Source organism: Lepidochelys kempii, chromosome 3, assembly GCF_965140285.1.
Source record: "Lepidochelys kempii isolate rLepKem1 chromosome 3, rLepKem1.hap1, whole genome shotgun sequence".
NCBI classification, from domain to species: domain Eukaryota; kingdom Metazoa; phylum Chordata; order Testudines; family Cheloniidae; genus Lepidochelys; species Lepidochelys kempii.
The window spans coordinates 138,352,528-138,900,935 of NC_136382.1; the positions used below are offsets into that span (position 1 = coordinate 138,352,528).

A 548,408-nucleotide genomic window follows, 5' to 3' on the forward strand; every position below is an offset into this window, starting at 1 on the left:
TATTTTCCTGCTCTTGCATAAGGGTTTCTTTCTGCAATAGGATAAATTGCACTGAGCATTCATTCCCTGGTTTGCAGAAATCTTATGACACGTTGGAGTTGCATAATGATGCATTAAATATGTACCTTTTACAGTCTGACTAATGCAGAAGTGTCCTGATGGGACTGAATCTCTTTCAAACCATGTGAACATTTACATGCTAAACACTACCCTACAGCTGAATAGTACGTTGTGGTGTCCTATTGAATATAACGTTTGTTATCTGAATAACACATGTACACACAGACACACTTGGCAACAGTGAATAATTGGGGAGCTCTGTGCTGATTTCTTTCTTGCACTTCTAGACTGGCCCTGGGAGTCTTTATAACTCATTACATTTGTTTTCTTCATTTTGTATGCCTCATTCAATTTTTGTGGGCTATAGCCCACTTCATCGGATGCACAGAATGGAACACATAGTAAGATATACATACAGATAAGTTGGAAGTTACCATACAAACTGTGAGAGGCTAATTAGTTAAGATGAGATATTATCGGCAGGAGAAAAAAACCTTTGTAGTGATAATCAAAATGTCCCATTTAGACAGTTGACAAGAAGGTGTGAGGATACTTAACTTACGGAAATAGATTCAATATGTGTAATGACCCAGCCACTCCCAGTCTCTATTCAAACCCAAGTTAATGGTATCTAGTTTGCATATAAATTCAAGCTCAGCAGTTTCTCCTTGGAGTCTGTTTTTGAAGCTTTTTTGTTGCAAAATTACAGGTTTCAGAGTAGCAGCCTTGTTAGTCTGTTTCACAAAAAGAAAAGGAGTACTTGTGGCACCTTAGAGACTAACCGATTTATTTGAGCATAAGCTTTCATGAGCTACAGCTCACTTCATCGGATGCATTCAGTGGAAAATACAGTGAGGAGATTTATATACACACAGAACATGAAAAAATAGGTGTTATCATACATACTGTAAGGAGAGTGATCACTTAAGATGAGCTATTACCGGGGGGGGGGCACCTTTTGTAGCGATAATCAAAGAAGGCCATTTCCAGCAGTTAACAAGAACGTCTGAGGAACGGGTGGGGGGAGAGTAATAAACATGGGGAAATAGTTTTACTTTGTGTAATGACCCATCCACTCCCAGTCTCTATTCAAGCCTGTTTTCATGTTCTGTGTGTATATAAATCTCCTCTCTGTATTTTCCACTGAATGCACCCGATAAAGTGAGCTGTAGCTCACGAAAGCTTATGCTCAAATAAATTGGTTAGTCTCTAAGGTGCCATTAACTTGGGTTTGAATAGAGACTGGGAGTGCCTGGGTCATTACACATATTGAATCTATTTCCGTAAGTTAAGTATCCTCACACCTTCTTGTCAACTGTCTAAATGGGCCATTTTGATTATCACTACAAAGGTTTTTTTCTCCTGCTGATAATATCTCATCTTTACTAATTAGCCTCTCACAGTTTGTATGGTAACTTCCAACTTATCTGTATGTATATCTATATCTTACTATGTGTTCCATTCTGTGCATCTGATGAAGTGGGCTGTAGCCCCACAAAAGCTTATGCTCTAATAAATTTGTTAGTCTCTAAATTGACACAAGTACTCCTGTTCTTTTCGCGGATACAGACTAACATGGCTGCTACTCTGAAACCTGTCATTCAATTTTTTGTACCTTATTTGGGTTTGGGATATGCACTTTATAGCATCTTCCAGGAACTCTGAATGTTGGTCTAGTATCTAGAAGATAAGACTCTTCTCTCTGCTTATAGAAACATGCAAACTTCTTTCTGTCCTATGGAGATGTCCCCAGTTTTCCAAGCAGAAAAAAAATGTATGAACACTTTGCTCTGCAACTATTATACAATTGAAAAAAAGTCTGTGCTGCATTCTCTGCTCACCAACAAAATATTTTCCCTGTGATCCCGTGAAAAAATCCAGCGCCATAATGTTCAAATTTCTAGGTGTTTAGCTGCTCAAAAGTCTTTCACTATCATTTCAAATGCTTGTAATTGCTGTGCCACACAGCTGATTCATTATGTTTGCCCAATGTGTTTTCAAAATATCACTTTCTTAGCATCTGGACAATGTTTTCTGACACCAGTTAATTGATTCCATTCATCATTATGTGAAGAAGGATGATTTGGTACTAATTTTGCAGTTCAAATGACAGGGAAATGTATTTTTTAAATAGTTTATAAAGGAAAGGAAAGTGAGGAAAAACAAAAGACAACGAATGAAATGTGGGGCACTAAGAAACAGGTTGAGATGAAAGTGGTAGACAAGGTAGAATAAGATATAGGGGTAAGGAAAGCCATAGAGAAGATGTTAGAGAAGAAATGAAGCTAGAAAGTAAATAATAGCTACTGGACACATTGTACATTTATTTATGTGATCCTGATATGCATGATATGGGGACGGACAGTCTGGTGACTAAAACACAGGACTGGAAGTCAGTAGCTCTAAGTTCTATAACTGTCTCTCCTTTCTGAGTTTGAGCAAGACCACCTCACCTTGTGTTATCTCAATTTCACGATCTATTAATTGTTTATAAAGGTCTCTGAGATCCTTAAATACGAGTTTAACACAGAAATTAAACTTATTGCGTACATTTCCAGTCAAGAAGATCTGTCATCACAGCACTTGTTTCCCAGCCCCAAGCTTCCCTAGAAGATAAATTCACTGTTAATGCCAAACTAACCTCAACTTGCTTGAGAAGTTAAACATTGTGTTTCATATGATATATGCTGCCTCACCTACTATATGCAGAGAGCCCATTTCTACCCTGCAATTCAGAAATCAGTGTAATATTTGACCCTGATCGCCTAACACTATGATCTGACCATGTTTGGGTAAAGGCACTAAATAACTGTCAATTATTACTAAAGCATTAAGAGAACCACGGAGTATTTTATTGTCCCATTAATATCTGTCTCAAGCGAATGAAGATACTTGGCTTGTGGCCTTGTGCCTTGCATGTACTAATGGACAAGTATGTATTACTGGACAAATAAGACACACCCTGTTGTATCTTACTGCCATAGCAACTTCAGATTAAGTAATGTATAGAGCCTAGTTAGAAAGTGTTTTAATTCTGAAGTTCCTTCCTACTTAGACAAACTTAGGGTGTAATTTGTTAGTCTTTCATCGCAGAGTTAATCAATTAAGGAAGTTATGAGACTGTAATATATTATAACATGCTAGCATGTGTATTTGTAGGGTCTTCAAAAATGTAGATTTTTACCTAATACACAATACTGGTTCCTTTCAACTTGTTATAATTAGTAGTAACTATATGAAAATCCATATTTGACTCCTTGTGGCATTATAAACTATCCTGTTCATCTGAAAGATGTAGGCAGCTTAAAAGAATCTTTGACCAAAATAATAGGTATTGAATCCATGTTGCTTTATTCCACAGCAAGGAGTATATGCTATATGAATAGATGTATGTTATGAACATATGATATTATAGAGGTGTATTTAGAAAGCAATAGAAAATAAGCTATTATACTTATGCAGTACCCAATCTTCACCAATAACTACTCATGTATTTTAATTTAAAAAAATAAAAAGGCCAATGAGAAACAAAGACAGAAAAAAACACCTTAGTATGGATTAGTGGAGTATATCCCTATGTAATTTCACTTCACAAACATCATTTTTATTGTTTTATTTGTTTGATAAGATAAAAACCTCAAATAAAAATAAAAGGAGTACTTGTGGCACCTTAGAGACTAACCAATTTATTAGAGCATAAGCTTTCGTGAGCTACAGCTCACTTCCTCAGATGCATATCGTGGAAACTGCAGCAGGCTTTATATATACACAGAGAATATGAAACAATACCTATTCCCACCCCACTGTCCTGCTGGTAATAGCTTATCTAAAGTGATCATCAGGTGGGCCATTTCCAGCACAAATCCAGGTTTTCTCACCCTCCACCCCCTCACACAAATTCACTCTCCTGCTGGTGATAGCCCATCCAAAGTGACAACTCTTTACACAATGTGCATGACAATCAAGTTGGGCTATTTCCTGCACAAATCCAGGTTTTCTCACATCCCCCCCACCCCCATACACACACAAACTCACTCTCCTGCTGGTAATAGCTCATCCAAACTGACCACTCTCCAAGTTAAAATCAAAGTTAAACCAGAACATCTGGGGGGGGGGGGGGGTTAGGAAAAAACAAGAGGAAACAGGCTACCTTGCATAATGACTTAGCAACTCCAAGTCTCTATTTAAGCCTAAATTAATAGTATCCAATTTGCAAATGAATTCCAATTCAGCAGTTTCTCTCTGGAGTCTGGATTTGAAGTTTTTTTGTTTTAAGATAGCGACCTTCATGTCTGTGATTGCGTGACCAGAGAGATTGAAGTGTTCTCCGACTGGTTTATGAATGTTATAATTCTTGACATCTGATTTGTGTCCATTTATTCTTTTACGTAGAGACTGTCCAGTTTGACCAATGTACATGGCAGAGGGGCATTGCTGGAACTTATCCTTGCAACAAAGCCCGTTGCCAATTGTGCCCACATATCTATTCAGGGGACACCACCACAGGGCCTAATAACATCAGCCACACTATCAGAGGCTCGTTCACCTGCACATCCACCAATGTGATATATGCCATCATGTGCCAGCAATGCCCCTCTGCCATGTACATTGGTCAAACTGGACAGTCTCTACGTAAAAGAATAAATGGAAGATGGGAATTAGAGGGGAAGGAGAACAGTCTTGGAAATAACTGGAGTGGAGCTGCACAGGGCCGGGGCACAGCTAGCCAGGGGGCTGGCGTGGAGCGCAGCAGGTGAGCGGAAAGGGAAAAAAAACAAAAAAGCTGGACTGGAGCTGCAGTGGGGACTGGGCTAGATTGGAGCGGGCAGGAGCCCAAGCGCGGGGAGCGAAGCTGGAACTGCCCGTGTGCGGGTCCCCGCCACTGAGGGCGCGCAGCGCTAGCGGGCGCCCCTATAATAAAGAATCCCTCGGCGAGGCCGGCGGTGGGCGTGAGCGGTTCCAGTGAGGTCAGCGGCGGGCGAGCCAATGAGCGGAGCGCCTGCGAGCTGCCGGAGCGCTGGGTCCCGGCGCGGCGCGGCGCTGCTCGGTGGCGGGAGGGGGGAAGCCGCTGAAGCGGTAGCTCAAGACATTCCGGCACTCGGCAGAGCGCCGGCGGCTTCGCCGTGTGGAGGGGCTGCAGCCGGGCGCCCGGCTCGGAGCGCGGGGGAAGAAAGTGCGGGACTGGAGGTGGCGGTGGCGCTGCCGCTGCCCGGGCACAGGTGCTGCCGCTGCTCCGGGCGGGAGGAAAGCAGCTGCTCCAGCTCCCCGGGCGGTGGGGTGCGAAGTGCCCCCCGAGCAGCGCCGCCCGCAGGGGGATGTACCGGCCGCTTGGCCTCCGTTTCCCGTGAGGGGCCGGCTCCTAGGTCGCGCCGGATTCAGCGGGGAGCAGCAGGCGCTGGACGCCCTGGCGCTGCGGGCGAGGAGGAGGTCGCTCCTCGGAGGCACCTGGGCAGCCAGGTGAGAGCGGACCCCGCGCGCTGTCGTGCGGAAGCGGCCGCGGAGAGAGCCCGGGCGCGCCGCGCGGGTTACCCCCCTGGGCGAAAGTTTTTGGTAAAGTCACTTTGGGGGGGAAGGAGGGGACAAGGCAAGTCGAGGAAGGGACCGAGGTTTGCCCTGTGGCAGCGGTGGCCGCTGTGACGACTTCCCCCCGCTCTGCCACTGGAGAGGGGGGAAAGTGGTGTCGATGTGAGCGCGAGTCGAGCCCTAGGAGGGAGCTCCCGGCTTTCCATCAGCGCGCTGACGGCTGGGAGAAGGCGTGGGGGTGTTCTCCGAGGGATGGTGGGGGGACGGACTAGCTGTTGCTGTTTGTTTGCCTTAGAGCCTATTGCATCGCCTTCCTGTCCCTGCTGCCCACCCAGCCTGATCCCACCGGGCAGCGTGGGGGCGCATCCAGCTCCAGGCACTTGCACACCTAGGTCAAGGCGCTGGGTGGGGAGGACGTGTCCCTGGGTCTCTCGGCAATATGATTCAAGTGCGGGGCAGACGCTTTGCCTCGCTTCTGTCGGATACTAAATCCCAAAGGTCCGCGGAGGCGGAACTGCATCCCAATCGGACACCTGGCAAAATCCGGCTAGGAGTCGATTCAGAGCAGTAACGTTTCATGTGGGTGCCCCTCTAAAAACGCCCATGCAGAGGTGTCAGATTCTCCCTAAAAACCCCACGGCAGGGATCTTCCTCACGGTGCCCGGTCTGGTCCTCCATAAGTGGCGCCGGTGCGTTTCTGCAGCTTTCCTCCTTTGCAGTGACTAAACGGTCACCATTGGCTGTGGAAAGGTATAGGTTGAGGTGACCCGCGCATGATGGTGACTAATTCGGTGGAGAGGTTATTGTTTGGGGTTTTAAGAGGACAGCTGCGACCGCCTTTCAAATAGCCCCTGTGTCAGAATCTCTCTCCTCGTTGCAGAAGCGCAACCTGTGCTTACCCTGGCAGTGACTGTGGTGGTTAGTATATAAATCTTTCAGGGATTTATGAAGGCTTCAGGCGCACTACGAGTTACTCGTGCCGTTTGACATCGTCGGTGGCGAATTGGTCTTTAAATCTTGTTCTCTTCGATAATGATTCTCATTCTACGAATTTACCCATATTCTGCTTTTTATTGGCGTCTTTTTAAGTCTAGGTTTTCACGCAAATTAAGTTCTGGGAGATTTGTGGGCAGCGTGTGTTGTGCCAAATATAATATCAACACTGCAAGTGTTTAAAATAGAGCCCAAGTATTTACTTTTAAAAAGTGTGGTTCACCGTGAGAACTGAATAGTGTTTAAATCTGAGTAGAGAAACCCAAATATGTTAATACACACTGGGCTATATATCTCGCCGTGCTAGTTTCTATACTGACCCAAAGAGTTCTCATTGCCTGAGATTACTTTGTCTCATTTTCTGTCGCTCTTTTGTAAAGCACAAATCCAAATCGTTATCTCTATTCTCCATATATAGAAGTAGCCATAGACATATAAAATACAACCTCAAATGTTGCTTAAAAATATTTAATAATGAAAAACTAGAATGGCTGTTTGTGGGTGTGTTGTGGGGTTGCTTTCATTTCGATGTTTTTTTTTTTTTTTTTTTGACATATTGCTTTGGTATCTCATCCTGTGTCCTCCATAATGCTCATCACTTCTTTAGACATCAAAGGCAGTGAATAATGTGCTGTGGTCTGATTTTGTTTGCATCTGTATGTTTAATCAGACATAATGTTTAGTTGGCTTAAGTTGTGTTGGAACTGAACTCCAGGATGAAATACTGATCTTTCCATAATGGAAGCCAACGTTGTAGCTGTCAAAAAATGTGCCTCCGCATTCAAGCATACTGTTTCTTACACAGTAGCAATTCTTAGTGGCATGGAAGTGGTGTTTGAGTCTTCTGATGTATGGTACTGAAATGTTTGTTTTTTCCCTTTTTAAAAAGGAATATATAAATCTCAATATGATCGGTGATGTAAGTGTTTTTGGTTACCTTGTAGTTTGTGATCAATATAAAATGTAGTTCTTACAGTTCTTGATGTCATTCAGTAAAAACAGTGCATTTTGACTCTAGTGTTGTACCATTGTTAACTGGGTAACTTGGATTTTCTTTGAACAATTTGTGAAATTGAGCTGAAATATTAAAACTCATCCTCCTAACCTGTTTTGAATATTAAAATATTATTGAATGATAGTAGCAACTAACAACATAATCCTGGCAGATACTAATTTAACATATTTGGTTTGCTTCTAGCTACTGAGATTTCATCAGTGCAGTTGGTAACTTTTATGCCTCCCATTTTGGTTATGCTTTTTAAGTTTAATGCCCTTTGGCACCACACCTTGAAATTAAATTTTATGTTTTCATATTGGATCAGGCTTGGGCAATATTTGGCTGGTGTCTAGGCAAGTTGGTTTTGATTTTGAAGTAATGTATCCTCATTTACAGTAAAAATATTGTAACATGTACATTCAGAAACATTCATCTGTCTGAAAATACATTCATATTAACTCAACTCCTTCCAGAATGTTATTTCCTTTTGTATAAAATAACATCCAAATGCAATCTGTCGTATTGCATGAAACTGAAATTTCATGTTGTTCTACTACATAGACAACTTGTTGGAGGTAGAATGTGTATTCTACAGTATTATTCCCAGTACCAATCGTGATCATATGATTGAAAATTGCAAATAAAGTGTTATACCTAAAACTACAGTTTATCAGATGTGTTAATTATTGAAGATTCATTCACCTTGGGCAATACTTCCAAGCAGATAAACTTTCCATCTATGAAACTCTGTTCTAGTTTTAAAGAAACAATCATAATTTTAGAAGTATTCTGGCTCCCTTTAATTACAACTGAATGTTTTGTTCTAGCCTGATATATTATAAGCATTGGTGGAACCAAACTTGGGATCTAATCGTGAAATGATTATTCAGACAAAATTTTCAGTGATGAAAATAACTGGCTAATCATGTGGTGCTTTCCATCCTTGTTTCCAGCAGATAAATTGCATTGAAAGACATCTTACAAACACACAATTACTTTTCACTTAGGCAACTGCTGTAATAGTCACAATGATATTATGTGATTGCCTTCTAGATCACCTTCCCTCACATTTACAACTATATTAAGATATGGTTGACTCTATAAAAGGAGCTTGAGAACCCCTTCACTACATCCAAAATGACCTGATTGACATTAAGACCATGACTACTAAGAAATAATGAACCATTTGCAATAAAGATGGCTTGTGTTCTGAGCAGATTACTTCAGGATGAGATAAGTGATCTGTGAGGCATATGACTGTGATAGAGGCCCTAATCTCTGTGTGTAAATAAACTGATGCTATCTTTAATTATATAATCTAATTAAAATAGTAGCTTATTTGTTACCGCTGTTACCAGTGATATTAGTAATAATCTCTTAGCCAGAGAATAGTTTGTAATGTGTTCATGCTATAATATAGGGAGTAATTTGAATAAGAAAAACTGTTATTGAAGGGTATATCATTCTACAACCATGTTTTCATGAATTTCAAACAGCATAAGACTTTTGAATATATGATACATATACACGGCTGTTTTGTAAACTTTATATTCACAAAGTGAAATATTAATAACACTGCGTGTAGATTATAGCTGTGCAAGTTTTTCTAAACATCTCTGATAATTTTATTCCTGACTTGATCTATCCTTGGCAATATTTTTCTCTGTTCTGTTCAATAGTGTTGGTTGTATCAAACTGTGTGGTGGTTGTGCTGTGGGCCAGTGTCCAGCGAAGTATTTAATGAACTTATTCTACTAGCTTTTAACCAAAAAAAGTGTGTGTTTCAACAAGGGGACTAGAAGAGAGGCCAGCCCTACTTCTCGAAATGCTGAGTAATAATACTATATAATAAGCTCTACACATTCTGAGTATTATAGAACATGAACTGAAATAAGTTTGAGGTTTTTGTTTTTTAAGTAGGAGTTATGTATGCCACACTCACAGGAGCATAGACCACTCCAGCATGATTTTTTTTTTAATAGGGAGGAAAAATAAACGCATCAATTTTAATTGCTTTTTTGGACACAATTATTGATTGTAGGTTCTGTAAGTGGAGGGTCAGACGATGCCCTACTGAGTAGAAATCAGTACAACTACTTTCCCAAAGTAGCCAGTGTATATGAAAATGAGGAGAGGTGAAGTTGTATTGTTATGCTTATAAGAAGCACATGGGATCTTTTTCAGGACAAAAGGTAATACACCACATTTATTGAAGATGCAACAATTAGCGCGCACCCCCCCCCCCCGTCGATGTTATAGTTACCAGTCCAGATCAACCTAGTGGCCAGCTAGGTTGATCACCGGTAGGGAGGAGCCGGGTTCCATTGGTCATGACACGATGCTCCAGGGAAGTCTTGACAGGACGAACCCAAAGTTTTATGGCAAGGCCCCCTGTTTATATAGTGATTTTCCTTCATTGGGACCAATGAGTTTTGCACCGTCATGCTGTAATTAATTATTGTTCGATGCATACTTGTGTTTTTTTTTTTAATTACTTTTATTACAGCTATTTTGTTCCCATCGATAGGTGCCTGTTTTATTTTTAGAGTTGTTAATTTGCAGCCCTCTGACGTTTCAATAGGGGCGTGTTGCAGCCTCCTGGCACCTGTTTCTGGTTCCTTTCTCATACATCTGGTTCAGCGATGGCCTTCACATTTCTTTTTTAACACTTACATTCCATATTTACACACAAAACAGAATTAATTTACACAGAACATTTTGAACAGGAACATTAAATTGCAATGCACAAGAAAACACTCATGGCATTCTTTTACTTATTTTAAAATGCTAAACCTACAACAAAATAGGGACCTTAAAACATCTGTTACTGCCTTGAAATCAGCCCAGACACGGATTCCGGCTGATGTATCTTTACTAAATGGCCCATTAGGCCATTCCTTTTTGCTATTCAAAAAGGTTGGCTGGCAGGATATGATCAAATCATACACCAATACATTTAATACATGCCACATTATTATTTCATTATTTTTTACCCTTTGTTTTAAATTATACAAAATACAAACAATCCTACTACTACAGTATCACCCACCCATTCTGAGTTTGCTGATTCATGTTGTCAGGGAGGTGGCGCTAGTTGGTGAAAAGAGGGTGGACGACCACTTTGCTTGTCTTCTGTTTAAAAAATTTGAAGGGGCGGAGGGGAAGCTATATCACTACCAAAATTGAAACTATAATAATATATAGTAGAAAATTTAAATATTTAATCACTAGGGACCTAAAGGGAGTTTAGTTCTCCTTTAAGTAAAAATCTCAATGCAGTCTTATCTACAGTCACTACTATTACTTCCATAATATAGATATTTTATATCGGCACAAATTTTTAATGCTAGCAGGAAATTGTCACTAACTGATTATTAAATCCACTAGAGGTCCAGCCCTGTAAATAAAGTGCCAGGAGCAGTTCTGGCAAGCCGGCATAGTTTCACTGAACAGATTAATGAGATTATGCCTGGTACAAGCGTTTCTTGGACTGGGCCCTGACAGCCAGATTTTTAAATGTATTTAGGGTCTGAAAGATGTAGATAAGTACCTAGTGGGTTTTTCAAAAGCACCTCAGCGTCTAACTCCTATTAATTGATCACCTTTACAATGCCTTACTTGAGTAGCAGTTGTTTAGCACTACTGAAGGGGTTTTTGTGCTTCATCTTTAAAAGCCATTGCAGAGGGGGCAGGTTCTGGGGGAATAATTTCATTAAAGAGTCTCTGCCGGTATTTCCACCACAAAGTTCTGATGGGAAGGCAGGGTTCCTCACCCTGCCTACAGAAAGCTGTCTAATCCCAGGATCTGCGTTAAGCTGGGGCATTCTGTGAAGAGGTCCTGTCTCTCTGTTGTCTCTGGCTCCCTGTGTATGCTCTCCACTACTTTGGTACCTGGCATCATAGCTGCATTAACCATGCTATCAGGGACTTTTCATTGGCCCGTGGAGCCTTGAGGGGGTCTAGGAAGAATCTTTACAGATAAGGTCTGTAGAGCCAGAGGTGGACAGTGTGCCACCTCCTTGTCTTTCAGTCTCCCTACATACATGTCTCCTAGCCTGCCTAGTCTTCATGCCAAACCATGTGGAGAGGGCTCTGCAAGGTTCTGGTTGTGGCGGAGGAAGGTACAATGGAGGTGGCAGAATCTTTCTTTCCTTCCCCATGAAGAGCTCGGGAGGGAGAGATTCACCAGTGCAGGACCTTCCTTTTGCCCCACATGGAGATGTTAGGCAGTGATTCTCAACGAGGAGTCTGAGGCCCCCTGGGGGGCCATGAGCAGGTTTCAGGGGAATCTGCCAAGAAGGGCGACATTAGACTGCCTGGGGCCAGGGCACAAAGCCAAAGCCCCACTACATGGGGCTGAAGCCTGGTGCTCCAAGGCCCGCCACTTGGGGCTGCAGCCGAAGCCTGAGCAACTTAGCTTTGTGGGGCCCCCTGTGGTGTGGGGCCCGGGCAGTTGCCCTGCTTGCTACCCCATAATGCTGGCCCTGGCTTTTACATGCAAAAAAACAAATGTTGTGGCACATGTGGGCTGTGGAGTTTTTATAGCATGTTTGTGGGAGGGGGGCTCAGAACACCTGATCTAAGGAGTATGATCTAGCTCAGGAATTAACCTTAAAATTTCTGAAAGCAAATATATCTGCTGTATTGATGACCCTTTTGACAATTAATGTATAAGTCATTCCCAACTGCAGCCCCAGATTCTGAAACAATCATTTTTAAAATCTTACCAACTCTTTTGGGATTTATTATTATGTTTTAAAAATATAGGGTTTTACAGAAGTGGATGGAGAAATAAACAATTTGGAATCATATTATTCTTTATTGAATTACAGGCTTTGAAATATCAGAACAAACTGGGTGCAGGGAAGGGGGAAGAGCCTAAAATTCAAAATACTCCAGAGAACTTTTAATAGAACTACCTTAAAAAACATTGTAGTCATGTATTGTATCCGATGAAGTGAGCTGTAGCTTACGAAAGCTTATGCTCAGATAAATTTGTTAGTCTCTAAGATGCCACAAGTACTCCTTGTTTTTGCAAATACAGACTAACATGGCTGCTACTCTGAAACACATTGTAGTATGGTACTCACAGTTTTGGTGTATTCAAATACACATTAATTCTATGTTCTGTTTTAGTTTTTAAATTTCACATGTATTTATGATCAATATTTGTAAAACAGGCCCTATTAGGATTTTGTTTTATCTGACCTTTGAAGAGAGGTAGGTGGGGTGAGGTACAAGCTGATGTGCGGGGGTGTTATTATTTAAATATGTGCTATTGCTTGTTGGAAGGAGCGATCAGAATGTATTGTATTTTGATTTTTCAATTTTAACTAATTTGCAGGGCATTCAGAGCTTGTCCATGGGTGCTTTTTATTTATTCTAAATTGTAAGTAAATGAAGATGAGTGTCTGCCATCCAATGTTACATCTGAGACGCTATGTTTTGAGTTGAAAGGTTCTGCAGCATGTTTGACCTTGATTTATACATGCAAGGACACATATTGGACCTTTCATTAGTTATAAAACATTCAGAGAGCAAGCATAATGTACATAGGTGTTTTTAGAGCTTGCTTGATGGTTTGAGAGTAATAGCCTAGGCTGCAATCTTGCAAACAGTTAGGCATGTGCTTAACTTTACTCAAGTGTTTGTAAGATTGCCAGTAGTTCTAACCCTGGAAAGTAAATAATCGTCCTGGCTATTGCCCAGTAACAACAAAGAGAGGGGCATGAGGGTAATCTGTTTTTACAAAAGGAAAAGCCTATTAGAAACTATAGGGGTCCCCTCCCATATTATCAAAAAACTTTTTTTTTTAAGTCAGCAGGACCCTATCCAACTCTAACCCACATCAAAAGGATATCTGTAAATATAATGAGAGAGAGTACACTCTCTCTGCTCTTGCAGAACCTGAGACACAGTAGAAGACCTATTTTTACCTTGCACACAGTGGTGAGCTGAAGCTGGTTCGCACCGGTTCGCTAGAACCGGTTGTTAAATTTTAGAAGCCCTTTTAGAACCGGTTGTTCCGTGAGGGACAACGGGTTCTAAAAGGGCTTCTAAATTTAACTGGCCAAAAGTGGTGCCTTAGGCACCGACTCCATGGGTGCTCCAGGGCTGGAGCACCCAAGGGGAAAATTTGGTGGGTGCAGAGCACCTACCGGCAGCTCCCCCCCGCGCCCAGCCCCAGCTCACCTCCGCTCTGCCTCCTCCCCTGAAGGCGCTGCCCTGCTCTGCTTCTCTGCTCCCCCCCCCCCAGCTGTTCGCGCAGGAATCAGCTGTTCGCGCAGGAAGCTGGGGCAGGCTGAGAAGCAGGCCGCGGCTTCCGCTCAGGCCCAGGGAGGCGGAGGTGAGCCGGGGAGGGAAGGGGCGCGAGGAGGGCCGCCTGTACCACAGCAGGTAACCCAGGGGGGCACGCAGGGGAACAGCTCCCTGCCCCAGCTCACCTCTGCCACCCTTGGCGTGAGCGGGAAGCTGCGGCCTGCTTCTCCGCCCTCCCAGGAACGCGGGGGGGTTGGATGAGGCAGGAGTCCCAGGAGGTGGGAGTGGGCAACAACCCCCTCGTGGGGTGAGGAGGGAACCCGTTAAGATTTTGGCAGCTCATCACTGCTTGCATACATTATTTTTATCTTTGGGCATTAAGGCATCAACTCTTTTGCCAGACTGTTAATGAATTAAATCTGATTTTGGATGGCACAACCTTGATCCTGCAAATAGAGGCCCTAGCATGGACCTCCCTGCACCTGAGTGCAGTCTCAGTCTCATTGTCTCTTTGAGCAGAAGTGTTTCACTACTTTTTCATGCTTCTGTAGTAAAAAATCCATTGCTCTGAAATTCTGCTCTTTCCACATTGCCACTTTATTTGTGTTTGTGTTTTTTACTGCTTTCATCAATACAGACTATTGAAACAACAATCAAACCCTCATACAGCAGGTAAAATAATTCTTTAGTGTACAACAGCAAAAATAGTAACTATTCAAAGGAATATGAAACTTGCATTAAGGGAAATAAGCAGTGATGAGCTGTCAAAATCTTAACAACCGGTTCCCTCCTCACCCCATGAGGGGGGCGTGGCCCTCCCCTGCCCCTCCCCCCGGCAACTCCTGCCCCATCCACTCCCCTCCCCTGTCCCCTGACTGCCCCCAGAACTGGGCAGGAGGGTCTCATGGGCCACCGTAGTGGGTGCCCACCCTGCCTCTAAGAGCCAGAGGGACCTGCTGTGGGGCCAAGGTGGGGAGTCCCGGTGGTGCTTATCTGGGGCAGCTCCCAGGAAGCATCTGGCAGGTCCCTCTGGCTCCTAGGGGCAGGGGAGCGTAGCTTGGGGGGAGCAGGGGGAGCGGCCGCTCCCCCACTGATCACATCAAAAGTGGTGCCTTAGGCACTGACTCCCTGGGTGCTCTGGGGCTGGAGCCCCCCATGGGGAAAATTCGGTGGGTGCAGAGCACCCACTGGCAGCTTCCTGCCCTGCGCCCGGCCCCAGATCATCTCACCTCCGCTCTGCCTCCTCCCCTGAACGCGCCGCCCTGCTCTGCTTCTCTACTCCCCCCCCCCCCCCCCCACCGCTTCTCACAAATCAGCTGTTCGCACGTGAAGCCTGGGAGGTCTGAGAAGCAAGCGGCGGCTTTGTGCTCAGGCCCAGGGAGGCGGAGTAACAAATAACAGAATTTGAAAAAAGGCTTCAGAAGTCTATCTTTTTAAGCATCCTCAATCAATATCTCTTCCCGCTGATGTTAAATGTAGAGCCATAGCCAAAAGATTACTATATATTCTTTCCCTGGCACAGAGTTGGGAGGCAGAGACTCTCCTCATCCTATGAGATAGATTATGGATCTTGCCTCCAATCCAGAAGGTTAGTTTGTATTATCTCCTTCCTGGGAATCCTTTGCGAGACTGGATTGTATGAACTGTTTGCCTCTTTCTCCAGCATTGACTGTGGAGCTGTGGAACACCCTTTGTGGAGTGCAGAAAAGGTTGGCAGTAACTGAATCTGACACATGGAGTCTGCCGCAGACTCTTCTTTATCTCTGCGCTGGCTGGCTGCCACTCCTCATTCGGCTCTCCCCTTATTAATAAGCAGCAGAAGGAGGTAATAAAGGACAGCACCCATACTCCTCTTCAGTCACGGCAGCATCCTTTAGTGTAAGGCAGATGTGTGGGACACACATTCTGCCTTCCACACTCCTTGCATGTCAGGAAGAGGGGTGAATGGCTATGGGAATACTGAAGAATTGCGGGTTTTGGGGATTGTGGTGGACTGAAGATACTTAGATGCTAAATGGTTGTGAAATGCTATAGGGTGCTGGTGGGAGTGGGATTGCAGAGAGGGGTTTGGGCAGAGAAAGCATAAAGTGGAAGAAAAAAAAAAAAAGACTTCCCAGGGCTAAAAGTGAGACGCCTAGCCCAAGGGTGAAGGGGAGATCTAAAGGGCATTTGATGGGGATAGAGGGGAAACAGTACCAGAGAGAGAGAAATCACTGTAGATATGGAGTGGGGAGAAGGAGAGATGGGGAGAGCAGGGTAAGAAGGACACTGGCTGCTGAGGGAGGAAGAAATGGGGCGATCTAGGAGAGGAAGTTAGGGAAGCAGTAGATGCTGGGGGATGAGGAATCACTTTGTGTGGGAGGGTGGTGGCTTTCATCTAATGCCATGTCTTGGGTGGATGTCACACCTGATTCTAGCAGCATTTTGGGGGGCATAATTTAGATCAAAATTGCTTCACCTGATCAGGCCCCTAAACTTGTGGTTGATAATCAGTAGAGACAAACATTTAAAATGAAAAACATATGAATTTTATTGAGGAATATTCACACAACATAAGAAGGGACCTGAAAATTCTTCTGAATGTTTCCCCTCTGATAGTCTACTACAGCCAATTCAGTAACAGCAAGGTTATTATTTCCCAGCCCTCAAAACTCCGCCCATTCCAACTATCCCTTAATATGAATCCATATCCTAATAAAGGGGTAGGCTCAGCCTATCAGATCTGGAAGAAATAACCCAAACAGCTCATTTATACATACTTTGTATCCACATTTGATCTGCAATCCGCAAATATGGTCTGTGGATATCTGCAGATTTGCAGGGCTCTTTCCACATTCAAAGTGTGTTAAAGGCTGCACTGAAGCTAACTGCTGACATCCAGATTTTTTTGGCAGGAGGTATGAAATTTCATAACTAGCTTCAGTGAAATACTTCCTGACAAACTTTTCCAGGAACACTGCAAATCAAAAGAGAGATTAAATATATTTAACAGGTTTCTGAGTAACAGCCGTGTTAGTCTGTATTCGCAAAAAGAAAAGGAGTACTTGTGGCACCTTAGAGACTAACCAATTTATTTGAGCATGAGCTTTCGTGAGCTACAGCTCACTTCATCGGATGCATATTTAACAGCCACCCTATTGCATGCCTTACTAGTCAGAACCTACCTGGCTTTCACTATAACTTTCTTTATATTATAGGATTCCTAAACCATATGTCCATTTTATAACCAAGGATTGCTTCATGATCCAATGTTCACACAATGCTTTTATGAAGAAATATCTAATGCTATTGCTTTCAAAGTACACTGAGAACTCTGTGCGTCTGAAAGCATGCTGCTGGGGACAAACAGCTCAAAAGTATAGTCCTGCTTTTGGATGTGCCATGTTCCTTATTACATGGTTTTCAAACCAGAAATGTGGAAACCTCTTTCTGACATTAGCATGCATACCTTTATTGTGTTTTGCTTATTCTTATGAATGGCACCAAAAAATGTGATTTTATGATTAGAGGATTGCAGGTAAAGAAATTGGCAGCAACCATGTGCTATACCGCAGACTTGCAAGGGACATCCCAATAGTGCATCTCTTTGCTTCATATATCATAGTATTTAAGTAAATAGTAATTCTTCATTGATTTGATATGATGTACACATTGCATGCTCATTAAATTGTTACATATTTTTGTTGCAAGTTTCAATTGACTATCTGAGCAGTAACAAATAATACTGTGCAACAGAGAAGACTAGCCAAATTTTATTCAGACTTTTTGGGCACAAGACCATTGTGACAGAGGGAATCCCATCTGTCCAGAAATAATAATTTTCCAGCTCTGGGAATTATTGAGAAATGAGAATTATGGAGAGCATATGGTCACTATATCTCTAACACTATGACTGAAAGTGGTATGCTTTGTTCTGACACTCAAAGGGAAGAGTCAGCTATTGACCTTAAAAAGTTGAGCACTATAACTATGCAAAGAGCTTTATTCTGAACAAGGTGTCAAGCAAAGATGGGGTATACTTCTGACACTTAGGAACTTTTGAAATAATCATAAGAAGGGTCAGAAAAGGAAATCCCAATGCTTTAATTAAAAAAAAATTTCATACGATGTGGAATAGACTTGACTGTATTCACAAATTGGTACTGGAGGTCCGAGGAGTACCTGTATTAATACCTTTGCTGAAATGCTAACAGTGGGCGTCTCCCAGCTTAGCATCATGGTGAGCAAAGTCATTAAGTCAAAAAGACTCTGAAGGGTATAAAAAAGGGAGGGGGACGTGAGGGAATGAAAGGATTGACACACAAGAACTCTAATAGAGAGAGAGAGAGAGAGACAGACACTCTTCCAATTCCTTTTCTCCAATGTCAGTGATTTAGCACTACCTTCGCAAAATGAAGGAGTCTTAGATCCAACTAGGTAAGTTTTGTAGTGTTTAATTTTGAGTTTCTCCATTTTTTGTTGTTGTTTATTTAAAACTTTCTTGGGTCTTAGACTGTTTCTGGAATCATACACCATAGTCCAGTCTTGGAGATGACAATAATTTTGGTTCTCTGGTGAACGTGAAACTGATATCTGACCTGGTGCACATAGTCCCATATCTGTTACCTACAGTCTTGTTATCTCTACAAGATGGATGAGAAAATCTTGTAGATCATAAGGGGTGAGAGGACTAGGGAAATAAAGGAAACAAACATGTTGTGGTAAGGAAGAGGTCTGTTTTACATTTAAAACTAACCCCGCCCCTCCAAAAAAATCCCACACCTGAATGAGAGAAGAGAGCTTTCAGAAGCACAGCTTTAAGGCAAAAGGCTTGTCTCCGTGAGCAATGGCTGGTAAAGAATAGAGATGGCTGAACAGAGAAAACCATTTTGGGATGATTTGTAGGCACACTAGTTAGTGAAAACTGCAGCTCTGTAGTCGATGGCTGGTGATGAATTTAATGGAAAGCAGGAGCTGCTATTCTCAGATTCCTTGTTTTCTCAGTGCAATCTTTACTATTCTGCCAGTTAGCAGTGGGAATAGAGGATATACGGATATACCAGGAGAAACATAGATGAATATTTGACTTGGATGTTGAGGTCATTGTAGATGGATCTTCATAGGTGAGGTTAATATAATCTTTTCCCCTTCAGTGTATGTGCAGCTTTCACTGCATATACAGAACATAAAACTGATTAAATTTGATTAAAAATTACTACCTTTTTTTTTTTAAAAAAAAAGGCGAACAAACCCAAATCAGCAGTTGCTGTCAAGTGCTTCTTGGGGAGAACATATTGATAAGAAATACATGGAAGATATAGAAGAAGCTTTTGGAAATGGACAGGACTGAGAAAGGATTCTTACTTTTATTATAAACATAATTGCTTTTATTATTCATTGAGTGAGTAACATCTTGTTCTTTTGATCCCATCAATGAGATGGTGATGGTGCTTGTTTGCTTTGATGGGTAGACTGGAAAGAGTTTAGAGAAGAGGAAAAATGTATGAATAGGTTTGGAAAATAAGACCTATGGGGGAAAATGAGAATTGAGGAAAAATTACATTTGAGAAACCACAAGACAGATGTAGAAATCTCTGTCAGTCTGAAGCTCTTAAGGGGTGAGACTGTCCTACAGAGTGTATAGGACCTGAAGCTTTTCTCTACAAAGATTTCAAACCTGGAGACTCCCAACCTAAGCAACATCTATTGGTTTTCCTGCCACCCCCCTCCAATATCTTATCCCTGTTACATCTGTGGATAGTCAATGTTGTACTGAAGCCCAATAAAAATCAAGGTTACTGATCCACATGGTCTCAAGCACAAAGCTATTTCCCAAGGTTCCTTGAGGACCCAATCCAAAATCCACTGTAGTCAATTATTCTTTCATTGATTTCAACGGGCTTTGGCTCAGACCCTAAAGACTACTATTTCTAAGACATTAAATTAGTTTGGCTACTTTTAAAGTTATTCAAATCCATATTTGCAGTACTGTTCATGTTATGGTAGTGAAACATCACAAACTGTATTTATTCAAAACACAACCTAAACCATCCATCAGAAAAAAATATATTTACAAGTAACTAATAAAACCGTTTAAAGCTGTTTAGTTTTCTCATTTGGGAATATGCCTAAAAATAATAATTAATTGTAAAACATTTTATACCCTGAGAGTAATGTAGGACTTTCACTGGAATATTAGGCTTTCTTGTTTTAAAAAAACCCCCACAAGATTAGGTTATAAATTTAATGTAATGATGCAGGAATGACAGTTAAACATGTGCTTAACAGTGTGTAATAGGGTGGCCTGCCCCTTTTTAAGGACCAGGGGGTCTGGGGCCAGGCAGCCTTGGTCCTTTATCAGATCCAGCTGGGAAGGAGTCTGGAGATCTTTATAAAGGGCTGCAAGAGCACAGTTTAGGGAGCTGTAAAAGGGAGATGGGCTCCTACAATCATTCCTGAAGCAGGGGGTTTGAAAGAAGGCTTTGTCCTCCATTCAGCACTGAAAGAGGCAAGCTTCTCTGAGAAGTGTAGCCCAGGCTTGGCAAAGTAACTGTCTTTGTTTTTAATATCTTGCTTTAAGTTTTATATTTGAAGAATAAAATTGTGTCTAGAAAGTGCCTTGGGCATGGCCGTGAGTCTTTACTGGGAGTCCAGTCTGCATGAGGGAAAACTGAGGCAGCAGCTAACCTGAAGCCAGATAAGGTAAGGCAGCCGTGCTACAATGTGCTTTCCTGAATCAGAGTTAAAATCAATACACAGTATAGTATTGACACTCGTGTTCACTTCATATTTAAATTTAAACACATAACATGAGGCAATTAGGGACATATTGAACAAGTTTTATATTAAATCTTCCATCAAGAAATGTGAAAGAATACAATGTGACAAAACCTCAAGAAACAAAGTGTTTGGTCACATCAAATCTGACTCTGTGTACAAAGTAACTCATCTGGAGAGTTATTTGGAACATTCAGTGACTGATCCTCAGCTGGTGTAAATTTTCATAGCTCCATTTATATCAGCTGGGAATCTGTTCCTTCAAACTAAACTGTGAGCATTTCTGAGGCATTGGAATGGACACTGTCTGAAAACAAGCATGGACTTAAGCCACTCTTGAATCATGAACACAATCAGGTCCAACTTTTTCTAGCACCTGAAAGAGAAGAATGACGGATGCAGGGCTGCTAAGATCCCAATCCTCCAACTAGATGGTCTGGTTTGGTAACTTAGATGTTAGTGAAGTTTTTCAATCTTAATTTAAAAACCAAAGATCTCCCTCCCCTTCCCCCCTTTCCATCATAGCTCCAAAATAAGATACACCAGTTTCAGGTAGGAGTTTATATTCATATATGCTATGTCCAAGAAGAAAACGTCTTTGAAATGAAACACGTAGTTTGCAGTGTGCCTTCTGAAACTGCTAAATTTAAGTGACAAACCCATATTGCTATGCACAGATGTTGAGCTTCTTGTCACATCAGTGTTTGAAACTTTTCTGTGATATAGTAAGTCGTACAGTGACGACTGTCTCTTTTTAGTCATCTTTAGGCTTCATCGGATGCATCCGATGAAGTGAGCTATAGCTCACAAAAGCTTATGCTCAAATAAATTGGTTAGTCTCTAAGGTGCCACAAGTACTCCTTTTCTTTTTGTGAATACAGACTAACACGGCTGTTACTCTGAAACCTGAAAAATGTGGTGGAGATTTAAATTAGAGGCTTTATCCAGATAATGTGTAGGGTTTTTTTTTTTAAAAAAAACCTGTCAATAATGCCTTCAGCTTTTTAAAATGGAAATAATTTTAAAGATCTGAGGTGAAGTCCTGGTCCCTATTGAAGTTGATAGAAGTTCTGCCATTAACTTCAGCAGTGTCAGGATTTCATTCTGATCCATGTTTGAGCATTTTTGCTGTTTGCTTTACTTTTTAAACTTCATGTAGGCTTGGACAATCAAAGCATACTTGTTAGGTTCTTTGCATAACACTGCTCTGTTTGGGGTTTTCTATTTCTGTTTGGGGTTTTCGATATTGCTCAGGAATTTTTTTTTTATATGCATACATATTAAACCTAATCTGAATTAGTATTTTAAGTGAAGTGTTTGGCCTCAACTTGTTTTAATGAAGTATAAATTTGAGGCTTAGAAATACTTGACCAATGTCCCTGTACAATGCTTTTAAATATAAAGCTGTGTGTGTGTATACTCATATACATACAAACAGACCTTTTAAAAAAATCTCAGTGGAAGTTATAGAAGCTTGTTTTGTTTCCTTTATCCTAGCAGGGGTGCTGGAACAATTTTTATCTTGGGGATGCTGAGAGCCATTGAATCGAACTGTAAGCCCTGTATATAATGGAAACCACTTCAAGCCAGCATCAGCACTCCTAGTTCCAGCACCTATGTATCCTACTCTTAAAACCATTGAAGGGCTTGTCTTATGCCAGGGCTACCAGACCTAGTCTGAGCTTTACACCAATATGATTACATTGGTGCAAAAGGTTGTATGGGCACTTTTATTTCACTGAAAGACCTGTTCCTAACTGACTTAAAGTCAGACAAAGTAAGAGTGTCCACAAAGCTTTTTGTACTTGTTTAACTATATCAGTGTTAGGTTGATTCCAGTGCAACTTTATTGTATAGGTAAGCCTATCTCATTTCTAAGTCAGTGGTTCCCAGACTTGTTCTGCTGCTTGTGCAGGGAAAGCTCCTGGCGGGCTGGGCTGGTTTGTTTACCTGCTGCGTCCATAGGTTCGGCCGATCACTGCTCCAGGCCAAAGGGAACTGCTGGAAGCAGCGCGGGCCAATGGACATCCTGGCAACTGCTTCCAGCTGCTCCCATTGGCCTGGAGCGGCAAACCGTGGCCACTGGGAGCCGCGATTGGCCGAACCTGCGGGTGCGGCAGGTAAACAAATCAGCCCAGCTCACCAGGGGCTTTCCCTGCACAAGTTTGGGAACCACTTACCTAAGTAATAGTTCTGTGATTCTAGCTAAGAGGAGTGACCAGTCCAGAGTCTTCTGAAGATGCCTCTGGCCCTTCATTTGGGGAACCATGAAATCCCCCTTCTGGATTTCCAATCCCACTCTGACCCTGTATCCCCTTCCTTCTAAAGGGCTATGCTGTGATAGACTGTAGGTCCACAGAATGGATTTCCAAACTTCCTTGTACCAAGGTTGTTTACAAATCTGGGTCAGCCTCAGTGAACCATATAGGGCCTAAGCCAAAAGCATGTTGAAGTCATGAAAGACTCATTGATTTCTGTGAGCTTTGGATCAAGGCCAAAGAGCAGTTGAATTTATCCAGGCTGTCGGATGTATTTATACCTGTTTTGAGATTTTAACATATAAACTGTTTATCCACTCTTATGAGAATCTATAAGGCTCTAAGATATGCACCTTTTCATGTCAAGAAAGCCAAGTTCCTTCTTGCTAAGTGACACTAAATGTAGCTAGACCAAGTCTGACCATGGATGGCTGTAACAAAATTGACGTTTACTCTTGCAAACTTCATGGCTCTTGTGGAGGCAGAAAATAAGTACAGTTACGCCGGAGCCCTAGGTCAGGTTGGGGCAACAATGACTCAGGTCCAATGACTCAGGCAGGGCTGCACAATAATACTATAGCAGTAGCAATATAAACAGTAGTAAGCCCTGGCCCTAGGTCAGGGAGGGGCAATACTGAGTCAGGAGCTCAGGCCCTCAGGCAGGGCTGAGCGTAGCAGTAGGCCCAAACTTCCAAACGGTTTGGGAGAAGGGGAGACTGCCACCCACAAGTTGTATGGTGGGGGGACGCAGGCCCTCCCGCTCCACTGCGTCCCAGCCTGGGACCCTAGCAGCGGTAGGAGATACGCTGCTGAGTCAGTGGGGATCCTGGCTGCAACACAGTGATGTGGGCTCTGGCAGAGCTGCAGCCAGACTAGGGTCGGCTGCCCCCGGGCTACTTCCTGACTCCCCTTCTGGTGGTACCTGTGTCATGGTGGAGTCCTCTGGGAGGTCCAGCACCATGGGTTCTCTGGTTACCGGACGAGCGGCGGGCACAGGGCAGGTCTGGCAACTCCTCCGGGTAGTGGGCACAGAGCAAGTCGGGCCAGTCCTGGTGCACACCTTGGGCCACAGGAGCTTCCCAGTCGCAGGCTAGGCTGGAGGCATCTGGCCTCCCTGGTGGCTGGCCCTCTAGTGAGCTCTGAGAGCGAGGCTTTATACTTTCGGGTCGCCGCCTGACCCTCTGAGGGGCAGGCTCACAGGGTCAGGCAGCGACCCAGAAGTATAAAGCTCCCTAGCTCCACCCACCCCGGCCTCCAGATGGGCTCATTAGAGGGGCTATCTGCACTATTGTAATGGATGATGCAGAACAGAATGCTTATCTCTCCCATGCACTGACCAGTCTGAAGAGAGTGTTCCTCCTGAGGCACAGTCATTCCTAGTGCTCCCAGGGGGACAGTGTCCTCCTCTACAAATGGCAGAAATGAGTAGTGTTCCAGGCAGGAAGTTTATTACTCCTGTGTAACAGACTACTCTCACTTCCTGGGGTGAAATTTTAAACTGATGGCAGATCTTTGTAGTGTGATTCCTGGATGTTTTAGAACCAGCATCTGCCTTTGTACTTGAGCCCCATTGAGATTAGCTTGAATCTCTGGGGCCTCAATTCTGACATTTCCTTTCCTTCTTTGCCCACGGTAACGTGTCTGACCTTCTACTCACAAAGTGAGTCCTGTTCAGGGGGCTTCTTCTGAAAGGATGATTTGGGTAAAGAGGACTTGTGCTGGCATATAGAGCTTCCACTACAGTCTACATTTAACTTACTTAAATTTAATCTATTAATGCTTATACATTTTGGACATGTACTTAGAGAAAGGAGGATAAAACTGGAAAAACAGAAGTATTAAAAAAAGAAAAATGTGAAGTAAAACAAATATGGGGAGAAAGGAAAGCAAATATATAGTGTGCAGGTGCCTAATATAGCTAAATCTCCCAATAATGTTTGCAAAAGTATGTATGACTCTTTCCATCTTATTATAATGTGTGTAATTATTATACACACATACACACACACACACAAATACGAGTAATCTTAGTCATAATCCTGCCAGTGTTTTATATTACAATCTTCTATATACTTTTCTGTTGTGACTTCATGAGTAAAGAATTTAATTTGCTTTTGTATGTCCTGGAGTGACTCAACTTTTAATCCTCTCTGCATTGTTTCTTATATAAACATATATGAGAAACTCGGAAGTATTAGTCTTCTGTGTTTTACAAGTATCTGATACATTAATAAAAATCTTTGTTTTTCAAGCAATATTAACTGTTCCTCTTAATTTAAGTGTAAATTTGCCATGAATGATTCAAATTTCAGTACTGTAGAGAACAAAAAATATGTTCAGATACCACACTTCTTGATCTTCTATATATTCACAGAATTTAAAGTTAGAAGGGACCACTGTGACCATCTAGTATTTCTGTGTAACACAGGACCATAGAATTTCACCAAGTGATTACAACATGTAGTTCGTAACCTTTCAGAAAGACACCCAATTAGGGCTGTATTTTCCATTGAAACTTTGTTGGAAAATTGGGTTTTCTACTAAAAAAAATTTTCACAAAAAAAATTTCTTGTTTTTTCATGGATTCCCCACCTGCCCAAATGCCTATATATAAAAAAGATTTCATTTGGAAAAGATGCCGTTATTCCTGTCGGAGTCATAGTTCAATTGCCTTATTTTCTCCTTCTCCTCTATGGGTCAGGCTTCTCAGCTGAACTACATCTCCCATGATTTGCCATGGCTGAGAATTCCCATGATACAATGGCTTCTCTTTTCACAAGTGAAGACCACGGTGCACCATGGAAGATAGAACTCTACCGAGGAAGAGACAAGAAAAAGAGCATGAAGTCGCTGAATTACTGCTCCCATGAGATACTGTAGTATAATTTCCAGTAGAAACTTTTTGGCCAAATATTTTTTTCAGTATTCAAATTTGTGCCGGAAGAAAATAAACTTCCATGGAAAATTTAGATGAAAATGATTCCATTCCATTCTTGTCCCTCCCCACTCCCATTGTCATCAAAACTTTCTGTGGAGGAATAAACCCTAGTTTTTAATCAGCTCTACATCCAATCTTAAAGACTTCAAGTGACCAAGTCAACCATCTGCTTAGATAAGCTGTCACAATTATTAATTATCCTCACTGATTAAAAAAAATATGCCTTTTTAGTCTGAATTTGTCTAGATTCAGCTTTCATCCATTCATTTAACAGACAAAAGAGTAACTGGAGCCACAGAGCCCTCCATTCAGAAATCTTCTCCTGATGTAGCAAGTCATCTCTTAACCTTCTCTCGAATAAATTAAACAGAATACTTCTAAAGTATCTCTCGTACACTCTTTTCTGGTATTCAGATAAACTGATTATTTGCACAAGATTACTAGCTCTCTAGGAAACTTGCCCGCTGCACGCCCACCAAAAAAATGTTTTAGGACTTCTTGGAAACAAACACCAAGGTTAAAGTTCGCTCATTAACCAGGTGATTGTTCAACCACAAAGTCACAATGACTCTTGAGTTAAGCTTGTCTCTGAGAAATATACCAGTAGATCTACAATGTTTCAGACAGACATGACCTTTATTAACTGTAGACAAAAAGTAGTGCAATTAAGGTAGAGTTAATGGGCTGAGAAGATCTGGTACCTCCTGACCACATTTTTTTCCTGTCAGTTGGGTTGCCAGTCATTGTGCATCTTTGGCAGAGAGGCTTTGCTGCAGGAGTAGAGCAGAGGAATCCTTCCTAACGAAAGGATCTTTAAACAGGTTGTTTTCCCCAAGAGAAAAAGGACTGAATTTTTTCAGAGTATGAAAATTAATTCTTCTAGTCTGCAGACAGAAGGAACTATGGAGAATGCCTGTGCTGCTACTTGGAAGTGAGGAAAAACTCTGGAAGTTCCATGCAATGAGAACAGTCTGCCCTCTTCCTGTGACCAACAGGTTCAGATTCCTATGCAACTAGGTAGTGTGTTTCCTCCCTAAGAACATAGTGAGAGACTATGTCACTTCTCTGTTCACACAGAGTTAAGAAAAAGACAACTTGTTAAGGAGGAAATTCATTAAGCTTCCCACATCAGTCTCAACTCTGCCCTTCATCTCTTCTCCAAAACTTTATCTAGCCTCCACCTATAGGCAAGAGGCCCCATTATACCCACCTAATCTACCTGAGTTTTTCCAATATGGACCACAGACCCTCATTGTCCTCTCCTACATTCATACCAGAGCTCACCATTAACTAAACTTCAGGCCCTCTTCCACTGCACTTGTCCTTTTGAGCTAGAGATACTTCTCTCACCTCCTACAGTCCATTCACAGAGGAGAGAGACACTTACCCCTCTTCCCCATCCAACTTCTCTACAGGGACTGAGATTATCCTGCATCTTTCACTCATGCAGGTCACAGACAACAGTACTTTATTTTCCACCAATCCACTATAAAACAAAGCCAAATCTACTGCATCTGCCTATCCTACAAAGACTGGAAATAGTACTATTAAATATTGTCATGTAAATCTTAGCTCATACTCGTCCAGATATTGAGCAGTTGCGCCTCAGCCACTCTGCATAATAGCTTTGATTTAGCCTTGGATTATTACAGCTTCTATTGATAGTCTAGTGGCAAACAAATCAGACTGGAGAGGGATTGTGGTGGCACAAGGGTGGGTGAGGGGATTTGTTTCAAATGTCAAAGTCAACAGTAGCTGCAAATGTGGTCAGGATGTGCCAAATCTTCTCAGCCCATTAACTCTACCTTAATTGCACTACTTTTTGTCTACAGTTAATAAAGGTCAGAGAGACCTAAATGAGTCTGCTCTACAGCCTTAGCTAACAGGCAGTTGGCTTTTAGCTCATGCAGTAGAGGCTCATGCACCAAGCTCCAGAGGTCTCTGGTTCAATCCTGCCCGCCGACGACCGGGATCTGTCGGCGTTACGCAAGAAAAGCATGGCTAAGAAGCATGGTGACTGTAGTGCTGTAACCTCACGGTCCCAGTTTACAATAGACTTCCTCTGTCAGAGTCCAGGGGAAAGGCAGCATGATCCTACCTGCTTTGGTGATGAATCTCCTGTGGGAAGCAGCTGCCACAGATGACACGGGTGAACAAAGCCCATGGCCCAAGATCCAAAATTACACTTTTAGCTGAGGGAGGCTAGAGCGTGAAGGGATTGAAGAGATCCACAGTGCATGTCTGAAGAACTTGGCTAACGGAATCTATAGACAGGCTTGGCAAAATTGTACTTAATTTTTTTTAACATATCGATTCAAGCAATTTTTTAACAATTTAAATGGTCCTAGGTATGCAAGGCTATGGTGGGGAGGTGAGGGGGGAAGAGTGATAGGCACTAATTAGTTAAATGACAAGGGACACTGAGTTTCAAGAAGTTAAAGCTTTGTAACCATTAAAACACAAATTCTCAACGTATGTCAAAAGAAAGGACATATCCTTAAATCAGACTCTAGTAGCAGCATTTTTCTTACTTTGCCTACCTGTAAATTTTGTTATTATCAATGGAAATATGTTGCCATTGGTTCGCGTGTGTACAGGGAAATCAGCGTTTGCTGGCATTTACTGATAAAAAAAAAATCTAACCCTTGCAAGCCTATTTATAGGCTTTACTAGCAGGAGTTCACAAATTCCTAAATCCAGATTTCCTCTCAGGTTTCTGCACTGAAGTCTTTATACGATAAAGCCACACTGGAGCACTTGCAGTATTATACCCTGAGTCTGACTATATCATTGCAGAAAGATCAATGGCTGTAGGTCAAGGAACTTGTAAGAACTCTGTGGTTAGCCAGTAGTTTAGAAACTTTGCAACATCAAAAGTTGGACTTTAGTTTATAAATACAAAGCTAAGTAAAGGAATGCATTGGTCAAATTGCAAGAAACAAAGTTAGTCTGATAGTCTCAAAGTAGTACTTATATGAATACACCATGACATTGCAACAGCAGTTAGCACTTGGGGTAGCTTCGGCACCTCTTTAGGGCAGAATTTGAATAGCAGGAATGTAGTATCCTATTTCATCTCTGCAGAATTGTTCAGAGCAGCTGGTATAATCATCTGCTTACCCTTTCAAGAGACCTAAATTCATGTGTTTATGAAGTTATTTAAATCATGGAATTACTCACAAACAATGCAAATATACCAAAATTTAATTTAAAAAAGTATCTGAATCTTTAAAGGTACCCCAAAATCCGTTGAGCTATATTGTATAGGATTACCACTAAAACTAAGGCCCACATCCTCAGGTGGTGTCAATACACAGAAGCCGGTGAAGCTCTATTAGTTTACACATTAGTAGACAGAGGATAGGGCCCAAAGATTTTTGTATTACCCTCTTAAGTATTAAAGAGTAAAAGATAAATCATACAGTCATACAGGCCTATACCAAGATATTTGCAACCATCTGCAAAGAAAACCGTTTAGCTTTTCAGTCAAGCATGCTATGCTATATATTTAACTGTATTTCCATTAATTGCATTGGTGACTCATGAACAACTACAGTTTAAGGGGTTTATAGTTCTTTAAATCTCTGAATTACAAATTTTAGTTAATAGACCTTATAAATTGTGGGCAAGGCCACTAGTTAAATTTGTATACTAATTTAACTAATACACACATTTTGCTGTGCACAGTTTATTGTTTAAAGCTTTGTTAGACTAAACCTGTTACTCATTTTAAAACATAGTTTCACCAGTAATGTAGGTCAAAATATTTCCACAAACATATACAAAATACATAAGGCTGAATTTTTCAGTGACCCTTGTATCATTAGATGAAATATGCTGTTGAACATTCCAGTCACATCCAGGTAGAATGTACGTACCATGTTATCAGATGTCTAGTAAATTCTAGTAGCCTATTTATTTCAATGAAACACTGATCAGAAGACACTGGCAGAGTCTCTGCTGATGGAAGCCAGCTTCATGATGCAGGACGTAGGCAGTCAGACCAGCAATGGCTGGGAACCAGGAATCAGAGCTGAGGGTCAGACAGTTAGCATCAAGCCAAGGATAATAGCTGTTGCCAACTTGCTGTTATAATGTAAGAAACTGAAGACATTTTAAGTAACAGTAAACACTTTACTTCACTTTAGGTTGATAACTGAACAAATAGGTGTTCCTGGATTGCCTACCTGGCTCCAAGTGCAAGCAATGTAATTCTGCTGATAAGGCATAACAGTTCCCCCCATACAACACTATGGGTTACTGGTTCCTTCTCCAAAGTTCCTATCATCATTACATCTTTTTTAAAAAATAAATAAATAAAAACTAGATACATACAATTTTAACTAAGTTTCAGCTTTACTTATTGGTATCAAATTAATGTAGTGTCCATAACTCTAATGTGAACCCCTGAAGAATAGAATAATTAGTCTCTGTATCTAGTAGGTTTTCTTAGCACTTTGCTTTAGAGGTAGTAATAAGAGAATCAGTGTCCTGTTTTTTTTCCCCTTGTAACTGACTCCTTGAGACACATTAGATTCAGAAGTCCGATCTGATATTGCTTGTATTTCTGATCTGGATGTTGACATAGTTTCTGTTTCTTCCATATTTTCATTCACCATCTGCACAATTATTTTAGTGCTCATCAAATCCTTTCTATTTCTCCTATTGACATCTCCTTCCTCTGTCTCAGAAGATTAGATCTTGAAGCAGTGTGTTGGTGAGTCACCTGTTCAGGTTTCCATGCTCCCTTTGGATTAATATAAACAAGTCTCCAATTTTCAGTGGTGATAAAAACAAAGCTTTGTACCTTTGTCAAAGAAATTCTTCTGCTTTGCTTGTCTCAATTTTAGGCTATTTTTTATGTCTCTTTATATCCGCTTCGATTGCAACACTGATGAAGTCAGCAATCTGGTCCTTAGATGTGTTCCCATGAGGAGCTGAGCAGGTGATTCTAAATCTCCCATAGATGTATTCCAATAGCTTAACAGGCTAAAATGGGGATGTGTGTTATCCAAGCTTGATTTTTTTTTTTTTAGAATCCTTTTTACACTTTGAACTTCTCTTTCAGCCATTCCACTTGATTGTGCGAATGGACTTGATGTTTTGTGAATAAAGTCCCACTGCTTTGCAAAAGTTTTAGTGTCTGGAAAAAAGATGTGGTCTATTGTCACTGTATGCCATACCTTGCAAATATAGGCTTGTAGCATCGAGGACAGATGCACTTATGTCCTGAAGCAGCCAGACTAAGTATTTTGAATACTAAATCAACCAGATTAAGAAAATGTCCACCTTGAAGTGCAAACGGGTACATGCCAATTTTCTGCCAAGGTCGGTTTAGGACCTTATGTGGTAGCATTGGTTCCTTTTGATATGTGTTGCAAGACTGTAACATGTCCTCAATTTGACTCCACATGCCTGGCCAATAGACAGCATCTTGAGCTCTTCTTTTACATATTTCTGCTCTGAGATGACTCCCATGAATAATCACCAAGATCTCTTTTGAGACTTTTCAGGACTATGATTATGTTACTTTTAAAAAGTGAAGTTCTTCTTGCACATTTAGTTCCTTTCTATGCGGCCAATAAGCATAGAGATCCTCCAATACTTCAGGTCTCTTGTCTGGCCATCATTGTAAAATAGAACAGGAGTACTTGTGGCATCTAAGAGACTAACAAATTTATTTGAGCATAAGCTTTCATGGGCTACAGTCCACTTCATCGGATGCATACAATGGAACATATAGTAAGAAGAGATATACACACACACACCATGAAAAGGTGGAAGTAGCTATGCCAACCATAAGAAGCTAATTAATTAAGATGAGCTATTATCAGCAGGAGAGAAAAAAAAACTTTTGTAGTGATAATCAAGATGGCCCAGTTTGACAGTTGACAAGAAGGTGTGAGGATACTTAACATGAGGAAATAGATTCAATATGTGTAATGACCCAGCCACTCCATTGGTGATCTTCCAGAAAACACCATCCTGGCCACTATGGATGTAGAAGCCCTCTACACCAACATTCCACACAAAGATGGACTACAAGCTATCGGGAACAGTATCCCCAATAATGTCACAGCAAACCTGGTGGCTGACCTTTGTGACAATGTCCTCACCCACAACTATTTCACATTTGGGGACAATATATACCTTCAAGTCAGTGGTACTGCTATGGGTACCCACATGGCCTCACAGTATGCCAACATTTTTATGGCTGACTTAGAACAACGCTTCCTCAGCTCTCGTCCCCTAATGCCCCTACTCTATTTGCGCTACATTGATGACATCTTCATCATCTGGACCCATGGAAAAGAAGCCCTTGAGGAATTCCACCGTGATTTCAACAAATTTTCATCCCGCCATCAACCTCAGCTTAGACCAATCCACACAAGTGGTACGTTTCCTGGACACTACTGTGGTAATAAGCAATGGTTACATAAACGCCACCCTATAACAGAAACCTACTGACCGCCATACTTACCTACATGCCACCAGCTTTCATCCAGACCACACTACATGATCCATTGTCTACAGCCAAGCTCTAAGATACAACCGTATTTGCTCCAATCCCTCAGACAGAGAAAAACACCTACAAGATCTCTATCAAGCATTCTTCAAACTACAATACCCACCTGCTGAAGTGAAGAAACAAATTGACTGACTGACAGAGCCAGAAGAGTACCCAGAAGTCACCTACTACAAGACAGGCCCAACAAAGAAAATAACAGAATGCCACTAGCTGTCACCTTCATCCCCCAACTAAAACCTCTCCAGTGCATCATCAAAGATCTACAACCTATCCTGAAAAACGATCCCTCACTCTTACAGATCTTGGGAGTCAGACCAGTCCTTGCTTACAGATAGCCCCCCTGCAACCTGAAGCAAATGCTCACCAGCAACGATACACCACACAACAAAAACACTAACCCAGGAACTTATCCTTGCAACAAAGCCCGATGCCAACTCTGTCCACATATTTATTCAAGTGACACCATCATACGACCTAATCACATTAGCCACGCCATCAGGGGCTCGTTCACCTGCACATCTACCAATGTGATATATGCCATCATGTGCCAGCAATGCCCCTTTGCCGTGTACATTGGCCAAACTGGACCGTCTCTATGCAAAAGAATAAATGGACACAAATCTGACATCAGGAATCATAACATTCAAAAACTGGTAGGAGAACACTTCAACTGCTCTGGCCACTCCGTAAAAGATTTAAAGGTGGCAATTTTGCATCAGAAAAGCTTCAAAAACAGACTCCAAGGAGAAACTGCTGAGCTTAAATTAATATGCAAACTAGCTACCATTAACTTGGGTTTGAATCGAGACTGGGAGTGGCTGGGTCATTACACATATTGAATCTATTTCCCATGTTAAGTATCCTCACACCTTCTTGTCAACTGTCTAAATGGGCCAACTTGATGATCACTACAGAAGTGTTTTTTTTCTCTCCTGCTGATAATAGCTCATCTTAATTAATTAGCTTCTTACAGTTGGTATGGCTACTTCCACCTTTTCATGTGTGTACACACACACACACACACACACACACGCTTCTTACTTTATGTTCCATTCTATGCATCCGATGAAATGGGCTGTAGCCCACGAAAGCTTATGCTCAAATAAATTTGTTAGTCTCTAAGGTGCCACAAGTACTCCTGGTTTTTTTTTTTTTTTTTTGTGGATACAGACTAACAAGGCTGTTACTCTGAAACCGGTCATTGTAAAATAAGTTGTCTTAAAGTTTGCAGGACATCATCATTTTCAGTTCCTGGCTGAAATTCCTTCAACTTCTGTTTTTGAATTAGGCAGGATGGGGAGGGATGGTGTCCCTAGCCTCTGCCTGCCAGAAGCTGGGAATGAGCAACAGGGGATGGATCACTTGATGATTACCTATTCTGTTCATTCCCTCTGGGGCACCTGACATTGGCTACTTTTGGAAGACAGGATACTGGGTTAAATGGACCTTTGGTCTGACCCGGTATGATGTTCTTAATAAGACCTCATAAGATGTACTGCAGCATCTACTTCCTCCTTCACCATGCAACATGTATTTTCTGTATCAAGCATCAGCAATTGCTAACTCTTTCCCTGGTCTGTTTCCAACTTCCAGTTGATATTGCCGGAGCATTTAAAACCATTTTTTAATCCTTAGTGAAGCACTGTACAAAGGTTTTCTGAACATGGCCTCAAGACGCTTTGTGGTCTGTTTCCACAGCTATTTTTTCTCCATGGATAAACTGATGAAAATGAGTACAGCCAAATGTTATTGCCAACATTTCTGGTATAAGGAACAGGAGCCCAATTTTGCAGCAATCCATCCCTTAGTCCAGTAGAACCTGCATCCACTGACACAGTAACTGGTTCTTTCACATTTAAGTACTTCAGCATGGGTTCCCTTGTAAGCAGTTCCTTCTAGTGTTCATATACCACTTCATGCCTTGTCATCCAGGCCAAGTCAACATTTTTTCCCAAAAGTTGTTTTACAGGAGTTGCTGCTGTTGATATGTTCAGGATAAATTTCCCCAGAGTAAATAACCATTCCAAGAAATCTTTATAATTCAGCCTTGGAGGTCAGTTTGGCCATTTCAGTTATTGCAGCAATTTTTTAAGTTGTCAGGTTTTAGACCTTGTTTTGTCAAGCGATGCTCCAAATATTTTATCTGTCAGAGACAATTTGCAATTTCTCTTGTTCAGTTGCCATTTCCTTTCACAACACTTGTGTAGAACTCTCAAGCCTTTGATCATGTTCTTGTCCAGTATTTCCCTTCACCAGTATGTCATCTATATAACATTCAAATCTCTGTTGGGTTACTCTTTGATATACTTCTGGAGCTGAACAAATGCCAAAGGGAAGTCTGGTGAACCTGTACCTGCCAGAGGGTTTGTTGCATGAACAGAGAGTCTAGAATTTTTTTCATTTCTCTGTAGGCAACTGAAAGTGTTCCCTTCATATTGCTTTATTCATGTGTCTCAGATCCAAATATGTTCTCATTTAATCTTGAATTGGTTTGTCTAGTATTGACCCATTTAATAGATTCTTACACTTTTGTTATTACTCACATTGTTCTGTGTGGTACAGTTATTTTTCTAGTTTGTCCTTTAATACCACTGGAATTTTACAAGGTGCAAGAATTACAGGTGGTACTTGTGAGTATACCTTTATGGTATGTTTACCTGGCAAGCACTCTCAACCTATAAAATACATCCTAGAGTTCTTTAAATATATACCAGTCACCTTCTGGTTCTTCTTTTACCATACTTACTCTTTGAAATAAGTTTAAACATGTCACAGCCTATAAACCCTCATATGGCTTGAGAGTCAAGTTCCACCACCTGAAATTCCAGCCATGCTTTCTTATCCTGATAAAGTCCAAGTTGCATTCACTATATAAAGAAAAGGAGTACTTGTGGCACCTTAGAGGCTAAAGCTGTAGCTCACGAAAGCTTATGCTCAAATAAATTGGTTAGTCTCTAAGGTGCCACAAGTACTCCTTTTGTTTTTGCGAATACAGACTAACACGGCTGTTACTCTGAAACCTATGATTATATATGCTGCTTAAAGCAGTATTAAATCATCATATGTGTTATGTGGTCCTCAGAGGAGGGCACAATGCCAGCCGTCAATAGTAACACAACCAAATCTCAGCTGTTACTCTGAAACCTGGAATTCACCATATACTGGCAGTTTTTCTCCTGAGTAACTTATCAGCCAGATAATCAATCTGCAAATTGGTTTGGACCTTAAAATGTTATAAAAAAAACTTTAGAGACAACACATTGGCCTATGCCCCAGTATTGGTTTCAAAATGGACAGTTTTGTGATCGCTCATGAGCAAATCCATATTCCACTCATCCATGGGTGGCTCAGTTCTCAGAATACCAAGAATCAGATCTTATGATTGCTCATCTGCTACTTTGAGAGTAAACATCTGTTTGCACTGGGACTTTACCTAAATGTGCAACTCTGGAAAGGTGTTCTTACTCATATACAGCACTGTTCCTTACAGCATGGCTACATCCACACTTCTAACAACCCTTAGTTGTCTCTGCCTGCTCCTTTTTCCACTTCTCTTTATCTCAGGGTTTTAATAGCAGCAGGACACACTCCAGTCCATGACTGGGTGCTTGCTAAAGGCAGACTTACACTGCAATGTGTGCATGTGTTTTTTCTGGTTCACTCAGCCCTTAGTTGCATCTGTTGTGCAGATGAAATGACTGCAAAACCTATGTCCACAGCACATTCCAGGGTTAAATTAATCACCCTCAACAATCTAGCTCACACTGAGTCTGATACAATAGCATACATGATGAGTTCTTTAATGAGTGACTCACACAGTTTTCCAAATTCATGAGATTGTGCTGCCAGTTTTATATCAGTCCCATATTGATATATACTTTCCCCTTCTGTCTGACTGCCAGTGAAAAATTTGTCGCATAAAAAAGGCACATTTCTTTGCAGTGCACTGTATGCCTCAAATGTATTTTTTAAGACCTGTATTTTTTTTCTTTATCTGCTACATCATCAAATTGAAAAGTGTTAAATACCTCTCTTGCTTTGTCACCTGCTAAATGAAGAAATAATACTGTTTGCAGCCATTCATCTTTGTTGTCTGTACCACTTGTGATGCTGTACAGCTCAAATTCTTGCTTCCAATTTGTCCAGTTTTCTGTTGCATTTTCTTCAAATACTAAGCTTTCTAGAAGCTTTATTTGGTCCTTTTTATTTATTTTTTTGGATTTGTTCTACTCTTTTTACTTTTACTTTTGTCCTGACACCATTGCCAACTTGCTATTATACCACAAAAAAGATACTGGAGACTTCTTAAATAACAATAAAACACTTTCTTTAACTTTTTGCAGAGAACTGTACAGACAGGTGTTGCAGATTTCCATGCCTGGCTCTAAGTGCAAGCAAGGTGCTTCTGTTGATAAGGCTCACTAGATGATCCCCTCTATACAACAGTAGGGTAACTTTGATTCCTACTCCAACCTTTCTATCATTATACCAAGAGTTGCAGTCAGTCAGGAGTCATGCCAAGGGTCAGAGCCAGAATCAATATCCAGGGGTGGGGCACAGAAGCAGGTATCTGGAACAAGGAACAAGGCAGCAAGGTAGAAATCAGGAATAGGGCAGGAAGGCAGGGCTCAGGAATCAGGTGAGAAAGCAGGATCCAATGTAGCATCCAGTCAGGGATTCACTTGTGGCCTGAGGCAACTTCCTGTGTCTCCTTCTGGCTTAAAATAGTGAGTCTTAGCTACTTGGAGAGGTTGGACACCTCCTCCAGTCAGGAGCTTTGTTGGCAGTGCCTCTGGTGACCTAGGGTCCACCAACCTACACTCCCTGCTGGTACCCGTGAGCAGCAGGGTGGGGCTGCAGTTTGAAGACTGCCAAAGAATCTGCAAACCCAGGTTTGAGACCCAAGTGCCAAGACAAACCCATAACAACAAGTTCTATTATAAAGTTGTTATGACAAGGACCTTTTGCTCGTAATGGCTGACTCAGAACAGGATTTTCTTAGAAATGCATAAGAATCAACAGTGCTTTATCATTCGAAATGCCTTTCACCCAAAACAAAAAAGATCTAGTCAAACTTTACTGTTCAGTAAAGGATATATTATAACAACAATTTACAACCTATTTTTAAATACCACCCTATCATCCTATCTTGAACCAGGGAAAATTTACCTCTTCCTTGATGGAATAAGGTCTAAACTTCTCCAAAAATGTTACATATCTCAAAACTTCAAATGCAAACACTTCCAGGAATTAAGTGTAGGGATATATCTTGAATGCCCAACAGCTCCCTTTGTTCTCAATGAGAAAATCTGACTACTTCAATGAGCATCCTAAATGGGAGCAGAGCTCTTGAAAATCCAGGCACTCAATGTGGTGCCTAAATAGGAGATTTATTTGGAGCACAAGAAAAGAAAGTTTTCTCCATTACGAAGAAGTAAGTAAGGGCATAAATAATATATCCCCTCTGCAGGTCACCTGTAATATGCAATGTTTAGTTTATTTCCTTGAAACCACAGGTAACCAGAATTTGTGATCCATCAGTAATTTCAAGGGCAACTGGAACAGGTAGTTTTTCCATGTATCATTTCACAAAGCGGATTATACAGCATGCCACTTCAAGACAAGTTTTAACTTACTTTTTTCCATTAAAATCTAGGCAGCTTTTTTTATATTACATATATGTAAGCAAAGTGAAGTGTATAAAAAAAGTCACTGTAGACTTAATAGACGGAGAATTTTCAGTAAAGGCATGGTAATCACACTTGTTCGGTGCTTGATTGTAAAAAATTACCCCCTCCTTTGACTGAAATATCAACTCCAAGAACCAGAATTAACCTTCTGAAGTATAAAGCAGATTTTCGTATCTTTTTGGCAAGGATCCTTAATTGCCATATTGTAAATATAATGAAAGATGGAAATTATTTATTTCAGGAAATTATATATTTCTAATTATGCAACCCCCTACCAAATTCCTAAAATACTAAAAAATTAAAGTAGAAGCCTAAACAGTGGTTTTGGTTCTCTTATGTATTGGATAAGGCACACTGTGTTTTAAAACTTTAAAAGTCCCTGCTTCCCTTTATAACAGTCCTTCAATCAGCATTAGCATCTAGTGCTCATAGGACCAGATCGTAGCTGAGCTCTGTCGGGATGGACAAATGGACTAGGGGAAAGGAGCCGCCTTTCTTCTATGCCCTCCTCACACACAATTGCAGAAGAGACCTGAAAATTGTAGAACAAGTGGCTGACTGGGGCAGCGGTATGTGTGTATGTATTCAGTTGAACTCCTGTACAATTAGTTTTTCATATATGCCTGGTTAAGAAATAATGCTCACATATCTGTATAAGAATGTGGTGTTCTCTTATTCATGTATTGACTTACTTTCTGCCAATGGCAAAAAACAAAACCCAGGTCTACCTATGAAGTGCTTGCATAATTAGGCCATGAAAGCATTCTAGTCTCTCATGCACAAATTATTCCTTGCTTTCATATCTGAGGAATTTTTCTCTTGTTGGAAAGAAAATGGAAAATGTTCTCTACTTTGCCATTTAAAAAAAAACAAGTAATGTTTGTGTGGGTGAATCCAACTGACGTTCAACTTTTGGTCTCTCATCTGCTTTTGTAAAGGACTTTATTTTTTTAGTGGAAACCTCTTTACCAAGCTGCTGCTGCACCTTCGGTAGCTCTCACTCCGCCTCCTCAACTTCTCACCCCTCCTTCCTGTTTCCTGTCCTTTCAGACTCCCAACAGCCAGTGCTCCCAGTTCTAATAATTACAAGCAGCATCTAAACACCACAAACTGGCAGTACATCTTTCCTTTTCTCCATCTCTGTCTCATGCCCCACTGCTGGATGAGAGTATTTGTTGCAAAACATTTTGATCTTTAAATTAGGTAAAGGGTGGATGGGTATATCAAGTGTGGAGTGGTGGAGGCTGGATGTAGGTATGCTGCGGCTAGGTTTGGAGACTGTGAGGATACAATATAAGTGGCTGGAATTCTTGGATTCCCTCTGCTGAATTTCCAGGTTCTCCAACGTTAGGTGTCTAATAATGGCTAGACTGGTGGCAAGTTGCAATTACTGTACTGACTGGCTAAGAATTGTGCAGATTTGACTACTTTTGACACTGTTTTCCCTACCCTCACTGTGACCTGTTTACTGGTCTCTGCTAGCTAGTATGTCTTGGGGCAGTGCCTCTCATTTTCTCTGATATGATTGGCATCTAGGTGCTACTGGTAATGAACTGGGAGATGTATGTATTCTCTTTTTATTAATATTTTGTGTGTGTGTGCTGATGAGGGTCAGAAGTTGTTAAGGAAATCGAGCAGGAAAGGTAAAACAATGAACTAGCTAAAGAACATCCCAACAAATTCTCGAACACAATGACCCAGGCTTATAGCCATGGTGAGGTGACTCCTCAGTCCCACCCCTGATGACATAGTTGTTTTGGTAGAGCTGAGAAGAGAACTCCAGGGGAACGCTAAGCCATTACAGGATACCCAGGGCTAGAAAAGGGTGGGGTTTAGTGAGTGGTCAGAGGTTGCCCAGAGAATGCCAGTGAAAGCTAAAAGGCTGGCAAGGAAACACAGACAGAGTGAGCCTACTGTGTGCAGGACTGTTTTTCCTCCTAACCAGAGGCAGAAGTTGGCTGGGTTGAAGGGAATTTACACAAGCTGACAAGGAAAGATTAGGGTGTAAATTAGACCCATGTATATAGTCCTTTTATTATTTTTACTCCTTTACTCTATTTTACTCCTTACCTTTGGGGGAAGATGTTAACAGGACTCTCAGAGAATATGTTTATAAAATGTGTGATTGGATGAGGGAATGGGCAAAGGACTGAGAATTATGACCAGTTCTTTGACCTCTTTGCACAAGAGCATTTTCTGAGTATATGCTCTGAAGAAATCAGAGCTGTTCTTTGGGATAAATCCCTGATGCCTGTGCAAGAGGCCACCAGTCTGGCTTATTACTATGTACATGAGCAAAGGAGCCCCTCAATATCAACAGACAGAGGGCATACCATAAGTCTTATCAGGCCGGACATACTCATTGCCACAACTCACTGTTGTCATAATCCGTATCTAAAAGAGGCTATGTAAGGTATCATATGAGAACTGGTAACACACTGGTTATTAATATTATTGTGTGATGTATGTAATGGTGGTGTATAAAGAATTATAGATGTGTGCTGGAAATAAGGTTCTCAAATGTGTTTGGCAGACTATGCCCAAGCACAGCCTGCTGAAGACAAAGGAATGTTGTTTTGCAAGTTTGACATTGCCTCCATTGTAAATTAAGCAAGGTGTGACCTAGGACAATGAAAAGGGGATGAAGACTGCACCCTCAAGAAGCCTTCCTGCCTCTTGAAACAGGGCCAAAATATTGGGGAAAAATATAAACGGAGGCAAAAAGCCATTTAGTCGTCCTACACCTGAGGAGACAAAGAAGCCAAGCGCTTTGGGCTCTGTATTGGATTTTGGCTAAAGATTGGCCAGCTGTGTGGGAAGAATGACTGGTGAGAAAACTACATTGAACAAGACTCTATTTGTTATGCTTTTAAGAATAAAATCTAAGTTATTTTTATTTGTGTGTGTTCGTTTGTTTGTAACAGTTTCTGTCCTTATTCCTTCTACTTGGTATCACTTAAATCTAGGTTCCGTTGTTAATAAACGTGTTTTATTTTTACAAAACCATCTCACTGCTATAGTAAACTGAAGGTAAAATCCTCAGCTTAACTAGCTGGCTGGTGTGTATTCTGTGTCTTTGGAGGTAGCGAACTTGATAACTTCAACAAGGGTCTGGTGAGGGGACACTAGGTGGGAGATGGTTTTGGGGAAACTCAAGGCTGGAATGGCTATCGTTGTCACTCTGCAAGGAGTAACCAGGCTGGTGGAAGCCAGGGTGAGGCCATTGCGCTGTAAGCAGGCTACTGTGGCAGGGCTCTGAGCCAGAGCTGCACACAGCACAGAAGCACTCAGCATTATGAGGCAGAAGGTGACACAACCCCTTACTGGGCTGGGTTAACCCCTGCTCAACCCCTCCTTCCCCCCCCCACCCACCCCCAAGCATCACAGAAGGAATGCATGCTTTATTTATTTTAAGAGTCTGATTTCGAGTCATTTTAATCAACTTGCTGATAGTCTCAAGCTCCTGGAGGGAAAGGGCTTACAGGTGCCAAATTAAGTTGGTCCTGTTGCATTAACAGTGTTGGGAAATGGGGACCTGCAGCCCAGAGTTCCAATCTCAGTGACTGGACTATGTAATTCTGCTCTAAATGAGGTGTGGGAAGCCAGGCCCCTGAGGCGGTCTGTCACCTGAGGAGTCTAAGGGACAGTTTGTCCTATAACTGTGACCGTACTGTAATATAAACATTTTTTAATAATGCTCTAGAGAGAGTAAAATCACAAGGTGCTGGCTTTTCCTGGGTGTTCCCTTTTTCAGTGTAGACTTGAGACTCTCTTTTCTTGACGTGTGTGTGTTTATATATAAGTGTTTGTGTTTTATATAATGTATGTATGACTGGAGATGTGGAAGTCCCAATGCACAGTGTTAAATTCCCCATAATATTCTGCCTCAAAGTTAGCATTTTACTATAGGTGCGAAGTAAGACCTGCTGGAGATAATGGGTGGTAGAACAGCTGCCAAACAGACGATTTAGTATATACTGCATACAGCACATGGCGATTCTACTGACTTGCCACTTTGGATACTAAACAGCCTGCTATTTCAGCATGGGTATGTGAGAAATATGATCTTCATATGCTGAACTGAATGAATGAATCTGAAACAGACTCGAATGCTGTGCCTGCTTTCTGCTCCTAATGCTGATAAAGATCCTAATGCTGATCCTTCTCCCATCAAAGTGAATGGAAAACTAATTACCTTGAGCAGGAATCTCCTCCCGCTTGTTACTACCAAAAAGACTAGAACAAATGGGCCCAATTCATCGCCATTAATTATAAATGTAGTGAAAACCATTTACTTACACCAAGGATAAGTGTCGCAGTATGTGATCTCTCTTGGGCACTTATAAATAGACTAGATATGTTGAGTGATTTTTATTGCCTTTTGCGTTACTGTCTGACTTTTGTTTACTAGTAAATAAAGACCGTATAAAAATACTTAGCTCTTCAGTATCTTTCATCCGAGGATCTTGGCATTTTGCAGACATTATCATGCCTTTTGAAATAGGTATAGGTTGGTTTAGACTAGAAGTTTTTTGGTTCTGTTGCACTCCAGTTAACTGACAACTAAATAAAATTACAAAGTCATTCCACGAGTCGTCGTAGTCTTTTGTATGCCTTGGGTAGGTAGCAACAATTACAAATTTATATTGGAGGTTGTATAGCCAGCACATTGCCTCAGCAGTGAGCTGGTGAATGTCTTACAGGCCCCCGCTGAGTGTCCCATTCGGTCTTTCAGATATGTGCTCCATTGTTTGTGCTGGTGACCACAGTCGCATACAGGTGTATGCCTCATTTTCCTTTTAAAGAGGGTTTGTCCACATTTCCAGTGTGATTCAATCTGCACAGGTCTTTCTGATGAATATCAAAACCCAGTGGTTTCTTGGCAGGGTCAATGTCAAGCTGTTTTGTTTTGAGTAGTCAGCGCTCCATGTGACTCTCCATTGAGCTTTTGCGTCAAAGTGGGTATAAGGTCTTGATGCAGCTCCATAGAAGGTTGCAGGATTTTAACCTTGTCTTTGGCAGGATCTGCAGGTCATTGTGCACGGGATCCCCGTGTTTGCATTGACTTGGTTAAGAAAGCATTATAATAGAGGTCTCACTAGAAAAGGTCTACAGATATAACCATCTTTCAAAGGTGTAATTTATTTTTTAAACCAATATACTGTAAGGCCTAGTCTGCATGCAATAATACTGGGTATAAAGGTGCCTCTATACCAGAGTAGCTTATTATGTTCCTCAACTGGAATGAGCTAGAACAGTGTAACTGGGCCCATACTGGAGATGAGGGAATGTCGTCTGCCTTAACTAGACCAGTATAGTTAAAATGATAAGTTTTAAGTGTAGGCAAGCTTCTAGAGACAGGAGTTTTCTGTTAAGTATAGCAACCTCTGATGTATAACACAGCAAATGTGATGCTAATGTGACAGTTGAATGAAGCTTACTGTATCCAGTTACATTGCAGTGGTGATGCAGTTGCCTGACCTGGAATTTAGCTGTTACACCAGGGTCAATATTCATTCTCCTAGCATTCTTATTAAGATCTCTACTGACAAGTAGTGAGGGCGGTAGTTTTACATTACAGCCAAAACCCTCCAGCTGTACGGTGCCTTACAATTCCACAGAGGGGATTTGGTTCAGTGCCATCTACTAACTGACCAACATCACTTCTTTCACTACCTGTATGTTGCTTGGTAGTCTCCCATCCAAATACTTACCTAGCCTAATTCTTTTTTAACTTGAGAAATGTAAAGGGATTGCATTGTGAGGTGGTATAGTTGCAGGCAGTCATACATAGAAAATTAGAATTTGACTTCAGGCTTAATGAAGAAGCTAAAACAGAGTAAGCTTCATTAGACTTGGAGTTGTAGATGCTCTATATAATAGGAAGATTTAGCATGTGCAGGATATATCAAGCTGCAAGTTCATATCCTGAGAGAAATAGATCTGAGAAATTACCCTATATCAATTCACATAATGTAAGTAGTTAAGAATAACTAAACTTAAATAACTACATTTAAAATATTGTGCAGAAGTATGTCTTTATATGTAAGCAGGGTCTGAACTGAACTCTCCCCTGACAACTAGTTTGGGAGGGGGAGAGACTTCAGAAGCAAACTGTATTTACATGAACACACCTGCTCTGCGTAGGTATCTAGCATACAGGAGCTGTGTAGCTCCAGGTGATCAGCTTTGGCTGGTGTTGGGTTACAAACCACTTTAGTACTGAATGTAGGGGTATTGAAATTTTGTTATGAATGTTATCTTTATTGTATGACTAAAGGGGAGCAGAACTGTGCTGAGCTTGTCCAGATTGAGGGGTCACCCTCAGTTGAAAGGGACTTGCTAAGCCAGAGGCTCGAATGCCAGATCCCTGTGAAAGTAAGAGGGGTGGGGACAGGTATCCCAGCCAGGAGACATGAACTCTCCCTAAGGGTCCTCAGTCTGGTTTAACCTGTTCTTCTCCACTGCTCAAAGCTAAATAGGCTTCATTAGGACCCTTTTGTTACCTTAAAGTGCTCAAATGAGAGTTGAAATCGCTTGTGGTGGGCCAATGTTTCTGCCCAGCCTGTAAGGAGCTGAAAATCACTAAGAGACTGATGTACAGAGGTCACAGCAGAGAGTCAGGTGGGAGCAGAAGATGACTGACCATGGGCCGGCGAGTGAGTGTCTGGTGAGGTGGTCAATCTGAGCAAGTGCTCATCAGATGGCGAAGCAAGCAAGGTTCCTTCTTCCCCGGATTGGAGGTAAACTCACACAGGTGCACCTCTGAACCCGGGGTCCTCACTGACCAAGGACAACCACTGTTAGTGGAGGATGGTGAGGGAGCAGAGAGGAGCACAGAAAACGAACTTTTGGTTGTACAATTCAAGAACATGAGGCAGAACACACTGCCCCACACACCTTGGCGTGGGTGTCCTGCTCACAGTTTTATGATTATGAATCCTGCTTGTGGCATTTTCCCTAATTAATGTCGGGTGACTTCTCTCCTTTTATTAAAAGTTTATTTTCTACGCTCAGACTCTGTGCTTGTGAGAGGGGAAGTATTGCCTCTCAGAGGTGCCGTAGGTGTTATGTAATTTTCCCAGGTTACTGGGAGGGGGCTTGTGCTGGTTCTGTGTTTGTACTGTTGAAAAGGAACCCTTAGATATTGAACCTGGCCCTGGTTGCTGCTGGCTCCACCTGGCAGAAGGGTTACACATGATTAAACTACATTTTTTATGTTTTAAAATTAATAGTTTCAAAAATTTGTTTGTGGAATGGTGCATAGCCTATAGGATTAGAGCTGTGCAAATAACTGATTTTTCAGTTCGTTGGCATCATAGAAAAAATAAGTTCAGTTTGAACCCAATCAATTTTGTCCCCCAGAAATTAATAGGAAAAGTTGGAAAAATTGTTTTAGGTTGAAACGTCAATAAATACATGATGGAGGAGAATCCTGGATCTTCCAGCTAAGTCTTTTCACCTCCCTACCCAATGCACTTCAAATTATTATTAAAATATAGTCAGCATACTTTTTAGTAACAAAATAAAAACACTTCTAGCAATAATCAAGTGCTTTTACCTCCCTCTTGGGTTGTGAAAGAACACTTGCTTAAATAGGAGAGCACACAACCAAATCTTCCAGTCCTTCACCTCTCTTCTTTATGAACTCATACGGTATTACTTTGTTACTCACAAAAATATGTTCACATACCAGATCATGGACTGGAGTTAAAAAGAGGCTATGTTGTGTAGACAGTGTCTGGGAAAGTTCTTCAGGTGATTTCTGGGTCTGAAAATCATGCTTTTTCTTTCATTGGATTAACTGGCTTCAAAGCTGAAGCAGCTTGCCTTGAATACATTAGAAAATATTTTCACTATCTTTTTTCTGAAAGTCCATAGACTAAAGAATGGAAATTATAGGAGTAGAAGGTATCTAGCATTCATAGAATCATAGAATATCAGGGTTGGAAGGGACCCCAGAAGGTCATCTAGTCCAACCCCCTGCTCGAAGCAGGACCAATTCCCAGTTAAATCATCCCAGCCAGGGCTTTGTCAAGCCTGACCTTAAAAACCTCTAAGGAAGGAGATTCTACCACCTCCCTAGGTAACGCATTCCAGTGTTTCACCACCCTCATAGTGAAAAAGTTTTTCCTAATATCCAATCTAAACCTCCCCCCCTGCAACTTGAGACCATTACTCCTCATTCTGTCATCTGCTACCATTGAGAACAGTCTAGAGCCATCCTCTTTGGAACCCCCTTTCAGGTAGTTGAAAGCAGCTATCAAATCCACCCTCATTCTTCTCTTCTGCAGACTAAACAATCCCAGCTCCCTCAGCCTCTCCTCATAAGTCATGTGTTCTAGACCCCTAATCATTTTTGTTGCCCTTCGCTGGACTATCTCAAATTTATCCACATCCTTCTTGTAGTGTGGGGCCCAAAACTGGACACAGTACTCCACATGAGGCCTCACCAATGTTGAATAGAGGGGAATGATCACGTCCCTCGATCTGCTCGCTATGCCCCTACTTATACATCCCAAAATGCCATTGGCCTTCTTGGCAACAAGGGCACACTGCTGACTCATATCCAGCTTCTCATCCACTGTCACCCCTAGGTCCTTTTCCGCAGAACTTGCCGTAGGTCCTTTTCCGGAGAACTGCTGCCTAGCCATTCGGCCCCTAGTCTGTAGCAGTGCATTGGATTCTTCCGTCCTAAGTGCAGGACTCTGCACTTATCCTTATTGAACCTCATCAGATTTCTTTTGGCCCAATCCTCCAATTTGTCTAGGTCCTTTTGTATCCTATCCCTCCCCTCCAGCGTATCTACCACTCCTGCTAGTTTAGTATCATCTGCAAATTTGCTGAGAGTGCAATCTACACCATCCTCCAGATCATTTATGAAGATATTGAACAAAACCGGCCCCAGGACCGACCCTTGGGGCACTCCACTTGACACCGGCTGCCAACTAGACATGGAGCCATTGATCACTACCCGTTGAGCCCAACAATCTAGCCAGCTTTCTACCCACCTTATAGTGCATTCATCCAGCCCATACTTCCTTAACTTGCTGACAAGAATACTGTGGGAGACCGTGTCAAAAGCTTTGCTAAAGTCAAAGAACAACTCGTCCACCACTTTCCCCTCATCCACAGAACCAGTAATATCATCATAAAAGCCGATTAGATTAGTCAGGCATGACCTTCCCTTGGTGAATCCATGCTGGCTGTTCCTGATCACTTTCCTCTCATGCAAGTGCTTCATTCTCCCCAAAGGTTAGAGATGAGGTCACTTTTTTTTTTTTTTGCTTCATATTGAAATGAACAGGTTAAACTTCTTTCTTAAAATCTATGAATGTGTAAGCAGAGTCAGGATGAGTTCTACCCTGACATTTTTGGGGGCTTGTCCGGGATCCCTGGGTCGGTACCCCTCGCAAGCACCTGTTGAGTGATCCACTACATTGGGAAACAATTTGTTTTGTCTTGTTTGTGCTTATATTTTGAGGACATTACTGTTTGTATAATGGCTAATATGTCAGGTTTGTTGGGCCCCAGCTCAGCAGCTTCTAGCTCAGAGGCTGCAGCCTCTGCCGATGATTGGACAAAAGCTCTAGGGCAAACATTGCGTCAAACTCTTGTCGTAAGTTAAGGTTATTTGCTGGGGAGGAGGAGTTTGAACTCTGGTTAGAGCATACTACTGAAATGCTGCAAGAATGGGCCGTACCAGATGCAGAAAAGCAAAGATGCTTAATAGAGAGCCTTGACGGCCCAGCATTAGATGTGATTCGCACCCTGAAGCTCACTGACCCTGGGGTCAGGATGAAGGACTGCCTAGGGGCCCTGGAACACACCTTTGGGAGCGTAGAGGGCCCTGAAGACAGCTACTGTAAGTTCCTTAATTCCCGACAGCAAAAGGGCGAGAAGGTTTCAGCCTACATACAGAGACTGGAGAGACTGCTTCAGAGAACTGTCATGAGGGGAGCAGTGACTGCTGAGCAGATGGTTCAGATCAGACTGGCTCAAATTGTAAGAGGAACTCAGTATCAGAATCTGATTCTACTTCATCTCCAGCTTAGAGAACGACAGGAACATCCCCCAATTACTCCCAGCTGATAAAAGAGGTCAGAGAGGAGCAAGAAAGGAAGGCTGCTAGTGAGTTTTGGGAAGCCCAAACATCGCAGCCAGCCAACACAACACCACTGCAAACGACCAGTGTACTGATGGTGAGCACCAGAGAGGAGCTTGCCCAGCAAATGCAGGTCCTGACGGAACAGATAGCTGAGCTGCAAAGCACCGTTGACCGAGTTAAGACTTCCAGGAATAAGGAGCCTCAAACTGTGGCGATTGAGAAGCCCGCACTTAGAGCCACCATCCCACCCAGGTGAAGGGGGAAAGATCAATTCTTCTGCTATCGATGTGGTCAGGATGGACACAGTGCTGCCAAGTGCCATAATGAAAACTCCTCCTTAGTGTATGGAAAGCTGAGGATCAGTTGGGAGAGATCCGGTAGCTGCCAGAGGGTCTGGGGACAGGGACCCCCCCAGGCCTGCAGGATTTGAAGATTCCCCCAGAAAAGACAGTCCAGCTGGGATCCCTGCAGGACTGATAGGACCTCAAGCAGAGGTCACAGTGAGGATTGAAGGGGTGGAGTGTAAAGCAGTGCCTGACACTGGATCTCAAGTGACTATTATATTTCAGTCATTCTACCAATAGATGCTTAGGCACCTGCCTATACAGCCACTGACTGACCTGGGCCTGTGTGGCCTCAGCATGGATGAATACCCCTACCAAGGGTATGTCATAGTGCATCTGCAATTCCCAGGGGAGGTTTCTGGGGTAAGAGAAGAGGTAGACATAGCTGTCTTAACATGCCCTGACCCTAAAGGGACCTCTGATGTGTCTGTGCTGATAGGGACCAACTCCAGTCTCCAAGGTACTCGCAGATTACTGCAGAAGGCGGGCTGGGGACCAGTACCTGAATACCCTGATGATCCATACGCTTTGTGCTGAAGCCTATAGGAAAATTGAGAGTGCTAAGAGGGAGACATCTGAGCTACCGATTGGAGCACTGAAGTATGCGGGCATGACCCCCTTAGTAGTGCCTGCAAGGACGGAAGAAGAAATGCTTGTCATGAGTACCTGGCTGAAAGGCAGTAAAGGGATGTTAGCAATAATGGAGCAGCCGATGGGAGGAGAGCTCCCTGAAGGAGTGCTGGTCCCCAGTGGAGTCATAACCCTACCTGCTGAAGCCCAGGAAAGGGTGACTATACTGATTGCTAATGAAACGAGTCATGATGTTGTTGTGAAGCAAGGACAAAAGATAGCAGACCTCTTTGAGCCTGAGTCAATTGTAAAACCCCAGTGTGAAACTCAAGTTCCGACAATAGACCCAGCAAAGTTTGACTTTGGAGATTCACCAGTGTCTGAGGAGTGGAAAGATCACCTGAGGAAGAAACTTTGCGAAAGATCCAAGGTGTTCTCACTGCATGAGTAGGATGTGGGATGTGCAAAAGGAGTAGAACACAATATCAGACTACATGACTCTCGACCTTTCAGGGAGAGATCTAGAAAGATTGCTGCTCTGAGATGGAAGATGTGCGACATCATCTTCAGGAGCTGGCCACGAATGGCATCATTACAGAGTCCCGCAGCCCATACACCTCACGCATTGTGGTGGTCCGTAAAAAGAATGGGAAAATCTGGATGTGTATTGACTACCGCACCCTAAACAGCTGTACTGTGGTTGACCAGTACACTATGCCTCGAGTCCAAGATGCCTTAGACTGTTTGCTGGGAAGCCAGTGGTTCTCTGTGTTGGATCTTCGAAGTGGATACTACCAGATCCCTCTGGGAGAAGAAGATAAGGAGAAGACAGCCTTCATCTGCCCATTAGGGTTTTATCAGTTCGAACGCATGCCCCAAGGGATTTCTGGAGCACCTACTACCTTTCAACGTCTCACGGAGAAAGTTGTGGGAGACATGAATTTCCTGCAAGTGTTAGTTTATTTGGATGATCTAATTGTGTTTGGAAGAACCTTAGAGGAGCATGAAGAAAGACTTCTTAAAGTGCTTGATAGGTTGGAGGATTATGGTCTGAAGCTTTCAATTGACAAATGCCAGTTCTGCAGAACCTCAGTGAAGTATTTGGGTCACATCGTGTCCCAAGAGGGTGTGAGTACTGATCCTGATAAAATAGAAGCACTCACTACATGGCCATGTCCAAGTAACTACAGAGAACTCAAGACCTTTCTTGGATTTAGTGGCTACTACCGCAGATTTGTGAAAAACTATGCTACAATTGTAAAGCCTCTGAATGATCTTACCAGGGGACACCAGTCCAGCAAGAACAAATCTAAGACCAAGAATAATGGCAGGTCCCCAAAGCCTCCTGTACAGAGACACTATGGCCCCTTCGAACCATTTGGGCCATGGTGGGATGAGAGATGTGAAAGGGCTTTTTGAGAAATCATTACTTGCCTAACTCATGCTCCAGTCCTAGTCTTTGCTGACCCAAGCAAACCATTTATCCTGCATATTGATGCCAGTTTGGAGGGTCTGAGAGCAGTCCTGTACCAGGAAGTAGAAGGCAAACGTAAACCTGTAGCCTTTGCCAGCAAAGGATTGTCTGATAGTGAAACTCGCTATCCCACCCACAAGCTGGAATTCTTGACCTTGAAATGGGCCATCACTGAGAAATTTCAAGACGACTTGTATGGTGCTCACTTCCAGGTGTGGACAGACAACAATCCACTGACTTATGTGTTAACAAGTGCTAAGCTGGATGCTACAGGGCAGAGATGGGTGGCCACCTTGGCTAGCTGTGAGTTCAGCGTTCAATATCGATCAGAGAGAAGCAATGTAGATGCAGATGCATTGTCCAGGAGTCCGCAGGCTCTAGAAGTTGCTGTGATTCTCACAGATGGAGTGAGAGCTATTTGCAGTGTGAGTCGCTGAGAGTCAGAGGCCCGTGAGAGCCTTCAGGGATGTGTTGCAGAAGCTTTGGGCCTGCCCCCTGAATGCATGCCTTCTGCTTCAGTGAAATATATTGCACTGGACCAATCTCCCTTGCCCAGGCTCAATGTGGCTGACTGGCAAGAAGCCTAGCTGCAAGATATTGACATTCGTGTTACACCACTTGCCAAAAGGGAGGGGCGAAGCCCAGCTGCGGTTGTCCCACCTAACCCGGAGGGTGAACTACTATTGAGAGAATGGACCAAACTAAAACTGATTCAGGGAGTGCTACACCGAATGACCACCGGCCCTTTACAAAAGCAACGAGCACAACTAGTGCTGCCAAAAGAGTACAGAGCCCTGACCATGAGGGCCCTGCATGATGATTTTGGACATTTTAGGGATTGAGAGGACCCTGGAACTTATTCGTAGTAGGTTCTATTGGTCCCGGATGCCTGAAGATGTTCGCAGGAAATGTGAGACTTGCGCTCGATGTGTTCAAAGGAAAACTCTGCCCACGAGGGCTGCATATCTCAAGAACATCACCAGCAACAAATCTTTGGAACTGGTATGCATTGATTTCTTGTCTTTAGAGGTAGACAAGAGGAATGTTGGGAACATTCTAGTAGTGGCTGACCATTTTACACGGTATGCACAGGCATATCCCACACGTGATCAGAGGGCCACCACCGTAGCTCGAGTATTGTGGGACAAATATTTCTCAGTCTATGGATTCCTGGCTCAGATACACTCTGATCAGGGGCGGGATTTTGAGAGGTGCTGAAGATAGCAGGAATTAAAAAGTATAGGACAATGCCTTGTCACCCCCAAGGTGATCCTCGGCCAGAGAGGTTCAACCGAACCCTATTAGATATGTTGGAAACTTTGCGACCAGAGCAGAAGGCAACCTGGAGCCAGCATGTCGCATTTCTGGTGCGTGCCTACAATGCCACAAAGAATGATGCTACGGGAGTCACCCCATGTCTCTTGATGTTTGGGCGAGAACCCAGATTACCCATAGACTTGTGCTTTGGTGTATCAGAGGATGGAGACAGTCGGGATACATATTGCTGATGAGTTTCATAGCTAAGAGAAAAGCTGCGGGATGCTTATCACTTAGCTACCTCTGCGGCTTGGAAGAACGCAGACCACAACAGACATCAATATGATGCTAGAGTGTGTTCACAGGAGCTCCAGCCGGGGGACAGAGTCCTGCTGTGAAATTTGGGTATTGCTGGCAAACACAAGATAGCTGACAGATGGAAGGCAATACCTTACCTGGTGATGGAAAAGCTGGGAGATCTGCTGGTCTACAAGATCTGAGGCCCTTTGGAGGGAACCAGTGAATTGGTATAATAGGGAGTGTGATTTGTCAGGACGACACATCCTCCCCACAGCCGAGAATTTAAGAGTCAGGATGAGCTCTACCCTGACATCTGGTTGCAAGTGGGTTGTGGAAAAGAACTTCAGGGGCTGATCTCATTTTGCATAGGCACACCCACCCTGCCTAGATGGTCACTTTGGCTGCTGTAGGAGCCCCAGTTTCTCTGTTATTGGGGCAGGAATAAACTATTATCCTGATTATGTGAATCATAGAATATCAGAATTGGAAGGGACCTCTGGAGGTCATCTAGTCCAACCCCCTGACGAGAGCAGGACCAATCCCCAACTAAATCATCCCAGCCAGGGCTTTGTCAAGCCTGACCTTAAAAACTTCTAAGGAAGGGGATTCCACCACCTCCCTAGGTAACGCATTCCAGTGTTTCACCACCCTCCTAGTGAAAAAGTTTTTCCAAATATCCAACCAAAATCTTTCCCCACTGCAACTTGAGACCATTACTCCTTGTCCTGTCATCTGCTATCACTGAGAATAGTCTAGGTCCATCCTCTTCGGATCCACCTTTCAGGTAGTTAAAAGCAGCTATCAAATCCCCCCTCATTCTTCTCTTCCGCAGACTAAACAATCCCAGTTCCCTCAGCCTCTTCTCATAAGTCATGTGTTCCAGACCCCTAATCATTTTTGTTGCCCTCCGCTGGACTCTCTCCAATTTATCCACATCCTTCTTGTAGTGTGGGGCCCAAAACTGGAGACAGTTCTCCAGATGAGGCCTCACCAATGTCGAACAGAGGGGAACGATCACGTCCCTCGATCTGCTGGCAATGCCCCTACTTATACAACCCAAAATGCCATTGGCCTTCTTGGCAACAAGGGCACACTGTTGACTCAAGGACAGTGGAACTGTACTTGGCCTTTTGTTATGATGGAAGGACTCACCATCAACTAAGCAGCACTCGCTAGGCAAGGGTCATGGGTTCCAAATCCCAGTGAATGGAGAGAGGCTGGGGACAGGTATTAATACTTGGTGGTATGGGCCTCCTGGTGAGGGCCTTACATGCTAATTGCACTTCCTCTCTCCACTGTGGAATATCAGAGCTAATTTTGATTCCATTAGGAGTCTAGTTACAGGCTGCTGAGCTGAATTCACTTTGGGCTAATGGTGCACAAGCATTGAGGCTCCCCTACTACAAGCTGAAATCACAAAAGAGCTAAACTTACTAAGAGCTGAAATGACTGAGAATTTTGTTAAGTAGTGGGGGAGCCTTGAAGATATATTGCGGAGCAGTTTGCAGGACGGCTGGCAGAGCAGAGCTGCTGGTGAAGCAGAGCAGTTTGTCGGATGCCTGGAGCAGGTCATGGGGCGGCTGGCAGAGCGGAGCCCCATGGAGAGATGGGGCAATCAGCTTTGGACCACGTACGGTACCCATTAACCCCTCCCCCCCATCTCCACTCAGGTTGGGAGGTAAAACTCTGCAGATAAACTTTCGAACTCTGGGGCTGCCCTGACCAGGGACAGAGACTTTTGGGTTGTTGGACTTTTGGGACTTTGGGTGATTTTGGGTTGCTGGACTCAAGAACCAAAGGGAAAGGACACATCCCAATTTGCTTGGGGTGGGTTTTTTGCTCATGGGTTGTGTTATGAATTCTGTTGGTGTTTTCCCAGCATAATGCCGCATTGTTCCTCTCTATTATTAAAAGGCTTTTTGCTACACTCAGCCTCTTGTGAGAGGCTCTTGGAGGCGCCCAGCGGGGGTGGTATATATTTGTCCCAGGTCACTGGGTGAGGGCTTGAGCTGGTTTTGCATTGTGTTATTGGAATGAAACCCCTAGATACTGAACCCGGCTCTTGTTGCTGCCAACTCTGACCGGCAGAAGGGTTACAAATGATTCTGTGAACCAGGATTTTGAAGCTTGGGAGAGTTCAGCGCTGTGGTTTTTTGTTTACTCACATTTTGCTTTGTTCCCTCCCCCCACTTCTCCTTAAATATTCAGAACTTCTTGTTCTGTGAAAAAAATTTCAATATATTGACATTTCTGTCCTGATATTTTTTTTTGTATAAAAACAAATGTCAAAATGTAATCTGTGGGATAGAACATCCATTTTTTAATCTCTATTCTACTCTCACTGTATAGTGTTCTGTAGTGGAAAAGACACTATATAGTAAAGGGATAGTCTTTCATCCATGAACACTAAATTTTAAAATTCTATTGAGTCATTTTCCTTTTTAAGACAACTTTAATGTTTTTGGTCTCTGAAAGAGAGTGAATAAAGGAGATTGGCGGACTAATACGAAAACTACGTCTCCTCTAACAAACAAGCCTGCTGCAAAATGATTCTATGAGTACATGAACCAGATCTTGGTATGCTTTAAGGCCAATGTAACTTGTCAGAGGAGGGTCCCTTAAAGAAAAGGAGGATCCTCCCTCTCCTGAGGCTATTGCAGATGATATGTCGGGGAAAAGTGGTATAGCCAGGTTGTCCACATGTCCTGATGACCCCTAGCTGTTATGAGGGTCCTTGAGCCATTACAAGAAGGCTGCTTAAACTCACCTGTGCATACCATTTTCCAAGCATTTATTAGTCACGACTTAGAATCTGGGTCTTTAAGTGAGTGCAGTCAAACTGTATTCAGTTTTTTTTCTACCCAAGTGCTTCTATCAATCAAACTACAGTGGAAACCTTTAAAAAATATCCTGAAATGTGCGTGGGGGGCGGGGGGAGAAATCGCATCTTTAAAGAGATTCAATATAGCTTTGCCAACAAAGTATAAGTTAAAAGAATAAGGTCACTGATAATATGGGTAGTAATCAAAGGTCTTCTATTGTCTAATGACTGCTACTTGATACTAAAATAGATAGATCGCCAATCTGATCTGGAATGACAATTCTTATGTTAATTGTGTTTGGTTGATAAAGGTAACTGCATAGATATAATATACTTTTCCATGGCATTTGACTTAATAATGCATGACGTTCAGATTAAAAACTTATCAACAGACTTACATGTTAAATGAATTAAGAACTGGCTAACTGACGGATCACAGAGTAGTTGCTAATGGGAAATCATCTGGTGAGGGGGAGAGGTGTACCAGTGCCATTCTCTCATAATCCTGATGCTTTTCGACATGCTCATCAATGATCTGGAAGTAAATATTAAATCACTGCTGATTTAAAATTTGCAGATAATGCAAAGATTGGTGGAATGGTAAATAATGATGACAAGGCAGAAACAAAGTAGTCCAGATCTCTTGGTAAACCGATCCCATTCAAACAAAATGCATTTTAATTCAGCCAAGTGTAAAGTTAGACACATAGGAACAAGGGATGAAGGCCATAATAGAGAATGGGGGACATATCCTAGAAAGTAGTAAGTCTCCAAAGAAATTAGGGGACATAGTGAATGAGCAGCTGAATATAGCATCACACTGGAAGCTCATGGCAAAAAAGGGCTAGTGAAATCCCTGGATGTGTAAACAGATGAGTAGGGATAGGGAGGTGATTTTACCACTGTATAAGGCATAGGTGAGATGATACTGGCCACCAAAATGATTTAAGGTCCAGAAACACTGGGTCTTAGTGAGACAGGTAAAGGAGCTCAATCTGTTAATTTATCAAAAAGAAGGTTGAGAGGTGACTTGACTGTAAGTACCTACACAAGGAGAAAATGCTGGGGTTAAGGTTTCTTTGATCTAGCAGAGAAAAGTATACAAAGAATTACATGCTGGAAGCTGAAGCCAGTCAAATTCAAATTAGAAATTAGGCATGCATTTTTAACAGTGGGGAGTGATTAACCACTGGACCAAATTATCAAGGGAAGTGATGGACTTTCCATTTCATGATGTCTTCAGTTCAAGACTGGATGCCTTTTTGGAAGATGCTTTAGTCAAACAAAAGTTATTGGGCTCAACACAAGGTTAACTAGGTGAAATTTAGCCTGTGTTATGCAGGAGATAAGACTAGATGACCTAATGGTTCCTTTTGACCTTAAACTCTATCAATCTATGAATGTTCTAGCCAGGAAACAGTTATTTATTCAGATTAGCTGTAAATGTAGGAAAAAAGCTTGATAAAACAACAATACATTTAGATGTTTTCATCCTCCTTTTAGGCTACAACACAACTTGGTTATTCAATGTCATAAATTGTTTATATTCAAACTTTACACTGCGTTTCTTGTCTGTGTATATGAAGTACTGTTATTTAATTGTAGATTAAATAATGTCTACACATGCACCCCCCCCCAATATGTTGGCTTTGTTAAAATGATGAGCTTTGAGTTATCCTGTGAAATGACTGTTCCTACTAAAAATTCTTTGGCTGGTCTTGTCATTAAGGTACTAGACTTAGACTCAGGAGATTTGGGCTCTACCCAGATCTGCCACAGACTGAATGTGACCCAGGGCAAATCACTTAATCTCTCTGTGCCTCGGTTTCTTATCTGTAAAATGAGAGTAATAATAATCCCTTTCTTCCATGCTTTGCCTTGTCTATCTAGATTTTAAACATTTCAGGGCAGGGACTGTCTCTATGGTGCCTTGCACAATAGGATGCTACTGTAATATAAATGAGGATATATTAGCCTTTTGTGTTGGTTTTTTTATCATCAAATATTTTAAAAGCCTCTGCCTGAATGCTGGATTATAGATGGAAATTAGCCAAAGTGTGTTGTGTGGGTGGGTTTGTTTTTTTTAACTTTTCATTAGACCAAAGTTGCAATGAAATCTTGCCATGCTATCTTGTTCAGGATAAGGCTAATAGGGGAAGAACTTGGCTAAAGATTCTGGCTTTGCTGGCTGGGAAGCCCTCCTCCTCCTCTGAGTATTCTATAAAGAGTGAGCACATTTCTAAATACTTATTCTCTTTTTGGTGCTTCTCTTGTATGTGTACTTGGTGTGAAAGTTTTTTTTTTTTTCCATTACCAGTACAGTCCATATTTTACTATGCCACAATTTTTCATAGGAGGAGGGGTCACATTTTTCCAGTTATGTGTAATACAGAGTCTAGCTGATGGTGACAAAATAAACGGTCATTCTGTTTAAAATGCACATCCTTTACTGGAGCATTAAGTAAGCAGGTCAGGGGATCTCTAGAAATCCAGCATTTACCCAAAATATTATACCCACTTGTAAGCACCATATGTCAATGGAGCTTTAATGCAGACAGTTCAGACAAAAGGCTTGATCCACTGCCGTGTTCCAATTTTGTGCTGGATAACCGCATTGAAATTGCATTGATGTAAAACTGGAGTAGTGCAATGTTTTAAGTTGCGCCAAAGGTTCTCAGTGATGACCTCCAGATGGGATAAAATAACATTGCCCCAAATATTTAAAATTTTTTAAGTCTAAGGTCCTGAGATAATATTTTTTGAGTTGTTGTTTTTGCTCAGTGTTTTATTCTATAAATGAGGAATATACATGGTTTATAATGCATCTGTTTGAATAGATACAATAATAAAAAGACGCACCTGACCAAGACTGCAGGTGCCTATGACACAAGTTACAAGAACAGAACAACATTAATAGTTCCATTCTCCCTGACAGCCAACAGAATTCACTAGGCCTCACCTTTCCTGTACTGGAAGACTCTTCTGAATATTGTCATACTTTGGGGAGGTTGGGGAGGGAGGGGTGTTTAATCAGAACTCTTCTTCCACACTCTCTGTAGGATGGTTAAGTTGCATGTTAGCAAACAAACAACAGTTGAGATTCTGTGTGACTTTATCAAATAAAACTTGCATTGAATTCATTAGGAATTCTCCTTTAATTAAAGTCCACAAAATGTGTCTTAAATTTAAGTAGTTTGAGTTAAAACCATTTCCTCTCTCAGACAAACTTGATTCATTTGCTTTTCCCTGGAAAATTCTATGGGCAAGTGGAGAACCAGTGACAAGCAAAGTCGATAAGATCTGACAGTTTAATATAAAATATAAAGGGGGAGAACCTCTCTTAGGCCTTCTTTTATACATGCTTCAGAATAACAGCCGTGTTAGTCTGTATTCTCAAAAAGAAAAGGAGTACTTGTGGCACCTTAGAGACTAACCAATTTATTTGAGCATAAGCTTTCGTGAGTTGCATCCAGTGAAGTGAGCTGTAGCTCACGAAAGCTTATGCTCAAATAAATTGGTTAGTCTCTAAGGTGCCACAGGTACTCCTTTTCTTTTATACATGAGAAAGAAGCCTCCTCATTGTCTGCCCTCCATGTGTACACACACACAAGTGCATACACGCTTTTTCCTAGGTGTAGTCTTCACCTCTAAAAATTTTACTTGATGGGGTTTATAAATCAGCAAGAGAGGTTACGAATGGTTTCCCCACCCCATGCCAGCCATTTTGTAAATGGCAAGGACCCCCATCAATCCTCCAGTGGCTTATTGTATCTTCATCAAGACCCACTCTACCCATCTCATGAGTTAGGCAGCCTACATGCCCATTTTCTTTTTAGCAGTACAAGTCTGTATGACCAGGCCTGCTGTTTCCACTGTTCTTAGGCACCAGAGTGAACCAGGTTCCCATCTCCAGTTTTCCAATACCCTCCCCACAGTACAGAAAAGCCTTTGAGGGATCTAATTTTGAATGTATAATCGTTTAAAGAATAATGCAAATAATAATTGTTTAATAAGCAATGAATTTGTAAAGATTTTCAGATATAGTATGTCTGTGTTGCTTCTTCATCCTCATTAAGGCTATTGAAAGAGCAATCAGAAAGCCAGTCCTTTTTAGTAAGATTTACAAGTACATTTTTGAATGGTTGTTTACCTTCACAGTAGCTCTTCCCTACAAATCAAGCTATATCTTGAATTTGTAGCTGGGACCTAGTATTTAAAAACAACAGAGTATTAATGTTGTTTATTTCTATTTGTTTCCTTTAATTTTCTTTTTCAGTAATAAATTTTGCAGTAATACCCACTGGTTGAGGAAAGTTTAATTGGCATAAAGGTTCCTTTAGCAGATCCTTCAAGTTATGGCTAATAATCTGGCAAAAAAATTGAATGTTGCTGTTACTTGCCCCCACTTGTTTCTTTTATCCCCTATGACTGTTCATATTAATAGGCAGTATTTTATTTGCTCAAAACAAAAAAAGTGGGAGGTGGGGGGAGAGGGTGATTTATTTTCAATGTTCCTGATGATTCTCAAGTTTGTTTCACCACCATGCCATAACTCAAAATATAGGGATGGACAACTTGAACCTTTGCCCTAAAATACAAAAAAGGATATGTGAAGTCTTTAATATGTTCATGTAATTTCCTTCATTATTTTTAAATTTTATGTCCTGTGGTTCCTGGTTCCAGTAAGTAAATATGATGACAGCTTGTTCTTGCAGTATTTCTAGCCCAGTTTTACTGATTTAAACTTTGAAAGTTACAAAGCCTCATTTTCGTCACATGAGTGCCTCAGGCAGTGCTTGTGGGTGAGATACTAGAAAAAAAACAAAAACTATTTTTTTTTGTCGTGGCAAAACTAGACTTCTAATATTTGTATTAATTTTGAATATGTTAGGGCAGCCTAGAAGCAAACCGGCAAAGCAGTGGGTGGGTGGGGAATAAACATGGGGAAATAGTTTTGCTTTGTGTAATGACACATTCACTCCCAAATCAGACGTCAAGAATTATAACATTGAAAAACCAGTTGGAGACACTTCAATCTCTCCGGTCACTCGATTACAGATCTAAAAGTCGCAATTCTTCAACAAAAAAATTTCAAAACCAGACTCCAACAAGAGACTGCTGAATTGGAATTAATTTGCAAACTGGACACCATTAAATTAGGCTTGAATAAAGACTGGGAGTGGATGTGTCATTACACAAAGTAAAACTATTTCCCCATGTTTATTCCTCCCCCCCCACACACACACTGTTACTCAGACGTTCTTGTCAACTGCTGGAAATGGCCCACCTTGATTATCACTACAAAAGGTTTTTTTTCTCTCCTGCTGGTCACCTTACCTGATCGCTCTCCTTACTGTGTGTATGATAACACCCATTGTTTCATGTTCTCTGTGTAGATAAAAAACCCTACTGTATTATATTTTCCACTGCATGCATCCGATGAAGTGAGCTGTAGCTCATGAAAGTTTATGCTCAAATACCTTTGTTAGTTTCTAAGGTGCCACAAGTACTCCTTTTCTTATTCCTACTTCAGGATACCATTGCATTGTCACTTCTTTTCTTGCTGTAATCAGTTCACTCTCATTTTTCTGAATGAACAGCCATAGATAATCTTTAAAAATGTTAGATCTTTTTTATTATAAAAAGTAGCACCCATCCAAATGCTTTAGGGGAACCTAATGCAAAAGGTCTCATGTCATAGGAACCAATCAATATCCGGTGCTTCTCTAGACAAAAATAATAAAATTTGAGAGTTTAAACTTGATACAGCCACTTGAGGTCATCCAGGGCTTGCATTCCTGTCTCCAGTGCCTGAATACTGTGGGGAAGGATGGAATGTGAACTCTGCATAATACAGCACTCTGTTCTAATCTTACTCCTATGCCAGTCAAGACAGGTGGAAAAGCAGGTGGAAAAATGGAGGAAAAAATTTGAAGCAGAGATAGCCACTCCTAAATATGGAATGTTTTCACTTCCAAATTTCATTATTTTTCCCTTTTTCTAAGAGGTAGAAGGTGTTCAGATTACTGGTTTAAAAGTCCTTTTCACAAAAGATCAGTTCTCATAATGTTCTACTTTTTTCTCTCTCCTCCCCCCACCCCTTTTTGGTTTCTTATATTTAATACCACAGGATATCTATGTCTGGGAATACTGTCTGATTATGCTGTCACTGACAAACACATGTACATCTTCAAATGATTTACTTACTGTCACTGTTCATAGCCTATTTCTATGTCAATTTGTCTGCCTTGGCTGTACTTGCTTAAGGTTTTATAGGAGTAAAAAGTAGTATACCTCTACCCTGATATAACGTGACCCAGTATAACACAGGTTCGCATACAACACAGTAAAGCAGGCCTCCCCTCCTCTCCCCCCACAGCTCCTGTCTCCCAGACCCTGGTGGGGGGCTCTTTTGGGGACCCCACAGGCCCAGAGTGGCCTGGGTGATTAGCAGGGGGCCAGGAGCAGCCCACTCCACTTCCCTCACCCTGGCCCCAGCCGTGTCGCTCGGGGGAGGGGGCTTGGGGGAAGGGATCCCACCCCTGCACTCACCGGCACTGGTGGAAGCGGAGCAGTCTGGCCCCAGCCCGCTCCACTCTTCCAGCTCTCAGTTGCGGCGCTCCGCTTCCCGCTGCTGCCAGTGAATGCCTGTCAAGGGCGGCAGTGTGGATAGGGGTCGGGGGTGGGGTCCTGGGGTGATTAGGGATGGGGGGTCTCTGGAGGGGGCAGTCAGGGGACAAGGAGCAGGGGTGCCAAAGCAAGTTCGATATAACATGGTTTCACCTATAACGCGGTAAGATTTTTTGGCTCCCGTGGACCGCGTTATGTTGGGGTAGACGTGTAAAAACTTTCTTGTCTCTAACAGACATGGCAAATGTCAAGCATTTCACATGATATGTTCAGCAGGATAAGGAAAGACTTATTAACCTACAGAATACTGTTTAGCGCAGTGGAAAATGCAGTGGGGGAGGGGGAGAAGCCAAGAGACCATGTGGTCTGGTCTCTCCCCATCCACTGATTGGTGTCTATAATTCTGTGCAGTTCACAATCTCTATTGACTAAAGCCTTGTACATCATCTTTAGCCTTTTAACATATAAGGTAACTGAGTGGTTGTATGAAGTCCGCTCAGTGAGCGCTGGAAATAGGACCCAAATCTCAGCCACTCTTCAATGTGGCCTTTTGGAATGAGTATGCCAAATATATATTTTTGGCTAGCTAGTTGGTGACCACTGCTTCCAACAGTTACTCCTGGGTCCTTTTATACCAACTTTTATACACTGCTTATTAACAGGAATCAACTTCAGATGCACAGCCCAGACCTCTTCCACCGCAGCTATAAGAGCAGCTGGTGAAGAAAGCATGCTGTTCTCCTCTGTGTGAGACAGTCTGTACGTGGCATTGGAACACATGTTACTAGTGGGTTTACACAAGTATTTGTGAAACAGCGGTGGAATGCTAGGCATCAGGAGTCTTGGTTTCTATTTCTGGCTTTGGGAGAAGAGAGAGGACTAGTCGTTAGCATAGTCAGCTGTAACCAGCCTGCTTAGATTGTCTGGTGAGGACCTTTGTATATAAAAAGAGGAGTCTCTACATGTTGAACTAACTTAGTATGGAACCAGTAGCAGAGTCATAAAACTTTTTATATGTGGTCTAGCTACTAATGGGTGACATACAGCTACATGATGTTAGTGTGACCAATAGAAACACCTAATTTGCCATGTTTCTTCTAAAAGACTATGTGGCAAGTAGATGAGATTTTTGTCTTGCTTTAGAGACATGGGTTCTATTTTCAGCTCTGTACAAGCTCTCCATTATCTTGTATGTGAAATAGGTGAATGATTGCATCCCCCTGAGGTAGCAGCATAACACCTTGGTTTGTAGGAAGGTTTGTGACATGGACAGAAATATTGACTGCAGTCAGTGGAAGAGGAAGGACTAGAACTGGTCCCTGGGCTTGCAGTTTCATGCACCTTCCCATAGACTATATGGCATGAAGTGGGAATGGTTTGCACTCTCTTGTTTTGCTTTCCCCAGAAATCATGCCAGCCAGAACTTTTCATGTCCTCCTGAGCGTGCCTGCAGAAGGGCTCAAAACTCAAGAATTAATGTTGCTGTGTCTGGTTATATCAGCTTACAATAATGGGATCCTGACCAATGGTTGGGACCTCTAGACACTATTGCAATAATAACTAGTACTAGTTCAGTGTGGCTTCTTCTTGGTCTTGCCTCACTCATCATCACAAAAGGGCTCCTGAGCGGCACTCTCTTTGGGTAACACCCAATATTTCCAGTTTCTCCACTTGCATGAATGACCTGCAAGTAAAAAATCTGACCTTGCAAAGTCTGAGTATGAATTTGCTCATTCAGAACTGGTTCATAGTCCTGCCTGAACAATTTCTCCCCACTTTCTGTAGTGGACTGGTCAATAAAAGCTCTTAATAGCTGTCATATTCTGAATTTTCTTCAAAAGAAAGGAAAATAAAAACCATATCTTTTATATGGACACATTTTTTCCAATTCCTTTAGAAAGCACCACAAAAGTAAGCTTTCCTTTATGCAGAATACCCATGGAATACATAGAAGTACCACTTGTGTACACACTGCTGAATAATGAGCAACCTTCTGTAGAGAAGCCTTAGATTAGAATGCAGGAGACTAGTAGTGGGATCCTAGAGTTATACCAGTGCTGCTTTGGGGGAGAAGAAGAGATGGGGAAGGTTTTAGTACAAACTAGAAAATTGCTCTAAATAAGGTGAGACTGAATGTTGAAAGAGTAAATTCATGTAATAGCATGCATGCAAAAGTACTACATTTGTTTTTAAATAAGATGTTATCACCTATGCAGACATTGAAAGCTCCTACTTCAAATATCTGTGCTGTATATACATCTGATATTCTAAGTGGCTTTGATTGATGTTTTTGAACAAGTATTTAATACCAACTAAATAGTCGATAACTCTTGATGTCAGCTAATAAACCCCTTCTCTCTCTTCCTTTTTGTGGGAAAATGCCTGAACTGAATGGGAGGAAGGGTTTAAGGCACAAAACTGGGAATCACGAAACCTGTGTCATCCCAACTCTCCCACAGACTTCCTGTATGACTTTAAGCAAGTCACTTAGATTCTCTGTGCCTCAGTTTCTCTGTGTAAAATGAGGCTATTATTTCCCTACCTCAGAGACTGTGCAGTTTAATTCATTCACATTTGTCTCTCTAAATCCAACTAGCCAGTCATGTCTTCTAACTAGAATCACTGACTGACTTTTTTTTTTTCTCTTGTTCTTCTTCTGATCCAGTTAAGGATGACAAAATAGTCAAGTAAGCGTGGTGAAAGATATGCTTATTTACAAGCTACATTCAGTTCCACTACTGTCTTAGGGCTTGTCTACTCTTTAAACACTACAGTGGCACAGCTGTAGCGCCTCAGTATAGACACTGCCTTTGTCAACAGGAGGGATTCTCTCATTGTTGTAGCTAATCTGCTTCCCTGAGAGTCTACACTGGGGGTTAGCATGGTATAGCTACATCTCTCATTGTTGTGTATTTTTCACACCCCTGTGAGATGTAGCTATACCGATTTAAATTTCTCATGTAGAGCAGACCTCAGATTCCATCTCCAACCAGCTCTTACTGCAATCGACAAGCCTTTTCAAGTCTGCCATACAGAATGTTTCAGACTTTTAAAGATTCATTCACAATTCTCACCTCATGGATCTTAAAGCTCAATATACCACAGTGAAATGGTCAGATATGGTACAGAATGATCAACATATTCTATGTTTTACATATCAACTTTGATAAATGACAAATGGCAATGTCTTAATATATTGCTGTGCTGTGACATTACTTTACAAACGAAGATCTTTTCTACATCAGAAGCATGCTGTGGTTTAAGTTAAATGGGGTTTAAAAACATTAAATTAAATGGGTGGACGCTCTTTCTTTTATTTAGGTTTAAGAGTAGCTTGTTTTCTTAAATTGATTCCTAATCTAATCTAAAGTGAAATGAGCCTGATTTAAATCAAAACAAGTGTCCACATAGGGGCTTGCATCAATTTAAATGCATCAATTAAATTAATCCGCTGCAACCGTCTCCTATTCACAAGCCCTGTATGATGCATGTGGTATGCATTCCAAGCAGCATATGATTGATGAAAATCTATGAATAGCTATATTTACATCTTTGCCTACACAATGAAAGGCAGATCCAGTGCACATTTGAAATGTGAGTGAAGACATTTAAAATGGAAAGGCCCAATTGAAGTCTCATTGCAGTCTACGAGAGTTTTTGCCATGCACTGACTCCAACAGGGGTAGTTTCAGACCTGGAATAGAAAATCCTTGATACTTAAAGACCTTGCTTCTTCCAAGATCAAGATTACTTTCAGTGTGTATGAAAATGCTGGTCACTTTAGTGTCTGTGCCAACTTATTTCTGATCTCTACCTTGGCTAGAATAACTACTGGAGTCCCCAAACTGTGTATGTTTGTATAAGTGACCGCATTCTGGTTGAGCTGTATACAAATTAATGCCCCAATTCTGCAAACCTAAACCTTCATGCCCAATCCTGTGAGGTTCTGAGTACCACCTGACGAATGCTGGTTGCCCTCAACTCCCATTCAAGACAGGCTATCAGTGAGGGCACTTAGTACCTCTGAGGATTGGACACATAAAGCTGGCCTTAAACCATAGAGAAAAAATCACTGCCATCCTCTTAAAAAATATTATGGTGCAAAGCATTATTGCATGACACTTTTATAACTGTGCTTCAGGGTGAGATAACTGTGCTTATTTTATTAAATTTTATGGTGGGTTGCAGAAGTCTGAGGTAATCACTCTTTTTAGCTTGTTAAATACACTTTGCATATACTAGGGTGTTTATGGCTTCTGGTAAAGTCAAGCTAGGGAGAGAATGCAGGCAGAAATTCCTTCAAAATTATCTCTTGGTGGAATAATGTAAATATTTATTTACTGTGAGTAAAAAGTACTACATCTTTTTAAGTTCAGAAGTAGCAATTGTCTTTTTTTAAACATAAAATAATAGGATCAAATATTTAGTGTTAATAGTGTGGAACCTGAATCTTTTATTTTTAAAAGAAGAGTGGTGAACTGTTTAATAGAGATTTGTTTAGGAAATCACTAACCTGCAAAATAAGACTTAATTCAGCATGAAGTTTTGGTGTTTACTTTGGACAAGTCTACACTACAAATTTGTATCAGTTCACCTGCACCAATGCAGCTGTGCTGCTCATAGACATTAAGGTCAGAAGGGACCATCATGATCCTTTAGTCTAACCTCCTGCACATTGCATGCCGCAGAACCTCACCCACCCACTCCTGTAATGGACGCTAACCTCTGGCTGAGTTACTGAAGTCCTCAAATCATGGTTTAAAAACTTGAAGGTACAGCGAATCCATCATTTACACTAGTTTAAATCTGTAAGTGACCCATGCCCCATGCTGCAGAGGAGGGCAAACTCTTCCCTCCCCCCAGGTCTCTGCCAATCTGACCTGGGGGAGAAATTCCTTCACAACCCCAAATATGGCGATCAGTTAGACTCTGAGCATGTGGGCAAGACCCACCAGCCAGACACCTGGGAAAGACTTCTCTGAAGTAAACTCAGAGCCTTCCTCATCTAGTGTCCCATCACCCGTCATTGGAAATATTTGCTGTTAGCAGTTGCAGATCGGCTATATGCCATTGAAGGCAGTCTCATCATACCATCCCCTCCATAAATTTATCAAGCTCAGTCTTGAAGCTAGTTAGTATTTTTTCCTCCCTTGCTCCCCTTGGCAGGCTGTTCCAGAACTTCACTCCTCTGATGGTTAGAAACCTTCACCTAATTTCAAGCCTAAATTTGTTGGTGACCAATTTATATCCATTTGTTCTTGTGTCTACACTGGTGCTTAACTTAACAACGCCCCTCTCTCCCTGTTATTTATCCTTCTGATGTATTTATAGAAAGCAATCATATCTTCCCTCAGCCTTCTTTTGGTTAGGCTAAACAATCCAACCTTTCTGAGTCTCCTCTCGTGAGGTAAGTTTCCCATTCTTCGGAACATCCTAGCAGCCCTTCTCTGTACCTGTTCCAGTTTGAATTCATCTTCCTTAAACACAGGAGACAAGAATTGCACACAGTATTCCAGATGAGGTCTCACCAGTGCCTTATATAATGGTACTAACACTTCCTTGTCTCTACTAGAAATCTCTTCTGATGCATCCTAGGATTGCATTAGCCTTTTTTCACGACCTTATCACATTGGTGGCTTGTAGTCATCCTATGATTGACTAATACACTCAGATCTTTCTTCCCCTCTGTCACGTCCAACTGATACGTCCCAAGTTTATAGCAAAAATTCTTGTTCTTTGTCCCTAAGTGCATGGCCTTGCACTTTGCACTATTAAGTTTCATCCCATTTCTATTACTCCAGTTTACAAGGTCATCTAGATCTTCTTGTATGATATTCTGGTCCTCCTCCATAGTGGCATTTATCTCCCAACTTTGCATTAGCTGTAAATTTTATTAGCACACTCCACTTTTTGTGCCAAGGTCAGTAATAAAAAAGTTAAATAAGATTGGTCCCAAGACTGATCCCTGAGGAACTCTACTAGTAACCTCCCTTCAGCCTGACAGTTCACTTTTCAGTATGAACCACTGTAGTTTCTCCTATAACCTGTTCCTTATCCTCCTTTCAATTCTCATATTCATTGCCATCTTCTCCAATTTAAGTAATCATTTCCCGTGTGGTAATGTATGAAATGCCTTGCCGAAATCCAGGTAGATTAGATCTATTGCATTTCTTTTGTCTAAAAAAATCAGTTATCTTCTCAAAGAAGGAGATCAAGTTGGTTTGGTAGATCTACTTTTTGTAACACCATATAATCTGATGAGGACAACTCTCTTGTCAGCTTAACTCCACCTCTGTGAGAGAAGCTCTCCCACGAACATAGCGCTGTCTACACAGCAGGTTACAGTTGGTACAGAGGTGCTGGAACAATTTTATATTGGGGGTGCTGAGAGCAACTGAATCAAGCTGTAAACCCTGCAAATAATGGAAACTATCTTAAGTGAGGGGGTGCAGCAGCACCCCTACTTCCAGCACCTATGGGTTGGTATAACTAAGTCCAGGTTGGTATAACTAAATCCAGGGGTGTGGATTTTTCATTTAGACATTTAAAATACAAACATTTGAAATGTTGAAATGGGACATGTTGACTTGTCTTACCTTTTTTCTCAGAAACAATACTTTTGTCAATGCTATTTTGCGAAGCATTTAGATTTTGATGGAACTATTTTCACTTTTGGAAAATGGTTCTATAGCAGTTTTTCTAGCCAGTTCTAGAAGTTGCTTGTTTGTTCATATTTTTTACTTTTTTTTTTTGTTTCATCTCAGGAGCTTCTTGGCACCCCTTTCACAAGGAAGATATTACCCACATTTTAGAAGGAAAGACAGATGACTTAATTAAATTCTGAGTAGCAGGGTTGGGAATAGAATCTGGGAGCACTTAGTCCTCATTCAGTGCTCTAATCTACTGTGGTGAAGGAGTCTCAGGTTTTCTTCTATTATTTTGACCATAGATAGGCCCTATTAAAACTTTTTTTTTCACCCAAGAGAAGTTCTAATGTTTCTAGTTTTAATTTAGTTAAGGCAACATTCCTTCCAGTACCCTGCTTATTTCCATAAATCACTAGGAAGCATCCCTAATGTGGTGGTAAGCAACCTAGGCACTGAAGTTGCATGGTGTCCCTATTGAAGTCAGTGAGTTTTGCCATTTGATTTTGGGAGCGGGCAGGATTTCGCCCTGAGAATATTACTCAATTACATGCTAGAAATGTGGCAACTACATTAAAAGGCACATACTTTTTAAGAGCCTTCAGAAGATGTTCTCCGCAACTTTGACATCTTAAAAGTGGTCTGTCTGATTAACAAGCTGGAAGTGGCCTTCTGTGGTGCAAATTCTGTGGCACTAGACTAGGATATCTGGCTACTGATGGAATGTTAAATAAAAGGAGAATATAAGAATGGCCATACTCGGTGAGACCAAAGATCCATCCAGCCCCGTATCCTGTCTTCTGACATTGGCAATGCCAGGTGCCCCAGAGGGAATGAACAGAACAGGTAGTCATCAAGTGATCCATCCTCTGTTGCCCATTCCCAGCTTCTGCCAAACATCTCTGCTCATCCTGCTCATCTTGGCTAATAGCCATTGATGGACCTATCCTCCATGAATTTATCTAGTTCTTTTTTGAACCTTGTTATAGTCTTGGCCTTCACAACATCCTCTGGCAAGGAGTTCCACAGGTTGACGATGTGTTGTGTGGAAAAAAAATACTTCCTTTTGTTTGTTTTTAAACCTGCTGCCTATTAATTTCATTTGGTGACCCCTAGTTCTTGTGTTATGAGAAGTCAACATAATCATTCTAATAATAAAATATAAACTTGCTACTGACACTCAGAGCAACCAGAGAGATGAGCTCTGAAATCATAATCATATAAAAATGTAGAGCTTTACCCCAAACTCAATCAGAATTATTTTTCTGAGGTGGTTAGGTTTTTATTTCTATATGCCTCTGCACTTCCTTCATCAGGACAGAAATGGTGAAATATTGTGACAGACTGATCCTGTGCATGTTCCAACACAATTTAGGACAACTGTTTAAAACAATTTGGGTTCTTATTCAAATAGGCCTTTTTAACTGTGTGAGATTCTCTAATTTTGGACAGATTAGCCTGTCTATGTTTGTGGAGATGGAGCACACAGAGCTGCTCCTCACACAGCCTGTGTAAGGAGTGGCTGGCCAATGCATTCTCTGTGTGGGGGCGAGTGAGGAGGCATGATCAGGGACTGCTCCCTCCATGTGCTAAGGCCCCACCTCCACCCCTTGAGAAAGAGTTTCCTCGAAAACATGGAGTTTATAAAATACCCATAACATCCTGAACAATTTGCCCTTTGGGCTGAAACTTTCTATGCTTTGTCTGAGCCTAAAGCTGAATGTTTATGGAAAATTTGAGAACTTTATTTGGGGGTTGAAAGGTGGGGAAAGAGAGTGTTTTAATGATAAACATTTATTTAGTCCAACTGAATGCCTCATTCCTTTATTTCTTTTCAGGGAACGCTTTTAGATTAGCATAGCTTGGGTTTTAAACTGAACGTCAAATATGATTTAACACAGCGTATGTGCAGTGTGCTGGAGACCTTGGCAAATACCTGACAGTTTGTCTGTGTCCAAAACAGTTGTTACAATGAATAGAAATAGTTGACAGGTAAGCATGCAATCATCTGCTTAGTATGATGTAAAGAAAAATTAATGTAAGTACAAAGATTTTTATTCTTCTCAAAGATTATGTTAGCAGATTTCTTTTATGGAAGAAGTTGTCAGAGCTCCTTTTGCAGAGAGACATTACATGGGGCAGTGTATTTAACTGAGGAATAGCATTGTTTGCGTCCTTTTTCTTGACCAAATCTGATAACAAATTGAACAAAGCCCTAATAAAATGGCTTTTTAGAAAATGATAAACAGAAAGCAGGGCTGAGGGAAGGAATCCTGAGTCCTAAGATGTGCTTTCAATCACACTTGGGCTCCTTACTGCCCACCAAACTTCTGAAAATTGGACTTCCTTCTTTGTGCTCAAGTCTGTGGATCCATTACAATGGGTATTTTTGCTGCTTGCAGCTTGTGGGAAGAACTAGACCTGTCAGATGCTGGCAGCAGGGGAACAGCCTGCCTCCTGAAGTTCCCTCCAGTCTTTTTGACTTTCCCCGGTGGCCAGCAGCTCAGCCAGGCCTTCACGCTGAAAAGCTTTTCTGAGGGCAATTAAAAACTTTATTTGAAATTTTAGATTAACAAAGCATCTCAGTATGTCTCTGCTTCCCTCCCAGGACTGCATTTGTTTTTTGGGGAGATTGTCACCTCAGCTTTTCTTTCCCTCCTGAGGCATTTGCAGAAGCTGGTGCCCCTTCAGACCTCCGGCAGCAAGCTGGGCTGAGAAAAGCTGGAGGCAAAAGAAATAATTTGTCTCCTGTCCCCCAACCTCTCTTTTGGTGTCTCTTTGAGGAGCTCAGCTAGTTCTTCATGCAGAGTGCAGCCCAGGCCAGGTGGGGTCACCCGAGCTGTACTCCCCTTGTCAGGAGAGAAGCCAAGCAGGATTGGAGATGCTAGTTTTGCTGGGGAAGATGAAGCTCATGCCCCTCAGGGTTGCCTCAGCCCCTTCCCAGGGCAGGTAAGAAGGCAGGACGTGTTGGAAAAGAACTGGCTGCATGGCACCCTATGAGGGTAATGAAGCTCGAAGGGCAGTGCATCAGATGGAAGAGCACACCAGGTAGGCGATTGCATCTGAGTCCCTATAGCCTGCACCAGTAGCCACCCCTCTGATTCTGGAGCTCAGCTGTCCTCTTCTCTTGCCCCTCTGCCAGGGCTGGCATTAGGGAAAATGGCACCCTGGACAAACTTATATTTAGGACCCCGGTCCTGCTGCCTCCCCCGGCCACCCGCTCATTCCTCCACTTCCCCGGACTTCCAACCCTCCCATCACCCCTGGGCCCCACTACCCCCTGTTTCCCATTGTCCCGAGCTCCCTTCCGTGGCCTTGCATCCTAGGTCCACCCTCCTCCTTGTCTATTGATCACGGTGCCCCTCCTGACCACAGTGCCCACCCATAAGGCCAGCCCTGCCCTCTGCTTCTCCAGAGGTCACAGGTGGAGGGTACCATTCAGCACAGACGCTGCCAACACCAGAGAGTGTTGTAAGGGGGTTTGAGGCCCTGCTTCCTCCCCATGCTGCCTCTGAACATTTCTTGTCCATCCTTCCTTCCCCTGCCTGGATCTTCTACTGGTATCCCAAGCTGAAGCCTCAGAGGTGTGAGGTTGAAATAGACTATTTGGCCTGTGGGAATCCATGCAGTGGAGAGTGATAGAGCTTTTGAGGAGCCATTTCTTTAGCTCCAACCTATTACTTTCTTTGAGATCCATGTGTTGGAGGGGAGACAAATAAGCTCAGCCTCTTTGAGGGCAGGGAGATCACTAGCAACCTGAAATATTTTCAGAGCCATTTCTGAACCCAATTTCATTTCTTTCTCCAAAGTAGGTTGAGGGATATAAACTCCTAAAGAGTGGAATTTAATAATAATCAGTGTTTTTTTTTTCTCTCCTTATCTTCATGGAATGCAGCATGGCAGATTATTCCCCTTCTCACCTTTATGGAGTTGAGGCATGGCAAAACAATGCCTAAAAGACCATGTGATAGACCTATGCAGATTCTTCTATGTGTGCATACACACACACCCCTACAAAGGAAATTCTTTTTCCTTAGGGCAGGAATTCCAGTGGTCAAAACTGGAGTTAGAGAATCAAACTGTAAAATATAGTTACAAAAACAAAATAACAAAAAAGAAGATAGTGTTTTTATTTTGTTTGTTTGGTTTTTTTCAGGCCAGAGAGTACTGAGTATTGTGAAACTAACCTTAGGAGGTCTGCAGCTGCCCTAGACAGTCAATAGTTATATGTCCTTCCTTCTGCACCCTGGGAACGTGTAATAGAGGGATAGGGATTTCCTGCCACATCTAAAAGACTGGGAAAGTATCGAGTTGTCATTCCCAGCTGCTGCTGTGGGTTTGCTCTAATGTCGAGATTATCGTTCCCAGCTTCTGTTGCAGGGTGCCATGCCTTGCCAACACCTCCCCCTCCTCCCTGCAACAGATGGCTCTGGAGTGAGCAGCCTAGATATGGAAGGATCAGCAGGCAGTGATGGGTCTCTGGTCCTGCTATTTATCTATTTCTACCCTGGCATCCATTTTATAAGACCAGAAGTCTCCTCAGTGTGCACCAGTCAAAAATGTAACCTGGTATCTCTAACAAAGATAAATGTGCCTATTTTCCCTGGTACTGGGGAAGTCAGAATTTCTAACTGGAGGAGATTTTTACTTGAAAGAGTGTTTTCCTCACTGTCCAGGCAAGCATAGTCTTAGCTCCCTCCTCTGGGCATGAAATCAGGTGGCATCAGGCCAGTTAAATAAACAAATGGGAACTATGATGTAGCACCCAAAGTGTTCCTGTGTGCCTTCTCAATCAATGCTAGCATGGGTGGACAGTATTGCAAGTAAATTCCCTCGGCCTAAAAACTGTATGGCCTATGGCAGTGATACTCAGACTGAGACTTGCGAGCAGCAAGTGGCTCTTTACTATGTCTCCTCTGGCTCTTTGCACACTGTGTGATATAATTATTAACTAGTCAGGATGCTTTTACTCTGTTGTTAACCAGTTGTAGTTGATAAAATCATAATGTTTGGTCAATCATTTTACTTTGAGAATTATATATAAAGCATATTATATAAAACCTAACTTTTCCCTGTCATATTGTTTAAATATTTACTATAGTACTATAGATTCATGAAACAGTGAATTCACAGTACTGTGGATCTATTGGGTAATGCTAGTTGCTAAGTTGGCTCCTGAACCACTGAGGTCTGAGTATCACTGGCCTATGGGCTTCTCCCTGGAAAGAAGGAAAAAGTGGGATTGAGATCTATTTCATGTCATCCAAGGCTTTGGGATTTGGAATCAGACGCTTAGACAAATCAGTTCCCAGCTAGTACTACGCTAGGAAACTTTATGGAAAGCTGAGACTATTCAGATTTATTCTGACTCCTGTATTCCTTATTGTAGTGCCTGGCATGTCCTATGGACAATTGAAGCAATCATGAAATACAACAGGTAAAAATACCTCTTTGCAAGTCATAACTAGAACAGGTGCAGGATCAGTAGTTTCCCAGTGTTGTCTAAGAGCTATCTACAGGTCTTCCAAACGGATCTATCTGGAGTTAGACCTCAGAATGATGCTGTGACTGTTAAATTTGGGAGTGAAAGGGCTACCAGTAGTTAGGCTTGGCAAGATTCAATTCTTAGTTTTTTCATAAATTCACTGGATAATATCAATGTTCATTTTTAAGCATTTTAAATTTTTTATCAGTTTTAATTTTCATAGTTCAAAATAATTGATTTTAAGCATTTTTTTAAATTTTCATTTATTTTAATTTTCACAGTTGAGGGACATTATTGTGGGTCAGATAATGGGGTGTGTGTCAGACACTAATTATTTAATGACAGATGTTGAGAGTCAAAAAGTTAAAGCTTTATGACCATTAAAACACATAGTTAGTGTCACATGTCAAAATATACAAAATAAATATCTTTAAATCAAACTCTCATAAGTTATCAATAAGCATTTTTCTTACTTTGCCTCTTTGTAAATTCTGATTATTGATGCAAATTTGTTTTGGTCAATTTTGCGTGTTTACAGTGAAATCAACATTTACTGATACGGTTTAAAAAGCCTAATCTTCTAAGCCTACTTATAGATGGAATCAAATAAGATCACTGTACGGAGGGAGAACTTTATGGAGCCGTGCAAGAATTATAGAAAGAGTTTTCTCATATTCCCAGTCTCAGAAAACCATGGAAAGAACACAACATGAATGTAATTCATTGTCCTTTTCAGATCAGAGCATTATAACCTACTTCCCATACTTTTTCAAGCCTCAGAGAAGTGAAGACTAGCAGAATAGGCTCAGTGGTGGTTTGTCTTTAAAGCATTCCCATTTTACTATCCTCTGGCAATTATGTTTTGCAGATTGATGTCAGCCTTTTCCTTTTGCCAACTTTGATCATTACCACTTGATCTTACGTGTTCTCTCAGGATCGCTCTCCAGATGCATGGTAGCAATAATAATAATAATAAAAAAGAGTATTTGTCAAATTTTGCCAAGCTCACTACTCCATTTTATACATCTCAAAAATAGATCTGGCCCTTTTTGCCACAGTGTAACACAGAGAGCTTGTGTTCAGTTGTCCACTGTGATCCCTAAATCCTTTTCAGTTTCACTGCTTTCGAGGATACAGTCCCCCATCCTGTATTTATGGCCTAAATTCCTTGAAAATGCTTAAATTTCTTTAACTCCCCCCACAAAACCAAACCAAACCAAAATAACAAAAAAACCACACCCTACTTTGAAAGATCATTAGGCTTGTAAAGTAAAGCATTCAAACTTTAGGAAATGCCTGTGCAACCTTAGTTTAGCCACCTTGTGTGTATGCTTATCTTTAATTAGATGATCCTCACATACTGTTCTTTCCACAGGATTCCTGCTTCATTCATTGCTGGGGATGGAGGGTGCTCAGGAACTTAAAAAATGAAGCTGCAATGTGTAGTTTGTCTGCCTCATTTGTTGCAGAAATTGGAAATTGTGTGGTGAATGAGGCAGGGACAATAGGGAAAGAAAATATGGTCTTGTGATTTAGGGAACTGAATGCCACCCTGAAGAACTAAATTCTGTCCCTTCTGTCAGAGTTCCTATGTGATCCTTGACAAGTCACTTAAACCAGACTCTTCACAGGTGACCACTAATTAAGTTCATTTTCCAACTAGAGAAAGCTAGTGCTAGATTTGTAGAAGTGCTGAGCACTCATGCCTGTAGGGGGAGTCAGTGGGGATTGTGCTGAGTACTCTGAAAAATCAGTCCCATCTAGGCAATTCAACTCGGACATCCATAATTTGTCAACATGTGACAATTTGGCCTTTGTGCTGTGTGTCTCAGTTCCTGATCTATAAATATGAGCTAATGGTGTCGTCTTACCTTACAAGAATGTTGTAAAGATTGTTACTTATTTAATGTTTATAAAGCATGCAAATACTAAGGTGATGAGCATCACAGAAATGTCCACAAAGAAATGAATGATTGTGTATTCACGACAGGGTTTGGAAGGCAGCAAATATGACATGGGGCCAGGCAGGTAGTGTTGAGTATAAAAGGACATATTAGATGGTGCTCACTGAGTAAGCAACTACCCTGTCTGTGCACTGAATGTGGCAGGGTTCCTGTGGAAAAAATAGAATATGAGCACATAATTTCAGACTATCACAATGCATAAATGTATTAATATGCTACAGTCAACCTTGATTCTGGCATTTCCCATCCTTCTGAGTGCTTGACTTTGCAACCTTAACATGCTTTTAACATACTTTTTTGGATGTGATTATAATTATTTTGGTTTTGCTGTTTTATTGGGACCTGTATCCTGACTCATAGCTTCAAGCCAGTCAAATTTCACCAACCATCTACTCTTGAATTGAATTGAGAGTATTCCATAAAAAAAACTGAAATTGAATCTGCGCATATGTTTGTTAGTGGATTGTTTTTCATTATTTAAAAAAGGTAATATAGCTTTTTGGGAAAAAATACCTAAACTCTAGTATCAGGTTGTTGTTGGGTTTTTTTACTAGTAAAAGGATCAGTGTGTGCTAGTTCATATTGAATTTTAACACGAGAATTCTGTTTATTGTAACAGTTTGTTACCATAGAAGTATAAACTGAAAGGTAGCAATGATGAGTTAGTGTAATATATTACATTAAATAAACTTGTCCTGTTAGCGCTGCATGCAAAGCTTTGTTTACATTACAGTAAGCTGTTTTCTGCTGCATTTACAATTCTGCTGTACAAATAAATTAAGGGAGCTCATGACAGCATGATTTACTTTCTTCATACAAACTGAAAGGCGTTAATATTTTTTTAGCGTATTTGCTTGCAGGTGGGCGTTCTTTAAAGTTGCTGTATGGGCATCATCATCAGCCCTATCATCTAAAAAAGAAAATAGATGAAAGGCTGTCTTATCTCCTTGTTCCCATACGTAGAAGAAGGGCAAATATTAAATGTTATATTTAGAATTCAAAGACATAGCAAACAATACTGAAATAACCTTTATAAATACATCCCTCTCCTTTTGACAGGAGGTAAATTTCCATTAAATGAAATAAATTAAAAAACTGAGTTTCATCATATGCAAAGATTTGATTGCATATAGGGAGGTACCAAATTCTGCTATTAAACTGGAGTTGCTCTGCTGAAATCCAGTGAATTTATGTTGTACAGGTGTAACTGAATGATTTTTGCCTGCAATGTCTTTATTTTTGGTGATGGTTCATGAGATGAGAAGGGGAAAAAGCCAGCCTGAATTTCACATCCAGGCTAAGTTTGCAGGGCTAGTAGGTAGGGGAAAATATCTCTACTTGGTAATGGATTAAATTTTATCTGTGGACAATGAGAGAAGAACATTAAATTTCAAATTGCTATTGTTACAGACTGTTTCTTAAAGAGTGCACTTTAATCATGTAAGAGGTTTACCTACTCATATGAACATACCATTGATAACAAAAATAGTTTTTTTGTTTGGTTTTGAGACTATTGTTAATAGGGGTTAGGTGAGTGGTGGTCAAATTTGTCATTCCTCTCTCTATACCATTCTAAGGTACAATCTGCATCACTCAACACATAGCTGTCTATTCCTCTCATCCTTTCTTTTTATTCTCCACCTCCCCTCTCTAAAGATATGAGCTCACAACACAGGGACTTGGCAACAGAAGGATGGTACCATGGAAGCAACTGATGCCCTTTCTCTGTGTAGGTCTGTGTTGCATGATCTGACCCATTAAAAGGACACATTGGCAAACCCTTTAAGCCCCCAAATTTAACACAGGTGTGAAGCTGTAAAATATCTTAAGAAATACGATCCTTTGTAGGATTTCTAATTAATATTCCACTGATAAATATTTTTATAATGCAGTATTTAATCTGCAGTAACCCCTACATGTAAACAAAGCAGCATGAACAAGGAAGAATACCATATTATTCATACACAGCTTTGTTTGTACATAGAATCACAATATAAACTGAACTTCAACTCTGTAACAGTCCATTTCACTTTGTCACACTGGAGTTTACTTCTATGAATTGCATTTTCATGTTCTCCCCCTTTGTATACTATCTGGTAAACTACAAATATCTTACTTTATGCTCTGGAAGTTTGAGGTATGGTATCTTAACTTTGGTGAGAAAGCATCTTCTTAGATTGAGAAGAGAAATGTACAGTTCAAACAGTGGCTTAAAAGTTGTGGAAGGTAAGCAAACGTGTGCGTGGGGAAAGTGTGTGTGTGAAGGAAAGCCAATGAGATCTGCAGACATGGATTTATGTAAAAAACCTGTATTTGGAGGCATTTATTCTAATGTATTTGAAATAAATACACAACTTTTAGGCTGTGCTAGAAATTCCCTGTGAAAACTTTTTTTTTTTAATTGTCCTTACCTTCTAGTAAGGAGGAGAGGACGGAAGATGATAAAATACAGGGAGGCTCTGATAAGAAACAGTCAAATGGAAAAAAAAAAAAGTCCCAGTTAATTACATCATGTAATTGCAGATAGCTAAAACGTGGCAAGTTTGTAAATGACTTATATACCAGTGCTAGTAGTCTAAATAATAAGATGGGTGAATTAGAGTGCTGTGTATTAAATGAGGATATTGATTTAATAGGTATCACAGAAACTTGGTGGAATGAGGATGATCAATGGGACACAGTAATACAAGGGTACAAAATATATTGGAGGGACAGAACAGGTTGTGCAGATGGGAGAGTGGCACTATATGTGAAAGTAAGATTTTTACTTCATTTTATTCTATGCTTTAAGAAACCAAACTGTACCATAGAATCTCTATGGATAGTAATTCCATTGTCTAATAATAAGAATATAGCGGCAGGGATATATTACCGACCTCCTGACCAGGATGGTGATAGTGACTGTGAAATGCTCAGGGAGATTAGAGAGGCTATAAAAATAAAAAAATTCAGCAATAATGCAGGATTTCAACTATCCCCATGTTGATTGGGTACATGTCACCTCAGGACGGGATGCAGAAATACAGTTTCTTCGCACCTTAAATGACGGCTTCTTGGAGCAGCTAGTCCTGGAACCCACAAGGCAATACTTGATTTAGTCCTAAGTGGAGCACAGGATCTGATCCGAGAGGTGAATATAGCTGCACAGCTTGGTAATAGTGACTGTATTATAATAAAAGTTAACATCCCTGTGTCAGGGAAAACACCACAGCAGCCCAACACTGTAGCATTTAATTTCAGAAAGGGGAACTAAACAAAAATGAGGTTAGTTAAAAAGAAATTAAAAGATAGTGTCAAATGTGAAATCCCTGCAAGCTGCATGGAAACTTTTTAAAGACACCATAATGGAGGCTCAACTTAAATGCATACCTCAAATTTAAAAAAATAAAACTTAGAGAATCAAAAAAGTGCCACAATGGCTAAACATTAAAGTAAAAGAAGCAGTGAGAGGCAAAAAGACTTCCTTTAAAAACTGGAAGTTGAATCCTAGTGAGGAAAATAGAAAGGAGCATAAATTCTGGTAAGTGAAGTGTAAAAATATAATTATGAAGGCCAAAAAAGAATTTGAAGAACAGCTAGCCAAAGAGTCAAAAGGTAATAGCATTTTTTTTTAAGTACATCAGAAGCAGGAAGCCTGCTTAACAACCACTGGATGATCGAGATGCTAAAAGAGCATTTAAGGACGATAAGGCCATTTTGGAGAAACTAAATGAATTCTTTGCATCAGTCTTCGTGGCTGAGGATGTGAGGGAAATACCCATACCTGAGCCATTCTTTTTAGTGACAAATCTGAGGAACTGTCCCAGATTGAGGTGTCATTAGAGGAGGTTTTCGAACAAATCGATAAACTAAACTGTGGTAAGTCACCAGGACCAGATGGTATTCACCCAAGATTCTGAAGGAAGTCAAATGTAAAATTGAAGAAATACTAACTGTATCCGCAAAAAGAAAAGGAGTACTTGTGGCACCTTAGAGACTAACCAATTTATTTGAGCATAAGCTTTCGTGAGCTACAGCTCACTTCATCGGATGCATACTGTGGAAAATACACAAGATGTTTTTATACACACAAACCATGAAAAAATGGGTGTTTATCACTACAAAAGGCTTTCTCTCCCCCCACCCTACTCTCCTGCTGGTAATAGCTTATCTAAAGTGATCACTCTCCTTACAATGTGTATGATAATCAAGGTGGGCCATTTCCAGCACAAATCCAGGTTATCATACACATTGTAAGGAGAGTGATCACTTTAGATAAGTTATTACCAGCAGGAGAGTAGGGTGGGGGGAGAGAAAACCTTTTGTAGTGATAAACACCCATTTTTTCATGGTTTGTGTGTATAAAAACATCTTGTGTATTTTCCACAGTATGCATCCGATGAAGTGAGCTGTAGCTCACGAAAGCTTATGCTCAAATAAATTGGTTAGTCTCTAAGGTGCCACAAGTACTCCTTTTCTTTTTGCGAATACAGACTAACACGGCTGTTACTCTGAAACCTAACTGTAGGCTGTAGCCTATCATTTAAATCAGCTTCTGTACCAAATGACTGGAGGATAGCTAATGTGATACCAAATTTCAAAAAAGGGGTTCCAGAGGTGATACCGGCAATTACAGACTGGTAAGCCTGTCTTCAATACTGGACAAACTAATTGAAACTATAGTAAAGAACAAAATTGTCAGACACATAGATGAACATAATTTGTTGGGGGGAGAGTCAACATGTTTTTTGAAAAGGGAAACGATGCCTCACCAATTTTACTAGAATTCTTTGAGGGGGGTCAACAACCGTGTGTACAAGGGAGATCCAGTGGATATAGTGTATTTAGATTTTCAGAAAGCCTTTGACTTTGACTCACCAAAGACTCTTAGGCAAAGTAAGCTGTCATGGAATAAAAGGGAAGGTCTTCTCTTAAATTGGTAACTGTTTAAAAGATAGGAAACAAAGGATAGGAATAAATGGTCAGTTTTCAGAGTGGAGAGTGGTAAATAGTAGTGTCCCTCAGGGGTCTGTACTGGGAACACTCAAATTCAACATATTCTTAAATGATCTGGAAAAAGGGTTAAACAGTGAGGTGGCAAAATGTGTAGATTCATGATATAAAACTACTCAAGATAGTTAAGTCCTATGCAGACTGCAATGAGCTACAAAAGGATCTATCAAAACTGTTTCACTAGGCAACAAAATGGCAGATGAAATTCAGTGTTTTGTAGGTGAAAAGTAATGCACATTGGAAAACATAATCTCAACTATACATATACAATGATGGGGTCTAAATTAGCTGTTATCACTCAAGAAAGAGATCTTGGAGTCATTGTGGATAGTTCTCTGAAAACTTCCACTCAATGTGCAGCGGCAGTCAAAAAGGCAGACACAATGTTGGGCATCATTAAGAAAGGGATAGAGAATAAGACAGAAAATATCATATTGCCTCTACATAAATCCATGGTACGTCCACACCTTGAATACTGCATGCAGATGTGGTCAACTCATCTCAAAGAAGATATATTGGAATTCGAAAAGTTTCAGAAAAGGGCAACAAAAATGTTTAGGGTTATGGAATGGCTTCCATATGAGGAGAGATTAATAAGACTGAGACTTTTCAGCTTGAAAAAGAGACGACTAAGGGGGACCATGATTGAGGTTTATAAAATCATAATCGGTGTGGAAAAAGTAAATAAGGAAGTGCTATTTACTCCTCCTCATAACACAAAAACCAGGGGTCACCAAATGAAATTAATAGGCAGCAGGTTTAAAACAAACAAAAGGAAGTATTTCTTCACACAACTCAAAATTAACCTGTGAAACTCTTTGCGACATGATGTTGTGAAGGGCAAGATTATAACAGGGTTCAAAAAAGAACTAGATAAATTCATGGAGGATAGGTCCATCATTGGCTATAAGCCAGGATGGGCAGGGATAGTATCCCTAGTCTCTGCCAGAAGCTGAAAATGAGCGACAGGGAATGGGTCACTTGATGATTACCTGTTCTGTTTATTCACTCTGGAGCACCTGGCAATTGGCCACTGCTGGAAGACATGATACTGGGCTAGATAGACCTTTGGTCTGACCCAGTATGGCCATTCTTATGTTCTTGTTCTAAATCTTTTTTACAATTTTTGCCATTCTCTTTCCAGGAAAAGAAAAAACAAACTTATTTACAAGTTGTACTATTTGTTTCAATTACATACATCCCAGAACACCTAAACATTACTTCTAACTGTCCTTTCTCCAGTACATGTCTTCTACTATATGGAAACAGAGACAACTTACTGAAAATGTTGATGAATAAAAGTGGGCAAGCCTTATAGTGGGAACCAGAAATTCCCTGAATCTGTTTTTCTGACCTGCTGTATGGGTCTATGTTGTAGATGGGTTTACAATACACTCTTACATAGTGTGTGAGTTTCTTTTTCTCTTTTCTTTTATTTTTGTAAATATGTTCTTTGTATCAAATACAAAATAAATAAATAAAAGTTCAGTTGACTATACATTTATTTTTAAATGAAGGAATATTAGGCTGTGAGAATAGATACTATTTAAACTTCTTTCCTTCTGTTAAGCTGCATTGGTTTACATTTTATAAATAGATGATCATAAATACTACCCCAACCTATGTTGCCAGTTTCTCTCCCAGTGGAAAACTGACCCCCCACAAAGTCACAGAGTTGACAGCTCTCAGACCAGGGGAGACCCTGGTAGTAGAAGAAAGCTAGAGCCAGAAGCCTGAGGTCCAGGTAGAAATTACTAAATATGGAGACACCATGAAAAACAGATGCTGGCAGGAGAAGAACTCAGTGTGAGTGCCAGAAGAGCCTGAGATAAATGAGAACTCTTGATTTCAATGGTGAACTTTATTTTTGACACCAAGAATTGTGTGGAATTGTTTGTGGTCATTAAAGCAGCTCCAACCAGAGGGTGGTATTACTCATAAGGGAGACTCTGTATATCTTATAAGGGTCCATCAAGAATGAGAACCAAGGGAAGGCATTGCAGGGGAATCTTGTGGCCATGAGGAGGCACTCAGTAAGTGGTAGTCCTGTTACAGTTGATGAAACTCTTTGACCTAGTCCATCTTCCTTCCAGTGCAGGATAGTTTACTACTGTACATTTACTGGTGTTTTTCCCTGTCTATTTTTAAATTTGTCAAGTGCTGTGGCTTCCACCACTTACTGTGGCCTATAATTATCATGGTTAATAGGTAGATCTTGCTGTCGGGAAGCGTTTCCCTATTCTCGGCCTCAGTTTTTCTCTTTCCTAATTTTATCACATTACTCCTGATTAGGCCCAATTGTATCACCTTACACAATGCTTTCACGGTTGTCAGATAATTTTATATTGTTATGTCTTTCCTTAGTTTTCACGTAGCCAAACAGGCATGTTTAACTTTCTGAAAATATTTTCTCGTCACAGTAAATCCTTCAAGCCCCCTGCTCAGGTTTGCTGCTTCTCGCTGATCTATTTGCCATTCTCCCAGCAACTTTCTGGTAATATGGTGCTCAGAACAAAACCTGCTCTTTTGAGTGGGGTCAAAAGATAGCCATGTAGAGAGGATATACCATTATTTCTGGGCTTCATGATGTCGTGTTAGGGGAGCGGTTCTCAAACTTTTGTATTGGTGATCCCTTTCACACAGCAAACCTATGAGTGTGACACCCCACCTTATAAGTGAAAAAGACTTTTAAAATGTTTAACATTATTATAAATGCTGGGAGCAAAACAGGGTTTGGGGGTGGAGGCTGGCTCGCAACCCCCCGTGTAATAACCTTGCGACCTCCTGAGGGGTCACGACCCCCAGTTTGAGAACTCCTGTGTTAAGGCATATGCCACCCAAAACTATGTTGGCTGCTTTTAGTGTCCTACTGCATAGCAAATTAGACAGGAATTTGCAATCATCATCTCTTCCAGTACTACTGCTTCACAGGTGTCTCCTTGGAATATATTTAGGACACTCAGCGTAAGATGCACAGGCAAGGCAGTGAAATGGCGGGAGCTGAAAGAGCAGGGAAGTCAGTCAGACCCCAATTGGAGAGAGAGAAAAATGTTTCTCTGCCAAGGGATCTGCTATAATCTGCAAGAAATACAGGAATAGAGAGCAAGGTTTTTTGCCATCTTAGTAGCAACTTGCACATTTAAATCACATTTAACAATAGGGATTCTCAAGTAGTTTAAAGAGAAATCTATTTCAGTCTTTTCTATTTTAATTAACTATTCAATGACCTTTGAAAAAAAGGACATGTCACTGTTAAATAGGAAATTAAATACACAAGCTAATATTAAGGAAATAACTGTGAATAAAAGTTATTCAAGTTTTTCAGTATCAATTACACAAAAATCCATTAAAGCTGTATAATTTACTGGTGTAAGACATGGAATGTCAGAATTTGGATGGTTTGTGTAACTTGCGTAAAGTCTAGAGCAATTGCCCAGTCTTCATGAGATGCTCAGGAATTCCCCAGGCTGCAGCAGCCTCGTACTTGAGTGAAGGTTTCACCATCTGAAAAGCAGCTCTGATTATTTTAACATATATGATGTAATTGAAAGAACTTTTTTCCCTTTGTCATGTTTTGTTTTTCAAGTGAAAAATACGCCTGATTTTGGATTCATAACCTGAAAGATACAGTGAGAAGCACCAGCCTTTCCTTTCCTAGGCAGGTGCTACAGAGAAGGACCAGTAGACATAGGACATGATTCAAAGAAGAGTATTGTTTTTAAGACATGAATTAAGCAGTGAAAGGAAACAAAAGAACCACAAGTGTATCAAGTACCTGTTATGATACCACAGAATTCAAATGAGGGTTTGGTCTTCATTAACCATTTTTAAGAGGTGGCATACTAATGACATTTGAACTAAATTACAAGGCATTGCATATACCAGTGAGAAAAGAGAACTCAGCATTTTTTTAGGATTCAATATAGTATTGATACTTTGGTACTTATTTTTCAGTTAAATTTGATTTTATTTAGCTTTTCTATCATACCATATGACTTGATTAATGCAAGGTATTCTTTGTTCATTGAAAACAGGAGTTGTAGAAAGGCCTTGCTGTCAGCAATGTTGAGAATTTTTTGTGACATTTCCTTAGTGTAGACAAGACATGAGAGAGCTTGCCTTGTGTGAATACAATTTTGGCAGCTGTTGGCCACAGCTCCCATTGAATTACAGTTGTACACTCTAATACAATGGGATCTACAGTCCTGGTGAGTTCAGTGGGAGCTGAGGGAGCTCAGCTCATCACAGGGCTACTCAGTACTTTCCAGGTTCATGTGCTAAATCAGTCCCAAACTTGGACTATAAATTAGTTTAAATGTCTGGCTTGCTTTGGACTGATTCTGAGATGTTTTTGGTAACTCAGTAGAAACAAGCTCTTAGTGTATCTAATGCTTTAGGCCCACTTCTACCCTCAGATACAGTTTCTCATTACGATTAATGGAAGTTGTGTTTGTATGTCTGAGGGTGGCATTGTACCCTATGGACCAAATCCAGTACCCAGCCCCATAAGAGTTGGAGGAAGAACTTGCGGAAACATCCTGTACGGGCCCTCTTTTGGATCGTTGCATGGTTGATGACAGGAAAATCTGCATAGTAGTGGATGTTCTGCCTATATTCTGACTCTCTTGCATCCAGGACCTACCCCCACCTGCAAGTTATATGGTCATCATGACAGTCTGCTGAAATGTATAATTTCTGCTTCTCATAATTCCTCCATGACCTGGATAGTGTGAAGTACATTACATTAACATACAGCAGTCTATACAATTATGAAGGTTAGTGACTAAAAATAATGTACAACTGAATCCAGTGTTTTTTTTTTCCAGAAAGCTATATTTGTTAACCAAAGAATATATTTAACGATACATAATACCAACATTTTTTTTTAATCCTAGAATTCTTTTAATATGCCAGTCTGGAAGTTAGGTTATATATTTTAACTTGATGCTTTGTTTTTGGTATTTTTTTTCAGAAAGTCACCTCCCACTTTTCTCTTCAAAGCTGATCATGTAAAGCAGTTTGCAAAAGTGATTTGTGCATGACTGCCATCATCTATAAAGCTTTAAGTGGAAACTCAGTAGTTTGCACGAGAAGGATCTTGCCTTTCTATTATTTCCAAGTGGATGCCTCGTTATCTCTGAAAACTGTGGCTGAGATTTTTTCAATGAGACTTGTAGTTATGGACTCAGTTGAATTCCCATTGAATTTCATTAGGATTTGGTCATCACAATCACTTAGGGTCCTTTGAAAATGCTAGGTTATGTTTTATTGTTTTGTTATTGTGGACTTGGTCCAAATTCTAATTTGTTAGCTGGTGAAGAAATGTGGATTTCTTGGTGTCCTGACTTTTGCTATTCTGTAAATGTTAACACAAGGTTGTTGTGTTTTTTTTTTAAAGTGTGTAGGGTATAAATATTTGGCTTTTTTAATCTTATCAAACTAATTATATGAAGCATATACACCATAAAGTATTCTAATATGGGACAAGAACTGTAGTGTGTCAGCAAACAAAGGAGAAATGTTGTTAGTTTACATGAGCACATATTCTTGTGCCAGGTCAGAAGGTTTTAAAAATAAGTTATATTTGCTAGAATGCAACCCTAAAAATATAGGTCTTGACTGGCCTATAGGAAAAATTCCCAGGAGTGTGTCCTCACTTCCAAGATCTTTCTCAGAAACTGACCGATAAGTATATGTAACCCTGCCCCAAGATGTCAGTTGAGCCTCCTCCCCTCTTGTCACATGGGTTGGGTCGTGGGTTCTTTCTTTTTTTTGATGTGTGGTGTTTCTATCTAAGGTGACTCCTCACGGTTCCTTGGAGACAAGGGGTGTTATTCTTGAGGAAATGAAAATTGCTACCACTGCTGGCATGGTGTATAAAAGCCAGTACACAAGAAACAATAACGTATGTCAACACAAACCCCAGCAAAAGAAATGACATACCCCAAAATAACAATATAACAAGGAGGACTTTATTGGGATCTGGAGAAGGAAAGGGTTAGGATTAACTAATAAGTGCGTACATTTCAACTAATTGCCCACGTCCCAACACTGACAATTTATCTCGATCCCAGCTCTCTCCTTGACACCTTCCCAGGCAGATAGTACACTGAGGAGGATCCTGGAGGAGATGAGTGCTGCAGTGTATTGAACATCTCTGGATATACAAGTCCAAGCTGGAAAGAAGACCAGGGCCAAATAGAATTCTGATCCAAGTGTAACCCTTCTGCCCGTCAGAGTTGGCAGCAACAAGAGCCGGGTTCAATATCTAGGGGATCCATTCCAATAACACAATGCAAACCGGCTCGAGCCCCCACCCAGTGACCTGGGACAAATATATACCACCCCCGCTGGGCGCCTCCAAGAGGCAATACTTCCCCTCTCGCAAGCACATAGTCTGAGTGTAGCAAAAGCCTTTTAATAACAGAGAGAAACAATGTGGCATTATGTTGGGGAAACACCACCAACAGGATTCATAACATAACCCATGAGCAAAAAAAACCCACCCCAAGCAAATTGGGGCATGCCCTTTTCCCTTTGGTTCTTGAGTCCAGCAACCCCAAATCGCCCAAAGTCCCAAAAGTCCAATGCCCCAAAAGTCTCTGTCCCTGGTCAGGGCAGCCCCAGAGTTCGAAAGTTTATCTGCAGAGCTTTACCTCCCAACCTGGGTGGAAATGGGACGGGGGTAAGAGGCACCTTACATGATCTGAAGCTGACCGCCCCATAGCTCCATAGCAGCGCTCCGCTCCGCCAGCCGCCCCACGAACTCCTTCGCTCAGCTCCACGGCCCACAAGCAGCTCCTGCCATCCTCGAACTGCTTCACCAGCCGGTCCGCAAGGCACTCCAGTTGTCCCGCAAACTGCTCCACAATATATCTTCAGGCTCCCCCACTACTTAACACAACACTCAGTGATTTCAGCTCTTAGGTGAATTCAGCTTGTAGTAGGGAAGCCCCAGTGCTGGTGCACTGTCAGCCCAAAATGAGCTCAGCAGCCTTCTAATGAAATCAAAATTAGCTCTGATATTCCACAGTGGAGAGAGGAGGAAGTGCAATTAGCATGTAAGGCCCTCACCAAGGGGCCCATGCCACCAAGTATTAATACTTGTCCCCAGCCTCTCTCCATTCACACAGTTTTGGAACCCATGACCCTTGCCTAGCGAGTGCTACTTAGTTGATGGTGAATCCCTCCATCATAACAAAAGGCCACGTACAGTTCCAAGCACAGTTCCCATAATCAGGGTAATAACAATTTATTCTTCCTGCCCCAATAACAGAGACACTGGGGATCCCACAGCAGCCAAAGTGACCATTTGGGCAGCTATGGTCTCATTCTAGGTGTGGTGGGTGTGCCTATGCAAATGAGATTGGCCCCTGAAGTTCTTTTCCACAACTTGCCACACCTCACCACCAGATGTCAGGGTGGAGCTCATCCTGACACTGCTTACACAAGCATCTGCCAGGGGGAGAGTGGCCCATTACTGGGGAATAGTGGATTTATGCTCTAGACATGTTCCTACTTGGAATAGACAGGAGATATTGGATCTCCTGGGCCTGTGGGGAGAAGAGGCTGTGCAGACACAGCTACAGACCAGTCATAGAAATGTCTCTGAAAAGATTGCACAGGGGATGCAGGTGAAAGGATATGACAGGGATAAAAAGCAGTGCCGCGTGAAAGTGAAGAAACTGCTGCAGGCATACCACAAGGCCATGGAGGCATCAAGCTTTAGACCTGCTGCTTTTACAATGAGCTGCACATCCTATTTGGTGGAGTCCCCACCAGTGCCCTGCAGACCACCAGTGATACCTCAGTGGAGCCCAAGCCCGAGACCCCTGCCATGAACAGCAAAGAGGAGGAGGAAGGACATATGGCAGGGGGGTGCAAACTGCCACAAGCCAGGGTCTTTGAGACTCCACCGCAGTCTAGCTAGTCCCTCTAGCTGACCATGGACAAGCCTGATCTAGAGGAAGCAACCTGGGGTAAGTGCATTCACCCTTAAAAAGTTTTTAAATTTGAAGATGGCACCCAGCCCAACCCCAAGTGAGCAGGATATGGGCATCTTCTTTTAATTGTTTTACTCACAGAAGAAGAGGTAGAGGGCAAATACACTTAGCGGTAGAGCTGTTACTGGCTTTTCATTTCCCCTGTAGGACTGATTTCCTGCAGAGCAGTTTATTTATGTACATAAGTATGGCCATTATATCCTCCTGAGAGAACTCAATGAAACTTTCATGGAGGTACACTGCAATCCTCTCCCAAATGTTTCTGGGGATGGCTGCTTTATTTCTTCCTCTGTAGTAGGATGCTTTTCCATGACATGCCAACATGATTTCAGCAGGCACCATTGCAGTAAACAGGCTAGTGTCATATAGACCTGGGAAGCTTCAAGGACACCAGCAGCACTGCATCTCTGTGCCTTTGTTACCCTCAGGTCTGAGATGTCAGCTAAAATCACCTCTACCTGTGGAAAATAGTGCCTGTTCTCTGTACCATTGCCCTTTACTTGTACCCAGGGAAATATAGGTCAATCTTTTTTGCTTTATGCAACTAGACAATTTGACCCTCCCTATCCCTCCCACCCTGGAAATGACATGGCCACAGGTCAGCAATCTTGTGCAGAGGCACACTGAAGCTGAGGTGTCAATAAGCAAGTCTGACTTAAAGTTTTATGGAAATAAGGGAATTGAGTTCTGAAACTTTTCTTTTGATTTCCTTTAACTGCAAATCCAGTGATACATCTGTCTGTTTTATCTGTAGCTGCTGCCGATGAGCCTTGAATGTCTGACCCTGATGAGGAGAAAAAAGAAATAGACTAGGGAGGACATATTCAGTAAGATTTTGCAAGCCCCAGTGCTGCACTGGACTGTGAACAGGGGGCCTTGTGGGTGAATATGGCAGCCTGGAGAAGGAAAGAGCAGACAGGAAAAAGGCCTAAAAGTCCTAGCAGGAAAGGCAGAAGAGGGAGATGCACTAGGACATAATGGGGCATCAGACTCTTCTTAACCTACAGGTCAGGCAGTCACATGCTCATCTCCCTTTGCAGTCAGTGGAGAACTTTAGTGTAGCAGCTCCCTATATCTCCCAACGTTCCATGTGGCATAGGCCGCATCCCTACCTCTACCACTCCACACTTGGGGACAGTAAGGAGGACCACAGCTTGACATATGCCTGTCTGTGAGAGTTATGGTTGCTGTATGTGTAGCCAAAATGTACTGACATGGACCTGAATGTTTTCTAGGGTTCTAATTTCAAAGTTCTGTTCCAAATTTGCACTGTATTGTTTTTTAATTGCACATTATTCTTGGTACTGTTTTTGTTATGCAATACTTTATTTTTTGGAAACCATTTACTCATTACTACTTCTTAACATATACAGCACAATGTGTAGTACTAGCGAAAGCACACATTAGAATTGAACAGGACCACAGAAATTATAGGTTTAGTGCAAAACACAGTGTAATGTATGATTTGTAGGTTTATTAAAAGACAGTGTAATATTCATAAATTTACACCTAGCACTACATAATTCCTAACAACCCCCGCCCCAAGTCAGATCCAAGTAGAGCACTGTACGTCACAGAACTTTAGTGTGGCTGACCACTAAAGTGCTCCTTTAATGTCTCACTCAGCTGCATAACTCCACATTGACCTCTTCTTGTGTCCTTGTTTTCAGTGTCAGTAGACAGTCACTCCACTCCAGCCCACCCTTCATGCTGGTGGTAACTTTTCCCTCTTTGCCTCAAAGATTTTTGCAGGACACAACAGGAAATTATAACCATGGGGATGTTTTACACATTGAAATCTAATTCAGTGAGTAAACACCACCAGTGTCCCTTCAGTCTATCAAAAGCACATTCAACTGTCATTCTGAACCTGCTGAGCCAGTACTTGAATCTTTCTTTGGACCAGTATATGGCTTCATGAGCCAGGAGAGCAAGTGATAGGTTTGGTCCTTGAGGATCACTATTAACATTTCAACATTGCCAATGGTAATTTGCCAGTCAAGAAAGAATGTCTCTGCTTTGAGTTTTCTGACCAGTCCTGTGTTTTTAAAGATGAAAGTGTCATGTACCTTTCCTCCCCAGTCCATATTGAGATTGGCTTGCATAATCATAAAAAAATCCCTTTATGTTGATGTATTCTATTGAAAGATATCCATGCCAAACATTGTTGTACCGCAGTTTGGGAACCCCATAGGTGCATTGTCCCAGAGAGGGGGGCCTGAACTTCCCCAGGTCACTGGTTAGAGTGACCCCGCTCAGTTCAGTTGCAAAGGGGGGAGAGGTGTGACGGAGTGGGGAGGATTGACCTGGGGATATTGCGGGGGAGTTTTATTGGTACTGTCTGCATTGGTGATGGGATATCAGGGTATGACTTCTCTTGAGGGATGATACCTGAGCATGTAACCTGAGCCCAGGAGGGGGCTGGGGCCAGGTGACACCTTCTTTCCGGGAAGCTGGACAAAGGCTGGAGGAGGAGCCAGGGGGTATGGCTGGAGGAGACTGCTGGAGGGGATTTCATTTTGGAGCTGGCTAGGGAAACTGAGGGAGACCGGGGCTAGGGTCCTGTTGTCTGTACCTACAAGCCCTGTTTTGGACTGTTCCTGTCATCTAATAAACTTTCTGTTTTACTGGCTGGCTGAGAGTCACGGTGAATCACAGGAAGTGAGGGGTGCAGTGCCCTGACTCCCCCACACTCCGTGACACCTTGTGCACAGAGTCTGAAGATGCAGGAATACAAGAAAGAAGTCAACTTTTTATTTCTGTACGTCTACTCAGATGCAGCAGCCTTCAGAGTTCACATAAAAATAACTTGGCTAAACGTTGCGTTGTTTTGGCAGTTTGAGATATCAATATGGATGATAAATATTAAATTATTCAGCAGTGTTCCAAGGGAGATAATATCTTTTTTTAATTCGTGGGCCACAGAAGCCACTTAGATTAATGGTATTGGATCAGTTAATATACACAAGAAGTGTTTGGAGCTCCTAGTGGCTCTGAGATTGTTTGAAATCAAATTCTTTTAATGCTAAGAATTTTATTTTGTTTTTGTCGTCGCTTGCTGAATGTATTGGGTCATGTTGGGAATTTTTTTTTTGGACCCTCTACAAATATTCATCCCTGATATGGGCATAGTATTTGAAAAGTTGCTATTGTATAAAACATACTGCACTGGCCATATTCTGGCTTCAGATATATGCATGTAATTCCAAAGACTATTTTCTCCCTTTGTCTGAATGAAATTTTATTAGATATATAAAAATATCAATAACGGGTACACATGGGGTAAGTTCTTTGAAATCAATGGGTTTGCACCAGGGCTGAATTGGCCTAATACACTTAAATCTAGTTAAGTCCTAAGATGCTAGTATGATAAGGCACAGTGTTGGTCCTTATTCACTTTGAACATAGAGCATAGTCCAATGGGAGTACTTGAGCACTCCATTTTGTCAAAGGACGTAACCATCTTTTAAATACTTTCTGGACACATTTGGTCCCTTACCATTCCATATCAGTAAAACATGGCTAGAAACAACATCTCCACAGAACCTCATTTAATTAACTTGCCTGACTCTGTGCTCCGGGGAAGAGGGAAGAAAAGACCGAATTTAAATAACAATCAATATAACATTTAAAGTTACGACTTTATTAATTATTTTAGTATTTCTTCCCTGTATCTTTCTTGTTGGAATTCTGAATACATTCTGTATTGCATGCCTCAGGAAGTACAGTATATGTGTGCTTTGCAGGGGCATTGATCTGTTGTGCTGTGGACATGTTCTGGTCACAGTATGGCCAGTGCAACTACTACAGAAGTTGGAAAGATTCTGCTTGATTTCAATAAGAGTTTTCCCTTGAATTTCACCTCATAGAGCTTGAAGTTTATATGGGTTTGGTAGTACCTTTTAAAATTGTTTGTGAGCCTTCTAATGGTGCTTACTGAGTTCAGTTTGAAAAACCGGCCCGAGCATGGTGTGCGTGTGTATATAAGAGAGAGGGAGAGAGGTTTTATATGGTTAGGAAACGTGGTTATTTTGAGTCAACAATGCCTGTGTGGTTTCTTCAGATTAGGATTGTAGTATAAAGGGCAAATGACACAACAAAGCCTGATTACTTAGGACAGAATTTAGCCTGAAAACGATAAAGAAGTAATCATAATGTGCAGTTACTACACTACAAGTCTCTTGAGATTCTGGAGTTATTTCCTACTAAATATACAGAAATACTGCAGTATTGTGATAGTGTTATAGCTGTTCGTAAATGTTAACTTTGTAACAGCAAAGACTGTATTTCAGAAAGATTTAGTTTAGATACCAGATTGAGTAAGTCACACTGTTGTCGGTTAGGTTTCTTGTCATGTGCAAATGCTTTCATAGAATCTTAGAATATCAGGGTTGGAAGAGACCTCAGGAGGTCATCTAGTCCAATTCCCTGCTCAAAGCAGGACCAATCCCCAACTAAATCATCCCAGCCAGGGCTTTGTCAAGCCGGGCCTTTACCATGGTATTACTATGAGTAATTCTGCTTGTAATAGTGTGCTGTACCAACGTTTCCATAGCTAATAGATTCCTTACAGTAACTCAAATGCATGTTTTTATATGGTGTCTTCCACCCAGTGATCTGAAAATGTTTTATCAGAATTCAGGGCCATATTCTTTCCAAGCATGGAAAACATGTGGCTAGTACCAAAAAATCACATTCCAATAAGAATTTTTCTATTCAAATTTAAGGCCGTTATGATGTAGCACAGCTACAAAATAGTAACTTAGTGAGCTCCTGGTATGGTCCTTTCAAGTTCATTTTAGGAACTAAAGTTTGTCTCCTCAGCCAATTAAACCATAGTAAAATCATTTTTGAACATTAAGGGAGACATCCTGGCTAAATTTGATATCAAACCTTAATCCTCTAAAAGGATTGAGAAGACAATCAAGTGGGTGGAGTTTTGCAGCTTGGAAAACCCAAGAATTTGTCTACCAAGATGATGCAAGAAATAATTTTATCTAAATCTACAAGAGTAGACAGTAAGCTTTCAAAGGCAATCAGTTGTCTAATATATTATTAGTATGGTGTTTATAGTAGTATATATGTTGGTATATTTGTGATGAACAGCAAAGGGACATGAAAGTTTGTCATTTAAGATTTTTAACTATTATGTTAATTTGCAATGAATAGTAAGCATTCATATGAACGGAGTACTTTATGATGCATTACAATGTTCTTTTTAGTTCTTACCTGATCAGTGCTCTGACTTCCTGTATCTGTTCCTCCTTGTTTATCTTGACTGTGGTAAAACAATAAATTAAAACCCTTAAATAATTGTCAGAAAGTATACTGTAGCAGCAGCTTCAATGCCGTGGGTATTTGTTGATTTCATTTTAATCCCTTGTATTGAATGTTTTAGAAAAAGTCATTGATGGTAAGCCGACTGAAAAATTGATACTTTAAAAGTGACCTGCAAAGTGGAACAATAGATTTTATGGCCTTTAAAATTGATAGATCAGGAAGGTTTGAAAGGTGTGTGTGCGTGCGTGTGTGTGTGTGGGGGGGGGCTTTGTTCTAGAAAATAGGTGAGGGGTGGGAGTGGAGTGGTTTCTACCCTTTATAAAATATTGGTGGACAACTCTGAAATATTGGGAGTTAGTCCAAATCCTTAATGGTTAAGAAGTGGGGCTTGAATCATGAATAAAGACATTTTCTTCCAACAGTTTCAGTTATGTTGATGTTAACAAAGGAGGAATAATAATTTTACACTGTTTGAATAAAAATAATTTATCTCCATTAATTAGGTTTCACACCCTTGGCTATGACATCTCAGATACTCTGCTTGCTCTTCAGTTCTCTGAGAGACAAGATCTAAATTATTTATGTAAACTAACAAAAACCCTTTTGGCCTTCTCTAGGTATCATAAAGGGTATAAAAGGCAAATAATGCATCCTGTGGACCTGACTCGATATATGTTGACCTGTCAAGTTTAAAATATAGTGTACATAAAATTAAGTGAAATATTAGAGTTTAAAATATTAGGTTTCAGAGTAGCAGCCGTGTTAGTCTGTATCCGCAAAAAGAAAAGGAGGACTTGTGGCACCTTAGAGATGAACAAATTTATTTGAGCAAAAGCTTTCGTGAGCTACAGCTCACTTCATCCAATAAATTTGTTAGAAGTGAGCTGTAGCGCATGAAAGCTTATGCGCAGATAAATTTGTTAGTCTCTAAGGTGCTACAAATCCTCCTTTTCTTTTTTTAAAATATTAGTTTCTCTTTGTAGATTGAAAGGAGGTGTGAAGTGATAGTCTTGTATCTGGGAGTGCCATCATTTAGGAGACAGATTGGATGGGTAGGCTGGTGGGTGGGACAAGGGGGAAGAGATGAGGAATGCTAAGAAAATTATTTAAATTGAGATAAATACACGTATATTAGGAACTTAGCAAAATATTATCTAATTCTGCTAACATTATCATTTACATTTTAGAAATTTGGTAGAACAGCTGAAAATAATATTTTCATAAAGCAACTACAAATGAATAACCTATCCTGAATTATTATTTTCTGCATCACAATATTCATGCTTGTTGGAGTACATTTTGTTATATTTCCAAGTAATCTTTTGTGGTCCTTTCCCTATTTTGATATCGTAGCTTTTTATTCCAGCCAATTTCATTGGTTGAAAACATTTCTACGCAAGTGATAATCTTTGTGACGGGATATTTTTATTGTTTGCAATTATGCTAAATATATACCTTTAGAGCTGATTGAGAATTTTCTATTGGAATGTCTTTACAGTGGAAAATACTGTTCTGCAAAATCAAATATTTACATGGGAAAATTTCAGTTTTGCTGATAGATTTTGATTTTATTTAATTGGGAGAATATCAATGAAATATTTCTTTTGGGGGTTGGTTTGACCTAAATTGGAATATTTAGGTTTTTTTTACTAATCTGAAACATTTCAAGAAAACATTAAATTACATTTTCCTATTGTGGCACATTGCCAGATGGGAGTTGTAAGCATCCAGGGAAGCTGGCCCGTGGGAGATAATGGGGGTCAGAAAAGTATCTCCCATAAAGAAAGAAATGTCCCGGTTACATCAGGTGACTCCTGGGAAGTGGTGCAGCATGGCTAAGGCAGGCTCCCTGCATGCCCTGTCCCCGCGCCGCCCCCAGAAGCGGCTGGCATGTCCGGCAGCAGCTCCTGTGGGGGGAGGGGCAAAGGGTATCAGCGTGGTGCCCTTGCCTGCAAGCACTGCCCCCGCAGCTCCCATTGGTTGGGAACAGGGAACTGCGGCCAATGGGAACTGTGTGGGGGCGGTGCCTGCAGGCGAGGGCAGTGTGCAGAGCCACCTGCTCACCCCTCCCTCCCCCCAGGAGCCATTGCCAGACATGCCGGCCACTTCCAGGAGCAGCACTGGGCAGGGCACGCAGGGAGCCTGCCTTAGCTATGCTGCACCACTTCCCAGGAGTCACCTGCTGTAAGCAGCACCCACCCCAACCCCCTCCTACACCCCAACCCCTTGCCCCAGTCCAGAGCCCTCCCACATCCAAATTTCCTCCCAGAGTCTGCACCCACTGCTGCACCCCAACCCCTCACTCCAGCCCAGAGCTGCCTCCCACACCCCCTCCCAGAGGCTGCACCTCCTCCTGCACCCCAAATTCCTGCCCCAGCTCCTTCCCAGAGCCCACACCCTGCACCCCAACCTGCTGCCCAAGCCCTGAGCAGCCCTCCAGAGCCTGCACTATGAATCCCCTCCTGCACCCCAACGCCCTGCCCCCGACTAATCCCATGGCTCCTCCCACATTCTGAACCCCTCGGCCCCAGCCGAGAGCCCATCTCCCCTCCCATGCCCCAACCCCCTGTCCCAGCTCGGTGGAAGTGAGTGAGGATTGCGGAGAGCGAGTGACAGACGGAGGGGGGATGCAGTGAGTGGAGTGGTGCCTCAGAGAAGGGGTGGGGCAAGGGCATGGCCTCAGGGAAGCAGTGGGGCAGGTAGGGCAGCGTTGTTTGGGTTTTTGTGATTACTGTTATTTCTGCGTTTTCTTTGAGGTAAATCCTGGGTTGCACTTAAATTCTAAAAGTGATCTTGTGCTTAAAAATGTGGGAGATCACTGCTCTAAAGTTTAGCCTGAGTTTATACATCTGCATTATTTTTAGGTCTTAATCCAAAAAATGTCCATGACTGTGACTAGGTAACATTTCTATTCAAATATTTTCTTGTTAGCATATATTAATTGACCCTATCTAAGTTTTTTGTAGTAACATTGTCTCTTGGATCTTTTTTTCAAAGACTGGATGAGATTAAATTCAAATAATGTTTGATAGGAGGAAAATTATGTTGATATCCTTTTTTTTCCTCAGATACTTTTTTCAGCTAGTTTCAAAGTATTTTATTGTAAAATTTATTAGCACTTTATAAAAAACATAATTCAGGCACAATATTAAATATTAACTTTCCCCCTCATTTGCTTGAATTTCTTCAGTTTAACCAGTGTTAATATCCAAATCTAAACCATTCAATTTAAATTAATATGTTCGATGTTGTGTATTAGAAAAGGTTGGTTGGAGGCTCTTAGGAAGAATATTATAATAATTTATTAATTATTACAATATTAGATTCCATTAATTCTGCTATAGTAAATTAATTAGCTAACATTACATAGCCATGGCATTTGCTATTAGAAACTTAAAATTCTGCTCTCTAGGTTTCCTTAGTGAGAACAACAAATATTGGTTTAATCTTCTTATTCATCTAAAATATTTATATATTCCCCAATACTTACATCTGAGCACCTGCTATGCTTATTCTCACAATACCTTATGAGATAGGGAAATACTACTATTCCATGTTACAAATGGAGAACTGATTCACAAAGAGACAAAGTTAATACTTTGTCCTGCCTTGAGTGCAGGGGACTGGACTAGATGGGGTCCCTTCCAGTCCTATGATTCTATGAAAGAAAGGGCCAGATTTTAAAGGAATTTAGGTACCTAAAGATGCATCTAGGACTCTAGTCAGATTTTCAAAATGGGAGTGAGGCACCTAGTCACTTCTGAAAATCCCAGGAATGGCCTATTTCAGGGATTCACAAACGGGGATCGTGACCCCTCAGGAGGTCGTAAAGTCATTATATGGGGGGTTGCGAGCTGTCAGCCTCTGCCCCCAAACTCTGCTTTGCCTCCAACATTTATAATAGTGTTAAATATTTAAAAAAGTGTTTTTAATTTATAAAGAGGGTTCACACTCATCAGTTTCAAGTATCGGGGGTAGGCATGTTAGTCTGTATCCACAGAAGCAACAAGGAGTCTGGTGGCACCTTAAAGACTAACAGATTTATTTAGGCATAAGCTGTCGTGGGTAAAAAAACACTTCTTCAGATGCAATAGGTTTCCTGTGTGAAAGGGGTCACCAATACAAAAGTTTGAGAACCACTGGCTTATTTGCATCTTTACGTGCCTAAATACATTTAAAAACTGGCTCCAAATGACTTGCCGAAGATCACACAGCAAGTCTATGGTAGTGCAAGAAATTGGCTCTTCTAAGTGCTAGGCTAGTGCCCGAACTACAGGATCATCCTTCTTCACTTTCAGAATGTATGCTTGACCAAAACTAATGTATTCTTCACAACATAATAATAAAACTGTGTAGGAGTTATTGCTAACACTAGGTTTGTCACTTGGGCCCAGATCCTGCACCAACTTATTCTTGTGTGTAACTTTAACCCTGAGACTGGTCCCACTGACTTCAGTGGAACTGCTCATTGGCTTAAAGGTAATCATACATATAAGTGTTTGTTGGGCCAGGATTTACTTTAGGTGCAGTTCCAATATGTGTCGCCACATTGTGGGGTGAGGTAGGACATCTAGGAGTAATGTCAGTCTTCTTCTGAAGAAAGTTATTTCTGGGTCATTGAATGGTGAGAAGATAGTAAGTGTTTGTGAAGGGAGACTGTTAAAAGGCTTCTTTCTTCTTATTAAAACCTCTATTGATGGAAGGATCTAGGTCCTCCTTACAACTCATAGCAATCAGATTAAGTCAGATGATTTAACCTAGCAACTTTGTGTTTAATATCAGAGAACTGGCTTCTTATGCAGGACAATTGACCTTTCAGGTCAGAAATCAATACATTATTAATGAACTAGGCTCTGCGGCTATGGTTTTAGTATAGTGGACTACACACCATTACTAAAGTGGAAGCCATGTACTCATCCAATATATGGGATTTTTCATATCTTTGTTCAATGTTGATGATGGTCATTTGAAGAGTGGTTTGAGGCCTAATCTACAAAGGAAAAAAAAGAAAAGAAACCATTTTTCCTCTTTGCTTTTAGTAAAGCAGAAAATAGTCGGGAAAATATTTGACTGGTCAGAAAAACAGGGCAAAATAAATCCACAGACCTGAATTTGGGTAAGAGCCATTTAGTCTGCATCACTGTTTCAGATGTTGGAGCCATGTTCTTTAAGTTTCTGTTGGGCAAGAAAAAACCCTTGACTACATACTAAGATTCCCTCAATAAAAAGGAAGCAGATAAACCAAACAGTTTCATCCAGTCCTATCCTTTTTTTATTAAAAAGAAAATCAGTGTATTCTGAGTCTTTCCTAGCGATTTAAAACAATTCAGTGCTGATAACTGTCAACCAGAGGCTCATGCATTCCTGTCAAATGTTATAAAGTTACTTTAAGTTTGGTACTTTTGGCAAAAACAATTTTAAATTTATTTTACAAAACCAGAGTTATATTAAAATTTTCTTGGTAACATAGCTGCACTAAAATAGTTTGGTTTATGAAGGGAAAAAAGTGTGCTTTTGCATTGCCTTTTATCAAGAACATTGGACTATGTGTTGCCACTTCATGGCTTCACAGTAACTTTTTTATCAGTAGATTCCTATTTTCAGAAGACAGTGACACATCATTCAGAAGATTTATTTCAAATGAAAATGACTAAAGGCAGTCCTTTTAGCATAATGAGTTCATTTAACTGGGCAATGACCCACAGAGATGCTGTTTTGCGGCAAAGCTTTACAGGTCTATAAAAGGTTGCTCTTGTGTGAGAGAAGAGTAAATACTCATGTTTTTGAAAACTCACTGGTTTTAATTCTGAGTTATAAATGGGGCTGCCTTCTCACATGCAAGAATACCCAGACCTTTCCATTTTTCTTCTATGGAAAAAATGTTGAATCTCTAGCAGAAGCTGGATGCTATTATTTATCTTTATTATTTAATGTACATTGTGTGGAGTATTTCACAAGCCTCCAGGAAAATAAACTATATATCATGGACTGGTTGTATGCAGCGTTTGTCTCAGAATTTCTAATGAAGTAAAACTGATGAATTTTCATAAAAATACATCTCTCTATAATGTTACTTTAAAATGAGTATTTTTTCTTTGACAAATGGAGGTATTGTATTTATTTATCCCTAGATAGCCCCTCAGTATGTTTCTCCTGTGACATAATATACTGTGCCCTATATTCTGATCATTCTTCTCATTTTCATGTCTTTTCAGAGTTTCTGATGTCCTTAGGACTGTTATTGCATCTCTCCACATTCTGTTTTTCCTTCTAAGTTTTGACTGTGATTGTTTGTTACACTCTTACCTCACATCTTGGCTTTCTAATTGAAATGGTTTATGATGTATTCATCCCAGTTTTTAAGCACTGTGGTCCATCAGTAAATTAACTAGTTGCTGGAATAATTCTCAAAACGTTCTGGGAAACACTCTTCTATTCTGGATGTCTGCTGTTGCTTTGCAAAGAAAGATTGAAGAGCTTGTTGTTAACCAAAGCTAGAAAATTTTATTTATATACAAATACTGTAAAACTTCTAGGTCAATGTATAGGTCTGATAACCTTGTCACTGTCCTTTTTTAAAGTAAAATAAAAAATAATCAGTTAAGAGCCTTGTTGACAAAATAGATTAATGTATTCAGTGACTTTCCTTTAAAACCTGGGTTCAAATCCATATTGAGTCACAAATGAAAATAATTTTGGCAGTCTGATTTTAATCTTTTCTAAAATTTTATTGCTACAGTAACACACTTTTCAGAATAAATGGTAAATGGCTAGAACAGCAGGGATATTGCAAATCAAGGTTGAGGTGCATAAGAGAAGCTATGTAAAAGTTTACTCAGCACATGACTCAAAATAGACTTATCACTTTAATATATGTTTACTCTAAAGACCATTTCAAATAAAAAGAAATCATGAAGAGCCCAGCTCAATGGGAGAAAAAGAAAAGAAACATCCCACTTCTGTACTGCCTGAAATCTGAGAAGCATGAATAATCCATTTACGAGTCCTTGTGCTGGCTTCCACCATATTTTTTGTTGAAATGGGTTGTAATAGTATAATTAAAAACTTCTGTAGTTTGGTTAAGAAATCGAAAACCCATGCTAGAGGTTGCAATTAGTTACTTTTCTTCTGCTATCCTGGTATTTTCAGAAATAAATATTATCATGTTAATCTACTGAATATGGTTTTGTAACAGCAATAATCTCAGTTAAATACCATCATCTGGGTCCTTATGAAACAGTTACCATGTGGTGGCAATTCATTTACTGTTATAGCTTAATTATACAATTCTGTATAAGAAGCTAGTTATGCATAGTTTATGATCTCTGAACTGTTATAAAACAGGTCAAACCTATTAATATTTGTTAGACAGCAGTCCTAATACTCATATATAGTGCTAAATTTAAAGTAGCTATGCAGGGTTGTTTTATTAAATGTAATCTGCACTTCTCATGTCTAAGAATCTCGAAGTCCAGTGCAAATAATGATTTTAAGTCTCAATAACATTCATATGAGGGAGGTAAATATCACTATCGTTTTATGGAAGGGGAAAATAAAGAACAGAGGTTCATCAATTTACACAAGAATAGATTGTGACACCCACTTCTGTCTCTTAATTGCTAGAGTTTGCTCTTTTAGTAATCTGCTTTTATCTATTACAGAAAATGTAGCTATTGTAATTTTGTATTGAAAGGTTTCCTATTTAAATTTCACTGAACAAAATTGACACCTATATGGATGTAGGTGCTAATGCACTCTGTTTACCTCAATCTGATGGCACCTGAGGAGAGATCAAGGTTAATCTCTCTTGCATGAGTGTTCTCTGTAATCCTAGCATACTACCTGTTTTCTGTTCCAGTTGGTTTCCCTGCCTTAATGATTTATAGTTGCAAGCATTGGATGCTTAGAGCTGCTCAGAATCTTTTGATTAAATGTTTTTCCACTGGAAAATGCCACTTTGTTGAAACTGAAACTTAGTGAAAATTTATCCGTTTTGACAAAACTTTTTGGAAGATTTCTCAGGTTCAGGATGAAGTTTCAAGAGAGATCCCAGAATAGTTCACTGGTTAGGGCATTAATCTCTCAAGTCCCCTTTCAAATCCTCAAATTCAAGTCCCTATCCAAATCATGGAGAGCAGGGACTTGAACCTGAGTCTCTCACATGAGTGCTGTAACTACTGGGATATTGGCTATTCTGGGATGGGGGAATCTCTCTCGAGATTCGAAAGTTTCGTATTTTTCTACATTGGAATGGAAACAACTTTAAAACCCCCAATTTTTTGTGAAACAGAATTCTTGTTTTCTGGCCACCCTATTGGTGCCTTCCTTCACTACTTATTCTCAACCTAGCATTTATCATTTCAGGTGATCTTCACTTCCATCTGCTGATAACAAATGATGATTTTTGTATCCTATGGAGAAAAAGGATCAGGGCATTAATTGCAATGTATTAGCTTTATGTTTATTGCTCTATAAAGAATGTTTATTTTGTCAGACAGAGAGAATCAATACTTTTGGGTAGTGGGTTGAGCTACAAAGTGGGTGGAACCAAATTTTGGAGAGGGCCGCTTGTAATAAACGCTTGTGGTTCCAAGAAAGGCTTGTATATGGCTTCCTGGAATGTACTAGAATTTGTCCTGACGGCCTTCATTTGGTGCATATGTGATTAAATTATATTAAAATCCAGCCCATGAAGAAGCTCCAAAGCCATTTGAACATTTCTAGTTTACGTCATGGTCCAAGGTTTAGTGCAGACTTGACAGTGCAGCCCTGACGCTCTTCCTGGTTCTACTTTGAAAAATGGTAAAGAAATCTGCTCCCTGCATGTATGGATAGTTGAATCTGCTTTCTTCAGTGACTAATAGAGGAAATATGATCCACTATTTAGGCAACTAGTCTGGAACTCAGGGAACCTTAGGATCAGTTCACCACATTTTCACAGACCTCCTTTATGACCTTGGCCAAGTCACTTATGGCCAGATATTTAAAGGTATTTAGGCACCTAAAGATTCAGATAGGCATCTAGTATGATTTTTTTAATAAGCATTACGTGCCTAACTATCATTGAAATCAATAAGAGTTAAATGCCAGAGTGTCACTGCCACTTCTGCGAAACAGGGATAATACCAATCCGTACCTCACAATGGTATTGTGAGGTGTTGAGATACTACAGTTATGTGGGACAATACAAGTACCTAAGACTGTTGTCCTTGCCCTGCTCTTGACCTGTCTAGCTTTGGTTGAAAGGTCTCTTTTAAAAAAGAATGTTTTAAGATAGCACAGTCTAAATTAGCACAGCCCAAAATACTGGTGTGTACAAGGTAACTTGATCAGGTAGCACATGTTAAATTACAATCTGAAGCCCAGGCTTCTACAGGACTGCCTGTCTGAAGATCTTAAAGCCCATTATCAACATGGAGTCGCTAGTAGTGATTCTATAGTTAAGGTGGAGCTCAAAGCAGGAATTCAACCTCTTATTTTCATAGGAATAATATACATATAGCATTTATTTATATTTTATGCCTTGAATATTTTGTGAGGTAGTTAAAGTATAATTTTACAGTTTTAGAACATGTTGTTCTAGAATGTTAGCTAGTATATTTTATCCTAGTCTAGAGGTACCATAAGAGGGAGTGAGCGGGGTTCTATATCAACAAAAATAGTTTATAAATTTCCAATAGTATAAAATATTAATTTTAACAATTTTGATAGAGGTACTTGGTGAAAAGTCTTAAGAACACAATTTAATATGGAAATACCATAGAAGCAACTAGATCAGAAGTAAGTCACAACTTTGGTTTAGAAAGTGACAAATTCCTTATTTTTTCATATTTACATTTTGCCATGCCACTTTTATTTGCAGCTATTTTACAAATTACTCTAGATAACTAACAGCAGGTTAATTTTGTAAAGGAGACACATTTTTCACCTGTACGTTAAAAATACTGTAACTGGAGAATATCATTATCATTTCAAAATTACACTTCTAATTGACTTGACTTCGTTTGTTCTTATTTCCTGAGTTACATCACCTAATAAATGTGTAGTCTTAAAAGGAGCCAACTTCAACTTTTAAGCTAATTTAAGCCAAAAATTTGGAGACCAGAAATTAGTAATGTTAATAGAAGCGTAGACAAATAATTGAAAATAGTCATGTATCTTGGAATAGTACTAAAATCTACAAATTCTTACCTGCTGAAAGTAGCATCAAGCAATAAGCTTAATAGAATTGAGTATTATTCTGCCTTTGATGTTACATTAAAATTCAGAAGCAAGTATTACTTTTGCATCATTATCCATTAAACTAGAGAATTCAGCAGTTCAACTTCCATCAGAATCATGAAAATTTCATAACATGTATTAAATATATCATACACAACTGGTATATTTTTTTCTGATGAAGAGTGTTGCCCATATTTATGTATTATTGTTAACCAAAAATTATACTGCAGTTAGAGAAGGAACAGCATCTCTAAAACATGCCATTAGTTTGCCAGGAATGATTAAATCAAATGTGATGAGAGCAATTTCTGTCACTTTAAATGATCATACTTTTCCCTCTAAAGGAAGATGTTTTATGAGTTGTGTCTGGCATAGGAGAAATTGTAGAAACCTCCTAAGGTGACCTAATTCACAGAATACCATGTTCTAACATAAGATCTGTGGACTGTGCTGTGGCTGTCCCAGGGTAAACTTGTATCATAAGTAAATGAATACTCTAAGTGGTAACAGAAAATTTGTATTCCTCTGTGCTCCAAAATTTTTGCTTGGGTTAGGTGATACATATGGTGTTGAACTGAGTGTGTTTACTTCCTCATGTAGCAATTCTTAGCTACTCTATGTAATCTCTTTCTTTTAAGTTCATCAACCACTGTAATACTTGGGCACAAAAATAAGATGAGTCCATTCAAATAATTTTGTATGCTTAACACTTATATGTTTTTGTATGGTCAGAAAAAGAAGTGAAGTTATATGCTCATTAGTAGAGGGGTACAACAACTCTTATGAAAGCCTTTGTTTTCTTGATCGAGAAAAGTATGTGTATAGTGAACACCCAGGGTTCCTTTTTTCAGAATGTTATGAAAAGGCTTGATGTTCTCATCACTGAATTCCTCTCCCTTTGCAGAGCCTTTCTCTTTTAAAGAATGAATAATTGTTTTTTTTTTAAAAGTTCTGGGGTTTATTTGTTCTAACATATAGTTTGGAGACTGACCTATTTAAGGGGGTAAGATTGATTTTAAAATTACACTTCTGGCTAAAACAATGAGTCCTTGTGGTACCTTAGAGACTAACAATTTATATGCCATCATGTGCCAGCAATGCCCCTCTGCTATGTACATGGCCAAACTGGATAGTCTCTATGCAAAAGAATAAATAGACACAAATCTGACATTAAGAATTATAACATTCAAAAATCAGTAGAAGAATACTTCAGTCTTACTGGACACTCAATAACAGATTTAAAAGTGGCAATTCTTCAACAAAAAAACTTCAAAAACAGACTCCAACGAGAAACTGCAGAACTTTGGAATTAATTTGCAAACTGAACACCATGAAATTAGGCCAGAATAAAGACTGGGAATGGATGGGTCACTACAAAAAACTAATTTCCCCCTGCTGATACTCACACCTTCTTGTTAACTGTTTGAAATGGGCCATATTGATTATATTGGCCTCATTAGCACTACAAAAGTGATTTCCACCCCTTCTTGTCAACTGTTGAGAATATCCCATTTTCACCTTAATTGAATTGGCTCTTTAGCACTGACCTCCCAGTTGGTAAGGCAACTCTCATCTTTTCATGTGCTGTGTATTTGTACCTCTCTACTGTATTTTCCACTCCATGCATCTGATGAAGTCGGTTTTAGCCCATGAAAGCTGATGCCCAAATAAATTCGTTAGTTTCCAAGGTGCCACAAGGACTCCCCGTTGTTTTTGCTGATACAGACTAACACGGCTACCACTCTGAAACCTGTCACTTCTGGCTAAATCTCTTGTGTGCCATTGTCACAATTCACACCACACATTTTTGTAATTGAAATAAATTAGAAGAAAAATGTTTCTAAATTTGTTTTGGCTATTGGGTGTAAACTCTTTTTTGTCTGTTATTTACCCCTCCCCCAATGTGATATTAGAGAACAAACATTCAAAAAAATAGAGCATAAGATTGTGAAACCAAACATTGGCAAGGGAACTGAGAGGTAGGTGATGTGTCTTTTTAATTTTATTAAAAAATAGATTTCAGGTTGGTGCATAATTTAAATACGAAACGTCTCAATTAACCCTAATTGGTTTGAAAACCTGTGACTACTAGAAGGGGAACATTTCTGATAGCTGAGCCTTATAAAAAGAAGACATCAGTTTAATTATCTTTTTTTGGTAAAGGATGGCACAGATAAAGGAAGAGCAGGAAGATGTCAGCTGAAGGTTAGAATTAAAATCCACAACAAAAGATAGTGCACATGCATGTATGCAGTGTTGTAGCCATGTTTGTTCCAGAATATTAGGGAAACAAGGTGTGTGATGTAGTATCTTTTATTGGACCATCTTCCGTTGGTGTGAGAGAGAAGGTTTTGAGCTTACACAGAGTGACACAGCTAAACACAAGGTAGAACGCAGACATAAAGAAGAACTGTGTATAAGCTCGAGAAATTGTCTCTCTCATCAAAAAGAAGATGATCCAATAAAATATATTACCTCACTTTCCTGGTCTTGCGAATGCACCTGTGTATTTTAAAAGCTTTGACCATCAGGCTTTTAGGATACAGCTGTTCTCTTTTACTGTAGAAAACCTGCAGTACTAGAGGATAAACTTAAAACAAGCTGAGAGTCTGTATCCGTCTATTCACACTTCTTACAAAACTATAATGATTTTGTTCAAAGTATGCTGTCATAAATATAAAGGGAAGGGTAACAACCTTTATGCATACGGTAACATAAAATCCCTTCTGGCCAGAGGTACAGAATCACTTACCTGTAAGGGGTTAATCAGTTCAATTAACCTAGTTGGCACCTGACCGGAAGGACCAATGAGAAAAGAAGATACTTTCAAATCTGGGGGGTGGGGAGAGGTTTTGTTTGGGCTCTCTTTGTTTTGTTCCCTCTCGGGACAAAGAGAGAGACCAAGCAGGTAAATCAGCACCTAAAAAGATCCTGAAATGATACATCTAAAATTACAGAAATTGTAAGTAATAGCAAGGAAATGCGTTGATTATCTTTTGTTTTAATTTTGTGAATTTCCCCTATTCGAAGAGGTAATTTTATTCCTGTTTTGTAACTGGGAAGCAGAGTAAGAGTGGAATTCTCTGTGTTTTAAGTCTTTTTATTTACCCTGTAAAGTTATCTTCCATCCTGATTTTGCAGCTGTGATTCTTTAACTTTTTTTAAAAAATAAAATTCTTCTTTTAAAAACCTGATTGATTTTCAGTGTCCTAAAAACCAGGGATTTGGTCTGTGCTCACTTATTTAACCTATTGGTTGGTATATTATTCTCAAGCCTCCCCAGAAAAGTGGGTGAAGAGGCTTGGGGGGATAGGGCTTCAAGTGGCCCCTCTCTGAATGTTTGTTTAAATCACTTGGTGGTGGCAGCTATACTGTCCAAGACAAGGAAAGGAATTTGTGCCTTGGGGAAGTTTTTAACCTAAGATGGTGGAATATAAGTTTTGGGGGCCTTTCATGTGAGTCCTCACATCTGTATCCCAGAGTTCAGAGTGGGGAGGGAACCCAACATATGCCTTGTGAGGTATCATTTGAAAACTCATAATTTGCTGAGCATTATTGTCCGGGTAAAATGTGTGACAACATTGTATGTAACGTTATAAGATCCTACTGTATGACTTTACTGAGATATGGTCCAAGTTTAGAAAAGCTGGCACAAACCTCAGACACAAAAGGCAACATAATTAAATGGACTATCTATCCCCTGTTTAAGTGGCCACTCTTTGGCAGGAAAAAGGGTGTGAGTGAGAAATTTACTTCTTGAAAATGGAACAGCTGGAGGTTTCCAGGCAAACAGAGTTTGTGTCTCCTGAACCTTAGCTGGAGATGATTTTCAAAGAGGAAAATAACTATAAGAAGGAAGAACAGAGGACACAAATCATCTCACCCTTTATCTGTACTTAAGGCATCAACAATATCTGAAAGACAAGGAAATTAACATTGAATTGAGGGAGAGATCCTGTGTGAAAGGAGTTCAGTCAATAGGACTGCTAGAGCATGTGGGGTGAGAAACTTTTGCTTTGATTAGGTTTGCATTTTACCTTTTATTTCTTCATAATCAATTCTGACTTTTATGCATCATTATTTGTAATCACTTGCAGTCTATCTTTCTGTAGTTAATAAACTTGCTTTATTTTATCTAAAGCAGTTTATTTAGATTGAAGTGTTTGGGAAACTCCATTTGAGATAACAAGGTTTGTGCTTATCATTTTCTATGAATAATACGATGGACTTAATATGAACTTGTATTGTCCAGGAGGGTGCTGGGCAGTACAAGAGACAGATTTCTGGGGACAAGTCTGGGACTGGAAATTTGCTGGTGACACTCTGTAAGATAGTTCAGGAGTGGTTGGCTAAAGCACTCAACCGATGGGAGTAATTTACATGGTAGAGACTGTGTGAGCAGACCGTGAGTTGTTGCTCTCATAGTGAAGCAGCGTAAAAGACACTCCAGTTTGGAGAGTTGAGCTGACACAGTCCAGATTGTACTTCAGGGAATATCACACAAGCTTGTATATATCCAATATCCAAATTTTCAACATCCTTTTAAAAAATACGGGTGCCTGCAGGATTCCAGTCTCGGTCTTGTTTTCATTCAGAGAGATGGGTTGGCTAAAAATTCACTCTTTGAAAAATCATCATATTAAATTTGTGTTCAAGGATGTATCGGTGTTTGCAAAGCAGTATGGCCATATCTTCAAAGCCTGCTATGTGATTAATATAGCCATTAAAATATATCCACTCTTTTTCATGCAGATTTTCATTATTTATTTGTACATAGTACAAATAACAGAATAATGATATAGCAGATGAGCTAGATCCGTTACTGTGCTGTGGTATTATATGAACACACAGTAATGCATACATATATTTTAGGATATTTTTTATTCCACTAAACATTAGTGAACAAATACATGGCTTGTGTATGTTTTACTTTCAAATTCTGATCCATAAGGGTTATCTCTGCATATGCTAATGATACTCAGTTTCCATGAAATTCTTCTATTGGGGATTGGGAGCAAGAAGTTTGAATCCTTGTGGAAGAGGCCAGCAGTTATCCACAAGGCAACAGTGTAGGTTTTGAGATCCAGGTGCTTCTTGGAGGATTTCATATATGCCAGGGCCTTCTATGCAAAGGCTCTGACTCCTTACTACTACATGTAATTTTCCCTCCCACAAGCTCCTGAATAACACCAATAGTTTCACTGACTACCAAGGCTGCTGGAATAATTTGTAAAGTGGGAGTGCTTAATGCCATTGGACCAAACTGTAAACCCTGTATATGATGGAAACCACTTCAAGCCAGGAGGTGCAGTAGCATCATCAGCATGCCTAGTTATAGCACCTATGCTGACTACTGCTACCCCCAGAACATCCCTTCCTGGAGGGTTACATAGTGCGGAGAGAGGATTTGTGCAAATTATTGCCGACACTGTCTGGTAACTCATTTGGACTTACCTATGTGGACAGTTTTGAAGGGGAGAACTGCCACCCCCCTCTCTTTTTCTGCAGATCATAGAATCATAGAATATCAGGGTTGGAAGGGACCTCAGGAGGTCATCTAGTCCAATCCCCTGCTCAAAGCAGGACCAATCCCCAATTAAATCATCCCAGCCATGGCTTTGTCAAGCCTGACCTTAAAAACTTCTAAGGAAGGAGATTCTACCACCTCCCTAGGTAACGCATTCCAGTGTTTCACCACCCTCCTAGTGAAAAAGTTTTTCCTAATATCCAACCTAAACCTCCCCCACTGCAACTTGAGACCATTACTCCTTGTCCTGTCCTTTTCTACCACTGAGAATAGTCTAGAACCATCCTCTCTGGAACCACCTCTCCGGTAGTTGAAAGCAGCTATCAAAACCCCCTCATTCTTCTCTTCTGCAGACTAAACAATCCCAGTTCCCTCAGCCTCTCCTCATAAGTCATGTGTTCCAGACCCCTAATCATTTTTGTTGCCCTTCGCTGGACTCTCTCCAATTTATCCACATCCTTCTTGTAGTGTGGGGCCCAAAACTGGACACAGTACTCCAGATGAGGCCTCACCAATGTCGAATAGAGGGGGACGATCACGTCCCTCGATCTGCTCGCTGTGCCCCTACTTATACATCCCAAAATGCCATTGGCCTTCTTGGCAACAAGGGCACACTGCTGACTCATATCCAGCTTCTCATCCACTGTCACCGCTAGGTCCTTTTCCGCAGAACTGCTGCCTAGCCATTCGGTCCCTAGTCTGTAGCAGTGCATTGGGTTCTTCTGTCCTAAGTGCAGGACTCTGCACTTATCCTTATTGAACCTCATCAGATTTCTTTTGGTCCAATCCTCCAATTTGTCTAAGTCCCTCTGTATCCTATCCCTGCCCTCCAGTGTATCTACCACTCCTCCTACTTTAGTATCATCCGCAAATTTGCTGAGAGTGCAATCCACACCATCCTCTAGATCATTTATGAAGATATTGAACAAAACTGGCCCCAGGACTGATCCCTGGGGCACTCCACTTGACACCGGCTGCCAACTAGACATGGAGATCTGGATCCTTAGGCTTAAGCAGAGGTAAAGGGATGGAGAAGTATGCCATAGAACTGGATTCCTTCCCTCTACTACATCTTCCCTGGCCAGATGTGGAGTTTTGGGCTCCTTTTCACATGCAGAAGTGGAGGGCGGTGGGATGCCTGTCTGTGCAAAGATGTGGTGCTACGTGGCACATATATGGCATAATCTGTGATATGGGGTCAAGGTTTAAGGCTTATAGATCCCTTCTGTCAATCTTTCTGAGAGATCATTGTTGTGTTTAAAATGGAATTTCTTTCCAAAAGAATGCATAATATTAGATTTTCAGTAAGTGCATGGTATGGTTTATGTATCTTTACTAATGCAAATTACTTTAGTAATGTTGTTGTTTACTGTTCAACTGAGTCATCACATGGGGAGAGAACCCCAAGTACTTCAGACAGAGTGCTCTGCCAGATGTATCTCTGGCTCCATGGTCCCGATCCCTGATACCAAAGAAGAGAGACAGACCTTCTTTGGGCTCAGTGTCTCGTTCTTCCATCTTGGTACTGAGGCAAGATAGGGGCAAGAACTCTACAAACTGTGTGGCAGAGAGAGTCACCCCAAGAGTTTTGCCTATTGAGAGGGTTCATTGCCTCCAGAGCCTGTGGCAGGTCTCTCGAGGCTGTCCCCTGAGAGACATCTGAGGAGCCAACAATCCTGCCATTTACCCCAGAGGCATATGCAGCCACAAGAAACTTGCTTAGCTTCTCAGTACTGATTTCATCATCACTGGAAACTGTCCAACCACTTCTTGCCCCTGCGGTTCAACTCTCACCTCATTGAGACCCCCCAGTACTACTGTGTAGACCGCCTCTCAAACCAGTTTTTTTGAGAGGGACATCTTCATTGATTTCTCTGGTACCACCATCCCTGGGTTCAGATGACCTTTCTCAGGTACAATCTGTAGCTGCGCCTCCACTGTCTGAAACTTCTGACTCCTCATCCTGGGACTCAGAAGTGCTGTCTTCTGTACCCTGGGTAGGACATAGCACTTACAAGGTCATCTGGGCCATAGACAGTGCAGCATCCTCAACACTGGCCTTTCCCTCGGGGCAATGACCTGGATAAAGATGGGTCTTGGGCACATATTAGTGGTCACAATGTGTTGTAGGTGGGACTCTGAGGTAAATTCCCTTCAGCATGTCAAGATCATCATTTGTTGTTTTTTGGAGGACTAAACAAGTTTACTTAGACCCAGAATGGTAGTCCTGCTGCATCTCTTGGATATATCTGCTTCCAGATTATGTAACCATTTGTGTAACAATTTGATATGATTTGAACCAGGATGACTTTGATGTTCTGGTCCAAATAACAGGGAGGGTCAAGCAAGGAAAGACAGTGGCTATATCAATCCCTAAATGTTCAGAGTTTCACCAGATTTCACTTCAGTGGGAATTAAATTCAATGGAAGTTGTGTGGCTGAATCACATGCTGCTCTTTGAAAAAGTTCTGATTTGTGTTTGGATTGCTGTTAGCATCTTTCAGTCATCAAGTGTGGTATTTTCAGAAGCACACAGTATTGACCTAATCCAGCCCTCCTTGAAGTCAATTGTAAAATTCCCAGTTTAGGCCCATGCTGACTGCTTTTGAAAATCTTCCCAGAAGTCCTTAGAACAGTGACTCTCCTAGACATATTTATGGACCTTTATGTTCATATGAGTCTGTTTTATTTAGCATGTAACTCAGAGCAGAGGTTCTTCCTTCTGGAAATGGGCCTGCTTGGATATGATTTTTACTCTCCTACTTTGCCTTTCGTGGGACGCTCACAGAATTCCTTCATCTGCCCTAGTAGAGACAATCATAAAAGGATTTGGATATCTGGTAGAACTGTCCTTACCACTGAGTTAACAATAAAACCAAACCCCAGAAAGTGAGGAAGAAGAGGAGATTTAACCTTATGAAATATATGCAGGCTTTGGATCTCGTTCTTGGGTATAATCAAGTTATGCTCCATACAGGACTCATTGCTGTAGCTTCCCAATTCCCCAGTTTGCTCCCCCAGAATCAATTAGAGACTCTTAGGGCCGGCAGGAATAGCTGGAGCATAACAATGTTTATGCCTTAGCCTGATGTGCTGTGCGTGTTGCAAGTAACAGTGAGGTTCTGAGTCATCACAGTTTCCTTGAACTATAGGTTTCCCTATACTTGACGAATTCCCAGCCATATAAATCTGCTGGCTCTAAGGCCCCTTCTTGTTGGCTGAGAAGGCCATGGGGCTGGATCAGAGTGGAGACTCAGGTATTTGGATCAGAGTAGGAATACTACCTACTCAAGCAAGTCTATTGCTGTTCACCTACGCCTGGTAACTCAATCTCTTACTACATTTGAGCTTGGAGGTCTGATTACAGCTTGCATAGAAGTATCTGCGCTAGCTTTGCTTGAGTTAGCAAGCTAAAAATAGCAGCGTAGCCCAGGGCAACATAGGCAGCAGCTTGGTCTAGCCTTCCCATTATGTACCAACCTGGATCCCTGAGTATTACACCTCCCAGCTTAAATGTAGACCTAGCCAAAAACTGCCAAAGGCCTTTGTTGTTGTAAAGCAGAGCCCTGTTTGTGAAATACCTTTTACACTGTATGAACTGGTATGGAAAGAAAAGTGTAGTGTGTGTGAACAATGCTTTTGGAATGGTCAGTCACGAAGCTGTTTTTCAAGAAATTGAGCGTTCAGAAACCAAGAGATGAATTTATAACTGCAGTATTTTTACACTAATAAATACGGCTTAATAACATAAATTCTGTGCATAACAATTAAAAAAGTGAACTTTTAAAGGATTCATTAAACTACTAATCAGTGCTCCAGCCACAAATCTATTCTCTTAAGTTAAGACATCTACTTGCCCTTCCAGCTGTGGGTTGAGGCAGCTAATTTGATGCAATATTTCTTGATGCTGTATTATTTTATTCAAATCCTTTTTTAAAAAAAGGAAAAGGGGCCACACATTGGGGCTGCACAGGTTTAGCATGTTCCTTTTTAAAATCTTTCTATCATACCTTGGTACTGAAGCCCAGATGGTGTGTTCACTATGACGTAAGAAGAATCTGGAAACCTCTTCTTTAAAGGCAAACAGAAAAAAATATTTTAAAAAGGATTACACTACAAAACGTAAATAATTTTGTTCTTGGAATCAATAGGGCATGGAGTGAAACTAAGGGGTTGTCTATACCAGTGGTTCTCAAAGCTGGTCTGCTGCTTGTTCAGGGGAAGCCCCTGGCGGGCCAGGCCAGTTTGTTTACCTGCCGCGTCCGCAGGTTCGGCCGATCGCAGCTCCCACTGGCTGCAGTTTGCCATTCCAGGACAATGGGGGCTGCGGGAAGCGGTGCGGGCCAAGGGACGTGCTGGCTGCCCTTCCCACAGCCCCTATTGGCCTGGAGCGGCGAATCGCGGCCAGTGGGAGCTGCGATGGGCCGCACCTGCGGACGCGGCAGGTAAACAAACTGGTCCGGCCCACCAGGGGCTTTCCCTGAACAGCGGCGGAACTACTGTGAGAACCACTGTGGCGCAGCTGCATTGGTGAAACTGTGCTGCTGTAGCATTTTAGTGAAAATGCTACTACACGGATGGGAGAGCTTCTGCCATTGATATAGTTAATCTACCTCCATGAGAGATAGATGCTATGTTAAAGGGGGAAGCTCTCCCTTTGACATAGTGCTGTCTACACAAGGGATTAGATAGGTATACCTAAGTGGATTTTTCACTCTTGTGGGTGACATAGTTATACTGATGTAAGTTTGTAGTGTAGTCCTGTCCTAAGGGACGTTATGGAATGAGGAGGGTTTAGGAAAATGGCTTTAAGCAGGGGTAATTTGTAGTTAATTATTCCCATTAAAGAGAGCAGAGAAAGAGACAAAGGTGAATGCATTCAAAAATGAAAAACTCACTGCATACATATGGAAATATTATAGGTGGATGAGTCCTGTTGCCACCTCCTGTCTAAAAATAATACTGTGGGTCTAATTCTGTCTGGTTAGGACTGTGCAACGGACATTGACTTTAATAGGAGTTGTACTCGTGTAGCTGAAAATGGAATTGGGGCTGATTTGTAGTTTCTGTCTTTTATGTTTTTCTTGTACAGAAGGAAGCTCCAAAGGGACAAAGAATGTGCCCAGCTACATTGTTCATAGACTACTTCACTGTCAAGTATGGTATACTATGAGCAGTGGCCACTACTTGATACTTTAGAGAGAGATTTAATCAGTCTGCTCTCTCTTTCCCCGGACAGTATATTAACGTGTAATATATTGAATGCTGTACATGGAGGGGAAGACAGAGATGTATCTGTGAATCGTTCCTGACTCTTGTGACAATCACATTAAGCCCTAAAGCATGACATTAAGCTAATCTCATTTCACCATCTTGTAGGTACACAATTAGGGCCAAAAATAAAGTTTGAACTCTTAATTCAAAATCTTTTTGAAAAAGACAGCTAAAGCAGTGTTCATGGTAACACATGTAATTTCCTCTCTTTCATCTTTGGAAAGTTTAACTTTAGGTTCATGTTTGAAATTTATTACTTCTGCATGTTTGGCAGTTTTAACTTTTTGGTATTTGTTTCCTAATAAAGTGGGCAGAGTTCAAAAGGTTGTGTCCATGTTGAAAGTTTTGGCCAGTTTGTGAGTTTTCCCTACAAATATAGTGAGAATCTATGGAAAAGTTAACTTTTTAACCAATAACATTTTCAGTTACATGCAGTGGTACAGGACACTTCAATAAATTATATGACATAATACTTTTTTTTCCAAAGCAGTTTTAATGGAAAATGTATTTCTTTATGATTGTTTATACAGAGGGTAGGAGACCAGATTTTGCTTTTCATTTGAGTTGGTCTAACAAATTAAATGTTAGTTTTTTATATTAGTCTTTGACCAGATATAAAAGTTACATGAAAATTAATTGGTGGGTTAATATTCTAGGAAGAACCATAATACTGCCATAACACACATACTTTCATTAAGCAGATTAGGCATCCTTGGTCTTGTTTCTATTTTATTTCAGAAAGTAACTGCAATAGTAATGAAATGGTTATCACAAACGTATCTAAAGGTTCAATTCATTTTTGCTTATTTAAGGAAGGTGAGGAGGGGACATTAAGAGGTGACTTGAATGCCAAGAATGGTTGAGTGGGGATGAATCATCAGCTTGCCATTTAAAGGGAAAAACAACTGTCTTGATCTATAGCGTTCAAATATTTTGCTCAATTAATGTTCAGGATACATGTTAACAATGATGTAATGGGTTATTACAGTGCTTTTATTCCTCTTCAGGACACTATTTTGAATCCAGTTTAAACTGGTAATGACTGAAGCCACTTGATACTCATCAGTAGAGCCCTGCTAGTCTGCGGATATCTACTTCATATCCATGGATATCTGCGGACCGTGTTTGCAAATCGTGGATTGAATGCAGATACACATTTTTTTTATCCGTCCAGGGCTCTACTTATCAGTGGATTACATGAAATGTTGAGTTGATGGTCTGTCTCCTCCACATTCCTAGTAGGCAGATATCCATGCTGGAAAAAAGAAAACATCATCACATAGGGGCAGATATTCATACTTATTGGTAGTCTTAAAAGAGTGGCAAAGGGTATGAATGGGCCTGGAGTCTGAACACCTCTCATCCTAGAGGCCATCTGTTCAGAACTGAATTGAGGTCAGGCAAGGTAGTATGGGAATTTTGCATTACAACTATCCATGCTGCATAACTATTTTAAAGATCAATGTACATGCTGGTTTCCATAACCATAGTATTCAAGCACCTATCCGACGTTAAAGAGCTTAGGATGGATGGTCCAGTGATTAGACCATTAGCCTGGGACTGAAGAGACCTCAGTTCAAGTCCCTATTTCACCACAGACTTCCTGTGTGATTTTGAGCAAGTCGCTTAGTCTGTCCGTGGCTCAGTTTCCTATCTGATAATAGCACTTCCCTACCTGACAAGGGTGTTGTAAGGGTCAGTTCATTATATTGTGAGGCACTCAGATACTGCTTTGTTGACAGCCATATAAGTACCATAGATAGACAGATAAACTTGGTGATAACATTAGGAGGCATGGAAGTGTGTTATCAGGGAACTGAAACGCAGATTTAAGGCCAGATTATGGCTCCTGACTCTCTCTCTAGCCCCAGACAGTTTGAGCAACTAAGACTTGTTCTTGTAGGGACCATATCTGAACAGGGAATTGCTGTGGTCACTGTTCCCTCTAAGCTGTGCGCGTGTGCACACACACACACACACAGATCCGAAACACCGTCCGCACAAAAAATGAAATACTACATCGGAGCCAGGCTGAAATATCATTTACAGGTGACTTTCGACATTGTTCACCCGCCAACTATCAACACAGCCAGATTCTACTAACTGGCAAGGGGTGGGGGGGGGAAGGGAAAGGAGGGCAATGAATCGTACCCCTCCCCGCCAGCATTTCGAACATGGAATGTTGATCGCGTCAGGATGGTTGGGACCCACACATCTCCTTGTAGTCTGCTCATTTGGCTGTGTACAAACTCAAGTATGTGTGAATAAGTCAAAATGCCTGGCCATCGTTGCTAAGGAACTGCAAAGATTTGCAAGAAATGAACATGTGTAAGTGTTGTTTTCGTGACTAAAATCTTTCCAAGGCATTGGACTTCATACATTTACTTGTGATGCTTTACATTTTCCCGCGTTTTTTTGTCGCAGATGCATGGACGTGATCGGAGCTATGCACAAACTTCCAGTATCTTGATCTGAATGATCTCCCATTTGCCCTTTTGTCGAGTCATGCTGTTAAGCGCATTGAAATAGTAGTATTAATTTTAAATAAACAAAATTGGTAAAAAATCAATCCCAAAATGTCACTGTCTAGAGGTCTGAAGCATAAAAGAACAGTGACTTCATTTAAATCTGGATGAGACTATAGAGATGGTTACACCAAAGTCACATAGTATAATGCTTGGTGAAATAGTCACATATGAGGAGGACAATGGAATGGTTTGTGTATATTGTCGAGATGCCAGAGCTTCAGGAGAATTTTCAACAGGAAGAATGTGGAACGATGTATGGAAGTTGGATTTCTTAAAGCGTCGTCTGTCAAGTAAGTCTCATATAGATGGTGTAACAAGACTTAGAAACAAAATCCCTTCCTTACAGAGCGGATTGCTTAGCATGATTCTTGAAAGTCCAGCTGAAAAGCAGAGGAGGCAAATTAATCTTGAACGCAAGCAGTCAAACCCAGAAGAAATCAAGGTACTTATTGACAGTGTGTTGTTGGCTATTAAAATGAACAGCTCAGTGCTTTCTGTTCAGGATATTAATGACCATATGGAAAAGTATGTGCGCATACCAGCGAGCTGGAGAAGTAAAAATTATGCTTTTGAATTTCTTGAAATTATCAACTGCATTGTCCAAAATGACCTCATGCATGAAATAGCATCGGCAATGTTTCATATTCTAGCTGTTGATGAAAGCACTGATATGTCCTTAAAGAGATACTTGATACTCTACTTTAAATATGGATCTATAAATTCTGCAGACTATAAAACTTCATTTGGTGGACAATTACAATTGCAAGAATGTGATGCTGTTTCAATAGTGTCTGCAGTCAAAGAGTTTTATAAAAAAAACACCAACTTGATCTAATGAAAATGGTGATCACATCTGATGGTACCTCTGTGATGTTGGGCAAACTCAGTGGCGTAGCGGTTCAGCTGAAACGTGATATTCCACACTTAGTCCAGCAACATTGCATTGCACACTGGGAAGACTTGGGGATTTCCGATGCATGGAAAGAGGTTAAGCTAATAAGAGACATCGAAACCTTAATGAGAACTGTCTACACTGTGTTCTGTCAGTCATCCAGGAGAAAATGCAAATTTCAGGAAATAGTGGATGCTTCTGAATGTGAGTCAGTGGCTTTCAGGCCACTCAGTGAAGTGCGCTGGTTATCTAGGCACTTTGCACTTCGAGCAATTATTTGCAAATATTATCCTCTTCTGGAATATTTTGAGCAAGACAAATATACTGATCCAGTTTCTAAATACTGCCACAAAAAGCTGAATACCATGGAATACCGAATAACATTAGAAGTTTTGAATGATATTTTGTCAGAGCTGGCTTCACTATCCACACTGCTCCAGAAACGGGGCCTTACATCTCTTGAAGCATTTCACCTTGCCCAAGGTAAACTGAACAAGATCAGAAGACAATACCTTGGAGATTCAGTCTTATGGATTGAGAAAATTAAGGCTCTCTTAGATGTGAGTTCTCAAGAAAATAATGAAATTGATACCAGTTTCATAATAACTTTCATAAACATCTTGTGTGCACATTTGGCAGACAGGTTTCCAAAGGATGAAGTCCAGGAGTGGTCCGCTTTTGATTGTGCAACAATAGTTAAGTGTGACTTCAATTTTGGAATTCATTAGGTCAAATCCCTATGTTAAAATACAAAGACTTTCTTGCTGAAGAGATTGTTATAGTTAGTCAGTACAATGACTTCAAGTTTGCAGTAGCCGAAAGAATCAAAATCCAATTGGTTTTAAGTTTCCGCAATATGGTGACATTTGCTCACCAGAATGCACAGTTTCAGGATCTCGCAAAGTTGATGGATATTGAAGGAACATTCCTAGCATCAAGTGCAGACTGTGAACGCGGCTTTAGCTTAATGAACACTCTAAAAAACAAACTATGGAATCATTTACAAGTAGATCATTTGGACATGCTGATGTATATTAAGAGTTACCAGCTGGATGGAGGACTGATGGATCTGGACAGAGTTTATATTGAATGGGCAAATGAAAAAGATCACAGGGAAAAACAGTAAGGTTAGTTTAGCAGTCTTTGACATTTCGACCAATAAGGAAATTAAAATGAATTTGTTATTACATATCTTATTCTTGGCTGATAATCATTTATTGATATTTTGAGGGAAAATTTTAAATTTAAAACACAAACTCTTGTTTTTCCTTTTATACTCATGATGTCTCTATCTGAAAACCCATATAAATTGACATAATGGCATACTTATTAAATTGTCTTCATTATATGTTTATCAAAATCTTTTCGGACGTGTATAGAATGAAAGATGAAAGTGGACACCAACAGGCAGAAGCCTATGGACTGATAATGATCATGATTAATATGTGCTTGATATATGCTCGTGATTGTCTATAAAAATATCATAAAGTATAATGCTTAAAACTAACTTCTGCTTCATGAAGAACAGCTAAATTTCCTTTTTCTAAGTATTTAAAAATGACATTTATAAAATCACATGGTATAAAACTATGATCACAAATAACAAATTAAAACTTTTTAAATGTATAAGCAGTTTAATTACTTGGGTGCATTTGCCTCATGGCGAAGAAATTTGAACTCTGCTTCAAAAATTTGCACAAAAGATTTTTTTTTGTGCACACGGCCTGTCAAAAATTAGAGGGAACATTGGCTGTGGTCCACCGTGCTTCATTCACTCTCCTCTGTGTTGAACCCTGGGCACTTCTTGCAATGACCTGATTGCTCACTGGAACAGAGGGGATGGCTTTAAAATGTGTGATCACAGACACAACAAAGTTGGGAGAGGGGATATATTAAAACATCATGGGCTAAATTCTGCATGTAAAATGATTCCACACAAGTAAATTGTAACATGTAGTAGAATAAATGTAGGACAAGTGGTTTCCAGAGTGCGAAGGTGGTTTGCAGCAGTATGTTTGATGGCGCTGGTAAGCAGAGTGTGATGTATTTTTTGAGGATGATGGGGAATACCCTTAGCGTTTGTTTATAAGGCACACCCAGCTTCAGTTAAGTGCTTTCCATCATTGCTCTAACACCTCTTTGCAGCAGTGGTGTCTTAACACTTCATGCTTCAGGTACCATATGCTGATAGCTGGAATGTCTCCTTGGGAGATCATTCTGATTCCTATCCTTCTGGTACCTGTTGGGAGGGTGGCATTTGCTGCTTTATGTAGGAACAGCATCCCCGTAATGTCTTGCACATTAGCTAGCAACAAGGCAGCTGTTATGACGTTAACTAGTATGCTCGGGACTCGTACGTGTGGATGGCTCACACTTGGGGGCAAGAACAGCCTGCATTTTGGTGCACGCTGCATGTTCGTCTTCCATTCCCCAGTCCTTTAGTACAGTTAAATCTGTTCTTGCCAACATAATTGTAGATGTACTGTTAACATTTACCTCTAATTGGCTAGCTCATATGTCATTACCTGCCGGTTGCTGATTCTGCCTGTTCCAGGCAGTCCTATCATTTGTGGGTATGCATCCTGTCAGTGCCCCACAGATGAAATCACACTGACCTTTCCTGTGTAGTTATGGCTACTGCGTCCCTGAATGAAGGCTTCTATGATCAGACCCTACTTCTCTTATTCTGCACAGTTCAAGGAAAACACACTTTGAATCAACAGTGAGTATTCCTTAATAACAGCAGGAGTTTGTATGGCTCTGTGTGGTGTGATTATAGACCTGGGCTGCAGGCATTCTTTAAAGGAGGAGGCTGTTTTACTTTTCACTGTTCACTAATTCAATGCACTGCTAACTCTTTGGACATTGTTTGCTATCTGCAACACCTCTAATTCACCTCCTTCATGGTGAGAGTATTTTTGTCTCTGCAATCTCTGATTAGCAGACTTTTCCAACACTGGGAATCCTGGACCTCACTTTGCACCAGGAAAAGCCAGTATAAACCAGGAATAAAATTCTTCCTAAAGTGCTAAATTCTTCTATATTACAAAGACTGTTTTTCTTGGTGCTAGTAACTGAAGAGTCAGGGGACCTAGTCTCCTATGCATAATTATAAAATTGTATTTGTTACAGTGATCAGTGTTAGGAGGTTTTTAAAAAATAATAATAAATAGAACTAAGCATGGAAACAAGCATGATCATAGCACACATGCAGGGTTTGCATGTTTGCATGATTTATGTTCAAGCTGCATAGTGTGTCATGGTAATGTTTTTCTTTAATGGTGATTCTCTGCTTTAGCAATATGTGGGAAAGGGAGGAATATTGTAAAGAATTGATGTAGCATGGCCCAGTGGATTGGGCACCAGATTGGGAGGGTAGAAAGCTGGGTTCTCTTTCTGTCTTTGCCACTGATTTGCTATGTGATCTTGGGCTAGTTAGTTTATACCTGTCTCTTTCCCTATCTGTGAGATAGGGATAATAATTCCTAGTCACCTTTGTAAACTGCATTGAAGTCTATGGATCAAAAAACACTTTCAGTATTATGTATTATCGTTTATTTATTTTTTAGTGGAAGAGTCACTTCTGTGTCCTGAGAGTTTGATAGTGTCACATTGCTGATATTTAAACAGCGTGTTTATTTATTTAAATAGATTGTTTTGGTGATTGTACCACAATGGAATAGTACCTGATGAGAGTGCACATCAATAGGGTAATTACAAATCTGGCAATTTTAGGAAAAATTATCAGAGGAAACTGAACATTGGCAGCCTTTTCAATATCTTCTTTCTGCTTCTTTACACAGTGCAATATTGTGTAAGGTAAAACAAAAATATGAGTAGAGGAAACAAGAGTACCTGGAAGTACAAGTTCTGTTGACATAGATTAATATGTAGAGAGAACTGCAATACATTATATAATCCAATAATTAAAAAAACAAACAAACCTCACCACCATCAACCCTCTGTTAATGAAAAGGAGTACTAGTGGCACCTTAGAAACTAACAAATTTATTTGAGCATTAGCTTTCGTGGAAGTGAGATGTAGCTCAAATAAATGTGTTAGTCTCTATGGTGCCACAAGCACTCCTTTTCTTTTTGCAAATACAGACTAACATGGCTGCTACTCTGAAACCTCCATTAATAGTAGAGGATTCAAAATACGAAATAAATATGAAGTGTAGAATTAAAAAGTAGAAATAAGGAAAGCTCCATCTGTTATCCTACATTGTGCGGCTAAATCCTCACTCTCATGTTCTGGAGATCATTGTTTTTGGCTTTCAAACAATATTGTTAGTCCTGACTGCTTCCAAGAACAGAAGGAAACTGATTTGATGTGTTTCTGAATGTTGAAGAAAAACGTAATACAAGAAAAACATGCAAGGTCGATGATAAAGGTAAAAACAGGGGGGTGATTGATCATTTTCAGCCACCAGAAGAGCACTCTTTATTTTATTGATGGCCAGAAAAGAGGCTTTCGAAAAACTATATAGAGTTTGAGACCTGATTCTCCTCATGCTGGTGTAAATCAGGAGGAACTCCACTGAAGTTACACTGACTTTACACCAGTAGGAGCCGACTCAGAACCAAACCCTTTTTTTCACTTGTGGATTACTTTTGATTGTGAAATAAATTGATTTCCCTCAGTTGTATTTTATAAATTCTTACTTGTGATTCATTCAACCCGTATGTATTGATTGTGGGCCAGGGTTCTACAGAGACACCCAGAGGTACCATAAGCTGCTGAAGAGAAACCACAGAGTATAGCTAGATTCTTTCTTGGCCTTCTATTCCCTAGAGATGAGTATTCTTCTCTGTGGAATTCTGGCAAAGCCTGGGAAATACAAAGGTGGTTCACTAGTTCATCTATGACTTTATAGTGAGATAGGTAGAAAAATATTCTCTCCTGCTCCCTCATCCCCCCCACCCCCACGTGCTGCAAAGACAGGGTGGTAGGCCTTTTGCTTCCACAATCCTGGTTCATTGGGGTTGGAAATTAAGAGTAATAAAATGGAGATGAATCATCTGTGCATTTGATGAGATAAAGGTAGTCTTCACACAACTTTTATTTTAATTGCCTTTTAGGGAGCATGAAGCAATTCTAAGTAGTCAGATGAGCCTCTCACAGCCATCTGTGATCAGCAAACGTAATTATTCTCATACAGTGATAAAGAGGAGAAAATTCACAGTGAAATACTTTGCCAATAGAAAAAGGAAAACACAGTTTTGTATGATCTCTGGCCCACTTGTGCCAAACAAACCCTTTTGAATTTAAATGTTTCAAATTGTTCAGGACACTTAGAGATGAAGCAATAAAAATATGTAAAAATAACTGACTTTTTCACATTTCCAGCCTTTGTACAATCTCCTATGGCAGAAGCCAGGCATTTTCTTTTAATTACAAGCCTGTTTGAATAAAACTCTGTTTTTCTTTTAAAAATATTGTCAAAAGAGTGATTCCAGAGTAGCCAGAAATAATCTGATCTACTTGGGCACTATAGTAATGAGGATCCTCTTAAATGATGCATGTTTTACAGTAATCTCACATACATCTAGCCCATTTTACAGGTAGGGAATTCAGATACAGAGAGGTTCAGTGATTTGCCCAAAGTTACACAGACAGCATGTGTGATGGATCAAGGAATAGAACTCAGCACTCCTGAATGATAGGCTAGTTTCAGAACCATAAGACCATCTTTTGAGCAAGTGAATGGAATCTCCATTCTTTTTTCTAACACTGTATTGGTTCCATATTGGTGCTGAGTGAAATCTGGGTCTCTCATGACCAGAAAAAATTAAATTAGTTCATGAGATCTGAGCAGATTACAGGCAAAATTGGTACAGCTGCAGACTCCTATGTGAAGTATTTCGAAGACTTTCATTTCATTCGATGAAAGTCCCAGAGGTTTTTACAGTCTTTAGTTGAGTAGAAAATGCAGCTTTAAGTTGCAGTCTTACATAAGAATGGCCATACTGGGTCCGACCAATGGTCCATCTAGCTCAGTATTCTCTCTTCTGATAGTGGCCAATGTGAGATGCTTCAGAAGAAATTAACAGAATAGGGCAATTATTGAGTGATCCACTCCCTGTTGTCCAGTCCCACCATCTGTAAGTCAGGGGCTTAGGGACACACACAGCATGAGATTTCATCCCTGACCATCTTATTTAATAGCCACTGATGGACGCTATCCTCCATGAACTTAATTCTTTTTTGAACCCAGTTATACTTTTGGTCTTCCCAACATTCCCTGGCAATGAGTTCCACAGATTGACTGTGCATTGGGTGAAGAACTTATTCCTTTTGTTTGTTTTAAACCTGCTGCCTATCAGATTCATTGGGTGATCCCCGGTTCTTGTGTTACGTGAAGGGCTAAATAACACTTCCTTTTTTATTCACACTAGTCATGATTTTATAGATCTCTAGCATAGCCCTCCTTAGGTATCTCTTTTCCATGCTGAACTGTCCCAGTTGATAGGGACACATGCATCACCCTCATTTTCACACGCGTGCGCACACACACACGGGAGATAACTCAAGCTCTTGCTGGTCTCCCCTCCCTCATCTTTCTGGGGCAAGGAGAGGAGAGAGAGTGATGAGTGGCTTGGCTGTAACAATATCTGAGCTCTGAGCCTATCCCACCCACTTCTGCTGCCGTTGGGTGATTTGGGTCAGGACAGAGTGACTGACTGGGTCCCACCTGCAGAGGCAGAGAGAAAGAAAGAGGAGTTGTTTCTGCCCAGTACTGGCCTACACACACTCTGGCTGTATTCTAGCCTCATCCTCACTTAGTATGCTGGATCTCTTAGAAAGCCAGGGGCTATGCTCATCAGCAGATTTTATTTAAGTTCTGGAAGGGACTTTTTGCCATATGGTGATTGTGTTTTTTTCTTCTCCCATCTGATATCCCTCAGGTCTGGTTTAGGGATTTACATTATATTTGTTCCAACTTTGATGGGTTTCATTGTGGCTGGTGAGTTAAGAATGGGTCTGATGTTAGGCCCCTGTAACCTAAGAGGCTGCTTGGATGTGGGTCCCGAGCACAACACCACATGGTCAGGAGATACACATCTTGCATACTATGGAGCTACCCTCCACATCTTGCATACTATGGAGCTACCCTCAACTCATCTTTCCTACTTCCAAGCCTGGAGGAGGGGAATGGGTTGGGACTCTGGCTTCTGGCTATAGGTCCCGAGTTAAATTCTGCACTGCGATGGCCTGGCTGGGTAGTTTGGGAAGGGGTTCCTTGTTGGCCAATAGTTTATAAGTTGCAGCCTCTGTATTTAACTGTGGCATGTCTCATTGCTCCATGTCTGAATCAATGTCCTTTTCCATATGAGACCTTTTGATTTTTTTTTTAAATTCATTTTAGGCCTATGTGACTTTGATCTAAATTTTCATTAAAGAAAAATAAATGAATAAAATCAAAAGTCACCACGGCTTTGCCAGTCTATCTGGCTGTTTGGCAGTAGTGTTTGTGGAATGGCTGGCTGTCTCTGTTGTGATTTTTGTTAAGGGATATCTGAAGGGTGCAAAGTTCCCAAGCCAATGTGCATCAACACTGTCCTGAAGACTTGTAAGGGTGAGAAATTAGTTCAGTCTTCATGTCTATTCAATCTTTGCCCTTTCTGCTGAGACTGCTAACCAAAGGGGCACAATGGGCCCAATTCTGCAAACACTTATGTGCATAACTTTATGCATATTAATAGATTTTCTGAAATGAATGGGACTACTCATGCATAAAGCTAAGTATGTGCATAAGTGTTTTCAGAACTGGCTTCTTCATGCTGCTTGTGATTGGTTCAGCAATTTTTCATATTAAAGATATTATTCCTCTTTCTAGTTTTTGCTGGAGGTTCTGTTGTACTTTTTCTTTCCTTTCCCCCATTAACCATTAAGCTTGATATTTAGTGTCCTTAGTGCTCAGAAATAATTATTTAAAATTACCATCTCTCCATGTAAATCAACTTTAGCTGCTGATTTTTAACAGTAATTTGAATGCATTTTCTCTGGTACATATAATGCTATGGGTTTTAGCATATTACCGCCAATGGTTCAAATTCATTCCTGTTGTAGCTTCACTGCAATCAGTGACTGAATCTGTCCCATTATCTGGATAATGGGAAAAGTTGCAGATTTTATTCTTTGCCTATTGAAAGCACAAGGTTTAATGCAACTTTTACTGAAACTGGTAATATTGCTGTACCGGTCTATAAGAGGCATGTATAATAGCCTGTATGAATCACCCAATTTTATTATTCTACTAGGTTTGAGCCCCTGCATCGGTGGAGTCTCAGACATTATATTTGGAAGTCTTCCGTAGAAAGTACACGTGCTATTTGGGGCCAAATCTTTGTTCTATTAAAGTCCAATGGTTCTAGAATTTGGGGCTTATTTAGAGTCTTGATAATGGTATTCTTCAATTCTACTATCATGTTTATCACATTTGCAACCGTGTGTGTCTGATAAGCAGCACTTATAAAGGATGTGATGAAATGTGGCTTGAAGGTCTAGAGATTTAGCTGTATTTGATACAATTTGCATATGAGTCTCATACTGCCAGGGGCACAATAAAGATGTCTCCATTGCGGCACGATGGCCACCACAGTCTAGCTACTCAGGTCTATAATTTAGAATGAGAATAATTCTAAATTACAAGTGATGGGTCTGATTGTGCTACCCTTAATCAAAGTAAGGGTTGCGTGATTGGGCCATGTACTTTCAATTGGATTTCACTTACAATTCATGATGGCAAATATTCAGATTCTTGGAATTTGTTCTTAAAAAAAAGCCATTTTTTATTATTTCGGGTTTATGTATCAGCAGATATAAATGGAGAACAATGCCAAAACAATTTTCCAAAGTTCAAATAATATGCAGTTTTACAGTAGAAAGCATTACATCCTCAGACCTACATGCATGCTTAGTTTTAAACCCATGAGCAGCTCTACAGAAGTCAGTGGAATTACTTAGGTGCTTAAATTAAAGAATGTACGTAAGTGTTTGCAGGATTGGGATGGTAGCATGAAAGTTTAACGTTCCTAGTCAAACTAGATTACAGCTATATAACAAACATGGATGATGCAGATGATGAAAGAGATACATCCCTCAATTTTATTATTGTTTCAGGACATGTTTTGTCTAGACTCTTTTTGCTTCTTGTTGCTTTATTCAACAACTTCAAAATAAAATCAATTCTTTGGTTTCTATTTTGATTTTTTTAATTACACAGTCTCAGCTATTACAACAGAAGAGTTGATTTCTGAAAGCGAAAGAGGAAATGACAAGTACCTAAGGACTAAAGTTTAAGCTGGGATGAAGCACTGCCTCCCAAATTGTGGGTGCAAATCTAATTAATTGTATTGCTAACTGTCCAAAGTGGTCAGTGGTTCAGGTAATCACATTTGAAGATAAAACTGAATTGTTGCCACAAAATGCAGGTACAAATGTTTGTGTTGCTTTGGAGGTTCAACCAGACCAGTAAGGGGTTGTGTCACTACCTGTCCTGTAAACTTGGGTGCTTCTGTGCTGTTCAGCTTTGGCTCAGCTTCTACCAGCCTGCTTACTCCTTGCAATGTGACACCAACACCTCCTCTAGGCCCAAGTCTCCCCAAGACAATCTCCCCTGCAGTGCTCAGCCTCTCTCTATATATATCACTCACAAAACCTCATCAAGTTTGCTCTTCCCTTAAAGAGTCAGTGCACAGCACCAGCCTGTCAGTTTGACTGAGGATTTTATTCTTCAGTTTGGAACTCTGCACTGAGAGGGTTGTGTAATAAAAACAAGATAAAGTTTATTAACAAAGAACATATATTTAATTGATACCAAGTGTGATAGACCCAGGCAAGTTGGGTACAGCACAGTAGCAGAAAGCAGATATACTGGCCACTTTATTAACAATTTTCTGTTCCCTGACTGACCAGAGCAGGGGCTGCTCCAGGCTAATGAGAACATCTGACTCCTATTAACCTGCAAAGAGTCAGGTCAGGCCATTAAGCTAATGTGACCACCTGACTCTAATTAAGGCCACTCTGGTAACATAAAAGGGCTCACTCCAGTCAGGCAGAGAGGAGCCAGGGGAGAGGAAGTGCAGCTGAAGGGCTGGTTAATGAAGACACCCTCAAGTCATTGGTAAGGGAGCCCTAAGGCAAGGGTGAAGAAGGGAGAAACAGGAGAGCTGTGGGGAAGTGGCCCAGGGAAATGTAGCAACTCTGGCAGTGAAAGGTTGGCTGCTAATAGCTGCTACCATTAGGGTCCCTGGGCTGGAACCCAGAGTAGAGGGCGGGCCCAGGTTCCCCCCAACCCACCACTACAGAAGGGGAAAACAGGCCCCTGTCAGGACAGGAGGCTAAACTGTTTTGGCATGAGGCTGTAGGAGCAACAGAATTCTGTGGGAATTCTCTCACCAACCTCCATTGCTGGCTTATGATGAAAAGGGCTCAGTAGATTGTATCTCTGGCCCTAGAACGAGAGGGGCTATATGGAGGGTTGCAGTGAGCCTCTGAAGCTAGCCTAAACCGCCTGGAAGCATGGGACCCACTGGGACAAGGTTGGAGCTCTGCCACACAAGTAAAAGGAATAGTGCTTGCAACGGTTACAAACACACACAAGTAAAGATACACTTCTAAGACTAAATCCTAACTTAACAAACAGGAGTTTTTGGTCAGAGTAGTTTTCTCACCCTAGTTGTTCTTCCAGCATGCTTGGCCAGTCCATAGCCAGGATCCAACACAAAGCCTAAAGCACTTGGTTGGTTTGTCTCCTCAGGTGAAGGGTGCCAAAAGGGCTTTCTCTCTCTGCTTCTATTCTCAAAGTTTATCTTTGTTTTCAATGTCAGGAAGTTGCCCTATGAGCTCAGCTTGCTGTGTTCACCAGGTGGCTGATACCCTGTTAATTTCTGCAGTATCCTTCCCCCCACCCCTCCTGATAGTTAAGTGGCTATCTCTCCAACTCCCTAGTTTCGTGGCTGTGTTTACCTTTATGTAACTGTACTTCCATTTTCTTTCCTTGCTCAATTTACACTGGAGATGCATTCAAGCAGCTGGAACCACATTCCTTTGTCTAAGGGATCAAGGCACCCCGCCAACACATTTTCCATATTTCACGTATTACCAGCACAAATTTATAATTTTCGTATGTCACCATATGTACACCACAAAGTAACGTTAACGACCACCATGATACCAGTTCACATAAGATACCTTACATGATCCCTTTTAGATACAGATTATGACAACAGTGAGTTGGGGTGCACTGAGTTGGTCAGGCCAGCTGAGACTCATTGTTATATACCAGGGAGCCCCTTGCCCTCTGGCATTGGGATGCTCTTAGGGTCACAGTGTTGCAGACACAGCTTGAACCTGCTAAAGACAGGCCACCTCCCTGAAAATATGCCCCTAAAATCAATCTATTACTGCTCTGGATCTCATCATCTTCCCAGTACTTTTCTCTACATGTTCCCACATTCTCCTCGTTACCCTTTTCTATAAGTAATGTCCGCCGCACAAAACTGAAAAGCTCCCATCCGCTTTGCCTTTAGTCCTTCTGTATCCTCTTCAGAGCCAACCTTTTAGGGAAAAGACGTACATGGATCGTTTTGTTCATTCGTTCAACCCTCTCCCATAACCTCGTATCTTTCTAAATGAGCAGGAAGCTATTTGTGACTGGTGACTCACTGTAAAATTTTATGAGGGATTACACTGAACATTGTTGATTTACTTTCTTCCAGCTTTCAGTGGTCAATGACCTAGCAGAATTCCTTTGTAAATACTTTTACAAGTATTGAGCCACGGAAATCTCAAGGTTTCAGCCTTTCATGGTAATGGTGGTTTGTCTCATTCCAGGCAAATGCAAATAGAAGGAAGAGTTGACAAATTTTGTACTTTAATTTAATGAGGAAATTACTTGGCATTTAACTATAACATGGAGGTCCATGATCAATCTCCCATCCTTCACCCCAACACTGTATGCAAACTCTAATATATTAATGTAGTTCATTAAAAATACCAAAAAAACCTATCAAGATGCATACATAAAGTATTCATTAATCACTTGAGCACCACAAGAGGTCTAGGATCCTTGTAGCTCTTGCCATGAAGAGGACTTCCCAGCTGGCATCTGCCTCTATGACCTTTCATTTTACTACAAAAGTATGGAGGCTGTATTAACTTGTAAGTGAGTTTCTGCTGCGTGCCAGATTGGGGTGGAATGAAGAGCATTCCTCTGACTTGCCCATCTTAACCTACATATGGAACACCAAATCCATGGAAGTTCTCTGTGGAGTCCAAGGGGAGGGTGTGTGTTGTTTGTACCATGGATGCAGCAGACCCTCCCCTCTGAGGAGATACCACATCCATTCATATAAAAGATCCTTTCTTTGGGTGAATTTAGGAGGACCAATCCTTCCTCCATTTCCCTCTGCCCCACAATAGTGTCTTACATTTCCATCTGACATCTTTTCCTACTAAAGGGTCAGAAATCTCTTCACAAAGTTATCAAATTATATAAACCCACAGAAAAATAATTGTATGCAATACTGAAATACAGCCATCACTGAGATGCAACACTACGGCTGTTTATAAACTGTTAAATTATGTGGTTTTATTCTTCTGTCTTTGGATTTTCACTTTGGGTCAGATTTTCAAAAGTATTCAGCACCCAACATGCTGAGTTAGCCTGAAATCTGGCCACTCTGGTGCTTAAGTGGAAGCTGGGCTCTTTTCTGAAAATCAAACCCCTGATTGTGTGAGAGCCCTTTTGAAAACTTTGACCATAGTCTTTTAAGATTAGTCAGCCAGGAAATAGTGGAAAATGAGAGGGAGATAGCAAATAGTACTTCTAATCTGCAGCTGGAAATCCAACTACCCTTAACAATTTGCAGAAGAATACACCCACACATATATTGCCTTAATAATAAATAAATCTCTTTGCAAATTAGAAATAAAATGCATTTCTCATTTTTGTTGTGAAATTAAGCACTTTTCTCTCTACTGTTACTCATTTATAGTTCATATTCCAGATTTAAAAAAATAAATAAAAAAACTGGCAAGAGGGTTGCCTGTACATGTAAGTGTATATTTCCTTTCCAAAACATTGAATTTAAAAAAATCCAAAATGTTACAAAAAAAGGAAAACTACATTGTCCCAAACTTGCTAGAGACTCAGAGAGAGGGAAGGTCTGAGAAAAGTAACAGGAAAGATATATTGGCAGGAGAAAAGTCTTTGAGTACAAATTGGAAAATAAGATTATATATATATATATATACAATATGAAGAAAATCAAGCGACTGGGGAAATGATGCAGTGAAAATTGTTATGGGTAAACTTTTTGTTTATGATTAGGTAGTGTTCAGGTATCTGACCTCAGTGAGCCTTCTTGACTTTATTAAGAAAAACTTCAGCATCTTCTGGGGAATCAAATACTTTCACGTTATTGGGCAGGAAAATCTTCAGTTTGGCTGGATGTACAAAAGTAAACTTCAGCAAAAATACTTAAAGATAGGATTAAAGTTGCAAATGTTAGTTACATCCACAAGAAATTTTTGGTGAAACAAAATCCATTATAAAAATTGTTTTGCCTGGAAAAAGATAATATAATTACAATTCCCATATGCCCTGGTATCTGAGGAGTTATTGAATCTTTTTCTACATAGACTAGTGAAATACTGTAGTATTTCAGATACTGCAGCATGGTAACTGAGGGAATATTTACATTTTAACTGTGATCATAGCAGTTACAGAGGTAAATATTAATTGATGTGTGTTGATTTTTATTGGAAAAATCTTGGAACTAAGTCCAGATAGTTAATCCACTTTAAATGTTTTTTACCTTCTAGATCTTCCACCTGTAGAAGTCAGGTTTCAGAGGAGACAGCTGCCTCTAGAATCCCGATGATTCTGCCTTTTTTTTTCTTCATCCACCCTTTTCAAGATTGTTGAGCTTCTTTTCCAACATCTAAGTTTTGTTTTCTACTCTTTATTGGTAACTTTTGGCAGCTGCAATGGCTTCTTCGGAAAGAGATGTGTGCTCCTCAACTCCTTTGTCTCTTCTCCAGTGATTGGTAAGTTGCTTGACTAAACTGTCAGTATAGGCAACAAACTTATCAACATCACCTTCAATGAAGATGAGTTACAAAGGAAATTTCCTGAGTGTGTTGTCAGTTAAAACCAAAGCGATACTATCCTCTCCATCTAAAACAAAAAACATAGTGCAATCAGTTACCTCATGCCTCTTTTTCTCTCCCCTATTCACATCCACTTTCCTCAGGATAAAATCACTGGAGCTGAGATTTCTTTAAAAAGCTGAAAACCTTTCTAGAGAAAATGAGGATTAGCGCTAGGTAAATTTATTTTACCTACCTTTAAACCTACATGAACATAATGGGATCTAAATTATATATTGACAAAAGAGGGGAAAATGGAGCACATTCTAACAGAATCAGTGCTGTAGTTTATTTACTACTAGCCATTCATTTGTTTTAGTTCATAATTTCCAAATTTAAGCTGATACTTTTATTCTTTGCATGGTCATGGTTTATTTCTGGATTGTTGAACTTCTGTGTTCAGTGGTGTGATAGTGCTTAGGTACTGTAGTAGTAGACACAGTAGAAATGCCTAAGACAGAAGACAGATCCTTATTTTATATTTCTGTTTCTTAGTTATTGTTTACAATAGAGAACTAGGCTTAATGTAGGACTATCCTTCTGTGTTTTATGATTATAAAGGTGTTTTGGATTTATTGTATTTCAGATCTTGCCTTTCTGTGATTTATGCATCGACATGCTTAATTTTTCAGTTTAAAAAAAAACACTTAGTAGTGACTACAGAAGAGTGAAAAACAAATAGCCTTTGAAAAATGAAGGGGAAACAAAAGAGAGAAATTCTGATCAAAAACAGAAATGCTATTTAATAAAATATGTAAGGCATTTCTTGTTACAAGCTTAGTTTTGGAGAGCAGTGTTTTATTTCTAATACAACAGAAGCTTCCCTTTGGCTAAAAAATCATCTTGTTTTGTTCTTAAATTTGACTCAGTCTTTGGAAAACAAACTACCTGGTTTAAGATTTCAAACAAAATGGCTCATGAATCAAATTAGTTTTGCAAAACTCAAAAATATTTTGCAAAATGACAGGCTTTGACTGTCCCTGCTTAAGCGGAATCTCTCAAATAAAACAAAACAAAACAACAAAACTTTGGCGTGTCTGAAAAGATGTATATTTACAGGAGAGATGGCAAGAACTCACAGAGAGCACCACCAAATTGTGTCTGAATGACAAGGATGTAAATCTCTTCATTTACTATTTAATAGTAATAAAATTTATATTAATGTGCTCTGAAGGACAGCAACTACTTTTGAGCCAGGAAAAATTCCTGGCTATCTCTTTGTGCCCTGATTAAAACACTTGAAGATAAAACATTACAATTCAGTGTTTTGTAAAGGATGTATTAGGAACACAGTTATATTATTATTTTGTATAAAACACAGTTATAAATTTACATTCCTTTGTGCATAGTACAATATAACTATCTTGAATAATAACTATACAGGGATAAATTTGTGACCACACACAGAATTACATTTAAATCAAAGCATCTTTCTTTGTTGGTTCAGATTTTATTAAATTACAATAATTGTTTTGTTAAGAGATTTTTAAATTGATAGGACATAGAGAAAAGAGTGGTGAACTATGTTTTACATTTTAATGTCACCAGCCTTGAAACAGTTCTCTGCTCATGTTTTTGGATGAGTTAATTCATAAGTGGCAGCTGGCGTGGTATACTACTACCCTTGGCAATTGCCTTATTTTAAAGGGTGGGAAAGGTGGTGTAGTAATATTGATTATCCCACAAGCAGTGCTTTGGAGGGTCAATTAAAGACCATTTATTTGCAAGCTGACGAGCAGCCAGTATTGAAAATTGGAGCCATTGGCCTTGTTATTACCAGTAGCTCTGCACCAGAGCCATGCAGCTCAGTAGATGTGACAGGCATATGGTTGGGGGAAGAAGGGAATTTCTAATCACTTATCCCCATGCAGCAAAACTTTGTCGTCTGTCAAGAAAGCATGTTTGTTTCAGCTTTGAAGTTGTGGTCTCGTTTTTATAGATATTTTAAAGGGAAATATTATTGCTGCTATGACTGTCTGAAGGCATTTCTCTGCATTTTGCTTTTTTTCTGTTTTGGGCTATTGTGCCAAGGTTCCTCATGATTTTCTTGTTTAGTGTCTGACTTTCAGACTGATCTCTGCCTGGTTCCTCTAGGATTCACCACTGGATGTGTAGACGGTACAGCCAGCGATGCAATGGCGAGTGACCAGTGCCAATCAATAAACCTGTCTCCCCTTGGGAAGCCCCAATGGTGCACAAGGACAGGGTAGTGGAACCCCCTGGGTGTAGGAAATGTCCCCAGAAAAAGGATGAGCCAGTATCCTGTTGGCCAATGGTACCCACACTACCGGGACCACAGCCATTTAGAAAAGGCGCAGTTGCGATAAGGCAGATACTTCCTTCATCTCAGAGTGGTGGTCCAGCTAGAAGCTGCAGCAGGCCTGTACCAATCATCTTGATCATCATCTTGCCGTTAGAGTTCTATAGTTCCTGCCAAGAGAGAAGGTGGAAGGCCTATGGCAACCCCTTCCTTCTTTGTTTTGCCTAGGCATAAACATCAAAGGTCTGTGCTTGATGGTTGCTCGGCCTGGTGGGGAAGAACCCAGGCATTCAGCAGCCACTCAGATGTCCAAGCAGCCCTATGTAGGAGTGGCCTGCATATCCCAATTCATGGAAAGCCCTAGAAAAGGTGGGCTAAAAAGCTTCCTTCCAACTTCTTTCCTGGCTCTAAACTAATTATTGCTTGTTGGAATGTTTGCACTATGCTAACCGGCCTTAAACTGAAAGACCATGAATTTCAGAAAACAGCCATAATTGACAGAGAACTACTGGAAGTCGATATTGCAGCCCTCAGTGAGATGGGTCTTTTTGAAACTGGATCACTAGATGAAGTAAATTACCACTTCTGCTGGTCTGGGAAACCGGAAAATGAACCAAGGTTATACTGTCAGTTTTGCTGTCAAGAAGTCTGTCCTCTGTGCATTTACCCTTCTGGTATTTATCAATGAGAGGATCACGTGGCTGGATGGGAATATGAACTCTGGAACCCAGACTCTTCTGTCCATCTACAGGCCAATACTTGACTACTCCAAACAGCAAAAAGGGGAGTTCTATTTTCAACTGGAACAAATCCTCAAGAATGTCCCTCTAAGGAACAGACTCGGTGATTTCTTCAAGAATCTCCCCCTGAGGAACAGACTCTGTGATTTCAGTGCCCATGTGGGTAATCACTGCAAAGATTGGGGATACATCATTGGCTAACACAGCACAGGTAGCATCAACAAAAATGGCCAGTGTGTCCTTGAGCTTTGCACCTCTTGTGATCTGATAGTCTCAAATACCTATTTTGCTGGCAACAGTAGCAGCAAGATCACATGGAGGCAACCCGCTCAGGACACTAGCATCAACTTGACCTCACCTTGATCTGTCACAGAAACATTCACGATGTACCACATGCTTGACCAATGCATAGCGCTGATTGCAACGCTGGCCATACCCTTGTCAGGACAAAGCTCCAATTACATCATAAAAAGATCCAATATGTGAATTCAAAAGACGCATCTCACCTCAGCATCACTAACATGAAGGACTCTGACACATATGCAAAGTTTCAATGTGTGCTTGAGCGTGTTTCTGAAAAAAGATCTACTTGATTCCCCTGATTATGACATCTTGTGGGAAAATGTCAAGAATAAGACACTGGCTGCTGAAAAGGATTTCTTTGGAACAACAAAGAAAAAACAACCTGACTGATTCGCAGCATCAGAATATCTGCTGCTCCCACTCATAGGAAAGAAAAAGCAAGCTCACCTAACTTTACTTCAACAACCAAATAAGTCCAGAAATCTTAAGTTCAAAGAGGCTGCAGTCCAGAAAGCCACCAGAGAATGTGCCCAGAACTATTGGCAAGGCCTATCCAAAAAAGATTCAGACCTGCTTTGAAAGAGGGAACTTCATGGTACCTATGATGGAATCAAAGAGACACGTGGTTCAATTTGTAAAAAGACTGCAAACCTGAAAACAAAAGATGGTACCATCCTGACTGATAGGCAAGAACAACTTGACCAATGGACTGAGCATTACTAAGAACTCTACTCAAAGGATGACTTTATCTGTCATACTGTCTTAGCTGCCATCCCCCAGCTTCCAAAGATGCAGGGACTGGACCAAACACCAACTCTTGAACATGTAGAGCAGTGGTTCGCAACATGCGGCCCGATTAGCACACAGCTGTGGCCCCGCTCATCTGTATGCTAAAGGCTGGCCTGCATGGCAGGGTCTGGGTTCCCAACTGCCTGGCATGGTGGGCTCTGGGCTGCCCTGCTGCCCAGCATGGTGGGGTCAGGGATCCAGGGCTGCCACCCAGCCCTTCAGGTTTGGGGATCCAGGACAGGCAGCTGGCCGTCCCTGCATGGCAGGAGTCCGGGGTCCAGGATTGGGGTCTGGGCTGCTGCTGCCCTGCCACCTGGCCCCTGGGGCCCAGATAACACATTGTGGGCTGCATGTGCTGCACACAATGATAAATAATTTTGAGAGCCACTGATGTGGAGAAAGCTATCAAAGAGGTTTTGCCTGGGAAAGCAGCATGCAACCACCAGATGTCTCCGGAGCACCTAACGGCAGGGCAGGAAGAGAGCCTGTGAGCGACGTCCAGGAGCTTCTCTGTGCCTCCTGGGAAGAAACCCCCAAGGTCTGAAAGATGCAAACATAATCACTTTTTACAAAAAATAAAGGGGACAGAGCAGACTGTAACAACTACTGATGGATATCTCTGCTCAGTGTGGTCAGCAAGGTGCTTATGAGGGTCCTGCTGAAAAGACTCAAGTCCTTGCTGAGAGAACTTATCCTGAGAGCCAGTGTGGGAGCCAGATGCTCCGTGACTGACATGTCCTTCACAATGCGCTGGTTGCGAGAAAAATGCTGTGAACAACAGGCACCTCTGTGTGTAGCAAGGCCTTTGACAGAGTTAGCAGGAATGGCATATACCTGTCGAAAACTGGCTGTCCACACAAAGTGCTCTTCCTATTTAAGGAGTTCCATGAGGGAATGAAGGCAACTATCCAGTATGAAAATGAAACATCATCTGAGTTTAGTATTAATGCTGGCATGAAGCAAGGCTGCATCTTAGGGCCTATCAGTTTTGGCATCTTCTTCCCAATTCTCCGTAAGTATGCTTTTGGAAACAGTCAATCTGGTGTAGTAATTAAATAAAGGTTAGATGGCAGCTTGTTCAACATCAGAATATTTCAGAGCAAAAGGCATGTCACCCAGGTCACTATTCGGGATTTGCTCTTTCATAGATTCATAGATATTTAGGTCAGAAGGGACCATTATGATCATCTAGTCTGACCTCCTGCACAATGCAGGCCACAGAATTTCACCCACCACTCCTAAAAAAGACCTCACACCTATATCTGTGCTATTGAAGTCCTCAAATTGTAGTTTGAAGACCTCAAGGAGCAGAGAATCCTCCAGCAAGTGACCCGTGCCCCATGCTACAGAGGAAGGCGAAAAACCTCCAGGGCCTTCCAATCTGCCCTGGAGGAAAATTCCTTCCCGACCCCAAATATGGCGATCAGCTAAACCCTGAGCATATGGGCAAGATTCATCAGCCAGATACTACAGAAAATTCTTTCCCGGGTAACTTGGATCTTACCCCATCTAAAAACCCATCACAGGCCATTGGGCCTATTTACCATGAATATTTAATTACCAAAACCATGTTATCCCATCATACCATCTCCTCCATAAACTTATCGAGTTTAATCTTAAAGCAAGATAGATCTTTTGCCCCCACTACTTCCCTCGGAAGGCTATTCCAAAACTTCACTCCTCTGATGGTTAGAAACCTTCGTCTAATTTCTAATCTAAATTTCCTAGTGGCCAGTTTATATCCATTTGTTCTTGTGTCCACATTGGTATTGAGTTTAAATAATTCCTCTCCCTCTCTGGTATTTATCCCTCTGATATATTTATAGAGAGCAATCATATCTCCCCTCAACCTTCTTTTAGTTAGGCTAAACAAGCCAAGCTCCCTGAGTCTCCTTTCATAAGACAAGTTTTCCATTCCTCGGATCATCCTAGTAGCCCTTCTCTGTACCTGTTCCAGTTTGAATTCATCCTTCTTAAACATGGGAGACCAGAACTGCACACAGTATTCCAGGTGAGGTCTCACCAGTGCCTTATATAACGGTACTAAAACCTCCTTATCCCTACTGGAAATACCTCTCCTGATGCATCCCAAGACGACATTAGCTTTTTTCACAGCCATATCACATTGGCAGCTCATAGTCATCCTATGATCAACCAATACTCCAAGGTCCTTTTCCTCCTCCGTTACTTCTAGTTGATGCGTCCCTAGCTTATAACTAAAATTCTTGTTATTAATCCCTAAATGCATGACCTTACACTTCTCACTATTAAATTTCATCCTATTCCTATTACTCCAGTTTACAAGGTCATCCAGATCCTCCTGTAGGGTATCCCTGTCCTTCTCTAAATTAGCAATACCTCCCAGCTTTGTATCATCTGCAAACTTTATTAGCACACTCCCACTTTTTGTGCTCAGGTCAGTAATAAAAAGATTAAATAAGATTGGTCCCAAAACTGATCCTTGAGGAACTCCACTGGTAACCTCCCTCCAACTTGACAGTTCACCTTTCAGTAGGACCCGTTGTAGTCTCCCCTTTAACCAATTCCCTATCCACCTTTCAATTTTCCTATTGATGCCCATCTTATCCAATTTAACTAATAATTCCCCATGTGGCACAGTATCAAACGCCTTACTAAAATCTAAATAAATTAGATCCACTGCGTTTCCTTTATCTAAAAAATCTGTTACTCTCTCAAAGAAGGAAATCAGGTTGGTTTGGCACGATCTACCTTTTGTAAAACCATGTTGTATTTTGTCCCATTTACCATTGACTTCAATGTCCTTAACTACCTTCTCCTTCAAAATTTTTTCCAAGACCTTGCATACTACAGATGTCAAACTAACAGGCCTATAATTACTTGGATCACTTTTTTTCCCTTTCTTAAAAATAGGAACTATGTTAGCAATTCTCCAATCATATGGTACAACCCCTGAATTTACAGATTCATTAAAAATTCTTGCTAATGGGCTTGCAATTTCTTGTGCCAATTCTTTTAATATTCTTGGATGAAGATTATCTGGGCCCCCCGATTTAGCCCCATTAAGCTGTTTGAGTTTCGCTTCTACCTCAGATATGGTGATGTCTACCTCCATATCCTCATTCCCATTTATCATGCTACCATTATCCCTAAGATCCTCTTTAGTCTTATTAAAGACTGAGGCAAAGTATTTGTTTAGATATTGGGCTATGCCTAGATTATCCTTGACCTCCACTCCATCCTCAGTTTTTAGCGGTCCCACTTCTTCTTTCTTTGTTTTCTTCCTATTTATATGACTATAGAACCTTTTACTATTGGTTTTAATTCCCTTTGCAAGGTCCAACTCTACTTGACTTTTAGCCTGTCTCACTTTATCCCTACATATTCTGACCTCAATAAGGTAGCTTTCCTTACTGATCCCTCCCTTCTTCCACTCCCTATATGCTTTCTGCTTTTTCTTAATTACCTCTCTAAGATGCTTGCTCATCCAGCTTGGTCTACAACTCCTGCCTATGAATTTTTTCCCCTTTCTTGGGATGCAGGCTTCCGATAGCTTCTGCAGCTTTAATTTAAAATAATCCCAGGCCTCCTCTACCTTTAAACCCATAAATTCTTCAGTCCAATCCACTTCCCTAACTAATTTCCTTAATTTTTGAAAGTCAGCCCTTTTGAAATCAAAAACCCTAGTTGCAGATTTATTTTTGTTAATCCTTCCATTCAGTTTGAACTGAATTAGCTCATGATCACTTGAGCCAAGATTATCCCCTACAACCATTTCCTCTATGAGATCCTCATTACTCGCCAAGACCAAATCTAAAATGGCATCCCCTCTAGTCGGTTCAGCAACTACTTGTTGAAGGAATCCATCAGCTATCGCATCTAGGAAAATCTGAGCCCTATTATTATTACTAGCACTCATCCTCCAGTCTATATCTGGGAAGTTAAAGTCTCCCATGATCACACAGTTTCCATTAGTATTTACTTTATTAAAAACATTAAAAAGGGCTCTATCCATATCCAAATTAGATCCCGGCGGTCTATAGCACACCCCAAGCACTATCCCAGGGGAGGCTCTAATAGTTTTCTTCCCCATTTTAATTATTGCCCAGACAGACTCAGTCATATCCATTTCATCGCTTCTTATTTCTTTACATTCTATCTCATCATTGATATACAGTGCTACTCCACCACCTTTACCTTTATTTCGGTCTTTCCTAAACAGCACATACCCTTCAATACCTGTAGCCCAGTCATGACTACTATTCCACCAGGTCTCTGTTATACCTATAATATCTGGTTTCACTTCCTGCACCAGTAACTCTAGTTCCTCCATTTTGTTACCTAGGCTCCTTGCATTAGTGTACAAACATCTTAATTTTTGCTGTTTGGCCTCACTCACATTCTGTACCCTATTAGGCACGGTTATTTTACTACCAGTATAACCTATTAGACTTGTATCTACACTGCCCTTCCTCCTACCTACAGCTGTATCCACTCTTACTTCATTTTCTTTCCACTCTATGCTAAATTCTGGCGTGGAGATTACCTGGACATCTCCCAACCATCTCCCCCAAATTCCTAGTTTAAAGCTCTCTTAATCAGTTGTGCCAGCCTCCATCCTAGAAGTCTATTTCCTTCCCTACTCAGATGAAGTCCATCCCGAGAGAACTGTCCTCTATCCATGAATGCCTCCCAATGGCCATACATCCCAAAGCCCTCCTTATAGCACCACTGCCTAAGCCATCTATTGATAGTCATAATCTTGTCACACCTTTGTTGCCCTTCTCTAGGAACAGGCAGAATCCCACTAAAGATCACCTGAGCCTCAATTTCCTTAAGCGTCCTCCCCAGCCTAACATAGTCTCCCTTAATACTTTCCAGTGAGAATCTAGCCGTATCATTTGTTCCCACATGAAGGATAATTAGGGGATTCTTTCTCGCTCCCTTTAGAATCCTTTTTAACCTCAGGTCTACATCCCGTATCTTAGCACCTGGAAGACAGCACACCCTCCTATTTTCTGGATCAGCTCTGGTTACAGGCCTATCTATTCTTCTCAATAAAGAGTCCCCAATCACATAGACCTGCCTTTTCCTAGTGACGGTGCTATTCTCCAGTCTATCCCCTGTTCCCTCTGGCTGCAAGTTTTTTCCATTCCCATTCTCCCTTGTAATCCTTTTTAACCCATCCTGTATCCTCCTGGGGCTCATATTTGGTGTAATCTCCATTAACTCTTCCCCTTTTCCTATAGGACTAACCGCTCTTCTCTTCTTCCTTGCCCTGTCACCTTCAGTGACTACCTGCTGAGCCCCTTCTTCATTTTCCAACTCTGCAAACCTATTCTGAAGCTCTATTTCTCCTTCACTAGCCTGTCTTTTCCTCTGCCTAGTTCTTTTAGTCACATGCTTCCACTGACCACTTTCCTCACCCAGTCTCCCCTCAGAATTCCCTAGTCCTGCTTCCATCTGCAAGTCTGAGCTTTTCCCTTCAGATACCTCATGTCTTTGCTCCATAATCTGCTCAAACCCCTTCCTAAACTCTACCAGACTTTCCACCTGCATCTCCAAACCTCTGATCTTTTCCTCCATCAGCTCTATCAGACGGCATTTCATGCAGACAAAACTCTTACCAGGTGCCCCCTCCAGGATCATGTACATACCACAGCTTCCACATCCAGTCATCTTCATTGTGTCATCTGCTACATGGGTCACTCCCACTGCCACCTCTGAATCTGTCATAGCCTTCCCACCTTCTCCTCCAACAGAACTCCCACTCCAACTCCCCTGTTTACAGCTCTGTTTGCTAGCTCCTGTGCCACTGCCTGACTGGCTGCTACCTTTATAGTACCCCTAGTCAGGGAAGCCCCGCCCCCTAATCAGGGCTCAGCTTCTCTCCCAGCACAAAGCCCCTACACGTACAGATACTAACAATACAAAAAAAACTTTGAAGATGGCAGTGTATTTGTCTCTAACTCACGTGTTGAATAAGTTCTCTGATGCATGTATTCAGATTGGCATAGTAACCAGTATCAAGAAAACAGTTGTCATGTCACAGGGTACCAACATCCCACCTAAAATCTATGTCAATAATGAAACTCTGGAGAATGTGGATCGCTTCTGTATCTTAGCTCAACCTTAACCAGCTCACTTAGCCTTGATAGATAACTTGATGTGAGAATCAGCAAAGCCTCTGTTACCTTTGGCAAACTTACCTCACATGTCTGTATCAACAAGCTGCTAACCCTGAACATGAAAGTCTCCGTTTATCAGACTTGGGTCCGCAGTACTCTCCTTTATGGCTGTGAAAGCTGGGTCACATATTCCAAGCAGGAGCAGAGATTGAACAGCTTCCACATTCACTGTCTCAGAAAAGTCCTTGGAGTCACTTGGGACCAATGGGTGGCTAACAACAAGGTCTTTGAGAGAACCAGCCTACAGTCTATGCAGGCTTTGCTGGCTGAGACACATGGAGCATATGCTTCAAGATAGTCTCCCGAAGGCTGTACTCTGTGGTCAACTCAAGAACTGCCTGTGACGCAGAGGAAGGCCAATTCACCAATACAACAATAAGGTCCAGCAAGGTCTGAAGAAATTCAGCATTCTCAATGACAACTGGCAGAACCCTGCCCACAACTGCTTAGTCTGGAGAAGCCAGGACAAGGCTAGCGCAGTCATTGCGGAGAGCTATCAGAGAGCCCAGGCTGAGGCCTGCAGGTGAGCCGAGAAGCAGTGTGTTCTCTAATCTCCATCTGGCGAGTAGCCATTGTGGGAAGGTCTGCCTTGGGCTCTTTTCCCACACTACTGTCAAGCACCATTGACTGACTGTCTGACTTTGTCATGTTTCTTTTCATCTGTCAAGATGTTGGATGGATGTAGTGTCTGACTTTCACACAATTTTTGCCCTCAAGACTCACTTTGGGGATTTAATGTCTCATTTATTTTTTTAGCAAAGTGGAAAAAATATCATCATAGCAAACAGAAATTCTATCACATAGAACTTTGTTGGCCCCCAGCTTGCTTCATCAATAGGATTTGGATTTTTAGCTCTAAGGACAGAACTATTCCATTTGAGCTAACAGATTAACTGGTAGCAGTAATAGGCTGAATGTGGATCAGGCACTAGAGGATGATAAAACACAGATTGAGAGTGGGTTTCACAGTTATTTGCTGACAGCAGAGGAGTGGCTGAGACTCAGGGCTCAAATTCCAGGTTCTGGAGGGGATATGCTCTTCTGATTATCTTTCTCCCACTCCAGCCAACCCATTCAAATCTACACACACTGCCCACCTGTCTCCCTCTGCTTTCCACGCCCACTTCTGGCTACTGATCCTCTTTCCCTTTCTGCTTCTCACCCCCCTCTGGCTCCTGCAATCTCCTCCTCAGAACTCCTCCCCCTGATTCCTAACACCTCGTGTTTTCAGATCGGTTTCTCCTCTTCCTCGCTGAGTGGGCACCCTGAAGTGAAGTACTGAGAGCACAGGAGAGTGTCTTCTAGCTATCTGTTCAGGTGTCTAGTGGCTTTTTAAGACCTGGCTTGACAAAGCCCTGGCTGGGATGATTTAGTTGGGGTTGGTCCTACTTTGAGCAGGGGGTTGGACTAGATGACCTCCTGAGATCCCTTCCAATCCTAATGTTCTACGATTCTCTGGAGCAGCAATTGCAGGGAAAACCCTGCTGACCATCCTGTTTCCCTAGATGGAGCCTGTTGAGTCATTCTGTAGGAGATGATATGTGTTCAATCCAGACAAATGTAGGTGCTGTGTGGGGCTGGATAAAAAGTGTAGCAGCATTAGAGCTTCTAAAAAATAACTTTCTTGCAACCAATTCATTAATGAGGGCAAAACAACATATTTTCCCTAATTTAACTCCTAGAAACATCTGAACCATTTTTGCTAAAACTTTCTAAAAAAATAAGACTCCTGGAATGGAAATCTTCTCACCAAAGAGTTAAAGTTTGGCAAAGTTATAAGTACAATCGAACCTCAGAGTTAGAAACACCTTGGGAGTGGAGGTTGTTCATAACTCTGAAATGTTCATAACTCTGAATAAAACGTTAAGGTTCTTTCAAAAGTTTACAAATGAACATTGACTTAATACAGCTTTGAAACTTTACTATGGAGAAGAAAAATGCTGCTTTCCTTCTATTTTTTTTTTTAGTGTTTCACATTTAACACTGTACTATATTTACCTTTTTCTTCTTCTCTCTCTTTTCTTCTGCCTGATTGCATACTTCCGGTTCCAAATGAGGTGTGTGGTTGCCTGGTCAGTTCGTAACTCTGGTGTTTGTAATTCTGAGTTCTGCTGTAATTGAAATGGTTTCATACTTGAAAGTATTGGGGAAAAACTAATTTATGGGCTTCTTCCTCTGCTCCACCTATAATAAAGGCATATGTAATAATGACTATATTTAAAAAAAAATGTCCTACTAAATGGACCAAGTAGCCACATTTTTTGTAAAATAAAGCAGAAATCCTATACCTTTAAGATATATTCTTATCTAATGTTGTTTATATTGTAAGTATCATCTCATACCCAGTATACTCTTGCTTCTTTTTGGAAGCTTCTTCAATATTTAGGCCTAATGCAGTTGTTTATGTTAGCTTTTATAGGTTTAGGATACATTTTTATGAGAATAAATTACATATAAAAACAATTAATTACTGCTAATAAAACTACCACATGGCAGAGTACAGTACATACTGCAGTATCAGAATTTATCTTATTTGTTTTTATCACATTAGTAGAAAAATATTCCCAATATCTTGTTACTCCCTGAAGTAGGACATTCTTAGGCCCTAATAGCAAAGGATGAGAATAGTGCAGAGGAGTACATTAAGTTTTGGCTGCCAGCATCTTTTGGTCAGCGGAGCATTGTGTTAATTTTGTTGGGGAGGGGATACTGATTTTTCTCATTGCCTGGGGTTAACTTGCAATGAGATGTGGGTTAAAATGTAATAAAAATACATTCTCAAAAATCTATTTTTATTGGTTATATGAAATCAGTAATGTGATTTGAATATTGTGGGTTTTTTTGTAGACTTGTCTTATGTTTCAGTAAGTGAGAACATCTGTTAGGTTACTTTTTTTAGCAATTTGAAGGCTTGCATTTGTTATCAATTGACAAAAAAAAAATGTTTACCTTCAAGCTATTTTAAACTTTAAAGCCAATTTATATCGTTTGCATCTTAGTCTTCCTTGCAAAATTGCTCTTTTGTTTAGGTATTTTGCTATCTGTTTGTAAACATGTCTATTTCTAGGAAAACATTCTGAAAACAATCCCTTTTTGTCCTTGTTTCCTCTGATTTCTATCCTACTTTCAGGATGCCACTTCCAGTACTGTTTTTTGGCAATGAAAAGGAAATAAGTTGCGGACTCTGCAGCCAGTATCTCCATTGTTCTTTGACCCATTGGAGAGAATATTCTTATAAATGGGCCAGATGGCTCCCTATCCTCAAGAGACAGAGCCATTTTCTATTTCTTGTATCCCCTGATTTGAATTGTTAATTTTTCCCCAGAGCTATCTTTCTAAGCTGGCAGCCCCATGAATTGGTAGTGTATCACCAACCTAGATTTAATGTTGGTAAAGTTGCACTTATATTTCATTCACTCACTAAATCATCCCTTATAATGTAGAAGATAAGGATCATTGTATGTTAAAACTCACATGAATGAAGTAAAATACTGTGGTGGGATCTGTGATTTTTCACACTGACTGCCTCTCCTTTTTTTTATTCTTATCTTTTCTTCAGAGCATCTACAGTGCTGTCAGAACTCCTTATGTTTATTAGCTTTAACCTCCACCTGCAAATTCCCTTAATATTTCCACTCACTTTCTGGCTGAGGAAGTCCATCAATGCTATTCATTAATCAGCTGGAAGAGTCATTTAGTGAAATGAGACACTCAATACCCATAGGAGTTGAGCGCATTCCATTCCCTACAGGGCAGCCTAACAAGATGTGCTGTCTGGGAAGCACGTGACTCTTCTGTATGGCAGTGGTTGATGAGCACCAAGGAAGCTAAAGGTGCCAGCAACTGTTGTGCACTTGTTTTAGTGTTATTTCAAACTTGTCACCTGTGTCAAGGTTCCTCCCCCACTCTGAACTCTAGGGTACAGATGTGGGGACCTGCATGAAAAACCTCCTAAGCTTATCTTTACCAGCTGAGGTCAAAACTTCCCCGAGGTACAAAATATTCCACCCGTTGTCCTTGGACTGGCCGCTAACACCACCAAACAAATACTGGTTACTGGGGAAGAGCTGTTTGGAAATGTCTTTCCCCCAAAAAATACTTCCCAAAACCTTGCACCCCACTTCCTGGACAAGGTTTGGTAAAAAGCCTCCGCAATTTGCCTAGGTGACTACAGACCCAGACCCTTGGATCTTAAGAACAATGAACAATCCTCCCAACACTTGCACCCCTCCTTTCCTGGAAAATGTTGGATAAAAAGCCTCACCAATTTGCATAGGTGACTACAGACCCAAACCCTTGGATCTGAGAACAATGAAAAAGCATTCAGTTTTCTTACAAGAAGACTTTTAATAGAAATAGAAGTAAATAGAAGTAAAGAAATCACCTCTGTAAAATCAGGATGGTAGATACCTTACAGGGTAATTAGATTCAAAAACATAGAGAACCCCTCTAGGCAAAACCTTAAGTTACAAAAAAGATACACAGACAGAAATAGTTATTCTATTCAGCACAATTCTTTTCTCAGCCATTTAAAGAAATCATAATCTAACGCATACCTAGCTAGATTACTTACTAAAAGTTCTAAGACTCCATTCCTGATCTATCCTCGGCAAAGACAGCATAAAGACAGACAGAGACCCTTTGTTTCTCTCCCTCCTCCCAGCTTTTGAAAGTATCTTGTCTCCTCATTGGTCATTTTGGTCAGGTGCCAGCGAGGTTCCCTTTAGCTTCTTAACCCTTTACAGGTGAGAGGAGTTTTCCCCTGGCCAGGAGGGATTTCAAAGGGGTTTTACCCTTCCCTTTATATTTATGACAACCTGGTACATATTTTATAGTTTTTTGATGTCCCATTTTCTCTCTTATAATGTCAGCCTATTGACAGTTTACCTCACCTTATACAATAAGATTTTATCCAGTAACTCAAATAGATTTTGAAGCTTCTATTATTTTTCTTCTTTTCTTGTTCCTGAGAATTCCAGCTCCTTTTCAAGTTTCATAATCCCAATTAGTGTGCGTAGCGGGTATTTGCTGCACCAACTTGGGTGTTCTACGTAGCGGTGAAGAGGAGAATGAATGACCCTAGTGAGAAAGTTAAAAACAGAATCTGAGTCATCCCTGCACTTCTCAATCCAAGTGCACATAGCTGAAGTTGACATGCATTAAGAAGAAACTGCCATGAGGAAGTTGGCTGTTTCAACTGTATTTCTCCCAGGCAGATAATATTACAATATAATGTAAGATAATATTTTAAACTCTCTTTTTTCCAGGAGAGCTGATATTTTCAGTGTGTCCCAGTTATTTAGACATTTATTGTCAATTAACCCCAATTCAATGACAGTTTACTAGTTGCTCTCTAGGAATATGCAGAGACACTTGTACTGCACTTTGTTCTTGAACCTTAGGGAAGGGTAAATGCAACATTTTCTAGTTGTCTTCCTTCTTTCACTTTAATAACATAAGTGTATCTCAAATATTAATGTTCTGTAGTACAAATACTGCTTGAGCTTTTCACCGTTTCCTTCTCTTCTTCTATATATGACCCTACCTCCTCCAAATCCATATGGATGTAAGTGAAGGCACACTTTTTGAGGGATATTGATTTCAGGTAAGTTACATATTTATAAGAAAAAAACATGAGAATATCAGTAGCTGCATTGGATATTCTTGAATGTCATTCCAGAATAATCAACAGCATATAGGGGAAAGGTCATCTTCAGTAGCTGACACTTTCAAGTAAAATAAATATAAATGCATGCAACTGCCATTAAACATATGAATGCCTACTTTTGCTAGACAACAGAAACTACCAGATTTTTTTGTCTATTATGTCGGCTTTCTGCTGCTTATGTGATGCAAAGTATTCTGTATTCTGGTGGGAAAATTCTAATTTTATTTGTAGAGGGGTGTCAAGGTTCCTTCCCCACTCTGAACTCTAGGGCACAGATGTGGGCACCTGCATGAAAACCTCCTAAGCTTCCTTTTACCAGCTTAGGTTAAAACTTCCCCAAGATACAAATTAATTTTACCCTTTGCCCTTGCAATTTCCACTGCCACCACCAAACTTCATCTGGGTTCCTGAAAAAACGTAGTTTGGACATGTCTTTCCCCCCAAAATCCTTGCACCCCACTTCCTGGGGAAGGTTTGGTAAAAATCCTCACCAATTTGCATAGGTGACTACAGACCCAAATCCTTGGATCTTAGAACAATGAAAAAAGCATTCAGTTTTCTTACAAGAAGACTTTTAATAGAAGTAAAGGAATCGCCTCTGTAAAATCAGGATGGTGAATACCTTACAGGGTAATTAAATTCAAAACATAGAGAATCCCTTTATGCACAACCTTAAGTTACAAAAAAGACACACAGACAGGAATAGGTTTCATGAAGTGAGCTGTAGCTCACGAAAGCTTATGCTCTAATAAATTGGTTAGTCTCTAAGGTGCCACAAGTACTCCTTTTCTTTTTACAGACAGGAATATTCATTCTATTCAGCACAGCTATTTTCTCAGCCATTTAAAGAAATCATAATCTAACACATACCTAGCTAGATTACTTACAAAGTTCTAAGACTCCATTCCTGTTCTGTCCCCGGCAAAAGCATCATTCAGACAGACACAGACCCTTTGTTTCTCTCCCTCCTCCCAGCTTTTGAAAGTATCTTGTCTCCTCATTGGTCATTTTGGTCAGGTGCCAGCGAGGTTACCTTTTAGCTTCTTAACCCTTTACAGGTGAGAGGATTTTTCCTCTGGCCAGGAGGGATTTCAAAGGGGTTTACCCTTCCCTTTATATTTATGACAAGGGGAAATTTGGTATAAAGCTGACGGAGGTGGTAAGGACAGCTTTACCACCTCTGGTATGGAGAGGAGTAGGGTATCATAGGTGAGGCAGAGTGGAACGAAAGCTAACTTCAGGTTTCTTGTACCGCTGGTGTAAATTAGAGCAGGTCCTCAATTGCTCTAACTTGTACAAGAAATAGATGGTGCAGGGTTGTAGAGCCACTGCTGCCTGCCTGAGGTGACTCCCTTGTCCCACTCCTCCCTCTGCACTCATTACACTGAGTGGAGCTTTGGCCCAGTTAAAAATTTACTCCTTTGACTTCACTTAATGCCTTAGTGATGGAAAAAAACTGGCCTATCATGACAAAGTAGAGACATTGCCATATATTGATTTGAGGAGGAAAAAAGATAGTCCCCTGTATCAGCGGCTGCCTCTTCCTTTATACTTAGACAGATAAAAGAAACAATAACTTTGAAAGCATTGTTAGCTAAATCACCATAATTATTCAGCTTCGTTGAGTACATACTATATGTTGAAGATATAGCTGAACAATCAGGTTCTTTGAAAATGCATTACATGTTTTCTGCTGACATTCCTTTCTTCTGGAAAGAGAAAATGTGAAACAATATTGTGCTCTTCAGTCTCTCAGCAGTTGATTTTGTGTTCAAAACCTAACTTGAATGATAGTTACCCTTTGGATCTCCCAGTGATCCTTTTTCCACACATTGTCATACGTTATCCATTCTAGTTAATTCATCTTATTGCTAAAGCTGTATAGACTTATCCAGCAAGTTAATGGTATATCGTAGAACAGCTTTAAAATATGTATACTTACATTTAAAATCGATAAAACAACATTAATTTGGTGGTGATGGTGGTGGAGTTTTTTAACACTTGTGTTATGGTAGTGCCTAGAAGCCAAACAGGCTGGGACCGTACTATACTAGGTGCTGTACAAACATGTAGAAAATCACAGTCCCTGCATAAACAGTTAACACACAGTTAACAGTTAAACAGTTAACACATAGTTTAAAAGACAAGGGGAACCAGATGGCTGATATAAGCACACAGGTCAGACTAAGGGTTTAGGGGGAGACAGGATATCAAATAATAGAAGTTGCCCAATTCTTAGCCATTCAGAAGCAGTAATCATAACTCACCAGCTGTCTCCCTTGAGGTTTCAGTTTACTGTTTGCCTTATAATTTGCCTTATAGATAGTACTTATCAGAAAATGGAGCCTTCTTCCACAGAAAATTTTGAGTTTTAGTCAAATAAACACTTCCCTGAAAACTGGGGAGGGGTGCGGAGAAGGGAGTTGGGCCAAAACCTTAATCTGATCCAGGTTTGTTCATTATCAGTGGGATAAATTCATTCTCCTTTCTTGCTGTGTGCAAGCAATATATGTTGTTTCTCAATGTGTTTTTAATAAATTGGGATTTAACTTGGAATATCTATCTTTACATATGTAAACATAATATATATGGAAGATATTATTTATAAATATAAGAGAGCATCAGAGATTTTAAAAATGATTGAATAGCGTAAACAAAGCTTCTAATGCAGACCATTTCCATAAAAAAGCTGCTAAGCACGTTACATGCACACACGCTGTTTTTGGATTTCCACAACCAATAGCTGGCAACTTCTTATCTGCTGTATCTTTGTGCAGTGTGCCAGTTGTAAATTTTAACACCTTCTCCTCCGGTATCATAAGGTCAGTAATGATACCATCTTTGATTAATGCCACATTAATTTTCACCTCTCCTCCCCCCCCCCCCTATTTTTAATCAGGCTCACCCCTATTGGAATCAAAATTATGTAGATTTATTTTCTTTGATGTTACATTTTGGTGAATAAAAACTGATGCATCAGGTGGCTAAATATATGTTTTGGTTCAGATACATACTCAGGCACTGGATGAATGAATAACTGCTTGAGTGAATCACGTGTCTTTTACCCATGTACCTTGGATGTACTTGGAGAATAGTTATATAACTGTTAGAGAGAGAACAAGCAAAGAACTCACCAGTGTTGTCTGTATGACTGTTGAATGCTTTAAATTAACTAATCAAAGGTTATTTAATTGGTTTTGAAATGCATACAAAATATCCATGGGTTTCTAGTTAATTGTCAGTGTAAGATACTTTTTGGAACATATTATACCAGGTCAAATTGTTGTATATATTTTATAGACAACATCATTTGTAGACTACTTTTATCATTAATGATCATTTTACCATGAAATAGCTTATCTAATTAAATGAAAATAAATCAGTTGCTCTGTCACATTCTGTCTGCTATACTTGTATTTGTAGAGGACATTCCAGCATTGTTTTTTTTGAATTTTTCATGCCGTTTGCATTGGAGGTATTATATGCAGGGTCTACAATTTGTTTCACCTTTTGAACAAAGCCAGAATTGTCCAGAAGAGGTCCAAGATACAGCTGCACCTTTGCCTTGGAGACTGTCTGAATCACTCTGGACTTCAGTGCCCATGTGGAAGCCTGTTGAGCTTGCTGGAGCTCGTCATAGGCACTAGAGTCTACCTAAGCAGATCTGATGGCTGGATCATAATTTGTGTGCAGGAGTCTCTCCCGTTCATGTGGCTCTGTGTAGTACTTTGTTTTTATACATGAAACAAGAGATAGCAATTATACATAATAAATCCTATATTCTTATTTCACCTCTGTGTATGTTAACTAGCAGACAGAACAACGTTTTGACTACAAGTGACTTTTTTGATATGTTAAAATGTGTGTTTAAAAACATTTGTATTTCAAGCATTCTATAAAAATGAAATTGTTTATTTTAATTGCTTTACTAACAGTAATGGTCTGATATTGAATAAATAACTATTATGTGGTAAATGAACCACTCCCGTATGAAAGTGCTTTTTGTTGGTGGTTAATTCATTCTTTCCTGTATTGGTATTTATTTTTACATGGTTCATTTTTCTTTTAATTTTGTTTTCTTAATGCATCCAGGAGTAGTGAGGTCTTCTCATGGTATTTCAGCTCCTGTAGAGTGCAAATACCATGGAAAGACCAGATCTCATGTGGTTTTGACCCTGTAAAAATATCTTGAAGAAATTAAAATAGTAAAAAACATAAGCACAAATATCCTTGAATCAGTTTACTATGGTACTAAGATGTAGAGATTGTGAGTCTGCTTCTACAAACCCTCGTTCTTGTGAGTGACTTGTCCTTAATCACATGAGTATTCCTGTTAACTACTGACTCCTAGTTCACAGACTATTTACGATACTCACTTCCATTTCTATTGCTGTAAACCAGAAGATGCTTTTGAATGTGTAATGTTTAGTGAAAACTAAGGTGAAGGTATTGCTTACTGCATGGGTAATACATACCCATCTAGAAAAGACAAATCTAAAAAGTACTTTTAACAGATTTCATATGAATTTTTATTTGTTAAAGACAACATGTATATAGGATCTAAATGGTAAAGGCAAATATCTTTAGTATTTTTTGCCATCTGACATTTATTTAATGGACCATAAATCTGTGTAACCATTTATGGTTCTTATGAGGCTTCTGTGATAAGACCTTGTTCTATAACCTTAGTTCAGTTTTTAGAGGATAAGTGTTCATATTGCGGTTAGTACTAGCTGACACCAAGGAATGGGCATGGAGAAGGGATAATTCTCTTATCCCTTTTCTCAAAATCATTTAGGCATTTTGAAGTGGCCTTGGAATAGGCCAAATCCTGCTTTCCTTGGATCTGTTTGTGCAAGAAATGCAGTTGAGGAGCTGTTGGTCAGTTATCAATCTTCAATCTGGCACCTTTCATGAGGGCTGAATTTACTTTAAAATAGTGAAAAGAGAATGACAGAGTGAAGCAAACAACTTTTAAGAAGCAAAATATTTTAATCCACGTGTACGGAGATTAAAAGAAGGGCTGTTACAGAGCAATCACATACAATTGCTTCTGTACACACTTTCAATATTTACATATTGTTTTGGAGCTCGATCCTTGGGTGAGCTGTAGCAACTTTGCACTGCTCTGTTCCTAGGTACCTGTGGATTCCCCTTGCATACAACTATGGACTTTTTTTAGTTTACATGTACAAATGTTGAGCCTTAACAGTAAGTTCTGCTGTTTCTGTTCCCGAGGAAAAGAACTGAAAGACATCAGGATAAATTAGTCTAAATTGAACTGTCTTAGGAAAAACACTGATTTATGAACCAATTATTTTAAAACAAATCAACAATAAAGGATTTGAATCCTGAAAAGTAGTCTTAAAAACAAGCATCGGAAAGAACTGTATTTAAGCATAACACTACCTGTAAGACATTTTCCTGCTAGATGATGGTAATAATCAAATAGGTTATAGTGTAACAGTTTTGAACGGTGTTTTTAAGCAACTGGGAGATTTAAAGTAATACATTTAATAAGAAATGTGTATTTTCTATTTCAGTATCTGAATTTTTTTTTGTTTTTGTTTATGAAGATTTTGGCGGTTATGGCAAATCTTACAGCAGTGAGTGGTATAATGGACTGCAGGTTGGATGAGTTACAGTCATCTGCAACATGACATACCATACCAAACTTCTTCCTTGTCATTGGTAAGTTGTTGGGTTTTCTTTTGTTTTTTTGTTTTGTTTGATTACCGTATGTTTATTAGATGTTGCTTATTGACATCATAGAATTAACTTACTTGAAGAACAAGTGTGTTTCTTCAGCTGTGAAAGCATGAGAACTTTTGGAAAAAATTCCCCTTTGGCGTATACCTTAAGAAAAGTGTAGCCTTTTTTAGATGTTTGTACATTAAGCATCTTGGGCCTGATTCTCACACTAAAGCCCCTTTACACTTCCAGAGTTTTATAAAGAGGCCTTAAAATAGGACAATTGAGTTCTGGTTTAAGGCCGTTTACACTACTGTGAAGGGCCTTAAAGTAAATGAGAATAAGGTCCAAAGAGATGGAATTTTTATGATGTATTATATCAGAATGTTAAAGAACAAAAAGTTTAGAAAATAGATTTTTAAAAATAAAAGCCAAAACATAAATATTTAAATGGGGAAAAATATTTGAGGGGGAAAAAAGTTTTCCTTTATATTTTGTACCATCTTTGTTTATTTTTATGTCCACAACTAATCTGCTTACAGAATTCAGAAGCAACATTACATACTGGATAAACAATAATATTAAAAATAACACCCCAAAACAAGGCTCCGTGTAGTATAACTGAGACCTTATTTCTGGTTTACACAGTGTCCAGATATGCAGTAATGAGATCCAAAGTACTAGTTATTCATTTGACTCAGCTTGAAGTTAAACATTGACAAACCAAAATCAGATAGCAAAAAGTTCAGCAGATACACATCTAACTCACCAGAAATAGAAAAGTCAGTCACATACTCAAACTCCAGCTTAGGTACAAGAGGTTCCCCTTTGTAGGGGAACCTAATCTAGGCTCTCTGTACCAAAAGATGGAAGTCTAGTAAAAAGAAATGCTTACTTTTGTCACAATAATAGATTATCACTGTTAAGATTTGCCTACTAACGATTGTTATAATGCTAAGTCTGTGCAATATCCCAGATGGGCTCAAATTAGAAAATAGATTCATTACTTGTGAAAAGAACCTTTCTTTTCTCTTGCTCTCTAGATTTCAGGATCCTGGCTACACAAAATGTAGCTAAAAATATTAAAGGAAAAAGACTAACAATCTCAGAAATGCTTATATCCAGCATAGGAAGAAAAGAAAAAGTGAAGGCATTAATCAAAATTTGTACTCGAGTATCACTGATGTGCAGTAATAAATTGTGACTGGCAATGGAGTTTTCAATATCCTCGTTTACACTTGCCAGTTCTGAGGTGTGGTAGCACTCTGTTCCTTTTCAGTGTTGAATACAAATAGATCTAGATTTTTGCCTGTGAAATTCTTTTGCTAGAAGTGTTCTTTGCGACAGTGAAATAAAACATTTTTGTTGTAAAATTGTGAGATATGTGAACTGTGCCAGTTTTATAGTGTATTCAGTATTTTGCATAGTTCTCCTAAATAGCGTATATACTGCTTATGTATTGTGCTAAAATACTATGTATATTCTTAATTCTTATGTATATCTACATACTTTACATATGCTATCTATGTACATACAAGATTGTGGGTGCAATACAGGGCCAGGAAAGAGTCTGTATGCAACAAAGCTTCTGGTAACTTCATGGAAACTATAAAAGCGAATCTTGTCAACCTTGATCATGCAGGACTTTAGTTTATCACTGTATTTAATTAGAAACTTATTCTTAAAGGAAGAACATAGTTTTGAGTATTTTGTTCCTATGGATTAGTTTTAATTTTTTTCTGGACCATTTCATTATAAAGTGGAAGGAATTATATAATTTATGAGACAACTCACTAGCCAACAACTCAATATTAATTCATTTTACTACTAAAATATAAAGTCCTATTTCACTAGCTATATTTCTTTGTTATTGCAGCTGTCAGTGGGGATTTTTTTTTTTTACCAAATCAACATGTGTATTGATGACCTAGTTTGTTTTTTTTATCACAAAAACAATCTGTTTTACAAAGTTAGGATTTCTGCACAGAGCTTTACATCCAGTATAGTGGCAAAAATTTTGTAGTTGCCTCACATAAAAAATCCTTAATTATACATAAAGTACACATCACTCATAGAGGAATATAACCACTTTAGCGTTTTCCGGAAAGAAAAAGTCACATTAAAATAAACAAATAAACCCTCAGAATTCCTTTTTAGGGGAACTACCACTGCTGTTGTTTTTGGGTGTGTGTCACTTTCATGCATGAGTTAGCACTATGTTCGTCAATCCTTGAATATCGTCTGTCTGCCTGTTCTTAATCAGCACCTGCCTGTTTCTCTTTTTCAAACACCACAAATGCTGTGTTGTCTCCCAGGTACTGAATGTACTACAACAAACCAGGGGACTGGTTAAACAGCATAGACAGCATCACCTCATTTGTCTCTTCTGGCAAATTATTAAGCAAAATGATATTGTTTGATGGGTTATCTGACACCTGTTGATTCCGTGATGCAGTCCCTTGGACATTCATTGATTTCTGTATTTTTTCCTGACCAGGCTTTTTATTTGCTGCATTAGCAGAGTGCTCCAGAGACTTGACCTTGTTCTTTCCTTTTTCCGTTTCAGCAAGTGTACCATGTATTTCCATCTTCTTCTGGTTTTTGCATGCTGACTTATCATGAAATGGAAAGTCTTGTGACATCATTGGTGGAAGAGCCAACTTCCTTACATTATAAAAAAGGCTGTCCATCTTCCTAGTCATTAACACCACGGGACCTTATTGTGATCATTTTTACAGAGGTGTGATGCTTTACTGAACAGAACTTTACTGAAGTTACTCCTTCTGTACACTACTGTGAGATTAGAATTAGTTTTTTGTACATGGTCAAACTGGGAGAATAGCTAAATTAACTCATCCATTTTAAAAAAAAATGTTGTTTTCTACTACTGATGAAAACCGTACAATTTCCCCAAACACATAATTTCTATAAGAATATGCAATAAGTCTAATACCTTGCTATGTTAAATCTGTGACTCTCTTGAGTCAACCTTCTCAATCAGGGAGGCATTTTGTGATGTGTAAAAATGGGGATGAAGAATCTTCATCCCGAAACTCATTTTTACTTGTGGTCTAAGATATGAAATCAGGACTACTGTGGTAAAAGTGCAAGAGTGTAAACCACTGCACCAGCCACCCTATAGCCAGACAAAACCCGAACACAGTTTTCAGGAGGTAAATGTACTGCCAGAACAAATTTAATTAAGCTTATAGATGTTTTCTCTCTCTCCATTATTGGAAATTGGGCTGCCTTTGTTTATAAAATACCAAATCCTAGAGGATATGAAAGGACAATATTTATTTATTTCAGAGCCCCAGTTTGGTCACAGTTCCACCACAATTACTCCATTAATCATGCCAGTGAAATAAATAAGACTACTAATGGAGTTAACATACATGAGGGTCGTGGAATTATGCTCTTATACTACATCCACACCATGAGGTAGGGGTGTGATTCCCAGTTTGTGTATACATACTCATGCTAACTTGATGAGAGCTAGTGAAAGTATAAATAGCAGAAGTAGCCATGAACCCCATGAGAACATACTCGGCACGACTAAGCTGTTCCGCCACTGTGTGTGCTACCTTGGCTACGCTACTGTTTATACTCCTGCTATCTCTCCTTGAGCTAGCACGAGTATGTATATGCAAATTGTGAATCACACCCTTACCTTGTAGTGTGGGCAAAGCTTTATTAGAGAAGCTTCACTGAGGTTGTGAGAGAAGGAGGGGAGCCTAAGTAAAAGGGGAAACATCAGATTTCTAGGGGGTAAGGAATGAGAGAATCTAAGGTGCTTCCACAGTACCTTATACCTAGCTCATTCAGTACCTAACTGGGCCCAGCCCTCATCACACTTGACTGGTAAACAAAGCCAGTTTGATAGATGCTGTAAATTTGTTTGAAAACTGCATTTAAATTTTGGTCTCCTACTACATATTGAGTAACTTCATAAGAACTCTTTAATATTGAAGAGATTTTTTAAAATATTAAATGTGTGACATCTTTACATAGGGATGAAACAAAAGCCATAAAGAGAGGATGACAGATGTTGTTCATTAGTCATTTATGATAATCAAGAAAAGAATATATAAAATGGAAAATTCAGACTTTACAAACAAGATAATTCATCTCATATGTTAAGTAGTAAGGTCAAAGAATAAACAAGGACTCTTTACTGGATAATCATAGTATTGTAGCTTACTTTGAGAGTATACTGACAACAGATCTGAAAAGGTGCTTTACTAGTAAGGTGACAAAAGATCTATTAAGAAAACTTTACACCTTTCTTTTTGTGAGACAAAATAAGGAAAACAAATACAAATGAATCAACATTTTTCCTGACTAACAAACAGAGGTTACCCAAAAGTGCTGCTTGCTACTTGTGTTTCTTTAGTACCAACTAAGGTAACAACTATTATGGCTAGCATCAACAGTTATAGCCAAACATTATGGACCCATCACCAAAACCACCTTGGAACTTTGGGGAAGTATAGACCTGGATAAAGTTTCACATTTGAACTTCACAGCTCATGTCTGTCTCTATAAAGATCCTCTACTAAACCTCCCAAATCTAACAACACTAAGTTAGGAGAGGTTTGGATTTGGTTCTGAACTCTGGCTTGAGCCTGTCTTTACTCTGTTTATCAGAACTCCCAGATACAATGGTTAATCATAGAATCCTAGACTTTGAGGACAGAAGGGACCATTATGATCATCTAGTCTGACCCCCTGCACAATGCAGGCCACGGAATCTCACCAACCAACTGTGTGATTCAGGTGGAATATTTCAATTTTGAACTAAATCACTGCCTGTCAAATAGTAAAATGCTCCATTTTGTTTCCTACTTTAATGTACTTCACTTCATGAATGATACCACTAGGTGGATTTTACCTGCCAAGCTAGTAGCAGGACTGTCCTAACCCATCATAACTGGTAAGTTAGCAGAATGGTGATAGCAGAGAAGGTGCATTGAATGAATGACAGCAAAACAGATGAACCTACTAGTGCATTATTTATGGAAATAATGGTAATGCTACTGATGTATACTGGGGTGAGATGCCTGCAACTAATAAGCACAACGGGATGAATAATTGTTAGTGTTTGTCCTTAAATTTCCTGATTTTATAATTAGGATTTAGAGTTAGGTCATTGATATTGCCTCAAGGGATGGGCACAACAATTCAGATAATATAAGAACTGACCAGGAAATTTCCTTCATTTTTACGAGCATCTCTGCACTTCCAGTTCATGCTGAAGTTGAGAAGTGGAAGCACCAAAACATCCCAAGAATCTTGTGCAAAGTACACAGCAAAAATTTTCAACAAACCACAGCCAACCTCAAAGTTGGGTATTAGTTAAGGGAAAACCAGCAATCTGGTAACCCAAGAAGAGTAGCTACAACTGTGTTTTATAGTAAGGGTGACTAGTCCTCCACACTTCCCTGATAATATTTCAGGCCAGATTTTCCCATCCTTACACTGATCAGTAGCATAGGGCCTGATCCCAAAGCCCATTGGGAACATTTCCATTGATTTTACTGGGCTTTGGATGAGTCCCAGAACCCACAAATATTCCCATTCTTTGCAGTGCATTGTGAGTTCAGGTGGCAGAATCTGGCCTTAAAGGAGGTACTGCAGGAAGGTGCTTCCTTTAAAACAGATGCTAAAGCAGGTTATACTCTAACTTTTTTGCATCGTTATTTATATTTAGTTGTTTATTTTATATTTTCTAAGTTATTTGTTTGATGCAGCTCCTTCCTGTTTTGGGCAACAAAAGTTATCCTGGAAAAGGTTTAGAGTCGGAACAAAATGATCCATGGAGTGTGGAAGGAGGCTTGCACAAAATAATATGATGATGATGCTTGTTTTATAAAGTCTATGTGATTTAAATAAGCAGGGAGGAAAAAAAATGCTGTGGTACCAGATTTGTTGGTTTCGGTCTCAACTCAAATAGAATCATATTAATATGTAGCCAGTGGATTAGCATTCAGTGTTTTTCTGTCTGTCAGTGTAAAGTCTATTTTACGGATTATGACAATTAGGCAAATGTATTTGTTTCTTGTTACAGATTAATTTCTTGCAAAGCTTTACTAGAAAAAAAGGCTATTTGTGAATTACAGGAAAGTATGCACAAAAATGTTCTTGAACTTAATTTTCTCATTCAGAATTGCTAGTTGTTAGTGGTATAAGAAGATCCCCTAGTCTTTGGATCGGATGTCTTTTGTTGTTCAGCAGCTATTTAATGATCTGCATGATGTTCTAGTATCCTGTGGGCAAGTTATCCTGATCCACCATTTTGGCATGGATGGCCAGAAGATATTTACTCTGTTATACTATAGCACTGGCACTGGTTCACACAGCAGTTAGCCTAATAAAATTCTTCAAATGCTTCATACTTTGCTGGTGTGTTAGTGCAACATTTCCAGCAAGCTCAAAATTTCAGCGAGTAACTCACATAGAACTCAGAGTAACAGTCGTGTTAGTCTGTATTCTCAAAAAGAAAAGGAGTACTTGTGGCACCTTAGAGACTAACCAATTTATTTGAGCATAAGCTTTCATGAGCTACAGCACACTTCATCGGATGCAGTGAGCTGTAGCTCATGAAAGCTTAAGCTCAAATAAATTGGTTAGTCTCTAAGGTGCCACAAGTACTCCTTTTTCTTTTCACATAGAACTGCAGTGCAAGCTACAAATATGGATCTGGATCCAAAGCCCACGTAAGTCAGTGGGAGTCTTTTGATTGATTTTAATGGGCATTGGATAAGTACATTAAAATGGCCATACTGGGTCAGACCAATGGTCCATCTAGCCCAGTATCCTGTCTTTCAGTAGTGGCCAGTGATCCATCCCCTGTCGTCCATTCCCAGCTTCTGGCAAACAGAGGCTTGGGACACTCAGAGCATGGTGTTGCATCCCTGCCCATCCTGGCTAATAGCCATTAATGGACCTATCCTCCAGGAACTTGCCTAATTCTTTTTTGAATCCTGTTATACTTTTGGCCTTCACAACATCCCCTGGCAAAGAGTTCCACAGGTTGACTATGTGTTGCATGTATAAGTACTTTCTCTTGTTTGTTTTAAACGTGTGATCTATTAATTTCATTGGGTGGCCCCTGGTTTTTGTGTTATGTGAAGGAATAAATAACATTTTCTTACTCACTTTTTCCACGCCAGTCAAGAGTTTATAAACCCCTATTTTTTAACTGGCCAGCTGCATCCAGATTTCAGCCACTTTGCACTGCTTAACTGGTACCAGAACATGTGCAGAGAAACTAGACCTTGTTTTTTATCAGAATGGCAAAGACAGTACTTGAGACAATAATATGAGCATGTAAAAATAGTAAATATGGGGAAATAGGGTGATCTAAAGACTGACACTGCATTGTTAAGGTCACAGAATGTGTAGAAGACTTCTTTAAAGCTTGTAAGGCAGTTCCAGTAGGTGGAGCTAGTAATTGGGGAAAATCATTTCACATTCTTGTATGGTATTCAGAAATAAAAGTTGAAATGCTTTAATCTGCTCTCTGTTGGTGATATATGCACAGTTTAGTGAGGATTGGCCTAAGGGCTTCACAGAAGAATCCTCAAGTAATTTTAGCTTGACTCCACTGTTTTGTGAAACCCAGTTCCTATCTTGAATTGTCATATTATAATTGTGATCGGTAGATTCTATGTGGACCCACACAGCAGTCTGGCAGAAGATTTTCTTATTTGGTTCCTTGTCAGTGCTCATCATCAGCATTTTAAACCATTGTTTTCTTGTTGTTTTAGCTGAGCCTACATGACATATAATAATAAACAGAGGTTCATCACATATGTCGTCCTCTTTGTCTTCAACAGTATGCATCTTTATTTTTCTGCTTTTGCAGTTTGAAAGCTTTTAAAATTTGTCTCTATTTATAGTGAATGTGAGGGAGAAAAAAGTGAGCATCCACCCACTGAAAATCAGGTCCCTGGAAGGTGTCTCAAGTTGAGGACTAAAAGAAATGGAGGCACCCAAAATCACTAGTACCTTCTGAAAATCAGTCCTTTGATCTCTTCAAAACTCTATCTCTTGGCAGCATTTACAAGGTCTGGTCAGTGGTCATTTAAAGTCTACAGAAGTCTGATGGAGCATCCTGATGTTCCTAATCTTTTTTGTCCAAAATAGCCTAGATTGCTGATGCTCTGCTTTTGTGAGGGAGCTGATGGTATGCTTCCCAAAAATGATGAAGGACTGGACAGGAGCTTCTTTGTTGGTGGCTGGTGGCAGAGTTCTTAACTAAATGATAGTTTTAATGATGTTGGGATTATATTACAATAGTAATAACGTATTAGACCACCTGGACCAGGGGCGGGCAAACTTTTTGGCCTGAGGGCCGCATCGGGTTTCAGAAATTGTATGTAGGGCTGGTTAGGGGAGGCTGTGCCTCCGCAAACAGCCAGGCATGGCCGAGCCCCTGCCCCCATTTGACCCCCCCTGCTTATCGCCCCCTGACGGCCTCCCCAGAGACCCCCACCCCATCCACTCCCCCTTCTCTCTGTCCCTGGACCCCCCACCCCAACTGCCCCCCACTGCCCCATCCAACCCCCTCTCTCCTTCCTGACTGCCCTGCTCCATTCAACCACCCCTTCTTCGTATCCTCTGACTGCCCCCTGCTACCCTATCCAACCCCTCCTTTCCTTTCTGACTGCCCCTGGAACCCCTGCCCCCATTCAAGCCCCTTGTTCCCTGCCCCTACCCCTATTCACCCCCCACCCAGCCCCTGACCACCCCCCAAACTCCCCTGCTCTCTATCCGACCCCTCTCCCCCGCTCACTGCCGCCTTACTGTGCTGCCTGGAGCACCGGTGGCTGGTGGCATGGGGATAGGCAGCCGTGCCTCCCAGCTGGAGCCAGCCACGCCACCACACAGCACAGAGCACCGCGTCAGGCCAGGCTCTGCGGCTGGACTGCCCCAGGAGCTCAAAGTCCGGATGCCCAGAGCATTGCACTGGCGGTGCAGTGAGCTGAGGGTGCGGGGAAGGGGCCGGGGGCTAGCCACTAGGAGTTCAGGGGCCGGGCAGAATGGTCCGTCGCGCCATAGTTTTCCCACCTCTGACCTAGTCCATTGTATAGGCATCTTTATTGTTATTTACATTTATATAAAATAAATAATCTCACAGTGAATAGCTTCAAAAATATTCCACTCTAACTGGGAATGAAGCGGGGAGGAGAAACACAGTTCATCCATAATCAAAATAAATACAAAAATAAAACCTATCTATGTGCAGTGAACTTTTGAAATAAAGCAGAAAAAGCCAAACCTAAATTTAACCAAAATTTAAAAGGGTCCTAAGAACCCTGAGGTCCTTCTGAAGGTGAGAAAGATGGGAGTTCTTTAGAATGAGAACGAGTTTGTAAAGAGTGTCAGCACATACATTTTTCAATGGTGTAGTTAACCATCATGCTTCAATAAAATAAGAAGTAAGGCTATATTATTTTTAGTATGACTAAGCAATCATCCCTGAGAGGTCCGAATTACCTACTTTATAGCAAGGAGCAATTTTAGTAAGAAGTCCTGTAATTAAACTGACACATTTTGAAACCAATTCACAAAAGGGCTTTCTAAAATATCTTTCCCCCTCCCCCCCCAAACACTGAATTCAGGAAAAATGCAAAAAAAAAGTCAGTTATTTCATGACTTTCCAGATGATCAGATTCTCCTACTTCGATTATGCTCCTAGTTTGAGTAGCAATGGGGTTGGAGGGAGGAGTATTGGATGAAAAGAGAAGAGTTCTGAAGAGCAATTTACATCTTTCAGCTAAGGGAAACAACATATATAATGTTAAAAGGACTAAAAAGTATTTTGGAAGGGGAGAAATAAGATTCATAATTATAATTCACACCATGAAAGCATGCATGCCAAGCTAAATATTCATTTATTGCTTATAAATAGGGTATAAATGAAAGCTGAGTAAATATTCAGGATTATAGATAAGATATGGTTATTTTAATTGCTTTTAATAAAGGTGTCTAGATACGGAAAAATTGTTCATTTAGATTGAAACCATTGATAAGAGGTTCCTAACAAAGCTAAGCAGGATTTCTTTGGTGTTCCTCCCACCCCACCCCACCACTTTTTAGAGGGAAGAAGCCTTTATTTTGTGACTGACTTTTCCTATTTTGGTTCACTGCGAACACCAACATTTTGTTGGGGATCCCAGAGCTTGGCAGGTGTTCTTAAAATCTAGCTTCATAACAACAAACTTAAAGGAAAGCAGTGTTAGTGCTTCAAGCCTCCGTGGAAACTAGATTTTGTTGGATTCTCATGACAAATGGAAAAGCAAATCTTTACTAGGTAGACCCTCATTCTGTTTGGAGATTTGTTGAACCAAACCATTTTTTTTCTACAACTGAAAAAGATTTAGTTTGAATCCTGGACAGAAGATACATTTATCTATGTGTGGATGTCTTGATTGAAAGCAGTACATCCATCACTTTTCTGTCCTTTTGGTCTAAAATAATACTTGTACAATATTGTACAATTAAAATACCATTTAGATTGTTGTGTGCCTTTTATATATTCATTTAATTCATTCATTCAGGGGAAATAGAAGGCACAAAATAAAACTTGAGATTAAGGAGACACATAATTTGGGTTCTCCTAAATTCTACTTCATGAAATGTTGAGGGAGCATGGGCAGTTGTGTACATAATGCAAAATAAGCACACACATCAAGCAACAAGAAACCACAGTAACTGGAAACAGAGGGTGGTAATATGCCTCGAGATTCTAATAATTTCTTATGCTGTAATAAGAATATTGTATACCTATTTGTGTCCTTTTATCCTAATTTCTGTGGGTCAGAAATATTTGTTGTTTATTCAGCACCTTTTACTTATTTTGCCCTTTGAGTGCTACATTCTAACTGAAAATCTAACCAAGAGTAGTTCTTTTTCTGTGATGATATAGTCCATCTATTTTTAAAGTTTTTTCATGTAGGTATACAAGGGATAAGCTTAACTTTTTTCAGTGTTGTGTAAATAATACATAGAATAACCTGGCACTGTTTGATTTAGTGAATGACAAGCCTTATACTAATTATTCAAACCGATACATTATTGATCCAAATTATATATAAATTGGTCTGACATAAACATGGCCCTATTTCAGAGCCAGGCAGACTTTTTGGCCTGAGGGCCACATTGGGTTTCCAAAATTGTATGGAGGGCCAAACAGCCAGGCATGGCCCGGCCCCCACCTCCTATCCAACCCCCCTCCCATTTCTCACCCCCTGATGGCCCACCCGGGACTCCTACCCCATCTGCCATCCCCTGCTCCCTGCCGCCCCATCCAACGCCCCCCTCATTCCTGACTTGCCCCCCGGGACCCCTGCCCCATCCAACCCCCCTGTTCCCTGCCCTCTGATTTTGCTGGAGGATTTGTGGGTGTGATGATGCTCTGGGGAGCTAGGAAGGAAATAAGTAATCTGCATCAAAGTAAAAAAGTCCTGTGAAAATCCAGGCATCAAACAAGCATGAGCCTGGTGCAACATATTAGCATGTACAGCAGGTGAAGCCAATGAGGCTGAAAAACTTAGATTAATTGAATACAGGTGTTGGAATTTCAGGACTCTAAAAAACAGTGCTAGCTAGTGTCAGAGTGCTGTTTTTGCCAAAAATATTGTGGAAGTAGGCTTTAATTACGGTACAATTCTAAGTACTGTGCATTGACTCAAATTATGTCCATGACTATTTTATTATTTTATTTATCTTTGTACGTTGGGCTATTGTGGGATAAGAGTATATGTATTTTTATGGCAGATTTATATGTGAATATTGCATACGTGACAACCATCCCTTTTCCAGAGAAGTTATAACTAAATATTTAGCAAAATACGTGGCCATTTTTATTCTTGGATTCTCCAGCTCCTCTACTCAGATGTATTTCAGGATGGTCAAAAGATATGTCTGTCTATTTCTCTGTTTACCTATTGGCAAATATGCTGTTGCTTTGAGGCAAGATTCTGGTAGACAGCTTGGATTCATGATAGCAGGATTAGTATATCGTTTGCATAAAATATGATACATAATTAATCAAAAATCCAAATGTATAATTCATGTTGGACTTTAAATATTGCTTGCAGTGTTTACACCTGTTGTAAGTTGTATTGGTACAAGTATAGCTATTCGTGGCATACTGTCACATCTTATTCCAAATTTTCCTTTAGATGCAGTCATGGGGCTTCCATTGACTTCATTAGGAGCCATAAGGAAATAAAAATACATGATTTGCCCCCAAATGTTTCCTTTTTATGGATAAACATTGTGGAAATGTATTTTCACTGTCCTAGTGATACTCAGCATTTACATAGTGCTTTCCATTTTTCAAAGTGCTTTAAATGCATATATTATTTAACCTCATGACAGCCCTGTGAGGTAGGGATGTTGTTTTTTCAGGGTTCAGGATTAAAATCCGCTTTATGCCAACTCTGCATTCTTTTGAACTTGTTTTGCTTTTCTCTTATTGCAGATCTGGAAAACGTGGGTTGTTGGTGTACATTTGTGTTGATATTTTTATGAGATACCACACTAGGAACTCAAAATGTAAATAGCCATAAAACATTGTAGTTTTTTTTTCAGAGACCACTCATGCCTTTCCCAGCAAGGCAGGGTGTTTCAGGCAAACATTGCCAGCCAGTTACAAGGTAGTTTAACTGCACAAATGCAGTATTGAGATAGACATGCAAAAGAGCTAGAAGAGGTTTCAAGGATAGGGAGAGCAAGAAATGGGATGAGTGGAGCGGGGTTGTCCTTAATCAAATCAAGTCCAAACCTTAAACACTTTGAGAGAAGGAACTGAAAGTTGAGCTGCAATTTCATGTAGTCACATGCATACTAGTGAAGGGCAAACCTAAAAGATTTATAATTTGGATTCAGTTCAGTTGGCTTTTTCAAAAGCCTCTTTGAACTATACAAACATTCAGAATCTGCAAGACTGGGAAACCTTAGAGGAACAACTTTTCTTGCAGGATTTTTACATTTATAGTCCAAAACCTGGATGGACTTGAGTTGGTGGGAAAGTAAGGGAAATTTTCAGAACCTTAGTTTTTGGACAGAGTTCTGATCTTAGAAAAGGGAGTTTGGTCATCCCTGATACTTAAACAGATACTAGAGTTGAAACAAGTAGTTTGAAGAATACATGTCCCAACCTTTGATTGACTCCATAAAGAAAGTACTGATTACTTGATGAGAGCAAGGAGCACTTTTAGCTCAGATTCCATCCAATACAGGGCTGCGCACATCACCCAATACAGTAGTTCTTAGCTACTTTCAGCATAAGAGCTGATTCACTCATCATTTATTTTAGGTTTTGAGTATACCGCTGTCACATTATTATAATTTCACTGAGTATTCTGAGTCTGCCACCACGGTTTTAGCTCTGATTGGCTAGTTTAAAAAGCTGTAACTTTTGCGTGTTAATTTATTATAGTTACATTTACAAATATTTGTGTGCTCTGTATCACTTTTGATAGAATGCTTGTTATATTTAGTTTTAAGTTCACTTTCAAAGCCCTGTTACCCTGAGTTGAAAACATGCTTATAAGTTGCCAAATTACTGCTCAACTACTTACCATTCAAAGGTTAGAAACAAAGCTGTTTTTCTGGGGTTTTTCTTCTTAGATTCATCATGAAATAAATCAAATGAAGTAATGTAAGAAAAAGCAAGGTGTTGGCACTCATGAGAAAAAATATTCATCATCATCTGGTTATACTTTTGGTGAGGGTGATTTAAGTGATATAAAACATACAATTCAGTACATTAAAAACATCTTTGAGCTCAGGCTTTACTTAGCTATTGGGATAATTGGAGACTTCTCCAAATTGATCAAATGCAACATTTTATTTTTTTTTAAGGAAATATTTGTATCCCTCCTTAAGGATTTGAGTTTCTTGAAATAATGGGTGAAAAGCTTCAAAAATGTGTCAATGAATGTTACCTGAAAACCACATAATGGGTCAGCCGCACAAAAGAAAGTGGACTGTAGACTTATATAAACTGCTTGTAAATTGGGGTGCTTGAGGAAAGTTTGCACTTCACTGAGGTGCGTTTGCACTTCACTGCGGTGCAATACCCCCAAATCTCCACATGAGGTGCTACAGCTCCACAATGTCTCCTATTCCTGGCTGAATTTAATTTGTAGAGCCCTGCCCAGATACCGAATGTGTATCTGCATCCGATCCATAAACATGATCCATGGATATCCACAGGGCTCTATTAATTTGCACAGACTTGTCTCTTAGAATTAGGGATCGTGAAAGCCATTAGAAATGGAGGTTTTGCAAGCTTCACAAAATATTTCGAAATGTTTTTGTTACCACAAATTGAGATTGGATTTTGTCAATCTTTCCCTCTCATCCGTTAATTGAACCCAAGTTTATTTTCAGAGGGATTAATTTAAAATCCATGTTTTTCTTACCACCCGAGGGAAAGCTTGTGCTATGCAAATAATGAAGTAAACCATGAAAGACCTTTTGATACTGATGGTGGTTCTCTTCTAAATAATGTCTATAAATAATACCTCACCCATGATGAGGTATCTTGAACATGGTGTAACTGCTACAGTGAGCTACAAATTAATGTGCCACAAAGAAAATGTATTGGAAGATACACTAAATTAAGCATCTAGGCCCATGGAAGTTGTCTACCTATGCACTGCAAAATGTGTACGTGTACATTTTTGCATACACAGAATCAGGCACTACAGGTCTTCAACGCAAGCCTGCAGGCTTGCTGAGTGAGCGTCTTATATTCTGTGCCACTGGGCTACAAAGGCAGATGAGGAAACTGCAGCTGATAACCCACAAACAGAGGCTGGACCCATTTACTTAGCAGGATCAGCTGACTAGCAGCAGATTGCTGACTAGACACATCCTAGCATAAAGCTTCCTGTTTTTGCCATGTCTCTTTCTGAGCAACTAGGTGCTAGGTCTGCTGCTAACCAGGTCCCTGAGACAAAGTTCCTGCCTCCTTGCTTGGTTCCTGCTCCTTGTTCCTGTTACCTCATCTTGATCCTGCTTCCTTGCCCTAACTCTAATTACTGGCTCCGGGTTGACCATTGGCATAACCTCTGATTCCCACTCTGGCTGTGACCCTTGGTGTGACTCCTGACCACAACCCTGAAGCTATTCTGGGCTCTGACCAGGTCACTAGGTCAGACCACACACATTATGAACTGTGACACACACCCACTGTAACAGTTAACCCTGTCTTCAAGGTGCCAAATCATGTCTCAGGTCAAACTGTCACAAATGAGCAGTTATTAAGATTATTATTATAGGTCAGACCTGATTGTACTGTGCACTGTACAAGCACATAATGCACTGTTCCAGCCCTGTAGAGTTTACAGTTGAAGTATAATGGAAGAGACAGCAAGATGGGGTGAGCACAGGGTAACAGCGAGACAGTAGTGGTCAGAACTATGGAGACAACTGAGCAGGAGCCCCATACATTTGAAAAACAGGTCAGTTGGCAGGGCATCTCTTTGAGGGCTCCTCACATGCTTTCGAACATGCTCCACGCCCCCCCCCATTTTGATACAGTACTAGTTTATTGATATTGAGGTTGTTACAAGGCACTCTTGTTTTCTGAAACTGTGAGGGAATGGGAGGACTTTGATGAGGGATTGTAAAAATCTTCAGTATGTTTTCAAAGATTGGATGATATATTTACTGGGCAAAGTGAATTACTGGAGAAATTGGTTTATGGTTATTTATAGTTATATATATATTTATGTAAATGCTCTACAGGCTCCTTGAGACCAGGAGAAATGCTCCATTTTATGGAATGAGCATGTAAATCCAAATAAATGACTAAAATAAGAAATAATGAGAAGGATCTGAATGCTTAGACTCTCCAGCTGACAAATTTGGCTCACCCAAAGAGGTAACTCTGATATCATAGGTACTAACCAGTTGGAATGCCAGTGAATAAATTAGTGGCTAGATAATGCTCCACTACAACAAAGCATGGCAGGGAGAAACTAAAGTGAAAACTGTGGTTTAGAAGCCACAAGCTTTCTACTGGATCATGCTTCTTCCCACCTACTCCATTTGGGAGGAGCTTATCTCCTCATGGAGGGGCAGGAGGCAAGTTGCGAGAAAATGGATGTAAGGGGATAAAAACTGTGACTTCCACTGAGGTGGCAGTCAGTGGGTGTGCAAACCAAGAATAACATAAAATCAGCAAATAAGAGTTGCAGCCTCTTACTTCAGGTTGGAATTTGGCAGAGGAGGTTGGGGAGTAAAATAAAAGAAGGTGTTGCTGTGTTTGACAACTGCCTGGCAGTTGCTTTTCCTGCCACACACCTTTGCAGCCCCCTTCAGTGTGTACGTTACAAACCTACTGAATACTGGGTTAGTATAATCCTACTTTTGCCCATTTTGTGATCATTTTATCCAGATGAGTAGCAATGTGTGATCAAGTTACATGTCATGCGTTGCATATATCACCACTTATGCCACCATTCACTTTGGCCCTGAGACTTGCATAGGTATTGGTGCATATTCCAAGCTGTATGTTCTGTTAGGTCTTTAATATGAGGATTTAATCATCTTGTTACATTTGGTATGACCATGTACTAATGATGTAACTTGACTCAGTAAAGCTGACTCAGAAAACATATCTGTTAAGAGAGTCTGAAATGGAATATGTTACAGCTGGTATGTAGCAAATTCAATGGCCGGGGGAGGAGGGAAGGGGAAAAGGGAGATTGTGTGAGCAGTTTTTAAGCAATATCCCTGTACAGCTTTTCTCTGTTCATTAAGGTGCTCCAACATAAGCAAAGAAGAATTATTCTTGAAACCACATCCATTTTTTTTCTTTTGGGCAGTGTGCTTTTTAAGGTAAATAGGATATTCACAGCCTTGGTAGAATGTCTAAATTGACCCACAAGTTTTCTGGTGATTAAAACCAGATTCTGTGCCTGCTATTCATTTTCCAGGAAGCCACTTCTACAGAAATGAGAGAGACTGCAAAATGTATTGTTTGTTTAACCATTTAAGTATTTTAACAATGTTTGCACCATTTTATTGACAATGCATCCTGTTCTCAGACCTTCTGAAGAAGAAAACCACATTCTCGTCTATAAAAGACTTTCTTCTTTCAATTTAAATGTCATATGTAGTTTACCAGAGGCTTTCAGATATAGCAGTGCAATTTTCAGTGGGGCTTACAATGGATAAAGACAATGAGGGGTGATAGACATGTAATCTTGTCCCTGATAGCTTGTCTGTGTGTCAGTGTTGAATTTTCTCTGTCTCTCTGAGTGCATGCAAGACTAACACCACTTATAAGGCTGCATAAATATGAAGAACTTGAGCAGAAGACAAATGATGCCTTGAAGGAATGTTATATAGCATGGCTCTATGCAATGTGGTGTCTGGAAACTCATAGGGCAGATTCTGTGCTGTGTCTCCTGACAGTATGGAAGATGCAGCTCCAGGGGAATGGGGACAAAGGTGACTTTAAGCCAACTTTCTGCTGCCTGGATTCAAGGCTGCTGCAGTGGTCCAAACTGTTAACTGCATAACACACGCTGTAGGGCACGGGTGGGCAAACTTTTTAGCCCAAGGGCCACATCTGGGTATGGAAATTGTATGGTGGGCCATGAATGCTCTCGAAATTGGGGGTTGGGTTGCGACTTGAACCCCCACCCAGAAACCAGTGAAACTGTATATATCACCCTGTCCGCCTCTGCTAGGCAATTCTTCCCTACTCACAAGCACTGACTCTGGAGTAGCAACAAAGAGAACTTCATTTGGGGCAGCGGGGAAGGAGGAAGACAACAGAATACATTTTGGAAAACCATCAATTATCAAATTTGGTGATATCAGACTCCCAACAGGCATGGTGTCCTTAACAGCCATCCTAAACTTTGTCCTCCTTTAGCCATTGTGCATGGTTGATATGTTCTGGCCTCTTCCCTTGCCCTCAGCTCACCGTTAGCTGTCCTGTTGGAGAAGTCCAAGGATTCTAGCAGGGAAGTGCTGCCTAGCCTCTCTGGGGTTTTACTGCCTAACCCAGCTGGAGTGATTTCAGCCATAATTTCTGGGTAGGGAGGCTGACACTGGAGTCCTTTATGTAGGGTGGTGCTGCTGCTTTTTCTGTGACTTCTGGCAAAGTTGCCTAGTGCTGCTGTCTCTCTGCACTATGCATCTCCTTGAAGGTGTCACCACAGCTCTGAGCCATCCGTCACTTTGGAACTGCTGTTCTGCATCATCTGTCGCCTCAAAGCTGCCATAACTGCCTTGGTACTGCCACCATTCTGCACTGTCCGGTGGTCTCAGTTCTTAAGGAGAGATCAGGGGTATCTAGGACCCTTGACAGAGTCCACCCAAGAGGCACTCCCAGCAGCAACCAAGAGCTTTGTCTCTCCCCTCCCCCCGTCCCCACTCTTCTCCCCCTATTAGTTCTGTCCAGGTTCCTTTACTTAGCTGTTCCTGACATCAGTTTTGGGCATTGTGACCCCAGGCAGATTTAGGTGGGATGTCTTGTCCCTTTCAGGGGTGCCACATGGGTAAGGGGGGATGGAGAGGGGTGAAGTCCCCCTTCTCCTGACATATTTGGTAAAATGTTATCCCCTGGTTGGTAGTGCTGGTGCTGCTCAGTGCAGCCTCAGAGGCAGGGTGGCATTGAGCCACCCAGTCTTCCCCTTCTCGTAGAGAATGACAGCATCAGAGAAGCTCATGCTGCTAGCCAGTGGATGCATCATAGCCTCTTTGTGGCTCCCCATACACTGCCTGTGGTGGAGGGTGGGATGCCAAGAACTCTGAGCTGGCCTTGGGGGTGCAATGGTTGATGAGGGGGATAATGAGGTGCTGGCTCCGGGGAAATGGCATTGCCACTGCCAGGCCTTTTTGACTGCACAGCCTGTGTTGGCCCCATACAGAATGCCAAACTCTGTGCTCTGCCCTGGCTCAGTCCCAGGTGTCTGGCCAGAGCGAAGGGTCCAGCCCCGCTGCTGGGGGCACTAGGACAGAGTGGCAGATTGGCACAGAAAAGCACCAACCCTACCCAACAATTCAGCTCAGTGGCTCAGGATCAGGTCTGGTAGAGTGCATCCCCGGTCCTGCCTTGACCCACCCAACTCGAGCCCCTAAACCCTTCCTCCCCTACCCACTGGGTGTTTACCCCAATCTCCTGTCTCTACTGCTGATACTATTTGGTAAAATTTTGGAAACCGTCAGTAACTTTTTTAGTCTTCACCCCTTGCTGAAGCCCCCAAGTTGTGCCTCTGTCTCTAAACAAGCTCAGTTGCAGTTTATGGCATCCAAACTCAAAATTTAACTGTACTTTCACCAAGATGCCCCAAACTGTCATGTAAGCAAAATCCAAATGAGGCCTGGCCCATTTAGTCAACTCTTCTTTCTCTCAAGACTTGCTGGCAGAGATCTCCCTCACCAGTGGAGCCCTTGCCATCTGTAGTTCTTAAGCAGCTCTGGACCGCACTTCTCCAATTTTACCAACAGGTGACAACACTGAGGTCCCTTCTCTGGCATGCATCAGGCCATAGGGTTTTCAATGGGGAAAAGAATCTTTTTTTTTCCCTCACAGCACTTGTAACATTTTCTACTTCATTTTATCCTGTGCGGAGCTTTCTTTTTCCTCCCTGCTTTACTCCATTCACAGCACTTCCTTTTACATGTGGGTTGTTTCAAACATGTTTTGACCCTCTTTCCTGTCCTGACTTCTTTAAATGTAAAGGCTTCCAGCCATGAAGTGGCTATTTTATGTGGGCTCTATATTTCGTTTTCTACAGTGAAAGGAAAGGCACATTTCTTTTAACTCCAGGGGGTAACTTGCATTTTGAAATAGAAAGCAAATTTATTTTAAAGCTAGAAAGTAAATTAACAATAGCCAGAATGCAAGACTGGAAACGCTTTAACGTATGAAAACATTTTGGGATGAAAAGTGCTGTATACGATTCTGCTTAATTGTGACACCCTTAGTGAATGGCACTGCATCCAGATTTAGTAGAATTCCTGTTTAATAGTCCTTTCAACAGTAGTATGGCTGTCAGGTGAGCTACAAAACTGTGGGAAGTTTACCATATAACTAGACAGACCCACTGTCTAAATGAATTTATTGCTTCAGGAAGCAGAGTACATATTTATTAATAAAAACAATACATTATCATTAATTTTAGAGAGAGACAAAGTTTCTCGGAATACTTATTACTTCTTCATAATCTGCATTAGTGATCGAATAATCTCAAACTGCTCTAAAAGAAAAAATAGGCTTCAACCCTTTAATTTGTTTTATTATTCCTATTTAACAGATGGCTAAACTGAAGCACAGAGTTATGCATTAAGTACATGGCAGACTCTAGGAGTTTTGCTCTAACCCCTAGATAACACTCCCTCCCAAAATAATATAAATATAAGGGGAGATTTTGAATAGCACAGATAGCAAGCATCTTCGTCTGTAGTGGAGGGGTGGTATGTCAGACATACTTGTTAGGATATAGATATTCAGGCCTGTCTGCAAAGGCCTGTACTTTAAGAATTTAGGGGTATTCTTATCACTTGGCTAGTTCTAGAGGTATAAAAGAAAGAATCAAAATCACTGTCTGCTGGTGTAAGGGCCTTCTCTTACTGTAACAGTTTGAGGCCATGTTCTTAGGCTAAGGCCTTTGGCTAAGCAGCAGAGGCAGCCATAAGCTAGGAAGCGAACAGTCACATCCTCACATTCCAAACTAGTCACATTGAAATAAGGTGCTATTGGGCTGTCAGGCACTATCGGGACAGGATTGTATTCCTATCACCTCCAGAGAAAGGGAAGTGCCTAGAAAATGTAAAAGGAAACTTAGTTTGATAGCATCCTGTCTGGCAAGAACTCACTTATCAATAGCTGGGATGTGAAATCCTCACTTCTGTATTGTTTTGTCATTATAGTTCTCACTTTGCTATTGTTTATTGGCATGGTCTCTGTCTGGTTCTGTGATTGTTTCTGTCTGCTGTATAATTAATTTTGCTGGGTGTAAACTAATTAAGGTGGTGGGATATAATTGGTTAGCTAATCATGTTACAATATGTTAGGATTGGTTAGTTAAATTTCAATAGAATGATTGGTTAAGGTATAGCTAAGAATATTACTATATAAATTAGGGGCAAACAGGAAGTAAGTTGGGATTTGAAAATAAGGAAAAAGGAACTTGTATTTAAGCTTGCTGGAAGTTCACCCCAATAAATATCGAATTGTTTGCACCTTCGGACTTCGGGTATTGTTGCTCTCTGTTCATGCGAGAAGGACCAGGGAAGTTGGGAGAGTGAAGGAATAAGCTCTCTAACAATACTCAGATGTTTTAAAGGCATAAAATATTACTGGAACCATTTGGAGTATCTCATCATTTTAGGAGTCCTTATCTCCACCTGCACGATGGTTGTTTTGTGTATATGAATGAATGTTGAGATTGAGAATTCAAACAGAAGTTCAAGGATTACTGTCATAGATAAGGAAACTTAAATCACTTGTGGCTTTTTACTTTAAAATTTGGTTATTCTATCAATAAAATGTCCAATAACCACAGTCAACCAAATTGATTAACACTCACTGGTTAATATAAGAGTAATCAGCATAGTGAGAGATGGGTTAAATACTTTACTGCTCCAACAATCTGGGGTTACAGACTGCACAACGGACTGCTCCAGAAATATAACCAGTCGCTGAGGAGTGCATATGCCTTAGGCTGTTACATGGGCACAAAACTACCTTAGACCTTTACCGTGGGCACAAAACTCCCCAACATTAGTTTGCAGTGTTCTTTCCCTCATAGTTCCATCGTCATGCTGTCCAAGATTGCTGGAGATTTGTACTTAGTTGCTAGTAACAATTATATCAATTACTTATTATTTTCACAAACCTCAGCAAAATACTACATTATCTCAGTGTTCACCAAAAGCAAAAGCTTACACACAATTTTCATATAAGAGATGCTTAGCAAAATGGTTCACTTTAGTGTAAGTATAAATTTCCTTAAAAATACATAATATTGGCTAAATAATTTTGGTAATAGGCTATATCAGTTCTGAGAAACATCCCTCTTATCTTTGTAACGGCTCACGAAACAACTTCAGAAGAAACATTGCAACACCTTTTGAAGATTCTTAAAAAATGAACCTTGTTATCTAAATGTTTACAAGCATGCTTCTAACTGTAGCTAATATACATGATATATGGTACAAAAAAGTAAGCTGTTGAGCTGAACTAGTTGACTTCTGTCTTACTATTGACTGAGGGCAGAAAAAAAATCAGATAAATCATCAAAGGAAAGAATACAGTTCAATAAAACACAGTGAATCATAGAATATCAGGGTTGGAAGGGACCTCAGGAAGTCATCTAGTCCAACCCTCTGCTCAAAGCAGGACCAATCCCCAACTAAATCATCCCAGCCTTTGTCAAGCCTGAGTTTAAGGAAGGAGATTCCACCACCTCCCTAGGTAACGCATTCCAGTGTTTCACCACCCTCCTAGTGAAAAAGCTTTTCCTAATATCCAACCTAAACCTCCCCCACTGCAACTTGAGACCATTACTCCTCGTTCAGTTAACTGCTACCACTGAGAACAGTCTAGATCCATCCTCTTTGGAACCCCCTTTCAGGTAGTTGAAAGCAGCTATCAAATCCCCCCTCATTCTTCTCTTCCGTAGACTAAACAATCCCAGTTCCCTCAGCCTCTCCTCATAAGTCATGTATTCCAGTCCCCTAATTGTTTTTGTTGCCCTCCTCTGGACATTTTCCAATTTTTCCACATCCTTCTTGTAGTGTGGGGCCCAAAACTGGACACAGTACTCCAGATGAGGCCTCACCAATGTCGAATAGAGGGGAACGATCACGTCCCTCGATCTGCTGGCAATGCCCCTACTTATACATCCCAAAATGCCATTGGCCTTCTTGGCAACATATCTTGACTCATATCCAGCTTCTTGTCCACTGTAACCCCTAGGTCCTTTTCTGCAGAACTGCTGCCGAGCCATTCGGTCCCTAGTCTGTAGCGGTGCATGGGATTCTTCCGTCCTAAGTGCAGGACTCTGCACTTGTCCTTGTTGAACCTCATCAGATTTCTTTTGACCCAATCCTCTAATTTGTCTAGGTCCCTCTGTATCCTATCCCTACCCTCCAGCGTGTCTACCTCTCCTCCCAGTTTAGTGTCATCTGCAAACTTGCTAATGGTGCAATCCACACCATCCTCCAGATAATTTATGAAGATCTTGAACAAAACCGCCCGAGGACCGACCCTTGGGGCACTCCACTTGATACTGGCTGCCAGCTAGACATGGAGCCATTGATCACTACCCATTGAGCCTGAAAATCTAGCCAGCTTTCTATCCACCTTATCATCCATTCATCCAGCCCATACTTCTTTAACTTACTGGCAAGAATGAGTTTATCCAGTTGCATATGAAGCCTAAAGGTCTTCCCTTGCTATGGGGATTAAAAATGTACTCAGTGCAACAATTTATAAAGACAGGCTAGTACAACTTTATATTACAGGTGCTGTCACCTATTTCCATTATAAAACACTTGTTAAAGCAGAGGGTGATCTAATATCTCCTCACCTTAGTCTGTGGGAGACCATGTCAAAAGCTTTGCTGAAGTCAAGGAACAACACGTCCGCTGCTTTCCCCTCATCCACAGAGCCAGTTATCTCATCATAGAAGGCAATTAGATTAGTCAGGCATGACTTGCCCTTGGTGAATCCATGCTGACTATTCCTGATCACTTTCCTCTCCTTTAAGTGCTTCAGAATTGATTCCTTGAGGACCTGCTCCATGATTTTTCCAGGGACTGAGGTGAGGCTGACTGGCTTGTAGTTCCTCCTTCTTCCCTTTTCTAAAGATGGGCACTACATTAGCCTTTTTCCAGTGGTCAATTATGATATGCGTTATGGATTTTAAATCATCCACACTAAATTTCAAATAAGAATCCACTGCTAGACCTACTGTCCGATCTGTGTTCTCCCTTCATACTTTACACAGCCCTATCTCTATTGCCGATAATGCTAGAGGTGGAAAAAATAGTCCAAAAAGATAAGGATTTCCAACTCACTCACATTTTTCTCTCTCATATATATATTATATATATCTACAGAAGCTACATTTGCCTGTTTTTGAAACCAAATTAAACATTTTTGCAATCACTGGTACATTTAATTTACTCCATATTCCTCTGCACTTCCTGGTTCTCTCTGGAACTGAGAGTTTCAGAATAATACAAGGAAACCTGATCTCTTGCAGGAGAGAACTAAAGGTGTATATAAACATGGGATCTAGATCCCTTAAAATGTTACCTACCCATATTATCCACCCTCTGTATGTCCACAGAAAACACTTGTCCTTCTGACCTCTCTGGGCAGCAGCAGTTTGCAATACTGAGTTGGCATTGTACAGTTCCAGTTTGTTCCCTGCCCCTTGTGTCATGTCCTGAAGGGCAGACAAGGACACTGGTTGGGGACCTCCACTCTGGGTCCAGCACCTGGATCTCCAGATGACTGGATGACAGCATTACTGTGTCTCAACAACTGATATTGACTGCTGAATCAGAATCCCACCTGGTTTTCAAGAATCCTGCCTTACCCAACGCCTGTTCTTGTGAGGTTTTTAGCCAAAGTGTGCAGACCCAAGAGGTTTGGATAAACTATGGCTAAGCATGAGAACTGTGGATGTTTACCAAAGAGGAACCCCAAATCTGATCATTTTCAGGTTCACCCATCATGGATCAAAACCGTATTGAGAAATGAGCACCACACTGAGATCACCAGATTTTGAGATTTCTCCAGGTGGAGCAGACTGTTGGTCAATAAAGCTCAAAGATTCAGAATCTGGGTTTGCTTTAGACAGACGGAGACCCCAACAATTTCAGAGAACTATTACACTGTATTTCGATCTTGACTTATTAATAGCATTTAGGAAAAAGAGACAAAATCCTCCCAACTGCACTATTTGAAGCATTGCAAAGTTATAATTCTGATTTTAATAACATTTTGAATGTTACTAGAGATCAAATGAGTTTATCCAGTTGCATATGAAGCCTAAAGGTCTTCCCCTGCTATGGGGATTAAAAATATACTCAGTGCAACAATTTATAAAGACAGGCTAGCACAACTTTATATTACAGGTGCTGTCACCTATTTCCATTATAAAACACTTGTTAAAGCACAGGCTGATCTAATATCTCCTCACCTTAGTCTGAAATTCAGCACAGAGGTTGTCAGCCCATATGCGAATTACTGAATGTTACAATTATTATTTAAACTCTTTCAGATGTATTTAAGTAAGAGATCAGCAAAAGAATGTAAAATTTTCCATCTTTAAACACTGATCTGCCAATCCTGACTTTAAAAAACGGTATAGTTGTCAAATAAAATTGGTATATCAAGGAAAATGTAGCACTTTTTGGGAATAAGTGATAATAGAGCACACCAGTAATTTTAGTGCTAATTCATCTGTCCTGTGCTAAAACTAGGTTCCAACACCTAAATAAAGGTGCTGAGCACTCAAAAATACCTGGTACTCTGCAAATGTACATTTCTGTCTACAGTTTATTAGTAGCCACAGCATAATTTTAACGCCACAATAAAATGTTAATAACATTATCTGGAGAATAATTATCCAGTTCAGTTGCCTATGCTATTGTCAGGAAGAGAAGAAATTTGTCTGGCTTAATGCAATAGGACAGTTGTTAAAGAATGGCAGTGGAGAATTGAACAACAATTAGAATATGAAGCATGTACCTTAAGGCTTAGAGAGTACCATGCTCCACGCTTCTGAGAAGACTTGAGAAGATCCTCCATTTCTGCCTCCCCTTACTGCCCCTTTTTGGAGACAGTGGATGATATTGACACTGCTCAACTTGTACCTAAATGTTTAGAGGAAACACAATGATGCCTCTTTTTTAGTTGACTAGTTGAATACCACACCTGGGTTATGAATGGACTTTGCTGGGATTTTTTTTTAACCTTTTCTACTACAGAAAAGACAATCTATCTGACATAGTAAACTGTATATTATTAATGTTTTTAACTGTACTTAAAAAAAAAGGCTGGTTTTCTTCTAGACATAATCTAGCTCTATGCAGACTGTGACTTTATCTCCTGATTTTCATAGGATGGCTCATGCATTTAATTTTAAATGCTTGCTTGCATGGGTCAGGCCCAAAGTATTCATCAGCTTGCATGATTGAGGCTTAACTGGTTTCTGCACTATTGCATTGGCTTAGGTCTAACTAGTCCAGGGTGTGCCATGAATAACTCAGCTGAAGTCAGTGGGGTTATACAGGTGTAAAAATGTCTTGAGAGGAGACTGGTTCATAATACGTTTATCATCACATATTAGACAGGCCTGTTATACAGCAAAAGGGGTAGAGAAAGAATCAGTTTCTGTGAATTGTTTAAGTTGAATTAAGTGAAAGGCATAGGTTTGTTTTGGTTAATGAGTTGTTAATTTAATTTTCACATCATGATGTTTGTATTTCATCCTGTTATACAAGACTATTATTTTGCTTTTCATATTTCCCTGAATACTAAACTGAATTAATATACTTTTCTTTTCTCTCCTATGATTAATGTATTCATGGTCCATAATGTAGAACAAATGCTGATGAGTAGTGTGCATTTAACACTTTATAGCCGTTATTGTTTGGGAGAAGGTGAGGAAGTTAGGGAACTGGAAGAAATCTTTTTCTCCTCCTCATGTAGAGACTCTAAGGGCCTAACCAGTTAATGAACAATTCTTGCACAGCTTAGTTTGTGGATAATTTATATATAAATTGAAATGTGCTTATAGTTTAGTCTTGTATATATTTTGACAGAGTGTAATTTTCAAAAAAAGAAATATACTTTTATGTACTGTACAACATTATGGCAGGTTTCAGAGTGGTAGCCATGTTAGTTTGTATCAGCAAAAACAATGAGGAGTCCTTGTGGCACTTTAGAGAGTAACACATTTATTTGGGCATAAGCTTTCGTGGGCTAAGAAGTGGGTTTTAGCCCACGAGAGCTTATGCCCAAATACATTTGTTAGTCTCTAAAGTGCCACACGGACTCCTTGTTGTTTTTTCTGTACAATATTATGTATTTCTTATTCTTTATACTGACCAACATAATATCCTGATTTGTTAACCAGCTGTGAAAGGGATAGCTTTTCTGGGAATATAGAGAAGTATACATTTAAAAATTTTATATTTCAAATTAGTTTCATCTTGATAAGCTTTAAAGTAATGTTTCTTCTGTTAAGCTGAAGATTCCAAAAGGTAGAAATGACTGATAGGTCAAACAGTTGAAGAATAAGCAACTGAGATGGTGAAACTGGTCGTAAGTTTGAACTTATTTTTAATTTTGTTGATGAATGAAAATTGAGAGACTGGTTTTGTTGATAGGGTTTTTTCAAGAAGCTATTTTTATCGGACTTTTCAAAAACTGGTGCTATAATAATGTCATTTTGAGACCTGTCTCTCTGATATGACCATGCAGCTTCCTCAAAAATAGTCTTATACCTGTATTTTTGATATTTTGGGGAAGTCAGAGACTCTCAGTCTCTGTGGTAGGCAAAACACTAATTTTTTTTTAAATTGCTGACTTAAGTGGATCTTTTCTAAGTTGACACTAACTAAGGATGACCTAATTCAAACTTGATTGGCTCATGTTGCATGACTCTAGTTTAGGCTTCAGTCCTGATTTGTCCGGAGACCTTGGAGGGGGCTGCTGCAAGGCTGGAGAGATAAAATTTGCAAACTGTAAGAATCAAAAGGAAGGCAAACAAGCCATCTCAGGGAAAACTGACACTGTAAATTCTGCAAGGCCGATCACCTTGGGAAGAGGAAGTCATGATATAGGCTACTATACCACTCCAGCCCTTTACCAGTTTCTCCCAGATCCAGCAAAACCTCACTATCTGGCTCCTTGACTGCAGTTCCAGTTCCTACGCTGACAGTCAAGAAGTCTGAAAGAGCTGAAGTGTTTGCAAACTCTCTGCTAAAGTATCTTTTCTCCCTCCCCCCTGTCTTTTTGTATTAATTGTGAAATGAAAGGAGGGATAGAGAAGGACGTGGACAGGATAAGGGTAGAGGTATGCTATGGGGGATGAAGGCTAGGGGACAGGGACAGGGAAAGAAGGGTCTGTAACCAGTCAAGCAAACTCCACTTGAGAACACAGAATGGAGCCCAAAATTCCTGAGTCTCAGCATTCCTCTGCTGCCAGCAAATAACTATGAAGCCGTGCTGTCAAAGTGAATATTTCATCTACCCTCTAATGACAGGTCCAGCTCAAGGATAGTAACTTGCAATTGCTACCAGTTACTCTATTACCTGAAGAAGAAGAGGTTTATACTGTGGATCTAAATATTGTAATCCTCCTCCTGCGGGGGTCAATATGGTTCCACATGAGTGAATTTCTGTTCTGTTCAGCATGTGTTTGTTTAAGAAATTCCACCCAGAAAACTGTGAAAAGAAAGTTAAGCTTGCAAAATCAAATACTCAAAAGTTAGGAAATGGCATAATTAAGATTGCAGAGGCAATTGGGTTCCTCGTTTGCATGCATTATGATACAGCCTTTACTTACATGATCACATTGTATTTTTTCCACAGGACCTCTGCCTCATTCAGTGCACAGAATGGATGGTGGTCACTGAACAGGCTATCTCTGTCTATTATCATCGTCCAATGTGTTACCCCATACCTTATTTGCTGTACAGTATCCAAATCCTGTCCTGAATACTGAAATATTGATTTCCTCATGGGCTTTTCTATGGAATTCATCACTATAGTAGCTGAGTGTTCACTCATTGTTTGAGGTGAAGGGGTGGCATAATCCCTGTTTCACAGATGGGGAACTGAAACACAGAGATTATGGCCAAAATTATCAAGAGTCTGCTAATTTTTAGGTGCCCAATTTGAGAAATCTAGGGCCTGATTCTTTAAAAAGTTCTTAGCACTTTCATTACAGTTTATATGGTCTATGTCTCATTGGCTTCAGTTGCAGTTCTGAGTGCTTAATACCCAAATATCTCCAGGTGGGCACAGCTAGTGGCCAACTATGAACATAATGATTTCAGTGATTTGCCCACTATCACACAGGAACTGTGTGTGTGTATGTGTGAGAGAGAATCCTATTATCCAGGGAGTCATTCAACTGCCTAAATCACACGGTCATATTTTTCCTTCCTGTGGTCCCTCGCTTCACTCACCTTAGTTTCCAACTTCTGCAACAAATGATGCCAGGGTATCACAGATAGCAATCTCATTCACCACACAACTCTTATCCAGGGAACTTTCATCAAAAAACTATGTTAAAGAAATATTAAGATAAAATAACTAGAGCAGAACTAAAATTCCTCACCCCAAGCCACCTTTCAGCTTTCAGCAGTGCCTTTGTATCATGATACGAACTCTGATTTCATACCTTAATGTGTTTTTAAGTTTAACCATAATAACTACAACATTCTGCTAATGATAATTTACCCAAAACTTCTGAAATGTACTCTCTACTTTAACTCCATTTTCTTTTAGTTTTTGTCTGAGAATTACCTATCTAATGCTATAGCATAGGGGTGGGCAAACTTTTTGGCCTGAGTGCCATATCTGGATATGGAAATTGTATGGTGGGCTAGGAATACTCATGAAATTGAGGGTTGGAGTGTGGGAAGGGATGAAGGCTCTGGCTGGGGATGCGGTCTCTGGGGTGGGACCAGAAATGAGGCATTAAAGGTGCGGGAGGGGGCTTTGGGCTGGAGCAGGGGTGCGAGTGGATGGATGAGGGCTCCGGCAGGGGAGGGGAAGGTTCTGGGGTGCAGGAGGATGGGACTGAGGGGTTCAGAAGTCAGGAGGGGTTCAGGGCTGGGGCAAGGCGTTGGGGTACAGGAGGGATGCAGGGGTACCTCAAGCAGCTCCCAGAAGAAGCAGCAGCATGTCCCCACTCTGGTTTCTACCTTGAGGCGCAGCCAGGCGGCTCTGCACACTGCGCTGTCCTCAGGGGCAGCTCCCATTGGCCCCGTTTGCTGGCCAATGGAAGCTGCAGAGGTAGCGATTGTGGCAGGGTAGCCTGCAGACCCCCGGAAGCCCCTATGCCCCACTCCACGGCAGGAACTTGAGGGCCGGATTAAAACATCTGGAGGGCCGGACGTGGCCCTCGGGCTGTAGTTTGCCCACCCTTGCTATAGCATTTTGTAAAGAAAATACAGGTTCACTGATCAGAACAACTCACGGTTTAGGATCAGAAAAACAGGGAGATATAAGTCCACAGGATGGGAATGGGAAAAGGATGGGTAGGATGAAGAATAGTGGAAGGTTGCTAGCTTTTAAAAAGTGAATAGCAATTGTTTCTATTTGATTAGCATTTTAGTTCATAAGGAAGCTTGAAGAAGAGAATTCTAAGAAGAGACTTGGAAGAAAGAGATGAAACATAGAAAACAGAGTTAGGAAGGGAGATCCACTTTTAGTTGACAGCAGAAAAGAAGACACGGATGTGGGTGTGGAATAAGGACAAGAAGCAGGACAGCCTGATGAGCTGCTTAGGCTAAGTGAAAAGATTGAAGGTTGGGTGTGAATAAGAGGGCAGAAAGACAGGAGGGAGAGAAGTTGTGGAGAGCCTTGATGGTTGGATGGGAATAGGCAGTGGAACGGAATTAAACATGGCTATAGTAGATTAATTTTACAGTGGTTTGTTTATGATGAAACAAAGTGAACTTACATAAAATCCAGTTATTTTATACCAAGCTTTCATTATCATTATTTTAACTAACAGCTAAAATTTGGTTGCTTTGTGAATAATATTGCTTGTGTTCAAATATATGCATTTGGAAAATAATAAAGGGCACATTTTAAGAAAATTTTCAAAAGAGGTAAAATGGGTTTGTGCATGTTAGAACAAGTTGGAAAGGGGGACACATTTTTCATGATAGTTTTCATCACAAAAGTTTGAAATTAGATTTTTTTTAAACTAGATCGAGTGCAGAGTTATTGTCGCTTCAAAAACTGCATTTTCATATACTAACTGGGTAATTATATATTTAACTATAAATGTATGTGGGCAAAAAGCTAGTTATTTCAGACAAAATGTTCACATATTTTTGCTGGTGTTCTCATTTCAACTGCATTTAACCATTTATTCTTTCTGGATTTAACATCTGCTTTATAGTCCCAGGTGAAATGATAGAGTATGTAGAAGTAAAAATATATTGCAAAGAATGTCATCAATTCAGTATGATTAGAAAAAGTTCATTCAGATTCTTCTCATGTGAGAAGGCATTTTACGCTTTTGCCCTGCTTACAAATCGAATTCCCTCTCTCTAACAAGTACAATCCAATCTCCAGAATATCTAACCTATAGGCAGGCAAATTACTTGATTTCTTAGGTTTGCCTTTCTTTGTTGTAATTGATAGATTTCTCTGAAGGGCAAAGATATGCTTTTTCAGTGTAGTATGAATCTCCTCAACAAGGCATCTTTTCTTCCTCTTTCAACCATTTCCTACCCTCCCCCCCCAACAGCTAACCGTTACATGTTTCTAGTTGGAAAGCCTGTCAAAACCCAATAAATGCAAACTGTATAATGACAAATAAAAGAACGCTCTAAATTGAGCATAATTTTATCCTCTTTCCCTCAGATACTAGAGGTAGTGGAATAACAATTCCTAAGCTATTTTTGTGGTTTTTGCATCCTGTGTGTTTTGTATGTGTCAATCACTTCTAATTCTCCACAGTAATTCTGAAGGTCTATTACTTGTCTTCGATTTTGTCTCAATGATTTCCTCTGTCTCAGCACAGATCTATCCTCCTTTTCTTCACAACCTGCTGTTGCAGAACATTTGACATTGCTTTTGTACTTAAAATTTTAGTTGATTGTGTTTTAATAGATTGCATGTGCCACAGACAGACCAGGACATTGTACAAAACATACTAATTCAGCTCAGTGCATTAAAAATAAAGGAAAATTCAGCTAGATGAAGAGGAAAAATACTAAAATAGGAATCATTGCAGGGGGAATAAAAAGACAATGAAGGAAAAACTGAATTTATTGATCATGCTATTTGATGTGGAAAGTCTGACCTCCAATCCATCTGTTTCCCATACCAAATTACAGTTTTATTTGGAGGGCATCTAATAAAGAAGTTCACATATCTAGTAAGATGTTCCTATGGACAGTCCAGTCAGAATTTAAGCAGTCCTTGCACAAAATAATTATTAATATTGAGATCTGTGTAGTGTGCAAAATAGCTCTAATTTGTTGCAATACAACAAAGGAATTTCCCCCAAATCACTCCTTTTAGGCTTTTCAGATGGAAAAGACTTCAACCACTCTGCTGCCACCTAGTCCACTGAGAACCTACTCAAAAGTTAATCATTGCTTGCTTGCTGTAGATGAAATACCACTCCTTTAGATACAGGAGCCTACAATCAGCTGCTTTTAAAGCTTCTATATATTGTTCTATATATTCTGTTAATTAGTTAACAATGTCTTTAGAGCAATCTCTTTTACAGGGACTTACCATTTACTCTTTACTACAATTCTGAGTCTATAGAAACTGACATATTTCCCACAAGGTGGTGGTTTGCTTTCAAAACAAACAAGCAAACAAACAAAAAATCCTGTTAAATTAGGAGAGGTATAATGTATTTAATTTTTATGAGGGCACATTTTTTTCATACAGATATGATATGGCTTCAAGATACTATATATGGAGGCTGTCAAGTCAGTCTTACAGTGACATGAAAAGTTTTAAAGGTGAGGGAGACTGTGTCATTTCTATTACCATACTGTAAAAGTTATGCCCTGGAGGTAGCCTGCATTTAAGGTCTATTCACTTCCATTTAAGCTCTGGTTTCTGAGGCTAATCGGGGAATATATAGCTGGCTATAAACACACTATATTCAATCACTTTATATTTGTTTGACAGCACAAGCATAGATGTCTTTTTGCTTGCTTATTTATTTTACATGAGCTAAATACCAGTGGTTAAAGATTTTTTCTAAAACATACTATATGAATAAAAGAAATGAGATGGTATTACTGATGTAATGATATTTAATATGTAATACTTTTGCTTCTGGTATTAGAATTATCCTTTACATATGTATGAGTTTGACTCCTACTGACAGCTGGGGAAAAAGGAAGTAAGAACATCTCCTGAAGTTCTAAACCTTGGATTTTGGTTTTCTTGAGGAAGTTTTGCTGTAAAATGTAGAAAAATGTTAATTGTTCCTAATAGGTGAAATTCATTCCAGTGCAGAGGACCAGGATAAGCCTTGTATTGTCATTTTAAGTTCTCCAAATAGGGCTTCAGTAGTACTTAAGTGGCTCTCAGGTCCCAGTGAGCGTATGGGCCCTGACACAGTGAGTTCTGGGTCAATGAAAGAATATTATTGCAGAAGACAGAGGGGAAAGCGTGGATGTGGAAAAGACAATAGAGAGAGGGTGAAGAAGATTACATAATTTGCTGCTGATTGTCCCTTCAAAGTAGTGACCATTACATATATGAACAAGAACCAGACCTACAGTCTTTGCTCAGGCAAAACTTGCATTGAAGCTAACAAGAGTTTTGCTAAATGAGGATTTACTGTCCTTGCAGCACTTACTAATGTTGCAACTAATGCAATCACTATTAAAAAAACAAACAAACAAAAAAAAACAACCCCCCAGAAATTTTCATGCAAAATATGTTCCAGCTAGTAAGTAAAGATTGTTCTGATTCAGTGAGTTTTTTGCTTCAGCTGGGATGCATGTATAATATTGCAACATGTAAAATGATAATTGGCCTTTACAAGCTCCAATCTTGATTATTTATGAAGTGAGATTTAAGAATATTGAAGGGTACTGTGGTACAATGAAACCTTTGCAGATCACCCTAATGGGAAATTAGTCAGTCTCTTAAGACCAACACAAAGTATCTCCAAATGTATTGATTCCAGCTCTACCTTTGTTGGCAATACATCTCTCTTCACTGGCCTATTTCTGTTGGTTCTTTGAAAGACTGAAAACAGCCATCCTGTGCTGTAATTCATAGTGGTTCAAAGTGATTTACTATTGTGTTAACATGTTTTAAGAAGTATATTGAGCAGTTGGTATTAAAAACTTCACATTTACTAACACTTATCACACCACAGTATGTGAGGTACCACAATACTTTAAAAAAAATCTAATATCAGGCAATATTATGATATCTGACATACCTTAATTTGATAACTATTGATAAATACTGGCTTCTTAATAGTGGCTACTATATTATAATTCTGATTTTAAAATATATAGCATGTACCATTAAAAGCAGGACATGCTAATGTTCACTGTTTGAGAAATGCTGAAGCAAACAGACGTACTATTAAAACTGTCAGACGATGTCAGTTCTTCATAGCCTGTTTTTTATGGAATATAATAGGCTTTCATTTTATTCTTCAGTGGACCCGCCTGCAAAGAGTTCAGCAACCCATGGATTAATTATGTCAAAAGGCATGTTGACTTGTTGACTTGTTTCCTCTGCTTTTGTTTCTTCACTTAATTTTCTTTAAAACCCTTCTGAATGCTTCCATTGTTTTACCTACACATCTCAGGCTGTGCTCTCAAACCCCTGGGGGTGCTTGCCTGAAAGCAACTTTTTACTGAATCAGGACCTAAGGAAGCATTAGATAAGGAACCTAAGGAAGTTATAGTACTTCAGAACTGATGAAGAAGTCTTGTTGTAAGAGTGGGGAATCTCACAAGGCTCTGCATTGTAAAATATACCAGAACCACAGAAAAACAAAATTATTTTCTTAAATGGAAAAAATGTTTTTTAATTTTCTGGGCATACAATTAATTTTTTTTCTCAAGTAGAATATTAGTGAAAAGAGAGAGTAAATACAAACTAAAATATTTTGTATGACATTTGTAATGCTTGAAGTCATCCTGCCTCTAATCCTCATATTAGATGTGGACTTCTGTGGATTAAAGAACAGTAAGTTAAACTTTTGCTGCTAGTTGTGCATTGCCAGGTATAAGATGTAATCTACCTCATTACTCTAGCAAGCAAATTGGTTATAATGGACCAGACTCTGACAATGAGGGAAAGCCTGAATAGAAGATGGCTCACAGCCATACTCCCCAGCAGGAGTTGCAGAGGTTATTGTGCCTCAAAAAGGAACAGGGCTTGTCAAAGGTCTCAGATGCACAAGGTAGTATGACCTCTGCATCACTTCCTCAGAGGGTACAGTATGTACTCCCATCCACATTTAACCAATTTGATGACCGATGCCAGGTGGCAGTGTTACCCGGGGTTCTTTCAACCCAAAGCTCTTGGTAATTTTTACTCAGTGCGAGGTGGTGTCAGGAAATAAATCAGGGGAGACACGGCCGTCCGACAAATAGATGGCTGGCACAAACAGGACAACACAAGAGTGCTTTCACTTAAAGCTAAACTTTACTTAGTCTCAGGCACTTATACATAGTCCGTGAGAGGTTAGTAAAACACCCCCAACCCTTGATAATTACCAAAGCTGAGTGTGACTCTTGAGTGGCACAGCGGCAGCCCGTCTGCTGCTGGGAAACACAAGATGCATCCAGAGAGAGAGAGTCCAGTCCTGAAGAGTCCCACTACCTCAAACTTTTTCCCCTTATTTATACATTAGTAATAGAATGACATGTCCCTTAAAGCAAACTTGTTAAGTTAGCAGTTTCAATGGTCAAGCAAGAGGTTCTATCTGATTATCGATTAACCAGGTGTGGGTTTTTCCAGAGTTTGCAGCCTTGAGGCCCCAATAGACATTCCTGGGGCACATCCTGCTCTTCTAAGATGCATGTATCAGCAACTTCAACACAATTCTTATCAGGAAGGACGCGGGGTCAAGCTGCCCTTTCTGTGGCACCCAAAAACCCCCTTTCCCTCCTGCCTTGGTTAAGCTAAGCCTGCTGACTTGGCTAATTTACAGCCTGCTGACTTGGCTGCTTTTAGTAATAAGCCATAGTGGTTTCAGGCACTTTACTGGTTTGCCAAAGTCTCCCCGTACAGCAGAGCAATGCCCTTTCTTGCTTCCTGATCCTCTTGGGGGTAGTTACTGTCCCAGGAAGCATGATCAGGGAGCAGTAGCTGCACTCACAAAATTGAGTTGGGACTACCTTATGCCTGTGGGAAGGACATTGAGGAAGTTTCTTTGTCCTACCCTCTTTGTGTAGTTGCAAAGGGGCCACTACTGTCTAAATATTTTATATTCCACTCCTCCTCATCATGGTATCTGACCAGTTTATGATAATTGTTTAATTGTCTTGTTATGGCTGTGACCCTGTTATCTTATCCATGAGCTATAATGCATGCTTCAGTCTATAGTAAAGCCCCAGAGAATGGAAGATTTGAAAGGGAAACCCCAACACCAACAGAAAGACTCAATATTTGTTGGGCCTCTTGGTAATTTCATAGGGGTGTGCCTGAGAGGGAAAGAATGAGAGACTTTTAGTGATCACATCTAGAGCTGGTCGGGAATTTTTTGACCAAATATTTTTCAGCAGAAATTGTTTGTCAAAACTGAATCTTGTGTGAAACCATTATTGGTTTAAATAAAAAAAAAAATCATTTGGAAAGCTTCAAAGGCCCAGAATGGGATTTCTGATCAAAACCAGACTGAGCAAGTGTATGAATAATTTACTCCAAAATAGCCAGTAGCCTGGTGGCATGTGTGAGACCCAGGTTCAAATGCTTATTCTACCTGATTTGAAGCAGGGACTTGAATTTGGGGGTCTTCTGCATCCCAGATGAGTGCCATAAGCACCGGGGTTTTGGCTATTCTGGAGTCTCTCTTGTGAAATTTTTCATGGACCAGGGAAGACCTCTGTTTCATTCCATTGCAGAGCAAAGACAAAAGTTGAAACCTCAATGTTTTTCATGAATTAGAATTATTGTTTTCCATTTTCATCTGCAGGGCATAAAATATTGATGGAGAATTGCATGTTGATAAATGAATATTTAGGTCATGCTTATCCAGCTATCTTCACTGTGAGTCAGTTTATCCACACCAAGAATAAGAACGATGATGTAGGGCCTGAGATTAAGAGATATAAAAACCCACTAATCCCATGACATCCGTGAAAACTGAGGACTTTTAGCACTGTGCAGGATTGGGTTCTTACTTAACAACATTCACTATGAACCAGAGATGTTTGGAAGCTGCAAAATCAGATTACAGATTTTGGTTGGAAATAGATACATGTGGAGTAGTTGTCCAATCACTTTGGGTCCCACATGAAGTTCTCTAACTTGGCCTTGGCCTGGATGGCCTTGTTCCTTTCTAGCAACACCTGGAATGCCAATACCACATGAGAGAAACAGAATACAGCAAATTTTGTAGGAAGTTATTGATATTATTACATATTGTTCATATTCCATTTTCAAATCTGTGCAGGCTTGGTTTAGTGTTACTGGGCAACAACGTGATTTGGATTTCAAAGACGTTGCTAAGAAGTATGCAGTCACTCCTCTCCCCCCATTCCTTCTCCTTTGTTTCCTCTTTTAGGATCTTCCAACTTTGTTCCAAGTCCTCTCGCTTTTTCTACTCTTGTATCTTCCATTCTTTCTGTTACCTGTGGCATGTATTTCCTATATACCCTCTCTAATGACTTTTCTTCACTCTCTCTTTCTCAAAGCCTGATTTGGCCAGTCTTTTTTCTGGTACTTACACAGTTTGTGGTGTCTCTCCATCATCACTCCTACTGTGTTCAGTCTCTAATGCCAGTAACCCAAGGAGAAATCCTTACCTGATATGACGTAATAATAGGAGGACCACGTTCTGTTGTGCTAGTGCAGTTTTAACGTGCACTGCCAACACCATTAAAATATAAAATCTTACAAGAATGTGATCTATTAGAGCATTACAATGAGAACCAGGAACCCTAGACTTCTAATCCTGACTCTGACACACACTGCTTTGGTGAACTTGGACAATCCATTTGCCAATATTTGTGTCTTAATTTCCTTATCTATAAAACAGGGATTCTTCTATCATATGGTGGTTATGAGGATGAATTTGAGCCAAAGGGGGCCCTTGAATTAGTGCACACATCTCCTCTCCTGTTTACCTTAGTGGGAGTTGTGAATGCTGCACATCTAAAGGTAATATTTGGTCCTTAATTTCTGTAAATCACTCCTAAAATAAAGTACTATACAAATACTAAATGTTATTAATATTAATAAATTTTCAAAAAGATTGAGGATCCAAGGTAAATTCTGAAATTCACAAAGTTTGAGCGTAGTTTGTTCCATTTTCCCTAGGGCCAAAGCATCTTGGCTCAGGTCTGTCTCTATCGCTGTTCTTTCCCCCCCACTATTATGAATATGGTAGAAGGTTCAGAGTCTGCAGCATGGTGAGATCTTTGTTCAAGTTGCTGAGTCCCTTCAATTCCACCAAAGTTAATAGAAGTTGAGGGCACCCAGCATAATGAAGGATTATGCCCTAATTAATTGCCATCTTTCTCTTTTCCTTACCATTTTCTTCCCACTGGCTATATTCTTGCATTTAATCATGAATCATTACAGTGTACAGGTACATTGTTGATTTAGGCTTTTTTTATTCATCAAGATATCCTATACCTGACTCTAAGGCTAATATGTATAATAGTTTCAATTTATGTCTTCCACAAAGAAGCTAGGGCTGGAACCACTACTGAAAGTCAGACTCCTAATTCCCTTAGCTCCTTTGAAAAACCCAGCCTATATAAGTAATCAGATAAGACAATGGTGATATTGTTTTCAGTGTGGGGGTATACAGCACTTTGAAAACCAGGTCTCCTTTAAGGTGTCTCAATTTAGGCTCCCAAAAATCACTAGTCACTTTAGAAAGAAATGGATCCTAAGCAGTTTCACCTGCAGGAGCAATCCACACCTGTATCTATATACTACTAATAAAAAGTTATAGTAAATTCAATGTTAGCCTTTCTTTGAACACAGCATTTTTTAAGGATAGCTGTCAATTCCTTTATTTACAGATGGCTGCAAATATTCTTTAAAAAACCAATCTTTTTGTATAAGTGGTCTTACTAGATTCAGTTTTTAACTTAAATAAAATCTGTTGCAAATTATATATAGTTTTGATGTATTTTCACTTCTGTTTTCGGATACATAAATGGGAACATCGAGTCAGAGTAAGAGGTTATATTACCTCTATATTTGGCACTGAGTGTTGGTATAGCTGCTATTGGAATACTATGTCCAGTTCTGCTGTCCACAGTTCAAGAAGGAAGCTGAGAAATTGGACAGGTTTCAGAGAAAAGCAATGAGAATGTTTAAAAGACTGGAAAACATGCCTTGTAATGAAAGAGTCAAGGAGCTCAATCTGTTTAGTTTATCATAGTCTGTAAGTATCTTCATGAAGAACAAATATTTGATGATAGAGGGCTCTTCAATCTAGGTGAAAAGATCCAGTGACTAGAAGCTGAAGCTGGACAATTTAGACTAGAAATTAGGTGCAAACTTTTAACAATGAGAGTGATTAACTGGTAGAGTAATTTACCAAAGGATCTGGTGTATTCTCCATCATTGGACATTTTAAAATCAAGATTTTGTTTTTATAAAATATATGCTCTAGTTCAAACAGGAAGTTTAGGGAAATCCTAAGGCCTATATTATACAGGAGGTCAGACTGGAGGTCACATTGGTCCCTTCACATTGGCCTTATAATTTATGAATGAGTCATTTGTGCATCTAAATTACAAATCAGAATGTTTATAGTGATCTACAAATTTAGCATTTCCCATTGTTGTATTATATGTCTTTAGTATCTGGAAAGACATCGGAGTGACATCCTGGACTCATTGAAATCAATAGGAGTTTTGTCCTTAACTTCCATGATGCCAGGGTAACACCCTAGGTTCATTATTCTGCTCATGGTAATGATGTTTCCAGCCTTGAGGAATCTGATGGCAGTAAAAGTAAAAGAGATATTTATAAAGTTGACCATGAATGTCACATGTCTGTCTTTGTCATTCACATAATTTTTCATTTAAAATATTTGCCATTCAGCCTGACTAAAAACTTTATGGAATGCTAATTATTCCCGTTGGTCAGATCCATTCAGACATAACTTATCCCTTAGAACTTAATGGCAACATTAATAGCCATCTGAGATATTTTGGATAATATTAAAGGCTAGTGTCTCTTAAGCAGTGCTAATAACCACCCTCAAACACAGAGTACATCTGAAAATGTTTCAAAATTATATAAGTGGATGATGGTCTTTTCCTCTCTTTTATTTTCTAGCGTAATTATCCCTGCAATAAATTATTAATGTGATCCACCATCTGATATGACTCATCTATTAGTGCAATTGTTTTGGGACTGAGAGATGAAATATTTTAAAACAGGCTGGTATTTTAATTCACTCCCACTGTGATAGAAATGAGTTTCTGGATCCAGTGAAATACTTTAATGGGAGAGTTAATTCACATGACAATCACCTCTTCTTGGCTAGGGAGTAATCTTGAAGGAGATAAATCAATACACACATGTACCACTGAGCCTGCATCTGCCACATGATCAGCTAACACTTTTTTCCCCTAATATGGAACACTTGTGTCAATATTAATAATGTTAATAATATACCATCATCCAGACAGTAAGATTGGCTTCTGCCTTGATCATCCTGGTCAGCATAAATGTTGTCAAGCACTAGACAAAATGATTTGGTGTCATTATCACTTAGAAATGTTTCTTAATACTACATTCAAACCCATGAATTCCTTGCTACTTTAATGCACCAAGCTTTTTATATGGCCCAGTAAGAAGTTAGTGATTGTCACTATCCCATATATGCTTGAAATTTAGTGATCATGACATTTGGTGTGAAAGTAACTTTCACCCATTCACATATATAAATACAGAGAACATCCATAACTTTAAAATTTCATGGACAAGCAAATCTGGATCTCAAGGAGTGCAAAACTGCCAGGGGAAAAAAAATTGGCTGTGAAGTTAGTTTAAAAAAATATTTACTTTGGCACATTTCTAGGGGAAAATATAAAAGGAAGAAATGAAAACCAAAGCTAGAGGTATGAGGCCTGAGTTCACAGACAGGATTACAGGGGAAGAGTGGAAGTCCCACCCAATACCTATGTGAGTATTTGTTCAGTGTAAGAGAAGAGCCTAGAGAATATTGAGCCAAAGACCCAAAAGGTGAAGGTATGGAAGGTGAAGGAAAAGATCAACTATTTGCAATGGCTTCTTTTCCACCGTTCACTGGATATGCCTATTAATGAAGAGCATCTTACCAGTTCTAGTGAAAAAAGATAGTGACATGAGAGATACTGATTGCAGAGGGTTAAAGATAGATTTGGAGGAAAAGAAGTCTAGCACACTGGCCTAGACCCCTCGCTCTCCAGTAATTTATATTGCCGTGGGAAGGAGGAGATGGGGCAGTAGCTAAAGGGACAAATGTTGTATTTGTGTTTTGTTTTTTTTAGGATAGGGATAAGAATTTTGAATCCAGAAGAGGTAGCAACAGATGTGAGTGGAGTGCCCCAAAGGTCGGTTCTCGGGCCGGTTTTGTTCAATATCTTCATTAATGACCTGGAGGATGGCATGGATTGCACCCTCAGCAAGTTTGCAGATGACACTAAACTGGGAGGAGAGGTAGATATGCTGGAGGGTAGGGATAGGATACAGAGGGACCTAGACAAATTAGAGGATTGGGCCAAAAGAAATCTGATGAGGTTCAACAAGGACAAGTGCAGAGTGCTGCACTTAGGACGGAAGAATCCCATGCACCACTACAGACTAGGGACCGAATGGCTCGGCAGCAGTTCTGCAGAAAAGGACCTAGGGGTTACAGTGGACAAGAAGCTGGATATGAGTCAACAGTGTGCCCTTGTTGCCAAGAAGGCCAATTGCATTTTGGGATGTATAGGTAGGGGCATTGCCAGCAGATCGAGGGACGTGATCGTTCCCCTCTATTCGACATTGGTGAGGCCTCATCTGGAGTACTCTGTCCAGTTTTGGGCCCCACACTACAAGAAGGATGTGGAAAAATTGGAAAGAGTCCAGCGGAGGGCAACAAAAATTATTAGGGGACTGGAACACATGACTTACGAGGAGAGGCTGAGGGAGCTGGGATTGTTTAGTCTACGGAAGAGAAGAATGAGGGGGGATTTGATAGCTGCTTTCAACTACCTAAAAGGGGGTTCCAAAGAGGATGGATCTAGACTGTTCTCAGTGGTAGCAGATGACCGAACGAGGAGTAATGGTCTCAAGTTGCAGTGGGGGAGGTTTAGGTTGGATATTAGGAAAAACGTTTTCACTAGGAGGGTGGTGAAACACTGGAATGTGTTACCTAGGGAGGTGGTGGAATCTCCTTCCTTAGAAGTTTTTAAGGTCAGGCTTGACAAAGCCCTGGCTGGGATGATTTAGTTGGGGATTGGTCCTGCTTTGAGCAGAGGGTTGGACTAGATGACCTCCTGAGGTCCCTTCCAACCCTGATATTCTATGATTCTATGATAATGGAAAATGAAAGGGAAAGTCTGAGACAGGGAAAAGATAAAAACAAGATGTAAGAGGGGATAGTTAGGCTACAAGGGAGAAACTAGGTGGAGACAGAGATCCATAATCTCCTACAACTAAAGTTTGAAATTCCAGATTTTTCTCTTTACTGCTCCCCTTCCTTCTCCTGGATTTCTTTACCATTTAAAAAAATGGTTCATGGGATGGGGGGTGGGGAAGAAGGGAAGGATCATATTGTAGACTATACCAGGTAGAGCAAAGACTGGTTCTGGGTCATGGTTGGATTTTGTTTTGGATGGGGCAGGAAAGTGGCTACCTAGAAGCAGATAACCTGGGTGGGTTTCAGAAGGTGAAGTGTCTCCTGCTGGCTCTCTGCAGTGGCTGAATAAGATGTCTGGAGGAAGGTGAGAGGGAACCAGTGGATATTAATATTTTAAAACTTTGGCTTTTTGTCCTGATGCAGTGCTAGCTGTGGCAGAGACTTGATCTGTAAATATCTGAAGAATTACTTTTCTCCCTTAATCTTTAAATTCCACTCTTTATCAAAAGCACCTGTCAGTCAGCACATCTTAGTGTTATGTCAGCTTTATTCCTCTAAGTTTTGGATCGTGCCAAAGACAGACCAAAATGGTTAGAAGAAGTTTAATAACTCCTGTATCAATAACATTTTTCATAGTGTATATAGTCTCTTCAGGGCAAGGGACTATGGATTTTTATTATTGTGTGTGTGTGTGTGTGCACACGCGTGCTTATACAACACATTTCATTGCAGGTGCTGTTGGAAACCTAACCTGAATAGTTTTTTAATAGCTCTTAAAATGGTCTGAGTAACCAAATGTAATTTTGACTTGTCAATGCAAAGATTATTTTAAATAATATTTGGAATGAAATTGTAATACGGAATGGAAAAGTATTTTTACATAAGCAACAGAGGAGGAGCAAAGCAAGGCTACATCAGTTTCTCCTCTGATGTCAAATTAATGCTCTGTTTGCTTAAAATATTTAGGAAATTTACTCGTCCATTTTTCTTTGTGCATTACCAGTTGAGCTGATCCAGTTCTAGGGAATTTAATTGTCCACTAGAATCTGCATAGATAATATAATTTAGAATTTCAAAGCGAACGGTGGGATTTAGATGCACAACTCTCCTTAATTTTGACAGAAATTACGCATTTAAATTTCTATCTATGCCTTTTTAATATTTGGAAGAGAAGAAAAGATGTAGCATGACAGAAGGTTAAGTGGCATGTGGAATTCTCATTTTAGTTGTGATTACAACTTTCCTTACTAGGTCAGAATCAGTGAAGACCAACGAGTTGCATATTCTTTCACCTTTTGTAGTTTTTCATTCCGGAGGAGTGGTGTGGTCTGGTCACCTGAATAAAGTCTTGAAAGCCACGTATGAAAGCAAGCACTCCCATGTTCCAATCCAAGCTCTGAATACTGACATGCTATCTGGCCTTGGGAAAGTCACTTAATTCTGCCACAGCTTCCCTGTGGGGATAGTGGGGATAGTCTACTAACTTCACATCAGTATTGTGTGTATTAATGTTTGTAAAGTGTTCTGAATATACTAAGCACCATATAAGCATTAAGTGTTCTATTACTTACATTGCATAGTGGTTCAAGTTTTCCAGAAGGTGACCATTAGCGCACTTACTGTTGTGATTGTTCCATTTTAAGGGGGCAAGTATTGTATTGCAAAACTTCACCTTGTAAAACTTAGCTTAGTTAGTGGTGGTACCTCTAATTATAGCAGTTTATTTTAGAGTCAGAAAATACAGGAAAGTATTGGATACAGCAAACATATTCTTAATGGAGATGAGCAGATTTTTAACATACAACAAAAGATCAAATAGAGCTCATTTGAAATGTGACTGTTGGAATTGGAAACCTTTTGTGTTTTAGTTTGAGTCAGTTGCTATGAAGAGTTCTAATGTGATATTAGAGATGTGTGGAGAGGAGACAATCCTGCTCATTTATTGTAATGTACTGGGAATGAGTCGTACAGTTCTCATTTAATATGAATAGAGCTTTGACTAAGTCACTGCACAGAGTGCTAAAAATAGTTCCCTAGTTTAGCAGATAGAATCATGTCTGTGAGAGGAGAATCTTTGCAGTTGCTAAAAAGAAAAAAAAAATAACCACCTTAGTGCTCATGCAAACTGCCAGGTTTTGCAGCCTTAGGTTCTGAAGCCCACTATACCTCAGTAAAACAGATGCTCAAGTCTTCTCTTGACTGACTCAACCTTGATAGGAAGGGACTGCCTCTAGGAAGAGAAGGTTTCTAAGTCACCCTGACCATTCTTTGCATAGCAACCCTGCCACTGAGGTTTCCATCAGGTTTGCCAGTTAGTGCCAGTGGTGAGGTGCCAGTTGCATTATGTGATGCAGACTTATCTGCTAAGAACTATACTGCCATCATCACATTCATTTCCATAATCTACCAAACAGTCATCAGTATAATTAATTTTTACTTATGATATTACTCGGGATCCCTCCAATCAGAATGAGGATCCCATTGTGTTAGGCTTCTGTTTTCATCTGTGCCATTGACCTGCCTTAATAGTAATTTGCAGTTATATAGCACCTTATGTACATTAGGGAAATGTAATTACACAGATTACAGATAACTTTTGAGTCTCAATTTCCCCAAGTGACACACCCCAGATCATAGACCAAGATGGTGTTACTACATGTGTCTTGCCTCCCACTCCTGTGTCTAAACCACAATGGCAAAGCCATAAGTTGCTATTGTAGGTCATCCCAAATGAGTTAAAAAAACAACCCAGAAGGATATGCACCATGGTCTATGACAGGAAAGAGGAGAAAAAATGTACGACAGGAAGGAGGATCGAACAAAATTTATTGGAAATGTCTTTATAATGCTTCTAAATGTGTAAGTTACTTGACAGTATGTCACAATTAATTACAGAACGATATAAATAGTACAGAAAACTCTTGTATTCCTTAAGTTGCAGGGAATGTAGCATATAGGGAGGGGGTCTAGCAGCGCAGGAATGCTTCATTTTTGGCTCATCAATTTAGTTCTCAAACTGACTCCTGTGGAGTAAATGTTTCATGCACTGAAAAATGTTATGGTCTGCTCTCTCATGTTCTGCCAGGTGCTTTATCCTACTGGAAGACGGAATCCCCAGCTGTGGAGAAGGCTGTCATTTACAACTCAACCCCTAAAACGTTGTCTTTTATTACTTGCTTCAGAGATTCAGTAACACACATCAAGTTTTGAGAACATTGTGTGACAAAGTTCCTCCTCTACCTTGGTGGGTCTTGCGCTTATTGGTGGATTTGCTCGCTATGGGGCTTCACAGCAGCCCTCAGTTTGGCCGTTTTCGTGAACCCACAGTCCAGGTCAACTCCTCCTGTGTCTAACCAGGAGTTGGGAGGTTTGGGGGGAACCCGGGCCCATCCACTGCTCCAGGTTCCAGCCCAGGGCCCTGAGGAATGCAGCTGAGTAGAGTGCCTCCTGGAACAGCTGTGTGACAGCTACAACTCCCTGGGGTCCTTCCCCAGGGCCTCCTCCGAACACCTTCTTTATTCTCACCATAGGACCTTCCTCCTTGTGTCTGATAATGCTTGTACTCCTCAGTCCTCCAACAGTCCGCAATCTCACCCTCAGCTCCTAGTGCCTCTTGTTCCCAGCTCCTTGCACATGCACCACAAACTGAAGTGAGCTCCTTTTTAAACCCAGGTGCCCTGATTAGCCTGCCTTAATTGATTCGAGCAACTTCTTGATTATCTGCAGGTGTTCTAATCAGCCTGTCTGTCTTAATTGTTTCCAGAAGGTTCCTGATTGTTCTGGAACCTTCCCTGTTACCTTACCCAGGGAAAAGGGATCTACTTAACCTGGGGCTAATATATCTGTCTTCTGTTACTCTCCTGTAGCCATCTGGCCCGTCCCTGTCACAATTGTTACTTCTTGTCTGTAAGTTGAGGGCTCAGGAAGAATTTTTTAAACCACTGGACCATTTGTTTTCACATGTAGAGTTTACAGTTGTGTAGTTTATTAACTGCCTGCTACAAAATTTAACACTTCCAAAATGTGCTTATTTCTTTTTGTTATGTGTGAGTTTAGAGTGACATGGGAAAGGGTAAATGGTTTGTCACCTAAATCAAACTGGGCTGGGGAATTTTGTGAACTTGCCTTTGTCTGTCACATGTTTCTAATGTTGTTTTTGAGTGGTTTTTTTTTGCTTCTTTTTATCAATTTTTAAATTTATTTTGGGAGATGTGAAACCAAAAAAAGATCAGGAAGAGCCAAAGGGTAAAGGAGGAGTGTGGGACATCACCACCATGATTCCACTGAAGGCAGCTGGGAGAAGAGAAGAACACTGGCACCTGTTTCATAAACATGAACTTCTCCTCTAAGCAGGGAAATGTCAGACAGCTTAGGAGGAGTAAGAAGTTCCAAAATAGACTTGTAACAGCATTAATGTAGGAAGAAGCAACAATAGAAGGAAGGACCTGGCAGAGGTAAATCTCAAATCTATATTACTGTCAAAGGCAGAAACAGCAACATGACTCCCCTGTTCCCTCCCATCCCATCTGTGTCATCCAACAGCAGCAGAAATTATTACAGTACTGCAACATGTCCAGCTTGTGCCACATGCTTAATCGGAAGGCTGTTACGGAATATGATATTGCACTTACTTCAGTATTCAGTACAGCTACATATTCTGGTAATGACCTCTTCAGTTGCTTGTACCGCTGCAGTTACAACACAAGCAGCCAGACTAATGTTGGCACTGCCAAGGGAAAGTAACGATGCAGAGAAAAAATATTGATTGAAAGTCTGACTTTACAACAATGTCAAAATGGCTCAGTCATCAGGTTCAAACCATAATTAGATGCTCTCAGACAAGATGTGGAAATAAGTGGGGGCGTCTACTTAAAAAAAAAATACAGAGCAACACATACTATATCTCCAGCCACTCTCCTCCTCAAAAAAAACTTTACAGTTAAAGTAGTGTGATGCGATCTATCAGGCCTTCTCTGCCCACTGCTGGAGACATCAGCACCCTGATACTCCCCACCCAAGGAAAGTCCACCTAGACCAGGGGTTTTCATAACAAAATATTTGGGGGCCTGAGAGTGCGGCCGCCAACTCTTGCTGGTGGCCACTCTGACAAATTTTCTTAAAATACTTTAGGAAAAACAAATAAATATGCACATACACACATCCAAATCATTGTAATTTATTTATGCAGGTCACCTTTTGTAGACTCAATAGTAAAAATCATGTACAGTTGTATTTTGATGCATCTGGTCCCTGCTGCCTCCCCCCGATCCCCACACATCACTTCTATCCCTGCTATCTTCCCTAGCCTGCACCGTCCCCAGACTCCCTATTGCCCCCGAGCCCTGCTGCTTTTCTGCCATTGATCTAAGCTCCCTTCTTCAGCCTCACACTCCAGCTCATCCTGCTCATTGTCTCTTGACCACAGCATCCAGTAAGGCCAGCCCGCATGAAGCTCCACTGCTCTGTGCTGAACCCCACCACTGGAGTCCTGTGGCTGAAGCTGGGGGCAGAGGGCTGCAGGGAAGGGCTGCTGCTTTGCCCCCTCCTGCATCTCTGCCCTGGAGGCGGTCATGGCTGTAGGAAAGCCCCTTGGTGGCCATATTTGAGAAATGCTGACCTAGGTCGGGTAAGCAACAACACAGTCCTCCAGAGGCCTAGAAGGACCAGGATAAAGCACTGACCAATCAAGAACCATCAAGCCAGATAAGACTTCCATGCATTTGCTCAAGAGTGGAACTAGGGGAGACCTGGGACAGAGGAGCAGCAGCTTCACAGAGCTAATCCAGAACCTTGGCTAATACCTTTCTCTAAGTGCTTCATCTAAGCTCTTACATTTTGCAGGGTTTTTTTTTTCTTCCATCCTTGCTTAAAGGCACAGACAGCTGAATTCTGAGTTATTTTGAGGCTTGATTGTTTAGAGACTGATGCCAATCTTACAGCACAGGCTACCTGCCCCAAGCGGTGGGACAAACTTGCAGACTAGGATGGGGAGAAGCTGCAGTACCATGCATAACCCTAAGGGGGGCACGATGGAGAACCCCTGCCTGCCACATGTAGTTTGAGAGATTTTTTTTTTATTCGAACATCACGTGTTAAGGAAATATTAGCCACCTGTAACTTATGTTCACAACCACAAATAGTAAATATCCACAGTCACATTCTGCATATGACTGCAACAAATTACTTTCTCTCTCACACACACGTGTGCACTGTGCTCACACAGAAATAATGCACACAACTAATTACTTATGGTCACATGAACAACTTTAATTCCAACCATATAATATTTTTTCTGCAGTTACTAACCTATGTTTTTTCCGTATGTGATGCATCTTCATCTTCTACCACTTCTTCCTAGGAACCTTTTGCTATTAGCTTCCCCCTTCAACTTTGTCATAGGACTAGAAGACATGGAGAAGAGCAGGCTTACAGATTAAGTTCTCTAGAACTCTGCTGGGGGTAGATATTTTCTGCAGATGGTGAACATCCTAGGGTTTGCCACAGAGCCGCTTCAGTCTGAACCATGTCATGTCCTTAGGCCAAAGTTTTCAGTGTGAACTTTAAATGCCTCCTTGGGAGGCTTATAGCAGAAAATATGGTTACTCTAGTTTTAAATTTAAATATTTATGATGAAATTCTGGACCTGCTGAAGTCAATGACAAAATTCCATTTGACTTCACTGGAGCAAGGATTTCACCCTTAGTATGTTTAAAAAATAGTGCCATCAGGTAAGTTTTTCTTTGCTGAAGCTACTGGGATGAGCCGAGAAATGGAAAAGCAGTATATAGCTATCCCTATTGCTCTATACCATTGTTAATAATTGCCCCGCCTCCCCTTTCCATCAGTAGTTAAAGTTTTGAATGTCTGTAATTACATGTGATGTTATGCAGTAACTTAAACACTCTGAAAATTTATCAAAACCAGTAAGACTGTTATGATCAAAAGCCAATCTGACTACAGCACGGCTACCCAAGTGTGTGGGTGAGCAGGACTTGTAGCAAAGCATACTTGTGTCAGTTTCATTTTTTATGTATAAACTTGATTCATACATGGCTATGCCCTCAAAATTTAAATGTCAAAATTCTACATCTCATTTTGACATCAGAATGAATCATTTTGATTTTTCCTTAAAAAAACCCTAACTTTTTAAAAAAGTTTTATATTCTAATATACAATTAAAAAAGTTAACTAAACAATTTTGCCCAAGTGAACCATTTTGTTGATCTAAAGCTTTATTTTTCAGAATTTTTTCTCTTGGAGAGAATTTTGAAATTTTGGGGCTTTATTCCTATTGGAATTAAAAATAGATTTTGAAATCTTGAAATCGTTCCATAAAATGGAATTTCTGTTTTCCACAAAGCTCTAATTATTTTCCCCATTTTATATATGAGAAACTGAGGTAGAAGGAGATTGGGTAAACCATTTAATGTCACAAAGAAAGTCGGTGGCAGAGCTGGGATTTGAACCTCCAGTTCTTGAGTACCAGTCCAGTGCCTTAATCACAATGCACAAGACCAGTTTTCCCCTTGATGACAGAAAAAGCGAAGATACTCTCTGCGAATGAAATTCAGGAAATATGCAAAGCCTCAGTAAGCATGCTTTATCCGGGTATCCTGTCGGAGCTGGAGGGATTCAAAATTCATATCTCCAACCAAGGGAAAAGTTAAGAGGCTGCTACTCTAGTCTATGAACTGCCTCCTCTGAACAAATGTAGGTCAAGTGGCTGCTTCTCTACACTTGAGTTTATTCTGAGCTTACCTCCTCAGCACGTAGGGTTATTCAGAGACCCCTCCGATGGAGGCTACTTTTCCCACCAGTCCTGCACAAGACTTCCATCGAGGGTCTTGTATGCGAGCCTTCTATATTGGGCTATATTTTACACAGATAGTTCAGTTCAAATCTATTATTATAGTTGCCATATATGAATCTCTCTCTCTCTCTCTGTGTTCTTTGCTATGAAGGCTCATAAATTTTACATTGAATTGCAAATATACTGTCTGACCACCATCTCATTCCCTTACTGTATCTTTCAGTTTGGCTGTGAGAGTCAAGTTCTTCCATCTCAGCATGCCCCAGCTTTGTTTTGTAAGGAGTGAAAGTAAAATTCTTCCTACTAATTTCAATGTGCAGGTCAGCCAACTGAAATCTTTCCAGTGGGGACACTCTAGATTTCATTATCAGAGTATGAAAAGCATCAAGCGGACAGAACACAGACAATTCTTCTGTCTGTTTTTTTTTAGGCCCCAAACAGGGGAAGCAATGAGTACTTCATAAAAATTGCTGAGCATCTTCATTTCCAGTTGAAATCACTATTGAGTATATGCACCATCTCAAAGGATTTGACCCTTAAAGAACGAATCTGTGACCCATGCTATCTATCCATCAGTCTCAGTGCTTATATGGTCTGCATCACTATAGTATCTAAATACATTAAAGATTCCAAGGCATTCATTCTCACAACTCCCTTGAGGGGGAGTCAGGGAAGTACTATTGTTCCATTTTACAGATGGGGAACTGAGGCACAAAAAGCTGAAACTTGACTTGCTTAGGAACACCCAGGGTAGTGGGAATGCACGAATTAAATTCAAATCTCCCACATCCTGGTTAGAGCCCTAAACACTAAACCATACTTCTTCCCTATGTAAATAATTCATTTTAAAATGGGAAGTTTAATATTCATTTGCAAAATATGAGGAAGGCTAGCTATCAAGGATTAGCAAATTCTTTCTTTGCTTTTTTAATAATTAATATATGTTTATTTCAAATATCTTTTTCAAGTCTGCTTTGTAAAAGAATGAAGTGATAATTGACATTTTTAAATGAAAACACATTTATAAATGCAAACAGTTTATGCCATACTGTCAGGTTTAAACAGTCAAGATATACGAAGCTGGAAAATATGTCAAGGTTCCTTCCCCACTGTGAACTCTAGGGTACAGATGTGGGGACCTGCATGAAAGACCCCCTAAGCTTATTCTTACCAGTTTAGGTTAAAAACTTCCTCAAGGTACAAACTTTGCCTTGTCCTTGAACCCAATGCTGCCATCACCAAGCGTGTTACACAAAGAACAGGGAAAGAGCCCACTTGGAGATGTCTTCCCTCCAAAACATCCCCCCACGCCCTACACCCCCTTTCCTGTGGAAGGCTTGATAAAAATCCTCACCAATTTGCATAGATGAAAACAGACCCAAACCCTTGGATCTTAAGAACAATGAAAAGCAATCAAGTTCTTAAAAGAAGAATTTTAATTAAAGAACAGGTAAAAGAATCACCTCTGTAAAATCAGGATGGTAAATACCTTACAGGGTAATCCGATTCAAAACATAGAGAATCCCTCTAGGCAAAACCTGAAGTTACAAAAAGACACAAAAACAGGAATATACATTCCATTCAGCACAGCTATTTTACCAGCCATTAAACAAAAGAAAATCTAACGCATTTCTAGCTAGATTGCTTACTAACTTTTTACAGGAGTTCTGAAGAGCATTCCTGACCTGGTCCTGGCAAAAGCATCACACAGACAGACAGAGACTTTGTCCCCCCCCCCACCCTAGCTTTGAAAGTATCTTGTCTCCTCATTGGTCATTTTGGTCAGGTGCCAGCGAAGTTATCTTAGCTTCTTAACCCTTTACAGGTGAAAGGGTTTTGCCTGTGGCCAGGAGGGATTTTATAGCACTGTATACAGAAAGGTGGTTACCCTTCCTTTATATTTATGACAATGCAGAATTCACTGCTGATTTCAAGAAGCCTTAAATGAGTGATTTGCAAGAACAGCTAAGCTCCTCAGAACCCAGCTGTGTGTGTGTATGTTTAAAAACAAAAAACAGTATCTGTTTGCTTCCTTGCATTGCAAGGGGGGGAAAGGCTTGATTTTAACATTGACTTTAATGGGACCTACAAGTGTTCAGCACCTCTGAAGTTTGGGATATATAATTTATATCCTCAGTTTACATAATGGGAAACTTAGGCAGAGTGTAATAAAGTGACTTGAGTAGGTCGCATATCAGTTAGTGGCATAGCTGGGAGTGGTATTCAGGTTTCCTTGGCCCCCTGCTCTGACCACTAGAGTAAGTCTACGCCCCTAGGCCAAAGCACCAGGGTTAGCTTAGCTTGGGTGTGTCTCCACAGCAAAACGCTACTTGTGTTACTCTCTCCTCAGTGCTTCTGCACTTTCTTGTGTATGTCTGAGGGCATATCCAGTACTTCTGCATGCCAAGATGTCCTAGGATACTTTGTGTGTCCATTGTGGGAGAACTTATCGGTCCTTCAGGGGAATTTGTGGGAAGGGCATTCAAAGACTACCAGCATTCACGTAAATTAGCCTGCACTCTCACTGTAAAGTGGGCAGACTCCAGCCTGAGTTAAATGGGGACCCTTGGCTCTAATCCACCCCGATTAGATTTGTGATGCCAAAGTTCTGGTATTGAAACATTCACTTCTAAGTAAGTAGGAGGGGAATGGAATACAATGTCAAACCCTTTGTTTTCTTCACAGATCAATGCACAAACTTTAGCTTGCAAGTATTCCAATTGCTGTTAATCTGTTCAACATGTTTCTAATTAAAACCTTCCCATAATCCTTCACCCATGTCACGCTTGAGTGAATTAACTCAGTAAAAGATAAAATGATATAAAGATCAAAAGACATGTTAAACTACAATATTACCTGTCTCTCACTCTCTCAAGGCTGATAATACCTCCCCTGAGGCATGGCAATTTTCTCTCTCTGATACTTACATTTTCATAAATTGTTCTGCAGAGTCTTAAATTGGATATTTCAAAGTAAAATAGATAATCTCTCCCCCACCCACCTGCCCCGTCAACAGTGCTCTATTTAAGGTTTTTTGGTTTTGCTTTTTTAAATCTTCTTGTTAAATATTTGTTATCAGGGGTTCCCAGACGTCCAAGACAGATCTCCTCTTCCTCAAACTAACCCTGATTGAGGAGCACAATAAGGAAGCTCTCACCTCTTCATAAATGGTTATCTAGTAGGAAAGTAGCTAGTCCTATAGGATGTCTTTTGGATGTTTAGACACCTTCATTCACTGTTAACAATTTAGCTCCATACCCATGCTCCATCCTCTGAAAAAGTATTACAGAATGGAATTTCTCTTTCCTTTCTGCCCCTGATAGCTGGAGGCAGCTGCCTCCAGATAAACAGTGTTACACTCACACTTTGGTTTGGCAAAAACTATGATAACTAGATTCAGTGAATGACTTCTTTAAAAAAAAAAAGATAACCCAGTATATCTTAAATATACACTGGAATTATGGACAATTTCTAGCAGTTGGGCAGTTCTGGACTCTTCTGGAGGTCTACAGCATTCACACAGTAAAAGGTTCCATTATGCAGATTTTTATACATTGTTAGCTCACTTAAATATTATCATAAATATAAAGGGAAGGGTAACCACCTTTCTGTATACACCTGACCCAAAATGACCAATGTGGAGACAAGATACTTTCAAAGCTGGAGGGGGAGAGGGGAGACAAAGGTTTTTGGGCTGTCTGTGTGATGCTTTTGCCGGGAACAGATCAGGAATGTAAGCCTTACAACTCCTGTATAGTAAGTAATCTAGCTAGAAAATGCATTAGATTTTCTTTTGTTTAATGGCTTGTAAAATAAGCTGAGTTGGAGGGAATGTATATTCCTGTTTTTGTGTCTTTTTGTAACTTAAGGTTTTGCCTAGAGGGATTCCCTATATTTTGAATCGGATTACCCTGTAAGGTATTTACCATCCTGATTTTACAGAGGTGATTCTTTTACCTGTTCTTTAATTAAAATTCTTCTTCTAAGAACCTGATGGATCTTAACAATGAAAAATCAAAGGGTTTGGGTCTGTGTTCACCTGTATCAGGTTATTATCAAGCCTTCCCCAGGAAAGGGGGTGTAGGGCTTGTGGGGGATATTTTGGGGGAAGATGTCTCCAAGTGGTCTCTTTCCCTGTTCTTCGTTTAAAACGCTTGGTGGTGGCAGCACACTGTTCAAGGACAAGGCAAAGTTTGTACCTTGGGGAAGTTTTTAACCTAAACTGGTTAGAATAAGATTAGGGGGTCTTTCATGCAGGTCCCCACATCTGTACCCTAGAGTTCACAGTGGGGAAGGAACCTTGACATGCATAATAGGTTCTCAAAAGGACTTTCAAAGGAGTGTCAGCTGTTTGAGAAATGCCTGTCAATATGAAGAGTAAAGATTTAAGATGGGCATAAATTACTTCATGCCATGTGGTCAAGCCCAACTGGCTAAATGTTGCAAAACTGTTTCTTGATCGTCCACTCCTACCCCTCCCCCCAGCTGATTCAGAAGCTGCTATACATCTCCTTTCATGAAAGAGTATGCAAACCTCCCCAGATACTAAACTCCAGATTGTTGAATCTATTCATTTAGAATTCCCATCTTCAGTTTTAGAGAGGGACTCTATGATGTCTACAATGAGAAAACAGATAAAAATGAGGAGCAAGCTTGGCTCAGTATATCAGAAATGTAATCTACAAAGAAGACTGTTTCCCAAGCACAGATTCTGAGTAGATATCTTGAGCTCTATATTCCCTTTAGAAATATCAGGATTCTAAGAGTCCCTGAAGCGAAGAGCCCTGAACAGTTGTCTGACAGTAGAAAATAAAATTCCAGCGTGGCTGGAGTTAGATATAAACATGATCACTGTGCATCTGTGTAAAATACCCAAAGGAAAGCTATTGGACAGACTTCAACCAATAGCAGTTTTCATGCTTACAGCTTCAGGAGATGGGAAATACTTTCACAAACAGCTCAAAAGAAAGTAGATCTAATTATTGATGGACAAAAGCTACTTGATTTTTCCTGCAGTCCAGTCCACCACCAATACAGCAAAGAATGAAAAAAGGTTAGAATATTTTATAAATGAGGATGTCTCACTGAACTTGGCTTGTGCCTGCCTAAACTCAAAAGGGAGACAAACCTTTTTTTGTTTCATTTTGGGATATGGCCTCTGTGACCTGACTGCTTCACTGGATTAAAATTAGCAATTTTCAGCCTCACCACTGCTTTTGATCCTGGTTCCATGGAGAATTATTAGATTTTTCTTTTTCTCCTCTGAGATTGTAGCTGCATAGTTGTCTGATAAATGTTAATTGCAAGTACAATGTATTATTCTTTTTTCCTTTTGTACCCCCACTGTATTTTAAACATTTAAAATTTGGCTAATTACTTAACACAACTGCCCACTTTGAAATCAGTATACTGCTCACATGCTTAAATTTACACATTTTGCAAATGGGGGGGGGTCAATTTAAACTAATATTTTGGCCACGAGAAATATGTATCTGTTCTATTACCACCTTGGTAGTTAACTGACCCAATCTACTGATATTTCTTTAACTCCAGTCTTCTTCCACAGCCATCTCTGCTATCCTTGCAAACTGTGGGTGGAAATTGTGGAAAGTATTGAACTTATACTCTCCTCCTAGTCATGATCTGTATGTTACATAGCCTTTTATTGGGGTTTGGATTATAATTTATGGATTATAACATTTCATTATTTTCTCACTTGTTAGCGTTATTCTTAATGGCACTGTAATCCATGTTTGGTAGTATAGTGTGGCACATATATACAGTGTTGCATTCTATACGATATAAAAATATTTATTAATCATAATAAACATGTGAATACATAGAATATGGGATGGTGTGATATGATGCAAAGGTTTTATCATGAGTATGAGTTCAGTGTGACATTTTTTGAGGGAGTTATACAAGTAATCCCTTCACAAGTGCTAATTAAACCTTTATCCTGTGCCATCATGTATTCTGTATATGCCACAAACCATACGGGGGGAAATCTTTTTTAGAAATGCTTCAGAGAGCCTTACAATTATGTTCAGTTTTCCATATTCCTTCACCTATATAGCCAAGCTCCCTTCAGAGCATGAGTCAAACTATATAGACTTCAGAGAGAGAAGAAAATTGTGAATACATTTTAGCAATCTCTAAAAATTACCTAAAATTTTGATACCTAAATATTGCAATTGGCATAGATCCATAAGATTAGTATAGATACCATTATATGGATAAAATACCTCTTCTAAAAATAATCTTGCAGTTTTAAGTGTCTCCCTGCACAGATGAAAACATGCATTATTTGTTTGTTTTATATTTAAATTACTGTTTAGATTGCTTGAGGCCTTATATTTGCTTAACGAGTGGATAGTGAGTGGAAGGGTATCTAAGGACTTGTCTAAATATTGTGGCAATGTGCATGTGAGGTGTGTAATTGTAGAGAGCACTGAAGTGTTGCTCTATAACTGTCCCAGGTAGAGCCTGCTGACATGCTCTAAAAAGTACTTAGCACTTTGATGTAGTCCTGTTTGAAACAGTACTATGCTGATGCACACTAGGAACCTTTTAGAGTGCATTAGCAGGGTCTATATGGGGCAGTTAGAGTACAACACTTTACAGCACTCCACAATTTACACCTCCGTGGTGTACATTCTGCATTGTTTAGATAAGTCCTAAATTGGTGTAACTTACATGACAAGTAGTTTTATAAGAAATTATAAGTTAAAGTAGAGGGTGGCCTAGTTTAACCTGCACTCTTTTATTTTATGCAGTGTAGTTGTAATCCTGTTAGGATATTAGCCCTGGTCTACACTGGGGGGGAGGGGGGAAAGAATTGATTTAAATTATGCAACTTCAGCTACGTGAATAACGTAGCTGAAGTCGACATACTTAGATTGACTTACAGTGGTGTCTTCACCGCAGTGAGTCGACTGCTGCTGCTCCCCTGTTGACTCCGCCTGCACCTCTCGCAGAGCTGGACTATAGGAAGCGATAGGAGAGCGCTCGGGGGTCGATTTAAAGCATCTAGACTAGACGAGATAAATTGATCCCCGCTGGATCGATTGCTGTCCGCCAATCCGCTTGGTAGTGTAGACATACCCTTAGAGAGACAAGGTGGGCAAGGTAATATTTTCTTATTGGAGCATTTTCTGTTGGCGAAAGACAAGATTTTGAGCCACACAAAGCTCTTCCTGAGGTCTGGGGAAAGTATTTCCAGCATCACAGCTAAATGTAATTAGTGAGTTACAGAGTGTTGCAATAAATCAAGTGTCCCCCTTATTAAGACATTTTTAGTGTCGAACAAAGTTGTGAGTTTAAGTTCCCAGGCTCATCTTTTGCAAGGGTTGTGTAGGTTTTCTTTGAGGACGATGACTGATAGGTCAAACAGAGTCATCACTTTGTGAAAGATGTTCACCCACAGGTCATAGGGTGTTTTAGTCTTTCATCATTTTCCTATATGTGTTCATTGAGAGTGTAGTGATCGTCTGGTTTTACCCACATAGTTGTTATTGGGGTATTTGGTGCACTGGATGAGGTAAACCACATGCTGTGATGGGCATGTGCAGGCTAGGACCCATGGACCTTGTAAAGAGTGTTGTGGGAGATGTCTGTAGGTTTTGCATCTGTTGTTCTGGCAGGATCTGGTGCTGCTTTGAGTTGGTGAGTCTTGGTCTGTGGGGAGCTTGCTTCTGATTATAACTATATCTGACCTATCAGTCCTCATCCTCAAAGGAAACCCACACACTTTTGAAAGAGGAGTCTGGGAATTTAAATTCAGAACTCTTCTAGACATTAAAAATCATGGACTGATTAGACATACTAAATTTATGATTACAATCTGTAATCCACTAACCTCCCTTTTAATCCTATGACTGCAGACTGTTCAAGGTTGAACAGATTGTTTAGCATGAGTAAAGTAGTTGTTGTAAGGGACCATTCAACTAACTACTCATGCTAAACAATCTGTTCAACCTTGAATTCAGCTGTAATGCTGGGAATACCTTTTCCAAACCTGACGAAGAGCTGTGTGGCACTTGAAAGCTTACCTCTCTCACTGACAGTTGGTCCAATAAAAGATCGGACTTTACCCACCACCTTGTGATTTTTCTTCTCACCTGTCTGTATGAGTTAGATCTCTAACATTCAGATTCGGTGGGACCAATAAAAAGGGATGTGTAAGTGGGTGGGGTGACTTGCAAATTGAACATCGGTGAGTGAGTGTGAATCTATGAAGTTTAATGAAGCGTTAAGTAAGTAAATCTGAGGGGATTTAAGCAGGTGTAACATACAGGTTGAGACAGACAGAAGAATACATAAACTGTCCCAGCCTAGATTTACTCAATGTTTACATAAACTTTCTTAGGACATGTCTAGATGTGCAATGCTGCAGCAGCACCGCTGTACTGCTACAGCTGCGTTGCTACAGTGCATTGGCTGAAGATGCTGTCTCCCGATGGCATAAAAAAAAAATCGGCTCTGTGAGTGGCAGAAGCTGTGTTGGTAGGAAAAGCTCTCCTGCCAACATAATGCTGTGCACACAAACACTTAAATTACACTGACATATGTCACTTAGGGGGATGGAATATTCACACCCATGAGTGACATAAATTTTGTCAACATAGGCTGTAGTGTAAACAGCCTTCAACTCAGTTAGATTCCCTTCTCAGTTTGGCACTAAGAATCATTTAGCAATGGTAGAGCTAATTCTGGGATTCTAATTCCATGGCACAGTGTATTTAAAAATCAGTTGAAATCACTGAGCAACATAGATGTGCCAGTTATCTCTGATTAATCTAACAAGGAGGATAACTGTGTTCAGACTAGTGCTAGGAGATTTGCTGTGTATTTTGCTTTTTTTTTTAGTTAATGGAGTGTAAATGTGATAATTAGCAAATAAAATTTCATAACAGACAGGACAGGGAGCAGACAATTTTGTTAAATATAATACTAGAATATAGGATGGCAGAGTTCAAGGGCTTCATCTGGGATCTGTCTGGGCTGAGTCCCATTGTAACAAACTGTAGAAGGAAGTACACCACTTTATAGTGGTACCAAAACTATAGTAGATCATCAAACAGTGCAATTGAACATGAATTTTTCAGCTTATTTCTATCATCTTATCTGATCAAAGGAAGAATTATTAAAGCATTGTATGCACTTTTGATTAATTGGCTTCTTAAAGAGAGGAATAAAACACCCTCATTTTTGTATATTTTATGGTCCATTAAGAATCACTTTCCACTTCAGGGCAGGTGATTTTTTTTTTAAAGTGGAAAAGAAAAGAAAGTAGCTTAGAGTACTTCAGAAATACTGGTAGATTTTCCAAGGCTTTCACTCTGGTAATGTTCCTGAGCAGGGTGAAATTCACCCCAATGCAGAGTGACAGCATAAGAACCATTTATGTCCCACTTAAGCCCTCAGAGCAGGACTTAAGCAGATCTTAAATGTTGCCATGTTTTGTTCTGGCCCTTTGGACAGGGATGAATTTCATTTAAGATTCATTTAACACGAAACAAACTAACAGCAACAGAAAGAGAAACACCTTCTGATAATGCTAGTGGGACATGAAGTACAAGAGAACTGATTCTTCAGTCAATTAAACTATTGTTTTATTTCAGTGGAGTCAAATCAGTGTAATGGAGTGGATAATCAAGCCCCAAATGTGTGTCTTCTTTCTTTGACAAGCAGTTCTCTATGCTTAATTTTATTGCATAAACAATGTCATAGTCTTACATAGCAGTTCCATTGGTGAGAGACTGTTGGCTTTGTTCATGGATACTACCTATAGTACTGAGTTGGGTTTAAGATGAGGTCCCAATCTTCCCTTCTGCAAGCAGGAGAGAGAACACCCAGGTAGGCATGGAAATTCCATGTATTCCATCTGACAGATTTTCTATTTAATCATCCCATCAGGGTCTGTATTGGAGATGGGACAGCATGATAGCAATCTTTTCACTCACTTTCACCTCTCTCTTTTCCCTACTTGAACCCACCACGAGCCAGAAACCCACCAGGAAGAGAGGAGTATTCTTTAGTATTTTAAAAAAAGATACTGATGCTGCTATTTTGTACCAAAATCTGCAAATCCCCAGCCTGTGGATGCAAAGTAGATTAGGAGAAGAAATAGACATTTCTCTGGTAAACCAGTGATTAAGAAATGCTAACAGAAGGCTTGATCCTAGAGTCCTTACTCAGGCAAAAGCTCTCATTGTCTTTGCTGGGAGTTTTGTCAGAGTAGAGACTGCAGGATCAAGTATGGAGAATTATCTTTATTCATCATAGTCATGCCCACAAGATGCAGCTGAGTCACCAAGTGAGAATATTTTTTTCTAACATGCATCTTTATATTTGATTTAAAAAAAATCCAGATCCTCCTGCTTTCTGTCAGAGGCTTTTTATCTTACTCTGGTAGTGTCAAAATTTGTGATTCCGTGGTGCACACATGAAATTAGTTTTAATTTGCTATGTGTTTGACTGTGAATGACATTTACTATTCTGCACTGAGGATCTCATTAGCAAAGTACAAGTAATCTCTTATATGGAAAAATGACAAAGGATAAATGAGCTATTGAATACCATGCATCATTTTAAAAAGTTTCAGGATGCTTAGTTAAAATCAGTTCTGTATTTGTATTCTAGAGAAATGAATTGAATATAGGCTGTCAGACATTAGAGACAGAAGAAGAGACAGAGTCAGTTTCACTGCATGATGTAACACCCCTAAGAAGAATGGATCAGATGGCACTTAACTAAAAAGGTTCACTGTAAGTGCCCCCTCCGCCACAGTGAGTGTCATGGTATATTAACCATCTCTGGAGACATGGTAGCAGGATTGCTGGTGAATTTTGAGGCTTCAACCATGTAGGGCTCAGCATGTGGTGGGTTACCAATAATTAGTTCACATACATTAACAAGGAGAACATGTTTACATGGCTCATCAGGGAAGAAGCAGCCTTAATGCATCTGCAAGGACAAGGAGTTGACTGGAAATGAAGATGGTGTGCATTTTTGGTCCTTGAGTTAGGCTTGCCTGCACAGCTCTTCAACTCAAGTAGCAAGGCTGCCCTTTTAAGTCCATCGCCAAGCAAGTGTGCTAGCCAGTGTGTGCCTGCACATCATTGTTTTCTGCTAGCTATATTGGCACCCTCATGTGACTGGCTATGATTTTACCCAGGGTATAATCTGGACATGAGGACACCTGTGTCCTCTCAAATCTCCAACCTGGGGTGCCTTTTGCATTGTTTTGCTGTGAGAGCAACCACTCCTGGTCCTGCACACACACAGCTGCTAGCATGCAAAATCACTCCCATATAAATATGAATGCTCTGACTGGTCACTCATGAATTACATTACAGGGCGAGACCAACAAAATCCTAGTCTGGAACTTTCCTCGAGAAATGTGCATCTTGTACTAACTAGCTCTCTCCTTCTGGAGAATATATGTTCCTGGAAAGTCCATCCTTTCATTAATAGGAAATGATATGCACAAGCCCTGTTATCTCAAATGGAGGTTCCCAAACACTGCAATCCAAACACACTGGTTTAGATAAAGCAAAACAAGTTTATTACTACAGAAAGATTAAGGAATTACAAGAAATAAGGCATAAGTCAGAATTGGTTAAAAGAAAATAAAAGAAAAACACAAACATACATAAATTAGCAAGCAAAATGACTCTCACCACATGTTTTTTTGCAGTCCATATTGGCTGAAAGCCCCCCAGTCAGGACCGCACCCCCAGATCAGTGTTTCTTCAGGTGGTGTTGCTGCTGCAAGCAGAGGAGAGAGGTGATCTGTGGTGTTGGTTCTCTATTCTCATACCATTCCCCCCTCTTTGAGAATCATCTCCAGCTGCGGTTCACACAACAGTCAGTCTTTTTACATGGGAACCCCCAGCTGTTTTCCATTGCCAATATGTAAAGTTCTTGCTCACCTCCTTCTTCCTGCCAATGAATGGCCGCTTAACTGATAGTCCACTTGACTTTGTTGACACCTGCCTCAGGTGTTGGTTTTTGTCTTTTGTTTCTGAGGAACCGGTTTGTGCTGCTTTTCTAAACTTGGAGCATGTTACAGCAATCTTACTCAGTAGCAGCAGAGCAAGTAGGGCAGTATTGTCTGGTACGCTGTACCAGAAAGCTACTTATAGGTGGTATGGTGTACCAGAAAGAGGAGCAGCAGAACATGGGGCTGCCCAGCAGCTTCTCTGCCTCTAGCCCTTCCACGCAGGGTCTCCTCAGTTTGTACAGAAGCCCTGCGGGAGGACAGGGCTGGGGGCGGTACAGCCGCAGCAGAGGAACTGCGGGTGTGGGGCCACAGTGTGGCCCCATGTTCTGCTCCTTTCCCCGTTGTGGTTCCTGGGGGGCCCTGCCCCCTTCCCTTCCATGGAGCTGCATCTCCTCAGGCTCCCAGCAGCAGCCCCACCAGGGGGCAGGGTTGGGGATGGTACAGCCAATGGAGAAGCTGCCGGTGTTCTGCTCCTTCCCTGCTGCAGTTCCTGGGAGAGCCCTGAACCACAGGGCTCTCCTGGGAACCACAGCAGGAAAGGAGCAGAATGTGGGGCTACCGGGCGGTCCCACTCCAGCAGTTCCTCTGGCATGGCTGCTGTACCACCTCCAGCCCCGCCCCGGCCCTGTCCTCCGGCGGGACTGGCTGCTGTACAGATGGAGGAGACCCTGCGTGGAAGGGCTGGGGCAGTACAGCCCCACTGGAGGTGCTGTGTGTATGGGGCCACCCAGCAGCCCCACGTTCTGCTCCTTTTGCTGCTGCGGTTCTGAAGGCGCATCAGGAGGAGGACAGAGCACATGACCAGGATTCATCACTGAATGTGGTCCACTGATTGGATGACTAGCTTCCGAGGCTTGGGCCAGGTACTGACGGGGAGTGCTATGTGAATGCTCATCCATGCCTCCCACCTCCCAGTTGAACCTGCCATATCTAATCAGCAATGAATATTACAATGAGAGGGAAAGAAGGGGAAACAAAATTAGAACACATCCCACAAGAAGGGATGACAAAATACACAGCAAAATAAGAAGGAAAATAAAAAGAACGAGGGAATGTACCGAAGAACAAAATGGAAACAGTGTTGGGGTATAGAGCAAAAGGTTACACGTCCGAGAGGGGCATTGCAAAGAGGCAGCTGCTGGCTCCAACAGATAAAACATTGAGAAAAAAATGTTTTAAGGTCCGCTGGAAATCATCCATAACTACGTCTCCTGGCTAGGTTGTTGGCCTCAATCTCTTTCCCTGGATGACCCCATGGTTCATTCCTGATCCCCAGGGGCATTTGGGGAGAGAGCAGTATACCAGCTAGAGGAATAGTTGAGCTGAGAACTTACTAAAATGGATATTAGATTGAGCACTTGTCTCCTTAGGCCATGATGTGTCTACCAGACCTCAAAGAGAGATCACCTCAGATCATTTAATGAGAGATCTTATTTAGGTTTAATAGTTGTAGAAATCTAACACTCTGATAGATTTTGTCTTACAATTTTAATATGAAGTTTGCAACTAAAGTTTGTTGGCTGTGTTTATATTTCATTTATTTCTGTCTAGAGTAAGCAACACCATCCCATTACAAAGTGCTTATTTTTACTGTACTTTACTGCAAGATTCCTAGTAAGTCCTAGCTGATAACTCAGTTCCTTATATTGAAAGATAACAGTGCTGACTGCCAACACATTGAGCTGAGACATTCACTAACTAGGATGCTCCATAAATTGCTTGAGTAATTTTCTGTGGTTTATAAGTCAGTCATGGTGAGTAGGTTGCTATACAACATTGGTTCCCAAACTGGGGGGCACGTGAAGAAATTTAGGGAAGCCAGGGGACAGGGAGCGGTTGGATGGGGCAGAGGTTCTGGGTGGGTGGTCAGGAGACAGGGAGCAGGGGGGGTTGGATAGACATGGGAGTCCCAGGGCCTGTCAGGGTGTGTGGGTGTGGGTAAGGGTCAGGGGAAAAGGATCAGGGGCAGCTGGATAATGGTAAAAGAGAGGTCGGGGGGTGTGAAGGTTTCTTGAAAATTAAAAAGGGGGCATGATGCTGAAAAGTTCGGGAACCACTGCTATATACATTTTATATCTGAAAGTTAGACTGAGAAGAAATAGGTTGGTGTTTCTTTAACAAAAACAAGCTTTGATTCATGTACTACTTAAAGATTTCTTGTGGTTTTTTCCATAAAGATGTTTTTACATTAGTCATGTTCATCATTCTGAAAAACATTTTATTATCTGACTATTTTTATGGTAAAACTAGTGTTTAGCAAGTGAAGTAAAGCTGATTTTTACTGAATGTATGAGTAAACCAGGTTAGAGGAAAAAGTTGTTTGCTTTTGCAACATCAATGACATTTAAAAAATTCAGCTTTGAATATTTGGAAATTTGCTATGGTCTTCTTGATTAACTTCTCTTGCATGGATTCTTTAGCTTTGGAGGTTATGGATTCCATTTATGGTTGGAATTAATTTGTCTTTTTAAAGAAATGTAAACTGAATTTTGTGCTGTGATTGCCACCACTAAGGTTCAAGAGAAACCCTTCATACTGAAATAAATCATGTGGTTCATATCAAGAACTACATGCTATAGATTGATTTGAAGTAGTCTGCTTTTATCTTAAAATTTGAGTGATCTAATTTCTCTTCTAAGCCCAACTGCCTTAAATCTAGGGTATCAGCACAATTTGTTAAAAAAGCTGGGATAATAAGAGAACCTGACTAGTTTAGCAGAAAAGTTGAAGGGATATATAAGTAGCTAATTTCAAAAACTGGTGGGTGAAATGTTAAGTTTGTAAGACTAAAAGCAGTATGAAAATTTGTTCTGCATTGTTTTCATAGTTTTATGTTCATGTTGCGCACTGTTATTGCTGAAGAAAAGAAAGTTAATATCTGAATGATGATTATCTATTACAGGTGGTTGTAAGCATATAGTATGTTATGGTTTTATTCTAATGGATTTCATCCAAACAACAAAAATGTCCACATTAACAACATTATTGTAACTATTCTGCTGATGTCTTAGTGTATTATTTACTTTCTTGAAAAGCTATGGTAATGTTTTCCAAAGGCATCTAAGTACATTGAGAGCATAATTCCTATTTACAAAAGTTGCTTAAACATTTAGCCTAAATTTCATTGAAAGTCAATGAGACTTGTTTGAAAATGGGATTTAGACTCTTGAGTCAGATCTTTTTGAAAATTTTATCCTCCTTATCTTCTGGACTTGCTTCAAATGTTGTGTAAATGTTCAATGGCTTAAGCATCTCTGGCATCATTTTCTTTTTTGGCCCATTGTTTTAAGGAATGTTTTCCTCCACATGGAAATGTCCTCTTTCAATTGTTTTCTTCTAAATGTCAAAAAAAAAAGTTTATACTTAAGGAAACATTTTAAGAGCTTTAATTTTTGATAGAAACCAAAACTGCAAAGACTAGAAAGTTCAATGAGGTTTCTGTAATACCTGAAAATAGAGTAGAAATGGTTGATACAAGCAGCAAAAACTAAAGGCTGAGGAGATTTTGTATGAATGGGAACCCTAGTTTGGAAATTGGGGTAGAGGCATAATGCATCTGAGACTAAAAGCCAATGGATCTCAACCTTTTGTTCTTGGAACATCCTTAGGATGGAGTGGTTCAGAGGTACCACTACCATTTCCCCTCATGCCAGATCCTCTCACAGCTCAGACCAACTTAATTTTCCTATTCATTTTCTCTCTCGTTTCTCTGTATCTGTTTTCCTCTAATCTTTTATGTTTGATTGTTTGCGTTTAATTTTGTTTTTGCTCTTCCCTCAGCTCTCGCCTCTATGGTGGCTTTCATCTCCCACCCCTCAGAAAGCTACATGCTCTTGGCTGTGGGGCATCCATTGTTGCTACCCCAGGCAAAGCTGAATGCCATGGAAGGTTGCTCTCTGATGCTACATGCCCACAGCTAGCTACATTAGACGACACATCAGGACCAAGGGAGGCACAGTGGGTGCTTTCAAGAAGTCAACTGCTGCTTTGAATTCACTTTTAAATAAATAGTGTCTGAGGGCTAGATCAGGTGCCTTGTAGCTTCCTCCAACCATATTAAGCCTCTGCCCTGCCATGCGTATAACTTGGACGAGTTCAGTGTCCGTCCGTCCGTCCCTCCCCCCCCCCCGTTTTGAGTGTCATTGTATATATGGTATAATCTTTGTCTGCCTCTCACTCTGACTCTTTTGCAGTCAATTCTTGCTTTGCCAGTTTTCAGTATTGTTTGTTATTTATAATTGGCTTTTTCAAGGATGTAATATCTCCATCACACTGTACTTTTGTGTGAATCTTGTAATTTAAGTGAGTGCAGTCCTCTGTTAAAAGAAAGAATCACGTTTTTTAGATACGTGAGATAATTAGTAATAATCACAATATTTACCTTTAAGATATTTTAGGTTATTATAGTAACTAGCAAATATAAGCCATGACTACTCACAATATCCTTCAGTTGGAATAAATCTAAAAACACTTTATTTGGCATGTACAAAAATATCCTTTTCTGAGTGGCAAAGAGTCCTGTGGCACCTTATAGACTAACAGACATATTGAGCATAAGCTTTTGTGGGTGAATACCCACTTTGTCAGATGCTCCAATACGTCTGTTAGTCTATAAGGTGTCACAAGACGCTTTGCCGTTTTTACAGATCCAGACTAATACGGCTACACCTCTGATACTTTTCTGAGTGGTAAACTTTCTCAGAAGAAAAGTTTACTTGAGAGCAGGACTTTTAATTTGCTCTAAATCTGTCTGTATATCTTTTAGGTTTATCTGCTGCAGAGGTTTTACTGTACACAAGGTGGAAGCATAATTAAAAGAATATAGTTAGACTGACTCACACCGGTCATTCCCAATCTTATTCAAAAGTCTTGAAATAAGACTATACGGAAACATCTGTTCCTTCTTTCCATCTTTTTAAAGGGCAGGATGCTGTGCTTTTGACCATGTTTCCCTCTCCCCTACTTTTCATTATCCTAGTCTTTCTCTGCCCTATATTCTGATGAAGTATCCAGCAAGAAAGTCTTTACATAGTAGAATCCCCTTTTTACTGTGCAACATTAAACAGCTGATTGTGGGCATGGGATTTTGTTCAAACAGACTATGGTCTGCTTTTGCCGTAGCATCCCACACCATAGAAAAACCTTCCCAACATTATTAAGCACATATGAAAAGCAAAACTAAAAACAAAAAAACAAACAAAAAAAACACAAACTTTAATATACTTGGAATTTCTGAATTAAAATGATTGTTCACTCAGGGAAAGTTCCCTTTTCCTTTGCTTATGCTCTGTAAAATCGTGTGAAAGAGAAAAATGATAAAAAGACTCTTGGTAGTACTAAAAATCTTAATTGCAGGATTTAGGCTCAGTGACAGTTGCTGTTATTATTCCTGCTGTTTAGAAACATTTGAAAAAAATATACACAAGAGGGGAACAGGGAGGGTAAAAAGGGAAGATCTGTCAGTGAGGCTTGCTTCATTCACATGCTGCAGTCAAGGAACAGTAAATGCATAGCTCAGTCACAGACAGGTATGCTTTAGCCTCTGGACTTCAGTTCAGCTCCCCTGTCTGGCATACTCTGGTCACTTCCTACTGGTCACTCTTCCTGCTGGGACAAGGTTGCTTACAGCAGTGGTTTTCAAAGCTGGTCCACCGCTTGTTCAGGGAAAGCCCCTGGCGGGCCAGGCCACTTTGTTCACCTGCCGTGTCCACAGGTTCAGCAGATCGCGGCTCCCACTGGCTGCGGTTCGCTGCTCCAGGCCAATCGGGGCTGCGGGAAGTAGTGCAGGCCGAGGGATGCGCTGTCTGCCCTTCCCACAGCCCTCACTGGCCTAGAGCGGCAAACCGCAGCCAGTGGGAGCCGCGATCAGCCGAACCTGTGGACATGGCAGGTAAACAAACTGGCCTGGCCCTCCAGGGGCTTTCCCTGAACAAGCGGTGGACCAGCTTTGAGAACCACTGGCTTACAGCATCTTAGGCCTGTCATGCTGATTATGATGATGATACTTTGGAGTTCACTGATGACATCATCATCATCATCTGGACCCATGGAAAAGAAGCCCTTGAGGAATTCCACCATGATTTCAACAATTTCCATCCCACCATCAGTCTCAGCCTGGACCAGTCCACAAAAGAGATCCACTTCCTGGACACTACTGTGCTAATAAGCGATGGTCACTTAACCACCCCCCTATACTGGAAACCAACTGACTGTTATACTTACCTACATGCCGCCAGCTTTCATCCAGACCACACCATATGATCCATTATCCACAGCCAAGCTCTAAGATACAACCGCATTTGCTCCAAACCCTAAGACAGAGACAAACACCTACAAGATCTCTATCAAGCGTTCTTACAATACCCACCTGGTGAAGTGAAGAAACAGATTGACAGAGCCAGAAGAGTACCCAGAAGTCACCTACTACAGGACAGGCCTAACAAATAACTGACCACCACTAGTCATCACTTTCAGCCCCCAACTAAAACTTCTCCAGCACATCATCAAGGATCTACAACCTATCTTGAAGGACGAGTCACCACTCACAGATCTTGGGAGACAGGCCAGTCCTTTCTTACAGACAGCCTCCCAACCTGAAGCAAATATTCACCAGCAACCATGCATCACACAACAAAAACACTAACCCAGGAAACTATCCTTGCAACAAAGCCCATTGCCAACTGTGTCCACATCTATTCAGGGGACACCATCATAGGGCCTAATCACATCAGCCACACTATCAGAAGCTCATTCACCTGCATATCTACGAATGTGATATATTCATAGACATTAAGGTCAGAAGGGACCATTATGATCATCTAGTCTGACCTCCTGCACAATGCAGGCCACAGAATCTCACCCACCCACTCCTGCGATAAACCTCTCACCTATGTCTGAGCTATTGAAGTCCCCAAATCATGGTTTAAAGACTTCAAGGAGCAGAGAATCCTCCAGCAAGTGACCTGTGCCCCATGCTACAGAGGAAGGTGAAAAACCCCCAGGGCCTCTTCCAATCTGCCCTGGAGGAAAATTCCTTCCCAACCCCAAATATGGTGATCATCTGAACCCTGAGGATGCAAGAAAGATTCACCAGCCAGATAGGCAGGAAAGAATTCTCTGTAGTAACTCAGATCCCACCCCATCTAACATCCCATCACAGGCCATTGGGCCTATTTACCATGAATAGTTAAAGATCAATTAATTGCCAAAATCATATTATTCCATCATACCATCTCCTCCATAAATTTATCGAGTTTAATCTTAAGCCAGATAGGTCTTTTGCCCCCACTGCTTCCCTTGGAAGGCTATTCCAAAACGTCACTCCTCTGATGGTTAGAAACCTTCGTCTAATTTCAAGTCTAAACTTCCCGATGACCAGTTTATATCCATTTGTTCTTGTGTCCACATTGGTACATATATGCCATCATGTGCCAGCAATGCCCCTCTGCCATGTACATTGGCCAAACCAAACAGTCTCTATGTAAAGACTAAATGGACACAAATCAGATGTCAAAAATTATAACATTCAAAAACCAGTCGGAGAACACTTCAGTCTCTGGTCACTCGATTACAAACCTAAACATCCCAATATTACAACAACAACAAAAACTTCAAAAACAGACTCCAATGAGAGACTGCTAAATTGGAATTAATTTGCAAACTGGACACCATTAAATTAGGCTTGAATAAAGACTGGGAGTGGGTGTCATTACACAAAGTAAAACTATTTCCCCATGTTTATTTCCGCCTCCCTACTGTTCCTCACACATTCTTGTCAACTGCTGGAAATGGACCACCTTTATCATCACTACAAAAGTTTGTGTTTTTTCTCTCTCTCCTGCTGGTAGCTTTTCTTTTTGTAGAAATGTGTCACTTTTGACACAACTTTTATCAGTAAAGGTGTCTTTGGTCCAGGATGGAATTTTTGATCAAAAAGAGAGTACACCAAATTAGCTAATAGCTCAGAGGTTAGGGCACATATCTGAGAAGTGAAAGACTTCAATTAATGCTAGAGTCACTTTATTTCTCAAGTTTCATCCATCATGTGAGCTTATCCAGACACAAAGTATATTCATAATAGCACAGAAGCAGCAACAAAAAGAGAATAATAATTCAGAGTTGAAAGTAAATATAAAATATTAAAAAAACCAAACTTTGAGGCAAATTCTGTGGCTTCACAGGAACAGGCTGATACTTTAGTGAAAATCCAAACCTAGGTGTCAGTGTCCTGATGGAAATTAATCCCTATGCTAAGGAGTCTGAGGCACCACATCTTAAAAACTCTGCCTGCAGGTTCTCAGATATTTTAAAATATTACTCTATTACTCTAGAATTTACTATCCAAATCTTACAAAAGCACCAGTCATTGAAGAAAATAGAATAAACCAAATTTGATAGATCAAGCTGTTACAATTCCCATTTAACACTGACATGCTTCTAATTATTAAAAAAACTTTTATATTTCACAAATGCCTTGGTTGATTATCTCTAAACTTGCCTGTTTGCCCAGTTACCCATGTCTCAATTCCCCCCACCTTTTGCTTCAAATCTCTTTAACAGATTTTAATGGTGGTGAAGGGTGTGAGGCAAGGTTTTGTGGGATGAGAAAGTTGGTAACCCTAGTCTGTGAGCATAGCCTAACATTGTCCACAATCAAATACAACGTTAGTGAAGGGTTTTTTGTTTTTTGTTTTTTTTAAAGTATCTGTTCATGTGAATTAAGGAGACAGAAGCAATGAGTTGATATCAGATTTTCCAATTTAGGCTATTTACCTTTTTCTAAAAATGCTCATGTGATGCTTACTTTTGGTTATCAGTGATTTAAAGCTGTTTTCTGCTTTCCTGTCTCCATATCCTCTAGTATCCGTTGAATGGATTGCAAAAGCTAAATTGTGTGTCAGGAAAAACAAATAGTAATAGAGTAATTCTGGCTGTCTGGTAGAATATCTTCCTTGGTTTGGTTTGTTTTTATTTATCTTAATATTGTCATTGCCCAATTATGAGTCCTTGTAATGCAGAAGTGCATTAAAGTGAAGAAGCGGGTTAAGGTTTGATGTTTTGTGTTAATATTTCCTGTGGTTTCAACCCACCATGTTTGTTCTCATCTTCATTCGAGTGTTGCAATGTATGCTATACTTAGGACAGAGCATTTCCCTCACTTTTAGGTTAGTTCATTCATTTTGGATGTTTTGGCTCATGGAGTGAAATCCTGTTCCCACTGAAGTCAGTGAAAGTATTGCCATAGACCTCAATGGAGCCAAGATTTTATCCCTTATCTAACATCTTTCCAGCTGGTTCACTAGGTTTTCAAGTTAAAAGGTGTGGTTCTGCTCTGGAAAATGGTATTTTTACATTACATGTTTACTGGGTGACAATGATTTCTATATGAAATATGCACTATTTCACCAGTCATTACAAAGACCTATGTAGAGTTAGTGGCAGAAAAACTCTACATAGGCACAGCAAAGGTTCTCATTTTTAAACGGCACTCTGATTTACTGAATAAGACGACAAATACTTAGTTTTGAACTCTCCAGTGTGTTCTAAAAGATCTGTTAAAGAGATAGGAGTCCAGTGAAATTTGTTATATATCTTATTTACACTGCTAGCAAAAAAAAATTGTACATTTCTTAAGAACAGCCATACAGTAGCAATAATTCTGCTCATAGAAGTTGACCTTTACAAAATTAAGGTGGCTTAAATGTATTTATGCAGACTCATTAGATTGCCAGCTACACAGTGAAGAATGTCAGGACTGCATTTCTAAATGTTGCATTTAAAAATATGATTTACTAAATGATGCTATTATAAAAAGTAGTTTATTTTCAAAACCTGTTACTATTTTGATTAGTATCTTTCTAGTCAGTGTGGGAAGACACTTTGAGCTACATCCCAGTCCCTGCCATGATGGTATATATTGCTGTCAATAGAGTTACTTGGAATTTACATTGGTGTAACATTATCCAGAGCATGTTTTAATCTGTGAAACAATCCAGGCTAGATTCCTATCTCACTTTCACGGGTGTAAATTCAAAGTAACTCATTGGCTTCAGTGGAGGGTTAACATGGTTTTAAACTGATGTAAGAGATCAGAATCTGGTCATTTGCCTTTCTGGAATACCAATTTTATATTTAAGGGTATTGCTCCTATGGATGGGGCATTAATGTTATGTGGAACTAGCCATTACAGGGAAGTCAAGTGGTATGAAAGCTTGTGTGACTCCCATAATCATTCATTGGAGTCATGAGATTGAGGACCTGATTCTGGTCTCATTTACACCATTGTAACTTCCAGTGACTTCAGTGGTGTTACTCATTCAGTCTAGTGTGATACCAGACTCAAACACCTAAATTGGGATCTTTAAGTTTACTGCTCTGTTTACTTTATTTACTTTATAGCTCTGTTCCTGCATACAATTATATGGGGAGCACCAATGGACGCTTCCTGTCTCAGTTGGCCACAGGGGCATTATGGCTGCAGGCAGGTTAGAGGTAAAAAGATTGTGGTATACGGGTCTAACCGGAGATAGATCAACTCCGAGCAAATGGAAAAAGAAGGCAAGGCTGAAGAACTAAAAGAATAATGGCAGGCGAGAGCTGAAGTAAGAGAAAAATTGAATATGGGGAAAGGAATGAAAATTGTAGAAGTGAAAAGAGATACTGCAGGAGAACACAAAAATTATAAAACAGAGGAATAAAAATGAGGGAGGAGAGGAGATACAAAGTACATTAAAAATATCCTGTTAGAGCAGCACCACTATTACAGGCAAGCAACTCTGCCTTCAGAAAAACCAACAATAGATGTCACAAAGTGGTGGAGGAGGCCCCATTGTCTGATGTCAGACTTTTATATAAACTTTTTATATACAAAAAGACAGTGGAATGTAGTTTTGCCATGGTGGTCCATTAACAGACCAGAGAGATGGAAATTGCTATAATTTTGATGAGGATTTCTTCAAATTTAAGGGGGTGTCTTGAAAGTACATTAGAAAGCTGGATTATTCAATTTACCCTGTACTAACCTATGTGGTGCATATCCAAAATATGCTGGGAAGGAGACTCATCTGCTGCCCTACTTCTAGTAGTGGGACCACATTAGGGAAGAAACTTGTTACCTCATTCTTCTCTTCTGCTCAAAGCACCTTAGGGTTTTGCCTGGATCCCGCAAAGTATATGTTTCGCCCTGTGTGGTGTCCTGGACAGTTTGGGTAGTTCTAGTTTGCTAATTTAAACTCTTTGCAACTTTGATTGTATGCTGCATTTTTCACTTTCTGGTATCAACCATTGCAGTCGTGGAAGTCTAGTGTATCATGATCAATGGAAATAGGAGTTGGAGGGCCCAAGTTCCCTACTGAGACTGTGATTAAAGGAACACCAGGGGAACAGGAAACAAATGGTGTTATGCTGGAAGCAACTCAGGAACATGGACAGAACAGTCCACAGGGTTTAATAAAGTTCCACTTCTTCACTTTATTCTGCATTCAGCTGTACCTGTTGCCAATGTAACACTGTGTACTTATTGCGCAAATGGGCCGACAATTCACCTACAGAAAAGAAATATTGAAGCAGTGTTGAGAGTCTGACATGAAATCACAACAGCAAGGAAAGTCAGACCTGAGGCTGAAAACAGAACCATTTAAATATTATGAGGTGTTTTAAAATGAATCTCTTTTTTGGATTTTTTTTCTTTGATTTGTTTTGTAACATTTAATAGAAAATCTCCCACTATGTGAGAGACTTCTCTCTTCTTCCCTTTTCCCCTCATTTGTGTTGTCATTTCAGTTTAAATCTCAAATGCACCCACCGTTTCCTTGGCTGCTAGAAAAGGGACTTACTTAGAACCAGCTAAATATCTTTGGGAAGCTGGGATTTATAGTCTGTCCCCACCTCCCTAATGCTGCTCATTAGAAGTGTTAAAAGAAAGAAAGTTAAAAAAAGTTGTCCTGATTCTGTAATCTTTAATGGGAAGGTCTCTCACTCTCTGCCCAACTTCTGTGTGAAGATGTCATGTTGAAAATTAAATCTTAAATGTACCATACACACACAAGGGTTGGCAGGGTTTCTGGAGTATCGTATGGAAGCCCAAATTTACTTTAGTTTTAAACACAAAATTAGGTCCTTTACTGCAACTTTGTAAAATTGGCATGGCCAATTACTTAAATATATAAACTAATATTTTGTGTACCCATCAAATATAGGCCTTCCCTAGGTAAGAGGGTGAATAGGATTTTGCAAGACCATAAGGACAACATTATTGCACCCTTGTTTAGCAGCCTAACAATATCTTAGTCCAACAGATGAACTTCTGTCCTGTATCCAGCTTTAAGCTGTGAAAAGTTGTAAAGACAGAAATCACCATTGACTTAGAACCCCAACATTTCAAAATAGCTGAAGTGAGAAATGGTGACTATTAATAATGGTTTTTGGATCTGAACAGCTTGTTTTTAATGATACATTCTAATTTCCTGAGTTTAGAGCTTGTAGGCTTCATCTGGAAAAATCCAGAGCAAGAAGATATAATATGCTGAACTCGTTCTAGTAATTTTCATGTGGATCACTTGTGTGTACTTCAAAAGAAGCAAACTAAATATTTTGTTACTATGAAGAATTACCATGAGCACAGGCCCTCAAATATATACTTCATTTTAAAATTCACCTTTCACAGTGTGTGCATGTTACCAGCTATGACAATAAAAGAACATCTTTCATATTTTATCAAAGGGGATGTAAGGTAATCAGTGAAATGCAACAAGTAGTAAGTGATGTTTTCAACTTAGCTTTAGATGGACTTAAAAAAAACCTCCAAATGATTAGATAAAGGGGATTTGCTGAAATAGTAATGAGATTTTTTTAATGAAAAAAATAATTTCTCAGTTCAGACGTTTCATTGTTCCTAATTAAACATTATATTTCTTTTAGCAGATAAAGCTAACATAATATTTTGAAGGTAAGATGAAATGATTTTAAAACACAGTAAACTATGAATATGACATAACTTTCTGTTTGAGAATATTCTAATTTAAAGCAGATTGAGTGTTTTGATGAATCTGATAGGTTAGCATAAATTTCAACTTCAGCAACTGCCTTGCTAATAAAACATTATGAGTAATGCATAGAAGTTATATAGGGGCAAATCCTCAGTTGTGCTTGAACTCTACTTAGTACACAAGGGGAACATACGTTGCTGGCTTTCCCTCTCCCTTAACCCTACTAGGAGCCAATTCAGCCCTTCCTACAAGACAGAGCAGCCTCTGGGTTGCTCTAATTGATCCTGGCTGAACTGTCCTAGTAACCATTTTATCAGCTCCAACTATAATATGGATAATTGTGATGGGGAGGACTCACCACCACAGCACCTCCTGCTGTTCCCTCTAGGAATTAGCTCAGTGCATGCAGAGCACCCTCTGCCAGTGGTGTCCTGTCCATCTCTCACCCTAGATGGGCGTCTCAACCCGTGTTGCTCCCAGCTTGTGGCATCCTCTTCAGGACACTGCCCTCCAGCAGTGCCCACTGCTCCAGTCTCACCCCCTTCCAGGCGTTTGGTGTTATCAGCAGTCCTTCTCTTCACCCCAGCCACAATGGCTAGCCACACCCCAAAGTCTAACCCCTTTTGGCAGTGGTCTGGTGATGGCCACTTGGAAGGGGAAGGGGAAACTGCTTGCTTCCTGGGCAGCCTTAATATAGGGCCTAACCTAGCCCTGATTGGCTGGCTGTAATACTGGCCCTGATTGGCTCTGTAACAGGCCCTCCCTGGTTGGCTGCCACCTTGTGCAGCTGCTCTGGCCTGTTGTAGCCCAATTTGGCATGGGGGTGGGGCACCGCCCCACCACAATAATATAATATAATAATAATATCCTTGGACTATAATATGGTCCATCCATAACCTGGTATGCTAACTACAGCCGATTTTGTGGATTCCCTTTGGATAGGAGTCCCTAGAATCTGCTGTAATAGGCATGCAAGTATATGGCATGCAACGATTCTACTATCCGAAGAGAATGCCCAGCTCAGGCAGTTCTCAATCACCTTTGCACCATGGCATAACAGGGAGGGACCATTGTCCGAGAATATGGCCAATGGAGTCTATGTCAGAGTGGTATAAAAGTTTTATTGTCACATGTTTGGGAGGAGTCCCATCACTCATGCACAGTTTCGCCACATGTAAGTGATGTATGTCACAGATACTAGCAAGCGCCCCTTCCTACCCACCTACTAGGACTGCTGTGAGGGGAATCAAAGCCTCTGTGCTCTGGATTCCCAAGAGTGCATTAAGCTCCTGGAGCCTGAACAGAGTCCAGTCACTGCCCCACTCTCAGGCTCCTTAGGTACACTCTTAGGGCACACCTGGCATGCCCTTCCGAGTGTTGGAACCCTCTGCCCATCCATCTAGCCCCTCAGAGTGAAGCACTGACCCTTCAGGCTCCCCAATACTTAAATGCACCCCTCTCTCTGAACGGTCCCCCTAAGATGTGAAGCTTCTAGTTTACAGTTTAACTCCCTCAGGGACACACAGAAATTGTGACACAGTCAACATATACACATTCTGTTCAGTCTATCAACTTTATGCTCCTGACTTAATAAATAAAGAAAAGGAGAGTACAGAACATACAAAACAATAAAACATCTTAAACGCAGTGTCCCTTGCTAGCTCACCCTTCTGTTGGGATCCTTGGGAGATCATCTGTGTTCTGACAGGCAGTCAGAGAGTCCTCCGACAACTTGACTATCCTGCTCCTACAGCAGCTTCCTTCATCTTACTCACATGCAGGTCCCCTCTGTAAGTCCCTCTTTGGACTTCTGCTGGGGTCACCTGCTTCTTTTATTCTGCGTTTTGGTAATTTTTCATTAGTCTCAAACTTCCTTGCCTTCAAACAAGAGGAGGAAATATCTTCTCCCCAGGGAGAGCAAACCCATTGTCTCAAAATGTTTTATTTGGAATAGATGATCCTAGAGTGAGGATCACTCATCATTGGGCAAGTCTATGCTTAAATCGCTGCATCGGCACAGCTGTCCTGCTGTAGCGCTTAAGTGAATACATTCCTACACCGGCTGGAGAGCTTCTCCTGTTGGCATAAGTTAATCCACCTCCCTGAGAGGCAGTAGTTCTGTCAATGGGTGAAACTCTCCCTTCGACATAGCGCTGTCTACAGGGGTGGTTAGGCTGGTATAACTATATCACTCAGGGGTGTGGATGTTTCAGACCTCTGAGCAACGTAGTTATACCGACCTAGGCTTGTACTGTAGACCTGGCCATTGTCTCTGGCCTGGCAGAGATATGACATAACCTGCTCACTCCTGAGGGATTCACATTCAATAGGCTTTCCCTGGTGTGGTAATTTCATGAGAAAAATATTCCAAAATTAAGACGTGGTACAGACAGAACCCCCAATTTGTCGCAGTGTTTGCATTCTGAGCTCATACTTACAGAATGTATAAGAATAAATTGTGGAGCTTTTTTCTCCCTCTGCCTATAAAACCAAATGCCTAAGAGTATGTGTATACTGCAACAAACACCTCATGCCAGCTCAGGGGTGCTGGAACAATTTTTATAGTGAGGGTGCTGATGATAGAAACCATGTTATTACTACTTCAAGTCAGGGGGTGCAGTAGCACCCCAGAGCCAGTATCACTGTGCCAGCGAGTCTCAGAGCCCAAGTCAACTGACTCACACTTGTGGGGCTCACAATACAGAGAGAAAAATAGCACTGTAGATGTTTCTGCTGGGGCTGGAACCTAAGCTCTGAAACTTGGTGAGGAGGGAGGTATCCGAGGCTGGGCTCCAGCCTGAGCAGGAATGTCTACACTGCTCTTTTTAGGCCCACAACACAAGCTCTGTGAGCCCAAGTCAGTTGACCTGGGATCCTAGACTCTTTGCTGTGGGTTTTTTTTGCAATACACAAATACCCTCTGTTATCATTATTCCCATTGTATGGTGCGCAGAAGGAGCCTTAAAAAAAAAAAAACTATAAAAATTACAGTTTCTTTACCTAAAGAAATCCAATATCTTGAATCATTCTAAGGCCCACTGGGAAGCTGGAAATCTCCCTTTTCTTTAAAGCAAGAAAATTAATGAAAAACCATTGAGCATTGTTGAGTTAAGTAATATAAGTTCAATGGTCTCAATACTATCTCATTAAGTAACTCTGAAGTTACTTTGAATGTTTTAGGTACAGTAAAATTGTTTCGCAATAATGTTTAAAGTCAGTAAACGGAAAGAAGGACAATTAACAAAAAGCTCTAGTTCCTGAACAAAACACTTATTCATAGCATACTTTTCCATGGCTAGAAATCAGCTTTCATTATACCCACATACATACTGTGCAAATAAGTACCACAGAAAGTGAACATGAACATCACAACAGTTATTTTGGGGGCAAGCTGAAGAATACTGTATATGATGCTGAATTTGCAGTTAAAATGAAAATACTAGTTTATACATATTTAGGCTCAGAGTTCTAGTCCAGAAGTTTTCAGATCTTAAATTCTGGAAGTGGTTGCCTAGCAAAAGTCAACTTTAAACAAGGTGCTTTGAGAGAACCAAGTAAAAGTGCTGTATGAAATCAAAATGAGTGAAAAAAATATGTAATTAATGTTTCTATAAGGTAAAAGCTGGATGGTAGGGCAAGATGTGCCATAGAGTAATGTATTACACAGTCTACTTTTAATGTTTTGCCATGATACAGTATCTGTGATATTTTCTTGTTGATCCAACTTCAAAAGCCAGTTATAGTCATTCTTTTCTGCATGGCCCAATTGATATCGTGTTCCATGAAAAATGCAGGCACTGCTGCCTGTAGTAATATTTTTGTGTTCTTTTTCCTCCGAGAGCTGGAGTAAAAGTTAAAGGAGCAAGCATTCTAGCTTCATAAATCTGTGAGAAGAGAATACATTCTCTTACTAACATGACACAATGAAATATGCTGATATTTAAGGGGAGCCCAAAGCAGGCAGTGGAGCATTTGAGATTATTTTCAAAAATAAAGTAGCTAATACCAACTTTAAAATAAATCAGAAGTTTAGGAGCCCCCACTGAAATATATTTAAATTAGGAGGGCAATAGGCTTTAGTGCCTCACGAAGAAGAAAGAGTGTTCACTGTTTGGAGAAACTGTTTTAAATATATTCAAAATGTGATAAGTGCAGTAAAAATAAATTATACTGAAATTCAGTCAGTGTGTGCTAGTTTTTACAATTTTATATGCAATAAATGTAAAAGTAAGTAGTTTGTTGATAATATATTCAATAAAGAGGCTTGCTTTGTTACCAGTAGTGATCCAAGTGAATTAGAACCCCATGGAGATGACAAGATATTGACACCTCTCCTTCCTATCCAATACTCCAATTTGTTTCTCAGCATCCTGTGCCCTGGCTGCAGTGGTGCCTCACTGGGGGTTGAATAGCAGTTGGCACAAAGGATTCTGTAGTTCAGCTTTTTCTGTCTCTCTTATTTTGTTCTTTTTCTTTCCCAGTTTTCTCTCCTCAATTTATCTTATTTGTTGTTTTCCCCCCCTCTACTGGATTGGGCAAAACTGGATTGGTAAATCCAGGTGTTTTTTTTTTTTTTTTTTATCCTTTCAAAGCATTAGTTGGGTGACACTGAATGGGTTGTAAAAGGAAATGAAGAACTTGTACATTTCAGCAGCTGCGGGGTTGGCAGAGTAATATTTTTTTCCGGAAATATTTCCCAGCCTTTCTAGTCAAGTTGGCCTACCCCTCTTTGGGATCGGTGTGACATTTTTAATTGTCATTTTATGCAAATATTTGTAAAGACATATGTTTTCTTTCCTGAATGTGGACTATCACTTCTCTGTGTAATCTTCTCCTGTTTTCAGAAAATGGAATAGATTCACAATCAGTACCTGCCTGTATTTGACTGTCAGCTATATCACCACACAAAGGCACACCAATGCCTGAGGAGGACTGTGGATGTTTGACTTACCTTTCCATCATCACTTTTCCTCACTTTTTCTCTGGTTGTTAGAGCAGTTTACCATGCTCTCCCTCTTAGCAGTTGTTGATTTAATCCTCCAACCAAACTTTCAGAAAGAAAAAAGAGTTCTTTCCTTTTGGGATTAAAAAACCCCCGTCCAAATGAAACAAAATACAGATCTTTGCCATATCCAGGCCAAAATCCTCTTCCCAGGATTCATCCCATCTCCGTTAATGTAGGGGAGTGAAAGAAAGACCTCCTCCCATCTTCCCTGACAGACCAAATCTGGGACCCCTGAACCAAGCAGGTACACACACCAGGCCTCAAGCCGACACTGCTGCTCCTGCCACAGGCAGTTTCCTTTCCTTGCTTTTCACTTTTCAGTGCCAGCTTCATTTCCCTAGTATTACCAACCCCATATGTTCAAAAACCACGAGCCAGGGCCCTAAAAATCAGGGGTTGGCTTAAAAATCATGAGAATTTAAAAAAAAATAATAGAATTGTGGTTATTTTTATTTGCTGCTCGGCTTTTATGCCTTTACAGGTCACATATTCAAGCTTTTCCATGCAACCAGGAGGGCTAGATACTTGCTCTATTTTTGTAAGAAAGCTGATAGTCTCATGTAATCACACGAGTCCAGGAGTTGTGGCCTTAAAATAAATAAACTATCTGTAAATTTGCCAGAGTTGGCAACATTTCTTCCTCTGACTTTAAGGCTTCCTACTATTCTCAGACTCCTCCCTGGGGTTTTACTACACAGCCTGACTCAATTTGGCCCTTTCCAGGCTTCTTTCAAACTTATTCCTCCCAGGCCCTTTACCTAGAGAGACCTCAGAGATCCTCCTGGTCTGTTCAGGTCTCCCTTAGTTGAAAAGCCTTCCTCAGGCAGCAGCTTCTCATTCTCAGGTCTCTCTAATACGGAAAAGGAGACTGCCTTGAAAAGTGGAACATCTTGTCAATATTTTTCTGCCCAAGAAACGACCCTGTGTATAAAGACAGGTTTCAGAGTAACAGCCGTGTTAGTCTGTATTTGCAAAAAGAAAAGGAGTACTTGTGGCACCTTAGAGACTAACCAATGCATCCTATGAAGTGAGTTGTAGCTCACGAAAGCTCATGCTCAAATAAATTGGTTAGTCTCTAAGGTGCCACAAGTACTCCTTTCCTGTGTATAAATGGCATTAATAAATATTTTTTTCTGTAAGTCAATTCAGTGTGGTTATAGCCAACTGGCTTCCACCAATAAAGGAAAACTGCCAGCTGGAAAACCATCTGTCAAAAATCATTTTCCTTTTACTATTGTTACTAATAAATAAAGCTGGCTGGAAACTTTTCATCAATAGTTTTAGATGTAAAATAACTTTTGATTAAATGGAAATGTTCATGAAAAAATCTATTTTCATTTTATAAAAAAAATATTTTAAAAATGTTTTTGAAGAAAACTTGAACAATTTCAATGAAATAGATATTTTTGTCAAAATTTTCCGTTCTTTTCAAAATTTTCCACAGGAGAATTTTTTTTTCCCCAGCTACCTCTGCTAATAACAGCCATAGAAGCCTGTTTTCAAAGCAGATTTATAATTCTCAGTTGCAAAATCAGCTTTTCATATGTTGATTCACATGCAGATTGCTATGGGTTTTGTGTACACACCCTGGTACTTGTTGCTCACATGTACTGGTGTGGCATTACCAGGCTCATACATTTCCCCAGGTGCCACATAAACTCTCCTTCACTCACTCACTTCCTGCACAAGAAGAATGGTGGAGAGGAACCACTCCAACTAGTGTGTTAGAGAAGTGAATGGGAGTAAAGGTATTATATATCCTTGTAGAGTGACATTGCATTTAGAGTGATGAAAGGGTGTCCTTACACTGCAAAAGCATTTTAAGGGGTTGGGTGAGGTCATACAACTCACCTGAGCAACAGTATTTTTTTTTTAAAGAGGGTTTGACAACTAAGTATCCTCTGCTCTCCCCAACCCATGATGGATGGGACTTTCCATACTAGCTACAGTACTCCTATCTCTGACCTCACAGGGAGAGTTCCTTCAAGCCTGAATGCCTTTTTGTCCTCTGATTTCCACAGAGAAAGCTTATTTTGCTTTTCTATGCAAGCCCTGAAAGTGGCAGCAGCTGGGGCTTGGAAACTATGCACCATCTGCATGTTCTCAAGCTGTTTATAGAAATGTCTTCAGAACACCAGTCAAGATGGGTCTATGGCAGGTAAACATTTCAGAGTAAAATTCAAGAAAGAAAAGGTAAAAATATAGCTAGAAAGACTGTTCGTGAGGCAGAGATTCTAAATACACTGCACTTAAACTTCATAAATTTAAGTTGATTGTGTCACTTTAGTTAAGGAGCAGTTAAAATGTTATGCAAGACTTAGAAGCAAAAGAGGGGATGAGAAAAGAAAATTCAGGAGGCAGGATATAAGATAATAGAGAAGAGGTCCAGTGGGATGGAAGAAGAGGATGAGGGAAGACCTGGATATATGGGAAGAAGGAGAGAGTAGCAGGAAGAGAGAAAAAGGGAGATTTGTGAAGAAAAAGGAGATGGCAGAGAGACTGAAAAGTAGAGAAATTAATTAAGTTGATTCAGGAATAGGGGTAACAGGCCAAAAGAGAAAGTAGAGAGTGTTTTGAGCAGAGTCAGGTTTAGTGAATAAACAAGAGTGAAGGAAAACTAAGTGACTGAAAGCCTGAAGATGCATCAAGATGTGGGGAAGAAGAGTAAGACATAAGGGAAAGAATGAAAAAAAAAGAAAATCAGGAGCCATTGTAAGTCACTGTGTACATATTGTATGGTATGGACAGCTCCCTTTGTTTAACATATGATTCAATGCAGTTGCTAGGGGTGGAGGACGATGTCTCCTCTCATAACCTACTTCTTTTTGGATGCTGTATGATAGTTTCTTTTGGAAAAAATTATACTATTGCTACATTGATTCGCTTTGATATATGAGTCAGGGTCAGGTAGCACTCACAATGGGCATGTGCATCCTAGTGCCAAAAATATGTATGACTGGGCACTTTATGAAACCTAGACAGACAGAAGTGAGAGCACAAGGGTGAGGAAGAGAAAGGTGGAACCAAAAACCACAACACATTTAGGTGGACTGAAGTAACTCCAGCTCTAGCCACAGCTTTCCTATGGCAGCAGGTAGAATTGTGCCCAGTAATACACTAGTCATACTATATAATATTGTTATTAATATTTATATTGCAGTTGCACATAGAGGCAAATAAGGTTTTGAGGTAGGTGCTGTACAAACATATACAATGATTTTTAACGGCAGTTTTTATTTACTATTTTCCTTATGTTTATATAGTTTCAGTACAATTTTCAACGGTTCCCTTTAAGAAAAATATTTTGAATGTTAAAATTTACTTTACTGAAAGAATAAATCTGAAATCCCCTCTCCTCAACAATCAGTGTGACAACATATTTTATTATTTTAAAAGTGCTTCTAAAGTTGATCGGAAACTTTTAAAGAGTTCAGAAATGACTTTCCATATTCTTGCAGTAATCTAATTCTGGAAGAGGTTTATTTAGGTGCTTTAAATAAGATGGGATGAATCTTTCATTTTCCTGCCTGTGCATTGCTAGGTGTAATGAAGAAAATGATACATGTTTCTATAGATGCATGTTTGTCTATTTATATGATAAAGACATCTTAAAATAATCTATTTTATTGTACATGCTTTGAGCCTGTTTTCTGGGCCTTAAAGGAGCCAGTAGTCTGGATCCAGAGTCTGAAATGCTCAGTCCTAATGAACTGCAGGACATGCACAATTAATTTATAATAGAACAGAGTCAATGCTGGGAGAGGAGCCAGGTCTCCCATTTCCAAAATCATTTCCTTGGCTGCTGATCTGAAGTAGCAACAATTCCTTCAGTGCAGGCCAGTAGAGCTTCTGGGATGCTTAACTCATACTTCCTTACAAAACAGCACACTTATTTAGCTTGATTCTGTTACATTCAGAATCCTCCTTTAGTAGATTCAGTGCTAGTTTTCATTGGAACTCGCAGTCGCTGCAGATATTTCTGAGTATAAACAAGTTCTAGTTATCCAGAAGAAAGGAGAAAATCTTTAAACTTTTCCAAACCAAAATCAAAACCCTTGTGATGGCAAATCCAGAAGAAAGATGTCAGGACTATTTTATTACCAATAAAATAAAATGAAGACTTTATGGTGTTCGATCTATGCAATTGCAGACTCCCAGTGCTCATCAATGGGATTCATGCCTTCCCAATAACCTTAACCCTGAATCTTGTCTTGAAAGAACACAGAGTGAGAGGGGTGTGTGTTTGTGTGTGTGAGATTAGCTCAGTTCAGAGTGCCTTTGGAACAGGAACTGCCAACTACAGTGCCTTGTAGAGGAGACTTTATAATAATCGTTCTGTGTATGTGGTAGTTTTCATTAGAGTCTGAGCAATGATCAGGAAACTTATTTCATTTCAAAATTCTGTTGGACTGAAATCAGGGTCCAAGAAGAAAAAGTTACTGAACTATTTTCAGATGTAACCGCCACAATGAGGGAAAAACTCAGATTTTAAAAAAAGTAACTTCTAGATGCTTCATTCAAGTACAGTAAATCGTATTTATAATTGTAAATACAAGAGGGAGGGAAATTATTTAGGGCTAGATACATCCCTGTCGTCACTGGCACTGGTGCCAATACAGGGGCAGAGGGGAAATTGTCTTGCCACCCTCCCTGTTTGTGGAAGCCAGTGTGGCCTGGCTCTGTGGGGATTTGCGAGGACCCAAACTCTGTAGGGTGAAGGTCAGCACTGTCCTCACCCCTCCCACCTCTCCTGCAGCCCAGCCCTTAAATATTCCATCTCCTCTCCATTTGCTGCCCAGCATGGAACATCCCGTCTGCCCATTGTTGCAACAGAGGTGATGTAGATCTGGTGGCACTTGGCTCTGTGCCTGATGTAGGAGCCTCTGCTCTAGGAGTATTCCCATGGTGGCTGTGTGGCTTTTGACCTACTCTATGGCTCCTTAAAAACCACCCCAGCTTGTTGAAAGGGGTAGCTTGTGTGGTGCATAGCTAGAATGTAATTAAGAAGATTGACATTTTCCGGATAGTGGGGTGTATTTGGCTGTAGAACAGTTGCCCAAAAGAAGTGGTTTGACCTTTGTTGCTTGTGCCTTTTCAAACTAGGACTTGAACATATACTAGCAATCTTTCATTGGGTTGGAGATTAACTACTCTATCTTTCTCCTCTTTGACTTCTATGATTCTAGGACGATATGTTTTTATAGTGTTAGGTTTCCAAGAACTTTTCAAAGTTTTGAGTGACAAAAAATAGAATATCACAATAAAAGTACTTATATAGTCTTTTTAACTAAAACAAAAACCAATTAACCTGCTCCAATGTAAGTGTAGTATGAGATCGAGAATTTGTATGTGGACATGAGTGACAGTAGACAGACCTCTGTAACCTCTGTATGGGTCTCTCACAGGATTTAGCAGTTGAGCAACCCCTTCAGGTTCACTCGGGACGTGTCTCACTACAAAGAAAAACTTTGCAGCTGTGAATCTCAGGATTTGGATCTTGGGCTTGCGGAGCTGACGCCATGGCACTAAAAGTGCCCGTGTAGATATCCTAGCTTGTGATGGAGCTCAGATTCTAGGCTTCAGAGCCCATGCTCTAGCCCAATCCCAAATGTCTGCACAGCTGTTTTAGCACCATAGCACGAGCCTGAGTCTGTAGACGTAAGGTTGGAGACTCACTGTTTCAGGGTTGGGATTTTTTTTGCCAGTGTAGACACTGAATTGTAGACACAGTAATTGGATTTTCAACAAGCTCAAGAAACATCAGTCTTTCCTCCTCAGAGACACCTTGTGACTGCCAGTCTACACAAAGATCCAAGGGACTCATTTTACCCTTTATCTTTGGATGTCTGTGCAGACAATTTAGTAGACAACTGGCTGACAGCAGGGGGTACTGCTCAGCTCTCCCTGGGACAAAACTAGCTCCTAGAAAGTCCATCATTTTATTCATAAAAAATTATATGTACAAATCCTGTTATCCAAAATGGAGTTTCCCAAACACATCAATCCAAACACTGGTTTAGCTAAAACAATAAAACAGGTTTATTAACTACAGAAGATGGATTTTAAGTGATTACAAGAAATGAGGCATGAAAGCCAAAATTGGTTACAAGGAAATAAAAGGAAAACACAACTAATGCCTAACTTAACAAGCTAAGTGAATTCAAAGAAAAGTCTCTCTCACCTCATAACCCAACAGTCTTACTGGCTGAATTTCTTTCAGTAAGGATCCCTCTCCCAGTCCAGTGCTACTTCCTTTGTTCTTCAAGTGTTGTTGATGCTATGAGTAGAGAAAAAGGGAGAGATAATTTGGGGTGTCTGCTCTCCCTTCATATAGTTCTTCCTCTTCTTTGAGAATCATCTCCAGCTGAAGTTTAGGAGACAGAAAATCTGTGGGGTTGGGAACCCCACACTGTTTCTTTGTAAAGATGTAGGTTTCACAACCTTTTTCCTGCCAAAGAATGGCCACTTAACCAAGTGGTGGTCCATTTGATTTTGTTGACATCTGATTGTGGCATTTGCTCGCCTTTTATCTCTGCAGAACTGGCTTATGACTGCTTTCCAGACTTGGAACATGTTTTAGTAATATCATACAATGTACAGTAGCCTTATAACTTTACAGACACTGTTGTCACACATATCTTACCAGGACAATAATGCTCAGTAAATTATGAGTTTTCAAATGATACCTCATAAGGCATACTTTGTACAACAGTTTATCATAATATTGTGAAAGAGGTGAACATAGGAATACAGACCATCAGAGATAAATTATCTCTCCCCTTCCACAAAGGGGAGTTAGGTGGGAGTGACAGTGGGGATTGAGCCAGAGGCCTCAGTGAGGACTAGATTGAGGGGAAAGAAGGCAACTATGGAGGTAGAGGAAATAGGACTATGTATATAACAGCAATCCAGGTTTTGTAAACCTACTCTCATCTGGGTGAAGTTCCCAAAGATAATGGCATTTGAATCTAGCTGGATTTTTGGTTGGGTCTATGCACATCCCAGTTCACAGCTATATGCACAGTATTGCACAGAATATGTACCTCAAGAAAATGAATGCAGTGGCTGATATTCTGTTTCATCTGTTTATCTTTTATCGTCCTTGAATGGACATGGATATTACACAGTCAAGTTATCTAATAGCCAAGGTGAATAGCAGATGTTTAATATCTTTCACACACTAAATCTAAAATAAAAATAAAAAAAAAACAGAACAAAAATATTAATTTAAAAAAATCTGTTTGTCTCTCTCCAGCACTCTGACAATCTGCAGCCTGATAATTCTCACATCAAAAGAGTGGTCTCTATACATTTCTCCAGAATGATTTAATAGCAGATGCTCTAGTAAGGGCTGATATGATTAAGCATGTATTAATTTTACTGAATACCTAATACATGATGCTTGCTGGTATACTATGAAGTACAGTATCATTAATCATTAAAACTACTCTTGACAAAATAAAGGAACCAAGTTCATTTTTAATACAGATTTTTTAAAAAATATTATTTTTGTTGGATTATTTGGTCATCCATAACATTTGGTTTTCTGTAACAGATCTCCTTCTTATTAGCATGAACCAACAAGCTTCCTCCTAATTTAAAAATTCTAAAGCCAGTATGCACACATTTCTCACATTATACCTATGTGCTTTAGAGTTCAGAACTCACTTAGATAGAAATATATGTAGTTATCAACCTTATCATTATTCCCTTACACCACATCAAAACAATGTAGAGCTTTGAATTTCTTCACATGTACTGTGCATATTTACAATATGTTAAGAGTAGAGGTTATTTTATTTATTTATTTATTTATTTATATTTAGTATTCTGTAAACAAACACTTCTGTACAGACTTTTTAAAACATGTTTCTCAGAGCTGGTAGAATAATTCATTCTGAATAACGGTTGGCACATTTTTATTAAATAATTATTCCCAAATAAATATTGTGATTATTCCTCCAGATCTGCAGTTCATTTAAGTTTGGTACCTGCTTGTAAACCAATTAAGGAATTTCACAAGGCAGGGTGGATGAGGAAATATCTTTTACTGGACAACTTCTGTTGGTGAAAGAGACAAACTCTTGCGCTTACACAGAGCTCTTCTTCAGATAAGCTTGAAAGTTTGTCTCTTGCACCAACAGAAGTTGGTCTAATAAAAGATATTCTGTCACCCACCTGGTATCTCTAATATCTTGGGACCACCACAACTACAACAACTTGCCAAACAACATGAGTCACAGACATATATCCTCAGGGAAGGAAAAACTGTTCATTTTGTTAAACTAAATATAGTGGTAAGACATAAGGGAATGTCAGATGTTTACCATTGCAGCCGTGCGTATATATATCAAAAATACATCTCCCAATAATTTAGCTATGTCTGCCTAGCTGTGGAGTCAAAGGGCCATGAATTATCAATTTATTAGTCAGATTTTGTTACTGTAAACCATGTGAATTCATTCACAGATCATTTTGTGAACCATATTTTCCTTGCTAAAATCTGTTGATCTTCTTTTAGTGAATATCTTGTTTATCATTTATTATCTGTTTACATTCAGTTTTTACTTCAAACACACTTATAAATCATTGATCAGTAGACACAGCTGTGTAGTGAGATGCCAGTTACTCTACCACAGCACAGTGTTCTCCTTCTTGGGTGGCAATCACAGAATGGGATGGCAAGTTCTGCAATATGTTTTCTAGTATCTGGTTTCTTGACTAGATCCTCAAGCAAGTGCAGTGGCAGCTTTGGAAACACTTCTGGGCTACTCCCCGATTAGGTTGCTGATGGACTGCCTTGGCCTCCTGTAAGCTGTTTCCTTTTAACTGCTATTTGAATCACAGGTATTTGTGTATTGTATTCTGCTGTGAATAACAATGATGAGACTAATGCAATGAATACTGCAAATATACTGTGTAAATCAAATGTGTCTCCTCACTCCTACCCCATTCACGTTCACTTGCCATTAAATACCTGAGCACTCTGACCAGTCACTCATGAATTACATATAGGGCAACACCTGCAAGCATTATAGTCCCAGCCTTGTGCCTCCAAAAATGTGTGTTTTGTACCGCTCAGTACCCTTCTGAATACTACAAGCTCATAGGAAGTCCGTCATTTCATCAAACAAAAATGATACATGCACCACCTCTGTTATCCCAAATGGTGTTTCTTACACACTTTAATCCAAACACACTGGTTAAGATAAAACAATAAGATAAGTCTATTAACTACAGAAATATAGATTTTAAATGATTACAAGTGATGATGCATAAAAATCAGTGTTCATTACATAAGACAATAAAAGTAATATGCAAGCTAATACCCTAACTTAAAACCCAAATTTTTTGTCTCACCATACGCTGTTGTAAATTTCACAGGCTGGGTCTCCTTTCAGATGGGGACCATTCCCCCTTAGTTCAGTTCTTGAGAGTGGTTGATGTCATGAACACAGAGATGGGAGGAGGAAAGGTGAAGTCAAGTGTTTTCCTCCCTCTTTATATATCAATTCAATGTGCTAGAAACATCCTTGCTAACTCATGATGACATTCAGTCCATTGTGGACCTGAGGTTTGAATTGTTCCTGTGGTGAAATCTAAATGTCTTATTTATACCTTCTTCCCCTGCTGGAGAATGGCAGCTTAAGTAGGTGATGTCAAAAAAATAACTTCAGCCATGGGATTTCAGATCCAGTATTTACCAAATTATTCTAAGAAGTTCTTCTTATCTGATATCCTTTAAAGGTCACAGAGGAATGGAATCCAAGAGATTCAACCCAGTGCTTATCATTATTCCCCTTCCTCTTTTCCAAAGCCAACATTTATTCATGAGTTCCAGCAAAGACATATCAGCATAGGAAAAAAATGGAAATAACCTACCAGTTAACAGTGGAGGATACAAAATTTAAGGTTGTTAACAAAAGAATACAGAAAGGTTTGTTAGATTATATTTAACCCCCTGATTAGGAAAGGTGGAGAAAATTTCCCGGGCATTGCATCACAATATTAGAAGCAGATAGTTGTTTTCGAATTAAAATTTGCATTATATTCAGCTCAAGGTATAGTCAGTGCCACTACATTTTCTTGATATAAATTCTGCACATGTACAAACAGAAATGCCACCCTCCTCTGGAATCTAGCAACATTACTAACAGCAAAGTACCACAAACTGCTTACTACAAGCTCCTCATACAACAGAGTTGTTACATTAAAACCAAGAAAGATGCAGATTATTCAGCATGCTGTGAAGCTTGAGGCTGGCATGGATTGTGGAGATGTCATTATATCACACTTGCTTTGAATTTAACAATTTTAGGGCACAAAGGGACTTCCCTTTGAAATCAATGGGCATAACTCACATGGGAGTTGCATCTTGTAAAAGTAGTGTAACAGTGATGATTCAGACCCAAGGGAAACTTTGTCATTGATTTTGGTGGAAGCAACATCAATTCCTTATATAATATCTTTCATCACATGGATAATGCTTTAGAAACTTTGATAAATCATTGTGAAAACTATGTACACAGGACTACAGCGGGTAATTTCATTCAAGGGAATCCACTTCTGGAGTGCAACATATACATATACATATAAAATCAAGGTTCGGATCATATTTTGCAAGAGAAAGCTTGTTAATATACATTATCTGTATAAAGCACTTCCATTACCACAATAGTCCATAAAATCATGCTAGAGCATAGTGTCATACTGACAAACAGGGAAGCGTACCACAAACTAAACTACCAACACCAGTTCCTGCAGCATGTCCTTTCTAAATCTAGGCCTAACCTAGCTTGTGAGTTGTCATTTCCTGATAGGTGATAAGTAATTCAGATTCTATCAATATGTAGTTTTAGTCCTTCTAATAAGCATTATCTTGCATATGTTTTTATTAGATTTCAACTAATATCATATCACTATTTAATTCATTTTAATATGTCCTTCTGGAGTATTCACAGTTCTTCCTCATCTTGACTACCCTAAATAAATGTATGGCATCAGTAATATTTGCTATCTCAATATTTAGTCCATCTTTCAGATCATTTATGCATACAGCATGGATCTGTACAGAATCTGCTTTTAACCTCTTTTGATAATCAGAATTAGCAATTCAATCCTATAAACAATCAAGTGATTTTTTTCCTTGTAGTAGACCTACGTTTTAAAAAAAAGAGTAATGCAGTCATGTTTTAAAAAAAAGAGTAATGCAGTCACATTAGAAAATGTATTTAAAGTTGCAAAATATTGACATAGCATGGGAGTAATAGGATTTAATTTTAATTATTATGGGTCAGTTTCTCATATCCTTAGTCAGGCTGTTTAGTACCTTATTCTGTGAATAGCCCCATTTGCAGAATGAGATACTACTCAGTGTGATAGGAGGATTAGATTCTGGCCCACAGCCATTAAAGAAATTGTAGTGTTTCACAATAGCTAGATGCCCAGTGTGCCAGTGAATTGCATGTGATCAGTACATAATGTGTGTGAAATATGATGCTCTATGTTCTGTTTGACTGGATTGAAAATGAGACAGTAATCCAAATCTTTAAATATACATCAACAGTTTGATTGATTGAGAGTATAATTCTCAGCCTGTCAGGCCATGGGGTCAGCACTGTTGCCTTCTAGACGTTCTGCAACAGACTGATTCCTTCTCATCCTTTCCTACAAGCAAAACTAAAGCAGGAAGGTTTTCTTGTGCCTCATTAGGCAACAGAATAATCTGCAGATGACACATGCCCCCTAGAGCTCTTATCACGTAAACACACTGCACGCAAAAATTAAACCCCATCGCTTCAGTACCTCGGCATGAGAGTTCACATTTTATTATTGTATTTAGTATGTGTTTGATGCCCTCTCCAAAATTTGAAATGATTACCCCCATACTAATTTTTCTTTTCCTCTTTTCCAAATGTTTCTCTAACACCAGTCCCCAGCATAAAAGAAATTGAAAGTGCTCTATTGGTTCACACATCTGTTTTAAAACTAGCAGTATTAGTGGCTTTACCAACAGTTTGAAAACTTTGGGAGTGGTGGTTATTGTTTGACAGCTGCTTTGCACATTTATTTTGTGAGTAATGAATATGTAGATCATACTTGTTTGGTCTTCCTTCTTGTTTCTAAAAATACTATTGATATTGCCATCACCCACTTCATATTCTTTTGGTAAAGTCTGTCAAATTTTGGTGCTAAGCATGTTTCTTGCCAGTCCCTTGCTCTTAGTTCTGACATTTTAAAATATGCTTATGTTTTCTGTCAATTTTTCAGTGGTGGGTGACAAATAAATTCAAAACACATTTTGTTACACATTTAAATTGTATTATTTTAAATGGGGGGAAACTGCTGTTGAGCTAAGAGAGTGTACATCAGGTTCAACAATTTTTTCAGCTGAGTTTTATTATTGCTATACGCTGATTTAATACAGAGATGCTAATAGAACCTTAACTTATAGTTTACTTTGTATTTGCCCCAAACTGGGGTCAGTGGTATTTTCTTACACAGAGCTCCTCTCTCAATCAGCATTCATCAGCTGTCATTGGCCATTCCCACACAATTGATAAAAATCACATGAAAAAGTATCTAGTAGTAATTATGTCAGCAACGATAAATATTAATTTAAAAGTGAATATGAGCTGATTTGCATACACTGTCTCTCACATTTAGACCTTCTTGTGATCCATACCTGACAGAGAGACATATTAAGTCCTGGAGCTTAACTGTAACAAAGCTTTACCACAAATGAATTGCAGACTGTCTCTTTTATGAATCATAATTCTATACTGACAAACTGTCCTTTTGAATGTTGTCATTAAAGAGAGCAATGGCTCCTGAAGTCACACAAACTGCAGTTTCCTGGATAGCAGAATTATGAAAACAAAGTCTCAGTTTGTGTTCCATGCTGATTAGTCATGCGTTTTTATTGTATAATCCTTTACCATTTGGGAGTTAGTTTTGAATGTAGTCCAACCAGAGACCAAGCAATATGAGAGACAATTAAATGAATCAGAATTGCCAGGCTACTGTAAAGCAGGAAAGACAGTTAAGAATCTGAAAGAGTTTGTTATGTTCTTAAAAAGAACAGTACTCGGCTTTCATTGTAAAACTCAATCCTTATGTCGAAAACTTTTTTTTAATAAAGTCACTTAATTTTGTTTGACTGAACATTAGGTATGTCCTTTCTCTACATGGATCCTGTTTTCATTGGGCACCACACTATCTATTCAAATGTATGCATAACATTTCCTGGATCAGAATCTCTTTGATGTAACCATAATGCTCCAGCCAATTTTCCTAAAGTTAGAGACAGTTATCTAATAATACAATTTTCTCTAGACAGAAAGAGGGTAGAAATAAGATTTCTTTCTTTCTTTCTTTCTTTCTTTCTTTCTTTCTTTCTTTCTTTCTTTCTTTCTTTCTTTCTTTCTTTCTTTCTTTCTTTCTTTCTTTCTTTCTTTCTTTCTAACCTTTTTGCTAAACATACTGGTCTTGGTGACTCTGGCCCCAATTCAGTAAATCACAACTATACAAGAAGGGCACATTTAATTAAGCATGTTATTAAGTCCCTTTGAACTAATTTCTTTTGACAAAAAAATACTTGAAAGAAAAGAAATTGTAAGCTAAGGCTAAAGTTCAAAGTAAATTATTTGAATGTCTAGAAATTCATGATTAAGGTATAATTAAAAAAAATTGAATCTAACCCAACATCTCTACCTATCATGTCATACAACTGTGGTTTACTTGGAGATTTGAGTAAATGGAATTTATCTGACAGCTGTGCTATTACACAAGTCTCTTACAGGTATTGCAGGGTATTACAGTCACAGTATACTCTGGAGTGTGGATAAGATAGAGTTGTGGGACTCATAATGTAATGATTCATCGGCGCAAATGACCACACTGCACCTGAAATGGGGGGAAGTTGTCTGGGTGAGTGGTGGTCACCTTTGCGGCACCGACTCCCCTTGCCCCCTACCCCCCGGGAATGAGATTGGAAGGCTATAAAGGTGCAAGCCCTGAGGCCTGGGAAGCCCTTTCTCCACACAGCAGGCAAGGCAGCACCCACTCTCCCTCCTCTAGGGGTGGTGAATATCAGGTTGGGTTAGAACCTGCTGTGGGCATTGTGCTAGTCTCTCCTTTTTAGGGCGGCTGGGAAGGAATTTTTCCCTCACCACCAGATTGACTTTGGAGTGAGGTTTTTTTTTTCCTTCCCCACAGTGGGTGTCAGGGAGAACCTTAAAGGTTGGTAGGCTATATGTCGCAACATATTTTGTAAGTGTGAGGCGGATGTCCGGTCAGGTACTCCATAGGGAAGGCATCCAGTGACCAGATAAATGGCCTGGTAAAGGACTTAAAAGGAGGTGCTGGACAAAGGAACAGAATGGGGGAAGGGGTTGGGGACTCCTATGATTGATATGGCAGGAAACCAACCCCGTCTGCCCTGTTCTTATAGCCCACCTTAACCCTTCTACAGGGGGGGTGGATGGTAAGGTCCAAGCCATGGGTTAGCTGCGGGACCTGGATGGAAAATGAAGGGAAGCTGGTGGAAGCCCCAGATAATGATTGGAATAAACATGGATTTATCTGCACTGTACACTTTATCTGCCGGGTAGTCCTAGATATCTATATAATAAAGATGCAGCCTGATTAAATCCATTTCAATTGTCTCCTGTCCTTCTTTTGGTATGGCCAGACAATGTTGTTTCTGAAATGTGGATGGAGGATAAAAGAGGAGGATTCACCAGGCTGGTGCAAACAGATCTGACTGTTGCTGAGTCGGTAACTCATACTGTAAACACATAGATGGCTGAAGTGACTCTTTGGTTTGAAGGGCAATACAAGATGGGTGAGAAGCAGGATAATAAGAACTATGTTCAGCAGAGTGTGAGCCTATGGTGGGAAAATCATGCCCACTAGAGAAATGTGATTAGAAACCATTTTAAAAAAATTAAGAGAAATGTAACTACTTACTGTCTGTATTTGATTAACAAGTGACTGTATGAGGAAAGATGGCCTGAGTACAAGATGGGTGATTTAAATACTATAACTTTTATATTAATAATATGTATAGTTATATATCCCATAATTTATTCTTAAATCTCCTTTTTCTTTATCTTGTGTGCATACACCCTCTTTCTCATTGTTTATTTAAGTAAATAGCTAGTACTCAATAAGTCTGTTTACCATTTAATAAATGCATATTGGATTTAATAATGTAACTAAATTGATTTCATTAATGATTATACAGTGCTTTTAAGCTGTTTTGTTCTCTAGTGACCAACACAAAGACAAAGAACCTGATGTCACTTACACTTACAAAACTGTTCATCAGAAGGAATTACCCCATTGAAGTAAATAGGGTATGAAGTCAGAATCAGGTCCAAATTCTCACAGCATTAAAAGCCAGTTGTTTATATATTTTTGCTTTTTATCTCTACATGCAGAGAGTTCTCTAAAGTAATTGATACAACTTAATTCTATGTTTTGGTTGTTTTATTTTATTCTTAGCATTCATATTATCACCATGGATATAGAATGTGAGTCATAGAATTATTGGAAAGAAAATGGCATCTTTGTATTCTTACTGTGTAGGGGTCTAATCCCTTACTCATGTAATAATCCACTGAAGCAACAGGAGTTTTGCATCAATAGGGAGTGCTAAATAGGGCCTGTCACGGTTCCTCCCCCACTCTGAAATCTAGGGTACAGATGTGGGGACCTGCATGAAAAACCTCCTAAGCTTATCTTTACCAGCTTAGGTCAAAACTTCCCCAAGGTACAAAATATTACACCTTGGACTGGCCGCTACCACCACCCAAACTAATACTGGTTACTGGGGAAGAGCTGTTTGGACGCGTCCTTCCCCCCAAAATACTTCCCAAAACCTTGCACCCCACTTCCTGGACAAGGTTTGGTAAAAAGCCTCACCAATTTGCCTAGGTGACTACAGACCCAAACCCTTGGATCTGAGAACAATGAAAAAGCATTCAGTGTTTTACAAGAAGACTTTTAATAAAAAATAGAAGTAAATAGAAATAAAGAAATCCCCCCTGTAAAATCAGGATGGTAGATATCTTACAGGGTAATTAGATTCAAAAACATAGAGAACCCCTCTAGGCAAAACCTTCAGTTACAAAAAAGATACACAGACAGAAGTAGTTATTCTATTCAGCACAATTCTTTTCTCAGCCATTTAAAGAAATCATAATCTAACACATACCTAGCTAGATTACTTACTAAAAGTTCTAAGACTCCATTCCTGGTCTATCCCCGGCCAAGACGACTACAGACAGACACAGACCCTTTGTTTCTCTCCCTCCTCCCAGCTTTTGAAAGTATCTTGTCTCCTCATTGGTCATTTTGGTCAGGTGCCAGCGAGGTTACCTTTAGCTTCTTAACCCTTTACAGGTGAGAGGAGCTTTCCCCTGGCCAGGAGGGATTTCAAAGGGGTTTACCCTTCCCTTTATATTTATGACACGCCCCCCAAATCTCAGCTAGGGTGAAACACTGGCTGGGATTTCTTCCTGGAGCTCTAGGAAAACAGAGTTAATAAGACACATGTATCTCTAAATATACTACCAAGTACATAAAGACTAACAATATTTTCCACATCTCAAGGACGATTTTAACCAGTTGATTCTGGGAAACTTTCACGGGAGAGTGCATCAGCCACTTTGTTAGAAGCTCCTGAGATGTGTTGGATGTCGAAATCAAAATCTTGGAGAGCTAAACTCCACCGAAGATGTTTTTTGTTAGTTTCTTTGACGGTGTGAAGCCACTTTAGTGCAGCATGGTCAGTTTGCAGGTGGAAATGCCGTCCCCAAACATATGGGCGTAGCTTTTCCAGAGCGTAGACAATGGCATAACATTCTTTTTCAGTGACTGACCAGTTGCTTTCCCTCTCAGACAGTTTTTTGCTGAGAAACACTACAGGGTGGAATTCTTCATCAGGTCCTTTCTGCATTAAAACTGCTCCCACACCACGCTCTGACGCATCTGTGGTTACTAGGAACGGTTTGTCAAAGTCTGGGGCCCTTAGTACAGGGTCAGACATGAGTGTCGCTTTAAGCTTGTTAAAGGCCTTCTGACACTTTCCGGTCCACTGAACAGCATTTGGCTGTTTCTTTTTGGTTAGGTCTGTCAGTGGGGCAGCGATTTGGCTGTAGTGCGGTACAAATCGTCTGTAATAACCGGCCAAGCCTAAGAAGGATTGAACCTGTTTCTTTGACTTTGGGACAGGCCACTTTTGGATAGCATCCACTTTGGCCTGTAGGGGGCTGATAGTTCCTTGACCCACCTGGTGTCCAAGGTAAGTCACTCTGTTTAGGCCTATTTGACACTTCTTAGCCTTAACAGTTAGTCCTGCCTCCCTTATGCGCTCAAGGACTTTTTGTAGATGTTCCAGGTGGTCTGCCCAGGAATCCGAAAATATGGCCACATCGTCAAGGTAGGCGACTGCATATTCTCCTAATCCCGCTAGGAGACCATCTACAAGTCTTTGGAAAGTGGCGGGTGCATTTCGCAGCCCGAAAGGGAGTACATTAAATTCATACAGCCCGAGATGTGTGATGAAGGCTGATCTTTCCTTGGCAGATTCATCTAGCGGTACCTGCCAGTACCCCTTGGTTAAGTCCAAGGTAGAGATGAACTGGGCCCGTCCCAGTTTCTCTAATAGTTCATCAGTGCGTGGCATTGGATAGTTGTCTGGGCGAGTTACAGCATTTAGCTTACGGTAGTCCACGCAAAAACGTATTTCCCCATCTGGTTTGGGAACTAGAACCACTGGAGATGCCCATGCACTTTCAGAGGGGCGGATTACACCCATCTGTAACATATCCTGGATCTCCCGTTCTATAGCAGTTTTAGCTTGAGGAGACACCCGGTAAGGGTGGACCCTAATTGGGTGAGCATTACCTGTGTCAATGGAGTGGTATGCCCGTTCAGTCAGTCCTGGGGTGGCTGAGAACGTTGGCGCGTAGCTAGTGCACAGCTCCTGGATCTGCTGTCGCTGCATACGCCCAAGGGTCATGGAGAGGTTCACCTCTTCCACACCACCAGCACGTTTCCCTTCGTAATAGACACCTTCAGGCCACTCAGCGTCGTCTCCTCCCTGGGCTGTAAACTGACAAACCTTTAATTCTCTGGAATAAAAGGGCTTTAGAGAATTAATATGATACACCTTAGGCTTTCGGTTGGAGGTGGGGAATGCTATGAGATAATTAACAGCTCCCAGGCACTCCTGGACCACGAATGGCCCTTCCCACGATGCTTCCATTTTATGGGCCTGGAGCGCCTTTAAGACCATGACCTGGTCTCCTACTTTGAAGGAACGCTCTCTGGCATGTTTATCATACCAGGCTTTTTGCTCTTTTTGAGCATCCTGTAAGTTTTCTCTAGCAAGGGCTAAAGAGGTTCGGAGGGTGTTTTGTAGGTTGGTTACAAAGTCCAGAATGTTAGTTCCTGGAGAAGGTGTAAATCCCTCCCATTGCTGCTTCACCAACTGCAATGGCCCCTTAACCGCACGGCCATATACAAGTTCAAATGGGGAAAACCCTAAACTGGGATGTGGTACAGCTCTGTAGGCAAAGAGCAACTGCTGCAATACTAGGTCCCAATCATTGGAGTGCTCATTTACGAATTTACGTATCATGGCCCCCAAAGTTCCATTAATCTTCTCCACCATGCCATTTGTTTGATGATGGTAAGGAGTGGCAACCAAGTGATTTACCCCATGAGCTTCCCAAAGGTTTTTCATAGTTCCTGCCAGGAAATTAGTCCCTGCATCTGTGAGGATGTCGGAGGGCCAACCTACCCTGGCAAAAATGTCTGCTAGTGCCTGGCACACACTTTTAGCCCTGGTGTTGCTTAGAGCTACTGCTTCCGGCCATCGGGTGGCAAAATCCATGAAAGTCAGTATGTACTGCTTTCCTCTGGGTGTCTTTTTTGGAAAAGGACCCAGAATATCCACAGCTACTCGCTGAAATGGAACTTCAATGATGGGGAGTGGCTGGAGAGGAGCTTTGACCTGGTCTTGGGGTTTTCCCACTCTTTGGCACACCTCACAAGACTGGACATAGGTAGAAACATCCTTGCCCATTCCCTCCCAGTGGAATGACCCCCCCAAACGGTCTTTGGTCCTGTTCACCCCAGCATGGCCACTAGGGTGATCGTGGGCTAAGCTCAAGAGCTTGGCCCGGTATTTAGTTGGAACTACCAACTGTCTCTGAGGATGCCAGTCTTCCTGGTGTCCACCAGAAAGAGTTTCCTTGTATAAAAGTCCTCTTTCTACAACAAACCTGGATCGATTAGAAGAGCTGAGAGGCGGTGGGTTGCTCCGTGCCGCCGTCCAAGCTCTCTGGAGGCTTTCATCTGCTTCCTGTTCAGTCTGGAACTGTTCCCTTGATGCTGGAGACATCAGTTCCTCATTGGATTGTGGACCTAGGCTTGGTCCCTCTGGAAGCGATATAGAGGATGGAGCTGCTTCTGTTGACTGTGAACCGCTCTCCGCTGGTGCACTATGTTGGGATTCAGGCTCCGGCTGAGCCTCTTGGGTAGGGTTATCGGCTGCTGCCAGTTCAGGTTCAGTGGGGCCCTCTGGTGTTGAGGTTGCAAGTACTGGATTCAGTGCTGACACGGGGTCTGGTGTTGGTTGTTCGGCTGGTTCCGGTTCTGGGACTGGTTCCGTCTGGGTCTCTGGGACTGGATCCACTACTGCTGTTGCAGACATTGGCCTGGGGTCCGGGTCCATCACCTCTGACCGGGTTCTGATAGAAGTTTCCGGAACAGAGCTAGGCCTCACGGCTTGTTTAGCCTGGCTGCGGGTGACCGTTCCCACCCTCTTGGCCTGCTTCACGTGATTGGCCAAGTCTTCCCCCAACAGCATGGGGATGGGATAATCATCATAGACTGCAAAAGTCCACATTCCTGACCAGCCCTTGTACTGGACAGGCAACTTGGCTGTAGGCAAATTGAAAGAGTTGGACTTGAAGGGTTGAATCGTCACTTGGATCTCTGGGTTGATTAAATTGGGGTCCACTAAGGAAGCATGGATAGCTGACACTTGTGCTCCGGTGTCCCTCCACGCGGTGACCTTCTTCCCGCCCACACTCACAGTTTCCCTCCGCTCCAAGGGTATCTGGGAGGTATCTGGGCCTGTGGACCTCTGGTGTGATTCCGGTGCAATGAACTGTAATCTGTTGGGGTTCTTGGGGCAGTTGGCCTTTACATGCCCCAGCTCGTTACATTTAAAACATCGTCCAGCTGACGGGTCACCGGGGCGAGGTGGGTTGCTGGAGAACGGGGTGGTGGGACGATAAGGGGTCTGGAGGGTTCTTTGGGAGGTAGGTGGGGCTTTGGGCGGCCCCCGGTAATAGGGTGTGGTCTGGGGTGGTCCCTTCTGGTCTCCGCTCCAACTGCGACCAGTTTTCTTCTTCTCTGCCACCTCCACCCATCTGGCTCCAATCTCTCCTGCCTCGATTACAGTTTTGGGTTTCCCATCTAGGATGTATCTTTCTATTTCCTCAGGAACACCCTCTAAGAATTGTTCCATTTGCATTAGGAAGGGCAAATTTACTGGAGATTCAACACTTGCTCCTGATATCCAGGCATCCCAATGTTTCACAATGTGGTAGGCATGTCGGGTAAATGACATGTCTGGTTTCCACCTTAGGGCTCGGAACCTCCGACGAGACTGCTCAGGTGTTATCCCCATTCTGACTCTCGCCTTGGATTTAAACAGTTCATACTTGTTCATATGTTCTTTAGGCATTTCAGCTGCCACCTCAGCTAAGGGTCCACTGAGCTGCGGCCTCAGCTCTACCATGTATTGGTCAGTAGAGATGTTGTACCCAAGGCAGGCCCTTTCGAAGTTTTCTAAGAAGGCCTCAGTATCATCACCTGCCTTGTAGGTGGGGAACTTTCTGGGATGGGAAGTGGTACCTGGAGAAGGATTGCTAGGGTTTGTTGGTATATTCTGCTGGGCCTTTATCCTCTCCATCTCCTCCACATGCTTCCTTGCCTCCATTTCCCTCTTGTGGGCAGCCTCCTGTACCTCCTTCTCCAGCCGCATGAGTTCTATCTGTCTTTCATGTTCCCTTTGTTTTTCCTCAGCCTGAAATTTGGCTAATTCCAGCTGTAGTCGAGCCGAGGATTTGGCCATTCTAACCTCTCTGTTTTTAACTAACTTTACACCCGAGGTTTAGAAATAAACAAACAAAACTTGGCTGTAAAATTTTGCTGTGCTGGAATAGAATACCTATTCTCTGATAGTGATTGTCAGCCTACAGAAAAAGACAATTCCCTTGTCTCTGCTCTGGGCCCAAATTAAAGCAAAAAACCTCCAACTACTTGGAAACCTGCTTACCCAGCCCAAAGAAAAAAAAATTCTTTTCAAACCTGTGCTCCTTGTAAAACAAAAAAAAAATCAAAATCCTAAAAAAAACCCTGCCACTTTTGTCTCCAGGCAAATGGGTAGAGCACACCCCCCCTATTTACTTTTAGGAAGAAAAGAAAAAAAAACCTCTGGGTTGGAAGACTGTGAATTTCCCTGCAGGAGTTAAGTACCCTGCCTCCAGGCAAAGAAAACCTGCAATTCACAAGATAATCCCCTTTTGCCTCTGCTTGGCCACAAAGCAGAGAGAAACCAAGCTGCTTTCAGTTTCAAAGCTGCTTACTGGACTTCCTAAAAATTCCTTTTTAAAATCTGTATTTCTAGTTCAAAAAATCTCAACTGGATCTCAAAATGATTTCAGGTTAATCCCACCACTGTGCCACCATGTCACGGTTCCTCCCCCACTCTGAACTCTAGGGTACAGATGTGGGGACCTGCATGAAAAACCTCCTAAGCTTATCTTTACCAGCTTAGGTCAAAACTTCCCCAAGGTACAAAATATTACACCTTGGACTGGCCGCTACCACCACCCAAACTAATACTGGTTACTGGGGAAGAGCTGTTTGGACGCGTCCTTCCCCCCAAAATACTTCCCAAAACCTTGCACCCCACTTCCTGGACAAGGTTTGGTAAAAAGCCTCACCAATTTGCCTAGGTGACTACAGACCCAAACCCTTGGATCTGAGAACAATGAAAAAGCATTCAGTGTTTTACAAGAAGACTTTTAATAAAAAATAGAAGTAAATAGAAATAAAGAAATCCCCCCTGTAAAATCAGGATGGTAGATATCTTACAGGGTAATTAGATTCAAAAACATAGAGAACCCCTCTAGGCAAAACCTTCAGTTACAAAAAAGATACACAGACAGAAGTAGTTATTCTATTCAGCACAATTCTTTTCTCAGCCATTTAAAGAAATCATAATCTAACACATACCTAGCTAGATTACTTACTAAAAGTTCTAAGACTCCATTCCTGGTCTATCCCCGGCCAAGACGACTACAGACAGACACAGACCCTTTGTTTCTCTCCCTCCTCCCAGCTTTTGAAAGTATCTTGTCTCCTCATTGGTCATTTTGGTCAGGTGCCAGCGAGGTTACCTTTAGCTTCTTAACCCTTTACAGGTGAGAGGAGCTTTCCCCTGGCCAGGAGGGATTTCAAAGGGGTTTACCCTTCCCTTTATATTTATGACAGGGCCCTTAATTGATTAGAAGAAATAAAGATAAAATATCGGAGATTAAGAAAATATTTAAGGATTTCTTGTGTAGGAGTACTAGCAAATCAATTTTTACAACTCATTTGAATGCAGCCCCACTAGTCCTCCGATGATAAGTAGGGGTCAATAATTGGGCTAATGACGATGGCCTTTATTCCTACTCCTGCTTCTATCCACAATGATGAACTAGATCAAAACAGGGAATGAAACATGAAATAACTGCTCCATCTTTAGGTATTTTGTGTGTGTGACATCCATAGCCAAACCATTTTTCTTAATGATACTCATTCTTGCATAGAGGATTAAAATGAACAGAAGTAAACCCAAATCCTATAATGAAAATAATCAGACCTTCTAATCTGATTTAGTAAATTAAGACTAGAAAAAAAGTCCCATTTCAAAACAACTCCTGCATATCATTTGCTGTTAAATTTTTTCATATATTTTATTTTGGGCTGGAGAAATCATATATTTTATAGTTATCCCAGTGGCATGGCCAAAACCTTATTTGATTTAGCTTTGGCTGAACCATAGAATGATGCTGTAATATTTATGTTGTTTGATAATTGTGTGAACCATGTTTCATTGAAGATTTTTTTGTGGGGATAGTGTCTCAACAAAGAAAGACACATTTTTGAAGTATGAATTATGGCTCAATGTTTTTGTTCAATTATCAATTATTTATTAATGTGCTTATATTGTATTTGAAAATATAAAAACAAAAATCCATAATTAATAATGCAAATGTCCAAAACTCCCATTATGGGGTTTCTTGCATGTTCCTACTGTCCAGTGTAAGAGATGGGATACCAGACTGTTATTTCAAAAGAGGGACCACTGGTGAATTCTGATATGTCACTTCTAGTAACATTTTTTAATATAAAAAATGACAAGAACGAGGTGAGTCAAATCAACTAAAAAGATTATCAGAGTAAAGCATTCAGAGCCTTATTCCTCTGTTTGTAAATTATTCCGATGTAGGGTAGTAGACTTTTCACAGTTTCTTCCTAGGTTTCAGAGTAGCAGCTGTGTTAGTCTGTATCCGCAAAAAGAACAGGAGTACTTGTGGCACCTTAGAGACTAACCAATTTATTCGAGCATAAGCTTTCATGGGCTACAGCTCACTTCATCGGATGCATAGAATGGAACATATAATAAGAAGATATATATATATATATATATATATATACACATACAGAGAGGTGGAAGTTGCCATACAAACTGTAAGAGGCTAATTATTCCATCAGGTGCTGCTGGGTTACTTTACGGTAAAAAAGGCTGGGTGTATGTATGGGTCAACCATGAACCCAGCAGCTCATTGGAGTTGTTTGCAAGGTACATTAATGTGGAAACTTCCTCTCTCTGCACTGTTGCCTAGCTCTCCCAATTGCTGGTGCCACATAATACCAGGCTGTCAGAGGCTCCCTAGGTTGCCCAGAAACCACTGTTGGTATGGCAGTGTTGTTCCAGGTAGTGAAGTAGGGAAAGTACAGAAGTTGCTGTCTTCTATAGATTGCAAGGCTTTGCTCTGTTGGTTTGGAGGCTGGGAAAGAATCAAGCAAAATGCTGGTAGTCTGCCCCACCCCTGTCTTGACCCTTCCCAATCCACATGAAAAGGTCTATATGGCAAAAAAAATGTGCCCCAGGGAGGCAGTTCTGTGCCCTTGCACATTCCTCTGCCAAAGACCTAAGGGTACAGGTTTTTTTCTCTTGTAGAATTGGAGGGGTACAACAAGATGGCTTTCAGATTAAAATACAAGAGCACATTCAGGCTGATGGTAGACTTAAATTCAGCTAACAAAAAATAGTTTCTGTACAATTCTAAGTGAAAGGACAGTAGAGGATTGTATTCATGCTTTTCACAGACCATAAGGCAAGACCTTGCAGGCAGAGGTTGAACTTTGGTGGCTATGTGGATGGTCCACCTGAGGGTGCAGAGCTTGAGTAGGCCTCACTGTTCCAGCAGGGCTGAACCCCAAAGGAAACAGGGCAGGGTTTTATCCCTAATTTCTATAAATATTTTTGTTAAACTAAGAACTGTGACCTAGACACTACGTAAAAATTCTTCATAAATCTCTTCCATGTTAAATGTCTTATTAGAAAAAAAAAACAATAATCACTAAGGATATTAAAGAAGCAGTGAAGAAAATTTAAATTGGGTTAAAGCCCTGGTTCAGATAGGTTTTTTCCTCAGAAGTTGACGTGAAATTTATGAACATTGTAGTCTCTTCCCCGTGGAACTCAGCTCAACAAGCTCAAAAATGTTTTCTCTGTGATTATTCAAGCTATATATTCACTACTACCTGAGAAGAAGATATATAGAGTTCTTTGAATTGAGTCCTAAAAATACTTTGTTACTGGCAAGGCTAAAACTTTTCCTCTTGCTGAAAGAAGCAAGATGATGTTTTGTTTTATTGTTTATTTTATTTATATATCTATTGAAAGTGCACCAGGTGCTTTAAAGATACAAACTAACATAGGTGTGTACTTGAAAGTTACACCTAAAGACTAGAGTCAGGATGTGATGCCTGTTGAATGTTACACCAAGAGCTGTTCTATTTAGATTGGTGTGTGAAATCCATAAAGGAGAATAAGGAGCAAGAGACACCTGAATTACAACTCCCGGGAGAAACTGCAGTAGTTCAGGTAGATGCAGCTCGATGAGGTGCTCCAAAAGAAAACATTATGACATTTGAAAATCTTTTTTTTTTTCTGAACTTTCTGCTGTGTGAAAAATTTCTATATTTCAACTTTCTGTTGAAATGTTTGAAATTTGGGACAAAAAGAAATGTCAAAATATAATTATTTCCTATGGGATGGAAATTCTTATTTTTCACCAGCTCTAATCTTTTCTTTTCAGCACCACACACTTTGATTCCCTCAACCTCCCCTTCAGTATTGTCAGCTTTCTGGCTGGTTCATTGGTTCTGGGTTGTTCTCCTTTTCCATTCTCTGGGAATCTTTTTTCCCCCTATCCAGCTGCCCTTGGTATCATTAGCACCCCATTCTCTCCCCTTCAGAAAAGTTGTTGCTACCAAGAATTTTCAGGATATATTGAAACCCTGGCTGGTCTGAGGTCAACAATTCTTTTAAAACATGAGCTCCCTGGCATTTTCCCAAAATTAACAGGGTCCCAGAAATAGTGAGATTTCAAGTCAGAGACTTCCAGACATGGTGTTATAATAAGAGTGAGTTGTTGGATTCAGAATATAACTTGAATAAGATAGGCGAGCCCTTATGCAAGCCAGTTCAAATGCTTGCTTGTTTGTTTGTTTGTTTTTAATTCTGGTTCAATTTGAGATTTGGGTTGAGTTTGAGAGTGGATTTTATTTTTACCTACGATACTACAGTATATCCCACACTACTTTAATATGGAATATGATATACCATTTAATTGTTTATTTTTATTAGATACTATGCTTAATGCTTATACTCATATCGCAAAATCTAGCCACAGAATCCATTTGTTATTCCGAACTTTGATATGATGTGAAGTTAATGCAAATCTGGCAGGGTACCCTAATACTTTAATTTAATTTAGGGGCTTTATTATTATTGGGTTTTTTTTTATTATTTGGTAGAGTGCAACATGTTTTCTCAGGATTTGTTTTCCATAGCTGTGATTAGAAAATTAACTAGTCTTATCATTTTTATGCATGAGTTCCTTCAAGTGGACAATAAATAATTTCCCTTGCATAATACTCTCAATTAGAGAAACCAAAGAAATTTGAAGTGCTCATATCTACACTGTTGTTCACTGTGCTAGAGCCACCCCAATGTTTGCTTGTTTTTTTTTCCCTGGAGGAATTTCCCTTGAATGGTCTTGGTTTTGTTTTCCACTGTGTATTGAACAAGCTAATGTCCATGATGACTCATTTGATGACATTTGTATGAGAAAATTATATTGCATATCTTTTGCATGCCAAATTTGACTCCAAATAGGCATAAATTTCCATTGACTTCAATGGGACAGAATCGAGGTCTTGGTTCATATAGGGGTTTCCCCTGTATTATCTGGGAATGTATTTGGTTTATATAAAGATGGTCTCATATATGTGATTAATTATATGAAACGTGAGGAACAGCTGTACTTTTAGCTTATTTTCTTTAATTGACTAGATTTTAGATTGATTGTGTTCCTTTAACAGAAACTGAAAAAGCATAAATATGAAATTACATCAGTACAGCAAGTGCTTACACTCACTGTTAGGTGGTTATTTTATGCTTAACTTTTTCTTGATTTTTTTAAAAAAGGTTTGAGTAGAATTTCTCATTAAATTTAGGTCCACTTCCTGAAAACTTCTATCCATAAGAATAGTTTTTACTAATGCATATAGTCCCATTGTTATACCAATAAAATAAAAACCAGCAGGATCTTATTAAAGGGACAAGGCAAAATGCCACATTTATTGTAAATATAATAAATATATATATATATATATATATATATATATATATATATAAAACTCACACTGTTGTATTATTACTTATTACTTACTTAACTATATATATATATATTTATATATATATATATATATATATTCATTCATTCATTCATTCATTCATACCAGTTCTGCATAGGGGTTATAGTTACCAGCCTAGAAGTTGCTCGTGACAGAGTACTGGCCAGGTACACGAGAGTGGAGCCGAATCCGTGTCAGATGTGCATCCGATGCTCCTGAAGGGTAGTGGAGACTCAAAGTTCTCAGACCTTAGTGTCCATTTTATAGGAATTTCTTCCTATGCCAGTCCGTGGAATTTGCTTTGTCATATTGTTAGTCATGACGGCTCCAGGACAGTTGTCAGGTGCTCATCAGCTTTCTTCATCCTTTGAATTGGTCGGGTGGATCCCAGTTTGCCCTCCGGTGGGGTTTTCTGGTTGTCTCCACCTGGCTTCTTCTTCGGCCAATTGATATTAAATTCCTAGGCTGGCACTTCCCTGATTATTCAAAACCCACCATTCATTCACATACATTCTTTACTTTAATAAAAACACATTTCTTATTTCACCGAGTATTGTTATTTATTTGAGACTCCCTGTCTCTTAACATTCCTTCGCTATTGACTTTCTTTTAAGATACAAAGGTGTTATTTATTTGAGACTCCCCGTTTTTTAACATTCCTGATCCAAACTATAGAGGGTGGGAGTCTTTATGTTTCAGAGTAACAGCCGTGTTAGTCTGTATTCGCAAAAAGAAAAGGAGTACTTGTGGCACCTTAGAGACTAACCAATTTATTAGAGCATAAGCTTTCGTGAGCTACAGCTCACTTCATCAGATGCATATCGTGGAAACTGCAGCAGACTTTATATATACACAGAGAATATGAACCAATACCTCCTCCCACCCCACTGTCCTGCTGGTAATAGCTTATCTAAAGTGATCATCAGGTGGGCCATTTCCAGCACAAATCCAGGTTTTCTCACCCTCCACCCCCCACACAAATTCACTCTCCTGCTGGTGATAGCCCATCCAAAGTGACAACTCTTTACACAATGTGCATGACAATCAAGTTGGGCTATTTCCTGCACAAATCCAGGTTTTCTCACATCCCCCCCACCCTTATACACACACAAACTCACTCTCCTGCTGGTAATAGCTCATCCAAACTGACCACTCTTCAAGTTTAAATCCAAGTTAAACCAGAACATCTGGGGGGGGGGGTGTAGGAAAAAACAAGAGAAAACAGGCTACCTTGCATAATGACTTAGCCACTCCCAGTCTCTATTTAAGCCTAAATTAATAGTATCCAATTTGCAAATGAATTCCAATTCAGCAGTTTCTCGCTGGAGTCTGGATTTGAAGTTTTTTTGTTTTAAGATAGCGACCTTCATGTCTGTGATTTCGTGACCAGAGAGATTGAAGTGTTCTCCGACTGGTTTAGATGTCAAGAATTATAACATTCATAAACCAGTCGGAGAACACTTCAATCTCTCTGGTCACGCAATCACAGACATGAAGGTCGCTATCTAAGGTGCCACAAGTACTCCTTTTCTTTTTGGAGTCTTTATGTGACATTTCTATGAGCGCCGCTCCAATTCGCGGCTCTTCACGGGCGTTACAAAAAAGCATGTCAATCTCCATCACAAAGTATCCGTTTACAAAGTAGAGCCAATTGAACATAACCATTTGAGAAAGTAACGTTAATTGAGTGGTTTACATTTATAAGCGTCGATCTCAATTACAATCAAGGGAAAGCGTCAATACAGAGAAAGTACAGTCAATTGAGCGGTTTAGCTTTACAAGCTTCAATCTTAATAACAAGTGAGAAAAAGTATCAATTTAGAGAAAGTAGAGTCAATTAACGGCTTGCAAGGTGCTTAGAGTTAGTTGACGGTTTGCAAGCTTTAATACAGAATTGTAAATCAATATTGCAGATTTACAATTATGTCAAATAGAAGAATTATAAATGTTATAGACAGAACCTAGGAGAATTACAAATGTTATAAATGCAGATTTACAAATATTATAAATCAATATTGCAGATTTAAAATTTATTATAAACAGAATCACAAATATTAAGAATATGCCTACACCATATACTTCAAACATTCAACTCACTGATTTTAGTGGAACAACTTGGGTGAGTAAGAACTACTCACATAATTAAAGTTAGCTGGAGTGGTGCCATGATTTTTTTTTCTTGAATGCTTGCAGCATGCTTAGTTAAATATACACACAAACAGGCACAAACAAATGCTTTTTGTGGCTAACTATAAAAATGATCCAGTGTATTTTGGGATACTTTATAAAACAAATGTGTTTATTGTAAGGCAGAGAATTGTGTTACAAATCAGAGCCAAGGTAAGTTTAATAGTTATATTAAGAACAGCGAAAATTGGGGCTGATAATTAAACTGCTGACAATGAGCTATACAGTGATAGTGGATGATGGTTTTATGTTTAATGGATGGTTTTTTATATATAAATAATATATTTGTTTGGTTTTGGTGTGGGGTTTGAGGATGGAAAGTGAAGTGGTTCAGATTTTAAATTCACGTTCCATTGCAAGACCTCATTTTGTTTAGCATCAAGGGCTGATTATCTGCAATTTTGCAATTATCTGTTCCCTTCAGAGCAAAGAAGTGTTTTTAAACTGCTTTTTAAGTTTTAAAAAGATATTTCTTCAACTCCAAAAACAGATTTACTGTAACTTCTTAGGATAAAGAGGCATTATTCAAGCATTTGCTATTGCAGCTGCTGTTGTGTCTCTTTAGCTCTTCAGCCCAAAAAAGACAGTTTTAATGTTGACTATTTAATACTCTACAGACTTTCTTCACTGACCCAGAGACATAGTTTTATATGCGTGGATACAAAGGCTGCACTGCAGCCACTGTCTGGGTTCGTCCAGGGGACTGTTTAAGATTTACATATACAATACCGTAGTACCAACTTTCATTTAAACGGTAAGAGAGGATTTTTGCTAGGTGAGCATGGAAGGCTGTTCCAGCCATTGCCTACAACTGATCTGTTTACAATGGATATAAACATCCTCATGGACCCATAATTCCCAGGGTAAAGCTACATCAAGATGTACTTAAGGTTATAAATATATAGCATTCCATTAACAAAACCTTAATTTCAAAGGGATTAAGGTTGATTAAGTATGTGACATTCCCTCCACAAACCTTAAAAGCCCATAAGAGGCCAAGTTATGAGACATCTCTTAACTATACCTCACTGAGTACACAGCATATTTCCATTTCCCCTCCATCATGCCAAGGAAGTTCCTTCTGCCTCCTCCTATTAAGAAAACATGCTACACAGAATGTATTAAACTCACCTCACAGGATGACCCAAACCTTGATTATGACATCATGCTTTCTCCACAACGCAATACAGTGTGTGTGTACCTTGTGTGCATAGGTCAGCTGAGAATATTTGCAAATGTTGTTGAGATTTTGTGTTGTGCTAAAAGGTGTCCATCTTACATGGTACCTGGAGCTTGAGTCCCAATTGAAACAATGGGAAGTTGAGGCCATGTTTACTAGGGTATCCCTCCCCTCCATCCCACCAACACACCCTAATGAAATAATGGGTATAGATAATGAGGGCATGAACATATTTAATCCCACTGAATAGCTTCCAATGACAATAAAAAAAGGAGTACAATGTTTGCTCATATCAACTTCCATTCTTTCTTCTGCTGTACGTGGAAGGGGGTTAAGATTAGCCTGTTTGCCTGCGTAGCTTCTTTCATTTAATGGGGCCTGCAGTCAGAACTTGCAGACTGGAAAGGGTCAGGATGGATATATGGCTGTATGTGGGGTTGTGAGACCTAAAAGAATGGATGGGTAGATGGGAATATGTGTTTTTTGTAGAATCCACAAACAGTGTAAGGTATGACTGAAATATGTAAAGGAAATAACTGGTAAATTAGATACCACTGTGTAATAACAGAGTGTAAACATTGACTTTTTACCGCCACCCACTGTAAACATAAAACTGAATTTCCTGGCTTTCTCTTTTCTTTTTCACTATAATCTTCTTTTAAGGTATGTGTAATTACAAATTTAATTTTAACAAAGATTTTTTTTCCTAGAAATTTTCTTAATAAAAAAAAAACTTTTTAGCAATTGCCTTCTATACACATTGATCTACACTGTTCATTATGAAAGATGGAATATCTTTCTCTCCTCATATGTGAAATAGTAATATATTGTAAACTACTGCCAGAGTCCATGCTTGGTTTGTAATATTCAGAATCCATGAGGAGTTGATAATCCTTAAAAGTGAATTGGTGTGTGAAGTGATTCTTATTTTTAGTGTGATTAATAGATAATATTGATACCTGAGGAGAAAATCAGAGGGGCATATTCAGAGGTGATGTGTAAGGTGCTGTAAGTGACACATCAGTAAGTATCTATAGGAGTCAGAGACTACATAAATATAGAAAATCTAAGATACTTTCACTTATATTCTGAAAGTCTGTAAAATTAGTATAATATAGGTATATAAAATGAATATTAAAATAGAGGGTGGCTAGGTTAAATATACATATTCCTGTACCCTCCTAATAGTTGCCTTTTCTGTTGCATTGCTCTTTGCTTTCCTCTTGTGCTTTTGTTCACTTTTGGATGTTGCAATTATCATATCAGATCATGTAGACTGGCACTGGACCATACTGAGCTATTATACATCCATAAAATCTGACTGAATAATTCTAAAATAGCCACCCAGATTTTTCAATAAAATGTCAAAGGTGCTATCCTTCATTAAAACAAATGTGGAGTTTGCAGTTTGGAGATATGAAGCACTCTTTCTGTCTCTCTCTCTCTAAAACTTGAGCTTCTGAGGTATTTTTTCCCATCTTGTCTTATCTCATGAAGGCCTCATTAGATTCAACTCTGTTCCCCACCTTCCAAACCTTAACAATAAACAAATAAGGACATCTAGAAGAATAATGAAAAAAATCAGGCAGATTTGTTGAATTTTGGCCCAGCTAGAGTGAGAATCCAAAATTCGTCTTAAAATGAGAAGCAAGTCTCAGTCTTCAACTGTAGCATTCATTCTGCTGACATTATACTATAGCTATGAAATATGCTGCAAATTTTTCACTCCAGTTTGTTTAAAGAGCAGTCGCAAAGCAGTTTAAAGTTATAGTCTCAAAGAGGACTCTAAAAATCATATGGGGCTCCATATTCATTCTTTGCCAGTGGTTCCATAGCTAACTTGATCAGATTACAAACTCAACTTGGCATCTGAAAATCAATTTCCATTGTTTTTCCCTCAGTGTCATCTTCAGTAATTAAGATTTCTCAGTTAGAAATTAGAAATCAGTTTTGTTGGAAGCTGTATGAGGCAAAAAATAATTTGGTTTGTTCTCTAATAGTTTTTTGCAGGGCTAACAATAGTGGAATCTTTTTGTGTTAGTTAAGTGAGAATATTTTTCACACAAATTTGAGATTTGACTTGATGACCTAAGGAAGTAGAGATTCTTATATAAGAATGTGACATTTTTACATATTATACTTTATTGTACTTTAACTGTATTTTAAACACAGCTATGTGAAACCTGCGGTTTCTAGGGTTAGCAATAAATAGACTGTTACATGAAAACTCTTTGAATTTAGAGCTATATTAATTCAGATTTTCTCAGTGCAGCCCTTCCCCTGTGGTGTATAGAAAGCTATATTAAAATTATAAGCTATAATTCAAAATTTCTCAGCCTGGAGTAAATTTGGTTGGGTTGTGCCCCTCTGTTTTAGGGAGCGTTCTGCTTTGTGTCTCTGAGTTCTTGTGTGTTGTTGTTCTAAATTCTAAGGAATAAAGTAGTGTTACACTGTGGCCTCCAGAAAGAGCATTTTATGGGTTTTTTTCTCCTAATTTCTCCGTGTGTATGCTGTGAACATAACACCCTCCTGCGGATTTTGGGACCATTTTTTATTCTTATTGTTTTCTGGGTGGTAGAGTCATGGCCTGTACCCACTCCCAATCTCCAGTCCTGGGGCCTGTGTGTTCTCTGTTCTTCAGGGGGATACTGAGTGTCTACTTCCCCTAAGCAGGCTTCTCAGGGGGTCACCTAGCACAATCTCTGCTCCTTCAATCACAATAAAACTTTATGGAAACAGAATTTGCCACACCACAGTGGAGTATGACTGGCAAACAAGCGCCCACTGTCTTTCTTTGTGAGCAATGATCTAGGGCTCAGACACCCCATAATCCCTAGTAATTAACCTGCAGCCTAGCACTAAGCATAATTCGTTAATTCGTAGCCCTTCTCAATTTCAGTACTAGCTGGCACTAGTCAATATTAGGTGCCTTGCTTCTCCTTCTAGAAGATATGGGGATTTGCCATCTGCTGTCTCCTGAGGAGAAAGGGGTAACAACTTCATCTCATCAGATGGACAAAAAAGGAGGATTGAGAAGGCTGTAGGCCTTCTATCATCTTTCCTTCCTCCTCTCCCATTCTCCAAAGATTACAGAAGTAAGGAAAGGGATCCAAACCTAAATAGAAAATGGGATGAATGAATGCTGTGCAGGGAATGCTGGTGTATAAGCCCAAATATGGATGTTAGTCCATACAAGAAGATAAATTGAGGTTTATGTCCATAACAAATTTATGATCTAGACTCTTCTTATGTGACTCTAAAAGTCCATTTGAAACATTTACTCTTCAAGCTTTAAGTTGCAAGTCCAGGCCAATGACATAGCCTAGAATCTTTCATGCAGTTATGTAGTATTTTGGTGCTGTATCTGTAATGAACCTCTAGAAATTCATGATCAGTTTGGTTTTCTTTTTTGTCTCTCCATTTTAATCGGTTTCTATACAATACTTTCATCCACACTCTGCTTCCCCAAATTCATGAGCAGGGTTCGCTCTTTAAGTCAGTAAGTGCAATTTAACTCAAAGCTGAGTTACTTACGAACCTGCATATTTCTATAGAGTTGAAAAAGTTGAAGCACTCCTATCTACTTCTGTCCTGTGTTGACTGGAATATGGATATACAGCTGGCATTTGAAAACTTGCTATATTCCAATCCTGAGGCTGACAGTACAAGAAAAAAATCTGTTTTGTGAACCATTTTCCTTATGGCAGTAAAACAAAACAAATACTACAAATACGAAAATATTAAAAAACTATTCACATCAGGAAATTTCTGATCCTGAACCAGGTCTTGGAAGATTTTCTTCCCTCTGTTGTGGTATAGACTTGTTTTTGCAGTCGCTTAACATTAACTTGGATGTCCTTGTCCAGAATGATCCATAACCTCTTCCTAATGCGATCCAGTTAAAGATATGTTTCTCAGCCTGCAGCTTTCTTTACACCAGAAGCTCCAGAGATCAAAAAAGATTTTATGCCCTTTCAATACCACAGAAAATAGAAGCCTCAGAGCTTCACACGTATTTCTTGTACGTATTTCTTTTTGGCCATTAGATCTATACCCATAGGACTTTAGAAATCCCGTTTGGTGTATGGGTTTAGCTGTAAGCATATCCAATCACAAAGGAGGCTGTTTAGAAGATTTATAGCAGTTTTTGTTTTATAATGGATTCTTTCACTGGAGTCCTGACAAATTATAGAAAATAAATAGATGAAAATTAGAATCTCCCCTAATAAGTATTGAGAAGAATATTCATTATTTTCTTTCACTACTAGTCAGAAAATATCTAAATTTTTAGAAAGGAAAACCTAGCTGTGAAATCAGTTGATTCCCTAGAATTTACATTCACATTTACATATGTAACTGGTAATAAATGGAAAGAAAAGACAACATTTAACTTATATAATTGTCTATCAAGCCTAGACCAGAGAGACGTACATGGAATTTGAAGTCTCTGACAGGAAGAAAACCTGCTTTGTGATATATTAATATGTGAACAAAGGAGGTATAGAAATCAATTTCACAATGTAGAGCCAAAATAGCATCTTATTATCATAGCAAATGAAGACAGAAATATTACACCCAAAATAATACCTTCCCTAATAAGGAGCACTTCCATTTAAAGACCTTTGTGTCATTTCAGTCTCAGCTAGAATTTTATCAAAAAAATGTAAGAGATCAGGTTTGCAGGCCTTACATATGCAAAGAATCCCATTGACCAGTGGTTCCCAAACTTGTTCCGCCGCTTGTGCAGGGAAAGTCTGCCAGTTCGGCCGATCACGGCTCCCAGTGGCCGCAGTTCGCTGCTCCAGGCCAATGGGAGCTGCTGGAAGCGGCGCGGGCCGAGGGACGTACTGGCTGCCGCTTCCAGCAGCTGCCATTGGCCTGGAGCAACGAACCGCGGCCACTGGGAGCCGCAATTGGCCGAACCTGTGAATGTGGCAGGTAAACAAACCGGCTGGCCCGCCAGGGGCTTTCCCTGCACAAGCAGTGGAAAAAGTTTGGGAACCACTGCTCTAGTCTAACAACCATTCTTTTATATGTTAATGGATTCAGTAATTGGTTAAAAGACAGGAAACAAAGGGTAGGAATAAATGGTCCATTTTAAGAATGGAAAGAGATGAATAGCAGTGTCTCCCATGGATCTGTACTGGGACCAGTGCTGTTCAACATATTCATAAATGATCTGGGAAAAAAGGGGTAAGCAGTAAGGTGGCAACATTTGCAGACAATATAAAATTATTTAAGATAGTTAAGTCGCAACAGACAGCAAAGAGTTGCAAAGGGATCTCACAAAACTGGATGACTGGGCAACAGAATGGCAGATGAAATTCAATGTTGATAAATACAAAGTAATGCACATTGGAAAACATAATCCCAATTATACATACAAAATGATAGGATCTAATTTAGCTATTACCACTCAAGAAAGCGGTCTTGGAGTCATTATGGGTGGTTCTCTGAAAACATCCACTCAACATGCAGCAACAGTCAAAAAAGCTCACAATGTTAGGAACCATTAGGAAAGGGATAGGTAAGACAGTAAATATAATAATGCCACTATATAAAGCCATGGTACACCCATGCCTTCAATATTGCATGCAGTTCTGGTTGCCCCATCTCAAAAAGCTATATAAGAATTGGAGAAGGTACAGAGAATGGCAACAAAAATGGTTAGGGGTATGGACCAGCTTCCATATGAGAAGAGATTAAAAAGACTGGGACTTTTCAGCTTTTTCACCTAAGGGGGGGGATATGATAGAGGTCTACAAAATCATGAATAGTGTGGAGAAAGTGAATAAGAAAGTGTTATTTACTCCTTTACATAACACAAGAACCAGGGTGGCGGGGCACCCAATGTCGTTAATAGGCATCAGGTTTAAAACAAAGAAAAGGAAGTACTTCTTCACACAATGCACTGTCAACCTGTGGAACTCAGGGATGTTGTGAAGGCCAAAGCTATAATGGGGATGCAAGATGGTCAGGGATGCAAGTCCATGCTCTGGGTATCTCTAACCTCTGACTGCCAGAAACTGGGAGTGGACAACAGGGGATGGATCACTCAATAATTGCCTTGTCTGTTCATTTCCTCTGGAGCATCTGGCATTGGCCACTACTGGAAGACAGGATACTGGGCTAGATAGACCATTGGTCTGACCCAGTATGGCTGTTTTTATGTTGTAATGGTCATAGATGGGTTTTCAACCTGAATCTAGCTTGGTATTCTCTTTAAGAGATAGGGCTTTATTTTACTTTGTAGTACCCCCTAACTATATATCACCCAATATCAGATATGAATTATAGACTTATGAAAGGTGATCTGTCACAATATTTGCTTGTTGTGTTATCTCAGAATTCAGGGCCCAGTTTTTCAGCCTTTGCTCACTTTTAGTATTTCCCTTTGCAACTCTGTTTCAATGGAACACCTGACACAGTCAGGCATGGCTAAATGGGTGAGACTGTACAACCCTTACTGCTCTTTCCCCACTGAAAATTCTGGCTCAATTCTGACTGAGAGGACTCCAGCCCTAATGCAGCCATTTCTCAGCTGCCTGCAGAATGGCCAGCATAAGGAATGGTGAAGTATTATGTCACAGATAAGTGGTGCAAACAAACTGTGTTCATCTTTTTCATGCAGAAACACAATAGTCTCACTTCCAGATCTCCTGACTTTTTTTCATACATCTGGGTGAGAAACATCCATTCTTTCTTCATTATGTCTCGAATGGATCCGACAATCTGTTAGTGACAAGATTCAATCTGCAAACAGGTTTGAATAAAATAATAACCAACCTTTACTCAGAAATCAAAACAGAACATATTGCTAGGTTTAAAGAAGAGTAATCTTTTCTCCTCATTATTTTTTCAGTTTTACAGGCCTAGGTTTGGTCTGAATCAGTAACAAAAATGTTCAGTTCCTTCTCGAATGGCTATGCTTGAAGTATCTCTAGAAGCAGGAAGTACTAGTAATCTCCTGTGAGACTACAGTTTTGCAAATGAAAGAGGTTTTATTAGTTCAGATGAGATGAAATTTTTGAGTGATTATCTGAACCAACCGTATGAATTTTTGAGGTTTATACATCACTAGCTAACTAATATGGTTATTTCATTGCTAATAGAGTTTACATAATAGCAAACACAGTGCAACAAGGTGATAAATTTAGTAAGGAGTTACAGTGATGCTGTTTATTTCATTATAAATTAGAGATATTAAAGCCAAAACCCTGGATCAGAGCATACTTGAATTTTGTACCAAAGTTGGATACTAAGGTCTCATTCCTGCTTCCAGTGAAGACGAGGCAAAACTTCCAATAGTTTCAGTGAAGCTGGAGTAGGCCCTAATTCAGGATCTGGATCCCAATTTTATAGTCAGGCCCTTGGACTGTCTGAAGTCCCTATTTTCAATCATCCAATCACTTCAGTGTTTCCAAAATCCAAACATATATTTTTGGCTTTTAACAATATCTCTAATGAATACAATGAACGTATCCATGTCAGCAAGTAACCTTTCTAATATACACAACATCGGTATTCAGAAAATAGTTTATACATAGAAAATGACTCTTGGAAAGGGGAAAAAGCCATCATAATAGAAAAATGAACATATTAAGAAGACCTCAGAATCACATTATATCATTTTCTCTTCTAATGATCCTTTATGAATAGAACTGACCAAATAGAAATGTAAGCAGGGTCTGAATGAATTCTCCTCTGACAGCTAGTTGGGGAAGGGGAGAGACTTAGGAGCAAACTGTATTTACATGAATACATCTGATCTGCGTAGGTGTCTAGCAGACAGAAGCTGTGTAGCTCCAAGTGATCAACTTTGGCTGGTTTTGGGTTACAAATCACTTATAATGCCAAATGCAGAGGTATCAAAATGTTATCAATGTTGTTATATTTATTGTATGACTAAAGGGGAGCAGAACTTTGCTGAGCTGGTCCTGATTGAGGGGTTACACTCAGTTGAAAGGGACTTGCTAAGACAGGGGCTTGAATGCCAGACTCCATGAAAGTAAGAGGGGTAGGGACAGGTATCCTAGCCAGGAGGAGTGGATTCTCCCTCAGGGTCCCTTATCTGGTCTAACCTGTTCTTCCACACTGTTAAAAGACAGGTTTCAGAGTAACAGCCCTGTTAGTCTGTATTCGCAAAAAGAAAAGGAGTACTTGTGGCACCTTAGAGACTAACCAATTTATTTGAGCATGAGCTTTCGTGAGCTACAGCTCACTTCATCGGATGCATACCGTGGAAACTGCAGAAGACATTATATACACACAGAGATCATGAAACAATACCTCCTCCCACCCCACTGTCCTGCTGGTAATAGCTTATCTAAAGTGATCATCAAGTTGGGCCATTTCCAGCACAAATCCAGGTTTTCTCACCCTCCGCCCCCCCCACACACACACACAAACTCACTCTCCTGCTGGTAATAGCTTATCCAAAGTGACCACTCTCTTCGCAATGTGTATGATAATTAAGGTGGGCCATTTCCAGCACAAATCCAGGTTTTCTCACCCTCCGCCCCCCCCCCACACACACACAAACTCACTCTCCTGCTGGTAATAGCTTATCCAAAGTGACCACTCTCTTCACAATGTGCATGATAATCAAGGTGGGCCATTTCCTGCACAAATCCAGGTTCTCTCACTCCCTCACCCCCCTCCAAAAACCACACACACAAACTCACTCTCCTGCTGCTAATAGCTTATCCAAAGTGACCACTCTCCCTACAATGTGCATGATAATCAAGGTGGGCCATTTCCAGCACAAATCCAGGCTTTCTCACCCCCCCCCCGGCAAACACACACACACACATACAAACTCACTCTCCTGCTGGCAATAGCTCATTCAAACTGACCACTCTCCAAGTTTATGGCTGATTTAGAACAACGCTTCCTCAGCTCTCGTCCCCTAAAGCCCCTACTCTACTTGCGCTATATTGATGACATCTTCATCATCTGGACCCATGGAAAAGAAGCTCTTGAGGAATTCCACCATGATTTCAACAATTTCCATCCCACCATCAACCTCAGCCTGGTCCAGTCCACACAAGAGATCCACTTCCTGGACACTACAGTGCTAATAAACAATGGTCACATAAACACCACCCTATACCGGAAACCTACTGACCGCTATTCCTACCTACATGCCTCCAGCTTTCACCCTGACCACACCACACGATCCATCGTCTACAGCCAAGCTCTGCGATACAACCACATTTGCTCCAACCCCTCAGACAGAGACAAACACCTACAAGATCTCTGTCAAGCTTTCTTACAATAAGTCATTATGCGAGGTAGCCTATTTCCCCTTGTTTTTTCCTTCCTCCCCCCCCCCCCGATGTTCTGGTTAAACTTGGATTTAAACTTGGAGAGTGGTCAGTTTGGATGAGCTATTGTCAGCAGGAGAGTGAGTTTGTGTGTGTGTGTGTGTTTCCTGGGGTGGGGGGGGAGGGGTGAGAGAGCCTGGATTTGTGCTGGAAATGGCCCACCTTGATTACCATGCACATTGTAGGGAGAGTGGTCACTTTGGATGAGCTATTACCAGCAGGAGAGTGAGTTTGTGTGTGTATGGGGGTGGAGGGGTGAGAAAACCTGGATTTGTGCTGGAAATGGCCCACCTTGATTATCATGCACATTGTAGGGAGAGTGGTCACTTTGGATAAGCTATTAGCAGCAGGAGAGTGAGTTTGTGTGTGTGGCTTTTGGAGGGGGGTGAGGGAGTGAGAGAACCTGGATTTGTGCAGGAAATGGCCCACCTTGATTATCATACACATTGCGAAGAGAGTGGTCACTTTGGATGGGCTATTACTAGCAGGAGAGTGAGTTTGTGTGTGTGTGGGGGGGGGGGGGCGGGGAGGGTGAGAAAATCTGGATTTGTGCTGGAAATGGCCCAACTTGATGATCACTTTAGATAAGCTATTACCAGCAGGACAGTGGGGTGGGAGGAGGTATTGTTTCATGGTCTGTGTGTGTATATAATGTCTTCTGCAGTTTCCACGGTATGCATCCGATGAAGTGAACTGTAGCTCACGAAAGCTCATGCTCAAATAAATTGGTTAGTCTCTAAGGTGCCACAAGTACTCCTTTTCTTTTTGTGGTGGGACAGGGTTTCTGCCTAGCCTAAGAGCTGAAAATCACTAAGAGCTGTGTGGAAGCCCAAGAGACTGACCTTGGGAAGCCCAAGAGGTCACAGCAGAGAGGCAGGTGGCAGAAGGTGACCGGCAAGCGAAATGTGCAGCTGGCAAGGCAGCGAGCAGAATGAGCAGCTGGCAAGGTGGTGAGCAGAATGAGCAGCTGGCTAAGCGGCCAGCCAGACCAAGTGCTCAGATGGCAGAGCAAGCAAGCTTCCTTCTTCCCTGGGTGGGAGGTAAACTCACACAGATGAAAGAACCAAAATCCACCATCAAACATGTGCAGGGGCCTTGTGGGGCTTATCTACCCTTATCTAGCACAACTGAAGAGGAGGACACTACCATGGAGTATCCGGAGGACACTATCATGGAGTATCCTAGAATGGATACCAGATTACGGACTCCATCAGCTTTACCCAGTGAGAGCTCCACTTCTTCAGCTCTAAACCCCGTGGCAGAAGCATTATAATTCACTGACCTACAGTAGTGTATAAAGCTAGTCTGATAATGAACAAATGTATTAATGACTAATTACTTAATAAACTAATGAAGGATAAATTGTTGCAATAAAATTCTGTTCTTCAATATTTAACCCGCTTTAATTATTGTGATCATTTAATCTTTTCAGTGACTAAAAAAATTAATCCTTAATTAAGCACTTTTGTAACAATATCCAAGGTACATCCAGAAATGTGATTTGTCTAGTGACGCAAAATATTTTTTTTGCTTTACAGACAATGTAAATACTTAATAGCATTTTCCATCAAGCCATGTAAACACCCCTTTGCATGACTTGCCCTGTACAAGTTCAGATGACGAATTAATGTTCCAGCTGATGAATTCCCATCATAGTCTCTTGGTTATCATTATGTGTAATGTCAGTTCAATATCTGCAATGTTGTCTATTTCCAGGAAGGTATACAAAATAAATAAAAAAATAATAGTTTGGCACATCTTAGGAAGGTTATTGTTTTAATAGCAAGATGAATTAGCATAGTGCAGATGTTATGCCAAGAGCTGTCTGCATAACTGATTTTTCAGTTCACTGACACCTCTGAAAAAATAAATGAGGTTGACCCCAAAATGATTTTTTTTTCAAATTTCAGTGAATCAAAACATTTTGCTTTTATTTCAAGTGTTTTAATGTTTGTTAACTAAAACTGAAGGGAATTTTGAAACAAGAAGCCATTTTGAATGAAAGAATTTAAATGTCATTTCAAAAATCTCTAAATGAAACTTTTTTCAGAGTAACAGCCGTGTTAGTCTGTATTCGCAAAAAGAAAAGGAGTACTTGTGGCACCTTAGAGACTAACCAATTTATCTGAGCATGAGTGAGCTGTAGCTCATGAAAGCTTATGCTCAGATAAATTGGTTAGTCTCTAAGGTGCCACAAGTACTCCTTTTTTTTTAAATGAAACATTTGGACTTTGGGCTCTTTTCTTTTAGTTTTTTACACAAACAATTTGGTGAATCAGAAACGAAACTGTGAAATGTTTCTGTGTCACCAAACCTTAATTTTTTTTTACTGGAAAAAAATTGCAGCAGAAAAATTTTGCCCAGCTCTAGTTACATCAGGTTATCAGCATCAGGGCTTGAATTTAGGACCTAGGGCTCCAAATATATGAGCCTCAACTCTCTTAGCTGGGGCTGTAGCAGCCTCATGAATATCTATATGTGGCCTAGCCACCACATTGTGGAACAGAGCGCCACACCAAATGAGTGTGGATTGCACTGGCAGGTGTGAGATCCATGAACTCTCCTCTCCCTCACCATGTTTTACTTATGTTCTTCTGTCAGCTCAGCTGCAGCTTTTGTGCACAGTTCACTCAAATCTCTCAAACTGAGCAGCGGTGAGATGGATGCTGTGTTTGGATGCTAGACCTTCAAAGAATAAACATCTGGCTGCTTCAGGGGGTGGAGCAAGCCATTCAGTAGGTGTTGCATTTCCATCTGAGTGTTGAATTAATGCTAAAGTTGTGTTAAAAAGTGCCTACTGAAAGTTCTCTCATGAAATGAGATGTAAAATTGAGGTCCAGACTATTAGTTATCAGTGATTACACAGTACTCTTTGCAAGTGAGGGAATATACATTCTGGCTTCTTGGTTAAATTCCATTTTATATAATTCCATTCTCTTTCCTTAAAATTACCACTTCTGTTTTAATTGGATAAGGGTGTTCATCTTCATTCCCATCCCTAAAATATTACACTGCTTTGTAGTGCATGGTTAAACAGGAGCTGCATTCCCTCCCGAAAGATGCTAGGTTGACTGGTAGGTGAAGAGATTCCTGAGATTAGTTTGTGTATTAGTTTAAGTTCTGTATGACGGGAGCTGCTACTGGCATATACAGTAAATGTGGGACATTATTAACTTCTTCCTCCACAAAGGAAGAGCAGATTGTAATCTCAATCACTGTGCTATAATTCTTCAGTAACTCTTCCACAGAAGCTGATTGTCCAATAAACCCAGTGATGTCTCTGTTGTCTGACTTTCCCCATATTGCAACAATAAGAACTGAGTTCTGTTGCTGCGCCAAAGGGGTGGGGGAAGAGGCAGTGAGCCAGCACACAGAGCATCTGATTGGAATCATATTTCTGTGGAAAAGTTACAGACGGGGTTATTGAAACCTTAGCCTGCAATGCTGTGTGATAGATGGGATAATGATGACACCTGATTCCAATTTGTACTAATTATACATTATAAAATGGAAGGTGTTAGCCAGTGGGTATTCCTGCTGGTTCACAACTTACTACAGGGATTTTCCTCTTTGGCAGGAGAGTTCTATATATTATATTTCTGAGTGTTTTTAAACTTTTTTGTTGTTGTTTCAGTTTTATAAAGAGAGATGAAACTAGATACGTCTGTAAGATGTAATGCATGCAGTGCATTGCCTTCTTTCATTTGAGATGTGCAAATTCATAATAAACCCCAGCTTTTCTAAGCAGCAAGTTCCAAAGGGAGTGAAGTGTGGTTTGGAGGAAGAGTCCAGAGTTGGGGGTCTAAATTCTATCTGTGGCTCTGCCACTTAGTCAGTGTGGGGTTCTGGGCATGCAACACCTCTCTGTGCCTCTCTTGTGGTTAAGACTGTCTTGGCCAAGTAAATGAATCTTTCTGTGACTCAGTTCTTCGGCAGTAAAATGAGGATAATATTTTTCTGTCTCAAAGGGGTGTTTTGAGGATAAATACATTAACATTTATGAGGTGCACAAAGTACTCTGGTGGTTGTGACTAGATCATTTCACCATCTGTAAAATGGGGACACTTTCTTGCATGCCCCACAGTGCCATTGTAAGTATTTGTTAGCAAATGTTCCTAGCACACTTCGAATACCTGTAGACCTGTAGATTCTGATCTATTTCACGCCAGTGTAAAGCAGGAGTAATCAATGTACTAGACTGTCATCTGGGACTGATATGCACTGGTACAGGTTAAAGCAATCTGAAGACTCACTCTCTACTTGGGCCATAGCCAACCAGAAATCATATACAGACACTATGGGACACCCACTTCTCCGGGGTATATCCTATGCGCCAGCTGCAGGCAGCTGGAGACTGAGGCCTATGCTGGCAATGCTCTGGTAGCTCTTTGTGACCCAAGGACCTTGCTACACTGAGATGGGGTAAACCAACTTTAGAACAACTTTGTGTTAGTGGATTAGCTCAAACCTGTCTTTAAACACTAGAGAATCTAGCTCAGTGGATGCCTCTGGTATGAAACTGTTGACAGCGATATCAGAATCAGGCGCATAAACTGCTATGTAAGCGCTAAGTATTAGTAGGGTTAGCTTTAGCGTCATAGCCTAAACTTCACCTATGCTGTTGTTTTCTGCATCTTGTGTGTATTTTATTAATTTCCCCTCTGTTTCTGTTTTGTTTTCAGCCTATGTGCTGACACAGTACTGGTTTTGTATCCAAAAGAAGAGTTCACAGAACTGCACAGTGCCTGATCCAAACAAACACTTTGATGTTCCTAGCTGGACTACGTAGGTAAAAAACTCAAAATATGTGTATTCATTTTATTTGATTTTCAGTAAACAAATGATTGTCCAAAAAAGATGGTTTGTTCTGAGAAGTAAGGCTCATTTGGAATCCATGGGAACATTTGATCATCCACCCTAACTTTGACACAGGTGGCCTTACCACATAATATTATGGATGTCATCTTGAATACATATGTGTATGTCCCTCTGGGCCTCCTGCCAGATCTTCTCTGAGAAGAGCAAAGTACAATGGTAATGTTGATAAGTGGGGGAAAGTTTTTGTAGAAAATTTCCTCCGTTGTATTCTACTAATTAATTTTGAACTTTTGTGTAAGCCTTGCTACAGCACTTTACAGGGCTAATTTATAATGCCTCCTCTAAATTCGATCAAATCTTAGAATTTAGCCCCATAGTTCACTCACAGGACTTCCCCGCAGCAGCGTTGATTTGATTATTTAGGTCAGAAGTAGAGTGAGGTTGAAAATATAGGAGATTCTGGCCCTGATACTGAAATGAACTGGATACCAGGATTTTCCCATGCAGTTACCCTTCCCAGTTGGGAGCCTTAGTTTCGTGAACCTTCAGCAAGTCAACTCCTAGTGTTGCAAATATAGACAAAGAACTGAGTTGTCCTCAATAAATTGGAGTAGTACGTCTTAGCATATTTTCTTTGCTTTTTTGCCCCAAGATGTATCTTTCTTTCTGTGTCAATAGCAGGAACATTTAAATAATCTCATCTGGCTACTAAGGTGAACCTGAATTGCAGATTTCATGTCTATGTTTTTGGTATTCTTTCTGTTATTGGCCATAGCTTTCTGTAAAACTTCCCCTTGATAATGCTAATATTGTGGAATTGTGTTATGTGACAAATATAGCAGTGTCTTAAAAGCCTTTATGCACACACACACACCCTTTTTTTAACATGTAAAAAGGCTCCTCCCTCACATACCTGCATTGAGAACTGCAGGACTGATAATACACTATAACTATTTTGTGAAATGTGTAAGATTCTAGCCACTACATTCAGTTTGGAGAAAGCATCTGACCAAGCTGTAGCATGAAAGCATGTTGATGGCACATCAGCTAAACCTTGTGATTCAACATTAGCAATAAGCAGCTGAAATGAATCTTGAAGGAGGGCTTACCCCTTGCTTCCACATCTTGAAATATAGGGTATGCTATTTTGCATACAGTAGCACAGCTGGCATCCCTAAAATTACAATTGTTTTGGGCTGCTAGCTGCTCAAAATTATATCTATCTATTCACCAGTTAGTGCAGTTTTTTTTCTTATATATAAAGTTTCAGCAGCAGTGGCAACTATATTATGTATGTTTATATACATATATTCCTTTATCTTTCTTTTAATCTATTCACTGATCCATATTAGTTGTTCTGTGTTGATATCCTTTTTAAATTACATTTAAATTTATTAATTTTATTAATGTAATTAAATTTAAATTTTTCCTTTTGATGGCTAGACGATTTGCCACCAATCATAAAGGGTTAGGCTTTCTTTGTGAGTGAGGGGAGGCTCAGATTCTCTTGATATTCACAAGCCTCTTATGGACCTTAATAATAGCTGGGCAGGACAGTGATCTCAGAGGAAGGTGGGCATGCAGGGAATTTGAAAAAGAACAAATCTACCTTTCTTCTGGATTTCAATGACCTCACTTTTGTGTGTGTGTGTATGTGTGTGTGTGTGTGGTTTAAAAAATATGATGCCTAGGTTCAGAGAACTGTGACTGAACTTGTTCTGAACTGTGAACATTTTCAGTGTAAAGAGAAGGTTATAGATGCAAGCTGCAGCTGAACGTATATAACACATTTCTGTTAGCTTCATGCAACTCTCATCTCTCTCTCTTTCTCTGCCAGATCACTATGAAGACAGTAGAGAAACCCAAATCAAAGCAAAATATAAAGGTCTAAGGCACGAAACCATGTAGTCCAGTTGGTAGAGATGTATAAGTCAACAAATCTTTCAGAAAGCCAGAAGCAAGTAATAATTCTTCTGACTGCAAATTAGATAAAAAGCAAATACCATTAGTGCAAAATAATGGAAAGTGTATTGCTTTCAATGGATAACATGTATAAGGAAATAATAAAATAATGTGTTGTACTCTTTACAAAAGTGCAGTACATCAAACAGAATTTGACAGCTCACCAGCACTCATTGCATTAAGTAAAAAGCAAGATAAACAGAATCATTTGACACACACAGTTTAATCAGTTATACCATTTCGTATGTCTGAATCTCAAATTCTCTCCAAGTTTAGATGTAACGATTATTAAGACATTTTCATTTTGCCTTATCACAAATACTGGCTATACTTTAGTAGCTTTGGATGGATCTGTTAAGGTTTATTGTACATAATATCAATTTCTATTACAAACAAGTAAAAGGAAGAACAACAAAAGTGATGTCATTCTTATGAATCCCTGAGCTCATAGACTTTAAGGTCAGAAGGGACCATTATGATCATCTAGTCTGACCTCCTGCACAATGCAGGCCACAGAATCTCACCCACCAACCCCTGACTTATGTCTGAGCTACTGAAGTCCTCAACTCATGGTTTAAAGACTTCAAGGTACAGAGAATCCTCCAGCAAGTGACCCGTGCCCCATGCTGCAGAGGGAGGCGAAAAACCTCCAGGGCCTCTTCCGATCTGTCCTGGAGGAAAATTCCTTCCCGACCCCAAATATGGTGATCAGCTGAACCCTGAGCATGTGGAGAAGACTCACCAGCCAGACAAAAGAATTCTCTGTAGTAACTCAGATCTCACCCTACCTAGTGTCCCATCACAGGCCATTGGGCATATTTACCGCTAATAGTCAAAGATCAATTAATTGCCAAAATTAGGCTATTCAATCATACCATCCCCTCCATAAACATATCAAGCTCAGTCTTGAAGCCAGATATGTCTTCTGCCCCCACTGCTCCCCTTGGAAGGCTATTCCAGAAATTCACTCTGACCGTTAGAAACCTTTGTCTAATTTCAAGTCTAAACTTCTGGATGACCAGTTTATATCCATTTGTTCTTGTGTCCACACTGGTACTGAGCTTAAATAATTCTTCTCCCTCCGTGGTATTTATCCCTCTGATATATTTATAAAAAGCAATCATACCTCCTCTCAGCCTTCTTTTGGTTAGGCTAAACAAGCCAAGCTCTTTGAGTCTCCTTTCATAAGACAGGTTTTCCAATCCTCGGATCATCCTTGTAGCCCTTCTCTGTACCTGTTCCAGTTTGAATTAATCCTTGTTAAACATGGGAGACCAGAACTGCACACAATATTCCAGATGAGGTCTCACCAGTGCCTTGTATAACGGTACTAAAACTTCCTTATCTCTACTAGAAATACCTCCCTGATGCATCCCAAGACCACATTAGCTTTTTTCACAGCCATATCACGTTGGCAGCTCATAATCATCCTGTGATCAACCACTACTCCGAGGTTCTTCTCCTCCTCTGTTACTTCCAAGTGATGCATCCCCAGTTTATAACAAAAATTCTTGTTATTAATCCCCAAATTAATGACCTTGCACTTTTCACTATTAAATTTCATCCTATTACTATTACTCCAATTTACAATGTCATCCAGATCTTCCTGTATGATATCCTGTCCCTCTCTGTATTGTGTGGCAAATTGCCAGCACTACTATGATGGGTCTCACGCTTTCTCTTCTGGGGAGGGAGGGGGGTTCAGGCCACCGTTCCTTGCCCCTGAACTTGGGTATTAACTGCCCCACTAGTGTCCTAGAGGAGGGGAGTGGAGAGGGAGGGACCCGGGCCCACCCTCTAATCCAGGTCCCAGCCCAGGGGCCCAAGGGATAGCAGTAACCCACTAGAACTAGCGGTTCCTTCCCCTGGGCTACTTCCCTCTCCTGCCCTTCAGCTTGTGGGGCTTCCTGCCCTCCTTCTGCACAAACCAGTATCTCTTTACCTAGAGTCTTGGTCTTCTTAGCCCACTGCAGCACTCCTCCAAACTCTCCTCTGCTTCCCTCCAAACTGCTCTCTGCTTCAACACCAATCCACTCTGCTTCAACTCCTCCCCTTTTCTGATTGATGCAGGGGGGTTTTATCATGTGACTGGCTTCAGGTGCTTTAATTAATTTATAGCAAACTTTTTTCCCTCTACAGAGAATAAGGCTCCCTTCTAACACTCTCCTGCTGCCCTCTGGCCATGCTGTATCACGATTGGCAATACCTCCCAGCTTTGTGTCATCCGCAAACTTTATTAGCACATTCCCACTTTTTGTGCCAAGGTCAGTAATAAAAAGACTAAATACGATTAGTCCCAAAACCGATCCCTGAGGAACCCCACTAGTAACCTCCTTCCAGCCTGACAGTTCACCTTTCAGTGTGACCCATTGTAGTCTCCCCTTTAACCAGTTCCTTATCCACCTTTTAATTTTTATATTGACCCCCATCTTTTCCAATTTAGCTAATAATTCCCCATGTGGAACCGTATCAAATGCCTTTCTGAAATCAAGGTAAATTAGATACACTGTGTTTCCTTTGTCTAAAAAATCTGTTACCTTCTCAAAGAAGGAGATCAGGTTGGTTTGGCACAATCTACCTTTTGTAAAACCATGTTGTATTTTGTCCCATTTACCATTGACCTCAATGTCCTTAACTACTTTCTCCTTCAAATTTTTTTCCAAGACCTTGCATACTACAGATGTCAAACTAACAGGCCTGTAGTTACCCAGATCTAGGGAGGGGCTGCACAGAGAAGGACCAGAGCTAAGCTATATCCTTAGAAAGTTGGTCACACATTCATGTTAATTTTTTAAGAAGTATTTTAATACTTTTAATATTTATTTGTACAATTAATTTTGTTCCATATAGCGTAAAATATCTTTGTTTTTGTTTTTCAAATACATTTAAAATCCATCTATCAAGAATTGTATAAGTCAATGAGGCAACATCATTTTTTTTTTCTCCTTGTGGTTTTGCTCATCAGCAACTAATACATTTTATGGGGGTTTAATAATAGGTTAGGCCATATAAGTTTACAGTGTTAAGGAGGAATGATCCAATTTATATTATAATATAATTTTTATATATGATTATTATGAGTTTACACTGTTATTTGTTGCAGTGAAAGTAGCTGTTTGTTGGACCAAATCCTGTAGGACTTAATTGTTTTTTTTTTTTTTTTGGTAAGTCCTTACTTGGGCAAAGCTCCCATTTGGCTTCATTTGAGTAGGAACATCAGAACTGGAACCATTATGTTTGCATGTCTAGACTGGAGTATAAGGATGGTGTCCCACCTGGGATATTTAGGAAACTACTGTGCTTGATAAAGATGATGCTTGACTTGAAATTAATTTCCTTTGGGTATGTATCCGTCTTTGGTTATTTAAGTTGGTTCAGGCAGAAGCTATCATTAGGTGAGGTGTTCAGAGAGCTGGGATGTGACTTATAAGAAACTAATTAAGATGATGATGTACATTTTGGGGTAAAATAACACAAAGTAGTAATTGTAATTATTATGGAACATCTTGAGACAGATGTACTTTTTGTGGTATCCATACATTGGTCATTCTAAAGTGGCCGGCATCATCTATTCAGGTAGATAATGAAAATGTTGATACATTTGAATTTAAGTAGGCAGAACACATTACCCTCAACCGGAATTTTCCTGGAGCAGTGTTTTAACATTCTTATTCTTATTCAGTGTATCATGGAATCTTAAATGATTTTGGAACTAGTACCTATATATTCCATTAAATCGGAAAAACAGCAGTTTTAGCAACACAGTCAACCCTGTTCTATTCAGTTGCATAGGTTCAGTATTTGGAAAGAAGAGTACCGCCTTTTTCAATTAGAGTTTCAACTTCCTGTAGCTCTTTTGAAAGTTTTGAATTCATGTACTAATACTGCTTAACATGTGAGGACTGACTACTTCACAGGAGAATGTGGTATTTGAGATATAGGCTGCAGGAACACCATCATTTCCATAACTACTTCAAAGGAAGTACGTTATAAATAAAATAGGTTTCCTTTGGGAGTTACAATACCATTTCCTTTATAATTTAAATTATCTTAAGTTAAATAAAGTAGTCCAGAGAGCCCCCCTCCCCTCCCCTGGTAAAACACTTCATTTAAGTTCTAACACTACATTATTTTTATTAATTGGAAGCAATTTTGCTATTTTATCATTTATCTTTAATTTTGCAAATAATTCAAAAATATGTTCATTGCATTAAAGCTCTTTTTTAAAACATATTCCTTTTTTTATCCAGTGCATTGTTACAGCTCAATTTGCCTGCCATTCTCCTTTTCTTATTGTCTTATTCTTAGTATTATTTAAAGCCTTAAATAAAATTAATACTCTTGTATCAGAGAAGACTGCCCATTGCCCTGTCTTTCCCATCACAAATATTCTGGTTTATGGGACTGGAATTTTGGACCATGCCAATACATAACCTCAAAAGGACAGAAGGACAGGCTTTTTTTCTTTTTTCTTTTTTTGATTGAGAGCTCTTTACTCTCTCATTCCAGCTATTCCAAATTCACATATTGTTCTTTTCAGGGTAAGGTAATACTTGTGAAAAAGACACTAATAACTCTCATCCAGGAATCACATTAAAAACCTGGAGTAAGCATTGCTATCCCCATTTTACAGATGGTAACACTAAGGCAAAAAGAGATGTAGGGTATGTCTGCACAACTTTATTTAATTTCAAACTGCTTTGGAGGCTAGCATGAGCCATTACTCTTGATGCTGCAGCCACAATGTTATTTTTAGTGTGTCTGTCCTGCACAGCACATGCTTTGGAACTAGCTTCAGGGTAAGAACCTAAGAATAGCCACACTGAGTCAAACCAAAGATCCATCCAGCATAGTATCTTGTCTTCCAACAGTGGCAAATGCCAGGTGTGTCAGAGGGAATGAACAGAGCAGGTAATCATTGGGTGATCCATCCCCTGTTGTCCACTCCCAGCTTCTGGCAATCAGAGGCTAGGGACACACAGACCATGGGGTTGCATCCCTGACCATCTTAGCTAATAGCTACTGATGGACCTATTCTCCAGGACCTTATATAATTCTATTTTGAGTCCCATTATACTTTTGGCCTTCAAAACATCATCTGGCTAAAGTTCTATATATTGAGTGTGTTGTGTGAAGAAATACGCCCTTCTGTTTGCTTTAAGCCTGCTTCTTGTTAATTTCATTGGATGGCCCCTGGTTCTTGTGTATGTGAAGGAATGAATAAACAGTTCCTTATTCACTTTCTCCACACCATTCATGATTTTGTAGACCTGTATCATATCCCCCTTAGTTGTTTATTTTCCAAGTTGAAAAGTCCCAGTCTTTTCCATTGCTCCTCATATGGAAGATGTTCCATATCCCTAATCATTTTTGTTACCCTTCTTTGTATCTTTTCCAGTTCTAAAATAGCTTTTTTGAGATGGGGCGACCAGAACTGCAGGTGGTATTCAAGGTGTGGGTGTAGGGTGACCAGATGTCCTGATTGTATAGGAACAATCCTGATTTTTGGGTCTTTTTCTTATATAGGTTCCTATTACCCCCCCACCCCCTGTCCCGTTTTTTCACATTTGCTGTCTGATCACTCTATGTGGGTGTACTGTGGATTTATATAGAGGCAATATGCTATTTTCTGTCTTGTTATCTATCCCTTTTCTAATGTTTCCTAACATTCTGTTAGCTTTTTTGACTGCTGCTGCACACCGAGCGGATGTTTTCAGAGAACTGTCCACAATGACTCCAAGATCTGTTTCTGAGTGGTAACAGCTAATTTAGATCCCATCATTTTGTACATGTCATTGGTATTATGTTTTCCAATGTGCATTATGTTGTATTTATGAATGTTGAATTTCATCTGCCATTTTGTTGCCCAGTCACCCAGTTTTGTGAGATCCCCTTGTAACTCTTCTCAGTCTGCTTTGGATTTAACTATATTGAGTAATTTTGTATTGTCCGCAAATTTTGCCACCTCACTGTTTACCCCTTTTTCCAATCATTTGTGAATATGTTGGACAGCACTGGTCCCAGTACAGATCGTTGGGGGACACCACTATTTACCTCTCTCCATTCTGAAAACTGAAATAATCCTCTCCATGGACCGATGGGACAAATGTCCCGGTGACCAGGGTGGGAGGTCAGTGAAGTTATCTCCTCGCTTAATGGCAGCACATCTCCTAGAATAAACTTTATACCAGTGGAGAGGGGGCAAAAAACAGCAATATGACCTGACACTTTACCTAGGTTTAAGATTATCTCTATCTCTAAAATGTTTTAAGCATCATTTCTTTTTACTCACATGACATAATAATTCCCATTTTATTTTATATAAAACACCTGAAATGTTCCTGAGGACCTAGTTCCAAAATAAAATTTGCAGTGTCAAACTAAAGCCTGAGGGATACCTAAGGCAAGGTATTCAAGGGCTGGAAAGATCACTATTTAAGCTTATGCTCAAATAAATTTGTTAGTCTCTAAGGTACCACAAGTACTCCTTTTGTTTCTGCAGATACAGACTAACACGGCTACTACTCTGAAACCTGTCACTATTAAAACTGTAAGACAAAGAATAACAATTAGTGTAGCATGGTGACAAGCAATGACCTAGCTGCTCTCAGTTTAAAGTCATAATTTGAAATCTGACAAAGTGTTTAGTAGATTTAGTTTAGTTTGTCTCTGAGGCTGTTTTTTAGCATCTGCCTCGGATATTTTTTTCTCTGAATCTAAAGGTCTGTGCTGCTATAAGTGACATGCCAAAAGCCTCTTAAACTCACTTCTCCTACATAGTTGTTAGGCCTTTCCTGTGTAACTGTCAGACTGCGGTCCTGCAAGCAACACACACTGTGCAAGAGAACACCTTTTGGTTTTCAGGTAGGCTCCAGGCAACCTCCCTACACTTGCTCTTCTTAGAGAGACTGAAAGTTGATTTAACTCCCTGGCGTGGTCTGCATGAAATTCTCAAACACCTGAAGATTCACATGGTCTAATTAAAACCTATTAGCCTGAGCCTCATCTGATGTTTACCAGAATAGCTCCACTGACTTGTGAAAAGGAGACCTGAACATCCAAGTCTTGATATACAGCTTGTGGTGATTTTTTGTGTTTTAAACAGAACTTCTGTCTCTCTTCTTGATAAATATTTGGCCAGATCTTCCATTTATGTTAATCTGCATAGTTTTCATAAGTGTAATAACTACTTCTTTGAAACTTTCAGTGAACACAAGGTATAATTTAAAATAACTAGCTGAACTATATGTCACTGGGCAAACAAACCAGGGATGTAGCTTTCTGTTAAATTTATCTTGTAATTTGCTGGGGAACATCAAGCCACATATTGGCCATCACACATTATACTGTTACTCCTCTCTCTACAGCGAATAGATGATTATGCTGTTTCTGGACAGGAAATACACAAAGTATATGCAGTAGCAGAGAGGAGAGTGAAAGGATTGTTTTAAAGAGAGACGAAGAGGTTTTACAAGCATATATGTAGTATTTATCAATTTTAGTAATAGGCTTCAATTTGCATTGAGATAGAATGTGGCTGTTCAGATTTATTCCTTCCTGTAAAGTACACATCAAGGGCATACATCCTGATCTGTGCACTGTATGTTTCTGCATTGTAGAAGTATCTAATATGTCTTGTGTTATAATTTTTCAACCAATAAGTTTAAAAGAATTAAATATATAAATGTAATCCTACCGCGTGTGCTGCTCTGTCACCCTTTCTCGTGGTAGCCAGGCCACACGTAGAGCTGCTTGAGCCAGCTACATCCTTGGCTAAAAGAGTTGAATCTTTCAGCTCATGAAGAGGAGACTCATATTTTTAGAACCAGAGGTCTCAAGTTCAATTCCCACTGCGAACACTTCACCCAGGGTCATGATGTTACATAAACACATTTTGCTACTCTATTTTGAAATCTTTTCAGGTATGGCTGTAGACTGACTTCCTTTCAAGGTCACACGTAAATTAAAAGCTCAGGTGAAAAGATGGTATTTTGAATTGTTTTGTTGAAAGGAAATGATATAATTTTGAAATTTTATCTCCGGTTTTATACAATATACAAGAAAGTTGATGTTTTGGTCACTGTATGCCCATTCATTGGACTTTGCTGACATGAATAAGGGTTTGCAGGAGTGGGTTCATAACGAGAAGGGGATTTTTCTTTTAAAAATTATCTTTCTTGAAATGTTAATAGTTTAGAATAATGGCTTTGAGTGACTTAAAAAAGCTGGAGAAAATACCTGCCTCCTTTTTTTGTCCTGAATTCTGCACAGACGCTGGTTGCACAGCAAGTCACTACTAGCAAAGAGAGAGGCTGACCTGTCATGAAAGGTTAAAAAAATAAAATAAATAAAACAAGCTCTGCTGAGCTGTTCTGTGGGATGTGCAGTTCATATCAAATGATCTCGGGACATGAGGACTTATTCTTAGGAAACATGACATTTCATATTTAATATCATGTAGCGTACACAGGGCTTTGGTTTTTTTAAATTTTTATGAAAGACCACTGTATAATAAGCTACATGGAATTTAATCTACCTCAGAAAGATGAAAGGATGAGTTGAACCTGGCGGGATTTAAGCCTGTGCTTCCAGGGAGCATAGGTATTTCAGATCTGATGGTTAGATTTTAAAACCACCTTCTCTGGCTATATATCCCTCTGAGGCATTGCTTTAAAAAAATCATATATCAACTGGCTGCACTTCTATGAATCAGTGTGGTTGCTCCGTCTTTCAGTGAGAGAAGCTGGAGGACTGTGAGCAGAGTATTTGCCAAAGAATGCAAACTCAATTTGACATTGGTTTCCACTTGTTCTGTCCTTTTAGGTCTAAGATACTTGAGGCATAAATAATTATACAGCTTTGAACTTCTGCTAGTACTTCCAATCCAAGGAACTCAAAACATCAGTATATGTGTTTCTCATATATCAGATTCAGAAAGTTCCCTTCTGGCTGAGATTAAAGCGATAGAGTTTTTATTTTGGGCAGTTGGGAGATGGGGGAGTGTGTGTGTGTGTGTATGTGGGTGTGGGTGTGGGAAGGGGGGTCATTTGACCTGAGGACTCAGGGCTTAAAATTAAAGGATTAAAATATTCTATTTTTCCAATACACTAATGAGCATAAAAATGGTAATATAGAAAAATCAGTGAGTCCCCACTTCTGTTGTGTTATAAACTTAATATTATAAATACTCACATTTTGGAACAGATGTGCATCTTTAATGTATAAAACCAATAAAATTCCTTTCAAAATATCCTAAGCTAAAATATCACCTTGAAGAACTCAATTTAAAGAGAGCAAAACTTCCCACCATACATCAATGATTCAGAAAAGAATTCTACAAAAGGTGACGTTATGAAGATTGTATTCATGTAAAGTATGACTTCTTAGCACAGATAATCATTACTTTTGTTAGAATATACAACCTCACAGATGTTATGGGTGCAAAGGTTGCTATACCACAGAGTTTTACATTGTATGAAATTTTCCATCTAATACTGATAAGATTTCATTATTTCACTTGAATCATTGTATAGTAAAAACTAGTGTAAGGTTTTTGAACAGCAGTTGGGAAGAAAACCCTCTGAACAAATACTATACTTTAGGCTGCTTTCTGATTTTTACACATGGATTCAGTTATTCAAAATGTATCACACATCTTCTGTTTTATACACTATCTACTGTCATAGGACCTGAAACAGGAAAACAATAAAGCACATGCTTAAGCTTTTAATCCGGGCTTTAGCATGTGATAATAGGGATGCTTTCCTGAATCATGTCCATAATCCTTAATTCTGATCTATTAAGCAATAAAGTGCACAAAAGAAATATTTTGAAAATACTTCTGCATGTTTTTTATGGAAGAAAGAACTCGGACACTTGTCAAATGTTATTTTATTCTGTTTGAGGTCATCTATTTGCAAGGTTTGCTAGAACTGTGAATGGGCGACAGGGGATGGATCACTTGATGATTACCTGTTCTGTTCATTCCCTCTGGGGTGCCTGGCACTGGCCACTGTCAGAAGACAGGATACTGGGCTAGATGGACCGTTGGACTGACCCAGTATGGCCGTTCTTATGTTCTATTGCACTCATCACAGTAGTAGCTGATCACCATCCAGTAGTGCATTAAGCACTGCACACAAATAGCATCTGTCATCTGTTGTTTCTTCTCCGTGTGGAGAGGATGAGAGAAGTGTGAATAGTGAAGTGTTTTGGTAGGCATTTGTGTTAAATATACACATTGTTATGTGTGGATATTAGAGAAGGCAAGGTTAAAGAAATTGGCCTTTTGTGTGGTGGTGAGGATTGTGGTAGTCATTAGTTCCTGGGGAGTTCATTCCATGCCCTTGAGAAAACTTTGTCTCCTGCACTGTTGAGCTCCTCTTTTATTGTAGAAAGTTCTATTTTGCAAGAGAAGCAAAATTGTTGATCACAGTCCTCATCCGAGAGCTTTAGTTTTATCTTTTAGATTTCCTGGATCTAGGTCATTGAAAGAACCTTGAAGATAAGGACCAAGACCTTGAACATGATTCAGTATCCTATGGGGAGCTAATTTCAGGAGCTAGAGAACAGATTAAAAGTATTCAAGGAGCCTGTGTTGCTGAGTGGACACACGGAAGCATTCTGCAATAGCGAGAGTTTCCTTAGCATGGAATGCCCAGGTATATCGCATTACTGTAGTCCACCCAAGCAGTGACAAATGTGTCAAACCTTCCAGGATGGGACAGAGTCTCCTAGCCAACAGAGATGGTATAAAATGTTTTTCATGGATGCTGCTATGTGAGAGCTTAGCATCAATGAGGAATCCAAGATAACTCCTGAACTATAGACTAAATTGACAAAAATGATGGCGTGTACCTTAATGCAAAAGAGACTACATCAGGGTTATAAACTCTTCAAAATACTTTCCTCTTCCCACCAGCATCACATCTGTCTTGCTTATGTTCAGCTTCAACCAGCTTTTCGTCATCCATAAGTTCAACTTGTCCAAGCATTAGGTCATCTTGGTGGTAGTGGTATGGTCATATGTAGTGAGGAATAAGTATGGCTGGCACTTGCCTTTCAATTCACTCTTTCATGCCACATAATGATGTGATTCCCTTGTTCTATTTTCCAGATAAGTAATTTCCTTTTTATTAAATTATTTCGTATTTGATGTTCATATAAACCACTTAACAGAGTGAATAATATTTTAAATTTATAGTAATACAGTCATTTGTTGTTTTTTATGACTGGGCAATATCACATCTTGAATTAGCCAAAGGTTACCTCTGGTTTCCCATCCCTTGAAGTGTGATTATGTCCTAAAAAGTGTCTTTGTAAAGTAGCATTGGAAGATTCCCTATTCATTGTGTCTCTCTGATTTCTATACCACATGCATTCAGTTTGCAGGTCAAAAGATGTGTTTTGTTTTGTTTTAATTGTTTTTCCCTAACTATCAGTTCTTGAAAACTCACCCTTGGCTCTGACTGTCAAGAGGAGCTCTTTCCCTCTCATGCTTCTTCACCATTAATAATAGAGGTTCTGCAGACTAAATGATTCCCTCAGAGACACCTGTGTAATCCATTGTCTTCATATGATGCCCTCAGTTAAATCTGTGCAATGCCATTAACATTAAGGCTGTCTCTACACTTGCAGCTAGGGGTGTGATTCTCAGCTCAAATAGGCATGCCTGAGCTGGCTCTCATCAAGCTAATGCACTAAAAATAGCGGTAGCATGGAGCAGTGAATGGCAGTATGGGCTAGCCGCTCTGCGTATGTACCCACAGGTTTCTACTCAGAGTGGCTAGCCTGTGCAGCTGCTCACCCCTGCCATTGATACCATTGCTATACTACTGTTTTTAGTGCACTAGTTCTCACAGAGTGTGTCTTCTTAAGCTGGGAATCATACAGTCCTCCCTCCCCTCACAGCTGGACATGTAGATATAGCCTTTGTATGTTTGCACCAGTGTTAATGAGGGCATCATCTGGGTATAATAGTATTGCAGAAGTGTAGCTGAGATATTACTTTGAAATACTGTAGATCCAGTAAGAAAGTTCAGAGCATTAAAATAATCCCTTATTTTGCTAAAAATGCTTTAGTCAGGAAAAAATGCTAAATAAATACTCATTAAGCAAAACTTAAAAATTAAAGGAGGAAACATCGGAAAATGATTCTGATTATATTTAGATGTGTGCTTGGGAATGCCCTTGTGTTTCTGAAAGCAGCCTCACTGTCAGAGAGAACAGGTCAATTCCTTTTCATGGCTTTCTGATCTGAAGAGCGAACGAGGTATCATTCCTATTAGCATACTGTCAGAGAACCCAAGACTGTAGACACATTTCACATTTTGTGTAGATCATTACGAATAAACTTGGATTCCTGCAGTATAATGTTTGTTTTATTAGTTATGTTATCATGTCTAGCTCTGGTACTGTACATTCATGTTCACATCCTTATCTCTTATACCTTTTGCCAGGCTCACCGTAGTTACTGTATCTGCTTCTCATTCAATCTAAGGCAAATTCACAGCCCATTTGTGAGGGCTTAGGGTGAAATAGTATCTTTCTCCAGCTTCAGTCTTAGCCAAGCTGTCTTAATCTCTCATCGTAGGCTAAGTATGCTGTGCTTTCATAACATTCTTGAGCCCTTTTAATCTGCCAAGTTTTAGGACTGTACCCTTTACTTTATTGGGGAAATGTTCAAAGATATGATTGATGTAAAATCAAAATCCATATAGCTGTGGCCACTCAAGGCACATTTCTTCTCTATTACAACAGGGCAAGACCACTGACTTTTACTGTACTGCATTGGTATAACTGTGAGCAGAATTTTCCCAAAATAAATTTCTAAGCAGTCATGTCCATTGTTCCCATTCACTCCCTTTGCACTCATCTTTGTGGTGTAGGTGCTAAATAGAATAGCAAGTTTTCTGTGCAGATTGGTGCCTTTAAGGATTCAAATCCACTTAGCTACGCACTTATCCTCCTGCAAGAACATCTGGATTCTTTATCTGTGACCTTTATCTGAGCACAGTGTATATCGCTTTTGTCCTCCTATTCGGTATTGGCAATTATACACCTGTCTGGCTTGTAGTGTTAACGTATGCCATCGTATCACAAGAGGATGGGGGGTGGGATGGGGTGGAGGAGAGGAGCGAGGCAGCCTCCTCTTCCCCACTCCTGACACATTGAGTGAAATTTTACCTGCCGGCAGGTAATGCTACTGCAACCTCAGAAATATCCGTGAACATATGCCAGGCCAGCTCATCTTGATTATGTAAAGTTGTATTTACAGTCACTTTGTCGTTCAGAAAGACTGGACCATACCCATGCCAGTCCGGGTATATGCTGGCATTGTTGGTTGCACATGGCTGTCTGAACAAAATGTTCCGTGGCATCGGTATTGTACTAGCCTTGTCTTTGTATCTTTTAAAAGTGAATTCTCCAATTCTCCTACACCACCCAGCATAGTAAACTCCGGAACTTGCTGCTTTCTTCTAATATGTTTTGTCTTTCTACTGTTGCATGCCCTTGTATCATTTTCTCTCTTACAGTGGGAAGCTTCAGCCTAATCATTACAATTACTTCAGATATATCATTAACAGCAACACAAGAGACAGTGATTTCATGTTCCCAGGTTTCCCTTCTGTTCCTTATCCTACACACAGTGACTCAGCCTCACCTGAATGTGGTTAGTTTGTGTGGGGAGGGGGGGAGAGAAAATGAATAAAATAAACTTTGCTTTACTGTTTCCATTGGAAAGAGAGATCAGTGAAATCTTTTAATGTCTTTTCCTTGACTATTTGTCACTCTACTCTATGCCCATTAGATTCATTTTATTCAAAATTGAATTGTTTTAGAGTTTTTGTCAGCTCCTATCTGTACATGTATGCAGAGGGACAAATTCACTTCTTGAGCAGGCACAATTCCAAAGAGGACACATCTCCACTTATTTAAACAGAACTGGCCTACTTACAGCAGCAGTGAATTTAGCCCATTGTGTGTGGTGGTTGTTTTTTTCTGATTATAATTTTCCAGTCTGATTTTTTTTCCCATTTTTGTTGGTCAGTTAAATGGTATTTTTACAATTTCTGATCCAGGATCATACCACCTTTCCCTAAAGAATAAATTCAATTATTTTAGAGCCTCATCCTCATGCTAGGGCCCAGCTGGATTAAACACTGGTCTTATGCACAGGTGACTTGGGAGGGGAAAGAGTAAGGAACTGTCGAAAACCCCCACCCCCACAATCCATGACAGACAGTGTGAGTTGAACCATACACATACTTCATTCAACTTCACAGTAAGGGGCCCAAAATGTAAGTTCTAGATTCAGGTCCAAACTTAATAACTGACACCGATATAGCAAGGATTTCACCTCCACTTAAGTGCATGGATCATTTATTTAGGTACAATTTGCTGCCAATCACTAATTAAAGCTATTAATCCTGTCAATAGTAGAATGGACAGGCCTGTAACCAGAGCTGATACAGAGAATAGAAGGGTGTGCTGTCTTCCAGGTGCTAAGATACAGGATGTGGACCTGAGGTTTAAAAGGATCCTAAAGGGAGTGGAAATGAATCCACTGATCATCCTTCATGTGGGAACAAATGATACCGGTAGATTCTTCCTGGAACGTATCAAGGGAGACTACGCCAGGCTGGGGAAGACGCTTAAGGAAATAGAGGCTCAGGTGATCTTCAGTGGGATTCTGCCTGTTCCTAGAGAAGGGCAACAAAGGTCTGACAAGATTATGACTATCAACAGATGGCTCAGGCAGTGGTGCTATAAGGAGGGTTTGGGGATGTATGGCCACTGGGAGGCATTCATGGAAAGAGGACAGTTCTCTCGGGATGGACTTCATCTGAGTAGGGAAGGAAGTAGACTTTTAGGATTCAGGCTGGCACAACTGATTAAGAGAGCTTTAAACTAGGAATTTGGAGGAGATGGTTGGGAGATGTCCAGGTAATTTCCACACCAGAGAGGGAAGAAAACAAAGTAAGAAAGGATACAGCCGTGGGTAGAAGAATGGACATAAGGAGGAAGGGCAGTGTGGATACCAGTCTAATAGGTCATACTGGCTGTAGAATGTCCGTACCTAATCAGGTACAGAATGTGAGCGAGGCCAAACAGCAAAAATTAAGATGTTTGTACACCAATGCGAGGAGCCTAGGTAACAAAATGGAGGAACTAGAGCTACTGGTGCAGGAAGTGAAACCAGATATTATAGGGATAACAGAAACATGGCGGAATAGTAGTCATGACTGGACTACAGCTATTGAAGGGTATGTGCTGTTTAGGAAAGACAGAAATAAAGGTAAAGGTGGTGGAGTAGCATTGTATATCAAAGATGAGGTATAATGTAAAGAAATAAGAAGCGATGGAATGGATAAGACAGAGTCCGTCTAGGCAAAAATCACATTGGGGAAGAAAGCTACTAGAACCTCCCCTGGGATAGTGCTTGGGGTGTGCTATAGACCACCGGGATCTAATTTGGATGTGGATAGAGCCCTCTTTAATGTTTTTAATGAAGTAAATACTAATGGAAACTGCATGATCGTGGGAGACTTTAACTTCCCAGATATAGACTGGAGGCCAAGTGCTAGTAATAATAATAGGGCTCAGATTTTCCTAAATGAGATAGCTGATGGATTCCTTCATCAAGTAGTTGCTGAACCAACGAGAGAGGATGCCATTTTAGATTTGGTTTTGGTGAGTAGTGAGGACTGGCTGATTTTCAAAAATTAAGGAAATTAGTTAGGAAAGTGGATGAGACTGAAGAATTTATGGATCTAAAGGCAGAGAAGGCTTGGGATTACTTCAAGTCAAAGCTGCGGAAGCTATCGGAAGCCTGCATCCCAAGAAAGGGGGAAAAATGCATTGGCAGAAGTTATAGACCAAGTTGGATGAGCAAACATCTCAGGGAGGTGATTAAAAAAAATCAGAAAGCATACAGGGAGTGGAAGATGGGAGGGATCAGCAAGGAAAGCTACCTTATTGAGGTCAGAACATGTAGGGATAAAGTGAAAAAGGATAAAGTCAAGTAGAGTTGGACCTTGCAAAGGGAATTAAAACCAATAGTAAAAGGTTCTATAGCCATATAAATAAGAAGAAAACACAGAAATAAGAAGTGGGACCACTAAATACTGAGGATGGAGTGGAGGTCAAGGATAAACTAGGCATGGCCCAATATCTAAACAAATACTTTGCCTCAGTCTTTAATGAGGCTAATGAGGAGCTTAGGGATAATGGTAGAAGGTAGAAGCGAAACTCGAACAGCTTAATGGGACTAAATCGGGGAGCCCAGATAATCTTCATCCAAGAATATTAAAGGAATTGGCACATGAAATTGCAAGCCCAATAACAAGAATTTTTAATGAATCTGTAAACTCAGGGGTTGTAAACTATGTGCCTGGAGAATTGCTAACATAGTTCCTATTTTTAAGAAAGGGGAAAAAAAGTGATCCGGATAACTACAGGCCTGTTAGTTTGACATCTGTAGTATGCAAGGTCTTGGAAACAATTTTGAAGGAGAAAATAGTTAAGGACATTGAGGTCAAATTTACATGGGACAAAATACAACACGGTTTTACAAAAGGTAGATCATGCCAAACCAACCTGATCTCCTTCTTTGAGAAAGTAACAGATTTTTTAGACAAAGGAAACACAGTGGATCTAATTTACCTAGATTTCAGTAAGGCATTTGATAAGGTGCCACATGGGGAATTATTAGTTAAATTGGAAAAGATGGGGATCAATATGAAAATTAAAAGGTGGATAAGGAATTGGTTAAAGGGGAGACTACAGTGGGTCATACTGAAAGGTGAACTGTCAGGCTGGAGGGAACTTACCAGTGGAGTTCCTCAGGGATCGGTTTTGGGGCCAATCTTATTTAATCTTTTTATTACTGACCTTGGCACAAAAAGTGGGAGTGTGCTAATAAAGTTTGCGGATGATACAAAGCTGGGAGGTATTGCCAGCTTAAAGAAGGACCTGGATAGTATACAGGAGAATCTGGATGACCTTGTAAATTGGAGTAATAGTAATAGGATGAAATTGAATAGTGAGAAGTGTAAGGTCATGTATTTATGGATTAATAACAAGAATTTTAGTTATAAGCTGGGGACGCATCAATTAGAAGTAACAGAGGAGAAGAAGGACCTTGGAGTATTGGTTGACCACAGGATGACTATGAGCCACCAATGTGATATGGCCATGAAAAAAGCTAATGCAGTCTTGGGATGCATCAGGCAATGTATTTCCAGTAGAAATAAGGAGGTGTTAGTACCGTTATACAAGGCACTGGTGAGACCTCATCTGAAATACTGTGTGCAGTTCTGGTCTCCCATATTTAACAAGGATGAATTCAAACTGGAACAGGTACAGAGAAGGGCTACTAGGATGATACGAGGATTGGAAAACCTGTCTTTTGAAAGGAGACTCAAGGAGCTTGGCTTGTTTAGCCTAACCAAAAGAAGGTTGCTCTCTATAAATATATCAGAGGGATAAATACCACGGCGAGAGATTAATTATTTAAGTTCAATACCAATGTGGACACAAGAACAAATGGATATAAACTGGCCATTAGGAAGTTTAGACTTGAAATTAGACGAAGGTTTCTAATCATCAGAGGAGTGAAGTTCTGGAACAGCCTTCCAAGGGAAGCAGTGGGGGCAAAAGACCTATCTGGCTTCAAGATTAAACTCGATAAGTTTATGGAGGAGATGGTATGATGGGATGACATGATTTTGGCAATTAATTGATCTTTAACTATTCATGGTAAATAGGCCCAATGGGCTGTGATACGATGTTATATGGGGTGGGATCTGAGTTACTACAGAGAATTCTTTCCTGAGTATCTGGCTCATGAATCTTGCCCTCATGCTCAGGGTTTAGCTGATCGCCATATTTGGGGTTGGGAAGGAATTTTCCTCCAGGGCAGATTGGAAGAGGCCCTGGGGGTTTTTCACCTTCCTCTGTAGCACAGAGGCACAGGTCACTTGCTGGAGGATTCTCTGCTCCTTGAAGTCTTTAAACCACAATTTGTGGACTTCAGTAGCTCAGACATAGGTGAGAGGTTTATTGCAGGAGTGGGTGGGTGAGATTCTGTGGACTGTATTGTGCAGGATGTCAGACTAGATGATCATAATGGTTCCTTCTGACCTTAATGTCTATGAGTAGTAGAATAAAAGGTTTTTAGACTATACAGCAGTATTATGTTCTCTAGTTTGCATCTTTATTAAATTATGACATTTTCAACCTTAGAAGAATTTCTAACAAGTGTGCATCTGAAAAAAAAAATCCTATGTATATACAGTCATCCTTAGATACTTCAAAAGATACTTCATATGTTTTATATGAAACATAGATAGGTTTGGAAGAGTTAGATTTGTATCAGTAAATGCTGGTAAACATGGGTTTCACCGTACACACATAAACTGACAAAAATATTTCCATTGATAGAAATTGAAATTTACAAATAGGCAAAGTACTCAAGCAGGATTTTTCTTACTCACTGTAGTTTGAGTTTATGATATTTACTTAATATATTTTGGTGTGTGATGCTGACAGTTCGTGCTTTAACTTTTGAATCTCAATGTCTACTGTCAATAAATAGGCTAATGCTGCCATAATTTCCCTTAAATGTGAAAATATAGGCTGTTTTAGAAAGTGCTTAAAACCCAAAATGTTGTGCAAGCGTGAAAATTTAAATTGATAAAACTGATAATGTTTTTAAATAACATCAACATTATCTGTTGAAATTATATATAAAAGAATTATTCTCCCAAGCCATAGACTTAAGGGAGGGAAACTGTGCAATAAAAAAGGATACACCATAATAACATACATTCAGTTCAGGCTGAAAGTTTGATTGGAATTGTTTACGGTGGGCTCCCTTACAAAGTTTCACCAGTTCTGGATTTGTTAGATTAACTTCTGATAGAATCCCTCATTTTAAAGATAGCAATTAGCTCTAGAACCAATAAAATCTTTCAATTTGGTGGCACTTTTTAAGTGCATTCACTATATTTGCAGTAGCACTCACAATTTGTTTTAGATAACGTATTTAAACTATTCAGGACAGTATTGGGACTTTAGGAGAAACTTGATACTCATCAAAACCAAAAAAGAAAATGCATTAACACTCCAGGGTGAACCAAAAATCTGCATTTCCCACAGATCTGGTATTAGTCACTGAGTAAAGGAGAATATTTATTTTGATAGGTCAATGGTCTAATCTGCTCCAGCAACTTCTGTATTCCTGTTGAAGTATAATTGAATAATATGGTCAAGTAGGGCTTATTCAATTTCTAGTCAGTTAGTTCTCTTAGAATCCACACTTTTACTAAGCCAACTTCAGAATAAATCTCATATAAATAACTAGCTATACACTTCTAGCTGTAAAGAAACTTGTGCTTATGGATAAGGTATTCCTTAGTGTCATGTTCATGCTCTGCCTAACTGCAATTGTTTCTGTGAAGGGTTTTTTTTTTTAAGTTGGACACAAAAAAGTACAGAGCTTTGATGCATGGAAAAAGCAGTTGTGGGAGCAATACTTGAGTAGTAGACTTTAATCTTGTGCATTTAGTTCTCAAATTCTAATAACAGCACAGATTTTATAACAACCTTTACATTCACCATCTTGGATAACAACAAAACAACAGTAAGGAAGCAACACAAAAGCAGACAGACTAAGGGCTCAGTTCTGCCCTCTGCAACTGCCACTTGAGAGTGCCAGATGCATTACTACATCAACAGAGCCTGGCAGTGGCCTGAGAGGGAAAGTCTGCTGGCAGGAGAGTGGGCGCTGTAGCACAGAAGAGCCATAGGGCTTCAGACACTTGGGATCGGCATAGGGTGCCAGTACCATCTTGGAAGGCAGTATGGTCTTCTGGGTAATGTGCTGATTCACCACTTGCCTGCAGTGCTTCTGTCCTTGGAGCTACTCAGGGGGTATGGGGGCGGGGGTTGGGGAGGGATTGAAAGTTGTTCTCCTCTGGTGGGAACTTCAGGGGAAGGTGGAAGCAGAAACAACAGTTATCCTGGGGTGTTCTGCCCTGAGGCTCAATGGGAGTCACTGGCAAAAGGAGGTATAATTCACAGTTCTTTCTGTAAATTGCACCCAGTGGACATTGCATCAGTGAAGGCTAGGCACAGTTGGGTGCTAATACTGGAGTTTAGAGGTAAATTGGATCAATTTTGCCATTTTTTAAATCGCTGATATCACTAGTATTTAAAGAAAGGAGCATCCGTTAGTAAAACGATGTATGTGTGATTTGTCCAATAAGTATGCCTAATATTTGTCAGGTACCCATTTTACCTTCCTATGATACTGCTAGTCAGTTAGATGAAAAGAAAATGACTCCATCATGAAAAGTCATTCAGAATGTACATAATTCAGAATATAGAAGTACATACAGCACTGTGAAAGCATGTCCCTATGCTTTCAAAATGTGTTATGGAGTTTTATCTACCAAATTATCATTAGAGCCAATGGGAGACTTTGTTGCATTAACAGCTCATCATACTACAGTCATGTTGCTATAACCATGAGCACCACTTCACAAATGTACCTCTAAGGGCTTATGCAAGTTTTAGTTGCATGAGGAATGTTGAATGGGACCTATGTGTTCATTGTCACACTGATTCTAAAGTCCATGTGTATTCACCAATTCAAAAAGGCATTTTTGAACATCAGAAACTGCCAATTACTATTCAATAGAAGATAAAATAATAATTAAATATATTCACATAGCCCAGTTTATCCCAAATGCTATAGCTAAACTTAAGAGTAGATGTAAGAAAAACAAACATTCCTTTAAAATCTTTAATGTAGTAATATTCTTTTTTCCTTTTAATTTAAAGCAATGTGGCCATACAGACAATAATGATGTTGTCCGTTTGGGATTTTAAGTGATGCTGATTAACCTCAAACTTTCGAAGCCTTGATCCACGAGGATAACACATTTATTCTCAGGCTTCTCTCAGCCCTGGAAAGAAAAGTCCAAGGAATATAGCCAGGACATTTAATTGGATTGGACTTTTAATTAGTGGCTGCAGGTTTGAGGCTACTCAGCTGGGTCCGTATTCTCTCCTCAGCCCAAAGTGAATGTCCCACTGATGACAGCAGGAGGCTTGCACCAGGGCTAAGGATAAACCATGTTCCTTTTCTAGTGCTAGGGCCAGATTGTACCAAAAATCCCTGGGCCTGTTGGTGTGATGCAGAGTTTCATTGTGCTATGAGGGAGCTCTGAGATAAATTGTGACTCCCAAGGCAGTTTCACAATCTGCATGAGCATGCAAGCTGCCTTTCTTTGGATGGTACAACCAGTTTCCATCTGTCTAGCCAGATGTGAAGTCTGATACGAAGGATGGGGCAAGGCAGGCTGTTACCCCACCTCTTCACCACACCCTCACAAACCTATGTGGAACAACGTGTACTTCCAGCATGCACTAGAAAAGCAAACAGTGTGCTCTCCATCTGTAGAGACTGACATTGTAGCTGGTCCTTGCATGTGGGTAGAGGAAGTCTCATTGCACTCCGCACCTGCCTCTGCACAGCCATGCTGTGGTCTGAGACAATCCGGCCTGAAGTTAATAAAACTATTCTTGCACTCAGCTTCAGACAGAGGGAAAAAATAATGTAGGGTCCTTTTTAGACCAACAGTGTATCTGCCCTTGGTTTATTTGGCCTTTTTGTGTGCCTAGGATTTTTTTGAAAACCTGCCTCAATCTAACTCTATCCCATCAATCTCAGTTCTTTTAGAGCCATACTTTGTATAAGAGATATAAATTGTGATGAGCAATACAACTTGGTTACCTTGCAACACCAAAGCAGCTGCTGATAGTGAATAAACTTCTGTTCTAGAAAGTCAGTCTTTGGGGAATATACATATTGGACAGTCCAACTGCACTGATTAACTAGGAATAAAATGCTTATATATTTCCCTTTGGGTGCAAATAAGAGAAAGTTGTAGCCTTAAACAAACTGTTATGTAAAATAACTTTTGCCCAACTGATTCCTGCTGCACTCCTATCTCAAGTTGCAAATTAAGAAGTCAGTAACCCACATGTATTTATGTAACATTACTACATTTTTATTCTTAAGAAAACAAAAAAACGGAACCAATAATTTAGTCAAACTGGACCTGGATGACAGCTGAACTTGGCCCAAACATTGCCTTCTTTTGTTTGTTAGTTAGTTTGTTTCCCTAAGATTTAATATCGTTGTGCTGTTGTATAAACATATTTGGGTTATTGAATTATTTTATTTGTAACTGGAGACAGTGCAGCAGGAATCAGGAGACAGAAGATACTCTGAGAGCAGAAATACTATTGAATCCAGCATCAGCAGCAGATGGTCAGTGGGACTCGTAGCATGACCAGACTTTAAGATACTGCTCCCACAATATGGTATCATTATTTCCAAAGTTTGCTGTACCTATGGATTCTGTAAGGATCCTATATTTCTTAACCCCTTACATCCCAGGTAGGCAGGGTTCAAAGGGCCTTTTTTTCCAGCTAAGCGGAAACTTTTAATATTTCAAAATCAGAGCTTGCAGAAGAACCTTTTAATTTGTTCTCTGGGACCACCATACACCATATGTTTCCAATGACAGTGTATAGAATGAAGCTCATATTTTTCTGGGAGTTACATACTGATAGAAGCTGTGCTACTCACTATTCTATAATGTGTCCTATGGATATGTCTACACTACGAAATTAGGTTGAATTTATAGAAGTCGGTTTTTTAGAAATCAGTTTTATATATTCAAGTGTGTGTGTCCCCACAGAAAATGCTCTAAGTGCATTAACTTGGCGGAGTGCTTCCACAGTACCGAGGCTAGAGTCGACTTCCGGAGCGTTGCACTGTGGGTAGCTATCCCACAGTTCCCGCAGTCTCCGCTGCCCATTGGAATTCTGGGTCGAGATCCCAATGCCTGATGGGGCTAAAACATTGTCACGGGTGGTTCTGGGTACATATCGTCAGGCCCCCGTTCCCTCCCTCCCTCCGTGAAAGCAAGGGCAGACAATTGTTTCGCTCCTTTTTTCCTAAGTTACCTGTGCAGACGCCTACCACGTCAAGCATGGAGCCCGCTCAGGTAACCGTCACCATATGTCTCCTGGGTGCTGGCAGATGCGGTACTGCATTGCTACACAGTAGCAGCAACCCATTGCCTTCTGGCAGCAGACGGTGCAATACGACTGGTAGCCATCATCGTCATGTCCGAGGTGCTCCTGGCCACATCGGCCAGGAGCGCCTGGGCAGACATGGGCGCGGGGACTAAATTTGGAGTGACTTGACCAGGTCATTCTCTTTAGTCCTGCAGTCAGTCCTATTGAACCATCTTATGGTGAGCAGGCAGGCGATACGGATTGCTAGCAGTCCTATTGTATCATCTTCTGCCGGGCAGGCAAGAGATGAGGATGGCTAGCAGTCCTATTGTACCATCTTCTGCCGAGCAGCCATGAGATGTGGATGGCTTGCAGTCCTTCTGCACCATCTGCTGCCAGCCAAAGATGTAAAAGATAGATGGAGTGGATCAAAACAAGAAATAGACCAGATTTGTTTTGTATTCATTTGCTTCCCCTCCTCCCCCCGTCTAGTGGACTCATTCCTCTAGGTCACACTGCAGTCACTCACAGAGAAGGTGCAGCGAGGTAAATCTAGCCATGTATCAATCAGAGGCCAGACCAACCTGCTTGTTCCAATAAGAACAAATACTTAGGTGCACCATTTCTTATTGGAACCCTCCGTGAAGTCCTGCCTGGAATACTCATTGATGTAAAGCCACCCCCTTTGTTGATTTTAATTCCCTGTAAGCCAACCCTGTAAGCCATGTCATCAGTCGCCCCTCCCTCCATCAGAGCAACGGCAGACAATCGTTCCGCGCCTTTTTTCTGTGTGGACGCCATACCGAGGCAAGCATGGAGGCCACTCAGCTCACTTTGGCAATTAGGAGCACATTAAACACCACACGCATTATCCAGCAGTATATGCAGCACCAGAACCTGGCAGAGCGATACCGGGCGAGGAGGCGACGTCAGCACAGTCACGTGAGTGATCAGGACATAGACACAGATTTCTCTGAAAGCATGGGCCCTGCCAATGCATGCATCATGGTGCTAATGGGGCAGGTTCATGCTGTGGAATGCTGATTCTGGGCTCGGGAAACAAGCACAGACTGGTGGGACCGCATAGTGTTGCAGGTCTGGGACGATTCCCAGTGGCTGCGAAACTTTCGCATGCGTAAGGGCACTTTCATGGAACTTTGTGACTTGCTTTCCCCTGCCCTGAAGTGCATGAATACCAATATGAGAGCAGCCCTCACAGTTGAGAAGCGAGTGGCGATAGCCCTGTGGAAGCTTGCAACGCCAGACAGCTACCGGTCAGTTGGGAATCAATTTGGAGTGGGCAAATCTACTGTTTGGGCTGCTGTGATGCAAGTAGCCCACGCAATCAAAGATCTGCTGATATAAAGGGTATTGACCCTGGGAAATGTGCAGGTCATAGTGGATGGCTCTGCTGCAATGGGATTCCCTAACTGTGGTGGGGCCATAGATGGAACCCATATCCCTATCTTGGCACCGGAGCACCAAGCCGCCGAGTACATAAACTGCAAGGGCTACTTTTCAATATTGCTGCAAGCTCTGGTGGATCACAAGGGACGTTTCACCAACATCAACATGGGATGGCCGGGAAAGGTACATGACACTCGCATCTTCAGGAACTCTGGTCTGTTTCAAAAGCTGCAGGAAGGGACTTTATTCCCAGACCAGAAAATAACTGTTGGGGATGTTGAAATGCCTATATGTATCCTTGGGGACCCAGCCTACCCCTTAATGCCATGGCTCATGAAGCCGTACACAGGCAGCCTGGACAGTAGTCAGGAGCTGTTCAACTAAAGGCTGAGCAAGTGCAGAATGGTGGTAGAATGTGCATTTGGATGTTTAAAGGCACGCTGGCGCAGTTTACTGTCTCGCTTGGACCTCAGCGAAACCAATATTCCCACTGTTATTACTGCTTGCTGTGCGCTCCACAATATCTGTGAGAGTAAGGGGGAAACATTTATGGTGGGGTGGGAGGTTGAGGCAAATCGCCTGGCTGCTGGTTACGCGTAGCCAGACACCAGGGCTGTTAGAAGAGCACAGGAGGGCGCGGTGCGCATCAGAGAAGCTTTGAAAACCAGTTTCATGACTGGCCAGGCTACGGTGTGAAAGTTCTGTTTGTTTCTCCTTGATGAAACCCCCCGCCCCTTGGTTCACTCTACTTCCCTGTAAGCTAACCACCCGCCCCTCCTCCCTTCGATCATCGCTTGCAGAGGCAATAAAGTCATTGTTGCTTCACATTCATGCATTCTTTATTCATTCATCACACAAATAGGGGGGTGACTACCAAGGTAGCCCAGGAGGGGTGGTGGAGGAGGGAAGGAAAATGCCACACAGCACTTTAAAAGTTTACAACTTTAAAATTTATTGAATGCCAGCCTTCTGTTTTTTGGGCAGTCCTCTGTGGTTGAGTGGCTGGTTGGCCGGAGGCCCCCCCACCGCGTTCTTGGGCGTCTGGGTGTGGAGGCTATGGAACTTGGGGGGGGAGGGCTGTTACACAGGGGCTGTAGTGGCAGTCTGTGCTCCAGCTGCCTTTGCTGCAGCTCAACCATACACTGGAGCATACTGGTTTGATCCTCCAGCAGCCTCAGCATTGAATCCTGCCTCCTCTCATCATGCTGCTGCCACATTTGAGCTTCAGCCCTGTCTTCAGCCCGCCACTTACTCTCTTCAGCCTGCCACCTCTCCTCCCGGTCATTTTGTGCTTTCCTGCACTCTGATATTATTTGCCTCCACGCATTCGTCTGTGCTCTGTCAGTGTGGGAGGACAGCATGAGCACAGAGAACATTTCATCACAAGTGCATTTTTTTTTCTTTCTAATCTTCACTAGCCTCTGGGAAGGAGAAGATCCCGTGATCATTGAAACACATGCAGCTGGTGGAGAAAAAAAAAGGGACAGTGTATTTAAAAAGACACATTTTTAAAACAGTGGCTACACTCTTTCAGGGTAAACCTTGCTGTTAACATTACATACATAGCACATGTGCTTTCGTTACAAGGTCGCATTTTGCCTCCCCACACTACGTAGCTACCCCCTCAACCCTCCCCCCTTCCCGTAGCTTACAGCGGGGAACATTTCTGTTCAGCCACAGGCAAACAGCCCAGCAGGAACGGGCACCTCTGAGTGTCCCCTGAAGAAAAGCACCCTATTTCAAGTAGGTGACCATGAATGATATCTCACTCTCCTGAGGATAACACAGAGAGATAAAGAACGGATGTTGTTTGAACACCAGCAAACATACACTGCAATGCTTTGTTGTACAATGATTCCCAAGTACGTGTTACTGGCCTGGAGTGGTAAAGTGTCCTACCATGGAGGACGCAATAAGGCTGTCCTCCCCAGAAACCTTTTGCAAAGGCTTTGGGAGTACATCCAGGAGAGCCGCAAATGCCAGGGCAAATTAATCCTTTCACATGCTTGCTTTTAAACCATGTATAGTATTTTAAAAGGTACACTCACCGGAGGTCCCTTCTCTGCCTGCCGGGTCCAGGAGGCAGCCTTGGGTGGGTTCGGGGGGTACTGGCTCCAGGTCCAGGGTGAGAAACAGTTCCTGGCTGTCGGGAAAACCGGTTTCTCCGCTTGCTTGCTGTGAGCTATCTACGACCTCATCATCATCATCATCTTCTTCGTCCCCAAAACCTGCTTCCATGTTGCCTCCATCTCCATTGAAGGAGTCAAACAACACAGCTGAGGTAGTGGTGGCTGAACCCCCTAAAATGGCATGCAGCTCATCATAGAAGCGGCATGTTTGGGGCTCTGACCCGGAGCGGCCGTTCGCCTCTCTGGTTTTCTGGTAGCCTTGCCTCAGCTCCTTAAGTTTCACGCGGCACTGCTTCAGTTCCCTGTTATGGCCTCTGTCCTTCATGCCCTGGGAGATTTTGACAAAGGTTTTGGCATTTCGAAAACTGGAAAGGAGTTCTGATAGCACGGATTCCTCTCCCCGTACAGCGAATAGATCCCGTACCTCCCGTTCAGTCCATGCTGGAGCTCTTTTGCGATTCTGGGACTCCATCATGGTCACCTCTGCTGATGAGCTCTGCATGGTCACCTCTGCTGACGAGCTCTGCATGGTCACCTGCAGCTTGCCACGCTGGCCAAACAGGAAATGAGATTCAAAAGTTCACGGTTCTTTTCCTGTCTACCTGGCCAGTGCATCTGAGTTGAGAGTGCTGTCCAGAGCGGTCACAATGGAGCACTCTGGGATAGCTTCCGGAGGCCAATACCATTGAATTGTGTCCACAGTATCCCAAATTCGACCCGGCAAGGCTGATTTAAGCGCTAATCTTCTTGTCAGGGGTGGAGTAAGGAAATCGATTTGAAGAGCCCTTTAAGTCGAAATGAAGGGCTTCATCGTGTGGACGGGTGCAGGTTTACATCTATTTAACGCTGCTAAATTCGACCTAAAGTCCTAGTGTAGACCAGGGCTATGACTTATTTATGGTAGAACTTCCTTGATTCCTGTAATAAGTACCTACCTGCCTATCCATTGAATCTTCACAGAAATAAACATGTAACTTCCCGCTGTGACAACTAGATCTGACTGGAGGGAAATTATTCCATTTCATGGCAACTTTCAAGGTTTCAAAATTTGTTTTCATTTCACATTGGAACAAAATCAAAACCTTTTGAACATCTTTGCAAAAAAACAAAATTATACCTGAATGTCCATTTCAAATCGAAACTGGAGCTTTTCAATTCGGGATGTGCATGTGATCCACTCAGTAGTCTGATGCTTAGTGTACTGGCTTGTGAAAGACCCAGGTACAAGTCCCTGCTCTGCTTGACATAGCTGAGTTTTTCATCCCAGATCACTCTGATACAGACAAGGCAGGGACTCAAATCTGGGTCTCAGACATTCCAGGCCAGTGCTGTAGCCAGCAGTCTATAGAATGTGCATTTCTTTTTCTCTCCCTCTAGAAACTGATATGTCTCCATGAAATGTTTAAGCTTCAGCAAAATGAAATGTTCCCACCAGCTCTAGTGACAACCCCATACATCCCTTGTTCTCCATATGTTTGTCTGTTTTTATGTACCTCATAAGTATCACAATTTTATTCACCCTGTCTATAAAGTAAACAAATGAAAGGTAAGACAATAGATAGAAAGGAAGCCAAGTTCTTAGCCCATTTTTGAGATTAACTCACATTAGCTGATAAACTCACTTGTCCTTTAACCTAGAAAATTCAGAGCACAATTAAAGTGGATATATATAATAAAGACAATTTAAATAGAAATCTCAAATAATATCTCTAGTTATAACCAAAGATTACAGCACTAAAATTAAACTTATATTGCTTTTTATGGGCAAAGAGAAAGCCAAAATTTAAATTTATGAAATTATATGCTGCCTTTAATACGGGATATTTAAAACTCTCTGATCTCAGGCTTTATCAAATGACATTTACTTTATTCCAGATGCTAAAATTAATCTTCCAGAATGTCAATACCCATACAATAGGTAGTCAGATAACATAATACTGTATAGCTGAAGGATTTCTGAGTTACTGAATACAGATTTTTGGGACTTTTTACAGTAGGTGGGACTTTATCTTTCATATGGGAATGATTTTCTGGCTCTACCAAATCCACTTATTCAGACCTTTTCAGTTATACCTAAGCCCACTTATGAAGCTGCTAAATATATACCCAAATTATTGATAATGCTAATTTAATTCGTATTTTATTTTAACGGGCCCAGGAAAAAGATGTGAATAAGTAATTCTCACAGGAAAAATTATCACTTATTTTGGAATCCGGTATTATTTTAAAAACAATGAGATGCAAATATGACATATTAAACTTCACATTATTGTATAGAATGAGAGGCAGTGTTGTCTACTGAAGAGAGCACAAGTCTATAAATCAGGAACTTTTCAATTCTAATTCCGACTCTGCTAATAGCTTGCTATGTAACCTTTGTCAAGTCACTTTATGCCTATACATCCCAGTTTGTCTGCATAGGGCTAAAACATAAGAGATGCAAAGGAATACTCTTTCCATTCTCTTCCAGTGATCTTGGATCTCCCCCCTACACATTTTAATATGTTTATACTTTACTTACTGACACTGCATTCTCAGAGCATAGTTTTCTGGATGTATATTACAAGCACAGATGTGTCAAAAACAAAACAATGAGGACCTAACAATAAGTTAAGTACTTGTCTGTGCATACTCAATACAAAATAGCAGCTAGCAGAAGTTCAAACTTCTGAACATAATTAAGAAAAAAATGTTGAGCATGCAATGATATGTTTTTGAAAGGTGAAGTCAATTAGTTTTTCTAGACACCTCTTAATGATCAAATTCCTGTAGCCCGAACATCCTGCCTCAATCATCTCTGTCTATTGAAGATGAGACTAAAATATTTTATACTGTCAAATAAAATAACACAGAAATTTAAAATAATTTGGTGATCCATTTCTCTTAGGGAATTTTAGTATATATTACATATACATAAGTCAGTCTTATAACATTTTTGATGTATTTTCAGTGACATAAAAAAAGTTCAATAAGTGTTACTCCTCATTATTCGTGTTCCAACTCAGTTCTTGATCATTACAATGAATGAGACATTTAATGAGACCAAAGAGCTATTTGCTATTTCCAATAAAATATAGCCAAGGAAAACTCTATTTTCATGTAAATGTGAAAATCAACTGTTCTTAGCATCCTAATTTCAGTCTGCAGCCATTTTACTAGAAATGCTGGGAGGCTCGGGGCCTAAAGCAATTTTTCCAGTGTAACTTAGGTACTGATAAGGTACTTTATGTAATTCACTCTTTTAAAACTTTTTCCCCCTTTGGGCACCATTTTGAACTAAGAAGCATGATGTCAAACAAAATAAGTTTATTGAATTTTGTATAGTGTCTTTATAACCTACTTTTATGAAAAAAGCTTTGTGAAGCTTGGTCTTAACAATTAATACTTAATGCCAAGTTATTAATGGATTTAAAGGGTTTCATACATATTCTCAGGTCTTCAGGAAAGTAATCTAAAATCATGATTTTCTTCCCCTGGGTACAAAAAATAAAATTAAAATCAAATAGGTCTGTCTTTTCTTTTTCCCCATCCCTTGCTGTTTTTTTAAAACTTTTAGACTTTGTATGTTATTTCACACATTCACAACCTTTATCAAAATAGGTATTTAACTCAAAAGAGCCTTTTTCTTTAAATGGTCTAATGTCCATCTTTACCTCTGTATGGAATTGTCCATAAATCAATCAAGCCAAGAGAGCAAAGAAAGAAGAATGAGAGCAACATGAAAAGGGAAGCAATAGAGAGACAAAGATGAAAGGAATACATTTACTTTTTAAAATATCCTTAAAATCCGTTCTAACTGAAATTTACAATAGTTCTGGGATTAGTTATAAAACCAAATATTTGAAACCGATGGCTACGCTTAACTCTTTTGAGAATCTGGGAAATGTGATAGATATAGATTTGTAATGTTCATGTGTTTTATTGATTAATGTTGCCCTATAAATGAAGTCTGATTTTATGAGTTTGTAATGCTGCTGACATCTCTTCATTTTGATATCCTGACAAACTTTTCAGAACAAGGTCTATAAACCTCCACAGATAGCTATATCTCTCAGGGGTCTGAAGAATCCAAACCCCGAGAGATGTCGATATTCTAGTGTCTACAGTGCTACCACCTCTCAAGGAGGTGGATTAATTGCAGTGACAGGACAGCCTGCCCTGTTGTTGTAGTGAGTGTCTGTACTGATGTGCTCCAGCTGTGCTGCTTCACACTGTCGCTGTGCCATGGTAACATTTTACTTGTAGACATACTCTGAAGGAACAATGATCTGCAGTCCCTGCAAATCATGCAGATTTGCATGCAAAGCTTCAATGCAAAATCAGTGGCACTTTTTTCCTTAGTTAGAACTGAAGGATGAGGCCTTCAAAGTTAAAGTTAAACTGAGTTTAGCGCCAAAGCCCTGGTTCTAATATCTGTTGCACCATTCAAAAAATGGAACAGCTCCTTTGAATCAATATTACTCCAGTTTTCCACTATTGTAAAAGAGATCAGAATCTGACCTTGTATAATAAAAGGTTCAAAGCCTTCCAAATTCTATGACTATAAACCCCAAGTTCATAAAATGCAATGCCTTTCTGAAAAATGATGACATCAATATGGCCTTTTTCACTCAGAAGATCTGGTCCTTGTTGTTAGGGGGCTTATTCCTTCACCCACTTACTTCCCTGGTCCTTCTCGCATGAACAGAGAGCAACAATACCCGAAGTCCAAAGGTGCAAACAATTCGATGTTTATTGGGGTGAACTTCCAGCAAGCATGATTCCAGTTTCCTTCCTTAGTGTCCCCCTTCTTAGCTCTGACACCACAGAGCCTTACACCTGTGTCCCTGTTCCCATTCCTACCCTTAGCCAAACATGATTCCAACTTCCTTACTCCCATTCCCTGTTCCCATTTCCCCCTTTAGCAAAACATGATTCCAATTTTCTTACCCCCATTCCCTGTTCCCATCTCCCTTACCCACATGCCCATGCCCATGCCCACGCTCACCCCCACCCCCACCCCCACCCACTCACTTCCTCATTGACTACAGATTATATAGTAAAACTTGAGTTCTGCTTAGCTATACCTTAACCAATCATTTTCCTGAAATTTAACTAACCAATCCTAACATATTGTAACATGATTATGTAACCAATTATATCCCACCACCTTAATTAGTTTACACCCAGCAAAATTAATTATACAGCAGACAGGAACAATCACAGAACCAGACAGAGATTATACAGACAAACAATAGCAAAGTGGGAACTATAATGACAAGACAATACAGAAGTGAGGATTTCACATCCCAGCTATTGATAAGTGAGTTCTTCCCAGGCAGGATGCTATCAAACTAAGTTTCCTTTTACATTTTCTAGGCACTTCCCTTTCTCTGGAGGTGATAGGAACTATCAGGACAGGATTGTATTCCTAACAGCCGAATAGCACCTTATTTCAGTGTGACTAGTTTGGAATGTGAGGATGTGACTGTTCGCTTCCCAGCTTATGGCTGCCTCTGCTGCTTAGCCAAAGGCCTTAGCCTAAGAACAGGGCCTCAGACTGTCACAGTAAGAGAAGGCCCTTACACCGGCAGACAGTGATTTCTTTCTTTTATACCTCTAGAACTAGCCAAGCGATAAGAATACACCTAAATTCTTAGAGTATAGGCCTTTACAGACAGGCCTGAATATCTGTATCCTAACACTTGTCTGGTTACATTAGTGATAAAAATATATTTTAAAAAAAATATATATATTACTTCTGTTTTTGCTGGAGAGCCAATATACTTATGAGGGGGAACTGGATTTTATTTTTGCCCACACATCAACAGTATTAACTAATGGCCAGCTCATGGCCCAGCCTACATTCCTGCACAGGGCGTAACTGGTAAGGGTTAAGAGTAGGCCCCTGCACAACCTCCCTAGGCCATAGGTCTAAACACACAAGGATAAGCAAATGCTTCAGTTGTAATTTTTCCCTTTTCCTCACCCATCAAGCAGGGACTCTACTCTTGAACATGCCAGCCAGCACAGCTGATTTTGCATGAAGGCGGGGGTAATAATGCCCCACTGATAAGGGATCACTAGCAGATTATTACATCCCTGGGAGCAAAGGAGGAATTATGCTTCTCTGAAGCATGATTCCTTCCCTGTGCTGTTCCTGAAGTGGCATAATTACACACCACTCTTTAGAGAAGGCAGATTGGAGAATATAGTAATTCACTGCTGTGCTACCATTTCCTTTATGCAGCCTACAAATAACAAGGAGGCATCCACAGCATTCCTGGAATAATTCTAGTGGGTTCATTCCAGAACCCAAAGTGAAAGGAATGATACCTGCATCTGATTTGTTTGAATGTGCCATGCTTACACAAACAATTCAGATGCTTTTTGGAAAGTGTTTAATCCTCTACTCTCTTCATTTTGACTTGGAATCTTGACTTTTTATGGGAGGTCTGCTAATTATCTTTATTTTTTATTTTAAAAAGCCTGCAATACCAAACCAGCATTTCATCACCAACTCTCTCTCTCTGACGAATATCTGCAAAACCAGTACAAGTTGTAAGATGAATATTTTCATACAAGTTCCCACATAAGAGACTGAATTTTAGCTGGATTTCTTTGCAGAGACTGTGGGGAGATTTTTTTTTTCTGCATTTTGCTGCTCACTTTTTTTTACCAGGTATGCAGTGTTATTGTAGCCAAGTCAGCCCCAGGATATTAGACAGATTAGGTGGGTGAGGTAATATCTTTTATTGGACAAACTTATGTTGGTGGTGATTCACCACCAGTTGTGTGCTTTTATGTTGACATCCGACAAGCATATATACATGCTGTAAAATATCTGTACTGAACCCTGGGCATTCAGATTTCAGCGGTACTATTGTAAGGTATGCAGGATTAAGTCCATAACTAGCTAAGTGGGACCCTTGGTTGTGCTAATTAGGGACCAAATCCCACCATCAAAGTTTTGGCATTGACTTTGGTCTGATCCAGATCAGGGCTCAGAAGCCTAGTCCTTCACAACTTGCTAGGGAATGGACTAGGTAATGGCTTAGATAACTAAATATATTATCATTATATTTGCACTATTTAAAGTATTCCCTATAATAAGTAGGGAGGAAGCTGTGAAGTTTGTGATATCTATTTATATCTAACCACTGACTCCAATGGGACTATGAGTAATAATGAGTATCCACATGACCATTTTTGCAGGACTGGTCTCTAGTAATGTATGTGATTACCCAGAATACTTTCATAGCTAACTGTTACATCATGGCATTGCTTACATTGGAGTTCTGGAAACAAATGGAAAGATTTAGGTGTGCTTTTTGTAAATGCTGATTTCTCTGCTGAAAGTTGATTTTCTAAGAGAGGAGAGGAAAATGCTTACCACGTTTTTATTCATACTATATCTCCTCCAGCTTTGGTACTCAAATGCTATGATCCTGTGTCCAAATTATTTATATTGATCTCATTAAATACCAGGCATTTTAATTACTTTTTTCCTCTTATTCTTTTCCCCTGCGAAGGAATGAATTAAAGTAAGTGGAGTAAATGTAATGTGAAAACTAACCATTGCTTCACTGCTGTTGATTGCTATTGTATGCTAGGAAGGTAATAGTGGAATTAGTTGTCTTTTTCTATTACTTCATTAATAGCTCCTGAAACCATATGCTTTCAAAAACCACAATTTTTCCCAAGAGATGAAGTCAGGAGTGAATACAAAACTGTGCATGCCACAAAAGGAAACATTTCACAAAGCCAGATTATGCACTACTCTTAACTGGAACAAAAGTCAGATTCCCTCTCCTAACAGATAATAGAGGAGCTTTTTTTAGTGATGTGCAGGATAAATTGATGGTAACAGACTTTGAGATTAGACAGTACTGGGAACTCTTCGCATTACCCCTATTGCAAGAAATAATTTCTATCTGAAATCTAAAGAAGGTGATGGCTGCGGGATTCTGACAGTTCCTTTAATCTTCAGATTCCCTTGGCCTCAGTCTATTGGTTTATAGGCATTGGCAATTGATGAAACCTAAAGAGTCTATGCCTATCTTTCAGCTCCTTTAGTTCATGAGATTTTTTTTTTTAATTCTCTTGTGGACTCTAGCGGGGCTGGATGGAGTATCGTCCGTGTCATCCTGTTCTTATCTTTCTAAGGGAACCCAGAAATTAACTGCTGTGGATTATTTGTTCTTCTGCGCTCAAGACTCTGTTGTAGTTTATGGGTTCATTAGATATTGGTTCACCATGTGGTTCATTTAAGTCTTTCCTTTAAGGGTCTTTTGGGGGGGGGGGGGCTCTGGTATTATTGCTTTAAAAACCACACATATAGTGCATACCTCCCCTGTTGTTAACTTAAACATGCAGAATAACTGCAAGTAAAAAAAAATCAGCTGTTCTTTCTTAACACTTTTATTAAATGGAAATTTTAACTAGGTTGCAACCAAACTGTTCTCAGCTTACTCTTCTATTTGTTTTATCAAGTCAGTTTCCCCAACCAACCAACCAGGCAAGCTGTGGTTCCTATCATAGGCAGATAGAGCATCTCTGTTTCATCCAAGGTCATAAAAGCTGGAAAGGTAGAGGTGAGAACCAGTTGTCCATTTGTTTCACATGGGATGAGTTTTTCTTACTCCAGCAGTCAGACTTCGTAGAAGCCACATGATGAATAGGCAAAGACTTACATTTAGTGTATGTTGTTAGCCTTGAGAAACACTGTTACCTGACGTTCATTAAACTGTACACATATTAGACCTGTAACTTGGAGCTGAAAACAGAGAAAAGCAAAAGAAAAGGATAGATATGTGATGGGCTATGGAGTGATAAAATCGTGGGGAGCATAGGGTATGTGTGACAAAGGCCTGGATCCTCAATGGGACTTAGGTGTTACAATACTCAGAGCGCGCCTACCAGATGGGGTCCCAAAGGCAAGATAGGCACTCTTCTGCATATCTCCCACCGGTTCGTGGATCACACTGGGACTTAACTGGGAAATAGGTGTCCAGATACATACAGTGAGGCAGCAGTGCACATTGCAGATTCAGACACATAGGTGCCTGGGGAACTTTCACCCTGAAAAGTTAGGTGCTGAGTGACTCTAGATGTCTACTTTGTCAGTGGAGGTTTTGTTGATCACTGTGGAGCCTAAAACTGGGACTTGGGCACCTAAGTATGTTTGTGAATCTAGGCCAAAGTGCTTAGGGATCCATCTGGGAGAGGAATGCTGTGGGATAATGCTAAAATAGAAGAAAGGCTGTCTCAGGGAAGCTGAAGAAATGAAGCAAGCCTTTTAAAAAACAATTTGGGTAAGTTTTGGATAAGCATCTGAATTTTACACAGTCAGTCAACTAGAGTGCTAAATGTTTTAAACTTCACCTTGCTATTTAATCTGGCATTATACTGAATGTGTACCTTTATTTTAACTAAAAAAAAACCATTTTATGTAGTGTTGTGGCTGGTGGTTCAGTGTTATCCTTTGTCAGTGTTGTTCTGTAATATTTGCAGTTTCTGTAACACACGGCTATCTGTATACTGTCTCCAGATTAGATTTGAAGTAAGCTGATTTTTATCAAGCCACTGGGTAATTCTGACCATTTCATCTGACAGTTTTAGTACTGTACCATAGCAGCTGACCTGTGTAAGTAAAGGATTAGTGTACCATCAGCATACTGAAAAATGTCTTTGATTGTGAACAGTCTTTTGGCATGTGCCCATTAAATGTAAGAGGAAAAAACGGCTGCATTCTCCATATTAAATGAAATCCTAGTTGAAAGGAGTAACAGGAGGTCTGTTGTTGTTGTTTTAATTCTGTTTATCAAGCCTATACAGAAGCATGAGGTCTTTGTGGAGAGACACTATTGTGATATAGTATTGTTTTTGGTATAGAAAACTTAATATGGTAGCTGCAGTGTCCATCCTGTTGCCAGGGGAGAAGTTGTGGTAGGTTTCTATTGAAAGATACTGTGAGTACCATACTTACAGGCAGTGGACCTATGAATTCCATAAATAAAGGGGCTTTGTCTATACAAAGTTGCTGCAGCAGTAGATATATTGTAAATGCTTTTATTTCAGCTCAAAGACCAGCAATTTCCCTTTGCATAAGTGCTGAAACAGGACACTGTGTTTTCTTTATTATATCGAGTGTTGAATTAGGAGTAGATAATCCTCAATACTTGTAGATAAGCCTGAAAGGGATTTCAGCAGATTGTTAACAACGAGAAATCTTTTCCCCCACCTGTTTTCTTTTTTTCATGTTTTCTCTTCTTATTCACGTATATAAGTTAATAAATTGTTTGTCATTCTCTGGAACAGAGTAGCATTTGCTTTGCTCAGTGTGGTGGGCCCTTTGGGTTACTGTATTCTGCTGTCTAGTATAAGAATGTATAGATACAATCTGAAAGAAAAATAAGGATCTCTTCCATCCATAAACCAGCAGCTGGCCTGAGTGAGAGAGAAAGAGAGATAAATAAGCTGTGAAAAAATCAATTACATTTACTTTCGGTGCTTGACTTTCATTCCTAAAATAGTCCAATTTGTATTTTTGAAATAAAAAAAGTTTCAAAATGCTAAAATTGTTCTTGTGCTGATATTTAATAAACAAGCAAGCAAAAGCCGTTTCAATAACATCTCTGTTAATATTCAGACTGCTTCAATGCACTTATTACCTCTAAAAACCATAGCATAAGTTGTACATTTTAAATGAAAGCAAAAGCATAAGCATGATTATTGATTAGGGTTTGTGGAGCATATGAATCATCAAGCTGTATTTTGACCAGATGAAATAGCTGTAGCTATTTTTAGGAATCTCACATTGGTACCTTCTTTATGATTTGTCAAATCTGCTGTGAAAGTGTTCTTAAAATGAACATGTGCTCGGTCATCATCCGAGACTGCTATAACATGAAATATATGCAGAATGAGTGTAAGACAGAGCAGGAGACATACAATTCTCCCCGTAAGGAGTTCAGTCACAAATTTAATTGATGAATTATTTTTTTAACGAGTATCATCAGCATGGAAGCATGTCCTCTGGAATGGTGGATGAATCATGAAGGGGCATATGAATGTTTAGCATATCTGGCATGTAAATTCCTTGCAACACCGGCTACAAAACTGCCATGTGAACACTTGTTCTCACTTTCATGTGACATTTTAAATAATAAGTAGGCAGCAGTATCTCCCATCAATGTAAACAAACTTGTTTGTCTTAGTGATTGGCAGAATAAGAAGTAGGACTGAGTGGACTTGTAGGCTGTAAAGTTTTACACTGTTTTGTTTTTGAGTGCAGTTATGTAGCCAAAAAAAAATGCGTTCGTAAGTTACACTTTCACGATAAAGAGATTGCACTTCAGTACTTGTATGAGATGAATTGAAAAATACTATGTCTTTTGTTTATCATTTTTACAGTGCATATATTTGTAATCAAAAATAATAATATAAACTGAGCACTGTGCATTTTGTATTCTGTGTTGTAATTGAAATCAATATTGAAAATGTAGAAAAACATCCAAAAATATTTAATAAATTTCAATTGGTATTCTATTGTTATAAGTGCAATGAATCACAATTATTTTTTTTTATCTCGATTAATTTTTTGAGTTAATGTCGTGAGTTAGCTGCTATTATTGACAGCCCTAATTTGAACTTCAGTTTCGTTTGCACAAATCATATGACCTCAAAACAACAAAGCAGAACAAGAATGAAGTGGTCCACTTAAATTATACTAATAAAAATGCACTGGAAAGACGAAAACTACCCTTTGTCTGACAGGTAGTTGACTAACACATTGACTGATGCTTTTCAGGAACCATAATGGTGTATCAAGCAAAAGAGACTGACCATTATTATAAGATAAATGTTGTCTTGTGCTATGAATGACATTTATTTTAGATGGCATGCACAAGAGGAGTTTTGCAGACATGTTGGAAAGGAAGAGAGCCTTATCCAGTTTGGATACAGGTGGCATTTGTTTTCCTACTTTCATAACAGCTTCAATTTTAGCAAAATTCTAGCAGTTTGCAGCATCAAATAGAGCTGAGATTTGTTAAACTTAACAACATGGATATCTTGTAATGAGTGTTCATGGAGCCAGCATAAATACCAACCAGAGCATTTTGCTTCTCCTTAGTGTATATTATATGAAAGCAACATAGAGATTTATATTTTAATTCAGTAGTTTATTGTTAAATGCTATACAGTAGTTTAACAAACACAATTTTAATGGTAATGGATAGAAGTCTACTTAAAACAAGACTTTTCAATATAGCCAACTGCAATTTAATTAAAGCAACAAGCTTGTTTAATGTGATTTGATGTAAAGCATCAGTCTTGTCCTATGAGAAAAAAATATTTCCTTTTAGGAATCATCATTTCATACACAAAATCAGATTGCACATGTGGACTTTTCAAGCACCAACACATAGCTCTTAAATAGACATTATTCAGAAAACTCAGTAAAACTATCTTTTCTCGTTAGTGGCTAAAGCACTCAGTGAACTGGCTAGTTTCTGTGTTAAAGACCTGTTAATTGTTATAACTCCCCAAAGGTTTAACTCAACTATGAGTTTCTCCCATTCATTTCGTTTCTCAACCATTGGTTGTCCACATGAGGTCCACTGCATACAAAAATATGCTATAGTATTCTATTGCAAAGTTCAAAATACAGTGGTTTACAGATCATAACTCTCCTGCATGACTGATTTGGGGTCATTATTTGAGGCCATTATAGTACAATTTAAATACTTGTTTGGCTCTCCCAAAGCTTCTTTCTGGAATCACATTTCAGTTAATACTCTTGTCTTGGTGGTCTCTACTGATTAATCTTTTGATAAGAGAAGAGGGCTGATGAAAGGTCTCTTCTCTCCTATGAGCTAATTCTGCACCACAGTTCAGCAAGCAGCAAGTGTACATAGTATTGCAATTGTCAGCTGCTACCTTTTGCATGTCTTTATGATTCTCTTAAGTCCCTGGTGATCTCAATAGTGGGAGATGTTATTGTGGCTGTCCACCCCAATGCCATCAGGCACTGGGCCAGTTTTGAAAGGTATTTGTTAGTGCAAATACTCGTAGGCACATTATTTTTTTCCAAGCTTATTTTAACTTTTTCCTGTTATGTCGTACCAAGGTCTTTTATAAGGATTTTCAAAAAAATGACACTTTTCCTTTCACTTATTTTTGTTAAAGCATAAGCAGAAATCTCCAGTGGAAGCAGCCTAAGAAAGGCTTTTGGATTATGAGCATTATGAAATACATTACATAATGTCGTTTGTGCTCATATGATTTTGTGAAATGGGTAAAGTGGTGAGAAATGAAGCCAAGATCACTCTGAGTCAGCAATATTCATATTGAAGGGAGTTCTTTGCAGTTCAAATGAAAAGAAGAGATAATTTTACATACATAGAGTGTTGCATTATGTTCTTTTCAACTCCTCTGTCAGGGATTGTGCTTTTCCATTTGTTGAGCCTGAACTTGACTATGGCAGGCTCGCTGCTCTGCTATAATACATAAAGGCTTATTGAACCAGGATAAACAATACTTGTATTGCAAGTGCCTCACTGTCTGAAGAAGAAGGTGGGGAAGGGTGGTTTGAGTTTTTTGTTTTTCATTCCCATTGGAGAAATGCAGGCTACCTTTGCACATCTGTACTGGAGTGAGAGATCAGAACTGTAGGGCAACAGGTCACCTGTATGGTACCTGAGTACAGCCGCTGAGTCACAGAGATGATAGATACATGTCTCTCTCCCTGCATGACTGTATATGCATGCACACACATTTCCCCCCAGTGGGCCCCCTTCCCTTGGTGCTGCTGCTGCTTGGGATATGCACATTTCAGATCTACATTCCTCTCCCCAAATTGAATGATTTTCTATTTGTATATTATAACATAAAAACACATGCAGTGCACTGTTATGCACATCCCATGCCCTCCTTAGAATACATAACATCTACAACTGTTGGCCCAAATCATGCCACCTAAAATCCTTGCCTGAGTCTCTCCTCCACTGAGGAGCACCAACCACGCCCTATTGAATCCTGTTTATGGTTCTCTGTACAGTCCAGGATTTGTGGAAGGGATGGAAAGGGGTAGGAAGGGACTGGAGGAACCAGAATGACACCACATCATCATCCCCTTTTGGTCTGGTAGAAGTTAGCTAAAATGTTTGTTATACCTCCAGGTTATACTAATTTTTTTACCTCAAGTGCTGGTGCTGCAAGAGTGCAGGAAGGTACCAAAAGGCAGCTGGGATTAAAATGGCTCCATGCACATTGCTCTGGCCTCCCATAGATCCACCAGGTTTGGACGAAATTCCCTCTTATGCAAGGTGACTGCAGGCTTCTTTAGCTTGCACTAGAGGACTGGCCTAGTGCAGAGCTGGGAATTATTAAAGAAGTGTAAAGGGCCCCTCTCCCTTCAGCTATGCTAAACACTCCTCTGTTGCGGCTGAGCATCTGGCCTTGAGAGCATACACATTCTGTGGATAGTTTGCTTTCACCTTCTGTCCCCTACTATTATGACATTGTTTGCCATTCCTCTTGCATGCATAAGGTTTTTAACAACTAATTTGTAGTTGTTTCTGTAATCTGGAAGTGATTACAAAAGTATAGTAGTCTTGATCTGGCATAGTTCATTTTGTAGTTTTGAAATTAATCATGGAAAGGCACATGTAATTTTACCTCTTCTTTCATTTTAAGCAACAGCATGATTGCAGCCAAAGAGAAAACAGAAATAAAGAATGATTGAATGCATGAGCATTTTTCTGCAAACAGTTTAAGTAAATGTTTTTCAGATTTTGAAATGCAATAGTTGTAGTCATTTGGAGAAAAATATTGTCATCTACTGGTTGACATGATAATATTACCGACAACTGAACAGAGAAGCTTTTATTTTATCAAATACAAAACATATTTGTGTGGCTGCTACCAAGAGAAAGTATGGCCATTGGTAAAAGCCCAGGAGTGGGAATCAGAACATAGACATAGATTTTACTCCTAGCTCTGCCACATATTTTCTGAATGTCCTTGGACAAGTGATTTAAGCCAAAATTTTCAAATATGAATACCTAAAATGAAGTACCTGCCTTCATCTATAGATACCGAAATGAATGCATTACTTTTCAGAGGTAGTGGCATTCACTGCCCCCGCAGGCTTCTTTTGGAGTTGTGGGTGATCATCGCTTCCAGGCTTTAAACTTTCTGGGCTAGATTAGCGAAGGGATTTTAGGTTCAGTGTTGCAATGACTAACTTTAGGGACTCCGCCACCCGGTGGAATCCACAGCCCCAAATTAGGTGTCCTGGCTCTCTAGACAATGCCCTGGAGAGAATGAGACTCCCCTAAGAAAGGGATTCAAAGTAGGAAATGCTGATGAGAGCAGTATGGCATAAGCCATGCCCCTTTCAGAAATGTAGGTGCTTAACTCCAGACTGGAAGAGAAACTGGAACCAAGGTCACCCTACTCCCAGTTGGGGGCCCCAGCCACCACAATAGAGTAATTCTTATGCTCTCTATCTCTGGCTCAAGGAATACTTAATTATTTATGCACAGTAGAACAGCTTCAACAGGTGAAACTGAGGCAGGCCCATCCCCAAATACCCAACAGACCAATGGTAAAGGCATTCTCTTCAGATATGGGAGACCACGGATCAAGTGTCTAGATCAGGCAGAGGAGATGTTTGAACCCACATCCTGAGTGAGTACTCTGGCCACTGAGCTATAGCATATGTGGGGTGCCAGCAGTGACACCACCAACACCTCCTCCTATGTTTGGTTCAGGGCCTGATTCAGTAGGTGTGCTCTTTAGTGGCCCCTGAGCCCATAGACCAGAGCATGCCCCACAGGCGAGGTAAGCACACACATTCCTCATGAATGAATGAATCCTGGCTGGGGTTTAGCGTAAATTAGACCCCAAGCGGCTCTGCCTAGTTGGCTTTGTGCATCCCCACCAGCAGATTTTTTTTTTTAGGCAACTAGGGATCTTCTTTATCCGTAGAAACTTAGACACGGAGTGAATTGAGGTGTCCCCAGGGTTAGGTGACAGCTGAGCGGAGGTTTTGAGGATCTAAATTTTAGACATAGTTGTCTAAATTGACAGTTAGACACCTAAATCTCTGGGTGGATCTAGTCCTCTGTGCGTATGGTTCTTCCCCACTCTCCCCTCCCTTGGTGTATCTCACGAGGGGTACTTTGAAGCGTAAGTCATTATTTTTTTTTTAATATAAGTTCTTGGAGGCACTGTGATGGAAAGTACTATAGAAGCACAAAGTATGATTGTAAAAGAGGGAGTTTCACAATCTCTTTTCATCATAAAAATGCAATTGATTTTTGTAATTGATTTTAGGGTTTTTAAGTGTTTTTAATTATGCTAATATTAATATAATGTATACACAAGCATGTTTAAGAATCCACTTCTAAATTGCCTTCCTTTAAAAATGAAAATATTACATATTTGAAGTCGCTGAAAATTACCCAGCGATGATATTTTGTCATGTTAATTTACTAGTGCAACTCAGAATTCATGCTGACCTCACAGTTAAACTAAACCTGCAGTACTATATAGCTGGCGGGTACCGTACAAATAGGCAGGCATGTGTTATGAGACCATTTTTTTTTCTCAGTGTTAAATTGTTCTTCATTATACCTATTATTCATACATTGTTAGATTTCCACATGTATCTAATCTCTCTATGCCTAGTGGCCCCAATCCTACAGTTGGCTGCACTAGCAGATCTCCACTGAATTCAGTGGCACTCCACACCAGAGTCAGGTACAGGATCCGGGCTCCTATTAGTGATCGTATTGGATTTACGCCAGCTTTACCTAAATGAGCTACACTGAAGATGAATCTTGCTTACTGTGAATGATGGCATGGCTCCCAGACACAATTATTGGTATGTTGCAGGAGGAAGGAACAGCAGAGCAGCTAGTGAATGTATATATGTGAAATAGCTATGGGTTGCTACACTCCTCATTATAACTAGTTCATTGTGAAGTATTTCAGTTGCTCATCCCAAAGCTGTGTTTGGATTTTTACCCCGTGCTGATTACCACTAAATAATTTTAAACAATATTCTAAAACAGAAAAAAATATTAATTCTTTTCAGAATTATTGAGCCAGCTTCATTGGTACAATCAGGCTGCTTAGCGCCACTCCAGTGATACAAAGCAGCTGTAAACCTGGCTTAACTAACTGGTTAAAATGGATTTACTGCTCCTTTGTTCCACCAGAACAGTGCAGAGCAACTGGAAAGTAATGGGGAAGAGGGCTGATTTATTGTAGTTCTACATTATGGATTTTAACTTTACGTTCTATAGAATAACATTATTAAAATGCAGGTTATCATTAATCCTTGCATACAGAATAGCAGGTCGGAGTAGGTGAAGTGGTTTGGATAAATTAGGTTTTCCTCTGAACCTGCACCCACCTTTAGAATTAAACTATACTTGAATTCTGAATGTTTTGGGGATTATTCATCACTGTCATTTGTCGGGAACATCACTTGTGATTTTCCCCAGAGGTGAAGTGCGCTAAATTCTCAGCTATCAAAGTTGTAAATAGTATGATTATTTTTTGTATTTCAGTACCACCTAAGGGCCCAGCTTCATTGTTGCTAGGCACTGAACAAACATAACAAAAAAAACGGCCCCTTCCTCAGAGAGCTCACAGTTTAAGTGTAAGAGAAATGACAACAGGTGGTTACGTGACAGACGGATGGAGAGAACACAAGGTAATGGTGAAGAAAAACTCATGACTTCATGGTGGCATAAATATCCAGCTATGGATATTTGTCTTCTTTTATTTGAGGCAGGCCTCCAATGTCCATATGTTGACTCAGGCATCCTCTTACCTAATTCTAAAACACTCACAGAGCCTTTTTGTTGGAACATGTAGGGCCATTTTTTTCAGACAATTACCTCTTCTTTTGTGAGAGCTAATTTGAGCTGGCAATTTAGTTTATGTAGATGGCCATGTCCCGGAGTCCCAGGCACTATCAGGGAGTCACTGTGCCCACATGATAATCATTTGATCTAAATTTGTGCTGCAAAAATGGAAGCCTGGTTAATTCTGGTCTAAAAGTGTCACACATAATCATCAGCTGGGCTCTTAGATAGTACACTGCAAAATGTTGCTGCAGGGTAAAACTTTTCTCATGCTGTAGAGTCTGACTTTTCACTTACAGTATTCTATACTGCAATCATGGGCTGTAATTGCAGCTTGAGCTGACATGCCCAAGACAGCACTGCTGTAGCTATCTCAGGTACCAGAGCAGCGAAGGCATGACAGTGTGTGCTCAGCGCAGGCTGTACAAGTGTGCCTGGAACCTTGGATAATTACTCCCAGGATTAGCCCATCCTGAAGCATGCACTGCCATGGTTTCACTGTTCCAGGGCCTGAGCTAGCTGGATTAAAACGAGCTGGGGTATATCAGTTGGAGCTGCAATCACACACACTGATTTCATTGTAGACATACCATTTGTATCATAGCGCTTCCTGCACTAACCGGGATAGCTAAGAGCCGTGGTTGTATCATGATTGTTTCTGGCTTGCATCAAAGTGTCTGTTCGCTATTATTGCTAAATTACTAGTTTTATTAAAAAAAGAGAGTTGTCTTTGGAAGTGAAAGTTGTACAGCTGTGCTCTACTTACAAAGGTTTTTTCTTGATGTTTTAATTTACAAACAATTTAATATGTCGCTTTTTGGAGTTTGTTTGTTTGTTTGTTTTCCTCAAATGCTATCGCAGAGGTAGGTCATTGGGTTTAATTTTTTTTTCTATCAGCTCCAGGGCACAATGATCAGGAATGTACATTGAAAATATAATGCTGAATGCAATACATTTAATTAAAATAAAATTTCCAGTTCTACATAAAGGATCATTCCCCCTCTTCCCCACAGGAGGTATTCAGATTCCTGATAAAATTCAGGGAATACCCCACATTTTCCCCTTCTTTTTCACAAACATTACTTCAGAGCAATATAAGGCATTCTCCCCCACAATGAGTAGAACACTACATACATCTCTCAGCTTCTGCCTATGTAGGACTGTGATACACAGCAGAACTGATCAGCAACATTTGAGGCAAAATTCTACCCTTGCACAGTGGATCCTTGACTTTGATATGCTGATTTCCAGACATGTAGAACTCCCACTGACATTCAGCGCGTGAAGAGAGGGCTGGGTATCAGAGCTGAAATCAGTCATGCAGATCAAAGAGAAAGATTTTTTCACTTTGAAACGAAATCTTTAAATAGAGTTTGACATCATTTCCCATATATGGTTTTTCTGGATGGGACTTCAAACAATATGACATAGTTACAACTGAAATTATATCAATTTTAGTGTATTAGCTCAGTTCCACTTCTTTCTATGTCTGGTTGTCTGCTGAGTTGTTTACATGTAAGTTCGAATAGGCAACATGCCAGTAATCCATTCTGACACTGAAGATAATAATTCCTTTCTCCAACGACTCATTATGCATGTGTTTGCTACTAATGAGTATTCCTTCACATCTAGTGTTTTTTTCTAAATGATTTGATACATCTGGAATAAGTAAACTAAATCATCCAACAAGACTTACACCTTTTAAAAACATCTGGAGCACAAAAGCATCTGGAGCAGCCACATTTTCATGTTTCATCAAATTATTTCTTCTACGTATATCAAGTTTGTGAATTTCACCAACAGTTATTGCTGCTTGAAAATTACTTATTTGAAGATTTCAAAAGGGCAAGTTATTTGGGGCCTTATATTATAGCAAATATTTCTCACATTACAGCCTTCTTTCTTTTATACCCAGTAGACAGCTAGCTGGCAACAGGTGTTTTTACACACCCTTTTGCTACTTTAAAGGAACCGATACAAATTTAGCATTTAGGAAAATATTGGGCTGAAAATTAACTTGTATCTTATTTTGAAATGTCAGACTTCTTGGATGAGCAAAGTGAATGCAGTTTATTTTTTAAGGCGCACACAACACCATATGCCACTGAAAAGACACTGTTTTAAAATACAAGTGTTTAACACAACTAGTTCTGTGGCATTGTGGGACTCCCTATTCAAAATGTTTCAAATTTGCTCACTGCACAACAGGAAAGATGTTTTAGGTGAAATCCGGGCCCCACTGAAGTCAGTGAGGGTTTTGCTATTTACTTCAATTAGGCCAGGATCTCACCCTTTGTTTTTAATGCCCGACTGGAAAAAATCACCCTGGAGTCTGAGTTAAGCTGCATTCTTTCCATTTCACACATAGCCAGTAATAGACGTTCCGTGGGCCAAATTATGCTCTCAGATACAACTGTGAAACCCAATTGTCTTCAGACTATGCCTCCAGTGACACCTGTGCAAAAATATATAATGGGATTGCACATGTGTAATTTGAGGGCATGATCCGAAGATAATGGAATTGCAAAGACATTCCACAGAGCCTCTATGAGTGGTGGTAATGATGCATGAGAGGGAAAGAAACCAGCAAGATTGTCAGAATTCGGGGTGAGTTTGTGGGACTGGCAGTTAGGAAACAAATGTGTTAGCTTGCAAATGGAATAACTTGAATCTGAGAATCAATGACACAGTTAGTAGAGGACCCTGCATTACTAATTTTAGAACAACTTTTCAAGGTACAGCTCCACTTTAAGCATGTTTTGTAAACTGTTTATGAGATGGTGATTTCCAACCATTTTGAACAATTGTCTTAACGCAGTCTTTGTGCCATAGAGTAGATGAGTTCCTGAAGGAAATATAGGTAACACAGTTTTATTTCTGGTTCTTGTTTAGATACAAATAACTCATAGCATCAAGATTCTGACATGTATACTCAGAATTCAGAATTACTTTCTGCTAATGCTCCAAAAGCATGTTTAAAATTTTCTTTTTCTATGAACATGACTGCCAGTAAAATCATTCCCTAGTATACTTATAGAAAGAACACAGAAGTCAAAATGAATTCAGTTCTTTTTATTTTTTAATCTGAGCTGCACATCATGGATTTTTTTCTTCTTCATCTTCTTACATTTGAGGCCATTTCTGGCTGTCATTAAAGTAAATATAAGCATACTCTCATTATCCATTAACTTCAACAAAGTATTTTACATTAAATAAAGGCATTTTTAAGCAGTCCCTCCGTGGCTGCTGATACTTTCTCTGACTTGACACTATTTATCCTGCTTCTACTACTTTGGGGACCTTTACTGGAATATGCACTACACAGGCTTTGGCACTGGTACATCTGCTTCATATGGCTCTTCCATCTGGAATATACAAACACTGTGTTAATTTAACAGTGACTGACACACAGCACTGGGATAAAGGTGCACTGATTTTAGTTTTATTTCACTTTTGTGCTTGGGGTGGTGTACCAAGTGTCCATATGTTAAAACCAACACCGCCTGTAGTTGAGAAGTGTGTCCTGCTATTTCAAGGCCACCTAATAGTTTCCTTTTTAAATTGACAGCAACTTTAGAGAAGGATAGGCTGGTTTATTTTAAGTAGCAAATGAGATTCAGAGATCCAAAACTCATCAAAGTCAGTGGAAAGACTCCCATTATCTCCAGTGGGCTTTGGAGAACGCAATGCAAGCTGCATGTTCATTTTTCATTTTCAAAAGAATAAATACCGAAATATATGCTTAAAAAAATTCCAGAGACCTGTTGAATAAAGTTGTCTGCCAACTAAGTCCTCTAAAGTGTGGTAGTCTTTTTGACCTTTTTTGGTATCATGGATTGTTTAAACATCCTCAGTTAATTTTAAAGAGCTTTTGTGCTTCTTGCCTTGATGCTTATTATAGGATTCATGCCATGAACTATAAAAAGTATTGAGAGGTATGTGCTTTTGTAATGAAATGAATTTAATTTGTGGCTCTGTCTCTACAGGATGAAAATCTTTATTATAAGTCACAGTCGTGGCACGTGCTACCATGCCTTATGGCACTGAAACTTCGGCAGCAGTACTGAAGTTTCCGTATTCCTACATGCATGCAGTAAATCAAACTTAATCATCCAACAAAAAATAACACACTGGATATTCTTACTTTACTTTAAATGGCAATTGTCCCTGACTCTTTTATACAGAACCTTAAATATTCAAAGAACTGCTTCTGAATGTTTTGAATGTTATAGAAGAATGCACTTGCTTTTGGTGATTTGATAAAGCAGAAGGGAGTGTGATCTTAAGGTGAAAGGGGAATCGGGGCTCTTGGGTTTTCTACTAATTACTTTTTCCATGAACTTACTGTGTGACTTTGGCCACGTTAATTTAACTTTTCAGTGCTTCCGTTTAACCATCTTGAGATGAGGATAATAGTACCACAGATGTGTGTGTTTAATGTTTGTGAAGTTCTTTGAGATTCTTGGATAAAAGTGAAAAATGAATAGTGGTGTTAGAGCTGATCAGTAAATGCATTGATTAATTTATCCTATTTTTCCACTAATTAACGTTTCACATCCAATTTGTGATTTTTTTTCTCAAATGTATTAGAAATTATTCATAGAATCATAGACTTTAAGGTCAGAAGGGACCATTCTAATTGTCTAGTCTGAGCTCCTGCACAACACAAGGCACAGAATCTTACCCACCTACTTCTGTAACAAACCCCTAACCTATGTCTGAGCTATTGAAGTCCTCAACTCGTGGTTTAAAGACTTTAAGGTGCAGAGAATCATCCAGCAAGTGACCCAGGCCCCATGATGCAGAGGAAGGCAAAAAGAAAACCACAGGGCCTCTGCCAATCTGCCCTGGAGGAAAATTCCTTCCCGACCCCAAATATGGGGATCAGCTAAACCCTGAGCATGTGGGCAAAACTCACCAACTAGACACCCAGGAAAGAATTCTCTGTAGTAACTCATATCCCACCCCATCTAACATCTCATCACACGCCATTGGGCATATCTACTGCTAATAGTCAAAGATCAATTAATTGTCAAAATTAGGCTATCCCATCATATCTTCCCCCTTCATAAACTTATCAAGCATAGTCTTGAAGCCAGATATGTCTTTTGCCCCCACTGTTTCCCTTGGAAGGCTGTTCCAGAACTTCACTCCTCTGATGGTTAGAAACCTTTGTCTAATTTCAAGTCTAAACTTCCGGATGACCAGTTTATATCCATTTGTTCTTGTGTCCACACTGGTACGGAGCTTAAATAATTCTTCTCCCTCTGTGGTATTTATCCCTCTGATATATTTATAAAGAGCAATCATACCTCCTCCCAGCCTTCTTTTGGTTAGGCTAAACAAGCCAAGCTCTTTGAGTCTCCTTTCATAAGACAGGTTTTCCAATCCTCGGATCATCCTTGTAGCCCTTCTCTGTACCTGTTCCAGTTTGAATTCATCCTTGTTAAACATGGGAGACCAGAACTGCACACAGTATTTCAGATGAGGTCTCACCAGTGCCTTGTATAATGGTACTAACACCTCCTTATCTCTACTGGAAATACATCGCCTGATGCATCCCAAGACCGCATTAGCTCTTTTCACGCCCATATTACATTGGCAGCTCATAATCATCCTGTGATCAACCAATACGCCAAGTTCGTTCTCCTCTTCTGTTACTTCCAAGTGATACGTCCCCGGTTTATAACAAAAATTCTTGATATTAATCCCTAAATGCATGACCTTGCACTTTTCACTATTAAATTTCATCCTATTACTTTTACTCCAGTTTACAAGGTCATTGAGATCTTCCTGTATGATATCCTGGTCCTTCTCTGTATTGGCAATACCTCCCATTTTGTATCATCTGCAAACTTTATTAACACACTCCCACTTTTTTTGCCAAGGTCAGTAATAAAAAAGATTAAATAAGATTGGTCCCAAAACCGATAAACCCTGAGGAACTCCACTGGTAACTTCCCTCCAGCCTGACAGTTCACCTTTCAGTATGACCCGCCGTAGTCTCCCCTTTAACCAATTCCTTATCCACCTTTCAATTTTCATATTGATCCCCATCTTTTCCAATTTAACTAATAATTCCCCATGTGGCACCTTATCAAACTTACTGAAATCACTGAAAATCACTGAAATCTAGGTAAATTAGATCCACTGCGTTTCCTTTGTCTAAAAAATCTGTTACTTTCTCAAAGAAGGAGATCAGGTTGGTTTGGCACGATCTACCTTTTGTAAAACCGTGTTGTATTTTGTCCCATTTACCATTGACCTCAATATCCTTAACTACTTTTTCCTTCAAAATTTTTTCCAACACAGCAGCCAGCCAAGAATTCATCCAGTTGCACACATAATTTCCTATGCCTTCTTCTGGCTTAAATAGCGCAGCCAGACCAATCGGTGGAGCCAGGAGTGCCTCCGATCAGGACACCTGTGGGCAGTGCCTCTAGGGGCAGGCCAGAGTTCCATTAGTGACTCAGTCCTGTAATTACTAGCAAGCTGTTGGATGGTGGCTAAACTGCGAAAGGTTGCCTGTGGATCCACAGACCTGACTTCGACTTATGGAGCCTTATAGAAAGAGACAGGACATACACAAAATACAGTGAGTGACTTCAAACTCCTTTAGAGGCAACTGGTCCAGATAAATCTATTATTTAGTTTCTTGTTCCTAGAAAATGGAAGTTTCAGCCTATCTGAACTAGAGATTTTTGTTTCTCAGATTTTTAAAATCTTCTTTCTGAGCCTCTTGTACTTTTGGGATTAGTATAATGAGTGCTCCTGTGACAGCTGTGTTCTTGGTTGGCACATTGGAGATTGAACCATGAACCTCCAGTGCTAAAAGCATAAGCTGCTAACACTTGTGGTAAAGAGCCAACACTTTTTAGCTGGGACTGAAACAGACTCATGCTCTCTGCAGATCAGGCATGGAGGGAGACTTGTTAGCACACATTCACCAAAGAGTTACACTGCCTCTGAGGAGGGTTTGTTACTTTTCTTTCTGTGACCTCACTTGATCCTGGAGCACTTTGTGTGGGATGGCTGGTTGGTCTTGGAAAATCCTGCTCCCAGAAGTTAATTAATGGGTTATGTAAATTAAAGTACTCCACAGTTTTATTTAACATACAGGGAAAAGTCAGAAACATGATTGCAGGTGAAAGACTCTGAAACTACTGCTTAAACTGTTAAAACCAAACATTTATTGATGTTTTGGACATTTTATTATTCTAGAGCACAAAATTCACACACTTAATCCATTTTTAAACATTTCCCCAAATAGATGTCATAATTAGAGAAAAGATATATTTTTTCTGTCTTTAGGTTGTCTCACAAACAACAAGAGTTACGGTAAAACAGAGGACATTATGGGGAGCTCCAGAAGATAAAATATCACAGGCTAATTGAGCATCAAAAGTAATGAGCTATTAAGGGCTCCGTTAGCATACAGAAGTAAAATATGCTGCAGGCATGAAATACACATGTTGAAATCATAGTAATATTTCTATATTCTACTAAAGTATATGTTCTGTTTCTTCAGATTTACGTTGAAGCAATCAAAATACTAAGAACTATGGGCCAGATTTTGAAGTTGTTACTCAGGGTACAGTCATATGGAATAATGAGTGACTTCAGCTGTTCAAATAAGGTGCTATTTGCCTGTACTGGTTGATGGGACCACAGCATAGAACTTCAGGCTATGAGCTCTGCACCATTTCGTCAGAGAGATGGTTGGTGGGATAACTGTGAATGAGCTCAGTAAGGATTATTGATCTATATCTCAAAATGTGATGTCTGCATTGGGCTTCTAAGATGATGTGTAAAACCTGTGGTTTTTCACTTATGGACCCCTAAAACATTTTGAATGAAGGTGCAGACCCCTTTGGAAATCTTAGATAGTCTGCAGACTCTCAAGGGTCCACGGACCACAGGTTGAAAACCACTTTTCTATGGTAATGATAACCTTTCGCTGACCTCTTAGACATGGTCTGTGATCCCTAGGGTTCCGCGTACTACTGGTTGATAGTCTAACCACAGTGGTTTTCAAATAGAAGCAGCTATTGTCAACACACACAGATGAAATACAATCACAAGATCAGTGATTATGACTCATTGAGATTGAATGGGTCCTTAAAAGACCATGCCAGCCTTAATGGCTCTGACTGCTGTCTTGGAGGAACAGTAAAATGAGTTAGAACAGAGTGGGTCAGACCGGAGTAGCTGTGTGAGAAAGAGACCTGGCTGGAAAATGAAATTCATGTTGTGGAAAATCATGAGTGCAGCCCACCTCAGAATAGCCAATTTGGTAGCACAGTCACATAGGATGTTGAAGAGCCGGGTTCAAGCCCCTGCTATGACTCATGAAGAGCAGAGATTTTAACCTAGGTTTACCACGCTCCAGGTGAGTGTCTTTACCACCATGCTAAAGAGTCAGTCTCTTGCTCAGTCTCTCCTGTTGGAACTGTTGCACTCTGTATAAATAAATAGTCATTGTGCCAGAGAGAGGAGCTCATGCTACAAGCTGATTGTTAGGACACTCACCTGGGATGAATGTGAGAGAAGCGGGTTCAAGTCCCTACGCTACATTAGTTATTCTGGGGTGGGTCTCTGTGTGATCAGAAATTCCACCCTGGACCTGAGAAACGTTCCCAACAAAATGTCTGTCTGTTGAAACTGATACGTTATGCTGAAATTTTTCGGTTTTGACAAATCAGCATTCTGTGACAATGAATTAATCAATCAAATATTTAGCCAACAAACTTCTGACCAACTATAGTGAGAAATCCTCAAATTCACGTGAGGTTTGGTGGTGGCTGGGAGAATGTAAGTCTGTTCTTGTACCTTAAGAGGAAGGACACATAACTTAGCTTGCAGTGAGGTATAAAATTAGAAAAGGGAAAGAGCTGCAGCTTGCCCCTCAGCCATGGCAGTTGGGCAATGCGTTGTGTGCATATTGTAACTGGGTATTTCATGTGGGCCAATTTATCCAGGTGCTACAGAACTCAAGATCTATGATGACTAAGTCCAGGACACAATGTAATAAATGGGTATCAAATTTCTATGGCCAAATTCTCTGTCTTGTTCCTCCAGCAGCACAAAAGGGTCAGAATTAATCTTGACGTCCTCTGCAGAGGATTCCCCAGTGAGTGTAAAAATGATATAGCCAGCTCCTATTCTACCTTCCCTATATCCCTTTGGGGATGGGGGCATGGTCAGAGTGAACAAGTGCCCTGTGTATATTTTGGCGGATATTCATGGTAGTAAAAGAGACTGGACAGCACCCTTTGCAAATCTTTTAAAGAATCCTAACAAAAAGTCATGAATGTCAGTTTTTCTTAGGTATGTAACTGTCATGCCTTTGATATCTGTGTGCGGTACCCTCATATCTGTAAGGGCTCCTATCTTCTGAGAGAGTCAAACATTTCTGTGTTTATTTCAATGCAAATTACTACATAGGAGAAACACAAACTATGCTTTTTCATGAATATCTTAATTTTCTTCCTTCTAATAGTAGTGATCTAGTATGATAAATAAAGGTAATTACTCCTGAAGTAATATGTTTGGTCCTTGTATATGGAAGAACTTGACATGAAGTCTAGTAAGTGTTTTTAAAAGTATGGTTTAAGGCTTTATGAACTGAAAACCAAAGAATATAAATAATAAAAACCATAAAATGCCAATCATTAAAAATAAAACACAAATCTGAACAATCTACAGTCTCATTACACATATAATGAACCTTTGTTATTATTCATTACCTTACTATACACTGTTCTTTCAAGAAATAGTGATGCAGTTGATACAGTGGTAGAGTATGAAGCAGTCATTTGCAATAAAGGTGTTTCACGCATGAAATACCAGGGTTATTTTTGATCTGACTATATAAAAATCACTGTATTAGTTTTCAGAGTAACAGCCGTGTTAGTCTGTATTCGCAAAAAGAAAAGGAGTACTTGTGGCACCTTAGAGACTAACCAATTTATTTGAGCATGAGCTTTCGTGAGCTACAGCTCACTTCATCGGATGCATACTGTGGAAACTGCAGCAGACTTTATATATACACAGAGAATATGAAACAATACCTCCTCCCACCCCACTGTCCTGCTGGTAATAGCTTATCTAAAGCGATCATCAGGTGGGCCATTTCCAGCACAAATCCAGGTTTTCTCACCCTCCACCCCCCCCACAAATTCACTCTCCTGCTGGTGATAGCCCATCCAAAGTGACAACTCTTTACACAATGTGCATGATAAACAAGTTTTATCTTAGAAATGGGATGCCGATAACTTGTAGTTTAAAAATCTTTTTTATCATGGTCTCCCTAGCATGTATAACACTGTATGTTTCAAGGATGATCTATATTAGGAATTCACTAATAATTCAAGTTCTTGCTCAGTATTTAGGTAGGAATCTCCATTACTTATCTTGATTATTGAAATGAATGTATTTAGATTCTATTAGTCATGTGCTGCAGACTTTTGTGTGCATGTTTCATCACCCTTCCTCCCCCTGGCCACTGATCCTTCTTTCCAAGTCTTATTCCAAGACTGAACATTATCAAACAGCCATTATAGAAACCACCAACTGCCAGAAGAACGCTTCCTGCTCCTATCCCACCACAGAACTTCTATTTAATTTTTGAGACTATAGGTGCTGTAGAAGTCTGTAGAGTTTGATTCCTGGGTCAGATACTGGCCCTCATTGAGGCTATTTTGCATTGGTCTGTTGTTTTAAAGCAGTTTCACAGCCAGGTTGATGGGCTTCTCCTGGCACAGGTGATGTAGAGCTAATTTCATTTTAGAGGTTGTAGCCAGGGAAAAGTTATGTCTGGCTGATTTCAAACCCTTTGTCAGTTGTTACCACCCAAGGTCACTTAGAGCAGTCCTGCAGTTACTCTCAGTTGCACCTCAGGACTAGCCTGGCAGCTGCAAGATTGTGCAGTCATAATGGTTAACATACCTTTCAAATCCCCTGCCCCTAGCTGAGATGGCAACAGAAGGCCTGGTTCTGAGAGTTTGGTCCATGATAACTAAGTCATCCTAACTTTACATGTGACAAAATAAAAGCAAATAGTGTAGAATACCTTGGAACCACACAACTGGTACGTAGAGAATCCTGTCTTATTCATTGCACCCTATGTACATGGAAAATGTACTGGGTGCATAACATTTTCATCTGCACAATCCAGTCTCCTCCAAATCAGGCAGAACTCCCAGAGCACTCTGCCCTCATTCAGTTTCATACCTTAACAACTGTGGAATGGTTGAGAGGAATTCTCCAGTGTACAGTAAGTAGCTATATTAGCCAAGCATACATCAGCAGTACAGATTCCCTTTCATTCTGGCCAATGGTAAAGAAAAACACTGAAAAAATTGGACCCCAAGTACATAGATTCATAGATACTAAGGTCAGAAGGCACCATTATGATCATCTAGTCTGACCTCCTGCACAACGCAGGCCACAGAATTTCACCCACCCACTCCTGCGAAAAACCTCTCACCTATGTCTGAGCTATTGAAGTCCTTCATTAAGTGAAAGAAGAGCAATTTTCAAACTCTTGTGGCTTGGATAAAACAAATGAGTCTTCACGGGCACTTCTCCTCAATGAGGGCTATTTCCCTGCTAAATTTAAGCTTTCTAGTCCAAGCTGTTTTTGTGTTGGGGCTCTCTCTCTCCCCTGCTTCTTTTTTTTTTTAATGGCCACACAAAATTTTAAAGGGAAAGGTGTATTTTTTCAATTCCATCAAACTCAAAAAAGCCACAACCATTTTTGCTCAAAATTTTCAAGAAAATTCCCCTTCTGTAAGTATCCAATCTTGAAAAATGTTATCCCCAAAACTGTCAGTGTCTGAAAATTACAATTGAGAAAATAAAGGGATAAAATCCTGGCTCCATTGATGTCAGTGACAAAACTCTCATTGACTTCAGTGGGGCTAGGACTTCACCCAAAGGGTAATAATGAAAATGTTTAAATAGCATTTACTATAGCGGACGATAGTGCTCCAGCTATAAAGATGAGAGAGGGAGAGGGAGATTTTGCATACATTGTTCATTCATTAGTTGAAAGTCATTGTTTTCCTAAGGGACATTGTCAGTCAGAAATGGTGGGGCGGGAGGGGGGAATCAGAATGATGTGAAGCATGATAAACTAGAAGATAATAGTGTTTGGCATTCTTTTTTCAGAGTAGCAGCCATGTTAGTCTGTATCCGCAAAAAGAACAGGAGTACTTGTGGCACCTTAGAGACTCACAAATTTATTAGACCTTAAGCTTTCGTGCGCTACAGCCCACTGCATCGGATGCATAGAATGGAACATATAGTAAGATAGATAGATAGATATAGATATACACATACAGATAAGTTGGAAGTTACCATACAAACTATGAGAGGGACATTCTGTGTATGCATATCAGTATTATAGGCAGCACAGGTAGAGACACACAAAGTTAAGGTTTCCTGACAGTTATTATAAGACCCTGTTGACAGTTGCTTATAACTTTGGTAAACATTTACTGTTTGGGCTGAAATTCCTACGCTGGGTGTCTGCCTCAGGTTGAATATTTTTAATTATAGTCAGCAAAAGAGGTTCAGCCATTTCTCAGAAGCAAGTTAGGAAAAATATGTTGTTTTACCTATGTTAAAAAATACATACAACTCGTAAGTTGAGAAGCTCTAGGGCCTTCATGCTTTGGAGCAGCAACTTGAAATTTGTCAGGGTGATCACCTTGGTATCAGGGTTTGCCTTTGCCCTCCCTATGAAAATACACTGAAATTTGACCCATTTACGAGCCTCTGAATTTCTCAGTTTTCCCATGATTAGTAAAGTCCAGTTAGTGTTTGGCACCTAAATTCTTCAAAGATTCTGTTTGTGAGGAGCATACTTCAGCCAAGCGTTGTTGGCACTGAGCAGGAAATGCTCTGCAAATTGCTTCTTCTGGTTGCCAGGGCCCTTTCTTATGCAGGGCACAGGAATTGAGAGGAGGAAGACTGTCTCTCATGTGCTGTGTGTGGTCCCCCTGCTGGCACCCAAGGAAGTAGTAGTTAAAAGAGGAAGCTGCCTGATCAGAATGCAGAAGTTTGAGGAACTGGGCTTAAGGGGGATGCAAGTATGGTAACCAGATAGCAAGTGTGAAAAATCGGGACAGGGGGTTGGGGGTAATAGGCACCTATATAAGGCAAAGCACGAACACAGTGACTGTCCCTATACTATCAGGACATCTGGTCATCCTACAGACAAGGATTGGGGGTCGAGGGGGGCTGGATGGGATTGAGATGTGAAGCCAGGGAATCAGGAGTGGCAGAAACAGGGACTGGGACATGTAGCTTATGGGGAGAGGGGAACTGGGCCTGAGGAAGGGCAGGTGAGCACCATTCATCCTGTGTGCTAAATGAAGCAGGGGGACTCCTGTAGAAAAAATATATGTGATCAGGTAGGTAAATACTGTATCATAATTGAAAGGCACAAGATAGCTGCATTAAGGTTGCACAGGCAACCATAATTCTAGCATTTCCTAACTTTTCAGTGCTTCCTTTGCAACCTTGATGCTCTTTTAATGAAGTTTTATATGTAATGTATATACATGCGTATGTTGTCACAGGGCCTGTCAATCTCTTACCCTCCACCACCACCCCACCCCGTTGGCCACTCAACTGCTGTGAGAGCATTCAGATGCTGAATCCATGGGTGGTTTAAGTCTCCGGAGTCTGAAGAGAATCTAATCACTGACCCTGGCTTGGGGTCTCCTGGCGCAGTCTTGGAGTGCAGATCCTCTATCTAGCACACCCTTCTGAGAGTTTAGACTACGTGACCCACTGCCCTGGAACCTGGAACCAGTGCTGGCCCTTCAGACTCCCCCATAGCTGCTTAAACATGCCCTCTCACAGAATGCCACCAAAGGCATGAGCTTCTGGGTTAACTTTCAGGTGGCACGTAGTAAGGTGTATCACATAACACATACAGACTTTACATGGGACTCAAACACAACATTTATCTTTACTTAGGTTTCAGAGTAACAGCCGTGTTAATCTGTATTCGCAAAAAGAAAAGGAGTACTTGTGGCATCTTAGAGACTAACCAATTTATTTGAGCATAAGCTTTCGTGAGCTACAGCTCACTTCACAGAGAGTTATACAGAAACAAATTCTATAAGTATTTCCCTGCCTCAATTTGCTCACCACTGCAGAGCATTCTTTTGGTTGGTAAGAGTTATCTGGGGCCATCTAGCATCCTTCTCTTGAAGAACATCACTTGTGTGCTGAAATTTGGAGTCTTCTCCCCCAGCTTACTTACTCTGACCTTTGCCAGTCCATTCCTTTCATCTCTCCTGCCCAAACTTCTTTTGTGTCTCCCAGAGTTTTCCCGTGACTCACCCAGCCTCTGTTGCCTTACTGTCTTTCCACTCTCTAAACTTCCAGCCCCTTTTGAGGGAATTTGGAGAGAACTGTTTTCCCAACCCAGGTACGGGTTAGCATAACTATTGTGTGGTCAGAATACGGTGGTTAAAGTTATGTATTCCCCATTGTCCTCAGTCTGATGTGTATTTGTTGCAGGTCCAGCAAATAGTGGTGTATTCCACAGATACATAGAGGCATTCAGTGTTATAACAAATCTTCATAGTAACAACTTCATAATATCAACCAGAATTCATTGAATAGACAGATCCCCCAAATCGTCATGTGCTTTTTTATTATTATTTTGCCAATATGAAATGCTGACTTTGTTAAAGCTTAGCTTCTAGAATTGAAAAGGCATTTTGGTGATGCCATTTTGTTCTATCAAATCTATTAAAGTACAATAGAATCAAGTTGAAGAAAAATAAAAGTGAAAAATGTCTCTACACAATGATCCATTTAAAAATACATTGAATTAGCTCCTTCAGGAAATCATGTATGACTCGGACTGCTGTTTGTTGGGATCATTTCTCAGCCCTGGTCTACACTAGTGGAGGGGGGGGGTCAATCTAAGTTACGCAACTTCAGCTACACGAATAACGTAGCTGAAGTCGACGTACTGAGATCGACTTACTGTGGTGTCTTCACCACGGTGAGTCTACTGCTGCCGCTCCCCCGTCAACTCTGCCTGCGCCTCTCGTGGCCCTGGATCCGGCGGGTAGTGAAGACGTACCCTCAGAAATAAGTTTTATAGACACTTATGTAGAATGATGGAGTTTAACAACAAAAATAAACGTAGATTTCAGTAGAATAAGAAACAGCTCAGGTATCACAAAAAGTAGTAGTGCTGTCACTCTAATCATTCTAGCTAAAATAAGTGTTTAAGAAAACCTTCTATGTTTCAAGCCACCAAACATGATCTATTCTGACAGAATTCATACTTCATTTCACTCATTTCATGCCTAGAAAATCAGAGAAATTAATGCAAGAAATCAGACAAAATTAAATCCAAGACCAAAACCCAGACCTGTAACAGAATGTTTGACAATTTACCATCATGTTATCTTTATTGTAGTTAGCAGATATTAAATGGAAAGTAGCCCCCATAGAATTTCTGCTATAAAACTAAATGCATGGCTTGTTGTCTGTTTACTGTACTTTATGAAAATATCTTACCTATTCTTTCTGACTTTACCTAGCTCTTTCAATTCAAATGTGAAAGTTTGAGATTTTGCATGGTTTTTCTGTATCTACCTTGTAGGACTGAAGAATTATTTGCTAAAAACTAAGACCCTTGTAATGAAAGCCTTTGGATAAACTGGGATTTTAAAAAATGTATAGTATTTGTGTGTGAGAGGAGAGTTTGATGGGGAGGAGAAGGAAGGCTGCAATGACAGCAAAAGAAGATTATTATTTCTAGTTTGTAAGTAACAAGTTGTTTATTGAATATTCCATAAACTGCACAATAGGTTCCAGACAAGGGCCAAAAGTGCTACTAGAAGATTAGCAAATGTGTGTATTATTACACTTGAGTGAACCAGGTTAGAAGGTATCTGAACCAGACTGAACTTTTCCTCTCATTTCTATCCAATCCAAGTCCTAACCATTTCACAGTGCTAGGACTGGTTCAGTTAAGAAATTAAGTACACTTTAAGCATCTCTTGCACTCTTTCAGCTATTTTTCTTATCCCTTTAGAATGAACCCGAGACTTTTCTTCACTTTCTTTTCCTTAGATCTTGCCCGGATCCGTAACTTTGAAGAAAATACCTGGGACTAATGCCAATTGCTCCAGTCCACCACCACCTCTGTCATTGTGTTGAGCCTCTGCAGAGTAAAGCTATGTTACATGGTGACTCACTGTAGCACACAGTACATTCTGGGGTGCCTCTGGAGGATCATCACAGATCTCTGGAGCATAGAGCAGTACAGTGGCTTATGGTGGTGACAGCAGGATTGAGTAACGGGCTGTGGCACCCAGGATATTATCCTCAAAGGTAGGATCACAGAAAGATGAAGTGAAAGGTAGGAGGAGGTAGGAGCTGAAGAAAGGGGTAGGAGTTTTTCCCCTTTGGAAAGTTTGTGTGTCTGGACTAAAGGGATATGGGATGGATAACTATGTGTGTGTTATTAGAAGGGGCTTTATTAATGAAATAGGAATGGAGCAACTCGGGGGTGGATAGTTTTGGGGAATTGGACTGGGACTGTAGTGTTTTTAGGTGGAATGAATAGTAGCAAAACAAAATAATGTAGAGTTCATGGAAGATTCAAAATGTGTAGCTTGCCTGGTTCTTTTACAACATCAGGAATTTTGAAGGTCCCCGTAACTAAATTTTATGCTAACATTTTATGACATTTGGTGATGTAGATTTTTTCCTATTGAACAAAGCTAACATTTAATTTGCTATTTTATGTAAAACTGTTTAGTGATTTTAACGGGATCAGGGGAGTCTATTTTTAAAACATAAAGAATCATGTCTTGGGGAAGCAGGTGAAGTGTAGCTTTAAAATATTCACATAACAAGATATTAAGCTTTGGGCATTATAACTTGCAGTTGTCTTGGCTGAGAATTTTTAAAGCATCTGAAATAAACTGAAATCAACTTTTTTCACTGCAGCATCATACTGCAAATTCTTTACTAGTTTTTTTCTTTTTTGGTTGGAAACTAAGACTGTATACTGAATTTTTAAGAAATGTCTCATACATTAAATCATTGGCTAATTACAATAATTAAATGGTCATTTATAATAGCACTTTTAGCTCAGCACTTTTATAGCACTTTACATTTTCAACAGTGTACAAATATTCACCAAGTAATTCTGGTCAAGCTGGCTGTTGCACCTGATAACTTAACTCAATGCTTTGCCAGGGCTTGGACAAGGGCAACACGGAGACTGACTGTGACTTAACATAGACAAGATTGAAGTTACACTAGTAGGGAGAAGAAAATAATGGGAAGAAATGAAAGAGGTGATATTGGTTCCCTCAGGAGTTTTCTTTCCTTTTATTGTTTATGCTTGCATCCTGGAGGTACTGTTTTATCTTTAGCTGCTGGTGGATGTAGCAGTAATTAGGGACACCTTTTATTGACACTTGAAAAAAATGTGCAATTTGCCGTGCTGATCCATGGATTGCCACCTTGATGCTGGGTTATTCCAATTCACTCTGTGTGGAGCTACAATTTAAAACCACTTAGAAATTTCAACTAGTATATAATGTTGTAGCAAAAAGGGTTAGGTGAATTTCTTGACTGGAGCTAATTTAAACACATGCTTTATGGTCTGCATTTGCTCCCATGTCTTAAATGGACTGTTGTCCTAGACTCTCTGTTCATCTTATCCCATGGCTGATGAGATCTTTTGAGCTGCTTGAATTAACAACTCTCTGGTTTAATTGTGAGGGAATTAAGGAAATTGTGTTTTCAGTCCCGTGATTGTGGCATTCATTTCCTTCATTGGTTAATTGTTTATCAGAGCCCAAATTTATTAGCCATTGTCCAACAATTATCTGTTCTTCCAGGCTTTTTTCTGAGGAGATGGGTAATGTAAAAGAGTTTAGGTTTCATGGGATTTGGCTCAGCGCCTTCAACAACACAGTACACTTAATGTCACCCTGGGAATGAATTCAGATCCATAAACGTAATACACCGTACTCCATACTTGCAAATTGATTTTTCCGATGGTTAATTACCCTCCCTGTTAAAAAATTGTGTCTGTTTCTAATATGTCTTCTTTCAACTCCAGCCATTGGGTCATGTTATGCCTTTCTTTGTCAGATTAAACAGCACTTTAGTGTCTGAAATTTACTCCCTTAGAAGGTAGTTAATTGTACACTGTAATCAAGTCACCTTTCAATCTTCTTTTGGATAAGTTAAATGCATTGACCTCCTTAAGTCTCTCACTGTGAAGCATTTCCTCTAGCTCTTGAATTATTTTTCTGGCTGTCTTCAGCATCTACTCAACATCCTTTTAAAAATGTGGACACCAGCATTCCAGCATCGGTCTCACCAATGCTGTATACAGAGGTAAAATTGCTCCCCTACTTCTACCCACTATAACCCTGTTTGTACATCCAAGGTTCTCATTAGCCCTTTTAGCTGCAGCAGTATACTGGGAGCTCATGTTGAGTTGTTTCTCCACTATGACCCAAAATCCTTACCAGAGTATCTGCTTCCCAGGATACAACCCCTCACCCCATTCTGTAGGTATGGCCTTTGTTCAAAAGATTTGTTCATAAAGTCTGGAGTTCTGATCCTGAAATCAGATCTGTGTAGGCAGGTCAGTCTACCCAGGTGGAGCTCTGCTGACTTCTGTGGGACTCTTCCTGGACACAGAGATTTACCCACACTAATCCAACTTCTGGTTCAGGCCCTACATCAAGAAGTCCTGTATCAGTTATTTCTATTTCAGTTGCATGCTGATAAATGTTTCAGATGACCTGCTTTCTTCTATGCTGTGAAATGTATATGATGGCTAAAACAGTATTGATAAAAATATATGCAAATTTGGCATTAATAATTTAGTTGCCCTATAAAAATATGTAAACAGTGTACAGCCAGATTTTTGCCCCTTCTACTGTGTTTTCTACATATTTGTGTTTAACGTGTCGCAAAGATTTCAGTGCTTTCTAAATGACTGCATGCTAATAACATTAGTTTACGTCTGCTATATTAAATAGTTATATGGTGATGTACGGAAACCATTATTCTTTAAGATGTAATGTTATCTGTGAAGTAATGTCTGTACAATAGCAATTGCCTGATTTCACTTACTGTTGAATACAAAGCTGATGTGATTACATCAAAGAATGATGGCCAATATCATTCTTTTTAAGGAATATGACGTCAGTGCTAGAGTTTTGATTCCCACAGAATATTTATCAAAATTGCTTCTAATTAATTGTTTGTGACATGGTAGTGTCCAGATCTAAGAACACAACTATAAATCTGCTAGAACAAAGTAGTGGTCCATGTATTCCACCTATACTGCCTACAGTAGCAACCTACACCAAATGTTTTTTGGTCACCCCCCCCAGCACCTCTCCAGACCCAGAACTTGGTAGGGGAGCCACCCCTCCCTGCACACAATCTCTGAGGGCACTGTGACTCAGGTTGTGGCCCCCCACATGAAGGCTTGCAGAAAAACTGCTGGGAGGAACCAAAGACAACCAGAATGCATCTACACAGCAAGCAGCAGACTGTGGCAGTGAGATTCAGTCTTGCAGTCCAAGTCAACAGATTCAGGCTTGCAGGGCTTGTGCTACAGCACTAAAAATAGCTGTGCACATGTTCAGGCTCAGTCCCAAATGTCTACATAGTTATTTTTAGCACTGTAGCATGAGCCCTGGAAGCCTGAGTCTGCTGACTTGGGCTCTGAGATTCACCGCCGCAGTGTAGACGTTCCCCCAGAGGAGCAGCTGCAGAAACCACCAAAGCAGGGACCTACGGACAGTCAGAGAACTTTTTACAGTTTTGACTGGACTTTCTCTGACCTGTGTTAATGGACTGTTTGCTATAACCCTCCCATTCCTGCTCCTTTACAGTCTCTTCACCTCAGCTTCACTCCTGCCCTCTTACCCTCTTCTCCCCGGACCTGTTCCCCTCACCCTTTTCCCTTCCTTTCCCTTTTCTCTCCATTGATCTGGTTGCCTCATAACTAAACCCACCAAAGAAAAAATCATGGTACTAACATGACGTTTGCTGCCGTCACACAGTTCACCCTGCTTCTGCATTCTACCCTTTCTCCTACTCTTTGTCTGGCTGATCTATTTAGATTGTAACCTCTTCAGGGCAGGGACTGTCTGCTACTCTGTGTTTGTACAGTGCCTAGCACAATGGGGCCCCACTCTTGATTGGTCCTTAGGCACTACCGTAATAAACATAATAATAATAATAGGAGTACTTGTGGCACGTTAGAGACTAACCAATTTATTAGAGCATAAGCTTTCGTGAGCTACAGCTCACTTCATCGGATGCATATTTCACACAGTTACACTTGTACTGAACCCAGTAACCTGTGTTTGACTAAAAGAATGTGAGTTACTAAGAATCAGGTCCTGGTCTATTGTAAGGCCTCTTTCCATTGCTTTGGTAGTTTAAAGGACTTGAAAGCTGCCTTTAAACAAACAGATGAAAATTCCTCTGATATTGGAGAGACCTTGGCTGGCATAGAGACAACAGAATTTAGAGGAAAACTTTATTGCTCTAACAGGCACTAGGATTGAGGTTGGCCTAAACCAAGCCCCAGAACTGCTGAGCCAAGAATTGGTTCCTTTTGAGGATACATTTCCCACTACTAGCAGCATCACCTCACAGCGACACTAAAAAATTACTGAGCACAAAAGGGGATTCAGCCCATAACATCTAATTATCTTTTTAAACTTTACAAGCTATTTGTCCCACTAATATCCTCCAGAAGTAGGTTCCACAGGTACGTTATCTACTGCTTATAAAATATTTTATTTGACATGTTTTAAAGGCCTGTTCTTTTAGGCTCGGATTGATTTAGAATCCCAAAGAATTAGATGAGATTTGGACAACTAACTCCCTCAAGCTCTCTTGAAAATCCCATCTATATCCTTTTCTCATCTTAACTCATCAGAGTATTCTAGGGCACTATGTTTGTTGCCCCTTTTTTCTTACATTATTGTTAAAGGTAAATAGGAATGCCTGGCTCCTCTTTTGGGAAGCACATGTTTTATAGCATTCAGTTCTTAAAATACGCTGGTCTTTAGAGGAAGTGAGTAGTAAATGATGTTTTTAGACTCAAGTATGACAGCATTACATTCCTATGCCAGAAGAATTTAAACTGTGACCTTATTAGAAGTAATAAGTACTCATATTCCTTCATTAGATGACTTATTTTCTCTTAAGAAAATGTGCTGACTTGTGATACTTAAAAAAAAAAAAAAAGTGTTTAGTTCATATATTAAGATGGACTGAAAATGTTTAAAAAATCCTGCCCTTACCCAGGAACAATACAAGTGTCAAGGAGAGTTTATTATTTGTTTATTATTTGTGTTAGCTCGTCTCTAGATTTCATCCATAAAGCAGAGAAGATTATTTACCCCTCCAATTGAGCTTATGGCCTCATTAACATGAAAAATGCCTCTGAATTTACAAGGAAATTTCTGAAAGGTGTAGAACAGAAATGTCAATTCAGTTAAAGCCTGAGGCTGTTTGAACTGAATCAAATTCTTATTTTTGAGTAACGGGGGTTAGCCAAACTGGTTCCAAAAAATAAAAGCCCCAAATCATGGTTCCTCTGCCCAGTTCTGAACCTGAACTTAAACCAAGCACTTTTCTAGATGCTGAACGATGGATAATCTTTTTTAAACTGTATGTTTATCATCTGGGCCTAGAACCAACTGTAAGAAATCTCACAAAAGTGCTTCTTCTTAGGACACATCCAACCCTATTTTGCAGACTCAGCAGGTTTAGGTAGTTTGGCTAAAACTTTGAATAAATATCCAACCAGCTTTTCAAAGTGAGCTCAAACTCCAGATTTTTGAGGTTCTCCCATTGCTTGTAAGAATGAGACTAGACAGTGATTTTTTACCTGCCTGCCAAGAAAAAGTGCAGTATATGTCAATAGTTACAGCTAGTTGGAATAAACCTTGCATACTCCAATTGAAATACAGATATGAGTGGAAACTGGGATGATTTAACAAATAAAATAAAGACCCCAAAGAAACTCCTTATCTTTGTTAAAATATTCTAAATCGTTTTTCCCTTTTAAATATATTGTGCCATATATTCACACGATGCCATTGTGTAGTCGCGATGTTCCCCTTAAAACATACCAAATGCATTACAAGCATACACTTAGCCTCACAGCTTCCCTGTGTGTTTGGTGGTGTTATGCCTACTTTTTTTAACAGATGAGAAACTGGGGCACAGGCGTTAATTGACTGGTCCGAGATCACATAGGGGTCTGTGGATAGAAAGTTGTACAGAGCTAGGAAATGAACGCAGGTCTCGTAACTCCCAACCTCTGTCTTTATCACAAGATCATTATTCATTCCTATGTAATTAGAAATTGCATAGTTGTTTAGCAGGGTCAACACGCTCTAGAAGATAAATGGTAGGTGGCATGCTTGGCGGTAGTTGTGCTGAGGATTTTAGTGTTTGCCTTGCCACATGGTGTTCTCAAATTCTGTTTCCACATGGGATTATTTAATCATCTGTGATAGCGTGTTTCACTTTGTTTTGAGAGAGAGTAGAAAAAAATCTTGTGCAGGGCTAGATTTCCAATTAGGCACAGTAGGCACGTGTCTCGGGGCACCGGCATTCAAGGGGTGCCTTACCTGTCTAAAACTGTGTGCAAAACAACGGTTAGCTGTAGGCAGATGGGGGCGCTGAAGATGATGTGCCTAGGGGGTGTAAGGTATAAATCTGGTCCTGATCTTGTGAAGAGATTACTATGAAAGTAGTGTGTTACTTTTATACTAGCCTGCCGGGTGGTCAGTAAGGCTCAGTTTGTAACACTGTTGTCCCTGAGACTGGTGGCCAGAGGTTTGAGTCTCACATAGTACTGCTACTTGGGCTCATACCCAGTGTGCTGCTCTGTTAGAAGTGTCATTCTTACCATAAGAAGTAAAACTCCCTGCTACTACTCTGGTGATTGTCCAAGGTGACATTGTGTTGTGTGCAGGCTTACATATATTAGGGCCTTGTGCCGGATGGAATCAGATGTGCTTTAATGTGTGTCATAAACCCTAACACATGTGCATCTCCAAAAGATGAATAGGAGCTTGGGATCTGGGTCAGAAAGACCAGGGATTATCATTTAGGCCTTTGAAGTCCTGGATGGCCATAGTGAGTGGTATAGTGATGACCAGGACATCCTGAGAAGCCATGCAATGATTGCAGTGACACTTTTTGAAAAGAAGAGAGAGAGAAAACAGTTGCCCTGGCCATCAGTTCCTCTCATAATAAAACATGTTATAATGCCCAAGACTAAATGCAAACTATTTCTTATCATGTAGATGCTCCTGGTTTTGCCCAACACACTTATTGCACTGCAAATCACTAGAGCAGTCTGTCTCCTAATATATTATACTCTGATCCCACAAACACTTCTGCACTTGTTTAACGGTGACACATGATTAATCACACCAGTTTAAAGTTAATCCTGTGCAGAAGTGTTCGCAGCCTATTATTATAAAATTAATATTTTGTCGTTTTTGTGCTTTGGTAGCTTCAGGATGAGAAGCTTTCCATTAATATAAAATATTCTGCGGATGGTGATTACCGTATTTAATCACCTTGTGATACACTGACAATTTAATAGCAAATTCTGTTCTGTTTTGTACACAAACTATTCAGTTTTAAGGCCACTCAATGGTCAATATGCACCCAATCTGTACCCCTTTCTCTTTGAAACAGGAATAAAGTCCATACTATCAGTTCTGTATGTACAACTCATGGACATTTTGGCAAACTACACTATTTTGTCCAGTAAGAATGTTTCCTGAGAATTAATCCCTTAGAAGGTAAGAAAGAAGGGAAATAGAAAAACATAAATGAAATCTACAGCTTCTCCAAATGGTCTGCACAAAAGTGGAGGGCAGGGAGAGGGCATTATACTTTGTTTTGACCTGAAGTTCCTCAAGAATCTGGTGGGACTGAGATGAAAAATATTTCAGAATTTATTTTCCATTACATTAATGACTGGAAAAAAATTGTTTGATTTGTTATGGAAAGGTTTTGGAATGAAAAATGTAGTGTGCTGAAAAGCTAGGGACCAAGGTCTGCTCATTCCTGCCTGTGGATGTCATTAAAATCTCTGGTGGAGCAAATAGCCTAGCAAACATGTCTTCAATCACAGCAGGGTGGCAGTTGTGGGAGAACAAGACTACGGAGGGTCACAGACATTTTTACAGAGTGTGCAGTTGCTTTAATTGATTACACCCCATGAGAAATGCATTGTTTTTGTAGCGTTTGGCAGTCTAAGATGCTTTAGGCTACTTCTGAGACATACTCATTACAATGTTAAGAGAGATCTCTCTTTGGTGATATTTAGTAATTCTAGGTCACATTCTGTGACAAAGAGAGGATTAAATGAACGTGGATGAGCACACTGAGAGATTTTGCAGCTACGTAAGAATACTGAAATGGTCCGGACAAAACTTGCACACTTTATGTAAGGAAGTGCTTTCAGAAGTGTGCTGCTTCTGTGCATGGAATGTCGTACTGTGCTACGGTTGGCATTGTTGATGCTACATTTTGGGTCTGAGAGCTCTTCTTTTGGAATCAAAGACAGTGAAGAAAAATTACATTCACACTAACTGTCCCAGCAGCTCACCTCAGAGCTAATTAAGGAAAATAACCATTTTTAGTCTAAGGTGCCTTACTAGTCCATCATCTGGTATCTTGCCTCTAACAGGGACCTCTTCTTGGTGCTTGAGAGGAAGGTAAAAATCCTCCATCCTACCAATTGTGCAACTGTATATGGATGTGATGGAGATTCTTTCTTGTCCTTTGAGCTGATCAGTTCTTTGGTGTGTGAGAAATTACAGCTTCTATTTTTTAATAAGCATGAACCAAGCTTATGTCTCTAGCATATTGGAATGGCGGAAGCTAGAAGCTTTGCTAATGTGTTCTAAGTACAGTGCACCAGGACTAATCTTGAGACTCCTCTACTGGCTGCACGTAGAATAGTTTTAAGGATTCTTGTGCTTCTCACAGTAGCAAGGTAATGATTCCAACAGATGGAAATATAATACAACGTTATGTTAGAATTAAGTTGTTGAAAAATAAAAACAAACACTCTGGTCAAACGTACTCATATCCTTGACTCTGCCTCCCTGTCTATAGTAGGGAGATTTCTCTTTGTCTGCTTCATGGTTATGGCAGGGAAGATCTCATTGAGATTGCAAACATCCTACTCTGTATAATTAAATAGCAGTATATTGAAATAATGTCAACTCCACCAGAATTAAAAAAAATCTCAGAATCTCTGCTTTGTATATTTTCAATTTGGAAACCAAATTCTTCCTACTATAGGTTAATTAGATAATGCTTCGTATTCCAGAGCACTTGAAACAAAACCCCAGTTAGTGTTCCCTTTCTAATATCAGTCTACTGGAAGTCCTTTAGGACCAAAATCTATCCTAAACTATACTCCTGGTGTAACAGGCTGTCAATGTTTGACTGAGAATAAGAGGGAAAAAATGAGGAAAAGTAAAGTGAACTCATTTAGTTGTTTTTTCTCCGATAGTCTGATGTCCTCCATGGAAAATATCTGGGTTTATATCATAAAAATAATCTCTTATATTATCTCCATGCCACTACTAAATTTAATTTACCCTTCTTTAAAAGCATCTAGCTGCTGAGTAGACTCTTCTCCTTTGCTTCTGAGCCCAAATCATCTCTTCAATCAATATCAGGTTGAATTATTTTCTTCTTCCATCACAACACTTTTGATAAGATTCTGATTCTCATGATCTTCAGAGGACCAAGCCTATTAATGCATCTCCTTTTTCTAAAGTTCAATCTGATCTCAAGAGACATTGGTTTCTATCATACCAGCTGATTATGTTTTCCTGACCATAACTGAGTCCTGTCTCAGATCAGTAGCTGCTCTCTTTGTTATAGGTGGACTTTAATTTGCCAATAGACTTGAAAAACAAGGGTGTTTCGTACAATACTTTTTTTCTTATTGTTTTTTGATTGCTTTAGATACTTGTTTTAAAATGAAGACATAGGTGCTTCTTCTGCTTAATCCCGAAGGTATATATTTAGTATTATGACCTCAGATTTAAGAACTAAATACAGTTCAAAGGGATGATGAGCTGCAAGGGAGAATGCCATAATTGAGTTTATATTGTAAGCTCTTTGGGGCAGGTCTATTGGGTCTGATTCTCTATTGCCTTGACCTTCTTATAGCCATTTACACATTTACAAAATGTGTAAAAGGATAAGGCAATGGAAAATGAGGCCCCTGTTATTTTTTATTTGTATATAGCCTCTATGTGCTACATAAATGAGAATATTCAATAGTGGGCATGTCAGGGAAGGAAATGTGTGATCGGGGTTCACTGTACTCCAGTGATCTCTACCTGCTGTAACTGGAGGTGGACAGAAGTTGCTGCTGAGGCTGCTGTAACATACTACAAGGGCTGAACTAGACTCTGGGAATGCTCCTCTCACCAATTTTGTATAGCTCTAATCATCACACATACCTTATGTCTACTTCCCATTGTAAAGAATGTCTCGTCTTCCTTACCTCTGCTGCTTTTATTTTTTCCACCTGTGTCTGATAGCTTTGTTTAGGGGTAACACAGAGTAAATACAGAACTAAATTTGTGCCTGAAATGAAATCTCATGGGATTTACCACAAAATCTCAAGTGAGTTCCATCTCATAACATCCTATGTACACATAAGTGTATTCCTTTCTCTTTACCTCTGCTGCTTCTATTTTACTGAGTACTCTAGCCTCTGTCCTTCTGTTTACCATACCAACGTAATACTATATTTTTGTTGATAGAGCACTCGGAGGGCCAGGCTGTCTAGCAGAGCACCTTAGCTCCAGCCCTTGTCCTTTGGTCAGGATGGTATAGGTGCCTGGTTCCTGAACCTAAGCGGCCTGGGTCTCTGTCTTTAAGGGCGACATGGGAGGGAATGGGCCCTCCTTCTCCACCAGGTCCTAGCCCAGGGCCCTGTAAGAAGCAACACTATCAGAGTCTTCCCAGCAGAGGGTCTAAGTCTGCTGCCCTGAACTATTTCCTACCTGTGTAAAGTTACCATACATCCAGATTTTCTCAGACATTGCCTCTTTTTGATCCTCTACCTTTTGTCTGGACAGATTTTTCAAATAATAGGCAGCATCCAAGATTTTGAAGACAGTCACTGCAGCTCGGAAAGAGCCCTGTTTGGTCTGCTTCCTGTTTGGTCCTTCCTCTGCAGCTGCCAGATCCCACCCTCCCTGGCCCCAGCTCTGAGCCCTGGGGAGGGGGTCCTGCGGCGAGATACTGTCTGATGGCTGATCCTGCATCCTGGGCTTGTGCCAGCTGGCCTGCCTCCAGGAAGTGAGCAACACTGTCCCCCAACTCCAGTGAGTACCTCTGCCACAGGTACCCCATCCAGCAACCACCAAATACCCGTCCCAGTACACGCACACCCAGCATCCTGCCTCCAGTTCCCCCTCTCTCTCTGGCAGTGTCCTCTTTTTGGGAACCTGAAATATGATACTTATGTGCCCCTTCAATTTGGGGCATGGCCTCTGTGACAGGTTTCAGAGTAGCAGCCGTGTTAGTCTGTATCCACAAAAAGAAAAGGAGTACTTGTGGCACCTTAGAGACTAACAAATTTATTTGAGCATAAGCTTTCGTGAGCTACAGCTCACTTCATTGGATGCATGCAGTGCAAAATACATTAGGGAGATTTTATATACACAGAGAACATGAAACAATGGGTGTTACCATACACACTGTAACGAGAGTGATCAGGGAAGGTGAGCTATTACCAGTCGGAGAGGAAACAAAACCTTTTGCAGTGATAATCAAGGTGGTCCATTTCCAGCAGTTGATAAGAACGTGTGAGGAACAGTGGGGCGGGGGGGATATAAACATGGGGAAATAGTTTTACTTTGTGTAATGACACATCCACTCCCAGTCTTTATTCAAGAATAAGTTAATGGTGTCCAGTTTGCAAATTAATTCCAATTCAGCAGTCTCTCTTTGGAGTCTGTTTTTGAAGTTTTTTTGTTGAAGAATTGCCACTTTTAGGTCTGTAATTCTGTAATCGAGTGACCAGAAAGATTAAAGTGTTCTCCGACTGGTTTTTGAATGTTATAATTCTTGACGTCTGATTTGTGTCCATTTATTCGTTTACATAGAGACAGTCCAGTTTGGCCAATGTACATGACAGAGGGGCATTGCTGGCACATGATGGCATATATCACATTGGTAGATGTGCAGGTGAACGAGCCTCTGATAGTGTGGCTGATGTGATTAGGCCCTATGATGGTGTCCCCTGAATAGATATGTGGACACAGTTGGCAACGAGCTTTGTTGCAAGGACAGGTTCCTGAGTTAGTGTTTTTGTTCTGTGGTGTGTGGTTGCTGGTGAGTATTTGCTTCAGGTTGGGGGGCTGTCTGTAAGCAAGGACTGGCCTATCTCCCAAGATCTGTGAGAGTGATGGGTCATCCTTCAGGATAGGTTGTAGATCCTCGATGATGCGTTGGAGAGGTTTTAGTTGGGGGCTGAAGGTGATGGCTAGTGGTGTTCTGTTATTTTCTTTGTTGGGCCTGTCCTGTAGTAGGTAACTTCTGGCTCTGTAATCTGTTTCTTCACTTCACCAGGTGGGTACTGTAGTTGTAAGAATGCTTGATAGAGATCTTGTACGTGTTTGTCTCTGTCTGAGGGGTTGGAGCAAATGCGGTTGTATCGTAGAACTTGGCTGTAGACAATGGATCCTGTGGTGTGGTCTGGTTGAAAGCTGGAGGCATGTAGGTAAGTACAGCGGTCAGTAGGTTTCCGGTATAGGGTGGTGTTTATGTGACCATCGCTTATTAGCACTGTAGTGTCCCGGAGGTGGATCTCTTGTGTAGGCTGGTCCAGGCTGAGGTTGATGGTGGAATGGAAATTTGTTGAAATCATGGTGGAATTCCTCAAGGACTTCTTTTCCATGGGTCTACATGATGAAGATGTCATCAATGTAGCGCAAGTAGAGCATTAGGGGACGAGAGCTGAGGAAGTGTTGTTCTAAGTCAGCCATAAAAATGTTCGCATACTGTGGGGCCATGCGGGTACCCATAGCAGTGCCGCTGACTTGAAGGTATACATTGTCCCCAAATGTGAAACAGTTGTGGGTGAGGACATAGTCACAAAGGTCAGCCACCAGGTTTGCTGTGACATTATCAGGGATACTGTTCCCGATAGCTTGTAGTCCATCTTTGTGTGGAATGTTGGTGTAGAGGGCTTCTACATCCATAGTGGCCAGGAGCGTGTTTTCAAGAAGATCACCGATGGATTGTAGTTTCCTCAGAAGGTCAGTGGTGTCTCAAAGATAGCTGGGAGTGCTGGTAGCATAGGGCCTGAAGAGGGAATCTACATAGCCAGACAATCCTGCTGTCAGGGTGCCAATGCCTGAGATGATGGGGCATCCAGGATTTCCAGGTTTATGGATCTTGGGTAGCAGATAGAATACCCCTGGTCGGGCTTCTAGGGGTGTGTCTGTGCGGATTTGTTCTTGTGCTTTTTCATGGAGTTTCTTGAGCAGATAGTGTAGTTTCTTTTGGTAACCCTCAGTGGGATCAGAGGGTAATGGCTTGTAGAATGTGGTGTTGGAGACCTGCCTAGCAGCCTCTTGTTCATATTCCGACTTATTCATGATGACGACAGCAAGTCCTTTGTCAGCCTTTTTGATTATGATGTCAGAGTTGTTTCTGAGGCTGTGGATGACATTATGTTCTGCACGGCTGAGGTTATGGGGCAAGTGATGCTGCTTTTCCACAATTTCAGCCCGTGCACGTCGGCAGAAGCACTCTATGTAGAAGTCCAGTCTGTTGTTTCGACTTTCAGGCGTCCATCCAGAATCCTTCTTTTTGTAGTGTTGGTAGGAAGGTCTTTGTGGGTTAGTTATGTTGTTCAAACGTGTGTTGGAAATATTCCTTAAGTCGGAGACGTCAAAAATAGGATTCTAGGTCACCATAGAACTGTATGATGTTCGTGGGGGTGGCGGGGCTGAAGAAGAGGCCCCGAGATAGGACAGATTCTTCTGCTGGGCTAAGAGTATAGCTCCATAGATTAACAATATTGCTGGGTGGGTTAAGGGAACCATTGTTGTGGCCCCTTGTGGCATGTAGTAGTTTAGATAGTTTAGTGTCCTTTTTCTTTTGTTGAGAAACAAAGTGTGTGTTGTAAATGGCTTGTCTAGTTTTTGTAAAGTCCAGCCATGAGGAAGTTTGTGTAGAAGGTTGTTTTTTTATGAGAGTATCCAGTTTTGAGAGCTCATTCTTAATCTTTCCCTGTTTGCTGTATAGGATGTTGATCAGGTGACAGAGTTCTAGCTGCAGCACCCTGATCACTGAATTTACTGCTGCACAGAAAAGGCTACAGGCTCAGCTATGAGCCATTAAACACTTTCTGTTGGGGAGTACGAGCACCTGCATGGTAATAACAGGGCTAATGATGTAATTGGAAGGATATAAATAGAAGGAACAGAATCCAGTGGGAGCTATGAAGGGAAGATGTGCTGTGGTGAGCTGAGGAGAGAGGCTGCATGGAAAGCTTCTGCTTCAAGGTGCCTATGTTATGTTCCGTGTGTAAAAAAGCAGAGTGGGCATGTTTATGACTGAGATGACAGAAGCAGATTAGACGGAGCAGCACACCAGGTAGTTGAGCAAGCACCTTGTGACTTTCCCTGGAGTCCAAACATTCAATAGCTTAACAAAAGAGTCCAAATGAGCAGGCCCCTGCAGGACCTGCTGGTTCTCAAAGGTGGTAATGTTTTAAGAAGGCCTTGCCTGTGGGCCTTACCTGCTCTGTGGTCCTCTCTCAGGATTAACCTTCTGTCAGGCTTCCTGGAAAAGGATTCCTCTCTCTTGAAGCCTGGATGGACTTCTGAGCTGCTTTTGGCAAGGTGTGGTTACCTGAGCTTAGCATTATCTTTTAACTTTTTGGGGCCCAGTGTGGGGTTGATATAGCCCATCACCCTTGAGTTTATAAAGCTGCTAGACTTTTCCACCTTTACTTTTTGGATCTCTCTCACTGTCTTTGCTTTTTGAAGTTTAGGTATTCTCATGGACTTGAGTCTATTTTAAGGATCCACATAGAAGAGGCCAGGTGACTTCCAAGCGGTTTTCTGAGTGATTTGTTAATTTTTTTTATTCATTGAGTTTCACCAATGAGAACCTTGTAATTAGAAAAGCTGCTTCTGCAGCCGGTTTCTGCTTTTATTTTGGAGATTTTTTAAAAACATGTAACTTGTATAATTCCTGATGGCTTTACATTTTAATTATTTATCACTGACTTCATCATTTAAATTGACATAATTTTAAACCTCAGAACATTCATCCTCTCAACTAATCTAAGCATGCTTTACATTTTAATTATTTATCACTGACTTCATCATTTAAATTGACATAATTTTAATTGACATAACCTCAGAACATTCATCCTCTCGACTAATCTAAGAATGCTAATCCTTAAATACAGATTTTTTGCATTTTTTTCTTCTACAAGAAATAATTTGAGTAGCCACCGTTGGGAAACTCTAATTAAGGAAAAGAAACTGAATTTTTATAGCTGTCTCTTAGTCAAAATACGATGGAAATTTACACCTAGGCTTGTCAATTTTCCTTCTTAATCTTACTTAATGTATTTCCCTATGTAAATTTCAAAATCCAGTTACAAGGAAACAGGTGCAGTTGCTAAAGAATATGGCTCATGTAGGTAGCTAATAAAGCATAAAATCTATTTATGAAATACCTTGAAATGCAAATGTTTTTAAGTGCTTCAAAGTCAGAAGAAGCTCATCAAATTACAAAGACTGCTTACATGTAGAAATGTAAGGGACAGATTCTGCTCTCATTTATACCAGTATGACTCCATTATCTTCAATAGAGTTAGTTTTGATTTACACTAGCATGAGTGTAGAATTTGATGCAATGTTTTACTATACAGAAAATTAAATATGCCAGTAAGTGGTGATATGGACCATTGCCCAAGGATTGTGAATTACCTAGACTATTAATACTGTGGTATCTTTGCACTGATAAAAGTATATACAATCTACGGAAGGATTTTTTCTGGCTTGCTGTCACATATAGGCCAGCGTGGTTGGTTGAGGTGCACAACTGAATAAAAACTCAACCTCCCAGCTAGTGATAATAATTCTTGTGATGGGAAAAATAAAATTAAAAAGGTAAGTGTGACAGGGTGCGATGTTGCTCTCTGATTTATGTCAAACAAGGAGTTAACATCCTGTTTAGATGTCAAACAGGTGGCCAAGGAGAACTGATGAATCAAGATTGGGTACTGAGGCCCAGTAGGGCAGAAGATGGAGTTCCATGCCCACTTGTAACATGATTAGGTTGTAATCTCCCAGAGTGGGGATTTTTTGTTGTATAGTTAAGTAAAGCCTTCCCTCCCCCCTTTATTCTAACCAAAACAGACTAAAACTTAAAGAATAAGGAGGAAAACATGTTGACTGGAAAAAAAAAACCACTCATGGCTGAATCATCTTACAGTTAGTTTTAGAAAAATGTCCTGAATGAGCTGAATGTACACAGTTTTGTGATCTTGAAATAACCAGGTTAGCCCTTGAGTTACATCAGGGATTTATTTACCTAGATCTGAGGGTTAGGGTCACTGCCCACCATTACCTCTGCATCCTGAGAACAGACCTGACTGGGGCCTGCGGAATAAATTATAAATGTCTGCCAATGGGCGCATGACTGGTGGAGCAAATTTTTATCTGCTTAATTTGCCTCTGCAAATTATGAAAAATATTCTGAATCTTGGGCTCTCCTCCAGCTCTGCAAAGCAACCTCTCTCCTGTCTTACAATGTCCAGTGCACATATATTTTTCCGTCTTCTCAGCCACATGACTGTACCTATCAAAATGTCACAGATCCTGAAGCTAGGAGTTTGAAAAACACATCAGTGGAAAAGACATTCTGCTACTACTTAATGTGATGCACTGAGAAATGGTGGGGTGACATACCCTTGTCAACTAGTGCTACAGAATTTCCCGATCCACAGGGAGAATGGAAGTCTAGATTAGCAGTTCTCAAACTGTGGGTTGGGACCCCAAAGTGGGTCATGATGTCTTTTTAATGGGGTCGCCAGGGCTGGTGTTACACTTGCTGGGGCTGAGGCTGAAGCCTGAGCCGTACCACCTGAGGCTGAAGCCTGAGAGTTTCAGCTCTGGGGAGTGGGACTCGGACTTCAGCATCAGCCCTGGGGAGTGGGGCTCAGGTTATAGGCCCCCTGCCTGGGGCTGAAGCCCTTGGGCTTTGGCTTTGACATCCCACTTGGGGTGACAGGGCTCAGGCAGGCTCAGGCTTTGGTCCCCCATCCTGGGATAGTATCATAATTTTTTTTTCAGAAGGGGGTCACTGTGCAATGAAGTTTGAGAGCCCCTGCTCTAGATCAGGCAGAGAGAAGATTCAAATCCATATTTCTTAACTCCCAGGTGAGTGCCGTAATCACCAGGCTATAGAGTCATTCTCTCTCTGTTGCTCAATGGATAATTATGAATTAATACAAAGTGGAACAGAGCATCAACAGGAGAGACTGAAAGCAGCCCACCACAGAATAACCTATAGCTTGGTGATTAGGGCACTCACCTGGTGGTGAGGAGACCCAAGTCCAGGTCTGTGCTCCTGACTAGGGATTCAAACCTTGTTTTCCCACATTATAAGCAACTGGTCTAACTATTGGGCTAAAGGTTACAAAGGAACAGACAGCTGGTTTTCTGAAGCTGACCCTGAAAAACTTTTTCGGAGCCACAACTAAATCGGATCAATTTTTTTGAATGGGTTTGGGTTCAACAAAGCTTCATTTTTTGTCAAATAAACCATTTGTCTGAAAAGTTTTGCCCAACTCTAGTATACTTCAACCTCTTAAACAAACTAAGAACCCACCTCCTTTGCCAGAATACCCTCAGTACAAGCAAGAAAAAAGTCCCCCGAAATCTAAAACTAAGAACACAGTCTTTGTCCTGCTGCACCTGCTTAAATTGGCTCCCGTGCTCGCAGCTGGGGACAGTGGAGGTCTAAGCAGTTCTTGAGAGAGTACTGTCTTCTCTCCCCTTTCCTGGAATGTAGCTGACAATTGGGGGCAGCAATGGCAGGCTCAGACCTAGTTGTCAAGGAGAAAGGACTTGTTTTTATTGTGTTCCCCATCAACAGAAGTGCACAGGAAGTTGGACCAGTAGGACCAGGTGGACCAAGTAGCCTGAGCATGCTTTTGTTGCTATTAAGTGAGGAGCTGCTTTTATTGATATCCTGCCTCCTTCGTGAAATAGAGTTAATGGCTTGGGACATCAAATACCCACCAAATATTCATTCCAAGCAGCCTTAGCAACAGCAAAATCATCAAAATACAGTGCCTTGCTAATTGTCTAATTTTTGGGACTGTTGCTGATTGCCCTGCCCCATTAGAATGATTTAGAATGAAACATATTTTTATACTCTTCATTCACATAGAAAAACACATGGCTGTGGTAACATGCAGTTATGGAAAGAATGTTCTCAGGATTGCAGTTATGATTATACTGTAGCTATATGTAGAGTTGTCAAACTCAGTGCCGTTCTTGATAGTTAACTTTCCACTTACTGTTCTAACTGTGATGTCAGTGGTTGTTTTTTGTGTCTGTATGTAATTGTTTTGGTAACTGCTTCAGTAAATTAACTCAAAACTTTGATGGAAGTTTTTTCTGTTAGATCCTATACAACAGGAATGGGCAACCAGTGGCTTACCCTGTTCGGCTTCACTTCCCCATCAACACAGGTTCTGACTCTTCCCCACACTACCTATCTCCAGGTGCTGCCTCTCCATTGGCTTCCTGCTTAGGAGCTTAGAGCCAATCAGGTTCTGGACAACGCCCCTCCACCCCCTAGAAGTGGATGGGGGAGGGCACATCTCCACAAACGGGGAGGAAGTACTGGGAGCATCCCATCCATGTTGGCATGACTTAGGGTTGGCTGGGCCAAATTTCAGTGGCATTGCGACCCGGCGCATGGGTTCCTGCTCTCAGTCCCCAACTTTGCCCCACATGGCAGAGTCTACATCTGGGAGCGAGCAAAGTGGAGGCATAGACTGGGAGCGGCAGAGGAAAAAACATTAAGAAAGATGTTTTCATCTTTTGTTCTTTTATTTCTTAATCCTCTGTTTTTCTGCATGCTGAAAAAAAAGGATAGTAAAAGATTTATGATTAAACTTTTCCTTCATTCTTTCTTTTATTTAAAAGTTGTGCTATAAGGGGCTTTATATTTAGGAGCACTTTGGTTTTACACTGTTAATACACAGTTAGTTGTGTGGTAGCAAACATTTCTAGCTGCTTAAAAAAAAAAATCCTGCCAGCGCATTTTAGTGGATTTTGTGGCCCTCTCCTATGTAAAAGTTGCCTGTCTAGCTAGCATCCTCTGCTGAAAGTGGGGGGAAACTGAATGAACAGTTCACAGTGTAGAAGTGCAGAACATTGAATATGTTTCATTACAATGACACTCTGTTCTTACACAACATTTTGTTTTCAGCAGATGAGTTTGTTTTTTTTCTTTGTTAATGAAATGAGAAGATTTGAAAAGACTAAAACTCAAGTGGTTCTATTGTTTTATGCCAAAATGATAGATATAGATATATACACACACATGACCTTGTTTTTTAAGCACAGTTATACACAGCAGGAATACAAACCTCCAAAAGTTCCATTTGGTTCAGATAAACCCTTAAAGAAAGTGCCATATCCATCATTTATGGACACCCTTTCATTGCCCTAGAACTTGACATTCTTACTACAGTCAGCCATTTTGTGTGTTCAGCTACTGCTAGCTGAAAACAAAATACCACATAGCTAGTTTCTGTTAATTAAAACGAAAGAATGGAACAAAATTAATGTACCATAAAAATAAGAAAGTAAGTACATTTAAATAGAAGTTTATTATGGCTAAAATATTTAAAATGTATTAATAAAAAAGTAATTTATGAAAGCTAAAAAAAATTGGTAACCCACTAGGAATGTCTATAAGTTTTGTGTCTTATAAAAATAAACTATAAAATTAAGTAAAAGTAAACACGTTGGAGCAGTCCGAGGAAGCTTTCTATTTGGGAAGGAACTGACACCTAAACTCACCAGCAGCTGGACAGAAGGAGGGTTCCCAGAAGTCTGGCTGTTAGTTACTTAAAACCGTTTAGACTTTGGGTAATTATAAATGTTTGGGGTGCTGTAAACCTGCTGCTACAGCATATATGTCTTTATTTAAAACTTAATAAAATACTTTTCAGTAAAAATACTTGTTTGTACCAATGATTTATTACATTAATTTATTCATAGAATCATAGAATATCAGGGTTGGAAGGGACCTCAGGAGGTCACCTAGTCCAGCCCCCTGCTCAAAAGCAGGACCCATCCCCAATTAAATCATCCCAGCCAGGGCTTTGTCAAGCCTGACCTTAAAAACCTCTTAGGAAGGATATTCCACCACCTCCCTAGGCAACGCATTCCAGTGTTTCACCACTCTCCTAGTGAAAAAGTTTTTCCTAATATCCAACCTAAACCTCCCCCACTGCAACTTGAGACCATTACTCCTTGTCCTGTCCTCTTCCACCACCGAGAATAGTCTAGAAACATCCTCTCTGGAATCACCTCTCAGGTAGTTGAAAGCAGCTATCAAACCCCCCTCATTCTTCTCTTCCGCAGACTAAACAATCCCAGTTCCCTCAGCCTCTCCTCATAAGTCATGTGTTCCAGACCCCTAATCATTTTTGTTGCCCTTCGCTGGACTCTTTCCAATTTATCCACATCCTTCTTGTAGTGTGGGGCCCAAAACTGGACACAGTACTCCAGATGAGGCCTCACCAATGTCGAATAGAGGGGGACGATCACGTCCCTCAATCTGCACACTATGCCCCTACTTATACATCCCAAAATGCCATTGGCCTTCTTGGCAACAAGGGCACACTGCTGACTCATATCCAGCTTCTCGTCCACTGTCACCCCTAGGTCCTTTTCCGCAGAACTGCTGCCTAGCCATTCGGTCCCTAGTCTGTAGCTGTGCATTGGGTTCTTCCGTCCTAAGTGCAGGACCCTGCACTTATCCTTATTGAACCTCATCAGATTTCTTTTGGCCCAATCCTCCAATTTGTCTAGGTCCCTCTGTATCCTATCCCGGCCCTCCAGTGTATCTACCACTCCTCCCAGTTTACTGTCATCCGCAAATTTGCTGAGAGTGCAATCCACACCATCCTCCAGATCATTTATGAAGATATTGAACAAAACCAGCCCCAGGACCGACCCCTGGGGCACTCCACTTGACACCAGCTGCCAACTAGACATGGAACCATTGATCACTACCCGTTGAGCCTGACAATCTAGCCAACTTTCTACCCACCTTATAGTGCATTCATCCAGCCCATACTTCTTTAACTTGCTGACAAGAATACTGTGGGAGACCGTGTCAAAAGCTTTGCTAAAGTCAAGAAACAATACATCCACTGCTTTCCCTTCATCCACAGAACCAGTAATCTCATCATAGAAGGCGATTAGATTAGTCAGGCATGACCTTCCCTTGGTGAATCCATGCTGACTGTTCCTGATCACTTTCCTCTCATGTAAGTGCTTCAGGATTGATTCTTTGAGGACCTACTCCATGATTTTTCCGGGGACTGAAGTGAGGCTGACTGGCCTGTAGTTCCCAGGATCCTCCTTCTTCCCTTTTTTAAAGATTGGCACTACATTAGCCTTTTTCCAGTCATCCGGGACTTCCCCCGTTCGCCACGAGTTTTCAAAGATAATGGCCAATGGCTCTGCAGTCACAGCTGCCAGTTCCTTTAGCACTCTCGGATGCAACTCGTCCGGCCCCATGGACTTGTGCATGTCCAGCTTTTCTAAATAGTCCCTAACCACCTCTTTCTCCACAGAGGGCTGGCCATCTATTCCCCATGTTGTGATGCCCAGCTCAGCAGTCTGGGAGCTGACCTTGTTCGTGAAGACAGAGGCAAAAAAAGCATTGAGTACATTAGCTTTTTCCACATCCTCTGTCACTAGGTTGCCTCCCTCATTCATTAAGGGGCCCACACTTTCCTTGGCTTTCTTCTTGTTGCCAACATACCTGAAGAAACCCTTCTTGTTACTCTTAACATCTCTCGCTAGCTGCAGCTCCAGGTGCGATTTGGCCCTCCTAATTTCATTCCTACATGCCCAAGCAATATTTTTATACTCTTCCCTGGTCATATGTCCAACCTTCCACTTCTTGTAAGCTTCTTTTTTATGCTTAAGATCCGCTAGGATTTCACCGTTAAGCCAAGCTGGTCGCCTGCCATATTTACTATTCTTTCGACACATCGGGATGGTTTTTCCCTGTAACCTCAACAGGGATTCCTTGAAATACAGCCAGCTCTCCTGGACTCCTTTCCCCTTCATGTTAGTCCCCCAGGGGATCCTACCCATCTGTTCCCTGAGGGAGTCGAAGTCTGCTTTCCTGAAGTCCGGGGTCCGTATCCTGCTGCTTACCTTTCTTCCCTGTGTCAGGATCCTGAACTCAACCAACTCATGGTCACTGCCTTCCAGATTCCCATCCACTTTTGCTTCCCCTACTAATTCTTCCCTGTTTGTGAGCAGCAGGTCAAGAAAAGCTCCCCCCCCAGTTGGCTCCTCTAGCACTTGCACCAGGAAATTGTCCCCTATGCTTTCCAAAAACTTCCTGGATTGTCTATGCACCGCTGTATTGCTCTCCCAGCAGATATCAGGAAAATTAAAGTCACCCATGAGAACCAGGGCATGCGATCTAGTAGCTTCCGCAAGCTGCCGGAAGAAAGCCTCACCCACCTCATCCCCCTGGTCCGGTGGTCTATAGCAGACTCCCACCACTACATCACTCCTGTTGCTCACACTTCTAAACTTAATCCAGAGACACTCAGGTTTTTCTGCAGTTTCGTACCAGAGCTCTGAGCAGTCATACTGCTCCCTTACATATAGTGCTACTCCCCCACCTTTTCTGCCCTGCCTGTCCTTCCTGAACAGTTTATAACCATCCATGACAGTACTCCAGTCATGTGAGTTATCCCACCAAGTCTCTGTTATTCCAATCACATCATAATTCCTTGACATCACCAGGACCTCCAGTTCTCCCTGCTTGTTTCCAAGGCTTTGTGCATTCGTATATAAGCACTTGAGATAACCTGCTGATCGCCCCTCATTGTCAGTATGAGGCAGGAGCCCTCCCCTCACAGATATTCCTGCCTGTGCTTCCTCCCGGTATCCCGCTTTCCCACTTACCTCAGGGCTTTGGTCTCCTTCCCCCGGTGAACCTAGTTTAAAGCCCTCCTCACTAGGTTAGCTAGCCTGCTCGCAAAGATGCTCTTCCCTCTCTTCGTAAGGTGGAGCCCGTCTCTGCCCAGCACTCCTCCTTCATGGAACACCATCCCATGGTCAAAGAATCCAAAGCCTTCTCTCCGACACCACCTGCGTAGCCATTTGTTGACTTCCACGATTCGACGGTCCCTACCCAGGCCTTTTCCTTCCACGGGGAGGATGGACGAGAACACCACTTGCACCTCAAACTCCTTTATCCTTCTTCCCAGAGCCACGTAGTCTGCAGTGATCCACTCAAGGTCATTCTTGGCAGTATCATTGGTGCCCACGTGGAGAAGCAGGAAGGGGTAGCGATCCGAGGGCTTGATGAGTCTCGGCAGTCTCTCCGTCGCATCGCGAATCTTAGCCCCCGGCAAGCAGCAGACTTCTCGGTTTTCCCGGTCAGGGCGGCAGATAGATGGCTCAGTCCCCCGGAGTAGAGAGTCCCCGACCACCACCACCCACCTCCTTCTCTCTCTCTTCCTAACATTGTCTAAAAAAACAGTAAAGTTATCACGGCTTTGGGTTCTAAAAACTCTGGGTAACACCTTCTCTTTTCCTGCTTGTCCCATCATCCATCACTTGTTCTTCTCCCGTGCCATCCAGAACTACTTATCTTCCCCACAGTGTAATCTGATCTTCTGCTGATTCCCTAGAGAGTAATCGTGAATCCTCAGTTAGTTTATCTGACTTTTAAAGAACCCCTGATTCTTCAATTCTGCCCCTTACCAGTCCTCAATGACCCACTACATATCAATATAGTGCCCTAGACTGTAAGCTCTTCAGGGAAGACACAGAATCTTCTTATGTGTTCGTGCAATGCCATGTGGGGCTTTTTCTGATTGGGGGCTTTAGGTGCTACTGCAGCATAAATTTTATTCTGAATAGGTTCTTAAACTTCTCTTGTTGTACTATATGAGTGCCTTCCACAAATGCATTAAGTGGCATGACTAACATCTGTCACATGTTTTCGGGAGAGGAAGATAATTTATTGACTGGGTGGATGCATCACTTAAATTTGGCACTGTCTTTTATGGGTTCCTGTTGACTGCTGTATCCACATTTTATACTTCTCAGGGCTTTGTTATTTTTGAATTTGCTTTGTGCTGTTTCTGACCAAGAGTACTCCCTAGAATTCTCAAGATCTGAAGACACCGGTTAGCCTAACAAAGATTGTCAGACCTGCTGAGTTTCCAGCAATTGATTTTTAAAATGGTAACCATGCTATTAGTTGTTGAGGAAAAGTGTAGGATATATACTTACAGGTTGATTACATTCTGGATAAAAGGCTGTGGTGTTTAAGACTGGGGCTGCCATTCAGGCTGATTTCCATTTTATTCCATAATGCACTTATCTTAAATTTGTACAACAATTTATTGTATCTTTCACCTGCTCCTGATTTTCAAGATTCCCATTTATTTTATTATTTTCCCCATGGGAAATTATTTCAATTTCTTTTCATTCACGTGGGTCACCCATTTAATCAGGGTCTGAGAAGCTCACAATAACATTCAGTGTAATCATTTTTGGATGAGGCTGGTCTGGAATCCTGTGAATACATGGGTGGCTGCTCCTTTCATCTACTTTCTTTAATATCAGCCCAAACCTATCAATGTCTTTGTGGACAAGAAGTGACCGACCATCCCCAATGGCAACAGGTAAAAAAGACTGGTTTGTGGGCTAAGTCAAGTGGCAGTAGCACACCATGCGGTCTAGCTGGAATCATTAGAAATTATGGTGCTGCTATCCCTGCTGCTTTGTATAAGTGCATGGCAATGTACAGCACCAATCACAATTTAAAGATAATAACAGTAATGATAATGTTAAATGACAGGGCCTGCAGCGAGGGAAAGAGAGGAATTTTGGAGCATAGGCTCTTGGAACTGCATTAGCCCATGTTTACTGTACATTCGGTTCCAGTACCATCTTGATTTTGAACAGGTTTGGAATTCTAGCTGAACCTTTCACATTGCCTTAGTGTGTGGTGTTGTACCATATTTGGGTGAAAGGTATGATTGTTGTAAAGAACAACTGCAGAGTGTCGTCATTTGTGCAGTGACTTTGTTTGGGTTAACACTCATGGTGCCCTTAAAGACAGCACTTTGCTGACAGTGAATGTTTTATAGATTTTTTACAGTTCCCTATAAAAAAAATTTTGACTAAGGGCTGCAGTATAAAAACAAAAAAGGCAGATAGTAAAACTGATATAAAATGAACTGGCATAGGGATTAGCTTTTGGATGAGCAAGAAGATAGAAATCTAGTGTACCAGTACTTTGTCCATTACCAGGAGTGCAAAACCTAGACCTCTTTAACAGTTCTAATGGAACAAAATATAATGTTAAATATCTGACTGGTTTCCCATGCCACTTGTGTCCTTCATGAAACTTCATTCCACAAGTGGTCAGTTAGGTGATGCTACCATCACTCATGAGGCTTCATCGTCCCCAGATACAGGTTCAGTTAGAACCATGCAGTTGTTTACCAAATGCTGTGGTACACTTTAAGTGGAAAGTCATGTAATACAAACTGTAACGAGTTCCTGACTCCCACCTGTTTGCGTTAATAGACATTACTGAAAGAGGTTAGCCAAAGGAAGAATTGATTTCACTGTACAATATTAATTCCTTCCTTTATTTGGGCTCTGTATTGATGAGTTAAGACTATTTGTTATTTCATTTTATTTCTTGCAGTTTCATTTGAAACACCTATTCTTGCGGCTAGGTGCTTTCATAGCAATTATAATGTGAATGAGTGATCGGCAAACCTCAAAAGGTTCAGAGTTTCAGTTCAAATAAGACCTGAAAATGGGCTTACAATCAGAAGCACAAAAACATACAGGATGAGATTTTGAAAAGTGCCTATGTGCACTAGAATCACAACCCAGTGATTTTTAAACAAGATTTATACTCATTCACTTAGATGCTTTCGAAAATCCCTACCTGGCTTGCCCAAGAACACAATTACCCTGGCCTGTCCATACAAAATCTCAACAATATTCACCTACAATGACAATATTTGCTTTCTGACTAAAATTTTGATTTTTTTTCATCAAAATACTGAATGCTTGGAAACTGAAAAACTTCAGCTGAAAGCAGAACATTTCAGTTGGCAACGATTACCACAGTGCCTTCTGGGAATTGTAGTTCTGTTTCCTGATGTCCCTATTTTACCCATTGGTTGGACTCCCTGGGTGGACAACATAGCCCATAATGCATCATGGCCATCACCATCCCAACCCTCACCTGAGGGAAAAGTGTGCTGCATCACAGGACCATATCCTGTGGACCATATCCTGTGGAGGAGAATGGAAGCAAGAGGCACCCAACTCCAATGGGGCACTGCAGCAGTACTTCTAAATGAAAGGATTTTGGTTGTGAGTCAAAATATTCTGGGTTTTTAATTTTTCTAGAAAAAAATTCTCTGGGGAAGAAAATCCATTACTAGTGTTTGGTGCTGTGCAGTACATAAAAATAAGAGATGTCTGCCCCTAAAAGCATACAAAAGTGTTGCCAACTTCAAATGTTTAAAAGTCAGGGGCTCCCAAAATCAGGAGTGTCATAAAAATCATGAGAGTTTTGTAAAAAACATGTTTCGGATTCTTTTTCTTTAACTTTAACTTTTCTTTAATCCCACTGTGTAGGAAAAATGGGACGAGTGGGAAAAATGCTCTACTACTTAGGGTATCCTCACTGCATTTTCCACTTTATGCATCCAATGAAGTGAGCTGTAGCTCACAAAAGGTTAAGCTCAAATAAATTTGTTAGTCTCTAAGGTGCCACAAGTACTCCTTTTCTTTTTGCGAATACAGACTAACATGGCTGCTACTCTGAAAACTGCAGTATTGTGTCCAGTTCTGGGTGCCACATTTCAGGAAAGATGTGGACAAATTGGAAAAAGTCCAGAGAAGAGCAACAAAAATTATTAAAGGTCTAGAAAACATGTTCTATGGGGGAAGATTGAAAAAATTGTGTTTGTTTATTCTGGAAAAGAGAAGACTTAGAGGGGACATGATAACAGTTTTCAAGTACATAAAAGGTTGTTACAAGGAGGAGGGAGAAAAATTGTTATTTTTAACCTCTGAGGATAGAACAAGAAGCAGTTGGGCTTAAATTGCAGCAAGGGAGGTTTAGGTTTGACATTAGGAAAAACTTCCTAACCGTCAGGGTGGTTAAGCACTGGAATAAATTGCCTAGGGAGGTTATGGAATCTTCATCATTGGAGATTTTTAAGAACAGGCTAGACAAACATCTGTCAGGGATGGTCTAGATAATACTTAGCCATAGGTGCAGGGGACTGGAGTAGATGACCTCTTGAGGTCCCTTCCAATTCTATGATTATATTTCCCTCAGTAGGATTTGACTCCCCATTTTTAAAGGATGTCTTTTTGTCTCTAGCCACCTCTTTTACTTCATTGTTTAGCCATGGTGGCATTTTCTCAGTCCTCTTACTTTTTTTTTTTAATTGGAGTATACATTTAGTTTGCGCCTCTCTTGTGATATTCTCAAATAGTTTCCAAGCAAATTGCAGGCATTTCACTCTTGTGACTGTTCCTTTTAATTTCCATTTAACTGGATTCCTCGTTGTATAGTTCCCCTTTTTTTAAGTGTAATGTTTGTGGTTTTTAAGGTTCTGAGAAGCTATTAATTGTCCTTTGATTCTTATAGGGTAGATTTACTAATGGTAGATTTTTTTCTCATATATATTAGTTGAATTAAGAGAGTTAGCATAGTTTTTTCTATCTTAAGGGAATTACAATAAAGTTTATTTAAAATCTTGGCATACTGTTGGAGGCTTTGGAAAGCATAAACTCTGGGAAGTCAAGTGTACGGGTTTAATTAGACAATCCAAAAAAAAAAAAAAAAAGAAAGAAAGAAAGAAATGTAAGAGCAACTAGCCTAGACACAAAAACTAACAACAATTTTTTTAAAACAAATACATCAGAAGCAGGAAGCCTGCCAAACAACCAGTGGGGCCACTTGGCAATGCTAAATAAGCACTCAAGGAACACAGGCCATTGTGGAGAAACTAAATTAATTCTTTGCATCAGTCTTCGTTGCGGGAGGATGTGAGGGAGATTCACACACATGAGCCATTCTTTTTAGATAACAGATCTGAGGAACTGTGTCAGATTGGGGTCTCCATAGAGGAGGTTTTAGAAAAAAATGATAAATTAAACCTAATAAGTATCAGAGGGGTAGCCGTGTTAGTCTGGATCTGTAAAAGCGGCAAAGAGTCCTGTTTCAGAGTAGCAGCCGTGTTAGTCTGTATCCTCAAAAAGAAAAGGAGTACTTGTGGCACCTTAGAGACTAACAAATTTATTTGAGCATAAGCTTTCGTGAGCTACAGCTCACTTCATTGGATGCATTCAGTGGGAAATACAGTGGGGAGATTTATATACACAGAGAACATGAAACAATTGGTGTTACCATACACACCGTAAGGAGAATGATCAGGTAAGGTGAGCTATTACCAGCAGGAGAGCGGGGGCACCTCTGGCACCTTATGGACTAACAGACATATTGTTTGTCTAGCCTAGGGGTCGGCAACCTATGGCACGCGTGCCAAAGACGGCACGTGAACCGATTTTTATGGCATGCTGCCAGCCGCCAGCCCCCTGCTCAGCCCACTGCCGAACCCAGGCCGGGACCCCAGCAGGCAGCAGTGTGCCATTAAAAATCCTGCCCGCCCTGGCCTTCTCTTTTCCGCTTCTTCCATGAAGAAGTTTGGTCCTGCCAGCTGCTGCTCCAGGGCAGGCAAGGTCCTCCCCTCCCCCCGCCATCTTGGGTTCCTGCCACTCCTCCTCCTCTCCCTCCCTGCTGCTGATCAGCTGATGGCCCTTGAGAGGGAGGGGGAGAAGCAGAGCCCTAGCCTGCTCCCTGCTCTGGGGAGGAGGCGGAGAAGAGTGGGGACGGGGCCTTGGGGAAGGGGGGGGATCAGGGCATATCCCCTCTAGCCTCCTGCCGTGAGCTGTTCTGATCAGGGAGCTGGGAGCACCCCCATGACCCTAGCCCACATCCTCAGCCTTCTGCCCTGGCCGCCCCACACACACACACCCAGCCCTCTGCCCTGACCCCTGAAACCTCCCACGACCCCAGCCCTCTGCCCTGACTCCTGCAACCTCCTCACATCCCCCAGCCCCCTGCCCTGACCCCTGCACCCCCCACAACCCCAGCCTTGACTCCAGCACCCCCCCACTCCCCATGCCCTGACTCCTGCACCCCCCACATGCCGCCAGCCCTCAGCCCTGAACCCCCCTACGACCCCAACCTTTACTCCAGCACCCCCACACATACCCAGCTCCCCCCCACCCCATGCCCTGACTCTTGCACCCCACACATTCTCACCCCCACCCTGAGCACCAAATGGGAGCTCCTGCACCCACCCACCCCCGCACATTCCTGCCTGCAACCCTCGCACCAAATGGGAGCTGCCCAGGTAAGCACTCCACACCCAAACCTCCTGCCCAAACCCTGAGCTCCCTCCCTCATTCTTGCTCCTGGCCAGACCCTACACCCCAACCTCCAGCCTGTTTCTTCACCCCCAGCCCTGTGCTCAGTGCACTCCCACCCTCAGCTCAGTGCAGAGAGAGAGGAAGAGAATGGGCTAGAACCAGGGAGAAGGTAGGTACCCACTCTATGTGGGCAGGGCCAGGATCCCAGGCTTGCAGCGTGCTGAGCAGGGCCAGCAGCCAGGACCCTGGCTGGCAGGAGCCGGCGGACGGAACCCCAGACTGGCAGCGGGCTGATTGGCTGTGGGCTGAGCTGCTCAGCCCACTGCCGGTGTGGGGTCCCGGCCGCCAGCCCCGGCTGCCAGCCCCACTCAGCCTGCTGATGGTCTGGGGTTCTGGCTGCCAGCCCCTTGCCAATAGCAGTCCCAGCCGCAGGCCACGCTCAGCCTACTGCCAGCCTAGGTGAACGGAACCCCAGGCTGGCAGCGGGCTAAATGGGCCGGCGGTGTAAGATCAGCATTTTAATTTAATTTTCAATGAAGCTTCTTTAACATTTTGAAAACCTTGTTTACTTTATATACGGCAATAGTTTAGTTATATAATATATAGGCTTATAGAGAGAGACCTTTTAAAAAACGTTAAAATGTATTACTGGCACGTGACACCGTAAATTAAAGTGAATAAATGAAGACTTGGCACACCACTTCTGAAAGGTTGCCGACCCCTGGTCTAGCCAATACATCTGTTAGTCTATAAGGTGCCACAGAACTCTTTGCCACTTAAACCTAATAAGTCACCAGGACCAGCTGGTATTCATCCAAGAGTTCTGAAGGAATTCAAATACGAAATTGCAAACCTACTAACTGTGGTATGTAATCTGTTGCTTAAAGCAGACCATGTACCAGATGACTGGAGGATACCTAATGTAACCCTGATTTTTTTTTTAAAGGCTCCAGAGGCAATCCTGACAACTACAGGCCAATAAGCCTAACTTCAGTACCAGGCAAATTGGTTGAAACTATAGTAAAGAACAGAATTATCTGACCCATTATAAACATGACATGTTAGGGAAAACTCAACATGGCTTTTTTAAAGAGAAATCATACCTCACCAATCTATTAGAATTCTATGCGAGAGTCAATAAACATGTAGACAAAGGTGATCCAGTTGATGTAGAATACTTGGACTTTCAGAAAGCCCTGAACAAGGTCCCACACCAAAGACTCTCATGCAAAGTAAGCAGTCATGAGACAAGAGGTTAGGTTCTCTCATGTAACTGGTTAAAAGGCAGGAAACAAAGGATAGGAATAAATGGTCATGGTGAATAGTTCTCTGAAAATATCTGAAAATATCTCCTCAGTGTGCAGTGGCAATCAAAAAACAAACAAAAAACAGAATGTTAGGAATTCTTAAGAAAGAGATAGATAATAAGTCAGAAGATATAATACTATTCCATAAATCCATGGTACACCTCGAATACTCCCCTCAATTATGGTCACCCCATCTCAAAAAAGATATATTGGAAAAAGTACAGAGAAGAGCAACAAAAATGACTGGGGGTATGAAACAACTTCCATATGAGGAAAGATTTAAAAGACTCAGACTGTTCAGTTTAGAAAAGAGATGACTAAAGAGGGGTATGATAGAGGTCTTTAAAATCATAACTGGTGTGAAGAAAGGGAATAAGGAAGTGTTCCCCCTCTTTCCCATAGCACAAGAAGCAGGGGTCACCCAGTGAAATTAATAGGCAGCAGGTTTGAAACAAACTAAGTACTTCTTCACACCATGCACAGTCAGCCTGTGGGACTCATTGCCATGGGATGTTTGAAGGCCAAAAGTTTGAAGGCCAAAAGTATAAAAGTATAACCTCAAAAAAGAATTAGATAAGTTCATGGAAGATAGGTCCATCAATGGCTATTAGCCAAAATGATTAGGGCTGCAATCCCATGCTCAGTGTGTCCTTGGGCCTCCAGCTGCCAGAAACTCACACTGGGTGGCTGGGGATGGATCACTTAATAATTGCCCTGTTTTGTTCATTCCCTCTTAAGCATCTGGCACCAGCCATTGTTGGAAGACAGAATACTGGGCTAGATGGATCATTAATCTGACCAGTATGACTGTTCTTATGAAGCTAAGCAGTGGAGTAGATTTAGTAATTTAAAAAAAAAATTAAATCTATCTATTTATAAAATCCTTCTTTTAGGCCGTTTTTTCACCCCCTGTAAATATAGGACCTGATTCAAATCCCATTGACGTCAATGTGAATCTTTCCATCCATTTCAACAGACTTTGGATTAGGTCCATGAGTGCCTTGGAGGTCCCCCCGTATTGGGGGAAGCCGCTACATATACGGTAGCAGCAGTAACAGAATTCATGGGGTTCAGGATGGGACCTTTAGCTATGTTGGACTCACCTCCTGCTTTCTATGGAGTGAATTTTTGGTAGACTGAGGATGGAGCGGTAATCCTATTAATCTTGTTTTCTCTGCAGTCAGGTTCCACAGTGAGACCTTCCTTCCTGTTCTTGCATTGTGTGTTCAATAATCAATCACTTCCTGCCTTAGATACACAGAGAACATTCTTCCACAGTAGTCTCACATATGAAAAGAAATGGTTATTTCACCAATTTTCTGAATTATTTTGCACCAAAACACGTACAGTAGCCATAGCCAGGAGTATAGTGTTGAAAATACCTGATCCCTTGTTGGTTGCTACTTATATTGCTGTACTTTTTATATTTCAAAAAGCACAATTTGGGGAGTCGTTATTTTCTCTCTATTCTAAAGTATAAAAATGGACAGAATTTTATCTTCCCTTGGGGAAAGGTGAGGAGTGGGGGTGGGTCCTGGGGCTGAGCGGGGGGGCTTGTGGGTCTCCAAAATAATTTAAATCAAAATGGGGCTCCTCAGGTTGCTAAAGTTTGAGAGCCACTGGTCTAGTATACAATACAGCCTCTGTATGGGGACAGTCTCTTGCAGTGGCAAAGGGGACAGACTCTGATAACTGATTCCATTATGTTGAAAAATAAGATTGGAATCTGGCCCATAATATACTTTTAACACATTAGTATTTAAAGTTAATACTACTAACAATGTTAATTACACCTATTGTGATCCTTGATGTATGTAAAACCTGATTCTTTTCCCATGAGAGTAGTTCTTTAATGAGTGGACTATTTGCATAAGTAAGGATTGCTAACACCATGAAAGCTTGCAAGATCAAGTCATTGGTTTGTATTATTTGAATACAGTTAGAGAAGACTAAAGACTCGATCCTGGTTTTGCCATGAGCCCTGAGCAAGATGTAGTGTGGTGTTGTACTGCCCTTGGGGCAGCCAGGAAAACAGATTGTCCTCTTGAGAGCTAAAGAAAGGCAGGAGATATAGCAGCCGCTAGAAGTCTGCTCTCCTCTGTGAAGTTACCCAGAAACTGGGAAGCTGAGTAAGGTAATAAAGAGTGCCAAACACCTCTCCCTTGCACAGTCATACACAGCTTGAAATTATTAATTGCCATGGCTGTTTTCATAAAGAACAAAAGAGTATTAACTGAAAGTAGATACAATAGCAGTATTATGCAGTATTAAATTGGGGGCTTAGAGCATATAAAGTACCGTGAGTCTACTGAGAGTTTTCAGTGATAAAAGACTGGTACTCTCAGACAGCAGAAAGGGCAACTTACTGAAGATGTAAACTAATTTCTAGACTGACTCACACATCATGTAATTCCAATTAAGATAATGGAATTGTAAAGTGAAAATCTGCACATAGGATGCGTCAATGGATATAATAATCACTTATCAAATGGATGTGAATGATGTAACTGAGGGAGTTGGCAGTAATTTCAAAGGATCTTTTCAAATATCCTGTGTACTGTTGGTCTAATTTATGTTTTTAAATAATTTTACTTTTGTTTTGGCATATGTTTTTACATGTGCTGGCTCCAAAACTACTTGATAAGATCTATCACTTAAATGTAATTTTTAAGATTACTCATTCTCTACCAAAAATGGCTGTCTTTTTCCTTTAAGATGAATTTGATATTTCTAGGTTATCCTAGTGATGGGCTAATTGCAAGGTAGCTGGGCTATGTAATCATCCAAAGGTTCAGAGGTCTCTGAATTGCTATAACCCCCAAATTAGGCTGAAATTCTTCCAAAGAACAGGCTGCAGATACTTTTTCAAGGTTTCTGATACTTCTGAACTTTGGCAAAAGTTTGTTGTGGTTCAGTATTGTTGCCCCTCTTTGCCTTACCAATTATCCCCATATTTGGGGCTGTGCTGGTTGATTCCATTAGGAGGAGAAATTGATGCAAACTAGTTTGTTTGTTTTTTTTAAGTGCACAAGATCCTGTTTCTCTGAACACAGTAGGGTCAAACAACAGAAAACAGTTTTCTTGTTCACAGTTCCAAACCTGCCTTTCCAACTAGCACTCTGCCCAAAACTCAATCTCTCTCTTGGCTTTCTCTCAGAGCCACACTACCACTGCTTCTGTTGCTGTCTCCTCCTTTCAGGCTGCTTTTTCTTAGCTTTTTGCTATACTCTCTGTTTGCTCCTCTTTTTACGCACACAGATAGTCAGCTGCAAATAAATCAGTCCACAGATCCTATGGTTGTGGTTAGTGTAGTCTTTGAGTGGTGGCTTACAGTGTTTCAGTTATCACTAAACAGAGGGGCATTTAAGTGTTCCCTCATTCAGCCTGAACAGAAGGTGACTAGCATACTCATCAGCTTCAGTGAGGTTTGTGACTGCCCACAGACAAGCCACCTCCTGTACAACAACATTTTTTATGTCTGACTCTGGCTGAAATCAGAAAATAATGAGGCAGATAAGTACAAAAATAAAAAGTGATTGACCAAACTTCTAAAAAACCTGGATTTGGTTTTGTTTTTCTGTTGTTTGCTTTGTTTTTTTTTAATCTGAGTCAGATTCTTTATGACTATTTATCTGTCCTTTGAGAGCAGATGAATTTTTAGGTTTAAAGTTTGTGTGTTTGCTCCATCGGGTTTTTTTTTTCCAAATACAGATAATAATACTTACATAGAGCTTGTATAGGTTTTCTATCTGAACATCTAACCTAATGTTTATTAATTAAGCCTCAGAATGCTGCTATGAGATAAGAGACAGTGGAAAAGAGAGGCAAATAGAAGTTAAGCAACATGCCTAATGCCACAGTGGGCCTGATCCATAGCTCACTAGTTACAGACATGTTGTTGCATTGCTTAATGCACCTCTGAAAGCCACACAGATACTACAGCGATGTGTGTGGTATAAGTATCTATCTAGAATAGAAATGGAATAGAAGTCCGTGGAAGTATTTCCAATGACTTCAGTGGGTTTTTCATCATACTTTATAGTTATTTGTGTCAAAGAGCATACCATGGAACCAGATTTCCTAAAGTCCAGCCCTGTGTTCTAACCCCCCACAGTTAAAAAACACTGGACCCAGAACAAATCCTTGTGGAACCACCCTTGATATGTGCCTGATATGGTTTGTACTGCTCAATTTCTCCAACAGCGCAGCTTCCTACTACAGCTCTTGACACGCACACCCACCAGACTAACTGGGAGACTTTTAACTAGTTTCAGCCAGCCCCTGATTGGGTTCGGGTGTCCCAATCAACCCAGCTGTCTTCCCTGCCTTCTGGAAAGATCTTAATTGGCCCCAGGTGTCTTAATTGACCTTGAGTAGCTGCCATTTGCTTATCCTGGTAACAGGGATTTGTTTACCTTTGGCTAATATGTCTCCCACTACTTTACTACAGCCATCTGGCGTTGCCCTGTCACAAGGTCTATTACAGTGTTAGACAAATGGAGGGAGCTGCGGTATCTTTCTGAGCACTTTTCAAAGCCTAGTGTTACAAAATTTGCATCTGTGCAAAATCAGGTAAAAATCAGCAGTTTTACTTGCATTGTGATTCATATCAACGTGGAACTGTATAAAATTCAAAACATTTCTGTCTCTTTCTTTAAGAATATTGTAAGCAAAAAGGTTGACCTCCTGGTATTTTTGTTAAGAGCTATGAGCATTGGATATGATTCAAAAACAGCTTAGACATAGTGTACTTTAATCAGTACAAATCTTGTAATTCCATCTTTAGATCCACAATTAAAAGAGATGCCAGGGTATATTAACTTTAGCCTTTTTTGTCCAATTTTTCTTTCATCAGATTGTAAACACCAGCCAGAACCATATAAGGTCTTAGACATATAAAATAGGTCACAAATGGTTTCACATCATAAGCTTCTTATTGTTGTATATACCAGATTGAAAAATGCAACGATAATCAGATATTGGACTTGTTCCTGTAACTGATAGATAGCTAAGATGAATATGAGAGGATTACATCTTTCTTTTCTTTTTCTTAAGATTATTCCCCATCAATTATTTCTTATTCAGTGAGTGACTGAGGCTTCTGAGTCATTCTTTTCTCCTTAAGTCATCCCTAACTCTTAAGATTCTTACTGGTAGGTAGTAGTCTTGCTTTTTTTTAATGGTCTTGGCATTTCCATTACATCATTTCAAAGTTGGCATTAGTTTATTTGCTGCGTTAGCAATAATTCTGTTATGTTTGCCAGCTGCACAGAATTTCAGCAAGACTTGCTGATCATATTGTGCCTTATTTTTGGCCATGTTTAGTGCACAAAGAAGAGCAGGGGGGTGTTGGCTATTTCTCTAAAATCAGTGGTATTTTTTTCCTGATAAAATCATACAACTAGGATCCAATGTCCCTAATCATGTATAAGCACAGATTAATTTGTTACCAGTTAAAGCATACATAAACCCACATATTTAAATTTAAAAGATTTTCATTTTCGTAGTGTTTGCAACTGAGGAAGTAATGACACTAAACATATGTAAACTCCTTTAAAATTGGTCTAGATGAGCAGGGCTGGCATTACTATGAGGCGAACTGAGGCGGCCGCCTCAGGTACCAGACTGTGGAGGGGTGCCACTAGGACCCAAAGTGTACAAAATTGTGTCTGCTGCTGGTGCATATATATTTTCTCTGCTCTAGATTGCCAGAGATGGTGGAGTGTTGCGCTTGAGGAAGGAGGGCACAAGAGACATAACAGGCAGGCCGGCAGGAGAAAAGGTGAGAGGGAATAACAGAAAGCAGCAGGAGCTGCAGGGAGAGAGAGGAGGTGGAGCCTCTTATGTACCTCTATAGCACCCCCAGGAGCCTCGACTGATTAACGCCAGCTTCTCAGGGAGCTTCCTGTTTCCTGCTGCTTCCCTGAACCCACTTAGGAGAACAGGCAGTCAACTGAAGTAGTAGGAGCCAGTTAGGCCCTTAGAACACTGATATCACCCCTCACTCAGGCCCTGCTACCAGCCTACTTATTTGTCCCCTTCAGTTGAGTGTTGAGAGCTACTATAGCTGGCACAGAACAGCAGTCATGAGTGAAAGAAGAAAATGCCCCTCTGGGGCAGCATTCAGAAAAAGAAAGAAAGCAAAGGAAGCTTTTCTATCTAAGCTGGAAGGAGATCTCCTGAGATACATAGACACACACGTTCATGGTGAGCCTTCCGGCCCCAGTGAGGATGTGAGTGGTGAGGAGATGCCTGATCTTCCAGTTAGTCAGAGTGCAGGTGACCTGGCAGCTACTGCACCATCCATATGTCCATCTCAAATGGATGTAACCATGCACATTCCTGAAAAAAAGTGTAAATCAGAGAAGAATGTGGTGGAGGTGCAAGAAACAGCTGCTGCTGAGTTTAGTTCCTTAAGTCTCAATGGTCCAGGACTGTGGACCCACTTGAACAGTAGCCTGAGGGACTTCCTTGTACTGCATGGGCCACAGCAAGTGAAAAACTTCATGTTCCCCAAAGACAATGAAAATATAAGTTTCCATCCAACACATTACTGGCGTGAAATCCCCAATGGTGACAAAGCGGAGAGGCCATGGCTTATGTACTCAAAACCCAGAATGCTGCAGACGGTTTTTGTTGCAAACTCTTCCAGTCTAACGTTCCAGCCACATTGGGTTCTACAGGAACAAAGGACTGGAAAAATCTGTGTAGAAATCTGGCATGCCATGAGGAGGCAGCAAATCACCAGAGAGCATTCCATAGGTAGAAAGAGCTTGAGATGAGACTAAGGTTAAAGGCCACCATAGATGATCAGCATCAAGGAAAGATTGCATCAGAGTCTCTTTACTGTCAAAATGTTTTAAAAAGGCTCATTCCCATTGTGAGTATGCTTGCTACCCAAAACCTAGCACTGCGTGTGTAACAATGCTGGTTCTAGTGGGACTCAACTGAGAGGGCCAATTCAGGACAAATTGCTTAAAGCAGGGCAGTTACAGCCCAAGGCTAACCAAGCCAGCCAAACAGAGAAGACTTTGGTTTTATCCCACTGACTAACCACAAGTCACACAAGCAATTCCCTTAGACACTCCAGTTTCCCAGTATCGCCACCAGTGCCACTCACTATGGGGACAAATGGTTTTGAAAACCAATACCTCAGTAAAAGAAAAAAAGGTTCTCTCAATCCCAAAGGACCACGCCCCCGACCCAGGTCAATATACAAATCAGATCTTACCCACAAATCACGCTGTTGCCAATCCTTTAGAATCTAAAATCTAAAGGTTTATTCATAAAAGAAAAAAGATATAAATGAGAGCTAGAATTGGTTAAATGGAATCAGTTACATATAGTAATGGCAAAGTTCTTGGTTCAGGCTTGTAACTTGTAGAATAAACTGCAGGTTCAAATCAAGTCTCTGGAGTACATCTACAGCTGGGATGGGTCCACGGCTCCTGAGGTCCCTTCCAACCCTGATATTCTATGATTCTATGATCAGTCCTTTGTGTAGAGCTTCCGTTTGTAGCAAAGTCCCTCCAGAGGTATGAAGCAGGATTGAAGACAAGATGGAGGAGCTGCAGCAGCTTTTTATATTCTCTTGCCATGTGGTCTCTGCTTTCTTTGTCCCAAAGACAAGCTGTCCATCACATGGCATGGAAAAACCTCAGAGTTCTGTCCATAGGCATGTCCCTGCATACCTTGCTGAGTCACAAGGTGTATCTGCCTTCTCTCAATGGGTCAGTTGTATCGCTGATGGTCCTTAATGGGCCATCAAGCAGGCTAGGCAGAGCTGACACCAACTTGTCTGGGGTGTCACCCAGAAACAAAGCATAAGTTTGAAATACAGGCAGTATAGAGCCAATACTTATAACTTTAAATACAAAAATGATGCATGCATACAGATAGCATAATCAGAACCAGCCAACCATAACCTTGTCTTAGACACCGTATGTGACCCCCTTTATACAAGATTTGGTGCCACTACAGGACCTTGGTTGCAACAATGATCTATACGGTCCCAGATTATGTCAACAACATCCCAGATCAGTTGTATGTGCCAAACAATGGAAACTTCCTTAAAATTGTGGAGCTGATGGCTCGATTTGATGCTGTACTCCAGGAGCATCTAAGAAGAGTCACCACCCAAGAAATGTACACACACCTTGGAAAAACCACTCAAAATGAGATCATACACTTACTGGCAACAAAAGTCAAACATAAGATTGTGGCAGATCTGAAGTCAGCAAGATATTACTGTTATTCTGGACTGCACATCTGACATCAGTCATACGGAACAAATGACTTTAATGGTGAACCTAGTGAAAATGTCCCTGCAATGGTGACTGTCAAAGAGCATTTTCTAGAATTTATTGACATTGATGATACTACAGGAGCTGGTATGACAAATGTACTTCTTAAAAAACTGAAAGATATGGGAATTGCGATAGCTGACATGAGAGGTCAGGACTACAATAACAGTGCCAAGATGGGAGGAAAGAACAGAGGAGTGCAGACACGGATCCGAGTGCAGAGGCGGATCAGGCATCTCCTCGAGCTTTTTTTGTCCCATGCATTTCTCATTCATTGAACTTGGTGGTCAGTGATGCAGCATCACCTTCTAGTGAGGTTGCTGATTTTTTTTAATGTTATTCAAAGCATCTATGTATTTTTCTCTGCACAAACTCATCGATGGCAAATTTTGAACAACATCTAGGAACATCCTCTCTGACAGTGAAACCACTGAGTGCCACACGATGGGAAAGTCAAGTAGAGGTGATAAAGCCTATCAAACAACAAATTGGGAAGATAGATGATGCCATAGTTGCCATTTTGGAGGATAATGCTATGACAGGAACTGTTCATGGGAGAACAGTGGCAGAGGGAAATGGAATCACCAGAAACATACATAACTTCAAATTTCTGTGTGATTTAGTGTTGTGGCATGACATACTGTTTGAAATAAATGTTGTAAACAAGAGACTCCAAGGTATTGGCCTTGATATGGAGCATTGGAACAACTGGACAAAGCAAAGTCATACTTACAGTCTTACCGGTCAGACGAGGGATTTCAAAACGTTCTGAAGAGCGCACAGAAGTTGGCAGAGAAACTTCACACTGAAGCTATTTTCCCACTCATTCAAGAATACAAGAGTCACTGAAGAAGAAGACAATTTGATTACGAGGCACAGGATAATCCCATAAGAGACCCCAAACAACAATTCAAAGTTGAATTATTTAACCAGGTGCTAGACTGTGCAATACTGTGCAAGTGAGTTGAAGAACGTTTCATGCAGCTCAAGAAACACAGCAGTATATTTCAGATGTGGAGTATAGTGAGGAGTTCTGGAATATCATACAACCCACACCAGCAATGTAGGGCACTAGAGACAGTGTTGACGCACGATGCCATGCACAATATTGATGCTAGTGATTTAGGTGATGAACTGAAAGCCCTTTCAAGATACAGTTCAGCAGGATCAACTCCAAAGGCTGTTCTGGAATATATGTGCACAAATAAGATGACCACCCTCTCTCCAAATGCTTTTGTTGCTCTGCGCACACGTCTAGCATTTCCTGTAGTTGCTAGTGGAGAACACAGCTTCTCCAAGCTGAAGTTAATAAAAGCGCTCCACAATGACACAGGAGAGGCTGGTCGACCTTGCAACCATCTCAATAGAGCATGAGCTGGCCCAGACTGTGGACCTTCAGCAGGAAGCAGTTCAAACCATTGCAACCAAGAAGGCATGGAAAGCACCACTTTGATTATTCAAACAGATACAAGTGCCAGTGTTTACTATGTAGACAAGAAAAGTTTCATTTGCTGTTCAGGCGTTAGAAAGTTAAGTGTTACTTAAAATTTTTGAACAAGGCATTTTAAGTTGTTAGTTCTCCTTTATTGCGGTAAGTAGCAGAGCAGTACCATGAGAGGAGCAGAACAGGAAGAAGGCAGAACTGAGACCCTTTCAAAGTTTTGGCCCAAGCGAGAGGGCATGGGTGTGTTGTTTAAGCTCCCCGTGTCAGGTGCCAAAATGTTGTGGACCGGCCCTGGGTTTCCACATAGCTGCTTTTAAAATGAGGGAAGCATTCCATATTTGAATGTATTTTACTCTTAGCCTTCAAGGGACTGGTAGGATAACTGCAGATGAGTTAACTATACTTCAGTGGTATTGCCGTGATTGTTATGCTATACAAAGCACACGGGATCTTTTATAAGAGAGAAGGCGAATATGCCATATTTATTGAAAATATAACAGTTAGCATATGCTTTTCAGTGACACAACATACACACAAACAAGTCCTGCAGATGGTCTTTATAGTTACCAGTCTGTTGTAGCTCAAGTCAATCTAATGGTCAGTTAGATTGAGCACAAGTGAGCAGCTAGGCTCTGTCGGTCGCGATCCGATGCAGGACTGAACCCAGAGTTCCATGGCAAAACACCCCATCTTTATAGTTGTAAATTCCCATTTGAGTCCATGCATTTTGCAATGTCATCCTGTAATCATTAGTCCTTAAGTGGTGGAAATCTTGGGGTTTTCTGCTGTTATCATTTGATGGTTATTGTTGGGCTTCATATCATTATCTCTTATTTGTTGTCTTGCCTTCGGTGGTGCCTGCCTCACCTATGAGGTCGTCAATGCCGCTAACATGTTTAGCCTCAGATACAATGGATATTTCCTGATTGTCTCCTGGTGTTGCCAAGTCTCTCACTTTTTCTTGACCATCTGGACATTTGTGATGGCTTTCACACCTTATCTTTTCCTGATGTATGTATTCCTCATTCACACAAACAGTCTCTCACAGAAACCTTCAAAGGTATACAGAATACATTGTAAATTAAGTTTTGCTAAATCTTATAACTAAAACAATTCACACTGGGGCTTCAGGTTGTGCCCGGGAGGGCGGGGGGAGATACCAGCGAAAGGATGACACTCAGGCCTAAGAATAATAAACTACAATTTATTGAAGGAAGGAAGGACTTACGCTCCAATCTGTCATGCGCGGGAAGCCCCTAGGATGCCGCAGGGGACTCTGGCTGTTCGGGACAGCTGACCAGGCAGGACTCCGCCGGCGGGGGAGTCCTCTGCGGCACTATATTCTCCACTCTTATTTCGAGGTTACATGGGGTCAGCAGCTGGTTACAGTCTTACATATATAATGTATGCTTGTTATATAAACTGACTTCTTTACAGACAAAAAATATGCTGAGCTATGCTACAACATCTTTTGGCAGGGTCTGTTGGACAAAGTTCATTGAAACTGCCTGCATCTTCTGCTTACATCCAATCACGTACTCAGTCCACCACTTAGCTCCTCGCCAATCTTCCGCAAGCAAGTCCTACTTTGTCCAGCTGGAGCTTGGATATCAGTTCCTCCAGCCTAACTGGGGTAACCCCCGGCTCCTGCTCAAGCTCTGGCAATGTGGCGGGGGCAACCAACCCCGCCAGCTTGCGAGCCACCGGTGTCACCATCCCGTGGAGGGCCAGCCGGGGATGCAGCTCTCTCCCTCCCCAAAGAGGCGGAGTCCTGCCTGGTCAGCTGTCCCAAACAGCCAGAGTCCCCTGCAGCCCCTCCGCGTGTTCTAGGGGCTCTCCACACAGATTGGAGCATAAGTCCTTCCTTCCGTCCTTCAATAAAGCGTAGTTTACTATTCTTAGGCCTGAGTGTCATCTTTTCGCTGGTATCTCCCACCCGCCCTTGCGGGCACACAGGTCCTCAACATTTCTCTAATCTATTTATTATAGACACAATACAAAATCCTTTCTTTTTCTTACTAAACCTTAAAACAAAGACATGTATATTTAACTAGAGTGCCTAATTTGTAATACATATAGGAAACCATAGTAGACATTATAACTTATCCTGAAACAAAAGGGTGACCATAATCAATCATAAGTATTGTTCTGGTCTGTCCCTGCCTTAACATCAGTACAGACACTGGCAGTCTGTTGCATGCATTCCTACCAATGTCCCAGAGAGTCATTCCTTTCTGCTATTCAAAAAGGGTGGCTGGTAAAATGAAATCAAGACATACATTAGTACCTCTATTCTTATAGTACTATTATAAAATCCTGCACCTATATGATTCCCAGCTTAACTATAAAATTTGGCCAAAATTTTCAAATTTAGGAGAGTTAAGTTAGGGACCTTTAAATAAGGTGCCTTATCTACAGCTCCTATAGAAGTCATTAGAGTTGTGGCTTGTCAGAATTTCTGAAAATCAGACCGCTTATTTAGATGACTAATTTAAAAAATTTGGGCACTGACGTTTTTACTCTAAAGTATGCTTTTTGTCCTGCTGCACAGCCTTTAAAATTAAATACCAAAAATGCATGTATCTGCCTGTCATAGGGGCAAACTACTGTCCAGCTAATGCACTCATGCAGGGGACCAAGGGAGTAAGTGCATCTTTTCTCCTCTGCTTTGGTTACATATGTCACATGAGTAGCAATGAGAGAGCGAGAGCAGCCTCCGGGAGCCTGCTTCTCCCCATCCTGGGTGGGGAATAGGTGGGCAAGACCAGTGGGTGTGAGTGGACCCTAGGTTCCACCCTCTACACTGGAGGAAATGATCTGTGACAGGTACATAGCTGGTAAGTATTACTTCTCTCCCCCACCTTGGAGCAAGAGGTGAACTGGGGACCATATTGTGACTCTCAGTCACAGTCTTCTCCCCATTCTACTGATGGGGCAGCACCACTCTATTCTGGCCCTTTGGGAATAAAGCCACAATTCAGTTAATAGATTATATAACTGACTGATAACTAAGGGCTTGTCTACACAGTGCTTTACACCACAGGGGTGTAAATCTAAGTCTGCACAAGCCTGCTACACAATGTGGATCCTGCTGGTGTGCACTAAAAGTTCCCTAATGAGCCTTAATGAAGTGCTGTTTGAAAGAGAACTACATTAATACACACTAGGGAACTTCTAATGCATGCCAGCAGAGTCCACACAGGCCAGTTAGTGAGTGACACACTAGTGTGGACTAAAATTTACACCCTTCTGGAGTGGACTAAAGCACTGTGTAAGTAAGCCCAAAGGGCTTTTTTAAAACACAAAACAGAATGAAAAATTAGCTCATGGATTTTGTTTTAAAGTCTGTTCTCCTTGTTCCCTCTGCAAAGTTCTGTTTCGCTCCTGTAACAAAGGGAAACTCTTTTCTTACTTTGCTTTATCTCCGTGTGATTGGTGCTAACCATATGCATTTCACATGTACATTTAACAGCACCTTTATTTATTGTTAATGTCAGCACAGAGAGAATTGCAGCATCCATGGAATGCCCTAAGAGTGGCTAGAAATAACTCCTGATGGAAAAATCATGTAGGTTCTTGCCATTTTTTTTAAGTGAGTCTAGCAAAATTTGTGGATTCCTCCTGATTTACGTAGTCACAGACAGGGTGTATATATTACTTTCAACAGCTACTCTTTTAAAGTAGCATGATAGGAAATACTGGAGACAGCACTATATTTAACAAACTTTAATAGACATTTTCTCTCTAAAAAGAACTTCCAAACATCCTACATTCATGTTTGTAAAAAGTTTTTAAAAAATAATTCAAACAACTGAACAAACTTCCCATCTACTTATAGTGTTCATCCCACACAAAACAGTAGCAGGGCATTTACCACCATGTGATGGCCCTTTAGCAGGCACTGAATAAAACCTTCACACCCTTCACTCAGGCCTAGAGTTGAAAAGTCTCATCTGAAAATAAGGGTTTCACGGGAAACTTTCATTTTTGACTACATGTTTAAAAAAACATTTTTTTCATTTAAAAGTTGTAAGTTTTCCCCTACTTTCCCACACATTCTTACTGTTTCCCACCTGGTAACAGTTAGGAAATGTTAAAAAAAGTGTGAGGAAAAAATCTTACGTCAGATGTATTACTTTTTAAAGTGAAAGTTTTACTTTTTCTCTGAAACAAAGACTTTAAGCACTGACAATTTCCCAACTGTCAGAAGTTGGAAGATCCTCAGAAAGCGGGGAAGGAACCTTCAATAAGGGCTACAAATGTTCAAGGAATGCATTATCCTTATCACACTAGTGATTCTATTAACTCTTGCAGGAGAAACATGAAAAGCTGAACTTGGGACTTGATATGTATGAAACTTCAGTGAATTTCTAGGAAGACTCCCATTGACTTCATTAGACTTTGGATCAGCCCCTAAATTCCTATGCATTTTCCTATAATCTATTTAATGATTCTGGAGTTTTAGAAAGGTTTTCTTCAGCCATGAATACATACCATATTTAGGACTAGACTGTTGCTTTAAGTCATGCATTTCATTCTAATGGGTAGTTGCATCCACAGTAAGAATTCTGGCTGATTCAGAGTGAATTCTTCCCAGGAATTGGGAATTGTACATACTAGAGAGGTACTGTGCTACACTTTGAAAGGATGTTGTCTTTTCCATCGGCTCCACTTCTGGCCAGCTTTACCCAGCCAGTCTGCATTCACTACTACTTGCCCTAATTGGTGTGGTGGCTAGCACTTACGGCAAAAGTAGGATTTTCTCTATATTAGGAAAAGAGGTTGAAGTTATGACTTTTTTTTCTAGAGTGAATGCAGGTTAACAACACTTTTTATCTTGGTTTACATAGAATCATAGAATATCAGGGTTGGAAGGGACCGCAGGAGGTCATCTAGTCCAACCCCCTGCTCAAAGCAGGACCAATCCCCAACTAAATCATCCAAACTATAGGTTCCCCACTAGAGTGTCCTGGGCAGCTAAATCAAGGTAAAAGTATTGTTAACCTATATCTATACTGGGGGAAAAGTTGAGGTTAACCTCAACCTCTTTTCCTAATCCAGTTATATCCTCAGAAATTGCAAGGGCTGTAGTTGAGCTTGGCACTTGTGCAGGGGCACAAGCTGAGAAAGCTCCATGTGTTCTTTGCCCCTTCTTACAGCACAGAAGGCCAACCACAACCTGGGTATTAGTTGATTTCTTTATAATTTTGGAGTGAAGTCAACCACCTCATACACAATCTAGCTTAGTAAAACAGATTTTTAAAAGCAAAGCATAGTGATCTAACAGTTTCCAGGGCTGTTAATTTGGCAACTTTCATGACAACTAAAGTCATTTTATAAAATATTTATATATGTTAGGACAAGTGTAGTGGTCTCAGACTAGTGCCTTAGATCCTTGTTGACATTTATACCTATCAGAAAGCCACTAACCAGTTACAATAGTAAACCTTGTCAGAAAGGCAAAGGATTAGTTTAGCAGGAGAGTTGCAGGGTAAGAATGAAGGTGCATGGCCAGAATTATTTGGAGAAGAGTGTGCAGTGCCTTCCATAGCTCTAGCTAAAGCTTTTAATCCTTCCCTTGTATGAGCACCAGATTCACACAAATTTCCAACAAAGAAAAACATGTTGGAAAAATCCATGTTACAAAAAAGTACTTCCCAAAGGTGAGCCACTCCTAATTGTCCTTAATCCATGTCTGCAAATTTTCTCATAAACAGAACTCTTCCTGTGTTTAAACTTGTGTATGGTTCATAAAGTGGAACAAACCCCCCAAATGAAGGACACAAGAAAACTAATAATGGTAAAGGTAATTATAAATATTGTAAGATTTTTTTCTTCGACATTAGTAAAGTTCTCTAAAACCCACATTTTATAATGCACCTTTTTGAATTTAAATAATTTCCAATGGAAGGGAAATTAGCCCTTCCATTAGGTTTGTGTGGAACAGGCCTAAAATTTGGTCTATAATCATACCTGTCTTGTGATGAGGGTATTTGATAGAGATGTTGGTTAGCAGTAGAAAATTAGAAACATCTACTGCCGATTATTATTTTAAACCTAAGGAATCTTGTTTTCTTCACTGCAGTCCCAACAGTATACTTTTCTTTAACTATCCCTACTGATGACTAAAGGGATCCCATGTAAATTAAACTCTTCATGGTGAAAATACCTGGTGTCAAAGCTCCAGTCAGAGGCCTTTCATCTCAGGGATGTAATTATGCACATTATGGGTAAATCCAGGTTGCAATCTTAGGGTATGGCTGCAGCATGTGTGGACAACCCTGATATTCTATGATTCTATGACATATCTGAGCTAGCTCTGAGCTAGCTAGCTCAGGTAAACAGCAGTGAAGCCAGGCCAGCACAAATGGCTGCAACAGCTAATCCCACCCACCTCAGGACCGTCAGTATATAACACAAGCAGCCACCACCCATTCTGCAGCTTCATGGCTGTTATTATTTGGGTTACCCTAGATTTACCTGGACCAAAGCTAGCTCAGGCATGTCTACCTGTACTGAAGTCACACCTCCTTACTGCATTGCAGATATACTCTGTGACATTGAGATTAGTATTGTGCTGCTGTTATAGGACTGCCAGTGAAGCACCCGTCGTAAGGTTAACTTTTCTGTAGTGCTGAGTACGCTCAGTGAAATAGGTTCAGGTCTATGTTTATAAAGGAAGATAAAAGGATTTATGAACCCTCAGTAAAATTACGAGGGAGCATAGGGGGAAATGGCTCAGGGGATAGAGGAAGGAGAAACAGGCCCAAGGTAAGGTGCCATTAAGAATCTCATCATATGAGTAGCGACAGTTTTATAGCCTTCTGTAAAATCACAAAATGCATTTTTCACAAAATCAGTAAGTTTCCTGGAAGATGGTTCCATGTCTATCCAGCAGCACATGTCAGAGTAACTGAAAGATTGAAGTAGAGGATTATTTAAACTACAGGGTACAAGGGAAATTGTTAAAAATCAAATGGTAAAAGTTGAGGGTTTTTTATATGCATCTGTTCTGAGTCTATCCGGTTTAGTTTTCATCTGATGGAAGAATGACCATTTTTTAGAGAAAACAGAAGTCTAAAATAAAAATCTCTTCGAAATCCATTGAGTGGATTTGCTTTGAATTGATGTTGGAGAGATGTAAAAGGCCAGTTTTCTTTGCTTTGTATTTTAAAATTAGAATACTTTGAAAAAGATCAAGATAGGTAGATAAATAGATCAATGGTAAAAGTGACTGAGTATCCTGAGTAGAAAGCAAAGTGGTTTCTCAACAAAGAAAATGAAACATTTTTGCTATACCAGTAGCTCAGACCCTGAATTCAGAAGTATGTTACCTTAAGGTAGATTTTTTGTTCATCCATAGAGATGACAGTTTTGTCATTATTGCAACAAGTTATTTTCAAGAAGTTTTAATTAAAAAATTAAAACCATTTTCCACACAAAACTATTTCAAAGGCACATTAATTTTGGGACACCAGAAGGGAAAAATAATGGGAGGAAATTTGCAGTTCGGGTAAACAGAGTGACATTCCAAATAGCGAGGCACAGCACCACCTGTCTAATAAATTGGTAGGTAGAGCTGATATTTTCTATCAGAAAGTGCTGTTTTGTGGAAATGTACCAGTTTTGGTGAGCATTTAGTCAAAGGTTTGGACCAGGATGGACTGTCTGGTCGCCCATCCTCTGAATCCTTCAGAACCAAGACTTGAAACTACGTCTTCACATCCCAGGTAAATGCCCTAACTACTAAGCTATTAGCTAGCTCTCTCTTGCTCTCACCTTCACTCAATTTTTTTCACAAAAAATGTTGAATGGTCTCAATTTTGTTCTGATGGAAAATGAAAACAAATTTTAAAACCTCAATTTTTTTTGCAAAACAGAATTGTTGTTTTCCAGCCAGCCCTGTGTTCTCTGCCATATTGTACATAGGTAATGGAATACATCTGTCCCCCTATGGTAGTTTTTGTCCCTTTTTAAAAAATTGATTTCACTGGAGCCATAGGTACTCCGAACTTCTGAAAATTAGGACCTAGCTATCTCAAGATGGCCATCCAAAATTAGTAGATATTTTTGAAAATGTATTTGGGCCTTAACCTCTCAGAACCTTCTTTTACCCACCTATAAAATTATGTCTTTTGAGATTTCATATTTATCAACCACGTTGAGAACCTCTGGTGGCAAGTATTGCAGCAATGCAACATGTTAATATTATTGTCTGCATTGCATGACATGTTAGCTGTACAGTATGCAATTTTCCTTACAGTATTTTAGAATTAATTTACAAGATTAGCTAATAAAAGTAATTTGTAAACATTGCATTTTATATACCAGATTTTTCCTTCCTATTACCTAACTTCCAAAATTCTCAGACTATGAAAACCTAAAGGATTCCTCCAAAAGAAAATTATTAAAATGACATGCACTTGTGAGCTGATACTTATTGAAATTTCAGGTGCCAGCTGGTTTACAACTGTAGGTGTGTCATTTCTGGAATTGATGCATGTGGAGTCTGAGAGTCTGCTAACATATTTGAATTTAAAGAAGTGCTGTAATATATCCAACATATTTTACCTTTGCTCAGCAAGATTAATGACTGTTGTTTTACAGAAAGTCTTTAATTTTTATTATTCAGTTAGAAAAAAGACATATGATTCAAGTTCCTTAGCATAAAGATCACTGAGGGACACATTTTATCATCTCATTATAATAAATTATGTTTTTGCTCTTTGAATATCAGGTGTTTCTTTAGGACTGGTTGCTTTAAAGCAAATGCTGTAACCTTGGTGCTGTAGGTAGTTCAAAAAATGATTACTCCACTGAGAACTCTGAACTGCCACCGTTTAGTTGCTGCCTTCCCTTCCTACAATGTACAGCACGCCCCTGCACCTGTACTAGCCCCTTAAAGTCGATGGTCACCCAGCATGCTGCTACCTTTTACAACTTGGTGCTTCTTGTTAAATTTACTGGCTGGGGAGCAGTGTGCACAGTGAGGTGAAGAGGTTTCTGACCCTTAAGTCTTAAGGAGAGTGACAAGCAGTTATAGGCCTAGGACTGGATTCTCTCGTCCACCGAGTTCACTGTGCATCACTTGATGCTTACATGCCACAAAGTGAATTTACATGGCAAGAGTTTGTCCTTGGAGAGTTCACCTCTGCAGTGGCATCTCCACTAGTGTATAGATGGCCAGAATTCCTCCTTCCAGCACAACGGAGGGCAGGGGCATGTTGGGGGTGGGTATGGTAAGGGTAGGGTTAGGGTTCAGGCAGAAGGAAGGGATGTTAACTTATGCTGGAGCTAAGCAGCTGAGGACCAAGGGCTCCTCACCACTAGCTCCCTCTCCACTGTGCCTGAGCAGCATGCTATGTAGAATCAAGCCCCTGGCACTTTAAAGTCCAACCCGTCTGCAGGGGTAACACTACTGAGTTTGTGTAAAAAGGACCCTCCCTTTCTATAGGACAGATTTCATTTTCAGGCTCCATAACTGTGAATAGTCTTTGCTTTAAATAAACCATATGCAAAAATGCTGCTTATTCTAAGGGTATGTCTACACTCTAATCAAAGGTGTAATTGAAGCATAAATAGATATGCCAGCACTAGCTTTAATCTAATTGGCTTGCTAAAAATAACAGTGAAGACACAGTGGCACAGGCTTCAGTGAGGGCTGAAAAGCCCACTTACTCCCCTTAGGTATGTACTTGCACTTGTTAGCCTCTGCTGAAGCTGGGACCCCCACACCATCACTGCTATTTTGAGCCAGATTAGCTAGCATTGGTGCGCCGACCCAAGGTGCAATCATACCTCCGATTACAGTGTAGACATACCCTAAGTAGGTTTCAGAGTAGCAGCCGTGTTAGTCTGTATTCGCGAAAAGAAAAGGAGTACTTGTGGCACCTTAGAGACTAACCAATTTATTTGAGCATAAGCTTTCGTGAGCCACAGCTCACTTCATCGGATGCATAAAGTGGAAAATGCAGTGAGGATACCCTAAGTAGTAGAGCATATACAGTATTCTAAAGTGTGTAAATTCCTGCAGTTGTAGCCCCACAGATTAAGATTCTGGGTCTTTGTTCCCTCCAGTGGCTCGTCAGCATAAAAGCCTGCTCATTCCAGCTAAGAGATTAAGGGCCAGGTTTTCAAAGATATTTAGGCACACAGTGGGATTATCAAAAGTGCCTGTGCACCTAATTCTGATTGATTTCCTTAGCTCAATCAATAATGAGTTGTGTTTTTAAGTATTCAGTACTCTATACATAAGCACTGCTGTAGGTCCATGTTGGATCAGTTACACACTTTTCTAAGGACACTCTAATAATGAGAGGTTTCAGAGTAGCAGCCGTGTTAGTCTGTATTCGCAAAAAAGAAAAGGAGTGCGTGTGGCACCTTAGAGATTAACAAATTTATTTGAGCATAAGCTTTCGTGAGCCACGAAAGCTTATGCTCAAATAAATTTGTTAGTCTCTAAGATGCCACACGCACTCCTTTTCTTTTTTCTAATAATGAGGTACAATTACATGTGTTGTTGAGTAAGAAGCCTTAACACTTGTCTTTGTGGATTTAAGTGAAAGTGAATATTAAGTAGATATCAGTGTTCTCATTGAAGTTATACCAGGCCCCTTTAGATGTCAGTGTTCTATAGAAGCTATTAGAAGCTTAATTAAATTTTTTACACAAAAAACGAGTTAACATGGCATTAAGGTTGAGCGTATCTATTACTAAATTAGAGTAAAATACATTATAAGAATGCTGTAATTATCCTAAAACCAAGGGTTAAAAACTAGGGAATTCATAGTTAAAGTTAAACTTAAAAGAAATCCACACATGTTAAGGTATGGAAACAGTTAGGGCGCTCAAACAACCTTTACTCTGCCCTGTAATGACACCAGAGGTGATGGGGGAAGAAAAAAAATCTAATGTGCCTTAAAAATCAATTCAACCTAATCTGGGTCTAAAAGCACTAAAATGCCTTAATTATAATTAAATGATTTTTATATAGTGTTACCACTGGGCAGATTTCAAGTTGTTTGGGTTCACTTGCTTTGCATTTTCCTATCTTAATATGTTTGGATTTTTAAAATGTTATTCTTAACTCTGAATCTTTTGGCTTTGCATTGATTGAGCAGTTTAAGTAGTGCAGTGCAGTGTTCATACAGAGATACTAATCAGAATAGTAGAGGAGGACAGCTTTGGCTATATTTTCTGGGCCAAATTTTCCAAAAGATTCCTTTGACTTTTGCTCACGTATCTCTGCATGTTTAGTCATTTCAAAATGTCATCAAATATGTAGTAATTGTATGTAAATGTAATAACCAAGCACATGGAATATGTGAGCCTGCCAAAAATGTGTCCCTCAGAGATCTTTAGACTATTAATTCTAAAAAGATGTTGCCCATAATCACCAAAACAAATATTTATGAGGTTTCTGTGGTGGAAATCAATGTGCTACAGCCAATCAGTGTAATATCTCCCAAGCCCCCCTTTTCCTCCGGAATGTTATAGGGTTGTGAGGGTAAATGTCACAAGGCACTGCTCTACCCACTGGACAGTTTCAAGAGCAGTTTGTTCATGGATTTAAAGTCTGAGAGAGGTTGCCATGGGAGCGAATGGTATTAAAGAGGTCAGAGCAGCATGGCCACTTGGAAAGATTAAATGAGTCTGTGCAGGGCATTGTTTCAGATTGTAATGTTAAAGTGTATAGCAAGCAGATGTGGACCATGGCTTATTGCAAAATCAAGTAATATAAAATATACAGGAATATCCAAAAATAGAGCTTTTTGTCTCATTCTCTTCTCTTATCCTTGACTGACCTCATCCTTAAATACTCATCTATGCCAACAACTCTCAGATACATTTCTTCACTCTGGACCTGCCTTCTACCTTTCAGTCTCTCATCTCATTATCTCAATGACATCTCTTCTCGGATAGTTTCATATGATTTTGTTATTGTGATGCTTGTCCTTCTCTTTCTTCACCCTTGCTCCTCTCTCCACTCTCTGAACTCACTTGTAGTGTCAAGTTAAATCAAGATTGTCCACCCTTGTGGGCGTAGCTCATGTCTTTGTTTATTTGCGAGCTGCTCATCAACTTTATGGAGACTTAACTGTGAAATAACTACCCTTGAAGCTAGTGGGAGTTTTGTCTGATTTAGCTGTGAGTAAAATCAGATTAACTTCAGGATTTGGCCCTTTATTGGTAGATATAATATCCTCAGATGCAAGGTTAGATTATAAAGCCATCCCTTCACTTTTCACCTCTCTGTACATAACTAGATTCTAATTAAATGTACATACAATTGAATATTGAAAACTATTGCTTATTTAAAGAAACACTAGACTAAGATATTTTAGAATAGAAAGGGGACTATTTTAGGATTATGTGTTCAGGGGCAGCTTCCTTCTGCAGGCGGATGTCTGTTTGTTCTGTAGTTTCCTGTTTATTTGTCCATATTTTATTTCCTTTTGATTCTGAAGTTGCTGGCTTCTGGTCTCAGAGGAGAAATGATTGTTACATTTACACAGCATAGTGAGTATAGTTGAAAGCCAAAGGAAGGCAATTGGCAGATGCAGAACAGCAGGCACTCTTCATTTAATGACTCACTGATGCCTCATGGAAGGCTATTTCAGAGCGATTCTGCTTACATACTCTCTGGATTTCTGTTTATCTTCTCTTGTTCTTTATCACTAGGGGAAAATATGTGCAAACTGGAGTTTTCATTTTTAGGAGTTTTCCTTGTGCCTTATCTGATGCCCTAACCCTCAGCTTGCATCATTAAAATTAGACTTTGTGAGATGATTTTGATGGCACAACTAGGACTATATATTTCATGATATATTAATGTATGTGTTATCTGTTGTTGTTGTCCTCATTGTTTTGGAGTGGCACAGCATCTTAAGCATCTTAGCTGAGTGTGAATGGAGTAGCTCTTTAAACCTGTGTAACGAAGTGTATCAGAATGTGACAAGGCTTCAGCTGCTGAAACTGTATAAAGATATGGAGCCATTCTACTGACTTACCTTGGAAGCCAGTCCAGATGGGTCTTCTTAGTTCCTAGTCAGCAGTGTAAATGGGTCTGAATGTCTCTGTGAGGCAGAGGGAACTAAGGCCAGGGACAGAGTGGTCCTGCAGAGAAAAACTATAAGACTAGGGTGACATTCATGCTGAGGTTTTAGGTTTTAAGTCAACAATAAAAGAAAATGACATGAAACAGGTCAATACGGGCAATAACCTTTGTATGTGTTAGGATCAGAGTGGAAATGCTACCTGCTTACAGAGACTTACCTTTTGTTCACCCTACTAAGTGTACTGATGTCTTCCATTTTTTGTTTGTTTATTTTTTTCAGATATAGGCCCTTAAATGGGTGATATGGAGACCTGGTGTGTGTTTGCTTATAAACTGGATATTTTTAACTCACATAATGTCATGTAACTACCCATGAATAAAAAATGTTTTGCCCAGAAATAAAGGCAAAATACGGGAATCACACTATTCCACAACAAAATGCATCAAACAGACTTAAAACACTAATTAGATAATCAAACATTTCTGTTATGGGCCTACAAGTTTAAAAGCAACTGCACATAGGATTGTTCACAGTTCATGTTTATGTTTTTGAATGTTCAGGCTGAAGTTTTGCCAAAAGGAAAAAAATTCTGGAGGTTTTGGGGTTTTTTTTAAATCATTTAAACCCAATGACCCATGAGATGACCCAAGCTGTAACCAACGCATATAGTACATTGTTTAGGCTTCTACGTAATAGCGCTCTTGCCCTGATGGTGAAGCCACAGTACATGGTGCAAAGTCTGCTGGTACATGCCCTGATTCTATATCTGTTCTTAACTAGTATTGTGGGCAGTAGCTAGTCAAATATATGATGTGGTCTATGCCTGTTATAGTTCCTGGCTCCAGCTGGGTGTGGTAATTACATGTGCTGCCTTTCAATACTACTCTCTTTCTTCAGACCTATTTTAAAGATACCGTTCTTCGAGCAGAGATCAGTTTAACAAGCACTGAGACAGAAAGCAAATCCTTTTTTCCAAGGCTCTCTCAACCCATGGGATCTCTCTAACCCTTGGGGCTTCTGGAAGTGGAACCTCAGAGACCACACGGGGGCACAGAAGACAGCTCTGTGGGGAGTTCCCTTTGAGATCAAAATCAGAGAGCCTGAGGATGAGAAAGGATGGAGGAAGAACTAAAGAACCTGCTGCTAGGCAGATCATCTGATCCTTCTTTGTCTGCTTCCCCCACATGCCTTCCTACATGAAGTGGCAGGCTTGGTAGAGCTACAGTATCTATTCCAGCTAATGCAGGCGATTCCAGTTACCTCCTCTTACGAAGTTTGTGCTACTGAAGCTGGGTGCTAGGAAGAAGATTTATCCATGAATTTCTAAATTTGTGGGTGGGGAGAAGAATGTCTCAGAATTCTAGGAAAAAGTGTAAAGTCTATTGTCATAAATATAAAGGGAAGGGTAAACCCCTTTGAAATCCCTCCTGGCCAGGGGAAAGCTCCTCTCACCTGTAAAGGGTTAAGAAGCTAAAGGTAACCTCGCTGGCACCTGACCAAAATGACCAATGAGGAGACAAGATACTTTCAAAAGCTGGGAGGAGGGAGAGAAACAAAGGGTCTGTGTGTCTGTCTATAGTCTGTCTTTGTCGGGGATAGACCAGGAATGGAGTCTTAGAACTTTTAGTAAGTAATCTAGCTAGGTACATATTAGATTATGATTCCTTTAAATGGCTGAGAAAAGAACTGTGCTGAATAGAATAACTATTTCTGTCTGTGTATCTTTTTTGTAACTTAAGGTTTTGCCTAGAGGGGTTCTCTATGTTTTTGAATCAAATTACCCTGTAAGATATCTACCATCCTGATTTTACAGGGGGGATTTCTTTATTTCTATTTACTTCTATTTTTTATTAAAAGTCTTCTTGTAAAACACTGAATGCTTTTTCATTGTTCTCAGATCCAAGGGTTTGGGTCTGTGGTCACCTATGCAAATTGGTGAGGCTTTTTATCCAACATTTCCCAGGAAAGGGGGGGTGCAAGTGTTGGGAGGATTGTTCATTGTTCTTAAGATCCAAGGGTCTGGGTCTGTAGTCACCTAGGCAAATTGGTGAGGCTTTTTACCAAACCTTGTCCAGGAAGTGGGGTGCAAGGTTTTGGGAAGTATTTTGGGGGGAAGGACGCGTCCAAACAGCTCTTCCCCAGTAACCAGTATTAGTTTGGTGGTAGTAGCGGCCAGTCCAAGGACAATGGGTGGAATATTTTGTACCTTGGGGAAGTTTTGACCTAAGCTGGTAAAGATAAGCTTAGGAGGTTTTTCATGCAGGTCCCCACATCTGTACCCTAGAGTTCAGAGTGGGGGAGGAACCTTGACATCTATAATGGAAGGAATGGGGATTCTAGAAGAGGAGGTCAGTGGCTGGTAATTATCAGGAGATTACTTTTGAGATTTGGAGCACTTAAGCTTATAAAACTTTTGGCATCTGTTATAAGCTGGTAGGTGACGTTTTCCCAGTTTGGAACTTTGCCATTGCTCACCATTTTGTTTCTCAGCCTATGCCAAGCAAGCAGCGCAAGGACATAAAGTGTTCAGCACACAGTAGTTGCTGTGAATAATAACTCTTTCTAAATGTGTCCTTTTGTTTGAGGCAGGTGGAACTAGTGCCAGGTATGAGGTAATTATAACCCAAAAGGAAACTGTGCTGCAGTGGATTCCTGTGGTGTCAAGGGAATGCTGAGAGGCTGAAAGCAGACTCCTTTATATTAGCGCTGCCCCTGCAGAAATGCTGCAAAAGGAAGGGTTTCCATGGGACAGATGTGGAATGGCAAAAATACCATCCCTGTCTCTGCTGTGCAGTGGAGAATCTGCAATCCAATCTTTACACAATGGAATTGTTAACATCATTAAGAGGTCGTGGCTCAGCGTCTCTGATTATCAGTCTACTTATATTTAGGTGCCTAACTTACATTGGCCTAAAGCTTCAATTCATCAGCAAGCTAGACTGTACAACAAGTATGTTAGTTTTGGTGTGATATTGACATGAATATTATTTTATATTTTTATTTCCTGGTAAAAAGCTGCTGTAGCTAATTTGTACTATTGTTTTTACATTAAGCAATACAAACAATCAGAGAGAAGAAGAAGAAAACATCTATGAACATGAATAAAACAAATCAATTAAACTGGGAAATCAGCAATTAGTATTTGTTTGGAAAATTACTAAGATGAGTTATGAAGAATGGCATTCTTGAAGAGCTATCATTAGTATTTAAAATAGTCAGATGATCCAGGGAGCCTGTCAGATGTTTTATCAAACAAGTTAATTTGCTCTGTCATTTTAATAACACTTCCTCTAGGCCTGCAAGATCAATACATGTTTTAACTAATGCAGGAACTTCCTTCACTCACCAAAGATGTTTTTATGTTTCTTTTACAATCTGAACTATTGTAATTCAGCCTCTGTGTTATCAAAAGACTGATGATAAATTGAAAATGACTGAATTTTTGTGCCAGGAACATTCAATGTATCGTTCATTTCCTCAAAAGCGTAAAATTCCTGCTGAGGATTTACATTAATTTTCTGATTAGCAGTCCCTGTCTGAGTGATACTCTCTAGTGGCACTTCAGGGCAATCAATAAAGGACTTTAAGCCAAATGTTACATTGGAAGATATTTCAATGTTGTTATTACTAATCAGAAATCAGTATTCTCAGCCTGTGTTTCTTAAAGGCCTTTCCATTGAGAAAAAGTTGTTCAGTTCCTCCCACATCCTTCATGCTACATTTCCATAGTATAATTTGCTTGTAAACTGTATTTATTATTAGTAGTAGTATTAGTTATTATTACATTAAATTATAATTACAACTTTTCACCTACTAATATATGGCTGAGCATCTTCCATGAATAAAGAATGGAAAATAGACTAAAGTATGCAATTTAAGAGCCACATAGTATATTCACAGCATAAATCTAAACACATAAATAAATGGACAAAATTAGCATAGAATCCCTAATTCAAAAAGCTTCCTAGAAACCTCTTGTGTGCCATATCTTTAATGATCTCTAGATATAAAAATTACACACACCAAATCTATGTTAAAAGATCATTGGTAAGGTTGAAAATCAAGCATTCAAAAGCTAAGTAATATTAGAAGAAGCTTAATAAAGTTATTTTCAGAAGAGTTTTTGTTTTGTTTTTGGGGAGTGTGTGTGTGTAGGTGCATGCACATGCATGTGTAATTTCCTAGGTTTTTTAAAAAAGCAAACTGAAAAATCAGAAAGTCAGCCGTGTAGCATCATATTGACACTCTCATGGTTCGTCAGTAGGATTGGAACCTTTAGATCCATCACATGACCTCTGATACTTGAACTAAAGGAATAATAATACACTAGTAAGTTGTCATTTTCTATGTGGTCTAGTATTAGAGAAGAGTGTGACACTTTTCCAGAGGGTTTCACAGATATTAGGTGACAGCAGAGGAATGGTGAGAGTCAGGATTTTTGGTTTCCATTCCAGGCTGTACAGAACCGTATTATTTAGTGGGCACAATCTCTTCTGCCAACCTTGACTCTTTCTGTTCCTTTGCTTCTAACCTGTTGCTGTCTCAGACCTGCCTCTTTCCAACTCCTGTCTCCTTCTCCCAGGCCCAGTCTCATTGTCTAACCAGTCCCAGTTTCCACTCCTGAGGTTTATCATCCCCATCCCAGTCTCCAATATAGTCCTAGTCTCACCAACATGTCCTAGTCTCCATATCACCACTCCACATGTACTCACCCCCCTCCCTGTCCTTGTCTCTTTGCACAGCCATTCCCCCACATCACTGGCTCCTACTCTGAAATCTTCTTGCCCAGGCACTTCCAGTTCCCACCTGTTGGCTCCTTGTTCAATCTGTGTCCCTCTCCTTCTAAGCGTCCACTCACCCACATTCTCTGTCTCAGTCTCCCTCCCTGGGCTACTCCTCCAGTCTGTGTTTCTCCCAATGACCTGGCTATTTGTCCCAGTCTCTTAGCATAGACAGTCTGAGTTCTCACTCCACACCGTGGCTCCCCATCAGATTTGTTTTCCCTCCTTTCACGTCCCTCTGCCCCACTTGTTCCCAATTGCAGTCTCCTTGCCAAGCCAGTTCCAATATCCCCCCCACTCTCTGTCAGGTCTGAGTCTCCTCCCCCACCAACTTGGTCTAGCCTTCTTGTTTCCAGTCTCAGTCTCCTTGTTCAGCCAGTCCCAGTCTCCTCCCACCTGCAAACTCCCAGTTCCAGTTTCCCTCTGCCCCTGTCTGGGGCAGATTGGGCTCCTTGTCCCAATCTACTCCTCCTGCCTCCACTCATTTCCACTTCTTGTCCCATCTGCATTTGGTTTAAATGTCTTCCATGTTTAAACTGCATGTGCAGGGGAGCATTGAGAGTAGAGGAGAAAGTTATAAGCCTTTAAAAATCACAGGTCGCACATGTTCAGCATGGACTGACTCTACAGGGGATTAGGCTGTAATGTTCTAGCAAGTCGCTACTGATCGTGTGCAAACTGAAATTTTGTTAAAGGTTTATAAGTTGACTAAATTTGGATGGATTTCCACAGGGATGACAAAAGTACATCCCTGACACAGAAATGTGGAACGTCCCTGCTTCAAAGCATTAGATGCACTAAAGGTTCTAAAAAAAAGGGTCATTTACAAGGTTTTTAACATGTGCAAAACAAAGTATGTTTCCACAGCCTCATTCCCAGAAATTTCCAGTCAATTTATAAATAAATAAAATAATCAGACTGAGTAGACACATGGCATAGAACAGTGGTTCTCAAAGTTTTTTTTTTTCACGGACCACTTGAAAATTGCTGAGGACCACTTAATGATCTTTCCAAATGACCACAGTTTGAGAACTTCTGGCAAAGAAAATTTCAGCCCAAATGGTTAAAGTTTGGCAAAGTTGTAAGCAACTGAAAAGAGGTAAGCAATCTTAATAATAGGCACACTACCAGCCCTGCCCATAATATAAAGAAGAATCCTAAAAAATACTGAGTAACTGTAACTCCATTTATTTCAGTGGGAGTTATGGGTGCTCAGCATCTCTTAAGATTGGACCCATCGTTTTGCAGAAAAGTAATACACCATCCCTTGTAATTTTTACTGTCTTATGAATGGTACTCCTTTTGTTTAAACATAAACTGTCTAATGAAAATTTGGCTCAAACCTAGCAGTGTTTTCTGTAGAACAATTGGGAAGAATCATAGTCATAGAAAAGAAATGATGTAATGGTAGGAGGTTGAGTTCACATCATTTTATTTCCAGTATCTTTGCTAGCAGTATGTATTTTAGTGTAATAATTTCTTCTGGATCACCTACCTTTAAAGAGCTGTTTTTAAACACATTACACTCCAAGATGTTACATGGTAGTTCAAGAAACAGGTGGCAGTTATGCAGTGATGTAATGTGGTGCTATTGGAGAGCTTCTTCTTGAAAAAAGCAAATAGAGTCCAAGTCAAAGGGTTCTGCTCATATGAAAAATCTACTGCATGACAGCAGAGCTGAAGGACTAGTTCACCAGACTTAACCTATGTCTCAGAGCCAGGGTAAACTTCCTGTTTTCTACAAAGCTAAGGACCAGAATAAGTGGCAAATTCTGTCTACTGCATCTTTCCTATGCATGGTTTTGACTGTATTAATGCATGCTGAGCATTTGTTGCATCTGGAATTTATTGTCCCAAGTTTATTCAGGAGGGGTGAAAGCCTGACTCCACTGAAGTCAATGACAACACTTTCATTGACTTAAACGGGGCCAGGATTTCACCCTAGATATTTGCACTTACAATTTCTAAGCCTCATCCTTTGCTGTTTTGTACCTTGTGTCACCATTTGCACTTGTGCAAAATGGTTGTACAGTGCTACCCTTTGCATTCACTTTGCACTGGTGTAAATGACTACACAAGATGCAAGGCAGGGGGGAATCAGATCCTGTATTCTTTGGGCTATTTGTATCCATGTTCACACCTGCATATATTTCCTCTACTTCCAAACACTCAATCATTTCTTTGTTTTCTTGGGAAGGGGGAGGTATTTTATTTTGGTAATAAATATATTTATACTGGGGTTCCCCTCTCAACCCAGCAATTACATGGCATTTACATGGTGCACAGGGATTGTATGAGCTCTGCACAGAGGTGGAATTTCACCCTAAGGAATACAAATCAAAGTGATGTCATTTTAAGTTTTGATATAGTTACATAAGCCAATGTCAAGTAGGTTAGGTTGGAAAATATTGTAATATGTTGGAGAATTTTAAAATCTTGGCAGCAGACATGGAAAAAAGTAACAAACACAAAACAATAGTTGATATTTATGTCAGGACCCTTCAGTGATTTTTCTCTCCTGTTGTCCACAAAAGGAGTCCAATTTGGCCATACATAGATGTCCTTTGATAATTGTCCAAACAGAAGTTAAAGGGACCCTATCAACTTAAAAATCACACCTGTGTTGAATTATTTTTACTTACAGTAATTACAAGTAATACTTAAATTTACTGTCATGCAGATTACAGGAAAAATGTTTCTCTATTATTTCAGTTTGTATACTTCGTGTATTTTGACTACACTTTGGGTACCTCAGTGTCACTGTCTCCCTTATATAATTAGCCTGTTTCATCTATTGTTTGACTAAGTTTTTTTATACAGCAACAAGGAAAAAAGAAGGATGTTTTAAAATTTGGAATATGATTGTAAACCACACAAATTGGCAGAGGGACTTAAGTATTATACCTGAAACTACTTGGAATGCATTTGTTTTTAATGACCAGATTTCAAGTTGATGGTGTCCCTTTAAGCTTCCTAAAGTACTGTTTAAAGGACAGGTGTGTCTTGGCAAATGTTCCCAGAATAAAAAAGTTGTCTAAGGCTATGCAGGAAAGATTTCTGCCTCATAATGAGAGCTTCATTTGCCTCACTAACTCATTGCTTTCTAAAAAGGTTTTTGGGGATAGCTTGAGTTTGAAATAATATGGATTGTGCTGTAGAGGAATTGGAGAAAGAGGGCTCAGTATTTCAAACAGGAAAAGGACAAAACTGATACTGTATTGAAAATGTTCTCCATAAAGTATCTAAGTTAAGATTACAAATGAAGTACTAGATATTCGTGAATGGGGTGAAAAAGTGTCAGACATCATGAATATTCTCAATATTCAGCCATCTTAATTCAACTAAATAATGTTTTGATACTTTTTGGATGACAGAATATTTTTTCACCTGCCTGGGCTGCTGAGCGTGACAGCCCTGAGCTAAAAGAGATGCATCGCTAGCCCTGGTGCAGGTCAGGCATTCCCTCTCCTGCTGACCATGGAGGGAGATGGGAATAAAAGAATAAATCTTTTCACTTAAACTGTCATCACTTTGCTTCCTGGGATTGATGCTGCCCAGTGATCTGGTACCCTGACCTTGCCCTCATTAAAAGAGAAAGGGGCATTCCTTTTACAGGTCTTGCAACCCTCTTCCAATGCCTAAGATCACAAGGTTGCCCTCTCCCTCTTCACCATCCCTCCCTCTCAAAGAGAATGTATTCAATGCAAAAAAGAAAAGAAAAGAAAGGTGTGGTGTTAACTACCAGGTTAGAATAACAATAAAGACACAGTAACTCGTTTTTTTAACTCAGTGTAGCAGCTTAAATTAAATCCCAGTCTTCCCTGTAGACTTTAACTCGAGTTGCTAATCAAAGTTAAAGCTGAGTTGGTGAGTCATCAGTGATATTGTAACCTGAATCAGTTAATCCAAGTTAAGAACCTATTCCCCCCGCCCCCCCTTTTTTTTTTTTTGTAATGAAAACATTCTCAAAGACAGCTAAAGGTATTTGGAGGAATGAAATGCTTACTATAGCTCTCAGGAGTCAGATTTGTCCAGCAGGAAGGCACAAGTCTTCTGCTAACTTTAAACATGTGACATTTTGTAAACAGTTTGAGAAGAACCATGACTTCCTTGACAAGAGGATGTTAAATAAAGAGGTGAAGAGCACTCAGCTCAGACTAAGTCTGTTCATGCTTCTGGAAATAACTACAGGTAGTTCACTCTGGGCATGCTTGAGGTTTAATACAGTGACTTCTGAGCTACCATTACATCATCTTATCTTCATATGTAACATTCCTGCTGAGTATATATTCAGATCACCTTTTTTATATATTCAGACATCTTTTCATTTAGAAGGCAAGGTCAAAGAAATAAGACAAATTTTCTCAGTTGCAGCTGTCTCATAGCCATCTGTAAGCACCACCTCATATAAGCATTGAAGCAAAGCAAGCACCATGTATTTCAGAGTTGTTATTTTAGAATTTAATTGTGTTCAGTTTGGGGATGGGGGTGTACTTCAGAGCATCAGTGAGCATAGGAACTCACATGTGCCGTTGCAACATTAAAAACATACATTTACAATGAACAGACCAACATGCCGTAGTAATCAAGTTCCATTATTGACAGTTTGTCAAGCTCTGCAGTTATTTTAACACTTAGTCCCTTATAATGTCTCCAGAAGAATTTCTGATTACAAGTAACCTAAGAACATAGCACTTTTTGACAATCTGGAATTTATTTAGGTGCCTAAATGGGAGCTGAGCTGTTTTGAACATCTAGTGCCAGTTCTGTGTGCTGAACACTTCAAAATCTAACACCACAACTGTAACTCAAATCAATTTAATTTTGATCAGTAATACACATGGTAGTAACGTTATTTCTGCAGGTTTCAGAGTAGCAGTCATGTTAGTCTGTATTCGCAAAAAGAAAAGGGGTACTTGTGGCACCTTAGCGACTAACCAATTTATTTGCTCACTTCCTAGATCACTTGCCAGTGTCTTTAAGTTTTCATAAAATATACTACTATTTTCTTCCTTGCCTCAGTTGGTTTCTTCAAATACATATTTTATTTCCATAATAAATATCTTATTTTTCATCCTTGCCTGAGGAAGAGAGTTGGTTGCTCTCCAAGCCTACTTCACTTGACAGCAAATTGACACTGAATGTGCACTTGTCCTTCATATACTGAACATTGGTGTTGCAGGTACTATACAACTTTTGAGGAGATTTTCAAGGTTTTTCTTTACTACTGTATGATTTCCTCAAGTCCTCATTGACAGGTAAATTCTCCCCCACCCTCTTCTGTAGCCTCATAGGTTCTGTTATGTACTCTTATGGCCCTCATGACCATAGTATCTCACAATCATTGATGGGGTTTTATGAGGGAAGGGAGTATTACACCCATTTTACTGACTGGGAACCAAAACACAGGCAAATTAAGCACTGTGTGTGCCTGCGATAGGAAATCAAATCAAGTCTCTTGCATCCTAGCCTGGTGCCTTATCCGCTAAACCATCCTTCTTCCCTCTGCAGAAAGAGAGGCTGTTTTGTGGATTCCAGTCAAATAATCTGCATACCCCTTTATTCCTCAGTACACAGGAGGTTTGGGTGACAAAGAGATCAAAGAGGTAGAGTGAGAGGTTTGGATATGGAGGATCTGTGACTATAGAGATCCCCCATCTATTCTTCTTCACAAAGGAGGAACACCTGAACCACAAGGGCTATGTCATCCTGAGATATTCTTACTCCTTAGTCCCCCACACAGATCACAAGTGCACAGCCTGGGAAATGTGGAGATGGTATAGTGGTTCAGAAATGTCATCAGATCCACACACAACACTGCTCATTGGAGCTGCATGAGAACATTGTTTTTTGGTCTGTGGGGACATTTTCTATTAAGCCCATAAGGACTACTACTTAACTCCTGCAAATACAGTTGAACTCACTCTTAGTTAATTCAAATATAATGAAACACTTACATTGCTTCACTCCATCTTAATAGACACAACTGACTGTTCATTGGCTCTCTTAGTTATAATGAACATCCACTTATAGCAAAATTTTCAGAAAAAGAAACGATATCGTTATAAGAGGCTCCACTTTGGGGTGTGTATGAAATGTGGGATATGTCAAAATGGTATGATATATACTGTTCCTATTTATAGCTTGAAGATGCAATATAGTTTTATTCCTGTAGTTTTAATTTGCCTTTATATCATTTTACCACTGTCCTTTAACTTCTAACACTTTAGGCCCCAATCCTGCAAACACGTACAGACATGCTTAATCTTAAGCATGTAACTAGTCGTCTTGACTTCCTTTCAGAGTACAACATGAGTAAAGTTAAGCATGTTCACTGATTATTGCAAGATCGTGACCTTAGTTGTAAGAGTGTGATTATATGTTTTGTGTACGTATGAAGTGTATATAAACACACATGATTGTCAAATCAGTGAGGCAATATTAGGCAAATCAGAATTGCAATTGAAGTAACTTGTCTTATGATCTATACATGATCCAACATTTAACATGAAACAAAATTAATTGTTTGATTTAGCACAGAGAACATTGATTATAATATTTCTCCTTACTCAGATCTTCTCTTGCATTGCTTAAAAACAGCAAAGTTAGATTGTCAAGTCTAGGCTGATGATCCAATTGATTGCTTCAGGTGATGTGGAGTAGATGGCAGAGATACCATCAGGTGTGATTGTTTGGGACATTAATAATTACTCAGATAATAGACATTGATATAACAGGTCAAATTCAGACTAGACATAAGTGGAATCAGCTCAGTTGAAACAAATGACTTTTGCCCAATGACTCTCACAGCTGTTCTTAAATATTCAGAATAAATTACACCAGCTAATGTGTGCATGAAATGATGCTGTAGGTAGAAACTAAGCTGTGCTCATTCATGTTCACTTTGAGATGTTCAAAATGTGATCATATTAGAACTCTGGTTGTTGGTCAGTATTAAATATGCTGGGTTTCTGAATGGCCTCTAGGCAGGGCAGAAAATGAACACAAGCTCCTACACTATTTAAGATAGCACGTTTGCATAAGCTTTTGGTACAGTTACACCTTTGATGTTTCATTTATCTCCTCTGGTCTTCACTAGTCTTTAAGGAACAAATCAAAGGAAAAGAAAATTAGTGGGCCATATTCTGCCCTTGCTTACAGCAGTATAAATGTGGAGTGACACTTACTGATTCAAATGAGATTACACCAGATTGCAACTGATGTAACGGAGAACAGAAATGTGTATGGTACCTGAAAATTAGGTGAATATCCCAAAGCTTTTTTCCAGAAGAATTAAATCAAAATTTACTATAAGATTCAGATTAATTGATATGAACAGAGGTTACATGTATGTGCATGTGAACTGTATGCATGTTACAAGTAACTGCTTCTAGGCTTTCTTTGTGGAAAGCTTAATCTCAGTTTAGAGGAGGCTGTTTCAGTGGGTGTCTAAATTATAGATGAGGAATGAACAATTTAGTTAGTGATAAGCTGTCAAAGGCAATACTGGTCTAAATCTGAACTTCTCGTGTTTTCAAAGTGAGGTTTCAAATCAGGTGATGATAAAGTATTTCATGGGTTATCTAGCACTTCCTGATATTAACCAAGCCAGAAATGTTGAAGGAACAGGATATGTTGGAATATTTAGGCACCTCTGCTTCATTTCCTGGTCAGAACCCAGAAATGCAAGGCCCAGGAAAATATAAAATAGAAAGAAAGTTAACACAATTTACATGAACCTCAAGAAAGCTTTATTTGAATTTTATCCAAATGTTGTGTTTTTTGTGGAGGTGGTATTTTGGTGATGGTGTGACATGTTGGGAGGTTAAACTGATCAACCCATCCTCATCAAAGATCAGGACAGTTCTTGTTCCACCTTTGAAATCCACACTACCTTCCTTATAACTGGATGCAATCTCAAAGGTGACAAGTTGGGTTACCTTCCATTTTTAGGAGAGACCACAGTATCCAGTAAGTCCTTGCACATAGTTCCTCTATCTTAGTTAGGGATGTTTGATCTCAATTTTGCACTGAAAGCACACCTCTGCACTGTGGTCATTAGCCTTGTTGCTGTGTGAGCACAATGGGCCAGATTCTTCTTTCACATCTGTTTTACCTGATCTATGACAGTGTAAGTTAGCAGTGAATCAGGCCCCAGAGCTGCAGTTGCACCTGGTTCACACAGCAGAATGCAACGGCTTCCCCGCTTTGTCTTGTACAGCTTAACAAGGGTCAGATACAACCCGGTTCATATTCGGTCAGACATGTTCAAACAGTCCACAGCTTAGATGTGCAGAAGGCTATAGAAAATTAAATGATATATGTCTATTTATTCACACAACTAGAGCAGGTCAGGAAATTTCCATCACAAAACTTTTCTGACAGAAAATGCAGTTTCTGAAAAATCCAGATTTTCCATGATAAAATTTTGATTTTGCCTCCCCACCCCCAAATTGATTTTCCATCAAGATAATCCAAACAAATATTTCATTTTGGAACACTTTGACCCAACAGAATATTTCATTTTGTTGAAATGACCGAAAATATTCAGTTTTGAATCAGTTCAATAAAACATTAAATTGCATTTCACTATCAGCATATTGCCATGTGGAAGTTGTAGTTTGGGCCCCCGTTCTCCACTGTGCTAAGCCCCCTGAAGGACTATCTCTCCCATAATGTAATGCAGATTTCTCTCTGACCAAGCTGCATGGTGCATCATGGGAGTCACATGGCTCTGGGTACATCATGAGAGATACAATCGAACCAGGGAGCCTGGCCCTTAAAGGAGAATGGGGATCCAACCACAACTCTCATGAGTCATTATGCCCCTATAGGAATATGCATTTTAATCTTGAACTGACTTGAAACAAAGTGAGGAACTGGTTTTCTGAGTTCCTGAGCATCTCCAATTCCCAATTTTGTTTGAAGTGGTCTGAAGGCTGTTTTGACTATGAGATATGGCAGAGACTGAAACAGTTTTTTATGGCAGCCAAGGATTGATGGAGTGCAGGGGAATCCTGGCCTTAACTTCTTCATTCCAGTGATACCCACAGTTTCACCTAGGATCAGGGCCTAAATCTTCAATTCTGGTGTATTTTATAAAAGAATTGGTAAAATCTATTAAGTGCACAGAAACACAATAACCCATTGTGCAAAATACATGGTTATGTCTGACTAATAGTGTTATTATTTTTGTTTAATGTATTCATTTATTTATATTTAAATAACATCTAGGATCCTTAGCCATGAACCAGGACCACATTGTACGAGGCACAGTAGAAACACAGAACAAAGAGACAGTCTTTATCCCAAAGAGCTTACAATCTAGATAACATAACATATATTATAGATAACATAAGTGTTACATTTCTTTGAATTTCAGTGGTTTTACAGAGACTTCAGATGTGTTTCTGGTTTATCTCAAGTGTTTCTTGCAAAGCATGAACTTGCCTAGGTCTATGGAATTAAAAAAATTCCTGGGTCTAAACAATTTAAAGTTGAGACTCAATCTAGACAAACTGGACTAGAATGTTTGTTCAGCCCCTGTGGGTAAAGGAGAAATTACAACTGGCTTTTCACGAAGTAATATTAAGTATTTGTTGCTCTTGTAGATTCTCAAGATTAAGAAAGCAAACACACTTTTGAAAAAAATTATTCTTATAAGAGTCACTACTGACATTCAGAATTCTAAATCCACAAAAGTGTTATCTTCTGGTGCTGAGTGAGTTCCTAATTCCAAAGATTGATTGATTGATTATTTATTTATTTATTTTTAAATCCAATTATTGGATTTTTTTTAGTCTTATTCAGTAATAATTATAGGTGGTCGGATCTTTTTAACTGAAGAACATTTTGGATGAAAAACTGCAAAGTTTTTTCATGTGTTTGAACCATCTCTATTACAGATATATTGCTGTTATATGAAGACTTTTAATTAATACAAGGAGTTCAAAGCATATTTACAAACAGAATAAATAAGCTTCTTAAATAAAATTCTCTAGGAGGAAGGGCACTTTATAAGAATAAAAACTACTCTAAAGAATTGGTGTTTTCTGATATTTGGTCTATTTAGTTTAAGGCATATGCAGACAATGCTTCAGAGAAAGTATTCCTTAAAGGTAAAATAGACTCCCAAAAAGAGGGCCAGCACAAGTCCTATGAAAATTAAATTTAATTTTCAGGGCTTTCGTGGATCTTAACTGAGGCACAGACTTTGTGCTGGCCCTCTGCAGAGAGATGAATTTTACCCTGAATCGGTATTATGAAGGGATGATATGCATGTCAGTTTGAAATTAATATTTTATATTGTGCGTTTGATTTTTTAAACACTAGATGAGTGGATTGTCTGCCATTTGTACTACTGTTTATATGGCATTTCTTTAGCCTTAATTCAGTTCTTGCAAGAACAATGGAAGCAATTAATGAAGCATAGTACTTTTAGTACCCTTAACTGTTTGCAAAGCAATCTCACATATCTACCATTTTCTGTGTAATTTTAACATGGACTTGGAGCTGAGAAAAATAAAGTAACAAGTGATAAAAAATTATGAGCACTGGCGCCAGTTATGCATCGAACGAGAAAACAGATTTTATGCTTGAGTTCAGAACTACTTTGGGAGTTCATATGCAGATGAACTTCAGGCTGAACCAAATCCAACCTCAAGCAAGCAACCCATCAGCATTTCTAGGTTTCCATCTGCTAGTTCCCATATATGTTTTGTGGTGCAGTTGTCAGATTCAGTAGTAAGACAGAGAATGTCAGGTGGTGTGTGCATCCATTCTTTGTTTTTTAATGGATGTATTTCATAAGCAAAACTGTTTCACTCCAGGGGTTTTGTTGTTGTGTGGGGGGGTTTGTTTTGTTTTGGGGTGTTTTGGATGGGGATCAGAGAGAAACATTGTAACTAGCCCACTCTTATCCCCAAACTTCATTCTTTCTGTTCCATGATTTTTGTTGTATTCTTGAAAAGTACCTCAAGGGTTGATAAGAATTTATGTGTAGTGTTAAGTGATAGTTTTCATTTCACTCTGATTCTGAGCCTCTGCAGTTCCACTTCTTGTGCATCCCTCAGCCTTTATTGGTGAGAAAGTGGTTCATTTTTCCAAAAAGTGGCACCTCTGCTATGCTGCCCCAGACTCTCTCTCTCTCTCTCTCTCACACACACACACACACCCACCCCTCTTTAGATGTCCTGCTGATACTTCTCCTCATGCACATGTTCCTAGAGTTTTATTGGGGCCACTGGTTAAAGCAACATCTGCCTCCTTTAATTTACACTGTTGTTGGGTATGGGGAGTTTAAAATTGTTCCTAGATATCACGGTGTTGGGTGCTATAGCGGTACCATAGACAGACAGATGGAAAATTACCACCTAATTAGAACAGTGATTATATGTGGGTCATGAAACTTTGGTTATAGGTAAGGCTATGATTTAGTCACGGCTATTTTTAGTAAAAGTCATGGACAGATTACGGGCAGTATATTTACCCCTGACTAAAACTTGGGGGGCTCAGGGGACGGCCTAGGGGACGCAACCCAGGGTGGGGGCACTGCGGGTGCTTGAGGGGAGGGTTGGTGGGGCTGAGGCAGGCTCTCTACCCAGCTCCTGAGCTCCACGTGCTGCCTCCGCTCTGCCCCAAGCCCCACTTCCACAGCTCCCATTGGCTGGGAACCATGGCAAATAGGAGCTGCGCGGGTGGTGCATGCCAGCAGAGGCAGCATGTGTAGCTAGGAGCTGAGAGGGGGGAGCCTCCCCCTCCAGGTAAGCACTGCCCCACACCCCAATCCCGAGCCCTGAGCCACCCCCCGACACCCAAACTCCTGCTGCTGGAGGGCGGGGGGCCCGAGATTGCCCCAGCAGCAGCCAGTGCACCTGGCCCAGAGGCTGCCCAAGCTGCTCAGGCGGCCCCTGGGCTAGGCACACCAGCCGCTGCAGAAGTCACAGAGGTCATGGAAAGTCAAGGAATCCATGACTTCCGCGACCTATATGGCAAACACGGAGCCTTAGTTATAAGCAGCCTTCTTACAACAGGTATCCTACAAGCCCCTCTTTGCTACTCTAGGGTTTTGTTTTCAAAACAATTAGTATATTATTACTATTATTATACAATTAATCTCATATTGACTGTTTTGACAAAGCATCAGCCCTTTACAATGTGTGTATTTCCTTTCAGCTTCTTTCATTCAACTTCTTCAGTTATGGGGCCTTAACCTGTTTTTCTAAATGCACCAGTGAATGTCAAGAATAACTCCAAATTCAATTATTTGAATGGAGTTATTCCTAATTTGCACAGTGCAAATGAATAGAATTAAGCCAGATGTGAAGTGCCAGTGGATTCTTCCATTTATCTCAGAAGTCTAACGATACTGTTCACATTACTTTGAATGGCGTGGATCAAAATCATACCCTGTTGTATTTGAACTCACAGACAATACGTTATTTATTTTAGATATAAGCCCGTGTTTTCTTCAAGTCTTTCACATTTCATTTGCTGGTAAATCTCAACTAATACATGCCATCTACTCATCCCAAGTTTTTCCATTACAGGGTTTTTCACCTTGTGACAGTGTTAGTAGATGATTGGTGTTACCCATTTCTGCTTTTGATATTGGTGAAAAAGGAGGGTAAGAGCTTTCCTCTGGGATTTTTATCTTGTGCATACACTTCATGCTAAAACAAAACAGTCCAACTGTTATATTGCCTGCTTTAACATCTTGGCTTAGACATCTTGCAACTCTTTGAACATGTGCCCCTAACTACTGTGTGAAAGCAATTTCACTTCCTATAAAACCCATCCATCAATGCTTGCGTGGTGTGTGGTCTTCGTATTTAAGCTATTTATAAATAACTTTCCACTGGCATTTATTATTGTAGGGATTTTTTATAAGGTATTTTCAATGAGGCTGGCATTTTGTTTAAACCGTATGAGAGAAGAAACATCATGTTTAGTGCAGAGCAGATCAATTTTCTCTGTGTGTTACAAGTGTATCAAGGGTGTGCGAAATCAATGTCTCTGACCAAACTAGTAACAAAGATTTTTAGGAATGAAAAAGGACTTTCTCCAGCAAAGAAAATCATTGAAGCATTTTGGCCATAAAAATAAAGTTCAAAAATTCCACAAGCAGAGATGGATTTGAAAGAGTGTCTTGCACATTTCAATTTTCTAAATACATTGAAAGTCTCTGTATAGGAAGTAGGTATTATTATTCTGAAGAAGTCAACCAGTAATATAATATCTCTTTACCATTTTTTTTTGTGCTTTCCCCCTAACATGAACTGTCTAGGGCCAAAGTTTTTTTTCTGTGAAAACTCAGATGCAGGAAGTGTCACATTCTCAGCAAATTCTTTAAGGAAGAAAATATTTTGTTCTGCATGAGTCACTATCACAATTGTCTGTTTCCAGAGAGTATATTTTGCACATACGGAGCACAATGGAGACTTTACCTTGAGATCAAGCACGTTTCCTTCTTACTTTCTAAATTTAGCTCTGCAGTACTTAGAAACAACTGTATGAGAGACAGTTAGAGGTATCATCAGTGACTAGTTTGTTTTCCAAATTGCATTCATTTTAAACTCAAAAGACCCTTTCTATTGTCTGCCGCACTTAGTAATACTCTACCAAATGTCACGTCATTCACAACAGAAAGCTAAAGTGTATGAAATTTGCATTAATTTAGGAGGCCAACTACTAGTTTTCTGTAGTTTTCTTCAGTGTTAACTGGCTTTAATGTTACAATTGCTTGGCATTGCACTGAGTCATACACATATAGAGTTTCAGTCTCTCTCTCCAATTATTTTCACTGGTTACAATTATCCTTGTTAAATGAATTTCTTCTTAAACTGAATTTCCAAAAGTTATTTGAATAATTGCATCCTCCAACATGGAGACCAAGAAGTCATACTTAAATTTGTGTCATGGGCTAAATCTTTGTCTGATCAAATCAGTGGGAGTTTGGCCATTGGAAAAAGATTTGTCCATATGAGACTGCCCAAACCTGATCCCTTCCCGAGAGTGACATCATAGACTCTACCTGCCCTAGCTGGGACTCGTGTGAACAATGTTCTAATATAGGGGACACATTTCTTATCTGGCTCAAAGATAGTCTCTCTGAATGAGCTCCATTATAAGCCTCCATCTGGCCAAGCTCATACTAGACTAAAGATTTCATCCCTTGAGGCTTTATGACAAAGTCCTCCTCTTGACAGTCAAGGGGAACTCCTCTCATAACAGCAGTGGCATGATGAGACAACCTGTACTCTCCACCTTCACCAGCCTCACTTTGTTGCTGCAGGGCATAGGTTGCCCTCTCAAGCTTCATGCCCTGACAGAGGTGGAGCCAGCAGTGAGTTAAAGCCTTTACACCTCTACCCCCATCACATAAATGAGCTATGGGAGAGACAGCCTTTCAATAACCCCGCCTCTGCTACCAGACAGGTAACTTTCTTTATCCTTCATTCCCCCCCTTGGAGTTCAGTACATGGTCTACTCTAACAGTATGCCTAAAGTAATTCCCAGTTGCTGCACAGCCCCAGTTGAGGGGAAAGGATAGGACCAGTGTAAAAAATAGTGGTGAGCAGGAGATCAGGAGTTCATTCACCACAGGTCTTCACTCCATCAGTAACTCCCAAACAAAAATCCAAGTATTGGGGTGTTTTAATTATCATCATAGTCATTGCTTTGTTTCCAGTTGTGCAGCCAGCATCTATAGTCTTCTCGGCAGCAAGATATTTTAGATGGATAGAACCCATAAGCAGTAAGTCATCATTAGTGGGGAACAATCATTATGCATTACTGTTATTTGTGAGTTTTACATGAACGCAGACAAATCAGCATAGACCGTGAAAAATAGAAAAGTATCTTGTTTTTTAACTGAGCTGAAAACGGACGACATCCTAGAAATACAAATAAGGCACAGAAACGGGATTTATATGTGAAAAGATGTGGTAAACCTTTTCATTTTTACCAAAGTAATAGGCCTTCAAAAGATGATGAGAACTCTAAAACCTTTAATCCCATTTTTATTGTGCATCAGGTGCCAGTGTTGCAAAGTGAAGCTTTTTCCTCCCACTTGTATCTGATGCACATAACACTTGAAATGGAAAAAATTAAAGCGTTCTAATGGTCTGTAATAACACAGTACAACAGCTTCTGCATTTAGCTAGTGCTGAATTCTAACTGCCATGCTAAAAATTAGTTGCCAAATACATTTCTTTCTAGGATTAGATCTGAAATCATTATATTTTCACAGACTCATAAAATTATAGATGGATAAAACATGTTGGATCTTACAGTCCATCTCCCTGCTAATAAAGGATTATTCTTTATAGTATCTTTTCTAGTATTATGTCCTGTTAATCTTCAAAGTTTCAAGAACTTTCAGCACTTTGCCAGCTTCCTCCGCATCCCACATGTTCATAGATCTCACTGTCAAGGCTTTTCCCCAGATATTTAGTTTAAATTTTTCATTTCCTCCTATGCCCTCCACTACTGCTATAAGTAATCCTCCCCTTTCGGGAGGCTAGACTGTGAACTAAAATTTCTGAAGGATATAAACATGTAGGGTCACACTGTGAAACTCTTACTCACATCACTGAGCAGTTATGAGTAGTGTTTACAGTTCCAAAGGAATTATTCATCTTATTAATATAAGTAAGAGCTTTACAACCTGATTCTACATGTTTATGCCCTTCAAATATTTTAGCCGTATTTATTTCCTCCTTAACTGTTGCTTAGCTAAACTCTACACATTTAGCTCCTTCACTCTCACCTCATCAGTCAAGGCCTCCTGCTTCCCAATCTTTTCTGTTCCTGTTCTCTGATCGCCACTGTTTATTAATGTCTTTCTGGGATGGGTGTGTCTGGAACAGATCTCTTCATGGGCAGTGGTTCCATTGTATACTTTGAGCCATCATCTCCAGCCTTTTTTATATGAATAAATAGCAGTATCAAAGTGCATATCCCTTCTCCTCATCAGGCATGTCATGGGTGTCATGATAATATGGGTTTATAGAATAAATTAAATGCATTTTTAGACAAGAAATACCTAAAACTTTTTATGTTCTTAAGATTAAAAAAAAATAAATCCGAACTAAAATTATTTTAAAATACATTCTTCTCTCCTGTTCCTGTCAAGACGTGAGTTCACAGGATTGAAAGTTCTGTTTACCCATGCTTCAGTTAGATGGCCAAATAACATAAGGAATGCAGCTCCCTGCCCTGCTTTAGGTGTTAGTGATGTCAGTCTGTTTCAGAATCAATTCCAAAATTCTGAGGCCTGGAATCTATATCCTGGCTGGTGAAGAGTTTTCAGTTCACCTGTTAACAAAGAAAGATTGATTAAAATTTAAAGGATGAGCACTAAAGATGAAGAACTCTCATAGAAATAATTTATTTTCTTTGTGTCTAAGCATTGAAAGCAGTTAAATGAATGGCCAGGTTAATATGGGTGGTTAATATTTAAAATGAAAATGCCCCTGGAGTACAGCCACACCATCAAGATAATTTATGTAGTGGGCTTATATTTATAATTGCGTTTTCAAATTTCATTCCATTTTTCCTCCTTTGAAATGCAGTTTGAAATTGCAGTCATAGGGTCAAATTCAGCCCTGATGTGCCTCCATTGTAATCAATATAAACTTGGTCTTGTAAGAGATGGATCTGTCCCACTATCTTTAACTGTTTCCCTGCAGTATTTATGCATATATAGCTTCCCATTTAAGTGAGTAGGGATTTTGTGTGGCACTGAATGCAACATGTGGTTCCTTGTGAGTGAGTTATATCTACCTGAATTGGAATGTTCTGGGAACACGTTATGTATTTACTCATGGGTGCAGCTATCTCAGTAGTACAAATATCTTAAAACTTCCTAAAATACTTCTGTCGGGGTTCACAGAGGGGCTCAGGCATTGTGACACTGTTCATTTCAAAGCCTAACTTTTAGCTCCTTGATAGTCATGGAATCGACAAACCCTGAGTTAGGCGCCTAACTCCTGAATTGGGAGAGATTGCTGCCTGAAAATGTGATCCACAAAAGCCAACATGCTAGGGGAGGGCCCACCTATATTAGCCAATGGGAGGTACTGATGAGAGGAGTGTGCACTAATCCCCACCCCTCTCCTGGATTTAGGTGCTTAAATCTGGGTTGCAAGGAGGTGCCTATCTCTGCTTGTGATCTGCTCTGCCTGTCTCCTGGAAGTGGGACATGTTAGGTGCCCAAGACGTTTCTTGTGAGAATGGCTCAGGCACCTGCCTAGCTCCATGCAAAACAGTGGTGGGGTGAGGAGGACTCCCTTATAACCTTTACCTCAGTGACTAGGGTTGTCACCAGGGAAGTGGGAGACCAGTTCAATTCCCCTCTTTGCCTGATGAGGAGAAGGGATTTGAACAGGGGTCTCCCATGCCTCAGGAGAGTGTTTTGATCACTGGACCACAGGATATTCTGATGCAGCAATTCCCTCAATATCTCCTGTTGAGGCAGTTCCATTTTATATTAAATAATTAAATATTAATTGGACCAGAGACAGTGAGACTGACTCTGTAGTCCAGTGCTCTAACCGATGGGCTGAAGGTTATAAGGTAATGCTCTTTTGCCTCTTCTCCCTCCCTCCCCCCAAGCAAGCCAAACAGATCAGGCTCCACAGGTGAGATTGGCAGGGAAATGCCTATCTTCACTTTGAGGATTGCAGTTGGGGGTTAGGCATGAGATAGATGCCCAGATGCTTGCCGGTGGCAGAATTGCGCATGCTCAAAGGCAGAAAACTTAGGCACCTAGGGAACAGCGAGCTCAGGTGCTTACAGGGTTTTGTGGATCACAGCAGCAATTAAATGTGGAGTTTAGGTACCTAAGCCCCTTTGTGGATCTGGGCCTTCATGCATTTGCAGCCAGAGTGTGTCATTGAGACAAAGACCTAACCCAGGGGGCAGTGTGGAGCTGCACAGCCCTCTTGTATAAAAGAGTTCACCCATGGTACTGCTCCTTATGAGGATGCAGTAAGTGCTGCCTTGCTCTGCCAGCTCGCCTGACCAATTCAGAGATGGAACAAGACCTTTTTAGGACTGGTTGTGCTCAGGAGGCTGCTAGCAGGAAGCAGGCTTCCAGCTTGGGAAAATACTGGGACTGCAAGGGTGCCTAGCCCTTGCATGCACATCACACAGGACAAGTCATTCCATTACCTAAGGACCTGATCCAAAATCCATTGAATCCCCCTTGGGCTGGGGCAGAGTGAAGGATTGCTCCTGTCAGAATCCATATCAGGGTTCAGGTTAACTCGGGTAAGCTTATTAGCACATGTGTAGGTTCTTTTAGTGTTTTTTAATATTTTTCCTTTCTAATGCTTTTTACCTTAAGAATGAAGTGGACTTGCATAGGAAGTGCTGGGTGGTAACTTATTACACCTGTTAACCATCTCTGAGGAGAAAGCAAGCAGGTGTGCTTGGGCAACCTGTCTGTGCTGGGAGTAACAAACTGAAGGCAGGGACCTGAGCTGGAAATACCCCAGTCAAAAGGGAGACAAATGCAGATCTCTACCCAGAGAGGCAAAGGCTAGGGAGCTGGAAGCCTGAGGATGGGGGCCCTTGGTGGACCACTGTGGGGAAATACAGGTGCCGTTTCCCTGAATTGTGACAATGCACAATTACATTTTTGAATATCTACACAAAGTGCATGCAAGTGCTTTCTAACTCACAGTAATTATTATCTGATGTTGTTTTCCTTTCCAAAAATAAGGCACCCTGTTTATTACAAAAGCTGAATAAATTTTCATGTGGAATTTCTATGCAAACCTGAACCTCATATGCAGCTCTGGTAGAAATGTAAATTACATGCTAAGCAAATTTTAACCTGCATTTATAGCATGCAAGTAAACACTCAAAAGCAATAGCCACATTAGCCTAAGGAATATAATTTCATTGCTATCACTGGAGAAGGAAATTACGTGTAAGAAAAGAGAAAACCTAACTGTTATCAACTCTTTTTTGTGTCTGGCTAGGAGATCCCGTCAGCAAGCTTGCAGTATTAAATGAGATTTTAGAAGCTTTCGGGATTCTGTTGGAGAGGCCTTAGGGACGTGAATCACAGCTGTAGAGATACTGGGATGAGTGAAAGATAAGTTGGCAAAGAACCAAGAAGCATCTTCAAGCAAATGGAGCTAACCAACACTGGCACTTCTCCTTATTTTTCTTAAAGAGAATTATGTCATGGATTCTTAGAGTATGGCACTCAGGGAGGAGAACAGGCTGCCTTTAACAGGAGTGAAAAGCTTTTAGCTTTTGCGTATGAAAACACCACTGCTCCACACATCAGGAAAGTCAGCATCTATAAAATAAAATAGTGGAAAATGTCAGTACACCTATCATCAAGTAACCTTTGATTTTACATGAAACAGTGAGTTACAGAGAAGATCAGGACATGCAGGCTTTGGCTAATACATACAGTTTATGAAAATAAAGTCATTTTCCTCATGGAGCTAGAAGCACATATTTGAAAGGGGCTTTCTTGGATGTAATGTGGTACTTCTCCAGTGTTGCCAAAACAATCTCCAGATCTAGATTTGTAATAACCCTGCACAGGCACACAAGGGTGAGAAGGAAGCAGATGCAAAAATCTTCTGCCTCTGCCTCCTACCTTGGGTCCCTAGGCAGGGCCAGTCACAGTTTTAGTCCTTGCGCTCTGCGAGTGTAGGTCTACTCGAGGTTAGCACTGACAGTGGCACACATCCGCTCAGACGTAGCAAGAAGGGAAGAGGATGGGATCATGGTCAAACTCCCCTCATCAGCAGCCAGTACAGATGTGCTGGAGTCAGGGCCGGCTCTCCCAGATTTGCCGCCCCAAGCAGTGAAAAAACCTGTCGCCGCCGCGGAAGCTCTGCCGCCCCTTTCTGACTGCCACCCCAAGCACCTGCTTGGAATGCTGGTGCCTGGAGCTGGCTCTGGCTGGAGTAGCTTGGAAAGCACCAAAGGGTGATTGTGTAAGGATTTAGTAGCAGTTGATCTGACCTGCATTCCCCCAGAGCTGCTGGAGGCATTGTGTCTTTCTGGATACCCCCTCTCAAGAAGGCTAGAGAACTATCCTTTAGACTTCATCTTACCCTTTGAGAGAGCACATTTAACATACTTTTTTTTCTAATTAAAAAACTTGGTGGTAATAACTCACTGATACTTATTGAAACTTAAACACTTAGGATTGGATGACTATATGGAGCAATTCTCTGGCATATGTTATTCACTTGGATCACTCTTCCTATCTCTTCTTCCGGTGATTTGCTATATAGAAAATTTGAGTCTATATAAAAATGAAACTGATGAGAACAAATGATAGTAGGTAACAATAGCAGCCATAAAGAGGTGGTAACCATTCTGCTATAGTCAACAACGGCATGGGGGAGGAAGTATTTTTTAACCCCTAATTGACATTGCCAACCTTGACAAATCTGTTCCTAACTATAACTCTAAGCAAAAAGTAAAGATGCAGTCTAATGGAGTACAGGCAGTCTTGTTCTCGCCAAAAATTCTAACAGAAGCACATTCCCTATTAAAACAGAAACTATTACAGTGGGAGCATTACTGACCACTGTAAAAATATAAAATCATACAATCATAGGACTGAAAGGAATCTCAAGAGTGAACCTAGTCCAGCCCCTGCACTTATGGTAGGACTAAATATTATCTAGATGATCCCTGACTAGTGTTTGTCTAGCCTGCTCTTAAAAATCTCCAATGATGGAGATTCCACAACCTCCCTAGGCAATTTATTCCAGTGCTTAACCACCCTGACCAATAGTAAGTTTTTTCCTAATGTCCAACCTAGACCACCCTTGCTGAAATTTAAGTGCCTTGTTTCTTGTCCTATCCTCAGAGGTTTATGAGAACAATATTTCTCCCTCCTCCTTGTAACATTAACAGCCTTTTATGTACTTGAAAACTTTTCACATATCCCCACTCAGTTTTCTCTTCTCCAGACTAAACAAACCCATTTTTTTTCATTATTTTCCCTCATAAGTCATGTTTTCTAGACCTTTGATAATTTTTGTTGCTCTTCTCTGGACTTTCTCCAATTTCTCCTCGTCTTTCCTGAAATGTGGCACCCAGAACTGGACACAGTATTCCAGTTAAGGCCTAACCAGCGTGGAGTAGAGCGAAATAATTACTTCTCGTGTCTTGCTTACAACACTCCTGTTAATATATCCCAGAATTATGTTTACTTTTTTTTGTGAAAGTGGTACACTGTTGACTCGTATTTAGCTTGTATAACTGTAAAACTCCCAGTATAACTGCCAGATCCTTTTCTTCAGTACGCCTTCCTAGGCAATCATTTCCTATTTTGTATGTGTGCAACTGATTGTTCCTTCCTCAGTGGAGTACTTTGCATTTGTCTTTATTGAATTTCATCCTATTTTCTTCAGTTTGTCCAGATCATTTTGAATTTTAATCCTATCCTCCAAAGCACTCACAACCCCTCCCAGCTTGGTATCATCTGCAAACTTTATAACTATACTCTCTATGCCATTATTTAAACCATTGATGAAGATATTGAACAGAACTGAACCCAGAATTGATCCCTGCTGGACTCCACTCGATATGCCCTTCCAGATTGACTGTGTGACCACTGATATCTACTCTTTGGGAATGGTTTTCCAACCAGTTATGTACCCACCTTGTAGCTCCATCTACACTGCATATGCCTGGTTTGTTTATAAGAAGGTCAGTATCAAAAGTCTTACTAAAGTCAAGATACACCACATCTACTGCTTCCCCTTATCCATAAGACTTGTTACGCTATCAAAGAAAGCTATTAGATTGGTTTGACACTATTTGTTCTTGACAAATCCACACTGTTACTTATCACCTTATTTTCTTCTAGATGTTTGCAAAATTGATTGCTTAATTATTTACTCCATTATCTTTCCGGTTACTGAAGTTAAGCTGACTGGTCTGTAATTCCCCAGGTTGTCCTTATTTCCCTTTTTATAGATTGGCACTATATTTGCCCTCTTCCAGTCCTCTGGAATCTCTCCTGTCTTCCATGACTTTTTGAAGATAATTGCTAATGGCTCAGATATCTCCTCAGTCAACTCCTTGAGTATTCTAGGTTGTATTTCATCAGGCCTTGGTGACTTGAATACTTCTAACTTGTCAAAGTAATTTTTAACTTGTTCTTTTCCTATTTTAGCCTCTGATCCTACCTCATTTTCACTGGCATTAACTATGTTACATGTCCAATCTCTACTAATCGTTTTGGGGGAAACCAGAACAAAAACGTAATTTAGCACTGCTGCCATTTCCACATTTTCTACTATTCTTTCATCACCTCACCCCCCACGAGTAATGGGCCTTCCCTGTCCTTGGTCTTCCTCTTGCTTTTAAGGTATTTGTTGAATGTTTTCTTGTTACCCTTTATGTCTCTAGCTTGTTTGATCTTGTTTTGTGCCTTGGCCTTCCTAATTTTGTCCCTACATACTTGTGTTATTTGTTTATATTCATCCACTGAAATTTGACCTAGTTTCCACTTTTTATAGGACTCTTCTTTGAGTTTCAGATAATTGAAGATCTCCTGACTAAGCCAGGATGGTCTTTTGTCATACTTCCGGTCTTTCCTATGCAGTGGGATAGTTTGCTCTTGTGTCCTTAATAGTGTCTCTTTAAAACTTCCAACTCTCTTGAACTGCTTTTCTGCTTAGACTCATTTCCCATGGGATCTTATCTACCAACTCCCTGAGTTTGTTAAAGTCTACCTTCTGGAAATCCATTGTCTTTATTGTGCTGTTTTCCCTTTCTACCATTCCTTAGAATCATGAACTCTACCTAAACTTCCTTCCACTTTCAAATTCTCAGCTAGTTCCTCCATATTTGTCAAAATCAAATCTAGAACAGCCTATTCCTAGTAGTTTTTTCCAACCTTCTGAAATAAAAAATGGACCCCAATACATTCCAAGAACTTGTTGGATAATCTGTGCCCTGCTGTATTGTTTTCCCAACAGATGTCTGGGTAGTTGAAATCTCCCATCACCACCAAGTCCTTTGGATGATTTTGTTAGTTGTTTAAAAAAAGCTCATCCACCTCTTCTTCCTGGTTAGGTGGTCTGTAATAGACCCTTACCATGACATCACCCTTATTTTTACCCCTTTTATCCTTACCCAGAGACTTTCAACAAGTCTGTCTCCTATTTCCATCTGAACCTCAGTCCAATTGTATACATATATACAATATATGAGGCAGCACCTCCTCCCTTTTTTCCCTCTGTCTGTCCTTCCTGAGCTAGCTGTACCCTCTTATACAGATATTCCAGTCATGCATATTTTCCCACTAAGTCTCTGTGATGCCAACTATGTCATAGTTGTGTTTATTTACTAGCATTTCAAGTTCTTCCTGCTTATTCCCCATATTCTCACATTAGAATACAGACATCTAAGGTACTGATTTGATTTTCCCCATGTACTTTAGAACGCTTAATGGCTTCTGTTCTCACCCCCTGTTTTCACTTGCTTATAACTTTTTTGAAACTTTCACCTATTGGACTGATACTTGGTCTGTCTGGTTTTTGTTTGTTTGGTTTTCTTTTTAATTCTTTTTTAAAGGAAAATGACAATGGAATAAACAGCAAACACACTTTCCCCATTATTAAAACAAACCCACGTATCCTGTTTTCCACAGCTTTACTGCCAAAATATCTTGAAATGAAATTTGGCAGAGAAATAGCCCTCGCTGAGGAGTGGTGCCTCCATATTGTGTGTGTGTGTGTGTTCTGGAATAAACTGGTTTGTACTTGACTAAGTTACAAGGCTTTAAAAATCATATATTGATAATATGCCATAATTTATTTCATTAAGTTAATAAACAGAGCACCTAGAGGGAGGTGCTGTGCCTCACCTGCAGTTCCTGGAGCACTCTGGCCAATATTGTGAAGCTTCGGTACCTAAAGTTAACTATGAAATCCATAACAAGACACCTGAATAAAGGGTTGAGATCCCACAACTCACTAACTTGAAACTGAGAAAATCAACTTAAAACAATAGAAATCTCATAAAACATTCCTCTGTGTGTGTGTACTATAGCTGTCATCCTGCAGTCTTTTATTCTGTATTTGCTCAGATAAAATTCTAAGTGATTTCAATTGGAGTTTTACTTGAATTAGGACTCAGTGCAAACTGCAGGAATAGCCCCAAGGGCATCATATTCTGTTGTCTCCTTTCTCCCCCCTCAACCCCCAACTAAACTGCCCTTTGTCAGTTTGAAGCCCACAAACAAGATAGTGTAACTGCTGGCTGTTACACAGGTGCATAGCAGGAGGAGGGAAAGTGTACAGGGTCTATGTCCACCAGATTAGGGCTTAGTGGCATTTAAATGCTGAATAAGCCTTGTGCTACTTTCTGCAAAGGGAGGAATTTCACCCAGAGGTTGTAAACGTGTGTGCATTTTCCTTTCAAGGCTTCATGGGGCCCACTTACTGTGACTTTTCAGCAGCCAAATAGGAAAAAGCTTTTACCAGAACCCTGCTTCAGTTGGAACAAATTGGTTGGCTAGGCAGGAGTTTACAGTTGTCTTGCAATTTTGAGTTAATAGAATGATGTCAGTCTGGGGAGAAGATTGCTCCCACACTACAAAGCAGAGTCCCAGCATAAATAAGTTGGCATGATTGCCAAGGATGGTTGAGCAGGGATTTCAAAGATCTGAAGTAATTGACCACAGTAAGAAATGTACTGTTTAAACACAGAAATAGCACAATATCATGGTTTTCACCTGCTTGATACCCTTGTACTCACAGCCTTCATCGCAAAGGGATGATTTGGGATAGTTGTGATGGATTTTCCAGATTTTTAAATATTTTCAATTCATACAAATGCATTGCAGACAGAACTCTGTCAGGAATTGCAAGTATGACGGTTAATTTTAGATTTCCCAAAGCCCTGATGTACACAAATAATATTGAAAGATGTTGGGATTTACAGAGCTAAAACATTTTGTATTGAATGACTAACATTTTAATATAACATTCAGGGCAAATTGAGACCCAATGCAAAGAGGTGGAATCCACTGATTTCAATGGACCTACTCCAGATTTACACCACAGTGTGTGAGAGCAGAAGTTGGCCAAATGTGTTCATTAGTTCTAATTGAAAATTATTTGTCAAATACATTAAGTAAATGTTGCCATTATTTGCCAGGTAAATTACTTGACTAATTGTATTTTGCAGTATTCAAGCAGTGCTTTAGCTGACTCAGTATGATTTGTGTAATAGTTTATTCAGGGCTAGCTAATGGCTAGTCATTCTGTGGTCACACACTGAGGGACAGGGAGTTAGTTAGCAGCCTCCCCCAAAACTGGTGTAGTCCATGTAAGAGTCAGCCACATTTGGAGCCCTAGATTGCTTCTTAGGTGCCTCACAGCACTTAGGTGCCTCACAGTATGTCCCCAACATACCATCCTAAAAGGGATCAGCAAGGGTTGAGGAGTAGTTGGAGTCGTGGCTTCACACCATCCATGTGCTAGCCAACAGAGCCACATGTAGAGGAGTAGCCGGCACCCTGTTAAAGGGTTATGGCAGTTTGTCCTCAATCTAGTGCACTGGGGAACTCTGGGAGGCGTTCAAACTCCAGTACTTTCTGTGGCATGGTGTGACTCTGTTGCATACCTAACAAAGGGCTATACCACACGGTCACAGTCTAGCCCTCAATGGAAAATGGCAACACTTTCAAATAATTTGTTCGGCAAATACTTTTTTCCAGTATTCAGCTGTCACTGGAGTTTCTTATTCTTCCTGCAATTCATTAAACTGTATAATCTGCAGAATCAGAAGATTGCTTTCAATTGACTAGTTGTGCAGTTAGGTACTACTCAGTTTCAATAGCAGTGATAGAATTTGGCTCTCTGTGAATGATATACACAATAATTTTGCCATTAATTTAACAGTTTTAGAGTGTGTGGTGCAGTGGTTCTGTAGTTTGTGAAAACTCCAAAGAATAACCAGCTAATATAAATATATGACATTTTGACATCTGCAGTCATAAGAGACTGTTGCAATATATTTTTTTTAAAACAAAGTTGTTGTTTTTAAAATATATATGCTGTGATGGATGTCAACAGTGAACCTGAAAAATCAGCATGAATTATTTCACTGGGATCACAAAAGCACCTGTATATAAACAATGATTAAATAAAAAAAAAACTTTTGTTTAGTGTAAAAGTTTTGCAACATTAAACTCATGTTAGTTTACTTTTCAGTCTCCATGACGCATGACTATGTTTGTGGTATATGTGGGAAACATACTTTTCTAAATACAGTATAGTAGGGTCCAATTCAGGAAGACAACGAGATTTAAGCATGTGCTTAAATTTAACCACTTTCCTGAATTGGGGCTGTAATGGGTCAGAGGCCTGGAGGTAGCCAGTCCTGTCCAGTTAGCTCTGTCCACTATACCTGAGATGAGGTGTGGGGTTTAATTAGTAGCACCAAGTGTAGAGCACTAATCCCCCTACAAAGGGTAGAAGGGGATGATCAGGGAGAGAGACAACCAGAGTAAAGCTGGAATGAGAGACTTCAACAGAGGCCCGCTAATGCAGGGAATGGCTGCTGGGAGGAGGCTTCAGGTATCAGGTTTGGAAGGGACCTCAGGAGGTCATCTAGTCCAACCTCCTGCTCAAAGCAGGACCAATCCCCAATATTTGCCCCAGATCCCTAAATGATCAACCCCTCAAGGATTGAACTCACAACCCTGGGTTTAGCAGGCCAATGCTCAAACCACTGAGCTATCCTTCCCCAAAGGTAGAGAAGGCCTGGGAATGTAGACTTGCTGAAGATTTGAGAACTTTATTTTGGGAATGATTTTATTATTTTAATAAATCCAGCCCCAACAATGGGGGTGGCAGAACCAGAGAAGAGCTGTTTCACAGGCTGTGGCTACACTAGAGGTCTTACAGCAGTGCAGTTGCATGAATGTGCCACTGTAAGCTCTGTCGTGAAGCTGCTCTAAGTCGACAGGAGAGAGGTCTCCCATCAGCTTAATTACTCCAGCCTCCGCGAGCGGCGGTAGCTATGTTGGAGGGAGAAGTTCTCCTGTTGGCATAGCACTGTCCACTCCGGCGCTTAAATCAGCACAAACTATGTTGCCCAGGAGGGTGGCTAATTCATACCCAAGTGGCATAATTTATGTCAATTTAAGCTGTAGTGTGACCATAGCCATAGTTTGATTTAAAGGGCCCAGAGCTGAAGAAGTGGGAAACTTATGTAGCATGCCTGCAGAATGACCTCAGTCCATGAGGGGGCACTTGGGAGGCAGCCAGTCCATTGATAGGGGCCGTAATTTTCATTGCAACAACAACAAAAAGAGTTGGTAGACTTGATAACACTGACCGACTGGTAGCAATAGACTGTAAAACTATAGATAAAGTAATATGTGTCAAAGTCTTGTAGCAGGACTCTCACATGTGATCTCATACTTTAGAGACTGTGGAAGTTCCGTGTGTATGACTAAACCTTGTAGAAAGTAAAAAAAAAAAAGAAAAAAAAAGTTCCTTGCTAATACTTAGTGAAAATTATGTTCGAATGGAGAGACCATGCAAAGCACTCCAGGTGGGATGGGCATGGGCTGAACAAAGGTGGGGAGAGGGGAGGATGGCCCCTGTAGTATCTCCATGCTGCACAGTGTGGCTCTGAATAGGGCCAAGTGAAAGGACAAGTGTGGGCAGGCCAAGGAAGAGGCCCCTGCCTTTGCCCCTGTACACATCCACTGGCCCCAAACTCCTGCATAGGTAGGAGATGGATGGTAGTGAGGCTGCAGATGTTATAGTGCAAATTCTATTCCAGCCCCAGGTCCAGAATAAAGACTGTGGAGGGGTTATGCTGCAGGACCCTGAGGATGTTGGAATGCCATTTCTCACAATGCCCCACAAAGTTCTCTGCACACAACCTGTTCGTAGAGTAGTCACCCATCTATTCCATGATTGCCGAACTCAGCTCAGGACTTAAACATGCCCCATGTAGTGACACAGTACCACACAGGCTGCATTCTTCACTCTGTGAACTCAAGAGCCAGGGAGCACTGTTCTCTGAGTATGACCAGCAGTTTAAAAAAAAAATAAAAGAACACCCATGGGTTTAGTACATTTACGCCCTGTCTCTTTATCATGAGGGACGTTACACCTGTATTTTTTTTATTTTGCAGGAAAGTGTTAATTGTACCCTAGCTCTTAGGTAACTCGCAATATTAGAAAACTCTAATCAGGTAACAGGGAGAAGCGCAACCCAAAAACCTACCCTGGAACAACACGTTTGTTACCCTGGGCCTTTTTGCTACTTAGTGCTGACATTCTCTGCACATAATCCTGAGTCACCAACCCTTGGCCATAACTAGGGACTCTTAGAAAAAATTGTTTCAGCTAAAATTTGACTACCTGGCCTTATACCACCAGCTACAATTTCTCAATTTCTTTTTGGCTGAACAGCAGCTCTTGAACTTTGCCCTGCAGTTTCAGTGAAGGGAGAAAAAAAAGCCAGTGGATATCATTGATTGTATCTAGCTAAATGCCGAGCTGCCCTGTTTCAGAAGCTGACTTTTAGAGATGAGAAGTTGCCCAGTGATACTTATCAAATAGGGTCCCAATCCAGCAAAGTACCTAAAGTCAGATATTTAAAGATATTTAAGCACCTGGTGGGATTGTCAAAAACATGTAGCTGCCTAACACCCAGTGAAATAAATGAATTTTAAGCACCTAAATACCTTTTTAAAATCTAGCACATAAGCAAATACTTAACTTGAAGCACCTGTGTAGCCATACTGAAGTCATTACTCAGTTATTTGAAGTTAAGCACACACACACTAAAGTGCTTTGCTGGACAAGGGCTAGTAGCATTTGTGTTGTCTGCATTTTTGTTTTGTTTTTCTGTAGATTTAAAATGGATTTAGTGTATTAATGAAATGCGAAAATTCAGTAGCAACTAATGTCTACTGTGTCTCACACTTCATTGCTTCTGTAGGCTGAGCTTATTGCATGTACTCGAGGCTCCCTTCTTTCCTCCATAACTGGCCACACTCCCATGCCCCTCTATTTCAGGGAATCTCTACAACTGCCTACCTCCTCCCTCATACCAGAATCTCTGTGTCCTCTCCATTCCCTCTTACCTCCATACAAGGATCCCTCATTGTCCACAGTGCCAGGGGCTTCTGTGTCCCCCTTCTTGCAGACCCATTTTCTCACATCCCCCATCCAAGACACGAAGTCTATATGCCCCTCTCCTCCCATGCCAGAGGAACTGTGTAAATCCTCATTGCTCTTTCTCCGCCAATGCCCTGGGGGCGCTCTCTCTCTCTCTCTCTCTCTCTCTCCTGCTCCCTTTGAAGCACCTTTCTTCCCCTTTCCCCCGTATTTGCAGGGACAAGTGGATAGTTGATGTCCTCTCTCTTTCTCTCTCACTCCACCATGGAACAGGCTTTGGGGAGGCAGTGCTCTAAAAGGGAGGAAACTATGATGCCTCCTTCACTCTCTTATCCTTCTGACTGCCCCTGCTGGCCGAGCATCCACAGAGAAATATCATCAAGCTGAACGTAGGGCCTGATTTTGCTTAGCCAGTAACGTTTTGCATTTCCATAGTACCTTGTATCAGAGGATCTGCTTATAAAGAAATACGTATATCTTAAAACACTTCACAAATGTTTTTGAATAAAGCTTCATGACATGCCTCTGAGATAAGTTATTACTGTACCCCATTGTACAGGCAAGGCACTGAGACAGAAATGGGTTAGATGACTTGCCCAAGGTCATACAGAAAGTCTGTAGTAGAACAAGGGCTACAAGCCAGGACTTCTGGTTCCCCATTGTGTGCTGCAAAACCTGATTTGTCTTCCACTGTGTGGTCAGTACTTTACCAATTTTGTAGCGCACTTTGAAGAGGTGACATGCTATAAAAGTGTTAAGACATTGCTACTATTATTTAATAAGATAAGGTCTTTACACCTATTAATGTCCTATTAAAATGTCATTATTATGCAGTCATAGGTCTAGAAAACGATGCCAGATCCAAATCCGATCACAGTTAAGGACTGTTCAGCTCTGGATCTGAACTCCAGGCTTCATGGCTGTCTCTCTAATTAAATAGTTTTGATATTCTAAAAAAGAAGGAAAATTACATTGCCTGATGTTATAGGACCTGTGAAATAACTTCAGCAGTACCTTAGAATATTAATCTGGCCGTATAACATTGGCTTTCTTGGTTTGCATTCTATAGATGTGTAGCCATTTTGGAATTAGACACTGTTCCAAGAGGAGGGGTGTCCAGGTTTGTAGGTTAAGTATTGAATGGAAGGTACAGGTTTCCTGACCTGCAGAAAAGAAGAGCCAGAGGCTACAATAAAATTTTATTTGGATAGTTGTCATTATTATTTTATATTAGATATTATATATCTCATAGAAGAGCTTTTACATTCTTCAAGTAAAAACCAAACTCTGTGTTAGGGAGAAGAGAGGGCTCAAGGACAAATTTATTCACGCAATTCACATAATGCAGAGATTATTCCTACTAAGGAATAACTGTACCATTTAATACTCCTTTCCTAGCTACTCTATTCTCATAAGGTCACTGGAACTGTATCTGTTGCTTTCTGCTGACACTTTACATCGGGGAAGACGTTTCCTCTATTTCATTAATTATGCTTTTTTCCCTCCTTGTCTGAAGCAATTTACCTCCACTGAAAGACACCACCTCCTGTGTGTGTACATGCATAGTAAAGGACAAGCATTTATAAGACTCATCAAAACACTCATCTTGAGCTACTTGAGCTTTAATATTCTACAGCTGCAGAGTTAGAGTGTTTCCCTTAGAGCTCAAGGCACAGATAGCATGATAATGTAGATAGGTTTATTTGAATGCTTAAATATTGCAGTTAATGTGCATTCACTCAGAATACAGATGATGGGTACTACTGATTGTATTGGTACATTTTGAGGAGGAGATGTTCCAGAGAATAAAAATAGGAATGAAGATAAGCAAGTGAGTTGATTAGGAAAGCATAGTCTATTAGAAATGCAAGCCCAAATCAGAATGACAGTCTCTGCTGGGGTTTGAGCAACCTTTCTGCTCCTGAAAGCCGGGCAAATGTTGATACATAGCAGAGTGATTATGGTTCAGAAGAGCTATCCATAGGTAATTTTAGCTCTAAAAGTATCCGCAACTCCCTTACCTCTCTCCTTCCCTTTGCCCTTCACAATTTAGTTAAAATTGTTTCCTTCAATGTCAGAGTTTGGAATGGTTTTATGAATCTTGGCCAAAATATTCAAATCTGGATGCTTAAAGTCAGACTCCTAAATCCATATTTAGGCATTTAATTAAAGTGGCCTGATTTTCAGAAGTGCTGATTACCCACAATTCACAAGGACTTCAATCGAAGTTACAGGTATTTAGACCTCTGAAAATCAAGTCTCCTCTGGTGGTAAAGGATAAAATTTTCAAAAGTACAGTAGAAAGCTGAGTGTTCAACTCCCATTGAAAATTGATCCTGAAATTCTCCTCTAAATATGGATTTAAAACCCTAACTTTGGCACGTTTAAGGAGTTTACCTTTTGAGAGTAAAAACATCACAGTTTTCATGCTAAAGTAATGATGCATTATAAAAAGCATCTAAGAAACTTCTTGTGCATTTTATTGAATATAAATTATGATACAATCAAGTCCTTAGTACTCAGTGCCACGGATACAATATGAATAATGAAAGAAAGCATGGGTGACATTAGGGCTTGTCGATATGGAAAGGTTGTGTGTGTAGCAAGCTGCAATGTAAATATACAGTGCTTTAGTCTGCTGTGCATTAACTGACCATATGGGTCCTGCTCTAGAAGTTTCATAGTGCAACTATTGACATTTTGGTGTGCGGTAATAGGATCCACAGGACCATTTAGACTCAGACTTTAAGACCAGAAGGGATCATCGTAATCATCTAGTCTGACCTCCCGCACATCGCAGGCCACAGAACCTCACCCACTCCTCTAATAGATCCATAACCTCTGGCTGAGTTACTGAAGTCCTCAGATTATCATTTAAAGACTTAAAGTTACTAAGAATCCACCATTTACTCTAGTTCAAACCTGCAAGTGACTCATGCCCCATAGGAAGTAAAAAACCCCCAGGGTCTCTGCCAGTCTGACCCAGTGGAAAGTTCCTTACAAATATGGTGATCAGTTTAGACCCTGAGCATGTCGCAAAACCCTCCAGCCTGACACCTGGGAGATAATTCACTGTAGTAACTCAAAGTTTTCCCCATCTAGTGTCCCATCTTCAGCCATTGGTGATATGTGCTATTAGCAGTTGCAGATGGGCCACATACCACTGTAGGCAATCTCATCATACCATCCTCTCCAAAAATTTATCAAGCTCAGACTTCAAACCAGTTAGGGGTTTTTTTTTTGCCCTTTGTGCTTACCTTAGGAGCTTGTTCAAGAACTTCACTCCTCTGATGGTTAGAAACCTTCATCTGATTTACAGCCTAAACTTGTTGATGGCCAGTTGATATCCATTTGTTCTTGGCCAACATTGGCCCTGAACTTAAATAACTGCTCTCGTTCCCTTCTGTTTATCCCCCTGATGTATTTATAGAAAGCAATCATGTCTCTCCTCAGCCTTCATTTGGTTAGGCTAAACAAACTAAGCTCCTTACATTCTCTATTCCTCTGATCATCCTAGTAGCTCTCCTCTACATCTGTTCCAGTTTGAATTCATCTTTCTTAAACATGGGACACCAGAATTGCACACAGTATTCCAGATGAGGTCTCACCAGTTCCTTATATAATAGTAATAACACTTCTCTATCTCTGCTGGAAATACCTCACCTGGTGCATCCTAGGGTAGCATTGGCTTTTTCCCTGGTCACATCACATTGGCGGCTCACCGTCATCCTGTGACTGACCACTACACCCAGGTCTTTCTCCTCTCTGTCACTTCCAACTGATATGTCCCCAGTTTTTAACAAAAATTCTTCTTGTTAGTCCCTAAGTGCCTGACCTTCCTCTTTGCATCATTACATCTCATCCCATTTTTCTTTCTCCAGTTTTAATGGTCATCCAGATCTTCTTGTATGATATTCTAGTCCTCCTCCGTATTAATAATATCTCCCAACTTTGTGTCATACACAAATTTTATTAGCACACTCCTATTTTTTGTCCCAAGGTCATTAATGAATGTTAAATAAGATTAGTCCCAAGACGTATCCCTGAGGCACTCCACTAGTAACCTCCCTCCAGCCTGACAGTTCACCTTTTAGTTGTACTCTGCCCTTTAACCAGTTCCTTACCCACCTTTAAATTCTCATATTAATCCCCAGCTTCTCCAGTTTAACTAAATAATTTCCCATATATCAAATGCCTCACTGATTAGACCTACCACATTTCCTTTCTCTAAAAAATTAGAGATCTCAAAGAAAGAGATCTGTTTAGTCTGCCTCGATTTACCTTTTGTAAAACCATGTTGTATTTTATCCAAATTACCATTTACTTCTATGTCTTTAACTACGTTCTCTTTCAAAATTTATTTCAAGACCTTTTATACAAATGAGGTCAAACTAACAGGCCTGTAGTTTCCTAGATCACTTTTTCCCCCCTTTCTTAAAGACAGGTACTATATTAGCAATTCTCCACTCATACAGTACAACCCCAGAGTTTATAGATTCATTAAAAATCTTTGCTATTGGGCTTGCAATTTCATGTGCCAGTTTTTTTAATATTCTTGGATGGAGATCATCCGGGCCCCCTGATTTGGTTCTATTAAGATGTTTGAGTTTGACTTCCACCTTGGGTGTCGTAATTTCTACTTCCATATACTCTCTTTCATTAGTCACATGGTCATTACCTATAATCTCCTCATTACCATGATTATAAATGGAGGCAAAGTAATTGTTTAGGTGTGAGGTTGTGACAGGTTCCCCAGGGGGTGCCACCTGGGCTATCACTGAGCCCTCTGACTCTCCAGCCTGGGCTCCCTCTCAGCACTGTGATGCTTTGACAAGCTGTGGACCGCTCCTGGTCCTACACTTCCACCAGCATTTGCACAGGCAGGGACAGACCCATCAGCAGTTACATACAGACTTTGGTCAGCCACTACATGAACAACAACAGAGAAACTACAGCCAAGATAACTCCCAGCTCCTCAGGCACACACCCCTCACTGGAGTATAAACCCAAAATTAAACGGTCTTGCACTGCACAGGGATCTGTGCAATGTAAACTCATAAATAGTTCGCCCCTCCCTCAATATGTCGAAGAATATGGAAAAAAGTTGTGTTAACCAAGCTGAGATTTTTTCCAGCCACTACACTTAAAAGCACAATGATTTAGATAAAGCATAAAACAAGTTTATTAACTACAAAAGATAGATTTTAAGTGATAGCAAACAGATCAAAGCAGATTACCTAGTAAATAAACAAAACTGCAAACTAAGCCTAAAATACTAGAAAGATTGGATATGAATTAGCAATATCATATCCTGGCTGATGATACAAACAGTACACCAGGTTTCCAGACAAGGCTAGAAATCCTTTTTGCCTGGCCCAGCACTAACGCAAGTTCAGTCTTCGTTCCTCAGGTGTTTCCACGTGTTCTCTTGTACGGGGAGTGAGGCCAATATATGATATCACACCTCACCTTATATAGCTTTAACATTTGGCGGGAACCCTCTGTTCCAAAAATAGTTCCCAGCCAGTTTTTTGGAAAAATACAGATGTCCGAATGGGGTTCATGTCATATGATCCGGTCACATGCCCTTGCTGAGTAATAGCAGCCATTACTTGCAGGCTGTCTGGAGTATTCTCAAGAAGGCTCATCAGGTGGGAGATAAGCTTTTCCTAAGACCTTTTGTTTTTCCTAATGGTCCATTACCCTGAATAGGCCCTTCAGAAGCAGCGGTTTAGACTGGAAGCTTTTGCCCAGTGGATTTTATCCAGGTGGAACCACATTTGAAATACAGATACATAGTCAATATTCATAACTACAAAAATGGTACACAAATAAGATAATCATATTTAGCAATCATGCTTTTTCCATTAACACCTGACAAGACATATTTTCAACAAAATGAATCATAATTATGTCATAATAATATCATAATCATACAATTATGAAGAATATGACATGCAGTGTCACAAGGGCCATGCCTAGATTATCTTTAATCTCCACCCCATCATCAGTGCTTACTGGTCCCACTTTTTCTTTCCTTGTTTTCTTATTATTTATATGGCTAAAATATCTTTTACCAGTCATTTTCATTTCTTTTTCAACTTGACTGTTCTCACTTTTTCCCTACGACTTTTTGAACTCCAAGAGGTAGCTTTCCTTGCTGTTTCATCCCATCTTCCATTCCTTGTAAGCTTTCTGTTTTCTCTTAATAACCTGTTTGATATGCTTGTTCATCCAGTTTTGTCTGTAGCCCTTCCCTACAATTTTTCCCCCTTGCTTGGGGTTTAGGCGTCAGAGAGTTTGAGACTTTGACTTTCAGAAATTCCAAGCCTCCTCCACATTCAGATCCTTTAGTTCTTCAATCCAGTCCACTTCCCTAACTATTTCCCTTATTTTTTTAAAAAAAGTTTGCCTTTTTGAAATCAAGGACCCAAGTTACAGACTTTTCTTTATCCTTCCACTTATTTTAAGCTGAAATAGCTCATGATCACTCAAAACAACTTGTCCTCTACAACCAGTTCTTCAATGAGGTCTTCACTACTTACCAGTACTATATCAAAAATGGCATCATCTTTTGTTGGTGTGGTGTCTATTTGGTAAAGAAATCTGTCAGCTATCACATCCAGGAATATCTGCGCCCTACCATTATTAGTAGCACTTGTCTTCCAGTCTGTATCTGGGAAATTAAAATCTCCCATGAGCACACAATTCCAATATTATTTATTTCATTAAAAATATTAAATAGGTCTCTATCCATATCCAGATTGGATTCTGGGGGTCTGTAGCATACCCCAAGCACTATCCAGTGGAACCTCTGATAGCTTTCTTCCCCAAAAGTGGTTGACACAAACAGATTCCATTTTATCCATTTCATCACTTCCAATTTCTTTAGTCTACCTATCATTAATATACAATGCTACTCCACAACCTTTATCATTATGTCTGTTATTCCTGAACAGAACAATACCTGTACTCCAATCATAACTACTATTCCATCATGTTTCTATTATCCCTGAAATATCTGGTTTTACTTCCTGCACCAGTAATTCTAGTTCCACCATTTTGTTACCCGGGCTCCTTGAATTGGTGTACAGACATCTTAGTTGTTTCTGCTTGGCTTTGCCCAGATTCCTTGTCCTATTAACTACAGTCATTCTACTGCCAGTATCACCCACCTGACAGTGTCATTGGTATTGGCAGTGTCTTTCTTCTTCATGGCCATTCTTCTACCCTTTGTTGTTCATTTCTCCATTGCTATATCCTCTCTTACAAGATTTTCCTCCCACTCAGTACTGGAATCAGGCATGGAGATTATATGAGCATCTCCCAGCTGTCTGTCCTGAATTCCTAGTTTTAAAGCTCTTTTAATCAGTTATGTCAATCTCCATCCCAGAAGTCTTATTTCCCTCCCTATTCACGTGAAGTCCATCCAATGAGAACAGTCCTCTGTCTATGAATGCCTTTTGGTGGTCAAACGTCCCAAAGCCTATAGCACATTGCCTGATGCATCTTTCTGATCATCATAATCTTGTCTCACTTTTGCTCTCCTCCTCTAGAACAGGTAGAATCCCCTTGAAGATCATCTGAGCCTCCATTTCTTTAAGCATCTTCCCCAGCCTGGCATAGTCCCCTTGATGCATTCCAGTGAGAATCTAGCAGTGTCATTTGTACCTGCATAAAGGACAATCAGATAACTCTGGTTATCTCCATTGACTCTTCCCTCTTACTATAGGGCTAGCCTCTCTTCTCTTCTTCCTTGTGTTCACACCTTCTGTTACTGCCTGCTACACCCCTTCATTGTCCAACTCAGCAAACCTGATACTGAGCTCTATTTCTCCTTCACTAACTGGTCTTTTCCTCTGCCTAGTCCTTGTAATCACATGCGGCAACTGGCCACTTTCCTCATCTAGCAGTCTACCCTCACAGTTCTCCAGTCCAACTTGCACCTGCAAGAGTTTTCCCTTCAGCCTTCTCTCTCCTTCCCTCCATCATCCATTCAAATCATCTTTCAAACTTAGCCATAGTTTCTAGCTGCCTCTCCAAACCTTCAATCTTCTTTTCCTATCAGATCTGTCAGGTGGCACTTCATACAAACAAAGCATCTTTCAGGTATCCATTTCACCATAGTGTACATCCTGCAGCTACATCAAGTCATCATAGAACCAAAGGATGAGATGGAACCTCAAGAGGTCTTCTAGTCCAGTACCCTGCACTCCAGGTAGGACTAAGTATTAACTAGACCATCCTGACAGGTGTTTGTCTAACCTGCTCTTAAAAACCTCCAATGACGGAGATTTCACAGCCTCTCTAGGCAATTTATTCCAGTGTTTAACCACCTTGATAGTTAGGAAGTTTTTTCTTAATGTGCAACTTAAACCACCCTTGCTTCAATTTAAGTCCACTGCTTCTTGTTCTATCCTCAGAGGTTAATGAGAATAATATTTCTGCCTCCTCCTTGTACCAAGCTTTTATATACTGTTACATTTTAAAACAGTTACGTCCCCCCTCAGTCTTCTCTAAACAAACTCAATTTTTTTTTCAATTCTTCCTTTTAGGTTGTATTTTCTAGACCTCTGTATTGTCTCCAATTTGTGAACATATTTCCTGAAATGTGGCACCTAGAACTGGACCCAGTACTCCAGTTGAGGCCTTATCAGTGCAGAGTAAAGTGGAAGAATTGCTTCTTGTGTCTTGCTAACAACACTCCTGCTAATACACCCCAAAATGATGTTTGCTTTTTTTGCAACAGTGTTATGCTGTTGATTCATATTTAGCTTGTGATCCAGTATGACCTCCAGATCCCTTTCCGCAGTACTCCTTCCTAGGCAGTCATTTCCCATTTTGTATGTGTGCAGCTGATTGTTCCTTCCTAAGTGAAAAGAAAAGGAGTACTTGTGGCACCTTAGAGACTAACCAATTTATTTGAGCATGAGCTTTCGTGAGCTACAGCTCACTTCATCGGATGCATGCCGTGGAAACTGCAGCAGACTTTATTTATACACAGAGAATATGAAAAAATACCTCCTCCCACCCCACTGTCCTGCTGGTAATAGCTTATCTAAAGTGATCATCAGGTGGGCCATTTCCAGCACAAATCCAGGTTTTCTCACCCTCCACCCCCCCACACACAAATTCACTCTCCTGCTGGTGATAGCCCATCCAAAGTGACAACTCTTTACACAATGTGCATGATAATAAAGTTGGGCCATTTCCTGCACAAATCCAGGTTCTCTCACCCCCTCACCCCCCTCCCAAAAACCACACACACAAACTCACTATCCTGCTGGTAATAGCTCATCCAAAGTGACCATTCTCCCTACAATGTGCATAATTAAGGTGGGCCATTTCCAGCACAAATCCAGGTTTTCTCACATCCCCCCACCCCCATACACACACAAACTCACTCTCCTGCTGGTAATAGCTCATCCAAACTGACCACTCTCCAAGTTTAAATCCAAGTTAAACCAGAACATCTGGGGTGGGGGGGTAGGAAAAAACAAGAGGAAATAGGCTACCTTGCATAATGACTTAGCCACTCCCAGTCTCTATTTAAGCCTAAATTAATAGTATCCAATTTGCAAATGAATTCCAATTCAGCAGTTTCTCGCTGGAGTCTGGATTTGAAGTTTTTTTGTTTTAAGATAGCGACCTTCGTGTCTGTGATTGCGTGACCAGAGAGATTGAAGTGTTCTCCGACTGGTTTATGAATGTTATAATTCTTGACATCTGATTTGTGTCCATTTATTCTTTTACGTAGAGACTGTCCAGTTTGACCAATGTACATGGCAGAGGGGCATTGCTGGCACATGATGGCATATATCACATTGGTGGATGTGCAGGTATACGAGCCTCTGATAGTGTGGCTAATGTTATTAGGCCCTGTGATGGTGTCCCCTGAATAGATATGTGGGCACAATTGGCAGCGGGCTTTGTTGCAAGGATAAGTTCCTGGGTTAGTGGTTCTGTTGTGTGGTATGTGGTTGTTGGTGAGTATTTGCTTCAGGTTGCGGGGCTGTCTGTAGGCAAGGACTGGCCTGTCTCCCAAGATTTGTGAGAGTGTTGGGTCATCCTTTAGGATAGGTTGTAGATCCTTAATAATGCGTTGGAGGGGTTTTAGTTGGGGGCTGAAGGTGACGGCTAGTGGTGTTCTGTTATTTTCTTTGTTAGGCCTGTCCTGTAGTAGGTATACTTTGCATTTATCCTTACTGAATTTCATTCTATTTACTTCAGACTATTTCTCCAGTTTGTCCAGATCATTTTGAATTTTAATCCTATCCTCCAAAGCACTCGCAAACCCTCACAGCTTGGTATTATCCACAAATTTTATAACTGTACTCTCAGTGCCATTATCTAAATCACTGAACAGAACCAGACTAGGACTGATCCCCGTGGGATCCCACTTGCTATGTGTTTCCAGCTTGACTCTGAACCACTGATATCTACTTTCTGGGAATGGGTTTCCAACCAGTTATGCACCCACCTTATATTAGCTCGATCTAGGTTGTATTTGCCTAATCTTCATTGTCTCATCCATTCCTTGGGTCACTACCACTGGTGCCTCTGTAGCTGTCATAGCCTTCCCTCTTAAGCTTCTGCCCAGAAAAACACCCACACCTACAGAAAGAGCAACACGGGCTGCCTCTCCCAAACTTCCCTTTACAAATACCACGATAAACTCCCCTATTTTCAGCTCTGTTTGCTGGCTCCTGTGCCCCTGGCCTGCCACATGGCTGCCTTTATGGGCCCTCTAATCAGAGAAGCCCCACCCTCTAATCAGGGAAGGGCACGACAGGCTAGTGGCCAGTAGATTTACACCCCATCTTGCTGTGCACTAACTTGCCATGTAGACATGCCCTAAATCAGGGGTTCTCAAACTGGGAGTCGTGACCCCGCAGGGGGTCACAAGGTTATTATATGGGGGATCGCGAGCTGTCCATCCCAAGCCCCACTTCACCTCCAGCCTTTATAGTAGTTTTAAATATATAAAAAAAGTGTTTTTAATTTATAAGGGGGTCGCACTCAGATGCTTGCTGTGTGAAAGAGATCACCAGTACAAAGTTTGAGAACCACTGCCCTAAATCAACAAGTAATTGATGGAATGGACAGCTCTGATGTTTGTCCCACCGTGTTATATTTCTTGCACCTGTTCTCATGCAGTGTACAGCAATTCACAGTTTGTAGTGAATTAATATGGGTGTTAAGGGGATTTAGTTGCATGTTATTTTGGTGTAACAAATGTGACAAATGTGGTGTAACTGTTCAGTATCTCTTTCTTTCAGCTCACAATTGCTAATGTTTCCTTAGTTATGGAAACCCCCAGTGCTCACTTTCTGTACTTCCTGGTATACTGATGTTCACCCGCTAAACTGCTAAATGTTATGTCTACAGTGTCCTTGTCCTCAGAGCACTGTGCCGTTGTTCTGTAGCTTTTTAACTCTCCACTGTATCCACATAACATTTGATGGGAATGCAGGACAACAAGGTAGACACTAGCTTTTAGTTGTTGCTGTTTTTTAAAAAAGTCAGAGTTGCATTTGTTGTTACAAATCCAAATGGTTATTATTCTGATCTGAGGAAAAGAGGATTACCAGCTGGTACCAGTAGAAAACTTCCTGGTATAAATGAATTTACCCCAGGCAATTCCATACCATTGAGATCACTTTGAGTAGGATGCAACCATAGTCTAATTAATGTTAAAAATGGAGACTAGGGAGCATTGGCTTTCCATGGGAATTGGACAACTAATTCTATTTTGTGTCTTTGAAAGTCTTCCCAATATTTCTAAAAAGAAAATAGCAATACCATCAACCACTAGTCTCAAAGCTATCAATGCGCTAAATTGTGTAAATTAAAATCTCACTCTTAAAGAATTGCTTTCTTCCCAAAGCAATTCCACCTTGTTATTTTAATTGACCAGTGGTATGGTATTTGCATTATGTATCTTTCGCTGTTCTGCACCAGCAATGGGGGATTCATCAGAAGGAAAAGCTTTCATGTATAAATAAAGACTTTCCGTTGACTCAGAAGCCAAGCCAGTTGCTTAACTGTTCTTTCTATGACATCCCTGCAGTTTTCTCAGCTTGTCTGTGACTAAAAGAGCAACTTTGAGTTTGTGATGCAGTATAAAAGGAAACAAACTACACACCAATTAAAATATTTTTTTAAAATTGAAGTTGTTATTCTTTAAGTGTGGGGAAGGATCGAGGATGTGCATTTGGGAGAGAAATGGAAAAGTCCATCACCCTTTATCCTATCTCCAGCTCACTCATTAGGGCTGAGACACTCCTATGAGAGAGAGAGAGACAAAAAGAAAAGGAATTGGCTAGTAATTTGGGTGCTCAGTTTTGGGTGACCAACTCTGAGATACCTTAAAGGGACCTGAATTTTAGGAAAGATTAAATAGTAGTAATTGATGTGTGAAAACCTAGGAAATCTTGTCCATGTCCCTCCTGCTGGCCTGTTGGGTGGAATTTACCACACACTCAGGACCGAGACACTTGTGCATTAATTCAAACCGTCATGTGAACCAAAAGCATGGCCTTGAGTTCATACTTACTATACAAGCAATGAATGACAGATTTACGTTTACCTTCTCCTGAATTTCTCCTACAAGGCTCCAACTATCCCCTTACAATTCTAGCGTACTTATATATCATTGCCTGGCATTTTTGCAAAAGGGTTTTGTTGTCTTGGTTCCTTTGTGTCTAGGTTTATTATCTTATCAGTTAATTCCAAGGTGGCTGTAGTGTTATTGGTTATATTTGCAATAATTTGCAGCTGTTATCCATTTTTACACTGGCTCGGTTTTAACTATAGTTTTTTATAATACTTGGGGCCATTTTACAGATATCTTTTTTGGGAGTTGGTTTCCTGATAATGCCACGTATGATCGTTATAATCAAAATCCAAGAGTGGAGGGTGTACAAATCAGGGTTAACATCTTCCTGGGGGCATGGGTGGTGGGGGTGGGGAGAGTGAGGCAACAGTGCCTTTACCTCTCCTTAATCACTTCCTTAAATTCTGTGCACTCCCAGCATATTTCGCTCCCGGCATATTATTCTACTTTCTGTCTTCCCGCAGCTGCATATTCTGCCTAAGTGTGCTTTTAGTTGTTCTAACGCTGTGGCTGGCACTTGGTTGTGGGCTACAGCCCTCTTTAACTTTTCCTTCTAACATTTTTTCCTGTGTTTTTAAGTGCCTGAAGGATTTCTTAACCCCCTTTAACTTGCCCTGAGGCACAAGACTGTTAAATATAATTATTCCATACAACATCCCTTTTTATGGGAGTTTTTATACTTCTTGTTACTTATAGCATTACTCTCAAAGGTTTTTTGAGCCATGTTCTTCCTTGACTAAGACCTGTATGTCCAAACATCCCCCATGAGAGACTATAGATTGCTTAATATACACCTTTGAGCTTTGTGACCATCTCTTTCAGAGCAGTTACAGTTAAAACCAAACCCTCCATGCAGACACCCTTTGTACTTGAGTTTCTTATTTTACATTACTAATGACTCAGAATCCCTCTGGATTCTTCCCCCTGGGTTACTTTCCTTTATGATTGCAGCGGAGTCAAGGAAACCACTGCCCTAGGCTGATATGTCTCCATAGTGACCTTCAGTTTACACAACTTTTGCTGTCCATGCTATTTTCATATCATCACGACTCTTTTCCAGTTGGTTTATTTTCATTGCACTGTGACTACCTTACTCAATGTAGGCACTTTCCTGTTTTTCCCAATACAAGGTCTTTTTGGCAGTACATTATTGTACTAATTAATTTCCTCTTCTGTCCTTCAACATAGTACATTCCATCAACAAAACATCACCTTTGTCCTACACAGCCACTATAACCATTATTAAACAAGTCCACATAAGGACAAATTTGTAAGGCAACACTCATGTCAAGCAAAGAGTAGGCTGAAGCCAGCTAGTTCACCATGATTATTACCCTGGCCTGTCCAAACTCATGCACTACACATAACTCATGCTTATGATATTCCCAACAGGCCCCATGTACATTACAGTATCTGTCATGTCTAAAAACTGTGTAAAAATATGGTAGTATCCCAAACATGTTACCACATAGTTTGGTCTTCCCTGCGTGGCACGTGGACAGAAGCAAATCATGTTGTAATAACTGTATTAAGAAACTGTGTTCACACTCTGCAATGATCTGGGCTAGAGCGTGGGTCTTTTATATGTTTATAACTCAGTTTAATCTCAGATACAGCACAATGGCTGGATTGAACCATATGGCTGGGTGGCTCCCAGCTTTAAGCATGGTAATTAAACACAGTAGATATAGTTAGGACCTTCGTTGACACAGCAAGGGTTTCTGACTCCTATCATATATTACCACTGTACTAACTGCTGAGCAGTCAATATAGATTTTATTCCATTTTGTACCACAGGCTTTGTAACTGTCATGAATGATAGAGGAACGTCAGTTTTTTCTGGGATATTAATCTCTGACTACTGCACCGTTTTATGAAAGGAAATCATTCTCTTAAGGAGCCAACTTGTTCACACAGGCACAACATTATAGACCTGACATGTAAAGAGTCCATCTATGTTGTCTGTTGCATATCAGGCAACCTATACTGTGCCAGCTATACTGTGCCAAACTCCAAAGCAAGCTTCATCAAGGAAACAAAACAGTGAACCTTGTGTGGACAGTGCTGAGCAACTCACTTGATTAAGAATAAATCAGAAATACTTGCCTTATTATATACCAGTCCCTCTGAATTGCATCTCAGAGTGTGAGACGAAGAAAGGACCATTGGTGAAATTCACCAGTGATGTGGAGGCCTAGTGAAACATTCTCTGCACCACTTAAAACATGGACAGAGACTCTGCTGGTGGAAGAGTCACACTCCCTATGAACATAAAAAGGATCCCTATACTGGCCTCCTGTAGGCTGACTGTAAAAGGCCTCAGTGAGGGTGGGCTGGGGATTGGCAGCAGATCCACATTCATATGGATCCAGTAGCCCCAGCACCCAGTCATTGGAGGGGTTGCAGCCACTATTCCAAGGCCGGAACAGCAGCTGGATGGGTCTTCATAGAAGCCCTACCTCTTGGCCTAAGGTTAGAGATGTATTTCATGTGTTCATCTCCATTACATTCCTCCTGTGTATAGCCTGCATCCTCAAGCTCCACCTCAAGCAGATGGAGTGAATTTTGTCTTGAGTTAATAAGTTCAATAAGCTACTAAACACTCTCTCTCCCTTCCCCACCTCCCCTCATTGTCCACGCAGCAACTGACAATAATCACCTCCAGACCTGCCCTTACAAAAAGGGCATCTGTTAGTTGGCTGATCAGGTCAGCGGAAGTGTCAGGGTGTCAGATATGTGTAGCAATCCATGTGCCAGGACTGAACTATGTGCAGTTCTCACCACATGGCAATTGATTGACTTAGGCTTGGAAACAGAGGTTTTGGAGAGAGAGTTCAGTGAATAATGTTTTCTTTTCTTGCAGTTCTCATTTTTTGCTATATTCCTCCTCACGTTTTGCCCTTTGTCCTCCGATAACGATGCTGAATGGATCTGAGAAAGGAATATGTAGGTCACCCTGTGATCGTTGTGTTTGTGTGCTAATATTTGGTTAATTAGGGAATTTTGTTCAGGGACTTATTTCATTCGCAGTGAGTGATGCAGCAGGCCAAGTTGTAGGCAAAGGAAATGTGTAAGCTCTACTGTTTGGCCAAGCCACCTAGTCTCAGCTTGCATTCCTGAGCCCTAGCTCCCTCCACAATCTAGGTTCCTCTGGAAACCTGACTTTTTCCTCCATTCCAGTCAAAGTACTGAACACCTGGAGCCAGTTACACAGGTATTAATACAGAGAGTCCTGAAGTGCTTTCATTTTTTTTCAAATACGAGTGGGCTGGGTTTCATAAAAGCTGTCAGTAGTGTCTCTTTTATCTATGCGCTCCTTATTCAGCTCCTTCCTTAAGTTCCACTTTGATTGTCAGACATACAAGGAATGAGACTTTAATTTATTTTATTTATAGTATACACAAAAATAATTCTGCTCATGTTATGCACTAGTCTGTGCTGGGTAAACACATGGTACAATTAATGTTGACCCTATTCTTCTCTGTGTCATGTCAAACTAAAACATATGTTCTTTGAAAATGGGACAAATGTGCCGTGCCTAGCATATTTTAGGAACTGCAGAATATTATAATATTCATAACCTCACCTCTGTACAGCCACATATATGTACAGACACACAGACATTTGCAATATTTGGCTCAACATTATGATGGGTACATGGAAATTATGAAGTACATTTGAGCATTAAATAAATTAATAAAAGTATTATAGAAGGCCTGATGCCAAAATTAGACTTCATAAACATGATATTAAATATAGAATCTTTACTCACCATATTCAGTTCTCTGTTTATTATTTGGTAAAGGGGCATATGCTTATTAGCAGATTGATAGTTCTGAAATTTAATCTTGGTAAAATACTACTTTTGGTGACTAAACCTTCTGTAGTATAATTTGACTTGTTTAGACATGCTTAGATATGTTAGAGCAGTGGCACCCAACCTTTCCAGAATACTGCACCCTTTTCAGGAGTCTGATTTGGCTTGCATACCCCAAGTTTCACCTCACTTAAAAACTACTTGCATAGTAAAATACTCAAAATCAGACGTAAAAATACAGAGGAGTCACAGCACACTCTTACTGAAAAATTGCTTACTCTCTTATTTTTACCATATAATTAAAAAATAAATCAATTGGATTATAAATATTGTACTTACATTTCAGTGTATAGTATATAGAGCAGTATAAACAAGACATTGTATGAAATTTTAGTTTGTACTGACTTCGCTAGTGCTTTTTATGTAGCCTGTTGTAAAACTAGACAAATATCTAAACGAGTTGATGTACCCCCGGAAGGCTTCCGGGTACCTTAGGGGTATGTGTACCCCGGTTGAGAACCACTGTATTAGGGGAAGGAAAGCTCTGTTAGTACATCAGCTTCTTCCCCTGTCTTTGAATAGGTGTAGTATCTCTTGAACATTCTCAAGTGACTCTTTTTCTACCCTAATTTTGAATTCACAGTGTCTTCACCCTACTAATTCTATTTCCCCACTTAGCTACCCCTGTTAGAAATGACCCTGCTTTCTGTAGTAGGCGGGGGGGAGGGGGGCGGGATGGGAGAAGATAAGAGCTATTACTACTTTCAGTGAATGGAACTGATCTTTTAACTCAAGCGGTATTGCAGCTGCTGCTGCTTTTAGATCCAGGAGTCCTTGTTTTCATCCCAGTAGGAATAGATACCTCACATATTCTTCCTCCTTTCAATGCGGACTGTTCACATACTTGTAAACAGTGACCAGATAACCTTAGTTGTCTTTTTACCAAGCTATACCTCTCTCTTTGTTTTAACCTCTTGCAGGTCATTCCTTCCAAATTTATCATATTTGTCTCCTTTATCTGGATCCTCTCCAAACTGTGGTTTTCGCTATAGAGACAGACAGACACACGCGCACAAAACACCATTCCCCCTTTCACCCACCATGCCAGCAACAGGGACGGGGTGTAGCATAAATGCCTCTGCATTAGTTCAACACCACTGCAGGATCATTCCATGGCCAATAAGACAAGTTTTACAATCAAAGTGCACCGACAGTACAGCACAAGGGTCCTTCCTGCACACAGTGACTAGACATTCAATATCTTAAGAGGATCGCAGCAAGAACACTGAATCAAAGTTCCTCTGGAAGTTTTCTTCCTAACTCACCTTTTAAAGCTCCTTCCATTTTATTTTAATTTGTTTGTTGTTTCTCATAGACTTTAATGGGTTTGCAAAATGAAGGGTATTCAGGCTTGAAAGAGCTAATACAGATAAGTATTAGTCCAATTTATTCTCTTGTTTTAGATGCAAAACTCCATTAATTAGATAGGAACCTTTATGCTTAAATATTGCTAATGTAATTACATCTCCATGCGTCTTATTTTTATGTCATATTGAGTTAAAACCCTATGAAAGACTCAGCAACAAGGAAAACTGCACAATACCATCAAAATGTTTGGCGATGAGTTAAGTATAAATGTCTAGATAGATGGATGGCTGCTGAGGAATTTTTTTTTTTTTATTAAACAATGATTTTGACATTCTACAAATGTGTGTTTGGACTACACACACACACACACACAATGCATCCTGAGAACAGGTCAATCTTGTGTACTGAATGAACCCAGGGTCCTAAGGAAATGTGTGTGTATCTGTAATTCTTTCATATATAATCAAATAGGATTAAATTTTACTGATTTTATAATACTGTATTATAAACTTTCAGTTCGCAGGGTACATTTCAACAAGATAGGTAAAAGACAGACTTGGGTAAACAAATATGTAGCTACCATAATATAGTCCTCATAGGAAAGAAGCCCTCGCACAAGGTTTACCAACAGACATTGTGTTGAAAAATTTAAAATAAATCCAGAACTCAGTCATTAGCATCCCCCAACAGGGTTGCTCTGACAGGCTTGTTTCCACAAGGAGATATTTTCATTTGAGCTGCTCTGCAGTTAAGAAGAAAAGACCTAAAGAAATATAGTGTAGATAGGATTAGTTGGGATTTTTTTTAAAGAACAATTGCTTATTATTTAACAAATGCCCAGTCCCATTGATCTGTGAGTTACTTCAGCATTTTCTGTCCACCCACCAACTGATATTTAGAGAAAACACTTCCAGGCAAAACCAGTCCTCAGCACTTGGCCAGATTCTCTGTGATTCAGCCCTTACTCTGATTCTAATACTTGTTTTTAAACTGAAGATTCCTATTTTTATATTTGTATTATACATATTTATCCTCAGGGGTACTCTTCAGGAATAGGTTTCAGAGTAACAGCCGTGTTAGTCTGTATTCGCAAAAAGAAAAGGAGGACTTGTGGCACCTTAGAGACTAACCAATTTATTTGAGCATGAGCTTTCGTGAGCTACAGCTCACTTCATCGGATGAAGTGAGCTGTAGCTCACGAAAGCTCATGCTCAAATAAATTGGTTAGTCTCTAAGGTGCCACAAGTCCTCCTTTTCTTCAGGAATAGATATCACTTAGTAAGCCCACATTACCCCACACAAGCTTTATGAGAGACTACTAACACTTTTGTTGCAGAGTCCATCCTTTTGCTACTGCATGCTTCCTGTGCCATCTAGTGGATATTGTATTGCAGCTTTTTAAAAAAGATTTGTATTAGGTTATATTATTCACTGGTTGCCCTGTTTTTAGAGCTGGCTGAAAAATTTTCAACTGAATAGTTTTCTGCTGGAAAATCCAGATTTATCATAATCAAAACATTTTGCAGGAATGTGTCAATTTCAACTATATTTTCAGTGGAAAAAAGCAAAAAATTAAGGTTGACTCTAGTTTCATTTTGATAATGTTGAAATGTTTCATTTCAAATTAATTTCATTTAGTTTATACTTGTATATGATAATTTTATTATATTCAGATGCATGGTATTTTATATATTTAACACTTTATATTTTATTACAGTGCTTCAGCATTATCAAAATTAAATGATTCAGCATCACTGAAACAAAACATTCTGATGTTTCTAAATACAAATTTCAGAATTTCTGTTTCTAAAAAAATGAATTTTTTACTTTTCATTCTGATTTGGAAATTCCATTTTCTGACCAGCTCTAGATGTTTTCACTTCAATATATTACAGACACAAATTATTAGGTCACATGAGTCATATGAATTGCATTTTATCTCCAATGTGAGCCTCTCTTTTGAAATAGTTTCTTTAAATATCTAGTGGCAGAATTAGCAGTGGCACAACTGGATGGTCTTGCAATTGAGGGTCAGTGTAATATTTGTGCAGCACCTTGCACCTAATCTGATCCATGACTAGGGCTCCCATGAGCTATCGTAATACGAATAATAATAATAAAGAAAACAAAATCAACACTTTAACACAGATGGATTTTGTGGAGTGAAAGAAAAAAAAAAGACAGCCATATGCTCTCAGGTTTTCCTGTGAAACACATTATTATATGACAGTTTGTTTCTTCAACTCACCCTAGAGTTTCAGATTAAAAAGGGAAAAAACACACCCATAATGGTCAAATGCTACTGCTTTCCTCTTCCGCCTACCCCCTACCCCCATTATTCCATTCAGGTCAATGGTATTACTCAAGTAAGTACAGTGGCAGGATTTGTCTGTAATTCTCTCAGTGTAATTTGTCTCAATGTGTGAGCGGTTTCCATGATGTGAGTCAGTTTTGGGGCAGAAGTGTAGGAAAAGCTCTCGGAAGAGTAAATTGTATGAGAAGTTGCTATATAGTTCTCTGCTTTCACAAGAATACACACCTTGCTCTCAAAAACTATCATGGATTAGATTAGGTAATATTGAGTGTGATCTTGATTTAGGAAAGCCTAATGTTTTTGTTAACAATTGTGACAAAGGAGGAAACTTCCTCTGATCAGGATTTTGATGCCTTCACTCAGTTGCTGTGCTGTGCCTAAGAGTGACATGCAGTATTCAATATAGCATTACACTGCTACTCATGATATTCAAGTCATTCCCTGGTTCACTTCAGGGCCACTAGAGTGGTAAAGCCACGCTGAGAGATCACTCAACTCATTTCTGAAAGTTCTCACTGGGGTTATTTTCAATCATTTCAGGATTGTATTATTCTGAAGCTCTAAAAGATTACGAGGTAAATGAGTCACTGAGCATCTGGAATAAAAAACAAGATGTACTACTATACTTCTATACAGGAAGTATGAATATCTTTTAAATCCATATGCTTAAATGGATTGTGGTTTATGACTTGGATGTATTATTTATAGCAAATATTTCAGAAAGATATGCAGCAGAATTATACAACTCATATAACTGATTAATTCTTACATGTTAGTGCCAAAACATTAGGGCAAACACATCATTTGTCTGCCTGCATTTCATCCAGTAAATTGTAGGTGGCCAGTTTTTGAGTAGGCCCTAAAGGGAAATATAACACATTATCATCATTTGTAGAGCAATGTAGATGAAGGAATGTTGCCATTAAAAATCAGAATTGGTCAACAGTTAACACAGTGCTATATGAGGTTCTTTAGCATGGTCATTGTTATCAGATATTGACTTTGTAATGATGCTCACCGTACATGGTGCTTTACCGTAGTGTAACAATAATTCATAAAAAGCATCCATATTCCAAAGAACGTACGAATCCAAAATCATGTACAAGCACAAGCAAATGGTAGACATTGCAGCTATATTTTGATTTGAGTGCATGCAGGCATCATGGTGCAATTGAGGTTTCAAGGAGGAGATATCTGATGTTTGGCAAAAATGGAATGGAAGGCTGTTCTAAGCAGAAAGGGTGGTAAGGAAGAAGGCACCATATATTTTAAACCAAAAGTATTTAAATGCAATCATTCCTTTGCTCTCTGCTATAGAAGACTTAATAAATAATGATAATACTTAGCACTTCCCATTCATGGATCTAAGTGTTTTGAAAGCATTAATGAAGCATCACAATATCCCTGTGAAGTAGGCAAGATTAAGAGTCCTATTTTTATAAATGGAAAACCTGAAAAGACTGAGGCCAAAAAGTTCGCAAGTGACCAGTGATGTCAGAAAGAGCTGATGGTATTCAACGTACCTCAAATAGGGTACTTCAATTTAGGTATCTGACACAATCATTGTCCACTTTTGAAGAGTTAGCAAAAGGAATTTGCCCCAAATCTCACAGTCAGTCTGTGGTTGTGTTGGAAATATGTAATAGAAATTGACCAACATATTTGGTTATGGAAACAATTTCCCTGACTCTTAGTCCCTTGTGCCCAGATTCTGCAAAGATGTATGCACATGCTCAAGTTCATGTATTATGTGTAGTATGATTAATTCTATTGAAATAGCTGGGATTACTCTCAGTGCATAAAGCTAAGCACGTGCATAAATCTTTGCTGGATTGAGGCCTTCATGTGTGTGAACTAGACCATGGTTCCTGATATTACTCTGAAGTCGTGTAAGAAATGTGTTTTATTTCCCTGCTTTAGTTGCAAGTGATGTCAATTTTTGCAGGAGAAATGCAAAAACCTAGGGGCTGGATTGCAGTTCTTAGAGGTTTCTCCCTTTCACTGTCTCATTCAAATATATTTTATTTGTAATTTTAAAATCTACGGTTAGATTTTTAAACTCATTCTGTTAATGATTTGGGATTGTGCATTTTACAAATAGATCTTTTTAAAAAATTTTAAAGCATTTCACTTCACAGTTTAACCCACTCATGTAGAGAAGTATATTACCCACTCATATAGAGAAGTATATTAAACATTTTAAAGCCTTTCATTTGTTTGCATTAGAAAACATTTTTATAGTTCACTCTGAAAAGTTCTGTAATATTTAAACTAAGAAAATATTGCCGAATAAAGCAGAAAAATAAGCTAACCAATTATCTTAGCTGTACAAACAGATCACATTTTGGATTCTCAAGTCTGCATTTACAAGTCTTGCCCTGTGTTCGGGGCCATGTCCAATCAAGCATGCACAATGGACTCTAACTTCATAAGAAATGTATCTTACAGCCTTTTAAAGAAAGCAGAAAAAAGCTTCTAGGGAAAAATACAGGCCATGCCTTTGTAAAGGAGTGGGTGTGGAGGAAAAGAGAGTCTATGGGGAAAGAGAGAAACACCATATAATGGGAAAGAAATAAAGAAGTGATTAAAATATAATTATTAAATGGATAAAAGGACCAGTGAAATCAGAAAGTCTCCCTCCCTCCCCCACACAAACAAACACACATCCTGCTTGAGCCTCTTTCCACCCCACCCAATTCCCAAAGAATACATAGAGGAGGCAAAAGCAAATATAGCCGCGCTTATCCTACCATGCTGCCATGGTTTTCATCAGATGGCCAAATGGATTCATTTCCCTCTCCTTCTGAGAATCAGCAGTATACAATGAATAGGGAAGTTGATCATATAATTATCTTAGGCCAGTGACTCTCAACCTTTCCAGATTACTGTACCCCTTTCAGGAGTCTCATTTGTCTTGAGTACCCCAAGTTTCACCTCACTAAAAAAAACTACTTGCTTACAAAATCAGACATAAAAATACACAACTGTCACGGCACACTATTACTGAAAAATTGCTTATTTCTCATTTTTACCATATAATTTTAAAATAAATCAATTGGAATATAAATATTGTTCTTTCATTTCAGTGTATAGTATATAAAGTAGTATACACAAGTCATTGTCTGTATGAAATTTTAATTTCTACTGACTTAACTAGTGCTTTTTATATAGCCTGTTTAAAACTAGGCAAATAGCTAGATGAGGTGATGTACCTCCTGGAAGACCTCTGTGTACCCACAGGGGTACACGCACCCCTGGTTGAGAACCACTGCCTTAAGCCACTGAAAATTCAAGCCCTAAAACCCATGTTATAACTATCTTGTAAACTGAGTGGTCCTGTCTACAATTGCACTTTTCTCCCCTAACAGTGTGGTTCAATGAGAATGTTAAGTAATAATCCCTCCACAACAGGATATGATTGAAGCACAATGGCAAGGAGGTGTGTGGCAGCTTGCACTGCCAATGCCTGCCCTGCACCTGTTCCTGGATGATGCTGGGAAGAGCATTTCATTCTGCGGTACTCTGTCCAGCACATTCCACAAGCTCTGTATTCACTTAAAAAACACTAACCACTGAAAAGAATGTAGTAGTAACATTAGTGAAGTCACTATGTATGGTTGGGCCACAAATATACGTTCTTTCCTTCACTGTAGCATGTAAGATGATCAAAGTAATATATTTTACAAATCTTACACATAATGATTATGATCATCTCACATTTTGTTTTGTTGAGCTGCAGTTCTTCTGCCCCGAGACATCTCCACTGGCTGAATTTGGGCTATAGTTTTACCACAGGTTCATGGGGACCTACCACATTTGGATATTCATCTCCCTCACTGAAACTACATTGCTGTACTGGAGAAGAGTATTGGTCCGCTTCACATTTAAAAGTGCTATCCTCTATTTGAGACTTTAAACCATGATCCATCCTACTTCTCTGCTGGTCACATGGAAGTTAGAGTTCCCATGTTACTTTCTGAAACAACAGAAGTAACTCAGGTATTCTGGCCAACATCTCCCTCCCTCTACCCCCAACCCTCCATGAAATCAATCTGAATGTTTAAGGCTGAACATGAGCTCTTCCTTAATGCACAACTCCTCCATTTTCCTGCACAGTCACAGCAACTGACTCTATATTGTAAAGTACTTGGAGATACTTCATAATATGGAAGATGCTACAGAATGTAATTTTTATACGGCTGTCTGTAAGTATAGAAATAGGAGATTAGGTGAAAATCTACTCAGAGTTACCATAACTTGCAATACGTACAGTAACAAGATGCATGATTGTTAACTGGTTTACCTTAAGATGATACTTCATAGGCATATTGAGATGCACAAGATTTGTTCATTCTCTCTCTTTCTATAGCTTGTTATGAATTTCCACAGCAATTGACACTTCAGTTATTTGCTGTTTGTGCTGTGTTTTGGAAATGCAACCAAATGTCAAGTATTTTTCTTATTAGTCCTTTGGGAAGGTCATACTGTTTTTATCTTCTGTCTATGCTCTGAGAGTTCCATTTCCTTCAATGGTTGTTTTCTCTCTCCTTCCAGTCCTTGGGAGGGGGAGGAGGGGCGAGATTAGCTTGACTTTTGTGTTCAAAAAGCTTTTCTAATAATATAATCAAAATTGTGGACTCATGCTTCCAGCTTCCAACCAAGAACCTGCACTAAGTGTTAGATGTCACCTTTGTACAGTGCCCCTCTCTCCCGCTTTCTGTCCTCTAATGTCTATAAAGGAAGCTCTGCTCTTCCTTATACTAATCATATCTGACATGCAGTTAGCAAGTGTATTCATTTAAAATCTCTCTTGTACTGTTCTTGGTTAACCTCATCCCATGGGAGAACTATGGACAAGACGTGTCTTGCTCCTAAATTTAACATTGTAGCAAGTATGTTTCCACTGATCCAACAATGTGTTTTATGTGAAGGGTTTTTTTCATGGTGGCGAATGCACCCTGACATGTAAATACACAGTTGTAATACTGTCATATCAAGATGACTCATATACACGTTTGTTTCACCCAAACATATAAAACGATGTAGCTGAACCTGAGGTCAGCCACATCGCCTCCTCCACCTTCAAAGTTCTAAGTATGTTATTGTAAATGAGTTTTCCATAAGCCTCCATTCAGTAAGTTTCAGGTACATCAGGTCTCCTCTTACATACATTAGTGTAAATCAGGACCTCCTTCTTTCAAGGCAATGGAACTTTTTTGGTGTGAAAGTGGTATAAATGAGAAGAGAATAAAACTACAGAATTCTCTCCCCCTCCCCCTTTTGCATCTCTGCAAAGTTGTTCCTGGGAAAAAAAATCAAATATATAGTGGGTGGGATAAGTCCAGTTGATACAGGACTGGTTGCTTGACTTCTGCATGTGTTACAGCATGAAACATTGTGGCAGCAGAAGTTATATAAAAGGATGAGACACAAAACAATTCTACATGCTTCACAGCATGAACTACATCTGCCCCCTAATCAGAGGTAATAAACCCAGAGACGTCACTGAAAGGGGTAAACAGTGTGGTAGTCTTGCCTTACAGCTTCTCCTGCAAGACAAGACTGCACCCTGGGATTGTTTCAGAAATGTCTGTTGATTTGCTTGATAGATCCAGTTTAGTTGGTGATAAGTGTCTGTTTCTCACTGAGGATGAAGAAAAGACCTCCCAGAACCACTTTACAGATAAAAGATACACACCAAAGCTGAATACAGCACATGCCAGAACCTGTGTCTGGTTTCATTTATACCCTTCCAACAGTGGCGTTGGAACAATTTCTACAGTGAGGGTGCTGAAAGCCTTTGAACAAAACTGTAAACCCTGTATAGGATAGAAACCACTGCAAGCCAGAGGGTGCTGTCACACCCCTAGTTCCAGCACCCCTGCCCTTCCTCTAATCATCCTCATGGTCTCTTTACAGGTGGTCTTCTGAAATACACGAGATGTTACTCCCATAGAATCACTGTGTCTTAGAAAAAAATCATTAGATTGTACGTATCAATTCATGTACTGCCTTTCACGCTACAGAAACCTTTTCAGACTCTAGTCTCGAGAAGGATGTGCTAGTAGATTCACCTTCATGTTTGACGTATCTAATTGTGCTGAAACTTAGGAGGCCAATCTTGGCCCTGCTGACTCAGCTTTTTATCTGCTGGTAGATTAGTTAAATATAATGTGTAATGGACAAGTCTTTCTGATAGGACCTGAATAGTGAGATCCATTTTTCTTTATATGAACATTAAAGACCATATGGGGTTCTTTTTAAAAGAGTAAGTGTTTGCCCTGGTACTTTCTCTTAATTTTCTCTTAACCCACTAATCTTCCACTGTGTTATGCACTGGTTGGTTGCCACCATCCAGTCCAGGAGTGGCTGCATTTCAGTGGCTCTGCATATGTGTAAAGTCTGATTTTCAGAGGATCCAAAGTTTTGCAGGTCTCATTGATTTTAGTAGGAATTTAGAGAGACAAGGTGAGTGAGTCCAATAAAAAAATATTACCTCACCCACCTTGTCTCTCTAATATCCCGGAACTGGCATAGTTATGACTAACTACATTCAGTAGGAGTTGTCAGTGTTAATGATCTGTAAGCATCTGTTGCATGGTTTCTGAAGTGCTTTAGAATAAAAGACACTAGATGACTATAAATTAGCATTGCTTATTATGCAATTAGCAGTTGTGCATTCCTACTGCCACACTTTGATTTAGAGAGAAAAATTCCCCCACCAATTGCAATGATTTTCTTTCTAGCCTGCTTGGCAAGACCCTTGTTCATCACTCATAGTGCTTGCAGGCATTTTGCCTGAGCCATTCTTTCTCATTCTTCATTTCACCTCATGCCTCTAAGTCCTTTAGTGTAGGCAGGCTGGCAGGCATCATGTACGTCATAGCATGCAAGTTTAGGCCCCCATCTGCAAGGTGTTAAGCATCCTCCGCTCCTGTTGAAGCCAGTAAGTGATCAGGGCACTCTCCACCAAATGGGATGTGCTCAGCATCCTGCCAGATCAGACTTTAATGAGAAACTTGATGAAGAACAAATTAACACATTAATCATCATTAATATTACAGTACTGCCCAGAGACCATTGTGCTAGGCAATGTACAAACACATAATAGACACCCTGCTCTGAAGAGCTTACTATCTAAGTAGAAGAATATAGACAGCGGGTGGATAAAACAAACATTGGTGAGGGAAGTACCAGGACACAATGAGACAGAAGATCTTACTAATAGCACCAGCTTAAGTACAGGTAGTACTTAATGCACTTTGTACAGTGTGCTATACAAGACACCATAATATTTGTACTTACAGTAGGGAATAACTGTACATGGCAACTGTTGGTGAGCATTTACTTTTCAATAGCACCCACTATCATACTGCTGGACAAGAGTGTATGTATAGTGATTTCAGAAGTTACATTTAGAATATGAGCTACAGGTGAAGGATAAAGTCAAGTTTAACATCCAATATGTCCTCTACGATGACTGTGTGCTGTCTTAGTAGTTGGACTGAATGATTCTAATGACACTTTATTCCTGTTTTATTTATGGGATGCAAATGTATAGATCGGATAAGCTGTTTGAATTCTAATTTCTGCCAAAGATTTATTTTTATTTCTCATAAAAGTGTTGAAAGTTATTACTCTGATTGTTTTGTGGCCACTATTGAAATTGCTGGTAAGCTCTGACTAAAACAGCCAGAACTAGGCATGTGATAGCCACAAAAGCACACAAAAATATATAGCCATACATAGGCCAATATTTGTCATAAGTCTGGCTCTGGAAACCTTATTTGTACTCATATCTGAAGAAATCAAAAGGTAGAATTTGGGAAATTTTCTGTTACCCTTGTTGATTTCTTCAAAGGCTTGGAATTTGGCTCTTAGTCATATACTATTATGTAATATAGTATTGTGTGATAGATTAAAATGGTGAACTTTTCAGCTCCTGGGGTGTTAAAACTCACTGGCAGTATGGCCAACTGCATCCAGAGTACTCCGTCATAGTCAGGGCTGACTGTACAGTACCCTGCCTCTGTTTTCTTCTTTTTCTTCTTCAGGGATTCTTAAACACAGTCCAAAGGGAATTAAATATTACCCACCTGGACTCCAACAGAGACTTTCAAAATAGAACAAACTCACCCAGTCCTCACCTAACTTCAGCTGGACACAGTCCTTCCTCCCTGGGGGTCTGACTTTCTGCTTCCAGCACCATTAGGTTACCTAGAGTTTGTTCTTCTCCACATGCCCTCCCCACCACTGCCTTCTCCTCTGCTGAGTCAGGGGCCTTCTTACTCTCTGCAGACATAGACATATTTTCTTAGATGCCCCCTCTACCCCATTCCTGCACCTTCCTGCTGCTTTGACACTGAAATCGCCTGATTTCTCTCAGGTGGAGCTACTCATTTTGTAGTCAGGTTTGGCTAGCCTCAGTCATTAAGCGGTGAGTCACCCTCTTACATCAGCCTTTCGGATGAAAGTCACAGCTCTGTGTGCTGCTACTGCTATAAAATATTTGATTCCCTTTTGTTCCTTCAGCGTTTATTCCTTGTAGAGCTGCTTAGTGACACATACTGCATTCTCCCTGTGTTCGGACATTCTCCCACTCAATTACCTTTCTTCTTACAATCAATATTCAAGTACAGCTGGTCAGTTTTCCATCAGAAAATGCCATTTTGATTAAACATTTTTTTATGCAAAACTAAGTCAATTTTGATGACATTTCTCATGAAAAAATATTTTGGAATGGAAAATTTTGTTTCAGAAAATTTTCTTTTAGAAGAATTGCACAAATTTGTTTGGAAACAAAATTTGCATTTCATATTTTATTTTATTTTCACTTTTATATTACTTCTATTAATTTTACATTATTTCATGACATATCAGTAGCAGCAGTGAATAATATGACAGGATATCATATCATGTCAAGTTATATCAAAATATGTTATGACATAATATAATAGTGTAAATTATATTATTTTATTTTTAAAATAATTAATGTCAGATGCCACTTAGCACAGACTGAAACATTTAATTTTATTTTATTTTGTAGATCAAAATGTCTCCTTTTTGTGTTGTAATGAAAGAGTTTGACACTTTGATCTAGAAAATAAGATAAGCACTCCATATACTACTTAGAGGGAGTGCTTTTTTTAATAGCCTTGTGTTAGCCTGGAATCATTTTTCCTAAAATCATTGTCTTTTATGACATGACATGTTTTCCAGTATTACTACTAACATATTGTAGTATAATAATAATATAATATACAATAATATAACAGAAAATGAAAAAAAAGAAAATTTTGATCTTTCAATTTTTTTCTGAAACAAAATTTTCGCAGTGAAATTTTTTTCTGAATTTCTCTTTCATGGGTTTCATGTTTCTTTTAAGTTACAACCATGTAGTTTCACAGATGTTTAAAAGAATGCTAACATTTCCCCCCAAAAAATTAATAGACCTACCAAAAATGTTCAATTTTTCCACAGTAAATTAATAGAAATAGCAAAGAAAGCATTCTGGTTTAACCCCAAGGAGAAAAATCCCTTTATCTAGATCAGTGGTTCCCAAACTTGTTCCGCTACTTGTGCAGGGAAAGCCCCTGGTGGGCCAGGCTGGTTTGTTTACCTGCCACGTCCGCAGCTTCGGCCAATCACGGCTCCCAGTAGCCGCAGTTCACTGCTGGAAGTGGCAGCCAGTACGTCCCTTGGCCCGCGCCGCTTCCAGCAGCTCCCATTGGCCCAGAGCAGTGAACCGTGGCCACTGGGAGCTGCAATCAGCCAAACCTGCGGACAACCCAGCCCAGCCCACCAGGGGCTTTCCCTGCAGAAGTGGCGGAACGAGTTTGGGAACCACTGCTCTAGATATTATTCTCCAAAGAATGACCATTGCTTCAGTCCTTCAGTGTGATCTGCTAGTGTGGATTCTGTACCAGTATGTAACAGCCTCATTCACATCACCGTGGACCAGCATTTGTGGATATTGTTCATGATTAGAGTCCTGTAGAGATATGCCAAAAAAATTAATTTCCCATATTTCCTCCTGAATTGCTGATTTCACCACCTAGATGCTCTAATGATGAGTGGACTAGAAATATATTGGATTAGATGAGATTCAGACGTGGTATCAAAACTGTTACCGTCTTCTTTTTATTAAATAAATTGGAGTGGTTAACCGAATATTTTCACTTACTTTGGCTCCCAAACTGTGTTTTCATTATTACCTATGGTGTGTAGTGTCAGTTCATTTACACTAGGTCAAAATAATGAGATTACTTTAAATGACATATTCCCCGCATGCTTTGCTAACACAACACAAAATAGTTTTCTTTTCGGGTTTCTTTTAACACCAAACTTTTTTGATATCCGCTTAAGTCTATCATATTAAGCCATAATATATCAACTCTGAACTGACCTACAGTAAAAGACCTCTTCTTTGATGAGGTATTTTGTTTCAGAGTTACTATTAGAGAAAGGTTACTCTGTGGTAAAATTGATTTATAACAATCTATCTAGTAAAATCCCAGATTAGGAGTCCAAGGAACTTGATAAAATGTTGAGAATGCAGATTGACGTTTTGAGAGAGATGTTGAGTTTATCTCAGTTCCTACAATACTTGGGAAGAGGATAAAGGTCTAATTATCATGAATCAGTCTCCCCTTCCTCCCCATTTTCATAAAATATTTAATGATCCCTTTGAAAATCAAGTATACTTGCTGAACCCACAAGACCCACATAATCCTCGGTCCAACTGTGCAAATGAGCTTTTGTGAATGCAAATTGAGTACCTGCACATGTAAAAGGGCACTTACAGTATTTTCACAACTGGCAAAGTTGCATATGAAAATGCAGGTGTGTATAATTGATTGTGCTTTTTTTTGAGAGAGAGAGAATTCGGCTTTGTGTATCTATAGTTTATAGATAATGAAAAGTAAATTTTATTATTTCTGTTAGTAGTATCTGAAAGCCCATGCTGTTGCATGGATGTAATTTATACAGTCATGTGTGTGAAAAAGCCAAAAATGGCTGAGAACTAAAAATTGAACCATAACAAATCACAAATCCCAGAGATTATTGAAACTTGTGATATTTTAAACAAAAGGAGCTGTCAACCAGGGGGGACAGAGAGCAGAGGGTGGTTGGATGGGGCAGAGATTCTGGAGGGGGGCAGTCAGGGGACAGGGAACAGGGGGGGTTGGATGGGCATGGGAGCCCCAGGGGGCCTGACAGGGGGCAGGGGTGTGGATGGGGTTCAGGGCAGTCAGGGGACAGGGAGCAGGGTGGGGGTTGGATGGGGGTGAGTTGGTCAGGGGACAAGGAGCAAGAGGGTTGGATGGGTTGGAGGTTCTGAGGGGGGCAGTCAGGGGGCAGGAAGTGGGAGGGGCAGTTAGGGGGCAGGAGCCAAGCTGTTTGGGGTGGCACAGCCTTCCCTATCTGGCCCGCCATATAGTTTTGCAACCCCGATGTGGCCCTCGGGCCAAAAAGTTTGCCCACCCCTGCCCTACAGACATACTAGGCTTCAGAGTGAGAATCCTGGGATCTTATTCTGTAGGTAGTAGAACCAACAGGGATTGGGACTCCATTGTACACTACACAAACATACATATACATCCATATTGACAAAATTGGGCTCAAGTTGCAAGATTCCAATGTGGATCTGGATTTTGAATATCCCAAAGAAATGATGATGTGGGGTCCAGGGTTTTGGCTTAATCCACTATAAAAATAGACCTCTGGATTCTCTTGTAGATTCAGACTCACATATGAGAGGGCTCACCTGGCTTTTAGTTTTGGCATCTTGTGATGTTAATTAACAATAACTTAAACCTAAAAAATATTGAAAATAATCCAAATTAATGACTGGTGCAATATGAGTGACACCACAAATGTATTTGGCCTATTAAAAAAAGCTTTTGATTTACTGTCTCCCTTCTTATTTTTTTTCTCTGCAGACTATGTCAGAAAGTCACAATGATCCTGCACAATAACACTACAGTCTCCCCCTTGTTTTCAAATGTGAGCTTCTTCTGGAATAGAGATTCCCAGGGAACAGGGCTTCTTGAGGATGCAACATCAGTCATTGGCAGCTATGACTTCCCTCAGACAACTGAGAGTTTTCCCTTCACTACTGTGGAAACAGCCAATAGGTCACTAGATGGCATGAACAAAGATCCTCTGGGTGGACACACACTCTGGCAAGTAGTTCTGATTGCCTTCCTCACTGGCATCCTCGCACTGGTGACCATCATAGGAAACATCCTGGTGATTGTGGCATTTAAAGTTAACAAACAACTTAAAACAGTCAACAATTACTTCCTGCTGAGTCTTGCATGTGCAGATTTGATCATCGGTGTTATTTCAATGAACCTTTTCACCACGTATATCATCATGGACCGCTGGGCTTTGGGAAATTTGGCTTGTGATCTATGGCTCTCCATTGACTATGTAGCCAGCAACGCTTCTGTCATGAATCTCCTTGTCATAAGTTTTGACAGGTATTTTTCCATCACCAGGCCCCTTACATACAGAGCTAAACGAACAACCAAAAGGGCTGGAATGATGATAGGCTTAGCTTGGGTCATCTCGTTCATTCTTTGGGCCCCTGCCATCTTGTTTTGGCAGTATTTTGTTGGGAAAAGAACTGTGCCTCCTGATGAATGTTATATCCAGTTTCTAAGCGAACCTGTCATCACGTTTGGCACTGCCATAGCTGCCTTTTATTTGCCAGTCACCATTATGACTATTTTATACTGGAGGATCTACAAGGAGACAGAGAAACGCACCAAAGAGTTAGCGGGGCTACAGGCCTCGGGCAGCAAAGCTGAGGCAGCACGCTTCATTCGCCAGACTGGTAGCTCCAGAAGCTGCAGCAGCTATGAGCTGCAGCAGCAGAGTATGAAGCGCTCCACCAGAAGGAAATATGGCCGATGCCACTTCTGGCTTACAACAAAGAGCTGGAAACCCAGCCAGGATCAGGGGGACCAGGAGCACAGCAGCAGCGACAGCTGGAACAACAATGATGCCGCTGCTTCTCTTGAAAACTCTGCCTCCTCTGATGAAGAAGACATTGCCACGGAGACGAGGGCCATTTATTCCATTGTGCTGAAGCTTCCTGGTCACAGCACCATCCTCAACTCCACTAAACTACCCTCATCTGAAGACTTGAATGGGTCAGGGGAGGACTTGCAGAAATCCGACATGGGGTCAAAGGAGAGGAAACCTAAAAGGTTGCACTCTCAGAAAACTGTGGAGGACGGAGGAAACTTTCACAAGAGCTTTCCTAAGCTTCCAGTTCAGCCAGGGTCAGCAGTAGAGGCAGCCAAGGTTTCCGACGGCATTCCGTCGGTGGCTAAGACGTCCGCAGCCCTGCCTTTATCCTTCAAGGAAGCAACCCTGGCCAAAAAGTTTGCCTTGAAGACCAGAAGTCAGATCACCAAGCGAAAACGAATGTCACTTATCAAAGAAAAGAAAGCAGCACAGACGCTCAGTGCTATTTTGTTTGCCTTCATCATCACCTGGACACCATACAACATCATGGTTCTGGTGAACACCTTTTGTGATAGCTGTATCCCCAAAACATTTTGGAACCTGGGGTATTGGCTTTGTTACATCAATAGCACAGTGAACCCTATGTGCTACGCATTGTGTAACAAAACATTCAGAACCACTTTCAAGATGTTACTGCTGTGCCAGTGTGACAAACGGAAGCGACGCAAACAGCAGTATCAGCAGAGGCAGTCAGTCATTTTTCATAAGCGGATCCCCCAGGAGACTTCATAGACTAGTATTTTTAACAAACAAAAAACAAACTATCAAAGGGCATGTGGGAGGGGGAGTGGTTCCAGGGTGCTGATACAAACGTTTCATCATCAAGATGTGAGAGCAGCTGCCAGGCTTATATATCCTTTTAATAAATCCAGTTTAATATTAAAATCAAATCTGCATTAAGCAAAAACAAACAGACTTCAAGGTTTTTTATTAAGGAAATGAAAGACTTTAATAAAGTTTTCCTACAAAATTACAAGAAGCTGTAGAGCAATTATGAACCCGTTACTGATCAGCCCCGTTTTTTTGGTTGTAATCAACTCTGGGATCTCAGGTAAGCACATCTAGCTAGTCCAGTTCCAGCTGTTTCCAAGGAATCAACAGTTTTCAATTCAAGTCACGTGTGGATACAGCAAGCTAGTTAAACATTGTTATGAAATTATTTAAAACACTGTATAGGTTGCAAAACTGCTTCTTGTTGTCCCAGTAAACCTTTTTGTCTCCTCTTTTGGTGTGATTCTCCTCGTAGCCCTGATTCTTGAACCTTACAGAGTATCTATTTGTGCTGCTCATGTTATGTGTGTGTGTGTGAATGCACAAGTTACACTCACACTCCACCATTTATATATATATAAATATGCCAGGAAAGAAGTGATCTATCAATCTAAATTCTTACATGGGTCCCTATCGTTGTGGTATGTGAGTGAAATATATGATTTGACAAATTAGTCTGTAAACGTAAATTTATTTTGTTATTTGCAAATTGAAATTATAGTGTATATTTGAAAACATAAAATACACACCATTTAGAAAGAGATAAATAAGTACTACTTGTGATCCAAATGCAGTCCACAGATTATTGCTATGGGACATATGCCAACCTAATACAGAGATGCAGCCAGATAAAATTTAATACAGAGATGCAGCCAGATAAAATTCTGTATGTATGCAGTATCGTATTTCAGTCCAAGTGATAATGCCTCCTCAGAAGCATTGGCTACTGAGCTCAAAGTTGAGCATAGAATTCTGGAATCTGTAGTCTCTGCAAGCTGCATGTCTGTAGTAAAAGTTGAAAAAGTCTGCATTTTATGGAAAAGGAACTTTCACAGACTGCCACTGTGGCCTTCAGTTGCAAAAGGCGTGTGTAGAAGAAATCCTTTGAACGCGAAGGACACTTATTCAAAAACATTTCTTTTTCACAATCTGTTTGAAAAGCATAGTGGATATCACCAACTTGCAAGCTGGCACTTTCTGATAAAGAAAACAAAAAAGGGGCTTTAATATTTATAATTTAGACATGGCCAATATTTCCTGGTATTTATGATGTGGTCTGCACCAAACATAGTGTGCTTTATAAAAGTCAGAGATCTCCTGAGGAAAGTACTGTACTTTTAAGTATTGTTCTAAATCTTATTTAGTTATGTGTTGAAAGATAATTTCATATTAGCCTTTGAACTGACCAAAACAATTTTTTCCTGATACTCATATTTTGCTGAAAATAATAATAAAACAATAAACAAAACAAACAAACAAAAAAACCCCAACAAACTTCCTTTATAAAGAGGCATCAGTGTTGTGAACACAGAACTGGTATAAAAGCTGCTTTTGTTTTCTGTGTGAGATGGTGTTTACAGATGATTTTGACAGCAGTGGAAGTATATTAAATGGTGTCTGTGTATCTGAACTATTTAATTTTGTGTTATGTTTATATGAAGAAATATTTATACAGACTTCACCAAATGTTTTATTTAATGTTGATAAATATTGCTCTTCAGTCTTCAACTGTAGTGTCCTTTTAAAGTGATTCATAAAGGTCCGCTTGAGCAATGAATACAGTATACCTAGCTTTCATGTCACTAAAACAAATATTCATACTCATAACATTCATAGTTTTTATTGTTTTTCTGGTATGAGTTATATTAAATGTCTATCTAAAACAAAGTTTGTAGCCTATGCTCTAGGTCTAGTGATGAGAAAAAAAGTAGGCCTTGAGCTGTAGATCAGTCACATTTCAAGGTGGAGAAACCCATAATTTACTGGTCAGTTTTGTTTGCCACATCCAACCAAAGACTTACAGGGAGCCACCAAACTGTTTCCTAAGCTGCATAGAAAATTACAGAGCTTTATTTTACAGAACTGTGTAGTAACGAAGTGCATATCTGCAGTACTTTTCATTATTCAAGTTGACCTTCTAACTAATGTTTGAACAGTTATAGATATATAGAGATATATTGCCATCTTATTATATTCTGATAATCAGAGTAGTGCAGTGCCCTCTAATTCACAAAGTATGAGAGCAAGTAAGGAAGCCAGAATTCAGCAAGAGACTCTATTATATAACGCTATTGATTTTACTATCGAAAATTATTTTTCTACCAAAGTTAAGCTTCTTCTGAAAAGCAACTGTCACTATTGTTTACATGATAGGAAGAGTTAAAACTCTTGGATTGTTTTCAGAGAAAAAAAATAAACAATTTGATGTGTGAACAGGCTTGAAAACGTTATTTTACAGACATAATACATTATGGATTTATACACATACTAGAAAAGATTAATTTAGTTATCTGTTTACTTAAAGGAATATGCACTATAAAATATTCAAAATTTGGCTGTGTTGCAAATACAATTCTAAACAAAGAGAAATCAGATTAATATTTCATGTGTGTCTGTGTCTTTGCACGATATATATATATATGTATATATATATATATATTGTGTCCATTTGTATATATGCAAACAGATTATATATACATGCACAAAGAAATATATATGTGTAAGAAAGGTGCAATACAAATGGACACAATTTGCCACAGCATTTCTTTTCACAAATAAAAAGGAAGTAATGGCTCACATCTGATTGGGGAAAGTGGAGTCACAAACATTATAAAACTGTCAGTAGGAGTGCAGACAGTCATGTAAACCTTTCTTACATCAACAGGTGGCCTACTCATACATCCAGTCCTGCTCCTGTTAATATCAAAGGTCCAGGATTGGACCCCATTAGAGTAGATTAATGAAGTTTAAGTCTACTGGGGCATCAAGAGTAAATTTTGCAGGGTGGGACCCAAAGGCTATCAAAATGACAGACAGTGTAAACCCCTTTCTGAGACACCAGCACATACAGCATCATGTGGCTTTTGTATGTGCTAGGGTTGCATAAATTAGTTATCTGACATAAATTAGATTATGCAGGTATAACTGCAGCAAACAGTTACATTTTTCAATGGCATGATGTAACTTCTTGTCGCAGCTATAGGGCAAAATGAAATTACAGCTCTACTTATCTCTGACCTAAATCTAAAGGAATACATTAATGGTCTGATTCTCAAAGGTGCTGAGCATCTGAAGTGTCCTTTGACTTCAGTGGGATTTGTGGGCTCTAAGTATTCTGAAGAATCAGGTCTTATCAGGGGAACCAGCCATGTTGTGCAAAACTAGTATAGCCACACAGATGTGCTGAAGAAGTTGCTCCCCTTCATCTATTAGCTTGCTAAAATCTTCAGCTTTATTTTTTCTTTATAAGTAACTGTATTTTCCTGCTCTGCTGTAAGAAGGGCCCGTGAATACTTTTGGGCCATTCTCAACCGCGTGCCTATAACAATTGAACACATGAATCCAAGTACCCTCGGTTCTCCTGTACAGGATGCAAACATCAAAACAAAAAAGAAATCTATTTGTATATTTTCCCTGGTTGGCAAGGTCAGTAAGTTTAAATATGCACACACAATCACACCACATACACTTATGGAGGGCATAGCTGTGCGATATAATGCTGAGCTATGTGATAAATTGCATTTAACATGCACCCTTGGCACCTCACCATACATGAAGAGAGATTGAAAAGACCAGAAGTCAGAGACAGCTTTCCTTAGAGAGGAGACAATAAGAGGAGACATGATAGAAACATACAAAATAATTTAACAGTATAAAGCTGGTAAATCAGACACTTCTGTTCTCTGTATCTCATAACAAGGGGACACTCAATGAAAGTGAAAGGGGACAAATGCAAAAATAATAACAGGAAATACATTTTCAGGAAACAAAATTAGACTGTGGAACGCATTGCCACAGGACACCGTTGAGGCTGAAAGCTTAGCAAGATTTATATTAACATTTACGTCTTCCCCATGTGACACATTCCACTTGTTTCCCGCCCTGGAAGGTCCTAAGATTTTCAACTTGGAAGTTACGGCTTTGTGTGTGTGTGTGTGAGTGTGTGTGTGTGTATAGAAGAGCTATTGTAGTAATTTGTGGAGGTGCTTCAAATGTTGTGTTTTTTGGTTTTTTTAATGGTGAATATTTGAAGTTGCTCAGTGGCTGGAATTTTTCGAATTCGTCTTGGTAGAGATGGATTAGAAGATAGAGTACAGCAGGTGGACCTGTGATTACAGGATCGGTCTCCTGAGTCATCTCGGGACCCATGTGTAAATCTGTGGTAGATATCATCCTCGAATCAAGGAATCACCGATGACAGATGCCACAGGTAAAGATGCAAGATATATGCTCTTTATTACATGGCTATCACCAGCATGTATACACACATCTATACAGAGCATTAATATCTATGCTGTGGCTTTATATATAAAATTATACTGAAAAGTCAGCCAAAAAAGGAAGATTATTTTGATACCTCATGAACTGTAACCTGACAGCAGCACTGTGTTTACTTTTATTCTTTCACTTAGCTTGATAGAGAAGTTTCCTATTCTTTCCGCATAGCTCTCAAGGTGGATTCTCTTTTCCTCTGAAAATGGGGTTTTCTGGGTGTGATATAGGCCCTTTGGGCTTTTCAGATATCTGAAGATGGAAACCATGTCCCAGATTTCACCCATTCAGGTCTCGCACCTGTTTTACAATAGGTTTAACTTCATTGACTCTACCAGAGGTACTCCAGATTTCCATCAATGTGAGATCAGAATCAAGCCGTGTATGTCTACGAGCAGATTCTGTCTGGGATGGGATAGGCGAAATAGGATTTGACTACATATGGGCTGGGCACCCATTACAGCCCTGATCCTACAAGCTGCTCTTTATAACCAAATTCCTGCATGCATATCGTCTCCTGACAGCTTTAGTAGGACTCAGCATGAGTGCAAGAGTCCATCCATGTGAACCAGCTTGCAGGTTCAGGGTCTGTTGGGGAGCTGTACATCATTGCAATATTATTTGCTTTAGATAACAGGTGTAGAGGTCATCTCAGCTTTACTGGGCTTATCCATAGTCTCAACATAAGAAAAATTGTGGGGGGGGGGAGGGGGAATCTCCTGATCTTAACACTCTGCTGTATGAAATTGCACTGTAATTTGCTGGCCTCGTGGACAGAGTTATGCATACTTTGAAAACCTTGCTTGGTTGCCTGTTTGAAGAAACTTAGGGTGTGAGTCCAGATCATTCATCTTTTTCTTTAACACAATAAAACCTAGTTTAACAGGGGTGTATGATTCAGAGAAAGCTTATGAAAATGGTGATACAAAGAGTCCTCTCATTTGCAGTAAGCAGGCCTAACATGCTTCTAAATGGGTGAAGCTATACAGTTTATTTAACTTGGCAGAAATCTCGGAAAATAAACAAATGGTAGAAGTTTTTATAGAGGCTCAAATCCTCCTCATGCATAAGGGTGAATAAATACATGTAAAGCAGCGCCCAAATAAGTTCACTCTATGATTGGCTTTGTAAGCCAAGCTCTTCCATCATTAGCTATGCCATACATGTAAGAGATGGATGCCCGGGTCAAGCCTTTTTGATCTGCTCCTTGTTTTCAGCACAGCACTTAATGACTGTACACTAATTCAGAAGATGTTTTTTTTTTCCAGGAATTTCAAATTAAGTTTTTGCTATTTGTTCCCTCCACTAAACAGTATTTCCTGGTGTGGGTGAAATGAAGCTATGCCTGTAAATCTGTGGTAAACATTAGTCACTTGGCTATGTTTAACAAAAAAATACCCCAACACAACACTGCTAAACACAGAGATTTCAATTCGGTTTGCAAATTATTCAAAACTGCATACCTAACATTTATTTTACATGTGGATAAAATATCCAAAGGATCTTCGTGCTATCACAGTGTAATGGAAATAAAATCCAAGGGCCACATCCTGACTCCTGATGAGGAAACTGAGATGTTGCTCTGCATGCAGAAATAATTGGGTGGTGTTGAGCCACTGTGGTAATTCCTCACACAATCTCTAAATCTTCAGCATAGGGATGTCTCAGAGAAAGGGGGTGTGGCTGAACTGGTGCAAAATGAGACAGCCATATGGCTGTTTTTCTTTGTGCAGAGATCAGCCAGGGCTGTGGAGTATAGGGTGCCCTAACCCGTTTGTTGTTTTCCCCCTTCCAATCTCCTCCACTCTGCATTGCTTGGACACATCCCAGAATAGGTGTCTATGCAATAATACCTAATGCTTTGTGCACTGTATCTTTTCACTGTGATTCTATCCATTCCCCACACACACACACACACACGCTCGCTCTCTCACACACACTCACATTCAGATTTACACACACTATATTTCAAAGTGCAAGTTTCCCAGGTTACAACATCCCAGGACTTAGTGTGCCAAAATTAAATCAGGACATGACCAGAAATCCACACATTTGTTTACATTAATAGTGTTACAATAGAAAGTTATGCCCTCCAATTTTTAAAATACATTAAAAAAAAACCCACTCTGCTGATAAATTTTTTACTGGACCTCTGAGCTACCATATAAAAGATCATGAAGTTCTCCTTGTTGCTTTGCAACTACAGTTAAATCCTGCAGTTTCACATCAATGATGCTGGTGCAGCCAGACAGAAAAATAAAAGAACGGGTGGTCATTTTAGCTTTTACTGCACTGGACTCCATTCTGAAGTCCTCACTCAGGCAAAGTACTCATTGAATAGAACTGACGTTTTGCCCAAAGGTAGGATTTCAGGATCAGGCCCAGTTTTTGCAAACTGTACAAGGACAAACTAATGTACAAGGACAAACTTTAGGGGGGAAGTTATTTTATTTCAGCATTTCAGAGGAAAGAGTAAAAAATGGAAAATTGATATGTAGTTGTAAATGGCCTTGACTCTTAAATTTTTTCTGTGCATCACCCTTGTTTTGAAGGAAACTGACATAGAAGTGCTAGGAATAGTGTGTCAGAAATGCAGCCCTCTTGAGCAGGTCATATAATCATTTATCATCATGTCTGATAAATAACCCTTACTGGGGCTAAAGCTTCCAGTCTTGAAGACGATGGGATTTTGGATAGTCCAAAATCACTTCTGATTCCCTATAGATGGTATAAACAACTGCCACTTACTGTAGAATTTGTTAGCCTAACCTGCTCTGAAAATGCTGTGCCTGTATGCAGAATAGTCTCTCTGTCGTTCTGGCTGTATGTGCAGCTATAGAGCCACTAATGTCAGTGAGGGTCCTTTTACACATGATCAAAGCAGTACAGCTACATAGGGTATTTGCCCACAGGTACTGTCAGCATCTCATAAGGTTGGTGCACACATATGTTGGACACCACCTTGAAAACTGAAATTGTATCATTAGAAAAGCACACTGAATACTCCATAGAACTTTCAATTTTTACATGTTGCTACCACACCCTTTGCAAGAGAACTGAGATTATAAGATGACTAGTCTTTTTTGTGCTCCATTTACACAATATGTGAGTTGATCTTTACAGTATCATAGATGAGTTAAATTGAGAGCTAGATATGCCTATTCACACCTGTTCCCCGAAACTATGTTTTACCATATATATTGGGACAGACCACAGAAAACATCAAACATAGGCGGAAATAAAATATCTGTGCAAAATTTAAAGATTTAAAAAGCAAAAATGTATTTTTTTTTTGTTTTGGATGGTTTGTTTGTTTTAAACCCTAATATACCACTAATTAAATTTAGTAAAAATCAAGCTGATTTTTAACTCAGAGAAAATGTTACTGTACTAGAAAGCTTTGGGGCTATAGTCAGTAAAAGTTATTAGAAGTCGTTAAGGGAAGCAGAATGTCACAAAAAGTGTCCGAGAATTTAGAAATATTTACTTTGCATGTTTTATTCTTAACTGAATTTCACCTACTCAGATGTTGGCTGTAACCCAGCTGCCTCTCTTTATTGGCCAGTGATAAAGCTAGCAAGCAAAACAGGTCCCCCCACCCCCAAACACTTACCTGAACCTAAAATTGCCAACTTTTGTCTAAATCTGAATTAGAAATGTTCTTCCATTGCTTTTGAGGTGCTGTGACAGTTGTGTGCGTTTTGGAATTTAGGAGGCACTTTGGTCTCAGGACTGTGGTTGTGAAATGGAATCTTAAACCTTTTGCTCCCAGATAGATATGCTGGATATTCTGTTAATAGCAACAGAGCTAGAACTGGTGACGTTACAGGAATTTGATGAACATATTCAATGTCCCTTGATATGTTTTTAAATTCTTAAAATCTGAGACCCTTCCCTTCCCATACTTATGACTGTGGATCAAAGCAGGCTCTACAGACAATAATCTAAACCTACATTTGTCTGTGTAAATAAAACTTATTGTAAGATTTGAATATTTAAAATAAGTTTACATCCTTCAGATACTTTTTCTATGGCATGAAGGATTTTGAATTACATGGACACAGAATGATAAGGGTTGGTGCCTGTGAGAGTCTCTCAAGTAGAATCCACAACCAAGTTTTAAAACTCAGTCTAAAACATTAGAGATACAAGAAATTAATTTAAATCTGCAGAATTAAGTCCACTATGGAATAAGAGGAAATGCTTCCATAAGCAAGAATGTCCTTTTAAAAATGGCATGAAGTATTTTAGTACCTTAAGCACATGCTTACCTTTAGGCATGTGCGTAGTTCCCTTGCCTTCCATTGGACTACACATGTGCTCACAGTTAAACACATGTTTAAACAGTTTGCTGAATCAGGATCAGAGTGATTAGCGCCATTCAGAATCAAGCCCAAAAGGCTTGATCCAATTCCCATTGAAGTCAGCAGGAGAGGGATCAGGCCATATGTTGCTTTTGTCTGGAGTAATTAAGCATCCTGATAGCTTCATTTCATAAATGTGGGTCTGTATTTTAACTGCTTGATGAACCCACTTCTATGGAGATTTCTTCAGCCAGCAGCTGTGGGTCTGAAATAAACAGCACTAGATGAAAAATAATGCAGGAGGCTATGAACTGATACAGCCCTGTATCTATTGCCTATGAGCAGTAGTATTTGCCTATTAACAAGCACCTTCCCTGCCCATACATAAAGTGTGTGTGTGTGTGTGTACCTACATATGTGTGCATACACAACGTTTTAAAACATTGACCATGTTTATTTTTGCTATGATGCTTAACTGCAGAAGAATTGATCTGGCAATTAAATAAAGCACTGCCTTACTGTATGTCTAAGGTAAATGTTATAATAAAAAAAAAATCCCAGTTCACATTGAACACATTTTAAAAACAATAACACATATCAGTGGAAGACTAGAGATTATCAAAGATTATTTACTGTTATTTGCCTCAGTGGTAATGTTTCAGAGGAACTCTGCTTCTTCCAACTAGTAAAAACAGCAACATGAAAAGGTTGACTATACAGGACCTGGATATTTTCTGAGATACCATTATACAAAAAGAAAAGGAGTACGTGTGGCACCTTAGAGACTAACTAATTTATTAGAGCATAAGCTTTCGTGAGCTACAGCTCACTTCATCAGATGCATATCGTGGAAACTGCAGCAGACTTTATATATACACAGAGAATATGAACCAATACCTCCTCCCACCCCACTGTCCTGCTGGTAATAGCTTATCTAACCGCTATTCCTACCTGCATGCCTCCAGCTTTCACCCTGACCACACCACACGATCCATCGTCTACAGCCAAGCTCTGCGATACAACCGCATTTGCTCCAACCCCTCAGACAGAGACAAACACCTACAAGATCTCTGTCAAGCTTGCTTACAACTACAATACCCACCTGCAGAAGTAAAGAAACAGATTGATAGAGCCAGAAGAGTTCCCAGAAGTTACCTACTACAGGACAGGCCTAACAAAGAAAATAACAGAACGCCACTAGCCGTCACCTTCAGCCCCCAACTAAAACCCCTCCAACGCATTATTAAGGATCTACAACCTATCCTAAAGGATGACCCAACACTCTCACAAATCTTGGGAGACAGGCCAGTCCTTGCCTACAGACAGCCCCACAACCTGAAGCTAATACTCACCAACAACCACATATCACACAACAGAACCACTAACCCAGGAACTTATCCTTGCAACAAAGCCCGTTGCCAATTGTGCCCACATATCTATTCAGGGGACACCATCACAGGGCCTAATAACATCAGCCACACTATCAGAGGCTCGTTCACCTGCACATCCACCAATGTGATATATGCCATCATGTGCCAGCAATGCCCCTCTGCCATGTACATTGGTCAAACTGGACAGTCTCTACGTAAAAGAATAAATGGATACAAATCAGATGTCAAGAATTATAACATTCATAAACCAGTCGGAGAACACTTCAATCTCTCTGGTCACGCAATCACAGACATGAAGGTCGCTATCTTAAAACAAAAAAACTTCAAATCCAGACTCCAGCGAGAAACTGCTGAATTGGAATTCATTTGCAAATTGGATACTATTAATTTAGGCTTAAATAGAGACTGGGAGTGGCTAAGTCATTATGCAAGGTAGCCTGTTTCCTCTTGTTTTTTCCTACCCCCCCCACACAGATGTTCTGGTTTAACTTGGATTTAAACTTGAAGAGTGGTCAGTTTGGATGAGCTATTACCAGCAGGAGAGTGAGTTTGTGTGTGTATGGGGGTGGGGGGAATGTGAGAAAACCTGGATTTGTGCAGGAAATAGCCCAACTTGATTGTCATGCACATTGTGTAAAGAGTTGTCACTTTGGATGGGCTATCACCAGCAGGAGAGTGAATTTGTGGGGGGGGGGGGGTGGAGGGTGAGAAAACCTGGATTTGTGCTGGAAATGGCCCACCTGATGATCACTTTAGATAAGCTATTACCAGCAGGACAGTGGGGTGGGAGGAGGTATTGGTTCATATTCTCTGTGTATATATAAAGTCTGCTGCAGTTTCCACGATATGCATCTGATGAAGTGAGCTGTAGCTCACGAAAGCTTATGCTCTAATAAATTGGTTAGTCTCTAAGGTGCCACAAGTACTCCTTTTATTTTTGCGAATACAGACTAACACGGCTGTTACTCTGAAACCTGTCATTATACAAAAGTACTCCATGTTCCCCTTGAAGTCAGTGATAGTTCACTAATCTGTGGAGAGAGGTTGGGTGCTGAATTAACTGTAAAATGATGACGCAGCCTCCAAAGATCAAGTGCATTGCCAGCAATCCACAATTGTCCAGGGTTTTAAATACCGCTGCTTGCGTGAATTGTCATAGCTCCATTGAATGTGCCCCAAACTGAGGATCAGTCCCCCTGACGTGTGCTGTAGAGACTTGGCTGGCTCCTAATTGTCACAGAGGAACATTGCTCTCACAAGAGATTTTTCTCCTGCCGAGTTATTTTAACTTATTACTATTTTTTTAACCCCACACTGAAATCTGATTAAGTGGCACCTTCCCTGGCGGAACTTTTCTAGAGGAAACATTGTAATCTACAAACTGCAGTTACCCTGAATAGCCCTGATAACAACAGCATTAATAAAAGATGATAATTTCATTTCTTTAGTCGCTGCTCACAGCACTGCTTGCTTGTTAAGATAAAAAATGAATGATTGGATATTAAACTCATATCTGATTGTACTATACATTTTGTGCCATGCAGTTGGTGATGTAAGGTTTACATAACTGCTAGGTGTTGTTTCAGCATTTGAAATATATTTCCGCTTTCTCCTTTCCTCTCTAACGCTGAGAGCAGACATAGAATACAGACTGAGCAATTAGGAAATATGAAACTGTTTCGTATCAAAATAATTTTAGATTAGAGGCTGCAAGAGTTGTAAACAATCTTGAAAAGTCCATTAGAAGTTAAGAGTCAATGATTAAAATCTTCACCATGTAGATTGCTCTTTCATACATTTTTGGGGGAATCTCTTTCTCTCCCCTCCCCCCAGTATCAGTTTGTAGAAGTAGATCTTGACTGGTGTCCATCTGCATGCTACAGCACAACTTAAGCTGCTAGAACTTCACTTCATGAAACTCTTTTGTTTCCCCAATGGATTCCACAGGTTGTACAGCTACTCTACCTTTGGTTGAGAATGCCAGACAGTTTTGGAGCTGCATCTAAACTCCCACTAACTGCAATAGACCTCTGGAGTGCAAATTTTTACCACTGACCCACTGAGTGAATGCTGCCAGACATTTCCTTCACCACAGCTTGCAATTGAGTATGTGGCAGTCAATTGTTCAGTCAGTGCTTTCCAGCTTGCAATCATTAATCTGAAATCCTGTTTATTTTAAGAGTTTGGTATTGCCCTCTCCCCCTGCTTCTCCCCCAGTCTACATACAGCAGAGCCATACACCTGTCAGCAAAGCAATCTGGTGAGAAGATAAGCTAAAAATAAACCACCCTGAGTTGTATATCATGTTACAATCATCATCATCCTCACTTGCTCCAGAGGACAATGTATACATATTGCAAAACCTACATTGAAAATCATTCTCAATTGAATTATAAACTCTCACATCATCCATTATTCCCATTAAAGTTGAAAAATAATGGATATAAGAGACTCCTCAACCCTGCTCCCTTGACAAATTGCCACTCACTTAGCTGAAGCATGTATGCCTGTATTTGTGAAAGGAGGTATTTTTGGGTGCCTCTCTACTATTCTGAGAGAGGCTAAAGTTAATTCACACAGAAATATTATTGGCCTTTTTTTTCCCCACAGCCAACTGCCAATGGCAAGTTTAATGCTGTCACTTCTGACTGTACTAGAGTCTTCCTGTATTTTGGACTATTGATTCATCTTCCCTCACGTGTGCCAGTTTGTTCAAACATCTTCCTTTCTCTTTGTTTCCTCCACAATGGCTTGTAAATCTATAAGCTTCAGCCCTTTAACACAGGATTTGCTGTGTACAGTCTCTCTTCGAGTCAAATTGGATCCTTAACTTGTTGAGCTACCACACAGCTCTGTACTGTGCTCTTTAATTTTAATACAATTTAATAAAAGTAAGCACATGACTAAAATACTGAGGCATTAAAAATTGCCCATTCATATTATTTCCCATCATTTAAAGCAGTTTTAGCAAATACATTTTTTTCTATTAGGAGCAAATGCTTCAAAATGGATGGTCATGACTAGCTATGTAGCTTATAATGAGATCTAATACAAAACAGATACTCTTCACATATTTATTAAATAATGTTATCTAATTCATCTTGGCTGAATAGACTTAAGTTAACTGTTTATCCACACTCAAAACTCTCATTAACATCAATAGGTGTTCAGGCAGGACCAGCTGAATTAGTCTATCCTTGGAGGAAGGGTAAATAATACTTGGATTTTGTATTTCCAGTTAAAAAAAAATGAGTCAAGTTCCCTCAAGTGTTAACTCTCAAAACCTGTTTTGTGCCCTCAGGGAATCTCCTTTCATTACTCCACTGCAGTAAAACAGCATACAGCAGCACAAATTTCACTCATACAGTATATGGATGTATAAGACTAAACAGTGAAAACACATATTGTAAATGATGTGATGGAGTGAAATTGTATATATATATATATTTCAAGTCTTCAGAATAGTTGAAGTTTTAACTTATTTCAAGTTTTTAAGTTGAAATCAATTCATATTTGGAAATTTTGTACAAGCTTCTAAAGTTAAATACGTCACCTGTAATTTATTTTGTTGCCATATATTGACACATGCTCATTTATATATGAAGTGTATTGTTTATCAATTGCTTCTAAGGCAGCAATAAAAAGATGAAAATTGTTCTCATTTTCTGTCACAGATGCGTCACCTAATATCGTGGGGCAGGACGTTGCTGACTGTGGAAGAAAATCTTTGGTTTTTTTCTGTTTTGTTTCTTTTTAGAAACAAAGTGAATTGGTGTTTTTAAAGTCATGTTCTCTTAGTCAAATAAGTGTCCCAGTCTTGCTTCCATTATAGATCCTGGGACCTATGCCAACAACCCCAAAGGAAGCATGATTGTACCCAAGCTTGCTTGTACATCACCCTGTTTTCCTGACTCTTAAAAAAAAAAAAACTCAGGGAATTTGGGGCTAGAGAGTAACTCTACCAACTGTCCTGAGCGGAGGGGTGGGGGCACTTAGCTGCATGGCCCCTGGAGAAGTGCAAATGACACGGTTTTTCAGGGGTCACCCAAGACAAATTTTAAAAAACAGTGAACCAAAAAACTGACAAAAAATTGTTTCAAATGGAACAAAGTGTTTCATTTTTGATTGTTTTAGCCTGCTAAATTTTTGTTGTAGAAGCGAAGTAAATTTCAAAATGATAAATTGTTTTGACTCAAAAAACCAAAGCATTTCATTTCAAAAATAGCAGAAAAAAGCTTCTTTTTTTTTTGCGGGGGAGTAAGTGGGGGTGGGATTTTGGAAGGGTTTCTTAGCTGACCAGAATAATTGGAATGATTCGTAAATGTTTTGGTTGACCTGCATCTGCCTTTTTTTGGTGAAAATTTTTTTCAACCCAATCATTTTGCCAAGCCCTCCCCAGAAGCAGGCCAGAGAATGAAGTGACACTCTTACACCACTTCTACACTTGGAGCTGGGGAGTGAGAGTCCCAGCTTGTCTATGGCACCCAGGCTAGTTCTGTTGGAGCTCGTGTGCTGAAAAAGGTAATCTAGCTGGAGTAGGCTCAGACTAGCCACCCAAATACATACCCAGGAGGTTGGGGCAGGTATGTACTTGGGGGCAGCTAGCCCAAGCCACTGCACATTCTACACCGCTATTATCAGTGGAGCTAGTGTAAGTACGTGTACACAAGCTGTGAATCTCTTAATTCGCAGCTCTAAGTGCTGACGTTGCCATAGAGACTATGGGTATGTCTACACTACCCGCCGGATTGGCGAGCAGCGATCGATCCAGCGGGGGTCGATTTATCGCATCTAGTCTAGACACGATAAATCGACCCCGGAGCGCTCTCCCATCGACTCCTGTACTCCAGCACCGCAAGAGGCGCAGGCAGAGTCGACTTGTGAGCCGGAGCCGTCAACTCACCGTAGCGAAGACACCGCGGTGAGTAGGTCTAAGTATGTCAACTTCAGCTATGTTATTCATGTAGCTGAAGTTGCGTAACTTAGATCGATTCCCTCTCCCCCCCCCCCCAGTGTAGACTTTGGGGCAGGAGTAATTTATTTCAACCCTTTTAGACGAGCAGCTTACTATCCCTCCCCTGTTTTACACAGCAACTCTTACTGGTGATCAGGGGTGCAGCTGGGGCCCTACCCGCTCCCCACCTACTTGCTTGCAGTGGGGAATCTCAGGTGTGTGGTCCCTGCTCTCCCCTCCAAGCAGTGGGAGTCATAGTCAGAGCAGGGCCAAGTCATGGAGTAAAAGCTGAGTAAGGGTGTCATGATCTAGTCCTAAATAGAGCTGGGCACATTTTTTTAGTGAATAGTAAATTTACCAATAATGCAGTTTCGCAGCAACATTCCTAAATTTGGGTCAAATGCAGCCAATAGCTTTTTTTAAAAATCAATTGTTTGCTCAGCTTTAGTACTAAATATTTATTAAGCTATCTAAAGATAATAGGTCAAATCCTGCTATCCTTACTTCCTCATTGACTTCAGTTGGAAGATTGGTGTGAGCAGCATTTGGTGCTATATACATATACTACATGTTCAGAAACTATGTTCAAAGACCATTATTAAGGTTGCAAGATCAAACAGGAGTGGAAAAAACAGGATGTGATCAAATCATTAAAGTCTGTCCCCTAATGCATATGCACAAGATGGTTGAGTGACGGTTGCACTGGCAACAGTAATTCTGGTATTTCCTAACATTTGAGCGCATGACTTTGAAACCTTAATAGTGTTATTTTAATGTAGGGTGAGGAGAATATGTGTAATTTCCTAGGTTTATTAAACAAAACACTGAAAACACAGAAATTCCACCATGTGGCATCATGTTGAGACCCACATGGTTCACCAGCAGCGTTAAAACCTCTAGATCCACTGCACAGACCTTTGCCACTTGAGCTGATGCAGCGACTGATAGTAATAGGTTGTCATACCCTATATGGAACATCACTAGACAGGGAATGAGATACTTTTCCAAGGAATAGTCAGACTCTGGGATTGTGGATTCTGCTCCGAGGCTCTGGAGGGAAGTGAGATCTAATGGACACAGTCTCTTCTTTCTGTTTCTCCCAATCTTGACCCCTTCCAGTTCTTTCCCTCCAACCTGTCCCCATCCTAATCTCTTTCCCACTCCTGGCTCCCAGTCTCCACTTTTCAGGCTTCTCAGCTCAGTCCCATTCTCCTTGCCCTGCCAATCTGTATCTCCCCTTCAGTACTCCCCATCCCAGTCCCAGTCCTCTGAGTTCCAGTCTTCCCTTCCACTCTCAGTCCATTTCCAGTTCCCTGACCATCTTCCACTCCTTGTCATCAGTCACCTTGCTCAGCCAGTCCCAGTTCCCTCCTCCCAGCTTCTCACCTAACTGTCTCTTCTTTCTCCTCACGTTCTTCTCCCCACCATCATCACCATCACCAGTGCCCAGCCTGTCCTAATGTCCATCCAACTCCCAATCCCAGTTTTCCATCCCCACTCTCTCTCTGCCAGCCGCTAGTCCCAGTCTCCTACCCACATCCATGATTCCTTGTCCCAATCTACTCTCCTTCCTCTCTCCCCCCAAAAGAGGTCCTGCGGTTGTGCTACCTTTATCTGAATCAGGCAATTTCTTCCTCCATGCAACCTGGGTGTGATTAAGGGAGTCACTGAGAGCAAAGGCCAGAAGAGATGGTTCTTAAATTCCTATGCCCAGACCCATAACTGGCCTAATCTAAAGTGGTGAGGACCTGGAATTGTAGGAAAAATCCTGCTCAACCCGGGGCTGGAGCATGCTCAGTGAGGACAGAATCTTCTGAGATTTTATCTGTGAAACTCTAGAAAGTCTCTTCTGAGCAGGTGTGATCTGTGAGTTTTCAAAGGTTTATAACATGACCATATTTTGTTGGATCCGCACAGGGCTGGCAAAAGGCACATCTCTAACACAAAAGCCACTCCTGCCCCTGCAAAATTTAAAGTACGCTTCCAAACCATGACAATTCTTCAGCTTCTTGAAGAAGAGGCCACCAGAATTTTTTTTAAAACATGGGCGATTGAAAACAGGCTCTTACAACGGGAAATCTCAGGCAACTTTTAATGATGGGTGGTTCTACCAGCCCTGCCTCTAATCAAACATCAAAGCACAGCCTCAAATGCCTCTCTGTGTAAAAAGAATGCAGTTTGTTTAATAGCAGGCGTTCTACCAATAAAATAAAAACCAGCAGGATCTTATTAAAGAGGAAAAGGCAAAATACCACATTTATGGTGACTACAGAAAGAATCATAGTAAGCAGTTAGTTATAGTTATAATATTCCATTCCATCTCATATTTATTCACACATTCATTCATACAAACACACACACACACACACACAGAGGTTCTGCAAGGTTGTTATCATAGTTACCAGCCTTAGAGTTGCTCATGCCAAGCCACTGGCCAGGTGGCCTGGACATGAGGAGGGAGCAGGGCCTTGTCAGATGCTCATCTGATGCTCCTGGAAGTTGGTTTGCAGAATCAGACCCCCACAAAGTTCTCACTTTCTAGAGTCTATTTTTATAGGAATTTCTTCCTATACCAGTCTATGGGAATTGCTTCATCATGCTGTTGCTGAATCAATCAGCAGATGGCACATTCCTGACGGCTCCGTGCTGCTAGATGTTATCTTGTTCTTTGGTTCTCCCATCCTTGAGGGTGTTGGGTGGATTCCAGTCTGCCCTCCGGGGGTCCTCTGGTTATTTCCACTTGACGCCTTCTTCAGCCGATGGACACTGGATTCTTAGGCTGGCACCTCCCTGATCATTCAGTTATTATCCACACCAAGCATCCATCCACATACATCCTCTATCTCTATTTTAATCACAATTGTTAATACAACAAAAGGGCGGGGAGTCTCTGGGTGCTGTTTCTGTTGTTACAGAGTATTGCTTTGAGTCTCTCTCTCTGTGTGAATTGCTTTGAGAACAGACTCTGTCTTAGAATGTACTAACGCAATTAGCAGCTTGCAAGTTTCACACATAGAGGGAGAGAAACAGTACCAAAAACCAAGAGATCTCTTAATTAGTAATACCCTGAAATTTAAACTCTAGGGAATCAAACTCATTTGTGATTTTAATACAGAACTTCTTTAATATGATCCAACACAGGTTGCAGGCAAACATCAGTTTCATGAGGTGTTTTGCTGCTTGAGTCAATCTGCAGTTTGAGTTAAAGCTGAAGGTTTGTTCAATGCGTAGGCATTTCAATATGCTGAAACCAAAGGCCATTTTATCTAATCCCTAACTATAGGCCAGACTGTGCTAGTTTTACTAATGCCTTACTCCACAAGGTATCCTTTTGCAGTCTATATACCAGATTGTGGACTAAGGTATTATGTAATTTGAGTAAGGGTACCACAATCGGCATGCTACATTCATCAGTCTGGTACCTAAGTGCAGAGCCCATCTGAATTATATGCAACTCAAAGGCATGGCTCTAGTGCTCTTTACTGTCATTTTTATATTGTGGTGCTTTGAGCATGAAACCAGAAAAGTAATTTAGCAATTGACTCAGTGTGTTTAAAAGCCTTCAACTACCACCACTAGGCACTTGTATTCTCTTTGCTATTTTGACAATGGCATTAAATATTACACCAAAAGGTCGGTTGATGACTGCAACAAAAGGAGAGGTGTGGTGTAGAGAGAGAGACTAGTGCCTCTGGGTGAATGTGGGTTGGTATTTAGCACTTCAGTTTGCAATGGAAAATGTAACTGCCATGTGTGACATTTCTAGCTCTTGCTGCAGGTGCTTTGCTAAGGATGGGAGGATGGGGAGGTATTTGGTTACTGAATTTCATTCCTCATGCTGGAGCAGCTCTGCCACAATTATGGAGCGGCTTTTGTGAGGCACTGAGCACCCTCAGCTCCCACTGAATTTCATAGGATCTCTAGGTGTTTAGCCCTCACAGCATCCTCATTGGCTTTGCAATACTTTGCAGCTCAGGCCCATATCTAGAAGGAACTGAAAGTGCTGCAGAAAATAAAGCACTCCAGGGCAATTCCTTGAATATCATAATCTCCAATCATCCTTAAAGGTGAAGTGGTGTCAGATACTTCAGTGAGACTGTCAGACAAATTTAGTAAACAGCCCAGTAAACTATAGCATGTATAACCAAAATTACAGCTCCCTCTTTAGCAGCTGTGTGTTTGTACAGATGCAAAACACAGCTGTGTAACACAGGCATAAACTGTGTAACCTTAAACACCTTCTTTCAGCCAGCAGGCTTTGTATCATCCAGACCAAGGGCACCTTTCCACATACAAGGACCCCCATTTTCCCACAACCAGTATGAGTCTGGCCCAATATCCAGGGCCTTCCCACTCATTCGTAGTGTTTTAACCTACCTGGTGCCACCATTTAAATTCTAACTCACTTCTGCTTCACTGTACAGATGTTGCCATGTGTTGTTCTTGCAGCATTTATTGGCTGCAGTTGGCTGACATAAAACAGACTGCAGTTTGCTTGGGTTGCTGCTGATTTTAGTTAGGCTTTTGAATGATTTCAGCATCTACTGTACATATCTTCATTGAAGAGGGTTTGTTTGTTTTTTCTTCAATATCCTCTCTGTAGTACTATAAAGCAAGTACTTGCATTACATTTGGCAGAAAGAAGCAGAAAAATCCATTCCTTTCAACACAATGGGGCAATAGATTATACAGGCTGCTGCTGGCTTTTCAGACAAACCTGCCCAACAACATGTATTTTTGTCTCTCATCCGCCCAGCTTTACTTTGTAAGCTAGAGTCAAAGTAGGAAATGCCTGAAGTTCCTAACAATAGCCAGCTAAATCCAGTTTATATATTGTTACTCAAGCAAAACTCCCACTCGCTTCAATGTGTGTTTTGCCTTAGCAAGGCCTTCAAGGTTTGTCCTGCCATATCATAACCTGGTGGGTGCTTTTAGGGCTATGAAATGGATAGCTTAACTGATAGGCACATCTTTAGGAGACTTAAATAGAAGACATTTATCTATGTGAAGAAAAGGATGTTATTTTTCCAAAATGCCCAGAGGGGATGTCAATCAGGAGCAGCATTATAGTTCCTGGTATGACACCATCAAACGGGTCCTGCTTAGTTTCAACTGTTTTTTAGTGTTGCAAGGGATTATCCTCTCAATTGTATCCAATCTGAACAAAAATTACCTTAAAGCCTGGTCTGGCTGTACCATGTCACACAAATCAGAAGAGATTTTACAGAGAAGAAAGGCCAGTTTTAATCTTTGGATTATTTCAACACCAGACTACAGGAACACTCACTAAAGCCCTTTGGGGTTTATTAATGAATGATGTCTACTTATAGTAGGTGACAGGTTTTAGAAAAGAAAGGAGAAATCTGGGCCAAATCTGGACCCACCCTCTGTGACAAGGAAAGGCTCAAAACAGAGCGGAAATGTCATGTATTCATTGTAGCCACGCCACGCAGCCTGCCAGGTTCTTTTGCATCCGCACGCACCTCCTTTCACGCATTGAACAAAACTCTGACCACAGCAACTCTCTGTGCAAGAGCCCACAAGAAAAAGGGATGGGATGGGATGGGATGGGATGGGATGAGATGGGATGGATCACGTGTGTGACTATGGATCCTTGAACTGTACAACTCCACTGGCCACAAATGACTGTATGGAAAGAACAGTGACCAAGGGCAACTATGTCTGCCCATAACCTGCAGTAGTGGCTGTGCGGTGGATATTCACCAGAGAACGCAGACTGAGATGGAGGATCCTACTTCTAAGGGTCCTCTCATAAGCACACCTATGACTCAGCCCACTGCCAGTTTATTCAGGCTGTGAGCTGCTTACCAGGCTTTCTCCCTGCCAGTAAAAAGATTAGTATTTTTGTGGCACTATCCAAACCAAAAAGTGTTGATGTGTTGCATTTTCCAGGCACTTCTGCTATTTTCCAATGTTGTGTTTTAAGAACGTGAACAAGATTCCTAAAAGCAATGAAAAAAGGTAGTTGCTATTCCCCCAAATGAACGTTCAACATGGCTCCTAATGTTAAGGCTGCATTCTGGTCCACTCTGAAACTCTTACTGACTTCAGTGGCTCCTAGGGCTCTATCCTGCCTCTTCCACTGTGGTTCCAGAGGATGCTCTGGCACTGGGTAATTGCCTTATGCTGGCTAGGAGGCAGGTTTTTTTGTAAGGTGTGCCACCTTCACATGATACGGAGAACTTAGCAGGAGCACCCTGTGTGCTGTTGGGCAGCTTGGTAGCACAGTAGGATGTGAAGAAAAAGGCCTTTGGGGCACAAATAGGTATAAAATCAAGAGGGTACTAGAGAAATCTAATACGGTTCCATAGAAATTGCTCTAAAATTCAACAATAATATATTTTCTGTTTTTTTTTAAATTTCCTTACAGTATTCGATTTGGAGGGATAACCTACTGTAGGAAACTCTATAGGGTGGTTCAAAAAGCCCAAACAAATATTATTCTATTACATTGTGAAGGACTTGTCCATAAAGGAGTGTTGGAGCAACCAGAGATGCTCTGTTCCTGTCCTTTTGTAGATGGCTGTGTTAGAGGCTGTACAAGCTACTTGAGTCATACAGAGATGTCACTGCTTCACCACAGCCTGGCTAGGCAGATTCATCCTTCCATCCCTCCCCATCCCACTGAATTCACCGGTGACCAGAAGTTACCTGGGCTAGGTTCTGGGGGCAGGATTTAGACCTTAACAAATTGGTCTGGTGATATTTAATTATCAATTATCTGTAGTTATAATCAAAATGCTACTTTATAAATACCTAATTGAGATAATATCTAATTGACATCTGTTCTCATTTTTGCTAAATCGACTCCTCTCCCTTTGATTGCATTGTTCTTTATTGAAACAATGGCATCTGACTGTTGCAAATGGCTCAGTGCCACAGCAAAACAGTCAAGAGTGTAACCTTTTGGCCACAGAATAGATAAGCAGCAAAAATCAAAACAAGAAGTTATGGTGAAATTTCTGCACAGTTTCTGCTCTGCAATAAGAATCTTTAAAAAGTCTAGGAATACATTTCCAGGCAGTGCCAAAGGCAAAACATTCAAAAGAGTAAAACCTTACTCAGAACTGAATACCTCTAGAAGTTTAAAAACGGCTAGAGGGAGTCTCAATGACCCACACAGCTGTTCTCCAGTTAAAATGATGTAAAAAGTGCAAAATAAAAACATAGCTTGGGTATTACAGTGTAACAAACATAATGGGACAAGGCACCATCAAATACAGAAATACTCTTCTTGATCTCAAACCAGTAAAGGCTTAGATTGAAATTTGCTTTCACCAAGAATAGTAGTGTAATTGGAATGTGTCTGAAAAACAATGGCTGCCATGTATCACCTGTATAAAATTACCACTTTCAAAGGGAGTAGAGATCATATATTGAACTTTTGGGTATATGTACTCTAAGTTCATCCAAAGAGCTTGGAAATGCATCTTAAAAAAACAAAAACAGATGGAGTCTCCAGCACTGAGAACTCATTATTCACAAATCAATGTTCCCAAAAGGGCAAATTTGTAACCCTAGATTTTTTTTCTGTTATTGGTTTTCCTTCATTAAGACTCTTGACAGGACCAATAAGTGAGGCAGGTTTACCACTTCATATCTAACAACAATCATTTGCCAATAGGCCAGGCCTGTGTTTGTGAGAAAAAGGCTTTGTGAAATCTAGATCTCTGGATCACTGGTTTTTTTTTAAATAAAATGAATATCCAGTTGTTCCTTCCCATCGCTCTGTGAGGGCAATCCTCTCTCTCTTTACTCAGTTTTCACTTAGTCCTTACTCAAGTAAAACTTCCATTGAAATAAATCAGGGAGTTACTTGAGCAAAGACTTCAGGATTTGGCCCTTAGAAGATGGTGCAATAGTATCCTGAAAAAATATTTTCTAAACCGCTGCTTCTATTCTTCAAACAAATCCCCACCTCTCCAAGCTCTTCATCAGATCAGGCTCCCCACAGATCAGGACTCACCAACTCAAAGCGGTAGCAGACCCTGTCAGAACAACAGATTCAAAACCTGCAGATATATCTCTAGTGCTACAGTGATCAATACCACAACACACCTCTCAAAAATCCACGGGTCCTACACTTACCTGTCACAACATGTGGTGTACCTCACCCAGTGCACTAAATACCCCAATAACAACTATGTGAGTGAAATGAGACAACCACTATGCTCTTGAATGAACTCACACAGAAAAAAGGCTAAAAGACAAAACCCCGTAACACCTGTGGGTGAACACTTTTCACAGAGTGATCACTGTACATCTGACCTCTCAGTCATCATCCTCAAATGAAATCTGCGCGCCTTCAAAAGATGAACCTGGGAGCTTAAATTCATAACTTTGCTAGACAATGAAAATCATGGACTCACTAGAAACACTAGATTTATAGCTTGTTACAACAATGTGTAACCCACTAAGTGCCCCCCCACACTTTTTTTTTCTCCTTTTCCCCCCTGTGACTGGAGAAGTGTTAACTGGCCACTTCACCCTGATTGGTTCCTTGAAATGTGTGTTAACTACTTATGCTAAACAATCTGTTCCACCTTGTATTTAACTATAAAACGCTGCGTACATTTCTCAGACCTGAAGAAGAGCTCAGTGTAAGCTTGAAAGCTTGTCTCTCACACCAACAGTCATTGATCCAATAAAAGCTATTACTTCACCCATCTTGTCTCTCTAATTTCAACACCACTCCAAACAGTATTGACTTTGACAGTTTCAAGAGAAAAAAACAGGTGTATGTGTGTGTGTATATTTGTATATATATGCAGAAAGAGCTGCAGTTTGCTGTATACAAGATGTTATTTCTTTACGAGTGCTGAAAAACTTTCCTAAAGCATTGGCACAGGCCACTTTTAATCACATAAAATGGCTGACTGATTGTCTTCAAGACAAAAATGTTATCCTAGAGAGCTGTAAATGTAACCACAGAACCTTCTGAGCACAGATACACATCACTGTTACACAAACTTGCAATGTTTGTGCTCTCTCCAGAAGAATGAGCTTTCTTCAGTTATTGATGTTCTCATTTTTACAGCAAGGAGATTGCAAAAAAAAAACAACTGCAGGCAATACCTCACCCAGCTTGTGGGTATTCACCCATTCTTCCCTAGGATATCTTAAATCTGGATTAAGTAGCAGTTTCACTGAGGAGATAAAGGTCATTTGAATTGGTAAGAACGGGTTCTCTAATGAGTCACTTTCTAACTTCATAGGTGGATTATACACATTTGCAGGAAAGGAAAACATTTAGGTTAATCCATGTGCAATATATCATCACAGCTCTATAGTCCATGGCTTTAACATTTGTAGGCCCAGATTTTTAAAGCTATTTAGTAAGGCTGCCAAATGATTAAAAAGAATATTTTCAATTAATCGCAAGATTAAAAAAAATAGTCACGATTAATTGACAATTCAATCGCACTGTTGAACAATAATAGACTACCAATTTAAATGTAATATAAATATTTTGGGTGTTTTTCTACATTTTCAAATATATTGATTTCAATTCCAACACAGAACAGAAAGTGTACAGTGCTCACTTTACATTATTTTTGATTACTGTAGTGAGGGGGCATGGCCTCCCTCTGAGACTAATGGGGAGGAGCCGCTCTCCACTCCCTGGTGGGCAGAGCCAGGCATGCCACACCCACCCCACCAGAAGGAGAGGGGTGGGACACGAAGTTTAAAAGGTGGGCCCTGCAGCTCAGTTGTGTGAGAGCCAGAGAAGGAAGCAGATGTCTTTCACCCGTGGCCGAGCCCTGCACTCAAGATGGAGCTATGCTACTCTGCGGTCCGAGAGGAGATGCCAGGGCTGCTTATGGCCCAGTACCTGGAGGAGATACTGGGACTGCTGCTGGCCACGTACATCGGGGAGACAAAGGAATCCAAGGAGTCAGAGATTCACTCCAAAGGGGTTGTAGGAAGTGGACCAAGAATACCAGACCATAGTTTAGGTGTGTTGGCAGAATTCAGGTCAGCATGTTTCAATGGGATCCCCGCTGACACAGTGGTGGAACCATCTGCCACTGTTAGGGCCTGGGTTGGGACCCAGTGGATTGGGGTGGGCCTGAGTCCCTGGACCCCCTGCAGCTAACCCACCCCCACAACAATGTCATGTGAATGCCTGTTCTCACTTTCAGGTGACATTATAAATAAGAAGAGGGCAGCAGTATCTCCCATAAATGTAAACAAATTTGTTTGTCTCAGTGATTGGCTGAACAAGAAGTAGGTCTGAGTGGACTTGTATAAGGTGAATTGAATGAGGCATCTTATGTAAGTGCCCTACAACACTGACATAATAACTCCATTTCCACGAGAGGCAGCCACATAGCGCTTACGCCAGTGTCATTAGGGTGACACAGTGTCCATGTAGACACTGTGTTACTTATATCAGGGGTTGTCTGTCATTCTTGTCAATTTCACAGCTCCATGCTGTAGCCATGAAATTTACAAGAAAGTCCTCCCCACTCCCAGCCAGCCTGCTGCCCAGGCTCCCTGCTTCCCACTCAGAGCCAGGCTGTGTGAGCAAACAAATAAGTTGTCCTTGGACACCTGTCTTTCAAATGCCCGTTTTATTTTCTTTTTCCATAGTAGCAAGCCACAGAAAGCTAAAAAGCAGGAGGTGGGATCTCACAGTGATCACAACAATGCCTAATTCTGAACCATTTACTAGCTTGTCTGCTGCTTCTTCATTTTTCTGTACCAAAATGGAGAACCTTTCTTGCACAAGTTGTGAGAAGTTTGTTTTTACCAACCTGCCTTGCAAATACTCCCAAGTGTTCTAAGTTACTTAGGATAAAATATTCAAAACCATTTCAGTGCATTAGGAAGCTAAGTTCCATTTTTAAAAGTGACTTAAGGCACTTAGGAGTCTAGATCCCATAGACTTGCAATAGGATTTAGGCTCCAAAATCACTTAGGCACATTTGAAAATTTTACCCTTAGTGCCTAACCCAAATTCCAGTGAAGTCTCGGATTTTCCATTGACTTCACTGGAAATTGGAGTGAGCCCCTAGTGGGGAAAAACACAGATAGGAGCGTCTTCAATTTGGGAAAGTTTGGTGGAAATCTAGAGTAACACCACTGGAGTTACTCCACATTTACACAGGTGTAACTGAAAGCAGAATCTGCTCTGTGGCATATATAATGATCTTGGCATTTTTGACTGTGAGTAGACAATTTCATGTTCATTGTCTTTCAAACTATTATAGACAGATGCCTTAATTAGCCTCTTAGGGCTAAAAATGGATTGGGTTACTTACAGTCATTGTTTTGTTAGGATTAACGTTGTTATATTCAGCTTCAGCAGCAAAATCATTCTACTGGAGCTGCCAGGAATTTAAATATGCTCCTAAAATCTGTACTAAACCAATATAAAAGTAGTGTCTTTGGTCTTTTAAATTCATAATTTAACATTGAGTATTCAGTGCACACAAACATAGCACTTGTATGGATCCCATAATCTTACAGTGACTGATCCAAATCCCAAAATTTGAGATATCACCTCACAGATCAGTTGACTGTAGACTGCCCACCCTAAATAATACCTCTCTTACATAGAGATTTTTCATGTGTAGCTCTCCAAGCATTTTGCAAAGGAGGTGAGTTGCATCGTCCCTATTTTACAAAAGTGGAATCTGAGGAACAAAGGAGTGAAATAGCTTGCCCAACATCATACAACTGGAAAGTGGATGAACCCAGGTCTCCTGTGTCCCAGCCCAGCGCCCCTGCCTCTCCTAAAAGTCTATTCAACAAGGCCTGCTGGGAAGGTGGAGGCAGGAAATAAAAGGCAGATCCTGCCCCTCAGTGAGGACAACAACAAATTTGTAGGGAGAAGGGCTTCTCCCAAGAATATGGGTATGATCTAAAAGCAGCAGAGGTTCCCTGCTGCAGGAGCTAGGGAAGGAGTCCAGAAGTGGAGCATCTGAAGGTATCTGGGAAACAACTATGGAAACTGCCTAAGAGGAGGCAGGAAGTCATAGTGAGTGGGCCCGGAGAAAAGTGAAGCAGGATGGGATTCTGTTTTGGGTTGGCAGATGTTTCATATCCTAGGGTCCTCAGCTGTAATAGAGGGAAGGCAGCGACTTCCTTACAGCACCACGCAGAGGTGGCATTGTGATTCTCCTGCAACTGAGGGGCAAAAGACTGTTGCAAATCCCTGATAAAGGTTGGTAAGGGAAAAGTTGTGCAGACCCTGGCAAGAGGTCTGGGGCCCAAGGAGAATGAAAAACTATTTTTTGGAAAACCTTTTGTGGTTTGTGCTTTTATTTAGCTTCGACAGGCACGGCTTTTCGTTTGTCTTGCAGGGCTGACGGGACAAACCATCCAATTTGCTAGTGGAAGAGCATCTTCAATATGGCAACTGAGGTAAAGAGGTGCTTCGAGGATGGACAAGGTAAGCCTGACCTTCAAACTAATGAGATCATAGAACTGAGGATTTTTTCCATTAAGGCTAAGAGTTTTCTCCCTCTTTCTGAAAACATATTTGTATGTTTTTCTTTTGAGATTGATGACTGTGGCAGGGTGCTGCTAGAGAGGCCTTAATCTGCTCTTGCCACTTCAGGCCCAATCAGGGGGATTGAATTGGGGCTGGATAGATAGTCTGATGCTTGCCTGGTAACTGATCACACCAGCCAGCCTCATTAGCAGGAGCTATAAGGCTGGGAGGAAGTGAGAGCAAAGGCAGGAGCACAGACCAGGAGGCCCAGGCCCAAAGTCTAGGTCTTAAGTCTACGTCTACACTGGCAAGTTACCGTGCAGTAAAGCAGCTGTCTGCAGTGTAACTCCCAAGGTGTACACACTGCCTAGCCACTTAGTGCGCAGAAACTCCTCAGTTGCAGCGTCGCAAAAAAACCACCTTGACGAGAGTCGTAAACCTTTCGGCGCAGAGGGTCCAATGCTGTACTGGGAGTGTAAACACATTACAGCGCAGAAAGCAATCAGTTGGCCTCCGGAGCTGTCCCATAGTCCCTCAAGTGGCCGCGCTGCTCACTGTTTTGAACTCGGCTGCCCTGGAGACACGCGCCCCTCCCCTTTCAAAGCCCTGTTTCTGACAGCCCTTGTGTGATCTGCTCCGGGACACAAAGCAAACCATTAATGTGAAATGTTCACGCTGTTGAACACCGAGGCAGGTGTGTGTGTGTGAGAGAGAGAGAGAGATTGATGTGCAGAAAGCTGGGGAGGGAGGCGGGGCTGACGTTGGAGTTCCCCCCTCCCCCTGCCTCAGGACTGGTTGCTTCCTGACGCTGTCTGAACTTACAAGACAGCGTGCTGACACACTCTCTGTCCCTCAAAACACACTGTGTCTCCCACTCCCCTCCATACACACACACTCCCTGTCACACACTCTGCCCCCCCCCACCACACTTCAGTTGAAAAGCAGCTGGCAATGTAGTAGGATGCCCATGGAACAATGGGATTGGGAAACCTGCGTTATGTGATGCTGTGCCTGCCCCATGAAGCATTGCAAACCCTTCCCAAAGCACCCTGTGGCCAGTTGCACAGTGGGATAGCTACCACAATGCACTGCTGTCTTTGCCATTGGAAGAGCTGTTAATATGGATGCACTCCACCATCACAAGGAGCAGAGTGTGGACATGCAACAGTGGATTAATTCCAGTGCTTTAATAAAAGTGGTATAACTTGTTGCGCAGAAACTTTCCAGTGTAGACATACCCTCAGACTCAGAGGAAGGTGGGAGTCTCCTAGACTGTTGCTTACCAGGCCTGTGGTAGGCCAAGCTGTTGTAAAAAGCCTGTATATAGTTGGAAACTGGTGGTGGGGACTTGTGCTCTTTATTTGTGATTGGGTGTTGCACCAGCCTGCAGTGTCCCTGAGTCTCTGAGAAGAGGGTGTAAAGGACTGAACCAGAGGGGCACAGCATGTGCCCCATTACAGTGCCATTCACTCTTCACACAATCTTTGAATTAATGCATCGTATTAAATAAATAGGAGATTCTCGAAGTGTTAACATTTCCCCCATTCATTGCAACAGTGCTAGAGTTAGGGTAATATTTTCCACTCATTTGAGAGCCTCCATTCTTGAGAGCCCAAACTGAGGTGTGTAGGACTCTGATTTTCAGATGTACTGAGCCCCAACATCCCCCCCTTATTTGGAATTTGTGGTGCTCAGCAGGACCTTGAGTTTCACACTTTGGGCTCTCTGTGACGGGGTATAGAAACCCCACACCAGGTAGGAAGGGGTTAACAAGTTGCTTTGGGCTGGGGTGGCCCTGCCCCACCATACCTGCAAGTCATGACAAGAATGGAGGATGAGAGCAGAGTTCTGAGCTTCCCATCTTCCAGAGAGAGGCCTTGCAGTGAGCAGAGCCTGCTCCCCTGCCTAAAAGCAGGAAGCCTTCTGAGGCAAAGGGGGAATCTACCATATTCCTCTGTGGGTGAATCAGCGATGTTGAGCCAGACTGCAGCTTGCCCTAGGCTGCTCTGAACGAAGAAAGCCAGTGGCCTGGCTGGGATTGAGTGTATATTTTCTTTTTTATTCACTCCTATTTTCCCACTGTTTGTATTTTCTCCCATCACATCCAGAAGGACTCTGAAGCGGACAGAATCTCAGCCCATCAGCTGAGTGCTGCGGAACACCCCCACTTGAGGGACTGGACCTGGAGTGAGTATACAACCCCATCAACACCCCAAAGGGGTTCTGTTGAAAGACCAGAACAATGACAATCCCACAGTTAGTAGACATTCTGAAATTGTTGGTCTCCATTTTGGAATGCAAGTGTTTTTGCTCTGACTGTTACGAGGAGTTAAATGCAAGAAGCCTTTTTCAAAATGGATTGAAAAACACAAATAAAAAATGGAAGAGTTACAATTAAAATAAATTAAAATAAAGAATTTAATGAACATTCCTTCTGGAAAAAAAATAATGCCTTTTCCTTGCTATTTGCACACACAAAGTCTCTCAGACAAGGTTTTCACTTGCAGTCCTCCGCTAACACCAAATGCCATTGTGAGGTGAGGAAAAAAGAACTTGTTATATATTGAATACTGACTGAGTAGTTTTGCTGGATCAGATTACTCCTGCTTTTAGGACACAAGAAGAAGGAGAGCGAATCAGAAAGAACAGAAACTTTTTTATGTAGCTTGTTCCATTCTCTGGGTGCTGCTGGCCTAACACACCAACAGGTTTAGCAGTCTCTGCTTCTCTAGCTGTGGACAACATCTGGATGGCTTGCTTTGGGTGTCTTCCACACAGTGCTAGGCTTAGAATATTTTCACACAAATTTTCCCCATTAGCCTTTAATAAATACAATATACCAGTGGGGGGATATTCTTCTGAAAGGGATGTTCGAGGGATCAGGGTATCTGGTATTTTTTTCCTATTCATTTAAAAACAAAATGAAAAACTTCCTCATCACTATACCCTAGGAAAGCAATCAACAAATAAAAGCATGCTATGTGCCACTTGCTGGAAATGGATCCATCTAAAAAAAGATAGAGTATGCTGTTAGTATAGAACAGTGTCCAACCTGTGTGATTTGAAAGGCGGTGGGGGGTGGCGGTTGTTGGGTAAGACTGCATGGGAAATAGGGTGAGTTATCCTCTTCTAAGACTTTTTTTAAAAAAGATATCTGCCACTGGGTGCAATATGGTCTGTTCCAAAGGCAAAATATATGATCTGCTGAAGTATTTATAAGTCCTATGTAGTAGTGTTAATTTAACAGTATCAAAAGGACATTCCAAGAGAGATGCAGAGAAATCATCTCAACACTCCTTTCAGTTTAGTAGCAGAATTTTAACATGGGTCTCCTGGGAGCATCCTCCAGGCTATCACTGATTCACATCAGGACAGGGCTGTTCATTTTCTGTCAGTCTGTTACACTGATTACAGCAAAGGGACAACAGAGATGACTCATTCTGAGTCAGCCAGGTTTGGAACTGATTAGGCAGAAGGGACAGAGGAGAATAGAAGAGAAAATCATATATGGTGAAATGACAGCAGGAGTCTCAAACCTACTTCGAGAAGCTATTTAGGACTTGGTGATCTGGAGCATGCAACTGGTATCACCTCGGGTTCCTGATTTGGTCTCTATGTAACCTGGATGTTTCTGGAGCTCAAAGCAGAAAAACGCAAAGGCCAAAGGAGCATACCGTACAAATTCAAAGCCAAGACATATCTAAATTACCTGTGGAGCTTGCTCCCCAAAATAAACATCCAAGGGGGCTGTGTCCAGCACAACATGTCTCATCAAGGTCATCAACTGAGTGGGACACCTATTGTACATTTCAGAAATATGTTTTGTAGTTGGGTCCATCAGTCCCCATGGCAGACCAATGAAATAGATCCCTTGCCCAACCAGATCAAAGGTCAGTCCTGACCCCAAAGTGAAAGAGGTCAGATAGTCACAAAGGTGTATCTCACTCACCCCCAATTTCTAGCCCCCATCTGATAACAAGATCCAGAGTATGACCAGCTATATGAGCAGAGGCAGAAACCACCTCGGCTATCCTATGATTCTCATGACAGTCAGGAGACCTCAATGTGACCCACAACTGTTGTTATGTGTGTGGACATTGAAGTCACCCAGAACAATAGTCCTCCAATGTTAACAGTCCACGTGGAAGAGTTAAAGGAACAATCTTAAAAGAGATTGCTCCAGAGCATAGAAACTTGTCATTTGTATTTGAAAAGTTATGTGAAGTTCTTAGTGTGTGCAAGAAAACAACTTCCTCCTGTGCTGGAGACACATTATTTTTTCAAGAACAATAAAACACTTAATTTTAATCCCAATAGGCATTATCCTTTGCTAGACACCATATCATTTCAGCTAAGGTGGAAAATTTGACTAGCTCAGCAGTTGCATGTTGGTTATTAGGGCATAGCCTTTGCTTTTCCTTGTGTTTTTTCATTCCTCATGTTCATGTTTTGGGATTAATCCTTCAGGGCCTTGGGCACTGGCAAGAGAAAAGCATGCATTTAAAGGAGAAATCAAGCTGTTTCATGACATTTCAAATATACTTAATGTTACCACCTTTTGATGTGAACAGTTAGCCATAATTCAAGGTCTAGCAGGTTGTTTCTGTTAGGAGAAATTGGTGATGGAGTCAGGTATTTCCCTGATGCAATCCTGTCCATTTACAAAGAATGTACACGAAGTCCTGTTTCCCTGAACACCGTAGGAATCAAACTGCAGGAGGCAGTCTCTTTGCTCATAGTTCCCTGTCCCTCTTCAGCCACCACTGAGCCCAAAAGCTTCTCCTCTCTCTAGCCTTTTCTTAGGGCCACGTTCCTAGTTCTTGTTCTGGCTGTGTCTGTGGCTTTCTTTTGCTTCTCTTTCAGCATCTCTGTGGGGATGAATAATTCTTCATTCTCTAGTACCCTCAATCTCTCACCTGGTCAGGAATTTTTCAACACTATTTTTTTTTTTAAATGCAGTTTAGCCAAAGTCAAAAATTTCCTGGGAAGGTATTGGTTCCAATTAAACTTTCTTTGGCCAAAGAGAAAGAGACCCCCAGAATAGTCAAGAGCCTACTGGTCGGGCACTCACCTGAGATGTGGGAAACCCAGGTTCAAGTCCCTGTGCTGGAGCGTAATTATTGTGTGATGTCATATCTGTGAATTATGAAATTTAGGAAATGGGTTGAAGTTTATCATTGTAATCCATGTCCAATCTAGTCGTGGGGGGGCACACATACACTTTAAACAGGTAGAAATACATATTTGGTTGAATAAAGCTTGAGTTCAGATCGTCCCACTAGAAACAGGTTGTTACACGAGACGGAGCTTAAGTGATACATCATTATGCCTTACAACATTGTTAGTACTCTGCAATTATCCAACAGTATGCTTATTCAAAGAAGTTGTTTATTCCTACTGAGATGTATTTTTATAGCATTTCCCTATATCTTCCCAGGAATGTACACTGATTGTCCACAGACTTTTTTTCTTTCAATAAACATTTTATTATGGCTATTTGAAACATAAAACATATACTCTTTTGTGAAATATATGTAATAATAATTAAACTCAAACGTGCATTGATCAGACAATATACTGTTTATACTTAGAGTTTGTACCTATTGCCCATAACAACAAACATGTAAAGGACATTGATATCATCTTGTGCCTATCTGCATATTTATGTCTCTTAAAGACTACACACCAATATCCAGAAGGCATTATCCACCTCATTACACATGCATTAACAGAACAGGTTTTAATATGATGGCAAAATTACATGCTGTCCTTGATAAATGGCATGTGCCTAGGGAAAAGTCATATCGATGTGGGAAATCCATTACAGATGCTTAAGAGTTGCTCTGTAAGCAGTCTGGCGGCAATGATTAAAACTCCACTAACCAGTATTAGCAGGTAAGGGTGCTTGTAACAAAAAGGGATGAAATCTGTTTTGGAGAGCAGACTTCTGCACCATTTTCTAATCACAAGGGTGAGCTGTGTTTATGTGCGAGGACCTGGCCAGAGAAGCTATTTTTTTTTCAGTCCGAAGGGGTTTTTTTAAAAGGGAAAATCAATATATGTGTTTGTTTAATGAACAAGCCATGCATTTTAATTCATTGATCTTTACAGAAAGAATTGGCCAGGCATTAATCCAAGCAGTGTTTTTGCAATACACTGTAATGCACAGTGGCGGGGCATACTAGGTAGAAGAACACTTGGTAAAGTGTACATTCTGCACGCATTTACACTCTTGCTCCCCTGTGAAGTCATTTGGGTTTCAGCAATGTAACTGAGAACAGAATTTGGCCCTATGGGCTCAATTAAGACTCCTGGAGCTAGTCACATTAGGGGGAGGAGGAAGTGCACCAATCAAGGGACAGAGCCTAAAGTCACTTCACCACGAAGAGGGCAAGCAAAGTCACAATGCCACCAAGTGTGGTGGGTTGTGCACATTCTCAGGGCCTTCTGCTACACTGTTAGACAAATTTCAACTTCTGCCTTAAGAAAGGTTGTAGTTGTTACTGCTCACTTTATAGTGCCATATATATCCTGTCAAGAGGTGCCCCATGTGTTCAGCCTTTGTGGCCATTACAGTGACTTCCCTTGTACTTTGCTAGCACTGGTTCTGCTGCAGTATTATGTCCGCCTCCTTGTGTAGTAGCTCTAGGAATGGCTGAGAAAGGGGCTCAGTTCAGTGAACTCTCAGTGGGACAGCCCTCGTTTATCCCTCTGTATTGCAACTCTCACTGTTGTGTTATATGGTCCACAGCTAAACTGGATTGTTCACTGCCCATAATTAATGGGAAAATTCAACTACATCTTTGATTTTTAAAAAAGGTGTGGCCACTTCATGGTGATATAAATGAGGAAGTGGTCTGTCTTGGGTAAAAGAGAGGACTTGAGGGTCTAGATTCCTCAATCCAATTCCTGGCTCTTCCTCTTACATTGCATAACCTTAAGCAACATCACAAACTCCAGCTCATTCTCCCAGAGCTGTATTGTCTCCATGATGCTAAGTGTAAACAAGTAAAAATCAATAAACATTTATTTTTGTCCCTGAAGTCATCAGATCTGATTTCTCTCCATCTTTCTGCATTCAACACTGTGTAATATCATTTGTAATGAAGAAGTTATTTACCAGTATGGCACACTATTCATATTCATTTGTACACAAAAACACTGCGCTAGGTAAACACAGCTAACAAAACCTAAGCAGCAAGAAACTGGAAAATGAAGGCCACCAACAGTTATGTACATTAGCACAAGGACAGTTTATGTTAAATATGCAAATTTTAAATGTTATATTGTTTAAACAAATAAATATAAATATTCACAACTTTACATCTACCTAACAGCAGAGACGAATGCCTGCTAAGAAATTCAGCAAGCAGCTCCCTGTTCAGAACAACATTCAGAGCCTGCATTGCTATCTGAAGGGTGATTTTTGATCGCTGCAGGCACACCCAACAACCTTTGCTAACAATAGCAGCTGGTCCACCTGGTACATGCCCTCTATCCTCAGACACATTTCACCGTACTGTCGCTGTCCACCATAGAGTACACACACAGCCTTAACTCGAAGTCAGAATACCAGCCTTCCCACTCCTCCTCCTCCAAATTCCAACACCTTCCACCATCAGAAATAAACCAGACCTTTACCCACCCACAAACATCCTTCTGCCCAGCTGTGTGAATCTGCACATAACCCTACACATACTCTGGTTTGGGGAAGGAGTTTTGATGCAGACTGAAGTGTGGTGATAATATAACAGCAAGTGAAGTATTGTTTGCTCAAAGCATTGAAAAGTCATGTATTAGGATCCCCCAGAATTATGAGACTGACATAAAAATAAACTGTGGTGACTAAGGAGGCCAACCAACAATTCCCTGTCACCACTACGATCACGAACTCAAAGAAGACCCAATAGCAGAATTTACACAAATCCTTTCTCAAACATCACCAAGACAAACTCTATAAACTCATCCTCCATGAACGCAACCCAGGGACCTTCTATATGCTTCCCAAGATACACTAACAAGGAAACCCAGGCAGACCCATTATATCTGGCCACTGTAATCCATCTGAAGGAATATCTGGCCTCATAGAAACCAGCTGCAAAGCACTGACCACACAAAGGGCCAGCTTCCTCCAGAACACAACTGACTTCCTCCACAAACTCCACAACATTAACAACCTCCTTCAGAACACCATCCTTGCCACCATGGATGTCACCTCCCAATACACCAACATCCCTCACAATGAAGGTATAGCTGCCTGCCTCAAATATTTACAAGTCAATGGACAACCTTCAGATAGCCACCCCAAACCCATCCCCAAACTCATCCATTTCAGCCTTACCCATAATAATTTTACATTCAACAACAAACCCTTTGTCCAAACCATGGTAACAGCCATGGGTACTAGGATGGCTCCCTAATATGCCAACCTCTTGAAGAAAAATGTATGGAGAAATGTACCATGAAACCAATGGTATGCCTAAGATACACCGATGATATATTCATCCTCTGGGCAGATGTCTTAAACTCCCTCATAGGTTTCCACAACAACGTCAACAACCATCATCCATCCATTATACTCTCTCTGGAACACTCCCACACTAGCATCAACTTCCTGGACACCATGATATGCTTCAATAATGGAACCCTACAGACAACTATACACAAAAAATGTATATATCTGTATAACTATACACAAAAAATGTAAATGTCTCGGTTCACCACACCTACTTTTATGGATCCAATAAATACCCCCAAGAAATCGGTTATCTACAACCAGGCACTGAGTTACCACAGAAAATCCTCTGAGGAGAAAGTCCGGGATCAGGACCAGCTCTAGGCACCATCAAAGCAAGCACGTGCTTAGGGCAGCACAATTCCAATGCCACCACCCCCTGACCCTTTTTTTTTTTTTTTTTTGCTTATTCAGTTGCGCTCTCGGAGCTTGGGGTGGCAAATTTTTTGCTTGGGGTGGCAAAAATCCTAGAGTCGGCCTTGTCCGGGATATAGACATTAATGCACTCAAAACCACCTTCACCAAACAAGAACACTCCACCAGAGAAGTATATCACATCATGGAATGGGCCACCCAAATACCCCAAGAGAACCTGCTTCAATACAGAAATAAATCTCCCTCTGATTGCACACCCCTACTTGTCAACTACTATCCCACAATTGGAACCCATAAGCAGCTACAACCCATACTCGCTGGGGACCCTGTCCTGAAAGAAATATTTCCTGAACCCCCTCTTCTGGCCTTCAAAAACCCCCGAAACCTCTCCAATCTAATCATCAGAAGCAACCTCCCCACAGACCAGGATAATCAGTCAAAATGGTAACAGACTCTGCCAGAACAACAGACGCAAAACCTGCAAACATATCTCCACTGCTACAATGATCAACACCCGCACACAACACTTTCAAGATCCATGGGTCCTACATTTGCCTATCACAACATCTGGAGTTCCTCATCCAGTGCACTAAATGCCCAATAAAAACTATGTGGGTGAAAGCCGATAATCAATATGCTCTCGAATGAATTCACACAGGAAAATGATAAAAAGACAAAAATACCCTATCACCTGTGAGTGAAGACTTTTCACAAAGCAATCACTCTATATCTGACCTATCAGTTTTCATCCTCAAAGGAAACTTGCACAAACCTTCAAAAGAGAAGCCTGGGAGCTTAAATTCATAACTTTACTAAATAATACAAATCACAATCTTTATGAAGATGCTGGATTTATGGTTTTTGATCTGTCCCTTAATATGTGCTAACTACTTAGGCTAAACTATCTCTTCGAACTTGTATTTCACTGTGACACTCTGTGCAGTTTGAAAGTTTGTTTCTCTCACCAATAGAAGTTGGTTCAATAAAAGATATTACCTCACCCACCTTGTCTCTCTAATATCCTGGGACCAACACAGCTATGACAGCTCTGCATATAAAAATCACAACCTTGTTAAAATAATATGTTTTGGGTTCTTACTATCTGCACTGATTTTTGAGCCTTTAGGGCTTGTGGTTTCAAGCTTCCCATCTGCAACCAGAAGAGTTAAAATGTGTTATTTTTTTAAACACATGAAAGCTGAGATTTCCATATAACTACATGATAGTGGGGACCTAAAGAAAAACAATAAATATCACAAGGCTTGTGATAATATGGTGAGAGTTGCCAACCCTGCAAAAGTAAACACACAAAAACAGCGATGAAGAAAAACACTATTGCTACTTACATATTTACATTAAAACCGGACATGCTACTGCCGTCCAGCTAAGCACTTCACAGAGTGGTTAACCTTGTCCCATTTATTTCACTGAGACACATGCTTAAAGTTAGGTATGTGCTTAGTTTCTTTGTTGAACTGGGGCTTTTTATGCATGTTACTTATCACACTACTGTTTCTTACTTGAGACATTCCTTATGCCATTGTTGTGTTTGAAGGAAATTCACAGATATTGTTGAAATATAGCTCAGTTTTATGTCTTTAATTTAATTTTCTCTGACCGTCATTTTTAAAAATTGACCACTTGAAAATATTGATCACTTTATACACTGCTTAAATAGCATATGTTCAGGTACCACATTAATTAATTTAAACACCATTCAGAAATGTCTGGGCTGTTTAAATCTAAAGCAAAATTGGCTATAATTTTAGAATATAGGGTAACAGATCAGTAAGAGAGAGACTATGAACTTTACCTCTGCAGTAAGAACTAGTGAAGAATTTTGTTGAGTATTATGTTAGAGATACACTGGATCCCAATTCAATATGATCGTGTTTCTGCAGTGCTATGTGGTAGGTACTAGATGGCAGTATATGATCATTTTTGAGAGACTTTTACAGTGTAAACTATACATGTGTGCTCCCATGTTATGTGAACCTATTCACATGCCTTCCCCTGGCATAAATACTGTCTTCTCAGGGTAATGACAGAGATATTCAGTGTTAAGAGTTAGAAATATGCTGAAATGGTGACATTTGGAGTTTGAATCAGCAGGTTTAGACCAATGAGGATAGTGATTGAAAATACTAGTCTATTTCAACTTATTTCTAGAAATGCAAAAGGTAAATCCTCCTTTACACTGAGCTTTCTTTAAAACGACACCCATATAGAGAAAAAAAAAAGTTTCCGGTACATGGTTTTGAAATGTATTTGTTGTTAAATGATGTTTTAAAGACAAATAAAGAAAAATCTCTCTCCCTTTGTAAAACAGTTCTGGTTCAGATAACTGAAAATTACATTTGTCATACAGAAAAAAATTGTTTAATGTTAGTTAAGATCACTGTCTTGTACATGAATAATATTTTCTTCAAACCCTGATAGTCTAGGCAATAAACATTTATGGCCAGCAACCAAACTTCTTTTTTCTCTGCCAATACTAATATATAACTTATCTCTTACCTATTGCTATTCTGCCACAACATATTGTTCACACTCAAGACTTCATGAACTACCATTCATCCTTAACTCACACATACATACAAGAAGGACACAAATGGTAAAAGTATATGTCCTTCTTTTAAGATATGCATTCACTTTTTTTTGTAAAGAAAAAAGAATAATGTTTGACATGTTTCCAGCATATACAAACTACAACTTAGCCTTAACGCCAGCATACATAAAAGGAGAATTATGTTAAAAGTTGTTCCTTTTTTCCTAAGAAATACAAAAAGTAAATCATATCGTAAAAGAACTTATATGTTGCTATATCTCTATTTTCCCTGGTCATTGGGTTGGGGATAAGGTTGAATGGGTAGTTTATAGAAGGAGCTATATATTAAAATGTGCTCTCTTTACTTCAAAGAAGTCCAAAATAAATCTTGTTATTAGTTAATTCAGCACTTTCAAATTGGCAATGTTAAATATCAAAATTAGAGTAAATGGTTATTTGGAATTTGACAACTGGAATGGTTATATTGGAATTTGACAATTTTTGTATCAGTCACTGCTTAGCAAACAATGTTGTCATATCGCTAATCAGGCCCTGTCAAATGGGTTCAGTTCAAATCAGTTATGAAATAAAATCATTTTTTAAAATTCCAATACACAAAAATATGAAAAAGCTGTTTGAGTAAACGAAAAATGTACAGTAACCAACACTGGAATTTTAGTATAGAATCTCCATGTTTGCTCTTTGCAAAAGGATCCTAAAAAAAGTGAAACAATAGGGACCCAATTCAAAAAGACATTTGGTTTCATTTCCAAAATACTCCCCTTCAAATTGAAATTGCACAAAAAACAAATAGCCCTCCTACATCCTATTTTGTATATTGTGTGTTTTTTCCCTGAAGTAAAACATTAAACAGATATTCCCATTCTTTTCCTCTGTTAAACACAATTTTCTGATGCAACCCTATCGCTTCTCCTCTACTCCACCATAATATTAGGTTAAGCTTGCATTGAGTTTTTGAATAATTTGCTCAGTATCATCTTAACAGTGTCAGGCAGCCCTTTTACAATTAGGGGTCACTAGGCCAAAGGAGTGGGAAAGTCATATGACTGAGGGGGTGGGATCAGGTGACCAGCCAAGGCTGATAAAGAAAGCCTGGGACTCAATAAGATGCAGTCTTGTGGGACATTCCGAGTGAGGAAAGGCTAGAAACATCTATAGGAAGCAAGTAGCTGAATCAGATGTGATCAGGGTACAGTGAGTAGGGCTTAAGAGCTAAGCTGGGAAGGTCTGGGCCAGGCTACTTATCGTGGTTCAAGAGATAGGCCAGACACAGAGTCCAGGAAAGGGCTGTGGAAACAGACACAGGCTGAGGTATGAGGTGGTCCAGGGAGGTACAGTAGTACCAACCAGTGTGATTTTTTTTTTTAAATCTGTCTTGTGGTATTTGATATTTTACTGAAAACCCCAGCTCCTAGAGGTAGTTATGTGAGCTTTCAAACAAACAAACAAAAAATCCACCCAGAACTCATATCCTTTATGGCTGTCGGGAGAAAAACTTGAAAATGTGACCCAGGTGCACCATAAGGGCTCAAAGAACAGAAAGCATGTAAATAAAAAGACCCAAACTTTATTTTTTAAAAAGTCACAGTCTGTTGGGCCTAACACGTTTTTTTAGTGTGTATGGTTGGTAATATTAGAGAGGAAGCAAGGGGTCTGAGTGAGTGGATTTTCTCTGCTTGCTACATAGTCATTGGACTTGAATCCAGTGCTTGGATTCACCTACAGTGCTGCCTGGAGGAAGCGGTGTAGAAATTACAACATAGCCCTGCAGGAGAAGGGCAAGCTGATACCCCTGTGAGAAGGGACTGCTGTGCCCTAGAAATGTGAGGCCTAGTGAGCCACAGGAAAGGGTGAATCTCGTTTAGCCTTAGGAAAGCAAGTGTGTGGTAATGGTGTAAAGAACTGTTTGTTGGGATTGTCCTGGGAACTCTGGAAAGGGTAGACTCTTGTGATTGTAGCTGGAGCGTTGAATCACTTCAGTGATGTGTCAGTACAGGGAGCAGGAAGACCAGCAGGGGTGACAATGAACTGACCATCAAAATTGAAGCAGACACACAACTGGGAGCAAGGAGAGGTATGACAATCTATCAGACTTTTCTCTCCAATAGCCCTGTAACCAAAAAAAAAAACCAAAACCCTTTTATGGTTTTTTTTTTTTTGACCATGCAATACAACTTAAAAATACTGCAATACAACTCTATAGGATGGCTTTAAAACCCCATAGAGCGGATATTGTTTTCTATCAGATGCTACAGAAATCACTCACACTGTATAGACATGTACTAACTTACTATAAAAGCTTAGTTTCATTCTTTGATATTTATTTTGATGGAATAAATGGGCCCAAAGGTGTTAACATGACCCTGTCACTGTAAAAACATGAAATTTTAAACCGTTTGGGTTTTGGAGTACAGAGACCTTGGCAGAGAACACTATTAAAAATCCTCTTAACCTTCTAAAGATACAGAAAAAGAAGGAAAAATAGTGAAAGCATTTGATATGTAAAATATTAAGTTAGGCTTTCATTTTGACAACATTCCTTATTCCCTTCTCCTTGATTTGTAGAGCATTTTAGAAGGAAAAACCCCTGTCTTACAGTCTTTTAGCTAGTATTAAAGATGGTAACAATTGTTGTTTTGGAGGGAAGGGAAAACGATAGTTAGCTGAGATGGGCTGAAGCTGCTGTTGTTAAAGTCCAATCCCATTTCCTACAAGACAAACAAAAGGGAAGAGAAAAGAACTGCAAAGATAGTTTCTGTCTTTAGTGTTAACTTTCACTTGCAGTCTCACTGCTCGAAAAACTCAAACACAGAGTGCAATCTTATCAGCCACTCCAAGACTGCCAAAACTTGTACCACCATTGGATATTTTAGGGCATTGCTTTTAGCAGCCTCTTTCTGGTCAGAGGTTTATGGAAATATTGCAAAATATACAGTCTTGGCTGGCTAAGCCAGACTTCTTAAACAGCAGGCAAAAGAAGAGGGATAGGAAAGAAAAGAAATAAAGTGGGGAGGGAAAGGACACAAGGGGAGGGGGCAGAGGTGAAATGGTGACAGGAACCAAAGTCTCATGTATCATGTTGTTTTTGGGATTCAGCCAAAGCTGGTGGAAGTGGCGATGTTATCTTTCTAGCCCAGTCTGGTCAAGTCAGTTCTCAGGATCAGGATGGTGAAGGCTCAACGGTGTCATGTTGGATTCCTGCATTGCTGGAGATGGTGGGGACGGCAGCTATACTGATGAAGCTCATTCCTTCCTGTTCTCATGTCTTTCAGTCAGCCAGCATCTGCTAATGTCCCCTGCCCCCTCAAGCATGTACTTTTATTTTGAGGACCCAGATCGGGAGTGACTGGTGGAATAGCTCATCTCTTTATTATTTTGTCCCCCAGTTAGCCCTAATTTCTGACCCTCCAATTTTGATCCATTGATTTCCTGTCCTGAGCTCCTTGTTTATTGGATATTATCTCAATATAGTCTTTGAGTCATATGAGTTAAGTCTTTTTGTTTGAATGAATTCAGTCTTTGTTTTTCACTTCTATAGGTTTTTAAGAACAATTTTATGTAACTACTGAGTAGGACTTCTCCTTTCCCTATCAACACTTGTCTTTATGGTCATAGGACCATTTCATAAACTTCTATCCACCCTTCTTCCAAAGTTAGGGTCACAACTAGTGTAGGCCTACTAGGCCCCAGTTATCACTACAGTTCCCCTTAAATTCTGTAGGACTTTCTCATAAGGGCTCAAAGATATCAAAATGAAAATCAGACATGCAGATCTTTAAATCAATTGACACCGACAGAAAACCACAAGTTTTTGACACTGATAGAAAATATATGCAGATTGTTTTCCAAAGATCCATGTACAGAGGAGGACCCCTGGAAGTGGCTCTTGCCTAACCTCCACAGAATACAAGCTGGCCACCACTATTGAGCCACTTCCACAAATCCAGCCTAATATCTTGCTTTCAGATATGTTCTCCCACTCCCTGTCCATCCCTGTTGATTCTCTAGATTTTAGCCAGGTGAGAGGTTGAGTAAGGCCAGTTGCTGTGACTCCACCTTTCTTTCCTGGGTCAACCAATCAGTCTTCAGCTTCTTCCCCTTTCCTCCAAGAAGGGGTCAGAGGAAGCAGTGGAAGGACTACTGAGCAGCCACTGAAAGTGCCACATTGCAGCAGCTGCCTGAGCAGCTGCTGAGGAGAAGAAGAATAACAACCAGGGGAGGAATATGAGACTTGGAGTGAAGAGGATGACTGGGGTCAGTGGAAGAGCTTGCAGATTTCAGGGATCAGGACCTGAATGACTTATAAGAGTGGAGCAAGCTGATGGGGGTGGGGGAATTGTGGAGGGTGCAAATTTCAAGCACACTGTATGGAAATTTCAGATAATGTATTTTTTCATCTCATGCTCTTTGCTTCACTGGTGTCATCAAGGCTGGCCTGTGTATGCAATATCCCATAATGGCTTGCAAATGCACATGCACCTAGCTTTCTTTCCAATTCAGTGCACCATGGGGTTCACTGAATCAGGGAGTGATGGACCACTCTAAACCCAGCCCTGGCAACAAGGGGAACCAGCAGGGAGAGCAGTGTAGGAGGAGGTCAGGATGCAAGTGCTGCACCGGGGGAGCTTCAGAGCACTGGTTTTAGGAGAGACTGAAGAAAAGTGAGACCAGCTCAAAAAAAAGTTGTCAAATGCTGAATAAACTCATAGTTATTTAATTTTCTAAAATAAATGTATCAGTGCCAATTCAGTGCTCTGGGCACCTTTCCCATAAACTAAAAATTACAACACATAGACTAAGGACCACCTACAAACTTATCCTCTTCAGCCAAAACCTTGTGTGATCCTAAGCATCTTGATGTCAATTGCTGCTTTAACAGGGACAGCCCTGTATATTTTACCCTTTGCAAAGACTTAATGTAACTGGTGACTTTTGTTACTTATTTCCTCAAAATGTTAAACTTCAGGAATTTGGGGACATGTTGGCACCCCAACAAGATTAATTCAGGATAAAGACATTGAGCATGAAAAGGGGACAACCCTGAAATTTAGGACAATTGGGAACCCTATTCATATGATAGCTACATTCTAAATATTACATACTGCAAATACCATGGTGAAATCAAGCACTGTGGTGCAAGAAATGTTGTTTGTTTTTGTTTTGTTTGTTTAAAATGTTGTCTGTTTCCCTGCACAGTCCAAAAAGAGTGATTTGCGGGTTGGTAACCATTTCCCTTTCACAGGCTAAATTAATATCGCAAAACACCACAGTAAATTGTGCATTACTGGAAAAAATATCCAGATTTCTGTATAAAGGCCAAGCTTTATTAAAATGTAGCTGTCTTTCTACAGCACCCATAATCAAAGTATCGAAGTGCTCATTATTGTAGTATTGGTTGCAAAATGATGTAGAAACACTTCAGAGGGGATATTTTGGTTTTTGTTTGTTAAACTGTGGGTTGGAAGGGAGGGAAAACAAAAGAGAAATGGAGCAACAAACCATGTAGGGCCAGACTGTGATATCCTTAATCACATGAGTGAGCACCGAGAAGTCAGTGAAGTTACTCATGGGAGTAATTGCTCACCAGTGTTTAGGAACAGGCTTATAGATGGGCCTCTACAATTTTATTATTATTGTGCTTTACCAATATATACGAATATAATATGTTGGGAATCACTTTTCTTGCTGAGGTGCATCTAGGGTTACTATTCATCCTGAACACAAAACGAATGTAAACACTTGTCATGTTCAAAGCAGAGTCCCACAAAATTTCATAGCTTTTCAAAGTTAATTAAAATTATATTTACATCTGAAAGAGCAGTTGGTCACAGAGAGCAATGCCCTATAGTCCCAAACTCAGTGCCCCTTTGTCCATTATACCTTGTCAGCATAAACTGTAAAGCTAGGAGCAATTATAAGCTCGTAAATGTTGGTACTGATGGCAAAGAGCAAGAGTTACTCCATTTTAAAATCCTACTGCCATTTTGTGTTAAGTAAGCACGTCACTGAGGTACCATTCCATTGAAGGTCGGGGGAGCATGCAGGAATAAATATGGGTGGGAAAAACAAGAAGCGATGGTGAGGCAGTTAATCATAAGGCTGGGTGCATTAAATACTATGTTGCAATACTGGTCTGTACATCAAAAGTTCTGACAAAGATATAAGCCCAAGTGAGTGAGTGTGTGTCAGGGACTACCAGTGAGACAGAGGTGTAGAGAGAGATCCAGAAGGTGGGAATTAGAGTGAGAAAGTGGGTGTGAGGGAGAGCAGAGCGCAGGAGAGAAGAGTGAGGTGAGAAGCTCAGGGAGAGAAGTGAGAGCTTTGTAAGTGAGAGAAAGACAAGAGACTCTGTGAGATAGGAGAGATGCTGAGAGACCAGAGAAAAAGATGATACGAGAGACTTAACTACTGAGAGCTGTTGTCAATGACCTGTGGAAGACTGGCCATCAGAAGTGGGGCACTGCTGATTAGCATCACTTCAAATTGTATGTAATCACGCTTTGGGGTGCTCTTAGCCTATTGTGACAGAGATTGTTGTGTTGTGTTGTTTGTCTTGATATATTACCTGTGGCAATCCTTATTGGGTGGAAGTGCCATGTCCACTGGGAATTCCTGAGACCACCCTCACATAGTGAAACCCTTGGGGTAACATAACCAGGTCCACTCCCCTCCTCTTGATTCATGCATTCACTCTACTTCAGTATATGGGCTACTGGGGTTTGAACTAAAGTGAGACACTGACTGCATATCCCTCCTGGATGCCAGGAAAAGTCACCGTTATGGATGAGCTAAATGCTTCCTATTGCTCTCAGAGCTGATCTAAAAATGGAATTTCTGTTTGACGCGATTTGGGATGAAAAGTTGAAATAGCAAAACTTCTTGCAGGATAGAAAAGTTCCAAAAAATAAATTTGGGAATGTCAAAACATTTCATTTGGATATTTGTAAGTAAAATGGATAATTTCCAAATAGAAATGTTTGTGTGGGATCAACCCTAATTTCTGCTTCTGCCTGACCTGCTCTAGTGCCTCATGGGAATTGTAGTTTCAGATCCCTTCTGAATCTGTTAGCCCTGATAGATCCTGCTCCCTGGAAGGATTACATCTGTCCAGTGAGCCCTACTATCTGTAGATCTATCACTGGAATCTGAGGGGTATGCTGAAAGAATTATTCTGTCCAAGACCAAACTTATATTTGCCTGAGTGATGTCAGATTCAATGCAAAGAGAAGCTCCATCTTGGTGGTCTAAAGACTTCTCATACTCAAGAAAGAATTAGGGCAAGTGAACAGCCTGCTGAACTGCAACTATACTGTACATGTATGAGGCTGCTTTGCTATCATGAACAGGCTTTTTACTTAGACTGGAAATAAGTGGTGACTGCGGGAGAAGACTGGCATTGGCATCTTCACATTTGTCAATCTCCAGAACATTTGCATGGATTAGGGATACTGACATGGTGAGAGCTCAGAGTGTCTCTTCTCTGCCATAATCTGATGCAGAAAAGTTCTGTGGCTATCCTCAGCACCCAGTGGACTTTAGATGTACCATGGATTGAGGCACGTCATAGTGGTATTTAGCAAAGCACAGAGAGCTAGGAAGTCCCTCTTTTCTGCCTCCTGTTCTGCTATGTTCTTCTCTACAAGTACTGCTTCAACCTCTTCTGCCATCTCATATGACATTGTCCATCACCTCTTTTGCTTCCTTGTCTTCTGCTTACCTGGCCATTTCCCCATTTGCCACTTCCTCCTCTTCTGACAACTGCACATCTGCTGCCTCTTTAAACTCTACCTCTGCTACTTCCTTCTCAATCAGTTCTTTTCGTGCTGCCACCTCTTTGCCCATCATCTTTACCTGTGCTACTTCCATCTGACTTTTTCTCCTCCATTATTTCCACCCCATTTTTTGCCATATCCTCTTCCTTCACCATCATATCCATTTCCTATTGCCTTGTAACTCAAAAGATGTGTGTGTTCAGTCACATCTACTTATTTTAAGGCAGAATTAATTCCTGTACAGAGAACTAGTGCAAAGACTGTGCATCATACAAGTTCCACTTAAACCCTGTTTTTGAGGTTGTAAGTAGTGCACAGGCCTTGTGCTGAGTTCTGCAGAGGAGTGACTTTCAATCTTGAGTGACTTAAATACATGTTACTGTTCCTTGTTTTTTCTCTCTGATTAGACCTCCAAAACCAATATAGCACAGAGAAAGAAAGCTGTGTTCTTGTCCTTGTTGTGCATCATCAACAGATTGCTGATGTTCAGATCAGTTATGCCTATGTCAAGCCACTGAATAGAACAGGGTTTTACAAGTGTCATGGAGGACCGAATTAACCCTATGGAACTCTGATTATTGTTGGTGATACACAAAGAATCCAGTTTGACTTTCAGTCATCAAGTTGGGGCTGCAGGGATGCTAGTTTTGTCTGCCCCTTTTTTTTTTTTAAAGAAACAAAACTATCTTTTTATAATCTTAGCATTTTTGATACAGAAATTGCTGGGAGATGGTAAACATGGAATCCCATTTTCAGAGTCACTCTGAATTGCAATATTTAAAGGAAATGTAGGCAGGAACAAAACCTTTGCTCTGATATTGGGCAGATAGTTACCTCTGGTTTGCTTGACAGCATAGTGTAATAAAGATAGAGTTACAGATAGAGTGAAAGAAAAATCTTCCTTTTCCTTTTTGTAAAGCAGCATTATCCAAATGCTTCTTGGCAGTTGCTGGTAAAAGCACAGCCCACAATATTTCTCCCATTAATTTCAGGCAGGGAGCCAAGCAGTGGTGCCATTCAATTCACGGAGCCCATCGGAGTGTTGAGGTTTGGGGTTTTTCTTTTTGACTACTGCAAGGATAAAAGAAGACAGGATTACACAAAGTCTTAACTTCAACATCGAAAATATTCAATCAGGCCCGAAGTGGAAAGGACTCTACATCAGTTATTGTGAAGATAAGTCTTTTGTCAGTTCTGTAAGTACTGAGACTCGAATGGGAAAAAAGACACAATCTTGAGAAATGTATTCTGTTGTATTTATATGTGTATGTTTACATCAGATTTGTCCTTATTCTTTTGCATCAGAGCTATATAATAATTATAAACACTTACATAATCAATATAATGAGTTATGGTGCAATTTATCCCAGTCTTCTGTAACAAGGTGTGCATGTTCTGTGAACCACACCCTGTATACAATACTTCAGGCAAATATTTTGACTATGAAGTTTAGGAATGCTTTGACTGGAAAGAAAATGTAGCTTGACTATTTTTGTGTCTTTTGCTTTACTCCTAAATATGAATTATCGTCTAGAATATGTATACATTGTTGAAGTCAGGATCGGAGTCTTTATGGGCTGAAACTTGTTAGTTCTATGTATGGAGGGAGGGAGGATAAGATTTTTTCAGAAAGAGCTTAGTTATTGGTAGATCAAAGTACAAGCAAAGGAGCACTTTTGACTACTAATTGAATTGAGAAAGTTAAATGAAGTGTATGGATAGGGATTGATGAGTAGATATATAAACCATCCATTGAAACACTGTGCATATGTCAATAGGAAACGTCCATGTTATATTTTCTATTTCTAAGGTGACAGATTGATGGGGGGTGGGTGGAGGAGAGGAAGAGAAGATGTAGGTCAAACTACCTGCTGCTTTTGTTTTAGGCAAGGTGTGGTTTGGAAAAAAATTGAAAAATAAAAAATATATATAAACAAGATAGAAATAATTTGTATTGCAATTGTTCTTAGAGCTTCCATTTTGTATCTTCTATAAAGGATAACTAAGACTAGAAATTAAAAAAAAGAAAAAGAAAAAAGGAATCAAGCATATTGACTCGTGTCATGCAGCCCTTTTCCTGGCCCAAATCCCATTCAAGTTACTAACCATTCAGTTGAGTGAGGCTTATAGGCTGATAGCTCTAAAGAGACCACAGTTTAGTTCAAATATATATATACCACTAGTTTAACAGCAACTGCTAGTTATAAACATTGGGGAATTGTTTGGGGGACTAATTAGCTCAGGGGATTGATAATGAAGAATAGCACCCCAGGGCAATACTTCTGTTGGGACACCAAAGGCATTGCTCCAGTCAAAGGAACTGGAACACTGCATCAAAGAAAATAAACAAATCTGCCCCTAGGTCTGTACAGAATTCACAGCTGTTGATTTAACAGCATGGCTCTTTCATATGAAGGCTCCATGTAAGGGAAGCTGCCCCTTTGGATGATTCCATTTAGTGTGTTTTTAGATACAACAGTCCTATACAACATTGATAGAAGTCTTTAGAAATACAAAAGAGTCTGCCATCCTGCAAACCCTTATTCATCTGAGTAACAGTGTTCAGGTTTGGGTAGACCTATAATCTGTTTTCCAGGAGAGAGCCTCTGTTTTACATAAACTCAATGTTGTTCAGTGGAATTCACCTGCCTTGTAGGTGAAATTGTAAGGCTTTCAGAAGATGGATAGATGGTATTCAGCTGAGGGCTCCAAAACAGCAGTAGGACTTCGAGGAAAAAGCACAAATTATTGAAGGACTTTGTGGCCTAATGGGTAGAAGGAGTGGGACTGAAGAGACCTGGGTTCATTGTTTTACTGGTTCTGCCACTCGATAGCTGGGTAGCCTTGGACCAATCACTGTTCCTCCCTGTGTCTCAGTTTCCGCATCTGTAAAATGGGGCTAATGATACTAACCGCCATTGTAAAGTGCTTACTGATCTATTGATGAAAAGCACTACATAACAGATAGATCTTGTTCTTGCTGGGCCAAACAGCTGTAGCAGAAGACTGAGATTTCAGGAATATATAAAGTCTTGATTAGAAACACAGCTAGTTATACACTTCTCTTCCCCCCACTCCTCCCAAAAATCCATATTTATTAAGACAGAAATTGCACACATTTGACCTAATTTTTAATTGAATTATATAACGGAATGTGTTTTACTGTTTCTTAATGACTGTAATATTGTTTGAAAACAACTGTCACAATTCTGCCTCTTATAAACAAGATATAAATGATCAACACTAACATCTTAATTACTAAATAAAGCCAATGAAGATAGCAGAACTATGTTTAAGTATTTTGTTTCTCTCAGAGGCAATGTTGTCTAATTTATCGAGCATTGGGCTAGGAGTCAGGACCCTTGGGTTCTATTCTTAGCTCTTGAAATAATCTACTGCGTGTCCTTTGGCAAGTCACTTGGCATGACTGTGATTGGCCAATAAGAGTGTAAACGGTACAGGGAATGAGTGTGCAAAGCAGCAAAGGGTACAGGGAATTCTATTGATCTTCTGCCTTGTGATGGGGTGTACCAAGCCCACACTAGGCCTGAAGAGGTTAATGAGAGCCTGTGGGCACAATCAGCCGCATGGCCGCTACAGCTGTGGAAAGTATCAGTCCTGGAGGGAGGAGCTACAAGGGTGAACCTGATCAGTTAGGGCCTGACCAGTAAGGAGAGGAGATCTCTGATGCTGAATCAGTGAGAGGAACCAGGTTGGAGTCAGGGAACTGAGGGGGAGTGCTGGTAGACAGAGCCTCCCAGAAGGAAGGTAGCCCTGCAACAGGGAACCCAACACAGCTGGGAAGTTGTGGCAAAAAGTTAATCCACCCAAGCCTCTGTAGTGCCAGTGGAGAGGTCTCCAGGGAGTAGGACAGCCCTGCCATGGTAGTGGGAAAAACCTCTCCTGCAGCAGAACCCACCTGGGTGGCAGGAAGTGGCAAGGAAGCCCCTGTGAAGGACACTGCTAAGTGAGCTGGTGGAAGAGGCTTAGAGAGAGTGGGGCTGATACACTGGGAGCCCAGGAAGGGGCTGAGATAAAGGTAGGGTTGCCAACTTTCTACTCTATAAAACCTAACACCCTTACCCCGCCCCTTCTCCGAGGCCCCACCCCCCACTCACTCCATCCCCCATCTTCTGTTACTCGCTCTCTCCACCCCCACTTGCGTGCTAATTTTCACCAGGCTGGCTCAGGGGTTTGGCGTACGGAAGGGGGTGAAGCTCCTTGGTGGGGCCAGAAATGAAGAGTTCAGGGTGCGGGAGGGGGCTCTGGGCTGGGGCAGGGGGGTTGGAGTACGGGTGGAGGGGAAGGGCTCCAGCTGGTGGTGTGGACTCTGGTGTGGGGCTGGGGATGAGGGATTTTGGGTGCAGGAGGGTGCTCCATGCTGTGGCTGAGGGGTTCAGACTGAGGAAGGGGGCTCTGGCTGGAGCAGGGTGTGTGTGGGTGGGGTGAGGTCTCCAGCTGGGGGTCCAGGCTCCTGGGGATGAGGAGGTTGGGGTGCAGGAGGGGGCTCTGGATTGGGGGGGGGCTTAGGGCTGGAAAAGGGATTTGAGGCACAGGCTTGCCTCAGGTGGCTCCCAGTCAGCGGTGCAGCAGGGCTTAAGGCAGGTTCCAGCAGGTCCGGCTCCTAGGCAGGGCAGCCAGGAAGCTCCATGTGCTGCTATCGCACCCGCCCCCCCCCCCCCCGCAGCTCTCATTGGCTGTGGTTCCTAGCCAGTGGGAGTGCAGAGCCATTGCTTGCGGGTGGAGACCGCGTGTGGAGCTCTGTGGCCACCCTGCCTAGGAGCCGGACTTGCTGGCCGCTTCCCGGGTACAGCGCGAAGCCAGGACAGGTAGGGACTAGCCTGCCTTAGACCCGCAGCACCGCCAACCAGACTTTTAACAGCCCAGTCAGCAGTGCTGACCGGAACCGTCGGGCATTCCAGTCGAAAACTGGACACCTGGCAACCCTAGGCAAAGACACTGACAAGGCATATGAGCTACCAAAACACCCTGATCTCTATGGAGGAAGGACCAGTGAGTCCATACACACACTGAGGGTCCAATGTGAAGTTCAAGAGCTACTGGTTGTTGGGCTATAGGTTTACGCTGGAGGGGGTGGGAGAGTCAAGTCGCAAGAAGAAGCAGACCACTGCGGGCCCACAACAGCAGTCTGGAGTAGGTGCTCCTGCTATGCCTTTGCCAGCCACCGGGGTGGGGGAAGATTAGCCAGTTGGTGAATCACATGCTTACATGCCCCTGCACAGGAGCTAGCTTCCAGCCAGCCAGCCAGAGTGGGAGGTGGAGACACTTTTCCAGGCTAGCACTCCAGAAGCACTAGCCCCTCCCCAGGGGTAGGGTTAAGGTGCGTGGTGCACCCTCACCGGCCAGCAGAGATGAGCAGAAACAGTGGAAAGGCTACTGCACCCATTCAACAAGTGGCAGAACTGCCTTTCCATTGTGTCCTCCTTACAGGGTCCTAGGAACAGTTCCTATAATTTATCCAGAATTCCTCCAGGAGTTGAGCATTGCTCTTCCCTTTCCAACATGGACCATAGCTTAGAACCCCAATCTGCCCTTTAAGCGCTCTGTGCCTCAGTTTACCTACCTGTAGAAGGGGATAATTCTAGCTATTTCATAGGGATGTCATAAGTTTAATTCTTTTAATAATGGCTATAGAGTGCTCTGAGATCCTCAGCTGACATACTAGAAATGCAAAACGTAATATCTATATAATCAGTGCAGTTTGCCAAAGGACTTGCAATTGGAAGGATGAAGTTGCACACTAAACAGTACTCCAGCTCCATAATCTGGTTTAGAGCTGTGATCGGAAGGTAAAGAAAATAATGGTAAAATCAGTAAAGAAAATTGTATTGAGATGTTTCATTTCGTTCCCCAAGGGTTCCTGTGCCAGATAGATGACTCATCCAATAAAATAAAATATCTTCCAAAAACATGGAAGATAGGTCATCTCTTTAATTTTGTATATTTTATCATTTCCAGACAGTGATAGTGGAGCCTGAGATTTTCTTGTTCCTACCATTCTTCAGGTTCACCAGGTATTTCTTGGACTCCAAGAAAGCTAGCACCCCAGCCATACCTTTTTGGAATGAGCTCCCTCCAAGTGTTGTGTCCATCAGAGAGCAGATGTCCATTTTTATTGTCCCTGAGAACAGTCTCCAGTGGCTAACCCAATAATAACCTAATTCTACAAGTATCTTTAAAGAAGGCAGTATTTATAAATGAAAGGTAAGTGGTATAAAATAGTATCTAGTTTAAGTAACAGCCTCACTGGATAGACTATAATTATCTGTTGATGCTGCAGACTGTAAGTCTAGTCAGACTTTGGTCTAGTTCCTGTAAATGTATCTACTTGGGCATACCCCTTTTTCTATTTGCAAGATCTAGCTCTAGGAATCTGTGAGCCAAATGCAGAGGTGATGTGTATGTTAACCGCCAGGAAACTATCTTAGATCCCTTTACATGCTGTTCGTCTCCCTTTTAGCTACTTGCATCCACTTTTTACTGATTAAAGGAGTCTAAGTTTGTGTAACCTTGCACGGTGCCCTCACTGGATACTGCAATTGATAAGGGCCACCACTTCTAAACATGCTGTGCTATTTTCAGTTTTGCTCATGTAGCCTTTGAGATCTTCTGACATTGTTTACATGCAGCGTAAATATTAGAAGCCTTTTGCATGCAACTTGGTTGGAATAAGGTCCGTTTACATATTAATGCACTGCCCCAAGGGGTTGGACTCAGTCCTGGCTTGACTATAAGGTGGATAGAAAGCTAGCTAGATTGTCGGGCTCAGCGGGTAGTGATCAATGGCTCCATGTCTAGTTGGCAGCCGGTATCAAGTGGAGTGCCCCAAGGGTTGGTCCTGGGGCCGGTTTTGTTCAATAACTTCATTAATGATCTGGAGGATGGTGTGGATTGCACCCTCAGCAACTTTGCAGATGACACTAAACTGGGAGGAGAGGTAGATATGCTGGAGGGTTGGGATAGGATACAGAGGGACCTAGACAAATTAGAGGATTGGGCCAAAAGAAATCTGATGAGGTTCAACAAGGACAAGTGCAGAGTGCTGTATTTAGGACAGAAGAATCCCATGCACCGCTACAGACTAGGGGCCGAATGGCTCAGCAGCACTTCTGCAGAAAAAGACCTAGGGGTTACAGTGGACGAGAAGCTGGATATGAGTCAACAGTGTGCCCTTGTTGCCAAGAAGGCCAATAGCATTTTGGGATGTATAAGTAGGGGCATTGTCAGCAGATCGAGGGACGTGATCGTTCTTCTCTATTCGACATTGGTGAGGCCTCATCTGGAGTACTGTGTCCAGTTTTGGGCCCCACTACAAGAAGGATGTGAAAAAATTGGAAAACGTCTAGCACAGGGCAAAAAAAATGATTAGGGGACTGGAACACATGACTTATGAGGAGAGGCTGAGGGAATTGGGATTGTTTAGTCTGTGGAGGAGAAGAATGAGGGGGGATTTGATAGCTGCTTTCAACTTCCTGAAAGGGGGTTTCAAAGAGGATGGATCTAGACTGTTCTCAGTGGTAGCAGATGACAGAACGAGGAGTAATGGTCTCAAGTTGCAGTGGGGGAGGTTTAGGTTGGATATTAGGAAAAACTTTTTCACTAGGAGGGTGGTGAAACATTGGAATGCGTTACCTAGGGAGGTGGTAGAATCTCCTTCCTTTGAAGTTTTTAAGGTCAGGATTGACAAAGTCCTGGCTGGGCTGATTTAGTTGGGGATTGGTCCTGCTTCGAGCAGGGGGTTGGACTAGATGACCTCCTGAGGTCCCTTCCAACCCTGGTATTCTATGATTCTATGACTGCCTGTCAGGGCACGGCTCTCTCCGAAGGGATGGAGGAGCAGCTGGAACATCTGACGAGTCCAAATCTGAAACTGCTCCCCTTCCAATGGTGGGGCCATTGGTACAAGGGCATTCCTGCCTGATGGTTGGAGATGAGACGGCTCCTGAAACACTGAAAAATCATCATCTTCCAGTGAAGTAACATTCCTCAGGAGGGCCAGGCTGGAGAGGATGAGATACTGTGGATCATGGAGAAAGAGATCCTCCAGTGTTTTATATGTTTCCAGACATCTCAGTGTCTAAGGGTTCCAATGGTCAGAAGTGATGGTTCTGCAGTCCTTGGACAAGTGAGCTGGTACCAACAACAGCTGGTACCAAGTCCAGAACCACACTCCTAGACCAACCTTTTTCATTTGCGGATCACTAAAAAATTGCAGATGGAGGTGTGGACCCTAGCAAGGGACATAAAAGGGAATAAGAAGTGGTTCTTTAAATACATTAGGAGAAAGAAGGAACATGTAGGCCCTCTACTTAGTGGGAAAGAGTTAATAACTGATGACATCAAAAAGGCTGAGGTACTTAATGCCTCTTTTGCTTCAGTCTTCACCAGATACTCGACACCATTAACTACTGACAATTGACACCCAGGGTGAAGTAGTGCAAGCCAAAATAGTGAAAGAACAGGTGAAAGAATATTTAGGTAAGTTAGATGTATTCAAGTCAGCGGGGCCTGATGAAATTCATCCTAGGGTACCGAAGGAACTAGCTGAAGCAATCTCAGAACCATTAACAATTATCTTTGAGCACTCTTGGAGGGCAGAAAAGGCCCCAGAAATCTGGAGAAGGGCATACATACCTATCTTTAAAAAGGGGAACACGGAGGCCCCAGGGAATTAGAAGAGAAGTGGTAGACATGATATACCTTGATTTTAGTAATGCTTTTGACACAAAGATGGGTGCACAACTGGTTGAAAGACCGTACTCAAAGAGTAGTTATCAATTGTTTGCTGTCAAACTGACTGGGGGGGGTCTATCTAGTGGGGTTGCCCAGGGTCAATCCTGGGTCTGGCATGGATAAGTCCTGGATCTGGTACTATTCAATATTTTCATTAATGACTTGGAAAATGGAGGAGAGAGTATGCTTAAAAAATTTGCAGATGACACCAAGCTGGGAGGGGTTGCAAGCACTGAAGGACAGGTTTCAAATTCAAAATGACCATGATAAATTGGAGAATTGGTCTGAATTCAACAAGATGAAATTCAATAAAGACTGGTAGTGCAAAGTACTTCACTTTGGAAGGAAAAAAAACAAACAAATGCACAACTACCAAATAGGGAATAACTGTCGAGATGGTAGTACTGCTGAAAATAATCTGGAGGTTACAATAGACTCATAGACTTGAAGGTCAGAAGGGACCATTATGATTGTCTAGTCTGACCTCCTGCACAACGCAGGCCACAGAATCTCACCCATCCACTCCTGTAACAAACCTCTAACCTATGTCTGAGCCATTAAAGTCCTCAAATCGTGGTTTAAAGACTTCAAGGTGTAAAGAATCCTCCAGCAAGTGACCCGTGCCCCACGCTGCAGAGGAAGGCCAACTCCCCCCCCCCCCCCCCCCCGGGCCTCTGCCAATCTGCCCTGGATGAAAATTCCTTCCCGACCCCAAATATGGGGATAAGCTAAACCCTGAGCATGTGGGCAAGACTCGCCAGCCAGACACCCAGGAAAGAATTCTCGGTAGTAACTCAGATCCCACCCCATCTAACATCCCATCACAGGCCTTTGGGCATATCTACCGCTAATAGTTGAAGATCAATTAATTGCCAAAATTAGGCTATCCCATCATATCATCCCTTCCATAAACTTACCAAGCTTAGTCTTGAAGCCAGATATGTCTTTTGCCCCCACTGTTTCCCTTGGAAGGCTGTTCCAGAACTTCCACTCCTCTGATGGTTAGAAACCTTTGTCTAATTTCTAGTCTAAACTTCCAGATGGCCAGTTTAAATCCATTTGTTCTTGTGTCCACATTGGTACTGAACTTAAATAATTCTTTTCCCGCCATGGTATTTATCCCTCTGATATATTTATAGAGAGCAATCCTATCTCCCCTCAGCCTTCTTTTGTTTAGGCTAAACAAGCCTTTGAGTCTCCTTTCGTAAGACCGGTTTTCCATTCCTCGGATCTTCCTAGTAGCCCTTCTCTATACCTGTTCCAGTTTGAATTCATCCTTCTTAAACATGGGAGACCAGAATTGCACACAATGTTCCAGATGCGGTCTCACCAGTGCCTTGTATAATGGTACTAACATCTCTTCATCTCTACTGGAAATACCTTCCCTGATGCATCCCAGGACCGCATTAGCTCTCTTCATGGCCATATCACATTGGTGGCTCAGTCATCCTGTGATCAACCAATACTCTGAGGTCCTTCTCCTCCTCTGTTACTTCCAAGTGATGCATCCCCAGTTTATAACAAAAATTCTTGCTATCAATCCCTAAATGCATGACCTTGCACTTTTCACTATTAAATTTCATCCTATTACTATTACTCCAGTTTACAAGGTCATCAAGATCTTCCTGTATGATATCCTGGTCCTTCTCTGTATTGGCAATACCTCCCAACTTTGTGTTATCCACAAACTTTATTAGCACATTCCCGCTTTTCGTGACAAGGTCAGTAATAAAAAGATTAAATAGGATTGGTCCCCAAACCAATCCCTGAGGAACTCCACTAGTAACCTCCTTCCAGCCTGACAGTTCACCTTTCAGTGTGACCCATTGTAGTCTCCCCTTTATCCAGTTCCTTATCCACCTTTCAATTTTCATATTGATCCCCATCTTTTCCAGTTTAGTTAATAATTCCCCATGTGGAACTGTATCAAATGCCATACTGAAATAGAGGTAAATTAGATCCCCTGTGTTTCCTTTGTCTAAAAATCTGTTAAAAATCTCAAAAAAGGAGATCAGGTTGGTTTGACATGATCTACCTTTTGTAAAACCATGTTGTATTTTGTCCCAGTTACCATTGACCTCAATGTCCTTAACTACTTTCTCCTTCAAAATTGTTTCCAAGACCTTGCATACTACAGATGTCAAACTAACAGGCCTGTAGTTACCCAGATCACTTTTTTTCCCTTTCTTAAAAATAGGAATTATGTTAGCAATTCTCCAGTCATACGGTACAACCCCTGAGTTTACAGATTCATTAAAAAACTTTGTTAATGGGCTTGCAATTTCAAGTGCCAGTTCCTTTAATATTCTTGGATGAAGATTATCTGGGCCCCTCGATTTAGTCCCATTCAGCTGTTCAAGTTTGGCTTCTACCTCGGATGTGGTAATGTCTACCTCCATATCCTTCTTCCCATTTGTCATCCTACCATTATCCCTAAGCTTGTCATTAGCCTCATTAAAGACTGAGGCAAAGTATTTATTTAGATATTGGGCCATGCCTAGATTATCCTTAACCTCCACTCCATCCTCAGTGTTTAGCAGTCCCACTTCTTCCTTTGTTTTTTTTTTTTATTTATTTATATGGCTATAGAACCTTTTACTATTGGTTTTAATTCCCTTTGCAAGGTCCAACTCTACATGGCTTTTGGCCTTTCTCACTTTATCCCTACATGTTCTGACCTCAATAAGGTAGTTTTTCTTGCTGATCCCTCCCATCTTCCACTCCTTGTAGGCGTTCTACTTTTTCTTAATCACCTCTCTGAGGTGCTTGCTCATCCAGCTTGGTCTATAGCTCCTGCCTATGATTTTTTTTCCCCTTTCTTGGGATGCAGGCTTCTGATAGTTTGTGCAACTTTGACATGTAGTCAAAGTAATTCCAGGCCTCCTCTGCCTTTAGATCCACAAGTTCTTCAGTCCAATCCACTTCCTGAACTAATTTTCTTAATTTATTAAAGTTAGCCCTTCCAAAATCAAAAACCCTAGTCACAGATCTATTTTTGTTTATCCTTCCTTTAATTTGAACTGAATTAGCTCATGATTGCTTGAACCAAGGTCGTCCCCTACAGCCATTTCTTCTGTGAGCTCCTCACTACTCACCAAAACCAAATCTAAAGCGGCATCCCCGCTTGTTGGTTCAGCAACTACTTGGTGAAGGAATTCATCAGCTATCGCATTCAGGAAAATCTGACCCTATTATTACTAGCACTTGTCCTCCAGTCTATATCCGGGAAGTTAAGGTCTCCCATGATCACACAATTCCCATTTGTATTTACTTCATTAAAAACATTAAAGAGGTTTCTATCCATATCGGATCCCGGCAGTCTATAGCACACCCCAAGTACTATCCCAGGGGAGGCTCTAGTAGCTTTCTTCCCCAATGTGATTTTTTCCCAGACAGACTGTCTTATCCATTCCATCACTTCTTATTTCTTTACAGTCTATCTCATCATTGATATACAATGCTACTCCACCACCTTTGCCTTTTATTTCTGTCTTTCCTAAATAGCACATACCCTTCAATAGCTGTAGTCCAGTCGTGACTACTATTCCACCATGTTTCTGTTATCCCTATAATATCTGGCTTCACTTCCTGCACCAGTAGCTTTAGTTCCTTCCTTTTGTTACCTGGGCTCCTCACATTAGTGTACAAACATCTTAATTTTTGCTGTTTGGCCTTGCTCGCATTCTTTACCCGATTAGGCACAGACATTCTACCACTAGTATCACCTATTAGACTGGTATGTACGCTACCCTTCCTCCTTTCTCCTACCCACAGCTGTATCCTTTCTTTCTTTTTCTTCCCTCTCAATGTTAATATCTGGTGTGGAGATTACCTGGACATCTCCCAACCATTTCCCCCAGATTCCTAGTTTAAAGCTCTCTTGATCAGTTGTACCATCCTAGAAGTCTATTTCCCTCCTTACTCAGGTGAAGTCCATCCTGAGAGAACAGGCCTCTGTCCATGAATGCTTCCCAGTGGCCATACATCCCAAAGCCCTCCTTATTGCACCAGTGCCTGAGCCATCTGTTGAGCATCATAATCTTGTCACACCTTTGTTGTCCTTCTCTAGGAACAGGGAGAATCCCACTGAACATCACCTGAGCCTTGATTTCCCTAAGCATCTTCCCCAGTCTGGCATAGTCTCCCTTGATACATTCCAGAGAGAATCTAGCAGTATCATTTGTTCCCACATCAAGGACAATCAGTGGATTTTTTCCCGCTCCCATTAGGATCCTCTTCAGCCTCAGGTCCACATCTTGTATCTTAGTACCTGGCAGACAGCATACCCTTCTGTTCTCTGGATCAGCTCTTGTTACAGGCCTATCTATCCTTCTCAGTAAGGAATCCCCGATCACATAGACCTGCCTTTTCCTGGTGATGGTGCGATTCTCTAGTCCCCTGTTCCCTCCGGCTGCAAGTCCTCTGGATTCCAGTTGTCCCTTGCAATCCTCTGCAACCCATCCCGTATCCTCCTGGGGCTCATAATTGGTGTTATCTCCATTGACTCTTGCCCTCTTTCTATAGGACTTGCTGCTCTCTTCTTCCTTACGCTCTCACCTTCAGTGACTGCCTGCTGTACCCCTTCTCCATTTTCCAACTCCGCAAACCTGTTCCTGAGCTCCGTTTCTCCTTTACTAGCCTGTCTTTTCCTCTGCCTGGTTCTCTTAGTCACATGCTTCCACTGTATACTTTCCTCACCTAGCAGTGTCCCCTCAGAGATATTTGGTCCTACTTCCATCTGCAAGCCTGAGCTTTTCTCTTCAGCCTCCTCATATCTTTGCTCCATCATCCGCTCGAACTCCCTTATAAACTCAACCAGAGTTTCCACCTGCATCTCCAATCCTCGGATCTTTTCTTCCATCAGCTCTATCAGGCAGCACTTCATGCAGATGAAACTCTTTTCAGGTACCCCTTCTAGGATCATGAACATGCCGCACCTTCTACATCCAGTCCTCTTCATTGTGTCTTCCATTGCTTGGGTCACTACCACTGCTGCCTCTGCATCTGTCATCGCCTTCTCACCTAAGTCCTGTTAGTCCAGGAAACACAAACCAAACCAAAACACCACCATCCACAGCAAAACAAACCCCCAGTGAGCACCAAAACACTGCCAGACCACCACACGCTCCCTTCGCTAGCCTGTCTGCTCCTTTGCCTGGCTCTCTTAGTCTTCCCCACAAACTCCCCTTACAAACTCCCCTGTTTACACTCCATTTGCTGGTTCCTGTGCCACTGCAGCTGTCTGTGGACCACAACTGAATATAAGTAATCAGTGTGATGCAGCTGAAAAAAAGCTAATATGATTTTGGAGTGTATTATGTTGGAGTGTTGTGTATATAAGACACAGGAGGTAATTGTCCTGCTCTATTCAGCACTGGTGAGGGCCCAGATGGAGTATTGTGTCCAGTTCTGGGCACCACAATTTCAGAAAGGATGTGGAAAAATTGGAAAGAGTTCAGAGGAGAGCAGCAAAGAGGTTGAGAAAACCTGACCTATGAGGAATGATTAAACATGCCCAGTTTTTTCCAGCCTTGAGAAAAGAAAACTGAGGGGCAACCTGATAAGTTTTCCAATATGTTAAGGACTGTTATAGAGAGGAAGGTGATCAATTGTTCTCCATTTCCACTGAAAGTAGGACAAGAAATAATGGGCTTAATCTGCAGCAAGGGAGGTTTAGGTTAGATATTAGGAAAAACTTTCAAACTATGAAGGTAGTTGAGCTCTGGAATAGGCTTCCAAGGGATGTTGTGGAGTCCCCATCACTGGAAGCTTTTAAAAAACAAGTTGGACAAACTCTTGTCAGGGATGGTCTACGTTTACTTGGTCCTGCCACAGCACAGGGGGCTGGACTTGATGACTTCTCAAGGTCCCTTCCATCCCTACATTTCTATGATTCTACTATACCCACCCAGGAGCAGGTCTCTACTCAGAAAATGATCAGTGGAAACTGGATTTGGCATCACCATTTCCAGAGATCACTTGAAGACTCCGCATAGCTAAAGTGGGGTAAAGAGTTCTACAGAGTGAATATGGCTTATCAGTTGCTTCAGCTTACTCATTTCTAATTATTTTTATTATTTGTATTACCATAGAGCCTAACAACCCTCTTTGTTGACCAGGAGACCACTGTGCTAGGCACTGTTCAAACACAAGGCTCCCAAAGGATTTACAGTTTGACTACTGTGAGTTTTCTGCAATGAATGCAATGTAATTTCAGTGTAAGAAAGGGGAGCTTTCTGAAATCAATTCATGTTTAGGGGGAATAGAGACAGCTTTGAACCAAAGGGTAAGAGAATAGCCTTTTTTTAAAAAAAAAGACGTGTCTAGCTCTACCTCATAGTTGTTTCTGACCTCCTTTACAGCTTCCCTTTCATCAGATGACTCCTTGATAACCTATAACGCCATTTTGCACTTCAATCCTCCTCCTAATATAAGACAGTCTCTCCACTCCTGCCTCCTGTCAAATGAGGCAGCCCAGCCTACTCCAGACCCACTGAGCCTTGATTGGCATTAGGTCCCAATGACTGCATCAAATTAATCTAATATCTAGCTTCTCTCCCACCCAGAACCTTAGCTTCCCAATAGCTGGTGTGTTTGGTTCCTCCCTGTTGAAACAAGGATTAGACCCACTGCTCTTCTTTGGCCTCTGGTGCCTTCAGACATTTCATAAAACATTTGTTCTGTCCAATCCATCATGGTAATGTTGACTGACCATGTTTTGAAGCAAAAGGAAACAGCTTATCTGCTTCACTTTGAGCCCTGCTGGTCTGCCTCTTTAAAATGTGACATGAAGGAGGGGAAATGTTCTGGCATGTAGTGCTGGATTAAGGTAGAGGTGCTATGGGCTTGTGCACAGAGCACAGACTCCTGGAGTTATGTCATTACATAAGAATCTCCGTGTTTGTTTTTTAAAAAATGTCAGTTTCTGGTCCTTGTGGTTGTGAAGAAAAGATTGAAAATGTAACCTGAGTGCTGTGCTGGTTGCCTGAGTCCACAGCCAGCCAAAAGCAAAGCTTTGAGAGGTATGAATTTCCCCATTCATCTCTCCGGGGTTTTAACTCCAAGCCCCATTCCTTTGGGAGATGCTACTAACATCACCCCAGCAGAAGTCTCTCTGGCTATTTCTATACTTCAGGTTTGCTGCACATTGTTACAGGTGGCGTTGCCCCAATCTCAACCATCCACACACAACCCTTAAACATGTGCTTATGTAGATGTTGAACCTGTGCTTCTTTGGGCCTATGTGCTGTGATATGTTGATCTGTGTATGTGTTGCACTTTAAGCAGTGCTCCTACCCACCCCCTTTGCAGTGAGGAAGCAGATTGTGTATGGCAGAAGAGTGCAGCAGGCCTGGCTCACCTTCCCAAATAGGCACCCCCAGCTGCTAGTGTACAGAGTCTGGGTACCCCTGCTACAGCCACTGCCTCACCAGTGAAGTAGAGGGGACCCCTGCTTTGTGCTCCTGCAAGTGTGGGCCTAGTGTCACCACCACTTGGGAGAGGGGAGCACAGCACAGTGGGATCAGCAATATGAGGCCTAGAAATGTGGTGTGTCTAGGACCCTGTATTGCTTTAATCTAGCCTTCCTGGAGCACATATCCCAGAATGTAAAGCAGGGTTTGTGTAACTGCCAATTGTCTGAGCTTTCTCCTTCCCTTCAGTCTCTCAAAGCTAGAGCTAAAGTCATCCAGTTACTGCAGAAAATTACTGCAACACTGGACTGCATGGGGTAAAACTGCCAAGTGGTTGAAAATTTTACAACTTGGTGTACATGTTATGCATCTGCCTACATAGAAAGAGCAGGAGATTCTGTCAGATGGTTGGATCCAGATGTCTCTTACCTTGAACAGACCACCTGAATATGAGAGATCCTTTGAAATTTCAGGAGTGTGGAACAAACTTTACTTTGACGGCAGAACTGATGTCCCACTTAACTTTGCAAATCTTCATTTCCACTAAAATCAAAGAGCCATACTCTGCCCTGATTTACAATCCTATCCTACCTTACTGAAGTCAATGAGGTTGCAAGGACATGTAAATCAGAATTTAGCTCAGTGAGGGTTGCTTTTTAATATGGAACAGTGTTTTCCCAAGACAACCTATGGATACTTATATTATGCCACTATCCATCAGAAATAACATTTATAACATACTTAAGAACTTTTAGAATTTTTTAATAACAAATATTTTAAACATTACATTTTCTCAAGGAACCTATGTAGGTTTTTTTTTAAAAGTTATCCATTAATGGAAGACAATAGCACAAGCTCTTTACAGTGTATTTTTTTAGTCTCATAATGTCAGGGGCTGTTACCATCTAAATCAAGATATTCCATGTTCACATGATTGAAAATGGTGCCTACAGCAAACAACCCAGACACCCAGCCTTCTGAAAAAAATAGTCTGTATGAAAATGTCACTATTGTGCAAATGCAGGTGCAGCACAATCCACCTTGGGTGGGAGAAAAAACTTGGCAAAAATTAATGTAAGAACTTTCTGTTAAATGTTTTTTGGTAGTTGCATTACCATTTTAAAAAGGTATTGTTTTGGGGATGGTCTGTTGGCTCATTGGAAGAGATAATATGCTGCTAAATGGGAAGCATGGATACAAGGTTAACCAGCTCACATTTCACTGGCAGTAGCTGAGATCCTCACACGATGGTCCTGTGAGCTGCATTGAAAGAAAGGGTTGCACTCAGGGTTTTGTGTCCAGCCATCCCCAGGCCGCAATTTTCAATGGACTTACATTCTTCTGGAGGCTTTCCATTATCTCGGTAGAAGGAATGCCATTCAGCAACCAACTGTGCATGAGGGGGCAGGGAAGTCATAACAGAACAGAGAGTGAAAGGGGTAAATTAAACCATACATGCTCTTGAATGAGCCCTGTTTTATATAACCCAGAGAGGCAGAATACCACTTGGGCTATTCCCTTGATAGCATCAAAAGGAGCAAAGGAGATTCCACACGCTAAAGTATGGGAACAGCAAAAGCAGCAGTACACACAAAAGGATCCCCTGCATTTTCAGACTTGTTAATGTGTAGCTAAATGGTGGAGACTCTCTTAATAAATAGAGTAGACCCCCAATTAAAGAAACAAAGCAGCTATTTCAAAATACATGTATATTTACATGCAAGGAGTATTTTTACAGGCATCTTGCTCTAAAGGCTCCCTGAAATGTTCTACTGTGCTAAATTAAAATCCAAGATATGTAGAAGACTTAATGAATGATTTGGAATGATAATAGTATTAACCCAAAGCATTATAAAAAATGGTCTAGTCTAGGAAAGACTTTAGACTGGAAGAAATCAGATAGTCCAAAACCCCCTCAATTTTCCACACATACAAAAATCTATCTTAATAAAATCTTGATGATTTTGCACTTATTATTCAGAAAAAACCTTAGATCCTGCCTACCCTTTAAAAAAACAAAACAAAACATGTCTACTCAAAGCTGTGGCCAAACCATAATATATCAAGGTTTATTCTTGTCTGTATGGACAGATGCAACTAGTTATAACCAGTTAGAGAACTATGTGTTAGGTTAGAGCCCAGCAACTTCCTCCCAGGGGATAACTCTGTAGGCCCCTTCTCTTCACAGAGAGAAACTGGCACCTGGAGTAGTAGTGGGGCAAGGGAAGGATGACTTAAAACCCTGTGATGTCAGCAGAGCTCTTAATTTAATTGCAAAATCTGAGCATGGGAGAGGAGAGACAGCTGAGTAGGCATTGAAATGATCTTGGAAAGGAGATGGATATTGTAAATAAAATCCAAAATCTGGTGGTAAGCTACTACAGGAAAGGTTAGCAACCACATTAAGCAAAAATTTTCTGAGATTGGCAGGGTGAAAGCTAGACATGTTGTCAGGCAGTGGAATAAAGTGGAAGAGGATAGTTAAATCTGAGAAATGACAATTTTGATAATACATTTATATATTGTTTGTTTATTACTGTTTGTCTAAACTATAAACTCTTCAAAAAATGTCTTCTAATATATATTTGTACAGTGCCTGACATAATGGGCCTTAATCTTGATAGGATATGTTTATGCTACAGCAGGGAGCAAACCTCTCAGCTCAGGTACAGAGATTCACACTAGCAGGGCTTGAGCTAGCATGCTAAAAATAGCTCTGTGGACAGTGCTGCACTGGTGGAGACTTGAGGTAGCCACTTGAGCTCAAGCCTAGGGGATTGGGTGGACTTGAGCTCAGGTGGCTAGCCCGAGTCTTCACTAGAGTAGCCACTTCCACACAACTTTGTTGAGCACACTAGCTTGTTCCCTGATAGCATGGGTCTGCCTACCCAGGCTGGGAGGCTCTTTCCCAGATGCAGGGTAGATATCATACCCAGTGGGCTGTCAAGGTTCCTTCTCCACTCTGAACTCTAGGGTACAGATGTGGGGACCTCCATGAAAGCCTCCAAGCTTACTTTTACCAACTTAGGTTAAAACTTCCCCAAGGTACAAATTATTTTACCCTTTGCCCTTGGATTTGCACTGTCACCACCAAACTTTATCTGGGTTCCTGAGAAAACTTAGTTTGGACACGTCTTTCCCCCCAAAATCCTCCCAACCCTTGCACCCCACTTTCTGGGGAAGGTTTGGTAAAAATCCTCACCAATTTGCATAGGTGACCACAGACCCAAACCCTTGGATCTTAGAACAATGAAAAGCATTCACTTTTCTTATAAGAAGGCTTTTAATAGAAGTAAAAAAAGAATCACCTCTGTAAAATCAGGATGGTGAATACCTTACAGGGTAATTAGATTCAAAACATAGAGAATCCCTCTAGGCAAAACCTTTAAGCTACAAAAAAGACACACAGACAGGAATATTCATTCTATTCAGCACAGCTATTTTCTCAGCCATTTAAAGAAATCATAATCTAACACACACCTAGCTAGATTACTTACTAAGTTCCAAGACTCCATTCCTGTTCTGTCCCCAGCAAAAGCAGCATACAGACAGACACAGACCCTTTGTTTTTCTCCCTCCTCCCAGCTTTTGAAATTATCTTGTCTCCTCATTGGTCATTTTGGTCAGGTGCCAGCGAGGTTCCCTTTAGCTTCTTAACCCTTTACAGGGGAGAGGATTTTTCCTCTGGCCAGGAGGGATTTTAAAGGGTTTTACCCTTCCCTTTATATTTATGACAGGGGCCTATAGAGACTATGGGTAAAATGTTCTAAAGCACTTAAGTAATTTATTCTCATTTGGTTTCTTTGGGACTTAACTCCCTTAGGAGTCTAGGTACTTTGAAAATGTTACCCTAGCACAACAGTAATAATCACTATAATTGCTCTTCAAAAATACTAATTTTGATATTTATCACTTTTAATGTCCACGGCATAGCTCTTTATTGCCTTGTACCTTGTGTAATCATTTATGCAAACATTTGTGCAAAGTAGATATAAAACATTACCATGAGTGGAGAATTCTGATTTGATGGTGATTTACACATATTTTGCATAGGTATTGTTCGAGATATAAACCAGTGGCAAACTGGGTCCCCTCTTTCTACATATGTCTTCTAGCCTGTGTGGAAACTTTTTGAACCTATACACTTACTGTTGTTTTAGTTCAACATGCACAAGCCTAAAAAAAAGAAAAGGTGGTCTTTGCCTCCAGGAGTCTACGACACAGACAAGAAGAGACTCACAGGGAGATTCAGAGAAGGATATAAGCTTGCTGGTTTTGCTTTGTTTCAGAGTAGCAGCTGTGTTAGTCTGTATTTGCAAAAAGAAAAGGAGTACTTGTGGCACCTTAGAGACTAACCAATTTATCTGAGCATAAGCATTCATGAGCTACAGCTCACTTCATCGGATGCGTTGGTTTTGCTTTGTTTCCTTTTGCTCCACACTCACAACCTCCCTCCTTCTCCTATAAAGTTGGGGTGGAAAAAGTGTTTGCTGTACTTATGTTTTACAAATATTTTTTCATGATTACAGCTGTCCCTGTAGTGCAGCATTAATGGAAAAGCTTTTTGTAGTTTCAGAGTTGAAACTCATGCAGGAACAAAAAGAGAACCACATCTTGAAGTGTAATTTATAAATCTCTAAATGGTTTGCCACAAAATTTCATAAAGGACAAATTATCCTTTCCCTCAATCACTCATACATCTCTAGAACAATAACTATTTAGGCCAAATAACTGTAATAAATATGGACTGTCTACTTTTGCCTTTACAGCATGTTATCTTTGGAACAACCTATTTAGTATCAGGACAATCCTATCCATTATCTGTTTGGCGGAATTTTTTTTTAATAAAAAGGCTCTTAATTTTTGTACCAGAAAAAATAACTTAGTTTTATGAGCCATAATAAAACTAAATTGATTTAGCATTTGCTTTATTCAGCTTTGCTTTATTGTTCTATTTGTATTTCTGTGTACATCTCTGGTTGAGCCTGCACTTATTGAAGGCCCATTGACTTCAGTGGGAGAAGAATTGGGCCCCATGTCGTCTTCTCATTCAGTTTAAACTAGCTGACATCTATAGATTGAGCTGCAAGTGTGTCAAGATATTATTAAATAAATAAAAAGTATAGAAAAGTTCCAAGCAAGTTGCAGTGTGAATTGAAATATGCCAGAGTACTAAACTGCAACACATTCAATGACAATACAGACAATTCAACCATGAATGAGAAGCATAGGAAGTGTGAATAATTATTGTAATATAAGGTAGTGTGTAATCCATGAGAATTCAAAAATCTGAGTCACAGGATAGCAGAAGGATATTAAAATCTCCTAGGGCCAATCCTGCAAGGTGATGAGTGCCCTCCACTACACTAATGGGAATAGCATTCAGCACATTGCAGGACTGAGCCTATAGTACCTAGAGCCATGCTGATTTGCATATCAGGTGAGATAATTTTAGGTTCAATCAAAATAACTTTTTACGAAGACACTAGGCTTTGTGGTTATCCCTTCTTCTAAAGCTTGCTTTGGAAAATATACATACTGCCAGAAGGGCTCTCAAAAGAGGCAGAGAATTTTCTTCCCATCAAGTACATTAGTTCCACTTTGAACAATTGACCAAATTCTGCACTCTGATACCCCACTTTAAAACCCCATCAGCCACAAAGGAGTTCCTGTGGGATTATATCAGTATAACAGAGAGCATAATCTGACTTGTCATCATCCTCTGTCTACCTCTTTAAACCCTCTTTTAATTCTATTGAATTGGAGCTTTTCAAAATAGCTTTTACACCTCACCCTCTTATTTAAGAACAAGTGGGCAGAAGGTTTGCTAGGACTATTTTTTTAATCCTGATTTGTTGTCTTTCTATATTTAGCTAAATTGTTTTGAAAATATGCTCAAAACATACTTATAACTGCATCCTCCAGGGTTTATTTCCCTTTTTTGCAAGTAGCCGGTATTGACCAGTCTGAGAGACAGGATACTGGACTAAATGGACAACTGCTGTGATCTGGTAAGGCAATTTGTATGTGCCTATATTTCATTTGTCTAAGTATATATTGACAAAAGAAAGTTATTCATTCTCCATTTCTGCCTAGTGAAACCTAGAAACAAATGGTTGGTTGGATGTAAGCTACTGCAACAGAAATGCATATATAGTCAGTCATATTAAAATATTCGTGCAGACAGGATGTATATCTAAAGTAAAATCCTATGCATTAATTAATCCAGCTGCCAGCAACAACTTGTATACTAAGGGCTTTGATGTGCCAATTGCAGAAGTGCATTCATTCTCCTCTGTCCAAATTGAGATCACTAGTAGAACGGGAGCATTTTGTAGCTACTTGCAGCTGTGCAAATGACTGCATTAGGTGTAAGGGCAGTGCAGAGTCAGTCCTGTTGTTTGTGAAGGACCCCAAAGAACTTTGGGATGCCAGGAAGTACATACATGTAAACTAAGATTGCTTTCTTTTGGGAATAGACGCAGTTAACAGCAGGAGCACAAACAGAAGAGTCTTAGCTTCTATGTTAATCCATAAGAACATGACATAAGAATGGCCATACTGGGTCAGACCAAAGGTCCATCTAGCCCAGTATCCCGTCTTCTGTCTGTGGCTAATGCCAGGTGCCCCAGAGGGAATGAACAGAACAGGTAGTCATCAAGTGATCCATCCCATCGCCCATTCCCAGCTTCTGGCAAACAGAAGCGAGGGACACCATGTCTGTCCATCCTGGCTAATAACCATTGATGGACATATCGTCCATGAATTTATCTAGTTCTTTTTTGAATCATCATGTGGAAGTGGAGCAGTGCAACTGATTAGCAGGGAGAACAGCCTGTGGGCCATCCCTGTAAGGCACATTTACCATGGCAGCCACCTCAGTCATCTGCATGTGTCAGCCATCTGACACCAGGATACAGAACATAAGGGTACATGTTCCCAGGGCTCTCTGGGAAGGGCAAGGTGGTGTACCAGAGTGATGGAGTCTGGTGGGATGTAGAAGAGGGGCACTCCGTTCTTAGTGCTCTCTGGGATGGTGAAGTGCTCTGGAACAGTGTCAAAAGACTGCAGGTGAACCAGCATCTGATCTGTCTTATTGATGTTCTGCAGCTCCCCAAATCATTGTCCTATAGAAGCTGTACTAGCAAAGGCTAGAGTGGGTATCGGGGACAAGGAACTACTGCAGAAGATTGAGGCTTCCACACAGATAACCTATACTTCCTTGGATGTCCCAAGATCTATGGATCACTTGGCTGCAGGGGGTGGGAGGACCACATGACCTGTTTCTTTTTTTGAGGGAAGTGAGAATTCTGTTCCCCGACAGAAGACTGTTAGAAACTGTGTCAGGGGAACCAAAACCAGGCTTCTTCTTACCTGTCCCAAACTCTTTCTGCCTCTGCATTTCTTCATTACTGTGGGAAACAGTACCATCATCCCCAGCACTTAGGTTCACAACCTCAGAGTCTCCTTTTTTCCCCCCACACATCCAGACTACGTTTTGTCACTCTTTCCTCTACAGTGTTTCAAGACTAACCTGTTTTTCTCTCCTCACAGTCATGACACATGTCTATGCTCTGCACACTTGGTCTACTGCAGCCCCCTCTGTGGTCTCAGTGATGCCCACAATGCTCCCATACTGCTCCAAAGATCTTTGTCCATCGCTCACCTCTTTAAATCCATCCACTCTCTCCTGTTTGCCTACATAACCTGGTCAAACTTTTCATCCTCACATTTTAATCACAGCGAAACATCTGCCCCATCCTACACGTTGGACATTTTTTTTAATCACATCCCCTTTTACCTTGCCTCTGCTTCCATCCTCCACACAGTTTGTGATTTGTTACCTCCTGTTTTTTGCCTTCCACTGTGGTGCTCCAGGCATGAAATTACCTTCTAATTCTAGTGGGCCAGGCTTCCTGTCTCATCCAAATCCCTCATTAAGGCTCACCTCTTCTGTGAGACCAACAACCACTAACCCTTGTCAGCCAAATGCTTTCTACACTCCACCATGATATAAAAAAAAATTAGTGAGTAGAGAAGGAAGAAGTTAACAAAAACAAACAAACAAAAAAAAACCCCTGCACAATGAAATTGTGGCAACAAGTGATCATGCACATAATTAATCCACTTAGATTGTAAACTCTCTGGGGGCAGGGACTGTCTTTGTTCTGTGGTTGAGTGTCCCAGTCCATGAAATATAACACATGAAGGCAAGCAACTGAACATTTGACAAAATCCTCAAGTGCTTATGTAAATGCTAGAAGTCTAAATACTGCTGGAAATGGCCCACCTTGATTATCACAACAAAAGGTTTTCTTTCTCTCCTGCTGGTAATAGCTCACTTTACCTGATCACTCTTGATACAGTGTGTATGTTAACACCCATTGTTTCATGTTCTCTATGTGTATATAAAATCTCCCTACTGTATTTTCCATGAAGTGAGCTGTAGCTCACAAAAGCTTATGCTTAAATAAATTTGTTAGTCTCGAAGGTGCCACAAGTACTCCTTTTCTTTTTTTTGATATAATAGGCATCACTGAAAGGTGGGATGAAGAAAATCAATAGGACACAGTAATATGAGGGTACAAAATATATAGGAGTGACAAAATAGGTCACACCGGTGGGTGAGTGACAGTATATGTGAAAGAAAGCACAGAGTAAAATAAAGTAAAAATCTTAAATGAATAAAATGTACCATAGAATCTCTATGGATAGAAATTCCATGCTTGAACAATAAGAGTATGGCAATAGGAATGCATTACTGACCACCTAACCAAGATAGTGATGATGATTGTGAAATACTGAGGGAAATTAGAGAGACTACAAAGGAATAAAATGCAATAATAATGGGGGATTTCAACTAGCCTCCTACTGACTAGGTATACTTCACCTCAGTAGAGGATGCAGACATAAAATTTCCTAGATACCATAAATGACTGCTTCTGGGAGCAGCTTGTCCTGGAACCCATAAGGGGAAAGACAATTTTTGATTTAGTCCTAAGTGGAACGCAGGACCTAGATCAAGAGGAGAAATATAGTTGAACCACTTGGTAACAGTGACCATAATGTAATTAAATTTAACATCCTCGTAAGGGGGGAAATGCCAAAGAAACCCACCACAGTAGCATTTAACCTCAAAAAGGGGAACAACAAAAAATGAGGAAGCTAGTTAAATAGAAATTAAAAGGAACAGTCACAAAGCTGAAATGCCTGCAACCTGCATGGAGACTATTTAAAAACACCATAATAGAAGCTCAGACTGAATGCATACCCCTTCTCAAAATGCCAGATGGCTTAACAGCAGAGTAAAAGAGGTAGTTAGAGGTAAAAAAGCCATTCTTTAAAAATTAGAAGTCAAATCCTCCTGAGGAAAATAGAAATTCTGGCAAGTCAAAAGTAAAAGTATAATAAGACAGGCCAAGAATCTGAAGAACTAGCTAACAATACAAAAACTAACAGCAAACATGTTTTGAAGTATATTAGAAGCAGTCAGTGGGGCCACTAGACAATAGAGGTGCTAAAGGAGAACTGAAGGAAGACAAGGTCATTGCAGAGAAGCTAAGTGAATTCTTGACATTGGTCTTCACTACAGATGATATGGGTGAGAGCTCCATACCTGAGCCACTCTTTTTAGTGACATATCTGAAGAACTGTCCCAGACTGAGGGGTCAGTAGAAGAGGTTTTGGAACAAACTGATAAATTAAACAGTAATAAGTCACCAGGACCAGATGATATTCACCTAAGAGTTCTCAAGCAACTGCAATACAAAATTGCAGCACTACTAACTCTGATATGTAACCCCTCACTTAAATCAGCCTCTGTACCAGATGACTGGCAGACAGCTAATGTAATGCCAATTTTTAAAAAAAGTCTCCAGAGGTGATCCTCTGATAATAGGATCTGGTATAGGCTGGTAAACCTAACTTCAATACCAAATTGGTTGAAACTATAGTAAAGAACAAATTATCAGACATATAGATAAACACAATATGTTGGGGAAGAGACAACACAAACTTTGTAAGAGAAATCATGCCTCACCAATCTATTCGAATTCTTTGAGGGTGTCAACAAGCATGTGCTGATCCAGTTGATACAGTGTACTTGGGCTTTCAGAAGGCCTTTGACAAGGCCCCTCTGCAAAGGCTCTTAAATGAAGTAAGGCCTTTTCATGGATCAATAACTGGGTAAATGATAAGAAACAAAGGGATGAATAAATGGTCAGTTTTTTCAATGGAGAGAGGTAAATAGCAGGGGCCTCAAGGATCTGTACTGGGACCAGTGTTGTTCAATATATTCATAAATGATCTGGAAAAAGGGGTGAAGTGAGCTGGCAAAATTTGCAGACCATACAAAATTACTCAAGATAATTAAGTCCAAAGCTTACTGTGAAGAGTTAAAAGGAATCTTACAAAACTGGATGACTGGACAAAAAAAATGGCTAATGAAATTCAATGTTGATAAGGGCAAAGTAATACACATTGGAAAAAATAATCCCTATCATACATAGAAAATGATGAGGTACACATTAGCTGTTACCTCTGAAGAAAGATATTGTAGTCATTGTGGAAAATTCTCTGAAAAGAACTATTCAATGTGCAGCAGCAGTCAAAAAAGCTAACAATGTTAAGAACTGTTAAGAATGGATAGATAAGACAGAAAATATCATAATGCCGCTATATACATTCATGGTATGCCTACACCATGCATACAGAGTGCAGTTCTTGTCACCCCCCTCTCAAAAAAAAATTAGAATTAGAAAGGGTGCAGAGAAGGGCAATGAAAATGATTAGGGGTAGGGAACAGCTTCCCTATGAGGAGAGCTTAAAAAGATGGACTGGTCTACACTAGGACTTTAGGTCGAATTTAGCGGCGTTAAATCGATGTAAACCTGCACCCGTCCACACGATAAAGCCCTTTTTTTCGACTTAAAGGGCTCTTAAAATTGATTTCCTTATTCCACCCCTGACAAGTGAATTAGCGCTTAAATCAGCCTTGCCGGGTCGAATTTGGGGTACTGTGGACACAATTCAACGGTATTGGCCTCTGGGAGCTATCCCAGAGTGCTCCATTGTGACCACTTTGGACAGCACTCTCAACTCAGATGCACTGGCCAGGTAGACAGGAAAAGAACCGTGAACTTTTGAATCTCATTTCCGGAGTCTGCGGGAACTGTGGGATAGCTACCCACAGTGCAACATTCCAGAAGTTGACGCTTTCCTCGGTACTGTGGAAGCAGTCCACCAAGTTAATGCACTTAATGCACTTAGAGTATTTTCTGTGGGGACACACACACTCGAATATATAAAAATGATTTCTAAAAAACCGACTTCTATAAATTCGACCTAATTTCGTAGTGTAGACATACCCTTAGCAAAGAGATGACTAAAGGGGTATATGATAGAGACCTATTACAATGATGAATGATATGGAGAAAGTGAAAAGGGAAGTGTTATTTACCCCTTCACGTAACACAAGAACTAGGGGTCACCCAATGAAATGAATAGATAAATTTAAAAACAAACGGAAATACTTCTTCACACAGTCAACCTGTGGAACCTGTTGCGAAGGCCAAAAGTATAACTGGGTTCAAAAAAGAATTAGATAAGTTCATGGAGAATGTCTATCATCCAAGATGGTCAGGGACACAGCCCCCCATACCGTAGGTGTCCCTACAGCTCCAACTCCCAGAAGCTGGGACTAGACAACAGGGGATGGATCACTTGAAATTGCCCTGTTCCATTCATCCATACTGGCCATTGTCAGAGACTGGGGTAGATGGACCATTGGTCTGACCCAGTATGGCCATTTTTATGATTGGTATTCCTAGGTTCTATAGCAATGTAAATAATAACAACATTATATTGTCCAGAATTACAATAGGAACTTTCCTTACAATAAGAAAGATAGTTTTAAAATAATTTTAGAAGGGATATAAAACCTCATGCTTCAGGGCATAAACCTCTGATTAGGAAGACACTTTCCCTGTGAGCAGGGAATCCAGGAATTGGTCCAATGGCCCATCTAGTCCAGTAAGTGTCATTGTTAGGGATGGGATACTGGACTAGATGGACCATTGGACCAACTCCTGTGTTTCTAAGTAAGAATGTAATGTTGTTATTAGAGTCCTTATAGTCATTTTCCTCTTTCCTTCTTTCCTATTGTTTTTTTTCTTCTCACTGATTGTATCATGTTAAAAATCTGAATGTACACTCCTTAATGCAGGGACCACGTCTTTAGTTTGTTTTGTATAATGCCAACTAGTCATTAGCTGCTGTATAAATTATCAGTAATAGTGTATTAATATTAGGCTGAATTTCATCCACATATAAGATGCTTATCTGCCATGGATCATATGCATCTTATTCACTTGCATAAGCCCTTCTAATTTCAATGAAAAGTAAGTGAAGTATGTAAATGAGTGATGCTGATCAACCTATGCTTTTAAAAAGTGATTTATTGTCCCAGTGATGACGAACTTTTTGCAAGCTCTTAGTCTGATGGAGTTGGCAAGGGTGGGTGCTAGAGCAAAATAAAAGCATTTTTTTAAAGTCTGCTTGCCAACTGTTGCATAAATCAATACCTTGCCATGACTTCAGGGATCCACAACTAATTTCCTAAAGTGCTCTAGACTGTGACATTTTGAAAATAAAAGTGTTTTAAGACACAATTAAGACCTTGAGACATGATGCAAGCACTGTGTGAATTATGCTAACAGTTCAAAGATCTACTTTCTCATACAGTGGTGGCATTGTAGTTATAGTTATTTTCTTTTTTCCCTCTCAAGTTCACTCTAGTTTTTTCCTATACATTTTTTCAATGGAGGTTTTGTCTGAAAAACTTTGGATAGAAATTGCTAATTCTTTCTGTATTGTTCTTTGCTGACTTTCCATTCCTAGATGCTATTTCAGGGTCTCAACAAGGGCAGCAAAATGCTGAATAAACTTCAAGGGTGCAATGTGAGAATAAGAGAGATCAGAAAGGCAGAATTTGGAGTACTTAAGGCAAGAGATAACCAGACTAAGGTTTTGAAGAAGGTATGAGCATTTAGATATTTCCAGTATGTGGGAGAGAGAAATGAAAAGGACACCCAGGTTGCAAACCTTGATGATAGCAGGTGCAGCAGAACAACCAGCAGTGATAGGTGAGGAAAGACTGGGGAAAAGAAGAGTATTTTGGTATTAGTGAATGACTATGCACCAAGAGACATAAAGGAGTCAGCCACAAATGTTAGTCTAAGCAGCATGGGGAAGATCAAAGTTTGGCAGACACATTTGGAAGTCCTAAGTTCAGAGAGCAATTGAAGCTCTGAGGCCATTTCTATGCTACAATATTTGGTTTACACAAGTTATGTCAGCATACAGCCACTGAAGTTAGTATATTGCTTGTGTGCATGCATGCTTGGCTGCTTGCGTCGATGCTTCACATACTCACCAGGAGTGGTTTTGTTGATGCAAAGTGTGGTGCACTTGGATAGGTGTGCTACAGTCAGGCTACTGTCTGGCACAATGACTTTTGGGAAATTTTTAATCACTGTTGCATGGAATGAAACATTGTGGGACAGCTGGAAGATTGTTAAGGTTGATATAGGTCACGTAGTGCCCACACTAGCACTGCGTCAACCTTAGTAGGTCGACCATGGCTCAATGTCATTTTAGGAGTTGGTTTTACTAAGTCACCATAAGGGGTGCTTAAGACTACTGGAGACAAATTTGAGCGTAGACACACGCACAAATAGGTTGAGGCAAGATAACCTACGTGTATCTAACTTTGTAGTGTAGATCAGGCCTGAGTGACCTACTTTGGGTCACCCAGCATTTGAGTATAAAGGAAGAAAAGGAGAGGACCAAGGATAGAGATAACAGGGATAAAGAGGGGGAGTGGGAGAGAGGAGCAAGTCTGAGGGGAAATTTAAGTAGTGGTTGGAGAAGTAGCAAGAGCTATGAAAAGCTGAGGAGAGTGAGTTGAAGAGGAGAGTGAGTGATAGATTGCATCAAAGGAAACAGACAGATCAAGGAAGACAAAGAGAGTTGAGATTCTGGTACTTGGCCAGAAAAAGGCCATTACTGACCACAGTGACAATGTTCTGAGAGTGCAAGTGATCCAGGAAAGAGAGAAGAAGTTAGGCAGTGAGAATGAACAACTTACCGAAGGAGCTTGGATATGCTAAGAAGATCGAACAGTAGTTGGAGATGCAGCAGGAGTTGAAGTAGAATTATTTTACAACAGACGAGAAAGTAGGATGGTTGATAGTAAAGGAAAAATAAATGCATTAGGTGGAGAGGTTGAAAATGAGACAGGGGAAGGAATAACAGCAGCTGCAAGAGAAATCAGGAGTTAAGCAATAGGACACATTAATGGCAACCTGCCCAAATTCCAGCTTGTAATTACATTCTGCCTAGTTTTACAGTTCCCGTTTTGCAGTTCCATTTGGAAAAGATTCTTCACTGACTTAAACCTTCACTGACTTAAACCTTTGTGGTATCTGGTTATGTGTTATAATCCAGGTTGCTTCTTCTGTACAGATTGTACATCAGTCTAAGTTTGAAAAGCACTTCGGGATCATTTGAGCTGTAAAACTATTATCCTCCTTGTTTTATATCCTGGACATTACTACTGGGGTCTGGATTATTCCACTGTACAACTGTTCTACCGTCTCACTCAAAATTAAATTGATAGTTTATTTTATTGCAATAAACAGCATCCAGTCTTATTTTGCAGAGACAATTGTTTGGTAGACAGACAAGTTTTATTATGGTAGCATTGAGGTGCCCCAATCATGATGAGGGCCCTATTATGTGAGGCATTGTACAAACTCACATGAAGACACAGACCCTACCCCAAAAAGTTTGCAGTCTAAGAAATTAATTCATTACATAAAAAAAGAGAAATCCAACTAACCAATATTTTTCTTGTTTAGAATGTACTGTGAGACAGCTGTGAGAAAAATGTGTCTAGCCAACCAACACTTTGAAACATTGCAAGGTAAATGGAAATAAATCCCACTGAGGCAGTACAGTCAATTTAAGCATTATGACTGAGAAAGTAGTCTATCTCACATGTTTGCATCGCTTGGTGTACAAAATGCATACTTGTGATTCCAGGCTCCCTTCAATTAGCACCCTATGCTCTACTGCAATAATATTTGTACAAAATGTGCCTTGAAGTATCATTTGAAAACTAATAACATCATTGTGAAATACGTGTGATAATGCAATGTGTGGAATTGTGGATGCTCACTGATACGCTTTCAAGTCCGTGACTAAAAGGTTTTTAAAGCAGGCATGTCAGGGGGAATTGATAAACAGGTTTTCTCCAGACCAAAGAAAGAGGCCAACACTTCACAGCAGGTGTGGCCAAATTCAATGGGTGATTTGTTTGTATCAGAGGTTACAAAAGAAAGAAATCATGTACAATGTAAAAATCACTAGAAGGGGTGAAGACCACATGGAATTTATACCAGACAGCATGGCAGCCACACCCAGCAGGGAAAAGGAATTTCAGCTGGGGATACATTTCAGGAAAACACATTTCAAGGGTTTATAAAGAGACTATAAAGGAAGGAGCAGCAAAGCCTTAAATTACCATTCAGAGAAAACCAGAGCCTTGGACTCTGTGGGGATCCTGGCTAAGAGCTAGTCAGCTATTGCTGGAAATGGAAAATTGTGAAGAAACAACCTTGAACAAAGACTGTAGCTCATTAAGTTATGTCTTAACCATTAGAAAGCATATTTTTACTTTTGTTTGTAACTATCTTTATTCCTTCTACTTGGTATCAGATAACCTATATTTGTTAATAAACTTGTTTTATTTTTACTATAAACCAACTCAATGCTGTGTTGGAAGGGAATGGTGTGTTTACCCCAGTTAATAAGCTGTAGTGTACTGACTCTTTAAAAGAGCAGCAAAGTTAATATCTTCTGTAAATGCACACTAGTGGGGGCTGGGCACTGCAGAGAAACATCTCGGAGGAGCTCAGGTGCTGGAGTTCATTGCTCGTTCTCTTGTAAACAAGTTTTGGGCTGGGAAAGCGTTGAGGAGTTTGGTGGTGAGAAAGATGGACTGGTGCGGGAGGGAACTAACACACAGTCTAATCTTCAACACAGCTCGCTCTTACTGAGGCAAAGAAGTAACAAAGTGGCTCACTCTTCTGGGTACCCCCAGCAGAATGTTACAATACAAGGTAACAAATTCATCCAAATCCCTTCCCGGTGTAATGCTACAGAAGTTTACATACTTACACCTGGGAGGAATTTGGCCCACTATTCTAGTGGGTTTTTTGCATAATTTTCCCCTTTCTAGCTGTCATATGGCTATAACTAGGGTTAGAAGTCCACAGTTGTTATTGACACCCATATGGAGAATCAAAGTGTTTTCAGTCCTGGGTTCCTTTTGACAATAGGAAAGGATCACATTAAGAGTGAACAAGTAATGCTGAATGAGGAATTTTATTAGAATAAGTAATAGGTGTATTCTTTACATAACTCTGGCTCTCCCTCTGCTTCACTGGAGTTTCTGTTTATACTCTTTTCCTTCCCACCTGTATTAAAAATACAGTGTAATTCTCACACTGGCTATCAAGGCCACAGACCTGAAAAAAATAATGTGCCTGTTTATTTTTACATATTTGAGTAGTCCAATTGACTTCAGTGTATTTGCCCTAGGCAGTATTCCCAGTGTAGATGAACGCATTACAATCTTGTTTGCTCTAGAGACAGACTGAAGCAGTGTAACACTGGAAGAGATATAAACTTTCCTGATTCATCTTAGCAGAGTGGATGCTTTTGTTATGTTCATGGCGTACACACAGAGAAGTTAGATTAAAACAAATAGTCTAGTGGGAAGGCTGCAATTTAGTGCAACTTTATTTCTTAGAAGCGGGAACCCTAACATGCAAGAACCAAAAACAGAGAGAGAAATAAGGCTCCTCCCTAAGGCATAGAGGCACAACTCAACCCACCTTACTCCAGGCTGGTTCTTTGCAGACTGACAGTTGAGGATGCAGATTGCAAGATTCCCTCAGAGTCCCATAGCCTGCAAGCAGGACCAGTAAACTCCTTAGGATTTTAAGGACTAGTTTATATAATTTTAAACACAGTTTTCAGTACACCACAACTTTAAATCCCAAATCTGATCACACAACTAGTGTTTAATAGTGCTTATTCCCTAGGTTCTGTCCATCTAGGAAGACCTTGTAGATGAGTAGACAACTGATAGAATTATGTCTTAGAAATATAAAAGAAATACAGCTGTAACCTGCTTAACTGAAAGGGAAAGAACTCACCCTCCTTGGAGACTTTTTGGACTGGTAAACATTTGCAAGTCCCCACCTGCCATATTTTGACCAGCTGTATAACTGGCTGACGTTTTTCAAAATTTGACTTAAAGATGGGGAAAATACTTCACCAAAAAAATTAAGAAATGCTTTTTCTGTTTTTCTGCCAGATTCTGTAACATCTATTGAACTCAAATACTTTAAAATCCTATTAAAAAAAATCCCATGTAAATAAAACTTTTTTGAAAAAAAAAAACACAACAGGTTAATTCAAACTTTTAGGCCTTAATTAAAAAAAAAAAAAAAAAGCACAATCCCAATCCCACATCCCCATGCAGGAACTTTGAAAGATAAAGTATATAAAAATATAGTTGGCTGAAAGTAGGGGGTGGGGGTGACACAGTGGGAATTGCTAACTCACCCAAACTGGTGCAGACATGGTAAAATGGACATCAGTTGTCTGTTATAAGTGAAATTCATCCCACCAAAGCACAGAGGATTTTTGGAAGGAATAAAATGCAGGCTGTGGCAGGAGGATCCCATTCCTTAACACAAGGGAAATCAGGGGGCTGAATTGCACCACTGCTGGTTCAGCCTGTGTGCTGGTTCCTGGCTACCGGGTAAGCATAAACCTGGAGCCAGATGCTGCTCCTGTAGCCTGACCCCAGCACCCCCTGTACTTGCATTTTGGTAGCTATCCTGGAGTTCACCACCATGGTATGCAGGCTTCTCTGCAGTAATTCAGCCAGTGCCGCCTCCTGCACACAGTGACTATGGAGGGGTCTGAGGTGCTCCTCTTTTGATGGGTAAATTTTACCATAATACATTAGTAGGGATATGTAAAATGTGGGAAAATAAACTTCTCACCAAAACCCAGGTGTTTGCATTTTATCTTGCTAATTACAGCTGTAAATAAACATCAGTGTTTAAAATCCAGGTGTCTCATAGTCCATAAATGACTCAGTAGCAAGCACTTTCAACTTTGAGTGAGAAGGTCCTGAGGTCAAGTACTTCACAAAGACGTTGGCTCACAGCCTATGAGGACACTGCAGTATATTATTAGGCAAGTGCTGCATTGCTCGAGCCACTGAGATGTTAATTTGAAATTTCAGCATCTCATAGCTGACGATTACAGAGGCAGACACCGTGGCATGTTTTGAACAGTGAAAGAGTTTATCTCAGAGTTTTGGTTACCCGTCCAACGTGAAAATTTCCCCTTTCAAGGAAACCAGTTCTGATGTCCATGGTTTTATGCAAGCTATGCTCAGCTCATAAAAGGGATGGCGCTTGCATACTGGAATCTAACTCAGAGGTTTTCAAACCATGGGGCATGCCCTCCATCCCAGGAAGCATGGCGGAATATTCAGGGGAGGGGAGGATGGTGATGCCAGGCAGCTCCGGCCAGTCCCCACAGGGCTCAGGGAGGGAGCACCGCCTCCACCCCCTGACTTGCCTCAGTAGGCCACCCAGCCTGTGGGGCAGTGTCAACATCCCCGTGGCCTTGTGGATTTCTGCTCCCAGCAGCCTTTGTGCCCAGTGCTGGCTCTGCCCCCAGAGACTGTCACATGTGCCTTCCCCCAGCCTGAAAACCTGAGGGGGCAGTGGGAGAGTGGCAGGTACTAGCCCTGCCCTCGAGGTGCAGCTTGGCTGCACAGTAGAAGCAGCCCACTGCTGAGGAAGCCTTGGCTGTGCCATTGGTAAGTATTTGTGTATTTGAAACTTACAGGTGTAGGTAATTTAATTAAAGTTGTATTAAAGTCTCTGTTAGGTTTATGAGTAGGCTATCAAGCATACTTTTCTGTGTATCTATGTTTGTCTGGGTGCCACCAAAAATTGTAACTCACCTCAAAAAGTTAGAAAACCACTGATCTAGCTCCTTGCATGATAACACGTTTAGTAACTGCTAGCCCAGTGTTTCTCTACCTGTGGGGCATGACCCATCAGAGGAGAAGAAAAATTCAGCCAAATCCCCCAGGTAGTAGCAACCAAGGGAAGCATAGGGCAAGCTCAACTTTCCCCTTTTGTGTGACTTCCACTGCCCTGACCCACTTTCTCCTCCCCTCACCCCCTAAAGCCAATCAGTGTGGAGTTCTCACACTCTCCTCCTCCTCCTTCCCCCCATCAGGTGCCCTTACCTCTGGCAGGGAAGTGGTGCTGCCAGTGCAGCCGTGGAGCCACAAAAGCAGCCCTCTGTCAAAGCACTAAAAACCCCAGGCACTGTTCTAGTAGCATAAAGGGGCCTTCAGTGGCGCAAACATAGTTCCCTGATAATATCGTCTCTGGAGAGGGTTTCCCCAACCAATTTAGAACTGGCATGGGGGGCTCAATGCTGGCCCTGTTCCCAGTTGCTGGGACAGTCAGGGGTGGAGTACCCTGCCCTACAATGAATGTGTCCAGACCTGACAGAAGTGCTTTGCAATACAGCTATTCTCTGCTTCTTAGGACCCGTTGTGGGCATGGAAAGTAGAAAGGAAGTCAGAGCAGCCCTGAGCATGCTCTAAATTATGCCTGGGGGGCCAGGGCTCCAGATTACTGTCACCTTTGCTCCCATCTTCTTCCTTTTGAGCCTGTCTGAAGCACAATAATGGAATAACTGACACTTTGACCCGTTGTATGCTGTCACAAAAGAAAGGTGTGTTTAAAAATATTTGTAAATTCAGTTGTCTTTATGGATGGGAACTTCCTGGTTTTCTGTAACTCCAGAGTGTACCTGAGTTTTGTACAGTATGGAGTTATACAGATGTTCAATTCCCCCTTGACTCCATCAGGTGCCAGGGCTAGAGGGTCTCAGTTGCTCCCCACAAGACATATTGGGCAGAGACAGCAAAGGAGAAGCAGAACCCGTAATGAATTGATTTTTATTATGTCAGTTTTGTTCAGTATACAAAACTTCCATGTCTTCTGGAGGATGGATTAGGTGACATTTTCCCAGAGGCAGTTAATGGCTATTATGATCATTCTCTATTTATATTCTGTCGAGGCAATTGTACGCTCCCCAGTTGTGGCATCTAATTGCCTTTACATTATAAAAATAAGTATAAGCTTCTTTCCACCACTCACCCGATTAACTGTATATTTTATTGGGAGGCTAAGTCAAAGATCCTCACTGCACTCTCTACCCTACAGCTCCGGGAAAGGAGTCCACCTTTAAAGAGAGACTGAGTCTTATTCCTTCCAAATCAGAACCCATCCTGCCTGAAGACAAGGAGCAGCTGGCTAAGGATGGAGGCCCCCCAGCCAACCAGAACCTGAGCAACCGTGAGCTCCTTGCCTGCTGCCCCTCAGCAGGCTCTTGTATGTAAAGGACGAGGCCCATTGACACCACTCCACCGCACCCATTCTAATGACATAGATCTCTGTGTGGAGGGAGGGTCCTGCCTTCCACCCCCTGCCTTCCCAACAGAGCACCCTGTGTGTAGGGTCTTTACCCCTGCTATCTCCTTTCTACCCTAACAGAGCCCTCAGCTGTGGTGGAGGTGGTAAGAATCTCTATGGAGAGCGCCCCCTGCTAGTGTGTCAGGGGGAGTCCTTTCCTAGAGGGCCCACTGCTTCAGGGAATAAGGACCCTCAACCAGCCAACTGGCAGTGGTGGCCAGGCCCTGCCACAACCACATTTCTAAGTGTCAGTGGTATAGTACTTTCTTCACAGCTATCTGAAAAGAGGGATTAGCCAGGGTCCCCCTACACAGCTGCTAAAAGAACAGTAGGGGACACCTCACTTGTCCACAGCTGGAGGTCTCTCTTGGCATGAACTGGCTATTTTCAGTTTCTGGAGTAGATGCCCATCTGCTACTCAGTCTCCAGGCAGTGTGAGATGATGTTGCTACCTACTGTACATAATATATACCCATGCTGAGGGTACTATTAGGCCTGTTAGTTGCTCTCGCCCTGAGGGTTCAATAACTGAACCAGGCAGTGTAGTTTACTCTTATGTTCTATTTTTGTGCAGGTTGTATTGTTAAGTGCTAAGGGTATCACCATACTATTAACCACACTGTCACTGCTGGTTAGCTATCTCCTTCCACCTGTTTGTTCTAGAGATTCTTGTGGTTTCCCTGCACTGGGCATTTTACTAGTAAACGCACCAGTCCTGCAGCGAGTAACTCCTGGGTACAGAGGTCTGCCTGTCTAGAGTTCATTGAAGAATTAGGGCCTAAAGCACTGATTGCTTAAAAATCCACATTTAAATTAAAAATTTTCAATTTTCAATATGTATTTTTACTGTGAAATGTTACCTTATTGTCACTACGCTATACGGTCTTAACCAGTGACTGCTGCTAAAGTAAATCATCATAAAACCACTCTCAGCTCCCCACACAGTTTATTAGAGATCCCCACAAAGCTCTATAACCCTACACTGACTATAATCTCCCCTAGCTGTAGCTCTCTCTTCCTCCAGTTCATGTCTCTGCCAGCTGTGAGCCATCATGTGGTTAGAGGGCAGTCAGCATGTTCAAAGTAAAGTGCCGGGGGGATCTTGCTGCTTTTGTTTTCCTCCCTAGTGATTTCCCCACCTCTGGGTAAAGAGTTGCTCTGCTTTGGCTTTGTTCAGGAAACTCAAGACCTGCCTCAGGTGAGTGAAATCAAAGCTGCCTCTGGCTCTTCCTGTTCCTGGTTGGGAGCTGAGTAAGCAGCAGGGTGGTGCTGAGTGGTAGCTGAGAGGACAATTCAGTGCAAGTTAGAGTAACAGCAGTGATGCTGCTGTTGCTAATAATAATAATGATTTACTTTTCCAAAATAAATACATCTTGATTCAAGATGCATCTGAGAGTGCAGAGAAAATGCATCTAGAGTTGTAAGTTTTAAACCTCCATTTTTTATTCTGTTCTGTGCACTGTTGCAAGCTTCTCTTGAGCTTTTTAGGAGGGGTGAGCAGATCAG

At 40.5% G+C, this 548,408-nt stretch overlaps 1 protein-coding gene across 4 annotated transcripts; it reads left to right on the forward strand.

The window, feature by feature from the left end:
• Positions 1-5,163: 5,163 nt before the first annotated feature.
• On the forward strand, positions 5,164-463,858 carry CHRM3 (cholinergic receptor muscarinic 3). Of its 4 annotated transcripts, none has more exons than XR_012157829.1 (5): positions 5,164-5,517; positions 132,151-132,375; positions 153,981-154,095; positions 278,842-278,948; positions 280,815-281,028. XR_012157829.1 is itself a non-coding variant. In XM_073335257.1 (5 exons), exons 4-5 carry the CDS (start codon positions 278,926-278,928, stop codon positions 463,216-463,218), a joined length of 1,851 nt encoding a protein of 616 aa, XP_073191358.1. In that variant the 5' UTR covers positions 5,164-5,517; positions 132,151-132,375; positions 153,981-154,095; positions 278,842-278,925; the 3' UTR covers positions 463,219-463,858. The 4 variants fall into 4 exon arrangements, 2 of the variants coding, with proteins under 2 accessions (XP_073191358.1, XP_073191360.1); XR_013635514.1 differs by having other exon boundaries at positions 278,842-278,944; XM_073335257.1 differs by lacking the exon at positions 280,815-281,028 and adding an exon at positions 461,391-463,858.
• The last annotated feature ends 84,550 nt before the right edge of the window (positions 463,859-548,408 follow it).

Coding starts and splice junctions, on each gene's coding strand:
- CHRM3 (XM_073335257.1), top strand. CDS start 278,926: ATGTTCCTAGCTGGACTACGTAG. Junction 278,949..461,390: donor TTCCTAGCTGGACTACGTAG/GTAAAAAACTCA, acceptor TTTTCTCTGCAG/ACTATGTCAGAAAGTCACAA.